Consider the following 576,716-nt stretch of genomic DNA (forward strand, 5'->3'; position numbering starts at 1 on the left):
CAGACTTCCACTCAAATCACAGCACCGATGTGCACAGCTTGACTGGTGCCGTCAGAGGATCTCTTGGAAGATGAAATGACGCGCTGTGATCGTTAGCGATGAAAGCAGATTGTGCCTGCATGCAAGTAACGGTCGTTTGCGTGTATAGCCTAGACCTGGTGAGGGCTTCCTCGTAGAATGCATTCATCCAGACACACTGGCCCCACCCTGGGTCTTTTGGCCTCGGGAGCGCTAATTTACGTGTCTCATGGAACGCTGGTGTTTCTGAAGGGGCCGCTAGCCAGCATCTACATCTTTATCTACATCTACATCCATACTCCGCAAGCCACCTGACGGTGTGTGGCGGAGGGTACTCTGAGTATCTCTATCGGTTCTCCCTTCTATTCCAGTCTCGTATTGTTCGTGGAAAGAAAGATTGTCGGTATGCTTCTGTGTGGGCTCTAATCTCTCTGATTTTATCCTCATGGTCTCTTCGCGAGATATACGTAGGAGGGAGCAATATACTGCTTGACTCCTCGGTGAAGGTATGTTCTCGAAACTTCAACAAAAGCCCGTACTAAGCTACTGATCGTCTCTCCTGCAGAGTCTTCCACTGGAGTTTACCTATCATCTCCGTAACGCTTTCGCGATTACTGAATGATCCTGTAACGAAGCGCGCTGCTCTCCGTTGGATCTTATCTCTTCTATCAACCCTTTCTGGTACGGATCCCACACTGGTGAGCAATATTCAAGCAGTGGGCGAACAAGTGTACTGTAACCTACTTCCTTTGTTATCGGATTGCATTTCCTTAGGACTCTTCCAATGAATCTCAGTCTGGCATCTGCTTTACCGACGATCAACTTTATACGATCATTCCATTTTAAATCACTCCTAATAGGTATTCCCAGATAATTTATGGAATTAACTGCTTCCACTTGCTGATCTGCTATATTGTAGCTAAATGATAAAGGATCTTTCTTTCTATGTATTCGCAGCACATTACACTTGTCTACATTGAGATTCAATTGTCATTCCCTGCACCATGCGTCAATTCGTTGTAGATCCTTCTGCATTTCAGTACAATTTTCCATTGTTACAAACTCTCGATATACCACAGCATCATCCGCAAAAAGCCTCAGTGAACTTCCGATGTTATCCACAAGGTCATTTATGTATAATGAGAATAGCAATGGTCCCACGACACTCCCCTGCGGCACACCCGATATCACTCTTACTTCGGAAGACTTCCCTCCATTGAGAATGACATGATGCGTTCTGTTATCTAGGAACTCTTCAATCCAATCACACAATTGGTCTGATAGTCCTTACGCTCTTACTTTGTTCGTTAAACAAATGTGGGGAACTGTATCGAACGCCTTGCGGAAGTCAAGAAGCACGGCATCTACCTGGAAACCCGTGTCTATGGCCCTCTGAGTCTCTTGGACGAATAGCGTGAGCTGGGTTTCACACGATCGTCTTTTTCGAAACCCATGCTGAATCCTACAGAGTAGATTTCTAGTCTCCAGAAATGTCGCTATACTCGTGTTCCAAAATTCTATAACTGATAGGCGTTAGAGATATAGGTCTATAGTTCTGCACATCTGTTCGACGTCCCTTCTTAAAAACGGGGATGACCTGTGCCCTTTTCCAATCCTTTGGAACGTTACGCTCTTCTAGAGACCTACGGTACACCCCTGCAAGAAGAAGGGTAAGTTACTTCGTGTACTCTGTGTAAAATCGAACTGGTATCCCATCAAGTCCAGCGGCCTTTCCTCTTTTGAGCGATTTTAATTGTTTCTCTATCCCTCTGTCGTCTATTTCGATATCTACCATTCTGTCATCTGTGCGACAATCAGCACTCGGTGCTACGTAGAATATTATTAGACCCGTTCGTTTGTCGTTCTTCCAACAGGAATCTGAGCTGTTGTTGCACCAGGATAATGCTCGCCCAGACACTGCCCGTGAAACTCAATGTGCTTTTCAGGACGTACAGCAACTTCCGTGGCCAGCACGATCTCCAGACGTGTCTACAGTCGAACACATGTGGGATATGATGCCACGAGAAGTGATTAGAGCGACTCGTCAAATAACAATTCTTACAGAAATCGTTGTGTAGGTTAATTGCCATCTTTTGCATCTGAAACTAAAGTATTATTAAGACCAGACGCGTTTCGCTTTATTTTAAAACATCTGCAAGTGGTCCCTGCAACGATAAAGTCTTTTCCCCATACAATTATGTTTGTTATGATCATTAACAGTAACCATTCTTTACTTATTACTATAAACAGTTTCTATTCTTTTCTTTACTGACGTTTTGTTGTTTATTGCATTCTTCTTCGTCTTCCACGTGTAGATGTTAAATTTTCGCACAGAGGTTTATTACGGCACTTACCACATTTACATTTTCTTGTTGGGAATTGCGACTACCCTGTCGCCATTTTATGTGTTTTGTTTCGACATTGCGAGATGCGTTCGTCTTGTGTTTGTTTTTACTGTCGTGGTAGCTCCAGCTATAGCTATTTGAGTCTTTACGTATTGCGATTAGTGGAAGAGAGAGAGAGAGACATAATACCAAACAAAATTGTAAGAGAAAGACCCACTTGAGATGCTTTAAAATAAATCGGAAAGCATATGATCTTAATAAGACATTTATTACGAAGCTAAACACAGCAGATAGTCTACACAACTTGTATTACGTGCAACTGCGGAAAAAAGAGACCGAGAAACAACGAAGACGCCCGAACATCCTTTCGATCAATTGTATGGGTCGATATCTGTTAAATCAGAACTGTTTATGACACTGATCTTTAAATGCAAATTTTTCATGTACTGCGTATGCATTGTCGTCACAATAAATCTTAAGTGAATTGGAAACCTCTAGAAAGGTGTACCATCTATTATTTACGGAAGTGTATAGGACATGTCTGTGTGCTCCTATATGACAAGTCGCTATGAACGGTACCGCTATTCAGATTCCCAACTCCCTTAGATCGACGTCACGACAAGAGCATCGAAAAGAGCCCGTACAAAGTGGCAAGACTTGTGGACTATAAGTAACAAACAAAAAAGTCGGTAATTTCCAAGAATGATTGCCTATCGAAGTCGCAAACGGTGCATATCTAACGTGCGATTGTAAATCGATCATGCGACTCTGGTGGCTGGCGTTATGAGTATGTCTACGGTGGTCACTACAGCAACGTGTGCACGCTGGGTTTATCCGAAGACACGACCTCCTCAGAGTGGTTGACGAACTCGTGGTCGAATCCTTCTGCTTTGAGTGTCTTGCAGGACTGAAACCAGTATGTAATGAATTTACTACCAGGCCGTATGAAGTGCTTTATGAGGCGCACCAAAATGACCTTGTCTGTGGACAATATTGTGATAACGAAACACTTCCAGGACTCTCTTTCTTTTCCACCGAATACCCAAATATGGTCGATTTCACTCTTTGAAGGTCGTCCTCTCTGCTTCTCCCTTCTTGCTATGTGAGATTCGTCCACTTCAACAACTTTACTCGGTCCACCAACAGGAACACTGTCGTTCGTCACTACCCCATAACACACTTTTCTGCAAAGCCCGAAACAGTCGCACACGGTATTAGCAAGTAAGTCAATTTCTGATGCTGTTACTTACAAGGAGCAGTCTCGAATCCAGCAAGATAGAAGAATTACGCTGGTCTGGTTGGATGATTTGGAAAAGTCGACCCATGTATTCTTCCTGATACTCGTTCGTTTTCCACACTGTCAGCAATGAAATTGTAAAGGTATTTCAGGATCGAAACTCTTCTTACAAAGTTTCACACACTTCGCACCAGTACAGTCTACGCGGTCCGTCCTTTCCTCGTCCTGTTGTACTGCATGTTTGCGACAAAAAGTGAAACTATTTTCTACGCTGGATAAGCATGGAATCAGATTTTTCCATGTGAGAGAATCCGCCGAAGAAACGTCAAGAACACCAGACATCCCACTCACTACCGACATAATTCGCCTGGGTTTTCCTAGGGACTCACAAATAATTCGTGGAGGTACGTAACTTAGAGCAACTAAGGCAACGACGGAAAACAAATAAAAATGACGATCATAAATAATTGATTATAACGCCAGCCAAAAGTAGCATGATGGATATACAATTGCACGTTCGATATGTATTGTCTAGACCCCGCGACTTCGATAGGCAATCATTCTTGGAAATTATCAAAAAGTCCGTTCTATCGAACCATCACGAGATTTTGTAAGTACCCATGGTTCCATAACTTGAAATGTGGTAGCAACATTTTAACTTAGGACATGTTCTGAGGTATCAAGGGATCACGAATTTAGTATTGGAGGGCATCGTGGAGAGTAAAAATCGTAGAGGGAGACCAAGAGATGAATACACTAAGCATATTCAGAAGGATGTAGGTTGCAGTAGGTAGTGGGAGATGAAGAAGATTGCACAGGATAGAGTAGCATGGACAGCAGCATCAAACCAGTCTCAGGACTGAAGACCACAATAACAACAATCATGATTTGATTGAATTTTGGTGCTTCCACAGTTCATATTCATTACGTCGAAAAATATTCCAAATTATGTGTCAGTGACATCAATTTATTCGTAAATTTAAAAAATAAGTTTTTGTGTTAAGAATAAACATCGTATAAAACTATTGCTTCGTGAATGTAAGTCCCAAAGAGTTCATGCCAGCAAAGCGGGAACTCCACATTAAATGGTTGAAAATTCTTATTTAATAAGCTACAACAATGGTTATATAGTCGGTCCGCTGCTGGACTAACGGAGTGCAGAAAACATACACCCATCAAAAAAAGTTTTCCGTCACCCGACTCCCAGGACTCCTGATGATACACGTTGACTGTGGATATTGTATCACAGACGCAGTCCCTTTCGCTGTTCAGAGATGTCAATAAACCCGCCCAAAGCTGTAAACAACAATGCATGAGCAACCCCTATTAGACGGAGGGGGTCCAACAGCCGATCAGTTCCAGTCATTTCACCAGGAAGGCAGAAGGAGGAACACGATTCGTGTTGCCAGTAGTTCAACCATGCCTAGACGGTCAATACCGCGGTTCAATCACGTCCGCATTGTTACTTCGTGCCATGAAGGGCTGTCAACGAGGGAGCGTCCAGGCATCTCGGAATGAACCAAAGCGATGTTGTTCGGACAAGGAGGAGATACAGAGAGACAGGAACTGTCGATGACATGCCTCACTCAGGCCGCCCAAGGGCTATTACTGCAGTGGATGACCGCTACCTCAGGATTATGGCTCTGTGGAACCCTGACAGCAACGGCACCATGTTGAATAATGCTTTTCGTGCAACCATACGACGTCGTGTTACGACTCAAACTGTGCGCAAAAGGCTGCATGATTCGTAACTTCATTCCCGACGAGTATGGCGAGGTCCATCTTTGCAACCTCGACACCATGCACCGGGGTAGAGATGGGACCTAAAACATGCCGAATGGACCGAACAGGATTGGCATCACGTTTTCGTCACCAATGAGAGTCGCACAGGCCTTCAACAAGACAATCGTCGGAGACTTGTTTGGAGGCAACCCGGTCAGGCTGAACGCCTTAGACACTGTGTCCAGCGAGTGCAGCAAGGTGGAGGTTCCCTGCTGTTTTGGGGTGGCATTGTGTGGGGCCGACGTACTCCGATGGCAGTCATGGAGGGAGCCGTAACGGCTCTACGATATGTGAATGCCATCCTCCGACCGATAGTGCAACAATATCGGCAGCATACTGGCGAGGCATATGTCTTCATGGACGAAAATTCATGCCCCCATCGTGCACATCTTGTGAATGTCTTCCTTCAGCATAACGACATCGCTCGACTAGAGAGGCCAGCGTGTTCTCCAGACATGAACCCTATCGAACATGCCTGAGATCGATTGAAAAGGGCTGCTTATGGACGACGTGACCCGCAAACCACTCTGAGCGATCTACGCCGAATGTCTGTTGAGGAGAGGGACAATCTGGCCCAACAGTGCCTTGATTAACTTGTGGACAGTGTGCGACGATGAATACAGGCATGCATCAATGCAAGAGGACGTGCTATTGACTATTAGAGGTACTGGTGTGTACAGCAATCTGGAACACCACCTCTGAAGGTCTCGCTGTATGGTGGTACAACATGCAATGTGTGGTTTTCATGAGCAATAAAAAGGGCGGAGCCGGTCGGTGTCGCCAAGCGGTTCTAGGCGCTACAGTCTGGAAACGCGCGATCCCTACGGTCGCAGGTTCGAATCCTGCCTCGGGCATGGATGTGTGTGATGTCCTTAGGTTAGTTAGGTTTACGTAGTTCTAAGTTCTAGGGGACTGATGACCTCAGTATTTAAGTCCCATAGCGCTCAGAGCCATTTGAACCATTTGAACCAAAAAGGGCGAAAATGATATTTATTGTGATCTCTACTTCAATTTTCTGTACAAGTTCCGGAACTCTCTGAACCGAAGTGATGCAAATCTTTTTTTGATGTGTGTACAATATCCACAGTCAATGTCTATCTTCAGGAGTTCTGTGAACTGGCGTGATGCAAAACTTTTTTTGATGTATATATATATATAACGAAATTTATGGTGTTACAAGGATAATACCCAACAAGGGCGAAAATACTATTTAACAACAATGTAAATACGGATGATTCACATTTTAAATAAGTGGGAACTACAAAAACTAAGTTAGACCTATCGTCCTTCGTTATGATCATTAAGCAACAAAGTGGCGCGTTGTTAGGGAAGACTCCATATTCCTGGAGTCTTACAGACGCAACGCTGCTGCAGTATGTATAACAGGTGCATCACAGTGAGCGAGTGGAATCACGCGGCAGAGGGAAACCTACTCCAAACCTGAAGTACGCCGGAAAGAACGATTCTTGACAGCAAAACGTACAAATTTCACAGAGATTCGAGTTGACTCTTTGGCGGTATTGTGGCCAAATTGAAGGTCGCGTCCAGCATTAGTGAGATGATAGCAACAATTCACCCACGATCGCACGGAACTGGGAAGTGCTGATCAGCCATACAGTCCAGATTTTTGTACCGTGTAATCTCCACCTCTTCATCCAGCTTAAAGAGCGAATTTTCATCGTCAGAGCGGAGAATGCACCCCTGAGGACGGTAGAAGGTGCCCATGAAGAGATGTAATAAAGAACGAAGATATTTAAATGAGTTAAATACATAAGCAATTAGTAAGGAAATGATTTCATACAGACAGATAGAAACTACATGTGAATAGAATTAATGATAAATGACTATCCAAGAAAATCCTGAACTACAAATCAAAACGAGGGACAGACATAGGTCAACCAAGATAACGATGGACTTAAACATAGACCTGCTGGTAAAAAGTTGAATTTCATGAAATTGATCACTTTACACACAAAAGGTTTGAATCACTCTTAACAAACAGAATGTTAATAGTTGTGCTGAAAGATTAGATGTGTGTGAAATCTTGTGGGACTTCACTGCTATGGTCATCAGTCCCTAAGCTTACAGGGTACTTAACCTAAATTATCCTAAGGACAAACACAAACACCCATGCCCGAGGGAGGACTCGAACCTCCGCCGGGACCAGCTGCACAGTCCATGACTGCAGCGCCTCAGACCACTCGGCTAATCCCGCGCGGCAAATCCTGTTGGAGAGAAAGTCACAGAATAGATTGTTAATGATGTTTTTTCAAATAATTATTAACTGGTTCTCTGAAAATGGACTCATCCTAAATTTTGGGAAAACGCCTATATTCAGTTTCGTACAACAAATAGAGTGATACCAATAACTGATGCTCCACACTAACAGCAGTCAGTAAATAGTGGAGAATGTTCCGAATATTTGGGCGTATATATAGACGAAAACGTTGACTGTAAGAAGCATATTACCGAGCTCCTTAAACAATTAACTTCAGCTACTTTTGCTCTTCATATAACTGCTACTCTTGGAGACAAGCGAATAAATCTCCTGATTCTTTTGCACATACCCTGACAACAAATTCTTATTATGGTGGTGGTTTTAAATTATTATTCTTACTTTGTTTTGAAATTATTATTTATTTTTATAGTATTCTCGCTTTTAAAATGTTTGATCTGAAATGCAAATCTGAATCAAATGAAAATTATCTTTGGCTAAATGAGTCGTCAATTAAATCAAGAAAATTACATACTTGCAAAATCATGTAACAATATTTTTTAAATATTGGAATTGGAATGCAAATACCACAATCACAGGTAATGATTGATATTTCTTAGCTACGCTTCTCTACCGCGATTGTCTGTTGGCGAATAAAATTTTGGGACGTGATTTACGCCTAAAAGCTATCGGACTTAGTTTTGCAAAAGGTGAAATTTTAGATGCAGGTTCTATTTTCAAAGCAAATCAATCGTATTACATTGATTGGTGCCTTTAATAAGCGGTCATTCACCAACAGACATACCCACACAAAGTAAGCCACATTTACTTACCAAATTCATGAAAAATCTGAGGAAAGAAGGTATGATTAGTCGTAATGACAAACACAATGAAATTAAATAATTATTATAATGCAAAATGAGTGCAAAAAGAAGCAGAATCTCTAAGTAACACAGTTTATTGTGACCGTACCGGACAATGGCTGAACAGGAAGGGAGCGGACAGAAGGTTTAAAATTACATAGATAAAGAAATTAGAGGGAGGTTTTATTGTTATCGCAGTGTCTATTAAGCAGCGATAAAAGGGTCTCAGCGTTACTGCGCGGAAACACACATTCATGAAATCCGCTAACACTTGGGGAACATTACATTACTGAATAATTTCTGGGGTAACTCATAGCTGAGAAAGCAAGTTTGATTTCACAAAAGCAAACTGTAAGAATGTTACGAGGCACTCACCTTTGGTCGTCATATAGGTACCTCTTTAAGGAGGTATATATCTTAATTCCACCGCCATAACACATATATTTTCTAATGAACTTCATCACGAATAAACCATGACAATCTGAGAGGAACACTGATGTCCACGACTACAAAATTAGTGGGGAAGAAAAACAAAAAAAGTGTTTCTGAATGAAATTTCACGAGTAGGACTAAACCTTAACACACTGCCGGAGAAAAGCAACACCTTCAAGGCGGGGTAATTTTAGTGACACGCTGGGCGACTGGTAGCCCATCACCGTAAGAATATATAATAACAAATTCTGATGAAACACACATCTTAAAGTAGATGGTACCTTGATAGTACGCAGTGCATCCCACCCCCCTGTCCCACCCCTCTCGCGCCAACGCAAGCGTGTATCCTCGCATGCAAACAATAGTAAAATCGCTGCCCAGGCATCCTGCGATAGATTTTCTCCAATCATCTTTCACCGTTTGTTGCAATTCTTCAACAATTTCTGCGTGCTCTGGAGAAGAGTAAGTGCCCTCTTCGTCATATCTCATATGTATTCAATTGGTGACACACTTTGTGATCTAGCCGGTCAGGACAGTTTTATATCACTAGGAGCAGATTCCATGAGAGCAGCTGTATGTGGACGCATTTTTTCCCGCTGTAATGGCAGTCTACGTGGTAAGAGTCTGTGCATCGTAGCGGGCACTGGTTACTTTACCCTGCAGAAACGCCAGATGTGACCACGAGTTATTACTGATGGTCCCCTCACCATGAAGCCTGAGATGGGAACTCTGTGTCGTGCGCTGATGCACTCTGGAATACTCAGCCCACCTCACCTACGCCATTAAGGGCCCGGGTTCGATTCCCGGCTGGGTCGGAGATTTTCTCCGCTCAGGGACTGGGTGTTGTGTTGTCCTGATCATCATCATTTCATCCCCATCGACGCGCAGGTCGCCGAAGTGGCGTCAAATCAAAAGACCTGCACCAGGCGAACGGTCTACCCGATGGGAGGCCCTAGCCACACGACATTTCCATTTACCTACGCCATGCCATACACATGTACGTCCATCACTCGCCTACTATTAAAACTGAAACAAATGAGCCCTCGGTCACAATTTTTTAGTCTTATTAACCAGGTTTCAACACTTCTAAGAGTGTTTAGACATTTAAAGTGATCTATAACATAATTACAAATTAATGGGAAGAAAAAAATTTTTGTATAAAAAAGTGTAAGTACTGACTAACAATACAAGACAGAGACAGTACGTACATGTGACGTATAAAATAAATAACAGGCCAGGAAATCTTTACCCACAAAATATTTAAAAGGAATGTGTGAAGGCGAGTCTCTAAGGGCTGCTCATACCTGTACAGCCACAGGTTCCAACGGAAGTGTTGAAACCTGGTTAATAAGACTATAAAATTGTGACCGAGGTCTCATTGGTTTCAATTTTAATTCATAAACAGTCACTGAACCAAGCAGCAATGTTCAAAACTTTGCATACATATAAAGTCTACTCTCATCACTGAGGACAACACTGTGGCATTTCACTTTCCAGTGGACTCTTCCAAGACAGCAGCATAGTCACGCTTGGCGGTGTCATGTTGTCAGTGGTAACCTGGCCATTGGTAGACGTAACCGTAGTCTTACTGTAAGCAGGACGATTCATGTTGGTCCCTGGCAATACAACATGTGCGACATGTGCCGTAATTTCTTCGCTGAAAGATCTTCGGTCGGCCACTGCTGTTCTCATAACGCTCGATCTTGACGTCCGTCTGTACCAAGGATGTTGATAAAATATAGATATATCGATTTTTTCAAAAAAATATTGATATATATCGGCGATACTTTTTCTCCCGATATATCGATATCAAAATGTCAATGTCGAGTGCCGATATTTTCTCTCAATTTTCGATAAATGTTTGAAGTTGTTCTTTTCAAATTGTAGTAGAAAATAATTTTACTTTCACTGTGTGAAGGAGTCTTACTACTTGTTGAGCTTTCATCACGTCCAATCTTTCTCTCTGAATGTGTGAAGCATGTGGAGATAGCACAAAATAAGAGGTCCGATTGTATTGGAGGACGAGGGTGTGGACGAAATAACAAGATTTCCGATGTGAAGAAATAGCACACGAGCTGCCTAAAAAAAAAAAAAAATAAAAAAAACACTCAAGTAGTGTGCCTATCATTCACAAACAGTTGCTGAAAATGATGAACAAAACTGTGAATGACAAGATTGTTCCCTGTGGTGGGCGGAGACGTGTGAGAAGAAATGCTGACATAATCCGCGTTCGGCGTTATCAACAGAAACGGCAACGTTTAGCTTCACCACCCAATTTCGACACTACAACTGCTAGGTACCTGGCGTTGACAGAAATGAAAAGAAAAAACAGGGAAGAGGACATGAAGTATTCCAGCAAATCCGATATGTAACGAAACCGAATGACGGATCCATCGGACACATTTTAATGTACCGCTTACATATAGTCATCACTGTTAGCAAAGTGGTTAACGCCAAGCTTGTGGGTGCATAGTTTTCCTTTCAATTCTTGTTTGAATGTTCCAATGTGTGTGAGTTCTTAAGGGACCAAACTGCTGTGGTCATCGGTTCCTAGACTTACACACTACTTAAACTAACTTATGCTAATAACAACACACACACACCCACGTCCGAGGGAGGACTCGAACCTCTGACGTGAGGGGAGCGCTTCAACTCTTGCTCTAAGGAGGATAAACAGTGTGCTAGCTTGTTGATGTACGGAATATCTAGTAATAAATCAATACTTAAATATACATCTCTACAACCGGCGGTATATTTACAACGTTCAGGCGATATTTTTGTAGGCTGCTACGTCCATATTTTTTCCGTCCACATACGGATACATTTTATCGATATATCGAGGACCGATAATGATACCTTTTCAAGTACTGATACATAGGATTCCCGATATATTTAAAAATATCGGCAGTCCCAGTGTGTACTACCCGGACTTCCGGAACCTGGTCTACAGGTGTGGGAATGTTACGTAGACCCTGTTGAAAGCAGCGACGCACCATCAATATAATGTGCCCAATGAATTTCAGCAGTCCACCGATACATCCATCCAGCGTCCGGTATGGCCACCGTGCGACCCAATTCAGATGGCTACTGCTGTTCCACGAAGTACGTACTCGTCTGTGGGACATTGTTGGGCCATAGAATGCTTGCTGCAAACACTATTCATCTCAAAATTCTGCACAGACACTGCCTGTAGTGTCAAAACAGGTGCGCAGACAGGTCTCCTGACCACCATCTGATCGCCGATCACCGAGACAAATGAGTCACTAGTACTACAATTTTTCCAGTCTGCACGTATTAAAAAATGGCTCTGAGCCCTATGGGACTTAACATCTGTGGTCATCAGTCCCCTAGAACTTAGAACTACTTAAACCTAACTAACCTAAGGACATCACACACATCCATGCCCGAGGCAGGATTCGAACCTGCGACCGTAGCAGTCACGCGGTTCCGGACTGAGCGCCGAGAACCACTAGACCACCGCGGCCGGCCTGCACGTATTACACACTAGTGTCCCTGAACAATCTCCCTGTGCCCCGCAGTGTATATGCATTATTGTTGACACTATTCATGTATATATGTCCCGTGAACTGGCTCGTCTGACATCATTTCGATAAAAGACTCGTTCAAACGATCTATGGAACGTGTAACTAACTAGCTAACTTCGTGAAGACGGAATAGGCATATGTCTAATCCTTGTATGTAAGACGACGACGATGACGACGACAGTCTAGAGAAACTAAGGCCAGCCCGATTTGGATGACCCGATGGAAACTTCAAACCCGCTCCCTCCGAATACAAGTCCACTCCGTTCTGGTGGGTACCTATATACGGCTGTACCTCAGCGTGCTACATTTCTGACCAGAGGATTATAACGCAAAGTGTACTCTATTCGGCGTCTACTCTGACCTTAATGACGAAGTAAAATTAAAACAATTACACCCCTCGGTCGCGAAGATAAAGTCTTTCTGACCTAGGTTTCGGCCACTTCTACGAGTGTATTAAACAGAAATGAAACACTTAAAACTGGCATGTCACGTATAAAATAAATATGAAGGCATGCAGCTTTACTTAGGTAAAATATTCCAGAGGTAAAATAGTCCCCTATTCGGATCTCCGGGCGGGGACTACTCAGGAGGACGTCGTTATCAGGAGAAAGAAAACGCGTTCTACGGATCGGAGTGTGGAATGTCAGATCCCTTAATCGGGCAGGTAGGTTAGAAAATTTAAAAAGGGAAATGGATAGGTTAAAGTTAGATATAGTGGGAATTAGTGAAGTTCGGTGGCAGGAGGAACAAGACATCTGGTCAGGTGAATACAGGGTTATAAATACAAAGTCAAATAGGGATAATGCAGGAGTAGGTTTAATAATGAATAAAAAAAATTGGAGTGCGGGTAAGCTACTACCAACAGCATAGTGAACGCATTATTGTGGCCAAGATTGACACGAAGCCCACGCCTACTACAGTAGTACAAGTTTATGTGCCAACTAGCTCTGCAGATGACGAAGAAATTGAAGAATTGTATGATGAAATAAAAGAAATTATTCAGATAGTGAAAGGATACGAAAATTTAATAGTCATGGATGACTGGAATTCGGTAGTAGGAAAAGGGAGAGAAGGAAACGTAGTAGGTAAAAACGGACTGGGGCTAAGAAATGAAAGAGGAAGCCGCCTGATAGAATTTTGCACAGAGCACAACTTAAACACTTGGTTCAAGAATCATAAAACAAGGTTGTATACATGGAAGAAGCCTGGAGATACTGACAGGTTTCAGATAGATTACATAATGGTAAGACAGAGATTTAGGAACCAGGTTTTAAATTGTAAGACATTTCCAGGGGCAGATGTGGACTCTGATCACAATCTATTGGTTATGAACTGTAGATTAAAACTGAAGAAACTGCAAAAAGGTGGGAATTCAAGGAGATGGGGCCTGGATAAACTGAAAGAACCAGAGGTTGTACAGAGTTTCAGGGAGTGCATAAGGGAACAATTGACAGGAATGGGGGAAAGAAATACAGTAGAAGATGAATGGGTAGCTCTGAGAGATGAAGTAGTGAAGGCAGCAGAGGACCTAGTAGGTAAAAAGACGAGCGCTAGTATAAATCCTTGGGTAACAGAAGAAATATTGAATTTAATTAATGAAAGGAGAAAATATAAAAATACAGTAAATGAAGCAGGCAAAAAAGGAATACAAACGTCTCAAAAACGAGATCAACAGGAAGTGCAAAATGGCTAAGCAGGGATGGCGAGAGGACAAATGTAAGGGTGTAGAGGGTTATCTCACTAGGGGTAAGATAGATACTGCCTACAGGAAAATTAAAGAGACCTTTGGAGAAAAGAGAACCACTTGTATGAATATCAAGAGCTCAGATGGAAACACAGTTCTAAGCAAAGAAGGGAAAGCAGAAAGGTGGAGGGAGTATATAGAGGGCCTATAAAAGGGCAATATACTTGAGGACAATATTATAGATATGGCGGAGGATGTAGATGAAGATGAAATGGGAGATACGATACTGCGCGAAGAGTTTGACAGATCACAGAAAGACCTGACTCGAAACAAGGCCGCAGGAGTAGACAACATTCCATTAGAACTACTGACGGCCTTGGGAGAGCCAGTCCTGACAAAACTCTACCATCTGGTGAGCAAGATGTATGAGACAAGCGAAATTCCCTCAGACTTCAAGAAGAATATAATAATTCCAATCCCAAAGAAAGCAGGTGTTGACAGATGTGAAAATTACCGAACAATCAGTTTAATAAGTCACGGACGCAAAATACTAACGCGTATTCTCTACAAACGAATGGAAAAACTGGTAGAAGCTGACCTCGTGGAAGATCAGTTAGGATTCCGTAGATATATTGGAACACGTGAGGCAATACTGACCCTACGACTTATCTTCGAAGCTAGATTAAAGAAAGGCAAACCTACGTTTCAAGCATTTGTAGACTTAGAGAAAGCTTTTGACAATGTTGACTGGAATACTCTCTTTCAAATTCTGAAGGTGGCAGGGGTAAAATAAAGGGAGGGAAAGGCTATTTAGAATTTGTACAGAAACCAGATGGCAGTTATAAGAGTCGAGGGCTACGAAAGGGAAGCAGTGGTTGGGAAGGGAGTGAGACAGGGTTGTAACTTATCCCCGACGTTATTCAATCTGTATATTGAGCAAGCAGTGAAGGAAACAAAAGAAAAATTCGGAGTAGGTATTAAAATTCATGGAGAAGAAATAAAAACTTTGAGGTTCGCCGATGACATTGTAATTCTGTCAGAGACAGCTAAGGACTTGGAAGAGCAGTTGAACGGAATGGACAGTGTCATGAAAGGAGGGTATAAGATGAACATCAACAAAGTAAAACGAGGATAATGGAATGTAGTCGAATTAAGTCGGGTGACGCTGAGGGTATTAGATTAGGAAATGAGACACTTAAAGTAGTAAAGGAGTTTTGCTATTTCGGGAGCAAAATAACTGATGATGGTCGAAGTAGAGAGGATATAAAATGTAGACTGGCAATGGCAAGGAAAGCGCTTCTGAAGAAGAGAAATTTGTTAACATCGAGTATTGATTTAAGTGTCAGCAAGTCGTTTGTGAAAGTATTTGTATGGAGCGTAGCCGTGTATGGAAGCGAAACATGGATGATAACTAGTTTGGGAAAGAAGAGAATAGAAGCTTTCCAAATGTGGTGCTACAGATGAATGCTGAAGATTATATGGGTAGATCATATAACTAACGAGGAGGTATTGAATAGGATTGGGGAGAAGAGAAGTTTGTGGCACAACTTAACTAGAAGAAGGGATCGGTTGGTAGGACATGTTCTGAGGCATCAAGGGATCACCAATTTAGTATTGGAGGGCAGCGTGGAGGGTAAAAATCGTAGAGGGAGACCAAGAGATGAATACACTAAACAGATTCAGACAGATAGGTTGCAGTAGGTACTGGGAGATGAAGAAGCTTGCACAGGATAGAGTAGCATGGAGAGCTGCATCAAACCAGTCTCAGGACTGAAGACCACAACAACAACAACGCTTTAGTCACAAAATATTAAAACAGAAACCATGAAAGCACACCACTAAGGGCTGCACCACATGTCTAGCTGCGTTGAAACTTTTGCTTCATGTGTCAGATTTTACGCTTTAACACCGGATGCCTCGGATATTTCATTTCCCGTAAACTGGTCGGTATTGACTGAGTACGTTACACTAACAGTGGAAATACATAGAGTGAAAAATAAATCCAGGGTGACAATTATTAAAGTATATCAAATAAAATCGTCATAACATCTGAACGGTTTGCTTAAGGACCTTCAAACTGCACGGTTGGCCGCGGAGTGTGATGGAAATTACTCGTAGTATGCGCTGTATAGCCTGCTACAGGGACGAAAACGACTTTTAGTTGGATGGGTTAGTCGATAATCAAAACTGGCTCATTTTAGGGACTGAGAATCCGCATTTCGCGATCGAGAAGTCTCTTAACTCTCAACGGGTGACTGTGTGGTGTGCAGTGTCCAGTCACGGAGCAATCGGTGCCACATTCCTTGATGGCACGGTGACTACCGAACGGTACGTGAAGGTTTGGGAAGACGATTTCATCCTCATTATCCAAAGTGACCCTGATTTTGACAAGATGTGGTTCATGCAATACGGAACTGGACCCAATCGAAACATGAGAGTGTTTGATGCCCTGAAGGAGCACTTTAGGGACCGCATTGCGGCTCTGGGGTACCCAGAGGCCATGTCATGGGCCTCGATTGGCCGCCATATTCTCCGGATCTGAACACACGCGACTCCTCCTTGTAGGGCTGTAATAAAGACAAGGTGCACAGCAATAGCCCCAAAACCATTGCTGAGCTGAAAACAGCCGTTCAGGCGGTCATCGACACTATCAACGTTCCGGCACTTCAGCGGGTCAAGCAGAATTTCGCTATTAGTCTGCGCCACATCATCGCAAATGATGACAGCCAGATCGAACACGTCATAACCTAAATCCGAATATATGCGAAGTGTACATGTTGAATAATGTATGTACACGCCATAGTTTGTAACTAATTTCCTTTTTTTTCATACAGTTCAATAAATGTCACCATTTATATTCTTCTAGTGGAAATATATGTACCATAGAATAAATTATCGCCTCTGCTATCAAATACTCACGTTCTCACATTTATGGAAGTGGATATTTTATGAATTCGAGCGCAATGAGTTTTTCATTTAAAATACAAATATAAAATTCCGTCAAGTAGGTATATGTTATTCAGTTGGCAAGCTATTTTCGATTTGAGTGAAGCACTACACTTGCCCCGAGACTCGAAGTGGACGTTCTCGTGGGCGTAAATCAGGCAATGTGCCGAGTGGCTATTCATACGAGAGCAGCCTTCGCCATCAATATTTCAGCCGTGTCCGATTGCCCCCTGTTGTTTTAATATTAATTGCGACAGTCTGTTGGCGGGATCTGGAAACGAACAAAATGAGGACGTCGAGGGTAAAGACTCCGGCGCTTTCCCCCCTCGAGTGCGGCAATTAAAACACAATGGCGGTCTCGCCTTTCATTTATCGCGCTGCAGCAGCGGCAAAAGGCGTACAAACAGCTTTAATTAACAGCCTGCTCCGGTGTGACGCCTCGCCAGAGCAGTGGCTGTTCAACGCGAGCTGGTACCTGAGATGATCGTGACTATCTCACAAAAATCGTAAGACTTTTTCTTTGGAATATAATAGACTTGGTGTGTGTATAACTGAAATACAAGGTACCATACCGCAAAATATTAGTGACGGTTACCGAGATCATAATATGCCTGAAAGACGCCGAAGAACCATCGTTAGATTCTATACAATTTCCTAGCCTATAGTTTCTATGAGGACTGAGAATGACAGTCAGCATAGTGAGAGCTACAGAAGGGCCACGTGAAAGAGGAGCAATACATGCGGTTTGACGGGGCCTACATTGCAGACAGGAAGATCAGTGTGCTAGCCGTCATATCTAAGTCATATCTAAGTCTAATTTGCAGAAAGGAGGGGACAAGGGGAGATGGTGGCAGTACTATATTGATTCCTCTGACAAATGGAAGGCAAGGACAGACACTCCTTTTCATGTAGCTTAGGAACTATCCGAGTCGATCCTACGTACAGATGAGATTCAAGCAGACTTTTGGTACACTGGTTAATTGAAGTAACAGCGTTACAGGTAAATAGCAAAGATCATAGCACTATCTTCATACCGCCAAGTTCGCAATAATTAAAATACATTTTGCACCATTGTTTTATGTTTAGCTTTTGTGTGCTGAGCATTGTTATTTGATGTTTATTTTCTGATTAGGTTAGATTGGATTAGTTTTTCGTTCCATAGATCCGTGTTGAGGAGATCCTCGTGGATGTGGAACATGCCTTTTTTTTTAAGCTGAAGTAACAATACTAATAGTATGAATATATAAATACATCATTTGTTTCTATTAAAAAATTCGTCAATGGAGTAGAAGGAGTAAGTCTTTCAGGCTCCTTTTAAACTGATCTTTATTTATAACTAAATTTTTTATGTTTGCTAGCAAATTATTGAAGATGAGTGTTCTCGAGAAATGGACTCCTTTTTGAACCAAAGTAAGTGCTTTTAAGTCCTTGTGCAGATCGTTTTCGTTCCTGGTATTGTATGTATGAACTGAGCTGTTTGTTGGAAAAAGAGATATATTATTTAGGACAAATTTCATTAAGGAGTAAATATACTGAGAGGCAGTAGTTAGTATACCCAGTTCTTTGAAGAGGTTTCTACAAGACGTCCGTGAATTTACTCCACAAATAATAAGTATTACACGCTTTTGGACTCTGAAAACTTTTGCTTGACTTGAAGAGTTACCAAAAAATATTATACCATATGACATTATGGAATGAAAGTAGGCAAAGTATGCAAGCATTTTCATTTTCATGTCGCCTATGTCTGCTAACACTCGAATTGCAAATACAGATTTGTTAAGGCGTTTCTGGAGTTCTGTGGTGTGCTCCTCCCAACTGAATTTATTATGAAGTTGAATTTAAGACTGTCAACCTCTTCTATCTGCTCTTCTTCATACTTTATGCATATGCTGGGTGGAAACCTCTTACAGGTTCCGAATTGCATTTAGTGTGTCTTTTCGAAGTTTAATGTCAGTGAGTTGGCTTTAAACATTTATTAATATCCATGAAAATATTATTAGCAGATCTTTCTAGAACTACACTCGACATACTATTTATTGCAATACTTGTGTCATCTGCAAAGAAAACGAACTGTGCTTCTGGCAGTGTAACTGATGAGAGATCATTAATGTACACAAGAGAAAGCAATGGCCCTAAGATGGATCCTTCGTCGTGTAGTAGGTGACAACTGAGCAACGTACCCAAGCAAAAAAGTTATTCAAAAACCGTGAAAAACCCATGACAACCGTTCGATAATTGAGTGTAACACCCGGACGTAATGCTGCTCCTACCGAATCATCAGTTCGAGAGTTGATACGGAAGTTACGGAAGTTATGGGGTTCTGTTTCAAACGATAAGAAAATAGGACGACCTCGTTCCGTTCGAACGTAAGAAAACATCATTGTCGTGCGTGACTATGTGACCGAAAGCCCCAGAAAATCGGTTTTCCAGCGAGTTCAACAATTGAATATATCACTAAGGTCACTGTATGAAATTCTTTCAAAAGATCTGAAAATCCATGCGTACAAGATTCAGTTTACACAAGAGCTGAAGCCTGCAGATGGTGGAAAGAGGCATCGACATGTTCAGCGGGTCTTGGCTCGACAAGCGGAGAACGAGAACTTAACAAAAACAATAATTTTCTCAGATGAGGCGCACCTCCACCTCACTGGCTACGGGAATAAGAAGTACTGCAGACTTCGGGGTAACGGAAATCCCATGAATGACTGCGGAAGATGAGATGCATCCACAACGCACGACTTTGTGGTGTGGGTTCTGGGTAGGAGTGATCAGTCCGTACTTTTTTGAAAATGATGACGGAGCTACCGTCACTGTGTCGCCGAACGTTACCGATACATGCTTTGTGATTATTTTTTCACTCTTACTGATGAAAATGATGACGTTTGGTTTCAACAAGATGGCGCAACATGTCACACATCCCATGAAACGATTGCTCTGCTAAATGAAAAGTTTTCTCAAAACATTCTCTCTTTGCGTGGCAACCACGAATGACCTGCCAGATCATGCAATACTACGCCCTGTGACCTTTTTTGTGGAGATATGTGAAATCAAAAGAGTATGTGCTCAAACCACAAACAGTAGAACAATTGAAAGATGAAATTAAAAGGGTTATTAACGGCATCACAACAGAAGTTTGCGAACGCGTCATCGAGAACTTCATTGAATGCATTGCTCATAGCCGCGCGGCCTTGGATGGTCGTAAGGAGAATATAATTTTTCATACATGAATGGGAGAAGTTGCTTTTGTGTCTGTAAAAAAAATTTAAAAAATAAATAAATTATGTTCTATAGCACTTCAATATTCGTCTCTACTTCCCGGACATCCACTATTTTGCACTTTTCATTCGTATCAAATGCATACCTCCAAGCAGACACAAAATACAGAATACACGGAACAAGTAACTTCACGTAAATATGTCTGGTTATAAGTACGTGGAAGATTACACCATGGATGCCCATGAGCGGCCGATCTCAAGGGCATGTGGAGCTGGTTCAAGTAGGTTTTCGTAGATTCAGGACGCGGTTCGGGTCGGCAAAAGGGCAAGCGGTTCGAAGTTTGCGCTTCCGACTCAGGACGTAGTTCGGGCCGGCAAAAGAGAAAGCGGTTCGCAGTTTGCGCTTCTTCACATCGCAGTTGGCAGTGACGATTAGAAATCGCCATTTATGGAGATTACGTCTGCATCTTATGACTATGTAGAGTAGGCGATCGAGAGAGCGCCATGCTGTAGCCCACTTCTCGTGGTGAACTGGAAGGAGTTGGCCGAGAGCAATGTCTACATTACATCTACATGGATACTCCGCAAATCACATTTAAGTGCTTGGCAGAGGTTTCATCGAACCAACTTCACAATTCTTTATCATTTCAATCTTGTTTAGCGGGGAGAAGAAAACGAACACCTATATCTTTCCGTACGAGCTGCGATTTCCCTTATTTTATCCTGGTGGTCGTTTCTCCCTGAGTCGGTCAGTGTCAACAAAATATTTTCGCATTCGTTGGAGAAAGTTGGTGATTGAAATTTCGTGAGAAGATTCAGTCGCAACGAAAAACGCCTTTTTTTTTAATGATGTCCGGATCAAATCCCGTGTCACTTCAGTGACAATTTTCCCACATTTCGCGATAATACAAAACGTGCTGCCCTTCTTTGAACTTTTTCGATGTACTCCGTCAGTCCTATTTGATAAGGATAACACACCTTGCAGCAGTATTTTAAAAGAGGACGGACAAGCGTAGTGTAGGCAGTCTCCTTAGTAGATCTGTTGCATTTTCAAAGTGCCCTGCCAACAAAACGCAGTCTTTGGTTAGCCTTTCCCACAACACTTTCTACGTGTTCCTTCCAATTAAAGTTGTTCGTAATTGTAATTCCTAGGTATTTAGTTGAATTTACGGTCTTTAGATTAGACTGATTTATCGTGAAACCTAAGTTTATCGAATTCCTTTCAGCGCTCATGTGGATTGCCTCACACATTTCGTTTTTAGGGTCACCTGCCAATTTTCTCACCATTTAGATATCTTTACTAAATCCTTTTGCAAATCGTTTTGATCTCCTGATAACTTTATTAGTCGATAAACAACAGCGTCATCTGAAAACAACATAAGACGGCTGTTCAGATTGCCTCCCAGGTCGTTTATACAGATAAGGAACAGCAAAGGGCCTATAACACTACCATGGGGAACGCCAGAAATCACTTCTGTTTTACTCGATGACTTTCCGTCATTACTACGAACTGTGACCTCTCTGACACGAAATCACAAATCCAGTGACATAACTGAGACGATATTCCATAAGCACGCAATTTCACTACAATCCGCTTTTGGGGTACAGTGTCAAAATCCTTCCGGAAATCCAGAAATACGGAATCGATCTGAAATCCCTTGTCATTAGCACTCAACGTTACGTGCAAATAAAGAGCTAGTTGTGTTTTACAAGAACGATGTTTTATAAATCTATGATGACTGTGTGTGAATAGAGCGTTTTCTTCGAGGTAATTCATAATGCTCGAACACAATATATGTTCAAAAATCCTGCGGCATATCGACTTTAACGATGTGGGCCTATAATTAAGTGGATTACTCGTACTACCTTTCTTGAATATTGGTGTGACCTGAGCAACTTTCCAGTCTTTAGGTACGGATCTTTAGTAGAGCGAACGGTTGTATATGATTGTTAAGTATTTAGCTAATGCATCACCATACTCAGAAAGGTACGTAATTGGTGTACAGCCTGGAACAGAAGACTCCATTTTATTAAGTCACTTCAGTTGCTTCACTGCTCCGAGGATATTTGCTCCAACGTTACCCATGTTGGCAGCTGTTCTCGATTCTAATTCTGGAATATTTACTTCGTCTTCTTTTGTGAAAGCATTTTGGAAGGCTATGTTTAGAAACTCTGCTTTGGCAGCACTGTCTTCGATAGTATCTCCAATACTATAGCGCAGAGAAGGCATTTATTGTTTCTTGCCGCTAACATACTTCACATACTACCAGAATCTCTTAGGATTTTCTGCCACGGTTCGAGACAAATTTTCGTTGTGGAAACTGTTATAAGCATCTAACATTGAAGTCTGCACTAATTTTCGAGCTTCTGTAAAAGATTGCCAATCTTGGGAATTTTGCGTCTGTTTAAATTTGGCATGTATGTTTCGTTGTTTCTGCAAATGTGTTCTGACCCGTTTTGTGTACCAAGGAGGATCAGCTCCGTCGTTTGTTAGTTACTATGGTATAAATCTTTCAATTTCTGCCGATACTATTTCTTTGAATTCAAGCCACATCTGGTCTACACTCATATTATTAATTTGGAAGGAGTGGAGATTGTCTCTCAGAAATGCGTCGAATTTTTATCTGCTTTTTTCAACAGATATATTTTTCGTTTCTTTTTGGAGGATTTGGGGGTTACAATATTCAATCTCGCTACGACAACCATGCGTTCACTAATCCATGTCTGTATCGGTGTTGATGCTCGTTATGAACTCAGGATTATTTGTTGCTAAGAGGTCTAGTGTGTTTTCACAACTGTTTACTATTCACGTGGGCTCATGAACTAACTGCTTGCAATAATTTCCCGACAATGCGTTTAGCACAATTTCGGATGATGTTTTATGCGTACCTCCTGAGTTAAACATGTATTTTCGCCAACATATTGAGGGTACATTAAAGTCACCACCAACTACAATCATACGATACGGGTACGTGTTTGAAATCAAACTCAAGGTTTCTTTGAACCTTTCAGCAACTGTATCATCTGAATTGGGAGGTCGGTAAAAGGATCCAATTATTATTTTATTGCGGTTGCTAAAAATGATCTCTGCCCATACTAACTCACAGGGAGTATCTACTTCAATTTCGCGACAAGATAAACTGCTTCTAACAGCAACAAACAAGCCACCGCCAATCGCGTTTAGCCTATCCTTTGGGAACCCCGTTAAGTTTCTCGCAAAAATTTCAGCTGAGCTTATCTCCGGCTTTAGCCAGCTTTCAAAGCCTATAACAACTTTAGCGTTATTGTTTTCTATTAGCGCTTGGAGCTCTGGTACTTTCCCAACACAGCTACGACTATTTTCAACTTTTAAAGCGATGTTTCCCGTATCTACGTTCTTCTTGTGTTCGGCCTGCATCCTTTGCCACTGAAGTCCTTTTTGTGTTTTCCCGAGACCCTCTAAGCTAACAAAACGCACAGTTCACGCCACACAGCTCCTGCTACCAGAGAAGCTGCCTCCTACCTATTCAGCAGAACCCGAAACCTAACCACACCTTGGCGCAAGTCTAGGAATCTACAGCCTACACGGTTGCAGAAACGTCTGAGCCTCTGATTCAGGCGCTCCACTCGGCTCTGTGTCAGAGGTGCGCTATCGCTCCGGCTGTGCTGCAAATGGTCAGCTCTGCTTTCGTCTCGCATGCAAGACTGGCAGTTTTCACCACATCGCTCGGAACCAGAGAGAATCTCTTCTGATCCAGAGAGACACACATCACTGGTACCGATGTGAGCCACCACCTGCAGTTGGCTGCCCCCTGTGCTCTTCATTGCATCTGGGAGGACCCATTCCACGTCTGTAATGACTTCACCTGATATGCACGCGAAGTGCACATTGGCTATCTTATCCTTCTTGGCAGCCACGTCCCTGAGGGGCCCCGTAACGCGCTAACGCTGGAGCTCCCAACTATTAATAATCGCGCCCTCAGTGATTGTCCAAATCTTGCAGGCTGAGAGGTCTCCTCTGAAACAGACAGGTAACTGCATCTGGCTCAGTGACAGTGCCAGACACAGACAGCACCATGAGCCTGGTTGTCAGACCAACCGGGGAGACCTTATGTGCAGCCCCTTGGGAAGTCTTTCGCTACCTGTTACGTCCAGGGGCGACCTCCCACTCGACCACAGGTGAGGGGTCAGCCTCAATGGGAGCAGTAACTGGGTTGGCCATCGGTGAGGACCAATCAGAGGACTCTGACGTGCTGGACGTCCGTTGGATCCCCACAGCCGGCCCACAGCAGTGTACCCATCCACTGCAGCTTCAAGCTGTGTAACCGAAGCCATCACAACCTGGAGCTGAGAGCAAAGTGTCACCAACTCGGCTGACATCTGCACACAACAATGACAGTCCCTACCCACACTAAAGACCTTGGAAAACTAAACTACCCAGATAAACGAACTATTGACATGTGCTGCAGAACACTATCGTAGACACTGACAAAAACGCAGGAATTGTGTCTAATAAATTAGATTAATGATCGAAGATTGTAGGTAACAAAATTTAAAAAGGGAAATGGATAGGTTAAAGTTAGATATAGTGGGAATTAGCGAAGTTCGGTGGCAGGAGGAACAAGACATCTGGTCAGGTGAATACAGGGTTATAAATACAAAATCAAATAGGGGTAACGCAGGAGTAGGTTTAATAATGAATAAAAAAAGTAGGAGTGCGGGTAAGCTACTACAAACAGTATAGTGAACGCATTATTGTGGCCAAGATAGACACGAAGCCCATGCCTACTACAGTGGTACAAGTTTATACGCCAACTAGCTCTGCAGATGACTAAGAAATTGAAGAAATGTATGATGAGATAAAAGAAAGTATTCAGGTAGTGAAGGGAGACGAAAATTTAATAGTCATGGGTGACTGCAATTCGAGAGTAGGAAAACGGAGAGAAGGAAACGTAGTAGGTGAATATGGATTGGGGCTAAGAAATGAAAGAGGAAGCTGCCTGGTAGAATTTTGCACAGAGCATAACTTAATCATAGCTAACACTTGGTTCAAGAATCATAAAAGAAGATTGTATACGTGGAAGAAGCCTGGAGATACTGACAGGTTTCAGATAGATTATATAATGGTAAGACAGAGATTTAGGAACCAGGTTTTAAATCGTAAGACATTTCCAGGGGCAGATGTGGACTCTGACCACTGCAGATTAAAACTGAAGAAACTGCAAAAACGTGGGAATTTAAATAGACCTGGATAAACTGAAAGAACCAGAGGTTGTAGAGTGTTTCAGGGAAAGTAGACATAAACGGCATTTATGGCGTCCGACGTCGCAGAAAGAACCAAAACGTCGTCACCATCGGTGTGAAATTTAATAATTATGAACTGAAAGGAATCGCAAGGAATTGATAAAGGCTCAACAACACTTACGTATCTTAAATTAATTTCTTTATTTCAAGTCTGTGATCTGTAGGCCGTCAGACTATCTGTTTCAGTTAGTAATGACCACTGTCAGATCTGTTTCTTCCGTATATAAGGAACAATGTTCTATAATATTCATCGGTTTCCAGAAGAACATGGCAATCGTTACGAAAATTTGTAACTTACCAGTGAATAGCTTGTTTACTAAACATACTATTTAACTCAGTGTGCCTCTATTTGAGCCATACAGATACTCTGCAAGCCGCTACAACTCAAACATCACGAAGACCTAACGTAAGAAACGTCAAATAGGACCAATACTTACTACGTGTTTCGATACAAAAACGATACCGCAACCGTAAAAAGTACCTGGAAGTGACGCAAACACATTCTCTATATAGGGAAAGATTTTATACAGCAAACGTAAAATACCGAAAAATTAGGTATACAATACACTCAGGAGCCAAAGGAACTGGTACACCAGCCTAACATCGTGCAAGCCCCCGCGAGCACGCAGAAGTGCCGCAGTACGACGTGGCGTGTATAGACTAATGTCTAAAGTAGTGCTGAAGTGAATTTACACCACGAATCCTGCAGGGCTGTCCAGAAATCCTCAAGAGTACGAGGGGGTTGAGATCTCTTCTCAACAGCACGTTGCAAGGCATCCCAGATATGCTCAATAATGTTCATGACGGGGGGAGTTCGGTGGCGAGCGGACGTGTTTAAACTCAGAAGCGTGTTCCTGGAGCCACTCTGTAGCAATTATGGACGTGTGGTGTGTTGTATTGTCCTGCTGGAATTGCGCAAGTTCGTTGGAATGTACAATGGACATGAATGGATTCATGTGATCAAACAGCATGCTTACGTACGTGTCACCTCTGAGAGTCGAATCTTGACGTATCAAGAGTCACATATCACTCCAACTGCACACGCCCCACACCATTACAGAGCCTCCACCAGCTTGAACAGTCCCCTGCCGACATGCAGGGTCCATGGATTAATGCGGTTGTCTCCATACCCGTACACGTCCATCCGCTCAGTATGGTTTGAAACGAGGCAACATGTTTCCAGTCATCAGCAGTCCAATGCCGGTGTTGGCGGGCGCCGACCGTCGTGCCCGAGCGGTTCTAGGCGCTTCAGTCTGGAACCGCGCCACCGCTCCGGTCGCAGGTTCGACTCCTGCCTAGGGAATGCATGTGTCTGATGTCCTTAGGTTAGTTACGTTATTTAACCTGTTCTTGAAGGATCTATCTCCGCCCGCAGCGAAGTCGGAGATTTGATGTTTGATCGGTTTCCTGTTATTTACGGTGCACTCGTGAAATGGTCGTATAGGAAAATCCCCACTTCATCGCTGCCTCGGATATGCTGTGTCCCATCGTTCGTGCGCCGACTATAACCCCACTTCAAACTCACTTAATTCTAGACAACTCGCCATTGTAGCAGCAGTAGCCTATCTAACCACTGCGCCAACCTTTGTTGTCTCATATAGGCGTTGCCGACCGTAGCACCGTATTCTGGCTGTTTACATATCTCTGCATTTGAATACGCATGCCTTGACCAGTTTCTTTAGCGCTTCGTGTATAATATGAAATAAAAATGGTATGAATTCTCTAACGTGCGTCTGGGTTTTGATTAAACTAATATATGCATACACAGCCGTAGTCTCTTTCTAATTAATCGTAATTTTATAACTCAATAGTCTCGAGAACCAGAAAGCGCTGTTCTAATCCTTAATTTGGTTCAGATGGCTCTAAGCACTATGGGACTTAACATCTGAGGTCATCAGTCCCCTAGACTTAGAACTACTTAAACCTAACTAACCTAATGACATCACACACATCCATGCCACAGGCAGGATTCTAACCTGCGACCGCGGCAGCAGCGCGGTTCCGGACTGAAGCGCCTAGAACCGCTCGGCCACAACGGCCGGCTAATCCTTAATTTGGTTAGCCTACGTAGTCGATCGTTTAAATGAAGAGTAATGTTCTTTCGAGTAACGATCACCTCCACAGGTGTATCTTGGTAAACTTTTCAGGAAATAAATTCTCATTTGAACATTTCATAAAATACTAGGTATTTAGTTTCTAGAAGTTGGCAGCGTTAGGTTTTCCGTGGATCTGTATTGCGTCACTACCAATATTGTCCATCATCCACCGGAGGCAGCAGTTGTTAAGAAAATTGTTTAACTTTTTTAGCATGCAATCTCTAATATTAGGAACATAATCCTCAGCAATGTGGTATAGGGCGTCAAGCTCCCATCATCTTGCTGTCCAAGTGATGCCTAAATAAACACGCACTTCAAAAGCTCACAAGGTTAAAATATAAAGAGCAATAAAATTATTTGGACATGAAATTCTGATATTACTTTAAAAAATTCAAATCCAGACCCTCTGCTCCCCTTATTAACAATCCACTGAAGCGTTTCTTTCGTAGAGCGGTAAACATGGGTCTCATCTGCAGCCTATCCGGGCACTGCTAGTGTGTAAATATGTGTATGATTCTGTAAACTGCACTGATTCATAAAACTGGAGAGACTGGTAATCCTTTCTTCAGCGGTCTTTTGGATCTTTATAGGGTTGGCTTTAGCACGATAAATGTCAACGATAACTATTGGTATAGTGTCTCTCCACGTCCCTTGTATGATCTGCGGAAGGTTGTGGAACAACTTCCAACATTTATTTCGATAAGAAGTAGCTTTATATTACGTAACTGTGTATCTGTAATTTATGAAGTGTCTATTCTGTGTTATTTAAGTTCCTTGATCTATGGCAAGAAAATAAGAGTGTTGTAATGTATACATGAAAAAAGCAAACGAATATGTTGAAATGGTAAATTATTATAATATGAATATGTTTATAAAAAATGTTTGTTAAAAACTGGTTCATGTTTAGGACATTTGTCTTTGTAACATATAAACGCTGTAGGGAAGTCCCTCCGCGACGGAAGTGGCATGGCGAGATGTAAAATGTGGGTTTGGCGGTCGAACTGAGCGGCTCCTTTGTGTGAACGACACGGAGTATGTGGTTAGCCTTAGCACGGTACACCTTGTCGGTCCTAAGATAGGCAATTGGAAGCTGTATTATAAGTGATTTGACTCGGATGTGGATCTGGCTATTATTTGGTATTCACGGCGTAATGGAATGTCTCTAATATGTTGAAAATCCGACGCCAAGAAGAGATTTTATATATAATTCGCACATCAAGAGCCATGAGTACAGTTAGCCGCCACGTCACCTCCCACCAATTTTCGCCATTGTTTCACGAACTTCATACACTCAGTTAAGTAATGTATATGGTCATGGACCAGATAATTTGTGTGTTGTTTCAATAACAACCACATAAAACATAAATTCGTGCCCGGAACCATATTTTCAATTCTGATCACAAACCGACGCAGGGTCCTCGCGTAAGTGCTACAATCACCAGGTATCGTGATATAAATGAAGAATTCTAGTATTCACGTGTTTAAAAGTGATTATTTGCCCAAAGTAAAAGGACTTGTGAAAGTTAAAGTAAGAGTAACATTTGGATACTCTGTTAATGAACTACTCCAAGTAACATTGTTATGGTAGGAAGTTTAAGTACAAAAGTTCAAAGATCAAGCTAAAACCACTAAAGTGAAGTTGATACTTTTGCTAAAGTATTCTTAGTTAATTATAAAATATAGTTTTGCAGTTTTACTTTGCTAGAATGTGTAAATATTATTACAAAGAATACCTGCTTGACAGTTGATTAAAGTTCAAGTACATATAAATCTTTAATGAACAGATTTGCGGTAGTGCTTTTAGAAGTAAAATTATGCGGAGTTTCAAAGAATGGTGTAGTTTTGGTTTCCATTACGAATGGTTCCTTTTTTTAGTTAATTGTCTTTTTATTGTCTTTAAAGTAATTTAAGTGAATGACTAGCTTTTGGAGTTATTCATTACTATTGTAATAATCAAAGACCTTTGACTAGTGAAACTGTACTAGTAGAGGAGCTTAAACAGTGTATTTACGATGTTACTCATCTTTATTTGTGTTTTTCTTGTCACTCAAGATAGAAGCCCCTCATGTCCAAATTTATTTCTGCGCTTCATGCAGTGGCATTTCAGTATTTGATTAAGTAATGTTCTTGAGTGTGGCTGTCATTAATATGAGCTCGGTGCAAATTTGCTACCCTCAGTTTATTGGTGTGTGTGTTATTGGCAACTACAGCTACACACAGCACAGAGTGCACTATGTCAGTTTGTATCCTATTTGCTATTCAAAGGGCAATCTCAACAGAAGTAACTTCAATAACTAATACGCAAATTTCTCAAACGTGCCTCATTGGGCTGTCGACCATTCATTTTTTCATTCATTGATGATTTTACTACTATCATTAACTCCCAAGGTTAAAACCCGTTTAGTTTTCCTGTTAATTTCACCAAATTCGAAATTATAGTCCGATAGCCTTGTCCATTAGACATACGCGCGGTCGAACATCGAAATCCTCTCAGAGGGTAACATTAGCGTGTTTCACTGCACATTAGTGTTGTATGTGGCTTTTTCCGTGACAGGATTAAAGTTTCGGTCATTAGGGAATAGTTTTATAAACTGATGGCTCAGTTCAGTTCGTCAGAGCCGCACACGTGTTCACAGACTAGCGGTGCACTGAGGGGCAGTTGAGTGACCGTTGTTTACAGTGTTACGGAAGCAACTCTTTGGTGGAACACGGTTAAGCGGACCAGAGAAACTGACGTAGTGCTTTTATTTGTTCCCATATTTCGACCTTGTGTGCTTTTGATGTGCATGCTTATGTAGGATTCACTTAACCAGATGACTGGAGCTTGACTCTAGAAACGCATTACAGAAAAGTATATTCGTAATATTAGGGGTTGTATCCTAAAATATTAATAACCATGAGAACTTCTTATATTAACAATAACATAATGGTCTATTTCCTAATATATAACCTCTGACCTGTCGCTGTTATTCGAGTTTAAGAAAAATGAGAATGGTTAACGTGTGGTTGACATTAAAACGTTGTAGAACTAGAGGAAGATCAGTTTGGATTCCATAGAAACGTTGGAACACTCGAGGCAATACTGACCCTACGACTTATCTTAGAAGATAGGTTAAGGAAAGGCAAACCTCCTTTTCTTGCATTTGTAGACTTAGATTGACAATGTTGACTGGAATACTCTTTCAAATTCTGAAGCTGGCAGGAATAAAATAAAAGGAGCGAAAGTCTATTTACAATTTGTACAGACACCAGATGAAAGTTATGAGTCGAGTGTCATGAAAGGGAAGCAGTGGTTGAGACGGGAGTGAGACAGGGTTGTAGCCGGTCCCCAATGTTATTTTATCTGTATATTGAGCAAGCAGTAAAGAAAACAAAAGAAAAATTTGGACTCGGAATTACAATCCGTGGGCAATAAAAAAAACTTTGAGGTTTGCCGACGACACTGTAGTTCTATCAGAGACAGCAAAGGACCTGGAAGAGCAGTTGAACGGAATGGACAGTGTCTTGAAAGCACGATATAAGATGAACATCAACAAAAGCAAAACGAGGATAATGGAATGTAGTCGAATCAGCTCAGGTGATGACGATGGTATTAGATTAGGAAATGAGACACTTAAAGCAGTAAATAGGTTTTCTATTCGGGGAGAAAAATAACCGATGATGGTCGAAGTAAAGAGGATACAAAATGTAGTCTTGCTACGACAAGGAAAGCATTTTTGGAGAAGAGAAATTTGCCTCAGGAAGTCTTTTCTGAAAGTATTTGTATGGAGTGTAGGCATGTATGGAGGTGAAACATGGACAATAAGCAGTTTAGGCAAGAAGAGAATAGAAGCTTTCGAAATGTGGTGCTACAGAAGAATGCTCAGGGTTAAATGAGTAGACCACGTAACTAATAAGGAGGTACTGAACATAATTGGGGAGAAGAGGAAATTGTGGCAAAACTTGAAAAAAAGAAGGGATCGGCTGGTAGGACACATTCTGGGATACTAAGGGATCACCACATTGGTACTGGAGAGAAGCATGGAAGGTACAAATCGTAGTGGGTGGCCAAGAGATGGATGCAGTTAACAAATTCAGAAGGATGTAGGTTACAGTAGTTACTCGGAGATGAAGGGGCTTGCACACGATATAGGAGTATGGAAAGCCGCATCAAACCTGGAGACCACAACAACAACAGAACTAGAGTGGAACACATTAAGTTGTATGAAGTCAATGTCCACTACGTTGATGTCGTGAGTGCGTCGATGATGTAGAGAAACCTGCGTGTGTCAAACGTTGATTGTGAAGGTGAAGTATTATTTTGCCTTTAGCGTTACATGTGTGGAAACAAGAATTACGGCAATAAATAATGTAAGTAGAAAGCAAACATTAAAGTTGTTCCCCATAAACGAAAGTTAGAAGGTGTGTTTCTACATCTGGAAAATGATTTCTGTTCATATTTCACGCCAGTCACGTAAGATTGGTGGTAGTAGCACCAGTTTGTATTTTAAAATCAGGTTTGCTTTAAATACATGTTGTAACGGTCGTGAACGTTAGTTGCCTTTTAGATTGGACATTATATGTTGATGTTAGTCAAGGATGCCTTTAAGGCGACAAAGACGCCATTATCAGCAATTCATCGAGTTTGAGCTCGTGTAATAGCGCCACGTGAAGTCGAATATTCCTTCTGCGATATAACAGAAAGACTTGGCAGGAATGTAGCCACTGTACATGACTAATGGCATCGGTGGTTGCGAGAATGTACAGTAACAAGAGGACCGGGCTCCGGGCAGCCACTTCGCACTACCGAGAGAGAAGACCATCGCGTTCGGCGTTTGTCTCTCGTGCATCGTTCTGCATCTGCTGCAGCAATTTGAGCAGCATTTGGCACCACAGTGACACAACGAGCGGTTACAAATCGGTTACTTCAAGGACAGCTCAGAGCCAGACGTCCTATAGCGCGCATTCCACTACCCAAAATCACCGCCATGTATGTCTTCAGTGGTGTCAAGGAGAACTCTCTGGAAGCCAGAGTGGAGGTCTGATGTATTTTCTGTTGAAATCATCGGTCTCAGTGATGGCCAAGTGTTGGTTAGAAGGAGGACAGATGAGTACCTGCAACAGACCTGTCTGCGTGCTAGATATACCGGGCATATGCCTTGAATTACGGTCTGGGGTGCGATTTCGTATGACAGCAGGAGCACTCCAGTGGTTATCCCATACACAAGGCTGAAAATTTGTACGTGAGTCTCGTAATTCGATCTGTTCCACTGTCATTCATGAACAGTATTCCATGGGGTGTTTTCCAACAGGATAACGCTCGCCCACATACCACCATTGTAACCCAACATGCTCTACAGATCTGTCTCCACTCGCACACATATGGGACATCATCCGGAGGTTCGAGCCCTCCCTCGGGCATGGGTGTGTGTGCTGTTCTTAGCATAAGTTAGTTTACAGGACCGATGACCACACCAGTTTGGTCCCTTAGGAATTTACACACTTTTTTTTCTTTTTTTTTTTTTTTTTGACATCATCGAACGAAAACTCCAGTGTCATCCACAAACAGCACTAACAGTCTGTGTATTCACCGACCAAGTGCAGCAGGCATGGTACTCCGTCCCACAAATTAACATCCCGCTCCTGTACAGCACATTGCATCCACGCTTCTGGCGGTTACACCGGTTGTTAAAGTTCCAGCACTTCACATTTGCTATAGTTTATCAAGCGTTAATATTAATTTCGGATCTTGCAATGTTAATCAGTTAAAGACGTTACGTTGACAAATGTATTCCAGAAATTTCGTTACTCTGCGCTAATTATTTGTTGGTACTGCGATTTTTTTCGTAGTTGTATTTCGTGATAGTCCGCATCACTGGAAGTGATACACCTGGCAGTCGACGTGGCCACGGCGATCGGAATTCAGAAGAAATAATTAATTTAGTTAAACTTCTTTATTTAAAATATGGGGCACCTCTAATTCTATAAGAAGCGATTTAATTCGAAGGATTACCGATGTGCAGTGAGGTGCAACAAGTGTGGATATATTTCGGTATAGGACAACTGCACTGAGCTAATGCATGCAACGAAACAAATATTCAGTGGTTTGCTGTGTAAGTCGTAATCAAGATACAAAATTCTGTGTGCTGATAACGCAGACCAGGTTTCTTGCTGCACAGAAGTGTTGGTATCTCTGTTATACGGCACGAAAAGAATCCACGGCAATGACGTAGGTGTAAGAATGGAAAAACACAGAAGCATATTCCCAACTTTTGTAGAATTCTGTATTAACATATACAGGGTGGCGCACAAAATGTGTTACCAATTGTTTCTTTCACAATTTACGACGCACATTAGATATCCCGCTGGGATCTCTACAGCAGTACCAGCAGAGCTTGGAAAAACAAATGAGTTCCGAAATGACGTGTAATTCACGATACTGCCGCTAGGAGACTAGTAAGCAGCAATGGCTGACAATGGAAGGCTGACGACACAGCAACGATCGGCAATTGTGTTACTTTTTCATGAAACGAAAAGCCTTGTTGTGACTCAGAGGCGTTTTCGACAATAGTTTAACACACGATGGGTCCCTTGCAAGAAGACCATCCACAGATTGTACGATAAATTTGTACAGGAAGGAACAGTATTGGAAGCGAAGCGACCGCGGCCTAAGCCTGTTTGTTCGCCGGAGAATACTGAAGCGGTACGAGTTGCTGTACAGAGAAGCCCCGGGAAATCGTGTAGAAAGGCAGCAGTGTAACTGGGAGTATCCAGACGCTCCGTTCAACGCATTCTTAAAAGTGACCTCCATATGTACCCATACAAAATTACCTGTGCACAGAAGTTCACTGAAGAACACAAGCAGCAGAGACTACTGTTTGCTCGGTGGGTGGAGGATAGGGAAGAAACTCTCAACAACGTTTGGTTTTCAGACGTGGCGCATTTTCATTTAGACGGTGTGGTTGACAAACAAAATGTACGCTTTTGGGCCACTGAAAACCCACAATCGCTTCATGAACGATAATATTATGCTCCCAGGATTACAGCGTGGGCACAAATTTCCTGTCACGGACTTATTGGACCCTTTTTCTTTGAATAAACTGTGAAGAGCGAGCGTTATTTGAGCATGCTTTGCAATAGCTTCATTCCACAGCTTCTTGCTACTGCCTTGCCCTTCAACATGCAGTGGTTAATGCAACAAGGAGCAAGGCCACATACTGCAAACACTGTGTTGGAGTTTTTACACGAGAATTTCGACATGCCGACCATTTCACTCAGGTTTCCAGGTCTCTTCAGTGACCGACAAAATTGGCCCCCCAATAGTCCAGAACTCAATCCATGTGACTTTTTTCTTTGGGGGTACCTAAAGGAAAAAAATTTTCCCGAAACGTCCACGTGATTAAATGGAGCTCAGAAGACTTATTCTTCAAGCTTGCAGTGAAATTACGGAAGACATGGTCCGTAGGGTAATCACTCAGTTCAGTGTCTGTTTGAAGGAAGTTAGGAAACGAAATGGTGGACATATTGAGCAAGTGCTGAGTGAGAAAAAATCTCCATGGACGGCTCTGCATTGTAGTTCTAACATTCTGCGTGGTGTCTGTTTATTCTATATCGTGTCTCCCTACCACTTTCGCGCAACGACGCTCTGAGCGTGTTTTTTAGAGAATTGACTAGTTTGAACCTGGGACCTGTTGCTGGTAAAGAGACGCCAGACCACACATGACATGTAGAGTTCAGAAGAGTTCAGTGAGACTAGCGATGATATAACCAAGTACTTAATGATTTCAGCGTCAGCTCCACTGCACTCCCCGTAAAAGAATCTGAATACTAACTAAATTTAGTGGAAGGGGTTCAAGGCTTTCCTATTTTTAGTTAGCTGGTAAAATAACGTCGAAAAAGCAGTTAAGTTTACCATTGGAAATTTTATTCTACTCACAAAACATTGTTTATAAATTGCACTATTGGTAAAAGGAAATGTTTTAATACAGAATGATGAAAACCAACTGCGTTCAACAAAAATGTGAACTAATATTCCTTGAATGGGTTTCCAAGTTCTACAATGGATCGAAGGATGACCTACGCCATATCACATCTATAATCTAGATTTAAGTTTCATAAAAGACAAAACTATCAAAATGGTCTACAGTGACCCTCAATTATCTTTAATTACTTATGTAACTTGTCGTAAAGTACAGTGGCTGATGTGGCTTCACAATAATCATATAACAGAAAAATCATCGCGTTTCAGATTTTTAGTTCACGTAGCAAATGTGAATACCATGAGCATTAATTGACGATCGACACTAGTATTACACAAAACGGGGATGTAACAGATGAGACTTCTGCAGTTCTGAGTGAAGCCTTATGCGCTCAAAGATTCGGCATCGCGTGCGTTCTTTACCTTGTCGTTGGTTATGCAGCGTCAGAGGGCGGCGGGCGACGCAGCTCCATACAGCTCGCCTTCTCGCAAACAACTCTCTCCTCCTTACTGCAATTTACCGAAGTTGGTTTTGAAAAAAATGCTGTCTGGCTGTGTTTTCATCTGACCAATGAGGGTCTCAATGTTAAACTTAAGCTCCGCCTACAAAAATTCTGTCTATCCAATGAGAAACGTTATACTTTTCGTGGTGGGGCAATGTTTTTTTAAAGTTTGCAACGTAACAGAGACGCGAAAAAGTCTCACGCTAAAACATGCGGCTGGGGTGGCCCTTTTTGTGTTATCGTAAGATCTATACTGTTCTTCTGGAGGGCCCTAGCTTTTAACATTGGCTGGGGGGTGGTCCTGACGTAACAAAGACGCGAAAAAGTCTCACGCTAAAAACTTGCGGGTGGTGTGGTCCTAGCGGTTAGCTGGCGACGTGGGTGTCCGACCCTTATCGTAGGGCCTTCTCGCTTAACACGGTTCTGCTCTCGGCTTCTGTTCTCGTTTCTCCCCTCGGAACTGCGTCTGTCTCACGGTGGGAAGGTATGACATGCATTTAGGCATTCCTGTGTTAGTCTGTGGTATTCCATTTGCTCACTCGTTACTCGTATTACTTTGGTTAATTTAATGTCACGATTTATTCGGAGCTGAGTGACATACTACTGGATTAGCTTATCATGTCAGGGTTTTCATGGAAGGTGTTGGATTTGGCTGACACCTTACATAGTATATGTTCCTTTCGGATTGTATTGACAATAAAGTTTATACCCAAAAACAAAATGGCAACACATTTCGTGCGCCACCCTGTATAAGTTAAGATTGTCATCTCACAATTTGCCCTAATAGTGATAGGCGTTACATTACAACTGATCGACATTCCGGGTCGGTATATTTGCAGATAAACTCTATAAGTGGGTGACTCGGCAAAACGAATACATGTTCTTTGTTCCGACCTCCTCCTCCTCCTCCTCCTGCTTGACAAGTGACTGGAGAGTCCTGTACGCAGCCCGGCTCGGCAGACCGTCTCCCAGAGACCGGCTGCTGGAGCCTTCAACTCGTGGGCGGCAGACAGAGCCGGCGCCGCTGGGCCTACTGGACTCTCCAGAGCTCCGTGCCCTCCTCCTGTTCTCCGATGGCAAGTCGCAGCTTCCCTTCCTAGTGGTATTGATCGCCGTCCGCTCTCGCTCCGAATGGTTCGGACAGAAAAAGCGGCGCCTTCTCTCACACATCGCTGACGCAGCCTAGTGGCCATAGAGGCTCAATTCTCCTCGTCACGTGCTTTCACTCGGGCAAGAATTCATAGAGACCTGTTAATTATCAGAGCTGTACAGAAGCCCATAGGTTCAATCCATGGGTGAATAATCTGCGTCAGAACTCTCTTTTCTGTCATCATATAAAGGCACATTTCCATGCAGTGCGTGAGTTTCCTCGGAAACGCGAAATGTTAATTAAATAATTAATCTCTGACAAATAAATAAAGCCTATGGCACAGAACTGCAGCGCTATGTCGCTGATAAAACAAAAAACACAATTACGATACTCTTATGTTTCATTAAGAAGGGAGAGGTCTTGGATAAGTGGTGCGGGAAGCACGTATATTTCATTGACTGGCACACCGCCATATTTGATGTTATATAAGAACACTGCGAGTTGCAATCTTACTAGGCACTCGATTCTGTAAAGAATTTATATTTATGAAAGTAAGTAGAATTATTTAACTGTAGGCTTATTCGTTGAATATATCTGATTTAACTAACTGTGTAAACTTTTTATGTTTAGTAGACAGTCACCTCTGTACGACGTATTGACATGGCTGGCAAAATTACTCTAATATTGAGAATTTAGATTTGAGTCCGCACCTACCGCAGCAGTCTTTGGAAACGATTTAGATACGAAGTCCGATTATTTGAATCACATTTCACGGTCAACTACGAATAACATTGCATTTACGAAAAAGCCATTGTCAAGCGTCTGATACCAAATAGTTAAACGTCCACGTTCCAGATAAGCAAATATTAATTACAACCAATCACTATCATACAGATAGAAAAATTAATATTTTATTTTATTTTATTTATTTTATAATCAGCAGCAACAATATTGAAAGTTATCTAAATAAATAAAAATAAGACTGAAGTACTGATTTTGATTGTAAGATCTGAGCTGTAATAACAAATGAACTCTCGTAATGAAACTTGTATTGTCGTAATGTGAAGGCATAGCTGCACTGTAATTATAATTAATTGTTGTAACGCAAAGGGAAGTCTTTCATACTGTAAAAGTTAACAATCTCTGTGCAACAATTTCCTACAGTATAAACTGCCTGAATAATGAACTTTGACATAAAACCTACGGTAACTGATTTTGTAAAACTCATCACGGATCCCAGAACTAAAACTGATACACAACACAGAAAAATCTAACTGTCTCTGAATGACGTAAGTTTGCCGTGACTGAAAAAAAAAACATCAAACTATTTATTATGCTTATCCATCACGGATATTTTAGAACCGTGACTGTATATTGAATGTAAAAAAGATACACGAAACTGCGGTCAGTCACTTTTTTGAATAATTATGTTTTATTCCATGAACCGATTTTCGAACCTCTTCAGGTTCATCTTCAGATGGTTTCAGGAAGTTACATCATTATTTGCTAGCATAATGCTGGAGGCTGGTTCTATGACAAAGATATGGAACGAACTTTAATGTATCGTCATGACTATGGCTTATCTGCCGATATGGATGCAAATTTAGTTTTTTACTTACTGCGACAGTATAGGCGGCGCTTTTTTCGGTTAGTGTCCATCTGTCTGCCTCGATTTTGATGTCTAGTTGTTGTATCACTACACACACTTCCACACAAACTATATTAATTTACATTCTGACAGCGAGACTTTTCTAGCATCCAGCAAGCGCTTTACAACTGTTGCTTGTAACAAAGATCTTGACGGAAAGATATGGCATAGGCCTACTTTGCACAGAGATGTAATTCGTTCTTCTTTACATGCGTTAAAGTCGATATAAGAGCAAATATGTTTTTTTTTAAAAAAAAAGCCGCCTATACTGTCGCAGTATGTAAAAAACTAAATTTACATCCATATCGGCAGATAAGCTATAGTCATGGCGATACATTAAAGTGCATTCCATCTTTTTGTCATAGAACCAGCACCCAGCATTATGCTACCAATAATGATGTAACTTCCTGAAACCATCTGAAGATGAACCTGAAAGAGTTAAAAAACCGGTTCATGGAATAAAACATAATTATTCAAAAAAGTGACTGGTCGAAGTTTTGCATATCTTATTTACAATCTACTTACTCCTTACCTCTATTCTGCGCAAATCTGAATAACGCGTTGCCGTACTGCTCTGTCTTACGCGCCGCTCTGCTAAAGCTGCGGGTTACTATTTCTACACAGACACATTCGTGGGGTGCAATGAGTTTACTGTTAGTTGCAAATCGAAGTATTTGCGGAACGCATCCAGTTCCCCCCCCCCCCGACCCACCACATACAGACACTCTTGAAAAAACCATGATAAATTAAATATTGTGAGAGAAAGGTAGGTGAAAAATGGTGGCGCTACAATAATAAAAGAGTGACTTCAAAAATATTACCTTATAGTTCCTCTTCATGTAAATTAAAGATTCCATTACACTTCCTCCTTCACAGATCAGTTACCATTACGTAATCATCTTATTAAACACATCGATAAATTGAGACTTTACATTTGAAACGTAACATTACAACGGTTCCTCACTTTAACAAAGCTAACCACTATCTGCTACTGCGCCTACGCGCGCACCAGAGATAATAACCTAACCCTGCGAGGCAGCTTACAACATCGCTGCTCGCTCAAATCGATTCAGATACCAAAATTATACATGACACCTATCAATCTCCTGTTCGAACCTCGTGTGCCATGCTTTGTCATACTGCAAAGAAGTTCGTGCAGTTTAGTTATTTCCGTAATCTACTCCATTAAAATGTACTGATCCCCTGGTTCTGCTACCAGAATTTTATTGTTCTGTTTAGGTAGACGTGTAGAGTCGGAAGAGATGATAGGGAGTAAATAAAAAGGGCTTCAGCAAGTACACGATTAGCAATACCGGTAAAAGAAGAGTACGAGAGGATAGTACGATATGCAAAATCACAGTTTGTAATCTTGCTTTATTCAATCAAAGTATTTGCAACTAAGTACAGTCTTCTGTTTATTAGGTTCTAGACAGATCCCGCTCCCAGGCATATTAGCTCCTGTACTAACGTAAGTTACTTAAACCAGTAAAGGTTGTCTATGACACATGCTACGTCTTCGTGTGTTGTATACAGACAGAGACAGCACAGTCACTGGCTTTCTCTTCTAACTTGAAATGCTTCTGTTAATACCTTATAGCCGGCCGAAGTGGCCGTGCGGTTCTAGGCGCTGCAGTCTGGAACCGAGAGACCGCTACGGTCGCAGGTTCGAATCCTGCCTCGGGCATGGATGTGTGTGATGTCCTTAGGTTAGTTAGGTTTAACTAGTTCTAAGTTCTAGGGGACTAATAACCTCAGACGTTGAGTCCCATAGTGCTCAGAGCCATTAATACCTTATAAGTGAAATTGGTTCTGCCGAATGTTTACCGAAGTATTTCAATGGAATCGAAAAGTTATAACTTTTCTTCTTCACATTGAAATTCTACAGTATTTTAGTTCCGTTCATAACAGAGATCTGGATCGCTTAGTAATCGAACAGTGTACAAAAATGACCTATACCAAAATGTTTACAGAAAAAAAAAAGAAAACGCCATTTTTCAGGAAGTCATATCTTGGGTTCTATTGGATCAATTGTTTCGCATAGCCCTTGGCCTAGTAATCAGTTTTACACCTATCGGAAGAAAGGGCATACTGTATCCATCATACAGTACAGGGCCAAGTATTAAACATTACGCACTTTCTCGAGCACCGACAAATTGAGAAAATCGATTGATTCTTTTGCATTACATGTTCTCTATGGTACACCGTGGGGGGCTTATAAGACTTTTATCTGTCAATGGGCGTTTCCTGAGAAAACATCAAAAAATTTTAAGGTTTTCGGGTACGACAAGTACCGGTTGTAGGGATGGCCACTTCTATAATTTCTATTCATGGCAGAGCGTCAAAAGGTTCGCCATATTTTCTGAACCTGGTGTTCTCGGGGTATCATTGAACTGTTTTTCGACATCATTATCCGTTAGCGAGATCCAGTGATTGAAAGTTAATACACTCATGCACGTAAAATGAGCACTTAATATCCGCTCTGAGGCGTAAATGTAGTTTTAAGTGACTTATTGAGCACTTGGCAGGAGTTCTGAGGTCATCGCAAGAGTTACGAGGTCACCAAACTACATTTTAGTCGTCATTTTTCCACCAATAAAACTTTATGGCGCGCTGTTTCTATATAATCTCCACTTCACGCCCATACAGGCTGTCTTGACCCGGAATTTATACGATGGTGATGACACATGGTGGCGTAAACACCTTGCAAAAAATAATTTGGTCGTACGAAATTTTTCGTACTTGGAAATGAAAGATCGCATTTTTTGGTATACTATATGTGTAGCATAAGAACGTTGTAAATTTTGACGTAAAACAGGAATGACTGCAAATTTAGTAAAATATTTCTAATAACTTTTTTCCCCTTTTAAGATGCAAATCCTCAGCAGAATGTTTTCGGTGGAGTGCGACCGATGACAAACGTATCCAGAAAATAATCTAAAGCACAAGATTTTGCTTTAACGTTACATTATACGTATTTATTTGTTGTTTGTACGTGTCAAAGCATTATGTTGGTGCATAACTTCACAGGTTCCTTTTTTTCATGTTGGTATTCCACTTGCTATGGATTTATTTATCGATTGCCATTTTATATTTGTACTTCACTGTTGCTATTTGATTTTACGTATTGTCATTTTGTGGTTTGGAGGTAGTGAGTAAAGCTGTGGATGCTAGAAAATGTGTTGCTAAGTGGAGAAACCTGAACGTTTCCGACATACTCTTCTGTTTGAGTTCAGTAGAGGGGTGATAACAGCGAAGGCACTCATAAATATTTGCGCCACTGGTCAGAGCACGGTGAGATAGCGGTTTTCTCATTTTAAAGATAATCGTTTTGATATTAGTTACCCTCCACGTTCAGGAAGATCTTCGGACTTTGATGAAGACCGTTTAAACGCATCAATTCACAATGTTACACGTCAATGTTCTCAAAAACTGGAAAATGTGATGAACTGTGGTCATTCTATCACCGAGCGAGATTTGCGTGCAGCGGAGAAGGTTCAGAAATCTGCTGTGCGGCTGCTCGTCCCTAAGCTCAACTTGTTTTCGGATTATTAAAATTAAGTTTCTTAGATCAAGTACTGCGTTACATGTTTCGCCTTCGCTCTCTCCACCACTGTCGTCGCACGTCGCTGAACCGCTAGCAAAATGTTTCTCACAGCGTGCTGGAACTCATTCCGCTCCAAAGAACCACACCTCTCGCCTAGGAGACACCATAGCATCCAGGAAACTAATTCAGACCTTCCCGAAACTGGTTCTCGCTTTGACACCCCCCCCCCCCCCCCCCACACACACACACACTCACAAAATCTAAAGTTGTAGTATCATTGACAGTTTAGGAGATAAGGTATGACAAATATTGGGTAGCGCAAAAATCTGCTTTCTTTTCTTCGAAGCTTATGTGTTTCTCTACTTCAGTAGCAACAATTTTTCAATGAATTAAGAAAAGGTGCCACAAGGTATTTCTCGTATCACTCTGTCATGTGCAGCTACCAAATTATGAGAATCACCACTTTCATCTTTAACGTTCTGATGCGTATCGCACCGTGCCTAGGAAAACCTTTTAGGAAGCGTGCTGCGGCCTGCATAAAGCAGTGAAACACGCAAGTCTATTCTGCAACAAGCTGTGATGTCACATCCACACGTTCCTTCTGTTGTCGGTACACCAAAGCAGAGAATTCGCGCGCACTGAGTTTGGCCGTGTTTATATCGCGCTGAGCAGAACTATGGATTCAAGGAGTTCTGCCGTTCACGACTAGATGGCAATGGCAGCGACGGTTGATAGTCATCGTTGTTCAGCCAATTTGCTCGAAATATTGATAAATTATGCACACAAACATTTCTTATATATCAGTCTACTTAACTGTAAAAGCCGTATCAAAACCCCTACAATAAATCCTCAGATTAGTCCTAATATACAGAAAGAAGAGAACGAAGGACTTGAATTTATATATTTAGTAGATTTTTTAATCATCGTTTTTCGTTGTGGTGAAATCTTTCAAGAAAGTTAAATCGCCAACTCTCTCCTCCGAATGCGAAAATATTTTGTTGATTCGCACCTACATAGGGACAGAAGACCATCATGACGAAATTACAGAAATCAGAGGTCACACGGAAATATTTAGGTGCTCATTTGTGTCACGTGGTATTCGGGAGTGGGACAGTCGAGAAATAGTTTCAAATTAAAATTTGCAGAGTAGTGACGCAGGTCACGTCTAATTTCTTTGAACTTATTGCTGTTGTTGTTGTGGTCTTCAGTCCTGAGACTGATTTGATGCAGCTCTCCATGCTACTCTATCCCGTGCAAGCTTCTTCATCTCCCAGTACCTACCGCAACCTACATCCTTCTGAATCTGCTTAGTGTATTCATCTCTTGGTCTCCCTCTATGATTTTTACCCTCCACGCTGCCCTCCAAAACTAAATTGGCGATCCATTGATGCCTCAGAACATGTCCTACCAACCGATCCCTTCTTCTAGCCAAGTTGTGCCACAAACTTCTCCCCAATCCTATTCAATACTTCCTCATTACTTATGTGATCTACCCATCTAATCTTCAGCATTCTTCTGTAGCACCACATTTCAAAAGCTTCTATTCCCTTCTTGTCCAAACTATTTACCACCCATGTTTCACTTCCATACATGGCTACACTCCATACAAATACTTTCAAAAATGGCTTCCTGACACTTAAATCTATACTCGATGTTAACAAATTTCTCTTCTTCAGAAACACTTTCCTTGCCATTGCGAGTCTACATTTTATATCCTCTCTACTTCGACCATCATCAGTTATTTTGCTCCACAAACAGCAAAACTCCTTTACTACTTTAAGTGTCTCATTTCCTAATCTAATTCCCTCAGCATCACCCGACTTAATTCGACTACATTCCATTATCCTCGTTTTGCTTTTGTTGATGTTCATCTTATACCCTCCTTTCAAGACACTATCCAATCCGTTCAACTGCTCTTCCAAGTCCTTTGCTGTCTCTGACAGAATTTCTATGTCATCGGCGAACCTCAAAGTTTTTATTTCTTCTCCATGGATTTTAATACTTACTCAGAACTTTTCTTTTGTTTCCTTTACTGCTTGCTCAATATACAGATTGAATAGCATCGGGGAGAGGCCACAACCCTGTCTCACTTCCTTCGCAACCACTGCTTCCCTTTCATGTTCCTCGACTCTTATAACTGCCATCTGGTTTCTGTACAAATTGTATATAGCCGTTCGCTCTCTGTATTTTACCCCTGCCACCTTCAGAATTTGAAAGAGAGTATTCCAGGCAACATTGTCAAAAGCTTTCTCTAAGTCTACAAATGCTAGAAACGTAGGTTTGCCCTTCCTTAATCTAGCTTCTAAGATAAGTCGTAAGGTCAGTATTGCCTCACGTGTTCCAACAGTTCTACGGAATCCAAACTGATCTTCCCCGAGGTCGGCTTCTACTAGTTTTTCCATTCGTCTGTAAGGAATTCGCGTTAGTATTTTGCAGCTGTGACTTATTAAACTGATAGTTCGGTAATTTTCACATCTGTCAACACCTGCTTTCTTTGGGATTGGAATTATTATATTCTTCTTGAAGTCTGAGGGTATTTCGCCTGTCTCATTCATCTTGCTCACCACATTATATAGTTTTGTCAGGACTGGCTCTCCCAAGGCCATCAGTAGTTGTTATAGTTTAAAAACATGTGGTGTTAATACAGTTATCGAAACGTATCTATAAGAAGTTAAATGAAAGCGATAATTGATGTATAATAAGTGGTCACAGATAATCAAACGCAGCTGGCGTCACTTCTCACTGCTTGATGATGCTAAGCACTTTAACTGTGCTGGTCGATAGGTGGAGTGGGATGTGGGAACTGAACATGCAGTTACACCTGCACGCTGACCGGTGTGAACGAGCGGTTCTAGGCGCTTCAGTCTGGAACCGCGCGACCCTTACGGTCGCAGCTTCGAATCCTGCCTCGGGCATGGATGTGTGTGGTGTCCTTAGGTTAGTTAGGTTTAAGTAGTTCTAAGTCTAGGGGACTGATAATCTCAGATATTTAGTCCCATAGCGCTCAGAGCCATTTGAACCATAACTGCTACGTGAAGTACTCTCAGTGCGATTTGTTGTACAATTCAGCTTCGAAAATTCAAGAAATAAAATTAAGAGTAGCTAAAATTTTTGTAGCTAGGGACATGACTAGAGAATGTTTCAGAACTACAGTATATTCAATGAACTTTGTGTGTGAACCCTCACATCTAGTATGAAAGTTTATCAATGGTACCTACACTACTAACTGTCACATTCAGACCGTCGTGTCGATGTTACTGCTGTTATTGCTGTCTTCATTCCGAACACGCTACTTGAACTTACTTGCAGGTATCAAAGCTTCGTCTGCCGCTACAGCTGTGTCATAAATTTCCTTTCTCCATAATAAGTTTGAAACGCTCTCATCAGTTAGTTGCTCTCCCCATTTAATCTTCAGAAGTCTTCTGTAGCACCACATGTCAAAAACCTCTTTTCTCTTCTTATCTGAACTGTTTATTGTCCACATTCTCTTCTTTGCTACACTACAAACAAATAGTTTCAGAAAAGACGTCCTAACACTTAAATTAATATTCAATATTTCTGTTTTCAGAATAGCTCTTCTTTCTGTTGCTAGTATGAAATTTATATCCTCTGTGCTTTGGCTATCGTGTCACTCTGCAGTCCAAATGGCAAAAATTACTTTTAAAGTCTCTATGTAATTACCTCAGCAGTACCTGGAATATTTCGACCACGCTCCATTACCATTGAATTGTTTTTTATCGATATTAATCTTACAACCACTTTTTAAGACTCTATCCACTCCATTCGACTGATATTCCAAGTGATTGCCCGTCTCTGACGCAACTGTAATGTCATCAGCAAACTTAAAAAATTATATTTCTTTCCCTTCTACTTTAGAGCCTTGGTTATTGGGTCGTGTGGCCAGTGATAGGTCGGTATCCCAAGGCTGTCTGGGATGTCTGCGGACACATTCTTTATATAAAATGCATTTTAGCCATCGGCTGTTTATTGTCCCATTAGTCATCTACCGGTTTCGGTTGTTTGCCATCATCCAGAACGTAGGGTACAACAGATTAGTTAGTTCAAAACACCCAATATTCTTGTACGGCGACGGGATTTTGGACACCTTACAAGTCGGGTGCCTCAGTTTTATGTGTCGTTTATAGTACTGCAAGACACGTTTTTGCTACATGGAACAGATTTTTGTGTGTACATTTCACTTGTTTGAGATTTAAAACACATGGAATTGAGAGTGACGAGAATAAATCCCTTACGCAAATTTGCATGTTTGAGTTAGGTAGAAACAGGGTGGAAGCATCACTGGAGGGGACGCCATTTAAAATTAGCTGCGCTGTCACACAATGGCCTACAGAGCTGGAGCCTAGTCAAGGTCAAGGGCAGGTGATGGGCATGGCAGAGATGGAGTGTTAATAAGGCGGGGGGGGGGGGGGGGGGACGGTGGTGAGGGGGGACATTTTAAAGCCAGCCAGTTATACGACACTCTACTTATTAAGCCATTTGCTGATCGGGCAGCCATGGGTACTAGAAATGAAAGAGCAACTGCCATTGGCTGTTCCGTCCAGTGGCCAACCCAACTGTAAACGGAAGGGAAGCCAGGCTGAGGAGACGCGCAACTGCCCACCGCGACAGGCACTTTCCCTTGAGACGTCGGTGAGTGTGGTTGGAGGGCTTCCCTCTCTGACGAGACGACATGGAAAGGAGATACATTGGTGCGAACATTCGTCCACCCGGCTCCAAATGTCAGTCAAGAGCTGGCTGAATACTTTTAGTAAATCTCCTTAGCGGAGAACGAAGAGCGCCAACATAGTTAAGTTCTTGCGAGAACAGCGAGGGCAGAGAAACACACGGCGCGCCAGCATTGCGCGTGTGCTTAGCCATCAAAGGCAGACTAGGGTGAAGTTAACGTTTATCGTTTCACTAAAACGTAGGGCAAGTTTGCAGATATAGAATCAGCCAAGTTCGGCATAGGATTTTGGTAGATTTACAGATCCGACGACATACGGCGGCAGCAAAGTAGACGGCGCTGTGCAACACAAGGTAAAGAACGCAGCACGCCACTGAAGGTAAATGTCGTATCACGAGCCAGTTTTTACTCTAGTGATACGAAGCTCAAAGTAGGAAGACCTGTCTTCCTTGTAGTATTTACCGAAATTAACGTATTTCCTTCCTGCGCTCGATGGCCATGTTTGGTTAATGTTTGTGAGGAAAGAATAATATTTGTTAGAGCTGGTAATAGTGTTCAGCTCGACATTAGGGTAGTTTTCCACAAGAGAGTCTTTCTCACAGTTAAAATACTTAAGTATCCTGAATGTCTGATATTATTGACTATTCTGAATTTTTTTATATTATTGACCTCTTATATATTATGTTATTTGAGAAATTTAATACCAGGTTCCGTCTGAACAGGCGATGCCTGAGATCGTTTCTTAGCTTTGGTTACTGATAATAACTTGATACCACTGCCTAAGAGTTTAATTTGTGCACCACAGCACTGAAGATGATCACTATGTGATTGAAAATCGATTTTGCTATCAATAAACCATCAATATTACGGCCGACGCTGACCTTCCTTCTAATTACAAATGTAAAGGTTTTCGATTCAACTAAATACCTAGGAATTACATTTACGAACATTTTAAACTGGAACACACAAAGAAAATAAGGGAACGCAAACCAAGGACTGCGCTTTATTAGCAGAACACTTGGAAGGCGCAACAGTCTTCTAAAGAGACTGCATACACTACGCTTTTCCGTCTTCTTCTGGAGTACTACAACACGTATGGGATCCTTCCTTACGAAAGGGTAACATCAACTGAGCCAACACAGTACACGAACCTAGTCAAAGATAGACCCACTGAGTCAAAAGATAAAAGAAGACTCAACGGTAAGTATCGATTCATCATAAAAAAAAATTTCGTATGGATCATTTGCACAACGGTAAGTGGGCATGCAGCACGTATGGACTTGATATTCATCTTGAACTTTTATTGTAAGCTTCACTTCTTTTTGTTTTTAAACTGGGATTCACGGAATCCAGTTTTGTGCCGCTATACAATAAGCTCGTTGATTCGAAAAAAGCGTATGGTGAGTAATTTACACTCTGTAGTAGCCATTGATATGACGAAATGGATAATGGGATTGTAGTAGCATTGCAGCAATGTAGCCTCACTGGAGTGGCATGGTTAGGTTGAGGTATTGTATTTACGTTATTAGTGTACACGTCTTGATACAGATAAGATTCCTTTATGATAAGTCACTTGATACAGCTTTTTGTAGAATGTTTACTGTGGTTCTACCTTTTCAGTTCCCTACCGAATACGCTGGGTATATGTATGACGTAGTATTTACATTACGATCGTTCACTCTCTTCTCATAGAGATCAGTCTATCTACATGGAACACGTGTTAACATTGCTACTTCAACTCTTGGTAAATGGTATAGAATGACAGCTGAAGAGTTATTGTTAGGTTTGACTGATCTTCCGTTTTGTTTTACAATAGTTTTAGCAGATTTTGATGTTTATATATTTTCCTGGATCGACTTAAGTAATAGTGACTCATTTTTGTGTTTTTATTGCATATAATGGACCAATGCATTTGGGTTCAGTTAGAGCTACCGTCTTCCTGTATTGAAGAAGTCTTAACTTAAGGTATAACAGGTCTTTGTTAAGCATTTTAGATTTCATTGGTTAGCATATGACGTTCCTTTTAGTACACATTGTCTTTGTTAATGGCACTCCTATAAGTAGTCCAGTGGAACTGTTTTACATAAGTGCTTGTCATATGAGAGATCGATTTGACTGATAACAGGGTGCGGTGCGGTCATCATTTTGGTTGTGGATATCTACATAGCTGTCACTGTTTACGCTTCCATCACTTCTTTGACGATACATGTTCGCCGAGGCTAGGTTTTTGAGAAGTTTCACCGTGATATTGGCGGTTCGTTGAGTGAGACATGTAGTTTGGTAGCGACTCGCTGAATTCCAGTGGGACGATCTCTGTCGTAACTACAGTATCGTTTCAGCTAGAACAACCCCTATTGATTTTGGCACGCCTCGATCTGCTCACACGTAATTTTTGGGGCTTGTAGTAGTAAATTTCATATTTTTATTTTTGGGAACTTTCCTTTGGATGACAGGTGGAATTTTTGCTTAGCAATATTTATATGCCTCTACATTATTTAAGCCATTATATGTTTCACCATTATATTTCCGACAATATACGGTTTTTCTCCTACATATTTTGCTGACTAAGATTCTTAGTATGAACGTAATTTTTCAAATTTACTATAACGCACTGATTACCTGTCACTTTCATATGAACTCATAGATCGTGTTTTCTGCAATTCTTTGTATCCGCTTTATAGCAATCTACTCCCAGGGTAGGCGGCATATGTTATTAGTGGCCGTGTTTTTACTTTATTGGTATCTTTTACGCTACTTTTACACTTAGGACAAAGAAGCTTATAATGCTTCCTTATAATGACAGTAGCTTTTTAGACCCAAACTGACACATTCCCCAATTCACTTCTGGGAATTCGGTACATCTTGCCCATACCTGATGAGTATGATAGGACCCAGTTAGTTTATCAGCGTGTCAGCGTTGTCCGCACTTGTCCATACAGTTTAGGGAGTGTGTTGTGATGTTCTTACTAGAGATGGGTTTTGGTATTCATGGGGATAGATGATGGTACTCGCTTTATGGTCTTCAGCTTCGACAACATAATGGTCTTCGCATACTCATTTACCTTTTATCTTTTTCCTTACCCACGTTCCCTATCACGACACAATCTGTTATGACTTAGTATTTAGATGGTTTCGCATCTGTAAATAGGTCATGTAAGGATTGCCTTACAATCCCAGTGACATTGTATGAAGTGGTCGGCTGCGAACTTAGAGGACTCGCCTTGCTTCAGTAGGATTTGACTTTCTTGTTTATTTGTTTCACTGTGGTAATGCCGACGTGTTAAGTGATATAAAGGAAACCAATTATATCCTTTACTCGTATTTATTGCACAACCTAGGCCGCAAGTTAGTTGTGAATATTCTTAGTGTTCGCTATGCAAGCTACTTTCTTGTAATATGTCGACTGCCGAAGGGTTGTGAGTCAAGTTATTTTTGATGCTGTGACAACTACTTGTCTTACCATCCGTGATATTGCCTAGGCTGTAAATATGAGAACTATTGTAATTCATACCTTACTGTGTGATATCTTACTTTAAACGGATATTGGTACTCATATACACTAACCGTTTCCTCATCTAAAAGAATTTTATAGGATTTTATTATTTAAAAAATACAAAAAAATTAATAAAAGAACGTATGACGAGCTTTGTTTCGACAAATCTCTTGGATGTATGCTGTCCAGTGCTGATCTTTGTAGTGAGTTTACTTCTTCCCTAGTAAATCTGTGACGTAAAACAGTTTTATGACTAACAAATGTGTGCACATGTTTTAGTCTATTGTGCTGGGTGTGCACATAGATTTGATTTAACGCTAATACTTCCATTATTTTTAAATTTAAGCGGTATTATGATTACGTACCACTTATAAACTTCATTTATACACACTTATATTACTACATGTATACACTCCTTTGTTATGCAGAGTCCTGAAGATGGCAAAATGAATTGCCAAAACTGGTTGCGTTCGAAATAAAATATAGCCTAAAGTATACGACTGTTGGTAAATAAAATGGAAATATTGTGTGGCTAGGGCCTCCCGTCGGGTAGATCGTTCGTCTGGTGCAGGTTTTTCGATTTGACGCCACTTCGGCGACCTGCGCGTCGGTGGGGATGAAATGATGATGATTAGGACAACACAACACCCAGTCCCTGAGCGGAGAAAATCTCCGACCCAGCCGGGAATCGGACCGGGGCCCTTAGGATTGACAGTCTGTCCCGCTGACCACTCAGCTACCGGACCGGACTACGGCTGTTGGTAAAGATTATTGACTTGAGAAGTACGACGATTCTGCTGAATAGTTCAGTAATTGATCGGAAGATTTAGCTTCACTGTTGCTACCCTTGTAAGCGAGAGAAATACTGCAGCTGTCGCCAATTAGTTCGTTGGCCCTCGCTTCGACTCCCTTCACTACTCCGACCATGTAAATCGCTACGACGTGCCGGACAAACTCTTCCCGAATCACACAAGCGCTTCCCGCAGGCATAATACAGCTCGTAGCGGCGCTGCGTTTCCCGCACACTAGGTAAACGGTCTGGTATGTTTGCATTGTGTCGTGTGTGTGTGTGTGTGTGTGTGTGTGTGTGTGTGTGTGTGTGTGTATGCGGGAGAGGGGGCGGTCTCGCACGCGTTTTCTCAGCTCGTTGCAGGAAACTTCCGCAGCTAGGAAAACGTAGCTTAACGTATTCAGCTGTTATTTGTCTGGATACATTGAAATTAAGCTGCATCTCGTGTGCATCGCTCAATAACTTAAAGTGCTGTATCTTCCTGACACAGCCGGCCGGTGTGGCCTAGCGGTTCTAGGCGCTTCAGTCTGGAACCGCGCGACCGCTACGTTCGCAAGTTCGAATCCTGCCTCGGGCATGGATGTGTGTGAAGTCCTTGGGTTAGTTAGGTTTAAGTAGTTCTAAGTTCTAGGGGACTGATGACGTCGGATGTTAAGTCCCATAGTGCTCAGAGCCATCTTCCTGACACAATAAAACAGACTGGAATGGCATTCAGAAGCTGCTAGTGGTTGACTAGAGAAAATTTCGAATGGTTTCTCTAGATGCTCGAGGGACGCATTTCGAAAAGAGACGATTGTTTCAGATTGTCAATTTCTGCTTCCCTCACATTTGCCGTAGCAGTTCACAATCACAATTCACTGCACATTCTTCGAACAACGGACGGAGACTTACTGAAGCAATCGGTTGAGTAAAACTAAATAGCGAAAACAATGCGAACCCTAAACTTGTATTTTTTAATTTTTTAATTCAAAACTTAAAACATTTCACGGAAAACTATTCCAGCAAGGCTTGGTTATTTCATTCTCTTACATAAAGAACGTCTTTACAGCAGAGAAGCAGATGATTCAGCTATCAGCTTCCTCTTTCCTTTCAGTAAGACTTAGCTCTGGACACGGTTCTTTGCGTGGCTTGACAAAGACTGACGTAAGAGGTGTGCTACAAACGATGCGGCAATGAGTCTCAACAATCAATAAGTCAGTACGAAGATTTACAGAGGGAGTGCAGTCGCCGGCTAGACTTCTACACCAATGAAGTTTCTTTTTGTTTCATTCTCTTTCACTTATGGCCTTCAGACATGATCCAGTCAGTCAGCCTCCGACATAAACAGAAGCGCCGAATAAACTGGTATAGGCATACGTATTCAAATAGAGAGAGATGTGAACAGGCAGAATACGGCGGTACGGTAAGGTACGCCTCTATAAGACAAGAAATAGCTGCGGTCGGCTACTCCTATATAAGACAAGTGTCTGGCACAGTTGTTAGATCGGTTATTGCTGCAACAATGGCAAGTTTTCAAGATTTAAGTGACTTAGACCGTGGTCCTATAGTCGGCGCACTAGCGATGGGACACAGCATTTCCAAGGTATCTATGAAGTGGGCATATTCCCGTTCGACCACTTCAGGAGTGTACCGTAAATATCAGGAATCCGCTAATACGTCAAATCTCCGATATCGCTGCGGAGGGTAAAAGATCCCGCAAGAATGGGACCAATGACGACTGAAGAGAATCGTTCATCCTGACAGAAGCGCAACTCTTCAGCAAATTGCTGCATATTTCAGTGCTGGGCCATCAACAAGTGTCAGCGTGCGAACCGTTCAACGAAACATGATAGATATGGGTTTTCGGTGCCGAAGACGCAATCGTGTACTCTTGATGACTGCACGACACAAAGCTTTACGCCTCGCCTGGGCCGGGCAACAGCGACATTAGACGGCTGATCACTGGAAACATGTTGCGTGCTTCGACGAGTGTCGTTTCAAATTGTATGGAACGGATGGACGTGTACAGATATGGAGACAACCTCATGAATCCATGGATCCTGCAAGTCACCAGGGAACTGTTCAAGCTGGTGGAGGCTCTGTAATGGTCAGGGGCGTGTGCATTTGGAGTGATATGTGACTCCTCATAAGTGTAGATACAACTCTGACAGGTGTGTGATACGTACGTATGCATCTTGTTTGATCACCTTGTGGGCTTTCAAATATACACTCCTGGAAATGGAAAAAAGAACACATTGACACCGGTGTGTCAGACCCACCATACTTGCTCCGGACACTGCGAGAGGGCTGTACAAGCAATGATCACACGCACGGCACAGCGGACACACCAGGAACCGCGGTGTTGGCTGTCGAATGGCGCTAGCTGCGCAGCATTTGTGCACCGCCGCCGTCAGTGTCAGCCAGTTTGCCGTGGCATACGGAGCTCCATCGCAGTCTTTAACACTGGTAGCATGCCGCGACAGTGTGGACGTGAACCGTATGTGCAGTTGACGGACTTTGAGCGAGGGCGTATAGTGGGCATGCGGGAGGCCGGGTGGACGTACCGCCGAATTGCTCAACACGTGGGGCGTGAGGTCTCCACAGTACATCGATGTTGTCGCCAGTGGTCGGCGGAAGGTGCACATGCCCGTCGACCTGGGACCGGACCGCAGCGACGCACGGATGCACCCCAAGACCATAGGATCCTACGCAGTGCCGTAGGGGACCGCACCGCCACTTCCCAGCAAATTAGGGACACTGTTGCTCCTGGGGTATCGGCGAGGACCATTCGCAACCGTCTCCATGAAGCTGGGCTACGGTCCCGCACACCGTTAGGCCGTCTTCCGCTCACGCCCCAACATCGTGCAGCCCGCCTCCAGTGGTGTCGCAACAGGCGTGAATGGAGGGACGAATGGAGACGTGTCGTCTTCAGCGATGAGAGTCGCTTCTGCCTTGGTGCCAATGATGGTCGTATGCGTGTTTGGCGCCGTGCAGGTGAGCGCCACAATCAGGACTGCATACGACCAAGGTACACAGGGCCAACACCCGGCATCATGGTGTGGGGAGCGATCTCCTACACTGGCCGTACACCACTGGTGATCGTCGAGGGGACACTGAATAGTGCACGGTACATCCAAACCGTCATCGAACCCATCGTTCTACCATTCCTAGACCGGCAAGGGAACTTGCTGTTCCAACAGGACAATGCACGTCCGCATGTATCCCGTGCCACCCAACGTGCTCTAGAAGGTGTAAGTCAACTACCCTGGCCAGCAAGATCTCCGGATCTGTCCCCCATTGAGCATGTTTGGGACTGGATGAAGCGTCGTCTCACGCGGTCTGCACGTCCAGCACGAACGCTGGTCCAACTGAGGCGCTAGGTGGAAATGGCATGGCAAGCCGTTCCACAGGACTACATCCAGCATCTCTACGATCGTCTCCATGGGAGAATAGCAGCCTGCATTGCTGCGAAAGGTGGATATATACTGTACTAGTGCCGACATTGTGCACGCTCTGTTGCCTGTGTCTATGTGCCTGTGGTTCTGTCAGTGTGATCATGTGATGTATCTGACCCCAGGAATGTGTCAATAAAGTTACCCCTTCCTGGGACAATGAATTCACGGTGTTCTTATTTCAATTTCCAGGAGTGTATATAATGAAATGAAATGAGGTGGCCCTCAACTACGCACCCACAGACTCAACGTTGAAATATTAAAAGTTTTGGCTGGTTTCGTTGTCTAGCGGCATGGATACATATTTGCCGCATTACAGGCCAAGTACTGATGAGTCTACAGTATACAATATACACATGAATCGAATGGTCAAAGGTTCCTATCACTCGGCAATTGCGAATATAGAACGTAACTAAGACATTTATAAATGATAGATTGCAATTAGATAAAATCTGCAGGTACTTTCTTAACGACTTCTCACGATGAGTACGATAGTAGAAGTACTTTTGAGAATGCCGAATATTTCTGCAAAACACTTATAGGTGTCGATGGTCCAGCAATTAAATAAAATATAAGTTGAATGACAGGGAAATAATATATTCCTACTGCGCGTAATTAGTTATGAACTACAACATAGCTCGCAAGATATTCACTTCTAAACTCATATTGCGTCTTCACTGTAGAAACCTCGGAAATCTCACAAGTTCACAAGTCCGCACTCTGAAGTATTTCCCTCTGCCGCGACCACGCGCCAACTGCTCCACACTCCCCCAAGTCCCGCTCGCGACTGTGCGTCCGCCGCGCCGCCGCGTCCGGCACCTTCCGTGTCCTCTGCCGTACTCCCCAGCACTGACGCACTGCCAGAACTACCCCTCCATTCACTTCGGTAGTTGTTTCCCCAGTATCGAGCGCTGTGATTGGCTAGAACCGACTCTTGGTGATAACATCTTGGACCTACTGATAACAAACAGACCCGAACTTTTCGACTCTGTAAGCACAGAACAGGGAATCAGTGACCATAAGGCCGTTGCAGCATACCTCAATACGGTAGTAAATAGGAATATAAAAAAAGGAAGGAAGGTTTATCTGTTTAGCAAGAGTAATAGGAGGCAGATTTTAGACTGCCTAAAAGATCAAAACGAAAATTTTTGTTCCGACACTGATTATGTTGAGTGTTTATGGAATAAGTTCAAGGCAATCGTAAAATGCGTTTTAGACAGGTACGTGCCGAGTAAAACTGTGAGGAACGGGAAAAACCCACCGTGGTTCAACAACAAAGTTAGGAAACTACTGCGAAAGCAAAGAGAGCTTCACTGCAAATTTAAACGCAGCCAAAACCTCTCAAACAAACAGAACCTAAACGATGTCAAAGCTAGCGTAAGGAGGGCTATGCGTGAAGCGTTCAGTGAATTCGAAAGTAAAATTCTATGTACCGACTTGACAGAAAATACTAGGAAGTTCTGGTCTTACGTTAAATCAGTAAGTGGATCGGAACAGCATGTCCAGACACTCTGGGATGATAATGGCATTGAAACAAAGCATGTCACCCGTAAAGCTGAAATACTAAACACCTTTTTCCAAAGCTGTTTCACAGAGGAAGACCGCACTGCAGTTCCTTCTCTAAATCCTCGTACAAACGAAAAAATGGCTGACATCGAAATAAGTGTCCAAGGAATAGAAAAGCAACTGGAATCAGTCAACAGAGGAAAGTCCACTGGACCTGACGGGATACCATTTCGACTCTACACAGAGTACGCGAAAGAACTTGCCCTCCTTCTAACAGCCGTGTACCGCTAGTCTCTAGAGGAACGGAAGGTTCCAAATGATTGGAAAAGAGCACAGATAGTCCCAGTCTTCAAGAAGGGTCGTCGAGCAGATGCGCAAAACTATAGACCTATATCTCTGACGTCGATCTGTTGTAGAATTTTAGAACACGTGTTTTGCTCGCGTATCATGTCGTTTTTGGAAACCCAGAATCTACTCTGTAGGAATCAACATGGACTCCGGAAACAGCGATTGTGTGAGACCCAACTCGCTTTATTTGTTCATGAGACCCAGAAAATATTAGATATAGGCTCCCAGGTAGATGCTATTTTCCTTGACTTCCGGAAGGCGTTCGATACAGTTCCGCACTGTCGCCTGATAAACAAAGTAAGAGCCTACGGAATATCAGACCAGCTGTGTGGCTGGATTGAAGAGTTTTTAGCAAACAGAACACAGCATGTTGTTATCAATGGAGAGACGTCTACAGACGTTAAAGTAACGTCCGGAGTGCCACAGGGGAGTGTTATGGGACCATTGCTTTTCACAATATATATAAATGACCGAGCACATAGTGTCGGAAGTTCCATGCGGCTTTTCGCGGATGATGCTGTAGTATGCAGAGAAGTTGCAGCATTAGAAAATTGTAGCGAAATGCAGGAAGATCTGCAGCGGGTAGGCATTTGGGCCAGGGAGTGGCAACTGACCCTTAACATAGACAAATGTAACGTATTGTGAATACATAGAAAGAAGGATCCTTTAGTGTATGATTATATGTTAGCGGAACAAACACTGGTAGCAGTTACTTCTGCAAAATATCAGGGAGTATGCGTACGGAACGATTTGAAGTGGAATGATCATATAAAATTAATTGTTGGTAAGGCAGGTGCCAGGTTGAGATTCATTTGGAGAGTCCTTAGAAAGTGTAATCCATCAATGAAGGAGGTGGCTTGCAAAACACTCGTTCGACCTATACTTGAGTATTGCTCATCAGTGTCGGATTCGTACCAGGTCGGGTTGACAGAGGAGACAGAGAAGAGCCAAAGTAAAGCGGCGCGTTTCGTCACAGGATTATTTGGTAAGAGTGATAGCGTTACTGAGATGTTTAACAAACTCAAGTGGCAGACCCTGCAAGAGAGGCGCTCTGCATCGCGGTGTACCGCGCTGTCCAGCTTTCGAGAGGGTACGGTTAGGTTAGTGTTGTTTAACGTCCCGTCGACAACGAGGTCATTAGAGACGGAGCGCAAGCTCGGGTTAGGGAAGGACGGGGAAGGAAATCGGCCGTGCCCTTTCAAAGGAACCATCCCGGCATTTGCCTGAAACGATTTAGGGAAATCACGGAAAACCTAAATCAGGATGGCTGGAGACGGGATTGAACCGTCGTCCTCCCGAATGCGAGAGGGTACGTTTCTGGATGAAGTATCGAATGTATTGCTCCCCCCTACTTATACCTCCCGAGGAAATCACGAATGTAAAATTGAGAGATTCGAGCGCGCACGGAGGCTTTCCGTCAGTCGATCTTCCCGCGAGCCATACGCGACTGCAACTGGAAAGGGAGGTAAAGACAGTGCCCTCCGCCACACACCATTGGGTGAATTGCGGAGTATAAATGTAGATGTAGATATAGATGTAGACCGCTCCCTCCATGTCTCCAAGCCAATGAACACTCACAAACGTATTGAAACACACAAAATACTGGAGTTACATTTAAATAACTTGAAATTAAATAAATATTCCTACGGCTGGACCATAAACACGCTCTAACACACATTATTAGATACATAAACAAATTAAATAAATATATATCAAAGGAATAGAACAAAAGGTAGGCCAGTAGCCTAATATCTGTGTGCTTTCTAAAGCACAGTAAATATTTAACCAATTTCTTCATGAACAGCATATATGGATATAACCAAAGACATAGATGAATAAATATATTTATAAGCTTGCTGCTACCGTTTTTTCGTGACAGTGTGGAGTACTTATGGTCTTACGCGATTAGTAGTAATCGGCCACTTTGACCTCCAATAACTCATGTACTATTGAAGTTACAGGCCTGTATTTCATACCAATTTAGGTTTACAGTAATAGCTTCCTAAAGACACGTGGATCGACGAAATCGAATGAACCATATAGATTTGGGAAATTCATTGCTGGGTGTTACATGTATAATTTATCGTTAGATACTAAACTTTAAACTAATAAAGATATTGAAAATCTGATTTCACCATCAGAATCGTCGTGCAAATAGTACTAACATACATGTTCCTTTTTGAGGTATCATGATTCATTTGGATACTATTAATTTCTATACGCACTGTGAAATGTCTGCCATCAACGTATCACTAAGTCCGCCATCCTTGGCACTGCCGGCGTGTCCCCTTCATCACCACAGCGTCACCATGGAATTCCCAGCCACACGGTGGGACCCCTCTCGCTTCGGCCAGCGTCTGGCAACACGTGGGAGGCCTGCCGAGCGGCCTGTGCGGCCACTGCTTCCTCCGAACTTAGAATATTTTCAAGGCGCGACGACTCGCCCGTTACCTCACAGCCCGCATCCATTCATGTCCATTGTGCATTCAGACGGACTTGGGAAATTCCAGCAGAACGATGCGACGCCCCAATCGTCCAGAATTGCTGCAGAGTAGCTCCAGGAAGAATCAATACGCAAAGAAGTGGGATACGGAAGTGCTAAGGAATGACGAGATACGTTTGAAGTTCTCTAACGCTATAGATACAGCAATAAGGAATAGCGCAGTAGGCAGTACAGTTGAAGAGGATTGGACATCTCTAAAAAGGGCCATCACAGAAGCTGAGAAGGAAAACATAGGTACAAAGAAGGTAGCTGCGAAGAAACCATGGGTAACAGAAGAAATACTTCAGTTGACTGATGAAAGGAGGAAGAACAAACATGTTCCGGGGAAATCAGGAATACAGAAATACAAGTCGCTGAGGAATGAAATAAATAGGAAGTGCAGGGAAGCTAAGACGAAACGGCTGCAGGAAAAATGTGAAGACATCGAAACAGATATGATTGTCGGAAGGACAGACTCAGCATACAGGAAAGTCAAGACAACCTTTGGTGACATTATAAGCAACGGTGGTAACATTAAGAGTGCAACGGGAATTCCACTGTTAAATGCAGAGGAGAGAGCAGATAGGTGGAAAGAATACATTGAAAGCCTCTATGAGGGTGAAGATTTGTCTGATGTGATAGAAGAAGAAACAGGAGTCGATTTAGAAGAGATAGGGGATCCAGTATTAGAATCGGAATTTAAAAGAGCTTTGGAGGACTTACGGTCAAATAAGGCAGAAGGGATACATAACATTCCATCAGAATTTCTAAAATCATTGGGGGAAGTGGCAACAAAACGACTGTTCACGTTGGTGTGTAGAATATATGAGTCTGGCGATATACCATCTGACTTTCGGAAAAACATCATCCACACAATTCCGAAGACGGCAAGAGCTGACAAGTGCGAGAATTATCGCACAATCAGCTTAACAGCTCAAGCATCGAAGCTGCTTACAAGAATAGTATACAGAAGAATGGAAAAGAAAATTGAGAATGCGCTAGGTGACGATCAGTTTGGCTTTAGGAAAAGTAAAGGGACGAGAGAGGCAATTCTGACGTTACGGCTGATAATGGAAGTAAGGCTAAAGAAAAATCAAGACACTCTCATAAGATTTGTCGACCTGGAAAAAGCGTTCGACAATATAAAATGGTGCAAGCTGTTTGAGATTCTGAAAAAGGTAGGCGTAAGCTATAGGGAGAGACGGGTCATATACAATATGTACAACAACCAAGAGGGAATAATAAGAGTGGACGATCAAGAACGAAGTGCTCGTATTAAGAAGGGTGTAAGACAAGGCTGTAGCCTTTCGCCCCTACTCTTCAATCTGTACATCGAGGAAGCAATGATGTAAATAAAAGAAACGTTCAGGAGTGGAATTAAAATACAAGGTGAAAGGATATCAATGATACGATTCGCTGATGACATTGCTATCCTGAGTGAAAGTGAAGAAGAATTAAAAGATCTGCTGAACGGAATGAACAGTCTAATGAGTACACAGTATGGTTTGAGAGTAAATCGGAGAAAGACGAAGGTAATGAGAAGTAGTAGAAATGAGAACAGCGAGAAACTTAACATCAGGATTGATGGTCACGAAGTCAATGAAGTTAAGGAATTCTGCTACCTAGGCAGTAAAAAAACCAATGACGGACGGAGCAAGGAGGACATCAAAAGCAGACTCGCTATGGCAAAAAAGGCATTTCTGGCCAAGTGAAGTCTACTAAAATCAAATACCGGCCTTAATTTGAGGAAGAAATTTCTGAGGATGTACATCTGGAGTACAGCATTGTATGGTAGTGAAACATGGACCATGGGAAAACCGGAACAGAAGAGAAGCGAAGCATTTGAGATGTGGTGCTATAGACGAATGTTGAAAATTAGGTGGACTGATAAGGTAAGGAATGAGGAGGTTCTACGCAGAATCGGAGAGGAAAAGAATATGTGGAAAACACTGATAAGGAGAAGGGACAGGATGATAGGACATCTGCTAAGACATGAGGGAATGACTTCCATGGTACTAGAGGGAGCGGTAGAGGGCAAAAACTGTAGAGGAAGACAGAGATTGTAATACGTCAAGCAAATAATTGAGGACGTAGGTTGCAAGTGCTACTCTGAGATGAAGAGGTTAGCACAGGAAAGGAATTCGTGGCGGGCCGCATCAAACCAGTCAGTAGAAAAATGGTTCAAATCGCTCTGAGCACTATGGGACTTAACTTCTGAGGTCATCAGTCCCCTAGAACTTAGAACTACTTAAACCTAACCAACCTAAGGACATCACACACATCCATGCCCGAGGCAGGATTCGAACCTGCGACCGTAGCGGTCTCGCGGTTCCAGACTGAAGCGCCCAGTGGACTGATGACCAAAAAAAAAAAAGCTCCAGGAACACTCTTCTGGGACTCCTTGCAACGTGCTGTTCAGAAGAAGTCTTGAGGCCTTCGCATTCTTATGGATCTATGAACTGCCCTGCAGGATTCATTACGACAGTTTCGTACAGCATTACTGCAGACATTAGTAGAGTCCACACCAAGTTGTTCTGCGGCACTTTCGCGTGCTCGCGTGGTTCCTACACGATATCAAGCAGGGGTACCATTTTCTTTGGCTCTTCATGACATGCTGCAGACTCAGACATATCCAATCACACACACCTTATTTTATCTTTGTTCTTCTCGAGATACTACGTTTTAAACATAACTGAGTGATGACAGCAGAAACAAACGTTAACCCTTCTGCAACAAGCAATGGACTGCAATCATTTCAGGTATCTCAGTTAGCGAACTGACATCACTCTATCATGTTGAAGCCTCCGTATCTCGAAATGAATAAAACTGGAGGTGAACCACCATGGAAATAAGGTCTTCACACATACCCATGATTTGAACAGAATACTTAGAGTACAGTGCGTATACACATATTAATGGAGACATCATGAGCCCCCATCACTGACAAACGCCAATCACATATGGAACACATAACATTCATGTCTGCTGAGAAGTTTTCTATCGCGCTCTCCTTAAATCTTTTCAGTTATATCAAACTGATGCTAGTCAGTTACCTAAAATTGGTCTCAAAATTTTGTGCATCATTCTACGCAGTGGTCCGTAAACAAATTTACCGCTACATCAGACAAGTCGTCCCCACGTAGATACTTACTGTTACACATGCGAAGCTGCGACAGGTCACTAGTAATACATAATACTGTGTAAGTAGGCTGTATGAAAATCACTGGCTGTGCTGTGTGTAGTCTGTGGCTGGTGGGCATTGTTGAAATAGTCGCTATTGTACGGTTGGGCAGTTGGCTGTTAACAGCGCATAGCGTTGCGCAGTTGGAGGTGAGCCGCCAGCAGTGGTGGATGTGGGGAGAGAGATGGAGTTTTCAGAGTGGATGATCTGGACGTGTGTCCATCAGAAACAGTAAATTTGTAAGACTTGATGTCAATGTCATGAACTGAGATATATATATATATATATATATATATATATATATATATATATATATATATATATATATATATAATATGACTTTTGAACACTATTAAGGTAAATACATTGTTTGTTCTCTATCAAAATCTTTCATTTGCTAACTATGCCTATCAGTAGTTAGTGCCTTCAGTAGTTTGAATCTTTTATTTAGTTGGCAGTAGTGGCGCTCGCTGTATTGCAGTAGTTCGAGTAACGAAGATTTTTGTGAGGTAAGTGATTTGTGAAAGGTATAGGTTAATGTGAGTCAGGGCCATTCTTTTGTAGGGATTGTTGAAAGTCAGATTGCGTTGCGCTAAAAATATTGTGTGTCAGTTTAAGCACAGTCATTTATAATTTTTCTAAGGGGACGTTTCAACTGATTCACTTCGATTCACATAGTCAAATTCTCACGTTCTGTAATCTTTTCAAAGCGAATTACGGATTATTAATTTCAAAAGTATCAGCTGAAACAAGTGATGATAAAATGTGGAGAACTATACAGTGTCATAGTTACAAATAATCGTTTTTATGGTATTGCACTGCAGTTCATACAGTTTTGTTTTTACCACAGGTTGTTAGTTTCAAAGAAAAGGTGTAATACATAATTACTGAATGAGTAATTAAATAACGAAAAGAAGGAAGTGTCAATGATTTTTAGTAACACAAGTGTATGCCCTACTACACAGACACCGTCCCTCTGAGCACTTGCAGTAATAACAAGAACAAATGGTAATTACAGTCGCGGTCCGACATTACCTGCACTCTGCGCACATGACAACTGCAGCGTAATTAAAAGCCCGTCTACTCTGTGCTTACAGTTCCGCTCTGTAATGCAATGGCTTCTCTTTGCTTTCAGAGTTTCTGTGCCATTAATTATCACCGACGCAACCGCATTTACTGGCGGTTTTCTACTCCAAATACGCAGCATTGCCCTCGTTACGTCCCTGTTCAATCTCCACGGTGGTGACCTAAATGCAGACTGTCTCCACCGTACGTCACACTATATCCATATCCTCTCTCCTTAAGTCTGCATTGCAAGCCGAAGTAAACTTCTGTGGAATCTTCTAGTCCTTTGTATGGCTCGTTTGATAGTTTGCTTTGAGAAAATACACCACAAGACTGTGGATGTTTCGATTGGTGCAGTGAGGGCTGTTAGATAAGTCAATGAAATTCTTAATAGAGAGGGGAAAATTTTATTAAACCCCTTTAGACGTTAGTATGGAACGTCCTGGTAACATTTTTGTTGAATTTCTTCTATAGATTTGACGTATGATAGTTCACGGTAGCTGAGGTCAGGTTGGCATGGAACATTTGATACACGACTTCCATTATGTTATCGAACAGTGTTCCCATGGTTTACGATTTGGCATTTTTCAACAGTGTTTTTAAATACATGGATCAGATCCTACCCATTGCTGTAATTTGAATGAAGATGACGGATGACAACTAGCCACCCATATTTTAGAAATGGATGATATTTCAGTACATGCTCTTGATTGTCAGTTGTGAAACGTTTTGTACAGGCGGAAGAGTGAACTATGATTGTCAGCGTCGGGATACAAAAGGCAGTATGAACCACTGTATTAAATATACAAAACTTATATCCATACTCTAAGCACTTTTTGAGAAAAAGATCAGAATAACCACTTCATTGACTTAAAAAGCCGAGAGACATAGTACAAGGTATTTCAAGAAGGACTTTACAACTTTGAAAATTCATATAAATTAATTTATAGTACCTACAGAGATGATTGTAGTGCCAATTTGTAGGAACAAAATCATATCATAAAACCTATTATAAATGGACTATCTGATCATGACATGCAGATCCTTGTTTTAGGTGTCTTTATCAAGACTGCTAAATCTAAGTGGAGGAGAGTAGTCAATCAACCAAATATTGAGTGTTTGAGAAAACTGCTCAAAGATATGAACTGGAAGGATGTTTATAGTGCTCATGACATTGAAAAATATAACACATTCATGAACGATGTCAGTACCATGTTTAAAACTGTTTTCCTCTAAAAGTTATTCAAATTAAACAGAAGTCTATAATAAAACCATGGATTACACAAGGAATAAAGATTTCCTGTAAGACAAAAAGGAAAATGTATCTGTCGACCAAGAACAGCTCCAATGCTGATGATTTAGCTAAATACAAGGAAAACTGTAAAATATTAAAAAAAGTAATTCAGACATCTAAACAAATGCACTACGAGAAGAAGATAGCAATGTCACGGAACCAACTACAAACAATATGCGATATAGTGAAAGAGGAGACTGGTAGAACCAGAAAGGAACAGGAGCAAATAGCACTAAGGGTAGATGACACATTAGTAACCGATGGGCATAGTGTGGCAAATCTATTTAACAAATACTTTATATCCATTACTGAAAGAATGGGATTGTCAGGGTCAGTAAATAATGCCCTTGAATATCTGAAATTAGCCTTTCTAATTAGCTTAAGGTACATAAATATGTCACTCACTTCACCAAAAGAAATAACTTCCATAATAAAATCTTTAAAAACAAAGAATTTTAGTGGTTATGATGAAATATCAACATAGTTAATTAAGGCATGTTCTTGTGAGTTTAGTACAATTCTGAGTTACTTGTGTAACCAGTCAATTATAACTGGGACATTTCCTGACCGGCTAAAATATGCAGATGTTAAGCCTCTATTCAAGAAAGGGGATAAAGAGATACCATCAAACTACAGAAAGATTTCACTTCTGCCAGCATTCTCAAAAATTTTAGAAAAAGTTATCTACAGGCAGCTTCTCAACCATCTGACCACAAATAACATAGTATCAAGAACACAGTTTGGATTTCTGAAGGGTTCTGATATCGAGAAGGCTATTTACACCTACAGTGAAAATGTACTTAATTCATTAAATAACAAGTTACAAGCAGCAGGTATTTTCTGTGATGTGTCAAAGGCATTCGATTGTGTGAACCACAACATACTTTTAAGTAAATTAAAATTCTATGGTGTCACAGGCAGTGCTGCAAAATGGTTCAAGTCATACCTCGCTAACAGGAAACAAAGGGTGTCAGTGCAAGGGACTAGTGAATTAAGTCATCAGTCATCATCATAATGGGAAGAAATTACATGTGGTGTCCTACAAGGATCCATCTTAGGGCCATTGCTTTTTTTCTGTGCATTAATGATCTCTCATCAGTTACACTGCCAGAAGCAGAGTTCGTTTTGATTGCAAATGACACAAGTATTGCAATAAATAGTATGTCGAGTGTAGTTCTAGAAAGATCTGCTAATGATATTTTCATGGATATTAATAAACGGTTTAAAGCCAACTCACTGACATTAAACTTCGAAAAGACTCACTATATGCAATTCAGAACCTGCAAGAGGTTTACACCCAGAATATGCATAACGTATGAAGAAGAACAGATAAAAGATGTTGACAGTCTTAAATTCCTGGGATTACAACTTGATAATAAATTCAGTTGGGAGGAGCACACCACAGAACTCCAGAAACACCTTAACAAATCTGTATTTGCAATTCGAGTGTTAGCAGACATAGGCGACATAAAAATGAAAAAGCTTGCATACTTCGCCTACTTTCATTCCATAATGTCATATGGTATAGTATTTTGGGGTAACTCTTCAAGTCAAACAAAAGTTTTCAGATTCCAAAAGCGTGTAATACGTATTATTTGTGGAGTAAATTCACGGACGTCCTATACAAACCTCTTCAAAGAACTGGGTATACTAACTACTGCCTCTCAGTATATTTACTCCGTAATGAAAGAAATGGTTCACATGGCTCTGAGCACTATGGGACTTAACAGCTATGGTCATCAGTTCCCTAGAACTTAGAACTACTTAAACCTAACTAACCTAAGGACATCACACAACACCCAGGCATCACGAGGCAGAGAAAATCCATGGCCCCGCCGGTTATCGAACCCGGGAACCTGGGCGCGGGAAGCGAGAACGCTACTGCACGACCACGAGCTGCGGCCACTCCTTAATGAAATTTGTCCTAAATAACATATCTCTTTTTCCAACAAACAGCTCAGTTCATACATATAATACCAGGAACAATAATGATCTGCACGAGGACTTAAAAACACTTACTTTAGTTCAAAAAGGGGTCCACTACTCAAGAACACTCATCTTCAATAATTTGCCAGCAAACATAAGAAATTTAGTTACAAATAAAGATCAGTTTAAAAGGAGCCTGAAAGACTTACTAGTGGGCAACTCCTACTCCACTGACGAATTTTTTAATAGAAACAAATGATGTACTGTATGTATTCATACTATTAGTATTGTTATTTCAGCTTTAAAAAAATTGACATGTACCACATCCACGAGGATATCCTCAGCACGGATCTATGGAACGAAAAACTAATCTAATCTAATATAATCTACATTATGTAGTTCGCTAGTGCCGAATCACACCGTAAGGAGCGCTAGCGGTAGTTGCGTTAAAGATGGCTGCCTTCAGTGGATCCGAATGTGCTAGCTGTGCGTTTTGGTTTAAGGAATCGAAGTCGGCGATAACAATTCAGCGTAATTTCCCTACCAAGTACGCTAAAGATCGTCGATTTATGGATCGCATAAATGTTTTGTAGAAACAGAGCGCTGGGTAAGACATGGAAAATCATTCCGTCGTCTAAGCACATCTGACGACGTCTTTGAGCGAGTGAGACAACGTTTTGTCAACAGCCCTACGGAATCGACCCGGCGTGCATCTCGCGAACTGCAAATCCCACATACGACTTTTTGGAGTGTGTTGAGAAACCGTTTGTATTTGAAACTGTACAGATTGACGATCGTACAATCAATAAAAGACACTGATAAAATTGTTCGCAAGAACTTCCGTACGCATATGTTAGTAAAATCGATTACATGAGGATGAACATTTCTTGGACAAAATCATCTTTTCTGACGAGTTGAATTTTCATTTAAGTGGCAAGCTTAACACACATAACTGTGAGATTTGGGGCAGTGAAAATCAACATCAAACATTGCAAAATTGTCGTGATAGCCCTAAACTGAACGTTTTTTGCGCATTGGGTGTATGACCCCTATTTTCTGTGACAGAACCATCAAAGGGATAGTGTGCCTGGGTACGTTACTACAATTTTTGATACCACAGACCGATGAGAATGACGAAGAAAGTAATGTTTATACTTCATGCAAGATGGTGCAGGACCCCACTACCTGGCTGACGTCCGGGATTTTCTCAGTGACCGCTTTCCAGGTGACGGGATTGGCCATGATGCGCCAATTGCATGGCCCCCACGTTTCCCAGACCTGACACCACACGATTTTTTATGGGAATTCATTAAGGATATCGTATTCGTACCTGCTGTGCCGACTTCTCTGCCTGAACTTACAGCGAGAATTTACGCCGCCACTGAGCAAGTTACAACTGCAATGCTACAGCGAGTTTGGGAAGAAATTGACTTCCAGTGGGATGTGTGGATAACCTACGGAAGCCACATACAACATCCTTAGTTTAAGGTAAAAAAAAAAGGTGATGTGTTTCCCTACAAAATAACACTAAACCCAGCTCTATATCTTCCTTTAGTAAATTTATATGACTTTTAAAGTTGTAAAATGCTTTTTGAAACACCTGCAGTATCTGACTCTACGAATGGGGATGGCCAAGTGGGATAAATAGTGGTCACATTACAAGAATTGGATTAATGATGACCAAGTTTTTGAAGGTAACTGTTGAGTTACTTGATTTGACCAGAGTGCGTCGTAGGCAGTATCCATTTCAAGTTCTAATGTTTGCTGTTTCAAATGACTTACAATTATTATGGGCTCTGATAACCTCGGTTTTGAGTGTACATAATTTACAAACACACACACACACACACACACACACACACACACACACACACACCGACACATGCACACACACCATTTTCTCTTACTTGTAAAATAACAAGTTTTAAGTTTATAAAAATTTATAAAAAATTTTTTGTGTGCTGGTGGTCCTTTTTTATGTTTAAACCCATGAATGATAAATCATGCTGTACACCCTTTTTTATTTTTGATCAGTATATTACACTTAAAGTACTACTGCTGCAGTACCCCCCTCCCAACCCCCACCATCCCCCATCCTGAGTTTACAACCCAGAAATCTTGCTGCTGGGATTGAAATATTCCAAAAACTGCATGGCGTATGACCCCAGTCCAATGAAGTGGCGAGTCGAATTTTTTCATGTTGTGACACAACTCTGCATTGCCTCGGTCACTTCGTGACCGAAGGGGGCGTCCTGTCACAACAAAGCCACTGACATCCTAACCCCAACAGTATCTTGTCATCAACTGCTGCCGACACTGAGACATACTCCAGGCCAGCCATCAGTCCCACCTGGGCCAATCATTTTCGTCTACGTCCAGCCACGTTTCCTATTAGCTGCTGGGCTACAAGCCATTGCTATCCAAGAGGGTGCCACCCCCAGGGAGACCATCCAGTCTCTTGGTGTCTGCATGGAGTCCCAGATTCAGAGCCTGTGCAGCAGGGAGCCAAACACCTGACAGAATGGCGTGGCGGCCACTGACCATCCCATGTGCCTGCCACATGCCGACTACTGATGTCAGTGGCTGGACCACCAGCTAACTACTTCTATGACACAGCTCTCACGCCACAGGGACTCAGTGTTTGTGTTGTCCTCATCATCATTCGGGAAATGGCGAGATTGGAACTTAAAAAATTTGGAACTTGTACAGGCGCTAATGACCTCGATGTTGAGTGCCCCACAAACCATCATCATCGTCATCATCATCATCATCATCTCTTGCCCAGCGTTCTCACACATCCATGACCGAGCGTGTTGTTGCTTGCTGTGTTGAGCTAGCAGCTGCTGCCTGGGGCTTCGCATGCCACCGAAATTTTGGATGTGGAAAGTTCCTATGGGACCAAACTGAGTTCATCGGTTCCTAGGCTTACACACTACCTAATCTAACTTCAGCTAACTTACGCTAAGGACAACACACACACCCATACCCAGAGGAGGACTTGAACCTCCGACAGGGGGACCAGATTGAACCATGGCAGGGGGCTTCACACTCCCTGGCTACCTGCGTGGAGACATGCCAACGGGTCGTCACCACCAGCCTATGTATTAGCGTCTTACTGAAAAAAGATTAACATTCCTAACCGAGCTCTTCCGATTTCGTGGTGCTTGGACTGCGACGTCCTCCTCTCTCGGTATCAAGGTGTAACGCTGGAAATGCAAATCCTCCCATTTCCATCTATTGTACTATAAACTTTTTTTCCTTATTTTGTTATGTGAAGATATGACATATATATATATATATATATATATATATATATATATATATATGTGTGTGTGTGTGTGTGTGTGTGTGTGTGTGTGTGTGTGTGTGTGTGAATTTATGTCGATGTATAATTGGTTTGTTTTGTAAATATTATTTGTATTTTTGCGCTGGGTCTGGCCTAGGGAAAACTATGCTATCGAACGATTACATCGATAGGTCGTGTGGAGAACCAAAGTGTTTAGGATCTTTGGTAGGGTTAACTCTGCCGCGTGGGGCGCGGGCAGAGTAGAGTCTTGCGTGAGTAGGGCAGTGGAGCAGGTGTGTTGTGTGACGCTCCTGCGAGTTGCCGCGCTTTCAGGGTTTGGCAGCATGTAATTGCTCTCGACTTGCTATGATAGTTTCTGACATGCTGTCGCGGACGGGAAGCATTGGCTGGCGCACATCAAGAGCCCGTTTCGCCTGGTGACCGTGTCGAGAAGACGGCGCGGCAACATCCACCTTCTGCAACAGCGACGGTCGACAATGAGTGACTGTCGCCACCTCCTCGATCGACGACTTCAATCAACCAACAAGGAAGACTGGAAGCACGTAAAGTTTTAGAACTGTATGGCAGACCTCAGCTTTTCAAACTGTTTCAAAATTACAGCAATGTAGCATGAACCTTTGTTTCCTATTGTCCCAATTGCATTACCAAGCAGGGTCCCTTCCTTTTCTGAAATGAACTCGAGTGTCGTTGAAATTTAAACATCAGCATTGAAGTAATATCATTCGATTTCACTGCTTTAATGTCAAAGTTCAGTTAAAGTATTCATAGCTGGCTACAATATTTAGATTACACAAGCACAAATTAAGAGTGCGAGTTTTGTTACCATATTTTAGCTTACCTGTGACTGCAGCTCAGCTTGTTATGTACTAAATTTTACTGTTGTTAATTGTTCAGAATCATTTAATTCAAATTCAAAATTAAATCTCTTATTTGTAAATTGAGTAGACTCAAGTAGCTTTTGAAATGATTGTTGAGATAGCCCAAGACTAACTTTATTTAATTGAATTTGCAGTGCTTCAGAAACAAAGTTCACTATTAATTTCAGTCACTAAATTAACTTATAATTTTTCGGTGTTATTAATTCTTTTTCTAAATTAAGTCAGAGTGTAGCGAAATTTATTACTTCTGACGAACATTCAGTTTTCACACAACACGTATCAACCTTCAGTTGCCACACTTTTAGTGCTAAATATATGTGCACTAATCTTTCATTTCCAGTTATTATAGTAGTTGTCCATAGGACTGGCGACCATGCTTTTCCCCAAATCTCAAATATTTAATTAACGCCAATTAATTGTTAACGTAACGACCGCACATTTACTTTCTTTATTAACTTTACATCTTTTCAAAATTAATTTCCATCAATTTCATTTGCATCTTTCCGTTCATTTAGATGTAACCCTTTCCTCCCTCTTTACCGACACATTAACTTCGGTGACGATTGCTTTTCCCAAATTTCCATTAGGTACATGTGGTTTAATTTTTCACTGTCATTGAGGTCGATAAGTGAGGGGGAGATTACAAAGGGATAAAGTGATTCGAATTTGTGGCGAGGCATATGGACTTTGGGCATTGGGAAGTTCGTGTGGGTACAATGGCTTTCTGGGGTCAGGCCCTTTCTTAGTACAGAGCTCACTCAAGTCTTACTGAACTGATTATTCTGCCATGTGATAATCTAGTTGCCCACGATAGCTGATTCGTGGATGCGAAATTAAACCCAGCTTTTGATTGTTCACCTGGTCTGAATTTTGGCTGCGAGAAACCCACTTCTTGTCCGAATGCGTAGATCGAACTTTTGCAAGTGAGCGTAATTGTTGCGGCCATATGAAAGTCTCACTGCCCACATGTCTCGTTGCCAGTGCCCTTGTAAATCGGAGAGGAGCCAGGTTGCAAATGTCTGACTGATTATGTTTCTTAGTCAATGCTCGGCAGTACTTCTGGAATTATTTTTCTATTCTACTGTCTTGGTTTGTGATACGCACAGTGTGTATGTAGCATAATACGTTTACTCAGCCTTAGCCATCTCACTGAGCGGTGTGAATGCGATAGTGTTGAGAGTGCTGCTGTGGACGCGCCTGTAATCTGTTCCAGCGTCACGGACAGTGTGCTATGCCACCTTAAAGGTCCTTTGGACTGTAATGGCTTTTCAACTACACACCACGCCGGCCTGCGCCATCTTCGCTGAGGAGGCCGCCCGTTCCTGTGTTATGTAATTGAAATCTCTTAAATCTTTCATGTAACTGCTGTTTCCCTCATTATAAAGGTCTAAGTGCTCAGTGGAGGTCACCACTTGCTAACATAGGTAATTGTGATAAAGTAACTCTTTTACGTAGCTGCTGTTCGTCTCACTCAAAGGACCTAAGTGGCCAGTTATTCTATGCCGGCTTGGTACCCCTTGTTTTAACTGTGGGACTGCCATATTACATAAACTACTAAACCAAAACAATGAGCACTTTGCAACAGGGGTAGCTTACTATAATTCCTTGAAAACTTGGCCAAGACTTTTTTAAAGTTAGTATAGTTGTATTGTATTGTATTGCATTGAACTGGGCACCTAGAAACGACGGAGAGACTTTGTCCCCGCCGTAGCCCTCAGTGGTTCAGAACCCCACAACAGGCTACAGCAGTCCATTCACCCCACCGCCACCCTACACCGAACCCACGGTTATTGAGCGATTCGGCCCCCAGTGGACCCTCCCGGGAACGTTTCACACCAGACGAGTGTAGCCCCAAATTTTTAGCCGGCCGGGGTGGCCGAGCGGTTCTAGGCGCTACAGTCTGGAACTGCACGACCGCTCCGGTCGCAGGTTCGAATCCTGCCTCGGGCATGGATGTGTGTGATGTCCTTAGGTTAGTTAGGTTTAAGTAGTTCTAAGTTGTAGGGGACTGATGACCTCAGAATTTGAGTCCCATAGTGCTCAGAGCCATTTGAACTATTTGAACCCCAAATGTTTGTGTGGTAGAGTAATAGTGGTTTGTGTGTACGTGGAGAAAGTGTTTGCGCGGCAATTGACGACGTAGTGTAACTGAGGCGGAATAAGGGGAACCAGCCCGCATTCGCCAAGGCAGATGAAAAACCACCTTGAAAACCATCCACAGACTGATCGGCACACCGGACGTCGACACTGACGCTCGGGGCGGATACGTGGCGGGGACCGGCACGCCTTCCCGCCCGGAAAGCAGTGCGTTTAGACCGCACGGCTAATCAGACGGTGTAACGGCACTGGTTTTGGGCGCCTCGCGCTCGGTTTGGCCACAGTTGACTGTATGTCGTAGGCTCGATGCCTAGATGTAAATAGATTTTTAAGTTACTTCTTATTTTGTCAGGTCAAGGCCCTGTTCGGTTATGTTTATCGTGTTTGGTATTACCAGTGAAATCATGTAGGAGAAAAAGCATATAATCTACATTTCGTGGCTTAAACGTTGTGCTTAAGGGATTTATCTCGGTCGAACATTCTGACCGCGTTGTTAACGATAACCGGTCTTGCGCGGGGCAGAGTTCGTTGAGACTGAAGTTTATTGTTAAAAAAAGAGGGAGTAAAGAGAAAGCCGCATCGCCGCACATTAAATTTTTTATTCCACTCACTGAATTCGATGGTTAGCTGCGGCGCCACAGTTTGTTTCTCGCTGGAGATACAGAGGCAGAACCTAGTTCTAGCGTTTAATATTTGTTACTTTTTTGGTTCTAAAATTCAGGTCTTTGCGCATTAGTTTCATGGTTGTTTAAATGATGAGACAGCCTACTGCAGCAAATTTGTAACGTTCTTGTCGAAATATAAACCTTGGCTTCCGCGGCCATTGTCACATTCAACAAAGTTTTTCTGGGTTTATGACCGCATTGTCAATATACATTAAACTACCGACGTTTCGGTCCCTGTTGCGAGCGACCTTCTTCAGGGTGATTTTTTGTCTTCCCCACCAACCCACGTGCATATTTAAAACTGTTCCATTCACAGATATTGTATTCTCCTTGTCGGCAACCATATACACTGCCTGATAACAAAAGCGAAGCATCCTGAAAGGGAGGAGGGAACGAAATGGGACTTCACGCGTTGAGAGATTGAATATAACTCCTCCCCTCCCAAGGCGAGATGGCCCAAAACTTTTGTAGCTTTCCTTTATGTCCTGGACACTGGCGCTGGAACTGGAGAGTCGACGTCCGATCTGGTACCACAAATTTTCCCTCGGGGACAGATCTGGCAATGAAAGTACCTCAAAATCACTTCGTGTGTGGAGGGGCATTGTCCTGTTGGAAATAATGCCACGAGTCGATCGCGTGGGAGGTAGTACATGGGAATACAGGAAGTAACTTGACGTGATGCAAAGTTTTGCAGTCAGTGTACCTTAATGATTGTCACACATGACCTGAGGTCGTACCCGATGGCTCGCCACATCCCGACATCACGGATAATTCTGCCATGTCTCTTCAAAACAGTGGAAGAATGGGACATCTCTTCCGCTCGATGTCATACTTGCCGACAGTACTCATCAGGGGTACTGCCGAATTGTGATTCATCGTTTAAGACAATGCGACGCCAATGCTGGTCACAGCACCACTCCAAACAAAGCCGTTTGTGTTGCAGTTTTAATGGCAAACTACATATGTGACGGCAGTGGCGGGTAGAGATGTAAAGAGGTTACGATCTCTTTGGTGCATAATATGACAATCCCCTACACTTACATCTACAACTACATCCGTACTCCGCAAGCAACCGTATGGTGCGTGGCGGAGAGTACCTTGATTTCCTTTCCCCATACACCTCCGTACCAGCCCTAATTTTTTTTATCTTATCTTCATGGTCGTTACGCCAAATGTACGTTGACAGAAGGAGTATCGTTCTGCAGGTAGCTTCAGATGTCTGTTCTCTAAATTTGCTCAATAGTATTCCGTGAAAAGAACGTCATCTTTTCTCCAAGGATTCCCTTATAGTAGCCAGACGGAATCGCCTGGTACCTGGACGTGAATATTCCGGTCCTCATGACCCCATCCACTTCAATGTCAGGCCACAGTCACATCCGAATGCCCCACAAACATAGATACGGAACGATTCGACAAGCCGGCCAAATGGGGACCCACAATTAGGCCGTATGAAACTCTGTTAGGTGCTAATAACATTATCTCAAACGAGTATGTGGGGACGCCATGTCCTTCACAGTGATTACTCAGTATCTGACTCTGTTCACGCCCCTTGTCTACCATATCAGACCTGGTAACAGAGAAGTGCGGGTGTAATCATCTACATATGCGCCAATGGTGTGTACGTTTATGAAGTTATACTGACACCCGACCATGTCTCCTGCGTGCTCATTCTTTTTGTCAGGCCGTCTATAACTACGCAGCCCTCTTGCTCTTTATCTTCTGTAAGATTTTTCAGATCGTTAGGTGAGTCTACCTAATGTAGTGCTACGAGATATGCGACTGCAGTGACGACGTTACCGGATATCATTTTCTACACCAATTAGCTCATCGAATAATAAGTTTTTACTCAGTAAATCTCATAAATGCAAAGCCCATTTCTTCTGAACTAGTCCAGTTTATAAGGCACGGCTTCATACACTATAAAGGCTCATTGTTCATTGTTGGTAATTAGTGTTCAATTATTCCGAATTAATTCAGACCAACCTCCTTCGTTACGCTTCAGCGACTTTCTGCCACATCTGAATATTCAGTAATATTGTGCTCTCAAGGATGTTATTCAAGTAAGCTTGAGGGGAAAGCCGTGTTCATAATTTGTCATGAACATCCATGTTTAAATTTACGAGGGGCGGTGGCTTTAAATTTTAATTGTGGTAAATGTCTGTTGATGTGATCAGTTTAACTACTTCGTTTTTCAGATGCTGGTTACCTCACATATTTCGCCTTCTATTACCGGCGCCGCAATGACTATTGTTAGTGGATATGACGTTTGTTTTTCTTCTTGTTCACATTTGATCACAACTATAATGTAATTCATCATATCTGCATAGCAACATTCTTCTATTCTGCTACGCATTTCGTTAATTCCCATTTACAAAAAAGGAAGATATTGACAAATGAGTGAAACATGGCAACATTAAAAATCTATGCGCGACGCAATTTTATCGGAAATAAAAAGAAATACATCACCACACAGTTCATATGAGCACAAAATCTACAGATATATCACAAGCACTGAAGTGTCTAAACAACACGTTCTACAAGTTTACTGTTTCCGACTGCTATCAAGATTGCAACCGATGTCGGAAGATAAACCTCTGCCTTAAAATTCTTCGTATGAAAGATTTTTATCGCATCTCACACAGGTAATTAATAGATGTAAATGATGGTTCACGGCTCCTTCATTGCATAAAACGCGCAGCGGAGAACATTCACTGCAACTCGGAACAGGTAGACTGGAAGTTTTCCATGATTTAAGCACATACGCATAATCGTTTTTATGATTAGTTAGCTTTTATAGTTTGCAGCCCGCTATAATTCACGTTTTTTGACATCTTGGTATAATTTCATTGCATTTACCAGTCGCTTCTCTCCCTATCGTCGACTAAGCTCGCTCAGGCTTTGGATTAAGCCAGTCTGTTGACAGTCTTGTGAAAGATGTCACTGCGTCTGCGAGTCCACAATAATTACGTCACTACTCCTCCTTGCTTGTTAGAAGCGACTTCACTAATAACTCCTACATTTATAGGTGAGACGTTTCCGTTTCTTATTCTCTTTGTACTCCTATCAAATAAATTACTAACTCCACATTGCATCTTGTGAAATGTTTTCCACATTTCGTTACTTCCCTAATTGCGAACGTTTGCACACAGTAGACTGTTCCCTTACTACAAACAGAGGGAGCGTAAGTCGTTAACGTAAGTATATTTGGCATCCTACTTCATTGCTGTCGACCATATTTCTATCCATCAGTGTAAATCTCTGTTAAATAATGAAAAATGGTGTTGAATAATTCATTGATTTGAACATTTCACGTTCCAAGAAATCTTTTACTGTGCTTCACAATGGAAGTTCACGAGGGGCCTTTGTGTACCGTCATTTTCTAGGATTCCGTGGATCGGTCGGTAAAAACAGAACTCTTATAGGCTCGCGTCATCCTAGCCAAGAAGTCAAATATAAGAAAATTTATCGAAGGAAGCAAAGTAATTTTTTTTTAACTAAAATACAAACAGCGAAATCAGTGAATCCATTACACTCAGCAAGTAGCTTCAATGTTTGTTTGTATTCGTAAAGAAAAGATTGCGGTGCTTCATTCTGCCACTGCCCTCAGTGATAATTATATCACTGGGGTGAAATAGAAAGCCCGAAAATACTAACAGCGCCATCTATTGGTTCTGTGGTGTACCATGAAACTAACGGTTGCATCTATTGGTTCTTTGATGTACTACGCCATTACGATAAACATCAGAACTATAAAACTGAACAGCCTCCTAAAATTTTAAATTACGGTTCAGTTTTTCCGTGATCCAATTTTTATGAAATGAAGTCTATTTGTTGCCCCAAGCGACGTTCATGTATTGTGAAAACTCCATGAAAATTCGGGCAGTGATTTTCGAGATTAGTGTGTTGAATCAGACACAAAACGTCTGGAGGCAAAATAAATTACCATATTTTTTTGGTGATACGATTTTGATGCAGTAAAGTCTACATGTTTCACAAAGCCACGCTCAGTTTACCTGTCAGTACCCCATGAAAATTCGTCTAAATGCTTAGGAGATTCGAGCGCTCAAACAGACAGACATACTACGGTTTTAGACAAAACTATTCAGAATAGATGGCGTGGGAGTATTAAGGGACTTGAAAGGGTAGCGTTCAATAAGCTGAGCTTTTGTTACATCCTAGGTACTCGGGATACACAAGGGGTCGTCTATGTTGGACTGTGTGTGTGTGAAATGGTTTAAATGGCTCTGAGCACAACGGGACTTAACATCTGAGGTCATCAGTCCCCTAGACTTAGAACTACTTAAACCTAACTAGCCTAAGAACATCACTCACATCCATGCTCGAGGCAGGATTCGAACCTGCGACCGTAGCAGCAGCGCAGTTCCGGACTGAAGCGCCTAAAACCGCTCGGCCACAACGGCCGGCTACTGTATGGGTGTCCACCCATCTAGGAGATAGCAGAATGAGCAAATATCAGGAGAGAGAGAGAGAGAGAGAAGGTAATTTACGTGTGACAACCTGTAGCCGGTCGTGATGAGGAGAGTCAGAGACAGACGGTTTAAGCCCCAAGGCCTCCAGTCAAAAGGATGGGCATACAACATTTTGGATCTTAGCTTACCACTGACAATTGCATAGAAATGGACATCAAGGGAAGAATAGCTATGGGAATGAAACGCATGCATCTCCTTTGGGAGATAATTCAGAATCAAAATCAACAATACTAAGATGAGAATATAAAACAAAGTAATATGCCCAGCAGCGATGTACGGTTAGGAAACATGGAGCATGACTAAACAAGAAAAGGACAAAAGGCTAATGTCTGAAAGAGGAGTATCTTCCTCATTACTCTTCTATCAAACATTAATAAAAAGGCCGACCTTAGATAAAGGAGAATGGAGGACAAACAAGAACTAGGAAGTCTGCCTCTTGATACAACAAACAACAAACCTACAAAAGATGTTCAAGTCACATCTCCAACATAACGTCACCTTCATACAATACTTCGGCGGTCCACCTGACAGCCATCTTCAGGTGAGTAAGCTGTCAGCCTAACTCGCCGGGGGCCGGCCGAAGTGGCCGTGCGGTTAAAGGCGCTGCAGTCTGGAACCGCAAGACCGCTACGGTCGCAGGTTCGAATCCTGCCTCGGGCATGGATGTTTGTGATGTCCTTAGGTTAGTTAGGTTTAACTAGTTCTAAGTTCTAGGGGACTAATGACCTCAGCAGTTGAGTCCCATAGTGCTCAGAGCCACTTTAAGAGCCTAACTCGCCGGAACTGAAATCAAGCACGCCGCGGCGGTTCGTTTATCCACCGCGCGTGGACGAACTTAACTGCCCTCTAGCGCAAGGCACAACAGCGCACCGGTGGTGAAAACTCGCGAAAACGATAAAGCGATATCAAAAACTTTTGACAGCTTTTGATGACCGAAACAAAGATCGTTGTTTTGTAATGGCAAACAAAGCAGGGTTCCAACTTTTACTTAAATGGTACAATCATCTTTGTTTATGATATTGTCAGATACCTGGATTTCAATGGCTCCTTTCACTGCACATTCCCAATACCGCGACGCAGGGGCAACCACTTGTGGCTCGTTGTACAACATTTTATGTCCTTCAGTAAGACAATGTTCTGCCACTGCAAATTTTTGTGGCTGAAATAAACACGTGTGGCGATGGTGCTCTGCGCGTCGAGCCGGATCGCACGAATCGTTTGGCCAATATAGTCTTTCGAGCAATTGCAGGGAATTTCGTAGACACCCAGTTTTCTCAAACCCAAATCTTCCTTCACTGAGCCCAGCACAATTCTGGTCTTAGCTGGCGCACGGAAAACATTTTTAATGTCGAGTCTCTTCCGTTTTTGAAGATATGCTTCCCGCGGAATGTAGGAATGCCACCGATTTTCTTGTACCTTCTGTTCGTTCCCGCGAAGGTCCAATCTGTAGAGCACGACGGATCTGATTGTCAGTATAACCATCCTGATTGAACGTAGTTTTCAGATGATCCAGTTCGTGTGTCAAACTCTCTGCATCTGAGACGGAATAAGCTCTTTTTACCTAAGGATCACGCCATTGCTTTGCTATGGCGGGTGAGAACTTGATGTATGAAGATATCGGTCCCTATGCGCGAGCTTATGACAAACGTTGTGTCCTCATGTTTTATCATTCCTTCTGTAGACCAAGGCATTTAAAAAAATAATTTTTCCATCGTTTTCAACTTCCATCGTGAACTTAACGTTGGGACACAGACAATAAAAATGATCTAGGAAAGATCCAGAGCATCCCTTACATGTGGCCATACCATAAATATAACGTTGACGTATCTCCGAAAACAAGTTAGTTTTAAGAACGCCGTCTTCAGTGCCGTGTCCTCAAAATCTTCCATAAACAAGTTGACGACTATGGGGGATAATGGACTTCCCATATCCACCCCCTCAATTTGTTCAAAGTATTTCTCAAAAAATAAAAATAACAGAAAAAGTCGACATCAACACTGGTGACAAAGCTTAGTAGTCCCTTCGTTCAATATTTCACCAATTAACCGCAAAGAATCTTGAAGAGGAACTCTGGTAAAAAGAGACACAACATCAGAACTAACGAGAAAATTCGTGGGGTCGAGACTCAAAGACTTCAAACGATGAATAAAAACCAGAGAACTGGAAGTACGGTTTTCAATTTTCCGGCATAGGGACTGAGAATGTATGCTAAATACTTGGCCAAGTTGTAAGTAGGAGCTCCTAAATTGCTAACAATAGGCCGAAGAGGACCACCTGCTTGTGTGTCCAAGGCAAACCGTATAATCTTGGCGGGACTGCAGCACCAGTTAGAAGTTTTTTAAGAACATCGTCAGATAACGAACTCATCTTCAAAAGTGAAAGCGGCTTTCGTTTTATACGTTCAGTTGGATCGTTCTATAATCCTTGGTATGCCGAGTTTGTAAGTAAACATCTACTTTACCCAAATAATCGTCCCGCAAAAGAAGAACCGTTGCATTGCCCTTGTCCGCTGATAGAGTTACTAAATCCTGGTCTTCTCTGATCAACCGGATCGCGGCTCTTTCAAGCGAGGAGATGTTACGTCGCGGGGGTCGCACCCACCTAACTTCACAAGTTTGATCGTTGGGAATCTTCGATACCGGTTGTTCACCGAGGAAATGAAATCCGTAATTGGAACATTCCTCAATTTAGGGTTAAAATATTTTATCCCGTTTCAAATACCGACAGCATAGCATCGTCCAGTTGCTTGGTTGTGAGATTAATGACAAAATGTTGACGGGTGTCATCATCCATTATTGTAGACAGAGGAGAAAGCCGTCGAAACTTCGAACATCGCCTACTGACGATCTTTGCATGGACCCAGTTTGATATTACCCAGGACAAACTGTCAATCAAGTCCCGGGAAGTAGCAGACTGCAACGCCGAAACTTCCAAATGCAAATAAAATAAATCGTTGGATACGAAATCTCGTTGCCAGCATGTAAAAAGAATGTGCTCCCTTACTAAGGCAAAACCAGAACGTTTGTTAACGTTGTTGGCTATATTTGTCCCAACGTAATGAACAATTCTGGCAAATTACCAATTACAGCTTCATTCCGGCATCTCGGCAGTCTCGGCAGAAAAGCGAGGACGCTCAGCAGTTTCCACTGCATGTTTAATTTCAGTTCCGCTGAGTTATTGCGACGTCTTACTCACCTGAAAATGGCGACCATATGGACCACCGAATTACTGTGTCAAGATGACGTTATGTTCCGGCCGGAGACTCGGCATTAATTACTACATTGTGAAAGTTTACGGACACAAACCTACCGGAGCTGATACAAACATACATACGTACATTAACCCTTGTTACGTAGATGATGAATACGACATTTCCTATTTATGTGGAGCGTGTCACTTTAACATAAGTTTTCTTTCCACATGATAATTAAATAATAAATTTCTTACAGTATCTTCATATTTACAGTATCTTCATATCTAAGAATTCATCAATTGAGTAGAAGGAGCTGTCATTCAGAAATTCTTTTAATTTGCTTTTTAATGTTGGTTGGTTATCTGTCAGACTTTTAATGCTATTTGGCAAATGACCAAAGATTTCTGTGGCAGCGTAATTCACCCTATTCTGTGCCAAAGTGAGATTTAATTCAGAATAGTGAATATCATCCTTTCTTCTAGTGTTGTAGCTATGCACTTCGCTGTCATTTTTGCACTGGAATGTGTTATTAATGGCATATTTCATAAGTTAATGTATGGATTGCGAAGGTACTGTGAATATCCCGTGTTCCTTACATAAATGTCTGCAAAGTGACCTTGGGTGGACTCCAGCCATTATTCTGACTAAGCGATTTTGTGCAAAGAAAGCTTTCTCTCTTAATGACGAATTGCTCCAAAATATGATGCCATATGAAAGCAGTCAACGAAAACAGGCATAGTAGGCTAATTTACTGATATGTTTATCACAAAAATTTACAATAACCCTAATATCATATGTAGCTGAACCTAACCGTTTCAGCAGATCATCGATGTATTTCTTCCAATTCAAATTCTCATCGATGCACACACCCAGATATTTTGAGTAATCTGCCTTTGCAACAGACTTCAGTTCGTAGTCTATATTTATCAGTGATGTTACGCCATTTACTGTACAGAATTGTATAAACTGTGTTTTCTCAGTATTTAGAGAGAGTCCATTTGCAGAGAACCACTCAATAATTTTCTGAAAGACAGTATTTTCAATTTCCTGAGCTGATTCTTGCTTCGTGGTTGTGATTACTACACTTGTATCATCAGCAGAAAGAACTAGCTTTGCATCTTCATTAATATAGAGTTGTTCTTGTTGTGGTCTTCAGTCCTGAGGCTGGTTTGATACAGCTCTGCATGCTACTCTACCCTGTGTAAGCTTCTTCATCTCCCAGTACCTACTGCAACCTACATCCTTCTGAATCTGCTTAGTGTATTCATCTCTTGGTCTCCCTCTACGATTTTTACCCTCCACGCTGCCCTCCAATACTAAATTGGTGATCCCTTGATGCCTCAGAACATGTCCTACCAACCGATCCCTTCTTCTAGTCAAGTTGTGCCACGAACTCCTCTTCTCCACAGTCCTATTCAATACTTCGTCGTTAGTTATGTGATCTACCCATCTAATCTTCAGCATTCTTCTGTAGCACCACATTTCGAATGCTTCTATTCTCTTCTTGTCCAAACTATTTATCGTCCATGTTTCACTTCCATACATGGCTACACTCCATACAAATACTTTCAGAAATGACTTCCTGACACTTAAATCTATTCTCGATGTTAACAAATTTCTCTTCTTCAGAAACGCTTTCCTTGCCATTGCCAGTCTACATTTTATATCCTCTCTACTTCGACCATCATCAGTTATTTTGCTCCCCAAGTAGCAAAACTCCTTTACTTCTTTAAGTGTCTCATTTCCTAATCTAATTCCCTCAGCATCACCCGACTTAATCCGACTACATTCCATTATCCTCGTTTTGCTTTTGTTGACGTTCATCTTATATCCTCCTTTCAAGACACTGTCTCTTCCAAGTCCTTTGCTGTCTCTGACAGAATTACAATGTCATCGGTGAACCTCAAAGTTTTTATTTCTTCTACATGGATTTTAATACCTACTCCAAATTTTTCTTTTGTTTCCTTTACTGCTTGCTCAATATACAGATTGAATAACATCGGGGAGAGGCTACAACCCTGTCTTACTCCCTTCTCAACCACTGCTTCCTTCTCATGTCCATCGACTCTTATAACTGCCATCTAGTTTCTGTACAAATTGTAAATAGCGTTTCGCTCCTTGTATCTTACCCCTGCCACCTTTAGAATTTGAAAGAGAGTATTCCAGTCAACATTGTCAAAAACTTTCTCTAAGTCTACAAATGCAAGAAACGTAGGTTTGCCTTTCCTTAATCTTTCTTCTAAGATAAGTCGTAAGGTCAGAATTGCCTCACGTGTTCCAATATTTCTACGGAATCCAAACTGATCTTCCCCGAGGTCGGCTTCTACTAGTTTCGCGTTAGTATTTTGCAGCTGTGACTTATTAAACTGATTGTTCGGTAATTTTCACATCTGTCAACACCTGCTTTCTTTGGGATTGGAATTACTATATTCTTCTTGAAGTCAGAGGGTATTTCGCCTGTTTCATACATCTTGCTCACCATATGGTAGAGTTTTGTCAGGACTGCTGTATACTCTGGGGGCCTTGTTTCCACTCAGGTCTTTCAGTGCTCTGTCGAACTCTTCACGCAGTATTGTATCTCCCATTTTATCTTCATCTACATTCTCTTCCATTTCCATAATATTGTGCTCAAGTACATCGCCCTTGTATAGACCCTCTATAAACTTCTTCCACCTTTCTGCTTTCCCTTCTTTGCTTAGAACTGGGTTTCCATCTGAGCTCTTGATGTTCATACATGTGGTTCTCTTATCTCCAAAGGTCTCTTTAATTTTCCTGTAGGCAGTATCTATCTTACCCCTCGTGAGATAAGCCTCTACATCCTTACATTTGTCCTCTAGCCATCCCTGCTTAGCCATTTTGCAGTTCCTGTCGATCTCATTTTTGAGACGTTTGTATTCCTTTTTGCCTGCTTCATTTACTGCATTTTTATATTTTCTCCTTTCATCAATTAAATTCAATATTTCTTCTGTTACCCAAGGATTTCTACTAGCCCTCGTCTTTTTACCTACTTGATCTTCTGCTGCCTTCACTACTTCATCCCTCAAAGCTACCCATTCTTCTTCTAATGTACTCGTATTTCTTTCCCTCATTCCTGTCAATTGTTCCCTTATGCTCTCCCTGAAACTCTGTACAACCTCTGGTTCTTTCAGTTTATCCAGGTCCCATCTCCTTGAATTCCCACCTTTTTGCAGTTTCTTCGGTTTTAATCTACAGGTCATAACCAATAGATTGTGGTCAGAGTCTACATCTGCCCCTGGAAATGTCTTACAATTTGAAACCTGGTTCCTAAATCTCTGTCTTACCATTATATAATCTATCTGATACCTTTTAGTATCTCCAGGGTTCTACCATGAATACAACCTTCTTTCATGATTCTTAAACCAAGTGTTAGCTATGATTAAGTTGTGCTCTGTGCAAAATTCTACCAGGTGGCTCCCACTTTCATTTCTTAGCCCCAATCCATATTCACCTACTACGTTTCCTTCTCTCCCTTTTCCTACTACCGGATACCAGTCACCCATGACTATTAAATTTTCGTCGCCCTTCACTATCCGAATAATTTCTTTTATTTCATCATACATTTCTTCAATTTCTTCGTCATCTGCAGAGCTAGTTGGCATATAAACTTGTACTACTGTAGTAGGTGTGGGCTTCGTATCTATCTTGGCCACAATAATGCGTACACTATGCTGTTTGTAGTAGCTTACCCGCATTCCTATTTTCCTATTCATTATTAAACCTACTCCTGCATTACCGCTATTTGATTTTGTGTTTATAAACCTGTAGTCACTTGACCAGAAATCTTGTTCCTCCTGCCACCAAACTTCACTAGTTCCCTCTATGTCTAACTTTAACCTATCCATTTCCCTTTTTAAATTTTCTAACCAACCTGCCCGATTAAGTGATCTGACATTCCACGCTCCGATCCGTAGAACGCCAGTTTTCTTTCTCCTGATAACGACATCCTCTTGAGTAGTCCCCGCCCGGAGATCCGAATGGGGGACTATTTTACCTCCGGAATATTTTACCCAAGAGGACGCCATCATCATTTAATCATACAGCAAAGCTGCATTCCCTCGGGAAAAATTACGGCCGTAGTTTCCCCTCGCTTTCAGCTGTTCGCAGTACCAGCACAGTAAGGCCGTTTTGGTTATTGTTACAAGGCCAGATCAGTCAATCATCCAGACTGTTGCCCTTGCAACTACTGAAAAGGCTGCTGCCACTCTTCAGCAACCACGCGTTTGTCTGGCCTCTCAACAGATACCCCTCCGTTGTGGTTGCACCTATGGTACGACTATCTGTATCGCTGAGGCACGCAAGCCTCCCCACCAACGGCAAGGTCCATGATTCATGGGGGAGGTAATACATATATTTACGACTTAACACAGAGTGGTAAGTCGTAAATATATGTTAAGAACAGTAAGGGACCGAGACTGAACCCTGTGAGACACCATTCTTGATACCTCCCCAGCTAGAGGACTCTGCTGGTTTTTGCAGACTATCTGTACTGTTAATTTGAACTTTCTGCATTCTTTCAGTTAAGTATGAATTAAACAATTTGTGCAGTGCCCTACCGAGACTGAACCCTGTGAGACACCATTCTTGATACCTCCCCAGTAAGAGGACTCTGCTGGTTTTTGCAGACTATCTGTACTGTTAATTTGAACTTTCTGCATTCTTTCAGTTATGTATGAATTAAACAATTTGTGCAGTGCCCTACTCATAAAACAATACTTAAGCTTGTCTAGAAGATTTTCATGATTCACACAATCCAAAGCTTTTGAGAGATCACAAAATATCCCAATGGGCGATGTTTGGTTATTCAATGCATTTTATATTTGATCAGTGAAAACATATATAGCATTTTCTGTTGAAAAGCCATTATGAAACCCAAATTGACAGTTTGTTAGTACTTCATTTTTACAGATATGTGATGCTGCTCTTGAATACATTACTTTTTCAAGAATGTTGGATAAATCTGTAAGAAGTGAGATTGGGCGGTAGTTGTTAGCAGCAGATCTATCCCCTTTTTTATGCAATGGTTTAGCAATAGCGTATTTCATTCTATCTGCAAAAATGCCCTGTTTCAGTGAGGTACTACATATGAGGCTGAGAATCCTACTTATTTGCTGGGAACAAGTTTTTAGTATGCTGTTGGAAATGCCATCAATTTCATGTGAGCTTTTACTTTTGAGCTAATTTATTATTTTCCTAATTTCAGTTGGAGAGGTGGATTGAATTTCAGTTTCATCAAATTGCATAGCTACTGCCTCTTCCGTATACTGCCTTGCATTTTCCAATGAATAGCTGGATCCTATTTTATCTACAACACTTAAAAAATGATTGTTACAGACTTTCCATTGTCTTTGATAAAAAATACAGTCTTCCTGTGCTCTCTGTTTCCAGTTTCTCTTATCATCATATTCCAAATTGTTTTAATTTTATTATCAGATGAGCTACTCTCATACATAATGCACATACTTCTGGACTTTTTAATAATTTTTCTTAATACAGTTCAGTAGTTTCTATAATATTTCACTGTTTCAGGATCATTACTCCTCCTAGCTATAAGATACATCTCCCTTTTCTGTTTACAATATATTTTTATCGCTTTAGTAAAACATGGCTTTTTACATGGTTTCTTACAATTATATTTCACTGTTTTCGTAGGGAAACTGTTTTCAAATATATTCACCAAGATGTCATGAAAAAGGTTAAATTTTAAATTAGCATCATATCCCTGTAAACCTCATTCTAGTCTAACTGTTTCTGAAGAGCTAAAGCTGTACGGACGACCTGATGTAGGACCTGTCATCCCTGGGGACTGAAGGCATCTGGAGGAACCGAGCAGAAAACAGCAGGAAATGGCAGCAGTTTGTGTAAGCAGCGTGTGGTCTGCAGGGCCTGTGATCGTTGGCTGCATGTATATTTGTATGAACTTTATTTCGATATGAAGTCCATCATTCATTTTATAATCATAGGACTTGTTCTAATTCCAGTTAAATAGTTACTTTTTTTGGAGTCTGACCTATAATTTGTACATTAAAGTGTGTGTGTAACATTGGTTTGAACTTTAACAAATTCACAAATTTTATATACGGGTACTAAACTGCAGTCTTCCAGCCTTAAAGACAGGAGCGACAAAATGCATTTTTTCTTTCTGTCATCAGTGAAATGGGGCAACTGGCATTTGCAGCAACATAGGTTGTACTCTGGAAGTGGCTGAGTCTTGTGTAGGTGTGATGATAATTTAACAGTGATATTATTTATTAACAAATTGCTATCGAAAACAATGATTGCAATATTAAGCAAATTTTTCCTATAACAATCATGTTAAAAGAGTACAATAACACAAATAACATATTACTGATTGGAAATCAATAATAGTAATACATAGAACAGAAACAGAAAAAATGTCCAATGAGAAAAATTGCATCACTAATAGTTCACTAACAGTTAAACTATAACTCTGCACTCATTCAACAAGAATCACAATTCATAACGACTTCTAAGTCACTGATACTTTAAATCATCAACTGAATCAGTGGTTTGAGGAAGTGAACGAATCCAATATCTCCTTTTGTGGGGAAATACAAAAAACTTTCTGCTATTCTTATTTTTATTTTGTCTGAACCAAATATTTAAATGAGATTCTGAACATTAACTTCTTGTCTCAGTACCGTAAAAGATGAATTATATTGTCCTGAAGGACGCATCAGAACTTTGAAAACAGAGGATTTGTTCCCTTCCTTAAACTGATTCTGAATTAGGCATTATAACTTGTTATTACACCAGAAACAGTTATATTTCTTCCAGACTTTCATAGTAGAACATATACAGGAAATGTCTACACTACTCACAGGTTTTGAAAGCATTATCTGTGAAATTCGTCTTGAAACTCGTTACTGTTCTTCGTTTTTGTCGCCCTGTGCAGGAGTTGTTGTTTATCTCGTCAACAACTGCTTATAGAATGGACACTCATATCGAATGTATACAATCTTGTATACATCCTTGATTTTCTTGCCTTGTACTGGGTTTTTCCATTGTACACCGTTTCTGTTGGAATGTAGAACAGTCTTATTCTTTTGCAGCACGAAAATCTTCACCACACCACTAATGACCTCAGACATGGGTGAATAACGTTTAGATAAGAAGTACTCTGACTGTATTTGTAAATCTAAAATGAGAACGTTTCCAACGACTTCATTGTTATCTTTGTTGCCAAAGTAACAAAAAACTTTTAAACTATTTGGAACAGTTACTGACTTTGCATTTTTTTTTGTGAAGTACATCTAAATTCAGAGTCAAACATTAAAGACGAAGCATTACTATGATGCACTGCAAACACGAGTTTGTGAGTAGCTGAACAGCAGATACTAGAACTGCAACAGGATCGAGGATGGCGAACTCTAAAATTGGATATGTTCCCTCGTTCAAACCAACAAGTGCTTCCAAGTCCGATTAAGCCGGCACATGTGTTGTTTTCGTTCTTATTTTTATAGTTCGCAGTTTGCATCTAAATTCTGAAACACGTGAGGACTACCGATTCAATTAGAGAATACTCAAAAGTGAAGCCCTAAATTAAGATGCATAAACTTGCAATAATCCAAAATATTACGTTAGGGCAAAACGCTACGTGCATACACTCATGTCTGTTGAGAATGTAGACAACATCAGGTCGTAAGAATATGATAAGTCCTTAACATAACTAGCCCATAATCCTGAAAGGCATGACGTATCTAACTCGGAGCCAGAGAACTGCATATCAGTGTTTTGTCGGTTCAAAAGAGGATCTCCCCTTACGGCTTCCCACAGTTAGTAACAATGTGACTGAACAAGGTAGGCAAGGTCACTAAGATTACTGTGTCTGCAGTCCCTGGTAGAAAACAGTGCGCAATTAGCTGTACACTTTAAAAAGCAAACAACTAAACTAACCCGCCATTCTGTGAAACGAAATCCTTGGAAGCTTCCTTAAGTATTCCTGTGTACACTGGAGTGATCAATTTGCACTGTAGGCAAAGTCTTCCAGGGAACGAGCAAAACACCGTCCAGCCCACTCATCCTTCCTGTGTTGGACGCCGCTCTCTCGGTGTCGACAGCTGCCAGCTGCCACCCAGGTCCACAGGCGTTTGTTTCCAGACCAGGCTGAATCGACAGACTCCCTTCCAGTGGCCGAATCCAGTCTCTCTGGGACCACTACCACAGGCAGCTAACCGACACTCCTCTCCCAGTGCACGCCCGAGCACTCCACGCTTTCGCCTCGCCCGACGTACTGCCGGTCAGCGAGACAAACACCTGCCGGCCCACGGTACTTATATACGTGGAGGTTCATTTGTGTTGACGCTCGCCATCCGTCACTTGCCTCTGCACAAGTACACACCGAGCCTCCGCGGCTCTACTGTGTGCCGACCACTTAGGGAGCGCTGATTCCGGAAGTGTGAACAGTACTCTGCTGCCCACGTTGCAGACCGAGCGAGCTGGCGCAGTGGTTAGCGCACTGGACACGGGAGGACGACGTTTCAATTCCGCGTCCGGCCATCCTGATTTAGGTTTCCCGTGATTTCCCTAAATCGTTTCAAGCAAATGTCTGGGCTCCTTTGAAACGGCACGGCGGACTTCCTTCGCCATCATTTCCTAATCAGATGGGAGCGATGACCTCACTGTTTGGTCCCTTCCCCCAAATCAACCAGCCAAACAACCAACCCACGATCTCAGAGTTGCCTTCAAATTCCGGCTGGTCTGCTGTCACACACAAGACTCTGGAACCGACTACTCTGGCAGACAACACGACCTGCCCTTCAGGCGACCAACGGCTCTCTCAGTGTGTGTGGTCCATCATCTACAGTGGCTTCAAATCGTGATCGCTACGCTCTCACACCCACGCGTGGATCACTGTCCGCCGCTTATTTGCTGCTCCTCGTAGCCTCTGCTGGGCTGCGATCACACCACCATCGTTGGTGCCAACAACCTGGCCTGGCGGGACTTCAGCTGTGCCGCGTGATTGTGGCACATCAGTCATCTCATTGGTTCGATACGGCCCACCACGAATACTTCACTCATGCCAATCCCTACTTCTAGAGTACCTATTCCACTTTAAGTCCTCAATAACATATTCCAATCTCGTATTTTTCTGAAAGGCAGAGACACGGATTTAGTGGAGCGGTCTGGGTCTACATTGAAAGTCGAACACTCCTTATTACAAAGTTGTATTAGTTTGCAATAGCCAAACAACCTTTTTTATACATTGGTTGAACAGTTAACACCGTGCCCCACCATTTCATTTATTTTGTTAATTGCGAGTGTATGTCTCTTCCTTTATATAATGTCCAACAATAATTACTTAACCAGTTCCATATTATATTGAAATCCTTTTTCTTTCGTTTTTTAACATTCTCTTACAAAGGCTTAAGCAAAGACAATACCCAAAAAATTTTAAACAAATATATTAAAACATATTAACACAAATTCTTAAAACAACTTTCATTGAAAGAAGTTGCATTTCAATCCCTTAACTTGAAATTAAAAGGAAACTCAGACAATACTAGGAGACAGTTCTTTTACGACAATCTATAAGCTAACAATTCCAGAGGACACTTGCCATTAAATTTCCACAGTTTAAATCAGTCTTCCAATAGCATTACGAGAGCACTTAATAATTAATAGTCTAACCAAAGCTCTTGCAGGAAACCATCAGCTTAAGGTCTCACGCAGTCATTTAAAGTTAGTTAACCAACGGAAATGCAATTTACCAAATTCACTTTACCAAGAACAGTTACCAACATGTTAACCCGAGATCTCTCCGCAATTTCCGGTAATTATTACACTGTGCCCATACACCCAGTTCGTAAACAAGAAAAATTCCAGTATATTATATAACTGTACACAGCCAGATGATGTGGTAGCAGGAAAGGCAAAGTTTTATCAAAAATGGGTCAAATGGCTCTGAGCACTATGGGACTTAACATCTGAGATCATCAGTCCCCTAGAACTTAAAACGACTTAAACCTAACTAACCTAAGGACATCACACACATACATGCCCGAGGCAGGATTCGAACCTGCGACCATAACGGTCTACATCTACATCTACGTGGATAATCTGCAAATCACATTTAAGTGCCTGGCAGAGGGTTTATTGAATCACCTTCACAATTCTTCCAATCTCGTATAGCGCGCGTAAAGAATGAACACCTATATCTTTCCGTACGAGCTCTGATTTCCCTTATTTTATCGTGGTGATCGTTCCGCCCCATGTAGGCCGGTGTCAACAAAATATTTTCTGATTCGGAGGAGAAAGTTGGTGATTAGAATTTCTTTTAATGATTTCCAGCCCAGATCCTCTATTTTTACTGATTTCCAGCCCAAATCCTGTATCATTTCTGTGACACTCTCTTCCATATTTCGCGATAGTATAAATCGTGCTGCCTTTCTTTGAACTTTTTCAGTGTACTCCGTCAGTCTTATCTAGTAAGGATCCCACACCGTGCAGCAGTATTCTAAAAGAGGACGGACAAGTGTAGTGTAGGCAGTCTCCTTGGTAGGTCTGTTACATTTTCTAAGTGTCCTGCCAATAAAACGCAGCCTTTGGTTAGCATTCCCCACAACAACGGTTCCGGACTGAAGCGCCTAGAACCGATCGGCCAAGTCGGCCGGCAACCTTTTATCAAAGTCCCATTCACAGACTAACGTTACTTAAAATTGCGTAACATCTACCCGCGACTTGGATCGGTCGTGCCTTTGTACTACTCGTACTACACTTGGCTGGCCTGACTACCAGAACAACAGGTCCTTCTCGAGCAATACAGCAGGTTACAGTTCGCGCCTTATGTCCAACATACCAAATCAACTTATTCGTTAACGGCGCTGTCCGTAAATCTCCCTTTCTTAGAAGATCAGCTTCACAACACAGTTCTACGAGATTCCAAAACAAGATCACTTCATCGGTTGAAACTGAAATCTGTCCCGTCTTTTTCAATCACGAAAAGTTTCAAAAGTTCCAAAAGCGACATACCATCACTCTACACAATATGGTTACCATAGCGCGACGTCTTCTTCTTCCGAACTAGCGTAAGTCTGAACAAATGCCTTCTTTCACACACGCACCCTCCTCCGCTCACAGCAGCATCTCCACTTCCCATGCTTGCCCGCGCGGCCTTTCTCTAGCTGGCCTCGCACGCCTTATCCCTACCACCAAAGACATTCTATGAAAATAAACCACTCAATCCATCCCAGCGGAAATCTCGAGCCATCTAACATGGTTCAGTTTTTAACCTCTACAACGACCTCTAGTACCTCGGAGATTTGTCCCCGATGTCATAAAGCATGCTCTGCCTCTGTCTTCCTGTTCCTTCTTCTCGTCGTGATTTATATATGTTCTTTTCTTCATCGTTTCTGCGGAGAACCTCCTCAATTCATGTGTTACCATCTCATGTAATTTTCAGAACCTTCCTGTAGGGTGTATCATAGTTATTGGTGTAAACGCATACAGTTGAAAGTAGACGATACTATAAGCAAAAAAGTCTCAGTAAAGATAAGTTCGCAAAGAAACTGTTGCCGAGATGATTACGACTTTGTGGTTACCAGCTACCACTAACTTGATTCCGTGTAAATGTCATTCCAGTTATAAAAAGGTAACAATACTGTACAACATTAACAAAACTTGTTACAGATACTTTGGTGCAAATGCAGGAGTTTTGAATGAACAGACTAACAGTTCTTCACCTTACTTGTAGTTAAATGAGGTGTTCAAAGCGTCCTTCTTCTACTGGATCCAGGACCGTACACGTCGCCACAGTTTCTAAGCCGTGGCTGTCTCGAGTTATGCCTTGCATTAAACTTTGGATGCTATTCTCTGATTAGTCTCCCGTGGTTATCGTGATTATGCTGTTATCCTCTCCCTCCGCGAGTGGCAGCAGCAGCGTGTATCGATATTCGCACCCTTGTGCTATCTTTGGCCTCGCGCTTATAGTTTCCGGCTGTGCCGTGTGCGGCCAGTTGGTCGGTTTGCGTGGAGCAGCGAGGAAGTCTCCATGGCGCGTGTTTGGCCAGTGCCGCTGGCGGCGTCTACGCGCGGTCCGAGTGTGAGGGGCTGTTACCATTGCTACGGTGTCCGTGGCTCACCGATACCGGACACGAAAGTTGAGTCTTTACTTAATCTACCAGCCAGCCCCAACTGTTCACATTGTGTCGTTTGAATTTCGTTGTGGGCTGTTGGGACATTTCCGCGAACAACAACGTGTGTCATAATTTTTTCATAATGTGGGGCCGCAGTCGTAATGTTTACTTAAAGTCAGTACCGCCACTAGACTGCCTAAGAAGGCACACACATTTTGTCTAATAGTGTATTTTAAATACGACAGTATGCCATCTTAGGCACTGTATAACATTAAAACACTTGATAATGGCACTTTGGAACCGAAATCATGATCGTGTAAATGTAACACTGCAAATAAAAAACAGTCTAATGGCGATACTGACTATAAAAAAAAAACAACATGTGTTTTCAGGTTGGCGAAATTCTAGCCACCCTCCTGTGGAGTTTAACTTAACTTGATTATTTTGAATTGAAGTGCAACAGCGGAATCTTCTGCCTTGTGGCCGTTAACGTTCCGGTTACCTGCCCTGGCCGTTGACGTAAATTCTGGTAGTGCATTTTCCTCGTCATGTTGTGGCTGTCCAGTACGGCGTGTAGTTTGACAGCTGAATTTGTAATTCGTTGTGTTCGCCGATACCTTCTGCGTTATTCCATTGAACTCCCTGGTGTGTGCTGGTCGGGTGGAGCGGGAGTTATCCTGTCACTTGGTCCGTTGACTGCCTGTCGGTTTGGTTGCCGTCGGATTGAGAATTGTTAGGCTTACTGCCTATCTCACCTAAGCGATTGTTAGTGTTTGAATTCCAGGCCGACCCTTGGAAACTTCTGAGCGCCGTTTGATGTGCTGCCTTTTCTTATTTGTCCTTGTTTGTTTATGTATGGCTTCTAACCGATTTTAGATTAAAGTTGTTTTGCCCTTAAGCCGTGAGATTGTTTGGGCCTTCAGCCTAATTTAGAGAATGGTTTAAGATAAGGCCTTCTGCGTTTTAACTTGAAATTCCTGATTTTGAGTCTTAAGTGATTCGCCTCCAGCCGGTTTGAAATTAAAGTTGTTTTGACGTTGGGGCGTGAGATTGAATGGCGCATTTAGCCGGGATTTAAGTTCTAAAATTAATGTTTGTCTTGCTGTGTTTTTAATGTTTTCTTTTCTCTTGTAATGTTTATCAAATGAATAAAGTAGAATGTTCGAGTGCAACTGACAGCCCCTCATTTTGGTCCCTTTCCACAAATTAAACTATCCGTCCTGTCCTGCAGGTACAACAGGGGATCTCACTGGTAACAGAGCGTGGTTTGTGCTTGCCATTCCAGTTGCTGTCAACTGTTTCAGGTGCTTACCGTAATGGCAGTCAGTGTCCGGGGATCGGCCTGCTCAGAAAGGACCACCTTGTTTACCAGTTGGCATTAAGGCTCCAGCCGAATGAGGGCAGTGTTCTGGAATTAGTAGCCCGTTTGCGCGCTGCCGTTCTTCATCCGGTTGACGTCATGTCGTCGGTGGTGGGTGAGACATGAGATCATCACAGAAAATTAACCGTTGTGTTGGGAACTTTGGTGAGTGCATTACAGTTTAAGCTTACATGTTTGGAGTCGGATAGAAGGAGGATTGAAGACCGGGACTTGCGCCGTTAGGGAGAGGGTGAGAGCCAGCCCGGGGATGGTACTGTTACATCCTCTGTCAAGTTAGATGCTACATTTGCCAAGCTGCCTAATCCTCTGGCCTATTTCTTCCGAGATATTACTGAATTGGTTGTGGAGCGACTTGATCAGGTAGAAAAGTTGTTATGGTTATTGGCTCGCTTAGAACAATACGTGGCTGCCTTTCGCGTTCCGCACCAAGTAATTTTTTCATTGTTGTACTCGTTAGCTAGCGGTGACTTGCAGAACCTCCTCTCGCGAGCCGTGTCGGAAGGGTTTTCCTTGCAGCAATAAAGGGAGCTTGTAATCAGGCAAAGGTTGACCACCGGAGTTCATAAACAACTTGAGTGACAGCCTATTTGGCCTTGTTAATTGATTTACCTGAACAGGAATTGGTCTTTATCGTTCTTATGGGAATGCGTGAGGGGGATAAGTCGCATTTTGTCTTCCGTAAGCAGCCATCAGCCTGGGAAGAGCTCCTTGATGGGGTCGTAGCAGCATCAGCATTACCACTTAAGGTCAATGTACGTCACGAGGTTAAGGGGCAGGTCGTCGGCGCTGATTCCAGAGTATCTACATCCGCTGAAGCTATGATAAGGGAACCCTGGCGTTGTTTCAGTTTATGCAGTACGGTTCATTTGACGCACTCTTGTGTTCAGTCTCGTGAACCCAGACCCAGGCTGGGCCGCGAACTCGGGATCGAGCATTCAGACCTTGGCGTACTCGTGTGGTCGCTCCCTCATCACCGCCTTTGCCCTACGTTTGTTCTCGGGTAGGTGGCGAGCCGATTGGTGCTCTTTTGAATTCTGGTAGCTCCTTTTTATTATTGAGCTTCGAGTGGTTTTTGAAATTTGGGCATCATACGAAACTTCGGCCGGTCCCTTCGCTGGTGCAGAGATGTCGGGTGGCCAATGAGAAGTGTTGCCTCTACTTGGTTTGGTCCTGGGAGAGTTTACCGGTCGGTGACTTTTCCTGGGCTATGTGTTTAGCCTTGGTTAAGTAACTGCCGGTTGGTCTAATTTTGATGTGTGATATCATCAATAAAGCCGGGTTAGTCTTGGATTATTCCTGGCACACCTCTTCCTTTAAGTTCTCTCCTGAGGAGAAGTTTGGCCTTCGCGAATGCGCTAAACCTATTGTGCATCGAACTGTCGGGGCGTTGGCCGTTGAGGCCATAGCTTACATGTCTGATCTGGCCCATCTATTGCCCCATCAGGCTTCTCAGTTACGCGATTTGTTGCACAGTTTTTCCCCAGCTCTTGAGTGATAACTTTGGTGTTACTAACGTTCTTGATTATCATATCCGTCTGTCCGACAATATTCCGGTTACGCTTTCCCCATATCGCCTCTGACCCCCTTAGGTGAAGATACTCAAGGCTAAAATATCTCAGATGCTCCAACAATGAGTGATTACGCCTTGTACATCTGCTTATGCTTCCCAATTTTTCTTGTACCTAAAGATCAGGGGCGCCATTTCAGACATCTGGTTGACTACCGCCGTTTAAACGCTAAGGCTGTCCTTGAATCGGTACCCCTACCTGATTTGCATAATTCTTTTACTTTGTTTGCCGGCGCTAACTGGTTTACGGTCCTTTATTTAAATCAATCCTATTATCAGATTCCCTTGCCTGAAGAATGTAAGCGGGCCGCTGGTGGCCGAGCGGTTCTAGGCACTTCAGTCCGGAACCGCGCGACTGCTACGGTCGCAGGTTCGAATCCTGCCTCGGGCATGGATGTGTGTGATGTCCTTAGGTTAGTTAGGTTTAAACAGTTCCAAGTTCTAGGGGACTGATGACCTCAGATGTTAAGTCCGATAGTGCTCAGGGCCATCTTTTGAAGAATGTAAACATGTTACCGCATTTTGTACTGACTGCAACTTGTTTGAGTTTAACAGAGTTCCTTTTGGGCTAGCGACTGGTGCGGCTGTGCTTACTAGTTTGCTAGATACCACCGATAATGGGACGCACCTGAAGTGACGTAGGGTAAGTTAGATTGTAGGACTTAGTTTTGAGGGAACTATGCTAGGAACTGCAGCGAATTAACATCGTGGCCTTCCCAGTGCCAGGGGCACGCTCTTCGGAATTAGCTCGAAGAGCAAGGCAATTTAAAAATAGGTTTATATCTTTTACTGGCACACATGTGACGCTGAAGACGATAGGAATTAGTTATAAGAATTAGATATAAGCTGTAGATATTAGAAATTAGATGCCCATTGTATGATAAAATAAACTGTAGCTCACTCAAAAACTGCAACTAGCTGCAAACTAAGTATAAAATGTATAAGTATTATGACCCACTAATGAAATAAGGAAGTGGGTTAACTTTGTATAATTGTAATGGTTTTGATAATAAAGAATTTTTTTAAAAAAAAAAAGTTCTAGAAGACTGATGACCTCAGATGTTAAGTCCGATAGTGCTCAGAGCCATCTTTTGAAGAATGTGAACATGTTACCGCATTTTGTACTGACTGCAACTTGAGTTTAACGGAGTTCCTTTTGGGCTAGCGACTGGTGCGGTTGTGCTTACTAGTATGCTAGGTAATACCCTTGGTGACTTGAAGTTAGTCTGTGTGTGTAATTATTTGGACGACTTAGTTATCTATAGCCGTTCGTTTCAGGACCTTTTGGAGTATATCCAGCAAGTTCTTTTAAGATTACAGGGAGCCGGGCTGACCGTTTAGCCTACTAAGTTGACGCTAGCCAAGCAACAGGTATCTTTCTTAGGTCATATAGTGTCGGGCCAAAGTATTCGCATTGAAAGAGCGAACTAATGCCATACGGGGTTTGCCTCCGCGTACTGATAAGCGGGGACTTGCTAAATTCATAGGCATGGCCAACTACTTTAGGCGTTTCGTTACCAATTTAGCTCAATTGGCGGCACCCTTAAGTCAGTTACGCCAGAAAGGCGCGCGTTTAGAATGGGGACCCGCCCAGGAGGCTGCCTTTGAGAACATTAAGGCAGAAATAGCCAGTCCTTCGGTTCTTGGAGTACCCCATTTTAATAAAATGTTTGTTGTACAAACTGACGCCTCTAATGCTAGTATTTCAGCTGTTCTCCTCCAGGAGTTTGAAGGGCAGAAACAGCCATTAGCCTACGCGTCTCGTCGGTTAATTGATGCCGAACTTAAGTACTCTGTCTACGAGTGCGAGGCTTTGACCGTTTTATTTGCATCAGAGAAGTACTGTTTCTATCTTGAACATCGGGTTTTCCAGTTAGAAACCGACAATCAGGCTTTGAGCTGAGTGTTGGCTAGGTCGCGTAAAACTGACCGTATTTCGGCATTTCAGTTTGAAGCTAAACATATGAGAGGCTCTGAAAATATCCTTGCGGATGTCCTCAGCCGGATGTTAGCCGAAACTACACCTTGTAAGGGAAACCAACAGGTAGAGGGAGACAGTCTTAACTGTATGGTGTTGAGTGAAGTTCCCCTCTAGTTTGAGGATGTTGCTCAGCATCAGGATCAGGACGCTGTTTGGACCGCTATTAAGCAACTTTTCTTGGCAAGAGAGCTGTCAGATGAGTATGTTGTTAAGAGTGGCATTCTCTGTAAGAGTGTGGGAGATACTAAGCAGTGCAAGATCTGTTTGCCTGTAGCTTTAGTGCACCCGGCTTTTCGTTATTTTCATGATTCGTTGGTGGGTGGCCACTCAGGTGCTTACAAGACCCTCAAAAAATCAAGGAGCATTCAACTTGGCCTTCCATGGACCGGGATGTGAGAGAGATGATATCCCAATGTAGCCAAACCCAAGAATGCTCTTCAGCTGGGTTTGTAGAGTTCTGAATGGGAGTCCTGTCCTATGCACAAGCTCTACATTGCTTATTTAGGACCTTTACCTCGTACTAAGATGGGTCATCGATATGTTCTATTTATTACCGATGCGTTCTCCAGATTTGCTTGGCTCCTCCCGAGCCGTAACAATACTGCTGCCACCACTATTTCTCATGTAACTAATGTCTTTAGTGTTTTTGGCCCACCTAAGCAGCTTGTTAGCGATAATGCTCCTGCTTTTCTTTCGGCTCCTTTCCCGGCCTTCTGTGTTCAGAACGGTGTCAAGCATATCACGACCACCCCGTATTATCCACAGGGGTCCTTTGCGGAGAGTGTTAACCAAAATCTTAAGTCCGCGTTGATTATTTATCATCAGAAAACGCCTAGTGAATGGGACTCAAGTCGTCCTTGGCTTACTTTTGCCTTTAATACCGCCAGTCGTGAAGATTTGCCAGCTGCGCCCGCCTCCTTGATCCTTTCCTATCCCGTTAAATCCCCTCTTTCGAACTTGTGGGGAATTCAAGATTTTATTCCTGTGTATATTAGTCCTAAACTTATCAAGGAAAACTGGAACTGGGCCAGACGTAATATACTCAGAGCCCATAATAAGAAAACAGTGTTATAATCGTAATCGAGAAATCTTTAAGGGGAGGCCAGGGAATCTTAGTAAATTTACTCCCCGTTTCTGGGGCCTTCCACCACTGTGCGTATTTTAGGCCCAGTAAATCTGTTGGTCAAGGGTAGCTGATCTGCTAAGCAGTATCGGGTTCACCTTAGCCAAGTTAAGTTCAGGTAGCTCAGGGGTTGAGTCACCCCCCCCCCCCCCCCTGTGTTGAGTTTAAGGGTGAGGGGGGGGGGGGGAGGTTGAGCCGTGGCAGCCTTGTGTTAGGTCTTTCATTAAACCTTGGTTGCTATTCTGTGATTAGTCTCCTGCGATTATCGTGATTATGCTGTTATCCTCTCTCTCCGCGAACGGCAGCAGCAGCGTGTATCGATAATCGCACCTTTGTACTATCTTTGGCCTCGCGCTTATGGTTTCCGGCTGTGCCGTGTGCGGGCAGTTGATCGGTTTGCGTGGAGCAACGAGGAAATCTCTGTGGCGCGCGTCTGGTTGGGGCGTCTGACGCGTCCACTCGCGGTCGGAGTGTGAGGGGCTGTTCTCATTGCTACGAGGTCCGTGGCTTACCGATCCCGAACACGAAAGTTGAGTCTCTACTTAATCTACCAGCCAGCCCCAACTGTTCACATTGTATCATTTGAATTTCGTTGTGGGCTGTTGGGACATTCCCGTGAGCAACAGCGTGTGTTTCCAAGTTGTCGAAATTCTTAACTTGATTATTTTTCAATTGAAGTGCACCAGCCTTGTGGCCTTTAACGTTCCAGTCACCTGCCCTGGCCGTTATAAGTTCAGGCAGTGTCAGCAAAGTGTGTAGTTTGACAGCTGAATGTGTAATTCATTGTGGGTCCCTATACCTTCTGCGTTGTTCCACTGAACTCCCTGTTGCGTGCTGGTCGGATGGAGCGGAAGTTATCCTGTCACTTGGTCCGTTCACTGTGTGTCGGTTGGGTTGCCGTAGGATTGAGAATTGTTGGCTCGACTGCATGTCTCTCCTAAGCGAACGTTAGTGTTTGAATTCCAGGCCGACCCTTGGAAACTTTTGAGCGCCATTTGATGTGCTGCCTTTCTTACTTGTCCTTTTTTATGTATGGCTTCTAGCCGATTTTAGATTAAAGTTGTTTTGCCCTTAAGGCTTCTCATTGTTTGGGCCTTCAGCCTAATTTAGATAAATGTTTTAAGATAAGGCCTTCTGCGTTTCCACTTGAAATTCCTTTTTTTCAGTATTAAGTGATTCGCCTTCAGCTGATTTTAAATTAAAGTTGTTTTGCCCTTAAGCTGTGAGATTGTTTGGGCCTTCAGTCTAGTTTACAAAAAATGGCTCTGAGCACTATGGGACTTAACTGCTGAGGTCATCAGTCCCCTAGAACTTAGAACTACTTAAATCTAACTAACCTAAGGACATCACACACATCCATGCCCGAGGCAGGATTCGAACCTGCGACCATAGTGGTCGCGCGGTTCCAGACTTTAGCGCCTAGAGCCGCTCGGCCTCCCCAGCCGGCCCTAATTTACAGAAACGTTTTAATATGAGGCCTTCTGCCATTTAAAATTCAAATCCTTGTTTTTGAGTCGAAGCGATTGACCTTAAGTACTCCGTCTTCAGGCCACAAGTGGCCCATCGGAACCATCCGACCGTCGTGTCATTCTCAATGAGGATGTGGATAGGAGGGGCGTGTGGTTGGCACTACGCTCTCCCGGTCGTTATGATGGTGTTCTATGACCGGTGCCGCTATTATTTGGTCGAGTAGCTCCTCAATTGACATCACGAGGCTGAATGCATCCCGAAAAGTGGCAACAGCGCGTGGCGGCCTGAATGGTCACCTATCCAGGTGCCGGCCACGCCGGACATCCCTTAACTTCGGTGATCTCGCGGGAAACGGTGTATCCACTGCGGCAAGGCCGTTGCCGATTGGCCCTATGCCGGCTTCAAATTAAAGTTGTTTTTCCCTTGAGGCTTGAGATTGAATGGCCGGGAATTAAGTTCTAATTTTAATGTTTGGCTTGCTCTGTTTTTAATGTCTTCTTTACTCTTTTGTGTTTGTCAAATGAATAAAGTAGAATGTTCGAGTGCAACTGACAGCCACTCATTGTGGCACCTTTCCACAAATTAAACTGTTTGTCCTGTCCTGCGGGTATAGCAGAGGATCTCAGTTTCGAGTCCTTTCAAACGTACCTCGATCATTTCTAAATTCTTGATGAACACTGACAATGCCCCATTTTCTTCAACCGTGTTAACCGGAGTGGTGTACCACCTCGAAGGTGGCCTCGAACACTGATAATGATGGAGGCCACGCTCTATGCCCTCGTCGGTCAGCCCATCTTCGGCCCTATCAGAGCTTTAGATGTCATCTCACTATAGCAGCAAACAGTGTCGCTGCTCCTTTATGCACATACCACATTCTCTGGCTTTGCTTTAAGGGAACATCTTCAAGCAATCCTGCAAGATGATACCACAGGAATCACAGGTAATTCCATCCGTCGAGTTCGTTTGATAACATATACCGCCGAATAAGACGACCACGTAATCCGCCTAACCACGCATTCGGTGAAACACGTTGCTTATGTGAAGACTAGCGTATAGCATATGGATTGGAGCTTATATGAGTCAAAACATGAGAATAGTGATAATTGAACACGCCATCATGAGCGAACCCTGTAAATAAAAAGTTATTGCCAAACGCAGGGTAGCGAACAGCTTTTTGTAGCATCCACTGACACGGCGATACTCTAGGAACAAAGTCCGCCTCAGTACGACGCTAACCTCGTTAGAGGTACTACGGGTACATGGCACTGCGATGCATTATTCTACAAACACTACTGTGCTTCATTCTAGGAATTTCTTTGGCAGCTGTTCTTGTCCAGATTCCTGGAGACTGTTCGACTTTTTCCTGCACCACATCGTTAAGCACAGATGTAATTCGTGTGGGCCTACCCCCACCCCAGCATATGCGGTGCCCCCAGGCTCTGATGCACCGATGTGAACGTTCCACTCTCGGAGTGCCTTTGGACTGGGTACGCTTCTTGGTACAAGCGTGCAGCTTCCCCTCCACCGCCGTTAACCCTACCGTGATTGAAATATCGTTTCGTCTACTCCTAGTTACTCTTACGTTCCATGTTTACCACCTAGACTTGTGCAACACAACCGGCTCTCCGCAAGCAACTGACATAAGTGGCATTCTGTGTACTGTACTGTTGTAAAGATTCTGTTTACATCTCCATGTCTGTAAAATGTAAACAAAGACCACATCACGGACCGGCATGTGGTGTTTACAAACAACCACGTCAGTAGTGCCTGATAACCACATGCCGCAATTATCCCGAAAACGGTTCGTTTGCGGACCTGTGATTTGGTTGACATTTTGTTTCTAGTATATTGTACGCCCTGTAACGCAGAAGATCTCAGTCGCATCGATTCTCTTCTGTTCCTATTTGCCCCCTGTCCACGATTCACTAAAGTACAATGCTTTACTCTAAAAGTACGTTCTCAGCAATTTCTTACTCAAATTAAGGCCAACGTTTGATATAGTAGACTTCTTTCGTCCAGGGATTCCCCTTGTCGTATTCCTTCCACGCTTTTTTTGTCACGTACTATTTTTCTTCTAGGGTATCATAATTCCATAATTTCGTCTAGTTTGTGATCACCTATTTGGAAGTTAAGCAACTCGCTATTCTCATTTCTGCTATTTCTCATTACTTTTGTCATTTTCCGGTTTACTAGCGATCTATTCTAGGTACCTAACAGACCGAACGTTCCGTTTAACACGTCCTGTAACACTCCTTCACTTTCAGTGAGGACAGTAATGTCATCGAATTAGTCATTAATGTCCTTTCACCAAGAATGTCAGTCCCACTCTTGAACGTTTCCTTTATTTCCATCACTGCTTCTTCGATATAGATGGAGCAATAGGGGAGAAAAACTGCATGTTTACATACTCTTTTATCCAAGAACATTCTTATTGTTCCCTCTTTGTACTTACACATAGTGTACGAGGCGTTTTCAAAAAGTAGCGGGAGTTCTCGTTTTCTGGAAATAATTTAATTTATTAGTCTCCATTAATCACCCGCAAAGTAGTCCCATTAGACAATATACAATCATGCCAGCGCTTTTCCCGTCCCCGAAACAGTTCTAGAAGTCGATCTTAGGCATAGTTCTGAGCTGTCCAATGGATTCGCTTTTAATCTTATCTAAGCTTGTAAAATGACACACCGTGAAGGTTCTCTTTACTTTTGGAACAATACCTGGTGAATAAGGAGAGTGGGGCATCATTACTGTGTTGTTTCCTTGCCCAAAAATTCACGAGCAGGTGCATTATCGTGATGAAAAAACCGTGAATAGTTTCGCCACAAATCCGTGCATTTTTTGTTTTCAAGATTTCTTCCAGCAAACGGCGTATAATTTATGGGTGGTACTCCTTATAGATCGTTTCAGCTTTAGGGAAGAACTCAGGATGCACTATGTAGTTAAAATTGAAGAAAAATGTAAACAGAAGATTCGCAGTCGATCCACTTGCTGAGCTTTTCTCGAGCTTGGCGATACAGAATGCATCGGTCGTCGTACCGAAGCGTCTCCTGTTATGACACGTTTCAGTAGTTCTGCATCGTTGTTGACTTCATTGGAGCGAATCATGAGCAACTACTATTCGCCGCTGTTTTTCCTCGAAATTCAACACCTTTGACACAAATCTTGCTGACACACGTTTCCACACGAAAAACGTTCGAAAAGATTTTATAGTATAATCCAACTGATATGCGAGCGTCATCAGAAACTTCTCAGACTGTGATTCTGCGATCGTTCATGATCACTCCTTTCACTTTATTGACGTTTTCATCGGCTTTTGATGTGCTGGGGCATCCAGAGCGTTCGTCATCTTCAAATTCTTCGCGGTCCTCTCGGAAACTCTTATACCACTCGTAAACCCTAGTTTCAGTCATGGTAGGGTCACCAAAAGCAAAAATTTGTTACGTTTTATTCTATCTCCTCTCTTCCTAGCGAAATTTAATAGAAACTGTCCGACACATTTTTGAAACAAATTAACAGTCGCTACTCGTCAGCAACCACATGTAAACATCCTTAGCATTTACCTTTTTGTGAAGACACTCTGATACCGTTGCAACGGCTCCTACATACTTCACTGTTGCCACTGAATATTGTAGCAGGTAATGTTCTCCAGGTATTCGCAAAATCCAAATCCTTCCACAGCACTGCAAAAGGGTATAACGTGATTAATCACTCAGAATCACTTGTTTGCCGTCACGCCGCATCCAGTGGCGTCCCTCCAGCTCTATCTACGTAAAGGTGTGGTTTATGTGGGCTGTTCGACCATCATTGCAAGCATGCACACAGAAGCGGAAGAAATCGTAAACAGTGATGTTAAAAGTATCATTGATTGGTTTTCTGAGAATGGTGTCACCCTCAATTTTATAGAGGTACAACATGTACAGGTATTGCACTTACAGGGGTACTACATCAATGCTAAATAGAACAGCCGCGCGGAGTGGCCGAGCGATCTTGGGCGCCAAGCACGGATTGCGCGGACCCACCCGCCCGAGGTTCAAGTCCTCCCTCGGGCATAGATGTGTGTGTTGTTCTTCGCATAAGTTTGTTTAAGTAATGCGCAAGACTAGGGACCGGTGACTTCAACAGTTTGGTCCCTTGGAAATTCACACACATAAATATAACACACGGTGAGGAAATAATAAAAGAGTAGCAACTTCTAAACTTGTAGGTGGCCATACTGATGAGAATTTAAACTGGATAAAGTACATTTTGGAGCTATTAAAGCAACTTCGTTCATCCACATTAGTACTTGAAAACACTGCACGTCTTAATGAGAAACAAATCTGTATGTTGGCTTATTTTACATATTTTGATTCAATAAAGTCACATGCAATAATGTTCTTGGGTAGCTCATCTTTAAGAAAAAAAAATCTTTATCTCTCAAAAATCATCTCGCAGACGAATTGGGCATTCTGATTACTGCTTCACAGTATATCTATCCCCCCATCAGAGTTGTTGTAAATAATCCACTACAGATCAGAACTTGAAAAGACATTTGCCGAAATTTGATATCACTAAATAGTAGATTGTACACACATAAAAAAACCTTTTGTATCACCTCGGTTTCAAGAGTTCTGGAACCTGTACAGAAAATTGGAATAGAGATCAACATAAACATCATTTCTGCCCTTTTTATTGCACATGAAAACCACACATTACATATTGTACCGCAATGCAGCGAAACCTTCAGAGCTGGTGGTCCAGATTGCTGTACACACTGGTACCTCTAATACCCAGTGGCATGTCCTCTTGCACTGATGCATGCCTGTATTTGTGGTGCATACTATCCACAGGTTCATCAAGCCACTGTTGGTCCAGATTGTCCCACTACTCAACGGCGATTCGGCGTAGATCCCTCAGAGTGGTTTGTGGGTCATGTCGTCCGTAAACAGCCCTTTTCAATCTATCCCAGGCATATCCGATAGGGTTCATGTCTGGAGAACATGCTGGCCGCTCTTGTCGAGCGATGTCGTTATCCTGAAGGAAGTCATTCACAAAATGTGCACTACGGCGGCGCAAATTGTCGTCCACGAAGACGAATGTCTCGCCAATATACTACCGACGTGGTTGCACTATCGGTCGGAGGACGGCATTCACGTATCGTTCGGCGCCTTCCAAGACCACTAGCGCCGTACGTCGGCACAGCATAATGCCACCCCAAAACATCAGGGAACCTCCACCTTGCTGCACTCGCTGGACAGTGTGTCTAAGGTGTTCAGCTTGACCAGGTCGCCTCGAAACACGTCTCCGACTATTGTGTGGTTGAAGGCGTGTGCGACACTCATCGCTGAAGAGAACGTGATGCCAATCCTGAGCGGTCCATTCGACATATTGTTGGGCCCATCTGTACCGCGCTGCATGGTGTAGTGGTTGCAAAGATAGACCTCGCCATGGACGCCGGAAGGAAAAGTTGCGCGTCGTGCAGCCTACTGTGCACTGATTGAATTGTGACACGACGCCCTGTGGCTGCACGAAAAGCATTATTGAACATGGTGGTGGTGTCAGCGTTCCTCAAGCCATAATACGTAGGCAGCGGTCATCCACTGCAGTAGTAGCCCTTGGGCGACCTGAGCGAGGCATGTCATCGACAGTTCCTGTCTCTCTGTCTTCCCTCCATGTCCGAACGTCACCATTCTGGTTCACTCCGAGACACCTGGACACTTCCCTTGCTGAGAGCCCTTCCTGGCGCAAAGTAACAATGCGGACGCAATCGAACCGCGGTACTAACCGTTTATGCATGGTTGAACTACAGACAACACGAGGCGTGTACCTCCTTGCTGGTGGAATGACTGAAACTAATAGGCTAATAGGCGCTGCTCATGAATGGTTGTTTACATCTTTGTGGGGGTTTACTGACATCTTCGAACTGTCAAAGGGACTGTCTGTGATACAATATCCACAGTCAACGTCTATCTTCAGGAGTTCTGGGAACTTCGGTGATGCAAAACTTTTTCAGTTGTATATATGATACATATAGACCATTCCGTAGACTGACACTTACAAGCTCTTCGGTATGAGGAAAACGTCATACAACTGAAAATATGTATAGTAATATACATTCCCATAGATGACATCGATAGTCTAGGAGTTCTCGTTGCCTTTAATTTGAACCCTGCACGTGAATCACGAGATGTGCGACTGTGTGTAAACGAGTTAATAATCTATGAGAAGATTTAGACACGTGGGTGAAATGTCGAAATTTGAGTCGCCCTGGGAAGCGTACTTGGATAGCCTCATTGGTAAAAGCACCGCCCGCGATAAGGAGGAAGTCCGGGTTCGAGTCCCGGCCCAGTACAAATATTAATATGTCGCTTTATGTAGTACATATACATATATGAAACTTAAATTGTATTCCAGGAATAAATTCTCGAAATAGATGAGATACTAAAATTCGTTCCATGGGCCCTAAGGGAAAAGAAATGTATATTTCATCTGCATAAAGTTCAGTTTAAGAGGAGTTCCAGATCAGTGTTTTCTGACAAGTCTGTTGCTTCCTTTTAAATTAAAATATCTTTAAGATTTTTTGACTTATTCCACATCCATGAGGACCGTTTCATCTAATTTCCTCCCATGTTCGACAACCTGAAGGATCACATCACTGCCGCACGGGATTTGCCGAGCTGTCTTTGGCGCTGCAGTCATGGACTGTGCTGCTGTTCCCGGCGGAGGTTCGAGTACTTCCTCGGGCATGGGTGTGTGTGTTTGTCCTTAGGATAATTTAGGTTAAGTAGTGTGTAAGCTTAGGGACTGATGACCTTAGCAGTTAAGTCCCATAAGATTTCACACACTTTTTTTATTTTTTTTATCACCTTACTAGTGATCTATTGAACCAAAAAGTACATCTAATCTAATCTAAACTTGCGATTTATTGTTGACAAAGAGCATAATGGTACAAGCTATTGTAGACAAGCACAGCTACAATGAAGAGTCAGCTAACAGGGGTTACATTACTACACTCCAGTTGAACCAAAGTTAGATAATATATAGCTATCACGTTATTTGCAGTGGTTAATAATAAGTACGTCAGTTTGATCTCATGAAAAATTTCTCAGTGATGTGAAGACATTGACGACCAAAAAATTCTAATTAAGTTTTTTGGAAGCAAAACTTTTCATGGTTTCCAGCAACCTATCGAAAATTTTTGTTTCTGAATGGTGGACACCTTTTGGCTCAAAGTAAGTGACTATAAGGTTAGAAAAAGTTTGATATTGTTTTTGGTACTGATTCTGAGAAAAGAGTTGTTGATTTTAAAGAGATTTACGTTACTAATGAGATCTTTCAAAAAAATGGCTCTGAGCACTATGGGACTTAACATCTGTGGTCATCAGTCCCCTAGAACTTACAACCACTTAAACCTAACTAACCTAAGGAAATCACACACATCCATGCCCGAGGCAGGATTCGAACCTGCGACCGTAGCAGTCGCGCGGTTCCAGACTGCGCGCCTAGAACAGCTAGACCACCGCGGCCGGCCTGAGATCTTTCATTAAGAAATAAATATATTGAGAACCAATAGGTACTATACCACGTTGTTAGAAGTTTCTGTAAGACTTTCTTGAATTCAGAAATAATTCATATGACAGGCTTTTGTATACGGAAAATTTTGTGTTATCTATTCCAGTTACCCGAAAATTTTATAAGATATGATATTATTTAATAAAAGTAAACAAAGATTCTTAAAGTTTTTCATTTTCACGCCACGTACATTTGCCACAATCCACACTGCAGTCAGAGAATTATTTCGACGCATCAGCTGTATGCGCTTGCTTAGTGAATTTAACATTGTCGGATAGTACATTACAAATAGAAATATCCCACGGTGATCAGGCATAATGATTTATTTGCTGACGAGAAGCTGCCACACAGACAACCAAAGAGGTCAGACAGCTTTATTTCGGGTTCGCGGTCAAAATTTCACGAACGAGCCCCTGTCGTGCATTGATTGTAGCGGCCCCAGACACGCCACGTCCTGCCGCTGGCTGGCGTCGACAGTTGCTGTACGACAGCCGACTGCAGTTCCCCCTCCCCCCCCCCCCCCCCTCCGAGTCGTTTGTTTATTTATTGATCTACTTCACAGTGCCCCACTCCAGACGGATCGACAACAGTTTACGTCACTGGCTGAAAGGTTACCGCTCTAGGAGCGGGCACGCAAAGAGGTTTTCTAGTTGTAAGCTTACCAGTACCAAACTGTCCGTCGAATAGAAAACACAAATTTCGAGTGTACACATTCTCTTCGACACGCTACTTGGTGCAAAAGTGTGTCGTTGTTTCCTAACTGTCCAGAGAGCCTGTGGAATAGATGCAGCTTACAACATCTGCTTATAATTATCTAGTATAATCACTCTTTCAATTGAGAACAATATTATCAGGATTATTCTCATGTAGGGGAGAGGTGATCGATAATATCAGAAATAATTAATAGCACTGAAAAAGTTTTAATTAAAATTATCGATATATTATCTCTCATCAGAATAACGCCCGCAGCAAAATAGCGCCTCAGGGAAATCAAAGAAGGTTCAACGTGGCTACTTTTGTTTCTGAATTCTACTATACAAAACATGCGCGAGTATTGTTGCATCTCTTGTCTTGTTTCCTGCGCTCTGAGTCTATGTAGCTGCGGCATGCGATATACCCGGCATTTCCGTGTGATATGCTACGGAAGGGATCAGGGCAGTTCCATTGAACTGAAAGAAAAGTGACTACAGTCAATTTACACGGCACAGACCTACACTGAAACTTCTACTGAGGTCAAAGTAGATCTTTGCCGTAAGGTCACGGACCTAGAATAGAGAGAAAGTAGCCCTCAGTAATAAATTCTATCACATGCCGAATAACCGACAATAGGATCTGTGGTCTATACGAAGGGACATTAAATTGGCTATCAGAACGGAATTGGACACTGAGCTTTCTGAAAGTAAAAATGTACGAATTTTGAATGGAAATTTTGAAATTTGTGGTAAGTTGTATGGTACCAAACTGCTGAGGTCATCGTTCTCTAGGCTTACACACTACTTAATCTAACATTAACTTACATTAAGGACAACATACACACACCCATGCCCATACCCAAGGGAGGCCTCGAACCTCCGACGGGGGGAGCCGAGCGAACCGTGGCAAGGTGCGTTAGATCGCACGACTAAACCGCACGGCGAAGTTTGAATAACTGTATCGAAGTATTGTAACGGCCCATAATCCTTTCTATAATATGTTTGAGTGACGGAATTTCTAGTTGCGTTGCCATAATTGCTGAGAGTAATTGTAGGATCAACCCTTCTTTTCTCTATATACAAGACGCAATCATTCATGATCATTTAATTATTATTAAATGTTGTGAATAAAAAAACTAAAGTGATTTCCACAGTAGCGTGTGTACTAGTCAACGATTATCATAGGCAAACTGCAAACTGTATCTCTGGATGACAGAAGGGTCAATTATGAAATATTACGAAACGTAAATTGTGACTTAAAAGCTGTTTAAGATTTCATTTCTGATCGGACAGAAGGAATACAAAATCAGAAACAGTGCGGATAAGTAGCAACGTCGGAAATAGGAAGTTGAACTAAAAACTAACATCTAAAGACGTACTAACTATCTTGTCTTCGGTAACGCAGCAGTAAATGAAGGGTGCAAAAATTCAACATTAATTATTGTAATGAAAACTCGAAATTTAATCACTGTTGCAGTGAAGATGCTTGTGGCTGCTCCATCTGATGTGTAGGTATAACGAAAAGTGGAGCATACACATTAGATAACGACATCAAATCTTCAACATCTTACGTCGGAGAAGTCGACGACAGCAGATCGATGGAGGGCGGCTACACTAGGTAAGTTGCAGAAACTCGCAAATAGACCTTCATTCACAGAAACAATTTATCACCACTTCTACATCAGATCTTGATAGGAGTTGTGACTTCAAAGTAAATGGAGCAAACGAAACGACAGAACACATTTTAGTGTTTCATGATTTATTGCAACAATGATATTGACTGCACACAGCTCGACCACACGTGGCTGAAACATGTCTCTCCAGTTAGTGATCACAACGTCAGCTGCCAGCAGGCGTCATTCTGATGTGGTACGGAGGGACATGGGATGAGCACACCATTCTCCCGGACCTTTTCCGCTTTTCACAAGTTAAGCCGCTACTTCCCACTGAGTTAGCTCCTCCGTAGCCACTACGATACTACGTGGAGCCCGTTCCACTCCTCACACTAAGGACAAATCCCTCGCGGTAACTGGAACTGAACCCGGGTCCTCTGGAAGGTCGTCAGACGTGCTGACGTCTCAGCTATAGAGGGGAATGTACAGGGTGTTTCAAAAATGACCAGTATATTTGAAACGGCAATAAAAACTAAACGAGCAGCGATAGAAATACACCGTTTGTTGCAATATGCTAGGGACAACAGTACATTTTCAGGCGGACAAACTTTCGAAATTACAGTAGTTACAATTTTCAACAACAGATGCCGCTGTAAGTGATGTGAAAGATATAGAAGACAATGCAGTCTGTGGGTGCGCCATTCTGTACGTCGTCTTTCTGCTGTAAGCGTGTGCTGTTCACAACGTGCAAGTGTGCTGTAGACAACATGGTTTATTCCTTAGAACAGAGGATTTTTCTGGTGTTGGAATTCCACCGCCTAGAACACAGTGTTGTTGCAACAAGACCAAGTTTTCAACGGAGGTTTAATGTAACCAAAGGACCGAAAAGCGATACAATAAAGGATCTGTTTGAAAAATTTCAACGGACTGGGAACGCGACGGATGAACGTGCTGGAAAGGTAGGGCGACCGGGTACGGCAACCACAGAGGGCAACGCGCAGCTAGTGCAGCAGATGATCCAACAGCGGCCTCGGGTTTGCGTTCGCCGTGTTGCAGCTGCAGTCCAAATGACGCCAACGTCCACGTATCGTCTCATGCGCCAGAGTTTACACCTCTATCCATACAAAATTCAAACGCGGCAACCCCTCAGCGCCACTACCATTGCTGCACGAGAGACATTCGCTAACGATATAGTGCACAGGATTGATGACGGCGATATGCATGTGGGCAGCATTTGGTTTACTGACGAAGCTTATTTTTACCTGGACGGCTTCGTCAATAAACAGAACTGGCGCATATGGGGAACCGAAAAGCCCCATGTTGCAGTCCCATCGTCCCTGCATCCTCAAAAAGTACTGGTCTGGGCCACCATTTCTTCCAAAGGAATCATTGGCCCATTTTTCAGATCCGAAACGATTACTGCATCACACTATCTGGACATTCTTCGTCAATTTGTGGCGGTACAAACTGCCTTAGACGACACTGCGAACACCTCGTGGTTTATGCAAGATGGTGCCCGGCCACATCACACGGCCGACGTCTTTAATTTCCTGAATGAATATTTCGATGATCGTGTGATTGCTTTGGGCTATCCGAAACATACAGGAGGCGGCGTGGTTGGCCTCCCTATTCGCCAGACATGAACCCCTGTGACTTCTTTCTGTGGGGACACTTGAAAGACCAGGTGTACCGCCAGAATCCAGAAACAATTGAACAGCTGAAGCAGTACATCTCATCTGCATGTGAAGCCATTCCGCCAGACACGTTGTCAAAGGTTTCGGGTCATTTCATTCAGAGACTACGCCATATTATTGCTACGCATGGTGAATATGTGGAAAATATCGTACTATAGAGTTTCCCAGACCGCAGCGCCATCTGTTGTTGAAAATTGTAACTACTGTAATTTCGAAAGTTTGTCTGCCTGAAAATGTACTGTTGTCCCAAGCATATTGCAACAAACGGTGTATTTCTATCGCTGCTCGTTTAGTTTTTATTGCCGTTTCAAATATACCGGTCATTTTTGAAACACCCTGTATGAAGTTCATTTTATAACCTGCACAGACAGAAAGGTGAATGTCCATAGTGCCCAGTGAGGTTTCCTGGTAGCGTAGCCGATCGCGATTTAGCGACAGTAGGTATTGAGCGTTAGTGATAGAGGGGAGCAAAGGCCATTATTTCGTCAGGGATGGCGGAAGGGAATTCGTGGGCGGTGGAATGGTTTCTTCATTTGATTCAGTGAGTGAGGTATGGGAGAAGCAGTGGTGGTTCAACTAACTATCATTTATTGGGACAGACGATCCCAAACTGAGTAATACAAGCCGGCCGCGGTGGTCTAGCGGTTCTAGGCGCGCAGTCCGGAACCTCGCGGCTGCTACGGTCGCAGGTTCGAATCCTGCATCGGGCATGGATGTGTGTGATGTCATTAGGTTAGTTAGGTTTAAGTAGTTCTAAGTTCTAGGGGACTGATGACCACAGATGTTAAGTCCCATAGTGCTCAGAGCCATTTGAACCATTTGAGTAATACAATGTGTTTCAACTCGCTCAATTCCTGGCGGCTGCGGAGCGGCGGAGTCGTAGCGTGCAAATTTCAGTGACAGCTGATACGGCGACTGCTCGTTTTGCAGCAGCGCGCCAGCGGCACGTTCTTCCGTTCAATACCGTACCCGTGACTCAGTTCGGCGTCGGGACGGCATTTTCCTTGTGAAATCGCTCGTTGCATTGTTAACAAGCGACTACGGCGTCGTGCGAAGTGGTCCGTCCCGGAATCGAACCAATGACCCTCAGGTTCGGCCTCTTCTGTCGGAGTTCATCAACACCTAGGTTCACAGTGACCCATCTGGAGAAGCCGCAGTCCCTTCGTCCTCATCAGCCACCTGGGTAAGTACCACATTTTGTGGTAACATCTGAGATGGCATCTGCTTTTGACCTACTGGCGCGGTACCGACACCTTCTTCTGTCGAGCAGCGTAGGGGTAAGTCGGTGTAGCGAAGTACGACGTGCGCTGACTAACCATCGGTCCGTCCGTTCAGGTGACGTTTCTTCATGTCTTCTTTCTCCCCTTGAAGCACATCTTCATGCGCGTTTCTCGAACAGACTTATTCGGTGTTTTCGCCAATGTCGCGAAATTTCTAGGGCGTTGATCTATGCTTTTCACGTTGGGCAGAAACGTGACCAATGTCAACATACGTGCTGGCTTTCCATTGTTTTACCTCTATGCTGGCGTGGTCGGCCATTCCCCTGTCGTCCTCCGTTGCACCGCTAGGTATGTCACGCACGCGAGTTCAATATGCTGACAGTTCCTGGAGCATTGACCGCTGATGTGCGGACTGCGCTTGTTTTTGTTCTCCTTGGAAGCGTTGCCCATCTGGTCGGGCATTGATCTGTAGAAGTACAGACTGCTGCTGCCCAAACTCCACTGGGCATCAACCTCCATGTTAAACTCCTGCCGCTTCCGAATATTGTGGCTTAACGTGTCAAAGTCTCTAAAATGTTCACTTAACCTGTAATAAGTCTTCATGTATTTTTCTGCTTTGAGCAACCATAAATAACCCATTGTTATTATACATAATTACTATACACCTTGCAGTAGGAAAAACACAGCGTGTAGTCATCGGTAGACGTTTGTTGGGAACTGAAGTCATCCAGACATTTATATCTCTGATTAATAATATTCTTTGTAAGACATGCCGGCCGAAGTGGTCGTGCGGTTAAAGGCGCTGCAGTCTGGAACCGCAAGACCACTACGGTCGCAGGTTCGAATCCTGCCTCGGGCATGGATGTTTGTGATGTCCTTAGGTTAGTTAGGTTTAACTAGTTCTAAGTTCTACGGGACTAATGACCTCAGAAGTTGAGTCCCATAGTGCTCAGAGCCATTTGAACCCTTTTTGTAAGACATGACATCTTGTAAACTCTTGGTTATATGTGCTGTCTGTTATGTGATTTGTAAATAAAGTGTTGTGTCAGACTGCTGATCGCTGCTTACTACTTTGATCCACGACAATGTAGAACTAAATTCAGATGTCCCCCCGCAATGTAGTTTAGGGCCCCTCGCCTTCGTTTTGTGTATCAATAACCTCGCAGCGAATATGATACCTCCTCCAGACCTTTTTGCAAATGATGCAGTTATCCATAACGTAGTACTGCCTGTATAAAGCTGCAGAAACGGCCAGGCAGGTCATGGTAGTGTTTCAATGGTAAGAAATAAAAGATTATACCCTTCACAAAACGAAAAATCGTTGTTTCCTATGCCTATAATAGTTCCACTACATGGATGGCCAACTCACACATGTTGTTGTGGTAACAATTCCTGTTTATATAAAAATTAATTAACTCGAAGACTCAATAGTAGATGAAGGAAGCTCCAGACAGTGATTAACCAACAAGTTTCTGGGTAAAGGCAGTCAGTCTGAAAGGGACACTGCTTAAAATATCATTATAGCTTGTCATCTTAGAATAGTTATGAGAAGCGTAGGACCCACCACAAATAAGAGTGACATGGGATATCGAATAATGTACATAACGAAGGACAACCCGAATGTTCACAGCAGTGTGTCACGGAAATGCTGAGAAACCTTAATTAGTGACACATCTGTACAGACCATAAAGACATGATTAGATTAATTACTGCACGCAGAGAGGCATTGGAGCATTAATCATCCCTCTTTGCACACACGACTGAAACGAGACAACTCTCTGTCACCATTTCACAGTAGTTTGCATAGCACGGAGGTAGGTGCAGATGTCAAACCACGCATTCGAAACCACCAGAGAATGGCGAGTAAAGCGGCACTGTGGGTTCTGAGCAGAAAATCTCTGACATCAGTGTCAGCATTCCTAGAATTGATTACATTGGCTTCAGCTCTTTTCTTGGCGCTTGGGGAATTGCATTAGCCGGCCGGTGTGGCCGAGCGGTTCTGGGCGCTACATTCTGGAACCGCGCGACCGCTACGGTTGCAGGTTCGAATCCTGCCTCGGGCATGGATTTGTGTGATGTCCTTAGCTTTGTTAGGTTTAAGTAGTTTTAAGTTCTAGGGGACTGATGACCTTAGAAGTTAAGTCCCATAGTGCTCAGAGCCGTTTGAACCATTTTTTTCAATTACATTATTCCCAGAATTACCACCCCATCCTCCTCCACCTTGTAGTCATGGGTGTTACACATTTTGTGAACACGTAGAGCGGCCAATAGTGTGCAACCTCGGCCCCCATCCCTCGAGCAATTTTAATTTTAATAGTTAGATTTCACAAGTACCGTCATTTACCTGTCTGTAGTTCCGTCCCGTACAACAATATAGTTATTTTTCATTATTGCATCTTAGCACTAATACATTATGCTGACACCACACTACTTCCATCTATGTCCATTTCACAGACGCTTCGATGTGTTGTGACAAATTAATAACGTTTATGCTTAGGTTTTTATTGTTTTTACCAGTAAGTAAATGCAGAAGTTCCTCCCTCAACCACAGCAGCAGCAGCAGTCACACGGTGTGTATGGACCTGATGCCATTCGACTATGTTGTTGAACAGACACAGCTACCGGAAATTGAGTCTCAGCTCAGTTCTACCTTTTTTTTTTTTTTTTTTTTTTTTTTTTTTAATCAGTCTACTGACTGGTTTGATGCGGCCCGCCACGAATTCCTTTCCTGTGCTAACCTCTTCATCTCAGAGTAGCAACCTACGTCCTCAATTATTTGCTTGACGTATTACAATCTCTGTCTTCCTCTACAGGTTTTGCCCTCTACAGTTCCCTCTAGTACCATGGAAGTCATTCCCTCGTGTCTTTGCACATGCCCTATCATCCTGTCCCTTCTCCTTATCAGTGTTTTCCACATATTCCTTTCCTCTCCGATTCTGCGTAGAACCTCCTCATTCCTTACCTTATCAGTCCACCTAATTTTCAACATTCGTCTATAGCACCACATCCCAAATGCTTCGATCCTCTTCTGTTCCGGTTTTCCCACAGTCCATGTTTCACTACCATACAATGCTGTACTCCAGACGTACATCCTCAGAAATTTCTTCCTCAAATTAAGGCCGGTATTTGATATTAGTAGACTTCCCTTGGCCAGAAATGCCTTTTTTGCCATAGCGAGTCTGCTTTTGATGTCCACCTTGCTCCGTCCGTCATTGGTTATTTTACTGCCTAGGTAGCAGAATTCCTTAACTTCATTGACTTCGTGACCTTCAATCCTGATGTTAAGTTTCTCGCTGTTCTCATTTCTACTACTTCTCATTACCTTCGTCTTTCTCCGATTTACTCTCAAACCATACTGCGTACTCATTAGACTGTTCATTCCGTTCAGAAGATCATTTAATTCTTCTTCACTGTCACTCAGGTTTGCAGTGTCATCAGCGAATCGTATCATTGATATCCTTTCACCTTGTATTTTAATTCCACTCCTGAACCTTTTTTTTATTTCCATCATTGCTTCCTCGATGTACAGATTGAAGAGTAGGGGCGAAAGGCTACAGCCTTGTCTAACACCGTTCTTAATATGAGCACTTCTTTCTTGATCGTCCAGTCTTATTATTCCCTCTTGGTTGTTGTACATGTTGTATATGACCCGTCTCTCCCTATAGCTTACCCCTACTTTTTTCAGAATCTCGAACAGCTTGCACCATTTTATATTGTCGAACGCTTTTTCCAGGTCGACAAATCCTATCAAAGTGTCTTGATTTTTCTTTAGCCTTGCTCCCATTATTAGCCGTAACGTCAGAATTGCCTCTCTCGTCCCTTTACTTTTCCTAAAGCCAAACTGATCGTCACCTAGCGCATTCTCAATTTTCTTTTCCATTCTTCTGTATATTATTGTTGTAAGCAGCTTCGATGCATGAGCTGTTAAGCTGATTGTGCGATAATTCTCGCACTTGTCAGCTCTTGCCGTCTTCGGAATTGTGTGGATGATGCTTTTCCGAAAGCCAGATGGTATATCGCCAGGCTCATATATTCTACACACCAACGTGAATAGTCGTTTTGTTGCCACTTCCCCCAATGATTTTAGAAATTCTGAAGGAATGTTATCTATCCCTTTTGCGTTGTTTGACCGTAAGTCCTCCAAAGCTCTTTTAATTTCCGATTCTAATACTGGATCCCCTATCTCTTCTAAATCGACTCCTGTTTCTTCTTCTATCACGTCAGACAAATCTTCACCCTCATAGAGGCTTTCAATGTATTCTTTCCACCTATCTGCTCTCTCCTCTGCATTTAACAGTGGAATTCCCGTTGCACTCTTAGTGTTACCACCGTTGCTTTTAATGTCACCAAAGGTTGTTTCGACTTTCCTGTATGCTGAGTCTGTCCTTCCGACAATCATATCTTTTTCGATGTCTTCACATTTTTCCTGCAGCCATTTCGTCTTAGCTTCCCTGCACTTCCTATTTATTTCATTCCTCATCGACTTGTATTTCTGTATTCCTGATTTTCCCGGAACATGTTTGTACTTCCTCCTTTTATCAATCAACTGAAGTATTTCTTCTGTTACCCATGGTTTCTTCGCAGCTACCTTCTTTGTACCTATGTTTTCCTTCCCAACTTCTGCGATGGCCCTTTTTAGAGATGTCCATTCCTCTTCAACTGTACTTCCTACTGCGCTATTCCTTATTGCTGTATCTATAGCGTTAGAGAACTTCAAACGTATCTCGTCATTCCTTAGTACTTCCGTATCCCACTTCTTTGCGTATTGATTCTTCCTGACTAATGTCTTGAACTTCAGCCTACTCTTCATCACTACTATATTGTGATCTGAGTCTATATCTGCTCCTGGGTACTCCTTACAATCCAGTATCTGATTTCGGAATCTCTGTCTGACCATGATGTAATCTAATTGAAATCTTCCCGTATCTCCCGGCCTTTTCCAAGTATACCTCCTCCTCTTGTGATTCTTGAACAGGGTATTCGCTATTACTAGCTGAAACTTGTTACAGAACTCCATTAGTGTTTCTCCTCTTTCATTCCTTGTCCCAAGCCCATATCCTCCTGTAACCTTTTCTTCTACTCCTTCCCCTACAACTGCATTCCAGTCGCCCATTACTATTAGATTTTCGTCCCCCTTTGCATACTGCATTACCCTTTCAATATCCTCATACACTTTCTCTATCTGTTCATCTTCAGCTTGCGACGTCGGCATGTATACCTGAACTATCGTTGTCGGTGTTGGTCTGCTGTCGATTCTGATTAGAACAACCCAGTCACTGAACTGTTCACAGTAACACACCCTCTGCCCTACCCTCCTATTCATAACGAATCCTACACCTGTTATACCATTTTCTGCTGCTGTTGATATTACCCGATACTCATCTGACCAGAAATCCTTGTCTTCCTTCCACTTCACTTCACTGACCCCTACTATATCTAGATTGAGCCTTTGCATTTTCCTTTTCAGATTTTCTAGTTTCCCTATCACGTTCAAGCTTCTGGCATTCCACGCTCCGACTCGTAGAACGTTATCCTTTCGTAGATTATTCAATCTTTTTCTCATGGTAACCTCCCCCTTGGCAGTCCTCTCCCGGAGATCCGAATGGGGACTATTCCGGAATCTTTTGCCAATGGAGAGATCATCATGACACTTCTTCAATTACAGGTCACATGTCCTGTGGATACATGTTACGTGTCTTTAATGCAGAGGTTTCCATTGCTTTCTGCATCCTCATGTCGTTGATCATTGCTGATTCTTCCGCCTTTAGGGGCAATTTCCCACCCCTAGGACAAGAGAGTGCTCTGAACCTCTATCCGCTCCTCCGCCCTCTTTGACAAGGCTGTTGGCAGAATGTTCTACCACAACACTGTTATTCACCAGTATGTACAATTTCGACTGCAATTGGGTGTAAGTGTGGGAATGTTGCTTAGCACCTTGTAAAGGAACATCCCCCTCTAGCATTACTACCGAGCGAGGTGGCGCAGTGGTTAGCACACTGGACTCGCATTCGGGAGGACGACGGTTCAATCCCGTCTCCGGCCATCCAGATTTAGGTTTTCCGTGATTTCCCTAAATCGTTTCAGGCAAATGCCGGGATGGTTCCTTTGAAAGGGCACGGCCGATTTCCTTCCCAATCCTCCCCTAACCCGAGCTTGCGCTCCGTCTCTAATGACCTCGTTGTCGACGGGACGTTAAACACTAACCACCACCCCCACCACCACATTTAGCATTACTTTTCCGCAACAGTAGCAGCCGATACCATAAATATTTCTCGAATTTAGTTTCAAATGGGTCTGAGCGCTATGGGACTTAACATCTGAGGTCATCAGTCCCCTAGAACTACTTAAACCTAAGGAACCTAAGGACATCACACACATCCATGCCCAAGGCAGGATTCGAACCTGCGACTGTAGCGGTTGCGTGGTTCCAGACTTAAGCTCCTAGAACCACTCGGTCACTCGGGCCGGCCAAATTTAGGAGAGTTCAGTATCATCTCAGCTGTTTTTCTGAAAAATTTCTTATAATTTTACACACAGTATGTTATATTTCAGTCTGAAATTTCTGAAAAGGAATTACTTTGTTTTCGTTGCTACAATCGATATGTACAACTTCTGAATGTACAGTTAAAATTGTTTTTAGGAACATTTGAAATTACAAAGTCTTTAGCACAATTAAAATTTCTGTTATTAATTATGCAATCTAATACTGCTTGTTATTTTATTTCTGAGTTCATCCATCATCCTATAGTACCGAAGGACAACATTTTTCGTGCAATTTGCGTCGTTAGAAAACAACTGCAAACTGCTTCTCACCCTGTCCGTTAGATGGTTAGTATATTCGGGACAAGAGTGGTCGTATGACTCTTTCCTGGAGCACTCCTTACGATACCTTTGTATCCAATTAACACTCGCCCCCCAAGAGAGGTATTCTGCGTTCAATTTGTAGGGAAGCAGCCTACTCACGCCTTATAAAACTCACATCAGTCTTTTCATTGTGTGCCAGCCTAGCCCGCTGAAACTAGCTCTGACGTCATAAATGTTGCGCAATACTTTAAAAATCAAGTAAATAACCTGAAACGTTTCTAGGATGTCAGGAGTAATAATAAATCAATATGTGTTGAATATCAGTTCAATAACTTTAGCCATTTTCGAAATTTGGATGTTTTTCTGTAAAAATCATTGGCGCAACAGAAAAGAGCTAGAAACTTAAAAATTTATATTTAGTTTCCTTTTGCATAATAATTTAGTAGAAACAGTATTCTGGATCTCACAAATTAAAATTTTAGTTGAAATTCATGACTTTCTGGTTTTTGTCTTAGAAATTAAGGAAGCAAGATAGATTAAGTAGGCGAATAAATAAAGCTAGAATGTTTAAATTTAAATAGAAGGGAGATCCGCTATAATCATAAAGATGTGAGAAGTTTCAACTGAATAACTATAAAACTATAGCGATAGCGTATCTCCAAAGGGCACGTTCAGAGCTCGTCTACTGCGTGTAGTGTAATTAAATTAATTATGTCGCCCAAACTATTTGACTTAGCCACATCAGACTTTTATTATGATTACTTACCTGTGTGCTGATTGCACATTTAAATTGAGAGCTTCATCGGGCATCAGCAAAGGAAGCAATGATTTATTGGATAACTTAAAGTGGTGCATTACTAGCCCAGCGGCTAGTCGGGAAAGCGGAATTGACCAGGCGTTCCCTTAGCCGTGCGCACCGCGGCTTTATATGTAAGAACACTGAGCGAGAAAGCAGGCCCCAGTTCTCTCCAGATGCTGATTAGCGCACCACTTGTGCTGGGAGTCGAGTCGGATCGCGTCGGTATCGTTGATATAAACAGCCTCGGATGCAGTAATAAGTTACTCGGGATACGTGTAACCATGAAATCGTTTTCGAGTAAAGTGTTAATTTTGGTATGACGTTCATTATCTATCTTTAGTTTGCGTATGTCATATTTTCACGTGCCGCCGCAAGACAGACATTCTACTGTTATTAGCGTGGTGTTTGATGAACATTATCATCAAATTATGGCGAGCATTCATTTAAATATTTAATTTGAACAGTTATAGTTGCATCAGCGCATTAGACTCTGAACTGCTCTGGTAGTTGGATTGTGTGGATTCTTTTTGGTCTGTGACTTTCAGAATATAGTGAACATTTTAGAGAGAATGGTTTTTGATTATGAATCCCAGACAATCTCCTAATTCCTCAGAGCTATAAGCTGTAGCTATAAATGTATTTCTCAGATGAAGTGGGCACTAGGAATTCTCATTACAGGCTTCACGTTTTGCTAATCACTTTCTGGTTGCCAATATTGTAGTTAAAGAGCCAGTGTTGAGAACGGCAAACAGCATAAATACAAAACATTTATTCTATTATTCCATCCGCCGCCCCACAAATTATTTAAATGTTCTTTGCGCCACTCACATATCTGAGACGCTCGTCCGTATGCATTTTCCGTCAACAGTCTTCAATGGGGCACATTCCTGACATGTGGGAGTAAGGAACCTGTTTGTCGCTCTTCATCCTCGTTTCGCAGGATAACATGCAAACAAAGGGCAAGCTGACGTTCGCAAAACCCATTCTCTTTGCATCCGTGTCGATTTGTGGACAGGAGCTTCTCTGTCTCAAAGAAGTTGTTGTATTCCAATGTAGTATATTTCCAAAAATTGTGCGGCAAACCAACATTGAAGATATTGGTCTGTAATTTTATTGATCCAATCTCTTACTCTTCTTATAAAGGGGAGTAACCTGCGTTTCTTTCCCATCGCTTTGGACCCTGCGCTGGGCGAGGAATGTATCACCGAAAACTTGCTTTGTATCTTTATCATTCAAAAATCTTTAAAAATAAATGTTTTAAGTACAAAATTAATCACTCAAATACGTGTACTGCAGCGCTAAACTGTGCGTCTTGTTGTAGGATAATCTCTGTCATTGCTTAACGGTAAAAATGTGCAAAGTGTCGTAATGATCGTCGTCTGTAAGCGAAGTTCTGTAGAAGTCAATGTACTTTCCTCGTAATAAACAAAAGTGAATGCTTTGTGTATAGATATCGTAGTTATTACGTACATTACCGTGATCGAGAAAGTACTATACTGTACTGTATTGTTGTGCTACGGAAAAGGCTGTCTTATTGTAGCCATACCACAAAAATTACTACTAAAACATGTTTTACTTTCCAGAAGAATTCAGAAAAACTGTGCAGATATAAAACAGATAGAGTGCAAAAGCGATAATATAAATTGTGTCACTCATTAGTATCGTCGTGATATAATTGTGTAGCTGTCAAATAAACTAATCACTGTGTCATGTGGTACCTCTCAGAAAGTACTTTAAATCCAGAATGTATTTTCCAGTAAACCAAAATGTTGCATTAAAATCTCATTAGCAGTACCAGGATATGTTCTAAGTATGTGAGCCTTATAGTCGTTATGTAACCGTGCAACTAACAAGCAAGAATGTACACACACAATAACAATGTGTTGTCTGTTCACTATAACAATGCATTCGTAATTACTGTCTAAATATGTTCCCTAGGTTCTAGACTGGATAGTTAACTTCAAAACATTGTTACATGTTGACAGTTTCTAAGTGTGACAAAGTGTATTAGTAACGTGAAGTGAAAAATTTTATAGCAGAGACTAAGTTAAAAAACAGATTATCTCTCAATAAACGGTTTTACATGTGAAATATGGTGCAATCCTGTACCCTTCCTAGTACGCAGTTACAACTTGAATGCAATTATCATGCGGTACACGCCGGTAAAGAATACTGGAATTTTTCTCAAGGTTAGCTTATGTTATTTTTCTCAAGCCCAGCCGGCGCACGTGGCTGCCTGCGGTGCGAACCATCTTCTGTTACCTTTGTTGTCGCGCATCGTTACTGGGATTTGGAGATCTAACTTCTACAAATTCACCTTGTCGAGAGGGCGCTGCCCTGTTTGAATCCCACCAGTTCTGATGAAATTCAGGTCAATCGTTACGATTATATCGTCTGTCGTCATGTCATTAGATTCCAAAGTTTCTTTCTTGTCGGTCACGTGGTGGAGAATTTCCCCCTGAGTCGTAGCTGCGCGGTGGACCATTGTGTCTGAAGTTAATCTGTCTCCTTTGATAATAATTGTTTTGGTTCCCATATTGTCTGTTTTTATGGTTGTCTCTGTCACATTCATTACTTTGGAAATGCGATATTTCTCTGTAATTATTTTTACTCTGCCAACGGTTGTCATACGGGTGGTGTCTGTTTTGGTCACGATTTGCGTGGTACGAATAGCCTTGTCGTGTCCAGGTATTATCTCTTTCATAGCGGAATTGTGACGGATGTGACCTGTAATGATTGTTTTCCTTTTTTGACATCCCGCGACTGTCTGTGTCAATTTCTAATTTTTGTAAGAGTCCCTGAAAAGCTTCAATGTCGTCTTTGCAACGTCCTGCCAAAATAATATGTCGTAAATGTTCAAGCAATTTGATTAAGCAAATGCGGACGAGTTCTGAGGGGCTGTGTGGGTTTGAAAGGTACTGATTCTTGTGCAACATGTCTTCAAAATATTTGAGATGACTGGAAAATTCAGATTGTTCAAAGTGTTTCATCATGACGATGCTGTTTTACGCTATCTTGAGTAGCTTGAGACCAATATGCTGAGAGGAACGCATGATAAAATTCTCCTTCACTGTGAAAATCGTGAAGAGTGTCGCCTCAAGTCGTAGGGGACAGACTATTAGAAGCTGGTTCAGACCTAGAGTTGTTTTGCGTCGTGTACCGCTGACGCCACAGCACAGACACCAGAGACTTCCATGACGTATATCCATACTGAACTGGAATACTGAGAACAGTTCAGTGTTTTTCAGCAAGCACTCTCGCTTCTGTTTATGGCTTTGATACTTTAAATTGTCATTACATACGGTCTCTTCTGACTGAGGCCGCTACTTGCGCTCTTGTCCTTAAATTTAAATAAAATTCAGAACAGGAAGTATGGAATATATTACATTGTAGAATGGCAGGCTCAATAAAAGTGTTCTGGTCAAGCAGTAAAAGAGTTGGAAATATTAATCTGTTGTGCGTTTGTACGTTTGTTAAATTCCAATCAATGTTTCAACTAGGATGTTTTAATGTGTTACTGTATTGGAAATAGCCCGTGGTCTTGGGGTATTGTCTTCTGTCCTGGGTTCGAATCCCACTGCTGGTTGAATTTTGATTAAAAATCAGCATTGGCAGCCGTAAACTTCCGGCAGAAGAAGTCACCCAGATTCTGCCAACGGCCTTGTCGAAGAGGGTGGAGGAGCGGACAGATGTTCAGAGGACTCTGTTGTCCTAGGGGTGGAAAAATGCCCCTGAAGGCGGAAGAATCACAAAGATCAAAGGCACGAGGATGCAGAAGGCCATGGGAGCCACTGTATTAAAGACGCGTAGCGTGTATCCACAGGACATGTGGTTTGTAATTGAAGAAGTGTCATGATGATCTCTCCTTTAGCAAAAGATTCCGGAATAGTCCCCCATTCTTATCTCCGGGAGGTGACTGCCAAGGAGGAGGTTACCATGAGAAAAATACTCAACAATCAACGAAATAATAATATACTACGAGTCGGGGTGCGCAATGACAGAAGCTTGATCGTGGCAGGGAAACTAGAAAATGTGAAAAGGAAAATAAAAAGGCTTAATCTAGATATAGTAGCGGTCAGTGAAGTGAAGTGGAAAGAAGACGAGGATTTCTGGTCAGATGAGTATAGGGTAATATCAACAGCAGCAGAAAATTGTATAACGGGAGTAGGATTAGTTATGAATAGGAAGGTAGGGCACAGAGTGTGTTACTGTGAACAGTTCAGTGATAGAGTTATTCTTATCAGAATCAACAGCAAACCAACACTTACAACAATAGTTCAGGTATATATGCCAAGTCTCAAGCTCAAGATGAAGAGACAGAGAAAGTGTATGAGGATATTGAAAGGTAAACACAGAATGTAGAGACATGAAAATCTAATAGTCAAAGGGGATTGGAATGCACTTGTAGGGAAGGAGTAGAAGAAAAGGTTGCATGAGAATATGGGCTTGGGAAAAGGAATGAGAGAGGAGAAAGATTAATTGAGTTCCATAGCAAGTTTCAGCTAGTAATAGCGAGTACTCTATTCAAGAATCACAATAGGAGGAGGTGCACTTGGAAAAGGCCGGGTAATGCAGGAAGATTTGAGTTATATTTCATCATGGTTAGACAGAGATTCCGAAATCAGATACTGGTTTGTAAGGTGTACCCAGGAGCAGATATAGACTAAGATCACAACACAGTAGTGTTGAAGAATAGGCTGAAGACTTTAGTCAGGAAGAATCAATACGCAAAGAAGTGGGATACGGAAGTACTACGGAATGACGAAATATGGTTGAAGTTCTCTAAGGCTATAGATACATCAATAAGGAATAGATCAGTAGGCAGTACAGCTGAACAGGAATGGACATCACTTAAAAAGGCGTTAAGAGAAGTTGGAAAGGAAAACATAGGTGCAAAGGAGGTAACTTCGAAGAAACCATGGGTAACATAAGAAATAGTTCAATTGACCGATGAAAGGAGGAAGTACAAAAATGTTTCAGGAGACTCAGGAATATAGAAATACAAGTCGCTGAGGAATGAAATAAAGAGGAAGTGCAGGGAAGCTAAGTCGAAATGGCTGCAGGAAAAATGTGAAGAAATCGAAAAATAAATGATTGTCGGTAGGACTGACGCAGCATACAGGAGAGTCAAAACAACCTTCGGTGACATTAAAAGCAAGGATAATAACATTAAGAGTGCAACGGTAGTTCTAGTGTTAAATGCAGACAAGAGAGTGGATAGGTGGAAAGAATGCATTGAAAGCCTCTATGAGGGGAAGATTTGTCTGATGTGATAGAAGAAGAAACATGAGTCAATTTAGAAGAGATGGGGGACCCGGTGTTAGAATCAGAATTCGAGAGAGCTTTGGAGGACTTAAGATCAAGTAAGGGATATATAACATTCCATCAGAATTTCTAAAATGGTTGGGGGAAGTGGCAGCAAAACGACTGTTCATGTTGGTGTGTGGAATGTAGGAGTCTGGCGACATACCATCTGACTTTCGGGAAAATATCATCCACACAGTTCCGAAGACGGCAAGAGCTGACAAGTGCGAGAATTATCGCACAATCAGCCTAACAGCTCATACATTTCAGAGGCTGACAAGAATAATATACAGAAGAATGGAAAAGAAAATTGAGGATGCGCTAGATGACGATCAGTTAGGGTTTAGTAAAGGTAAAGGCACGAGGGAGGCAATCCTGACATTGCGATTAATAATGGAATCAAGACTAAAGGGAAACCAAGACACGTTCATAGGATTGGTCGACCTGGAAAAGCGTTCTACAATGTAAAATGGTGCAAGATGTTCGAAATTCTGAGAAAAATAGGGATAAGTTATAGGGAGAGATGGGTCATATACAATATATACAATAGTGAATAAGAAGAATGGACGACCAAGAACGAAGTGCTCGTATTAAGAAGTGTGTAAGACAAGGATGTACTCTTTCGCCCATACTGTTCCATCTGTAACTCGAGGAAGCACTGATGGAAAAAAAGAAAGGTTCAGGAGTGGAATTAAAATTCAAGGTGAAAGGATATCAGTGGCACGATTCACTTATGACATTGCTATTCTGAGTGAAAATGAAAAAGAATTACATTATCTGCTGAATAGAATGTACAGTTTGAGTTCAGAGTGTGGATTGAGAGTAAATCGAAGAAATACGAAGATTTTGAGAAGTTGTAGAAATGAGAACAGCGAGAAACTGAACAACAAAATCGATGGTCACGAAGTGGATGAAGTTAAGGAGTTCTGATACCTAGGCAGTAAAATAACCAACGATAGACGGAGGAAGGAGGACATCAAAAGCAGACTAGCAATAGCAAAAGGGTATTCGTGGCCAAGAGTAGTCTACTAATGTCAAATATCGGCCTTAATTTGAGGAAGAAATTCCTGAGAATGTATGTCTGAAGTATAGCATTGTATGGTAGTGAAACATGGACTGTGGGAAAACCGGAACAGAGCAGAATCTAAGCATCTGAGATGTGGTGCTACTGGCGAATATTTAGAATTAGGTGGACTTATAAGGTTAGGAATGAGGATATTCTGTGCAGAATCGGAGAGGAAATAAATATGTGGAAAACACTGATAAGGAGAAGGAACAGGATGATAGGACATCTGTTAAGACATGAGAGAATGACTTCTATGGTACTAGAGGAAGCTTTAGAGGGCAAAAACTGTAGAGCAAGACAGAGACTGGAATACTTCCAGCAAATAATAGAGGATGTAGGTTGCATGTGCTGCTCTGAGATGAAGAGGTCAGCCAGGAGAGGACCTCGTGGCCAGCCGCATGAAACCACTCAGATGACTGATGACCAAAAAAGGAGTTGCTGGTGTGGTTACGTATAATGAAGTGAAATTGGGAAATGGCAGTACACATGAGCCCCAACTCCGTTTATACGATTGTCCCATGTAACAGCCTTCTGTGCCTGTGACAAAGCGTGAGGTATAACAAAACTGTTTTTATTTATTCCATAGCATGTAGGAAATATCACCTACAACAAGTCTTTTTTTTCGATAAACAGTGGCGAGTCGATTCAGAAATCAACAGGCCTGGTAGAGACGTAGGTGGCGGTATAATATATTCTTCTGCCATATTTGTGCTCTTACTGTACAGATTGCTCCTGCTGTTCTTCTTTATGAGATGGAAATATTGATAATGCGTTCTTTAAATGATGGAAGCAACAGAGCACAAATGCATTAAAACCCACCACACATGCTTAAAATTCCTGTACAAATACAAGCACCCTTCCTAGTTTCAGGCCTGCCAGAGTGGCCGTGTGGTTCTAGGCGCTACAGTCTGGAACCGAGCGACCGCTACGGTTGCAGGTTCGAATCCTGCCTCGGGCATGGATGTGTGTGATGTCCTTAGGTTAGTTAGGTTTAAGTAGTTCTATGTTCTAGGGGACTGATGACCTCAGAAGTTAAGTCGCATAGTGCTCAGAGCCTAGTTTCAGCCCGTCATAACATTTCTGGCTCTTGAAGCCATGGTTGTTCTATTACGAGGACACGCTGAAAAGTAGTGCGTCTCGTATGATGTTTCATTTCGTTGATGGAGTCACAATCTCATGTCTAATTGCACCGCTTCATCATTATCAAAGTGAAGTTCTCGACGGTGTTCTTTAAGTTTTTAAAACAGACAAAAATCGGGCTGGGCCAAGTTGGGACGGTATGGAGGTTGATCGATGACTGTGAACCCAAGGCATCGGATTGTTGCTGATGCCGCAGCATTTTTGCGTTATTTTGAAGCAGTGGGTGCTCCGTGTATGGATGAACTCTTCAAATTACAAACTCGATTACAGCACGCTGTTCCTCGCGCACTGACATTGTTACCTTACACATCGCCATGTTACGCGCTACTATTCGGGACCGTCTAGCGTCAGAGGGCTACAAATAAGTAAACTTGAAGAATAAAGACTTAGAATGTTGATAACATTCGTTTTTTAAGGTATATGAGTTTTCACATTAAAAAATCTGAGGCATTACTTTTCAGCACGCTCTCAAATCAACCAAAGTATTTTACGTGCTATAGCAGGGAACTGACACCGCACAGAAGTACTGATCGGCATTTACGACCACGGAAAGTTGGCACATGTTAATTTGTGCACGAAACTTATCTTCGATTACCTGCTACATTTAGATGACGTGGAACTAGCGGAGCATGTTACATCGTGATTGGCTGCTGGGTTATGCTTTGCGCACCACAACCGATAATTTCAAAAGACTTCGTGCGTTATTGGCTTTTCATGAAAAATGTCCATAAATTGATGGGCATTGTGTCGGGGTGCGGGGTGGGGGGAGGACGAGGGGGGGGGAGAGGGGGTGATGCTCGCCTTGCCGGCAGTATGAGCAATGCAGATTAAATTAGTTATCAGGAAAGCTATAAAGGATTAATTGTGCAGGGAACATATTCTTATAACCTTTGTGTGTTATCGTCCAAGCAGATTATATATCGATCGCTGTGAGTACACAGTTTCACGAAAATGTCGTTGCTATTTTAATTGACACCACTGTAAAATAACTTGAGAAAGTCAGTACAGTGTCCAGAACACTGCGACCATTTCCGATGTGTTAGACTGCAGCCTCAATACACATGAACTTCGCACTGTGGATTGAGTGGTTAGATTTCTAGGTGGGGTATTTTTCTAACTTAGATCGTTGAACCACAATACAGAACAAGACACATGAGCCGTGCGTAGTTCGTGTTCGTGCCATATTTCATTTGACATCCTGTTTTTACTGTACTACCACCTCGTTATGTTAATTTCAATTACTGGTGTCACTGAGTTGCCGCCTTGCCTACCTGTGAGCGGCAGCAGCGGCGCTTATCGATATAAGCTCTTCCGTATTATCTTTGCCGACTGCTATTACTTCCCGGTTGTCGTGTGTTCGGAGCTAGTTCGAATCTGCCAGTGAGTTGGGAGGCGCAGTGCAGTTGGGATCTGGCAGTGTTCAGGTCCAGACAGGAGCAGTGTGGAAATATCCGTGGGGGCGTAGCTTGACCGAGACCAGTGGCAGTCTCTACGCATTGTCGGAGTGTGTGGGGCTACGAGGTTCGTGGCTCACCGACCCTGGACACGCAAGTTGAGTTTGGATTTAATTTATCAGAAAGCCAAGACTGTTCACAGTGTGCCGTCTGGTTATCGTTGTTGGCTGTTGGGACATTCCCGTGTGTGTTCGAGTTGGCGAAGGTTTAGCCACCGTCCGGTGGAGTCTAACTGTTTATTCTGCCTTGTAGCTGTTAACGTTCCGGTTACCTGCCATGGCCGTTGAAGTAAATTTAGGCAGTGTCCTTTCCCCACTGTGTTGCCACTGTCCAGCATGGTGTGTAGTTACACAGCTTAATGTATGCTTGTTTGTGGGCGTCCATGCCTTTTACGTTTTGCATTGAACTTCCGGTTGTGTGCTGGTCGAGTGGAGTGCAAGTTACCTTGTCGGTGGGTCCGTTGACTGTCTGTTGGATGGGTTATCGTCGGATCGAGAATGGTTGTGCCGACTGCCTGTCTCACCTAAGTGACCGTTTGTATTTGAAGTGCTGGCCGACCCCGAAAGTTCTGAGTGCCATTAGCTGCACTGCCTTTTCTTATTTTCTGTTGTGTGTATTTGTATGGCTCACAGCCGATGGTTTTGAATTGAAGTTGGTTTTTAGCTGTGTGTTAAGTCATGGGCCTTCAGGCGTTTTAAAATTAAATTTCCTTACTTGTCAAGTGTTAGATTGTTTGGGCCTTCAGCCTAATTAAAATTTTTTTAAAGATAAAGCCTTGAGCCTTGTGCCTACTAAAAATTATTTTAGTTGTGTTTTAAGTCATGGGCCTTCAATCGTTTTAAATTAAAGTTTCTTCCTTGTCAAGTGTTAGATTGTTTGGGGCCTTCAGCCTAATTTAAGAAATGCTTTGTTGTTTAAATTTATCTACTTTGAGTTTTAGGTCATGGGGCTTTCAGCCTTTTTAAAATTAAAGTTCTTGTCTTTCGAGCATCAGACTGTTTGGGCCTTCAGCCTAATTGAAAATAAGGCTTTCTGCTGTGTTTTTATTTTAATTACATTTTACCTTCAGTCTTAAAACATGGACCTTCAGCCGTCTTTAAATTAAGCTTGATTACTTTTCAAATGTTAGATTTGTTGGGCCTTCAGCCAAGATATACGCGTAGAACTTACTTACGTGAGGCCTTCTACCTTCTAAATATTCTGTTTTGGGTCTGAATCTTAAGTTAACGGCTTGTAGCCGTTTTTAAATTTAAGCGGTTCTGCCCTTAAGGCATAAGATTGTGTGGCCTATTCAGCCGATAACTAAGTTCAAAATTTGTGCTGTAATGTTTGGTAAAATAATAAAGTTATATGTGTTCGAGTGTAATGGAAAGCCACTCACTTTGGCCCCTTTCCGCAATTCCAAATACCTGTCCTGTCCTGTGGGTTTAGGACGGCGTTTCGACACCCTCGTATTCTTTTTTAGCTTTGTCCTTCCTTCGACGGTGTCAATTTAAAATTACTTATCAGCAGTGATAGACATTGCTGGCAAATAAGTGAAGACCCAAAAACCACCATCCGACGGCTATTTAAACTAAAAAAAAAAAAAAAAAAAAAAAAAAAAAAAAAAAAAAAAGACACCATCTGATGTCTATTTTAACCATCTATGATAAGAAAGCATCTGAGGTCTATTTCAACTCTCCATGATAAGAACTGGGCGATTTAAACTCACGGAAGGTCTACGAATTTAAAGATAATGGGACACAAAATACTATTTTACCGTAATAACTGGCCTGGCTTCGTATTTGCGACCGTGAAAGTTTGAAACAGTTCAACCGCTAAAATTTAATGCACCCAAGCCTTCCGCCTTTTAAAATCAAATTACTACACAATTCGTTGTTATCTCGGTGAGGTGGCCACAATGGAGTCTATGCTCACTTCGCCCAAGCCGGTTACTGCTGATTGCACACCAACACTCACCCACTTTTCAACTTGGTACTGTGTTAACTACATAAGAGAGAGATTAATGTTAAAACTGATAAAAAGAAGGTCATTATTGGTACAAAATGGAAAATTACTCGCAGTAATACAGTTACAGTGCTACATACATCTCAACACACCAAGCCAAAGTGGAACAATGGCAACAAACGTAGCGACAGAAGAAGGAAGACGGACCAAAGAGCTCACATTACAAAGATAGGATGATTTATACCTCTTCCTCCAGATTTTGAAACACTATGGATTCTTAAGAAAAACTACTGACATGTGTTATCTATGTAACTTTGTAAACATACACATCAAAGATGGGTATGCGAATGCTTAGAGTTGCTCTTCTCTGTGACAGGGACAAAAGGCACCCAAGTGTATTCGTGCTGTTCGTTTTTAGTATTCTTACCAGGTCTGATGGATGTAACACGTGAACAGCGTCAGATGTTGAGTGACCATTGCATAGGACAAGGAGATCCTGAGTACTCGACTGAGACAGCGTTATCAGCACCAGACAGAGCTTGAAAGGACCGCACTGTAGGTCTCCATCCGACCAGCTGATCGAATCGTGCCATATTCAGATGTGTGGGGCATTAGAATATTATAGAGTGACAGGTTGCACTTCATGGGAAGGTGAGAGAATGCATACTGGTCGTCAAGGTTAAGGTCACCCACGTCAGATCACCACTGACGTACTGCCCATGAAGCACATCGTAACCGCTTCACATGGCGCCTGGTACCCGAGAACAAGTAATGGACTGATAGCGGCATTCTGTGCCATCCTGCACCGCTTTTAGGAAACTAGGAGAAGCAGCACTAGGGAATCTCGTGCATTGGCTGCCACTAACAGCGGAAAACAAAAGACTACATTGGGTACGGTACCGTGACCAAGAAGTGTGAGGAATCATGGGTATCACTTCAAGTCTAACCTTGAGGGAGATCCGATGGCACAACGCTACGTCAGGGAAATCCTGTGTCCTCACGAGTTATCTGTCACGTGACAGTATCACGGTACGCTTTTCCCACAGGATAACGCTCACCCACACCCAGTACGAGTCTCTACCAGCGTTGTATTGCAGTATTCCTTTGGTCTTTAAGGGCCCGAAATGTCTTCCCAATATAACACGTGTGGGACCAGCTGAGACGTCGGCTCTCTGCCACTACCAGAAACAGTTACAACAGTTATCAGACAGGTTGCCTGAGGCGAAGAAACAACAGCTTTATGGCACATATCCTAATCATTACAGTGGTTGCCAACCTTTCTGACACCATTACCCCTAAGTGCAGCAGTCAGATATTAGCTAGTAATCCCCTCCCCCCAATCACTCCCATCGCCATTACCAACACTAGTGGACTAGTGGGTGGTTAAACATTAAAATGAAAAATAATTTTCTTTGAACACTTTCATTTTTAAAATGACAGAAGTTAAATGATACTTAGCTTTGTAGGTTTTATATTTACCCAAAAACTAATGACTTAGAGAGACTACTACTTATTTCTAATACTGCATCACTAGTTCCACCTAAAACTCCTCTTCAGGAAAGAAGGCTAACTATCCAACTATCTGCATTGAGAATAGATGCTTGTTACGAAACATGCTTCCTCTGCACCACTCCTCTCCCTATAGTATCACTTTTTTCATTCACACTCTGCGACTCCCCCCCCCCCCCCAAAGATAAAACATGTGCAATATATTAAGACACTTGATTGCTGGGATCTTCACTTCTGTACTGGCAGAAATTAGAAGCCTATAACCTGCGGTGAGTCTACCACTAATAATAATTAAAATAATGAGAATACAGTTTACGCCACACAAAATGCAATCTCCCTCCTCCTTCCTAGTTGCAGCTGTTGTCCACAATAAGCGAAGTGTGTTCTGAAAGTTTGACCGGAGTAAGATTACAATAAACTTTTTAGTTTACTTATCTTTTCTTATAGGGTTGGCTGAAGTTATTCTTGTCTACGTCCCCGATTATTGAAGCTGAAATGATCACATTTTAGGTACTCATGACTGAATTGATCTAAATAATTTTTAAGATTGCTGTTGTTGAATTTTTGTTTTTACGTTCATTTATTTTGTCATATTTTTGTATATAACACAGGCTTTTGAATTTTCACATTAACAAAGCCGAAATTACATTGTTCGCACAAAATACAAAAATAGGTCCTATCGCACCGGAGGCATGCTTACTACTGTCTCACTCAGCGGGAATAACAATATTCCAAAGCGTATACAATTTTTCTTGACAAATGAATTTCTATTAGTTTCGATTATTATTTCATAAATGAATCCAGAAACAAACGTAGTAAACAGTACTAGGTTGCGTAATTAATAACAGAAATTTTAAGTGTGCCAAATAATTCGTAATTTCAAATGTTTCTAAAAAAATTTAACTGTACAATCAGAGCTTGAACTTAGCGATTATAACATCGCAAATAATTATTACTATTCATAAATTTTAGCTTGAAATATAAGATGTTGTGTATAAAATTATATGGAATTTTTCAGAAAAACGGCTGAGATAATATTGACATGCCCAAAATTCGAAAAATATTACTGGTATCGACTACTACTGTTGAGGAGAAGTAACGTTAGAAGAGGATGTCCCGTTGCAAGCAGTCTACTAACGTTTACATAGTTACTCTTGTGCTGTGCTGTGAGTTAAGTCGTTAATTGTTGCTGAGTGAATAATGAAGCAGTTTGTAGCCTGTTGTTGCCTACAACTCGGAGAAGGCATTTTCATGAGATATTTAAGCGTTGATGTACCTGTCTCAATTTTTGTTTTCATAGATGCGTAATGAAACTGCAAAAAATGTATGTAGTGGATGAACTACGTGAAGAATATGATGCTTGTGCATTCGTTTCAGTAGCTGTAACCTTTATCAAATTGTGTTATACTTTAACGCTACTATTTTAAAGAATGATTACTTTTGTTGTAGGTAATCAGTAGTACAGTCTTACAAAACAGTGATAATAATAATGCTCGTTTAAAAATAGTACGTCCTTAGAACCGAAATGCAGTTGGACCATTTTGTTTTTACCACTCAGAAAATTATAGTTTACCCTTCAGAGGGTACTTATTCATGCAGGCCCTAGGGGGTGCCATGTCATATTGCTAATTGGGCTCATATTGCCTAAATGATTATAAATTTCACTCAATTATGTGATCACTGAAATAATATCACGTACCCTCCCAACATGTGAAATTTCTTTTTGTAGCCGGCCGGTGTGGCCGAGTGGTTCTAAGCACTTCAGTCTGGAACCGCGCGACCGCTACGGTCGCAGGTTCGAATCCTGCCTCGGGCATGGATGTGTGTGATGTCCTTAGGTTAGTTAGGTTTAAGTAGTTCTAAGTTCTAGGGGACTGATGACCTCAGATGTTGAGAAAAAGTAACACTAGAGGAAAATGTCCCGTTGCAAGCACTCTAGTAACCTTTACATTGTTACTGTTATGCTGTGTTGTCAGTTAAGTCGTTAATCGTTGCAAAATGCTAATAGCCATTTGAACCATTTTCTTCTTTATGTTTCCTCCTCCCCTTCTGGGTCGTTTATGTTTCTTCTGAGGCACTATGTTCACTCAAGTTAGCATCCAGTCGACGATGTAATATATAACGTAATTATAATAATAATAATATAAACAAATAAAGAAAGAAGGATTACTTTCAACCATCAAACTAAACGGAATGATCTGTGTCGCAGCAGGTGGGGGTGTATGCGATGTGGCAGTGATTCAGGCGTTTCGCGAGGCACCACGTCGGCTCCGTGCCCACAGACACTTGCTCTCTGTGTCTCACCGCCAGCACGTTGATGGATGAAGGTTTTGCCGCAGCGATCCGCTGACGAGTAGAAGAGAAATAGCGAGAGATAAAGGTGAGAGGCGCACCGCCTCCTGACGGATGCCCTCGCTCCCGGCATGGCCCACGCCTCGCGGGCCACGGCGCCTGCTCTGACGTCACACCCAGCAGGCCTCCGGCCTCGGCTCCCCGCGGCCGCCGGCGCCATTTTTCGCGCTCGCAGCGCCGCGAGCGGACTTCATCCCGGCCGATATTAAGGCCGTCCATCGTGCGCGGGAGCGCTCCTACCTGCGGCTCGTAATTCCGCGCCGCGGCGACGCCCACATAAATATCTGCGCTAATTTTAAACGTTGCGCTCCGCCGCCGGGGGACTTTCCTTCCGCGGCGCCTTACCTGCACACAAACGTCTCTGCACCGTGACGCGCAGCTCGGTTCGACGGTCCTGCTTGCTGCTGCCGCTGCTCCTCCTCCTCTTCCTCCCCCTCTAGTTTATTTTCTTCTTCTCGTTTTTCCTTCCTCCACTCTCGTGCCCCCATATCTCCCTCATAACCCACTCCATTTTTCTACATTCCCCCTTTTTTTAATTTTGCGTAATTTCAGAGTTCCTCTGCAAGAGGACGAGAGGATGGGCCCTGCAATTTGTGAAGTGGCGTTTAATTACGTGCCGGTAGCTTTTCATTTGGTGTACCAGTGTCTGTGAACCATGTGCCTGCTCCTCGAGGAAAGGAGAAAACTATGCCTAGCTTTACAGAGGCTCCCCTTGCTGATTCTCTAAATTCTTTTAGTGGATGAACTGTACCAGTTAGTATTACCATTGCTCACCAAGGCACTTGAGGAAAATGAAGTTTGTATCACTATGAATTTAAAAACACGTCTAACACCACGAGTACCCTATCCATTATGTAACACAATCTGTTTATTTATGTAGCTTACTGCCACAGTGAAGTACGTATTCCATAATAGTGACTAGTATCGAACAGTTACTGATTTTACCACTATTACCTGCGTGTTTATCATGTGATCGTGAAATAATTCTAGTGTTATATAAAAAAATTTTGTTCTGTTGTTACAGTATACATTCGAAATGTCTGTCCTTAGAACAATTGACAAAAAATGGTTCAAATGGCTCTGAGCACTATGGGACTTAACTTCTGAGGTCATCAGTCCCCTAGAACTCAGAACTACTTAAACCTAACTAACCTAAGGACATGACACACATCCATGCCCGAGGGAGGATTCGAACCTGCGACCGCAGCGGTTGCGCGGTTCCAGACTTCAGTGCCACCCCGGCCGGCTAAATGTGAATTGCGGAATAATCATGTAGATGTAGAACAAGTGGAAATCACAGCTAAGAAGAAGGCACAGAATACCGCAATATGTGTTAAGACATCGGAGAATAACTTCAGTGGAACTAGAGGCAGCTGTAGAGGGAAAACTGTAAGAGTAGGAGAAGACAGAGGTCGGAATACAGCCAGCAAATAATTGAGGATGTAGGGTGCAAGTGCTACTCTGAGATGAGAAGATTGGCACAGGAGAGAAACTCGTGATGGTTCGCATCAAACCAGTGAGAAGACTGACGCCTAAAACAAAAAAATCAGTGTTAGTGTTTGCTGATGACACAGCTACCCTCAATGGAAGCGAAGAACAATTACACTATCTGCTGAATGGATTGAACAAGGTATTGGGTTCAGAATAAGGATTGACAGTAAATCAAAGAAATACGAAGGTAAAGAGGAATATCGATGAACTTGAACTTTGTATGTTGAATAGGATCTTGAAAATTTTGTCTTGATACTTCTAAAAGATACCCTGCAACGAGTATAGACATACATAAGGTACATTTGTAGAGCTCTCTCTCTCTCTCTCTCTCTCTCTCTCTCTCTCTCTCTTTCTAACCGCTTCCGGGCACTTTCAGCCAATCAGCACGCTGGCGGTTGAAAGTGCATGCTGGCAGAGAACTTTCTAAGGCAGGTGTTTCGAGAGGCTTGTTATGAACGGCCGAAGGTCAGATGCAGCACGACGTGTTTGCACTCATTAGTGACAACGTCTCATTCATTCGAAGTGATTGCTCACATTCCAGGTTATGCAGTCAATTCATACTTGTGATATATGTATCCCTGGACTTATTTTCCCTAACTTGTACTGTTAAACTTTCAATGAATTTCCAAGGTGAGTTGATATATAGGCGCGTGGTATTGCAAAATTTCTGAGTCTGTGGTTTCAGTAAGCTTGAAGCTGATTATTGGGTCGTGTTCTTTTCATTCCTCCCGAATCATTATACAGTCAATTTCGTCACTCTCCCGTCCAGTTTAGGTTATTTTCTGCTTTTCTTGAAGTCTTTCACACAAATCTGTATCATTGTGATTGCCGGAACTTCCTACTTAACGTTGCATTTGTGTCTTGAATGTCACGGGCATTGTGTCCTCCATTTACTTAATTTGAGACCAATACACAGTTCAATTACATTTTCTGTTTTTAATTTCCATTTCCCCAACTCATTTACTGAACATTTGTGTCTGTTTTGTGCGTGCTTTGTCGTCCGCCATTCAAGTCTTTTTCTAACTTTGGCACATGATAGAAACGAGGAACTCATCCAGTTCTCAAATAGTTTTCTCTTGTTTCTAGTAATAAATTACCCGTTGTCTACAATCAGATCTTCTGCTGTGAACATGAATCTTAACGTTGGTAGGGGGGGGGGGGGAGGGGGGAGACTGCGGCGAATTTACCTTCTTGCCGCCCCTAGGCAGAGAAAAATTCTTCTGCCCCTGATCTCGACATCAATGTGCAATCAAGTAACTTAAATCTGTACGTAACTGATTACTACGACTGCTACATCTAATAACAGTAATATTAATAACGTGAATACAACGTATTAATTACTTGAATACAACGTATTAGTGTTCCACAATAATATATGTTAGTTCGTTATGAACCGGCTTTTGGCTTCTTAGACTATCGTCAGATAACTTCATGTTGAATACTGATAATGTAATAAATACATACATATTGAGCTAACCACAATCAAGTCGGGAAGATCTGCTTACGGCATGTGTACTTCGTAGCAAATTCGTCGATCACGCTTCACAGTCTAGTTTCTGTAAATGATGGCTAGACTATTGACTGAATCCTACGACATTATTAGAAATGCTGGCAAAATTCATCTGGTGTATATCTTCTAAATGTTGTACGCCGCGCGGAGTGGCAGCGCGGGTTGAGGCGCCATGTCACGGATTGGGCGGCCCCTCCCGCCAGAGGTTTGAGTTCTCCCTAGGGCATGAGTGTGTGTGTGTTGTTCTTAGCATAAGTTAGTTTAAATAGTGTGTAAGTCTAGGGACAGATGACCTCTGCAGGTTGGTCCCTTAGGAATTCACACACATTTGAACACTTTTTGTTGTTCTACTTGAAATGTAATTACACTGTTTTGTGTGTGTGTGTGTTTTGCAAAATGGATACATCCCAGCAGCGAGTTTTTGTTTTATGGAATCATTCCACTTTATATGGCATCCAAATATTTTACGATTCCAAATCGACATTACGTGTTGCTCGAATGTGTTAGGAGAGGGTACTGCAGCATTTGGGATCCATATAAAAAGTATCCTACAAATCACACTATACTTGCGATAAAGCAACTCGAGGTAAGAGAACATGGCGCATTTCGTTGTTTTCCGCTATATATTACTTTATATATCGTAGAAGAAGTTAAGGCAAACAAATAGATACCTTTCAGTTTACGATAAAATAGATTCTTATTGCTGCGAGTAGAATAGATCGTGTCTCCGAAGCTGTGGAAGCACAACAAACAGTGTTTACTAAGTGACCCCGCTGTACTCTGTGACAGTCACTTCCTTGTACTATCCATTCACGAATAACTTACCGAAAAGCTGCTGTGTGCCGTTTAAGAGTGTTCTGCGGTTGCGCTACTGTAGTAATAAGCTAATAACACAGTTAATGTTTTACGAATACTGAAAAGAAAGCAGGAAACGGAGTCAAGAAACGGGAAACTGATGTCTTAAACAACCGCCATAAAGGAAGAATTTACGCTGAGGAGCCAAAACATTGTTACCTCCTGCTTAACAGCTTGTTTGTCGGTCTTTGGAATGAAATACGTAACTGATTCTGCGTACCAGGAATCCAAAAGTTTGTTGGTGGGTTTGTGGAGGTATGTGGAATTAGATGGCTACACACAAGTGTAGTTCGAGTAAATAACGGGCCCCTGATTTGCGTACGAGATGATGGTGCCCGATAGCGAGCCACATGGGTTTCACAGAAATTGTGTCAACCGAATTTTGTGGCCGACACATCAACGTGAGTTCACTTTAACGCTTCTTAAATCACTGTAGCTCGGTTCTGGCTCCGACTCAAGGGCAATTATACTGCTGAAGGACGGCATCACCATTGGGACAAACATCAACCATGAAGGAACGCAGGTGGTTCCCAGCTGTCAGCGTTTCTTCGATTACTACCACAGGTACCATGCAAGCGCAGGAGTCTCCCACAGCATAATACTGTTCCCACCAGCCTGCGTCTGTGGCGCGTTGCACGTTTCGAGCTGCCGTTCACCTCGATGATGGTTTTTGTGGAGATGACTACCGACCTAGTGTAGCAAAAATGTGATTCACTTGAAGAGCCAACACGTTTCCGTTGAGCGACCGTCGAATCCCGATGGTGATCGTAACTAACGACGTAGTTGGTCAACATGTGAACACGTATTGGTGATCTGTTGCAGTGCTCCATGTTCTACAATGTACGTTGAACGGTGTGCTCCGAAACACTTGTGCGTTCACCAGCATTGAGTTCTTTCGACAGCGATGCCACAGATCACCATCCATCGTACTTTACAGGGCAGACAAAATTGCGAACCCTACTTTCTGCGAAGAGTGTGGAAGTCCAACCAATTAGCACCTAGAGGTAAGTTCACTGTCCTTCTACCTCTTTCCGTAGATGCTCACGGCAGATGGTACTTGAACATTCGATTCGCCGTATTCGAAATACTCGTCCACAGGCTCTGCGTAATAATAATGTGCCCTTTGTCAAAGTTGCTTATCTTAACGGATTTCCCCATCTGCTGCCAATATCTTCGCTAGGGTGGTCCCCCGTCTATATCTCATCCTCTTACGTTCTTCTGTTACCGCGTCACGTACCGACAACGCCACCAGACGGCATCAAACGCGACGGTTCGGAGTACTCATAATCTTTTGGCTGATCAGTGTAAGCTGCAACTAGAAATAGGAGAAGCTATTGCAAATGCGCAAGCCAGTTTCACGTATTGCTTAAACACAGTGTGCACTCAAGAGCTAAAGAAACTGGTACACCTGCCTAATATCGTGTAGGGCCCCGCGAGCACGCAGAAGTTCAGCAGCACGACGTAGCATGGACTCGACTGATGTCTGAAGTAGTGCTGGAGGAAATGGACACCAGGAATCCTGCAAGACTCTCCAGAAATCCGAAAGAGTACGAGGAGGTGAAGGTTTTGAACAGCACGTTGCAAGGCATCCCAGATATGCTCAATAATGTTCATGTCTGGGGGGTTTGATGGGCGGTGTAACTTTTTAAACTCAGAAGGGTGTTCCTGGAGTCACTCTGTAGCAATTCTGGACATCCACATCTACGTAATTACTCTGCTATTCACAATAAAGTGCCTGGAAAAGGGTTTAAAGAACCACCTTCATGCTGTCTCTCTACCGTTTTGACAACTCCTCAGTTTTACTATCACTCGGGACATCAGTTACTAAATTATCATTCATAATTAAATCCTCTAATAATATGGGTAGGTTGTTCTACCTGAGACTCTGATGTCATCTCTGCATCAGTATGCTCATTCGATTTATTTTGTTTCTTTTGTTTAACCATTCTATCGCCAATATAGCACAACAAATATATAAACCACTGACAAGCACCAATTGAAACAAAATGATCGTGTAACTAACACATATACACAAATAACACTTAAAAATATTATTGTCGCAACCAGAATATTCAATTATTACTACTTATGGCTGCAGGTACTGATTTTAATTTAAAATGACACACACAGCGAGTGTTATTGTGTGCTGCTATGTAATTACTGAACGTGAGCATCTATTCCTACCTTTGTGTGAGGGTGGTGGACTGCACCGCTTATATGAAGTTACTGTCGCACCGGCGCAGGTACAGATTCGTACAGCAGTTCGGTGGGAAGACGTCAGTGCTCGTGAAACAAGTAAATAAACAATGATTAATAGCTTGTTTTGGTACCCCGTACCTTTAATAGATCACAATTTCAATTATTAAAATGAATAAATGTGCATTGATGGCCCCTCGTTGGGCGCCAGTGTGGCGTCCGCTGTGTTATTCAGTGGTTTGGTATTTAATTAATTTGTAAATGAAAATGATAATCTTATTTTATTACATTGAATAATTACTAAATAATTTTTCTCCCGGCTAAAGATTTGGTGAAGTTGCTAAAGAACTCCAAGTTAACGTCGTGTTAAAGTTTTGTCTGGAAGTTGTGTGTCACTAAATCACAGTTCATACAACAGATTCTATACAACTATTGATTATGATGGCAGCAGTTATCTTCAGCAAAATGATCATTAAAACCACCGAATATCAGCCGCGCACAACACTGACGTATGTTACCTGAAACAATATTCTTCGCAACTCGTGCTTAATTAATTTCGGCTCCATACATCAGCTAGAAAAGTTTGTTATGAGGATCGTGCTATGAGCACTGTTTTTGAGGAACCAATCTGATTCGAATTATTTTCATTAAAATGAGTTCGGGACCACCGGTGCACATTTATTTTTACACATTTGTATTACGTTCGGCATTTATGCCTGCAGAGTTGCGTAATTTGAATTTGCCGCTGAGATAATTGTTAAGATGGCGGCAGACAATTGATAGAGACTTTCTATTGTTAGAGCAAATAAGATAAGTATTTGAAATGCTTATTAAACATTACTTTCGTATTGTGCAGTATTTGGACCTCATCAAGCAAACATTTGATTTTTTCTAAGGAAAACACAGACACAAACGTGATACAAATCGCTATCATCAATGGCTGCGCTCCTTGCAGCGGAAAGAAATAATTAATACAGATAATGCTTACTGAGAGAGGAATTAAAGTTACAAATAATTATTCACTCATATTTATAATAATAATGAACTCTATTCTCAAGTAATAATTAACAAATAATTACAATCTTAACAGACCTCAGTTTGAAATGCGTCCGCAACCTACAAAAACCAACCCACAAAAGGTAAAAACAAAGGAAGATAAAAGCAGATCATAAAAGGAACTCACAATTATCATTGTCTTTGTATGATACACTTCGATATGTCTAATTGCATCATAGAATATTATATAGATAATTAATATTTAATCATCGTTTTCACTATTTTTTCATATGTCGAATAGATAATGTTTATAATTGTTATAGGCATAATTTCCTCTCGTCGCACTGTAGCTAAAATTTATTTCGTGGATGTTACACGTTGTGTAAGCAGTCTCTTTGGTAGACCTGTTGCACCTACTAAGCGTTCTGCCAATAAATCGCAGTCTTTGGTTTGCTCTACCCACAATATTATCTATGTGATCGTTCCAATTTAGGTTATTTGTAATTGTAATCCCTAAGTATTTAGTTGAATTTACAGCCCTCAGATATGTGTGACTTATCGCGTAATCGAAATTTAACTGATTTCTTTTAGTACTCATGTGAATAACTTCACACTTTTCTTTTTTCAGGGTCAATTGCCACTTTGTGCACCATACAGATATCTTATCTAAATCATTTTGCAAGTCGTTTTGATCATTTTATGACGTTACAAGACGGTAAATGACAGCATCATCTGCAAACAATCTAAGACGGCTACTCAGATTGTCTCCTATGTCGTTAATATAGATCAGGAACAATAGAGGGCCTATAACACTTCCTTGGGGGACGCCGGACATTACTTCTGTTTTACTCGACGACTTTCCGTCTATTACTACGAACTGTGACCTTTCTGACAGGAAATCACGAATCCAGTCGCACAACTGAGGCGATACTTCGTGGGCACGCAGTTTGGTTAGGAGACGCTTGTGAGGAATGGTGTCGAAAGCCTTCTGTAAATCTAAAAATATGGAATCAATTTGACATCCCCTGTCGATAGCACTTATTACTTCATAAGTATAAAGAGCTAGTTGTCTTTCACAAGAACAATATTTTCTGAATCCGTGCTCACTATATGTCAATAAATCGTTTTCTTCGAGGTACTTCTTAATGTTCGAATACAATGTATGTTCTAAAACCCTACTGCAAATCGACGTTAGTGATATAGGCCTGTAATTCAGCGGATTACCCTTACTTCCCTTTTTGGGTATAGGTGTAACTTGATCAATTTTCCAATCTTTAGGTACGGATCTTTCTTTGAGCGAGTGGTTGTATATAATTGCTAAATATGGAGCTATTTTATCAGCATACTCTGAGACCGAACCGGACTGAGGCCTTGCTTTTATTAAGTGATTTAAGCTGCTTTGTTACACCAAGGACATGTACTTCTATGTTTCTCATCTTGGCATTTTTCTTGGTTGGCATTCAGGAATATTTACTTTGTCTTCTTTGGTGAAGGAGTTTCGGCAAACTGCGTTTAACAACTCTGGTTTAGTGGCAATGTCAGCAGTGACTTCACCGTTGTTATCGCGCAGTGAAGGTATTGATTGCGTCTTGCCACTGGTGTGCTTTATGTATGACCAGAATCTCTTTGTGTTGTCTGCCGGATTTCGAGACAGAATTTCGTTGCGGTAATTATTAAAAGCATCTCGCATTGAAGTACGCGCTATATTTCGAGCTTCTGTAAAACTTTGCCAATCTTGGGGAGTTTGCGTTCTTCTTCACGTGGGGCGTCCTATTGTCCTGTTGGAATTGACAAGTCCGTCGTATTGTACAACGGACGTGAATGGATGCAGATGATCAGACATGATGCTTACGTACGTGTCATCTGCCAGAGTCGTGTCTAGACGTATCAGGGGTTCCATATCATTCCAGCTGCATACTCAAGACACCATTACAGAGCCTCGACCAGCTTGAGCAGTCACCTGCTGACATGCAGGGTCCATGGGTTCGTGGGGTTGTCTTCATACCCGTACTCATCCATCCTCTCGATGCAATTTGAAACCAGAGTCGTCCGACCAGGCAACATGTTTCCAGCTATCAACAGTCCAATGTCGTTGTGGCGGGCCCAGGAGAGGCGTAAAGCTTTGTGTCGTGCCGTGATCAAGAGTACATGAGTGGGCCTTCGACCCCGAAAGCCCATGTCAGTAATGTTTTGTTGAATGGTTCCCACTCTGACGCTTGTTAATGGCCCAGCGTTGAAATCTGCAACATTGTACTAAAGGGTTGCACATCTGTCACGTTGAACGATTCTCTTCAGTCGTCGTTAGTCCTGTTCTTGCAGGATTTTTTCCGGCCGAAGCGATGTCGAAGTTTTTAAGTTTTATCGGGTTCCTGATATTCACGGTGTACTCGTGACATGGTCGTACGGGAAAATCCCCACTTTATCGCTACCTCAGAGATGCTGTGTTCGATCGCTCTTGCGCCGATTGTAAAACCACGCTCAAACTCATTTAAATCTTGATAACCTGTCGTTGTAGTAGCTGTAACCTATCTAACAACTGCGCCAGACACTTGTTGTCTTATATGGGCATTGCCGATCGCAGCGCCGTATTCTGCCTGTTTGTATGTCTCGCTGTTTGAATACGCATGCCTATTCCAGTTAGTCTGTCGCTTCAGTTTATATGTCTGTAGGAGGCGGAAATAATCCATGGAGCCTATTTTCATATTCCAATATTTGCCCCTGTCTATACGGTAAAATGCCACTCGTTTAACAAGTGAACTGATGCGCTCGCCTCAGCTGGAAAGTGTACTCTTTTTCCAGCCTCTGTGTCTTGTGTCATCAGGCACTGTGCAGCTGATGCTGCAGCGATCCGATAACAATACGCGGTCCAGTTTGAGAAACTGCCGCTAGTACCAACTCGCCTCCCGGTAGTAGCGTGTGTCGATTTGTACATCAGATAACAATACCGCCAGCGGTGGTTTGCATAATTGTTTCCTGTCGGTCTATCTTGTGACTTGAAGAACTCGCTGAGAAATGAATTATTTGGAGCATAGCGCTGTATACTCGGCCGGCAACAGCAACTTGTAGACCGCTCTGTGAGTAGTGCAGCTGATTCTTTCGAGCTGCATCATGGGGGCATGCCTTGTGATTTTTGATACTTGTACCCAGTATGTGTACCCAGTTGCCGAAATTCATGACATCGTTTTACCTCAATCACACCTGTACGTGCATCCTATGGATATGTGATACCTTTCAATCACACCAGAATCGGCGACATGTGTATACGCTGACAGCTGCGAAAACGCGTGGCTGAATTGCTGACAAATAATCAGTAAAAATCTACTCCTCGGGAGCGTAAAAAATTCTGCTCGCGATTGAGGAAATGCATGAAATCATTGTTTATCCTAATCGCTTTCCTTTCCTCTACACAAGGTCGTGGAAATGAGTACAAGCTTTTGTTCACACTAGGACCTGTGACATGTGTGCGTTTTCCGCAGAAATACGTTGCACGTGTGCAGTAAAATAATTTCCGTGGGAATGAAATTTTTGCCAAAGCGGTTGTTCGCGGCTTCTCGGAATTTCAGCCACAAACGGCAGTTTCCACAGAAGTACACAGCACATATACATTAAAATTGTTTCCATGGAAATGCCTCTTTTGCTGGAAGTAGCAGCTCAACTGATGATTTCTGCAGAAATAATTTCTTTTATTACATGTTTGGTTCTTTGATGTACATGTTCGTCAGTAGTGGAGTAATTCTGACGCAGAAATTGATGCTGAAACAGCGCAGTTATTAATTAATTATCAAAGGAAATTGGTTCTTTGTCTACCCTGTGCTTAGTTAAGACAACCAGATTGACATTTCGCAAGACTCTACAAGACACTCCGTTAAAATACTATTGACCTGGACTTACGGGCTCTCCTTGTGACAAACCTTTATAGACTGTTCTAAAAATCAGTTGTCCATCCAAAGTGCTCAGTCGCTTGATGTTACAGTGTAGGAAATGCGACCATTAGTTGATTATTTTTCAGAAATATATTCAGATCACACAGGTTTTGTCGCAATATCGGAAATATCAACATGGTTGTGCTGGAAAAGCTACAATCTTCTGTACTGGGTGGTTTTAATTAAAATGCAATTACTAGCAGAGGTCTCGTGTGGACTGTAATTGTCATATGGCACCAAAATTTGGCAGATACTCTAATGCTTTCATGCGGAAGGGGAAAATGTTCCAGTTTTGGCATCCAGTTGGAAATCTGGGGCTGTGAATGCGAGAAAGACGTTTCCATATGCAGTCGATTAGATAAAGGGCGTGCGCAGAAAAGGTCAAAGAGGTGGCAGAGGCATAATTTGATTTTATTATTAACCGCCGTTTACACTATTTGTACAATATGAGCACCAGAGACGTCGATGAGATACGCCAGATTTGCTCCATTGCCAAAATGAGAACTAATATTTTCCCGTGTAAATCGGTTCCTCATTAACGAATTACCGTTTCTACCAGGTTTCACTGCCATACGATAATCACAGCCCAAACTGGACCTCTGTGAGTAACCACACTTCAGTTATAACCACTCCGTAGATTTTCAGAGAAATTCAGTTTCACGTTTGTAGCTCGACACAGCCCTCAGCCCTGGATTCAGAGCTAGACGTTCTAGGTTCATGACTCGGTAACGACTTTTTTTGTTGTGATGTCTAAGCAATGGACAACAGCGAACGATGTACGAGACAGACACCTCACATTTTAATGACGCCCAGGATGATACTCTAGCAGATATATGTTTCTGAATTACCTCCATACCCATTTTTAGATTCTAGCGGTTTAGTACCACAGTTTTCATTATTTGACTTTGGCTAACTAATTCAAAAAAGTCACTGCAAAACCATGAATTTCTTTCACACTCAGCAATACTAAAGAAACATTCGCTTACACGTGAAGAAATTACTATTAATGGCTACAATGTTAGCGATACCCAATTAATGTCACCAACATTGCTGGACATGGAAGCATTTGAAATGAATAACAGTGAAAGTGAAAGTGAATATAGTGATGATGCTGATTCTGATCGTAGTATCATGTTTGTACATTAGGCAATTACTATTAACAATGACGATGATGATGTTGATGAAAATAAAATTGAATACAAGGAAAAATAATTTTACAGCCATTTTTTGCGTATTCCACTATTTCTTCGCGGTACACGCCATGTACTGTAAATTATCAACTCTTGACTAGCACTGTTTCACGTAGTGTCACATAGAACTTGAGACATATTTTTTTTAATGTAGCTTCAGGTACACTATCGAGATTAATTTATGTATCATCTTCGGTTTTGTGTACAAAAGACATCTAAAACAAGAATGGCTATTAACTGTAGCTTAGTGTGTTACTCAACATGTTGCTGGAATGAGTTTATTCTATTCTCTTTTATGAATCAATCTTACTGACTCAATTACAATTACTGTACATCTTTGAATGATACGATGGAGTGATGGAGTTAAGACCAGCATAATTTGTGTAGGAAATATTCCTCATACACACACACACACACACACACACACACACACACACACACACACACACCTAGACATTCTCACAAATATTTAGGACCAATCAATTTTTATACATTCTTTCAATTGCCCCATATTTACATACGCTGAAGTAAGTAGTTCAGGACGTTATAGTACACACCTCTAACTTACTAACGTCAGATGCTCAGCCTGTCTGTTGTGATCATTGACATGCAGTATAGATCATGTAAGTGTCACATAACCATCTAGAGTCTAGTCTTCTTGACACCCTAGATACTCGTGAGAATCGCTGCCAGTAATCATATACAGGGGAAACATTCCTGGCAAGTCTATCTGAAATTTCGCAGAAGGAACATCCAGCTTCTCGTAGCCCTGTTACACGATTTAGCTCAAACTCAGTGAGGCGTTGATAATTGCGTATTCGTCGCCTTCAAGGCATTCTTGACTAATATCAACTCACCGATCTCCAAGGTAACTGACGCTGATGACCGTTACAACCTGTATTTAAAGCAAACCTGATATGCATCTTCTTAGTGACGCTCCTTGTATGTGACTGTTGAAAAATTTGAACAGACATTATCTTTCAGATGCAGAAACAGGCCTATCAACTTTGGTTTACGTCGCACAACTCCTACTTTGTGCTGAGATTTTCCTTCCATTTGTGTATTACGGAAGTTCACGGCAATGTTCACCCTATAAAGTCAACAAAGTGATCCAGACCGGAGGATGCCACGCTGAGCCGGTCTCGAAACGCAGCAGGGGCATGCCGCATGGCATATTTGTGTCAGGAATACAGCAAAGATACCATACGGGCATAAAGCTATGTGCAGTCTACACTTAAAACTGCTGTTAATGGATTGTCAGTAACAGTTACTCTACACACCGGCCCAAAACTCAGTGCCGCATTTTCCGGTCTGGTCAAATGCATCTGCGAGCAACATAATGTTCTGACCTTCCCTCTCAGTGGTTCCAGTATTTTGGTGCCAGCAAGCCCCAAATCCAAACCAGTAAGGAATGAAGCACTGCTGGATAACTTTTAGAAGAAATGATCATATCACATCGATTCCTCATTGTAGATGGCCCCACGATCATTATAGGCATTGACATTTCAAACAAGAGAGACGCATAATCGACCACTTACCCCGAAAGTTACAAGCAAAAGGCGGTGGTTACGACGCCACTACAGGTTTCATCACAGCAGCATAGTGATGTGACATATCTTGCCAGGGTGTCAAAATGTGATTCGCTGGCGAGCTCAAAGACAGTAGCCAATACTAGGAGAGTGATCACTGCACAAATGTACCGTGTGTCACTCACGATAAGCGACAACAGTCTGATTCCCTCCATCCTTCGGTGTTCAGAAGGAACAGGATAAATACAGTTGGCGGTGGCGTGTTGTTGCTGTTAGAAGCAATTTATCTTGCACCGAAATTGAAGTACATAGTTCCTGAGAGTTGGTATGGGTACAGGTCTTTCTTGAAAACCGCAATAAAACAATAACTGCACCCAACACAGATGATACAATTGCTGAAGGGTTCAACGAAAACTTTAGTCCAATTTCAAACATGTACCAGGCTCATTCAGATAGAGTTGATGGTGACTTAAATTCACCCTCGATATATTGGCGAAAAATGTGCGGAGGTATACATAAAACATTATCCGAAATTGTGCTAAACGCATTGTCAGAAAATTATTTCGAGCAAATAGTACCTTCGCTATGCTATAGCAATGGAAATACTATCTATGACAGCACTGCTACAGCAAAGTTACTAAGCACAGTCTTCCAAAATTCCTTCACCAGAGGAAACGAGGTAAATATTCCAGAATTTGAGTCAAGAACAGCTGTCAATATGAGTTACTTTGAAGCAGATATCCTCGGAATTGTGAAGCAACTTAGATCACTTCATAGAAGCAAGTCCTCCAGTCAAGACTGTATACCAATTACGTTCCCATCAGAGTATGCTGTCGCAATAGCTCTATACTTAACAATCGTATACAGCCGCTCACTCAACGAAAGATCCGCATCCGAAGACTGCAAAGCTGCACAGGTCACACCAATATTCAAGAAAGGCAGTATGAGTAATCCATCCAAAAAATGGTTCAAATGGCTCTGAGCACTATGGGACTTAACATCTGAGGTCATCAGTCCCCTAGAACTTAGAACTACTTAAACCTAACTAACCTAATGACATGACACACATCCACGCCCGAGGCAGTATTCGAACCTGCCACCGTAGCGGTCGCGCGGTTCCAGACTGAAGCGCCTAGAACCGCTCGGCCACAACGGCCGGCTCACTAAATTACAGGATCGTATCATTAACGTCGATATGCAGCAGGAGTTTTGAACGTATATTGTGTTTGAACATTATGAATTGCCTCCAAGAGGACAGTTATTGACACACAGTCAGCATGAATTTACAAAACATTGTTCTTGTGAAACACAACTAGCTCTTTACTCACACGAAGTGCTGGGGTACTGACTAGGGATTTCAAAGTGATTCCACATTTGTAGATTTCCAGTAGGCTTTTGACCCTTTACCTCACAAGCGGCTTATAGTGAAATTGCGTGCCTGTGGAATACGGTCTCAGTTATGTGACTTGATTCGTGATTTCCTGTAAGAGAGACCACAGTCCTTAGTAACTGACGGAAAGTCATCGAGTACAACCGAAGTGATTTCTGGCGTTCCCCCAGGTTCTGTTATAGGCCCTCGGTTGTTCTTTATCTACATAAACGTCGTTTGCCTACGATGCTGTCGTTTATCGCCTAGTACAGTATCAGAAGATCAAAACCAATAGCAAAATCATTTAAATAAGGTATTATATAAATAAGAATATTGTTAATCGACCCTAATTAATTGACAGTGTAAGGTCATCGACATGAGTGCTAAGAAGAATCCGTTAAACTTCGGTTACACGATAAATCGAACAAATCTAAAGACCATTAGTTCAACTAAATACCTAGGAATTACGATTACGAGCAATTCAAATTGGAAAGAACACCTAGAAAACGATGTGAGGGAGGCGAACTAAAGACGACGTCTTACTTTCACAATACTTAGAAGATGAATCAGATCTACTAAACATACTTCATTCGCAACGTCTGTTCGTCCTCTTTTGGAGTACTGTTGTGCGGTGTGGAGTCTTTACCAGATTGGATTGATGGAGTACACCTAGAAAGTTCAAAAAAAGGACGGCACGTTTTTCTCTATCGAGAAATAGAGAGAGTGTCACTGAAATTATTCAGGACATAATTAAAACAAAGGCGTTTCTCGTTGCAGCGGGATCTTCTCATAAAATTTCAATCACCAACTTTTTTTCTCCATATGCGAAAATATTTTGTTGACGCCAACATACATAGGGAGGAACGATCATCTTGATAAAATAAGGGAAAACAGAGCTCGCACAGAGAGATATACAGTAGGTGTTCGTCTTTTCCGAGTGTTGTTCGAGAGTGGAATAACAGAAAATCAATTCGAAGTTTGTTCGATTAACCCTCTGCCAGGCCCTTAAGTGTGATTTGCAGATTAGCTGTGTAGGTATACAAGTAGATGTAGATGAGATGAGTTAGGACAGACACTAAAAGCCTACTCAACAGTTTGTCGGGAGCACCCCTGCATCATATGCGGATATGACTACCAACTCAGTGCCTTTCTGCACGGCACATTCTTCCACGTTCTCCATGGCGACCATTGGGCCCAGCGACCAGCGGTTGCATTAGAAGATACAATGACATAATGTACTTAGCATGTATACAAGCATATGTTGCTACGACTATATAAACCGTAGGCAGTTACAGTTTCGTCTATCGTGAATCTACCAACAAATGAATGGTTCAAATGGCTCTGAGCACTGTGGGACTTAACATCTGAGGCCATCAGTCCCCTAGAACTTAGAACTACTTAAACCTAGATAACCTAAGGACATCACACACATATATGCCCGAGGCAGGATTCGAACCTGCGACAGTAGCGGTTGCGCGGTTCCAGACTGAAGCGCCTAGAACCGTTCGGCCACACCGGCAGGCCCAACAAATGAAATGTGGCAATTATTCACCTGTATATCCGTACAATGGTGTGTATATTAGTACAGTGTTTTGTATATTTGTTGTTGTCAAGTCTTAGAATGCATTTGATATTTAACTACTTGCGTAGTTTTCTCTGCTTTTAAATACGTCTTGATGTGATATTCAATCTAGTGTGAACAAAACGCAGTCACATACTCAACATGAATTGGTTAGAGTGATTTATTGTATATGTATCTTATTACTGCCCTAAGAGCTATTTCATTAAAACAGAGAAGGTGATACAATGACGTAAGTATATGTGCGTGCTCTTCAATTTTGAACTCCATTGAATATCACTATTTCTAAGTGAGATAGTGCTCTGTCAATTGATTTAGTTCTGTGCAGAGTTGTGCGTGTTGGTGGAAGGGGGGAATTGCCTGTTTACTCGGTTCTTAGTGCGAGCTATGTGCATAACTCAGTCAGCTATATGGGTGAAAGCTATTTATGTAAACTGTTATATATACAAGTTAGTCAGAGACAGTCTGAAAACATTATAAGGGAAATGACTGTTAAGAAAAAAATTCGATACTTGCGCCGTTTCCGACTTAATTAGAGTTGAAGCCAGCCAGGTAGACCATTTCGTGAGCAGATTCAAGCGGCCAACCAGATACAATCAGTTTCAGTTGTTCTCACAGTGTACATGATAGCACATGAGACTGTTCAGACTTTGGCTCGGGTTCGATCCTTACTACCATCCCACGTCCAATTTTTATATTGCTCTCTTGTTAGGCTTTATGAAACCAAATGAAAAACACGTCTGGCGATACCATCTCTGGCGTGCAGCTTGAATCTGTGCGTGCAACAGCCCCAGCAGCTAACAATGCTAATTACCTCGAAAATGGTGCAACGTATCGGAATTTGAATTTCTTAGCTCTATAACCACCACGATGATAACCCAGGAAGAGAAACTGATTAACTCCAGAACACTAAGGGGGGGGGGGGGATGTTACTTTGCTACCAAACCGTTGTAAAGTTTACTACCCCACATTTTGTTCGGAGGAAGTCACGATTTTTAGGTTATGCATAATAAGGTAGTTACAAATATTATATTTCCAACTATATGACTCATAGCAAATTAAGTACACAATGTCATGTTTTGTACCATACTGCAATCATAGATTTTAAATGGTTCTTAATTATCTGGGGTAAACCTTGGTATTAAATGCAAGTAGCTTACTCTTGTCTGAAATACTTAATATACCTTGCAGATTTCTTTACATTTGTAAGATGTGCGACATAAATAGAATATATTTCTTTTAATTGCCTGCAGACACCACAATTGGATAATAAATGAATTTATTTGCGATCATGTCGCCAAGCAAGATCATGTGGCACACATAATGGACTGTGGTTTCAGTACTTCGTGCAGGCAATATACTGACTTTCCGTGGAACTTAAATAAATGTCACTTTTTTCAGAAGTATTAGGAATGGTGAGAAATAATGTAGACTACTTTCAGTATACTCTCAGAGGAAGGGTACTGTGTTTTGTGTTCCATAGTTTCTGTTGAATAGGATGTCACGGTTTGCAAACAGCCAGTGAGGGATTTAATAACAGGAAAAATGGCCAGTCCCAATTAACTTCCCATGGAAGTTCAACTGAGCATAGGACATGTGTGTTAAGTTTAAAAGCTAGAGGGCAAATCGTCGGGCAATAGGTAAGAAGTTAACATCTCAGTTGGAGACGGAGATAAAAATTCGAATGACGTGTTAAAACGAGTTGTTTCTGTGGTCAAAAACGTTTCGCCACAAGGCTCATAACTATGAGTTTGCGTCAGAAGAGGGGCACTGTGAATTCAGATTCAGAAATTGTTGGCATCAGCATCAGCATTCCTGGAATTCTGACAATCACATCCAGACAGTTGCTCTGAGGCTATGACATCATCGTGAGGCCACCGTTATCCCTTACCCCCCTCCCCCAACCTATCATTCACATCCACACTCCACATCCCCTGTCCCCTGCCAACCGGAGCCCATGTCCCAGCACTCCCCTGTATTGTGAGAACGCTCTAATCAATTTCCACACGTACTAAACAATTTACGGGAAATTGTGGTGCTTAATATAGTCAATTTACAGCCACCACCATCACCAATAGTGGGAGTACTGGCACTGTCAAGCAATAGCAGTCAAATTCCATACTGAATTAGTAGAGCAACTGTGCAAGCTTTGAAACTTCATGGCAGATTAAAACAGTGTGCCGGACCGAGACTAGAACTCGGGACCTTTGCCTTTTGCGGGCAAGTGCTCTACCAACTGAGCTACCCAAGTACGACTCACGCCCGGTCCTCACAGCTTTAATTCCGCCAGTACCTCGTCTCCTACCTTCCAAACTTCACAGAAGCTCTTCTGCGAACCTTGCAGAACTAGCGCTCCTGGAAGAAAGGATAAATGTTGAAATGTGTGTGAAATCTTGTGGGACTTAACTGCTAAGGTCATCAGTTCCTAAGCTTACACTCTACTTAACCTAAATAATCCTAAGGACAAACACACACACCCATGCCGGCTGGAGGACTCGAACCTCCGCCGGGACCAGCCGGGAAGAAAGGATATTTCGGAGACATGGCTTAGCCACAGCCTGGGGGATGTTTCTAGAATGAAATTTTCACTCTATAGCGGAGTGTGCGCTGATATGAAACTTCCTGGCAGATTAAACTGTGTGCCGGACCGAGACTCGAACTCGGGACCTTTGCCTTTTGCGGGCAAGTGCTCTACCAACTGAGCTACCCAAGCACGACTCACGCCCGGTCCTCACAGCTTTAATTCCGCCAGCACCTCGTCTCCTATCTTCCAGACTTCACAGAAGCTCTCCTGCGAACCTTTCATTCTGTGCAAGCTTTGTTATTTGAGTTCTATGCTCTGTAGCGGAATGATCAGCATTGCCAGCAGAGATTATCAGCAGCAGCCGGTCACTGGCAGAAGAAGAAGAAGAAGAAGAAATAAAGAAGCAGAAGAAATTGAGAGTAGAAAGTAAACAGTCCTCCATTTATTATTGACATTAATATTATTAATTTAATGATAATAATAATAATTATAACATATTCATTTTGCTAGTTACTATTTTTTTGTCCATCTGCACAGCAGAGTCCTGCTTGGCCGGATGAAGCAGGTGTCGTCTGCCTCACCAACTGATTACAGTGTACAAACTGTAATTTAGCAGCCAGTGGGACCAAAAAAAGGTAACTATAGATTATAATGGGAGATACTGTCTGTGATTGTAGTATCGAATTAGATTACGTTGTGTGTCCCATACACAGCACCAAAGTCAGATTCAGTCAGCTACATAAGTATTAAAAAGTATACGAGCTAAATTTGTCGTCTATAGGTGGCTATTATTTGCGCAAAAAAAGGAAATAAAAGACGCACCGTTTTCCGCGTATGGCTCTGGCGGATGGTACTACATCTGCAGCAGCAATTGAGCAGCAGTTGACACCACACTAACACAAATACCTGTCACAAATCGGTTACTTCAAGGACAGCTCGGAGACAGACGACCTGTACCGCGCAATCTAGCGACCCCAAACCACCGCCATTTGCGGCTTCAGTCGTGTCAAGGGAGTGATCATTGGAAGGAAGGGTGGAGGTGTGTTGTGTTTTCTGATGGCAGCTGGTTCTGTCCCGGTGCCAGTGACGGCCGTGTGTTGGTTAGGTGGAGGCCAACTGAGGACGTGCACCAACTGGTTCAAATGGTTCAAATGGCTCTGAGCACTATGGGACTTAACATCTGAAGTCATCAGTCCCCTAGAACTTAGAACTACTTAAACCTAACTAACCTAAGGACATCACACACATCCATGCCCGAGGCAGGATTCGAACCTGCGACCGTAGCAGTCGCGCGGCACCAACTGGTCTGCCGGCCGGGGTGGCCGAGCGGTTCTAGGCTCTACAGTCTGGAACCGTGCGACCGCTACGGTCGCAGGTTCGAATCCTGCCTCGGGCATGGATGCGTGGGATGTCCTTAGGTTAGTTAGGTTTAATTAGTTCTAAGTTCTAGGGGACTGATGACCTCAGAAGTTAAATCCCATAGTGCTCAGAGCCATTTGAACCATTTTGAACCAACTGGTCAGCATGCTAGACAAGTTGGACCCACACCTTCAGTTATGGCCTGGGGTGCTATTTCGTATGCGAGCAGGAGCACTCTCGTGGTTATCTCGCGCCCCTAACAGCAAATCTGTACGTCAGTCTGGCGATTCGACCTGTTGTTATGTCAACATGTTGGCTTGGGCTGCTCGACCACCTGCTCTGTCTCAAGTCGAGCACATATGGGACATCATTGGACGGCAACTCCAGCGTCATCCACAAACGACCAAGTGCAACAGGCACGGAACTCCATCCCATAAACTGAGGTCCTGGACCTGTAAAATGCATACACATTTGCGTGCTTGCATGCAACATTCTGAAGGTTACACTGATTATTAATTCACATTTGGAATTGACGGTTTCATCCCAGTACTACATTTTGTTTATACAGGGTGATCAGAAACAACCTGAATGGATTGTGAGGATGTTGCAGGGTAGGTTCTGTTGAGAAATAAGTTTTAAGAAAAAAGTTTGATACGTTGCCGCATTTATATTTGGAATGGATTCAGCCGGCCGCGGTGGCCGAGCGGTTCTAGGCGCTACAGTCTGGAACCGCGCGACCGCTACGGTCGCAGGTTCGAATCCTGCCTCGGGCATGGATGTTTGTGATGTCCTTAGGTTAGTTAGGTTTAAGTAGTTCTAAGTTCTAGGGGACTTATGACCTCAGCAGTTGAGTCCCATAGTGCTCAGAGCCATTTTTGGAATGGATTCTGTGCGCGCGGGCTCTTCTTCCCGTGGTGGCACATTGGAGTGTGAATGTATAGTGCGAGAGAACTTACTATCCTCCCCTTGTTTCCACTCACAATAACTAGACGGAACAAGTTATCTGGTATAATTGTTTATTACATTAAACGTTACAACTTGCACAGGCAGCGCGCCAACTGCGGCTCCTGACTTAGCTGGAAGACATACACGCCCGTCCGCTACGGGGTCTCGCAGCTACCTGCTCGGCCGTTACAACGGCTAATCCTACCTGCGCACACAAAAGACCTGGAAGGTCCACTTCCGCACATAGGTTGCAAATTCTTCCGACAGGGAGCAGACTATACTGGACAGTCTGACCTGGCCAGTCCGAAGCTACCACTAGATGGCAGTTGGAGTGAGTAGCAGAGTCCAAACAGATTCAAATGGTTCAAATGGCTCTAAGCACTATGCGACTTAACATCTGAGGTCATCAGTCCCGTAGACTTATAACTACTTAAACCTAACTAAACTAAGGACTTCACACACATCCATGCCCGACGCAGGATTCGAACCTGCGATCGTAGCAGCAGCGCGGTTCCGGACTGGAGGGCCTAGAACCGCTGGAATGGATTATCGCGCACTCAGTATTATCTGTGATCTTGCAATGTTAATCACTTAAATATGTTACCTAGACAAATGTATTCCCGAAATTTCGTGACTTTACAACACTTATTTTTTGGTGTTGCGGCTTTTTTCCGTCAGTATATTCACACGTGCTCACAGTTTCATTACTGACGTTCACGTCGATTATTCCAGCAACGATTCGAATCATGCTGGTTATTTTTGTGATCACATTTGTCAATGCGATCGCGATCGTGATATCATTCGGCACATGTATCACGTCCTCATGTGGAGAGCTGTTACATTTCAATACATTTATCGTTTTTCCATGGATCCCTTGGAGAGGAGTCTCTGGGATGTGGATACAATCAAAGATATTTCTATTCTTTTATTTATTTTATTTTTTTTTACTCAGATACATGGATATTGTACAATTATAATGCAGACAAAGTTATGAGCTATAGTCCTTGTGAAGTTTTCATCGATGGAGTAGAAGGAGTTGGCCAACAGGAAGTTCTTTAATTCACTCTGGAACCTATCTTTATCACTTACAAGACCTTTCATATGCTCTGGTAAGTTATTGAATATATGAGTACCCATGTATTTTAATCCTTTTTGTACTAATGTTAAGCTTTTATAATCCTTGTACAGATTGCTTTTGGTTCTGGTATTATAATCATGTTTTGCACTATTTCGTGTAAAAAGAGGCATGTTGGAAATGACAAAGGACGTCAATCAGTATGTGTACTGAGAAGTAGCAGTTAGAATACCAAGTTTCTGAAAGAGGTCTCTGCATGATGGTCTAGGACTGACAGCAGATATAAATCTAATGTCTCATTTCTGAATTTTCAAAACGTTCTCTCTTTGAGAGGAGTTCCCTCAAAAGATGATTCCATAATTCATTAGTGGATGGAATTAGGCCGAATAAACTAACTTCATTTTTAAATCACCTATTTCTGCTATCATGCGTAGCTGAGCTAAGGCGTTTCATTAAGTCCACAGTGTGAGTTTTCCAATGTAGGTTGTGGTCAATTTGTACCCCTAAAAGTACGAGGAAGTGTGAGTTTGAACCACCTCGCTGCTCGCAAAGGTGGCGGGGATTTTCAAAGCGCCCTGCGTTTTCGTCACTACAGTGATACAATCAACCTCTCTTGGTTGTTTTCCGGAGAAGGTCGCACGGATTGGCAGCTCTCGCATCTTCATGCATCATGTCGATATTGTCACTCACTGACCAAAATGCGTCCAAACCTTCAATTAGCGCGTCAGTCGGTTTCTCTCGTATTTTTACAGAGCGCTTTGCTTTTAAAATGCGTAACACATCACGGTTCGTGACGGTTTCATCACAGTGCTTCATTTTGTTTACACAGGGTAGTCAGAAACAGCCTGAAAGGATTGTGAGAATGTTGCAGGGTAGGTTCTGTTGAGAAATAAATTTTAAGAAAAAAGTTCGATACTTTGCTCATTTATGAATTTATGAGTTAATTAGCGTTACAGTTAGCCAAGCAGGCTATTTTGGACGCAAGGGGCTCACTAGATATATTTAGAGTCAGTTGTTCTCGTAGTGTAGATAATAGCGGAGAGACTGTTGAGCTCTTGGCTCAGAGTCGATTCTTAATGCCGTCCCATGTCCAGTTTTTCTTCATTTTTAGAAACGAAGACACTGTCTATACCGGGGCACTTAAATCTGCTTGCACAATGGCCTACTTGGACAACCTCAATGCTAATTAATTCAGAAACGGCTCAATGTACCAAACTGTTTTCTTAACAATTATTTCTCAGCTCAACCTTCCCTGCAACACGCTTACAAGCTTTTCAGACTATTTCTGACCACCCAGTAGTTAGCCAAGTCTAATCTCCCTCCTCCTTCCTTCTTCCGTCTGTTGTCGACATTAAACAATGCCCAGTCCAAGTAATTAGTAAAAAAGTCTTTTATGAAGATTTTAGAGGAGCGAAGATTACAACAAACTGGCTCCAGTTCTTCTTGTCTATCGAGCTGATTCTTGAAGCTGAAAATCTAACATCAGGTCCTCACGGTTAGTTTGAACTAAATAAATTGGAACATTCTTGTTGAAGAATTTCTTACGCAAATATATTTTCCACTCATTTCCTAACATTTTAGTATATCATACACTGTTTTCATTTTTCATGTCAACAATACCGAAATTACATTGTTTGCACCTACTATACAAAAATACTTCCAAGAACATCAGAGGCAGGCTTAGAAGCCCCACGCTTTGAGGAAACAATATTCCAGAGGGTCTCCAATTTTTCTTAACAAATGAATTCCTACTAGTTTTCGTTACATTATTAATTTCGATTATTATGTCATAAACGAATCCAGAAATAAATTTAGTAAACAGCACAGGATTGCTTAATTATCAAGAGGAATTTTAAGTGGGCAAATAATCCGTAATTTCAAATGTTTTAGAAAAAGATAATTTTAACTGTACATTCAGAGCGAGTACTTATTGATTATGATATCAAAGCTAAATTATTTTGTAAAGTAATTCCTTTTCATAAATTTAGCTTGAAATATAGCATACTGTGTATAAAATTATATGAAAGTTTTCAGAAAAGCAACGGAGATAATACTGACCTGTCCAAAATTCTAAAAAAATAATACTGGTATCCACAACTATAGTTGAGCAAAAGTAATGCTAGAGGAGACTGTCCCGTTACGCAAGAATGCCTTGGCTGCCCAAAGAGCAGAGTTCCCACGTATAAAACTGCTGAGAAATTAGATTTTTTGAACCTCGTTCCACAATGGAGAAAAAAAGTCAATGAAAGGGGCGAATGGATACCGTTGGCTGTACACTTTTCTAATCAGTTGTGAGAGGGTTAAATTGACGGTAGTGGATCGTATTTCCATCATCGCATTAGACATCCGTAAGGTGGTGTCTAATCCATAGAGTGTTTCAGGGTTCGTAATGAAACGTTGTTCGGTCTGTGTACGAGGTCCAGCTTGTGGCACAAATCTGCCATTTGGTCTAGTCGCACCGGTGCCTGAAATCTCGGATGAGCTATCTGCTCCAATACTTTCATTTATCTGATTCAGCTCTTGTTTTACAGAGCTGATATTCGTCACTACCCACTAGCACCACTCTTAAAATTAAGTGATATAATCTTTTGCATATCTTATTTCTTTATCAATGATATTTATATAAATCTCCGGTTCTTTCTTTAAAAGACGAACTTGGTTGACCACCATCTAGCTAATGCATTTATCGTTTTCTGAATTGTAATCCTGCAGAGCTGCCTCGCTGTTAGCTTTCTGCTGGTTCTGGCAAGTGGTAAACTTATTTTTAATGACACCAGTATTCCGAGGAACTTCTGCAGTCAACCACTGAGCTATTTCTCGTCGCATATCAGTACGACAGCAATCGAACGGTTCGGAAATTACTGTATCCTGTTTCGGGCTTATTACTTGGTCCATTTGTTTGGCAAGATCCGATTTAGCTTCCTCTTCTGTGCAGGCAGACTCTTTTTGCACACTGAACTCTCTCTGTAATTTGATTCCATAATTCTGCATTGGTCTGCTCCTGTGTTGTCAACACAGTCTACATGGCCAAGATCACAGATTGCAATCTGCGTACAATCTCTTTCATCCGTCTAAAGGGTGTTGTTACGGAAGTTTCTTCTTCACCGGACAGCCTTTTGTATAGTTATCAGGATAAATACTGTTATCCAAAAAATTACACTACAAGTAACACAAAACCTACAGAAACAAATAATTCAAAATGAAAGCGTTCCCTCTTTGGACGGCACATAATGGCTGCAGGAATGGTGCAGCTTCGTGCACTGAGTTCCGCGATTACAGCGGATAGTTTCTACAATGGCATAATAGAATTCTGAGATTTCCTCCAGGGAAAGAAATTACAGTTACACACTACTCTGTGCAGGTCTCTAGCTTTCAATGAAATGAAGAATTCTGACTTTAATATTTTCCAGAAGTCATTGCCACCTGTACTTCCGTCGAAAATTTCCGGTTTTCGATGGTGTTGTATATGCACTCCTTTGCGACTCGCAACAACACCGTTCAGTAGTTCTGAGCATGAAACAAACAGTAAATAGTCGTATTAACTCACAACAATGAAAGTCCTAAAACCAAGTCTTCAGTGTGACGTCCACAAACAGTTAAAAGAAAGTTACTTCATTTGTGTTCTACACCATATAAAAGGAAAGTCAGCTGTTGAGAAGGGAGTGAGGCAGGGGTGTAGCCTATCCCCGATGTTATTCCATCTGTATATTGAGCAAGCACTAAAGGGAAGAAAAGAAAAATTTGGAGTAGGAACTAAGATCCAGGGAGAAGAAATAAAAACTCTAAGGTTTTCCGATGACATTGCAATTTTGTCAGAGACGGCAAAGGACTTAGAAAAGCAGTTGAACGGAATGGACAGTATCTTGAAAGAAGGTTATAAGATGAACATCAACAATAGCAATACGAGAGTAATGGAACATAGACGAATTAAATTAGGCGATGCTAAGGGAATTGGCTTAGAAAGTAAGACACATAAAATAGCAAATGAGTTTTGTTATTTGGGAAGCAAAACAACTGATGATAGTCGAAGTATGGAGACTACAAAATGTAGACTGTCAGTGGCAAGAGAAGCGTTTCCAAAGAAGAGAAATTGCTTAACATCGAGTATAGATTTAAGTGTCAAGGAGTCGCTTTTGAAAGAACTGTTTGGAGTGTAGTCATTTATGGAAGTAAAACACGGATGATAAACAGTTTAGACAAGAAGAAAATAGAAGCCTTTGAAATGTGGTGCTACAGGACTATCACGTAACTAATTAGGCGGTACTGAATAGAGCAGGGGAGAAGGAGAATTTGTGGTACAACCTGACCAACACGAATCGATCGGTTGGCAGGACACATTCTGAGGCATCATGGGATTATCAATTTAGTACTGGAGGGAAGCGTGTGCGGCAAAAATCGTAGAGGGAGACCAAGAGATGTCTATAGTAAGCTGATTTAGAGGGATGTAGGTTGTAGTTGTTACTCAGAGATGAAGAGGCTTGCACAGGATAGAGTAGCATGGAGAGCTGCATCAAACCAGTCTCTGGACTGAAGACCACAACAACACAACCATATAAACGTAATGAAATTTTCAAGCTATCTTAAGTGCCCTCTAACACAAAAAAGGATGCGCACCATGAAGGGTTTATCGGAATGAGACGTAGATAAATGGATGTGATATAAACTTTCAGACTAACAAATGATTGCAATTTCAGATAAATTGGATGATTTATTCCAGAGAAAAGGGTTCACGAACTGAGCAAGTCGATAACGTGTTGATCCATCCTTGACCCTTACGCAAGCAATTATTCGGCTTGGGACTGATTGACAGAGTTGTTCGATGTTCTCCTGAGGGATATCGTGCCATATTCTGTCCAATTGGTGAGTTAGATGGTCAAAATACCGAGACGGTTCCAGGGCCCAGCCCATGATACTCCAAACGTTCACAACTGGGGAGAGATCCGGCCACCTTTCTGGCCAGGCTTGGATTTGTAAAGACAAAGACAAGCAGCAGAAACTCTTGCCGTGTGCCGGCGGGCGTTATCTTGTTGAAATGTAAGCCCAGGATAGCTTGCCATGAAGGGCAACAAAACGAACCGTAGTGCTGTAAGGGTACTGCGGATGAGAACCAAAGGTGGTCCTGCTATGAAAAGAAATGACACTCCACGCTCTCACTCCTACTGGTCTGGCAGTATGGCGGGCGACATTCACCATGGTATCCCACCACTGCTAGGGGAGTTTTCAGACAAGTCTTCGGACTCGAATCTCATTGGAGTAGAATTTTCTGAGTGTCGCTTCGAACTGAGTCCCAATGACCAGCGATGACGCGTCTGGAATCCATCATCTTCATCCCATCTTGGATATTTAACAACAGCTCTACTCAAAGCGTCGAGGTACGTAGCAAACAGCCGCCAACGGAAGAAACTTATGGAACTCGCATACAGAAACGAAGCGCTCAGACAAAAATTGATACATCTCACCCTGTGGTGAGCCTGTCAATAAATACCATTAGAAAGGCAACTGTAGAAGTGCTGCGTGAAGGGTCTAAAACTTTCCGTGACAGCCTAGCGTAGACCAGCAAAGGAAACTATAGAAGCTGTTGAAGTGTCGCTCAGGATAGTTCCTCAAGGGGAAGCAGAGAAGATTCGACAAGAAACAGTTAGAGACCTTCAGCATCCAAAGAATCCGCAGCAGAATGTCTCACGTCAAGAAAGACTCGGCCTAAGTGAACTCAGGAACTGTAATTATACTGGCAGACAAAGGAAAAGCCACAGTTCTATTGGCCACTACACCATATGAAGCTAAAATGAGCGAGTCCCTATATGGCCACACATACAAACAAACAAATGAAAAGTGGCCCCACAGTGAGAGAGACGCAAGCTCTACAGTTGATGGCAACACAGCTATGGAGCTCACATCGAAAGTTCCAGTGCGTCCAATAACATATGGAATACCAAAGGTTCACAAGGGAGTCCATTAGTCAGTGGGATCAACTCGTCCAGATGTTATCTGGTAAAATATCTGGCCCAGAAATTATGCAGCCTGGTTGGCAATAGGGAGTCCTGTTTTAAGGATTCTAAGCATTCATCCAGCTGATACGGGAACAGCAAGTAGTAGCTCCGGATCCTTAGGTTAGCTTTGACATAAATTCTTCGCTTACCGAAGTGCCTGTAGCTGAAACCATCAGCGTCCTACTGCAGCAAAAACTGCCAGATATCTGCGACCTGTTGCGATTGTGCTTGTCTTCAACTTATTTTAGTTCTCAGGGCATATTTTCTGAGTAGATAGACCTAATGGCAATGGGTTTGCCACTTTCACTGCTAACAGCTGACATATTCTTGGAAGGCTTCGAAAAGACAGAGCGCACCCACGTTCCTGGCTGAGTTACGTGGACGACACATTCGTCATATGACCGCATGTGGAAACAGAGATACCCATATTTCATGAGTATATCAATAGCTAACATATGAACATGAAGTTCATGCTTGAATTTAAAACAACGGAGCGATTACTTTTCTGGACGTGGAGGTCTACAAAACATCTAGTGTCAAACTGGGACATATAGTCTATAGGAATTCGACGCACACCAACAGTTAACTGCATGCGGATTCGTACCACCATCCAGAACAGGTAAAAGGTAACTCTTTTTTTCGTACGCTGACAGCCGGAGCATGTAGGATTAGTGACGCTAGACCATGAACTGATCGAGTGGCATTCCGTGCGAATGGATATAACAACAGAAGCATACAATGAGCTTTGACAAAACAGACAGAGGTACAGAAGAAACTCTTCCTGTAGCTCGCCTGCCTTATGTGAGAGCCGTCAGCGACCGTGTACGTAGGATTCTGCGTCGTGGACGAATCAAACCCTTATTCCAGAGTGACCGCATAATTCGTGAACTGTTGAGCCCCACTAAGGATCCCCTGGATGCTCTCCACACTGCAAGCGTCAGCGAACTCCGGTGGTAATGCGGCGATGTCTGTGTTGGTGAAACCGGGAGATGCATTAGCACTCGAGCGTCGGAGTATGAACGTTATTGTACGACTGGGACAGAACAACTCCATCAGGAATGTGGCCGGTCTACAAATTTTCTGGAGCCTTGCATGCTTGCTCGGCGGCCGTGGATGCAATATCGTAAAAGAAGAGAGATCACTGAAGTAATCAAACGCCCTAATAGCATGAGCAGGCAAGACGGCTATAATGTATCTGGCTTAGGTGCCAGCAGTTCCAGCCCGACGGACCGCGTGTGTATGCCAGCCAACAGCATCACCTGAACACGGTTTAGCGACATAAACAACGCCTACGTGAGAACAGGCGTGCAGCATTAACTCTTCGTTGCAGAAAAACGGTACCTCGTGGGTACTAGCCGCTGATTTGCTATTGTCCACCAATCACCTACGGGAGTGCGTACCAATCACTTACTATATTGGCACAGGCAATAGCCTTCCAGTGCGTTATTTCCTACAAATCACCAACTACAGTTGCCTCCCAATCAGCCACCGGGGTAGCACTGGCAATAACCTACTGCACAGCGACCCTGGTACATAGCAGCCTCCTTTCGAATTGTTCAAACACATTCCAGGCATATGAAGTCGGTAGCTACCATGTAATCGATATAGACACTATATAGGGGAAGACATTCATCAGTATACAAATGTTTACCGTCCTGAAGAGGACTGCAGGAAGTCGATCAAAATTTCTGCAATGTAGTCGCTTTAATGTTTTAAAATGACACGGTCTCACGCCCAAAATTGTTTTATTTCAAATGACACTGACCGTGGAAGCCTACGAAATTACACAGGGTGGAGAGAAATTGTGTCACGAAATTTTAATCCCGAATAACTGATGCCAGTAGGAACTAAAATTACTAATGTTGTGTAGGTCGACAAGGCACCATTTTTAAGCTACGGAAACTTGGTGCCACGCGCTCCGATTGGCAGTGGGATTGCCTTGTTGCCGTTCGTCGGTTGAAGAGCAGCGCTATGGATTCCGGTTCACACATACAAACGTCCCTTGCCCCGTTACTGCCCAAATGTGACACAGTTCGAACACCTGCTTTAAGTAATCAATGTCCTAGCTGCAAAAAAGGCCCTTTCCAGGGCCGACACTGCCGGCACTGCCTGTAGTAAAGAAACAGTTCAGAGCGCTGATTGAATGTGTCAGCATGACAATGCAGCCTCTCATGAAGCAGAATCTGTGAGACACAGCTTTGTGGACAATAAAATACCTGAAGCGGGCTGATCCGCCTATCGTCCCACCCTGAACATAGTGGACCTCCCCTGGAATGAGTTAGAACGTCGACTTCGCTCCAGACCCAAGTGCCCAACATCACTACCTCTCCTGATTTCTGCTCTTGAGAAAAAATTTGCAGCTATTCCACGATAGACATTAAGGCATGTCATTGAAAGTATTCCCGTAAGAGTTCAAGCCGTAATGGAGGTAAAGTATTGAAACACCCAAAATTAAAGTGGAGTAATGCGGGCATGGATACTGTTTATGAGACAGTATACGCATCGAGTGAGAGCTACTGTGGAAGTCAGCACAGACAGAAACAAGGAAGGAACGAATAGGAAACTTTATTCCTAAAAAGAAAAAAAACTCATCTTGTTTCGTGTGCTTCCTTTGCCTCCTCTCATATAAGTCAGCGACCGAACTGGGACCGATCAGCGATGGGGGGCTAGTTAAATCAGCGTTGAGATGGGGCGCAGAAACTCTGTCTGCTCACTCTTTCCATTGGTGCGCGGGTCACTGCCTTCTTGATGCCGTTTCGCGGCGCTGCGCTGTTAGGCGTGCAGTCGATGCTATAGGACTGCACAATTACTATATTAGGAGAGGTTACTAACAGAATAATATTCTTCAGCAGTTTTATTCAAACACACAGTTAGATGTAGATTCTTACTGATGAAGAAATTTAAAACTGCTGATGAAACTAAAAGTCATTATGAATTTAATATACGTACGCTATGTGATCAAAAGTATCCGGACACCAGGCTGAAAATGAGTTACAAGTTCGTGGCGCCCTCCATCGGTAATGCTGGAATTCAGTATGGTGTTGGCCCACCCTTAGCCTTGATGACAGCTTCCACTCTCGCAGGCATATGTTCAATCAGGTGTTGGAAGGTTTCTTTGGGAATGACAGCCCATTCTTCACGGAGTGCTACACTGAGGAGAGGTACCGATGTCGGTCGGTGAGGTCTGGCACCAAGTCGGCGTTCCAAAACATCCCAAACCTGTTCTATAGGATCCAGATCAGGACTCTGTGCAGGCCAGTCCATTACAGGGATGTTATTGTAGTGTAACCACTCAAACACAGGCCGTGCATTATGAACAAGTGCTCGATAGTGTTGAAAGACGCAAGCGCCATCCCCGAATTGCTATTCAGCAGTGGGAAGCAAGAAGGTGCTCAAAACATCAATGTAAGCCAATGCTGTGATAGCGCCACACAAAACAACAAGGGGTGCAAGCCCCCTCCATTGAAAACACTCAACACCATAATATCACCGCCTCCGAATTTTACTGTTGGCTCTATACACACTGGCAAATGACGTTCACCGGGCATTCGCTACACCCACACCCTGCCATCGGATCGCCTTATCTTGTACCGTGATTCGTCACTCCATACAACGTTTTTCCGCTGTTCAATCGTCCAATGTTTACGCTCGTTACACCATTTGGCATTTACCGGCTTGGTGTGTGGCTTATGAGCATTCGCTCGACCATAATATTCAAGTATTCTCACCTCCCGCCTAACTTTCATAGTACTTGCAGTGGATCCTTATGCTTTGGAATTCCTGTGTGATGATCTGGATACATGTCTGCCTAGAACACATGATGACACTCTTCAACTCTCGGCGGTCTCTGTCAGTCAGTAGACGAGGTCGGCCTGTATGCTTTTGTGCTGTACGTGTCGCTTCACGTTTCCACTTCATTATCATATCGGAGACAGTGGACCTAGGTATGTTTACGAGTGTAGAAATCTCACGTACAGACTTATGATGCAAGTGACACCTAATCACCTGACCACGTTCGAAGTCCGTGAGTTCGCGGGGAACCCAATTCTTCTCTCTTACGATGTCTAATGATTACTGACGACGCTGATATCAAGTACCTGCCAGTAGGTGGCAGCACAATGCACCTAATATGAAAAACGTATGTTTTTGGGGGTGTCCGGATACTTTTGATGACATAGTGTATGCCATTTTAAATTTACGTACCATTATTAGGTGCTGCTGTCTGTGTATCCCTCACTTCAAAAGAGGCGTAATACGGCATGAGTCCTGCTGTCCTTAGGTAATGAATTGCGTGCGTGTACTACTGATGATAGAAGCAAGTCAGGTTGGGAAAGGCTCTGGCCTTTAAGAATCAAATAAAACGGCCTTTCTTGAGGTAGCTAAGCTCTGCGTGCGCGAAACGCTATTCAGGAAAGCAGCTGCGACAAAGGAATATGTCAGACGAAAGACATTAAAGGTAAATATGGAGAGGAATCTGGCAACAAACACTAGGGAGTGGCGGGGCAGGGACATTTTGCTTCCTTCCCGTTTCTGCTCGGAGAATGGAGAGAGATGAGACCGGGGTGAGGGTAATAATTCATGGCCAAAGAATCCCCCAGCGCGAGAGACTCAAGGCAGAAAAGCGTTGCCCGATGGGAAGCGAGGCCAGAAGTTGAAAGCGAAAAAGGAGGAGCAGACGGGAAGGAGGCGGATGACAGCAGACGGCAAATGCCGGAAGCTGCTTAGCGCAGATGTGGCGAAGTGGCTGTTTGTAATCCCCCACTGGGGAACGCCAGGGTTCTCCTGGGAGGCCGGCCGAGGCGGAGCTCCGCCAACATCTTTGTCCCGTGCCGCTCCGCGGTCGTCCAAGGGGGGCGGTTGCTCTGAAAATAGACCGCGAATCCATCTGTAGGCGTGATGGGCGAGGGTCTGGCAAGTGCTTGGTGGCTGCTGAAGTGGATGATTCTGTTCGTTTCTAGGAAAGAAGGGATACGAAGTTCTCTGCTTTTAAGGTGTACGACAATCGTCTAAATGAGGCTTAGACGGAAAGAAAACTGGTTAGGCTCTTGGATAGCGTCGTGGTTCCCTTCAAATTTCTTCTTTCATAAACGACGTTTCTAACTCTCTGCTGCTGTCATCTTCAGGGTCTTGTGGTGTCTGGTATCTGAACACTGCCAAAAGACGTATGTCGTGTGACCACTAATAAAAGGGAGTGTTTATACTCTTGTTCTGAAGATGGGGAGTCACTGGGTGAAATTTTTCCCAGTACTGTTTGTCGGCCATCATAACTGGTTATGTAGCGATAACAGGAGAAGAAAGGCACAGGGAATGTTTGCCAAGATATTATTGTCGCGTCGCAGAGATGGCTTCGTGGTATTATGCTGCTAAATGAGGTGTGTACTTGGCTATGGTGACAGCACTGTCAAAGCCTGATAAGTAGGAAGAGGAGGCAGTGACAGCCTAAACTACAGTACTGTTACAAATAGAAAGCCACATAACCATAAGCGCCACTGAATGAGGTGCCTGTTTATCACACGAACAGTAAAATTAAGTACAGTATACCTCACCTTGGACGCTCAAGACGCTGCACTGTCGCTATGTAAAACTACTCTCCCTGGTGACGTTACTATTTTCCTCAGCTGTCTTTGTTGTTCCGTCATTTGCTGCTTCACTCACCGATCATAATTCAGACACTGCATTGGAGTCTATGCCGAAGGATATTATTATGTTTTTAGTTTCCACAGCCTGCGAAGTACGTCTCCTTCAGTACTCATCAGACACTTTTTCGGACCGGAACGTGGCCTTTCGAGTCGGTTGATGGTATAACAGTCAAAGATAATGCTACAGTAACAACAGAAAATTGACTGCGTGGTTTAGTAGGTAGCGTTTTTGGGCAGTAACACAGGTGCAGCCTTTGATTCCTGCTTACCGCCTCAAACTTGCCTTGGTCTGAAGTTTTTGAGGTCTTGTTTGGCTAACTGAAAGCCTCTTTGATCACAAAAGCTGGGAGATTGACACTTAAGCCACTGAAATAGGATTATGTCGAAAGGCTGGCATGAGGCTCAGCGACAGACGATGACTATTTACAGTATTAGCAGAAGAAACGTGTGCCGTTATTTTTTCTGGCTACGGATCGAAGAGCAATACGTATTGACTACAGATCTTATTCTCTGCAGCACTTCGGACAAATTCTATAAGATTTGTATGTAGATGGTATGGCAGCAATAGGAAGGGAACAATTTTCTTGGAAAATTTTGTCTTCATTCGAGGAAACAGATTTAAATCTATATAATGTGCAGTTATATTATTGTTCACTGAGAAGTTTAGTTCTCCTTAATTAATGCAAAAAGCTCGGCTTTTCTTGTCTCCATTTCTGCACTAGAGTCGGATGTTTTCTCTTTATGGACATGGAGGAGAAATGAAATGGAAATTAAAATCTGCGTTCAGAACAATGAAGCATTGCCTGACACCGTTGTATGACAATACTCTTCGAATCCTGTCACTTCTTGGCAGTTATTTGCTGTGTAATGTGCCTGAACCCACGGTTCGTCTAAATAAATCACTGGCCGGTTTCATCTAATGTTTCTTTTTGCAAGTCTGCACACAATGACTCGTTCATTCTGGAACATTTTAATATCAAATATCATAACATGGTTTAAGAATGATGAAAGAGGATTGTATGTGTCGAAGAGTCCCATGGTCACTGGAAGGTTTCAGATATATTACACAGATATATGACAGAGATTTAATAATCAGGTTTTAAATTTTAAGACATTTCCATGGACACATGTGGACTCTGACCACAATTTATTGGTTAAGAACTGTAGATTAAAACTCAAGAAACTGAAAAAAGGGGGAAATTTAAGGAGATGGCATCTGGATAAGCTGAAAGAACCAGAGGTTGTAGAGAGCTTCAGAGACAGCATTAGGGAACAATTGACAAGATCGGGGGAAAGAAACACAGTATGGGTAGCTTTGAGAGGTGAAACAGTGAAGGCAGCAGAGGATCAAGTATGTAAAAAGAAGAGGGCTAGCAAAAATCCTTGGGTAACAGAAGAGATACTTAATTTAATTGATGAAAGGAGAAAATATAAAAATGCAGTAAATGAAGCAGGCGAAAAGGAATACAAGCGTCTCAAAAATGAGATCTACAGGAAGTGCCAAATGGCTAAGCAGGGATGGCTACAGGACAAATGTAAGGATGTGGAGGCATATTTCACTAGGGGTAAAATAGATACCGCTTATAGGAAAACTAAAGAGACATTTGGAGGCAGTAGAACGTGGTAAATACATACTGAACCAGCTACTACACACCAACAATGGTGAGTCACAATTCGCGAATTATGCAAATGAGTGCAATGCTGGATTAAAGAAACTCGCCAACAAATAGTATTCTTCAAAAGTGACAGTGCAGTATGTCGCCAAGTAGCTAAAGTTTGCATGTTCTGGCTCACTTTGGCCTACTAGCTCACTCACGAGTTCTTTCACAAGTTTCACCCAAGTTTGCCAGAGAATGCAAACTTTAGCTACTGTAATATGTAATTTCAGTTCAAATTAACTATATTTTTTAAAAGGTGAACATAAGAAAATAAATTTAATATATTTTATAAAAAAGTTGAACATAAGAAAATAAATTTAATATAATATCTTATAAAAAGGCAATTGTAAGAAGATATATTTAATATCAACTTTTTGAAAGGTGAACATAAGAAAATAAAAAGGTGAACGATTCGTTCACATTAAAAAATTGGAAATTACTCCATTCAAGGAATACATAAAAATAAAAAAAATCAGTGTCAAACCACACGAAACTTTCAATGCCATTTGAAGGAAAACTCTGTTTATTTCATTTTCACCCTCCAGGTTTTTTTTTCTCAACATCACTGTTGTTCTGCGAATTTGGTTGCTTCATCATCCACCCATCATCTTCTTTTCTTCATGCAGCGTCTTGTCATTTATCTCTGGAACAGATGGAAGAGTTGCTGATGACTGATGTTGGCATCTTCTTCTTGATGGGCTCGAGCAGTGTATGATGAAATAGCAAATTGGAATAGAATTTGGCCAGTCAGACCAATTTCTATAGCAATTCAGCTTTTTGCCTCACAAGGCAAAGCAAATCTATGTACAAATCATATATACAGTTGGTATTCATATGACAAAGTATTTTCTAAAAGTGTCATTTTTCATCAACTTATTTTTGAGTAAAACACGAATTATTTTATCAAAATATACTTTTATTTGAAGAGCCGAATTTCTAAATAAGATGTAACGATATTTAAAACACTGAAATTATCGTTAGAAAAAAAGTTATTCGAATTTAAAGTCCAGAATGATCCCATATTAATTTAAATGAAGCAAACAGCGCTTTCATCTGTTAAAAAAATTTCGCACTAATTTTAACTCATACTGAATATTGTGAGTCACTGTACTAGGATAACCGAATGTCTGAAGAGGTTGCGTACTTCTGAAAATCATTTCCAGATATTCGCTAATTGCCTAGTTGTATGCGAATCTGTTCTTGAGATAATATTTGTCGTGCATTGAGTTAGATCAGTTATCTTTATCAAATGTTAGAGGCCAAGTGCAATCAATAAATCGAGAAACACACATTCTCCATCGTTACTCTCCACTGAACCACTAAGAAAGAAACTTATACAACCATTTAATTCTTAAAGAAAATTACAATTTAATTTATCAACTAAATATTTACTGATTTTAAATATTCATCAAAACAGCTACCCAAAAAGAACATACTAAAAAAATTTCAGTTAATATTATGCAATATGTATTGTAAGAGAAAAAAATCGATTTTCCCCAATTTTAAAAATTCAAAGTGCTAACTAAAAATTTTCAGCAAGTATTCTGTGTAGTGAATCATATGTAAGATTCTTCTTCCCATACATTACTATATATCCTAAAGTGTCTGCAGGAATTGTATCACTACAATTTGCACAAAGTTTCATAGCTGTTTTCTGTGAAGGTTCAATATTTTCTCTTCTAGTCATGTTAATCACATAAATCGGATAATTCGTTATGAAACTATATAGACTAACATCTACACCTTCTTTTAGTAGAGTAACTCGTTTAAAATCGAGAAACGCATCGTATGCTTTGAGAAAATTATCTGTAAGATAAATACTCCACATCTCCTGTGGAAAAATTTCGTTTCTTCCATTTTTCAAACATATGTTCTGTAGTTTAACGTGATCGAATAATGATGAATCAGTTAACTGATTGTTTTTACGATTTGTCTGAAATGTGACAAATATGAAATATGGCATGTCAAATTCCATTTAATTATAGTAATTTATGACAGTTAGTTCGAAATTTTGCTTGCCACGTAATCCAGCAACTTCTGCAGTTTGTAGTTGATAAAAAGATATCGGAATGTTTGGATTTTTCAGAATATATACTCGATATAAATCGTAATTTGGTCCACAATTAACAACTGGTACACGAATTTCCATCGATTCTCTGACAGTTTTTACTTCTTTTGGAAGAGTGTTTTTCACTTCACTTACAGCATAATTATAGTCAGACCATCGCTGAATGACATCTTCAGAACATGAATGTCTAGTAATAATTATAGTTAAATCTCCATCCCACATAATTTCCTTATAATCTTTTAATAAAAAACCAGCAGCATTGATAATGGATAAAATACTTCATTTTTCTTTCTCTTTATTAGTCCATTATTAATAATATGCCTTTCTAAGCTTATTTTATCAGTAACAGGATAAGTGAAAAGCAGTAAAACTAATGAGGAGATAAAAAGGTGTTCGGTTGTAGACAAAATATTTCTTTTTTTTGTTATAAAATCAGTTTTGTCACATAATTATCGATTAATTTTTTATTGGATTTTCCATCATATGCTGAATAATCTGATCCATCTCTTCCAATAATGCTGACATTCATATAAAGTTGTGCATGATTCATATCAAGCCATTCATCATCAATTTTTGTTTCAATTTCTAATTACTTATTTGGGGCATTTAAATTAGTTTTCTCATTTGTAGGGATGAGTAGAACTGATAACTTTCGACTTTATTCATAGCACACACAAAGACTGCTTTAGCTATCACTGACTTATTAAGGAACAAATTTATTAAGACTAAGAGATTTCAAAAATAACTGTGACAGTACCTCCATTAAAGTCAATCAAAATAACTTTTTCGTCAGTTATGGTAATTTCCAAATCCTGAATTGGATCAAAAATTGGAATATGAACAGGAAAATGTGGTTCATAAATTGCTGGTCCACCATATTTTGCATTAGGCTTGACTGAACCAATATATTAGTTTCTGTGTGAAAAAGCTCATTATATTTCACACACATTCCATCAGCCAAATTAAACTTTATACTTATAATTCCAATGGAATAATTTTAGGAATATCTTTTGAGAGGTGACCATTGCTCCAGTCAATGGCACCTCTCATCTTTGTTTTATTGAACATTGCTACTGCCAATCAAATTTCTCATCCTTATTTTATATTACAGAAAGTTTTTATAATATAATACACATGAAGATCATTGACTTCTTATAAGAACTTGATTTTGATCATACTTAGCACTCCAACACCCAGTGAGAACTAAAACTCCAACCAACCTCTAAGATCTAAGATTTAAACTTTTGTCTAAAACAACTGGATGAGTTATATATATATATATATATATATATATATATATATATATATATATGTATATGTATATATATATGTGTGTGTGTGTGTGTGTGTGTGTGTGTGTGTGTGTGTGTGTGTGTGTGTGTGTGTAACCCAATATTCCTTATTTCCATCGCTTAAAATTCCACAAGAGTAGTAAAAGCAGTATAGTTGAAAAATATGAAAAATAGCCTGGCTGAATGATTTGTGATAATGTGAGTAAAGGCAGAATGAAATAATGTCTGTAGATAAGCAATGTAATATAGATTTGGAAACAAGTGAGAAAGTTCTTATGTAGAAGTGGATCTTTGACATTCGAGAGATGGGGATAGGATAGTCTGTAACTTCACCTTTAGCTCACTGTGCTGAAAAGTGCAGGCAGTTCTCATTGTATGCATAAGAGGAAGGAACCGGGAATTTCAAACACTTGAATTTCTAGAGTGTTCATTGGTCAGGAGTCACCCCATCCTCAGGTTAGGCTGGAAGGAATTAGTGTTGAGGTGGCAAGAGAGCTCTCATGCTGGGGACTCTGGACTGGATGGATGCAACTTGGTAATGTTGTTGTTGTTGTGGTCTTCAGTCCTGAGACTGGTTTGATGCAGCTCTCCATGCTACTCTATCCTGTGCAAGCTTCTTCATCTCCCAGTACCTACTGCAACCTACATCCTTCTGAATCTGCTTAGTGTATTGATCTCTTGGTCTCCCTCTACGATTTTTACCCTCCACACTGCCCTCCAATGCTAACTTTGTGATCCCTTGATGCCTCAAAACATGTCCTACCAACCGATCCTTTCTTCTAGTCAAGTTGTGCCACAAACTTCTCTTCTCCCCAATCCTATTCAATACCTCCTCATTAGTTGCATGATCTACCCACCCTATCTTCAGCATTCTTCTGTAGCACCACATTTCGAAAGCTTCTATTCTCTTCTTGTCCAAACTGGTTATCGTCCATGTTTCACTTCCATACATGGCTACACTCCATACAAATACTTTCAGAAACGACTTCCTGATACTTAAATCTATACTCGATGTTAACAAATTTCTCTGCTTCAGAAACGCTTTCCTTGCCGTTGCCAGTCTACATTTTATATCCTCTCTACTTCGACCATCATCAGTTATTTTACTCCCTAAATAGCAAAACTCCTTTACTACTTTAAGTGTCTCATTTCCTAATCTAATCCCCTCAGCATCACCCAATTTAATTTGACTACATTCCGTTATCCTTGTTTTGCTTTTGTTGATGTTCATCTTATATCCTCCTTTCAAGACACTGTCCATTCCGTTCAACTGCTCTTCCAAGTCCTTTGCTGTCTCTGACAGAATTACAATGTCATCGGCGAACCTCAAAGTTTTTACTTCTTCTCCATGAATTTTAATACCTACTCCGGACTTTTCTTTTGTTTCCTTTACTGCTTGCTCAATATACAGATTGAATAACATCGGGGAGAGGCCACAACCCTGTCTCACTCCTTTCCCAACCACTGCTTCCCTTTCATGTTCCTCATGGCTGAGCAAAATTGCTCACAAAGAGGGGATAGGAATGAAATAATTAAGGCAATAATCATTCACCATAAGTGAATATCTTCTGTTTCACCTTACATTAGAAAAATTTTTTCTCATTTTGGATGGTCCAAAATCTGCGTAGGCAAGTAGAACTAGTGACTGTGAAAAATTTGTGTTGATGACTGGACATGTTAAGTTTCATTATGTCGAAAATTAAGTTTTTGAAAAGGTTCAGTTTTAAATGAAAGTTTGTTGCTATTAGTTTACTCGGTATAAAGAATGCGTGTGACAAACAAGGGTAATTTTATCACCTTGCACGTGCTATATGGGGCAGCTGAGGAACATGAATGGTGTGGCTTCAAAAGTGCTTCTTATTGTTAATATTAAGCAGGAACTAACAAATCTTTTTGGTATACTTTTCAGATAAATAAAGTAGTTAAATTCGTTCTTGAATTTGTAGGAGTAGTTTCGTAATTCTGCGCAACAAGAGAGTGCAGGAGATAACGTTATTTTTATGTGAAAGTAAATTCGCGAGTAGACATAATACCAGTAACACGTGGGAATAGTGCGTCGAAGTCAAATTTTTGACTGTGGGAAACTTTGAAAAAGAAACCACGACAAGTAGAGGATCGACTTCACGTATGGAAACTGTAAGAACAGTGTAGAATAGAAGTGTGATATTGTGCAACTTTTCAAAGATAGATTGAAGCACGTCGTTGTAAAATTTCATATACTATTTTTGGAGGGGAACAGCAATTGAATCCATAAAGTCCCAGCTACGATAATTTTTTGGTTCCTTAACCGAGTCAATTTATATGAACGGATTAATTTTTTTAAGGTCTTAACTAGATCCCAATTGAATAGTGGGAGTCACTGTAATTTACGAAGTGTGTGCACGAAAAGTAAATATCCAGGGGTGATCATATAAAATAGGCTAGACATGACAATCGATTTGGAAATGACGAGAAGGTAGCGATATAGATGCTAAACTTTGCAATTACAGATATTCATTGCTTAGTTCAATAGCTTAAACGTATATGTGAGTAAATGCGAGAGATCAAATGTTTACACTTGTGGAAATCATCTCACCTTTACCATGGGCGTAATGTTGAGAATTATGAGATCAAAGTAGTTTAATTAAAATTATAGAAATGGTAACATTTGGCACAGTCAAAGAACTCAGTTGCAATTGTGAATTTCTCGTCAACAAACTTATATGGTGAAATGAATAAAAGAAATTTTTGTGAACTCAAATAAGGTGAGGTAGTGTTTCTCATTCCAATCATTATTAGGGCGCCTGTATTGCTGTCAAATGATGTGTCAATATATAGGGAATGAGTAAAAGCCGAATTCTGCAAATTCTAGTAAGATGAATTACTGTTCTCGTTACAAAAAATGTTAGAGCACCCATATCAACGATAGAATGGAATAGATATTCCTTATATGGAGAACATAGACTACATGGCATGAACAGTGTCTAAGAGAAGAGAAGTGGATTTATTGTGTTAGGGGCTAAAAAGAATATGGTTGCCTATAGTCGTTACAACTATAGTCAGGTGAAGTTATCGATTAAATAATTATCTCTAGCGCAAACTTTTGGCTTTCCCAGTTTTGTGGAGACGTGTATCCTCTCACAATAAAAGAAATTCCTTTCTTACTTTCAAAATTTTTGCTGGGTTCACACAGAAAGTGTAGCTAACGCTTCTATCTTCAATTCTTATTCAAAAGAGACTCTGCACTTTAGCATCAGTGTTTTCACTAGCTTCAATTTGATTATTAAACCCTAGCATACAAGCAATACTATCTTCTTTCATATGCATGTATAATTTAACATCACTCTCAATAGTAACTCTGTTTAAAATTTCATCTCTCTTTTAATGTGAATATTTGGCTTCTTCGAATGAATGAAGTTTTCCAAAGTTTTCAAAGAGTTTTAAACAGTTGTAATTGCTATTGTTTCTCCATTGCTATATAATTTATTATATTTTGATAATATTCTTCGAGTTAGAGAGTTGAATAAAAACTAACCGGTGAAACACTTTTATAGCTTTCACGTATAGCTACAGTCCATCATCCCTTTAGGAACAGGTGAGTATCACTCAACTGAAATAATTGAACCTTTTATCAACAATTTTTTTAAATAAACGAACAGAATTGATTGGCAACCAAAAATAAGAAGTCCAGCAAAGAAGTAAAACAATAAACATGGTAAATGTTTACTAAATTCTATTTGATGTGCAATCATAAGACCATGTGCTTGTGGAAAAACTACATTAATGATTGAAAACTTATATTCTAGCTGTGAGATGGTTAAATTCGAATAATATTAATTACTTGGATGTTTACTCCAAACGTGTAGATCATGCAAAATACTCAGAATTTGTAAAAAGATGTAAAAAATTGAAGATAGAAATAATGAAAAGTTTAGTACATTCATTGAAAACACTGATGAAATTATTCCATTAGATGAATGTCTAGATAATTCATTGTTGTATTTTATAACAATGTTCTTGGAAATCAGGATGTATTTAGAGAATATTTTGCTAGAGAAAGACATTAAGGAATAGATTTCTTTTATTTAGCTCATACTTATTCGAAAATACCGAAAAAATTGGTAAGAGATAATCTAAATTTTTTTAGTGTTTTCAGACAGGATGACACAAATTTAAATCATATCTATCACGAATTTGTTGGAGGTGATTTAAGGTTTGCCTATTTTAAAGAACTTTGTAGTAAATGTTGGAATGAACAGTTTGGATTTTTACAATAGATATGACTAGAAAACCGAGTGATCGAAAGATTAGAAATAAAATCAACACATTGTTAAAAATTAATATATTTTTCCTTCTTAAAAACAGATAAAATTGCATTTCTATTAGTTCACAGTAATTATGTTTTCTCAGAATACATGTATGTGAACGTAATGAGGCTCTTCATTTTAGAGAAAATATGTATAATTAGATAAGGTTGAATCAAGATTTGGTGAACATTACAGCAATTGTGTATGGTCTTATAATAATGCTGAATGAGGACCAGAAATATATTACTGCTGTCATTTTGATAGACGTATATTTATAATATGTCATCTAATTAACTTTATCATCAGTGTAAACATTATACATAAATATAAATCTTGAAGATAAACGAATTAATGTTTTTTCTTCTTTATAAATGTTTGCAAAATACGATGAGGAGGTTGTTAAATAAGCGAAACGAAATAGAAATAAAACTGAAGAAGTGAAAGACGAACTCAAGCTTTGGAAAAAACAACCAAGAACAGAATATGAAAAATATAAAAAAGATCACCCAGTTACTCAGGCTACTGAAAACGTTATACAAGGAATGGAAGAATTAGGTGACAATGTTCTGAAAGCTCTGGAATAAAATAGAGAATCTCAAAGACAAATGATTCCGTATCACCATCATGAAGATTTTGGGGATTTATCACCAATTAGACAATTACATGATTCATCTGACAATATTTCAGGATAATATGACTATACATTAAGTGAATCAGAAATTCGAGATGCATTAAAAAAATATGAAAAAGAGAGAAAAAGCCCAATATGTCGAAAAATTAAAAGAGATTCATTTCAGTAAAGAAACTTAGTCTGATGATATTATAAAAATAAATGTAAATGAAATAATGTTAAAGTATATTAATCATAGTGAAGATCCAACTTTTGGATTAAGACCTATTGGTAGATTTATGTTACTTGGCCGTTTTCCTTTTGATTTTGATGGCAGCAAATAAAAAATTGGTGAAAAAGAATATGAAGGCACAGATGGATTACTGAATCATTTAACTAGAAAACAAATTACTGTGGATGATTTGAATGATACATTTGGTGGTTTATATTTATCAATTTATCAGCCATTCAGGTGCATTATATTCTGAAAATAATCCAAATAAAATAAAATCAATTAGAGGTAAGAAAATACAATAAACTGATAAAGAAAACTGTTAACATCTGCTATCCGAAAGTGTATCACCTACCATCAGATTCAGATTATTCAAAAATAAGCTCACCTGAAAGCAGTTCTAAGACTGTTTCGCCTGTTGCTGAGAAAACAGGTAACGGGCAATTAAAAATATACAGAAAAACCTGTTGAACATGTTTGAATGTATGATGTTAGAGATTTAATCGATAGATTACCAATAATTCATGGTTAAGAATCAGAAGGAAACAAAAATTATCACAATAAAAAAGTCTGAATAATGCAGATGTTGACAATCAAATTTAGTGTTTTTTTAAAGCAGCCATTGAAAAGGAATCCCATATTTGATTAGATTTTTGAATAATTTTATATAAACATTTTGGAAAAGTGAAATATATTGAAAAGATTAAGTTAATAATTTAATTACCAAATTACCATTCCAGGTGCATCTTCCTGGTTGTAATTATTGTGGTCTTGGAACAAAATTAGAGGAAAGATTGGCTACAGGAGATCAAGGAATAAACAAATTAGATGAAGCTTGTAAACAACATGATATTTTTTGTAGGGATAATAAAGATTTAGGTAAAGAAGGCATGAAGCAGATAAAGAAATTCAATTAGCTGCAAAAGAATGAATGCATACAAGTGATGATTCTTTAGATGAAAAACTGCAACAACTACAGGTGGAGCAATAATGTACAGATGACGAAAATTAGGAATGGGTTTCCATGGGGCTAATAATTCTTTAATAAATTTTCGTCTGTGTAAATGAACAACTTTTCAATCGATTATAAATGTCTTCCAAGTCACAGAACTAAGCATTAATCAATTGAATTAAGTAAAGATCAATTAAGTGCAATTGGACCATTTTTGTCTGATGTTGAAAATATAAAGAAAGAGAAAAAACATGTGGAAATTTACTTGTTTCTACTCCTAATGCGAAAAAAATTATTGAACATCTAACAGAAAAGAGACAAGTTGCTGAATTAGCAAAACATGAAGGTGGATTTCTTCCTTTATTATTAGTAGTTTGCCATGTTTTGCAATAATTGGTTCATATGCTGTCAGATCTACAGCAATCTAAAATGCAGTCATAAACAAGAAAAAAGATGATAAAGAACTGGGGAACGAAACAGACAAAATTTGGAAATGAAAAATAAAGCTGGCATTGGACTCAAGAAAGCAAAAAAATATTGTACGAATACATGCTTTTGTGGCGATATCCGTTAATAAAACATTCTCAGGTTTCAATCTGCATCAAGTGGTTTACTGTCCACGAACGTTTGGCAGATATCTCCTCTACCACTGTCAAGTGGATGACTGTTGTGTGGTTGTCATTTCCGTGCTTATATAGCCGCGCCATCGCTCGTGACATCAGTCATGAAGTCACTGGTGCTCGGTCCCGCACCATATATGGTAATGTTTTGGCTGCATGACAGCCGGGCCCTCTTAAACTCGCTCAACACCAGATCCCACGCTGTACTCAGCTGCAATCCTTTGCCTCTATTGAAGGTGGTGTCAGAAATTCTAATCTCAATGGCCTCGTTTATCACGCTATCCCAGAAGCCATTAGTACATTTAATAATAGACGTCTCATCGAATGCCATTTGGTGTCCGTTATCTAGAGCAGACTTTTACGGATATTGCAGACGGTAATACATTTCATATTCTACGCGGCGCTATTCAATAATGCGAACAGTGTGGCCGACATAGAACTGCCCACATTCACAGAGTATCATGTACCTTCTGGGCATTCTGAGGACTACATCGTTTTTCACTGATTTCATTAGTTGCTGGATCTTTGCTGGAGGCCTGAAGGTTGTGTCTACTTCATGCCTCTTTAGGAGCTGACTAATCTTCCCTTTTTTCGAACCACAAAACGGTAAGAATGCAAACTGCTTGGTGTCTTCTTCAGAGGCTTTCTTCCTTTGAGGCTTAGATGACACTGATTGTGAGATCTGTTTGTTGTTGTAACTGTTTTCCTTAAAAACTTTACGTAAGTAGCTCAATTCTATCGGCAATTTTCAGCTGAAGAGCTCGAAGTACTAAGGTCCTCAGAACTGACTGTTTCTGTGCTGGGTGATGGAGGCTGGTGGCGTGCAGATACCGATCCGTGTGGGTGGGCTTGCTGTAAACGCTATGACCTAGAGACTCATTGGGTTTAGGACGGAAAAGCACGTCCATGGACGGCAGGGAACACTCCTTCTCTACTTCCATTGTGAAGTCGATGTTGTCGTGGATGCTGCTGAGGTGCTCCAGGAACTCTAATAACTTTTCTTGTCCATGTGGCCAAATGACGACGCTATCGTCGACGTAGTGATAAAAACAGCTTCCCTTGCAGGAGCTGTGTCCAAGGCGATATCTTTGAACTGCTTATGGGTGATGAATTTCCTAAGAACCAAACAATAATGAACGTGGAATAGCTAATTTAGATACATCTGATCATGTTGGTACTCAATGGATTGTTAGTTTAAGAAGAACTATAAAAAAATTGTAATTCATTTGAGAGGAATATTCCTTAACAATTGGTTAAATATTTCGCTTCAAATTAGCTGTGTTATAATGGACAACGAATTCAATATTTTGATGAACTAATATGTAGTCATTTGTGTCTGTTTGATTTAAACCATGTGATAATTATAATTTTAATTATATTTTGAAACTAATAAGAGGACATATCTAGAAATAAGGTGGAGTAAATAATGGGGATATTAGAGAGTGGAGATCTAGAAAAATTAAAAGTGAAAGTTTAATCAAACAGTTTCACAAAGAACATAGCACAATTTTTAAAGCAACAAAAAGTTATATTGATTTTAAAGGTAGAAGAAGCTTAGATGTAAAAACTTGTACATGGTTACAATGCAGGTATTAAACATTACATAGCAAGAGAATATGTTACAGAACCTGAATACACAAATATTTTAACACAGTTCAATAATTATGTTACTGCTGCAGAGCTTAATGAAAAAATTAATCGTATTCATCAAGATAACTATAACACTATAAAAGTAGAAAAAGCTTTTGCAGATAATATTTCAAAGGCAGATTTAACACCATATCTAAGTTAAATAAGAATTCTTCAGAAATGAATTTGTGACAAACATGAACTGAAATTTGTTTTTAATACTAGTACATACTGAACTACACATTTGCATGTCATGTAAAAATCAAGATAATTATTTTATTTGAAGCCACTGTAAATCGTGGTGTGTCACCTAATGGTTACAAAATAGAGATAAAAAGGTTTAGTGTTGATGAACTGCAAATCTTATATCCAATGCAGTTCAATAATCCATCACTTGAAATGAAAAAGAAAGATAAAATACTTATATCTCTAAATGACACTGTTAAAACTGTATCTGTTTCAGGTGAATTAATCATGTTTGGTATATTACTTTCAGAATATAACCATGATGATAGAATGGAAGCACAATAAATTATATTATGAAATTTTTTATCTATATCAATGGATAAACAAAATCATATCTATTGTTTAAAGTGTAAAATAAATACTGAAACCCATACTCCTAACAGAGTAACAACTAAAAATGGCAGACAAAGATTTCAGGATTTTTGATCAATTGTAAAACTAAAAACAGTAAGGCTACATCGTACAGAATACCAATCTTAAGACCTAAGGGCAAAACAAAATTTTGAAATTTTAATTTAAGAGGGATTACAACTCTACTGAAGGCCACACACCAGGGAGAAACAATTTCATGGCTTAAGGCATAGAGAGAAAAGAAACTTACAATTTTAATCAGCTAAAACTCTGCTGAAGGCCACACAGACCAATTAAGACTAAAGGGAAATCATTATCTAAAACACAAGGAGTGGCGCTCAGAAGGTTCCAAGGATCGGCCTGGGAAGTAACACTAACGCATGTTTATGCATGTTTAGGCAGCCAGGCCAACAACCCCTTAATCGGAAGTCAACCCAACAAAAAAAAATTACCTTTGCTCCACCTGACGAGCAAAACGACAACAAGACATCAATAGCTCAACATTCTGTACACTGGTGCCCAATCCAGCAAAATCAAAATAAACGCCCAAAGCTACGAACACACCTCAGCTTTCGAATGACACGCCATGCTGGACAGCAACAACATGACAAGAAAAATATACTGGCAACAACTACGTCAACAGACATGGCAGATAACCAGAACATTAACGTCCGCAAAGCAGAAGATACCACTTGTGCACTTTATTAATGAAAGAGTGAATTAAATTAAGTTAAACCCCATCTAAGAAAACGGCTGCAATTCTAGCCCACTTCAATGCACACATTTTGTTGCTCATGGGAATCTCGCAGAAAGCAACAACTATAATCAAATGAAGAGAAGTGATAGCAGTTGAGGCTTGATAGTGGGCTAAGTGAGCACTCAACTTTAGAGTCCAAGATCGGTGGGCGACGAACTTCGTAACCTTCATAAAAAGCATCTCACAACACTAAACTGCACGTGCACCCCGCCAACCGCTTCAACCCGACTCCACCTGACGAGCACCTCCTCATTGCTGTGCCCCAAACGGACTGACTGCCACACACTGCACACCTGGAAAGTATATCCGCCATCCCCAAGATCGTACAGCAGTAGTAGAATCGATACACGCTGTTGCTGCCACTCACGGACAGAAGACAGCAAGGTTATGGTGGTAACCGAAGAAGAAATAAGATACGACACAACGGCAACCAATGATAGTTAATAAGGATATGATGACAGGTAGCCATGACTCAGGGGACTCTCAATCCCCATTAAGAGGTAAAGAAAGATCTTAAATATTTATAAATGAATCTGGATTATATACTTTCATTTTAAAATTAAAACTTCGAGCAGCAAAACAATTTATAAAATAGGTTACCCATGAAGTTTTACCTTCGATTCTAAAATATGGAGAATACAAAATGAAAGAGAGTCTAACTCACTTGGAAAATTAAATAAAATCAAAGATTAAGGTATAGAAGATTTCAGAGAAGTAATTCGTGATGCAGTTGAAGTAATAAGCAAAAGAAATAGAGAAATAGCTGCACTCTTACCTAATTTTGTTCCGCAAGTAATTGATGAAAATTTAAGACCATCTTTTATTCTTTTGAAGTAATTTGATGATGAATGTGATTATACTTACTATGTCATTAGAACACAAAGAAGAAATTTACAAATGCAGGTATATGGAGATGTAGGCAGACATCAAAATAGTGAAGAAAAAATATGAGACATAATTACAGCCCTAACTAAGTCAATTTATACAGAATAATGACAGAAACTTTAAGAATTAATTGTAGACACAATTACTTTAATACTTTTTATAACTATACACAAGAACAATTCATTAATGATATTAATTGGCTTCATCATTCTGATGCAGTCCATAAATACTTCAGCTGAATTAAATATAATGTTCTACACCTGTCTGGGTCCTAATATTTTATTCATTATGAAATTTCAGGTCCTACACTCAAAGAGCCTGAAATGAATAGTAAAATTAAACAGAATTTCAGATTGTATGAACATAGTGGCTGAAAATATTAATGATAATAACAGGAATTTTGTAAAAATGCTTAAAAGTTATAATCTTCAATCCACTGAATAACTCAGATAAAATAAATTTACTTACTTTTTACAAAACAAATAAAAACTATTTGTCTCAAATGGAGTCAATTGTAGGTCTACTCAACAGCAAGGTTACTTATGATAACTAGAAAGTGTTCATAATTATTGATGAAAATAATAACCAGTGTTTCAAAACAGATGTTGCTCATGTTTTAGAATATGGTAATCCACAACAAGCTACCAAAGTAAATGTTGATGTAGATGAACAAAGTACATTAGAAAACATATTAAAATGCGGTGTTATTGCACAGCACACCTTTAAATACACAAAAATACGGTATTTATTAATGAATCTGGTCTTTATTCTATAATTTTATCTTCTAAAAAAGGAGAACCAAACAATTTAAATGATGGGTTGCACATGATGTATTACCTTCAATTAGAAAATATGGTGAGTATGATCTCCAAAATAAAAATGATTTTTTAGAAAGTACAGCTAAAGCTTTAGATAATAAAGTTAGAAGTGTGAAAAGGAATAATAGAATTAAGTTAAATGCTGCTAGAGATGTAATTCAAGAGAAAAATTAAATTATTAATAATCCTGTCACTCCTCAAACCACTAATCGAGATAAATATTGTGAATTATTTTAATCAAGAAATGTCATTTGTGGGAATATTCATGTTATGTTATTACAACTCACAATATTTCTGTAATTCCTAGATTGAATGAATCACAGGCAAATTATCGAGAAATAGAAATAATTTTGAGAATCAGGAATCCAAACTCAATAAATGTGTGTAATTTAATGTAAGAAAGATTGCTAATAATTTCTCAAGAGAATAATTTTGATACAAATTTAAATAAAGGTATACTTATAAGAGATATGATGGACATTAAAATTGACCATTAAACAAATGGCGTCAGCTGCATTAAAATAAATTTCCCAAGTCAAAGACATGAAAATGAAACTGATATTTATTTTATAATATTTTACTTATATAAAATGAGGATTATTTTGCTATTGTTGTTTGCAAAAATAATGGTTGCTGATGAAAAGATCAAGGCAGCTAAATATTTATCTGATTATGCATAGTTGGATATTCCATCAACTACTAAAAATACTTAGTGAAGATCTACTAAGAGCATTATTAATGTTATTTCAATTAACACATGATGTTGAAATAACTGGTGAGTGAAGTGAGGATTTTTTATATTTTATGACCTGGCGTAAATGTGTTGTAAGAAATTCTCTCGAAAGTTACAGACCCACTATGAATAAATGGAATAAAAAGAATACAAAATGGTTCTATAAAGGAGAAACGAAGAAAGCATTAGAAATAACAGAAAAATCATTTCACTTATGGGACAAATATATTGATATTAAATTTCACCTCAATAACAATAACCCTGATATTTTAATTTCAAGTAAAAGACGATTACATATAAATGAAATATATGGTCATTGTTGTCCAAAGGATCTAGATGGAAAAGGAAATGTGTTAGGTCATGTACTTTTTTCAAATAAGAATAATGATCCAATAGACATACATATGGATGATAATGAATGATGGTACTTAGAAACTGACAAAAATACACCAAAATATCTGACAAATTTATTTGAAGATTTAGTTAACTAAACTGGCCACTCATTAGGTTCATATGATTCAGACATTTATGAATCAATGATGTATCCATACTATAATGGTTCACATTTAGAATTATTTCAAGGTGATGTTGATGCTATTCAAAGTTTACTTGGTAAAAAGGTAATATCACAACCAACTATACCAATTCAGCCATCATTCACACAACCTTCTGTAACCAATGGAGTAATTGAGTCATTATGTCGAATGAAGAAGTTCGATCACATAGTTTGTAAATGAGGTTTCAGTAGGTGATAATAAACCACAACTGATAACTAATTGGTTAACATTCTTACCTCAAAATTTCCAAAAAATAGATGGAATATACCAAAGCCCAAACATAGAAGTTGCATAATTTGTTAACAATATGATATATATGATGAATTAACAAACATTTAAATAATTTTGGAATACTCAAGACTGATTTCTGCTGCAGGATTATGTAAAACCTTTTTATTAAATGGAGTAGTCAACACTGATTCTTTAATGAAACATTCTATGTGGAATTACATGACTAATTTTACATACAAATCCTGAAGAGTTACAACAAGAGAATTTCCACAATTTCCAACTAAAATCAATTCTGCATTTAGGTACATTAATGGATTTTGTATTTTTACAAGGATCATTTATTCTACAAGTATAATGAATTCAAAAAAAGTAGTCACAGCTGGTAAAAGTGATTCATCTTCATCTGGTATTAAGTGTACAACATTGGTGGTTAAGGTAACAAATGTATTAAAACATAGATAAAAAATTATAAAATTTTCCTTTTTTGCAAATGTAATAATTTTTTTCTACATAAATGGAGCAACTAGTCCAATCGAAATGTTGTCAGTATTCTAATTCTGATAAGTGAATTAATAATTTCAATTTTCACAAATATAAAAAAGATGGTTATAGAACAATGTGTAAAAATTGTGTAAGTAAATATCATGTAAAAATTATAATGCAAATCGAATACCTAGTGTGTTTGGGAAAGATATTGTTAAATATTATTATTTCTGAGTTAAGTACACATTCGAAAATATTATTGTTGATGGGAAAAAATAAAGAACAAAATGATTCATCATCCAAAAAATGTAAAGGCTGTCAAGAAGTTAAAGATTGGAGTTGCTTTCACATAAAAATAAAAGTAATAGAAAATGTAAAATATTGGTTTTAGAATAGCTACATGAAAAATAAGAAATTGGAAAAATCTTGTATTTAACTTTTAAATATCTATTAAATAAGAAATCAAAAGTGTTGAAATTTTTGAGTTTTTTTTATAAAACTAATGATTTCTATTGCCTATAAATGGAAGGACCAAATGGAGAACTTCATAGTTGTTCAACTTCCTGATTATTGAAAATCCATTAATTAGAGGGGTCACAGTAAATTAAATAAAGCCAATCTAATTAGATTTATTAAAAGACATCAGCTCCATCTGAATCAGTTCACCAAAGGAGTAAAGCCAGCCAGAGTGGCCGAGCAATTCTAGGCACTGCAGTCTCGAACTGCTCAACCGCTACGGTCGCAGGTTCGAATCCTGCCTCAGGCATGGATATGTGTGATGTCGTTAGGTTAGTTAAGTTTCAGTAGTTCCAAGTTGTAGGGGACTGATGACCGCAGATGTTGAGTCCCATATTGCTCAGTACTAGTTGAACAGAAGAAGTAAGTCTTTGGAAACAATTACCAAATCTTAACATTAAAAATGGTGATGATGTTTTCGAAACTATAGAAGATAAAGCATTGAAAAAAGCATTTCCATACTCTACCATTGCGTTTTCGAAACAAAACACTAGAACCAATAATAAAGTATTATTTCCTTTTTGTACTAATTTATTTGATATATCGATAGACAGATAAACAGTTACAGATTATTTAGTTGATACTTCATTTGCAAGCAGATTACAAACTGTAAATTTAACATATAATATAAACTCAATTGAACATAATCACTTCTTAACTGCAGTAAAACAGAAAATTATGAAAATTGTGAAAGATAGTCTAAGAACAAATTGTGGACTGAAGATAAATTTTAAACTTTTTTGTGGGTACCAGATGCAGAAAAAATAGGAATATCATGGATGAAACCTGGTAGTCAAGGGAAGGCAGGATTCGGTTATGATTTGTGGACTGGGCCATTATCAGTTACTATGGTTTTTTTTTTTTTGTGTGTGTGGTTTTAGGGCGCACAACTTCAATGGTCATTAGCGCCCTGACTACTCTAAGAATGCACCGCGAGGCACAAGTTGACCACAACAACTAAAAGGGAAAACACGATAAAAGACAGACTGACAGGCATAGGATTAAAAAACAGCATCATCAAATGTCCTTAGCGAGGTTTGTCAAATTGATAAAACGAAGAACACGAGCCGCTGCTCGTGGGTCATCCGCTAAAATGGCATCGAAAGTATCTGGCAGGTTAAGATCGAGGCGCAGTGTGTTAAGACCTGGACAGGACATTAAAATGTGTCGAACCGTCAGCAAGTGCCCACATGGGCAGAACGGCGCCGGCGCAGCCGTCAGCAGATGGCGATGGCTGAACCGGCAGTGTCCAATTCTTAACCGGGCTAAAACGACCTCCTCCGGCCGAGAAGGGCGGGAGGAGGACGCCCAAGCCACGGGAAGAGGTTTTAAGGCCCGAAGCTTGTTGTCGGTAAGTGCAGCCCAATCGGCATGCCACAGAGATAAGATGCGCCGACAAATCACCCTGCTAAAATCGGACGAAGGGACGCAACAAGAAGCTGTCCGAGGCTGGAGGACTGCAGCCTTGGCCGCGGCATCTGCAGCTTCGTTCCCAGGGATACCGACATGGCCAGGAACCCACATAAAGCTAACTGGAGAACCGACGTCCACCAGCTGCTGAAGAGAGCGTTGGATCCGGTGTACGAAAGGGTGAACCAGGTACGGATCACTGAGGCTCTGGATGGCGCTCAGGGAATCTGAGCAGATGACATAAGCAGAATGTCGGTGGCGGCAGATGTAAAGAACAGCCTGGTAGAGGGCAAAGAGCTCAGCTGTGAAGACCGAACAATGGCCATGGAGCCGGTATTTGAAACTTTGTGCCTCGACAATAAAGGAACACCCGACCCCGTCATTGGTCTTAGAGCCATCTGTATAAATGAAAGTCATGTCGATGAACTTCGAACGAAGTTCCAAAAAACGGGAGTGGTGAACCGAACCGGGGGTGACCTCTTTTGGGAGCGAGCTGAGGTCAAGGTGAACGCGGACCTGAGCCTGGAGCCAAGGTGGCGTGCGGCTCTCGCCCACTCGAAAGGTTGCAGGGAGTGAAAAATTAAGGTGTTGAAGGAGGCGACGGAAGCGAACTCCAGGGGGTAGCAGGGCAGAGACATACAACCCGTATTGACGGTCAAGAGAGTCGTCAAAAAAGGAACGATAAGACGGATGGTCGGGCATTGACAGTAGCCGACAGGCATACCGACAAAGCAGTATATCGCGCCGGTAGGTGAGTGGCATTCGCCAGCGTCAGCATGAAGACTCTCTACGGGACTGGTATAAAATGCTCCAATCGCAAGTCGTAAACCCCGATGTTGTATGGAGTTGAGGCGGCATAAGATGGATGGCCGTGCAGAGGAGTATACGAAGCTCCCATAATCCAGCTTGGAGCGGACGATCGACCGATATAGACGAAGTAGGACGGTTCGATCCGCTCCCCACGACAGACCACTGAGAACACGGAGGACATTTAAAGAACGGGTACAACTGGCGGCCAAATATGACACATGTGGAGACCAGCTAAGTTTCCTGTCAAATGTAAGGCCTAAAAATTTGGTTGTCTCCACGATTGGGAGAGCAACGGGACCGAGTCGTAAGGACGGTGGGAGAAACTCTTTGTAGCGCCAGAAGTTAATACAGACCGTCTTCTCGGCAGAAAAACGGAAGCCATTGGCGACACTCCAGGAGTAAAGATGGTCAAGAGAACGCTGAAGACAGCGCTCCAGGACACGTGTACACTGCGCGCTGCAATAGATGGTAAAATCGTCCACGAAAAGGGAGCCTGATACATCAGCTGGGAGGCAATCCATTATTGGATTGATCGCGATGGCGAAGAGAGCGACGCTCAAAACTGAGCCCTGTGGCACCCCATTCTCCTGGCGGAAGGTGTCGGACAGGACAGAACCCACACGTACCCTGAACTGTCGATCCATTAAAAAGGAACGAATAAAAAGAGGGAGGCGACCGCGAAGGCCCCATGTATGCATGGTGCGGAGAATGCCCGCCTTCCAACAGGTGTCGTAAGCCTTCTCCAAATCAAAGAACACAGCCGCGGTCGGGCGCTTCCGCAAGAAGTTATTCATAATGAAGGTCGACAAGGTAACCAGATGGTCAACAGCAGAGCGGCGCCTACGAAATCCACATTGTACATTGGTAAGTAGGCGTCGAGACTCGAGCAGCCAAACCAATCGAGAGTTAACCATTCGCTCCATCACTTTACAGACACAGCTGGTAAGCGAGATAGGTCGATAACTGGAAGGCAAGTGCTTGTCCTTCCCCGGCTTAGGAATCGGGACAACAATAGACTCGCGCCAGCATGCGGGAACATGTCCCTCAATCCAGATGCGATTGTATGTACGAAGAAGAAAACCTTTACCCGCAGGAGAAAGGTTCTTCAGCATCTGAATATGAATAGAATCTGGCCCTGGAGCAGAGGACCGTGATCGGCCAAGTGCATTTTCGAGTTCCCGCATGGTGAATGGGGCATTATAACTTTCACAATTCGAGGAGCGGAAGTTAGGTGGCCTAGCCTCCTCTGCCTGTTTGCGGGGGAGGAAGGCAGGGTGGTAATGAGCGGAGCTCGAAACCTCTGCGAAAAAGCGGCCGAAGGCATTGGAGACAGCCTCAGGAGCCACAAGGACGTCATTCGCGACCTTCAAGCCAGAAACTGGTGAGTGGACCTTAGTGCCAGATAGCCGGCGCAGGCTACCCCAGACAACAGAAGAAGGAGTAAAACTGTTGAAGGTGCTTGTGAAAGCAGCCCAGCTGGCTTTCTTGCTTTCTTTGATAATACGACGACACTGAGCACGTAATCGTTTATAATTGATACATTTCGCCACTGTAGGGTGGCGTTTAAATGTGCGTAAAGCACGTCGACGAGCACGTAAAGCGTCTCTACATGCTGCGGTCCACCAGGGGACCGGTACGCGACATGGAGAAGAAGGAGGGTGAGGGATGGAATATTCAGCAGCAGCGAGAATGACTTCCGTGAGGTGTGCGACCTGACGATCGCAGCTTGTAAAGGTTTGATCCTGAAAGGTCGCCCTGGAAGAGAAGAGCCCCCAGTCTGCCTTGGAGATGATCCAATTAGAGAAGCACGGAGAGGGGGTATGCTGCAGTAGATGGATAACACACGGGAAGTGGTCGCTCGAATATGTATCAGAAAGTGCATACCACTCAAACCGGCGTGCAAGTTGGGGAGTACATATAGAGAGGTCTAAATGGGAATAGGTGTGAGATGTGTCCGAAAGAAAAGTAGGGGCGCCAGTATTGAGGCAGACAAGATCGAGCTGGTTGAAAAGGTCTGCTAACAAGGAGCCCCTCGGGCAGGATGCTGGAGAGCCCCAAAGGGGATGGTGGGCATTGAAGTCTCCAGTTAACAAAAATGGGGCAGGTAGCTGAGCAATAAGCTGCATCATGTCTGCCCTGGTAACGGCAGATGACGATGGAGTGTAGACTGTACAAATGGAAAATGTAAAAGTGGGGAGAGTAATGCGGATGGCAACTGCCTGCAGACCGGTGTGCAACGTGATGGGATCGTAGTAAATATCATCCCGGACCAGCAACATAACCCCTCCATGAGCTGGGATACCTACCACAGGGGGTAGGTCAAAACGCACAGAGGTGTAGTGTGCCAAGGCAATTTGATCGCATGGGCGTAGCTTCGTTTCCTGGAGGGCTACGACGAGCGGACGGTGCAAGCGGAGCAGCAACTTCAAGTCCTCTCGGTTGGAGCGAATGCTGCGAATATTCCAGTGAATAAGTGCCATCGTAAGAAAAGGAAGATGAGAGAAGTGGTCACCTCGAAGGCCGCTTAGGGCCTGGCTTCGAGCGAGCACTGCCGCCGCTATCAGTAGGCGGACAGTCATCGTCCATTGGGTCTATAGGTTCATCGGCCATCTCGGGAGGATGGCCGGGAGGGGGAGCTTCCTCCGCCAGTGAACGGCCAGATGTACGGCTACCAGCGGTGCGGCCAGGCGAAACGGATGACGGCCTGGGGCGGCAACCGCTGGGTGGCGCAGGAGAAGAAATGCGCCGTGGCGGAGAAGGAGAACTGTGCTTCCTATGCGCCTTTTTGGAAGGACGTGTAGTGGAAGTACCGGTCGAAGGCTGGGAGGTCGGGGTACGGAGGAAGTCTGCACGAGATGGTTCCTTCTTGAAGGCCCGTGCATCTGACCTCGATGTCTTCGTCTTAGCAGAAGCTGAGGAAGGTGCTCGTGTCTGTGGGGTGATGGGAGGAAGAGGAGACGTCGACCGCGCGATCTTAGCACTGGCCGAATGGACGACCGTGGTGCTGAAGGTCAGATCGCATGTCTGGGTTGCTACCTCCCGGGTAGTCCGAGGAGAGGCGAGGACAGTACTGTATTTCCCCGCTGGGAGCAGCGTGGGCTTCCTACTAGCCAATAGCTTGCGAGCAGCCGAGGTGGACACTTTCTCTTTGACCCGAATTTCTTGGATACAGCGTTCTTCCTTATAGACAGGACAGTCGCGGGAGGATGCGGCATGGTCACCCTGACAGTTCACACAACGAGGAGACGGAGGTGGACAGTCACCCTCATGGGCATCCCTGCCGCAAGTGACACATTTAGCCGCATTGGAACAAGACTGTCGAGTGTGATTGAAACGCTGACACTGGTAGCAGCGCGTAGGTGTCGGGACATAGGGGCGAACAGAAATAACCTCGTAGCCCGCCTTGATGCGCGATGGCAGCTTAACACTATCGAAGGTCAAGAAAATTGTCCGGGTCGGTACAAGGTCATTGTTGACCTTTTTCATGACCCTATGGACAGCCGTCACGCCCTGCTCAGCGAGGAATGATTGAAGCTCCTCGTCAGTCAATCCGTCGAGGGAGCTAGTATAGACTACACCACGAGACGAATTCAAAGTTCGGTGGGCCTCCACCCGGACAGGGAACGTGTACAGGAGGGTGGCCCGAAGCAGTTTTTGTGCCTGAAAGGCACTCTCAGTTTCTAGTAATAAAGTGCCGTTACGCAACCTGGTGCAAGATTTGACAGATCCGGCTATGGCATCTACGCCCTTCTGAATAACGAAAGGGTTGACAGAGGAAAAATCCTTTCCGTCCTCAGATCGAGAAACTACGAGGAACTGTGGGGCAGGCGGTAGTACTTTTGTCACTGTTGGCTGGTCACGTTTCCGTTTTTGGGTCGAAGTCGAAAGAGATGGAGTAGAATCCATTGCGGAGGAATCCCCCATGATTGCCAGCGTCTCCGATGGCGCGCTCCTTCCTTGTGGGGACCCTCTCAGAGGGCACTCCCGCCTTAGGTGAATGTTTACACCTCAGGTCACACCTCCCGAGAAACAGACGGAGGGACCAATCGGCATGGTCAGAAGGTATCAGCTCAGGCAATCACCCCTCCCCGGGCCTGGCCTTTACCAGGGGGTACGCGCGTGCCTTACATGTCTACCCAGGGCGGGGACTTACGCGTTACCCCGTCACCGGCTACGCGTGCGAACGCGTGGGTCGGCCTTCAGGCACGCACAGGGAGGAAGGAAGAAGAGAAAAAAGAAGAGAGAGAGGGAGAAAGAGGACAGACTGTCTCAAACGCCGAGGCGGAGACCAGAGAAGGCAAGGAGAAGAAGGCAATGAGAAGGCAAGGAGAAGAAGGCAATGAGAAGGCAAGGAGAAGAAGGCAATGAGAAGGCAAGGAGAAGAAGGCATTGAGAAGGCAAGGAGAAGAAGGCATTGAGAAGGCAAGGAGAAAAAGGCATTGAGAAGGCAAGGAGAAAAAGGCAATGAGAAGGCAAGGAGAAGAAGGCAATGAGAAGGCAAGGAGAAGAATACAAGGGAAAGAGTAAGGAAGACAGTGAGGTGGAGAAGAGCAAAGAAAGGAACCAAAAAAAGAAGGAAGAAACGAGAAGTGAAAAACCAAAAAGACCACGATGATAGGTCGTGGAACCATCCGTCTCCGGACGCAGGCGCTAACTACCCCCGTGAGGGGGATGGACTCCTTTTAGTCGCCTCTTACGACAGGCAGGAATACCGCGGGCCTATTCGAATCCCCGGACCCGCAGGGGGGAGTTACTATGGGTAGCCTTTTACAGTTACACACAATTTATTTTAAACCGGTAACTCCAGACTCCATGATAAATAAAAACTGCCATGCATTATTAATGAAGGCATAAATTACTGTGAAAAATAATAGTGTTTTCAGTAAGTTACAATTAAATCACCATTAAATATAGATACAGCAGATAATGTTTTAAAAGCAAGACACTGTGGTCTGGGCAGAAAGCCTTACATGCTAGGAAGGCAATAAATTAAAAATTGTCTAAAATTCGTTACAACATACAAATTACAATCACTGAAATATTAAAGGCAAGTCGCCACAAACACTGGAGACGGCATCAGACGCCAGGAATGGCAGTAAATAAGGTTTTAAAGGCATACTGTATAAATACAAATACCAAATTAGAATTTTAAGGTAAGCAACCACAACACGGCTGAAGGCCTTACATGACAAGAATGGCAATAATATAAAAAATTTAGAAACCTGCTGTAAAACAGCAAATACAATAGGAAAGGTTAATTAAGAACAAAAAAAACAAGCAACTGATCAGCAAATGGGTGAAATGAGATGATGGTAAACTTTGTAACACAAACCTTAACACTGAACATTGCACTGCTAGATTTATTGCAGACAGCGATCAGAACTATTAACTAGACATACACTCCTGGAAATTGAAATAAGAACACCGTGAATTCATTGTCCCAGGAAGGGGAAACTTTATTGACAGATTCCTGGGGTCAGATACATCACATGATCACACTGACAGAACCACAGGCACATAGACACAGGCAACAGAGCATGCACAATGTCGGCACTAGTACAGTGTATATCCACCTTTCGCAGCAATGTAGGCTGCTATTCTCCCATGGAGACGATCGTAGAGATGCTGGATGTAGTCCTGTGGAACGGCTTGCCATGCCATTTCCACCTGGCGCCTCAGTTGGACCAGCGTTCGTGCTGGACGTGCAGACCGCGTGAGACGACGCTTCATCCAGTCCCAAACATGCTCAATGGGGGACAGATCCGGAGATCTAGCTGGCCAGGGTAGTTGACTTACACCTTCTAGAGCACGTTGGGTGGCACGGGATACATGCGGACGAGCATTGTCCTGTTGGAACAGCAAGTTCCCTTCGGGTCTAGGAATGGTAGAACGATGGGTTCGATGACGGTTTCGATGTACCGTGCACTATTCAGTGTCCCCTCGACGATCACCAGTGGTGTATGGCCAGTGTAGGAGATCGCTGCCCACACCATGATGCCGGGTGTTGGCCCTGTGTGCCTCGGTCGTATGCAGTCCTGATTGTGGCGCTCACCTGCACGGCGCCAAACACGCATACGACCATCATTGGCACCAAGGCAGAAGCGACTCTCATCGCTGAAGACGACACGTCTCCATTCGTCCCTCCATTCACGCCTGTCGCGACACCACTGGAGGCGGGCTGCACGATGTTGGGGCGTGAGCGGAAGACGGCCTAACGGTGTGCGGGACCGTAGCCCAGCTTCATGGAGACGGTTGCGTATGGTCCTCGCCGATACCCCAGGAGCAACAGTGTCCCTAATTTGCTGGGAAGTGGCGGTGCGGTCCCCTACGGCACTGCGTAGGATCCTACGGTCTTGGCGTGCATCCGTGCGTCGCTACGGTCCGGTCCCAGGTCGACGGGCACGTGCACCTTCCGCCGACAACTGGCGACAACATCGATGTACTGTGGAGACCTCACGCCCACGTGTTGAGCAATTCGGCGGTACGTCCACCCGGCCTCCCGCATGCCCACTATACGCCCTCGCTCAAAGTCCGTCAACTGCACATACGGTTCACGTCCACGCTGTCGCGGCATGCTACCAGTGTTAAAGACTGCGATGGAGCTCCGTATGCCACGGCAAACTGGCTGACACTGACGGCGGCGGTGCACAAATGCTGCGCAGCTAGCGCCATTCGACGGCCAACACCGCGGTTCCTGGTGTGTCCGCTGTGCCGTGCGTGTGATCGTTGCTTGTACAGCCCTCTCGCAGTGTCCGGAGCAAGTATGGTGGGTCTGACACACCGGTGTCAATGTGTTCTTTTTTCCATTTCCAGGAGTGTATATAACGTTTAATGAACGCATTACAAGGTATAGCAATAAATAATACAATAATAAAACACAAGAACCAGTACGTAAGTTCCTTAAAGGGTACTGAAGGAGTGTTATGAGGTGCATTCAAGTTCTAAGGCCTCCGGTTTTTTTTCTAATTAACTGCTCACCCGAAATCGATGAAACTGGCGTTACTTCTCGACGTAATCGCCCTGCAGACGTACACATTTTTCACAACGCTGATTTTTAATGAACGCATTACAAGGTATAGTAATAAATAATACAATAATAAAACACAAGAACCAGTACGTAAGTTCCTTAAAGGGTACTGAAGGAGTGTTATGAGGTGCATTCAAGTTCTAAGGCCTCCGGTTTTTTTTCTAATTAACTGCTCATCCGAAATCGATGAAACTGGCGTTACTTCTCGACGTAATCGCCCTGCAGACGTACACATTTTTCACAACGCTGACGCCATGATTTCATGGCAGCGGCGAAGGCTTCTTTAGGAGTCTGTTTTGACCACTGGAAAATCGCTGAGACAATAGCAGCACGGCTGGTGAATGTGCGGCCACAGAGAGTGTCTTTCATTGTTGGAAAAGCCAAAAGTCACTAGAAGTCAGGTCAGGTGAGTAGGGAGCATGAGGAATCACTTCGAAGTTGTTATCACGAAGACACTGTTGCGTAACGTTAGCTCGATTTGCGGGTGCGTTGTCTTGGTGAAACAGCACACACGCAGCCCTTCCCGGACGTTTTTGTTACAGTGCAGGAAGGAATTTGTTCTTCAAAACATTTTCGTAGGATGTATGTGTTACCGTAGTGCCCTTTGGAACGCAATGGGTAAGGATTACGCCCTCGCTGTCCCAGAACACGGACACCATCAGTTTTTCAGCACTGGCGGTTACCCGAAATTTTTTTGGTGGCGGTGAATCTGTGTGCTTCCATTGAGCTGACTGGCGCTTTGTTTCTGGATTGAAAAATGGCATCCACGTGTCATCCATTGTCACAACCGACTAAAAGAAAGACCCATTCATGCTGTCATTGCGCGTCAACATTGCTTGGCAACATGCCACATGGGCAGCCATGTGGTCGTCCGTCAGCATTCGTGGCACCCACCTGGATGACACTTTTCGCATTTTCAGGTCGTCATGCAGGATTGTGTGCACAGAACCCACAGAAATGCCAACTCTGGAGGTGATCTGTTCAACAGTCATTCGGCGATCCCCCAAAATATTTCTCTCCACTTTCTCGATCATGTCGTCAGACTGGCTTGTGCGAGCCCGAGGTTGTTTCGGTTTGTTGTCACACGATGCTCTGCCTTCACTAAACTGTCGCACCCACGAACGCACTTTCGACACATCCATAACTCCATCACCACATGTCTCCTTCAACTGTCGATGAATTTCAATTGGTTTCACACCATGCAAATTCAGAAAACAAATGATTGCACACTGTTCAAGTAAGGAAAACGTCGCCATTTTAAGTATTTCAAACAGTTCTCATTCTCGCCGCTGGCGATAAAATTCCATCTGCCGTACGGTGCTGCCATTTCTGGGACGAATTGACAGTGAATTCGGCCTCATTTTAAAACAATGCGCATGTTTCTATCTCTTTCCAGTCCGGAGAACAAAAATCGGAGGCCTTAAACTTGAATGCACCTCGTAAACTGAACTACTGGCCATCAGACCTTCTTTTAGAACACACATGCCTTATAAGAACCAAGGGGCTCCGGACAGTGCTGCAGGAATCGACCTCTCAGAATGTCCAGCAACAAAGAGTTCTGCAAGCAATGAGACAGGCAGCCAAGATTTGCATTCACTTCACAAGATTATAACTCACACTAGTGGCAGTCCAACGAATGACTAATTATAATCGTGCTGAAACTACATGATTTACAGCTACGACAATTCACAGCTACAATACAGATCGTTTCTACAATTCCATACTGTGTTTTCCTTCCCCCCTTATAGATGGACACCCTTTCTGGGGTTTTCTGAGACCCTCTAACCTAAAAAACCGCTCAGTCCACCCCACACAGTCCCTTCTACCCATGTAGCCGCTTCCTGTGTGTGGCGGACTCATTACCTATTAAGCTGAGCCTGGAAACCCACCACCCAATGGCGCAAGTCAAATCTGCAGCCTGCACAGTCACAGAACCATCTGAGCGTCTGATTCAGAACCTCCACTCGGCTCTGCACCAAACGACCGCGGTTGGTTCTATCAACAATGATGCAGATGGTGAACTGCGCCTTAATCTCGGAAGCAAGACTGGCAGTCCTTATAATTTACACTAGGCGCCCAAAACCAGAGAGAATCTCCTCTGATCCAAAGCGACGCACGTCATTGGTACCGACATGAACTACCACCTGCAGTTGGCTGCAGCCTGTACTCTTCATGGCATCCAGAAGCATCCTTTACATATGTGCAATGACTCTCCCCAGTATGCACATGGAGTGCACAATGGCTTCCTTCCCCTCCTTGGCAGCCGTGTTCCTAAGGGACCCATTACCTGCCTAACGTTGGAGCTACTAACTACCAGCAAACCCACTCTCTGTGAATGCCTAAACGTTGTGAGCCAAGAAGCGTCCCCTTGAACAGGGTGGACTACTGTATCCTGCATAGAGACCTCGTCAGCCACAGATAACGCCCACAACCTATTCGTAAAACGAACAGGGGAGGCACTAGGATTGGCGCCTTGGAAAATCTTGCCTGCCTGCCTGCCAGACTTTGGAATGATCTCCTACTCAACCATGGGCGAGGAGTCAACCTCTGTGCTTGCAGTACCCTGCACAGCCACAGCAGTGGACCGATCAGGGGATACTTGGGATGTGATCGACGTCCCTCGCAACCGACACCCCACAGTGATGTCCCTTGTCAGCAGCCTCTAGGTGTGTGATGGAAGCCAACACCGCCTGGAGCTGTGAGCGAAGGATCACCGGCTCAGCTCACATATGTTCACAGCAATCACAGCTGTGTCCAGTACTGAAGCTGTTCCTGTTTGAAGCTCGTAAATATATGTAATAAACGATCGGTGTACTCGCCTTATTAGCAGCAAGAACTCGAGGTGCACTGTCACTGACAGTCTAACCGAAGTGTTCGACTGGTCTTACCCATTAACGATGGTTCTTTCATGCAGGCGCACCATATTTCTAATGCACCTACAGCAGCCTGAGATAAAGTGCTGCTGGCTACACAGCCTTCACCTACCAACCAAGTTAGTAATGCATTTCCTGCTGAAGTGTTTCCTGCTCTTATCCCCTGTGTTACTCACCCAGTGTGCCAACACGAATAGATTGGTGCACAAGATCCCCCATGATGACGGACCTCCCAGTCTGATACAGACCACACCAGCTCCCACCAGACAAACTTTGTGTGGCTGAGGCAGTGGTCAAGAATAATCAAGACCTTCGGTCAGTACATGGGGTTCACCTATTACACCAGCGCCAAAGAAAGACAGCAGTCATCACACCTTACAGCCTACTTGAGTGCCTCTTTGTCCTATGGCCTCGAAAACAGAGCCCAAGCATGGGAACGGTTTTTAGATGATGTACTATTTAAGGTACCTTCTGCTGCACTTCTATGGAGGACATCGTTATAGTTTCCCAGTATAACGAATGCCCAACTCTCACCTCGAACTAGTTTTTAACGCACTGCAAATCGTGTCATAATTAGTGATGAAAAAAGCCAATTCCAACAACCTGAGGTTACTTTTCTCAGGCAAGCTTTTGCCCTACACCACAATGAATAGAACTCATACACCACCTACAACCTCCACAAAGCTACCTGGAACTACATTGATTTCTAAGGATCATCAACTTCTACCAATAGCACCTCTCACAGGCAGCCCTGAAAGGAAACAAATTCTAACAATAAATGGAAGCTGACATGAGTAACAGACATGTAGGAAGCCTTCAGCCACGTCAAAAACTGTCTAGTTCAGACAACGACCAACTGGCACACCAGCTTCCTCACACACAGTTAATTGTAAAGTTGGATGCGAGTGATTTCACTATTAGTGAAATCCCCCAACAGGAAGTGACAGGTGTACCGCAGCCACTCAGATTATTTTCTCGAAAACTGGTCCTTTCTCAGAGAAAATGGTCAATCTACGACTACGAAATCCATTTGGCCTACGAGGCAATACGTCAGTTAAAGGACAATGTAGAACGCTGGCCACCAATCACCTGCACACACTGTGGACCACTTAATTAGTTAGTTACATGTTACATTGATCAGTCTCACGGAAACTGCTATGATGTGGAAAGTGTCAAGTGCATATGAAATCCAGCACTAGCGGACTCTGCCCTTAACCCATCGAAAGAATTGTGCACCAGACGTGTTGGTCGCCTGATTACATTACACAATTTACAACCCGATGCACGTCACCTGAAAGACATGGACACTGTCGTCGCCATTTACCTCTCACCAGTTCTACACCATCTCTGCACAAATCGTTTACAATAAATTCGTGGCGGCTCAACGCCAGAAAATAGAGCTCCATGACATCGTCAATGATAAAACTACCAGTGATGGATTTGTGATGGTACACACCAGTACGCCTTAGCGGTACCTATGACTGAAAAAAAAAAAATGCTCAGGAAACCGTTAAAACAACGTTTTCAGAGGCCTCCCTTTCAAAAACTTTTCCCAAAAGGTCACAGCACCGGAAATTCTACATCTACATATACATTTATACTCCGCAAGCCACCCAACGGTGTGTGGCGGAGGGCACTTTACGAGCCACTGTCATTTTCGTGTTTTACAAGTCAAGCATTAGCAACTATTAAACTTAAGCCGTCACATTGTCCGATACCGGGGACAACAAGACAGATCTTGTGTGGTGTCACAGAACAGAACTCGTCCAGTTGTACCTCAACCATTTTGGAAGATCATCTTCGATCAGCTGCACAATTGTCACATCCCAGTGTTCGACTCACAATTTCCCTCATTACAGACCATTTTGTATGGCCGAATGTCAAGAAAGATTGCAAGGAGTGGGCAAGCACATGCATACCGCGTCAAAAAAAAAAAAAAGGAACCACACACAATCATCACACGGACAGTTTACAGCAACGAAAGGGAGGTTCCAACAGGTGCACCTGGACCTGGAGGGAGCCATCCCTAAATCTCAAGATTACTGAGACCTCTTTTCAATCCTCATAAACATAACACGGTGGGCAGAAGCAAACACTCACAGAGACATATCAGCAGAATCAGTAGCCTGAACCTTTATTGGCACTTACATTTTCCCAATACAGATGTTTGGTGTCGATATCCAATGAACAAAACAGAGAATTTTAATTTGCCTTGTTCAGTGTACGATGCAACCTCTGTGGCACTCATTGTTATCGAACCATTGCTTATAACCCTCAAAGTAACAGCATTGTGGAATGATGACATCACACAGAAAAAGCTGCCCATATATCCCATGACGGTCCTACCATGGGTGCTATCGGTCATATGCACCACCAACAAAACTAACCTACTTGGCTCCCTCACGGAAATTTTGTATGGCGACCCTCTCGCCCTTCCCGTGGACTTTGTGCTACAGTTGCAATTGCAGGAACCCACCGAATTTCCTGCCCTCGTCACCAGTGTAAAAGAACACAGTGCACAGCAGAGAAAACCACCTCCACAACGTCACAGCGTCCCTAATGTTTTCATCCAAAAGACACTCGTGGAGTGCTACCATGTCATACTTTGCAATGATTCAATTCTGTCCACTTTACAGCCTTATACAGGGCCGCACGAGGTTCTAAAACGTGGTCGAAATGCAGCTGAATGGATGACCAAGCACACTATCAACTGACTGAAACCTGCTGATAACATGGCAACCTCTACCACCCAACTTAGCTACTCGACCACATGCACTGTGCCCAACAACTTCATAGTACAACTTAATGTGAAAGACTTGCGACCCAACCACTTTAATATTCAACTGTTCGACATGTTCTTGGTCGTCTAGATTCAGTGTCCAGAATGCAACAGTGCAAATTATTTCGTTAGCCAACTTCCCAAAGGCGTGGACAAGGCAGACATCACATAGCGGCTGTCCGGTGACAAATTCCGCACAAACACTGCCCCAAAATATCACACACCTCCACACCGACATTGTAATATGGGTGCCATCTTATCGCACCATCATGAGTCCACAGTGATCGGCTTTCCCCTCACTGTTGATGGGGGGGGGGGGGGGGAGGTAGTGGGTGGCAGGGAAGGCGGCTCTGACAATCTATTACCTTTGGTGCTGACTTGTTGATTGTGGGAAGTTAGCTCGCTCAATCGTTCGAATCGAGCAGACATCCATTACTGTTGCGAACAATTTGAGTAATAAAGTAATCTTATTTCTTACCGTATTGTGTTTTATGTCAACCGCACAATATCCCACCATAAGGATCCACTAAATTTCGTTGCACACTGGCACTATTCTTTTAATTAAATTGGCAGCTTCCATCGTGATGTATGCTAAGAACAAGAATGTTTCCAGTAATTCACATTATAGCTGTAGAAGTATTTCATCACCCTGCGCTTCTGTTCAGTGTTACAGTGAATCAGATCAGTAGCTAATTTGAAGTCAGACGGAAGCACTGCGACTGAAGTTTGATAGAAACTTACTAAGCAAACCTGTGACGAAACACACCACCTTGATTTGGATCTTCTCTATCGGTGTCACTAAACCTATTGTGTAGTTGCCCCATACTGGAAAGCAGTACATGAGAGGCGGTCGAAGAAATGCTTTGTATGGGACTTCTACAAATCTTGATGCAACATAATAGAAAAAAAAGCCTCTGAAGCAACCTCATATCCGAGAAAACTAGTGAAGTCATTCAGCCCATTACTCGGAGAGTAAGACCAGTTTACAGTGACTGTGTAGGGTTTTCCGGGGTAACAATTCTTTGTAGTTTTCTCGGTTTGGCTGCCGTACCATAAGACCAATACGACTCGATATTTGGGCTGCTCATCTGTACGTTGTCTTGAGCAGAGACGCTGCTGCTAAGTCCCACCGATAACTGATGCCGAGGCTGGAAACCATAGTCCTAAGTTGTTTCCCGTTTTACATACCGCGCATGCACTGCCCACCCCAAATGCTGTACCCCAAGGCTGGGTTTTTGGCGCCGCCGTAGCAGAACACCAGCACAACGATATGTCGCACTCAAAGGCTATCCCCAGATATTCGGACCGGCCAGGCCATAGACAGTTGTGTTTTGTTGCGATATCGTACAGGACTCCACATCAGGCTAAGACATCTCGTCCCTATTAATCGAACTGTCTGCCATTCAAGTTTTTATTGGGTCCTTGTAAACAGTGTCCCTAAAACTAGACGTACGTAAAGCCATCCGGCTCTCACCATTTCCATCCCGTGTCCCTCGGTTAAACCATGTTGCACTGCCACTGATTTTTCAAGCTATTGTAGCCTGTTGTGACGGGAATATTCCGTGCACCTGTCCTGAACTGTGCGAATCAACCGATCGATGTAACCTTTCACGCAATGACAAGGAATTTTGTATATACTATGTTTCACAGACCATCCTTGACAAAACCTAGTAGTGGCCTAATCTTCCGCCTACCTGCCCCCCCCCCTCTCTCTCTCTCTCTCTCTCTCTCTCTCTCCCTTTCTCTCTCTCTCTCTCTCTCTTTCTCTTTCTCTTACATCTTTATCGGTGGTTATATCCTATTTTTCCCTGTTGCCAACATGCGCAACGACGTCCGCAGAGACGCTAAATACATTTAGCTTTGTACGAAATGTCGCGTTTCTGGCCAAGTCAGCCATTCTGAACTTATATTTCATTCGATATTGAGGACCGTACATTGTTCTGCCGCGAGACATCGCTCAGAGCTCGGTGCTTAGACAGCAAAACCTGCTGACTGTCTGTTACGTCTGGAGCTCCCGCTGGCCAGTGCGTGAACTTGTTATCAGCAGTACAATAATTTATAGCTGCGAAAATAGGAGAACCAAAAATAATAAAGATCCGAAACGAATGACAACTCTAATGAGTTAAATTTTTTTTTAAGTAATCCACTTGAGTCTCCTAATGAAGTTAAAAGAAGGATGTGTGTCCTCCTCAATCTCGCTAGCCAATCTACTGCTAAAACCTAAGATGAAATCGGACTGTATAGGATACTAGTCTTCAGAGAAAGACTGTCTGTTGTTTAAAACAGCCAGTGCAACTAGACTCAACCTTCACTAAATCACTTCCTCATAGCTGTGTCAACTGTCAGGCCAACGGCCTTGCCGCTGTGGTAATACCAGTACCTGCCAATTCAACAGTTCAGCGCCATAGGACTTGGCTAGCATTTAGATGAGCCACCGTCCGGGTTTGACGAGTGCTTTTGGCGAGCGGGGTGCACTCAGCCCTTGTGAGGACATTTGAGGAGCTACTTGACTGAGAAATAGCGGAGGCGGTCACAGGAACTTACAACAGCTGGAACAGCAGTGTGCTGACCACATACCCCTCTGTACCAGCATCTGGTGATGCCTTAGGGCAGAGGATGACACGGTGGCTGGTCGGTACCATTTCGCCTTCAAGGCCTGTTCGGACGATGATTGTTTTGTTTGTGTCAGTTTTCAGCTCACAACAAGGGTTACACTGCAGAACTATTTGGCCCTCCTCATTCTCCCAGCACGGCGTGTCTTGTTACCAACTGATCAACAGCTAAGGCAGATGTAACGTGTAGAGTTGGCGGTACTGAAAGTGTTCCTATATGTAAAAGTATAAAGTGTGCAGAGGCAGGCTGTGACTCGCCTACATGTCAACATAAAACTGGCCCGAAACATGTTCTCAAAACTTCGTCGCAACATAATCTGGCCAGCAGAGTACTCACTAAAAGCTAAACGACCCAAGTCCACACAGCAAAAAGGCATTACCGGACTATTAGGTCGCTAGTGTGTTGTCAAGACTTTTGTGGTGGAACACTTTGCTTTTCAATCAGTGCATCTCGAGATCAAATTACTTTTCGATATAAGTTCAGTGACTACTGTAAGAACCTACACATAATTCTCACTGGAAAGTAAGACACTTTTCCGTGAGAACTCGACAGCTGATGAACTCAACTACTGCCTGAAATTTTGGTCGTAGCTTTGTATTGACTGAAAGAGATCAACAGATCTCCGATCGAATCATTGTTACAGTCACAAAATGGTACCTCTTTGATGCCGATTCTATACAGGTTAGACGAAGAACGTCAGTATCCAGATTTCATTCTGCTAATTATGCTGATGCTTCGTTTGGAAAAAACTCGAACTCCAAAACCATTCTCGGTAGGTATAGTAGGTTTGTACCTCAGAATAGCAATTATTTCAACCAGTGTTGACGAGTGCTATTGATGTTCCTGTGAGGATGCATTTCACAGTGCTACATAGACACAAAAGTCTGTATATGGGAGCTTAACCACACTGCCTAATCCTTTACGTTTTTATCCGGCTTCTCATTATTAGTTAAACACTGTTGTATTTGATCCAGGCTATTCCTGTTGTCTGATTGTGGTTTCTACATTCATGTTTATCCGTAGAACGTTTCTCTCGTGCACAAATTAAAGCGCGTGTTCAGTTCTGCTATTCATGTAAGACGTGGTAAGAGGGCGTTTGGATCGACAAAGAATAATATTTTATGATGAGATCAGGAATAATAGTCACAGAATAATAGTCATTTAGCATTCTCGAATCATCATCAGAACGTGAAAGTCTGTTACTTAGAGTTAAGATTAGTGTTTTGTGCACAATCTACGCGACAGGTTAATTATTGGCCTCTGCTGAACTTGTATAGTACTAATATTTACTGCATTTTCCGTCAGTGCTTTGCAGAACATGATAATAATATTAAAAAGGAGAACACTTCCTACTGTTTCGCAATGTTACGTTTACTGTAAAGGTCGAACCTTTGGTGATCATCTTTTAGCAGAGAACCACCCATATGATGCAAGATATGATGAACTTTTACATTCTCTCAAAAAAAAAAAAAAAAAAAAAAAAGAAAAGAAAAAGAAACAGAAAGATGACCCAACTGGAAATAATGGAACAACAGATACATGACACAGACTGCAAGCCTAGTATTAAACGATCAGATTCAGTTTCCATTCTTTCCCTTGTTAGATTAAGTTTTCGTTACAAATACTAGATTCAAATTATAAATTCATTTAATTTCTCATCATTTGTTATCTGCATTTCCACATAAAACCTTTATTTATGCCCTTTCTTAGTTAATGTGAGAATTGTAACATTTTTCTTGTGTGTACTATGTAAACAGTTAGTCACTTTTGTATTTTCTGTACAAATAATATCTATGTAAGTCGCACATCATGTTTATCTGTGGTTGTGACATTCAGTTGTCACCTGAAGACGGCCTGAGAAGCCGAAAGCCGGTAGCCGGTTCGTAACAAAACAAACATAATTTTTAAGAACATTAGGAATTGTTCTCCTTTTTGATATGATGTAGTACTCTTTCTAAGTCACAGCTGTTTTACTATTTTACTTTTTCGTTGGGCCCATTAGACGAATTTCTTGAGCGCCTCTCCTGCACCATTGAACTTATTCCTTGAGGATTTGATTAGCTTCCGCTATTCTTAATTAGAGGAAAAGGACAGTGATTTGTTACAGATGAAGACATCCTGTAGGTGTTAGAGTAGTACCAGAAAAGATTACGCTGTATCGATGTAATGGAAGGCTTAGTAGAAAGAACAGTGGCAATGAGGCAACGATAGAAGTAACAACTACCAGGTGTAGAAGTGCGAAACCGGGATTTGGTTGCTATAATTACACGTATGTTGCTTGAAACTGATAAACAATGTTTTCTTCAAAATAATCACCATTGCTATTATACATCTTTCCCACCTGTCCTGCCGGTTATGAACACCACGTCGAAAAAACGGTTCTTTCGAAGCGACCAGTAAGCAAGCCATTTTCGTACATTTTCATACGAATTGAAGCGTTGTTCAGCGAGAGCGTGTCCCAGTGATGCAAATAGATGATAATCGGACGGAGTCAAGTGTGGAGAATAAGCCGCATGCGCTATTATTTCCCAACTGAACGCCTCGATCTTTTCCCTGACCCGTTTTTCTGCATGTGACGGGGCGTTATCATGGAGCAATATGATTCTGCGTTGCCTTTCTCCATATTCCAGTCGTTTTTCACGTAATGATCGATTTAAATCGATCAGTTGCTGTTGGTATCGAACAGTGTTAACGGTTTTACCAGGTTTCAGAAGCTCATAATAGGTGACAACCTTCTGATCCCACCAAACACAGACCATTGTCTTCTTTCCAAAGCGATTTGGTCTTGCAGTGGATGACAATGGTTTAACTGTAATCACCCATGATTTACGATGCTTAGGATCCATTATTCACCACCTGTCACTATTCGATGGAGAAACGACTTTCTTGTGTTTCTGGCGACCAGCATTTCACAAGTGGCCTTTTGATTTGCTTGCTGTCTTTCATTCAGTTCACGCGGAACCAATTTTCCCACTTTCTGCACCTTTCCCATAGCTTTCAACCCAAAAGAAGCAGCTTAATTCGTCACATTCTATAGGTCCGCTAGGTCCTATTTAGTATGAATACCATCTTAATCCAACAAAGCCTGGATTTCGTTGTCTTTGAACTTTTTCGGTAGCTTCCCGCGCTCATCGTTTCTCACGTCAAAACCGTATCTTTTGAATGTTTTGAACCACTCAGAACACTATGTTCGCCCAATAGCATGTTCGCCGAAAGCTTCGACAAGCATTCGATGTGACTCTACAGCAGTTTTCTTCAAATGGTAACTGCCGGCCGCTGTGGCCGAGCGGTTCTAGGCACTTTAGGCCAGAACCGCGCTGCTCATACTGTCGCAGGTTCGAATCCTGCCTCGGGCATGGAGGTGTGTGATGTCCTTAGGTTAGTTAGGGGACTGATGACCTCAGATGTTAAGTCCCATAATGCTTAGAGCCATTTGAACCATTTTTTCAAATGATAACAGAATACCATTGCTGTCCGCTAATCGTAGTTCGTTGGCGCACAACGCTACATGTTTACGGGTTTGAAACAGATACCAATGTATGGAAGTAGGGTCACTGTATGTTGACATTCGTCTTCAGCCGTTACAGGAAGCAGATTGAAATGCAGACGCAGGCTCACGGGCCCTACACTGACGGCTAGTACCATCTATAGGGAAATTCTGGTGTCATACTTCTATATTGGTATTATTAGAAGGTCTAGTCCAACGGTGCTTGTTCTTAACGTTGCTAGTGCTCCCTGTTCGCCGGCCGGGGTGGCCGAGCGGTTCTAGGCGCTACAGTATGGAACTCCACGACCGCTAGGGTCGCAGGTTCGAATCCTACCTCGGGCATGGATGTGTGTGATGTCCTTAGGTTAGTTAGGTTTAAGTAATTCTAAGTTCTAGGGGACTGATGACCTCAGAAGTTAAGTCCCATAGTGCTCAGAGTCATTTGAACCATTTTGCTCGCTGTTCTTGATATAATGACTGTACAGCAATTACATGGTGACCAACGAAAGAAACTGAAAATTTCGTTTGTAGTCTGTAGACAATAACGAGTAGAAAGAAATTTCGTTGACGCACCCGAAAGTGTACGGTTAGAAAAGAAGCTCGGGAAATTACTGGCGGAAGAAGAGCAGTGAGTGGGAAGCACTTGCAACCCGGCACTCGCCGGCTTAGTTCGGCCCTGGAGGGGCGACGGGAACTCGCTCTGACAAGCAGTGGCTGCGAAGGCCTGCGCTAAGCGGATTGAAAGGCCGGACCGAGAGAGAAGTCGGCTGCGCGGCCGCCGAAAAAGGGCCGTCCGTGGAGAAGCGAAGGGCTCCGAGGGCGGGCGGGGCATCCGCCTCGCAGACAGCGGCGCTGGCGTCACGCGCCAGGTTGCATTCAGCGCCCGGACGCTCAGGTGTGCGGCGGAGCGTCTCCGGGGTCACACCGCATTAAGTACTGTCGCTGCGCTAGCGCACCACCTGTGCGCTGCACTACACAACGTGCAGCCGTGCGAGACAAGTGGTAAACGGGCGTGATAATGACAGTAGACGCACACGCGTACTACTGTAACGTTCCCTGGCAGCACACACAATATTAATAAAAAGAAATGACATTTAATTGTACTAAGTACGTCACTATGAAGCAATTCGTATGTACTGTAATTGTTTAACAAAAAAATATTATTTAATTTTGTATAAAAGACATTCGTTGTTATTGTAATAATTTCTGTAATAATATTCTCGATGTATTTATGATTGTAATATTTCTATAATTACGAAATATGTTAATATCTGCGATAAAAAAATGTCAAATACAGCCACAGAGTAAAATTATGTTGTAAGATTACAAAAAGACATCCGCAATCAGCAATAGTATAAATAGGAATACATAATGTGCATTCTTTGTCGTCTTCCTCGAGAGCTAAGAGAGAGAGGAACCTGTGACGTAGCAATTTATGAATGAGTAGACTTCTTTTGTCTGTATCTATCTTTAGCCGCCATTAGAGGACAAAATTACAAAGTAATGTAAGTTTAATTATTGTTGTTGTTGTTGTGGTCTTCAGTACTTAGACTGGTTTGATGCAGCTCTCCATGCTACTCTATCCTGTGCAAGCTTCTTCATCTCCCAGTACCTATTGCAACCTACATCCTTCTGAATCTGCTTAGTGTATTCATCTCTTGGTCTCCCTCTACGATTTTTACCCTCCACGCTGCCCTCCAATGCTAAATTTGTGATCCCTTGATGCCTCAAAACATGTCCTACCAACCGATCCCTTCTTCCAGTCAAGTTGTACCACAAACTTCTCTTCTCCCCAATCCTATTCAATTCCTCCGCATTAGTTACGTGATCTACCCACCTTATCTTCAGCATTCTTCTGTAGCACCACATTTCGAAAGCTTCTATTCTCTTCTTGTCGAAACTGGTTATCGTCCATGTTTCACTTCCATACATGGCTACACTCCATACAAATACTTTCAGAAACGACTTCCTGATACTTAAATCTATACTCGATGTTAACAAATTTCTCTGCTTCAGAAACGCTTTCCTTGCCGTTGCCAGTCTACATTTTATATCCTTTCTACTTCGACCATCATCAGTTATTTTACTCCCTAAATAGCAAAACTCCTTTACTACTTTAAGTGTCTCATTTCCTAATCTAATCCCCTCAGCATCACCCAATTTAATTTGACTACATTCTATTATCCTCGTTTTGCTTTTGTTGATGTTCATCTTATATCCTCCTTTCAAGACACTGTCCATTCCGTTCAACTGCTCTTCCAATTCCTTTGCTGTCTCTGACAGAATTACAATGTCATCGGCGAACCTCAAAGTTTTTGTGTCTTCTCCATGGATTTTAATACCTACTCCGAATTTTTCTTTTGTTTCTTTTCCTGCTTGCTCAATATACAGATTGAATAACATCGGGGAGAGGCTACAACCCTGTCTCACTCCTTCCCCAACCACTGCTTCCCTTTCATGCCCCTCGACTCCTATAACTGCCATCTGGTTTCTGTACAAATTGTAAATAGCCTTTCGCTCCCTGTATTTTACCCCTGCCACCTTCAGAATTTGAAAGAGAGTATTCCAGTTAACGTTGTCAAAAGCTTTCTCTAAGTCTACAAATGCTAGAAACGTAGGTTTGCCTTTTCTTAATGCCGGCCGAAGTGGCCGTGCGGTTAAAGGCGCTGCAGTCTGGAACCGCAAGACCGCTACGGTCGCAGGTTCGAATCCTGCCTCGGGCATGGATGTTTGTGGTGTACTTAGGTTAGTTAGGTTTAACTAGTTCTAAGTTCTAGGGGACTAATGACCTCAGCAGTTGAGTCCCATAGTGCTCAGAGCCATTTGAACCAACCTTTTCTTAATCTTTCTTCTAAGATAAGTCGTAAGGTTAGTATTGCCTCACGTGTTCCAACATTTCTGCGGAATCCAAACTGATCTTCCCCGAGGTCCGCTTCTACCAGTTTCTCCACTCGTCTGTAAAGAATTCGCGTTAGTATTTTGCAGCTGTGACTTATTGAACTGATAGTTCGGTAATTTTCACATCTGTCAACACCTGCTTTCTTTGGGATTGGAATTATTATATTCTTCTTGAAGTCTGTGGGTATTTCGCCTGTCTCATACATCTTGCTCACCAGATAGTATAGTTTTGTCATGACTGACTCTCCCAAGGCCATCAGTAGTTCTAATGGAATGTTGTCTACTCCCGGGGCCTTGTTTCGACTCAGGTCTTTCAGTGCTCTGTCAAACTCTTCACGCAGTATCTTATCTCCCATTTCATCTTCATCTACATCCTCTTCCATTTCCATAATATTGTCCTCAAGTACATCGCCCTTGTATAAACCCTCTATATACTCCTTTAACCTTTCTGATTTCCCTTCTTTGCTTAGAACTGGGTTGCCATCTGAGCTCTTGATATTCATACAAGTGGTTCTCTTTTCTCCAAAGGTCTCTTTAATTTTCCTGTAGGCAGCATCTATCTTACCCCTAGTGAGACAAGCCTCTACATCCTTACATTTGTCCTCTAGCCATCCCTGCTTAGGCATTTTGCACTTCCTGTCGATCTCATTTTTGAGACGTTTGTATTCCTTTTTGCCTGCTTCATTTACTGCATTTTTATATTTTCTCCTTTCATCAATTAAATTCAATATTTCTTCTGTTACCCAAGGATTTCTATTAGCCCTCGTCTTTTTACCTACTTGATCCTCTGCTGCCTTCACTACTTCATCCCGCAGAGCTACCCATTCTTCTTCTACTGTACTTCTTTCCCCCATTCCTGTCAATTGTTCCCTTATGCTCTCCCTGAAACTCTGTACAACCTCTGGTTCTTTCAGTTTATCCAGGTCCCATCTCCTTATATTCCCGCCTTTTTGCAGTTTCTTCAGTTTCAATCTGCAGTTCATAACCAATAGATTGTGGTCAGAATCCACATCTGCCCCTGGAAATGTCTTACAATTTAAAACCTGGTTCCTAAATCTCTGTCTTACCATTATGTAATCTATCTGATACCTTTTAGTATCTCCAGGATTCTTCCAGGTATACAACCTTCTTTCATGATTCTTGAACCAAGTGTTAGCTATGATTAAGTTATGCTCTGTGCAAAATTCTACAAAGCGGCTTCCTCTTTCATTTCTTACCCCCAATCCATATTCACCTACTATGTTTCCTTCTCTCCCTTTTCCTACTGTCGAATTCCAGTCACCATGACTATTAAATTTTCCTCTCCCTTCACTACCTGAATAATTTCTTTTATCTCGTCATATATTTCATCAATTTCTTCATCATCTGCAGAGCTAGTTGGCATATAAACTTGTACTACTGTAGTAGGCATGGGCTTCGTATCTATCTTGGCCACAATAATGCGTTCACTATGCTGTTTGTAGTAGCTTACCCGCATTCCTATTTTCCTATTCATTATTAAACCTACTCCTGCATTACCCCTATTTGATTTTGTATTTATAACCCTGTAATCACCCGACCAAAAGTCTTGTTCCTCCTGCCACCGAACTTTACTAGTTCCCACTATATCGAACTTTAACCTATCCATTTCCCTTTTTAAATTTTCTAACCTACCTGCCCTATTAAGGGATCTGACATTCCACGCTCCAATCCGTAGAACGCCAGTTTTCTTTCTCCTGATAACGACGTCCTCTTGAGTAGTCCCCGCCCGGAGATCCGAATGGGGGACTATTTTACCTCCGGAATATTTTACCCAAGAGGACGCCATCATCATTTAATCATACAGTAAAGCTGCATGTCCTTGGGAAAAATTACGGCTGTAGTTTTCCCTTGCTTTCAGCTGTTCGCAGTACCAGCACAGCAAGGCCGTTTTGGTTAATGTTACAAGGCCAGATCAGTCCATAATCCAGACTGTTGCCCCTGCAACTACTGAAATGGCTGCTGCCCCTCTTCAGGAACCACATGTTTGTCTGGCCTCTCAACAGATACCCCTCCGTTGTGGTTGCACCTACGGTACGGCCATCTGTATCGCTGAGGCACGCAAGCCTCCCCACCAACGGCAAGGTCCATGGTTCATGGGGGGGGGGTTTAATTATTGTTGTGGTCTAAATACATTATAATTTATCAAAATTGTGTATTACTAATCTAAATTAGCTTGCCCATGTCATCTATAATATTCCTTTAAAGAATTTTCAGCATTTTTAGCGATTATCGTTGGTGTTGCTGGGCTGTACCGCGACCGAACGATTTGCAGCGGCGGCACATTTAAAAAATTGTTCCACTAAAAAAAATTAACCAAACCCGTAAATCGGGAGCAGATAAAATTAGCAGTGAACTACGAAATATTTTTCTTTTACAGCGATCCTGAGGCTGACGGAATTTATTACTGGTTTTACATTTGTGCATTCATAGCGGATAATTAACGTTGAAGTTGTTAGTCTGTTGGTTCTTTCAATTTCTAAAGCAAATAACTTAAACGTATAGTGAAGTGTGTTTTGTCAATGATAATTACACGTTCAGGTCGGCTTGGCAATATTTAACCATTTTATGCTATCAGAAACAGTCTTGTGTTCCATAGCTAACGCCGGGAAGGAGTTCAGTAACTATTTAAAAAACCACTGCATTTGGAAAAGTGTGCCATTGCCGAAATACGTAAAAAATTTAATTTATACAATTTTCAAATATATGTTATTAATTAGTTAGTATGAATTTATCAGCATGAGAGGGTTGCTAAGGTTCACATAATTTTAAATGTGCTTAATTCTGTCTAAATGAATTTTTATTACCACTCGTAAATAAGGGGTTCTACAACAAAGTTCATACTGAAAGAGTAAATAACAAAAATATTTAAAGCCATTTCTTCCCCATTTCCATTTTTCCATCCATTCGTCACTTTTTTTACATAATAAATAAATAAAATATTTTTTTTTATTTCATCAAACCACCTAGTAGCCAAGTAATACAACTACGATTTGTTTTACCGCTAGCCACCACTAGGTGTCAGTATGCGTTAAGTAACAATTTTCAAATATATGTATATGTGTATTAGTGGTAACTGTTCCGAATCTATTTTGTTATGCTGTAGGTAAATATGTTTTTATTTTTTTACACGCCAAGTTCTATAGGACCAAATTAAGGAGCAAATCTCCAAGGTCATGCAAAGTCTCAGTACATGAAATTACAACATAAAAGTAGTAACAGAAAAAATGAAATGTTTATGAACCCAAAAAAAAATTCATCCTCTGTTACGCCAATCCTGCCTGGATCTCCGCCCCCCCCCCCCCTATCTTTTACAAATCCCTTCAGATCCTTGAACGCCATGCTCTCTGCCTCACCTATCGCATCCATCTCCCCTCCCCCACGCGGATCCTGTACGACCTTATTCCGTTCCCCCACCTCCTCCTTTTCCTTGAAAGGATACAGATCCTCTACACCTCCTGTAAACTCGATCCTCCTCACCCGCTTGTCTCCCCCATCTTCTCCCACCCCCGCCCCCTGCCGCACCTGTATTCCCATGTCCCAACTGCTCTGCAACTCTCCACCCTCCTTACCCTCTCCCAAGGTGGCTTCCTCCAGCTTCCCCTCCCTGATGATGCCCTCCTCCCCTCCATCTACCCCTCCTACCAACTTTGATCCTCCCTCCCTCTTCCTGTGTTTGTTCCTTTGGGCACCCTCCCTCCCTTCTCTCCCCCTTCCCAACCTCCTCCATTTCTCCTCACTCCTCCCCCAGGCTACCCCTCCCCTGTCCCTCTACTCCTCCTCCTATCTCCTCAGCCATTGGCATCTTTGTTCTCCCCTCTTCCCCCCCCCCTCACCCTTCTCCCCCTCTTGGCAGGTCCCCGGACTCACACACGCTACGTGGATATTCACGTGCCGGAGATCATCGCCATTAGTGTCTCGTGTGCGCCGTCGTGTTTAGTGTTCAGTGTTCAGCGTCACACTCCATCGTTCACTTGTGCCATCGACATCTTCGGTGTTTGTGCGTCGTGACAACAGTTTGTAGTGTGGATTATCGTCGAGTGTGAATGGCTCCATGTTTGTATTTATGTGTCTACTGTTTTATTACCCATCGTTATGTAACTTACGTGTAATCTTTCTGTTGTTTTCTCATTGTCTATTCTATGGCTGAAGAGCAGCGTAGCGTGCTGCTGACAGCCTGCCTGTTGTACAGGTTTGATAATAACAATAAAGAAAAAAAAGTCAAACCATAAGTTTCAGTAAACGCAGTCAACAATATAACACAAGAAGAGCATTGGTTGAAAACGTTCTTGGTTGCAGTTTTAGTTTCTTTTATTTTTCAACTACGCGTTTCACCTTATTTAGGCATCTTCAAGTTGATCTACATAGCAAACAAGAACAGATACATCTATTCAAGAATCGCAATCGCATTATGCAGACTTGGATAACCTAAAAGTATGTATAAACCGATCAAATAGTGAAAGAGCAAATACCTTAAGTTCGTATTTCTTAGAACGATCCTTTAGACAGTGTAGCCAAAGGGCATCGTCGAATACATAAGGCCAACATCGCCTTCGTTAAACTCAGTAAAAACTACAAATATAAAATAGTAAAAACAGATATGAGAATTCACCAATGATCGGACACTCAGAAATGCAATCGTATTGCCGAAGCCTTATGGTAAGGCCTTACCTTCCTAGATGGACGTGACTCCAAGACCTGCATAACGCGTTTCCGTTCACAGGCGCGACTAATAGAATAAGATGGGGCTCAAGTAGTAAGCATAATGCACCACAGCGTCATGTGCTAGTCTCAGTACATGAAATTACAACATAAACGTAGTAACAGAAAAAACGAAATGTTTATGAACCCAAAAAAAAATTCATCCTCTGTTACGCCAATCCTGCCTGGATCTCCACCCCCCCCCCCCCCCCCCCCCTATCTTTTACAAATCCCTTCAGATCCTTGAACGCCATGCTCTAACACAGAATCACCTCAGTAGGTGGCGCTACCACGCAGCTGCTGGTAAGAATGAGACATCGTAAACTAGATATACATACCCACTAAAACATCAAAAATGTAATCCACATAAAACATTAATAAAATGGAATTACTAGCAGCAACACCTGTGCAATAACTATCCTAAAATTTTGACGAAGTAAAATAAAAATTGCACGGGGGCGTAATGAATATAAAAATGAAAGTAATTTTAGTAGCTGTGTGTCCGGTTGCGAAGTCTCGTAACCGGTTGGCCCAGACTAGTATTAGTACGCTATCTGACTACATAAAATAACAATAAAGAATGAAGGGAAATTTCTGTTAACACAATTGATTAATTAAGTCCAAAAAACTATAAAAACTACAAAACAACAAAGCACAAGTGTAACTGTTCTGTGTGTGGAAGTGTGATTCAACGAACACGTATCTGGCACGGTTCTTCCTCAATACAAGATATTTTAAACACCATTTACAATGAACTAATTAAGAAACCAGAAATACTGTAATTGCACATAGAACCAGAATTACAGTCTAATACATGAACACGAGCCAGATGCTTTGTTGACTGAACTTGTGACCAGGAGGCATTGTTATTTAGGAAATTTGAAATAAAAAAAATGTTTTGTTACCTTCATATATATTGACGAAGTATAAACTGTGATCATTGCAACATCTTCCATGTATACATTACACCAACCGAACAGTATGAACTCTCTCGGCCAGCAGAAGAACAACTTCACACGACATGCTCTCAACTAGCACTGCTCTCAACATCCTCTCAGCAAGTACTTCCCACGACAACCTCTGAACTACTACTGCCCCAGTGGAGGCGGCGGAATAATACTCTTTGGCGCAATCTCTGGCGCTGTGACTCAGTGTAACCACCTTTCAAAATGAAGGCGGTAAATTTAAAATGAGAAAACAGGGTGTATATTACAAGACACAGATACAATACCTAAACAGATTTTACGTATCATATATCACTAGAACGAGAACATTAAAAACACAGGACCATAATTTCAGATGAAGAGGCCCTTCCCTATAAGACGGAATACTGCGTCATTCGGAGTTAGAACTTCTACCTAACAAGAAAACTCTTTTTTTATAAAATACAAGTAAAATTATTACTCTTAAAAGATACACACCAACGTGGAAGACGTACGTAGTGCGGGTAAACGTTTTCCCCATTTCCATTTTATAGCTACATTAAAATGTGCAAAATGCGTCGACATTTAAAGCTACAAACTCGCAAGTATCATATTTGAGTCAAAACCCCTAATGGCTTGGCTAACAAGACGACATAAGGCCAGAGAGGAACAGGGCTCATATTTAGGCAGAATTACGAGAGCCTCTGCCTCACATTAATAACAACGATTTCATAACTTCTAAAAAGGCCTGATTAGCATCCTGCCGGCAGGAGTGGCCGAGCGGTTCTAGGCGCTACAGTCTGGAACCGCGCGACCTCTACGGTCGCAGGTTCGAATCCTGCCTCGGGCATGGATGTGTGTGATGTCCTTAGATTAGTTAGGTTTCAGTAGTTCTAAGTTCTAGGGTGCTGATGACCTCAGTAGTTAAGTCCCATAGTGCTCAGAGCCATTTGAACCATTTGAACCTGATTAGCACTAAATATTTGGTTGTTAAGGAGGGACAAATCTTTGTCCTCCATGTGCCTAAATATTTCAATTTCTTCAAAAATGTTTAACTTCTTACGCTTTTGCGCAAAATGCAAAATCTTAAGATTTTGTACTTGCGGAGGACTATGGCCACTGGCTTTAGGGTGTTGGGCAAAGGCAGAGTTCTGTTTTACCTGCCCCCATCTATTGAGGAGATGTTCTTGCAATCTAATTTTGAAGGTTCTGCTTGGTTGTCCAACATATCCTACATTACAATCGCGACCAAAACGTTGTTCTTTTTAGGTGATTCATTATGTATGTACATAAACTGGAGATTGGTAGCCGCGGAAAATACTATACGAGAGCCCACTCCCCGGTTATATCTGCTGGAGTGTATACCTTGCACACACACCGCTCGAGTCTAATGCCCCGTGATTGTTTGAACACGCTCAATACATTATAGAAAACTCTGGCCCGTTCGACCACGCTTGTAGTTTGCGCAGCCATACTTACAGACTGGGACTTACAATACAATGTGGCGTAATATGTAGTTCTAGAACCGGGGAGACAATGCAATGTATTCGTACCTGTGTGCTTATGAAAGAATAGTGTGATATGGTGTAAGATACTACTAAAAGCTAACCACGTGAATATTGTGAAGTTTAAACGCTACTGAAAGAGAACGTGTTATAAACGTGGCAGTGTTGGAAGACATGTAGCATATGTTGAATTTTTAACCTGCATCGTTCCAACGAAATGGTAGTAAGGGCATGGTACCTCTTTATGTGGCCTGGGAGATACTGATGTTGCTTATCGTTAAGTCGACCTGTGGTCGGAAAAAATTCGGGAAACCGAACTTCAAGATAACAGTCACACAAGTAAGGACGCACTACTAATTTACGCAGCTTGAGCGACGTAAGTGCACTATTCTTTAATTCTTCCTCGGATGGACTTTCTCGAGGGTTGATAAATAAAGGTTTATAACAGAAAATGTAACTGGCTCTTCTGTCTCGCAATAGTAGTGAGGAAATGTCCAACAAATGCTGATTTTGAAATGTGTATGCAAGTCACTGTAATAACCTTGCGCTAATGAAAACTTCTTCATCTTTCTATGAGTGTTTAATGGAGCAAATATAATTCTGTGACAGAAGTTCTGAGAGTAGTTTACGTTAGTGTAAATTTTTGCAGACACTCACTTTATCATATGTTACCCTTCCTGCTAATTGTTGACGTACTGTTTTTAAGTTCATAGACGATAAACTGCTCTTGTGACCTGCGTATGGACGTTATGTACTGTTGACTGCTAAAAATATGTGTCCTGGTGAGGACTGTTGTCATGTTTGGGGTAAATGTTCTTTTGTGGTACAAGTCCTGTTGGCTTTCGGAGTGTGGTTATGTTATTCTGTTCCGGCGTAACATCAAGCGCCAGGACGTCAGTTCGAAACGTTGCAGCAGAGAAGTCGGTGAGACGACGTCGGCCACTAGAACGCTGACTAGGACCACACCACGACAGGGGCGGCCTGTATACGAAGAGCATGTAAGCGCCGCTCCAGCTAGCCGCGGCCGACGTCATCTAGAGGGTTGAATTCCCTCCTTCGAAGGCACAAGGTTCCAGAGTCTGGGCTATCCTCAGGGTATAGTCTACGTCTTCGAAACATTACTTGCTGTTCCTGTTACGTTTGGTGTCTGTCTGTCTGTCGTCCGCAGCTCGTGGTCGTGCGGTAGCGTTCTCGCTTCCCACGCCCAAGTTCCCGGGCTCGATTCCCGGCGGGGTCAGGGATTTTCTCTGCCTCGTGATGACTGGGTGTTGTGTGATGTCCTTAGGTTAGTTAGGTTTAAGTAGTTCTAAGTTCTAGGGGACTGATGACCATAGATGTTAAGTCCCATAGTGCTCAGAGCCATTTGAACCGTTTTTTTTATCTGTCTGTCGCCTGCTGCTGTTGCTGTCTGTCCATCCGCCTGCCTGCCTGCTCGCCGTCCATCATCGCGGCCGCTGCATGCTGTCCGTCCGTCTGCTCATTGCCGTCCATCGCCGCCACCGCCTCCGCCGCCGCCGCCTGCAGTCCGTCCGTCGCCATTCGTCCACCATGAACGCTCCCACCTCCACTGTCATCTACACCTCTCCCTCCCCCTCTTCCACAGTCACTTCCTGGAGTCCCGCTCCTGGCCTTCCACCTTATACCTCATCTCCCCTTCCCCCACTTACCCATTCCCCTATTTCCTCCTCTGCTGGGTACCCGCACCTTTACACCCTTCCTCCAACCTCCACACCCTCAACAGCTCCCACTACTATCCCCGCCCTCACATACGCCTCTGTTGCCGCCACTGCTGCCACCCCTCAGGTGGTCGGCTTCCCCTCTCTCATCCACCCCATCACTTCGTCATCTGCATCCCCCACACGCACCACGTCACGCCGAGCCACCCGTCGCCACCACTGAACCAGCTGTTTCTCCTGGCACCTCCACTACTCCACAGGGATCTGCCACCCACCACCTCCCTCTCCTTCCCATCCCTCTCCCCTCCTCCCAGCCTCCAGTCTCCAAAAACCCCGAAAAGCGCATCATTACCGACTCTGCTCCCGCCACTTCCCACAAAAAGTCAACACCACCTCCCCTTCCTCCTGTCATCTCCATGGACACCACCCCTCCTCCAGCCACCCATATCCCTCCACACCCTCCACACCTTTGTCCTGTCAAATCCCAATCCTAAGTTCCTCAATGCACATACCCTCACCACAGAGATACGAAAGTATTTACCTGGTATTCCCAACTCATTCCCCACAGGGACTCAGTCCTTATCAAGTCCACGTCCCGCTCTTTTTGCACAGACCTCCTCTGCAAACTCTTGCATGTTATGTTTGGTCCCCATGCATCTCTGACACCCTTCCACTCCTCCTGAGCCCCAGCCTCGCTGTCGCCCCCCCCCCCCCCACCTACACCACTGTGATCACCAAGCTCAGCCCGGTGATCACAGAGGATCAGGTGTTGGTCGAACTTATCTCCCACCCAGACCTGGGAATCCACTTTGCCTACCATATCCACAATGCCTCTGATCCCACCTACCTCATGTGGGTCTTCTCTGAGTCCGCTCCCCCCCCCCCCCATTGACCATCTCCTCACCCAGGGTGCTCTGATTTACCACCTTCACCACCCTGTTGAATCCTCCATATCCCCACCCCAACCCTACCACTGCCAGCGATGCCTCATGTACCATGACCACCTGAACCCAGACTCCAAAAACCTTCACACCTGTCCCCATTTCAGGGCCTCCCACTTTCTTAAAAACTGCCCCAACCTCGCTGCTCCTTCCTCCTGTAACACCTGCAGTGGCACCCACCCCACCTGCTCTCACAAGTGTAAAGGCAAACCCCCTCCAGCCACCCCCGAGCTTACAGTCCCTGTCTGTCCCGTTGATCTCCCTGTCCACCCGAACAATTCCCTCCGTCCACCCCCACCCCCCCTGGCCGAGAACATCGTCCAGCTCTTTACCATGGTACTCTAAAACATTCACCCTTTTCAGTGTCCCCCCCCCCCCATCTTCCAACAAATCTCCCTTGCCACCCACTCCGTTTTCCACCTGCCACTTACTCCCACAACCAAGCCCACTTCACCTTCACCCACCTTGACACCCTAGTTTAAGCCTCTTCCCTTCCCTCTCTTCCCCCCCTCTCTTCCCATCATGGCGTGGCACGAGTATCGCATCCTTTTCCAGAACATTCGCTCCTTCCGCTCCAACAAATACCTACTCCTGCACACCGTCTCCCGCCACCAGGTCGACACCTTCCTCTTGAACGAAACCTTTCCCCAGCCCCACCATTCTATCCGCACCTCTCCCTATATCCTCCACCGCACTGACACAGTGTGGAGTCGCGATTGGCCACCATAAGCATATCCAAGTCCTGCCACAACCTCTCCTCTATGACCCCGCACCTTATCCTCAGCGTCTTCTTCCCCTCCCTCACCATTACCTGTGCCACCATCTATGTCCACTCCACTGCTCCTCTTCCTTATGACTTCATCTCACACATTGAGTGCACCTTCTCCACATATGTGATTGCTGCCAGCCTCAACATCCATAGTCGATCTCCTGCTGCCCTTCAGCAGTGGCATCAGTTCCTCTCCACAAACCAAGGTGACCTTGTTCCCCTTCCCCTGCACACCCGACCCGAAAGTGACACCACCCCAGATGTTGTCATTGCCTCTGCCAACCTCCTTGGGCCTATCGCCATCGCCATCCTTGACCCCACTGGTAGCGATCGGCTCCCCGTCCTTCTCACCATAACGTCTGCTCACCCCCCCCCCCCCTGTGGCTCCCCACCATGCACTCCCTCCCAAGGTCGTCCATGACTACCGCCATGCCAAGAGGGACGCCTACCAGGAATCACCACCCAGGTCGAAAGCCACCCTCTTACCTATCGCCATCCTGACATCATCCACTCCTCATCCTTCCTTCAGAGGAAATTACTGACGCCGTGGAGGCCCATGTTCCTAGTAAAACCATCCACACCCACCGTCCCACTCTCCCTCTGTGGGATGTTCTCCTCCTCTGTGAATCCCACCTCCTCTATCGCTCCTTCCTGCACACTCGTGACATGTATACACTCCAACGCCACCGGCAAATACTGCGACACATTCGGAACCTTATTACAGCAACGAAACGCCGATACTGGCGCCAGACCTGCACACGACTCAACGCCACCATTCCTATTAACTCCTCCAAGTACTGGGCCACCTTCCATCGCCTTACTGGTTCCCATTCTGCTCCCCACTACCCGCTTCTCCATAACGGTCGCCCTCTTCCTGACTACCTCAGTAATGGCAACCACTTCACTTCCCACCTTTCCGAGGTCTTCTTCATCCCAGATGATCCCCACTTTGATTATTCTCTTTTCCCCACCATCATGGAACGTGCCGATATCACGGTCACTCCACTTGCTCCTAGTCTCCAGTACTTGGGGCAGTTGCCCTCCCTCCCCCCCCCCCCCCGACATCAACACTCCAATCACAGCACAAGACATTAAACTTATCCTCTGGTCCAAACGTGACATGGCCCCTGGTCACGACTGTGTCACCTACTGCCACCTTAGAGAAAGCCCCTATTCCTTCCTGACTGTCCTTGCCCATCTCTATAACGTCATCCTCTCTACCCTGACCTGTGAAAGACTTCCTGCATCCTCTTATTCCTCAAACCCAACAAAACCCCCTTCTGCCGCCTCTTCCTATCATCCCATCTGCCTCACCTCCGTCTTCAGTAAGGTCTTCGAATCCATCCTCTCCCACTGTATCCATCAGCACCTTAATCAACACCACCTCCTGCCCCTTACCCAGTGTGCCTTCTGACCCTTCTTCTCCACTGAAGATCAACTCCTTAACCTCGTTCACCTTCACTCCCTACAACTCCCATCGCTCCGCCATTTTTGTTTCCCTTGAATTGAAAAATGCCTATGACCATGTTTAGCATCCCAGTCTCCTCTTTAAACTCCAAACATACACCCTGCCTATCAGTTTTGTCCATTTGATCGCTTCCTTCCTCTCGCACCATCCTATGTCACCCTCCATGACACCAACTCCCATATCTTTTATCCCACTGCTGGCATCCCTCAGGGCTCTGTCCTCTCTCCTCTCCTTTATCTCTTGTATACGACTGATATGCCCAAGCCATCCCCACCTGTTCACCTTCTTCAGTATGCTGATGACTCCACCTTCCTCACTCTCTAACCTACCCTTCAACGGTCCCAATGCACCCTCGAAACCCACCTTAGCCAGTTCACCACTTGGTGTAACCAGTGGTTCCTCCATCTCAACCTCTCCATAACCCAGGTAATCATCATAGGCCACACCACCTGCTCCTTTCATCTCCATGATTTCTACTACACCCTTTATGGTCGTCCTGTCCAGCTTATCCCGACCCTGAGATACCTTGGCCTCACCCTAGACCGTCACCTCACCTGGACTCCTCACCTCCAGAGCATCCAGCAGAAAGCCCATTCCCGCCTCTGCCTCCTGAAACTGCTGTCTAGCTGGACATGGGGATTGCATCCTTCCACCATCCTCCACACCTACAAATCCCTCATCCATCCTATTCTCTGTTATTCCAGCATTGCCTGGATCTTCTCACCCACCCACTTTTACAAGGCCCTCCAAATCCTCGAATCCCATGTGTTCCACCTTGCCTTCCTCCCCCCCCCCCCCCCACATGGCTCCTGTATGAACTCATCCCCTTCCCCCACCTCCTCCTGTTCCTCCAGCATCTCCACATCCTTTACATTGCCCGCAGGCTTCATCCCCCCACCCTCTGGTTTCCTCCTTCCTCTCCACCCCCCACCCATTGCCACACCTCTATCGCTGTAACCCTCCCTCTCTCCACCGCCACACCCTCCATCTCCTTCATCAGGGCAATTTCCGTCGCCTCCCCTTCCTGGATGATGAACTTCACCATGACATCTACCCTTCATTCCAGCTATAAGCAGGCCTTGTCCCCCCCCCCCCCCCCCAGGGCCCCCTTTTTCGTGTTCCCTCCTTCTCCCAGAGCGGATTTTCCTCTTTCCCCCCTTGAGACACTGCACCCCATTCTTGCTTCTTTCCCTCCCACATCCCTCCCTGCCTGGCCCTCTTCAGCGCACCCCCACCCACCTCCCCCCTTCTCTTCCCCTCCTTCCCTTCTTCCGGTCTCCTTCATCTCCTTGTGCCTGGCAGATCCTCCGTTTTGATCATCGTCAGTGTGCCATGTCAGTGTTGTGTTCAGTGCTGTTTCTCCTGTGCGTCGAGAGGTGTGATTTTAATTGCATGCTGGCCTTGTACTTAGTGTTAGTGTCAGTGTTTGTCATGTGCTATGCCATCTGTCGATATCTTTCTGCTCCGGTCATACTGTGCCTTGTGTTCTTTTAATTTTCCCAGCATGTGGTTTTTTGTGTTTGCTACTTTTTTACAGTTTTTATGTCCATTTTACAGTCACCCCTTTTTTGTCTACTGTCTTCCGTGATGTTCCCCCTTCTTTATATCTATGTTCACCATGTTTCCTCCTTTGCTATTTTTAAATGTCTTCTAGTATTTGTTCTATGTCTTTCGGCTGAAGAGCAGCGCATATGATGCTGCCAAGCCACCCCGATGCGGAAAAAAATATAGCCACAGCCGCACCAGAGGAGCCTCACTAGAAAAGTCTCTGTAGAACACGAGCCATGACTTGTGATCTATATTAATTTTTTGCATGGAAATTGTATATATCGAAGGACATTGGTTATTTGCATGTCGCCAATTGCTTGCAACACCTCCTTGTAAAAAGGCAAAGTTAAGTACTGTCAATTCAGTTTACTGTAATAAACTCCATTAATATGATTTCCTTCAATTGTTGTCTAGCTATCCGAGAAAAGAGCTTCCTAGGCACCCTATATTAGACGAGTGTGCGGGATCCCACATAATCCATGATATTTATTGAATTACTGGGGAGGTTTCATAATTAAGGATGCTAATATATAACTCTTGAGCTTTTTAGTGTTGTTTAAGATCAATTGAAGAGGCACATTGATGGTGACCATTAATTTTCCCATTAGCTACTGTAATCGTTCCATGTGCTATAATTGTCGTGTGTGGCATCTGTGGTAACTCCCTCTCCCCCATATTGGTCCGCTTGTCTTAGGACAAATGCGGTTAACTTCCTACAAGAAAATAGAGTTACAAATATTAAAGTAGCCTTCACATCATCATATTTCTAAATACAATTCCAACTGAAAGGTTAATATTAAAAATATCAGTAAGATTGAATGAGAACAATCGTGATGGCATTTTCCTCTCATCTAATTCCACTTATATTTCCAAAGTAATTGAAGAATGCTGTTTTCTAATAGCACGGTAACTTCTTCTATGGGTTTTAATGTTGGCCCTCCGTTCTTATACAACGGGTAGGCACAAAATTTTAGTTACCACCATTAAAAATTCAGGCTTCGTCCATGAAACTTGATGATGGTGTCAATCCTCTGCATATTCAAAGTCAATTACCTCAATGCCGTCTTTCTAAATTTTTCTTCCTTCCATGTGTTCTAGACCTAAAGGACATTGCAAATATTTTGTGCACAAAGTTATAGATTACCGAAAACATTACAGCCTGTGACTAGTTGAAGAAGCACATCTGACAAGAGGTACTTTGCTGAGTAGAGAGGCGTGCCAACAACAAGTCATTAGGGGGTCGTGGTCTCGGTACTGTGCCCAATTTAAACAACGCAGGGCATTCCATTCTGGTCCTGCCTGTGTTTCCAGCTGGTCTTCCTGGCTCTGGCTGATGCTTCCACGTTGTTGCTATGGACGACTGATGTGGTAACTTGCTTCGATGTTGCTTTCTAGTGGTTGTCCTCATGCAAGAAGATACGGAAGTATAGTGTAGTTAGATCTAGCGTTTTTGCAACTTGACGTAATATTTTTTTAGTGGCATTTCCAGGTACTTAATGTGTCCTTACTTAAGTTCCAAGTCAACGTTCGTCATTCAGAGATGAAGTTATCTTTCAGTGCACATGGTACAGATTCGGGTTTTCATTAATCTATTCGAGTAGTAGGCATGTTGAATACATCACACGCTCGTTTATTTCAATGATACTAGGCTATGTCGATGTGTCTAGAACTTTTCTTTGTTCAGTTTATTCTTACGTGGTGGCTCTGTATGCCAATGGAGCGTGTGTGGATAACTGTACTCTTTCCTCTGTCTGTAATTATCAATTTATCGGTAATAATTGTAAACTGAACTGAAGGATCCACTATTTGTCAACACTCTCGTGTCAGTGATGAATACATGTTTAAAGATACGACTGTTGTATGCATTGAGCACTCTCACCACCATCCCCCTTAAGCAGGAATGTGCTGGCGACCGTTTAATTATCCCTTATTTTTAAATAATCAGTGGTTTCTTTGTGTTATCAGCGATTTTTGTATTAAATATGTTTCCCCTCATGTGCGGTTCGTGAGTGATTGCACTATATTCCACCCATTTCAAAATTATCATCAGTGTTTAGCTTAATTTTAGATCACATTCTTCCTTCTTAAGAGTCTGTTGTACACTTTTCTCCAACTAACCGGTATTGTTTTCCTTCGGTAACGATGGCCTTACTCACTGTAAAATGTCACTATACTGTACCGTCTGACAGTGCATTACAGAGAGCCTGGAGAGCCACAACTGGCGAGCCACTACCACCAATAGACTGCTGACACAGGATGGAACCAGCGCAGACTGAACTACCCGTGTCTGTCATCCAAACTCAGTCGACGCCCAGTTGAATTAGAGCCATTGTTGGTGCCGGAGATGGCACCGCATATTAAATTTCTCAGTGTTCGCCCCCGTGGCATCTACAAATCTAATCATAAGCTCTTCCTACCACAAAAAGTAAAATCTCAGCATTTGTTATCCTTCCCATTGTTGCAATATTAATGGTCATCAGTATATTTTAACCTGCTGCACTCTAGCTTTCGAGCAAAGCACTAAGTGAAGGGTACAACGTCAATGTTTAAGTCCGTTCAGTAATAAGATAATCATACAGTGAAGGCTTTCACGACCGGATGTTTCAGCTGCCGAGAATTGTTTCGGGTTGTATGGCCGTGGTCCATGGAACTCTTCTATCCCTGACGTTTCGTCCAAAGCTGCGTTGGACGCTTTGGAAGTCCTCCTGGTGCTGAGTCTTCCCGAGTCGGCAAGACTCAGCACAACTAGGAGCACCTCCGAAGATGTCCAATGTAGCTTTGGACGAAACGTCAGGGTAGAAGAGTTCCATGGACCACGGCCATACAACCCGAAACAATTCTCGGCAGCTGAATAAAATGTTAATAACTTAGCCTGAGGCTACCTACGGTATACCGCTTGATATCGACAGCAATGCGGATGCAGATTCGCTGGAGTGCCCAGCTGGAAGGCCTCTGCCTGCCGCACACATCACCACGTCAAGTGGAACGTGGCCCTGGAGACAATCAGCCTGTAGAGCGCGCGGTGCAACCCTAGCGCCAACACGCTAGCACAACCTAGCATCAGCACGAATAGTCTTAGCTACACCAGGCATCATCACGTAAACCTCATCTGCACCTTCCACAGTCAAGCCAGCTTTCTAACTCTATGCCTACGTCATCAGTAATATCTCATCAACCCAACAGTGATGCAAGAGAAACATCCATTCATATCAAATATCAGTCCACAGATCAATCAACAACCTCGAAAACTATGCGGCTGCCAGGGCTAAAATTTGGAACATTGACTTTCTATTATAGAGTGAGTACTGAATCAGGACTTACAAACTGCCCTCAGAGCTTCAATTCTGCCAGTTTCCAGACTCTACCACTACCCATCCTCCGTGTCGTTGTCTTTTTAAGGCCTGAGGTGGCTCTACAGCCAGGACCGGTCATTTATTTAAATACTGAATGCGGTCCAGAATGCCAGTCATTGTACAGTTTATTTACATGTCGGAGTAATCCTCTGAATTTCAGACCCTGAGCCGTAGTGCCGTAATTTACTTCGCTTGGCTCTTGTCTGGCACCTCTGGCTCGAGTTTGCTGACGATTTACTATTTGTTCAGTAAGCATCTTCGATCGAAGTCGGCCTAGGAGGAAGTGTTGACTGTGTGGTGTGTTTCATGGCGGAAAGTCTGGTTTTTCTGAGACAGAGGAGTTAAACGGTCAGAGGCGAGTTGTTTCGTGACATCGGGTTCCTATGCGAGAGCTGAGTTGGGCTGTTTGAGCCATGTCGGTCTGCGAAAGCCACATCCGTCCGACACAGGAAATTGGCTGTTGAACGAGGAGTGTGAGGGGCGTGCCGGTCGGTTGGTGGGGTCTGCCTTCGTCGCGTCCGCCAGCTGGTGCGGGCCTCCGGCTGCGGAAAGGGGCAACTTTCTGCCGTCCGATCGTTGGTTAGTGACACCGCAATTCATCGGGTTGTATGGACTGCTACTTCACGTTGCTCGCTGCCTGGTTCGTCTGCATCACCCTGGACCGATTTGCCGGATAAGCCACACGACTGTTTAAAAATCACCATCTCAAGGCACGTCTTGCATCCATGCAGCGTCGACAAGTTACACGAGATGAGTATTAAGTGTGGCTTCGTTGACTACAGTAATCTTAAGATTTACATTGCAAGTTTCACCTGAACTTTTACGTAGCTGGCGCTTTTCTTGTTATTATTATTAAAAGCATATTATATTTCTCCAAACTGTCGCCTTAAGATTTAAATTGCAAGTTTCACCTGAACTCTTACATAGCTGGCTCTTTTCTTATTCTTATTAATATTATTAAAATTCTGCTCTAACTGTGGCCTTAAGATTTAAATTGCAAATTTCACCTGAACTTTTGCGTAACTTGTGCTATTTTATTATTATTATTATTATTAAAAGCATGTTAAAATTTAGAAATAATTCAAAAGTCAAGATCGCTTAAATACTGTATACTGGATAACTGGTTTCAACACACTAAAGATGTCATCATCGGATCTAAATGTAGATTAACATTTATAAACCATGTTAATCTACATTCAGATCCGATGATGGCGCCTTTAGTGTGTTGAAACCGGTTATCCAGTATACAGCATTTAAGCGATCTTGGCTATCGGTTTATTTCTACAACAGAGTGATCGCCCCATTACGCACTATGTGTTCACTGCATGTTAGCCGCGCGGGATTAGCCGAGCGGTCTCAGGCGCTGCAGTCGTGGACTGTGCGGCTGGTCCCGGCGGAGGTTCGAGTCCTCCCTCGAGCATGGGTATGTGTATTTGTCCTTACGATAATTTAGGTTAAGCAGTGTGTAAGCTTAGGGACTGATGACCTTAGCAGTTAAGTCCCATAAGATTTCACACACATTTGAACTGCATGTTAGATTTCTTTTAAATGTGGCCTTAAGATTTAAATTGCTGCATTTATTTCTTTGATTTTAAGTTAAATTTAACTTATCAATAAATTGTTATTCGCATGAAATGATAACCAACTTTTGTGTGGGCCCGGTCCTTCCCGTTTTTCCTTACCTCCCTTTGTCCGGTCCACACCCAAGTCACTAAAATCGATTTTCAATAAAAATTTTGCAGCATATACTGTGCTGGAATATTATCAATCACCTCGAAGAAAACGATTACTGACAAATAGCCAACACGGTGTCAGAAAATATTGTTCTTGTGAAACACAACTAGGTCTTTATTCTCAATAATTAATGAGTGCTATCCACAGGTGACTTCAAATTGTTCCCTATGTCTTTAGGTTTCCAGAAGGCCTCAACACAGCTCCTCAGAAAGAGCTTGTAATTAAATTGTGCTGCCTTTGAAATATCGTGTGAAATGTATAAGTGAATTCCTTATTTCCTGTCAGAAAGGCCACAGTTCGTAATAACCGACGGAAATTCACCGAATAAAACAGAAGCAATATCTGGCGTTCCGCGGGAAACTGTTATAGGCCCTCTCTTGGTCTTGATCTACGTAAATGATTTACGAGACAATCTGAGAAGCCCACTTACAAGGAACCCTCGAGTGAGGGTTCGCAAAAGGCCAGTGATGTTTACGGCAAGGAGCCACAACACTGGCCACTAATGGCAACAGGGGACAGGACTGCCAGTATCCAATGGTGAGCGCGGCATGAGGCTGCGAAGCGTAGTTGGACTGCTTAGGCGACGAGTAACTCACAATTGTGATACAGTGCTAGTGGTGTTGATACAAGGCAGAGCAATGGCAACGATAAGCGAAGCAAAGAATGCACTACATCTACAGCAGTTTCCAAAGTTGGCATTTCGTCATAAAGGAAACATAGGAATTTCGCAGAGTGAAGATGAAGTGGCAGAACAGATATTAGCTTTTCTGAAAGATGAGTCAGTGGAATGTGTGGTGTCGTGTACGCTCGACTGTGCAGACAATGTACTCGTACATGAAGAGTAGAATAATGACGATACGATCTCGATACTGAAACAGGTGTCGATCCATGTAGCCCATTATCTTTGACGGACAGGGAACCAGAAATGCAAATAACAATCGTTGTCCTAGGTGCAGGTACTAAACATAATGAGGTAAACGAAAGACCATTTGAAGCATAGTTGAAAAATAATTATGAACAGATTCCGAATGCGTACACTGCAGTATGAAGGTTCAGTGTATCAGAAAAACTATGGATATTCAATGGAGGACAAGGCGCAGTTTTTACAAAAACGTGTGTCATGATAGTGACCTTCTACGTTGTGCACACCAAACTGGGCGCAACATAAATTACAATGATTTCAAGGGAAGCAGTGGATGACAGCAAAACTTCAAAACGTGCTACAGAATTGGCAGACATAAGACAACGATATTTCACACGTAGCGTGAACTTGATGACGGACAGCAAACTGCGGAATCGGCTCGAAAATTTGTAGATGAAATAAACGGAATTATCCCATCGATCAGTAAGGAATTTGTGTTCCATTCCGACCAACAGGGATTTGAAGAGGAAACGCATATGAAAGGAAACCAGGAAGTTAGAGGTATCAAGAGAGTTGTATCAAGGTAAACCAACAGCAATGCGTTAACGTATTCGTATACAATTCTACCGAGTGTTAAGCCGGATGCTGAACTGATTGCAAATTGATTTATTGTGCTGCGAGAAGTTGGAGGTGCTCTACCCCTTGGATTTTTTCTTGTGTGTGTGACCTTGGACGGGCGGTAGGGAATATATACGCCACAGTAAGCAAGAGTGAGAAAAAGAGCATTAGAGTACTACAACTATGGAATGACAACTGCTCTTGACCAATAGTTGGTCAAAATCACTTAGTTTTGTTTGATTCGTCATCTGCGTATAAAAATCATATTGCTTTATACCAAACTATTCCTCCTGAAAACTATGTGACATAGCAGTTAATGGCATATAGAGCCACTGGACAAATTCAACCTCTGGATTTATGTTTCTTCGCTTCCCTATAAAACACATTGTCGCATTATTTGCAGCATCGCCAGTTTCACAATAAGTTCTACAACACACTGGTTCGCATTCGGTTACATGCCATCACATTCCATCAGTTCTTATCGTCCCGTTACACCAGTTTCATTCTATATGCAACCTTTAAGAGTGGATAGCTAGCTGGGCGTCCTACATGGTTTTAACTCCCAAGGAATTCACCTTCGACCTTGATGGTGCGACCCTTTATGATCACTGTGACACGCCATTTTTCATCTGGTGCTCACGGCGCAAGTTACGGGTTTGTTTTGAACGTTTGTTGAATGTCGACAATGTACATTTTGTGAAGCGTAATACATACATACCAAAGAAGGTTGATCTCTGCACCTTCCGGACGCACATTTTCTGTTGCTCTCCTGATGTACATGGTGAGTCATTAGCAGCAAATATTTTTCCTGTCATAATTGTCAATGTAACACTTTCAAATGAGCCCTACTGAAGATTGAATTTGCGACCACGCACTCAGTCTTGTTAGATTGTTTGAAGATGATGCTGTCATTTACCGTCATGTAAAGTCATCGTATGATCACAAGGAATTTTAAAACGATTTAGACAAGATACCTGCATGGTGCAAGAAGTGGTAATCGACTCTAAATCACGAAAAATGTCATCTACATGAGTACTAAATATAATCCTCTAAATTTCAGTAACACGATAAATGACACAAATCTTGTTAGATTGTTTGAAGATGATACTGTCATTTACCGTCATGTAAAGTCATCGTATGATCACAAGGAATTTTAAAACGATTTAGACAAGATACCTGCATGGTGCAAGAAGTGGTAATCGACTCTAAATCACGAAAAGTGTCATCTACATGAGTACTAAAAATAATCCTCTAAATTTCAGTAACATGATAAATGACACAAATCTAAAGACCGTAAACTCAACTAAATAATTAGGGGTTACAATTTCGAATAATTTCTGTTGGAACCATCATATAGGTAAGGTTGTGGGGACACAAAACAGAGACTACGAATTATTGGCAGAACATTTAGAAAATGCAACAGGTCTACTAGAGAGACTCCTTACACTACGCTTGTCCATCCTCTTCTGAAGTACTGCTGTGCGGAGTGGGAACCGCATAAGATAGGACTAACAGAAAAGTTCACGAAAGGCAGCTCGTTTTGTATTTATCGTGAAAGACTAGAGAGGGTGCCACGGATGTGATACACCAGTTGGAGTGGCAGTCATTAAAACAGAGACGTCTTTCGCTGCAGCATGGTTTTCTCGTGTAAATTCAATACGGACTTTCTCCTCGGAGTGTGAAAATATTTTCTTGGGGCCCACCTACATAGGGAGAAGCGGCCATCATTGTAAAATATATCCCGCACGCTGTTTGAGAGTGGGATGGTAGTGAAGGAGTTTAAAGGTGACTCGATTAACTCTATACAAGAGACATAATTGTGAATTGCAGAGTAGGCATGTAGATGTAAATGCAGATATATCAAGGTCACTGGTATCCTCCAAAGATCTAAGGAACCTCATTTAACAACGTTTATTTAATTAGCTATTCGCTTTCATATAACATTTTGCGTAATTTTGAGAATGGCCTACAAATGTTCACGTCTCAAATGAAACACCAATTTGCTGATGTCACTGAAACAGCACAAATATATAAAAGAAATAATGCAAAAGAAGGGTATGATGATTTTTTAAACAGTGGTCATCATTTGTGAATACTGGATTGTACCCCATCTTGGAGGCCCTGCCCCCATATGTAATGTTCTGATATGTTTCAATTCGAAAGTGATGATGAGGAAAAAGATGCTGAAGAAAGTGATGTTCAGGTTGACACGCTAATCCCGCCCTGACTAAGAAAAATACTGAAATATTAATTTCATTCTAAGAATTACGCAAAAACACATTTTGAATGTCAAAAAAATTTGGAGAAAACCGACTGAACGAGCTTCGGGAGTCCTTTATCAGTGCAGGAGAGGAATGTTTCCAACATCATAATGACTTACACAAGGGCCAAATTACACTTGAGAGTCTTTAGTGTTTAGAAGCCTGTCGTCACTCATATAAAATAAATCAGTAACTTAAGTTTGTGAGTAAAATTGAATTACTAAGATAGTAGCTTTGACAACAAACTAATAATTAACTTAGCGATAGATATAACCTACCACTTCCTAACCGGCTTACTGGAGTGCGACGTAATTGACCGTCATCGCGTATGCCTAACGAAATTTTTCAGGGAGAAAGGAAAACGTTACCGAAGAAAAAATAATACCGGTTAGTAGGAGGAAAGTGTACAACAGACCCTTCTGAAGGAAGAATCTACACTCCTGGAAAAGGAAAAAAGAACACATTGACACCGGTGTGTCAGACCCATCATACTTGCTCCGGACACTGCGAGAGGGCTGTACAAGCAATGAACACACGCACGGCACAGCGGACACACCAGGAACCGCGGTGTTGGCCGTCGAATGGCGCTAGCTGCGCAGCATTTGTGCACCGCCGCCGTCAGTGTCAGCCAGTTTGCCGTGGCATACGGAGCTCCATCGCAGTCTTTAACACTGGTAGCATGCCACTACAGCGTGGACGTGAACCGTATGTGCAGTTGATGGACTTTGAGCGAGGGCGTATAGTGGGCATGCGGGAGGCCGGGTGGACGTACCGCCGAATTGCTCAACACGTGGGGCGTGAGGTCTCCACAGTACATCGATGTTGTCGCCAGTGGTCGGCGGAAGGTGCACGTAACCGTCGACCTGGGACCGGAGCGCAGCGATGCACGGATGCACGCCAAGACCGTAGGATCCTACGCAGTGCCGTAGGGGACCGCACCGCCACTTCCCAGCAAATTAGGGACACTGTTGCTCCTGGGGTATCGGCGAGGACCATTCGCAACCGTCTCCATGAAGCTGGGCTACGGTCCCGCACACCGTTAGGCCGTCTTCCGCTCACGCCCCAACATCGTGCAGCCTGCCTCCAGTGATGTCGCGACAGGCGTGAATGGAGGGACGAATGGAGACATGTCGTCTTCAGCGATGAGAGTCGCTTCTGCCTTGGTGCCAATGATGGTCGTATGCGTGTTTGGCGCCGTGCAGGTGAGCGCCACAATCAGGACTGCACACGACCGAGGCACACGGGGCCAACACCCGGCATCATGGTGTGCGGAGCGATCTCCTACACTGGCCGTACACCACTGGTGATCGTCGAGGGGACACTGAATAGTGCACGGTACATCCAAACCGTCATCGAACCCATCGTTCTACCATTCCTAGACCGGCAAGGGAACTTGCTGTTCCAACAGGACAATGCACGTCCGCATGTATCCCGTGCCACCCAACGTGCTCTAGAAGGTGTAAGTCAACTACCCTGGCCAGCAAGATCTCCGGATCTGTCCCCCATTGAGCATGTTTGGGACTGGATGAAGCGTCGTCTCACGCGGTCTGCACGTCCAGCACGAACGCTGGTCCAACTGAGGCGCCAGGTGGAAATGGCATGGCAAGCCGTTCCACAGGACTACATCCAGCATCTCTACGATCGTCTCCATGGGAGAGTAGCAGCCTGCATTGCTGCGAAAGGTGGATATACACTGTACTAGTGCCGACATTGTGCATGCTCTGTTGCCTGTGTCTATGTGCCTGTGGTTCTGTCAGTGTGATCATGTGATGTATCTGACCCCAGGAATGTGTCAATAAAGTTTCCCCTTCCTGGGACAATGAATTCACGGTGTTCTTATTTCAATTTCCAGGAGTGTATTTTAAACCTAATCTAAATACTACTGACAAATTTCAAATGAAATGTAGTGCAATCGGTCAGCGCTTCCCTCCAATACTAAATTTGTGATCCCTTGACCCCTCGGAACGTGTCCAACCAACCGATCCTTTCTTCTAGTCAAGTTGTGCCCGAAATTCCTTTTCACCTGAATTCTCTTCAGTACCTCTTTATTAGTTACGTGATCTACCCATCTAATCTTCAGCATTATTCTGTAGCACCACATTTCGAAAGCTTCTATTTTCTTCTTGTCTGAACTATTTATCGTCCAGGTTTCACTTCCAAACAGGGCTACACTCCAAACAAATTCTTTCAGATAGCCTTCCTGACACTTAAATCTATATTCAAAGTAAGCAAATCGTCCTTCTCTCTGAAACACTTTCCTTTCCATAGACAGTCTGCATTTTGTATCCCCCATAATTCGACCATCATCAGTTATTTTGCTCCCCAAATAGCAAAATTCATCTGCTACTTCAAGTGTCTCATTTCCTAATCTAATTCCCTCAGCATCATCTGATTTAATTCGACAACACTCTATTGTCCTCGTTTCCCTTTTATTGACGTTCGTCTTGTATCCTCCTTTCAAAACACTGTCCATTCCGTTCAACTGCTCTTCCAGGTCTTTTGAAATTATAATTTCATCGGCAGAGCTCAAAATTTTTATATCTTCTCCATGGATTTTAATTCATACTTCAAATTTTTCCTTTGTTTCCTTCGCTGCTTGCTCAATATATATATTGAATAACATCAGAGATAGGCTACGACCCTGTCTCACTCTCTTCCCAACCACTGTTTCCCTTTCACGCACCTCGACTCTTATAACTGCCATCTGGTTTCTGTACAAAGCCTTTCTCTCCCTGTGTTGGACCACTGCCACCTTCATAATTTGAAAGGGAGTATTCCAGTCAACAATGTCAAAAGTCTGCAAGTGATAGAAACGTAGGTTTGCATTTCCTTAATCTACCTTTTAAGATAAATCATAGGGTCAGTACTGCCTGGCGTGTTCCAACAGTTCTACAGAATCCAAACTGATCTTCCCCGAGGTCGGCTTCTACCAGTTTTTCAATTCGTCTGTACAGAATTCATTTTAGTATTTTGCATCCGTGATTTATTAAACTGATAGTTCAGTAATGTTCACATCGGTCAGCACCTGCTTTCTTTTGGATGGAATTATCATTTTCTTCTTTAAGTCTGAGTGTATTTCGCCTGTCTCATATATCTTGCTCGCCGGATGGTAGAGTTTTCTCATGGCTGTCTCTCCCAAGGCTATCAGTAGATCTATTGGAATGTTGTCTACTCCTGGGGCTTTGTTTTGAATTAGGTCTTTCAGTGCTCTGTCAAGTTCTTCACGCAGGATCATATCTCCCATTTCATCTTCATCTACGTCCTCTTCTATTTCCATAATATTGCACTCAAGTACATTGCCCTTGAATAGACCCTCTTTATACTCTTTCCACCTTTCTGCTTCCCCTTCATTGCACAGAAATGATTTTCCATCTGAGCTCTTGATATTCATAGTGGTAGTCCTCTTTTGTCCAGAGGCCTCTTTAATTTTCCTGTTGGCAGTATCTATCTTATCGCTATACGGGGTTATTACAAATGATTGAAGCGATTTCACAGCTCTACAATAACTTTATTATGTGAGATATTTTCACAATGCTTTGCACACACATACAAAAACTCAATAAGTTTTTTTTAGGCATTCACAAATGTTCGATATGTGCCCCTTTAGTGATTCGGCAGACATCAAGCCGATAATCAAGTTCCTCCCACACTCGGCGCAGCATGTCCCCCTCAATGAGTTCGAAAGCATCGTTGATGCGAGCTTGCAGTTCTGGCACGTTTCTTGGTAGAGGAGGTTTAAACACTGAATCTTTCACAGAACCCCACAGAAAGAAATCGCATGGGGTTAAGTCGGGAGAGCGTGGAGGCCATGACATGAATTGTTGATCATGATCTCCACCACGACCGATCCATCGGTTTTCCAATCTCCTGTTTAAGGAATGCCGAACATCATGATGGAAGTGCGGTGGAGTACCATCTTGTTGAAAGATGAAGTCGGCGCTGTCGGTCTCCAGTTGTGGCATGAGCCAATTTTCCAGGATGTCCAGATACACGTGTCCTGTAACGTTTTTTCCGAAGAAGAAAAAGGGGTCGTAAACTTTAAACCGTGAGATTGCACAAAACACATTAACTTTTGGTGAATTGCGAATTTGCTGCACGAATGCGTGAGGATTCTCTACCGCCCAGATTCGCACATTGTGTCTGTTCACTTCACCATTAAGAAAAAACGTTGCTTCATCACTGAAAACAAGTTTTGCACTGAACGCATCCTCTTCCATGAGCTGTTGCAACCGCGCCGAAAATTCAAAGCGTTTGACTGTGTCATCGGGTGTCAGGGATTGCAGCAATTGTAAACGGTAAGGCTTCTGCTTTAGCCTTTTCCGTAAGATTTTCCAAACCGTCGGCTGTGGTACGTTTAGCTCCGTGCTTGCTTTATTCGTCGACTTCCGCGGGCTACGCGTGAATCTTGCCCGCACGCGTTCAACCGTTTCTTCGCTCACTGGAGGCCGACCCGTTGATTTCCTCTTACAGAGGCATCCAGAAGCTTTAAACTGCGCATACCATCGCAGAATGGAGCTAGCAGTTGGTGGATCTTTGTTGAACTTCGTCCTGAAGTGTCGTTGCACTGTTATGACTGACTGATGTGAGTGCATTTCAAGCACGACATACGCTTTCTCGGCTCCTGTCGCCATTTTGTCTCACTGCGCTCTCGAGCGCTCTGGCGGCAGAAACCTGAAGTGCGGCTTCAGCCGAACAAAACTTTGAGTTTTTCTACGTATCTGCAGTGTTTCGTGACCATATGTCAATGAATGGAGCTAAAGTGAATCTATGAAATCGCTTCAATCATTTGTAATAGCCCTGTATATACAGGGTGAGTCACCTAAAGTTACCGCTGGATATATTTCGTAAACCACATCAAATACTGACGAGCCGATTCCACAGACCGAACGTGAGGAGAGGGGCTAGTGTAATTGTTTAATACAAACCATACAAAAATGCACGGAACTATGATTTTTAACACAAACCTACGTTTTCTTAAATGGAACCACGTTAGTTTTGTTAGCACATCTGAACATATAAACAAATACCTAATCAGTGCCGTTTGTTGCATTGTAAAATGTTGATTACATCCGGAGATATTGTAACCTAAAGTTGACGCCTGAAACCTCCGACGTTCAGTTGCGTGTTGTAACAAACACGGGCTACGGTCGGCGAGCAGCATCTGCAGGGACATGTTTACGATGACGACCGTGTTTACGAGTGTGGCTGTAGTGCACTGTTGTGGTTTGGTCTAGCTGTCGCAGTGTCCGCATGTAGCGCTTGCTGCTATTGTTCTTCTGCATTCGTCTCCACACGCAGACCAACTGTAGTACACCGTGTTACCGGACGTCTGTGATAGTGTAGTGTTGTAGGAACTGTGACCACGGTGTATTTGAACTCTGAAAAGGCGGAGATGATACTCATCTATGGCGAGTGTCGACGAAATGCAGCTGAAGCTTGCAGGGTGTATGCATAACGGTACCCGGACAGAGAGCATTCAACGTGCGGCACATTGCAAAACATCTACCGCCAACTGTATGCAACAGGTATGGTCGTAGCACGGAAACGGGTCCGTAACAGGCCCGTCACAGGAGAAGCGGGTGGAGTTGGTGTGTTAGCTGCTGTGGCCAAGAGCACACACATGAGTACACGGGACATTGCGAGAGCCGGTGGACTGAGTCAAAGTAGTGTCATGCGCATACTGCATCGTCACCGCTTTCACGCGTTTCATGTGTCGCTACTTCAGCAATTACGTGGTGATGACTTTAATTGTGGTGTCACCGCCAGACACCTCACTTGCTAGGTGGTAGCCTTTAAATCGGCCGCGGTCCGTTAGTATACGTTGGACCCGCGTGTCGCCACTATCAGTGATTACAGACCGAGCGCCGCCACACGGCAGGTCTAGAGAGACGTCCTAGCACTCGCCCCAGTTGTACAGCCGACTTTGCTAGCGATGGTTCACTGACAAATTACGCTCTCATTTGACGAGACGATGGTTAGCATAGCCTTCAGCTACGTCATTTGCTACGACCTAGCAAGGCGCCATTATCATTCGCTATTTATCTTGTGATGGATGTACCGTCATACCGATGTTCACCAATTATGGGTTAAAGTTAAGTATTCCCGCAGCTACGTACGTTCTTTGCTACTATAACTTCCTTTACCTGTTCCAGACCTCACGCCAGCCTGCGTGAGCTTAAACGCGTGCGTTTCGGCTTCCTCTCATAGTGACTTGGCTGTCTTGCCAAGTCACAACATTTTGGCGACGAGCCAATTCGCGTTCGTACATATACTACCCTGATTTACTTGTGTAATGGCCTCGCCACAATCTCCAGATGTAATGTCCGAATTTTATCGCTTACAGAACCAGCAGACGCAGGCCTTACTGGATGCACTTGGACAGCTCGTCCAGGGTCAACGTGCAATGCGAAACGATGCGGCAACTGCCGCTTCACCGCTCACACAGCCACAACACGCAGTTGCACCACCTTTTCGTCGTTTTGATGCGGCACTAGAAAGCTGGACGGAGTGGTCACGCCAATTTGGATTCCATCTCGCCGCCTACAGAATTCAAGGTAATGAGCGGCAGCCTTTTTTGCTTTCTTGCGTCGGCGTGTCCACGTACCGTGTGATAGTGAAATTATTTCCCCAACGCGACGTAGCAACTCTGTTCTATGACGAAATTTTGTCTGCATTAGATGCATATTTCAAAGAATCAGTCAATGTAGTTGCCAAAAGGTATACCTTCCTTCGTACAAAACGTGTGGCCTGTCAGACTAATAGGGAGTGGGTTGCAACTTTGCAAGACCTTACTAGGGATTCTGCTTTTGAGTGTGAATGTGGACTCCCTTATTCAGATACTATGGTACGTGATGCAATTGCACAGAACGTTTCTGATGTTCATATAAGGGAACAGATTTTAAAACTAGTCAATCCCTCCCTTCAACAAGTGATGGACATATTGGATCGGCAGGACACACTTGACTTTGAAACTTCGCTACCCGTGTGTCACATTAACCGTCTCGCCAGGCGAGCTACACAGAACAGTAAACAGCCCTCGCGCCCATCCGTGCAGCTGCCGCCAAGCTCTCCGCCACGTGTGCCACGCCAGCAAGCAAATGCAGTGAAATTATGCCCGCGGTGTACTACTAGACATTCACGTGAGAATTGCCCGCCACGCCAGGCTATTTGCTTTTTCTGTAATAAAAAAGGACATGTTCAAAGTGTTTGCCAGAAAAAGCTCAGAACAGACACTCACAACCATTCCAGGCCCTTTGCTTTGCACCGGAATCGGAATCGAACCAAGGATACTCCGGCTCATGAACCGTCACCCATGGAAATTCATGCAGTTCATGCCACTCCGCCCAGTGCTACTCTCTCTAACAGTGACTGTGTTTGTCCCACCCACAGTTTGCGTCGACGTCGCCGGAAATCCCGTCAAGTCGCAAGTGATTCTGTGCCATTGTCAGTTCACGTTGCACGAGACAGTCGCTCTTGTCGTCAGCAGGACCAACTTTTTGTAGACTTGGACATTACTGGCAACGTGATACCATTCCAGCTCGATACTGGAGCTGCAGTTTCCTTGCTCAATCACGACACATACAAACAGCTGGGCACACCTCCGTTTCGTGCCGCAAATGTTAAGCTAACTACATACTCAGGTCACGGGCTCCCTGTGATAGGACAGTGCAGCCTTCTTGAAACATACAAAGGACAAACAAAACTTGTGTCATTGTATGTCCATCGTTCTTCTTCTGCAGTGAACTTGTTTGGTTTCGATTTATTTCAGTTGTTTAACTTGTCTATAGTGAATCAGGTCCTATCAGTGAACCAGACTGTGCCTTCAGCCAGTGTTTCTCGTCTATGGGAAGAATTTGCAGACATTTTTGCACCGGGCCTCGGTTGCGCTAAGAACTATAAAGCACATTTGGAACTGAAAGTAAACGCGCAACCGAAATTTTTCAGAGCGCGCAATGTTCCCCACGCATTGCGTGATGGGGTCGCAAGAACATTAAACGATTTGGAGTCACAAGATGTAATTTAACGTGTGCAGGCTTCTCTCTGGACATCACCCTTAGTAATTTTGCAAAAACCTTCTGGAAAATTGAGACTTTGTGTGGACTTCGAGGCTACAGTGAATCCCCAACTAGTGATTGCAACTTTTCATTTACCCGCACAGAAGATCTTTTTGACAAACTGTGCCTGGGTAAATACACTCCTGGAAATGCAAAAAAGAACACATTGACACCGGTGTGTCAGACCCATCATACTTGCTCCGGACACTGCGAGAGGGCTGTACAAGCAATGAACACACGCACGGCACAGCGGACACACCAGGAACCGCGGTGTTGGCCGTCGAATGGCGCTAGCTGCGCAGCATTTGTGCACCGCCGCCGTCAGTGTCAGCCAGTTTGCCGTGGCATACGGAGCTCCATCGCAGTCTTTAACACTGGTAGCATGCCACTACAGCGTGGACGTGAACCGTATGTGCAGTTGATGGACTTTGAGCGAGGGCGTATAGTGGGCATGCGGGAGGCCGGGTGGACGTACCGCCGAATTGCTCAACACGTGGGGCGTGAGGTCTCCACAGTACATCGATGTTGTCGCCAGTGGTCGGCGGAAGGTGCACGTAACCGTCGACCTGGGACCGGAGCGCAGCGATGCACGGATGCACGCCAAGACCGTAGGATCCTACGCAGTGCCGTAGGGGACCGCACCGCCACTTCCCAGCAAATTAGGGACACTGTTGCTCCTGGGGTATCGGCGAGGACCATTCGCAACCGTCTCCATGAAGCTGGGCTACGGTCCCGCACACCGTTAGGCCGTCTTCCGCTCACGCCCCAACATCGTGCAGCCCGCCTCCAGTGGTGTCGCGACAGGCGTGAATGGAGGGACGAATGGAGACGTGTCGTCTTCAGCGATGAGAGTCGCTTCTGCCTTGGTGCCAATGATGGCCGTATGCGTGTTTGGCGCCGTGCAGGTGAGCGCCACAATCAGGACTGCACACGACCGAGGCACACGGGGCCAACACCCGGCATCATGGTGTGGGGAGCGATCTCCTACACTGGCCGTACACCACTGGTGATCGTCGAGGGGACACTGAATAGTGCACGGTACATCCAAACCGTCATCGAACCCATCGTTCTATCATTCCTAGACCGGCAAGCGAACTTGCTGTTCCAACAGGACAATGCACGTCCGCATGTATCCCGTGCCACCCAACGTGCTCCAGAAGGTGTAAGTCAACTACCCTGGCCAGCAAGATCTCCGGATCTGTCCCCCATTGAGCATGTTTGGGACTGGATGAAGCGTCGTCTCACGCGGTCTGCACGTCCAGCACGAACGCTGGTCCAACTGAGGCGCCAGGTGGAAATGGCATGGCAAGCCGTTCCACAGGACTACATCCAGCATCTCTACGATCGTCTCCATGGGAGAGTAGCAGCCTGCATTGCTGCGAAATGTGGATATACACTGTACTAGTGCCGACATTGTGCATGCTCTGTTGCCTGTGTCTATGTGCCTGTGGTTCTGTCAGTGTGATCATGTGATGTATCTGACCCCAGGAATGTGTCAATAAAGTTTCCCCTTCCTGGGACAATGAATTCACGGTGTTCTTATTTCAATTTCCAGGAGTGTATTTTTAGAAGTTGGACCTAGCAGATGCGTACTTGCAAATACCGGTGGACGAAGAATCCCAGCGCGTTTCAGTGGTTAACACACATCTTGGTTTGTACCGATTCAAACGACTGCCACTCGGATGTGCATCCGCCCCTGCATTGTTTCAGCAATATTTACAAACTGTTTGTGCGTCGGTCCCTTCTGCAGCAAACTATCTGGACGATATTGTGATCTCCGGAAAGACGGAAGAAGAACATTTAGCCAATCTCATAACGTTATTTCAGGTCTTGCGGCAAAATGGTCTTCGCTTGCGGAAGGACAAATGCGTGTTTTTTGCTCCTGACTTACTCTATCTGGGACATGTAATCAATGCACAAGGCATACATCCCAGTCCCGAGCACCTCCGTGCCATACAAGACTTACCTTCGCCGCAGAATTTGAAGCAGCTACAGAGTGTGCTGGGAAAAATCAATTACTACCATAAAAATGTGCGCCACGTCTCTTCCATTTCAGATCCGCTTCATCGCTTACGCCGTAAAGGTGTTCCGTTCGTCTGGACGACGGAATGCGAACGCGCCTTTCTCCAGTTGAAATCGGCGTTGCTTTCCAATACTTGCCTTACACCATTCGATCCCCGGAAGCCCCTTTTGTTGATGGTGGATGGATCGGATTTCGGGATCGGTGCTGTGCTTGCGCACAAAGATGGATCGCACGATCGCCCTATTGCCTTTGCGTCCAAATTGCTCTCGTCTGCGCAAATAAATTATTCACAGATCGAGAAAGAAGCTTTGGCTTTCGTATTTGGTGTTACAAAGTTTCATGATTTCTTGTATGGTCGTCACTTTACCATCATCACAAACCACAAACCTTTGACATCGCTTTTTCATCCGAACAAGCCTGTACCTCCACGTACAGCGCAGAAATTCATTCGCTGGTCTATTTTCCTCTCGCAGTTCCGCTACGATATCTTATATCGGTCCCCTGCTAAGCACGGAAACGCCGATGCGTTGTCCCGTTTGCCTGTTGCTGAGGATAGAGCATTCGATTCCTCCGAACTTGCTTGCATGTTCATTGATGCGGAAACCGATGACGTGGTCGAATCGTTTCCGATTGATTTTCGTCGTGTAGCTACAGCCACAGCTGCCGACCCTGTCCTTGATACCGTTCTGCCTTTAGTTGCTACGCAGTGGCCCTTGTCAAAGGCACGGATCGAGGATCCGTTGGTTCGCCGATTTTTTTCTCACAAGGAGACCTTTTGTTCGACGTGGTGTTTTGCTGTTGCGTTCTGATAATGATCAGTCCAGGGTCGTGGTCCCACGTTCGTTACAGTCCTCTGTCTTACGGCTTCTCCACCAAGGACATTGGGGTATAGTGCGAACGAAACAACTTGCTCGTCAGCACTGTACTTGGTTCGGAATCGATGCTGCGATGACTAATATGTGTTCTTCTTGCATGGCGTGTGCCGAACAACAATCCGCACCGCCGCGGAAAGTCTTTGCATGGCCAAAAGCCACTTCCTCTTGGCATCGCTTGTACATCGATTTTGCTGGTCCATTCTGGAATGCTCGTTGGTTGGTTGTGGTAGATTCATTCAGTAATTTTCCTTTTGTTGTCCGGATGTCTTCCACGACGTCTACTGCCACCATCCACGCGTTATCCGCTATCTCTGCATTGAAGTCCTTCCACAGATTATTGTTTCCGACAATGGCCCGCAATTCATGTCCGCAGAATTTCAGTCATTCTGCAAGGCCAATGGTATTCAACATCTGACGTCCGCGCCGTTTTCGCCACAGTCAAACGGTGCTGCTGAACGATTGGTCAGTACTTTCAAGTCACAGATGTTGAAGTTGAAGGATTCGCATTCTCGGGAGGACGCGTTATTGCCCTTTTTGTCCTCGTATCGCTCTCAGCCCCGAGATGGTCGCTCGCCGGCTGAGTTGTTGCACGGTCGCCCTCATCGCACCTTGATGTCTTTGCTACATCCGCCGCATCAGGTTCCTGTGCAGCGGCAGACACCTCCTTTTGCCCCAGGCGACGTTGTATACTATTGCAACTATCATTTTCACGGCGTTGGCTCGCAGGGCGCATTCTTTGCTGCCTCGGCCGCGCTATGTATCTGGTTTTGGGGGCCTCTGGTGAGGTGCGTCGGCATCTCAATCAGCTGCGCCTCTGTCGTCGCACGGGTTCTGCCGCTCTCCGTCTGCTTTCAGCGACGGTGCCGTCCGGTCAGCGCCCTGGGGACCCATCTACTGGCTCGCCTCATCCCCAGGTGTTACCGACGCTGCCTTCCATTTTGCCCCATGGCGACGCGCCGCCGCCTGTTCTCCCGCCGGCGACGCCCGCAGTGGACGCGTCGTTGCAACCGCCGGGCGCCTCCCTGGGTCACGCGCCGCCCATCGCTTCCCGTGGCCCGTTGTCCTCCGCCATGGGCTTCTTGCCCTCTCCGGACCATAGGACGTCTTCGCCCGTCGGGTGCCCCGACCCGATAGAGGTCGACCCTTCGGCCCCTCCTGTCTCTCTACGGGCGCATACACCGCATGTTGGCGTGCACCCTGGACTAGGTTTTCAGGCGTTTCCTAGCTCCCCTCGGACCGAATGGCAGGGTGCGGGTGGCACAGCCTCGCCTGTTGTTAGGCTCCCCACCTCGTCGCATACGTCAACATGGGGTCCTCCCCACGGCGGGCGGAAGCCTTATAACACAACCGTACGCCGATTTGCGGGGGAGGAATGTGGTGTCACCGCCAGACACCTCACTTGCTAGGCGGTAGCCTTTAAATCGGCCGCGGTCCGTTAGTATACGTCGGACCCGCGTGTCGCCACTATCAGTGAATACAGACCGAGCGCCGCCACACGGCAGGTCTAGAGAGACGTCCTAGCACTCGCCCCAGTTGTACAGCCGACTTTGCTAGCGATGGTTCACTGACAAATTACGCTCTCATTTGCCGAGACGATAGTTAGCATAGCCTTCAGCTACGTCATTTGCTACGACCTAGCAAGGCGCCATTATCATTCGCTATTTATCTTGTGATGCATGTACTGTCAGATCGATGTTCACCAATTATGGATTAAAGTTAAGTATTCCCGCAGCTACGTACGTTCTTTGCTACTATAACTTCCTTTACCTGTTCCAGACCTCACGCCAGCCTGCGTGAGCTTAAACGCGTGCCTTTTGGCTTCCCCTCATAGTGACTTGGCTGTCTTGCCGAGTCAGAACATTAATCATCGAGTGCAATTCTGTCAATTTGCATTAACAGAGAATGCATTGCAGTTCCACCGGTTTACCGATGAAGCGGGTTTCACAAACCACGGGGCAGTGAATCTACGGAACATGCATTACTGGTCCGTGGACAATCCTCGCTGGCTCAGACAGGTAGAGCGACAGCGACCGTGGACTGTAAATGTATGGTGCGGAATCATTGGCGACCACCTCATTGGTCCGCACTTCATTGCAGGGGCCCAAACAGCTGCAACATACATCGCGTTTCTACAGAATGATCTGCCAACGTTGCTCGAAAATGTCCCACTGGAAACGCGTCGACGTATGTGGTATCAGCATGATGGTGCACCTGCACATTCCGCAATTAACACTAGGCTGATCCCTGACAGGATGTTCGGCGGACGTTTCATAGGATGTGGAGGACGCATAAATTGGCCAGCCCGTTCTCCTGATCTTACACCTCTGGACTTCTTTCTGTGGGGTACGTTAAAGGAGAATGTGTACCGTGATGTGCATACAACCCCAGAGGATATGAAACAACGTATTGTGGCAGCCTGCGGGGACATCACACCAGATGTACTGCGGCGTGTACGACATTCATTACGCCAGAGATTGCAATTGTGTGCAGCAAATGATGGCCACCACATTGAACATCTATTGGCCTGACATGTCGGGACACACTCTATTCCACTCCACAATTGAAAAGGGAAACCACGTGTGTACGTGTACCTCATCCCTCATGGTAATGTTCATGTGCGTCAGTGCAAAAGACCAATAAAAAGGTGTTAGCATGTGGACGTAATGTGCTGTTCCAGTCTATTCTGTACCTAAGGTCCATCACCGTTCCCTTTGGATCCCTACGTAATTCGGTGCTCTCCGATACACACGATCGAACAGCGGAGGAGTGGTACTCAATCGTCAACTTTAGGTTACAATATCTCCGGATGTAATTAACATTTTACACTGAAACAAACAGCACTGATTACGTATTTGTTTATATGTTCAGATGTGCTAACAAAACTAACGTGGTTCCATTTTAAAAAAACGTAGGTTTGTGTTAAAAAAACATACTTCCGTGCATTTTTGAATGGTTTGTATTAAACAATTACACTAGCCCCTCTCCTCACGTTCGGTCTGTGGAATCAGTTCGTCAGTATTTGATGTGGTTTACGAAATATATCCAGCGGTAACGTTAGGTGACTCACCCTGTATATATATATATATATATATATATATATATATATATATATATATATATATATATAGAGAGAGAGAGAGAGAGAGAGAGAGAGAGAGAGAGGAATATATATATATATATTCCTCTACACCCTTACAGTTGTCCGCTAGCCATCCCTGCTTAGCCTTTTTGCACTCCTGTCAATCTCATTTTTGAGACGTTTGTATTCCTTTTTGCCTGCTTCATTTACTGCATTTTTGTGTTTTCTCCTTTCATTAATTAAATTCAGTATCTCTTCTGTTATCCAAAGATTTCTATTAGCCCTCGTCTTTTTACCTACTTGATCCTCTGCTGCCTTCACTATTTTATCTCTGAAAGCTACCCGTTCTTCTTCTATTGTATTTCTTTCCCCCATTCCTGTCAATCGTTCCCTAATGATGCCCCTGATACTCTCTACAATCTCGTTCTTTCAGTTTATCACGGCCACACCTCCTTAAAATCCCACCGTTATATTGATAATACAAATAATGATAACACAAAAGATACTGATTAGCTAAAAAGGGATAATTAAACGGTCGTCAGCCCACTAGCGCAATGGATCTCCAGAACATTAAGAAAGTGAATGGAAAAGAAACTGAAGCAAATAATCACTGGCTTGGCAACATAATGTTGTCAAGCTTTTCCACAACAGTTCATGAGTAACTAAAGTACTGAGTTTGGAGTTACGTAACTTGGAATAGTAAATTTTGAAATTAGAGTTAAATGAAGATGCAGGTTAAATAACTGACTGACCGTAACTGAAGCTCTGTTTCGTAAAATATGACATTCAGTAACCTCAGCATAAGGTAATGCAAAAAGGAATTAACTCTCTATTACTTAAAGACTAATTTGAATTTACTTTAAGGAAATGAGCAACTGACATACTTGTAATAATAAGATACATACAAAACCTACGTTTTTAGCGTTTGTAGACTTAGAGAAAGCTTTTGACAATGTTGAGTGGAATACTCTCTTTCAAATTCTGAAGGTGGCAGGGGTAAAATACAGGGATCGAAAGGCTATTTACAATTTGTACAGAAATCAGATAGCAGTTATAAGAGTCGAGGGACATGAAAGGGAAGCAGTGGTTTTGAAGGGAGTGAGGCAGGATTGTAGCCTCTCCCCGATGCTATTCAATCTGTATATTGAGCAAGCAGTAAAGGAAACAAAATAAAAGTTCGGAGTAGGTATTAAAATCCATGGAGAAGAAATAAAAACTTTGAGGTTCGCCAATGACATTGTAATTGTGTGACAGACAGCAAAGGACTTGGAAGAGCAGTTGAACGAAATGGACAGTGTCTTGAAAGGAGGGTATAAGATGAACATCAACAAAAGCAAAACGAGGATAATGGAATGTAGTCGAATTAAGGCGGGTGATGCTGAGGGAATTTGATTAGGAAATGAGACACTTAAAGTAGTAAAGGAGTTTTGCTATTTGGGGAGCAAAATAGCTGATGACGGTCGAAGTAGAGAGGATATAAAATGTAGATTGTCAATGGCAAAGAAAGCTTTTCTGAAGAAGAGAAATTTGTTAACATCGAGTATAGATTTAAGTGTCAGGAAGTCGTTTCTGAAAGTATTTGTATGGAGTGTAGTCTTGTATGGAAGTGAAACATGGACGAAAAATAGTTTAGACAAGAAGAGAATAGAAGCTTTCGAAATGTGGTGCCACAGAAGAATGCTGAAGATTAGATGGGTGGATCACATAACTAATGGTGAGGTATTGAATAAAATTGGGGAGGAGTTTGTAGCACAACTTGACTAGAAGAAGGGATCGGTTGGTTGGACATGTTCTGAGGCATCAAGGGATCACCAATTTAGTACTGGGGGGGAGGGTGGCGGGGGGGGGGGGGGCAGCGTGGAGGGTAAAAATCGTAGAGGGAGACAAAGAGATGAATACACTAAGCAGATTCAGAAGGATGTAGGCTGTAGTAGGTACTGGGAGATGAAGCAGCTTGCACAGGATAGAGTAGCATGGAGAGCTGCATCAAACCAGTCTCAGGATTAAAGACCACAACAACAACCAAGCCAGCAGAAGTCAGTCGCTAAGCTAAATACAGAATAAATGAAATTGAGCGCTCTTCATTTGTGCTCTATCTTTTAGTTTTGACAGTGAAATTTTATGTTACATTAAGTGAGTTAAGTTAATACTCAAAACTGTAAATTAGTTGAGGCTCTGTTATGCAATACAAGAATGAACAGTTACTGAGGCAGCAAACTTTAGACCGAAGCTGGTCATTAGCAAACAAAGAAAACTGGCAGTACGTGGTAAATAAATTTTCACATTTTTACGACACTCGGTGATTGCATGGAAAGGAACGGACCTTGTTTGATAATAATGTCTGAGGACAATGACAACACAGGTGCCCTACAAGCTTTAACTATAGCAGGTTATCATTGACAAAAATTATTAAAGTTTGTGAAGAAATGCCACTGGTTAATGCCTGTACAATATTATCAGTTAAGTCTTAAAAACGATGTGGTAGCTGTGCGGACGACGAAGAATGTAGCCGAAGACAATGCTGTATTGCCGCTGTTGCAGCTGCTGCTGCCGCTGCTGCTGTTCGAGAACCCCAAGTCGTCTCCAGAGCTACTGATAATTATGGGACAGACAACAGTTAGAATCGCAGTTTCCTCCTTCTGTCCACTCCTGTCGCGCTCTCAATACTCGCGGGTTAACGAATTAGACGCGTCTACAATGGCGCGAGCATAGCTGCACACCGCGGCGGCGGGAGCGCCCAACAATAACTTCCGCACTTTTTCACGACTCAAGCCGCTCCGCTTCCTCTCAGCTCGCAACGCGCTAAAGTCTCCACACGCAAAGATAAACAATGGCACAGCTATTGCCATTTCGTTGTTGCCATCCATACATTAAAATAAAGTTCCCTTGGCTATTACCCAGATATTTACAGTGTTTACATTATTATTACAATCAGTTATATGTGTCCGCAAATAAATGCTCTATTACATCCATTATATATGAAATATACTTTGTGTAACAATGTCTGAGGATTCAGAATTAGGACAGTACATGTTATTAACGGATATTAAACGGTGAAAAATTTTAGATGGTGCAAAAGGTATTTTATCTGCATTGTCGCTGTTACAGTTAGTTGTTTCATTGCTCTTGAAACACTTGGAGCCCCATTACTGCACACAGTTGTTAAAAACATAGTGTTGGAAGCCACCAAGTAGTCGCTTCGCTCCGCATTGTCTGAAACTGTCTCTACGCTGGCTAGAGATTCACTCTCCTGCTAGTCAGTCACGTGCCAGAGTACCCCTGTTGTTTCCGTCGCGGCTGCCGGCACTGGCGCATTACGCGCGGGCGAGGCCAGCTGGCGCCAGCCAGGGTAGGTTCCCTTCCAATTTCCGGCGCTGTGCCGCTGACGCGACATTGGTGCACTCCATTAGGCCGCATGCAGAACCTCCCTCCCGCTGGCGCAAGCAGTTCAGTGGCGCCGGTAATCTGACGACCTCCTGCGTCCAGCCACATCCGACTTGCATCCCTCTCTCCCCTCCCACCCCTCCCCCCACCTCCTTTCCCTCACCGCAGTCGCGCTTTCCTCAGGATCTTTTCTTGATTACCGCACACGAGAATCCAAAACTCTGCTGACGAAGAATAAAATCTCAAGTCCTTAGTCAGCATTCACGTTTAGGGAATCAGGTATGGGGATACGCTACAGCTCTAGTTCGTTTTAGATACAGAGATTACATCACTGAACGATATTGTTGTATACGAAACGGGGCAGTCTGAGAAATTGGAGGGTAATCATTTTCAGTGGGACACTTACTACGACAAATTCATCTACTTGGCTTGGAATTTCAGATGTTTCATGATGGCTTATATACATCTGCTCTAATATTTAGCGAAAGAAGCCAACATGATAGCAAAACCTGATATAACTTGTCTGTTGGAAATTTGCTAATATCGCTCAGTTAAGCTTTGTATAGCAACCTGATTTTGAAAACAATAATAAAATTTTGGGCAACGTCACACAAATAACAACAAACTAAATATCTGCACAGCTACCTACACCACACAACATACTGGGTGATCAAAATGTCAGTATAAATTTTAAAACTGGATAAATCACGGAATAATGTACATGGAGACGTACAAATTGACACACATGCTTGGAATGACATGGGGTTTTATTAGAACTGAAAAAATACAAAAGTTCAAAAAATGTCCGACAGATGGTGCTTCATCTGATCAGAATAGCAATAATTAGCATAACAAAGTAAGACAAAGCAAAGATGATATTCTTTACAGGAAATGCTCAATATGTCCACCATCATTCCTCAACAATAGCTGTAGTCGAGGAATAATGTTGTGAACAGTACTGTAAAGCATGTCCGGAGTTATGGTGAGGCGTTGGCGTCGGCTGTTGTCTTTCAGCATCCCTAGAGATGTCGGTCGATCACGATACACTTGTGACTCAGGTAACCCCAAAGCCAATAATCGCAAGGACTGAGATCTGGGGACCTGGGAGGCCAAGCATGACGAAAGTGGCGGCTGAGCACACGATCATTACCAAACGAAGAGCGCAAGAGATCTTTCACACGTCTAGCAATATGGGGTGGAGCGCCATTCAGCATAAACATCGTACGTTCCAGCAGGATTTTATCAACCAGGCTGGGGATGATGCGATTCTGTAACATATCGGCGTACCTCTCACCCGTCACGGTAGCAGTTACAAAACCAGAATCACGCATTTCCTTGAAGAAAAAAGGCACTATTACAGTAGATGTGGTAAATCCAACCAATACCGTGACTTTCTCGTCGTGCAATGGAGTTTCCACGACAGTTCTAGGATTTTCAGTAGCCCAAATTCTGAAGTTGTCGGCGTCGACAGACCCTCGGAGCGTGAAATGAGCTTCGTCGGTCAACAGCACGTTACTCAACCAATCGTCATCTTCCGCCATGTTTTGAAACGTCTACACCCCAAATGCCCTCCGCTTCACTGAATCGCCAGGTAATAGTTCATGATGCCGATGGAATTTGTACGGATAGCATCGGAGGGTACGCCTAAGTGCCAACCAAACAGTAGTGTATGGAATGCAGGAGCGCTGACTTCCCCGTGCATAGACAAACCCGCTACAATCGCCATTTCTTCCTGAACTGTCTCAGATGCATTACGCATTTTACTCGGTCGCCCACTACGGGGTCTATCGTCTAAACAACCCGTGGCTTCGATCTTCTAAATCATTCTCGCCACAGCTGCATTTGTCAACGGACCTTTACCCGTTCGAATCCCCTTCCTATGGCGATAGGATAGTAACGCTGAACTAGCACATTTCCCATTCTGATAATACAGCTTCACTAAAAGCGCCTTTACAGTTAAGGGGCTCCGGAACGCCCTATACTTGCAATGTTAAAATAACGCTTATAAATTACATCTTTCCTCACAAAGTATTTGAGGTAGGAAGTTGAACTTTTTACAGATTATTTATTGGAATATGGGCTACAACTGAACACAGGGATTTTAGAAAATTTTAGTTCAGTTATTAAAGATGATTTTTTTTTCAATTGTAATGACAATTCACAACATTTTCTTGCAATTTTTTATTTATATATTCAAAAATATACAGTTTTTTGGAAAAAGGCTGTGTTAAATTATGGAGAAGGTACTGTGTAACATTTACTGAAAGTTTGAAACAAATATGTTTGGAAGATCCTTAGAAAACATGTAATTAGTATGAGAAAATAAAAGTTTTGGGAATCGAGCGACAAAGATTGGATTAACTTTTTAGTGCATTCCAGGTCCATAGGATGGATTATCTTCATCCTCTGCAAACTCCTCCTCCAGCTTCCTCTTGTTCCTCCTCCTGTTTACTCTTGCTTGTATTTCTAGACTCTTTACAGCCCTGTCTGCAGCCCGAAGGCGTTCCTTGTCTAAAGCAAGCATCGCTCGTTGTTGTGTTCGTAGGTTTTGCTACCATTTTCTTCAGTTGCAGTTACTGCAACACTGTTCCAGAAGGTGGTCACGTATGAACACTTATCACATTTCAGTTGAATTTCACTAGCAAGTCCTACGTGCTTTATTATGGAGAGTTCCAGACCAACTTCACTACAATGAATACATCTTACACAGTTTGAAAAAATTCCTTTGAGAACCGACATATCAAATATTTCATTCACATCCGATTCGCCCATAAAACGTTCATAGTTTTCACTCATTGAACCAAGCTTCTTCTGTGAAGTATTTTCTTTCCCACTTTGACTGCTATGGGCAGGTGTACTTGAGAGGTTAGGTTCACTCACTTGGTTATCGTTTTTATTGTTTACAGTAATAACACATACCTTTGGCTTTCCAACATTTCTCCTTTTCTTAAAAGCCTTCAGAGGATTTCTAATAACTTTACTTTTACTCATTATTATACTTCAACAAAACAGAGACTCAAGAAACAGAATTAATTACGAATATTTTCGAGATAACGACAGAGTAAATAAACATGAAACAATCGATAATCACACCAGCGATATACATTGAACCATCACAGGTTAGCCACAACACATACTTTATCTCACATCACTAAAATGTACCTGAGGAACACGGACGTTAATAATAACACCATTTGACAGCAGTTTAACAGCGCCACAGTGGGTCACGCCCATGTAGAACACATTTCAAAAAAAATTTTAAAATAGTTGTAGTTTTCGGAATTGAATAAATTATATATCTATAAAAAGGTAATAGTCTGCAGATTCAGAAAACGCAAAAAAGTAAAAATTGAACTTTTCATGATTTTGAGCCTTTCCGGAGCCCCTTAACGTCAGTATGCTGCGACTGCTGGCGCATCTGATTCTCTCTCTCATTACAGCTCCTTTTATACACGATTGTCATGCGCTGTCACTGACATTTTGCTGTCCAGAGGCATCTGTCGGACATTTTGAGAATTTTTTTTTTTTTTTTTTTGTTCTAATAAAACCCCATGTCATTCCAAGCATGTGTGTCGATTTTCACCTCTCTATCTACATTATTCCGTGGTTTATTAAGTTTTAAAATTTATACTGACTTTTTGATCACCCGGTATATACAATATGCTTCCATGTATCAGAACATTATGAACAGAGTCGTATATTTCACCTTTTTTTAAGTCATCAATCTTCTGGCTGGTTGGTGTGGCCCAACACAAAATGGTCTCTTGCAACAACCTGTTCATCGCAAAGAAGCTCTTCCATCCTACGTTCTCAGTTATTTGCCGGAGATATTCCAATCTGCTTCTTCCCTTACAGTTGTTACCCTCTACAGATCCCTCTAGTACCATGGAGGTCATTCTCTCGTGTCTGAACACATGCTCCATCATCCTGCCCCTTCTTGTCATCATTCTCCATACCTTCCTCTCCTGAGGTTGACTTATTGATCCAGCCTTAACCTTAAAGAAATTACTGCGATATTAATTTGATTTTAAAAATTACACAAAAACACATTTGGAGGATCTTCGTTCATTATTAGCCTTAGAATGCTAAAACACTCTTCTGCAGCACCATATCTCAAATGTTTCGATTCTCTTCTGTTACAGTTGTCTCAGAGGCCATGGTTCACTACTATGCACTGCTGTGTTCCTATCATACTTTCTCAGAAATTTCTTCCTCAAATAAAGGTCTACGTTTGATACCTATATACTTCTCTAGGAACTGCCTCGTTGTCTGCTCTACTCAGTTTTTAATTCCCTCCTTGTTTCATCAGTCATGGATTATTCCATAACTTCGTCTAAATTTAATAACGGAATTCTCATTGTTCTCTAAATGTTGTTACGCGTGTTTTTAATTTCACCGACGGTTGTTTTCACTTTTCTGTATGCTGAATCAGTTCTCCCGACGACATTTCTTTTTCGATTTCTTCACATTTTCCTGGAGCCATTTCACCTAGTCTGCCGTGCGCTTCCTATTTATTTCATTCCTAAGGAATTAATACTGCGCATAATTATGTTTCCCTGAACATTTTTCTACTTTCGTCTTTCGTCGATCAGTTGAAGTATTTGTTCCGTTACCCAAGGTTCCTTTGCAGTTACCTTCCTTGTACCTATGTTTATTTGTCCATTATCTATGATTGCCCTTTTTAGAGATGTCCACTCCGCTTCAACTGAACTACTTACTGTGATATTCATTATCACAGTATCAACATCCTTAACGAACTTCAGCCGCGTGAATACTTCAGTAGACCACTTCCCCCACAATTATTGTTCGGACGATTTTTTTAACTTCTTTCTACCCTTCATCATTACCAAACTGTCATCTGAATCTATATCTGCACCTGTGTACGCCTAACAATCTAATATACGACTTCGGAGTCTTTGTCCACCACGATGTAATCCACCTGGAATCTGACGGTGTCTTCAGGACTTTCCCATGCGTACCGCCTGCGCTTGTGATTCGGGAACAAATTATTCGCTATGATCCTCTGAAAATTATTTGAGAACTCAGTTAGTCTTTCTCCTCTCACATTATTACTGCCAATGTATTATTATCCTGTAACCTGGTCTTCTGTTCCGTTCCCTTCCCCACGATTATTAGACTCTCATCTCCCTTTAGACACTGAACTATCTATTCACTATCGCCATATACTGCCTCTACCTTTTCAACTTTTACTTTTGACGTTGGCATGTACACATGAACTATAGTTGTCGTCACTGGTTTGCTGTCAAATCTGATGAGAACAGCCCTCTCAGTGAACTGTTCACACTAGCTCAGCCTATGCCACACTTTGCTGTTCATAACGATTCCTACTCCGATCACATCATTTTCCGCTGCTGTTGATATTATCCTATGCTGTTCTATACAGAAGGCCTTATCTTATTTCCAGTTCACTTCACTAACATCCATTATATCTAGAGTGAGCCTATGCATTTCCATTTTCTAGTTTTCTAATTTTTCTACTACTTTCAAACTTCTGATATTCCATGCCTTGACTTGTAGAATGGTATCTATTGTTGGTTATTCCATCTTTTTTTTTTGCATTTCATGGTAACCTCGCCTCCCGGAAGTCCCATCTGAGAGATTTGAGTAGGGTACGAATACGGAATCTTTTGCAAAGGAGAGGTCGTCATGACACTTCTTCTATTACGGACCACATGTCCTATGGATACATCTTATGGGTCTTTTTGACAAGACCGGTGGCAGGAGGAGGGTGAATCATTGTATCGGAAGTCTTTGGGTGCCATTGCTGATGATCCTTTATTCAAAACTGAAACAGATGTAGGATTCTAATCGGGGCATCAGGCGTTTTGATTAACAGTCAAAGACGTCACTCATAGACCACTGGTGCAATTTCAACTATATGTCAATATCAGGATCTAGTTTGCAAAATCCCAGCAGAAAAAAGACAACTGTTCTGCTACTGGAAAAATGCACAGTGGAACTACCTATTTTGAAAACTATGTATGAATCATAAAATTATGATATGTGAAAATAATAAAATTTCCGTTTATTTCTTGACGTTGCATACGCGCTTAACGGACCACTACATTATAAACACCTTCACTGGACGAAAACAACCGCAAGATAGAAAGATAGAACAAGAAAAGTAGCGAAACGTCAGCCAGGAGGTAACTCTTGATTTCTTTCCGAAAGACGAAACGTTACAGCATAAATCAACACGTGACTATGTGGCGAGTACCTCAAATAAATCGCGTAATTTTGGGCAACGCTTTACCTGCATAACACAGTTATGTTTCAGGTAACAGTACCGCTTAAGTTTCTTATGTCGATGCCAAAGGAAAGTCCACCGCTGTTCTTGGCGTCGTTAAATTTTCATAGCAAAGGAATAAAATTTATGAAAAAACTGTTACAGTTACTGACGTTTTGAATATCAGTTTAGGAGTAGGTTCACGTAATTACAATTATTTATACGCTTTAAGTAGGTACTTTTTTGTAAATTTAGTATTTGCCTCTAGCGTGTAGAATGTGCTCATTGTTTAAAACAAATTGAAAACAAGAGTTAGACGCAGCCATTCGTAAAAAACTTTATTCTCCATAAGCTTGGAAGCATAATAAAGGTTACTTCAGTTCACTGCCTCGATTTGCTCTTTGGACCTATGATTTGGAACACAAGAAGGAGTTTTACTAGAAATGGTGAAGCAAATATATGCCCATTAGAACTGTCGTCCTTCCTACTTGATCGTCACTGTAGCGCCGTCTGTTCAATTTTGCTAATGTAATCTACATGCTGTAAGCTACCTGTAGTTGAAATTAATCTTAGCGGACATTGAAATGCCTACAGAAAATCGCCTTGGTAAAAATGTCGTTCTTGTCTCTATGAACACTAAGCCATAAAAAATGATATTATACCAGAATCTGACTTCGTTTCATGAATAACAATACAGGCGACGCCTACTTCACACAGTTGCTAAAATGGACATAGCGATGCTTAATCGACTTAATTGATTAAGTTAACTAACAAAAGAACCATGGGAGAGTTTCATATGTGTCACCTTACAGGCAAAACATGTGCCTTGAGTATGCTTGGATGATAATTGTAAATCAAAATACCTTTCCGTAAATAATCTGAAAATACTGAGTGTTTCAAGAACACTTCCCCATCACATTGTGAGCTACTTCGAAGATCTCGACGAAAATTTACCACCTGGAACTAGTAAGAATCTTAACAAAAATACTGCAAGTAATCTTAAGCTGGCTGCATGAATGCATTGAATGAAAAGCAGTTATTATTGCATAAATAACCATACTGAGCGAGATCTGCATTAATGAATAATTTATAAAACCATGGCTTCTTTAAAATAAGCAAATAATACGGTATCTTCCGACGGTCGTGCACGGAGAACTGTAGGTCGTAATTCCCAGTATAAATTTTCTCATACTAACCCAGGTCGTAATCACCATCCAGTCTCCTTCTCAATCTCTCTCTCTCTCTCTCTCTCTCTCTCTCTCTCTCTCTCTCTCTCTCAGCGGAGCAGCCACATATCCTGCTCATCGACCAACCACAGCACACTTAGGTTTTGAACAGAACAGAATGGAAGCTTTGTTCGCGCTTCAGAAACAATGGTCATACTGTCCACTTTGGCCCCGGTGTGTTCTTATTGGTAAAGCCACCGCCCACTCCAAAGAATGTCTTTAAGATGAACAACAGTAGCTGAACCAGGAGTGACTGCTCCACAGATATGGAAAATAGTCACAGATTATCAGAGCAGAAACTGCTCGCAAGGTAGCAGACGCACAAAACATGAGAAATTGGTAGTTCACAATAGTAACAGGCAATTTTCAATATATCAAAGGTTTTGGTTTTGCAGTGTCAAACTTTGACACGAAAAATATAGGTCGTAGTCCTTCTCGGATGTCTCAGACTTGTTTTGATCAGATGCTTCAGTGCATCATCTTCGAAAGCTATTTATTGTGTAACGTATATTGTTACATTCACTTTGGGAAGCTAATTAATCAGTGATTGATTTTATTACAATTGCCAGTTGAAGAAGCTAACTTCTATTCATTACATTTGTTAACATGTGTTGCAGATATGTAATAGATTATTACAATTCCTTTTATGCATCACATTTTTTGTTATTTTTTTTTTACTCCGGTTACACTGATCGCAGGTACCTCTACAACACGTATTCTCAAACAATTAACGGCACTGACTCATACAATAATTCTTAAAAGAAAACAATAGCAGGCCTCTTCTATTAATAACTGCCTTAGAATAACTTACCATGGTGTCAGTTTTAGGCAAACAGAACATTTACCAGTGAACTATCTATAAGAGTGATACAGGATAATTCATTAGCAGGCGTTGAGTGGCTCAGGGTTGATGTTAAATGGCTACAAATGTGAGTTGGTAGGCAGCATCCATCGTATGCATGTGGCTGCAGACTTGGCTGATGTGGGGCTCTGACCTGAGCAGCAACGAACACAACTCAATGTCACCGTAAAATCGTCAGTAGGATTCATTTTCTGTTACAAGTCATTAGTGACCAGTGTCGTTGTACATTGTTTAAACAGGAAGAAAAGCCGATTCCAAGAATACTTTGGCATTTTTGGAGTAGACAAAATCAATAAGTCTACTGTAGCAAATTATATCCTACAAACGAACAACGTATTCAAAATGGCACCGTCATATAGATAATTCACCCATTTTTTAAAGTAGATAATATACACTGAGCAACAACGGGAGAAAGATGCGAAATGAAGTACGAAAATTTAAGAGCAATAATTTCATCAATGTGATGCCTTAGCAACTATCCAGGACACAGAAACATTGTTGTGTGTGCAAATATTGAAGAAAATATATTAAACAAATAATCCACCTACTTCAAAACATTAATTTGTGAGAAATAAGAAAAATATTGATTTATAGGAAGTAAGAAACATCACCACATACTTTCACTATCTTTGTTTGTGCCAAAACATCAACAGAAGAATTTCGTGTGTCAGATATTAACATACGTTGACGTTTTTGCTAGAAATGATACCAACCTATCGTCAGTATCCCTCAACTTAGGTATACTATTTTCTATATTGGCATCTAAGTAAGAGCAGCAGTCAAACTATACTATGTGCTGTACAATATTATTTATGATATGGAAACTAAGAGCAACATCTCTGGAAATCTATAAGATCTTGGAGCGCAGAAACTTTTTCAGTGCAACTAGCGTTTGTATGTCAGCCATATTACGTTCGTAATGTGCTGGTTTGATTAAATATAACGTATTGTTCTTCCATATGGAGCAGATATACGTGTGTTAGTACAATGTGCTCTGTTAGCCTTTTTTAAAGGCACTGTGGGGGGGGGGGGGGGGGGAGGGGGGGGGTAGATAGTGACTTAAAAGAGTGTAGGAAAGTTTAACAAAAGCGAAGATTGTTCGATCACCTCAGAAACTATTGGATGCACGCACAGTAAGTTGCCAGCATGCTGTCACCACAAACATTTACATGACAACATGTCTTTTAACAAGAAATACAACGTATATTTTTCGCCATTTCTGTGCTGGGAGGTACGAGTTCTGGACACACTGACAACTCCTTGAATTGGCAATAATCCAATTAATAATATTAGTAAAGGTAATAATATTTAAGATATTTATACACATTGATGCTTATGATGAACTTTAGTGGATCGAAACGCGACACTAATAAAGCAGAATGGCACACAGCGGTGTTAAAATGCCAGAGTACAAATACAAGTGCCTCGGGTATGATCCGCAGTCAGCCCCAGGATTTTACTCTCTCACTTATCAATTCTTTCACCTCAGGCAGTGTTTGCTGATATGAAAAATGCCGAATTTCACCGTGGTTTTGGGAGTTCTCTTCACGCTACGGGTCCCCCAATAAATGGCTGGTTAAGGCAGCTCAGAGGTCAAAGGACCACAACGGCATGCCACCTTGTTAGATACCCCTTATTTGCACATAAGAGGGCATTTTAGTTTATTTCCAGTTTTGCTATGTCACATACGTTAAGTGAATGTATCAGCGCTGCAGTGCATGGAGTAAGGAGAAAGCAGTAGGTTCCCAGGCTCGGTAGCAGAGGTGGTTGGCCATCTGGCGCTTTTAGAGCCAGTGAGATGAGGTGCCGATGCAGAAATCGCTCGTGACATCAGCAAAGAGGTACATAGGGAAAGTACCTTCATTCTCTCACGAATCAAGTAATTGCTATTAATAAATATTTGTTAACAGCAGTTGCCTTTTTTCACTCAGATATTAGAAGAAGTCTACGGTTCCTAAATACTGTCTTCCAGTAATTTGACAATTCCTGGAATCGTTGATATTAATAAATAAATGAATAACTTTGGCTTAACCGAAAATGTAAGATCTTATACGAACTATAGCGATTGTACGCACAAGTTACAAATTGTGCGCCGTAGTCGGCAGTCGATGATAGGATGCCTTTTGATCTAGTTATGCGGTAGACCCTGCTCTCGCACCGTCGATAGTTAGCTTATAATCAATGTGAACAAGTTCATTTTACGGTGTTTCTTAAATAAACGCACCATAATAGCACCAAATGTGAAAATTATTTGCACGGAAAAACTTCTTCGCGATTCATTACGTAAAACATAGACAGCATTAGTGCGCCTTCAGAATCCGACGGCGCTGCTATGGCTCTGCAAGCGGACATAAAATTACGAGAGCATCTCCACATAACATGTTAGAAGAATTCCTACGAGGAGGCTCAATAAGTCTGTTCAAGGACTGGCTTAATTATCGCAAAAGTCGGGTGGGAAAGCAAGGCCGGTTATACTGTACGCTCCTTACACCACTATCTACGGACTCATCGGCTAAAGTGAGATATTTATGGATGTTTAGTACAAGTGGAGCGTTCTTGCAACCTCCGGTAGGACGATGCCCAGTAAATCACTGTGGAGTCCAGTTCAATCGTCGGGCTGAATAGAGCTTCAATTTCACTTAAGATTAATGGTCGTCAAACATACTTACTGTCGTTAATTGCGTTCACGATGACAGTACTGAGTGAGCCGCCAGCAGACACCGGTATCCTTCTCTTCAGGACTACCCACAATGTGTTTCACCGTAGTAGTCTTCGTCTCGCCAATCGAATTATTAGTTAGCAACTCTCTTTTCCGACGCTAAAAAACTCGTTTCTAAAGGTACCCCATTCTTGAATAAAGTCTGGTTTTTCGGTATCTGCAAATCTCCGTGTCCTGTTGAACCTAGGATCTTTTCGTCTTCAAGCTGGCCCACTGTGCATATGTCACCAACGCAAGGGGAATTGACCTAAAACAGCATTCCGAAAGGCGCCTTCAGTATTCTATGACGAGATGCACTTGCTTTCTCGGTATCTCCATGTGTCTTCAGGTTCTCGCTGTGGAACAGACACATCACATAGACTTATAAAATCATTATTGCACAAATACGAGTACATCCTTTCTATGATGTTGGTAGCTATCATCACATAGTTCAAACCGTACGAACACTCACATACAGATTTTCCAGTTTTGGTTCCAATATGATGAAGGACGGATTGCTTAGAGTTTGTCTATGCCAAGGCGAGATCGTTAGAGACGGGACACTAATTCTTTTTGGGAAGGCTGTCTGAAAGAAACAGACGTGGTGCGAAACCATCACAGCATTCTCGTTTGGTGATTAGGGAACCTACAAGAAACCTGATTCTACATTTCTGAATCGATCATTTGAATCTAAAATCTCCATAATGTTAGTCCTATGTCTTAATTACTTCACTAACTCGCTCTCTTGATATGAAATGCAATGGGTACAAGGAACAGCGTTACATTTGTTGGAGAAGCCATCTGGTATTTGTCTGTTGTGATTTACAGAAAACGTGGAGAACCTAAAGTCTAAATCACTGGGTATGCTTCGTGTTTGGCGGAGTTTCCTATACGGAATAAAAATTCTTCTTTAGACGACTCCTAGATTCAGGTAGGACTGTGTCTAAATTTGATATGCTATATATTTCACTGTCTGGATTCCATTCATTTGCGTCGCAGAACTTCCTTAGTAAGAATACTATAGAAACTTTTCTTAACAGTTCCGATTATCGCTGCTACAGTCCGGAATGTCTTCTGCTTACAAGAAGAGCAATGGAGCTTAATGGGTATCACTAATCACATGGTCAGCCGTATTAATTCAGCGCATGTAGAAAGTATTCATGTCCAATTACTCCTAATAAGATGTTTCCTCTTCGTGGTGTTGTTCCTATAGACGTAAGATGTTTGAAAAGGCAAGAAACTCATCCGATGTGTTGAATTGAAGGAGATTAATCTGAGACACGGTGTCTTCTTCAAATAATGCCTCCACGTACGAATAAACTTCGACTGAGTGAATTGTGACTGTAGCGTCTGACTTCAGACGCGTGAACATTCGCCCAGTGCAGCTACGGTTTGTAAAGAAAGAAAACCTGATAAAAAGAGTTGGATTGGTGATTACAAAACTTTTCCATTTATTTAAATTGTTTTCAGATCTCTTATACAGATTTAAGAAGCGTGTAGGAAGAAATTTGATGTCTAGCGTTATCAAAAGGTGTGAGAAATTGCACGCACGTACAGCTGGTTACAACTGCGTGGCCGAATTCCCATCAAAGGAAGGGTTATAACATGTGGCTGATATTCCTGCTTCAAACACACTACCATAGTGCCCTGGGGAAATTACGGTCGGTTGAAATGTAGCGGTCGCCGTATACAGCTTATCATTCGTGTCGTTTATCACTACAAGAAGAACACAAGTGTTTCCCATTTCGTTTGCTCTTCTGTTTTTCTCTGTGCATTGCAGATTAAAGGGGACTGGTGTTTAGGAAGTGTCAAATTACAGGCTATCCCTCTAGTTCCATAAATCAGAGAGCGTTCCGCAGGAAGCGGATTACACCGAGCGGCCTCTTTAAGTTGAGCTTGTGCTTCGTCTTTAATAAGCTCGCTGTGTGCAGATCGTCCAAACAAACCAAGTAAAAGCTCTTATCCTTCTGCCCTGTAGGATCCACAGGCAGTCATACCGCAGTTTCCAGCTTCCAGTTTCCAATAATCCTGGTGTTCCTCGGCATCAAAGAATACTTATGTGAGAGAAATTTTAACACTTGTATTGATTCTTTGTTTTTTAAATGCCACTTGTTCTTACGAAAGTACACAGCAGTTTTTATCAATTTTTCGATTGTTTTTGGCGTAATCCCGCTTCTGGAGAGACCGTGCTTGCTATAGTCCTTATATTCCATAAAAGCTTCCCACAAAGACGTTCACAACTGAAAAAGATATCACTAAATATCCAAACACTTCAAATAAGGGCAACCCTTCAAGACAGACAACCGTGAAAACAAATTACGCGGGAACCTATTCGTATTGTAAGCTGCCAGTCGAAAAAGATTCAAGACTGGGTTAATAAGGGAAGGTTAAGATGGTGGTTTTAATGCTTCAATTCATCTATATATCCCCCCCCCCCACCACCACCACCACACAGATACACACTCACGACTCACGAGTACAGCCCGAAATAACGTTCACACAACTATGTAAGAGTGACACAAAAGTCTTTCTTTGGGACGCGGCTCAACCAGCTCATCACTTTGGCTTGAACGTCGGTTACGTCACCAACCCGATGGCCCTCCATGTGAATTTCTGCACTTTGTTGTTCTGTGGTATTGTGGTATGGTCGTGTTGATAACAAGAAGCCTTGACATCCTTAATGATCATTTGCAGAAAATAACTGTCCACTTTTTCCATTTCAGTCTCGTCCATGCGTCGTTGTTTTTATTCGGGAGTCAATGTGTGTTAGACAAACTTTGCACAGCCTGTGCTCAAAAATGGTTCAAATGGCGCTAGGCAGTATGGGATGTGACGTCGGTGCCATTCGGTATGTTATATACAAAAAAATTATATATATATATATATATATATATATATGTATGTCTATCATGCCGATAAATTAAAAATAATATATATTTTTAATTTATCAGCATGAATTTTTCTTTTGTTAGAGCATGATTCTTTCTCTTAGGGATAGTACCTTTTCTTATCACTTTTACTTACGTACATAAGTAAATATTCATGTACCAACTTTAGATTTTGAACGTGATGACTAAAATATAGTTGCCGTTAACTGAATTGAATGTAAATTTGTTAATTTCTATTTATTGGTTGGAAAGCAATGCTCGAGAGAATTTCGATTGTTGCCGTGGAGCGGCCAAGACAAAACTTACTGAACTCATGGAATCTGTACAATTTAAAAAAATGAACTTTAACGTAAATTAATTATCTGTTGCAATTTAAAAAAGTTCTTACAACGAAATCTCTCGCATTTACAGTTTCTGTTAACACTGAAAAATAAATTAATACTTAGGCGCGTAATGGCCGACCAGAGGCTGCATCGAAAGATGAGCTTGCCGCAGCGCAAATTACTGAAAAAATGCTTATCAAAAATAATTAGCCACTGCGAGCATTTGAGGTGACAACTATTACTAGGAAATTTATTTTCTGATAACAATAATTATTTTATTTCAGCATAATATTGAATAACTTGCATAAAATATGTGTAGCCGCTCAATGGCTGCCTTCCGTATCGCGAAACAAAACAGTGTGTGTAACCATAAAATACGTCCTTCCTCCTCGGCCGTACAATCGCGTCTCTTTCGATCCTTTTTTTTTCATAGACATTAAATAGAGATCCTACTCTTAAATTATCACTGCATATCAGTTGTTTCAAGAACATTAACTGTATCTTTTATACTAATTATATTAATAAAATACGTTAACTACGGTTTACAACCGATAAAAATGTCAATATTTATGAGACGTACGGTCACAGGGACTTGACATCTGAGGTCATCAGTCCCCTAGACTTAGAACTACTGAAACCTAACTGAGCTAAGGACATCACATACATCCATGCCCGAGGCAGGATTCGAACCTGCGACCGTAGGAGCAGCGCGGTTCCGGACTGAAGCGCCTAGAACCGACCGGTCACAGCGGTCGGCTCAGCCTCTGCTCTTCTTAGAAACATTCTAGGGAATGTCCCGGACACTTGATTTAAAGATGCTGCACCACCGCGATTTGTGAGACAACAACGCCGGCTCGCTACACTCGACCATCCACTACGTTAAGACCGCCCCGCCCGCTCTCAATTGACTGGTCCAATGCCCATCTGTTGTTTACAACTGTTGGCTGAAGCTGCCACTATGGTTACAGCACTGTAGTCGCTTATACTCCGGGAATTACATCGGTCTCGGAACCTCTTGCACGGACGCTGTATGCTTTCCAGATAGTTTTAACATTTTATAGTCTTGATCTTCATCAACATTGAACTACACGACACCATTCTGTTCAGAAATCTTGAGGTTAATAACCGTTTTATATCCAAAGTGTTCTTTCGTCACCCCAGCTAACAACTCAGTCAGCACTTCGTTCCTTCAACGGTGTCAAACCAAAAAGCTAGTTTTGCAAAAGGGTAATAAATTTTGATTGAATATTTTACGTACACACTTTTCATAATCTTCCTCCCACCATTCCACTGTCTATTCCTCACATGTCTCTAGAGCTGTGACGCAGCTTCGGCCTTAAATGCATCTCTACGTTACGTAGATTGGTCTCATTTTCTGAAGCAGACTCAATAGCTACACCAATTCGCTCTTTACTATTTTCGTTCGTAGCGTGCGTCAAGTTCACACCTCATCTAGGATGCAGATATGCAGTCCGTATATAGCAGGTCCCACATTTTTCTTCAGATTTCATGTTGTGTGAATGTGGAGAGCGGACTTTGCAACAGCCACATTCATAAACAGCAACACAGACAAGTATCACGTAAAACGAATTTCCTATTGAGTTGACATTTTAAGTATCAGATGATCAGGATCCGTGGAATGTGGGGATGATATCACGGAAAAAAGAGATATATGTCCATAATATAGGCAATTAATATCGACCCTTGATTTTATTATCAACTTAAATCTGCTACACATGAGCTTCTCCATCCGGTTATAGCCGGACGCTCAATATGCCAGTTCGTCCAATTATGAAGCCACAACTTACGAGTAACCGATTGTACTGTACGTAACAGTTACTGAAACACTGTACGCTGTGACTGCGTGACGTTGTGGGGCGGCGGGTAAAAAAATAAAATTATATATATATATATATATATATATATATATATATATATATATAACTTTAGCTATTGGCTTATGTAGTTAGTTAGTGTTTGTAGGTAGCCGTCTTTTTTCACGCGAGCCTGGTAACTTTTTTTGTGGTCAGCCAGAAAGGGGTGGAGAGGCTACTGACCCTAGTGTCTAGTCAGAACACCCCCAAAAACACACGTTTTCACAGTACGTGTATTGTGCTGCCACGTACTGCCAGGTACTCCATATCACCGACCTCAGTAGTCATTAGACATCGCGAGACAGTAGATTGGGGCTCTCCGTGGAACTCATGGACTTCGAACGTGGTTAGGTGATTGGTGCCACTTGTGTCATACGTTTGTACGCGAAATTTCCACACTCTTAAACATCCCTAGATCCACTGTTTCCGATGTGATGGTGAAGTGAAAACGTCAAGAGACACGTACAGCACAAAAGCGTACAGGCTAACTTCGTCTGTTGACTGACAGAGAGCGCTGACAGTTGAAGAGGATTGTAATGTGTAATAGGCAGACATCTATCCAGACCATCACACAGGGATTCCAAACTGCATCAGTATCCACTGAAAGTACTATGACAGTTAGGTGGGAGGTGAGAAAACTTGGATTTTATGGTCAAGCAGCAGTTCATAAGCCACACATCGCGCCGGTAAATGAAAAACGACGCCTCGCTTTGGGTAAGGAGGGTAAACATTGGACAATTGAACAGTGGAAAAACGTTGTGTGGAGTGACGAATCACGCTACACAATGTGGTGATCCGATGGCAAGGTGTGGATATGGCGAATGTCTGGTGAACGTCATCTGCCAGCGTGTGTAGTGCCAACAGTAAATTTCGGAGACGCTGATGTTATGGTGTGGTGTTCCTCATGGTAGGGGCTTGCACCCCTTGTTGTTTTGCGTAGCACTGTCACAGCACAGGCCTACATTGATGTTTTAAGTACCGTCTTGATACCCACTGTTGAAGAGCAATTCGGGGACGGCGACTGCATCTTTCAACACGATCGAGCACCTGTTCGTATTGCACGGCCTGTGGCGAAGTGGTTACACGACAATAACATCCCTGTAATGGACTGACCTGCACAGATTCCTGATCTGAATCCTATAGAACACGTTTGGGATGTTTCGGAACGCCGACTTCGTGTCAGGCCTCACTATAGACATTGATACCTCTCCTCGGTGCAGAACTCCGTGAAGATGGGCTGCCATTCCCCAAGAAACCTTCCAGCACCTGACTGAACATATGCCTGCGATAGTGGAAGCTCTCATCAAGGCTAAGGATGGGCCAGCACCATACTGAATTCATGCATTGCCGATGGAGGGCACAACGAACTTGTAAGTCATTTTCATCCAGGTGCCCGGGTACTTTTGAGCATATAGTGTATCTCACTAACAGCAATTCGAAAGTCCTATGTTCAATTGACGATAAATCTTTCTATCCTAAACAGCACTGTTGTCAGTTCAGAGGCGACCACTACAGTACATTCCTACCCAATTGTCTTTCGCCCGACTACTAATACTTAAATAATCGTTCGAAATAAATTCTCGCCACAAATGTGGAAATAATAGCCATCACTTGCCACACGGATCTGAAGAATAATCAGATGGCTCACCAACAGATACTTTAGCAAAATATAAGCGATCCAGGACGATGTACAGTCTTCGCAAGTTCACTGTCAGTTATTACAGAAAATACGCGTTTTTCACAGTCCGTCTCTGACGTCATCAGAGGCAGAGCACAAATCTGCTTTTGAGAGACTCGGATTTTACAGTGGCTTAGTGCGAAGTGAACTTTTCTCTTGCCTCTCTGGCTGTATTTATATATGTGCCGCAGCGGACGCCATGTGCTGCAACCAAAATTTTCTAGCATTAAAATTACACGTACTTAATCCACTACAAATGGATATATTTCTGTTATATATTTGGTTTTCATTAAATTACTCGAAAACTCTTAAGAGGTAACTTAATGTGGTCTCTTAGTTACTATTTTTAGGTTGAACTGAAGCATCGTCCGAATTTTTAAATTTCTAAGTCTAATATTTAGCGCCTTCAATTCTTCTTAAATACGTGGACTCTGACTTTAATTTTGATTCTTTCCGGTTGAAACTTGCACCATTTATTTTGGACATGCCTCAGCACATTATGACCAAATTCTGGCTTTCTAGTTTAAATATTTAGCACCACTTATTTGTTCTTAAAACGGTATTTTTTTGAAAACTCTTAATTTAATTATTTAAAGACTTTACTCTTAAAACGTTAATACATTAAAGTATATATTGACAAAGTTTGAAGAAGAAATTTTGAATCTTAACTTTATACCTAATAATAGTGCAGACTTGTGCGCTACGCGCAGATGCGTTGAGCTCACGTGGCCCTACTAGCAGTGAACTGGGTAAAGTCCGGGCACAGTCGCTTGCGTTTGTATCTCACAAATGATACAGCGCTTGTTTCGCTTCATCACTCCCTATTTACGTTAGTGAAAATTTTTATTTTTGACAAAAATTAAATATTTAGAAACAACGGATGCAATTTTAGCTGGCCTCTTTTAAAATGAAATTAATTTTTACAAAATACCTTAACACTAATCGTACTAAATAACCACGCTTATATACACTTAGAAAACATGACATACAAGACTTCTACAAAATTATTTTATAAATTATATGGAAACATTAAATAAAATTTACAGTAATTACAAAAGTTATCATTATTTTTTAAATTTTTCAGTATTTACCTGAAAAAGAAACACACATAAATTTTTCACTTTACAGTACTCACAATTTTCACACAATCCTAGGCACTAATATGAGCGTCCATACTACACTTTCACTAAATACACTACTGGCCATTAAAATTGCTCCACCACGAAGATGACGTGCTACAGACGCGAAATTTAATCGACAGGAAGAAGATGCTGTGATATGCAATGATTTGCTTTTCAGACCATTCACACAAGGTTGGCGCCAGTGGCGACACCTACAACGTGCTGACATGAGGAAAGTTACCAACCGGTTTCTCATACAAAAACAGCAGTTGACCGGCGTTGCCAGGTGAAACGTTGTTGTGATGCCTCGTGTAAGGAGGAGAAATGCGTACCATCACCTTTCGGACTTTGATAAAGGTCGGATTGTAGCCTATCGCGATTGCGGTTTATCGTATCGCGACATTGCTGCTCGCGTTGGTCGAGATCCAATGACTGTTAGCAGAATATGGAATCGGTGGGTTCAGGAGGGTAATACGGAACGCCGTGCTGGATCCAAACGGCCTCATGTCGCTAGCAGTCAAGATGACAGACATCTTATCCTCATGGCTGTAACGGATCGTGCACCCACGTCTCGATCCCTGAGTCAACAGATGGGGACGTTTGCAAGACAACAACCATCTGCACGAATAGTTCGACGACGTTTGCAGTAGCATCGACTATCAGCTCGGAGACCATGGCTGTGGTTACCCTTGACGCTGCATCAGAGACAGGAGCGCCTGCGATGGTCTACTCAACAACGAACCTGGGTGCACGAATGGCAAAACGTCATTTTTTCGGACGAATCCAGGTTCTGTTTACAGCATCGTGATGGTCGCATTCGAGTTTGGTGACATCGCGGTGAACGCACATGAGAAGCGTGTATTCGTCATCGCCATACTGGGGTATCACCTGTCGTGATGGCATGGGATGCCATTGGTTACACGTCTCGGTCACCTCTTGTTCGCACTGACGGCACTTTGAACAATCGACTTTATATTTCAGATGTGTTACCACCCGTGGCTCTACCCTTCATTCGATCCCTGCGGAACCCTACATTTCCGCAGGATAGTGCACGACCGCATGTTGCAGGTCCTGTACGGGCCTTTCTGGATACAGAAAATGTTCGACTGCAGCCCTGGCCAGCACATTCTCCAGATCTTTCACCAACTGAAAACGTCTGGTCAATGGTGGCCGAGCAACTGGCTCGTCATAATAGGCCATTCACTACTCTTGATGAAGTGTGGTATCGTGTTGAAGTTGCATGGGCAGCTGTACCTGTACACGCCATCCAAGCTCTGTTTGACCCAATGCCCAGGCGTATCAAGGCCGTTATTACGGCCAGAGGTGGTTGTTCTGGGTACTGATTTCTCAGAATCTACGAATCCAAATTGCGTGAAACTGTAATCACGTGTCAGTTCTAGTATAATATATTTGTCCAATGAATACCCGATTATCATCTGCATTTCCTCTTGGTGTAGCAGTTTTAATGGCCAGTAGCGTAATTAGAAATGTGGGTGGTGGATTTACATTTTCATTCTATTTTATTATGAAAAGGAAAGGGTATGCTTCACTGATAATCGGGTCGTCCTTGCGTTTATTTCTACTACAGCTTGTAATTATTCTTTCATGCAGCCTCCATGTCCCTGAGAAACAGATAACATTGCCAAAGTTAATGTTCTCAACTTACATCTAAGGGAGGACCAACAACAATTTATAATCTGTTTCCTGGCCCTCATTCTAATAAGTGAGATTTTGTCAGTAAGAAAAATTAGCAATAACCTACATCCGAGAAAACGAGTCATTTTAGTATATATTTTAGCCCGAATCACAAACTTGGCATTCATGCTTTTCCTTTTTCTCATAAATCATGTTTTTTATGCTCTCAAGTTGCATTTATGTTCTTATATAGTGGCTTTTGGGCTAATTCGCGATTTATTTTATTACTTGAGATGTTGTTTTAACTTAGAAGATTGAGTAACATTTACAAGTTTTACTTTCGTTTGACCCAATTACTGTACGGATTAGTATAGTAAAGAAGTCATTTGTTTATCAGCGCTTACTTTGCTTTGTTGTACACATTATTAAAAACTTTTCTTATTTTCAATGTGTCGATTTTTATGACCTGAATATCCCAGCATATTTGTAGGATTCTGTTGTCTATTTCTGTTAATCAAATTTACCATCTGCCTTAAGCAAAGTTAAACGTTTCTCCACCGATTTATGAGACGTGAGGGAAATGACTCATCAGTTCTCTATTTAATCGCATATATCAGCCTACTGACTTTATTTCTCTAGTTCCTCCATTTTCATGATCTTGTCGCTTGTTTCTCCTTTATTTCTCTTTGTCAACCTACTGACTTTGTTATTTATTTATACACTTGGTGTGATCTTCACACCATTTCCAACATCTCCCTTTGATTAATATTAAACCACTACGGCTAGACTCTGGAGTCACTACATTCTTACCCTATCTTATCTTCGTACAATCTTACTCTAACTAAAAATATTACTTTATGCAGACTCTAATGGATTATACTTAGGTATTTCATAATCTCCCTCAATGCAAAGTGTCTCACTCTTTTCGTAGTTACTAACCCATTTTATGGATCTTATTTTTACTGATTTATCTTTAGCCATGTTTTTCCTCTTATTTGTGCACAAAAGTTACTTCCACAACCTACCTGTCACATTCTTTACGAAGTCATTATTTGGGTATAGTCTTGTTCTGGAATCAATTATTTACTAGGAAGACTTTTCAATAGGAAGACACTATGACCTAATAGAATATATACAACACGAAGACATGTGATTCTTTCTTGCTATGATAGAACAGAAGAAGGGAATGAAACCTGAAACGGAAATAAAGTTTCATTCAGTTGGGACCGCACAGTTCTCCGAACAGTGTATTGGCCAAAAAGTGGCAGACTCCCTCCAGCAACTAGTATAGCCAGAACAGAAGAGGAGAATGAAACTTGAAACGGAAATAAAGTTTCACCCAGTTGGGACCTCACAGTTCGCCAAACCATGTAGCCGCCAGAGAGTGGCAGAGTCCCGGCAGTAACTAGTTACTGTTGTTTTTAAATCTCTTCAAGTCCACAATATTTCGTAGACCTAGTTCGTTTCTGCTCTTTGGGTATTCCAAGCGGCATGCGTTTGCACGAGGTTTTCTTATTACCCTGAACGGTCCTTTATAGATAAGCATAAGCTTCTTTGTTTCCACAGTAATTATCTTAGATTTTTCTTTAGTCTTGACGAATACTAGTTCACTAATTCTAAAACTGTGGGGAGGGGATCTTTTGCGTCATGCCTTTCTTTTCTCTCCAACGCTCTTTTACATGTCTTTACCCTAGCCTGTGCTTTATTTTAGTCTAAAGTGCTCTAAGTTAGTACTGGAAAACCAACGATGCCTGAAATGATGTTATTGTGTTCCTGATTAAACATTAGTTCACACGGGGTAATACCTGTCTCATCGTGTTTAAGATTATTGATAATGTCTTCAGAATCTTTAATATGATCAGCCCAAGTGGAATGCTTCCTACTACTGTAAGTTCTATACAGTCTGTTTAACTCATGCATAACTCTTTCACTCATATTCCCTACACCGAGAACGTTATATGGCGAATTCCGGCCTTTTCAAGACTCGCCTTAAATTTTTCAGGTATAAATTGAGGGGCCATCGTCTGATAAGAGATTCTTCAGCTTGCCAATCTTTACAAAATAGTCCTTTTGTAGCTTTTCTACCAGCGTTTTGGCATTAGTCCTCTTTATTGGATATAGTTTGACATATTTGCTAAATCCGGCAGTCACCACGAATGATGGGTACATTCTCATTTACATGTCGGGAAGGGTCCAAAAAGATCGACTGTACATAACTCCAGGGGTTCACTTGGTTCTACATGGTGCATATCTCCTTGCACTATTTTATTTACCGCATGTACGTTCTGACATATAATACAGGATACCAGCCTCTTTGCTACTCTACATTACATGTTATCGAAAATTACTTTATCACTTTCTTAGTCCCATTATGGCAACACTTTAGATGCACGTTATCTACCAGCAAATCCACCTGCTGTGAAGGAAAACACCCTTTCAATTCTGCTGAATGTAACTTTCTTCTCCGGAATAAAATTCCTTTATGTAAGCAGTAATATTGTGGTACCTTTGGATAATTAGGCACTCCTAAATGACTTTTGACTAACTTCGATTCATCGTCATCATTCTGCTCCAGTGTTAAGTTTTTAAATATTTTCTTCAAGGCACTCTCCTCCCAGAGCTCATGTACGGCCAACACACTTATTCCATTCCAATACGTTAAGGGAAGTTCCGATTCATTACATAACTTAGCACTTCTTGATAGCCCATCTGCTACCAGATCGTTTTTTCCGTGTATATGACTAATTTCAAGTTCGAACTGCTGAAGGCACATGGCCCACCTACTTAGTCTTAGATGCCTCAGTTTGCATGTTTTTAAAAATGTAAGTTCTTTGTGTTCACTATAGATTATCGTCTTATGCCCTAACAAATAATTTTCAAACTTCTGCATACCAAACACGATGGCCAGTCCCTCTAATTCTGAAATTTCATAATTTCACTCAGCAGGTTGCAGTGAACGACTCGCAAAAGCGATGGTTTTATTAGTCTCTTGGTCGCCTTCTGTTTCCATCTGAAAAAACTCTACTGCAGTCCCATAACCACATGCATCAACTGACATGCAAAAAGGTTTTGAAAAATATGGATGGTTCAAAATCGGACTATTAATCCAACAGTTTTTTAGTTCTTCAAAATCAAACTGCCATTCTTGAGTCCAAACCCACAGGGTATTCTTTTTTAACAAGTTGAGTAAACAAGGAGCATTAAACAAGTGATCTTTAACAAAACGGCGGTAGAATGCGAACAAATCGAACACTGACCTGAGTTGGGTAGCCGGCCGCTGTGGCCGAGTGGTTCTAGGCGCTTGAGTGCGGAACCACGCTGCTGCTATGGTCGCAGGTTCGAATCCTGTCACGGGCATGGATGTGTGTGATGTCCTTAGCTTAGTTAGGTTTAAGTAGTTCTAAGTCTAGGGCACTGATGACCTCAGATGTTAAGTCCCATAGTGCTTAGAGCCATTTAAACCATTTTTTAGAACGTGAGTTGCTTTTTATTTTAAGGTGCTTCAAACTTTTCAGTGGCTCATAATTTGGATGGATCAGGCAATATACCATCCCTGCTAATTTCATGGCCCAGGTATTTATTTTGTTCTTTACACATTCAGTCTTGTCTAACCTCAATTTCATATCTACTTTTTCTATAGCTTCTAGCACTCTTTCCAGTAGACTGATATGTTCTTCCCATGGGAGAGTTGCCAACAGTAAATCATTTACATAAATATCTAACTGATCTAATAATCCTGCCCTAATACATGAGCTATTACTCTTGCAAAGGCACATACTGCAATATTTAATCCGAATGGGACTACTTTGTATTGGTAACACACTCCTTCAACTTTGTGCTGGTAGCACACTCCTTCATACAAAATGCTGTATATTTACGTGATTCTTTGCCAGCGGCAAATTCCAGTAGCCAAAACCTATGTCCATTGATGTTAGGTACCTAACAGCATGGAATTTTTGAATCAGCTCGTCCACATTCTGAGGACAATTTCATTTAACCAGCGTGCATCAAGTACTTATCTAACACTTCCATCACGCTTAGGCACAATAACAAGAGGATTATTATATTCACTAATTGCTTGCTAAATGACATCCCATGCCAACATGCGTTGAATTCCGTTCCTAACTGCTTGTTTTCTTGAAACATGTATCTGATAAGGTTTACTGAAAAAGACCGGCCCAGACCTTATACTCAAACGGCATTTATACCCTTGAACTTTATCAGGTGTGTTCGAGAATAGATTGTGATGTTAAGTTAATACACTCCTTAATTCTGCTCTTTGTTTATTAGAAATATGCTTTCTTGCCTGTACCTTTCCCTCTGTTTCTTCTAGGATATCTCTCTCTTCAGAATCAGCACCTTGTTCATTATTACTGAATTCAGTATTTCCCTGTAAGTTTATTCTTTATCACTCTAATAGGCAGTTCCTAGGTTTCACTATTACCGCCTATATGACTTCCTATAAAAGATACTCTTATTACCTTAGAGTCAGGTTGGGTTAAAACTAAATTGTTCTGGTCAAAATCAATCCTTCCCTGATACTTTCATTAGAAAATCAGTACCCATCACATATAAACATTTAAAACTAACACTATTAAACAAGGATGATTTATTATTACGTCACTTTTACCAATGGGTATCAAAGCTTCGTGCTGAACTGGTCTAGAGACTTTTCCAGTAGCACCTATTGTTTTCAAACCACTTACTTTCATGACAGTTGATTCACTCTTATTGGGAATAGAATCAAAAAACGCTTTGACAAAGCACTTGCTTCGCGGCCACCGTCAAGAAGACAACACACTGTTACTCCTGAGATGATAGTTTTTATAATGAGTTACTTTATCCTAAACCGGTTTTTCATAAACAAACCTTTCTCAGTTTGTTTCCAACTAAGCAGTTTTGATCAGTTGTATGTACATTCACCCTTAAATTTTGGGGTTCATCCGTCTCTACATTTTTAGCTGCATTTTCCAACCAGTCCACTAATTTTAAATCCAAGCACTTGACAACTCCCTCTACTTCTGTTTGTTGCACATCAGCCAAATTATCCACTGACTTTGAGCAACTGCGTCCATGCGCAACATTGCTACTTATAATATTGACATCAGCTTTTGCCATTTGTGGCAAGTCAATACAGCTATCAGGTTCCTTGACCTCATTACTATTACTAGCCTCTTCATTTATCAGTTCCTTTTTTTAAAAAACTTTGCTAAACTGACTCTACTTTCGCTACCCCAACTTTAGCTTTTAGATTGCCATCATTGTCGAAGATGAAAGCTTTTACCTCGTTTCGTCCATATCAGACTCAAAACCGTTCAATACTTGATCCCTATTATCTATAGCGTGTTCTTGTTCTTGATCCATTTCTCCAAAGTACCCAAAATGCTGTTAACTATATTATGAGAGTGGTTTAACACATCACTGGTACTGCCTGTTCCTATTTCATCATCCCTGTATTCTGTTTGCATGTTTTTGTTCCTGGCTGTGTTACTGTTACCGCCTTGTGAGCGCCAGTGTGCTCATAGATGGGATTCAGTTTCCCACATGCGGCCTGTTATGGTTGGTTCAAATGGCTCTGAGCACTATGGGACTCAACATCTTAGGTCATAAGTCCCCTAGAACTTAGAACTACTTAAACCTAACTAACCTAAGGACATCACACACACCCATGCCCGAGGCAGGATTCGAACCTGCGGCCGTAGCAGTCCCGCGGTTCCGGACTGCAGCGCCAGAACCGCACGGCCACCGCGGCCGGCGGCCTGTTATGTTCGTTTGATATAGCATTAGATAGGATAGCATTCTGCTCTCCTTCTTGTCTCCCTGGTACCTTATTTACATTTCTCCTTTCGTTACAACAACTGTCACGAAAGCGTGATGAGTGTCTACCCCTCTTCCTCTACCACGGCTTTGATTATGATAATCAGTCCTTGTATTCCTAACCTCCACATTTCTAACATTCACGTTCCCACTTTCATGATTTCTGTTATGTACGTGAATGTTAGAAGCTCTGTTATTATTTCTGCATCTGCTCCTCCACAGCAGCTAATCTTTCTGCCGGCACTAGATATTCAATGAAATTATCTACATTATCTCTAGGTGCGGAAATGATTCTTTTCTGCCAGTACCAAGGCAGCGTACCCTCTAAACCCACAATAATCATTTCCGGCTTCATCTTTTCTGTCAGATATGAAAGTCGTGAAACCCACTTTCTAGAGAACTCTTTTACTGATTCACATCCTGGGGCAAATTTTTTACCACTCCAAAATTCACTTAAAACATCTTTTTGATTGTTGTGTGTTCAATATTCGTTAAGAAATGCAGGTTTAAATTCACAAAGAGTTTTACATTTTATCATAACGTCAGCTGACCACCGCAAAGCATCTCCTGACAAATAACTTCTTACGAAGGACATTTTCTCCCGGTCTGACCATGCATAGGCAAAACATCTTCAAAATCGTTCCACAACTCTAATGGATGAATTTGTTTGTCTGGATCAAAACGTAAAAATTGTAGACATTGGATGAAAGCGACGTCAACTGAAGCCACACGTTGTATAGTAGTATTACTAAAATTTCCGGAGGTTACTCTGTTTTCTAAGTTAGCAATATTAGTATTTAGTTCTTCCACTTGTAATTCTACTGCTTCCACCCTATCAGTACACCTATTGTCCACATTTTCACAAAATTCTTTACAAATCTCTTTCATTTCCGTAATATTTTACTGACAGGCATCTGCCTTAAAACTTACTTCATCTACGTTCCTAGAGCAAAGATTGGATTCATCGCCTATTCTTTCTGACAACCTCCCTTGCCAAAAGTCCATCTGCATCTTTGAAATCTTTGCGAACTTTGTCAATTTCGCATTTGAATGTACTATGCATTCTATTTAACTGCTGTTCGACTTTGATTTGTAGGTCATTCTGAAAGGCATCAATTTTATAATTTAAACTACTCAGTTTTGAGGGGCATCTCATTCTTTAATTTATTACTATTAGACCCAATCTTACTTTACAGTTCCTTATTACTAGACTCAATCTTACTTTCCAATTCTTTATTACTATCCTCTAGTTCTTTACCACTAGATTAAATTTTACTGTTTAGTTCTTTGTGACTATCCTCCAACTCTTAACTACTAGATTCAGTTTCACTGTTTAGTTCCTTATGATCCCATTCGAGTTTGGCAAACAGTAGTTGCATCCAATTTGGAGCCTCTACATTGCCAGTTGCCATTTCCACCGACTTTAAAGAAGTTTCTTACATTTCCTAATCTGGCTGAGTTAGAGGCATATTGAGTTCAGTTTCATTATCTGCTAAGGTTATTAACTCTGTTTCTCCCTTTTCACCTTTATTTCAATTACTTCGTCATCAGAAAATGATTCTGACCTTGCAGTATCATTGAAATTAAAAATCAGATTCCACTTTTGACAAATCGGAAAATGTACCATATGTTGGGCGGCGGGTAAAATCAAAACTTTACTTTTAGTTATTAGTTTAAATAGTTAGTTACTGTTTGTAGTTCGCCATCTTTCTCACGCGAGCTTGGAAACTATTTATGTGGTCAGCTAGAAAGCGATGGAGAACATCCTAACCATAGTTAACGGTGTGCACGTCCACATTCTTGTACAGCCCATTGAAAGAAATGTTTCTATTCTCTTTCTGCTTAGCAGGATCAGGACTATGATTATGAATTGGTATAGAGCTCCAGTTCATACGTATATTTAATAAAGTATCTCACGAACAACAATTTGAAAGTCCTATGTTCAATTGACTGTAAATCTTTCTATCTTAAACAACACTAGTATCAGTTCAGAGGCAACCTCTACGGTAAGTTTCTACTAAATTGTCTTTCTCCCTGACTACTAATACTCGAATAAAGGTTCGAAATAAATGCTCGCCATGAAAATGGAAATAATAGTCACCACTCGGCACGCGGATTTGAAGAATTCACGGACGGCACACTAACAGCTACTTAAGAAAAATCTAAGCGATCCAGGACGTTATACAGCCCTCGCGAGTTGACTATCAGTTATTACAGAAAATACACGCTTTGTCACAGTCCGTCTCTGACGTCATTCGAGGCAGAGCACAATCCGGAGCTTGATAGACGCCGATCTCACAGTGGCTGAGTGCAAAATGAAACTTTCTTCTGCCTCTCGGGCTGTATTTATATATGTGCCGCAGCGGACGGCCAAGGGAACACCAGCTGTCTTCTGCCTTATGCACGCAACACCAGTCCCTGTACGACCGCTTTCTCGGAAACATGATCTTTAATAACAAAGTTATGACTTAATTTAGAGCCTTCTCAATTTTTACTTGCATTCAGGTAAGTTGGTTGAAATCACAGAAAAGGTTTCAGCTCGCTTGAATAAAAAATTTGCCTTGTAGAATTTGTAGAGTGGAACTGTAGAGTGGAACTGACAGTAGATCGTTACCTCTCAATTATGACTTTAAAAGACCTTCTGTTGGTTGTTATTAATATACCGGTCCTAAAATTTGTTATAGCTCTATTATTTAATAAGTTTTCTGATGTGCTGTAACCAAAAGTTTCTATCTTAAAATTACAGGTAGTTAATCTACTACAAATTGGCATGTACTAATAAAAGTTTCTCTGGCTTCCAGCCAGGTCAAGTGGTTTAAAATCCACGAGCTTTCGGCCGACTACTCCTCGACCATTGTCAAGTGGTGACTGTCTTCTGGTTGCTGCTGCCGTCCTTACATAGCCGCGCTGCCTTTCGTGACGTCACTAGTACCCGCTCCGGCACCATATATGGTAATGTTTGCGTTGTGCGGTCGCCGCGCCAGCTTCAACCTCCTGATGGCTGGGTCCCATACTGTGCTTATCTGCAGGCCGCCGTCTTTATTGTGTTGTCTCAAATTTTTATTTGGAACGTTTATTTTATTATGCTATCCCAAAAACCGTTAGTCCGTGTGATAACAGATGTCTCGTCGAATGCAATACGATGACCGTTTTCTAATGCAAGCTCTACTACCGCTGATTTCTCTGGGTACCGTACACGACAACATCTCTCGTCTTCTACATAGCGCTGTTCAATGGTACGCACAGTCTGTCCGAGATAGAACTGTCCACACCTAAATGTTATTTTATATACTCCAGTCCTTCTGAGGCCTAAATCGTCTTTCACAGACCTGAAGAGTTGTCGAATTTTTGCTGGAGCCCTGAAGACTGAATCGATTTTATGCCTCTTTAGGAGCCGTCTTATCTTTCCTGTTACTGAGCCACAGAACGGCAAGAACGCAAACTTCGTCGAGTCCTCCTTGGAGTCTTTCTGCTTACGTATTTTCGAAAAGATAGCTTGTGAAATCTGGCGGTTGTTGTAGCCGTTTTCCTTGAATACTTTCCGTAAGTGGCTCAGTTCTTTCGGCAAGTTTTCGGAATCTGAGACGCTTTAGCCGCACGGGATTAGCCGAGCGGTCTCATGCGCTGCAGTCATGGACTGTGCGGCTGGTCCCGGCGGAGGTTCGAGTCCTAATGCCGGCATGGGTGTGTGTGTTTTGCCTTAGAATAACTGAGGTTAAGTAGTGCGTAAGCTTAGGGATTGATGACCTTGCAGTTAAGTCCCATAAGATTTCAAACACATTTGAAGATTTGAGACGATTTCGGCTCGATGCGCTAAGTTCCTCAGAACAGAACGTTTCTGCGACGGATGGTGATAGCTGTTAGCGTGCAGATATTGGTCAATGCGGGTGGGCTTCCGGTAAACGCTGTTTCTGAGACACCCATTTGCTTTGCGGCGGATAAGGACAACAAGGAACTGCAATGCACCACCTCTCTTTATCTCCATCGTGATCTTGACGTTGTCATGTATGTTGTTGATGTGGTCCAAGAATTCTCCCAGCTTTTCGCGTCCATGAGACCAGATAACGAACTTGTCGTCGACGTAACGATAAAAGCAACTAGGCTTTTCAGGAGACGTGTCCATGGCGAAGTTTTCAAAGTACTCCATGAACAGATTGGCTACAACTGGAGGTAATGGGCTTCCCATCGCAACGCAGTCCGTCCGGTTGAAATATTCTCCATCATACAAGAAGTACGATGACGTCAGAGTATGCTTCAATAAATCCACAACACTGTCGTCAAAAAACTGGGAGAGCAGATCTATAGACTCTTTGATGGGAACGCGCGTGAACAATGACACTACATCAAAGCTGACCATAACATCCCCTTCTCCAAGACGCAGGCATTTAATTCGACTAATGAAATCGGCTGTATTCTTGATGTGGTGTACACAGTGACCAACGTGTGGGGTAAGGACTAACAGTTTTTGGGATAGAATAACAAAAGAAGCGATCGAAATAAAAATTTGTGACAACACGCTCAATAAAGACGGCGGCCTGCAGCTAAGCACAGCGTGAGACCCGGCCATCGGAAGATTGAAGAGGACGCGGCGACCGGACAACGCAAACATTACCATGTATGGTGCCGGAGTGGGTACCAGTGAAGTCACGGAAGGTAGCGCAGATATATAATGCCAGCAGCAACCAGAAGACAGTCACCACTTGACAATGGCCGAGGATTACTCGGTCGAAAGCTCGTGGATTTTAAACCACTTGACCCGGCTGGAAGCGCGAGAAACTTTTATTAGTACATATCGCCGTGAAACTATGCACTCCTATATTGCGTATGTTTTAGTTACAAATTTGGTTTTCATTAACACATGAGCGGGCGCGCCTGTGTTTAAAGTGTGCCAACAAGAAATAAAATGATTCTGCACGGTTCCATTTTTATTTCGCAACTGCAGACCAGTACCTATTCCTTCATTAATGCTTCAGGTAACACAGTGATAAATGTGTTGTCATACGTCCAAGTAAGCAGCAGTAATATAAAATACAAAGCGAGATAGGCAGAAAAAATTTACTATCTATGAAAAAAAAATGACCCTGATTATGAGCTAGCAGCCTAATGCCACGCCGGCCGCTGTGGATGAGCGTTTGTAGGCGCTTCAGTCCGGAACCGCGCTGCTGCTATGGTCGCAGGTTCGAATCCTGCCTCGGGCATGGATGTGTTTTATGTCCTTAGGTTAGTTAGGTCTAAATAGTGCTAAGTCTAGGGGAGGTGATGACCTCAGATGTTAAGCCCCATAGTGCATAGAGCCATTTGAACCATTTGAACCTAATGCCACATTGAGCCAGTTGTCTACGAGATAATCAGTGATCGAATAAGCAGCTGGATGGGATCTGATGGCACTGCACTGCTTAACGCTTCAAGTGGCTCATTACTGTCTCTGTAACTCCTGTCCTTGGCAACAGAGTGTTGAACTGAAAATTTATTTCATTATTGTTGAATAAAACAGTGGTGTAGCTCATACTATGTAAGTTTATTTTCTTGTTCTTTAAATAAACTAAGATTAAACTGTGATTTTGATCATACATGACTCACCTTGGCAACATAAATGAAGCTATTCTATACATGTGTACAAAGTGCGCTGCGCGCCCGCTCGTGTTATGAAAAAAGGCGTGCCCACTCGAGGGTTAAATTACTCGAAAACTATTAGAGGTAGCTTAAGGTGGTCTCTTAGTTATTATTTTTAGGTTGAACTGAAACATCATACAAATTTTAAATTTCTAAATCTAATATTTTGCACCTTCAATTTTTCTTAAAAACTTGGATTGTGACTGTAATTTTTATTATATCTAGCTGAAACATGCACCATTTATTTTTGAATTACCTTGGCACATTATGACCAAATTCTGGCTTTCTAGCTTTAATATTTAGTGTCACTTATTTTTTTATTCAAACCATATTTTTATGAAAACTTGATTTAATTACTTTAAGACTTGACATTTAAAAAGTTATTACAGTAAAGTATATGTTGACAAAGTCTGAATAAGAAATTTTGACTCTTAATTTCATTCCTAATTATGATGCAATACTTATGCGCTGCGCGCAGACGCGTTATGGTGACGTGGCGCTACTAGCAGTGAACTGGAGTGAGCCACGGCACACTCGCCCGCATCTGCATCTCACACACGGTGCAGCGCTTGTTTCGCTTCAACCTTACCTACTCTTTATCTCGTCAATTAGTATTGTACTTAAATGTCGTGTGCACCTAAAACTTTTATAGTAAATCACTTTGGCAGCAGTTCTGTATCTCAAACTGTTACCCTCGAAAACAGCAACTTGATCTGTCGCGTACGAGACTCTGACACGTCACCTTGACTGCTAAGCGTACAATAAAGTTTTACTTTCGCGACACTCCGTTAGCAGGTATAAAGTTTACTCTACCTCACACTTGATTATAGAAACTGTTCTTACACCGGCCAAGCACTTTACTAGTAACAATTTCTTAATCAATTATAAACCACGTGTCACCTAAACTGAACTGTTGCTAGAAGACTATCGACTCTTAATATGTATGGCAGATGTTGGGTTCAATCGAATACCTAACACACGTACGTAGATACACTTTACTGTATTTACCACTACCTACTTTCATTATCATTTTTGATAATGCGATTATATCCACTTGACAAATCAGTTGTTCTTCCTAGAATAGGGTGAGAGCTGTTTATAACTCATCTTATGACAGACCGTACTATGGAAATACGGTCGCCAAGCTCTGAAGGATCGAATTTTGTTTATGCTTCTGAACTTAACTGAATGGCTTTGAAGCAGAATTTCATTTAGCAATGTAATTATACTTGTTAATATGATGGTTACAAACAGTATTGTTTCTGATGCAGCACATTGGTTGTCATATTTGAAATTTTAAATCAGAAATAATTGCTGACAATTATTACTGAGAACCTGACAGGTATTTCAAATACAATTAATTTCAGCAAGTGGAAAATGCGACGAATGTGATATTTACGCTCAGTTTTGACTGAAATAGCAAGGCAGCATTTTATTGCGTGCTCTACTCAGAAGCTACGTCGTATTTCGCAAGTACGACGTATGAAATCGTGATTTTAACGCAAATTATTAATCAAAATTTGACATGCGAAATGTCTCTGGGTAAAATGAAATTTAGAATTACTGAGAAAACAAAGTTCATGTTATTCGAAGAAAACTATGTTCAATAATGAATTCTTCTCGGGTTATCAGGCGAGTGGTGGCGTCGTCTTGTTGTAACGTTTCGATGAGTTTCGTACCCATCATCTTCTGGCGAAAACAGACTGTCACTCCGTTATATATCTAAATAGAACAAGTGATATAAAAGTCTTGTCTTCGTCGAAATGAGTGGCGGTAGACAGTTCTACGTTTTTTCTTCGTGTCTCTGCCAAAGTGAATGTATATGATCCACCTTGACGCTTTTCAGAGCTATTTTTCCAAATGCACTAATGACTCGAAAGCTTTGGTACATTAAATGCCCGGAATTTTTTATATCCGCGACCAGTAAATTTCAGAGACGATTTAAGAATGGGCAAGCAATAGACACGCCACTTTAGGAGTGATTCGACGCTGAATTAGGCAGTTAAATCTGATTCTCTGGACACCTATAACACTTCCACACTGTGTCCGGTCCACCTGCCATACGCCCGCTTTCGGCTGCTGCACATGCCACGTGGCGTGTCAAGGTCATGCCTAAAGGAAAGCCCAGTGTCATTCCCAACTTACGTGACTGAAAGTTTGGAAAATGAATTTAACAAAATAGTATGTATGTAGGTACGTTAAAATCATTTATAATTTTAACCAATGTTTTATCATATTCTTTTATCTAAATAATATATATTTCAAAAATAATTTAAGAAGTTCTGAAGACAGTAACCGTTTCCAACTAGTACATGTGTTTAATATTTTTAAGATTTTAATCGTTTAATTATGTTCAGCATAGTTGTTGGGTTACACCGTTACCCGTAAAAAAGACTATTGACACAAAATAAACCAACCTGAAGCTTCATTGTGTTACTCTGTCACGCTACATAGACCTCGTGAAGAATATCAGGCGTCTTTTGCGTCGTGCAGTAAATCTGAATTCACGAGATGTTCCGGAGTTTTCGCACAGATAATTTCTTTCTTAGAATATAAAGATTATAAGGTTTATTATAATGTATCAGCAACCAGCCACAAGCATAGTTTAAACAAGTTTATTTTACTCGAACCATTACCGGTTTCGGATTTATTACAAATCCATTTTCCGGTGGTTCTTACAGCTTTCTTTTCTTTCCCGTTGGGGTCTCGTTTTGTGCTTGTAAGTGATGTGTAGAAGTTTCTGTGCGACGAATTCCTCCTGTATTTGTGTTTTGCATTATAAAGCTAGTACATTTTTGCACGTGCACTATGTAAGTACTGTTTGATCCCCTGTAAAAAGCTACGAAACACAGCACACACGCTCTACTACAGCTACGCTTCTCAACATGTCAGCTTTTGGCCAGTCATTGTCAAATTAAGACTGATAAAGTAGACAGCAACCAGCCACGGATGATTGGTTCCAACCCTAAATTGACACCTTTGTATTGACGGAATTAAATGCTACACTATAAACGCCTTGTCAGAGGCTTGTCAAACTGTTGACTAAAATTTCATCCTTAAGCGAGGTCCTTCCACTATTTTCTCTGCAGAAGTAGACCGTTAATTCAGATAAAGACTGATGTGAGTACATATTGGTTAATGGATGTGTCCATCGTTACTTGAACGCCGGTCGCGGTGGCCGAGCCGTTCCAGACGCTACAGTCTGGAACCACGCGACCACTACAGTCGCAGGTTCGAATCCTGCCTCGGGCATGGATGTGTGTAATGTCCTTAGGTTAGTTAGGTTTAAGTGGTTCTAAGTTCTAACCATTGTTACTTGAACTTTTCAGATAGAGACTGCAGTACAGTATGCTCAGAGGACGTGCATGCGAAACTTGTAACGTGTTTACACTAAATACACACACAAATGATATACAATACAATTTGGTTCTGCCACGTCTGTATTTTCGGAAATTTTCTAAACTTCTTCCCAAGCGTATTTAAAATAATATTCAAGTCATCCAGTGACGGTAATGGCAGTTCTTTGTTTAATTTCATGTAAATTTATAATACTAGACTTACGTAAAAACTTGTAGGAGAAATTAGTATTTCAAATCTCTATACATGAAAGGCAATGTCCTGACAGACTACTGACTCAAAGTCGCGCAGCCCAAACCGATAAGTATAAAAACTTGAAATTTGGACCAGATGTGGAGTTTATACTGAAGGTTTCTTTTAAGGAGGACTTTTTAGAAGTTCCAGCACTAAGGGGATGAAGTAGGCGATAAAGAATATTCTGAAAAATGTCACTATTAAGGCAATTTTGTTGCTATACCTACAAAAATTCAAATTTGGTTTCTTGGTCAGAAATAAATAAATACGTGTTCCAGCCTTTTTGAAACTTTGCCCCCAGAAATAGTGGATGAAAGCTTTTTTTCAAAATATATCATTACTGAAGAACTACTAAAGTATTTTTAATCTACATCCATGAACATTGGTATTTGACTTCTCGGTTACAAATAAGAAGATACGTGTTTCAGTGTTCTGGAAACTGAAGCCCTAAAGGGATGAAACAGGGGATTAGATTTATCACGGAAACATTTAGTTATGAAAACATTTTAAAGCTAAATTTATGAACTATTGAATTTGGCTTCTTAGTTAGAAATAAAACAATACATGTTCCATTGTTTTTGGAAATCCAACCCCTATGGTAGAGAAGCCGAGGATGAAAGCCTTTATGGAAATACGATGGTTGACTGAAAAGTAATGCCTCCACCTTCGTTAATTAGGTTTGGGTGGGAATATTTTAATAAATCAAACGCAGAAATAATCCTTAGAATGTGGTCTTTAATTACCAATATTCACTTTCCCCCATAATCACCAAACAACTGGATACATTTCTCCAAACAGTGAACAAGTTTTCTGAAGCCGTCAAGTAAGAAGTCGACACTCTGTTCCCGCAACCACAGTCTCACAGTTCTTTCAACATCTTCTTCAGAAGCATAATGATGTGAAATGCCGATTGTGCTTGTAATTTCTCTTTGAGTGATCCGACGATCGTCCTGAATCAACCCGTCAACATTTTTCTTGTGAAACTCAGTGGTTGCTGTCGCAGACGGCCGGCCGCTGGTGGCCGAGCGATTCAAGTCGGCTCGCAGCCGTGCTAGCGCGCGGAGCTGCTCCGCGCGCAGTCCGGCACTCCGCTCTCGGCGGTGTTTACTTCCGCGTCGCGGTGTTTGTGTCCATCGAGTCCAGTACTAACGTACACCATGGCGCACTCGTACCGCCGTGCAACGATCAAAGTAACGTTTCAGGCCGAACATCCACGACCCAGAGCTTTCGAAATCGAACAGTTCATACGTGAGGATCTCCGTTTGAACCCCCAGGACGTAATCGGCATACATTTTTCCATCACTGGAAGTGTTGTTACATCAAGATGTCGACGGAGGAAATTTGCAATGACATAATTCACCGTCATGCCACCGGACTGAAATTTAAACACTCTGATGGACATATGGGTGCTGTGACAGTCGCCCATGCTGGATTCGGTCTCCGGACATTGCGGGTGTTTGAGCTCCCGTTCGAGGTGCCTCAGGATGTGGTCATTGCCGCTTTCCAACCATATGGCACCGTCTTGGGTCACGTCGCGGAGAAGTGGCAAACATTTACGACCTACCCCGTATTAAATGGCGTCCGGCAAATAAAAATTGAGCTGACGAAACATGTCCCATCGTACCTGCTGATTGGCGTGTGAGGGCCATCGTCATGTATGATGGACAGCCACGAACGTGCGCAGGATGTGGCCAGGAGGGACATGTACGTTCCGAATGCTTACACCGCCGTTTAATACAGACGCCGTTACGTGAAGAGACCCAGGTTTCGACGGTCACGTCCTTACCCATCACCTACGCCAAGGTTGCACAGGACCCCGTCGTACCAATCTCGATTGCGCCAGCAGCATCGTCAACGCCACCCGCCGCAGCACAACGCACCGAGGATACAAGCACGGCGTCACCTCCAGTGCTCGCTTCAGGACCGTCCGGTTTGCAGACCGAAACCGATGTTCCTGGTGGAACCATGGACGTCGACCTCGGTGTTGTGCCGACGTCTGCCTTTGTCCAGACGGGTTCGGTGTCAGATGACGGGCGACCACATTCTGATTCAGAAGGCCACATCAGAAAACAGCGGTCGCCTCGCAAACACAGGAAACGACGACGAACGCCTTCCGATGACGCCCTTTCTCAGATGGCCCCACGAGATGTCGACCTGATGTCTGACGGTGATCTCCCACATCGCGTCCAGTCACGCGATGTGGCAGCAACAGGCGCCCCTCCTGTGACGCCTACTCTCCCAGCCAGGGACGTGTCCTCGCCGTTGTCAACGCATGATGACGGCGGTCCCCCTGCCGCTCATGTTGCGGAATCCACAACACCCGTTCCGGAAGTACGTGACCGTCACATGTCCACGTCGTCAGCTTCCTGGGCCGATGACGTTGAAGAAGAAGCGGAACAGACTGCCAGCGTGTCTGCACAGGAGTCCACCTCGGCGACACTGGGGCTGGCGCCCCGCCAGTAATTATCACCACTGCGGGACCACCGGCGGGTCTCCACCTGCCGGCTACTTCTACCGCACGTTCTGCAAATACCGAGGATGGCCGCACACAGCAATATCGTATCGCCACGATGAATCTTGCCACCATTCGTGCCCCCCATAAACGGGCCATGTTCAGAGACACTATTTACTCTGCGGATGTGGATATAGCACTCTTACAAGAGGTGTTTGTGGCTGACTTCCTAGTTCCCACCGGATACAACGCCCATGTTTCCCCCGCATCCGATACCGGTAGCGGCGTCGCCATCCTGCTACGCGACGGACTCCCTGCAGAGGACGTCATCTACCTCCCCACTGCGCGAGGTATGGCCCTCACACTGTTCGGCGTGCGTATTATTAATATCTACGCTCCGTCCGGCACTGGCCGCCGTCATGACCGACAAACTTTTTTTGCCGAAAGCGTCACACCCCTCTTCACCGGTCCGCAGGACGATTTGGTACTCGGTGGGGATTTTAACTCGACACAAGAGCCAGCGGACCAACTCCCGCGACATTCTCCTTGTGCATCTCTCTCAGTGGTCATCGACCGTCTCCGACTTGTTGACACATGGAAGAAGCTCCACGGAATTCAACCGGGCTATACATTCTACACCTCTCACTCGTCAAGCCGCATAGATCGCATCTACGTTACCCGCTCCCTTGCTGATGGCACACGTCATGCGGAAGTCTGGCCCTTGGCCTTTTCAGACCATGATGCGTACCTCTGTGACGTCACTCTCGCCCGACAGCAAGTGTGGCATAGTCGTGGTCTGTGGACACTCAATGTCGCTCACCTGACCTCCTCAGACTGTCGCCGTATGGTCGAAGAAGCGTGGGCACGCTGCCACCATCGTCGAGAAGCCTATGACTCCACCTTATCATGGTGGCTCTCCTGTGCAAAGCCGACCCTCAGGAAGACTCTGATGAGTTATGGGAAGGAATTAAAGGCGTGGCAAACTAATACCCTGCACTTCTACTACACCATTCTACGTGACTGTACGACGATGCCTTTCTCGCCAGCCCGGCAGTCGATGGTCCATCGCACGAAGGCTCAGATCTCCTTGATCATGCGGCGTAACTTGGAAGGCACTGTAGTCCGTTCTCGAGCTTCTAATCGAATCCCTCAAGAACGTCCGTCGATGTACCACCTCCTTCAGGAAAGACAACGACGACGACGAGCTCTGATCCAAGTCCTCACTGATGTGGAAGGGCGCCGGCACGACACCCAACAAAGCATCGGTCGTTTTGCCGGGCTATACGCAGCCGTACCGCATTTTGCAGCACTGATCACAGAAGTTGCTCAGCTTACTACGAACACTCTTCCGGCGGATGCAGTGCATGACCTCCAAGGCGACGTAACCACAGATGAAGTGGTAGATGCTATCAAGGCGGGTTCCGATAACAGATCTCCTGGATCTGACGGTATACCCATCGAATTTTATAAAAGTTTTCACTATTTGTTGGCTTCCACGTGGACGGCAATCGCACAAGAGCTGATGTCACCGATGACAGTGGTCCCGAGCGCCTTTCTAGAAGGAATTATTATCCCCGTACATAAACCGCGCGGGTTATCGAGGGTCCAGGACTATCGACCAATTACTTTGCTCAACAGCGACATGAAAATATTCACACGGCTACTGGCATCGCGACTCAAGAAGGTCGCACGTTACGTCACCTCCTGCGACCAGACTTCCCTAGGAGGCGACAACAACATCCGTACGGCCCTTTGCCGTTACAGAGACGTGATAGCATTAGCGCATCATCAGCGTCTCACTGGCGCCTTGGCTTCACTGGACTTTAGCCAGGCTTTCGACTGTGTTGACCACTTCTATTTACGGGCAGTTCTTCAGCATATGGGTTTTCCTGGCGGTATTGTAACAGTGGTTATGCGCCTGTTGAGTAGTGCAACCTCTAAAATCATGTACAATGGTCGTCTTACACCGTCCCTGGTCATCGCACGATCTGTACGACAAGGATGCCCTCTTTCCACGATTTTGTATGCTTTCGCCTTGGAACCCCTGCTCCAGGGCATGCGCCAACGTTTGGAAGGCATGGCTGTGCAAGGCCACCGTTTTTGTTGTACAGCCTACGCAGACGACATAGTACTATATCTGCGCAGTGAAGATGAAGTACGAGCAGCACTGACATGGGTGGCGACTTACGGCGAAGCGTCAGGGAGCTGCCTCAACGTGTCAAAATCCAAGGTCCTGCTCATTGGTGAGGGCCTGCCGGAGAGATGCGCTGCCCCCCTTAGTGTCGCCGCCACCATACGGTGTCTTGGACTTGATTTCACAGCAGACCTGCGCCGCTCAGCGGCTATCAATGGTAGACGCTTGCTACAGACAATCAGAGCAAATCTCACAGATCACCGGCTACGAGCTCTCGACGTTATCCAACGCGCGCAATACGTGAACATGTATCATGCTTCCCGTATACCACACGTGGCTCAAGTACTACCAGTCCCAAATCTCCTGGCGCGACGACTGTTGATGGCTTTCGGCTCCTTCGTCAGCTCGGGGATGTTATTCAAGGTGCAGTATGAATCCCTTGCACTGCCACGAGATCGTGGCGGGGTGGGACTCATCCACGTGCCGACTCGTGTCAAGGCACTATACGTCAGCTCCCAACTAAAACTTTGGCATCGTTGCCCGCAGAGCCTTACTAGCTTCCTGCTTCACAACTTTGCACCGGCCTCCTTGTCCGCCCCAGTACTGGTATCGACCATTCCAACCCCCTTTTATTACATCCAACGATTTTTCCTGGAGTTCAGTTATATCTACCGGTCCTTACCACTTACACGTTTGTACCTCACGAAAACAGTCTCCGAATTGTTACAACAGTGCCGCCCGTCCAACCCCATCGAAAGTAAGTATCCACAGTACGTGTGGCGACACATATGGAAGGCGATCCATGCGCGTTTTCTCGAATCAGACGTTCAATCAGCGTGGTACATCACCGTGAATGGCAAACAAGTTAACCGAGATCGTCTGCACCGCATCCATCTCGCCGATTCATCCCTCTGCACCCACTGTGGCGTGGATGACACGGATGTTCACCGGTTCCACTGTGGCACAGCGCTAGACGTCTGGACACTTGCGCGGCGAATTTTGGCGTTTCTTACTCGCCAGACACCGGCTCAGATCGACGTCCACATGCTTTTGTACCCCGATAAGACTTTATACTCCTCCGCCAAAACTAACTCTGTGAATTGGATCTGTGGCCACAAGATCCGCTCTCTTTTTACTTCTGGCGACAAGTCTACGCTAGGATATTGGACTTATCTCAACGAACGACACTGCGTCCTGATACGCAACCCACGCTATAAACAATATTTTTCCAATTTCTTACGGAGCACTTTCGATGACCCACCTAGTAGCTGGAACGTCCAAGCCCTGAGAAGCTGAAAACTGTATAAAACGAACCGAACTGAATAGATCTGCTACCCAGAACCCACGCTGGCATGCTGTAGGCGGATACACTTCAGGAGCTCCTGTAAGAACTGGACTTTAACCACAAGTCGCACGACGACTTAAAAAGTCCATTAAAAAAAAAAGCGGTTCTGGCGCTACAGTCTGGAACCGCGCGACCGCTACAGTCGCAGGTTCGAATCCTGCCTCGGGCATGGATGTGTGTGTTGTCCTTAGGTTAGTTAAGTTTAAGTAGTTCTAGGTTCTAGGGGACTTATGACCTCAGCAGTTGAGTCCCATAGTGCTCAGAGCCATTTGTCACAGACGTCCAACTTTTTGTTTGTCACTCAGGTCAGATGTTCCCGCCTCAACATCTTGAAAATTACTCGCCCAACGAAGCACAGTACACACATCAACACTATCACCATAAACTGCTTTCATTCTCTGACGAATCTCCTTTGGGGTGATACCTTCTGCTGTCAAGAATTCAGTGACTGCTCGTTGCTTAAATCGCATTGACCGACCGTCTGCGCAGGGTTCCATGCTTTACACTGTAACAACACAACCGTTCAATGCTAAGGCTTCCCGCCAACTGGAGCTGTAGAGAAGAGGCTACGGAACAAGCCAGTACGTGCCGCATACCAATGCTGCCAACTGTTGAAGAGTTACGAAGGTGGAGGCATTACTTTCCAGTCAACCCTCGTATTTCATTGTGCAAGCATTTTTAAAGCTAAATCTATGTCAATTTGTATTTGGCTTCTTTGTTAGAAATAAAACATTCTTACGTCACTGTTTTTGAAAATTGAACAAGTAGGGGGTTAAATAGGGAGTGAAACATTTTATGAAAATGTTACATTTCGAAAGTGTTTTTAAAGCTAAATGTTTAAAAACTGGTGTTTGGTTTCTCAGTTAGAGACGAGAAAATTCGTTTTTCACTGTTTTTGGAAGTTCAGCCCCTAAGGGGATGAAATAGGGTCAGACTGATTCACTGACTCATCGTTGCCCAGCCCAAACTGCTGAGGTTAGAAACTTGGAGTTTAGAGAGGGTGTGGATCTTATACTGTATCCATCGTTTAACAGGGGATTGTCCGAAATTCAACTTCTAACTGGGTGAAGCAGGGAAAGAAAGGCTTTTCCAAAATATGTCGCAAATAAGGGGTTTTGAAACTGGAACTACGAAAACTGGTATTTGGTTTCTCCGCCAGGCGCGTTCCTAGCACTGTCGACAGACGGATCTAGTAGGGTACACCATGAAACGGCCGCCACCGGGGAAAACAGCGTAAGTGGGCGCGGACGGAAGACAGAACATCTGCCGACCGACCGACACGGTCGCAGCGGGAGTGGATGGCGTGTGGAAGGCCACACAACGTCCAGACATAAATACGGGACTCGGTCAGCCTGTCGTTCAGTCACAGGAAGCACCTGATGAAGACGCCGAGGTACGACGACGAAATATTGTGTTAGAAAAACGCAGACCACCTGCAGTACACACGATTCAACGAGATGTCAAAAAAAAAAAAAAACACGTGTTTCAGTGTTTCTGGAAACTCAACCCCCAAGGGAGTGCAATAGGGGAAATATATCGTTACTTAGAAAAACCTGAAAACTAAATTTACGAAAATTGGTATTTAGATATAAAGATATTTAGATATAAAGAGATGTTTGCTAGGGGATGAAAGTTTCGATGTAAATATGTTCATAAGAACGCAAAAGGCACGGATAACAAAAACTTTGGACTCCAGATACCAGAACCGCTTTTTGGTCAGAAGTAAATTCGGAAAAGACCATGTTCGTATGGTCTTAATTAACGTCGAAATCTAAGAAGACGTAGCAATTCGTGAACAACATAAAACTTAAATAAAAAATTAAATAAAAACAAAAAAATCTCTGAAGGCCACACACTCTACGTGGGCGAAACAGTTTGCACTAGGCTGACTGTTCTATAGAAACTCACCCTGAGTATTGGTAAATTTTATCTTTGAATGGCACGTACCGGTGACGTGGAATTGCACGGAAAGTTACCATGTTCGTCAAAATGCAGTGTATTAGTCAGTCGGTAGATAGACAGCGAATAGTAAAACGTTAGCACAGCTTTACGCAGTCAGTACTAGTATGAACAATGCTCTGCGTTAATTATTTTTGCTGATAAGTCAGTCAGTGTGAATTAGCTAATCAAAAAATGAAGAGAGATAGTAAACAGTATTCAGTATTGGAAATTTTTGCTAACATGTTGTTCGCAGTGATCGAATGGACAGTGTCGTGTGTGCTGTACAGGGGTATATTTTTGAGATATGAGGCGAGAAGACCATTAGTGCATATGAAAGGTGGATGTACATTTCTTTATAATATGATAACCAGCTTCATTTCAACGATACTATATCACGCACAACTGGAGGGAAAGAAATTGCACACGACGTCATAGCCATAGAACAAGAATATGCAATTAGTAACCGATTCGTACAAAATCGAATAAGATTCTTGAGCAAATACTAAATGAGCACAAATGTCCTGGACGTCACACATCCAAGGCACTTTATCTGATTTCTTTGTTAGAGTATGCAGGTTATTCTATGGAGTTTAATATACAGAAAAGCATAAACTTTGTGGACTTTACAGCTAACGTTGTAAGCTTATTTGTCCGTCGCTGACATAGAAGACCGCAAACCTTCTTTCCTTCCTGTCTGGGCAAGCTGTGCAGTCACTAGAGTACATGTAAAGCTTACTGGGACAGGGTAAATGCTAGCTACAATGAAGTCGATAATTCGATTGTCATATTGGCATTTTAATTTGATATCACCCACAATGTACAAAATTTACAAAAAAAAAGTGAATTTCTTTGTCCACCCACACACTCCTGAGAATGGCACATTAACAATTTGCAATTACGCCCACCTGTTACCGGCAGCTACGTTGATAAATACTAGGCACCTCGCAAGGATAACTAGCAGATGAAGAATATTAGGTACGTTGTTGGAAGTGGTTAAGCGTTGGTGAAAATCCCGCATCTGAGCACGCAAAGAGCTCTAACCGCAGAACTCTGCACGGAACTCGCGTTGGTGCAGCGCTGCGATACAGACCGTATATCTCCCTTCGAAGACGATGGCCAAGACGCCGTCTCCAAGTCCGCACCGCTCGATGGCTGAAGACGAAGTCCTCTCTCTCCACAATTCTCCCGTCTCTCACGCGTACGAAAACGCGGCGGAAGAATACCCCGTTTCTGCCAATGTCGAACGCTCTATCATCGCCGAAATCCCTCCAACGGCATCTCTGAGATCTAGCCAATGATCGAGTAGGTCATAACGCCCCTAGGCAAACTAAATTCCCGTCTTCGCCACGTGTTGCCCAGCACAGGTGGCTCCGGATGCCGGGCTATCCCAAAAGCGCCGTATTGTCCCGCGTTTCCGGTGACCGCTACCTGCCGCCCACGGCGGCCCGGCGAGCTACGACCATCTGCAGACTTTATATTCCACAATTCTCAACTTCCGACACTTTTCACCAACGCTTTAAGTTAGTGACTTAATCATGCAGACATGCAGGGAATACTGCTCGAGAGTGCCTCATATTTATCATAATTCAGTAGAGTCATGATCTGATGCCCTTGCCAGTCCCTTTATTGTTAATACTGATGTTGGAAATCTCTCAGGTTTGACAATTTTTCAAACCTAGCTTTCACAACATTTCAAGCACAGCAAACTTCAGGTGGATTGGCTAATGGTAAGTACCACCCTTTGTGTTAGCTGTGTGTGCTGATCTGTCACAAACTTCGTTGACGTGGATGAAGATAAAAGGTGGAAATTTACGTGGTTTAGTAACGGCCATAGTTCAACGTGTCATTGTCTCTTCCGAGATTCGTTGTCTTTAACGTTGACTAACATCAAGATCTAGGCATACTGGAACTGGTTAAATGGTGAGCAGATTAGATAGTACTGCGTGACACTGGAAGTGATTCGTGTTCCTTACTTTTCGTAGTAAAGTGACATAAAAAAGAACTCTGTAAGGCAACAGTTAATTTATTTTAAATTGACCAATTCTATTAATTACATAATTCTAACTGCTTGTACAGCCGTAATTATTATCACGTTAAGTGAAAATTAACGTTAAGGAAGTGTTAGGCAGAGGGAGAGGTCATTGCACTCCGTCTTCAGTGGTAATACTGGATTCAAACTTATTTCGATGACTTTAAAAATCAATAATGAGGAAGAGAAAAGGCCATTGGGAGATTATCGACATTTCTCGGCCGTTAAGAAAGATGTAAGCATTGACATGAAGAAAGTGACAGCATGACACCAACAGATCGCACTGATATTAGGGTGCAGAGCAGTCAGAACGAGGGGTGACGAGGTGGATTCAGAACAATAGAACGAGAACAAGAAGAGGCGCGTGTGCTACCACAAGAACTGCACCATGAGGAGATCTTAGGTTTTCTTCAACTGGCTCCACTGTATCTCGACCTGCGTCTTTTTCTGCTGACGTCTTACCGCAGACAACACAGACTTGCAAGGTGTGCAGCCAGAGCCAACTGGGACAGTGACAGACATGATGAGTCACGCTTTTGTTTGTGCTCGTCAAAACGACGAGTGGTTTGGCCAACTATTGGACATCACAACACGACTCACTTGGTAATAGGGTAACGGAAAGTTATCACTCAGGGAAGTTTTTCTAATTTTGCATAGAGATGCGCAAAATGTCTATTTTTAATGACTTACGCCGGAATACCTCACTTATGGATTCATTTAAAAGTAATTCGCCTATATTTAATATTTTTAGATACCATTTTTTCCATAGAAAAGGGAGCAGTGAAGGTAACAAAGCCACCTTGAAATTTCTCACATTTATGACATCCAACGTATCATACATTAGTCAAAAATGAAAAATGCATAATTGAGGGACACTAACATTGTAAGGAATAGTGAAGGTGGGAAACTAACATTTGTAAGGAGTAGTGAAGGTAACAACGCCACCTTGCTATCTCTCACGTTTATGACACCCAACATATCATACATCAGTCAAAAATGAAAAATGCATAATAGTAACGAATAATGGAAGTGATTCATTCAACAGTTATAGAAAGAACGCAAAATTTAAACATACAATGAACTTTAATTACCTCATTTTTACGTTCAGCACAGGCATCTTCGTGCAATGTCCATATCACTGATTCTTTTTACAGATCCATTATCACATGTTTCTTGATACCGTGTTTTACATTGTATGCAGTAAATCCAATCCTCCGTGCTCCATTTGTCATAGAGGTATTCTTCACAGTCACCGCAGTACAGATCCTTAATAAAAAAAATTGTTCAAATGGCTCTGTGCACTATTGGACTTAACTTCTGAGGTCATCAATCCCCTAGAACTTAGAACTACTTAAACCTAACTAACCTAAGGACATCACACACATCCATGCCCGAGGCGGGATTCGAACCTGCGACCGAAGCGTTCGCGTGGTTCCAGACCGCAGCGCCTAGAACTGCTCGGCCACCCCGGCCGGCGATCCTTATTACAGCCTCGAAGTGTGCTCTGATTGGGGTTTTCTTGTCAGCGTTTGCATGACCCCGATATTGATTCCGCTGACGAATCAGTATTAATGAACTCTCTGTTGAGAACTGTTGGTTTGGCATTAAGCGGTCTTCTGTTAGTAGCATTCCTTTCTATCTTTTGGAGTTGCCATTATTTGTTGAACGAGTGATTCCTCAGAGGTATTCTCGCTTTGAACTGACAAGCTGACTTCTGCAATCGGTCTCTCAGACACAGAACTTGGTGAAAATAACGTTTCTGAGAAAACACTTCGGTTATATGGAAAACTTTCAGTTGTCCTAAACACAGAAATAGCGTTAGCAGGAGTTGTGGCTCAGTAGCAGCCTTCAGAAAATAGTTTTGGCAATCGTAGCTTCCCAAGTGATAGTACAGCATTCTGACGACGAAAACTGTCAACAGCCTCACTCCTGTAGACAGTTGTGGAAGAAAAAACTTTGTGGAGGGACTGGAGCTCATGACTGCATTGAGCAGGGAGGCCGATATCTTGATACCCAATTCTGCTGCTACATCCAGTACAGTGACATCCATGTGAGTTCTACGGCCATCCAAAATGAGCAAGCAGCTGCAAGAAGACCGGTACCTGTTGAAATGTCTCAGAAACGATCAGAAAATCTCTGTAGTGACATCGATCTTGGGTGTCAAAGCATATGAGCTGCCAGTTGGCTAGTCATCTCCTAATTCCCTTTTTACAGAGACGCCTTTGTGAAGGACCATGGGCGGAATTCACATACCAATAACATTACAACACGCAACAACTCTAAATATTTCTCCTTTTTCTCCATGTGTTACCACATGCACTCTTTTACTGCCATTTCGGGAAGTACTTCGTCGTTAGCAATGAAAATTAACTCAAAACCAGCTTCATCTACATTATAAATTTGATGTGGCAATAGTTCAGTTTGGTCATACACCGAAGATAAAACATCACAAAAGTGCTTCACTTTCCGCATACTGAATCTCGTAAGCCTGCCGTACCTTAAAATTTCCATCTGCCTAAGAACAGCTTCCGGATTGCGCTTTAAAAGTCTTCGAAAGCAATATCTTCCTGCTTGATCGTCAGAGAAAGACGTTTATGTGCCCAAGATCATGCTGATTTCAGCTGCCTTGTTGCATAGAAGTTTCTCGGTGACACCAAAAACAAATTTCCGCAGCCTAACAACTCTTCAAGTTCTTTTTCAGTGTTAGGATTCAACAAAGGATTACGACCGAGTTTCCTAGTAGGTGTCTTGCCTTTATCTTTGTTCAGCCAATGTCGAAGAGCTCGGTATGTTAAATGTCCGTGAAGCTTCCGAAACAATAAGTCCAGATCTGACTGCTTCAGTGGCCTTCCATACATCCTCAGTAGTCCGATTCGCACGAAGATTTTGACATATAAGAAAAGAAACGGAAATAGCGTTACTGTTTTATCAAATGTACTGAAAAACAAGTAAATATTTTAAAATCTACTTATATGCTTCAACACACGAAATAACCTATTTCAGTCACATCGTAATCGATATATTAAATGAGAATGACGTTAGATATATGTACGTACCCTTCTTTAACTCGTTGAAAATACTCAGTGCCATTAAAAGCAAACTTTTAGCAAACGACCTAACTCTGACGGCTGTCCAACTCACTCTGAGTTTGCTACTGCTGCACGGCAGCTAGAAGCATCCACTGGAAGCTCCCTCCCCCCCCCCCCCCCCCTGTTATTCGTTACTTACGCGTTGCTGCCACCGTCAGAACATTCCAAAACTAGCAATTAAACTGCACATGACGTTAAAACCTGCACAGCGTTATTACCCACAGTTTCCCTAACTGAAGGGAATTTCGATGCAAGCAAGTATGTGGCAAAAATGCTAAAGCTTTTTGTCAAACCATTTATGACCACGGCAACAAACTGCATATTTTACCACGACAAAGCAAGATCCCACGCTACAGTTCACGCCACATACGTATTGAGGAATGTTGGATTGTTGACTGGTCTGACTATTTATATGTCATCTGTAGAGCGTATAAGATCTGGGAAGACGTGTACCTTCAAGTCTACAGCTTGCAATTTTCATGAAGTGACACAAACGTGCTTGAGACGCAGGCCCGTTTCTACTATTACGCTATACTAATGGGGCCACCTGGGGCAGCAAAATTTTCGGAGTGGCAAAAGGCGAAAAAAATCAGTTGCAAATAAAACAGAGAAAAACTTGAGGAAATGAGGAGAAAAAAGAGGAAAAAGCATATAGAATACTTATTTCATAAGTCTTTAATTACTTCGACGAAAGTAAACACTTCGTCTCTACCTACCTCAAAACTAAAGCATCCCCTACTGAGTACGAAATGGTAATAAACCTGATATTTATCCATACCTGTCGAGAGCTGGAGTGGGGAACATTAGAGACTTTTCTAAAGGCAAGGAAGATACCTTTGGGTAAAGTGGAAGAATGCAAAACACAATTGAAGTCGGAAGACAGAAATTAAAAAACGACATAAAATGTCATGAACGGTGCTTATTTAGATATTTAGTGTTTGATGTGTTTTACTGTTTATATTGTTTAATTCTAAATAGAAATTCTTTAATCTCTAATACATTTAAGCTTTCTAGCTTCGGAGTGGATGATACAACGTTGTATTTCGAAATGTTACTTCTTAATGTCTCATTTAAGAATTAAAAAATGTTTAACAGTTACACAATGTAGCAGTTCTTGTACTATTCCCAATACCCTAATGCTACGAAACTACTAATGTTACAGTTAAACAATAAATATAACTAAAAGGTTTACGTAAGGTGAACTGATTTCTGAGGACAAAATTGACGAAAAAATGAGATTCTTGTCATCTTTGACATCTTCATTCGGGGGGAGATATGAGAACTGTTCATTTAGCACATGTGTGGATAAAAATCCTACACCAAGATAGCAGTTTCTCTTTCCTGAGGGGGTTGGGTTGTTTGGGGAAGGAGCCAGACAGCGAGGTCATCGGTCTCATCGGATTAGGGAAGGACGGGGAAAGAAGTCGGCAGTACCCTTTCAAAGGGACCATCCCGGCATTTGCCTGGAGCGATTTATGGAAATCACGGAAAACCTAAATCAGGATGGCCGGACGCGGGATCTCTTTCCTGATTACCAGTTTCGACTCATGAGCCGAAACCGGTAATCGTTGAAGAAAATTTGCAATCCTGACGTAGGATTTTTACCCACACATTTGTTAAAATAAATTATGTCCTCAATTTCAAAGCAATTTCAAAGAACATAATTAAGAGCAACATGTGACATTATGGTAAAGCCGAAGATTATCAAAGAATGTATAAACTCGATCACGATTGTCGAGTGAACGTACGATGAATCTGAGTGATACTTTTCATGTGAAATGAGTAACAAATAAAAGTAAAGTATTATCATTCACAGTAATATTTCTGATAAATTTTAAATGTTACTCTTAGGGAGAAACACGTAAAAAGAAAGCTACATTTTGATTTCGTACTTAAATTTCATTGCTATTCTGTTCATGGAAAAAATCTGAACACAAATATTTACTATGTAGAGGAAGGAAAATTCCAAGTCCAGTAACCCTGATTGAAGAAACAATTTAATGAAAAAAAGTAATTGATAAGAGATATTTTTCCCTTACTTAGGGCTTAACGACCACCGCCAGCAACTCAATGCATCGTAAGTAGGCGCCCAGTCGTAGTTCAGGGCCACTCACTCCCCGGAAGGGGATTCGAATCCGGACCCATCTCGGACCAATAATCAATCGCTTAGACCACTACGCCAAGGGGCGGCTAATAAATGTTGAAGAACTCTCAATAGAAAGCGCAAACAAGGCGTCATTTATTTATTTAATAGCAAGAAAGTGGATTCTGAAAAAAATGAGATTTATTCCTCATTTAAAAAATATTTCAATTAAAACAGAAACGAATTAACACCACGATTATGTAGATTACCTAGTTTGACGCTGTGCCATGCCTCCCAGAAATATAGCATGATTTCTAAATTCAAGAAAAATATTCATTCATTCACACTAGAAAATAGTTCAACGCTTTTATTGGTAAGTTTTCTTACAATAAGTACTAGATGCCAGATTTGGTTGCACTGGTATATTCAGTTGAGGTCTAGTTTAAAATGTTCATCTCATTTTGCCTATATCAATTGTTCTGAAAAATTTTAAAAACTCGGATCAAAGAATAAGAAACTGAGGTCATTTGTTCTCCTTATGCAGTTTTACAGGAATTGAGGACAAAGCATGAAAACTGAGGACTACCCTCAGAAACCAAGGACGTCTGTCATCTTAGTTTAATGATTAAAAGTATAACGAAAGAATTGCCGCGTTTTGCCTTTAGATGCTGGTGCAATAGCCCTGTTTAGACATGGCAATAAATTCCTTACGATGACGTTCGTGATCTGTTTGCTTCCACGCTACAATGAATAAAATTTTGTGTTCGTGGCCATGGTAAGTCACACTTCATACTTATGTTGACGACGGACATCAGGTTAATCATTTAACATATTTTATACTAGGAATATCATACAAAGTTTTATGATTATCGTATTGGTGCTTCATGGTAAATCACATTTCAATTCGTTCACTGTATTCACGTTATATAACAATAAGCTAGCATCAATTTTCTTGACTCAGGGTGGTCTGTCTAGTAACAATTCCACAAAAACTTCTGCATTGTAGTGTTGCGTCGGCAGTCTAGCACGTATTACTAAAAGGAATGGATGTGAAACCCGATATCAATACTAATTAGGAGGTCGGCTAAACTGAACTTTCTCGTAGGCCGGATGTATCAAGATGAGCTGACTGTGATGTAGTTCAGATGAACGGACGTAACCCACATTAATGATGCATGGTTTTGTGATCGGGAAGTGACGTCCCTCTCCTCAACACTTCGCAGATTCTAATGTGTTCTTCCGCCATTAGCTGAACCGTCTGACTGGTAATAGCAGACTTTGTAAGTAATACCGACTACAGGTTACAGGATTTGTCACTGAATTAGCCAACATTTTACAATTAAATATTGTGGATTAACAGTTATTGTACCAAAACAAACATTTTAAATGAATCTGAGTAACGGTCCTATTGTTTAAAGGATATTGTGTTCCAGTTATTGAAACCTGGTAATCATGGAGGGCAGGATTCGGTTACGATTGTGGACGGGGCCGTAATCAGTTACTGTTGGCTCCCTTTTGCAATTACACACATTTATTTTAACACGATAATTCCGCACTCAGCAGTAAATCAGGATATCACACATTATTAATGAAGGAATAAACAACTGTGTAATTAATAGTGCTTTCAGTGCGTTACAGTTTACCAAATGAGCATAAAATACAGACACAGCAAATAATGTTTTAAAAACAAGCCAATGTGACCCCAATTAGAATTTTAGGGCAAGTAACCACAGTCACGGCTGAAGGCCTTTAACGTCAAGAACGGAAAATACACAAAGTTTAACAATCATATGGTAAAACAGCAATGCAACAGTAAGGTTAATTTAAAAGGACAAGCAACTGATCACCAAAGAGGTGATACAAATGATGGTAAACTTGGTAGCACAAACATTTAAACCTGCTGTAACGCCTAGACTGGCAATTATATAAAAATTTTGAAACACGCAGAATACTGTGCTTAGAGCTGCAGGAAGGAGAAAGGAATCACTACCGCCAGAGTAGGAGAATCGCCAACCAACCTACAATCGAGAAAGCTGTCAAAACTACACGCCTCACCGGACAGCAGCGGCAAGGCGAGGAAATGTACACTGCCGTTACGCACACTAACCCCCAGGGCAGGTAACTGAGGCGTTAGCGGTCACCAGGCAGGAAAAATACCGCTGGTTGAACTTAACAAATTGTAACAAGCTGAACGCAGTAAACAGCAATTAGAAGTCTTGGAAAGCTAATCAGATCCGCCTTTCCCAAGCACCCCACTCGCTGCTCTTCACCTCGTCAACTCTACGAGCAGCAACACCAACCCAAGTCACTGGAGAATCGCGAGACGTCACAATGGTGGAGGTTTCTCTACTTGAATCCAAACGCACTCAACTGAAAACTTTCAGGGCCAGGTTTACGACGAGGTCGTGCACCTTCGTTACCACAGGCCTTCGATCCGACAGTCCATGCGCGACGCCAGGATTCCCGGCGTGTTCCCGCACTGCGCGGACCTGGCTCCTCCTGAGTCCCCAACTTAACTGCACACGGACGCGACCTGGAAGAAGCACGACGTCACCACAAAGATAGGGCCACAGCCACTACATATCAATAACCGCCGCTGCTTCCACTAGCGGACATGCAATGCTTGCGAAACCAAGTTGCGCCAGTCAACACGCGAAGAAATCAACAACCGCAACAATGTCAACTAAACGATACGGTCTGGCCTCCAATGGAGGACAGAAACCTACAAACAGCACTAACGCGAGCCGCAGCATAGCTCACTTTTGGCTTCCTACATGTTATTGCGCGGTATTGCAATTTCTTAGGATCGAATATAGACGTAAGTGTTATCAATCTTTTTCTAAAGATGTCTGTTTGCGCTGCAGTCTTGTATGGAACTGAAACGTTGACTGAATACATTTCAGAAAGGATGAGAATACAAGATTTTGAAATGCAGTGTTACAGAAGACTACTGAAGATAAGTTGAGTAGATCGTATGATAATGGAAGGGTACTGAATCGCATTATGGGAAAAATAAATTAGCGGCGCACTTTGACTAGAAGAACGGATCATTTGAGAGGACACATCCCGGAGCACCAGGGCATAGTCAGTTTCATAATGGAGAAAAACGTGGAAGTGAAGAATTTTAAATGGGTACGGAGGCTTGGGTAGAGTAACGAGGGCGAAACAAATGTTGGTTCCTGTATCTATGCAGAGATTAAGAGGCTTGCAGGGGACAGAATAGCGCAGAGAGCCCAATCAAGGCAGTCTTAGCAATGGCGACCCTAACAGCGGCGCTGGGCCAGTTACATGCACAATTAATTTGTGCTATTGCACAAATTACAGGTGCCGTGAACTGTTGTCTATTACGTCCTACTATCCGAAACCAGTAGAAGTAGTAGAGACAACAACTAACGCAACAGACATAACTACAGCAGTCTTAATCGCTTTGTGCAAACTGAAACGCAGACGAGGCCTTACAAATTAGAGTCACGTCATAGACGCGAGATATCACCTCTCACATTATGCATATGCACGCAACGGCACCGGTATAAGTAAATCAAGCAACTGCATAATATCAAATCAGGAAAAGTAAGTTATTTAAAGAAAGGTAAATCCATCTCCAGTCCTTAATCTGTAGTTACGACCTTACGGAGAGAAAGAAAACAAACACATTATTATAAAAATTGTTGTTCAATATGCCAATATTCGTAGTAATACCCTTCAACATAAACCAGAAGAAAAATATTTGGATAGCACCAAAATATTTCGAAACTGTTGATAAATTTGGTGGTTTTGGTGTCGCAATCTAAACGATCATACCACAGTGAAAAAAACTGTCAAATTTTATAGAAAACTCCTTTACAATATGTCACAAAGACTATCGTGAATTTACATACTTCCTAATCTAAGCAATATGGTCTCACATGGATGTTCGTCATTCGATTTGGGTGCAACCGACGCGTCTGCTAAGTAGTAAGATACCTCTATAACGGACCATCTCCGTTGACAGGATAAAGACATTGAGGTACTAAGCATACACAGTCAGAAAATGTTCCTCGCGTTGAGCTTCTAAGGCGCTGTCCATATCACAGCCGGTCACGAAATCATCTAGTAGTCTCTAGCGAATGCCCAGAAAGCACCGCCGCGGGAAGCTAACCGGGTAATATAATTTGAAACGAAAATGGAGCTTTAAATGAGGAGGGGGAAGGGAGAGGAGGGCTTAAGTTTACGCGCGGCGCAGTTTTGGCGCCGTCGTCGCGACGCTAATGTCGCCGTAATGCCGAGTAATTCGCCGGAGCTTTGCGGCCGGCAACAGCCGGCGAAGAGGCGGTCACCCGAGGGCAGCCCGCGCGGAAAACACTATCCGACGGGCACTTTTATCGCAGCCATTCAGAGCTGTCCACCTGCTCGGCTAATTCTAGCCGAAGCGAGTTCTTGAATGTGGCTCCTCATTTCTGGATTCACTAACCCACTTCCTCAAAAATATTTGGATAGGCGGTAGGTAAAGTAACACAGCTTCCGTCAAGAGCAAGCAGGAGCGTCGGCACAGGACCAAGTGAAGTGGCGCAATGCTTAAGTTAATCGACCCTTGCTAGGGAAACGGTTATCAAGCCTCGATTCGGCCACGCAGAATTACGATTTCTGTAGTATCCCTAAAACGAATGAAGTGAAATTTAGGACGGTTTCCTTCAGAAGGATCAATCGAACTCCTTCCCTGTTCTTGACGATTCCAGTGTTCTACAGGTCGACTAGTTGTCTAACTTAGTATATGTCACTAGAGTCCCGCACAGGTTACGTAAAAAAGAGAATATAACAGCATCTTGTAGCTGTAGTTGTTGTTGTGGTCTTCAGTCCTGAGACTGGTTTGATGCAGCTCTCCATGCTACTCTATCCTGTGCAAGCTTCTTCATCTCCCAGTACCTACTGCAACCTACATCCTTCTGAATCTGCTTAGTGTATTCGTCTCTTGGTCTCCCTCTACGATTTTTACCCTCCACGCTGCCCTCCAATGCTAAATTTGTGATCCCTTGATGCCTCAAAACATGTCCTACCAACCGATCCCTTCTTCTAGTCAAGTTGTGCAACAAACTTCTTTTCGTACCAATCCTATTCAATATCTCCTCATTAGTTACGTGATCTACCCACCTTATCTTCAGCATTCTTCTGTAGCACCACATTTCGAAAGCTTCTATTCTCTTCTTGTCCAAACTAGTTATCGTCCACGTTTCACTTCCATACATGGCTACACTCCATACAAATACTTTCAGAAACGACTTCCTGACACTTAAATCTATACTCGATGTTAACAAATTTCTCCTCTTCAGAAACGATTTCCTTGCCATTGCCAGTCTACATTTTATATCCTCTCTATTTCGACCATCATCAGTTATTTTACTCCCTAAATAGCAAACTCCTTTACTACTTTAAGTGTCTCATTTCCTAATCTAATTCCCTCAGCATCACCCGATTTAATTTGACTACATTCCATTATCCTTGTTTTGCTTTTGTTGATGTTCATCTTCTATCCTCCTTTCAAGACACTTGTAGCTACCGAAGGATTAAGGCCAGACAGTGGTAAGTTCGTCGCTCGCTGAGCTGTTCCGGGTTCGCCACGCCACACCTCTGCTCTGAACACCTCTATTTGATCGAAAACTTCTTTCTGAGGGCTGTCATCAGCATTAGTTTGCACTGAAGAGCCGAAGAAGTTGGTACACTTGTATAATATCGTGCAGGGCCCCGCGGGCACGCAGAAGTACTGCGAAACGAGGTGGCATGAGCTCTACTAATGTCTGAAGTAGTGCTGCAGGAAACTGACACCATCAGTCCTGCAGGGCTGTCCGTAAATAAGTAAGAGTACGAGGGGTGGAGATCTCTTCTGAGCTGTAGGCTCCAAGGCATCCCAAATAATCTCCATAACGTTCGTGTCCTGGACTCACTCTGTAGCAGTTCTGCATGTGTGGGGCGTCGCATTGTCCTGCTGTAATTGACAAAGTCTGGCGGAATGCACAACGGATATGGAGGCAGGTGATCAGACAGGATGCTTTCGTAAGTGTCACCTGTCAGAGGGGTACATAGACGGATCAGGGGTTCCATATAACTCCAACTGCAGACGCCCCACACTATTACAGAGCCTCCAACAGTTTATACAGTCCCCTGTTGAGATGCAGGCTCCATGGATTCATGAGGTTGTCTCCATATCCATACACGTCCATCTGTTCGATACCACTTGAAACGAGACGCGACCATGTTTCCAGTCATTAACAGTCCAATGTCGGCGTTGACGGACCCAGGCGAGGCATAAGAATTTGTGTTGTGCATCATCAAGGGTTTAAGAGTGGACCTTCGGCTTCCAAAGATCATATAGGTGATGTTTAATTGAATGGTTCGCGTGCTGACAATTTTTGATGGCCCAGCATTGCAATCTGCAGCAATCTGCAGTTATTACACGTTTAACGATTCTCTTCAGTCATCGTTGATCCCGTTCTTGCAGGATCTTTTCCCGGCTTCAGCGATGTCATAGATTTGATGGTTTACAGGATTCCTGATATTCACGGTTGAAAGGTGGCTACACTGAGTCACAGCGCCAGAGATTGCGCCAAAGAGTATTATTCCGCCGCCTCCACTGGGGCAGTTGTACTTCAGAGGTTGTCGCGGGCAGTGCTTGTTGAGAGGATGTCGAGAGCTGTACTAGTTGAGAGCATGTCGTGTGCAGTTGTTCTTATGCTGGCCAAGAGAGTTGATGCTGTTCGGTTGGTGTAATGTATATATGGAAGATGTTGCAATGATCACAGTGTATTTTTCGTCAATATATATGGAGATAACAAAAATTTTTTATTTCAAATTTCCTAAATAGCAATTCGTCTTGGTCACAGGTTCAGTCAACAAAGTATCTGGCTCGTGTTCATGTATTAGACTTGTAATTCTGATTTCTACGTGCAATTATAGTATTTCTGGTTTTTTAATTAATTCATTGAAAATGGTGTTAAAAATTTCATGTCGTATTGAGGAAGAACCGTGCCAGATACATGTACGTTGAACGACACTACAACACACAACAGTTACACTTGTGCTTTGTTGTTTCGTAGCATTCATAGTTGCAGGGGACTTAATTAATCAGTTGTGTTAACGGAGATTTCCTTTCACTCTTTATTGTTATTTTATGCAGTCAGATTGCGTACTAATACTACTCAGGGCCAACCGGTTACGAGACTTTGTAACCGGACACACAGCTACTAGAATTATATTTTCATTCAATAATTAAGCTCCCATGCACGTGGCGACCGCTGCTTCGGATCGTCCCTTGGAATTCTTTTGATAGTAAAAATAGCAGACAGTATTATTGTTGTAGTAATTTGTAGTTTAGTAATTGTAGTCTATATTGCATGTGTAGATTTGGTAATTGGACATTTGTAGTTGTCTTCTCATTCTTCTAATGCAGAATATAATTTTTGATGTCTCGTATATGGGTTTGACAATTTTGTGCAATTGTGAAGGTTTTAATTGTTCGTTAATCGTGTTTGTCGGGAAGCATTTCGTGTGAATGGTATTGTTGGTGACAAAGTGTCATTGTGTGTAATTTTCATATAGTGAAGAGTTTTGTATGTCTTGTAAATGACCACGCGATCGATGAAAAAGGCAAAAATAATGGATAGTCAGAATAACGAAATTGTTAACATGGCGAAGTCGCCAACACAGGAGAACAGTAGGATGAATAATGAGTTAAAAAACAATTTCATAAGCCGGGAAAATAGTCCGGAACCAGTTCAAAATTTTGCACAAGCAGAAAATTTTCAGAATATGAGATTAAAGATAGAAGATGCTGAACTAGTATCGAACACAGATAGCTTCACGGCTGTGCCGAAGGAAGTTAGTTTTACGGGAAATGTTAGGGGCGAAAAGAATTTCGAAACAGTTAATATGGAGCAGTTGATGAGTGCAATATAGGAACAATTAAAACTGGTATGGGAACAATGGAAACACAGTTAAGATCTGAATTAAAAACAGAGATGGGAACATTGGCAACACAGTTAGACTCGCAAATAGGAACAATTAAAACTGATATCTGAACAATGGAAACACGGTTAGACTCACGAATAGGGACATGTTTCAAAAACATGAAAGATGAATTAAAGAAAGAAATTAGAGAAGAAGTATAACAGATTTTGAATGCTGACAATAATAGATTAATTTCAATAGAAATCAGACAAAAGAAGCAGGATATAGAACAGGAAGAAAGAGATCGCTTGATAGTACAAAAATTTTCAGAGTTAAATTTACAACGTGCACACGATAAGGAAGAAATATTCGAAAGAATCGAGGAATCCGTACCAAATGACAGAATAAATAACCTAACACAACAATATGATCAGTTAACTACTAAATGTGTCAATACTGAAACCCGAGTCGCTAGACTTACGGAAGACGTAAACAAACAGAAAGAACAAACAGGTGACTTATAGGAAAGAGTTGAGGAGATTTCAGATAAATTGAGAAGTCTTAGTTTAAATGGAGACAGAGATTCAGATGATACAGCTCCACTGTCATTTGCAGAAACCAAAGAGTACCAGAACGTAAATAAACATGTTGAAAATCAAGGAAAATTTAATGAAGGTGTTAAAAGGGAATTTGATGTGTTACGAAAGCGAGTTAAACAAATTGAAAGCGAAATCGTAGGAAAATACAGTAGAAGAAATTTAGAATCACAGATAGCAGTGGGTTTTGAAGAAAATAATTCATTTCATTTACGAGATGCAACAAGAGAGCGCCAGGCGCGCGAACTTGATAATAATCGACATTCAGACTGGGAAAGACGCGATAGGTCTTTGTCGCCACGAGGCGAAAACGTCGACTATAAACACTGCTTAACTGTTCAGAAATTTAAGATCTTTCGTAATTCTAAGAATGACATACATCCATGTTCATGGTTAGATCAATTTATGTACGCACTTTCACCAAATTGGCCACTAGGTCACAAACTGGAATTTATGTGTAGCTATTTAAGTCCTCAGGGGATTCACTACACTAAGTGAATATGTGCCGTAGTGTGCACAGGGCCCCGAGCTGTAGTGGTGCTGTTTCCCTTTTAGTTTTCTGCACTGCTGCCTACTCTTTTACTATTCTTTGTATCTATCAAAACAACTCTTCAACTATCAATCTATCTAGAAAAGGAGTCAGTAAAGAATAACCGGATATGACTATTTTACCCAAAAGTGATTTCGGAAATTACCGTTTGGACTTACTGTATCTTCAGCAGCATTCATTCGTAGTTTAAACGAAATTTTACCTGTTTATCTTCGTGACAATATTACTTCATATGTTGACGATATTCTTACTGCTAAACGTTCTTGGAGTGACCACAACAAAATTTTGGATTCATTATTACATATTTTTGCGACAGTTGGCATTACAGTGAACTTGGAAAAATCTGAATTTGGTCGTTCTCAGGTGAAATTTCTTGGTCATATTATTTCTACAGAAGGTATTCTTCCTGATCCAGAGAAACTAGACGCTATTCGTAATTATGCTGTTCCTACCACAAAACGTGATGTTTGTAGTTTCCTTGGTGTTTGTAATTTTCTTAGACGCCTTGTTAGATTGGACAATTTGGCCACACCTTTTATGTGACCTATCTGGAAATAATTCTAATTGGTGTTGGGATGAGGAGGCTCAATCAGAATTTGAACAACTTCGTGATGCTTTAGTTGCTGCTCCACTTCTTTCACATCCGGATTTATATAAAGTTTTTTGTTTGGCCATGGACTCATCATACAAAGGCCTAGGTGCACATTTATTTCAAGAAATAGAAGAAAACGGCGTTGTAGTACAGAAAACTATTGCATTTGGAAGTCGTGTTCTCTCTAAATCAGAAAAGAATTATTTGATTACGGAACTTGAAGCTTTGGCTGTTGTATGGGCTTTCACAAAATTTCGCATATCTTTGTATGGCAGACATACTATGGTTTACACCGATCATCGAACTATGGAATGTCTTATGTCAACAAAATTAACACATGGAAGATTGTGACGGTGGGCGCTGTATCTACAGGAATTTGATCATAGTACTGTTTACGTACAAGGTTCTTCAAATATTATTGCGCCTGTGGGTTTTAAACAAAGTGCTGAGGAGGACTGCAAAGAAAACAATTATTGTTTGATGTATATTCAAGGTGTTGCGTTTGAAAATTTTATTTCGTCTTCGCTCCAGGACATCGCTAAGGAGCAAAACAAAGATTCAATCTGGAAGGATATTAAGGAGAAGTGGAGGAGAAAGGAAAGCGTAGCGATTAGACAGTATTACTAAGTTCGCAATGATATTCTTTTTAAACGAAAATCGGTTGACAACTCTGTTTGGTTAGTTTGCATTCCTGATGAGTGGGTTAATAAATTTATTTGGTATACACATTTCAGTTATGCACACTTTGCTCCCAGAAAATGCTTTCATAAATTACGAGAAAATTGCTACTTCAGTAATATGGAAAAACGTATTCGATTTGTTCTTGCCAAATGCAAATTATGTCAAAAGGCTAAGCCGCCAACTATTTCTCACAGAGCACTGTTGTTTCCTATCATTCCAGTGAAATTAAAGGAGATGCCTGCAGTCGATTTGTTCGGTCCAGTGGTTCGTTCTACTAATGGTTTTGCGTACATTTTGGTAGCAGTGGAATTGACATCAAAATATGTGTGTTTTACGCCTTTACGCAAAGCAACAGCTCGTTCAGTATCTAATGCTTTCATCAAACATTTTCTTAAAGAAGTGAGTCATGTTGATACGGTTATATCAGATAATGGGTCACAGTTTCGCTCTAAAATTTGGCTTCATACTCTACGGCGTCGTAAGATTAAACCAATTTTCATTCCATTTTTTCACCCTCAATCTAACGCTTCAGAGAGATGGATGATGGAAATCAACAAATTGTGTCGTCTTCATTGTCATCAGGATCACAGAATGTGGGATCACTATCTTCATGTTTTTCAAAACATTCTGAATGAACTTCCTAATGATTCAACTTCTTTACCACCTATATTGATATTAAAAAATAAAGCACCGACAAATCGCATTTCTGAAATCGTTCCTTTTCCGCCTACACGGAAAATGCGGAATTCTGAAGTTGTCAACCTGTCTCTACAAAATATTGCACCTGCGGCTGCTAGAAGAGAGAAATCAGCTAAATGTCCTCATCGTTTAAAAACCTTGTCAGTTGGTCAAAAGGTGTTAATTAAGTCTCATCGTTTGTCTCACAAAGGAAAGGCTTGTGTCGCAAATTTTTTCTGCTTTATAACGGTCCATACAGAGTTCGCAAAATTATTCATGATAACACTGTCGAAGTAGAAACTCGTAAATCACGGAACTCTAAGGGAATACATTATATATCGAATGTAAAAATTTTTGCGGAATGACATGCTTTTGAGAAATTAACAGTTATACGTAAACATGCAGAGAATATAAGGATACCGCGCCGTGTTCTGGCGGCGGCAGATACTCAAAGCAACAGTCAAGTCGGCGCGCCGCACAAGGCAATCGTTGACCGCAAACAATTACTTCCTACATCACGCGTGCCTACAGCTGATCGAGCGCTCAGTGCGAATGCACTGACAGCAGTAAAGAAATACATAGTCTAATTTCTCCGAATAACTTCAGTATAAAGCTATAGTGACTTGATAAATTATGTTATTAACGTTCAGTTTTTTCAGGATATAGTTGAAGAGTTTTATAAAATATTTAAGAACTCCAGGTAAATTCTCTGTGTGTCCGACGTTGAGAGGACTTGCTACCGAGAAAATTTCAGGAAGAATGTAATTTCGAAGAAGAAAGTAATAAACTAAAAAGGTAACCATTAATTGAGTTTATTTTTCAGGAAACGTATTTCCACTTAGGTACGTACTTTAGACGTAATTTGTTGCTCGCGATTACATGATTTATACTTTGTGTTAACTGATTTTGACAATGATTGATTAATGAACAGGGTTGTTACAAATGTATATTATGCATCGCTTGGCTGGTCTGCTTTTTCACTGATGTCATATTTTTTTATTATGTGCCTGCTGTGCTTATTTATTTAAATTGTAATTGTCACCTGATTAGTTGTGCTGATATGGTTATGTATGTAAGTTGTACTTTGTGATTTATCTGCTTGCGCCTTCATGTTTACTTATTAAGATTACATATGAACATTTATTTGTTTATGCTGATATGATGGTAATGACCTGTTTATTATGTAAGATATATACTTGCTGCTTTGTGTATGGATTGCATATTTACACATTTCTGTTTTGTTGCCATAACTACTCTTTAATTTGGTATATAGAAATGATGTTATACTGTCTACAAACATGGAGTTTAGGTCACACTATGGTATTAATTATAGATTGTTCGCTTGGCAGAGCCTCGTTATAGGGATTGTGCTACATCCACTTGTTAACATTCTGTTCTCTACTGGTATATTTACTCGCTATTGCATGTTTTGCTTACGCTCAGTGCTGTATATTTTAAGATAAGAAAATGAACTGCTATAATTCTACGAACGACATTGGTACAAGAAACTTCATTGAAGTCACATGAGCTGGAGGTTCCATGGAAGCTGTAGAAATTTATGCTAATAGGAAGGAAGCTAACGATATGACATACCAACACTAGGTTTAGACCATTGACAGTTATTACACTGCATTCTTCGTGAGCAATTGAAATAGCAAGTGACACTTGACACAAGAAATACTCCACATGTTTGCTTCTGTTTTGCCATAATTCTTGAAGTGGCGTACACACTGTGAAATATTACGATCATTCACATTCCATACTCATACTTACTTACTGAAAGTTATTCAAACTAAAGGCTGTTAGAGGTCATGTACGCATTTCTTTTATTTAATGATGGACAGGGTAACAAAAATGTATTTTATAATTCATAATGAGTAGAAGATTTGGGTCAGGTGGATTACACAGAGGTTGTGTGTGGATGATGAATTGAAGTTTGCACTAGGATTTTATCAGTACTTGTTCGAGGAGACTGACTAGAGGAAAGAGTTGTTATGTGTTATGAAAGTGAAATGATATTGGTGATAAGGTTTAGATGTATCGACATATTGAAGAGGTATTATTGAGATACTGAGATTATGTGAAGTTGATGATTATTCGAGTTTTGGTGGACAAGAGGTAAGGTAAATGATATTGATGATAAGGTTTATATGTATCGATGTAAGAGGTATTATTGAAGTATTAAGATTATGTGATGCTGATGCTTATTGGAGTTTTGGTGGATAAGAGGTAAAGAAAGTGAGATGCATTTTTTTTTGTTGGTTTATATGGAACAAGGAGGATGGAGATGGCAGACTAGAGCACTCAAGTAGAAGGAAGATTGTCTACACACACACTTTGTTAAATCAATAAGCAGTATATACTCTTTTTTTGGAGAGAGGAAGTAATTGTGTATCTTGGCACACTGACAGTTGTTCAGCAACCGTACATTTTGATTGGCTTGGCAAATGTTGGTCTTGACATGATGACTATTACGTTGACCAATATTATTGACTGTTATACACTGTTACCACTACTACTTGATACACATGTTGAACATCAAATTTTGACAGAATAGCATTTACACAGTTAACACTATTCAATTACAAAGTAGTACTTAAATGTGGATGAAAGATGAGTGAATGTGTTTTGTGTGTTTTCTTTCCTAATCCCAAATAATTGGTACCGACCTACCTCCTAAATATTATTTTACTTGTGTGTTGTGGCTTAGTGATAGTGAATATTATGGACTGTTACCTGCATCTGCTCAACATTGCTGGGTGCCACTGATGGAACTACTTCTACTGAAATGATGTCACTTATTGGTGTCTGCACCTGTTCAACATTACTGGGTGCCTTTCTTGGAACTGCTTCTACTGAGATAATGTCACTTGTTGCTGTCTGCACCTGTTCAACATTGCTGGGTGCTACTGTTGGAACTGTCAACTACTCTGAGGAGTGCTACTTGTTTACTGAACTATTGAATAGATTTAATGTGAATATTTGTATAAACTGATTTTTTGTGTATTTACTGTTTATGAAATGTTATGTGACTCTTACCTGCACCTATTCGTCATTGCTGGTGCCATTGATTGAATAATACTTGTGTAAACTATTATGTAAAATCACATGTATGCAAGCATTTGTATTCCTAACTGTATTTTATATATTAGGTTATTGAAGGGTCAGTGCAAAGCCAAAATTTATTTAGTTATGTGATATTTACTTATTAATATTATCTTTAATTTTTGTCTGTATTTTTTTGGACGAATTTGGTGGTATTTTCACCACCAATGCTGGCAAAAATACCATTAAATTCTAGCCCGTGGAGGAGGGGCATATGAAAGGTGGCTACACTGAGTCACAGCGCCAGAGATTGCGCCAAAGAGTATTATTCCGCCGCCTCCACTGGGGCAGTTGTAGTTCAGAGGTTGTCGTGGGCAGTGCTTGTTGAGAGGATGTCGAGAGCTGTACTAGTTGAGAATGTCGTGTGCAGTTGTTCTTCCGCTGGCCGATAGAGTTAATGCTGTTCGGTTGGTGTAATGTATACATGGAAGATGTTGTAATGATCACAGTGTATTTTCCGTCAATATATATGGAGGTAACAAAAAATTTTTTTATTTAAAATTTCCTAAATAACAATGCGTCTTGGTCACATTTTCAGTCAACAAAGCATCTGGCTCGTGTTCATGTGTTAGACTTGTAATTCTGATTCCTATGTGCAGTTATAGTATTTCTGGCTTTTTAATTACTCCATTGTAAATGGTGTTTAAAATTTCTTGTCGTATTGAGAAAGAGCCGTGCCAGATACATGTATGTTGAACCACACTATCACAGACAGAACAGTTTCACTTGTGCTTTGTTGTTTCGTAGCTTTTATAGTTGCAGGGGACTTAATTAATCAGTTGTGCTAACGGAGATTTCCTTTCATTCTTTATTGTTATTTTATGCAGTCAGATTGCGTACTAATACTACTCAGGGCCAATCGGTTACGAGACTTCGTAACCGGACACACAGCTACAAGAATTATTGAATTCATTTAGTAATTAAGCCCCCATGCACGGTACACTCTTGAAATGATCGTACGGTAAGTCCTTACTTCATTGCTACCTTGGAGATGATGTGTCCAATCGCTCGTACGCCGACTACAACACCATTTTGAGATTCACTTAAACCCTGATAGCCTGCCATTCTAGCAGCAGTAACCGATCTAAAAATTGCGCCAGACACTTGTTGCCTTATATAGGCGTTGCCGACCGCAGCTGCGTATTGTACCTGTTTAGGTGTCTGTATTTGAATACGCATGCTTGTACCAGTATCTTTGGCGCTTCAGTGTGAGGGATTCCCGTCCTAAAGGCCCGGATTCGATTCCCGACTCGGTCGGGGATTTTCTCAACTCAGGGATTGGGTGTTGTGTTGTCTTAGTCATCATTTCATCCTCATCCGGCCCGCAGGTCGCCCAACGAGGCGTCAAATGTAATAAGACCCGCACCAATGCGTCCGGACCCACCCCGTAAGGGGCCTCCCGGCCAATGATGCCGAACGCTCATTTCATTTCCAACAACGTTTTGTCACTGATTACGTTGCATATTACAAGTTAAGACTCCCATTAAAATTATTTCAACCCGTACATCAACATCCCATATGCAAGTGAGACGTGGGTGCTGTCGAAGAAAGACAGGAAAATATAGATCAGCTTAGATGCAATTTTTGAGGAAACTCAAATGCTGCAAACTGATGGACAAAATACAGAACAGAAATAAGAAAAGCGATACAGATTTTCGATTTGGGAGGCTAAATTAAAAAATGTGAAGTCCGATGGTGTATCCATTTAGACAGAATGCGGTAATATCGTGTCTAGAATCGATGTGAACTGCAACCTCACTCGAAGACGAAATGTCGGATGTTGGAGGACAAGGTGGTTCCCAGAACAGGCGGCGCAATGAAGATGAAGATGATAATGATGATGATGATTTCTTGCAGGCGATTTTTCTTTGCTGACCGATCGTTATATGATGGACACTTAACCAGTAACCCTCTACTGCAAAGGCAATTTTGCCACACACTTCAGTGTTTTCTAATTTACTAAACGTATGGCCTTCTTAGAAATACACCGTTGGTGCTCTACAAAACATTACGTCTGTTTGAAGATAAGCACTCTCTGAGCCACCCGCTGTACAAATACTCCTTTATTTTCCGTCGGTTTTGGTTAGATAGCCATCTCCACTGGAGGAAAAGCTGCACAATAAAAAGCACGAATACATTATCTTCCAATCAACCTGAGTCATATTTTCATAAAATTACTTCTAAAACTCAGATCTACTAAAGTTATATAAATGAGTGGTATCTGTCCTTTCGGACTGTGGAATCGGCAGCTGTGATACATTATATTTCCTTTCTCTCCCCCCCCCCCCCCCTCCATCTTAATTTACATAGAACTAAAATTATGAGGGTCGTTCAATAAGTAATGCCTCGTATTTTTTTTTTTAAAGGCATTAATAAACATACACAGACGCTTCACGCTTGATGTTTGTTCTATGCGCCGGTGACGTTTCGAACCGTTTTGCCGGATGGAAGAGCCGTAGTGTGCGTCAAAATGGCGTCTACAAACGACTCACTGTACTGTTACTGAATTCTTGTGTGCAGGAGCAGAAACCGTGGTGAACATCCATAAACTTTAGTGTGCAGCGTATGGCGATGCTGCGGTTGATAGCAGTACAGTTGCGCGATGGGTAAAGGAAGTTACAGCCTCGGGAAATGCAGAAACAGAGCTCCATGATCAGCCACGCCCGGGACATCGAGTCACAGTCACTGCTCCAGACACCAGACATGCTGAATCGTGCGGATTCCGGCGCATTACAACTCGGTGATTGGCTCTACAGTTGTTGGTCAGCATTGGAAGTGCTTCTGCAATGATTGAGACTCTCGAATATTCAAAGAGGTGCTGACGATGGGTTCCACGAATACTCACAGCGGGCCACAGGATTCAAAGAAAGGCCATTTCATCTGAACTGCCAGAGCGTTTTGAGACCGATGGAAAGGCCTTTCTGTCACGGATCGTTACGGCGGACGAAATATGGGTGCATCACTTTGCGCCGGAATCAAAAAGGCAGTCCATGGAGTGGCATTGTCCTCATTCGACACAAAAGAAAAATTCGAGACAACCCCCTCTGCCGGAAAAGTCTTGGTGACAGTCTTCCTAGATTGTGATGGCGTCATTCTTGCATGTGCGCTTCCTTGTATGAGGCCTAGCTGTGTCATGGAGAAAGAGAAGACCGTTTGTATTTTTGTGACGACGGACACACTGAAGACGTTTCTTCAGTTTTCTCAGGGCAGCACAACACACTTCAGAGTTTATCGTTGCACCATGAGGGAGGGCATCAAACAGAATAACCCCTTCATAATGCCACAACTTTACCGGCTGAGGGCGCTGCTTTGAACTTTTTATTCGGAGTAGGGGTGGACTGCCGCTTTGCTTCGTGTTCGAAGTGATGAACGCATGCTCCATCGCCTGTGACAACGTTCAACCAAAAATTGTCACGATCAGCTTCGTAACGCGCAAGCGGTTCTGCACAGGTGGTCTTTCGTTGTTCTTTATGCTCTTCTACATCTGCATCTTCATGGTTACTCTGCAATTCGCACTTAAGTGCCTGGCAGAGGGCTCATAGAACAGTTTTCATACTACTTCTCTACCATTCCACTCTTGAATGGCGCGTGGGAGAAAGGAACACCTAAATCTTTCCGTTTCAGCTCTGATTTCTCTTATTATATTATGATGAGCATTTCTCAATACGTAGGTGGGTGTCAACAAAATATTTTCGCATTCGGAAGAGAAAGTTGGTAATTGAAGTATCGTAAATAGATCTCGCCGCGAAGAAAACCGCCTTTGTTTCAGTGATTGCCACCCCAACTCGAGTATCATATCAGTGACACTCTCACACTTATTACACGATGAAACGAAACGAGCTACCCTTCTTTGCACCTTTTCGATGTCGTACCTGGTAAGGATAGCACACCGCGCAGTGATATTCCAGCAGAGGACGGACAAGTCTAGTGTAGGCTGTCTCTTTAGTGGGTTTGTCGCATCTTCTAAGTGCTCTGTCAACAAAGGGCAGTCTTTGCTTCACCTTCTCCACAATATTATCTATGTGGTCTTTGCAATTTAAGTTGCCCGTAATTGTAATTCCTAAGTATTTAGTCGAATTGACAGCCCTTAGATTTGTGCGATTTATCGTATACCAAAAATTTATCCGATTTCTTTTAGTACCAATGTGGATGACCTCGCACTTTTATTTGTTTAGTGCTAATTGCCACTTTTCGCACCATACAAAAATTCTCTCTAGATCATTTGTAATTGGAATTGATCGTCTGATGATTTTACTAGAAGGTAAATTACAGCGTCATCTGCAAACAATCTAAGGGCTGCTCAGATTATCGCCTAGATCATTTATATAAGACAGGAACAGTAGAGGGCCTATGACACTACCTTGTTGAACGCCAGATATCACTTCTACTTGATGATTTACCGTCTATCACTACGAACTGTGATCTCTCCGGGAGGAAATAACGAATCCAGTCACACAACTGAGACGATACTTCATACGCACGCAATTTGATTAATAGTCGCTTGTGAGGAACTGTATCAAAAGCCTTCTGCAAATCTAGGTATATGGAATCGATCTGAAATCCCTCGTCGACAGCACTCATTACTTCATGGGAATAAAGAGATAGCTGTGTAGCACAAGAACGATATTATCTGAATCCGTGTTGGTTATGTATCAATAAGTCATTTTCTTCAAGGTGATTCATAACGTTCAGTATATGCCCCAAAATCCTGCAGCAAATTGAGGTCAGTGATATAGATTTGTCATTCAATGGGTTACTCCTATTTCCCTTCTTGAATATTGGAGTGACCAGTGCTACTTTCCAGTGTTTAAGAACAGACATTTCGTCAAGTGAGTGGCTGTATATGATTGATAGGAAAGGCGCTATTGTGTCTGCATACTCTGAGAGGAACCTGATTGGTATACTATCTGGACCGGAAGACTTGCCTTTCTTAAATGATTTGTTTCACAACACATAATATATCTACTTTTATGTCACTCATGGTAACAGCTGTTCTGGTTTCGAATTCTGGAATATTTACTTCGTCTTCTTTCGTGAAGGAATTACGGAAAACTGTATTTAGTACCTCCGCTTTAGTGGCACCATCATCGGTAACATTTCCATCGCTATCGTTCAGTGACGGTACTGACGTTTTTATTTATTTATTTATTTTTGCCACTGGTGTACTTTACATCCGACCAGAATATCTTTGGGTTCTCTACCATATTTTGATACAATATTTCATTGTGGAAACTATTAAAAGCCTCTCGCATTGACGTCAACACTAAAGTTCGAGCTTCCGTGAAACTTAGCCAGTCTTGGGGATTTTGCGTTCTTCTAAATCTGGCATGCTTTTTTCGTTGCTCCTGCAACAGTGTTCTGACGTGTTTTGTCTACCATGGTGGATCAGTCCCGTCTCTTATTAACTTATGCGGTGTGAATCTATCAGTTGCTGTCGATACTGTATCTTTGAAATTTGAGCCATATCTGGTCTACACTTACATAATTAGCTTGGAAGGAATGGAGACTCTCTCTTAGGAAGGCATTAAACGAATTTTTATCTTCTGTTCTAAATAGATATATTTTGCGTTTATTTTTAGGGGTTTTGATTGATATAGTTTTGAGCCTCGCTACAGTGACCTTGTGTTCACTAATCCCTGTATCCGTCATGACGCTCTCTATTAGATCTTGTGTTAGGAGACAAGAAACCCATCGGGCACAAACCTTTGAATACTACAACTGGTAGGCGAGCGTTTCAGGACAACTAACAGAGACGTCCATTTGTGCAGCGACTTGTCTGACTGTGGACTGTGGAGCACCTCGAATGAGAGTGTCCGCACGTTCCAGCACTGCAGAGTCAGGGCTGTGTGCGGCCGGCCGGCACGTGGGAGATTTGGCAGGTTTGTGAGACTGTTTTCTTATGATGGCCGACGCCTCGCCCAACGACTCACCGTGCTTTTGTTCACTGCCAGTTCTCTATAAACTCTGCAACCGTTTGTGAACATTTGCGATGTTCTGTCTCCCGCCAAAAGAAACTCAATGACAGCTCTCTAGGCTTGGAACACATCTCCGTTACAGAAGCCATTTTAAACGCTACGTACAGCACCAGCATCCATCGGCACTTCACGAAACTAGAGGGACTGAAGCGGGAACATACCACGATGTTCCACAACAAAGTCCTCATTTTTTCAACTGAAATTTGCTGAGATTTGTTGCGCTACTTACTGAAAGCCCCTTGTACGTTGCAGACGTGGCAGTAATCGACCCGGCAGTGAATGGCTTGTCATCTAGTATCGACAGCCGTGGCGCAGGTGGTGCGCGCCGCTGCCTCCCAGGTGGCCGCGACGTGCCGCGGGCCGCCGCCAGCTTGTCGCGACGTATCGACCGGCGACGCCGGCAGCTGCTGCGGCGGAGGCGGAGGCGGAGGCGGCGTCGCTGACCTCGGGGGGCCACGCACGCCGCGGCGCCGCCCGGACAGCCGACCACCGAGCCGTCCTGTCGCCGTCCTCACACAGTGATTAGCTTAGCCAGGCGCAGTTACTAGCTGTCAATACGGCTGTCAGCACCGCTGTATCGTCCCACTGTGGGTTACTCCGCAAGTGTCTGGGCCTCAGGCCGCTACTAGTGACGCCAGCAAAAGCAATGAACAGAGTGCAAGGAGATGTTCTCCTCAAACTGTTACGAGCTTTCGCCACTCTATCTGCAGAGGCACTTCAAGTAACCCTCGGACTGAGCCCACCTGACCTACTAATACAAAAGAAAGCAACCACATGCTGGCTGCGAAGAAAATTGTTACCACAGTGTCTCAAACCTAATTGGAGTGCGGGTCACACACTGAAAACAAGAAATGAAACGAATACTCCTCCTGCTCCAGACGGTGCGGAACAGTTTCGGACAAAAGACAAAAATAAATGGCTAATTGTTCAAATGGCTCTGAGCACTATGCGACTTAACTTCTGAGGTCATCAGTCGCCTAGACTTAGAATTAAACCTAACTAACCTAAGGACATCACACACATCCATGCCCGAGGCAGGATTCGAACCTGCGACCGTAGCGGTCGCTCGGGTCCAGATTGCAGCGCCCAGAACCGCACGGCCACTCCGGCCGGCCAGACAAAAATATGTCTTATTCGGGCACCCGTGCTATTTACCAGATACCCGAGCTGTAGACTACCTTTAGTATTGAGATATCAGAATTCCGTATCTCACATTCACCTTTCCGCTTAACCACATTCATGACTGGCCATCATACGCCCTACGATCCTTTTTTTTTTTTAATTTATTGGCTTTCGAGACGTAGCCATCTTAATTGTGGAATGTTAATTAGGACGATGCGAACGTAAAGACAATGCAACATCCAATCCCCGAGTGGAGGAAATCTTCGACCCCCCCCCCCTCATACGAGGTAACAGAATCTGGGCCCTTCAGTTTGCAATCCGACGCGCTGACAGGGTAGAGACCGAGGCGAACTGCACTATCACTTGGTAGGTGTTCTTAAAAATGTGTATACGGAATATTGTAACATTTACGGCAGTTCGGAAATTCTGCCCGTTGTGATGCTGAAAGTATACGAGCACATTCGGGCTGGGTGTACTGTTCTCGCACAGGTAAACTGCAGCGGCGGAGCTTTACCAGCTGCTTTGGAGTCACTGCAGTGCTCTCCATAATTTCCGGACTGTGTCTGTTTAATACTGTTGTTTAAATGTCGTCCTTTATTAAAGATTTCATTCGTTTCTTGTCCGCCGTGATTTAGAATCTACGTTCAGTGAATACCGGGGTGTGTTTGCAAATGGTTCAAATGGCTCTGAGCACTATGGGACTTAACATCTGAGGTCATCAGTCCCCTAGACTTAGAACTACTTAAACCTAACTAACCTAAGGACATCACACACATCCATGCCCGAGGCAGGATTCGATCCTGCGACCGTAGCAGCAGCGCTGTTCCGGACTGAAGCGCCTAGAACCGCTCGGCCACAATGGCCGGCGGTGTGTTTACAACCAAGTGCTAACTCCTGCCCACCATCTAATTGTTACGTGATTTGGTGCATTCTTTACGACACTTTACTACCTGATCACGATTTTATTCCACTTGGCATCCCGTGGCCGTTCTTGGAAACAGGCGGTGAATTACAGTAAACAAGTGCAGAGGAGATCAAGGAAAACACGTCGCACTGTGAATGATTTCAAGACTGCTGTGAATATACTGTCAAGTGGTTCAACGTGTCCTTGTCAAACATCACGATGAAAACTCACGATAAACCGAGCGAGACGCCTTCATCCCAGGAGCCATAATATTGTGGTTGACTAATATATAATTTCCTGATAGCATCGATGTAAGATTTTTTGTTATAAATTATCGTGCTTGTAAGTTTTCATTCACTTCATGTCTTGTACTACCTACTTTCAACGAATATCTGTCCTCTTATTCTGCGTCTACCTGCTGCCTGGAACTTAGCTGCACAGCTCAATGAACGATAGGTTTTTGCTAATTACTGCTTTATTACAGTTTAATTCTGTTGTAGAGTTTTGTAGTTCAATGTAAGAGTAGCGTTATGTGTGAGAAACGTGGATGTTGTCGTAGGTTAATTAGTGTGGGAGAAACAGAATGTGGCTTGGTGTTTTACTGGGGATAATGCAACGTGAAAGCTAAAACAAATTAGACCCGTCCATGGAGATGGATATTATACAATAAAAACAAAAAACTCGTGGAGCAAGGAAGATTTTTGTGCTCCAGGCAGAATTAGAAATGATATATTTTGGATTAAATATGTTTAAGGGAAAAGAGACAATGGGAACTGCAGCAGCGTGCGCTATCACCTCGGACACCATGGTTATGGTTAACCTTGACGCTGCATCACAGACAGGAGCGCCTGCGATGGTGTACTCAACGACGAACCTGGGTGCACGAATGGAAAAACGTCGTTTTTTTTGGATGAATCCAAGCTCTGTTCAAGGCATCACGATGGTCGCATCCGTGTTTGGCGACAACGCGGTGAACGCACATTGGAAACGTGTATTCGTCATCGATATACTGGCGTATCACCCGGCGTGATGGTATGGGGTGCCATTGGTTACACGTCTCGGTCACCTCTTGTTCGCATCGACGGCACTTTGAACAGTGGACGTTATATTTCACATGTGTTACGACCCGTGGCTCTACCCTTCATTCGATCCGCGCAAAACCCTACATTTCAGCAGGATAATGCACGACCGCATGTTGCAGATCGTGTACGAGCCTTTCTGGATACAGAAAATGTTCGACCGCTGCCCTGACCAGCACATTCTCCAGATCTCTCACCAATTGAAAACGTCTGGTCAGTGTGCGGCGGAGCAACTGGCCCGTCACAATACGCCAGTCACTACTCTTGATGAACTGTGGTATCGTGTTGAAGCTGCATGGCTGCTGTACCTGTACACGCCAACCAAGATCTGTTTGACTCAATGCCCAGGCGTATGAAGGCCGTTCTTACGGCCAGTGGTGGTTGTTCTGCGTACTGATTTCTCAGGATCTATGCACCCAAATTGCGTGAAAATGTAATCACATGTCAGTTCTAGTATAATATGCCAGTACCTCGTCTCCTACCTTCCAAACTTTACAGAAGCTCTCCTGCGAACCTTGCAGAACTAGCACTCCTGAAAGAAATGATATTGCGGAGACATGGCTTAGCCACAGCCTGGGGGATGTTTCCAGAATGAGATTTCCACTCTGCTGCGGAGGCTGCGAGTACCGGGCGTGAGTCGTGCTTCGGTAGCTCAGATGGTAGAGCACTTGCCCGCGAAAGGCAAAGGTCCCGAGTTCGAGTCTCGGTCGGGCACACAGTTTTAATCTGCCAGGAAGTTTCATATCAGCGCACACGCCGCTGCAGAGTGGAAATCTCATTCTGGATAATATATTTGTCCAACTGATACCCGTTTATCATCTGCATTTCTCCTTAGTGTAGCAATTTTAATGGCCAGTAGTGTACTTTATAGAGGAGACAAGCCTCCAAATTCCACGTTCTGTGAAGAGTCGTGTAAGTCCAACCATTTAATGCATAGATGTAGGTTCACCACATTCCGTAGATGCTCACACCAGTAGCACATGAACGCTAAACTAGCTTCGCCATTTTCGAAGATACTCGTTCACAGGCTCTGCTTAGTAACAATCTGCCTCCTGTCACAGTCGCTTACCTCAATCTATTTCCCCATTTGCAGCCCACATCTCCGCTAGGGTGATCTGCCGTCAGTGTCTGCTCTGCTTACACTCATTCGTCACTGCGTCACGTGCCCACAGCTCCACCAGGCAACATCCAGCGTCGCGGTGGGCAATGTCCATAATGTTTTGGCTTATCTGTACAGTACGTTACATGACCGAAAGATTGTATTGTGCGAAAAAAGTCTGGTCAACCTGGGAATACCATTCTTTCAAAGATGTATTGGCCAAATACAGAGAAGAGCAGAATGAGTAACCACTTCAGAGTCGGCAAAAAATGTACTGGCAAAAGATTACTTAAGTGCTCAAGGGCTGTTTTGTGCCTATCAAGAGACCTGCTTGTCAATAAAGTAAAAAAATAAAGGTGTATACGTATAATTCTTAAAACCATAACCTACGAAAATCTGTTTAAACTGGGAGTGGAAGCTTGTAAAATACCGCCCATAAACAAAATGAATCACACTCTTTTAAAAACGACAGGATTTTTGCAGTGGTCAGGTCCCAGAACGTAATTAGCGACGTCGTTAACGAATAACCAAGTCAACGAAAAGAGATGTCATTCCGTTCTCAATTTTAAATACAATGTTGGCTACATTTTGCATGTAGTAAAGTGTACTACCCGTGGTCTAGGGGCAGCCGGCACGGTAGCTCAGCGTGCTCAGTCAGAGGGTTAGCAGCCCTCTGTAATAAAAAAACTGAGCTAATCGATCAACAACGAACTTAAATGGATGTCTTACGACGTCCGCCCCGAGCAGATGCAACGAACAAAAGCGAACAAAATGAGATTAAAAAAAAAAAAAAAAAGAAAAAAGGGGTAGCGTCTTTGATTCATAATCAAAACGTTTTCCGTCCCGGGTTCGATCCCGACCACTGCCTAAATTTTGATAAATAACACAGCTCTACAAAATAATTTTTTTTTCGTTGCCAGGGAAGTTTGAACGAAAATGGGATATTGTTATGATACTCATTCCGAGTATATTTGTTGTTTTTCCAAATTGGCTCTGGTTTTTGAGATATAGGTTATTTGTGGAAATGAGAGTTTCATGTGGATAATATCGACTGCAGGGTCCATATATGGTGTAATGTATTTGCTACCTGTTTTTTAATTAGTGATATTGTACTATCTTTATTAAACAATTGTGCTCAGGGAGTGCATCTGTGTGGTTGAGGATTACATCATGCAAACATCACACTGTCAGCATATGTTCAGTCCTGTTGTGCGGTGCGTGTGTTGAAGATATTGAGGGTTGTGCAGATTTGAATTCGGCGGTACTCGACATTCGTTTGTTGGCCGAGGTAATCCCCGCAACAGCCGATAGGTAGCGTTCAGTGTAAACAAGAAAAATGGCGATGGTCGAAAGTCACACACATGTGCAGTGCAGCTTCAAGGAGATAGAACCTTTTCATCATGACGTAGCAAATAAGAGGTGAGTATTCATTTCACACAAAACAATTAATGATGTTTGATGGATGTGATTGACATGCAAATACAAGAAAGTTCTGCATAATATGTAGTATTTGTGCAATTTTGTTTTAGGAAAACATGAGTTCTTCACGCCGTCTTTGCGTGAACTATCCAGATGAGTTCTGCTACATTTGTGGTGAATACGTTCTTCAAAAGAACTGGAAGAATATCACTCCTTTTGTGAAGGAAGCGTATCTGGCATATTTCAGAATTAAACTTGGAGATCAAGACAAGGCGTGGGCACCCCATAAAGTTTGTAAATGCTGTGTGGAGTGCTTACGGCAGTGGACAAAACGAAAAAGGAAAAGCTTAAACTTCGGAGTGCCTATGGTATGGGGAGAGCAGAAGAACCATACAGATGATTGCTATTTTTGCATTGTTAATGTGAAAGGTTTTAATAGGTTCAAAAAACGAAAGTGGGAATATCCCGATTTGGAGTCAGCAAGAAGACCGGTGGTGCACAGCAACGATGTTCCTGTACCAACCTTCACAACATTACCCACGCTAACATCATCAGATGACGATGTGCACGGCGAGGAATATACAAGTAGTGGTTCGGAATACGAAGGACGTGAGACACAACCCCAGCAGTTCGACCAGAAGGAGCTCAGTGACTTGATACGAGAACTGAATCTTTCAAAGCAAGCATCAGAACTCTTAGCATCGAGGCTTAAGGAAAAGAACTGTCTTCATCCAAGTGTTAAAATAACAGCTTACCGGACGAGAGAAGAAAACCTTCTTCCATACTTCAATCAAGAAGAGGTTATAGTGTATTGCAGCAATATACCTGGACTTTTACTTGAATTGGGGCTGCCGGAATATAGACCAGAGGACTGGCGTCTCTTCATAGACAGTTCCACTAGAAGTTTAAAATGTGTTCTCCTACACAATGGCAATCGTTACGCATCTATTCCAATTGCCCACTCAACAAAACTTTGTGAAGCATATGCTAACATCAAGATGGTTCTGCAGAAAATTCAGTATATGCAGCACCAGTGGTTGATTTGTGTTGATTTGAAAATGGTGAACTTCTTGCTTGGACAACAAAGTGGATACACAAAGCACCCATGTTTTATCTGCATGTGGGATAGTAGGGCAAAGCACGAACATTGGAAGCAGAAAACATGGCCTCCAAGGGAACATATGGCTGTTGGTGAAGCAAACATCATTAATGAACCTCTGGTTAGTAGGGACAAGATTGTTCTTCCACCATTACATATTAAGTTAGGACTAATGAAGCAATTCACCAAAGCTTTAGACAGAAATGGTAATTGCTTCACATACATCTGCAATACGTTCCCTGGACTCAGTAGTGAAAAACTTAAGGCAGGAATATTTGATGGTCCTCAAATTCGCAGGCTCATCAACGATACCAATTTTACAAGTGTCATGACTGTCACTGAAGCATCGGCCTGGAACAGTTTTGCCACTGTTGTAAAATGTTTTTTGGGCAATCATAAACCTCCCAATTACGAGGAACTGGTCAAAAACATGCTCACTAACTTTCAAAACTTAGGAGCTAACATGAGCATAAAATTGCACTTACTTCACAGCCACTTGGATCGATTTCCTCCTAATCTAGGTGATTTCAGTGAGGAACAAGGACAGCGGTTCCATCAAGATATGAAAGGAATAGAGGAAAGATATAAAGGAAGATGGGACAGGCATATGATGGCAGATTATTGCTGGAATCTGCAACGTGACTGTTCTGAAGAGACCTATAAAAGGAAAGCGTGCAGGAAGCGGTTCGTCATGGACGGAAAATGATATACTTATAGAGAAACTTTTCACTTATGTTTTATACGTGGACAAATGCCTATCAGGTTTTCATAGAAGCTATTTATAAAGATTATTTTCTTTTTTCATTGTAGTTTGTAGCGCGCGAGTTCAGTATTAGCAATTTTTTCTAATTTTTTGAATAAATCACGCATTATCTCAAAAACTAGAGCCAAAATGGTTGCTATATTCGTCCTCAGCACCACTAACCCATCCTAAAGCCACTCAAATATCCTTGGCAAGAAAATGAGTGTTGACCAGTGTAATCAGCATTGGCGGCCGAAGACTTCCGTCATAAGAAGTCAGCCTCATTCTGCCAACGGCCTTGTCAAAGAGGGCGGGGGAGCGGATAGAGGTTCAGGGCACTCTCTTGTCCTAGGGGTGGGAAATTGCCCCTAAAGGCGGAAGAATCAGCAATGATCAACGACATGAGGATGCAGAAGGCAATGGAAACCACTGCATTAAAGACACGTAACATGTATCCACAGGACATGTGACCTGTAATTGAAGAAGTGTCATGATGATCTCTCCATTAGCAAAAGATTCCGGAATAGTCCCCCATTCGGATCTCCGGGAGAGGACTGCCAAGGGGGAGGTTACCATGAGAAAAAGATTGAATAATCTACGAAAGGATAACGTTCTACGTGTCGGGGCGTGGAATGTCAGAAGCTTGAACGTGATAGGGAAACTAGAAAATCTGAAAAGGGAAATGCAAAGGCTCAATCTAGATATAGTAGGGGTCAGTGAAGTGAAGTAGAAGGAAGGCAAGGATTTCTGGTCAGATGAGTATCGGGTAATATCAACAGCAGCAGAAAATGGTATAACAGGTGTAGGATTCGTTATGAATAGTAGGGTAGGGAAGAGGGTGTGTTACTGTGAGCAGTTCAGTGACCGGGTTGTTCTAATCAGAATCGACAGCAGACCAACACCGACAACGATAGTTCAGGTATACATGCCGACGTCGCAAGCTGAAGATGAACAGATAGAGAAAGTGTATGAGGATATTGAAAGGGTAATGCAGTATGTAAAGGGGGACGAATATCTAATAGTCATGGGCGACTGGAATGCAGTTGTAGGGGAAGGAGTAGAAGAAAAGGTTACAGGAGAATATGGGCTTGGGACAAGGAATGAAAGAGGAGAAAGACTAATTGAGTTCTGTAACAAGTTTCAGGTAGTAATAGCGAATACCCTGTTCAAGAATCACAAGAGGAGGAGGTATACTTGGAAAAGGCCGGGAGATACGGGAAGATTTCAATTAGGTTACATCATGGTCAGACAGAGATTCCGAAATCAGATACTGGATTGTAAGGCGTACCCAGGAGCAGATATAGACTCACATCACAATATAGTAGTGATGAAGAGTAGGCTGAAGTTCAAGACATTAGTCAGGAAGAATCAATACGCAAAGAAGTGGGATACGGAAGTACTAATGAATGACGAGATACGTTTGAAGTTCTCTAACGCTATAGATACAGCAATAAGGAATTGCGCAGTAGGCAGTACAGTTGAAGAGGAATGGACATCTCTAAAAAGGGCCATCACAGAAGTTGGGAAGGAAAACATAGGTACAAAGAAGGTAGATGCGAAGAAACCATGGGTAACAGAAGAAATACTTCAGTTGATTGATGAGAGGAGGAAGTACAAACATGTTCCGGGAAAATCAGGAATACAGAAATACAAGTCGCTGAGGAATGAAATAAATAGGAAGTGCAGGGAAGCTAAGACGATATGGCTGCAGGAAAAATGTGAAGACATCGAAAAAGATATGATTGTCGGAAGGACAGTTTCAGCATACAGGAAAGTCAAAACAACCTTTGGTGACATTAAAAGCAACGGTGGTAACATTAAGAGTGAAACGGGAATTCCACTGTTAAATGCAGAGGAGAGAGCAGATAGGTGGAAAGAATACATTGAAAGCCTCTATGAGGGTGAAGATTTGTCTGATGTGATAGAAGAAGAAACAAGAGTCGATTTAGAAGAGATAGGGGATCCAGTATTAGAATCGGAATTTAAAAGAGCTTTGGAGGACTTACGGTCAAATAAGGCAGAAGGGATAGATAACATTCCATCAGAATTTCTAAAATCATTGGGGGAAGTGGCAACAAAACGACTATTCACGCTGGTGTGTAGAATATATGAGCCTGGCGATATACCAACTGACTTTCGGAAAAGCATCATCCACACAATTCCAAAAACGGCAAGAGCTGACAAGTGCGAGAATTATCGCACAATCAGCTTAACAGCTCACGCATCGAAGCTGCTTACAAGAATAATATACAGAAGAGTGGAAAAGAAAATTGAGAATGCGCTAGGTGACGATCAGTTTGGCTTTAGGAAAAGTAAAGGGACGAGAGAGGCAATTCTGATGTTACGGCTAATAATGGAAGCAAGGCTAAAGAAAAATCAAGACACTTTCATAGGATTTGTCGACCTGGAAAAAGCGCTCGACAGTATAAAATGGTGCAAGCTGTTCGAGATTCTGAAAAAAGTAGGGGTAAGCTATAGGGAGAGACGGGTCATATACAATGTGTACAACTACCAAGAGGGAATAATAAGAGTGGACGATCAAGAACGAAGTGCTCGTATTAAAAAGGGTGTAAGACAAGGCTGTAGCCTTTCGCCCCTAATCTTCAATCTGTACATCGAGGAAGCAATGATGTAAATAAAAGAAAGGTTCAGGAGTGAAATTAAAACACAAGGTGAAAGGATATCAATGATACGATTCGCTGATGACATTGCTATCCTGAGTGAAAGTGAAGAAGAATTATGGTTTGAGAGTAAATCGGAGAAAAACGAAGCTAATGAGAAGTAGTAGAAATGAGAACAGCGAGAAACTTAACATGAGGATTGATGGTCACGAAGTCAATGAAGTTAAGGAATTCTGCTACCTAGGCAGCAAAATAACCAATGACGGACGGAGCAAGGAGGACATCAAAAGCAGACTCGCTATGGCAAAAAAGGCATTTCTGGCCAAGAGAAGTCTACTAATATCAAATACCGGCCTTAATTTGAGGAAGAAATTTCTGAGGATGTACGTCTGGAATACAGCATTGTATGGTAGTGAAACATGGACTGTGGGAAAACCGGAATAGAAGAGAATCGAAGCATTTGAGATGTGGTGCTATAGACGAATGTTGAAATTTAGGTGGACTGATAAGGTAAGAAATGAGGAGGTTCTACGCAGAATCGGAGATGACAGGAATATGTGGAAAACACTGATTAGGAGAAGGGACAGGATGATAGGACATCTGCTAAGACATCATGAGGGAATGACTTCCATAGTACTAGAGGGAGCTGTAGAGGGCAAAAACTGTAGAGGAAGACGGATTGGAATACGTCAAGCAAATAATTGAGGACGTAGGTTGCAAGTGCTACTCTGAGATGAAGAGTTTAGCACAGGAAAGGAATTCGTGGCGGGCCGCATCAAACCAGTCAGTAGACTGATGACCAAAAAAAAAAAAAATGAATGGCCTAAAATTAACTACACGCAAAGTCTAGGAAATGGGACTTTCCCTCTGAAAACTCTTAAAAATTTCCTCCAGTCATTTACGCAGTTCTGTGCAGCACAGTGACTATGACGAATAACAAAAATAAATTTAGTCCTTCATCGATAGAGGATATCAAGCCGTAAGATGTAGAAGAATCAAATTTTTTCACCGAATAGATTTCTTAAAATCGTTTTATAAGTATTTCATAGCAGCCGGCGCGTCCGCTACAGTGCTTTGCCGAAAAGGCTCGTGGTTGTGGCTCTCACTGTAGTGCGTGTTGCAGCGACAAGACTCAAACTGTTTTCAATTCAAACGGTGCAAGCTGTAGCAGAGGACACGCAGCACCACCTAGGACCCTTCCGTAACTGTACCTGCGGTAGTGTTTTGTCGTCTGCAGCTGTCGCGCGCTCTCGGTCGCTTCCGTCGCTTACGTAGGACGCGGTATTTGGTTGTCAAAAGTGCGAGCTAGTTGGAAGGCCCTGCCCATAATGCTCCGAATCTTCTTAGTTCTGGAGGGATCTGGCGACCCAGTTGACCAAGGCTGAGTTGGCAAGCCTGTCATGTGCAGGCAGGCATTATCTTGCTGAAATGTAAGCGCCGGATGGCTTGCACGAAGGGAAACAAAACGTAGCGTAGAATATCGTCGACGGACTGCTGTGCTGTAAGGGTGCAGCGGATGACAGCCGAAGGGGTCCTGCTATGAGAAGAAATGGCACCCCTGACCGTCAGTTCTGGTTGTTGAGCCATATGGCGAGCGACAGTCACAACGGTATCCTACCGTTGCCCGGGACGTTTCCACAAACATCTTCGGCCTGTAATCTCATTGACTGGAGCAGAATTGCCTTCAGTCATAAGTCCCGCTTTGAACTGAGCCCTGATGACGTGCCTGGAAACGTCCCAGAGAGCTGCGGGCCCCCAGCCTGACTGCCACCCGCCGTACAGCCCGACAACCCGTAGTCACGGTCTGGAGTGCCATTTCATTCCACAACAGGACACTTTTGGTTATCATCTGCGGCACCCTTACAGTACAGCGGCACGTCGACGTAATTCTACGTTCCATTTTGTTGCCCTCCATACAAACCGTCACGTGTTTACATTTCAGCACGATAATGCCCGCCCGCAGATAGCGAGAGTTTCTACTGCTTATCTTCTTGCTTGCCAGGTCTTACTTTGGCCTGGAAGGTCGCCAGATCTCTCTCTAATTGAGAACGTCTGGAGTATTATGGGCAGGGGCCTCGAATAAGCTTGGGTGTTCGACGACCTAACGCCCCAATTGGACAGAATCTGGCAGAATATACCACAGGTGAAGATCCAACAGCTCTGTGAGTCAGTGCCGAGTCGAATAACTGCTTGCAGAAGTGGCACATGTGGACCAACAGGTTATTGATTTGCTCAATTTGTGAAGCTCTTTCTCTTGAATAAAACATGCAAATTTTCTGAAATTGTTTGTCTGCACGTGTACGTCATGTCTACAGATTTCGTTCCATTCGGGTTATTCCCTCGCTGTGTTTCGCTTTTTTGTATTTTTTCTTGATCACATTTAGCTGCTCTGTTTGTTATATGCATTTCAAATGACGATGTTCTCTTAAGTGTAGCTCTAAGGTAGCGTAGATGTTAGTTATGGGGCAGACGATTACATTTACAGATCCCCTCGTCGGAAGTTCGAGTCCTCCCTCGGGCATGGGTGTGAGTGTGTTTATTGTCCTTAGAGTAGGTTATTTTAAGTTAGATTAAGTACTATGTAAGCCTAGGGACCGATTACCTCAGCAATTGGGCCCCATAGGAACTTACCAGAAACAGTTTACAATCAAAACTACGTCGCGTTTATGATTCTTGGCTAGAATATTACTCAGCTGAAAGCATGTGGGCTGAGTTTTGTTTTGGTTCCGTTTAAGTCCCCATTTACGAAAATATAGCCCCACTGCAGTTAGGTTTTACGTTAATAAATCTTCAGTGAACTTGATTTGTTTCTGCTGTGTTGTTATCAATTACTCATCAGCATAACAGATTTTCTGCATTGAGTATGTGGCATTTCTGCAATACAAAGACTAAATAGTAGTGGCCCTAGACGTAGGGCTTGAACTAGGCCATTGATAAGGATCTTCTAAATATTAAGCGGCGCTTCCCTCAATACACAGCCGTTCGCGTGGTGGTGTTACCGGCAGCCTACGCGTGGTGCGGTAATTCCCTTGCCCGGCTGCTGACAGTATCCGAATGATGAAGCGAGATGAGACAAAGTTGTAGAGAGCCCGTTACTTGTTCTAGGACGGCGGGCGAAGGTGAAGAAGGCTTCCTCATCTTGTTCATCTCATAGTAGCACCTGCAACCTACGCCCTCAATTATTTATTGGATGTATTCAGATTTGTGTCTTACCCTACAGTTTTTACCCTCTACATTTCCCTCTAGTATCATTGAGGTTGTTCCCTTACGCTTCAACAGACACCCTATCACCTTGTCAGTATCCTCCAAATGCTCCTTCCTTCACCTATTCTGCGGAGAACCTGCTAATTCCTTACCTTATCAGCCCACCTGATTTTCAACACTCTTCTGCAACACATCATCCCAAACGCTTTGATTCGGGTTCTGTTTCGGTATTACCGCTGTCCATGTTTCATTACCATACAGTGCTGTGTTCCAAACCTACATTCCCAGAAATTTCTTCCTCAAAGTAAGGTGAGCGTTTGATACCAGCACACTAATACTGGCCATGGATATCCTCTTAGCCTGTACTAGTCTAGTTTTTGTCTCCTACCTGCTTCGTCCATTATGAGTTATTTTGGTTCCAAGGCAGCAGAATTGCTTAACTTCGTCCACATCGTGATCATCAGTTTCGAACTTAGGTTTCTCCCTATCCTCATTTCTGCTACATCTCATTACCTTTGCCTTTTTCTGGTTTACCTTCAGTCCATATTCTAATCTCATTGAGCTGTTCCTTCCATCCAATAGATACTGTAATTTTTCTTCACACTCAGTGAGGATAGTAATGTCTTCATGGAATGTTATCTACCACCTTTCATCCTATATTTTAATCCCACTATTGAACCCTTCCCCGACGTTATTCAATCTGTATACTGAGCAAGCAGTAAAGGAAACAAAACAAAAATTCGGAGTACGAATTAAAATCCATGGAGAAGAAATAAAAACTTTGAGGTTCGCCGATGACATTCTAATTCTATCAGAGACAGCAAAGGCCCTAGAAGAGCAGCTGAACGGGAAGGACAGTGTCTTGAAAGGAGGATATAAGATGAACATCAACAAAAGCAAAACGAGGATAATGGAATGTAGTCGAATTAAATCGGGTGATGCTGAGGGAATTAGATTAGGAAATGAGACGCTTAAAGTAGTAAATGAGTTTTGCAATTTTGGGAACAAAATAACTGATGACGGTCGAAGTAGAGAGGATATAAAATGTAGACTGGCAATGGCAAGGAAAGCGTTTCTGAAGAAGAGAAATTTGTTAACATCGAGTATAGATTTAAGTGTCAGGAAGTCGTTTCTGAAAGTATTTGTATGGAGTGTAGCCATGTATGGAAGTGAAACATGGACGATAAATAGTTTGGACAAGAAGAGAATAGAAGCTTTCGAAATGTGGTGCTACAGAAGAATGCTGAAGATTAGGTGGGTATATCACATAACTAATGAGGGGGTATTGAATAGAATTGGAGAGAAGAGAAATTTGTGGCTCAACTTGACTAGAAGAAGGGATCGGCTGGTAGGGCATATTCTGAGGCATCAAGGGATCACTAATTTAGTATTGGAGGGCAGCGTGGAGGGTAAAAATCGTAGAGGGAGACTAAGAGATGAATACACTAAACAGATTCAGAAGGATGTGGGTTGCCGTAGGTACCGGGAGATGAAGAAACTTGTACAGGATAGAGTAGCATGGAGAGCTGCATCGAACCAGTCTTCGGACTGAAGACCACAACAACAACAATTGAACCCTTCTTTTATTTCCTTCATTGCTTCTTCGATGTATAGATTGAACAGTTGGGACGAAAGACTACATCCCTGTCTTACACCCTTGTTAAACCGAGCACTTCGTTCTTCGTCCGACAGTGCTGTTCCCTCTTTGTTATTGTACATATGGTATAATAACCGTGTTTCCCAAAGCTTACCTCTATTTTTCTAAGACTTCCAAACATCTTATTCCACTACATCCTTGAATTCTTTTTCCAGATCGACAAACATTATGGACATGTCTTTCTTTTCCTTCAGTCTTGTTCCCGATATTAAGTGCAATAACAGCACTGCCTCTCTTGTGCTTTTACGTTTCCTAAAGCGAAGCAGACGTCACCTAACAATTCTTCAATTTTCTTTTCCATTCTTCTCTATATTATTCGTTCAGGAAGTTGAATTCATGAGCTGTTAAGTTGATGATGGGACAATTCTCGAATTTATCTACTCTCACAATCTTCGGAACTGAATGGCTGATATTTCTCGGAAAGTCTGCTGGTACGTCGCCAGTCTCATATATTCTACACACCAACTTGAATGATCATTTGCTTGTCACTTCCCCCAATGATTTTCGAAATTCTGTTGGAATATTACCTATCCCTTCTTCCTTATTAGATCTTTAGTCTTCCAAAGTACACATACTTTTCTTTTACCTCTAATATTGGATTTACTATGTCATCCCTATCGACTCCAATTTCCTCTTATGACACGGGACCAAACCAGTCCACTCCCTGATAGAGGCATTCAGTGTACTCTTTTCAACCTAATATTCTCTCCCTTCTGAGCTTAACAGTGGAATTTCCATTGCACTCTTAAAGTTACCATCCTTTCTTTTAATTTTCCCGAAAATTGTTTTGAGCTTTCTATATGCTGAATCAGACCTCCTGACGATCAGTTCTTTTTTGATCTCTATAAATCTTTCCTGCAGCCATTTCGACATGTTTGCCCCGCATTTGCTATTTATTTCATTTCTAGGGGGTTTATGTTTCTGTACTCCTCTCTTCGCTAAAGACTTTTGTACTTCCTTCTTTTGTCCATCAGTGGAAATGTTTCGTCTGTTATCTAAGGTTTACTCGGAGTTTCCTTCCTTGGATCAATGTTTGTCTGTCTAAAATCTGTGATTGCCCTTTTTAGAGATCTCTTCAACTGACCTGCCTACTCCGGCGTTTCTTTTAGCACTACCCACATCCTTAGTGAAATTCCATCGCATTTCATCATTCCTTAGTACTTCAGTACCCCACTTATTTCCTTATTGATTCTTCCGTACGATTCTTTTAAGCTTCAGACTGCTTTCAATCATTACTAGTGGTCCGTACTTGGGTATGCTTTACAATCTAACGTCTGACTTATGAATCTCTGTCTGACCATGATGTAACCCAGCTGGAAACTTCTCCTGTATCCCACTCTTTTCCAAGTAAACCTCCTCGTCTTGTGATCATTGAAGAGATCATTCGCTATTACCATCTAAAATTTATGGCAGAACTCAATTAGTCTTTTTATTCTCTCTTTTCTACTGCCCAATACGTGTGTCTCACGTCCCTTTCTTGTGTTCCTTCCCTTACAATCGCGGTCCAGTCCCCCAAAGTTGAGATTTTCATCTGCCTTTACTTACTGAATTACCAATCCAGCTTTCTTGCATACTTTCACTGATTGCGACATTGGCACGTGTACCTTGCGCTAAGTTATCGCCTTTCATTTGCTATCAAATCAGATGAGTACAACCCTACCACTAAACTGTCGACAGTACCCCAACTCTGCCCTACCTTCCTAGTAATAGCGAATCCTACCCCTGTTATACCAATTTCTGCTGTTGTTGACCTTACCCTATATCCGTCTGACCTGAAATCTTTATCTTCTCCCCATTTCAGTTCACGTATCCCCATTACATCTAAACTGAGCCTTTGCATTTCCCTTTTCAGATTTTCGTACACTCTGACATTCCATGCTCCGACTCGGTGTATTTTTCCCATAGTCACCTCCCCATTGGCAGCCCGCTCCCGGAGATTCGAATGGGAGACTAGTCTGGAATCTGTTTTTCAGTTACAGGCCTTATGCCCTAGGGATATACATTATCTGCCTTTAATGCCGTGGTTTCCATTGCCTTCTGCATCCTCATGTCGTTGATCATTGCTGACACTTCAGCCTATTAGGGGCAGTTTCCACTCGAAGGGGAAGGGAGTGTTCTGAATCTGTGTCCGCAGCTCCGCCCTCTTTGGCGAGATCGTCTGCACAACTAGGGTGACTTTTTATGCTGGAAGTCTTCAGACGACATTGCTGATGATTTTTATTCGTATTTAGGGAATGACTGGTTTCGACCCCGGGACCGAGTAAATTTTGATTGGTAGTCAAAGTCTGACAGTGGAATACATGTACCGGTATTGTTGTTACTAAGACTGTAGGATAGACAACTTTCAAATGTGGTAGTATGGACCAAGAGAAGAAAAAAGTATAGTAAATATGTGCTAAACGTATACATTAACAGCTGTGAGCACTTGATCATCCCCAATACCGTAAAGGACATCTCATGTACTGAACGAGTGGCCGTATCTGTTAAGGTATTCCTTTTAGAGGTCATAGTTATTGGCGATTTTTACTTTTTTTTATGTGTACTACTTCCTTCGAAGATACCGAAACGAAAGAGCGTGGAGTAGAAGAGATGCGTTTCACAGAAACGAAGATAGACACATTGTAGTACCCCTCCTTCCCTACAATATTAGCAACAACTGTACCGGTACATGTATATTCCACTGTCATAGTTATCAGAAGAATTTTCACTTATAGCTTTTGGCTCGTTCGTTTCGGGTCCTGCATATGTTACCTCAGATCGATACATTTAGCCTCCTCCATCATCCCTGAAAATTTGTGTCATCATCATGGAGTCACCCTGTGTATGCATGTCATCGGTATATCCATAAGTTCGGTTTTGACGTGTGCTAAAGCACAATTACTTCTGCACGATAATGACTTCATGACAGAAACTACTTTAGAGAATTGTACAAATACATAATACTGCATTGAAAAGGTGACCGTGGTAACGTTTTTAAAATGAACCAGGAACATTTACGGTGATCAGCAGTTGTCCTTCCTTCTACAACTTGATGATGAGTATATCTTCTTCACAGAGATGCGACGTACATTCCTGGTTTGGTGAACACTGAGGTATAGCGTCGCAGTTTGACGACATTCTGACATAATTCTCATCAAAATAAGTTGTCTGAGATTGTCTGGATGAGCAGGAGCGACGTAGCAATCAACATCATCGCAATTTGGTGGCTGCACAGGATCTGCTCTTTAGTGAATAGCTTCAACTGTTTGTGGCGTACCTGAGGAAACTAGCAGATTCTCGATGAGTCAAGCCCGTTACTAGCGCCACAGGTGGTGCTACACAGAATAGTGCGATCGCTTGAGGGGGGTGACTACCTTTTTGTCCGTCGGGCTTTCCTGAACGGATGAAATGGCGTGGATATCTGGCTGCATTAGATGGCCAAGGATACAGTGAAACAATTTCGAATATGAAGTGCTTTACATACAGTCGTCAGGAGGGGAAACGTCATTACCAGCAATGCGTTGTCCCATTACGTCTCTAAAGCTTTTCGGTGAGATACTTAAAACCCCACCGGTAGTCATTTTCTTTTCTTGCAGCAGCTATCTCTCCCACAGGCTCACCTTTCGGAGCTCTTCCTCTCCTGATAGCCGCGCCGTGTGATAGCCAGGACCGCCGGTTTATTGGTAGCGGATTCCAGGGCCGCCATCTTCGCCCCCTCCCTTGTAAGAACTGCCCCGGCCACGGCGGGGAGGGCGCGGCTGGGAGAGCCTGCAGAATGCGTGCTCTCGCCGGCACGCAATCCCCGGGATACGCATCGAATTCAGCTCGCCCCGCGCGCCGTCTGTCTAGGGGAGCGGAGAAAAATAATCGTGAGGGGGGGACGGCCACGGCGGGTTCTACCTGCGGCCGCCTCGCCCAGAATTAGCTCTCCCGGCCCCTGCTCTTCCAATACGTTGTGGCGCGCCAACTGCGGCAGGGAACTCCCGAAACCCTCTTCTGCCTCGCACAGAATGACGACGGCGTCGCTGGAATGAATCACATGCGTACGGAGCTCTGGCGCGTGGCGAAACGTAAAGGTCAAAGTCATTACGTGGGTTCCAGGTACAGTCTACCAAGGATATTAACTCTACAGTTTCTTCGAACTCTATTCTTCTGTGATTGGAACCTACCCACATCTGGCGTTTATCTGGTAATAAATACACTACTGGCCATTAAAATTGCTACACCACGAAGTTGACGTGCTACAGACGCGAAATTTTCAGACTGAGATTCATTGGAAGAATCCTAAGGAAATCCAATCCGAAAACAAAGGAAGTAGGTTACAGTACGCTTGTTCGCCCACTGCTTGAATACTGCTCAGCACTGTGGGATCCGTACCACATAGGGTTGATAGAAGAGATAGAGAAGATCCAACGGAGAGCAGCGCGCTTCGTTACAGGATCATTTAGTAATCGCGAAAGCGTTACGGAGATGATAGCTAAACTCCAGTGGAAGACTCTGCAGGAGAGACGCTCAGTAGGTCGGTACGCGATTTTGTTAAAGTTTCGACAACATACCTTCACCGAAGAGACAAGCAGTATATTGCTCCCTCCTACGTATATCCCGCGAAGAGACCATGAGAATATAATAAGAGAGATCAGAGCCCACACAGAAGCATACCGACAATCCTTCTTTCCACGAACAATACGAGACTGGAATAGAAGGGAGAACCGATAGAAGTACTTAAGGTACCCTCTGCCACACACCGTCAGGCGGCTAGGGGAGTATGGATGTAGATGTAGATGTAGAAATTTAACTGACAGGAAAAGATGCTGTGATGTGCCAATGATTAGCTTTTCAGGTCATTCACACAAGGTTGGCGCCGGTGGCGACACATAAAACGAGCTGACATAAGGAACATTTCCAACCGATTTCTCACTCACAAACAGCAGTTGACCGGCGTTGCCTGACGAAACGTTGTTGTGATGCCTCGTGTAAGGAGGAGAAATGCGTACCATCACGTTTCCGACTTTGATAAAGGTCGGATTGTAGCTTATCGCTATTGCGGTTTATTATAACGCGAAATTGCTGCTCGCGTTGGTCGACATCCAATGACTGTTAGCAGAATATGGAATCACTGATTTCAGGAGGGTAATACGGAACGCAGTGCTGGATCCCAACGGCCTCGTATCACTGGCAATCGAGATGACAGGCATCTTATCCGTATGGCTGTAACGGATCGTGCAGCCACGTCTCGATCCCTGAGTCAACAGATGGGGAAGTTAGCAAGACAACAACCATCTGCACGAACAGTTCGACGACGTTTGCAGCAGCACGGACTATCAGCTCGGAGACCACGGCTGCGGTTACTCTTGACGCTGCATCACAGACAGGAGCGCCTGCGATGGTGTACTCAACGACGAACCTGGGTGCACGAATGGCAAAATGTCATTTTTTCGGATGAATCCAGGTTGTGTTTACAGCATCATGATGGTCGCATCCGTGTTTGGCGACATCGCGGTGAACGCACATTGGAACCGTGTATTCGTCATCGCCATACTGTCGTATCATCCGGCATGGGGTGCCATTGGTTACACGTCTCGGTCACCTCTTGTTCGTATTGACGGTACTTTGAACAGTGGACGCTGCATTTCCGATGTGTTACGACCCGTGGCTCTACCCTTCATTCGATCCCTACTAAACTCTACAGAGCAGGATAACGCACGACCGCATGTTTCAGGTTCTGTACGGGCCTTTCTGGATACAGAAAATATTCGACTGCTGCCATGGCCAGCACATTCTCCAGATCTCTCACCAATTGAAAACTTCTGGTCAATGGTGGCCGAGCAACTGGCTCGTCACAATACACCAGTCGCTACTCCTGATGAAATGTGGTATCGTGTTGAAGCTGTATGGGCAGCTGTACCTGTACACGCCATCCAAGCTCTGTTTGACTCAATGCCCAGGCGTATAAAGGCCGTTATTACGGCCAGAGGTGGTTGTTCTGGGTACTGATTTCTCAGGATCTATGCACCCAAATTGCGTGAAAATGTAATTGCATGTCAGTTCAGGTATAACATATTTGTCCAATGAATACCCGTTTACCATCTGCATTTCTTCCTGGTGTAGAAATTTTAATGGCCAGTAGTGTATGCAACCAGTCGCCTTTTTACGATTTGTTCAACCACGAACATGTTGTCGAGCCCCTGCAGGCTCATCTTCAGAGGGAGGTGTTAGAGAAGCATTATCTTGTGGATCAAGTGTAGCTAGATGTAGTATCGGTGCTACTGGCGGAAATGACGGAAATTTAGTAATCGCTGACGAAACAATTACGAATACCAAAAGACGGTACAGTGAAAGTACCTAAAACACAAAGAAACATCCGGATTCGTATATGTTTCGTCGCCGATTACTAAATTTCCGTAATTTCCACCAGTAGCATCAGCACTGCATCTAGTTACACTTAGTCCACAAGATAATGTTTCTGTAACACCTCCATCTGAAGATGGGTCTGCAGTGGCTCGAAAACGTGTTCATCGGTGAATAAATCGTAAAAAGCGACTGGTTGCATATTTATTACCAGATAAACGCCAGTTTAAATCACAGTCGCAGTTCGTCATCCACAATGGATATACTGAAACTACCCACATCTCTTCCTGTTTTCTGTTCTTTCTTTGCTCTTGCTCTCTTAGTCCGACCTGTTCAGTCATTCAAAGAAAACTTGAGTTTGATTTCACACACGTACCCGAGTCACTCAATTGTAGTTGGTGGTGACTTTAATTTACCCTCGATGTGTTGGCGAAAATACGTGTTCACTTCCGGAGGTACGCATAAAACATCATCCGAAATTGTGCTAAGCGCATTCTCTGAAAATTATTTCGAGGACTTGGGTCACGAGTCCACGCGAATAGTAAACGGTTGTGAAAACACGCTTGGTCCAAAATGGTTCAAATGGCTCTGAGCACTGTGGGACTTAACATCTGAGGTCATCAGTCCCCTAGAACTTAGAACTAATTAAACCTAACTAACCTAAGGACATCCCACGCATCCATGCCCGAGGCAGGATTCGAACCTGCGACCGTTGCGGTCGCGCGGTTCCAGACTGTAGCGCCTAGAACCGCTCGGCCGCCTCGGCCGGCGAAAACACACTTGACCTCTTAGCAACAAATAGTACTGAGTTAATAACGAGCATCAAAACGGATACAGGTGTTAGTGAACACAATGTTTTCGTAGCGAGAATGAATATTGTAACACCCAAATCCTGCCAAAATAAAGAAAAATATACCTTTTCAAAAAAGCAGATAAAAAAAACTGGACGCCTTCCTGAGAGACAATCTTCACTCCTTCCAAAGTATAGACCAGATGTGGCTTGAATTCAAAGAATTATTATCGGCAGCAGTTGAGATTTATACCAAATAAATTAACAAGCTCATCCCCCACGGCACACAAAACAGGTCAAAACACTGTTGCATAAACAACACAAACAACATGCCAAATTTATACAGACGCAAAATCTCCATGATTGGCGATCTTTTACAGAAGTTCGAAATTTAGCGCGGACTTCGGTGCGATATGCTTCCACAACGAAAGTTTGTCTCGAAACCTGGCAGAAAATCCAAAGAGATTCTGGTCGTATGTGATGTATGCTAGCGGCAAGACACAATCGATGCCTTCTCTGCGCGATAGCGATGGTGATACTACCGAAGACAGTGGTGATAGAGCAGAGTTACTAAACACATCTTTCCTAAATTCCTTCACCAAAGAAGCATTTCGTCTTCAGGCCACAAGTGGCCCATCGGGACCATCCGACTGCTGTGTCATTCTCAGCTGAGGATGCGGATAGGAGGGACGTGTGGTCAGCACACCGCTCTCCCAGTCGCTATGATGGTTTTCTTTGACCAGAGCCGCTACTATTCGGTCGAGTAGCTCATCAATTGGCATCACGAGGCTGAGTGCCCATCCAAGTGCCGGCCACGCCCGAGAGCGCTTAACGTCGGTGACCTGACGGGAACCGGTGTATCCACTGCGGCAAGGCCGTTGTCCTCACCAAAGAGGACGTAGTAAATATTCCAGAAATCGAATAAAGAACAGCTGCCAACATGAGTAACATACAAGTAGGTATCCTCGGAGTAGTGAAGCAACTTATATCACTTAATAAAAGCAAGTCTTCTGGTCCAGACTGTACACCAAACAAAGGAGCCGAAAGGGTTGCGTTCATGGAGAGAGAGGGTATCCGAATCACCCTAGTGAACGAAACACTGCCTACGCCTCACAAATATCTTAACATCCCAGGCGATTTAGTTGATCGTACCGACCTAGCGGACGGCAGTAAGGGAGGCGGTACAGCAGTCATTGTACACAAAGACACAGAATACACGAACGTCGAACTCCCTGCGCTTGAGAAACTAGAAGCCACGGCTGTCAGAGCGAAGTTCAACGGAGACAACATCACTCTGGTATCGCTGTACATTCCTCCCAGTGACATAGTAACACGCGATATCAGCACAGTTCTCAACACAGCACCGCGGGTAATCGCCGCTGGGCATCTGAACGCAAAACACCCCGGCTGGAACTCACGAATACGTACCTCCAACGGCAAGAAACTATACGAACATGCACTAGGCCGAAACTACTTTATACTTGGGTCGGACGTTCCCACGTACGGGCCTGCACGGGCCCGACACAGGTCAGACGTGTTAGACGTAACCTTCATCAAGTGCATCACATGCACACTCAACCTTATGGTTGAAAACGATCTGGACTCAGACGACATGCCTGTAATACTACACACGGAAGAAACACTGCAGAACACAGAACCACGCAGGATACTGAGCTACAAGCGCGCGAATTGGACCTTGTTCAAGGAAACGTTTGATAGTCGTATTCCTGACATCCACGAAATTAACAACACGCAACACATTGATGAAGTGGTGCAGGCTCTCACTACAGCCGTCCAGAAGTCGCTGCAGCCGCCGAGACAACGTCGCGGTGTTGACTTCAGAAATCAGAATGTGCGCCCAGTTACGCAGCTTTGGTGGACAGCAAGAATTTTCTTTAGCAGCACCGATAAACGGCTATTAACTACCTGGGCGACAGTTTTGTAATGGAAATTAAGTAGTGGCATCGGCCGGAATGTATCAGTGCCTGGACGTCCGGTAGTTTTCGGAATTAGAGTGATTTTACCAATCTTGGAGGGGTCAGGAATCAAGCCCACCCCCGAATCAGATAATTTAGCAGTGACGTAATGGTATCACCCATAAGAGGCCAAAAATGTACATAACTGTCCTTAGGAATACCGTCGAGTCCCGGCGATTTTTGCGGTGGTGAATCGACAATAAGGCGATATACAGAGTGTTTCAAAAATGTACAGCCAAACTTTCAGGAAACGTTCCTCACACACAAAGAAAGAAAATATGTTATGTGGACATGTGTCCGGAAACGCTTACTTTCCATGTTAGAGCTCATTTTATTACTTCTCTTCAAATCACATTAATCATGGAATGGAAACACACAGCAACAGAACGTACCAGCGTGACTTCAAACACTTTGTTACAGGAAATGTTCAAAATGTCCTCCGTTAGCGAGGATACATGCATCCACCCTCCGTCGCATGGAATCCCTGATACGCTGATGCAGCCCTGGAGAATGGCGTATTGTATCACAGCCGTCCACAATACGAGCCCGAAGAGTCTCTACATTTGGTACTGGGGTTGCGTAGACAAGAGCTTTCGAATGTCCCCTAAAATTTAAAGTCAAGAGGGTTGAGATCAGGAGAGCGTGGAGGCCATGGAATTGGTCCGCCTCTACCAATCCCTCGGTCACCGAATCCGTTGTTGAGAAGCGTACGAACACTTCGACTGAAATGTGCAGGAGCTCCATCGTGCATGAACCACATGTTGTGTCGTACTTGTAAAGGCACATGTTCTAGCAGCACAGGTAGAGTATCATGATAACGTGCTCCACAGAGCGTAGGTGTAAGAACATGGGGCCCAATCAAGACATCACCAAAAATGACTGCCCAAACATTCACAGAAAATCTGTGTTGATGACGTGATTGCACAACTGCGTGCGGATTCTCGCCAGCCCACACATGTTGATTGTGAAAATTTACAATTTGATCACATTGGAATGAAGCCTCATCCGTAAAGAGAACATTTGCACTGAAATGAGCATTGAAAACATTGATGGATGAACCATACGCAGAAGTGTACCCGTGGAGGCCAATCATCTGCTGATAGTGCCTGCACACGCTGTACATGGTACGGAAACAACTGGTTCTCCCGTAGCACTCTCCATACAGTGACGCGGTCGACCTTACCTCGTACAGCAGCAACTTCTCTGACGCTGACATTAGGGTTATCGTCAACTGTACGAAGAATTGCCTCGTCCATTGCAGGTGTCCTCGTCGTTCTAGGTCTTCCCCAGTCGCGAGTCATAGGCTGGAATGTTCCGTGCTCCCGAAGACGCCGATCAATTGGTTCGAACGTCTTCCTGTTGGGACACCTTCGTTCTGGAAATCTGTCTCGATACAAACGTACCGCGCCACGGCTATTGCCCCGTGCTAATCCATACATCAAATGGGCATCTGCCAACTCCGCATTTGTAAACATTGCACTGACTGCAAAACCACGTTCGTGATGAACAAAAATGGTTCAAATGGCTCTGAGCACTATGGGACTCAAGTGCTGAGGTCATTAGTCCCCTAGAACTTAGAACTAGTTAAACCTAACTAACCTAAGAACATCACAAACATCCATGCCCGAGGCAGGATTCGAACCTGCGACCGTAGCGGTCTTGCGGTTCCAGACTGCAGCGCCTTTAACCGCACGGCTCGTGATGAACACTAACCTGTTGATGCTATGTACTGATGTGCTTGATGCTAGTACTGTGGAGCAATGACTCGCATGTCAACACAAGCATCGAAGTCAACATTACCTTCCTTCAATTGGGCCAACTGGCGGTGAATCGAGGAAGTACAGTACATACTGACGAAACTAAAATGAGCTCTAACATGGAAATTAAGCGTTTCCGGACACATGTCCACATAACATCTTTTCTTTATTTGTGTGTGAGGAATGTTTCCTGAAAGTATGGCTGTACCTTTTTGTAACACCCTGTAGATCATTGTAAGTAAAGTCACTTTAGCAACTCACCGCTTAATGGGGGATAACCACTCAATCAGAGGAGACGAGTAAATTCATCAGGGATAATCGTATCAACAGTAGGGTCATCATAAAGGTCGGTAAATTAATTATTGATCGTTGTGGAAGTGTCACGTTGGGATGTCAGTATGTGACTATCGGTGTGACTAAGGGACGTGATACACGCTCGTCTGCGACGTGTTCACAACCGGATAATGTGATATAAGAAGGTCAGTTCGTTCTGAAAGAAGGAGCGGGTTTTCGATCGCAGCCTGGGTCCTTCCAGTTGCTGCCTCTTTAAACTGAAGAAACTTCGCCTTATCATGGCGGACATCCATAATTCGTAAAGGGAACTTGTCTGGCACCGTCATTAAGTTGACGCAAGAAGGAATAATAAAATTCCTGGGCCCGACGGAGATCCTTCGCCCTCTCAGCGTCGTAACGCAATAACGCTTTCCGGGACAAAGGTTTGGCATGCCCTGACAGCCAGTCTATAAGAGAAGGAATAACGGTCCTGCGAATGCAAGCTACGGACCCAACCTCTGGAACGATAGTCTAGAGGGAAGGATCCCTTAATACGGCTGTGTTCAACATTCAGAGGAGGCGTTTTACTGCTTGCGACACATAATTTAAAGTTGCAGTTACGGCACAATGATCAGTGAAACAAGCGGTTATCACGTGTGTCACTAACAGCTGTCCACATAAAGAGTCAGAAAGACACAAGCAATCGAGTCGGCTGCTGGAAGTAGCTGTGAAATGCGTATACCTGACGAGAGTGGGGCATGGACAGATTCACGCATCTCGTACTTGCGAAGAACGCACCAAATTGTCTAGTTCCTTACTGAAATTAAAATTAGGGGTCTGATCCACAGGACGCAAAACGCAACGCAAATCCACAGGACGCAAAACGCGTAACAAAAGTTTCTGCGAGTTTTACGAAATACATAAAATGCATCCCCTCTTTGCAAAAACGCGCACGACCTGTGGAACGACCAGATCCTGAAGGGGTATAAAGAAGAATTAAAGTAAGGTCACAAAAAGTGCAGCCGTCAACGACAACTTCGAAATGTAAAATATCTCAATACTAGTAGATTGTTCATGAGCCACATTCCAGACAGTAGGAAAGGTGGAAATAGAAAAATTGTCAAATAAAACTTTTCGCAAATATATCACGTCTGCACTCGAATCGTAAATGAATTGTCGCAGTGCTGCAAGTCTGCGTTCGGAGCTAATTCCGTTCACATTCAAGGTAAGAATAGTGCAGGCCTGGATCAATTTATTACCAAAACAATCCAATTGACTACTTGTAAATGACCGTTAACATCCATGGTAGAGACAACGAATGAGTCTGAATGTAAACAGGCAGATCGCTCTGTTGCACCCTCTTCCTGTTTTTCACGATAAACCTGCGGAAATTCAGTATCAAGTACAGAGCATACACCACACTATTCCACAGGTGGGTAGTACGGATCCTGGGAATCAATGGAGTCGAAATCTGACGGTACGTCTTTTATCAACACTACATGTGCACAACTTGACCAGACATGTTCTGAGGCATCAAGGGATCACCAATTTGGTATTGGAGGGTAGCGTGGAGGGTAAAAATTGTAAAGGGAGACCAAGAGATGAATACACTAAGCAGATTCAGAAGGATGTAGGTTGCAGTAGGTACTGGGAGATGAAGAAGCTTGCACAGGATAGAGTAGCATGGAGAGCTGCATCAAACCAGTCTCAGGACTGAAGACCACAACAACAACAACATGTTCCGATGGCACACTTAGTTCTGTCGGGTTCTTATCAGCAGTAGCTTGTGGCACGCTTTCCCATCCGAGGCCGCAGAAAAAGCGTGGGAATAATTCACGGACTCATGGATGTCTTGACAGTCCGTGGATACAGTACGGAGCTCCGGGACGGGCCTGTCCTCATGTGATTCCGAAAGGCGGTCTCCGTCTCAGGAATCAGATCGGAGGTGGTGCTGGACGCTTCCGAATCTTGAAAAGCAAACGACATCATATCATCCAGTATAAACTCCGGTAGGAATCTTTTCAGTAGAGCAGAGAATCGAAGAGGAATCATCTGACTACTCACCATCTTGCGTTCCTCAACGCTTGTTTTGAAGTGGAGGTGGTGGCGGCGCGGACGCTACAGTGTTGAAGTCCCAACGCGAGAGTAACGGCGGAAATGCGCTTACACCGTCACGCAGTGCTTCGCCTTGCGCCTCAGAAACTTAGTTAGGTACAATGGCTTTCACTTGGGGAACCAGATCCTCTAAAGTTAGACTTTTACATTGTTCGTAAGTGGATTTTAAGACCGTGACAAGGTGCGGGAAATTTGAACAGAGGTGTCCACTTTCATTACATATAAAACAAGTGCCTCCCTGTCCTGTGTAAATTATGGGCTCCCGGTATCAACACACCTGCAGATGCGAGGCAATATTCCTTTTGACCATCATGTCGACTGATCGAACTCCGCCATAAACTTTTAAACGACGTTGAGTAGACCAGTGTTCCCGCCGGACATTCCTTACATCCCCAAACGAAAGCAGGACGCTCTTGAGGAAACTAGGAAACTTATGAACTTCGGGCGGAACGTTAAACCCCCTAACATTCGTATATTCTACCTCCGCGTTCGCCAGAACTACTATTGGAGCCACCGCGATGAGTGAAAGGGACTTGTCCATACAGCAAAAGGAGCCTGTGTTCCTGAAGCTGGTTTAGAAACTTGACATAAAACACATACGATTCGTAATCGATGTAAGCCGTATGAAAATGTTCTGAAGTGACATTGATCGAATTTATAAGCCAATCATGAATCTATAACGAAGTGGACTGCACGTAACACGTGGCCTTGTCAAAACTAAAAGTAGCAACAGCAATTGAGAGATTCATACCTCATAAATTGGTAAGAAATGGAACTGATCCCCCATGGTAAACAAAACGTGTCCGAACGCTGTTGCAGAGGCAACGGAAAAAGCATGCGAAGTTCAGAAGAACGCGAAATCCCGAAGATTGACTAAAATTTACAGACGCGCGAAATTTCGCACGGACTTCAATGCGAGATGCCTTTAATAGGTTCCACAACGAAACATTGTTTCGAAATTTGGTAGAAAATTCGAAGAAATTCTGGTCGCATGTAAAGTACACAAGCGGCAAGACGTAGTCAATACCTTCGCTGCGCAGTGCCGATGGTACTGTTACCGACCAATGTGCCGCTAAAGCGGAGTTATTGAACGCAGTTTTCCGAAATTCCTTCACCAGGGAAGACGAATGGAATATTCCAGAATTTGAAACACGAACATCTGCTAGCATGAGTTTCTTAGAAGTAGATACCTTAGGGGTTGCGAAGCAACTCAAATCGCTTGATACGGGCAAGTCTTCAGGTCCAGATTGTATACCGATTAGGTTCCTTTCAGATTACGCTGATAACAATAGCTCCCTACTTAGCAATCATATACAACCGCTCGCTCACCGATAGATCTTGTGATATTCGCTATTTTTATTCGCTATTTTTGACTTCATTAAAAGAGCAAATACGAGTAGTTAATACTTTCAGCCAGAAGGCAAATACTTGTTTGTAAATAATGATTAATGTATAATGAGGCGTCGCATAGCGACGGTGGAATTTTCTAAATAATGTAATTCGTCGTCTTTGGACGGCAATATAAACAGAAATACGGATAGATGTGCGATCCTTCACTATTTTGTTCGCTGGAGAACAAATGAAGCCTGGAGCGCTAAGAAGACTTGTACTGTTTTTTCTGAAGTAAGACGGACGCAGATTTGTGGCAGTCTGATCTAATTTTTACTAAATGTATAAAAACGTGTATGTCTGAGTTGAGTGAAGTGTAAAGAACTGTTATAACTTACCGTGACGACGCACGAGCGACTCAAAGAAGACAATGGCTATATAAAAGAGCGCTCAATGGACATGATACGGACATAAAAATCTACCGTCATTGTTGTATTAAGCTTAAGGTACGATATATGTTTTAGTTATAATAAATATTTGTTCTGGGAATACTGAATCATTTAGCAGTGCTCATTCCTATTATCTCCTCAGTATTATTTTCATTTTAATTATGCATTTTGCTAATATTACAGACACCAAGATCAGCAGTCTAATGTGCGTGTTACATTGATAAAAAGAAAACTGTTTTATCGTCTTCTTGCATCAGCTTTAATATCGAATTTCCCTTTTGTGTGATGTTACAGTTGTTTTTGCGCCCTTAAGAACTTTCTGGTCCCTTAGGAAATTGTTTTGTCATAACAATAACTTCACAACCGGGTATGATCGTATCTACGATCATGAAGTAATTAGAAAGACGATAACGCAATTTCTTAATCAATAGCACGCTAGTTGTGACTGCCTCAAGCCACGCGAAACCGCAAGTAAAAACTATTCACATCTCATAATGCAATATTTTATGACAATGGTCAATCCATGATTCTTACGCCAATTGTGATTGATAAAACAGTTAGTTAAATCTCAATTTCCAACTTTCCATTGAATAGCAACATCACTTCTCTTTTGTAACATCACACTTGGCGCCCGAACAGGGACTTGACCAAAAATTAGTTCAAATTCTTGGAAAATTTTCTATGTGCTTGTGTTAATAAATGTTCTGTCGTTTCATGTACACATCATCTCTCTGTGAGTATGACAGAAAATACGCTGGTCGATAACGCAGTTTAATTATCGAGAGAAAGGAAAAGAAAAGAGACGCGAATTTGCTGAGACAACCTAGTGCAAACCAAGCCATCAAAAAGTAAGTCAGAATTTTGCATACGCAGTGTAGTGCTTCAGTAGCAACGTTGCTTTTCCAAGTCGATCCACATCCTTTCTATCTCCTTCCCGCTATAGAAAATCTGCTTTATTTTATCTTTCAAAGTAAAATTCTTCGTAGTCTGATAATAGAAATTATTTCTCCCCATTGTTAGTATACCTGTATTGCATTTTCAACATGGTGGATAGTGTGTGCAATTCGCAGTGAAGAGCATCTTCATTCATTTGTCTGAAACGGTTAGGTTCCATCTTGTCTTCTTGCCAGATAGAATTTCATTTGTTGCTCACGCGAGAGTGGTGCTCTTAGCGGACTCACCACGTCACTGACAAACGACGAAAGCCTTGCGTAGCACGTGATTTACTAACGAAAATGGCAGATAGTAAACAGAGACAGGTGACAACAGGAGACGGGAGTGAAGACGTTAATAGTATTCCATACCCTTTACGATCGCGAACGGTAGGTTCCCGTGTGGAAACTGAACTAACCATGTCTGTAACAGGGGAAAGTGACCCTAAAGTCCAAATTCTTCCCGCTGCAGCTACAAATGACCTCGGTGCGTTAATGGAAATGCTGAAACAACAGTTTGACGCAGTAAATGAGACTATAAAAACACAAAATGAGACTGTTAACGCCCGATTAGATGCTTTAAGCGAATCAGTAAAAACACAAAATGAGACTATAAAAACACAAAATGAGACTGTTAACGTCCGATTAGATGCTGTAAGCGAATCATTAAAAACACAGCTAGGCACAATCAAAACAGATCTGCATAAAGAAATTACGGCTGAATTAAATACCCATTTGGGTGAGGTGCAAACTAAGATCAGTGATCAAATTCAGAAAATGCAGAAACAGGTGAAAAGTGAAATAGCTGAAGTATCTGGAACATTAAACACAAAAATTCAGGCAGCTACCAAAGAAATAAACTCAGTTAGAAATGCAGTATCTGACATTGAAGGTGTAGTGGAGGATCTGTCGAGGCAGATAGACTCAATCAATATTGAAGAACAGGTTAAGAGCACCGTGAAAGCACACACGGAGGCATTGTCGGAACACTACGGTGAATGGATAAAGGGTAAAGATATTTTTATCGAAAAGAAGGTCAGGGAGGAGCTTAGGGAGACTGTCAAGGATGTAACTTATGAAATCTTAGCTGCTCCTGGTAAGTCTGGAGACACAGTAGTTTCTGAATTGGGACAGATTCGGAGGACACTTACACGGGATCTTCCCGAGTGGAAGCAGCAAGTAGTGGACGAAGTCAGAATGCTGAGAAACTGTGTAGAAAATCCGCACACGCATACGCAAACTATAGGGAACAACTCTTTAGACGGTGACGAATGTCAGTCAACTCCTCATTGTTCACCGCCTGATTACATGCAAAACAACAGTCCTGTTGAGTCCCGAGTAGGGAAAATAAATGATCCGCCCACAATAGTGAGTTTAATGCAAGAGGAAAGTGAGATTAAGCATCGCACTTTTCCTGCTTTTCATCCGCAGAAGCGAGAAATACACCCCATCGTGTTCCTAAAGAATTTTTCCGGCATATTTCCCAGGAGCTGGACAGACAGACAGCGTATTCAGTTCGTCACTGGCTTTATTTCTGGTGATGCAGCATTATGGGGAACGGAAATGGTAGACACGTGTAGGAATTATGAAGAGTTTGAGAAAATGTTCTTGGCAAAATTTTGGAGTAATGGGGTACAGCAAAGATTAAGGAAGGAGGTGTATGGTGCGGAAATTTTCAATGAGAAGCATGGAAGTCTCCGGCGATACTTTGAGAAGTATCTAGCAAAAATTAAATTCTGGGATTCTCCGATTTCTTCCAAGGACGTAATTATGATTCTCAAAAGCAAACTCCCTGTGTCTATTAGAGAGAAATTAGTAAATGTGTCCGAAGAAGACAGGGATGTATTCCTTTCTGTGCTGGATTCCTTAGATTTAATTAGCGAGGATGTGCGCTCCAAGGTTGGCAGCGGCAAATTCTTCCCTGGCAGCCAGCAGAATGCATCGCACGCGGACAACAATGCGCCCAAGGAGAGAGCGAGCTACTGCGACCGCTGTTACCAACCTGCCAGCGGTTATCAAAACGCAAACGGCAATAACTTTAAACGGAAGCAGAAAACCAATTACAGTAATCAGCAGAGATACCACCCAATTTACAACCACCAGGAACAACATCAGTACGGAAACCCACCCTTTAATTCTGCGCCTGAGCAGTATGGAAATTCTCCACAAACGATTGGTAATTTTTCAAATGGACCAGTGTACAATCAAAGTTATAGATCGAAAAATAGCAAGTGGCATGGGCAAGGCGGAGGCCACCCAGCACATCAGAACAACTTTTCACAGAATAGAGGACCGCGGAACAATTTTCAAACGGTACCAAATGCTAACTTTCCTTCACAAGGAAATGATTCTGCCGGCAACCAAAAGATCGGGCGACAGCAGCCGTCTCAAGTATTTTATTCACAAGTGAATGCACCCAGTGGATTTGACCCCTTTACACCGGCATTTGTACCACATAACCAGCACCAATATGAAACGGAACAAACACTTAAGGCCATGAATGACAAACAGGTTAAACATCCTGCGGATTTTGAGTGGGGGCACTAACGAATACACTGATTTTGAGTATATTAATGCGATACGGTACGACCATGAGACCGACTTACGAGATGACCTTGCACGTGACAAAGAAGCTCAAGGCATTAACAACATTTATGATGAACAGGTCCAGGCTTCGATTAAGATTTCTATTACTAACATTCCTGTCACAGCCATTGTTGATACAGGAGCAAACATCAATGTCATGTCACCATGTCTCTTCAGACAGGTGTCTTCTGTTTCAAAAGTTTTATCATTGCCGATTCAGGGCTGCTCCATATCGGGAGCGATTGGTCCATTGAAACAAAGAGTTAGTTTACAGACACAGCCTCAACTGCAGATAGAATCTGTTTCGGTTTCCTGCCTCTTGTGTACTGGAAATTTCCTTGTGTGAACTGTTAATGATAAGTATTGTGTTGAACAGCGCACTGACTACATGGTAACGGCTACTACATGTAAACTTTAACTATTAAATGCTATGTATGAAAAAATTGTTTATAGTGATGGACATTGAACTGATATTTCTTCAACAAGCTGAAGCAGGAAATAGGGGTTGCACCAAGAATTTCAATTTAATTTTAAGTTAGTATTAAGAAAAAAAAGTGCTTGCGAGGCGATTGCCCGGAGCTATATAAATATGTAAAGGTGAGAAATGGAGGAGGATGCGTAAATAAGCACTTCTCTCAAGGTACAAGAATATTTATAGATTTATTTTTAGTAATGTAAGTACTTGAAGTTCTGTTGTAAAAGCCCAAATTACCTGCTTAAAAAAAAAGGGTACATGTTCAAACACTCCAGATAGTGGACAGGAGTAGAAGAAATAGCTTAAAGTTCAGTTAAAGCGTGCTGTTAAATGGAAAAACAAGTGGTAACCCACATGTGTTCACGCAAGGAGACAATAAGCTGTAGTAAACTAAGTTAGGTGAAATACAGTACAAATAGAGGCAAACCATGAAGCATCAATAATGTAGCGTAAGTACTCCACGAGGCCACTAATTGCTATGAAAGTAAACTATTTCCCTGTGATCTGAGCCCAATGTAAAGAGTATATGAGGAATGTTAGCTGACGAATTGATTTCAGTAGAATCGAGGTACTAAATAACCACACAGCAAGCCCCCTGTATCATAAATAAGTCCAAGTAAAGATCTTCAGAAGATCTGTAGTGTAATCTAGCGACCATTCAATACCCTAATTGAAGGCTAATCTAAAGAACAAGCAATGCTGTGATATTTAAACTTAATATTGACTATAACCTGAGTAAGACGTAGAAGTAGCAAAGCATGCTGTAAGGAAGAAGGTTGAAGTTTATATATGTGCCTATGTTTATTAAGATAATTTTATTTACATGCAGATTTTATTGCAAAAATGTCTCCTAAGACACTCCTCTTATGAAATCCATTTTCCTTGTGCCCGTTCCTTTTGATCCTGGTTCATTAACCCAGACCAAGGGTCGACTTGTAAAAGGCACGTGTGCTTCGGGGCAAAGCAGTGCTTATGAGAAATGAGACACGTAGCGTGATGAACTTCGCTAGCTTTGGTAATGTTTGTTATGGACCGGTTGCGTAAACCCAGTGAACTGTCGGTAATTCCATTCATGCAAAAAAATAGTAGACACGCGTTACCCTATTTTTTTAACAGAGAACGATTGCTGAGTACAAGAAGCGAAGAGGGAGAACTATTGTTATCCAGTCTGCCCTCAAATATAAAAAAAAATTGGCAAGCACAAAGGAAAGCACAAAAAGAAAAAAAAAAGATTCAGCGTTAAATGTGTACTCGTTAAGTAGTAGATATGCTGCGTGGCAGTAGAAAATGATCTTGGGTGCACTAAAGAATAAATGCAACGAGTGTTGCGAAACCTGTAGTTTTCATAATGAGGAGATGAGCACTTAAAAGAAAGTTTGGAAGAATATTTTTAGGTTCACTAGTGAAAGTAAACCTCGAGATATAAAGAGTCCATTCATAAAGCAGTTGTTCACTGGACTTAACAAAAGGAGTGACCATTAATTGTAAATATTAGCTCGTAAGTCATCTTTTGTAAATAGTAGAATTAAGTCTTTCTGTACCAATGGAGGAAACCTGCAAAATTAATTGTTTTGTAAATGAACTCCATCGGCGAAGGAACTAAGCACGAATGCTGTGTGAAGATGCACACTAAAGTGCGACGTGCATAATAAAAGTAACTGTTCACTGTATATTAGTGGTAGTGTTGTACTGCAAGTGTAAAAAGAAGTCAAGGCTACGACAACAGGTGCAACGCAAAGTTCAGTGTTGTTCTAAGTGCAGCGACACCTAAAACATTCGTCGTCACTTACCTGTGAGCCTCATGGGAAGCAGTTGACAGAGAAGTATGGAGGCAGCTTCAGTGTCTGGCTCCTCCGATGGAAAACGCGCGCGAGGTGTTTGTATCGATGCACTCGTGTGATACGAAGTTCACAAAAAAAAGGAGCACTCGACGACCAGCAGCTCTGTTACAGCCTGAGCGCGAACGGATACTGAGTGTTGGAGCTCACGCAACACTGTGCAGCCGCTGTGAGTGGCTGACGTGTGGGTGACGAAACAATCCAAACTTTAAACTGCTAACCGCCATGACTTCCATCGTACATACTGGAGGAAAGACATTTGTACACTTGTGTGACTACATTTTCATACGTAAATTAAGCAATTTTCTTGAGTTGAAGTTAAGATGAGTGAGAAGTAGATTGATAGATTAATCAGGCCTTAAAGCCATTAATACCGGCACTCCTGAACACTGCTAAAATGAATTATAACCCTGTCTCTTGATGGACAAAGAAAATGAATGTGCACTATAGGAAGACCCTAAACTCCAGACCAGTCCCGATCCTTAACAAATGTATCCAATAGGTTGTAAGTTATACTAATAATTTTCCACTTCTTCTGTTTCATATTGTAAATAAAAACCCGGGAAACCACTTGAATTCCTGGCACCACAACGGAAAGGACAGATGTACTGCATGATGAACGCCGTAGACAGCTAACACAGAAAGTGAAAGCATCACGAAGTGTAGTGCTACGTTATTAAACTGTAATTGAACCACAATGAGTCAACAGATGCTCGAACATTGTCCACTCTAGTTTAGTGAAAATAAGCACTCACTGTACTCATGTATTAGTTGTTAAGCTCAAGAGAAAGTAATTTCTGAATTCTATCCCCTGAAGAGCGAAATGAACGTTCACTTATTGTTATAAGCAAATATGGACCAAACTTAAAAATGCACATAAATGTTAGTCTTGGTATTATGGAATGAAGTGACTGATGAGCAAAGAATGAAAAACTTTATTTTGAAAAATGATAAATATCTGATATATGTTTATAAATGTAATTTCAATTTAAGTACATGGTACGCCAGTAACATTATGTAAATGTTACACCAAAAATCACGAATATCTCATGAGGACATGAGGATCGAGGTAATCCTTCGGCATTCCCTCTCTCCTCATGGGAGGCAATGTGATATTCGCTATTTTTATTCGCTATTTTTGACGTCATTAAAACAGCAAATACGAGTAGTTAATACTTTCAGCCAGAAGGCAAATACTTGTTTGTAAATAATGATTAATGTATAATGAGGCGTCGCATAGCGACGGTGGAATTTTCTAAATAATGTAATTCGTCGTCTTTGGGCGGCAATATAAACAGAAATACGGATAGATGTGCGATCCTTCACTATTTTGTTCGCTGGAGAACAAATGAAGCCTGGAGCGCTAAGAAGACTTGTACTGTTTTTTCTGAAGTAAGACGGACGCAGATTTGTGGCAGTCTGATCTAATTTTTACTAAATGTATAAAAACGTGTATGTCTGAGTTGAGTGAAGTGTAAAGAACTGTTATAACTTACCGTGACGACGCACGAGCGACTCAAAGAAGACAATGGCTATATAAAAGAGCGCTCAATGGACATGATACGGACATAAAAATCTACCGTCATTGTTGTATTAAGCTTAAGGTACGATATATGTTTTAGTTATAATAAATATTTGTTCTGGGAATACTGAATCATTTAGCAGTGCTCATTCCTATTATCTCCTCAGTATTATTTTCATTTTAATTATGCATTTTGCTAATATTACAGACACCAAGATCAGCAGTCTAATGTGCGTGTTACATTGATAAAAAGAAAACTGTTTTATCGTCTTCTTGCATCAGCTTTAATATCGAATTTCCCTTTTGTGTGATGTTACAGTTGTTTTTGCGCCCTTAAGAACTTTCTGGTCCCTTAGGAAATTGTTTTGTCATAACAATAACTTCACAACCGGGTATGATCGTATCTACGATCATGAAGTAATTAGAAAGACGATAACGCAATTTCTTAATCAATAGCACGCTAGTTGAGACTGCCTCAAGCCACGCGAAACCGCAAGTAAAAACTATTCACATCTCATAATGCAATATTTTATGACAATGGTCAATCCATGATTCTTACGCCAATTGCGATTGATAAAACAGTAAGCTAAATCTCAATTTCCAACTTTCCATTGAATAACAACATCACTTCTATTTTGTAACATCACAATCTGTACCTACAGATTGGAAAATTGTGCAGGTCGCACCAGTGTTTAAGAAGTGTAGTTGGAGTAATCCATCGAACTACAGACCTATATCATTGACGTCGGCTTGCAGTAGGGTTTTGGAGCATATACTGTATTCAAACATTATGAATCACCTCGAAGGGAACTATCTATTGATACGTAATCAGCATGGTTTCAGAAAACATCGTTCTTCTGCAACGCAGCTAGCTCTTTATTCGCACGAAGTAATGGCCGCTATCGACAGGGGATCTCAAGTGGATTCCGTATTTATAGATTTCCGGAAAGCTTTTGACACCGATCCTCACAAGCGACTTCTAATCAAGCTGCGGGCCTATGGGGTATCGTCTCAGTTGTGCGACTGGATTCGTGATTTCCTGTCAGGAAGGTCGCAGTTCGTAGTAATAGACGGCAAATCATCGAGTAAAACTGAAGTGATATCAGGTGTTCCTCAGAGACGCGTCCTGGGACATCTGCTGTTCCTGATCTATATAAATGACCTGGGTGACAATCTGAGCAGTTCTCTTAGGTTGTTCGCAGATGATGCTGTAATTTACCGTCTAGCAAGGTCATCCGAAGACCAGTATCAGTTGCAAAGCGATTTAGAAAAGATTGCTGTATGGTGTGGCAGGTGGCAGTTGACGCTAAATAACGAAAAGTGTGAGGTGATCCACATGAGTTCCAAAAGAAATCCGTTGGAATTCGATTACTCGATAGACAGTACAATTCTCAAGGCTGTCAATTCAACTAAGTACCTGGGTGTTAAAATTACGAACAACTTCAATTGGAAAGACCACATAGATAATATTTTGGGGAAGGCGAGCCAAAGGTTGCGTTTCATTGGCAGGACACTTAGAAGATGCAACAAGTCCACTAAAGAGACAGCTTACACTACACTCGTTCGTCCTCTGTTAGAATATTGCTGCGCGGTGTGGGATCCTTACCAGGTGGGATCGACGGAGGACTTCGAAAGGGTGCAAAAAAGGGCAGCTCGTTTTGTGTTATCACGTATTAGGGGAGAGTGTGTGGCAGATATGATACGCGAGTTGGGATGGAAGTCATTAAAGCAAAGACGTTTTTCGTCGCGGCGAGATCTATTTACGAAATTTCAGTCACCAACTTTCTCTTCCGAATGCGAAAATATTTTGTTGAGCCCAACCTATATAGGTATAAAATAAGAGAAATCAGAGCTCGAACAGAAAGGTTTAGGTGTTCGTTTTTCCCGCGCGCTGTTCGGGAGTGGAATAGTAGACAGATAGTATGATTGTGGTTCGATGATCCCTCTGCCAAGCACTTAAATGTGAATTGCAGAGTAATGATGTAGATGTAGATGTAGACTGTAGCTGTGCATGGAATTTGCCTGGGAGCCAATAACGAAATCACCGCGTAAGACAACGCCGCGTCAAAATGGAGTCACAAACACAAAACGCCAAGAGACAAAGAACGATGTAGCGCACAGAACGACTCACATGACACTGAGGACAAACAAGGAAGCTCTCGCAGCGCTACGATAAAGGCGGGAACAGGTCGAATCTTCCCGCAAGGCGTGCGAAGCGGGAATGGATACAGAGGCGCACAGTTTTCACATAAATAAACAGTGTTTTACCTAGAATAACAAAATACAACGGTTACTCGTAAAGTAAGGAACAATCGATCGCGAAATGGGAACGACAGTGAAAATCAAAACTGTCTTATCTTCAACAGTTTGCTACTTCTCTATATAGTCGCTCCTCAGACTTACACTTTTGTCATAGCGTTGTAGCAGCTTTCCAGTACGTCGTCATAGAAGCCAGCCACCTTCGCTTTACGACAATTTGCTATGCTGGACTGCATCTCTTGATCTGTGCCACAATGTTGTGTTCATAGCCAGCTAGCCAGCTGTTCATGTGGGAACCGATGAAAATTAGAGGGAGCCAATACCGGGCTATATGATGGGTGATCAAACAGTTCGCATCGGAAACGTTAATTATACCCTGCGTGATTTCATTATGGGAAAATGAAAAAGTATCTCCCTAAACAATTATTGGTTAAGCAAGAATAAATACCTTTTATTATTATGAACTCCTCTTTCTACATTTAATAAAGGAAAATGCACTTCAAATGTATATACTTTACATAAAGTGAAACTATCCTGATGTTAAGACTTATTATTCTGAGATCACAGATATATTTTACTGCTATGAAAAGTTATGTCTGGTATGGATATTAATTTTTTTTTTCTTTCTGACTCGAGATAAATTGAAAGTTCTTTTCATTCGGAAATATTACTTCGACAGACTCTAGCCACAGTTAATGCAATCTTCTGCTAGTGTGATTTTAGTAAAGATAAATTTTCAACAATCAACGATAACCGTGCTGTGTGAACTGAAAATCAGGCTTCCAAAATGACTTTAAAATACAGATTTTTTAGAATTTAGAGTGAGAGAAATGGAAAAAACTAATTTTAAGTTGCTTTTGTGAATTAAATTAAAATACCACACGAGCTTCCAACCGCTGGCCACATTTACATAAATGGTAAGCTGAGGAAAAGGTTTCCGTTTCACGGCGAGAACACATTTTTGAAATTCAACACTGATAATTATTATTTAACGGCTATTCAACACACATGAACCGGGAGCAAGACTCTGTACATCTAACTGGATGCAGGTCCACGAGAGCAAGACAAAGAGATACGCAAGAAGACCAAAAAGAAAAGCGATAAGAAAAAAATTACATGACGCCTTTTCTTTATATAGTAGTTCGTCGAATCTGTATATACCACCGACATATCTAAAGTTTCAATACATTCCTTGTGATTAACATTATTTGTTAAGCGTATGTCACTTAATTACTTTTACCGATAATTAGAAGCGTGACAACGTTTACTTTATGTGAGGTTGCATGAAATCAGGCGAAATGTTTTGGAATGGGATCATACTTACAAGGGAACCTCCCCATCGCACCCCCCTCAGATTTAGTTGTAATTTGGCACAGTGGATAGGCCTTGAAAAACTGAACACAGATCAATCGAGAAAACAGGAAGAAGTTGTGTGGAACTATGAAAAAAATAAGCAAAATATACAAACTGAGTAGTCCATGTCCAACATAAGCAACATCAAGGATGATCTGGGCAGAGGAGCGCGGTGGTCCCGTGGTTAGCGTTAACAGCTACGGAACAAGAGGTCCTTGGTTGAAGTTTTCCCTCCAGTAAAAAGTTTATATTTTTATTTTTAGACAATTATCAGAGTTCAGGCACTCACACATAATCAGTTTCGCTCTCCAAAATTCCTGGACATGTTCATATTTGCTTGAACATATCCAGGATTTGACGGTCTACACACGGAAAAATTTGAAAATGTTAAAAACATGTTTTGACAGAGCACAGAGAAAATTGTGCGACTGTGAAACTGTTGCATTCATTTGTTGCAGTTTATGTGACACACTCTTATGTTTTCATCACTTTTTTGGGAGTGATTATCACATCCACAAGAAAACCTAAATCGGGCAAGGTAGAAGAATCTTGTAACCCATTCGCCAAGTGTGCAAGTTAGGTGGGTCGACAACATATTCCTGTCATGTGACGCACATGCCGTCACCAGTGTCGTATAGAATATATCACACGTGTTTTCCTGGATCAAATGTTTTCAGTTCCCATTGGAGAGGCACGTCCTTTCGTCTACTAATCGCACGGTTTTGCGGTGCGGTCGGAAAACACAGACACTAAACTTATTACAGTGAACAGAGACGTCAATGAACGAACGGATAGATCATAACTTTGCAAAAATAAAGTAAGTACACTTTTCGCTCGAGGGTAGACTTGAACCAAAGACCTCTCGCTCCGCAGCTGCTCACGCTAACCACGGGACCACGGCGCTCGTGTGCCCAGATCATACTTGATGTTGCCTATGTTGCCCATGGACTACTCAGTTTGCATAGTTTGCTTATTTTTTCATAGTTTCACACAACTTCTTCCTGTTTTCTAGACTGATCTGTGTTCAGTTTTTCAACGCCTGTCCACTGTGCCAAATTATAACTAAATCTGAGGGGGGTGCGATTGGGAGGTTCCCTTGTTAGCAGGAGACACAATTTTCTTGGCATCTCTACACCCCCACTGTGCGCTCAGAGCTGACAAGAGCAACGCGATGCTATCTGTGAGCATACTAGACACACTGAGGCGTAGCGCCCTCGCATCGCTCCTGTCACTTGTTAGGACGATATCATTACAGGCATGAGTCATCGACAGATGTCACCAGCTGACATGGACCTGAGTTACAGAGCTGCACGTAGTTGTACTAGTAGGTGATAGAAGTCAACAGTTGACGGACAGTGCTAGCAGTCGTAGTCAAAACAATGTTGTAAAGTTATGTTTGATTAATATTTAATGTATTTGCATAATTATAATTGTTTTACAAGTGTAATAATTGGCAGAGTGAGTGTGTATGAGTGAAGAAGAACAGAAGTAAATGGAAATTGTTTTGTTTATTCACGAAGTACCAGTTAAACTATACAGGGGATTTAATATAATTAAATGTGCAGTCACTTTATGGTACTAATAAATCGTGAGTAGAACACAAATTAATCGGCAATTTATTTAGCAATTGCCATAGAAAGACATGTTTTACTATGATTGGTCATTGAAGTAAAGCGCGGGTTAGCGCGGGATAATACTGCAACCTGATTTGCTGTTTGTGATATCAGCCAATCAGAAAAATGCAGGCTCGCGCCAATCTATGTGGGGAACAAAGCCTTTGTTGTGATCTAGGGGGGTCGGGGCTGAGAGTTCGAACTAGTAACATCTCATTGAAAGCAGCTCCCACGAAAGTACTGTAAAATCGCGGAAAAATGCTAATTACGAGTTCACGAAGTAGTACAAAGTGTATTTAAGTGAACGGTATAGTGGAAGTCGTGTGGAATTTCGGACGGAATATCAAAATTATTGCTTTTGACTGTTAGTTAAAACCGCGTGGCGTGTTGTGCGATCTAAGACTGGAACATGTATTACGTGTAGAGCAGAGTGCGCAACATTTGAGCGAGCATTTTCATAACTAAACGATCCGGTGAACTATATTAACTTCGGTAACGGGTGTAAATACCATAAAATGGCTACGTGTGTGATTTTGTTGTGTGTGTGAACTTTACATTGTGTTGCCACTTAGTACGGACTTGGCAGTATTAACTGTGATCTTTATCATAAAAATACACCTGAAAGTTTACATTGCCAAGTTAAAACTTTTATTTTAGTAGCTAGCCCCATCCCGTTTACCGGATTATTCTATGTATGTTGCGACCTGCAATAGACAGTAGTGGTCTATTATTTTCTACTACAGCTTTTAGCTAGACAAATGAACATTGCTGGACACTGGCAGGGCGGTAAAAAGTAACATGTCACGCCGCACATGTTGCTTTTTTTCCTTTTATTGTTATTTTAATAGCTGAACACTCAGGTAGGCTGTCAGCGGCATGCTACGCCGCTCTTCAGCCATAGTGTTGACAATAACAGAACACAGAATGGAGAATCAGAATGAACATAGGGACGGGCAAAAAAAAATAGTGGTCACAGATACACAAAAAACATGGAGCCGTTCACACTCGACGATAACGACACTGAAAACACGTTGACATGGTGCACATAACACTGATGAATCCGGCGGCACAAGTGAACGTAGAAGCGTGACGGCGGACACTAAAAACACGAAACGACATCACACACACGAGACACTGATGGCGATGATCTCCGGCGCACGAAAGTCCACGTAGCATGTGCGAGTCAAGGGACATGCCAAGAGGGGAAGAAGGGTGGGGGGGGGGGTGGAGAGGGTGGAGGGGGCAGAACAAAGATGCCAATGGCTGAGGAGATGGGAGGAGGAGTAGAGGGACAGGGGAGGGGAGGCCCGGGGTATGAGTGGGGAGAAAGGGAGGAGGGAGGGAGGGTGCCAAAAGGAACAGACACAGGAAGAGGGAGGGAGGATCAAAGTTGGTAGGAGGGGTATATGGAGGAGAGGAGGACATCATCGGGGAGGGGGAGCTGGCGGAAGCCACCTTGGGAGAGGGTAAGGAGGGTGGAGAGATGGGGGTGTGGGACGTGGGAATACAGGTGCAACAGCGGGCGGGGGCGGGAGAGGATGGGCGAGACAAGCAGGTGAGGAGGATCGAGTTTGCGGGAGGTGTACAGGATCCGTATCCTTTCAAGAAAAAGGAGGATGTGGGGGAATGGAATGAGAACATACAGGATCCGTGTGGGGGAGGGGAGACGGATGCAATAGGTGAGGTGGAGAGCATGGCATTCAAGGATTTGAAGGGATTTATAAAAGGTAGGGGGTCGGAGATCCAGGCTGGATGGGCGTAACAGAAGATAGGGCGGATGAGGGATTTATAGGTGTGGAGTATGGTGGAGGGGTCCAGACCCCACGTATGGCTGGAAAGGAGCTTGAGGAGACGTTGTCGGGAGCATGCCTTGGCTTGGATTGTCTGGAGATGGGGGGGTCCAGGAGAGTCGACAGTCGAGGGTGACGCCAAGGTTCCTAAGGGTGGGGGTGAGGGCCATAGGATGGCCATAGATGGTGAGACAGAAATCAAGGAGGCGGAAGGAAGGGGTGTTTTTGCCTACAATGATCGCCTGGGTTTTGGAGGGATTGACCTTGAGCAACCACTGGTTGCACCAAGCGGTGAACCGGTCAAGATGGGATTGGAGAAGCTCCTGGGAGCGCTGCAGGGTGGGGTCAAGGGCAAGAAAGGCGGTGTTATCGGCAAACTGGAGAAGGTGGACAGGGGGTGACGGCGGTGGCATGTCCGCCGTATATAAAAGGTACAGAAGGGGAGAGAGGACGGAGCCTTGGGCGCACCGGCGGAGGGAAAAAAGGTGTAGGAATCCGTGTTATGGATGGTGACGTAGGAAGGACGGTGGGAGAGAAAGGAGCCGATCAGACGGACGTAATTAATGGGAAGGGCGAAGGTTTGGAGCTTGAAGAGGAGACCGGAATGCCATACGCGATCATAAGCACGTTCGAGCTCCAGGGAGAGGAAGATTGCAGAGCGATGGGAATTAAGCTGTTTGGAGAGGAGATGAGTGAGGTGAAGGAGAAGGTCGTCGGAAGAGAAGGATGGCTGCAAGCCATACTGGGTAATGGGAAGGAGCCGGTGCTGGCGGAGATGCTGGTGAATGTGGCGGGTGAGGATAGATTCCAGGACCTTGCTGAAGACTGAGGTAAGGCTGATGGGATGGTAGGAGGAGACGGCGGACGGCGGTTCACCAGGTTTAAGGAACATCAGAATATGGGAGGTTTTCCATAGGTTGGGGTAGTAACCGGTGGACAGGACTACATTGTAGAGCCTGGCCAGGGTGGAGAGGAAAGAGACAGGAGCTTCACGAAGGTGATGGCAGGTGACATGATCATGACCAGGAGCGGTGTTGCGTTTCATGAGGAGTGTAGCAATGAGATCCTGTGTAGTGATAGGGGCATTGAGTTCTGTGTGTGCAATGTTGTCCAAGTACTGGAAACCAGGAGCGAGGGGAGGGACAGAGGTGTCAATTCGATTGCGGACATCCGGGAAGAGGGAGTAATTGAACTGGGGATCATTGGGGATGGAAAAGGCATCGGAGAGGTAAGAGGCAAAGTGATTGGCCTTACTAAGGGTGTCAGGGAAGGGGTGATAATCATGGAGAAGAGGATAGTAGGGGGAGGGTTTAGTTCCGGTAAGGCGACAGAAGGCTGACCAGAACTTGAACGAGTTTATAGGTAGGATAGCATTTAAACGGGTGCATGTCTGTCGCCAGTCCTGGCGTTTCTTAGCCGCAAGCAAATTTCGAATGTGTCGCTGGAGTTGCCAGTGGCATTGTAGTGTGTCCGGGTCACGCGTGTGGAGGAAGGCACGGTAGAGACGGCGGGATTCACGGAGGAGGAGGAGGATGGCCTGTGGGGGTAAGGTAGGACGGTGGGGGTGGATGGCGACAGTAGGGATGTGGGCCTCCATGGCCTCAGACAAGGTCTGCTGGAGAAAGGAGGCGGCATGGGTTACATCATCAGGGTGGTGGTAGGTGAAGGGGTGGCTATCGACCTGGGTGGAGAGGGTATCCCGGTAGGTATTCCAGTTGGCACAGGAATAGTCATGGACATACTTTGGGGGAGGGTGATTACGAGGGTCGGGGTGGGGGCGACGACCGTCTGAAATGGTGAGGAGGACAGGGAGAAGGTCGCTACCAATAGCCTCCAGGACATCCACCGTTATGCGGCCAAGGAAGTTACGGGAGGAAAGGATAACATTGGGAGTGGAGTTGGATTCGGGACAAGTGTGCTGGGGGATGGGGATGAGGTCGCCTTGAAGGGAGGAGAGGAACCGATGCCACCGCTGAAACAGGGCGGCGGAACGACTGTGGATGTTGAGGTCGGCGGCGATCATGTAGGAGGAGAAGGTACGGTCAATATGGGAGAGGAAGTCGAAGGGAATAGGGACGTTAGGGCGGACATAGATGGTGGTGCAGATGACGGTAAGGCCGGGGAAAAAGAGGCTAAGGATCAGGTGATCGGTGGGGTCAGGAAGGAGAGGTTGGAGCCGAACTGGGATCTGGCAGTGGTGACCAATGGCAACTCCGCCACGCGCAATCGGGAGGGATTATCGGAGCGGTGAAGGAGGTAGGGCGACGTGTGGACGGTGTTGTGGGCTTGGAGGAAAGTTTCATTAAGGAGGAAGGCATCCACGCAGTGGGTGGCAAGGGTGTGCAGGAAGAGGTTCTTGTTGGCGGGAAGGGAGCGGATGTTGTTGAAAAGGATACGGTGCTGTCTCGCCATGACAGGGATTTAGACAAGGGTGTCAAGATGGGAGAAGGTGAAACGGGCCTGGTTGCTGGAGTAGGTGACATACATTTTTAAGTGGAAAATGAAACAGGCGGCGAGAGAGACCTGTTGGAGGGTGTGAGGACACTGGTAAGAGTGGACGTTTTGTAGGACAATGGTGAGAAACCTGATGATGTCCTCAGCGGTGGAGGCGGAAGGACGAAGGGAATTGCCAGGAGGGGCGGGGGCATCCAGAGGATGGACAGGGACAGCGAGTTCAGGAGTGGCCGTGGAGGGGGGGATGAAGGGAATTGCCAATTGCCAGGAGGGCTTCCAGAGGACAGACAGGGACAGTGAGTTCAGGAGTGGTCAGAGGGGGTTGGGCTTTACACTTTTGGGAGTAGGTGGGATGGGGGAGATTGCAGGTATTGCAGGAGGGAGGGGGTTGAAGGTTAGGGCACTGCCGGAGGAAGTGCGCTTGCCTACAATGCGGGCAGGTGGGGGCCTCACAGCACTCGGCTGTTGGGTGTGCATTATAGTGCAGACACCTCTGGCAGTGCAGGGATTGAGGAGGGGAATGGGAGGGGTCGACCTTATAGCGCTGGTTGAAAAGGAGGGCACCGTCCTTCAGGAGACAGTCAATGGAGGGGGCGTCCTCGGAGAAAACCCGCATAATGCGGGTGGGGCCGACTGAGTTGAAAATGTGGCGGACTGCCTGCACCTCCAGTGGGGGATGCGCCTTGACCTCCGCCAACACCTCCTCCTCCGTGATCGACGGACTGAGCCAAGTGATCATGGCGGTGAGGGTCGGCAGGTCCGCCGGGGTTGGGGTTGGTGGGTAGGAGATGGAGAAGGAGCAGGGGTGAGGGAGGTGTTGGGGACAAAACGGGTGATAGGGAGGTAGGAGAGGATGTCTATGGATGGTGGGGCTGGGGGAGGAGATGAGAACGGAATCCCGTCTGGGAGTGAGGAGAGAGATGGGGGCACCAGGGAAGTGTTGGCGGAGGACGAGGGAGAGATTCCGGGACTCAAGAAGGGAAGGATTGGGACGGGAGAGCAGGTATTTGTATAAAGAGGGGGGAGGAGGAGGAGGAGGAGGAGGAGGCAGAGGGAACAGGGCCAGGCGGGGAGACATCCATGGCAGGGGAAGGAGGACGGGGCGGGGCTTTTTTGGGAGCGGAGGAGGCGGAGGTGCCACTAGGGCGTTTAACAGCGGCAGAAGGGTGGGTGGTGATATGAGGGACGGGAGCTGTAGGGAGGTGGCGGGAAGGGGCAGGTCCTGGCGTGGACACAGCAGTTGGCGCCGGAGATGGTGACGGTGACGGCGACAGCGACGGTGGTGGTGGTGATAGCGAAGGCGATGGGGAGAGTTGGGCATGGGCAGTGGCCCGATGGGCCACCACCCTAGTAGGAGCTGCAGTGACAAGCTGGGGGAGTGTGGGGAAAGGTTCAGAGGGAGAGGAGCGGGAGGAAGAAGCTGGAGAGGGGGTGACAAAGAGCGAGGGCGAAGGGAGAGTGAGAAGATGAGGGATGGAAAGAGGGGGGTGTGATGGGGCACACCATGTAATGGTGGTGGTGGTGGCGGCGGAGGGGGAAGTACAAACTATGGCTGTGGTGGTAGTGGTGGTAGGGTTGGTGGGGGCTGACATGACGACAGGGATAAACAAAAATACACAGGACGAAAAGGAAAGGAAAAAAAAAACTTTGGACAGACGAAGATGAAGACAGATGAAGACGAAGCCAGATGAAGACGAAAAGACCAGAGTCCCACGCTGCTGACGCTGGCGCCGACGCTGACGATGGCTGGCAGGAGTGCCGCAGCTGCTGCTGCTGCTGCCTGCGCGGACGGGGCCGGGGCCACTTCTCCTGCTGCTGCTGCTGGCCGGCTGGCTGGCGGGCTGGCTGGCTGGATTGCCGCCGCCGCCGCCGCTGCTGCTGGAGGGCTGGCTGGCTGGCTGGCTGGCTGGCTGGCTGGCTGGACCGCTGCAGCTGGAGGGCTGGCTGGCTGCCGCCAGCTGGACCGCTGCTGCTGGCCGGACTGCTGCTACTGGCCGGGACTGCTGCTGCTGCTGCTGCTGCTGCTCGGCTGGACCGCTGCTGCTCGGCTGGCTGGCACCTGAAAACCTAGCACTTCGATTAGTGCTGGAATGGCACAATCGAAGGGCGGTATCCTTTCGGAGTACCGCCATAGATGCACATGTTGCATCGGCCGGGAAACTATAAAGCTGTAGGAACCGAATTCGTAATCGAGAGGAACGGTCAATAAGCAACTTTGTAACAGTGACTGTAGGTGTGAGTGAGATATTGCTGTGAAGACGAACATACGTTTTGAGATGCAACGAGGAGAGAACCAATGGAACGGAGATTTTATAGCGAACTGGATGCTACGCGACTGAAGGCGCAGCGTAGAATTGCTCCGCTGAGCAACAGATGGCACAGTAAGCGGACAGAAAGGCGCAGCAGCTTCCATCGTAGTGGCAGCGCGTGGGGGCCCTGAATCTGGTACAGTGCGGGGAGAAAGGCAGATTGCTGTTTTCAACACGCTGCGACGACGTCGGACGAAGAAATATAAGCTAAGTTTATATAGTGTATTATTTGCATGTGTAAACAGACTTGCTAGAATGGATGGGAATGATAATTCTGTGGTTGTGAGAGAGGGTGATGTAAGTCAGTTTGATGTGAGTGCTAGTCAGGCACCCTCCTTAGCCTCTCCCAAGGTGGCTTCCGCCAGCTCCCCCTCCCTGATGATGTCCTCCTCCCCTCCATCTACCCCTCCTATCAACTTTGATCCCCCCCACCCCCACTTCCTGTGTCCATTCCCTTAGGCACCCTCCCTCCCTTCTCTATCCTTTTCCCCCGTCCCCTCCCTCCACCCCTCTTCCCCCAGGCTTCTCCTCCCCCTTCCTCACTTCCCCCTATCTCCCCTGCCCATGGCATCTGCCCCCCCCCCCTACCCTGCTCCTCCTCTCTTGGCAGGTCCCCATACTCGAACATGGTTAGTGAACATTCGCGCGCAGGAGATCAACGCCTCGTGTTCTGTGTGTGCCGTCGTTTTGTGCTTAAGTGGTTCAGTGTTATTCGTTTTGTGCACCTACGTTCACGTGTGACAATTTTCGTCTATGTATGTGTCCAAGTGTCTGAACAAATTTTATCTTGGACTCTATGCCCGTGAATGGCTCCATGTATTTTTAAAAAAAGTGTTTGTCTCCGTTTATATGTCCACCATATTTTTGTCTCACATTGTCTTCATTTGTATCTTTTGTGTTTCTCTGAGGCCAAAGAGCGGCGTAGTATGCTGCTGCTGGCCTGCCTGTAAACAGGTTTAAAAATAACAATAAAGAAAACAAAAGAGCTAGTCAGGCAAGTACTCCTGAACAAAAGCAAGTAGGGGATACCGTTAATATGGAGGTATTAAGCAACGATGTGCCTCAGATATCTCCAGTTGTAAAGATGGAAGTGGAACATAATGTTCCGACCGATTCTGGTATGGGTGACAGTTTAGATCTTGACGATATTCAGGTGAATGATTTCAGTATTAATAGTTTGTTTGATGTCAGTAGTGATAATTTGAGTGAGGAGGCTGACAGAACAGATACCAAATTTGGTATTGTGCCTGTACAATTAGCTGAAGAAAAAATTGTACAACAGGAAAACAAACCAGTAAATTTACAAGATATGTTTGCAGCTTTAATGACGAATATGAATCAAAATTTCAGTAATATTAATCAGAATTTCACTGAGGTCAAACAAAATTTTGGGAAGTTAGATCAGAAAGTTGAACAACTGTCTGGTAGTATTATCAAGCTAGCCAATGATCTAAAACAGTTTAAGACTGAAATTAAAGAGAAAATAGAACAACAGACTGTTGAGCTCTAGAAGATGTGGAGGACAGATTTGCAGGTGTTTGATACTCATGTAAATAAGAGAATTTCTTATGCAGAAAGTAGGTGTAAAATGTCTTCAGAAAATGTAGAAAGTGAATTAACAGAGCTGGTTAGCGAGGTTGCTATGGGAAGCAAACAGAATATAGATCAGATAAGAAAAGAAGTAGGTCAAGTCAAGTCAAATCAGACATCAGTAGAATCTATGTGTCAAACTGCACATGAAAATTCAAATAAAAAATTTGATTCTGTGACTGGAAATTGTTTACGCATTGTTAAAAATGTGTCTCAACGAGTAAATGCGGTTGTGAGTGGTGTAGAACAAATTACTAACAAAACTGAACAAATAACTCTTAAATTAAATGAGCATGACAGTAGACTAAACGAAGTGGAACGTAATGTTAGATTCGGTGATAACGGTGTGAACTGTAGTATGGTGACGGAAACTGGTGAAGTGTCTTATATCACAAACAGACAGTTTCTTCGTTTTGATCCAGTTGGAAATGTTGATCCGAAGGAGTTCTGGAACGATTTTGAAAATGTTTTGCCTAGTTTGTGGAGTGACCAACAGAAGATTAGTTTCGTAACTTCGAAGTATTTGGGTCAGGCTAGGATATGGGGAACGACTGCAACGGAACAAAATGAGACGTTAGAGCAGTTTAAAGAAGTCTTTTTGAAAGAACATTGGGGCAAGCAAAATCAAATAGAATTGCAAAACAGTTTCTGGGCTGGGGAAAAGTTCAATCCCAGGAAAGAGAATATAAAAAGATTTGCTTTAAGATGGGTGACTAATTTGTCATATTTGACAAACAACTTAGAGCCTGAGCAAATAATTATGGGTTTAGATGGAAAGTTGCCTCTAAGCTGGAGAAATAAAATAGTTGGTGCTCCTAGGGACAATGTTGATAAGTTTATTAGCTATTTGGAAAGGGTGGAGAAGCTTATGCACGAAGAGGAGCAGACAAATCGTAGTTTTAGGCCTCAGAATATAGTTGAGAGAGGTCTGAATATTAATCTAAACAGAATGGGTGTGTCACATAATGGCCGAGAAAGTAGAGGAAGGGGTTGGCGCTATGCTCCTGTTCCAAGGACAATTGATAATGATCAGGGGCACACTTCCAGATCGCGATCGCCAATTTATGATGATAATGATTTTCAGGAGAGAGATCAGGTGAGGGTGCGAGGCAGAAATGAAGCAGAATCACAGGGCACGGGAAACTAGATCCCGTCTGTGAAGGGACTGGCATTTGCAGAAAGGGTAGCAGTAATTTGAATCCGCTGGCTGTACCTTTTGTATACAATAAGAATAAAATAACTGAAGTCCAAATTATGGACAATAATGATACAATTGAAAGTAGTAAAGCCAAGGATGGTAGAATAGGCATGCTATAAGGTGGCTATGTAGATGGGAGCAGGCAAAAGGAGCACTGTCCTGTAGGCTGTTTGGTGGGAAAAGATGTTGAAAGTGATGTAAAATCTAGCAGTGAGGGAGAAGTGTACAGTAGAGCGAATGAGGAATCTTACCAGGGAGAAGGAGGAGATACGAATATACAGGGATTGAAGGAGCTAGATGAGAAGTGGGTAGAAGAATTATTTATGTCAGTAAATAGGGACTTAGAGGAAGCTACGGAAGCATTTCATGCCGGTGATGACCAGAATGGGGGTCAGCCGATTAAAAATAATGTAGAAGGAGAAGATGAGGTAGAAGAATTAGTGGAGGAACTAATTACTATAGAAAAGGGAGCTGCAGATTTGCAGAAGTGTTTTAATCCATCCATAGTGGATAGGCTAAAGAATGTAGAAAGGGAGAGTAGTGAAAGCAATCCTGTAGATATTTGTATAATCTCTGGGCACAAGGAAGGTTTCTAAAGGGGTAAAATTGTACACGACTTGCTTGAGGAGGATGAAGTCACTGTCAAGGAAGAAAAGAAAGTTCGTCCAGTAATCAATCTGTTAGTGCAAGGGGAAGAAGTACAGTGCCTAGCTGATAGTGGCAGTGATTTGTGTGCTGTTAGTCAGCAATGGTTAGATGCTTTTCCTAATAAAAGAGAGGTAGTAATTATGCCTGTCATGGGAATCCAGATAATTGTAGCCACAGGAAAAGTGAAGAAGCGTGTAAGGTATGAAGTGATGTTGCCTATCAGTATAAATGGTAACCAGTTGTATCATAACTTTCTAGTTATTGAGGGCTTAAGTATAGATATGTTAGAGGGAAGTGATTTCTTAATGAAGTACAAGGGGAGACTGGACTTTGAAAATGACAGTATAAGCCTGGAAGTGTGTGGGAAAAACATTATAGTGCCTTTCTCTAAGAAACGAAAACTTACAAAGAAGGAAGGTGAGCAGATTCCGATTAGATATTGTAGGAAGAGAACAGATCTGGAAGGGTATAACAAATATGGGGAAGAAGTGGAGGTAGATCCTGATGAAATGCTCTTAGTAGAGAATAAAATAGAGGAAAAAGTTAGAGATATTCATGGTTTAGACGAAACTCAAAAAGGGGAGCTGAAAGATGTCTTACTCAAACATAAAAAAGTTTTCTCCGATCCGCCAGGCTTGGTAAGAGACTATGAGTGTTACTTGAATGTTAAAGAAGGTGTACAGTTTTTTAAGAAACCAATACCAATTGCTGAAAAACATAAATAAGCTGTGAGGGATTTAATACAGAGCACGCTTAGATGGGGAATAATAGAGAAAGCAGTAAGTGTATTTAACAAACCATTAGCTGTCGTGATCAAGAAGGATAAGTCAGTAAGGTTGGTACTAGATGCGAGAGCTTTAAATAAGGTGGTTTTACCGGAAAGTGACCGACCCGAAAACATTGACGAACTGCTGTAAAAATTTAAGGGAGCTAAATTCTTTACATCAATGGACGTAACTTGTGGTTACTGGAACCGTCCTCTGGCTAAAGAATCAAGGAAGTACACGTCATTCTTGTTTGAAGGCCGGTGTTATCAGTACAAAGTCGTCCCTTTCGGATGAAATATAAGTGTTTGTGCTTTTGTTAGAGCAATGTCACAGATTTTAGGTGATGAGCTTGCGACCGAACCGCCGAATCTTTCCATCAGTAAATGGGGTATGTTCTCAACTGACTCGGTTGTTTTAACCCCTCCACTGACGGAATGACCCGCTTCCTACTTCCGTATGTATAAAGCCAATACGGACTTGTAGCTGTCACGCCTTTGCGCTTACTGCTACGTATTTTAACCATAAATAGCTCAGCCCTAATGGTAAGAGTTAGTAGTGAATTCACGTTATTAATCTTTGAAGACAGCACAGCTGCCACAAGCTCAGCTCACTTTTACTCCACTCCTACCCTCGCCATTGCACCACATTAACTAGGTGCTACATGGACCTTGCTAAATTCACTTGCGTATACATTTTTGACCGTTACTCGCCAGTATTTACCTATTGGATTAGTACACTCCTAACCGGACTATTTCTCAAAGAGCTGTGATGATTGAACGGGTTCGATCCACGGCCTACAGTGCTCTACAGTTCACACGGTAACACTGCCTACCTGACCCACTTAACTTGGTAGTGAGCTTATGTATCCAATCACCACTGCTAGCAGCAATGGATAATCCTATCAGCACGACGAGAGCAGCAGACTTACCGTCGAATCCTCCTGAAAATACTTATAACTACGGTCGCCAGCTCTGAAGGAGCAAAAGAATAAATCAATTTTTTTTTGCTCGTTTCAAAGTGAAACGGCTTGAGTTGAATTTAAACTTAATTCTGAATATTACTATTTCTGATCATTCTAGGTGATTCTACAAAGCAAATACTCTCTCAATTTCTGTGAGTTGGTTTGGTAATTACCACCAAGACAACCTCTATCCTTCAACTTATTTAATGATTTTGGATATTACTCTTTGGACAATTGATATAGAATTAGTTAAGTGACTTTACTTGAAAGGTTACTCAGAAAAATTTAAGTAACTATAAATAGGCGACTCATTCTGGTGTGACCATTGCTCTTTTCAACATTCTTATACGCTAAAGTATTCTACAACCAAAAGAATTGTAAATGAAAGAGGCGATGGGGGCCTCAGTCTGATTTCACTACACTATGTTTCAGGTTACTACACTTTACAATGAACAACATGCGTCGTAATTTTACTCATTACTATATTCTGTCCTCTGCACTTGCATAAAAGAAAACTGGTATTCTCCTTTTACATGTATACAAAGTTCGACTTAACAATTGCAAGCAGTCTTGCCTTGGGTAGACGTGTCGGTGCTGGTGGTGAGATGCATGTGGCTAACGCAGTCTTCACGCCTCATGCCCTTAATGGCGGCTGGAACTACGAGCTGTAGCACTCATATAAGCTACTGCACGTCCGCCATAAAATCTGGGCGCAGGAACTCTTACAATCAGCACCAGTGGCATAGAGACGGCTTCGACAACCATTCGTCGCGTTCCACTCCACAAACGGCGACGATATTCGCCTCTTTGCTGTTGCACAATCACTTTTGCGTGAGCACAGTTACGCACGTCCGGTCACGTCAACCCTCCCCAGGCCATTCCATTGTTCAGTCCCTGTGTCTCCAGCTACCTCTAGCTACGCTCGTATCACCAAGAGTGGGGGGCGTTCCCCTACCACCTTTTCACCGAAATCATTTAGTATTTAAGAATATTTATATTTATTACCCTGGAGTTCATACCAGGCATAATAATTTACTACTAGCGCCTTATAACATTAAATCATACAGTAATAACTTAAAATTACCAAGAAAAAGAATACATTTGACTCCGAGAGCTTAGTGCATTGTCTGACAGGCAGCGCTAATTCCCAGTTTCGCCAATAGATGGCATCAGGGTGCACTCCCTGGCAGTCTCACACCAGCGCGCCCGTTTCCGACGCGCGGGCTCCCAATTACTGTCAGCCCACCATCATTTCAGTTCCGTTACAAGCTGCTTAGAAAAATTACAGTCTATGTTGATAATGTGCTGATTTCCACATCTACTTGGGATGAACATTGCATGCTGGTAGACAAGGTTTTAGAAGCAACTGAAAAAGGGGGAATGAAATTGAAGTTGGACAAAACAGAATTTGTGAAGAAAGAGTTGAAGTTTTTAGGACATATTATTAGTGGGGGAGGAATATTTCCAGATCCTGGAAAAATTGAAGCAATTAGGGAATATAAGGCCCATACTAATAGAAGAGATTTGAAGGGCATGTACGGATTATTTGGATTTTATCGTCGTTTTGTGCCAGGTCAACTGTTTAATACTCCTTGTTTAAGGAACCTTTTAAAGAAAAATGTACCGTACAAATGGACAGCTGAGCGTCAGTCAGCATTCGAAGAACTGAAAGCAGCGTTATTTAATGGTCAAGTACTACACCACCAAGACTTTACAAAACCGTTTTGTTTAGTAGCGGATGCATGTGGGTATGGAATTGCTGTTGAGTTATTTCAAGGGGATACAGAGGGAGAAGAAGAAATTCACAAGACTATAGCATTTGCAAGTACGTCCTTACAGAAGTCTGAGAAAAATTATTGCATTTCAGAACAAGAAGCCTTAGCTATTGTTTTCGGTTTGCATAAGTTTCAACAGTATTTGTTGGGAAATAAAGTGACTGTATATAGCGATCACAGGGCTTTGACTTACTTACAGACTTGTAAACTTAAGCACAAGAGACTAACCCTGTCGCAATGTATGTACAACAATTTGACATAGAAATTAGATATATAAAAGGATCTGAAAATGTGGTAGCAGATTCATTGTCTAGAAGTGTGGAGAATGAGGAAGAAAGTGAAAGTCCAATGTTGAGTAAGGCAGGGGTATGTAATTTTGCAGTTATGATGAAAATAGATGAGGAAGGACAGTTGAAAAAGATTTGTAAAAATTTACGAAGGGAGCAGAATCAGGATGACAATATCAAGTTGGTAAAGAGTTGTTTGGGTGATCCTGCACACCATAAAGTAGCCGAATACTACCAAATACATAAGGGCATTCTGTTTAGGAGAAATAAGAATACCGAAAGTCAGTGGAAAATTTGTTTTCCTGGGCAGCATGTAGACCTACTTATTGGCTATGTACATAAAAAGTTTGGACATTATGGGGCAAAGAAGTGCATAGCAAAGCTGAGTGAGACAGTAATATTTAATAACGTGTGGCGTCGAGTACAGAAGAGAGTAGAAATGTGTGACCGATATCAGAAAGTTCGAGCCAATAACAGAATTGTGCAAGGCGAAATGTACTCGGTAGAGCCTCAGAATAGACTAGATCTAGTCGCGGTGGACCTTTTGGACCATTGCCTGTATCTAGAGGGGGGTGTGAGTATGTGTTCGTTTTGGTAGATGGATTTACGAAGTTTGTGAAGTTCTATCCAATTAGGAAAGCAAATGCAAAGGTATTAGTGAGTAAATTGCAGAAAGACTATTTTGTTACAATAGTGGTGTAACGCCAGAAATGCATATCCTCCTATTTCCATCTATTGTACTATAAATTATTTCCTTATTTTGTTACCTGAAGATATGACGTTTCTGGGTCTTTGAATATATAATTGTTTTACTATTTGTATATAGATGCATTTATGTCGATGTGTAATTGGTTTGTTTTGTAAATACTATTTGTATTTTTACGCCTAGGGAAAACTATGCTATCGAACGAATACATCGAGAACCAAAGTGTTTAGGATCTTTGGTAGTGTGAACTCGGCCGCGTGGAGTGCGGGCAGAGGGAGTCTGGCTGGAGGAGGGCAGTGGGCAGGTATGTTGTGTGCCGCTCCCGCGAGTTGCCGCGCTTTCGGGGTTTGGCAGCATGTAATTGCGCTCGACTTGCTATGTTAGTTTCTGACATGGTGTCGCGGACGGGAGCGTTAGCTGGCACACATCAAGAGCCCGTTTCGGCTGGAGACCGTGTCGAGAAGAAGGTGCGCCAACATCCAGCTTCTGCAACAGCGACGGCTGACAATGAGTGACTGTCGCCACCTCCTCGATCGACGACTTCAAACCTTCAATCAACCAACAAGGAAGACTGGTAGCACGTAAAGTTTTAGAACTGTATGGCAGACCTCAGCTTTTGAAACTGTTAAATTTTTCTCACTAAATTACAGCAACGTAGCATGAACCTTTGTTGCTCATTGTCCCAATTGCGTTACCAAGCAGGGTCCCTTCCTTTTCCGGAATGAACCCGAGTGTCGTTGAAATTCAAATGCCAGCATTAAAGTAATGTCATTCGATTTCACTGCTTTAATTTCAAAGCTGAGTTAAGGTATTCATAGCTGGCTACAATATTTAGATTACACAAGCACAAATTAAGAGTGCGAGTTTTGTTACCGTATTTTAGCTTACCTGCGAATGCAGCGCAGCTTGGTACGTACTAAATTTTACTATTGTTAATTGTTCACAATCATTTAATTCAAGTTCAAAGTTAAATCTCTTATTTATAAATTGCGTAGATTCAAGTAGCTTTTGAAATGATTGTTGAGGTAGCCCAAGACTAATCGTATTTCACTGAATTTCGATGTGCTTCAGAAAGAAAGCTCACTATTAATTTCAGTCACTAAATTAACTTTCAATTTTCCGGTTTTATTAATTCTTTTGCTAAATTAAGTCAGAGTGTAGCGAAATTTATTACTTCTGACAAACTTTCAGTTTTCACACTACACGTGTCAACCTTCAGTTGCCACGCTTCTAGTGCTAATTATATGTGTAATAACCTTTCTTTTTCAGTTACTATAGCAATTGTCCATAGGACTGGCGACCATAATTTTCCCCAGATCTCAAATATCTAATTACCGCTACTTAAATGTTAACGTAACGGCCGCACATTTGCTTTCTTTATTAACTTTACCTCTTTTCAAAATTAATTTCCGCAAGTTTCATTTGCATTTCTCCTTTCATTATATGTAACCCTTTCCTCCCTCTTTACCGACAGATTAACTTCGGTGACGATTGCTTTTCCCAAATTTCCATTAGGTACACGTGGTTTAATTTTTCACTGTCATTAAGGTCGATAAGTGAGGAGGAGGTTACAGGGGTACCAAGACCAATATTATCGGACAATCGTCCGCAGTTTGTGTCAAAAAGATTTAAAGAATGTTTGGAAAGTAAAAATATTGAACATATTAAAATTTCGGCATCATTTCCACAGGGGAATATGTGTGAGCGAATTATGAAGGAGCTCAACAGACTGTGTCGAACGTATTGCCACAGAAAGCATACTGTATGGGCACAATATTTAGAATATTTTGAGGAAGTGATAAACTATCTAAAGCATGAGGCAACAGGTTTTGCTCCTTGTGAACTGATGTGTGGTGTAAGACCTAATAACTTATTATTCGATGTTTTGGAATTTCCAGCTATCGTTGATCTAGCCCAGGATCAGAAGGAAACTGTAGCTCGAGGGAACATAAAGAAGAAGGCATTAGAGCGAAAGAGGAGGCATGATGCAAGGGCACCGCCTACAAGGTTTAAGATAGGAGACCTAGTTCTTGTTAAAACCAGAGAAAAGTCCAAAAAGATAACTTCGGAAGCTAAAAAGTTTACCGATGAGTACATGGGTCCGTTTGTTGAAAAGTCGCACCCAAATTCATATAGGTTGGCATATTGGAAATCAGGAAAGTTGTTGGGATTGCGGAATATTATTGACCTGAAAAGATATGTGTATGTAGAATAGGATCTGAGGGTACTAAAACCTCAGAGGGCGTTGTACTCTTTGCAATGCTAGGTGATCGACAATCACGAGGTGCTCGAGTTATTGACAATTCTACTTCACTTTCTTTTCGTGTTGTCAGTCTTCCTCTTCTATCTTTATGAACTTATCTGTCGTCTTTCATGTTCTTCACTCTACTCGAAACGAGAAGGAGTAGCAGGGGGTGTTGATGTGATGAATAGTGGTAATAGTGCGAGTAAAGTATGTGTGGAAAAAGGAGTTGAGAAAGTAAGAGTAATGAGACAGGGGGATATAATTTGAAAAATAAAATGATGTGTTACGGTGATTTTTGCAGTAGTGTATTTGAAGGTATACGTCTTGAAGTAGTAGTGAGAGAAGTAACAGGGATGACTAATTATAGAGTATAATAAAAGGGCTCAGAGTAATGAGGAAGAAGGGCATAACTTGTTGTAGAAGGGAGTTTTATCCTGTTGGAAAATGGTAAACGAATTGTGGAGTGTTGTTAAAAAAGTTGACGTTTGAAAAAAAAGGGGTGTTAGTTAGCATACGATTACTAATGGAAAGCGAGTAAGATAATTTGCATGAAGATGCATGGTCATAATGGAAAATGAATCTATCCCCAAAAATGACATGAAATATACCGGAGGTGACTAATAAAATAAACCAATAGAGATGACAACCAAAATATTACTAATAGTAATGCTACCAGATGCAAAAGGTAAGAGTGAACAGGTGTATATAATGGATTTTGTAAATAGTTATATGAATCTGAATATAATATCTTATGTGATTTTGAGGTCATGCTCAAGTTTTGAATTTTGTATATTATTTGCTATTGTAAAATACTTCTTAAAATTTTTGAAGAAGAAATTATAAAGTTAAGCCTATTTATGGAATCTGGTAAAAGCTGTCATAAAGACTTTGCCATAGTTGTCAAGTTTTGAGAAAAGATTTAGTGGACAGGGAATAATCAGAATTTAACCTAATTAAGTGATTTCAGTGTATGCCTTCAATAGCAACGCATAGTTTTGCTGAAGTAGTTAAATACTTTAAAAGAAATGGAAATTTTCTTGCAGTTTAAGAGTTAAATGTTCTGTTAATTTGCTTTGAATAGTTAAAATAAATTAATTAAATAATATAGCATAGGGAGAACAATTTTATACTATGTGTTGAGACGGTTATGTATAATAGTAGTCTTAGACAGAACTATGTTTTGTAGGTAAAAACCACTGTACAATAAGGACTGGCCTGAGAGTGGACCAATGTGCAATGTTACAGATGCCAACAAACCAAGGTGTTGTGACATGCTAAGAGAAAAATCGTGAGGTAGAGGACACTTATGCAGTGCAACGTGTAAGGTAGGAGTGATTTCAAAATTACACCAGAACACCAATCAAAGTGCGGGTTGAGATTCAATGAAATATTGACTTCATGTAAATAAGTGGAGGTAAAAGGCGAAAAATTTAATTGTAATGGACAAGAACTATTTTATGTAAAGTCACAATTTGTGGAAAGTTTGGTTTTGAAGAAAAAAATTAATTAGTTCAATTGTAAAGTTTTGTAAAAATCCCTAAAAACAAAATCAAAAAGTTTTGTGAAATATTAGACTTAGTTAGGCTAGTATGCCATGTCCAAAGTAAGAATTCTGTAACTTAGATTAGTAATTTTCCAATTTCACATTTGGTTTGAGAGTAAGGAGACAGTTGTGATGTAGTAAAATTATAAAAAGTTGTTTTCAACAATTTTGAGATTTAGCGCCTTCACATCGCTCCTGTCACTTGTTAGGACGATATCATTATAGGCATGAGTCATCGACAGATGTCACCAGCTGACATGGACCTAAGTTACAGAGCTGCACGTAGTTGTACTAGTAGGCGGCATAGGTCAGCAGTTGACTGTCAGTGTTAGCAGTCGTAGTCAAAACAATGTTGTAAAGTTATGTTTGACTAATATTTAATGTATTTTTAATTTTTCCTTTAGGAATGGTCAATTTCATGAATGATTAAAGTACTCAATAGTAAAGCCGCTTTTTAGAAAGGAACAAAGGGATAACGTAGACAATTTTCAACCTATTTCTATGCCATCCGTGTTTGTTGAAGTTATTGAAAAGGCTATGCATGTAATGATAATCGATCATTTTATGTCACACAATTTGCTATCAAATGTACAGCAAGGGCTTTAGAAGTCGTTTAACAACTGAAAATGCTGTATTCTCTTTTCTTATGGTAGGTACTGGATGGGTTAAACAAAAGGTTTCAAACGCTAGGCACTTTTTTTATTTAAATAAGGCGTTTGGCTGTGCTGTTCACAAAATATTGTTCCAGAAGTTAGACCATTACGGAATACGGAAAGTAGTCCACAATTGGTTCACCTCTTACCTTAGCAACAGACAGCAAAAGATCATTATTCACAGTGTAGAGAATGGCTGAGATGTGGAGTCTGAGTTGTGTATGGTCAAATGGGAAGTGCCCCAGGGATCAGAGTTGGGGCTACTCCTGATCCTTATTTACATAAATGATACGCCCTCTAGATTTACAAGTAACTAAAATATTTCTGTTTGCTGATCACACTAGCTCGGTAGTAAGGGATGTTGTGTGCAACATTGGCACGGTTTCAAATAGTATAGTTCATGATATATATTCATGGCTTGTAGAAAATAAACCAACGTTAAATCACAGTAAGACTCAGTTTTTACGGTTTCTAACACACAATTCAACAAAACTCGACGTTTTAATTTCACAGAATGGACATATGATTAGTCAAACTGAACAGTTCAAATTTCTAGGTGTTCAGATAGATAGTAAACTGCCATGGGAAGTCTACGTTCAGGATCTTGTTCAAAGATTTAATGCTGCCATTCTTACCATACAAACGGTATCTGGAGTAAGTGATCGTTTGATACGAAAATTAGTCTACTTTGCTTATTTTCATTCGCTTATGTCGTATGGTACTATATTTCGTAGTAAGTCTTCCCATTCTAAAAGGATATTTTTGGCTCAGAAATGAACGGTTCGGGCAACTAGTGGTCTAAGTTCGTGAACCTCTTGTCGACCCCTGTTCACTAGTCTCAGTATTTTGACATTTTCTTTGCTGTCGTTTATTGTTAATAATATCAGCTTATTCCCAAGAATTAGCAGCTTTAACTCAGTTAATACTCGGGAGAAATCCAACCTGCATTTGCATCGAACTTCCTTAACTCTTGAGCAGGAAAGTGTGCAGTATACTGCTGCATCCATTTTTACTGAGCTACCACAAGAATTCAAAAGTCTTAGCAGTAATCCACGCGCTTTCAAATCGAAACTGGAGGGTTTCCTCATGGGTCACTCCTTCTATTCTGTCAAGGAGCTACTTGAAAAATTAAGCTGATTCTTATGTTTTATTGTTGATTACTTTTACTTAAACTTATGGCTTGATTTTTTTTTTGGGTTCATAAACATTTTATTTTTATCTGTTATTACTTTTACGTTTTAATTTCATGTACTGACACGTTCCATGACCTTGGAGATTTGCTCGTCAATTTAGTCCTACGGAACTTGACGTGTAAATAAATAAGCAAATAAATAAATAGAGCTATCCAATACACACTGGCAAAACATAGCTTATTAACATTCCAATTTAATGCAGACTACAGTATCTGCTCAAAATTATCTGGACACCTATTAGTGGACACTAATATGGAGTATGTCGACCCTACGTTTTTATGACCGCTTGCTTCTTCTCGGGACACTGTCATTGAGGAGTCTGGATCTCTTTGGAGTAATGAAAGCCCATTCTCCCTCAAGGAACGAAAACAGATAAGATAGTGATCATGGTCACTGAGGTCTGGAGTAAAATCTACGCTGTCAGCGTCCCAAACGTCTTCCATTGGTTTCAGGCTGGGACTCTGGGCAGGCCAGTCCATTTCATGAACTGTTGGTGAGTAAAACGGTCTGAAAGGAATCTACTGGGGTGCACTTAAATGTGACACCCGAATACTGCAATGATACCAATGTAAACTGAAATGAAACTATTATATTGTAAACGATGTATGTTTCTGATGGGCTCTACGAAGCAGATCGCTGACTTTGCACGATCCCACACCCAAAGATACTGCTTCTGGTCTGAGATCGTAGGGTTGGAGTAAGAGAGCGCTTGGCCCACAGAAGTGAGTGTGTATCAGTTTGTGAGCGAAAGACGATGCAGCAGGCAGTTTCTTCTGGTGTGCTCTGTAAAGCCAAGGAGTCTTAGATTACAACGTAGGAATTTTCTCATACCAATATTTTGTGTGACACCGCACGTAAAATAGGTAGTTGAAAATGATAAGTTGTTTTATAAAGAAATGTGAAGTTAAATGCTGAAATGTAAATTTAATTGTGACAAGAAATTATTACAGGATTGATATTACAAGGAAGCTTTACGTGTACATGCAGTACTGGAAATATAAACGTGGAAGCAGAAGTCTTCTCTCAGTTTAGGTTGTTGTTGTTGTTGTGGTCTTCAGTTCTGAGACTGGTTTGATGCAGCTCTCCATGCTACTCTATCCTGTGCAAGCTCCTTCATCTCCCAGTACGTACTGCATCCTACATCCTTCTGAATCTGCTTAGTGTGTTCATCTCTTGGTCTCCCTCTACGATTCTTACCCTCCACGCTGCCCTCCAATGCTAAATTGGTGATCCCTTGATGCCTCAGGACATGTCCTACAAACCGATCGCTTCTTCTAGTCAAGTTGTGCCACAAACTTCTCTTCTCCGCAATCCTATTCAATACCTCCTCATTAGTTACGTGATCAACCCACCTAATCTTCAACATTCTTCTGTAGAACCACATTTCAAAAGCTTCTATTCTCTTCTTGTTTAAATTATTTATTGTACATGTTTCACTTCCATACATGGCTACACTCCATACAAATACTTTCAGAAACGACTTCCTGACACTTAAATCTATACTGGATGTTAACAAATTTCTCTTCTTCAGAAACGCTTTCCTTGCCATTGCCAGTCTACATTTTATATCCTCTCTCCTACAATCATCAGTTATTTTGCTCCCCAAACAGCAAAACTCCTTTACTACTTTAAGGTCTCATTTCCTTAACTTAATTCCCTCAGCATCACCCGACTTAATTCGACTACATTCCATTATCCTCGTATTGCTTTTGTTGATGTTCATCTTATATCCTCCTTTCAAGACACTGTCCATTCCGTTCAACTGCTCTTCCAAGTCCTTTGCTGTCTCTGACAGAATTACAATGTCATCGGCGAACCTCAAAGTTTTTATTTCTTCTCCATGGATTTTAATACCTGCTCCGAACTTTTCTTTTGTTTCCTTTACTGCTTGCTCAATATACAGATTGAATAACATCGGGGAGAGGCTACAACCCTGTCTCACTCCCTTCCCAATCACTGCTTCCCTTTCATGCCCATCGACTCTTATAACTGCCATCTCGTTTCTGTACAAATTGTAAATAGCCTTTCGCTCCCTGTATTTTACCCCTGCCACCTTTAGAATTTGAAAGAGAGTATTCCAGTCAACATTGTCAAAAGCTTTCTCTAAGTCTACAAATGCTAGAAACGTAGGTTTGCCTTTCCTTAATCTATTTTCTAAGATAAGTCGTAGGGTCAGTACTGCCTCCCATGTTCCAACATTTCTACGGAATCCAAACTGATCTTCCCCGAGGTCGGCTTCTACCAGTTTTTCCATTCGTCTGTAAAGAATTCACGTTAGTCTTTTGCAGCTGTGACTTATTAAACTGATAGTTCGGTAATTTTCACATCTGTCAACACCTTCTTTCTTCGGGATTGGATTTATTATATTCTTCTTGAAGTCTGAGGGTATTTCGCCTGTCTCGTACATCTTGCCCACCAGATGGTAGAGTTTTGTCAGGACTGGCTCTCCCAAGGCCGTCTGTAGTTCTAATGGAATGTTGTCTACTCCCGGGGTCTTGTTTCGACTCAGGTCTTTCAGTTTGGGTAAAGAAATTATTTTTTTATTACTTTCCTTTGGCCAGCGCGATAGTGTAAATGAGTTGGCTGATAATTGGTAACAGTGAGTTATATATTGAGCAATCCCAGAATTTACGTAAAAGATTTGATGTATAGCCTAGTTAGATATTTCCCTTTTGTAATGCTTTCAACATTTGTTAACATAGCTATACATAATTTGATTATTTGTCTTTATTGTTTTTAGTGTTGTGAGATAAAACTTGCTCTAAAAATCTCATTTTTTGTGACTAAGTCAGCGAAGAAAGTTTTTCTTTTAATAGAAAGGATGCAATTTTTCTGAGTAATACAATTTCAGTTGTCAGATGTTTTGATAACAATAACACACATTAAGCACACCACTTGCAGTTACAGCACGCTACAGGGTAACTATAGTTCTGTATGCATTCCCAGCTCAGGCAATCATTTAAGCATTTTCATAATTTTTAAAGAGCGTTACAAGTCAGACACAAATACTTCTAAAGTGCCTTATTTCAGTGCCGTAATCGGTTTAGGACTACTACACTATGTGATCAAAAGTATACGAACACCCCCAAAATATACGTTTTTCGTATTAAGTGCATTGTGCTGCCACATACTGCCAGGTACTCCGTATCAGCGACCTCAGTAGTCATTAGACATTGTGAGAGAGCAGAATGGGGCGCTCTGGGGAACTCACGGATTTCGAACGTGGTCGGGTGATTGGATGTCACTTGTCTCATACGCCTGTACGCGAGTTTTCCACACACCTAAACGTTCCTAGGTAAACTGTTTCCGATGTGATAGTGAAGTGGAAACGTGAAGGGACACGTACAGCACAAAAGCGTACAGGCCGACCTCGTCTGTTGACTGACAGAGACCGCAGGCAGTTGAAGAGGGTCGTAATGTGTAATAGGCAGACATTTATCCAGACCATCACACAGGAATTCCAAACTGCATCAAGATCCACTGCAAGCACTATGACAGTTAGGTGGGAGGTCAGAAAACTTGGATTTCATGGTTGAGCGGCTGCTCATAGGCCACACATCGCGCCGGTAAATGCCAGACGACGCCTCGCTTAGCGTAAGGAGCGTAAACATTGGACGACTGAAAAGTGGAAAAACGTTGCGTGGAGTGACGAATCACGGTACACAATGTGGCGATCCGGTGGAAGGATGTGTGTATGGAGAATGCCCGGTGAACATCATCTGCCAGCGTAGTAGTGCCAACAGTACAATTCGGAGGTGGCGGTGTTATGGTGTGGTCGTGTTTTCGTGGAAGGGCTTGCACCCCTAGTTCTGCGTGGCAGGATCCCAACACAGGCCTACAGTGATGCTTTAAGCACCTTCTTACTTCCCACAGTTGAAGAGCAATTCGGGGATAGCGATCGCATCTTTCAACACGATCGAGCACCTGTTCGTAATGCACGGCCTGTGACGAAGTCGTTATACGAGAATAACATGCCTATAATGGACTGGCCTGCACAGAGTCCTGACCTGAATCCTGTAGAACAGACCTCACCGACCGACATCGATACCTCTCCTCAGGGCAGCAATCCGTGAAGAATGGGATGCCATTCCACAAGAAACCTTCCAGCACCTGATTGAAGATCTGCCTGTGAGAGTGGAAGCTGTCATTAAGGTTAAGTGTGGGCCAAAACCATATTGAATTCCAGCATTACCGATGGTAGGCGCCACGAACTTTTATGTCATTTTCAGCCATGTGTCCGAATGGTTTTGATCACTTAGTGTATGTCTCTTTTCAGACAGCTAGCATTTCCAGTTACATTCGTGTACTTTTCAGCAGCATATCATTTGCTCCTGCACTGCACAAGAATATATGAATATTTAGAGCCACTTTATATGTTGTACATAAGGTGAATTACTTTTATACAGTTAGTTTTATAGACCTGCATGTGTTCCAGTAGATGGAGATTTGTTGTGGTATTTACGTTAATCCAAGGTAACGTATACACTGTTTCTTTTCGCCTTATATCTAAATAAACATAGGCACTTTAGCATGTTTCTGTTGGAAGCAGTGTATAAAGTGTCTCTGATTGTTTTAATATTCTTGCTCGTTACAGCAGCAGACGACACACAGCTGAATAAACTATCCCTGTAACTGGAAACTTTAGCCATCCTAGGATGGGCAGTGTGTCCCGAAACCGGTTATGGCACTGAAATAAAGCATTTTTAAAAGTATTTGTGGCTGGTTGCATTATTGACCAATTATCATTAACGGTCGAGGACTTCCCAAGATCCAACATGAATAACATTTCAGGAATGTTATTGTTAGAAACAAGTGTCCCGGTGATGCTGTTTAATAACAGGGTGCACTGTCATGCTGATAGAATCATCGTCTCTGATCTGTTACTGCCCCTCTACTCAGTACACAGTGCTGTAAGGTGTGTCCGTATCCTTCTGCAGTTTAGCGTTCCCTTCAGCACAATATGGTGACCACACCCTAATCGTTAAGCACACCTTCATACCGTCTGTGCTTCACTGTTTGCACTACAAATCACAGCAAGTAACGTTCTCCAGGCATTGCCGGGACCCAAACCCTTCTGTCAGACTGCCACAGGGTACAGCGTGATTCATGACTCCAAATCACTTTTTTCCAGTCGTCTACTGTCCAGTTGCGTCGCTCGTTGCGTCATCTGAAGCGTCACTTAGAACTGAGTACAGAAATGTGTGGCATGTGAGGAACTGCTCACCCCATTCTTTTTAACTCCCTACATTCAGCCATTCTTCTAGAGTAGATGGCATGATAACCAATTAATTTTAATTAAGGTGATTACTGGATCAGACGAATTTTCCAATCCCCACAAGCGGTGAGATCTGTCACCCACCTACCTGTAGGCTGCTGTCCCGACCATAGCTGGCACCGAACTTCTTTTCTTGTAGCAGGGGTTGAGTTGGCGATTCATTGATATAATGAACGCAACAACAGGGGAAGCTACAGACCAAAGAAAACGCGTCTGTTCTGATCAAATCATAATACATCGTACTTCCAGTAGCACACAGAAGGAATATGAGGTAGCTTGGTTTACAAACATGAAGGTACATTCATAAAGAGTAGTTCCTGTCTCTTTTTGCTGCAGGTCAAGAACACTACATAGAAAATATATAATCTATAATAAAGCCTTGAAAAAGGTGTGAGGAGAGAAACCACGGAGAGCGATGATTACTTGCAAGAAAGGTAACTGAGGCCGGGCAGGACACTTCATATAATTTTTCAGTAATTATTTCAAATATCATCGTAAATATCGCCCAGTCATGGCTTCCCGAATGATAATCAGTTAATTGCGAAAGTAGCTGTATGTGGATACTGACATAACTTATTCGCCGTCTTTTCGTGAGTGGAACGACCACAGCGGAAAACGGCGTACTAAACTTAATCACTGATGCCAAGCTGGCGGTTGGCTCGAAACTGACGACCGTCGTAGCTGTTCCCATCCGTTCCACTAACAACAATTGCCTTTCTTGTCCTCTCTCACCACTTTTGTTGACCAAGGAGCCCTCAGCACAGTAAGCTTCCGTCGACGAGAAGAGGGGCATTTAGCCAACGTAATTGAGAAGAGGGGCGTATAGCCAATCTAACCAGCGTGGCTGTTACCGTTAGCTCTCCTGTGTAGTGGTCAGAGCCCACCCCTCCCCCCAACCCCCACACCCCCGCCCCTTGCTCCCCCAGGTTCAGAGGATGGTGGTCGTACTGTGGCGGCAATTCTGCGGAAACGGTGGGCCCTCGTGTATTCTTCCGCGGCAAGAACGCTATGCGATGTGCAATCAGAGGCAAACAAGTTCCCAAGCTGTGAGATGCTGCTGGCCTGCTTCGCGAATAGAAAATATTTTCTCCTTCGCTCACCTCTCTGTCGCCACCTTACGTTAGATGGATGGCCTCCGGCGCTAAAGTTTTAAGAGGCCTCCTCACTAAGGTATGAAGTGGAAAAATTAATGGCAACAGCTTTTGAGAAGTGTGTACGTGGAGGAAACCGCACGGGTTAAAACACAGAAGAGGCTGCAGTGTGGGAGAGAGACTCTAAATTGCTTAAGAGTTCCAAGACCAGGCATGTAACGATTGGTTGATGATATAAAACGTCAGTATATTGGGACAGTCTTGATTTGCTAACAAATATACAATTGGTCAGTAGTTCGTAGAGCCATTGCCATTGGTGCTCTACAATTATGCAGATTTGCAGAATAGAGAACGAACTCAGATATCGATAGAGAACAAAACGGACATTTGATGTAAGCCTCTCTGCAGGGGACATACTTCCGCGAACTCCGCGGGAGAGAGCACACGACACTTCATCACAATTGGCGGTAGAGCCAAGACTTCACTTTGGTTGTCAAAGGAGAGCAACGTAGAGATTCCACCTGTATGAAAGTCTACTGCAGATCACTTCCCCCTTCAGAAAGCTGACTGTGGCGAATGAGTGCAGCATTGGCGAGCAGACTGCGAGATGCACATGGGTATTTTTAGCACGCTGTTAGGACTAGGCACATTGAAGAATAAAATAATTTCACCATGCTTTGCAAGCTCATTACGGATCAATCCCAAATGTTAGTTGCATGTGTAAGTATTTCTTTCTTTTGGCAGACACCGGCGACCACAGCGGGTTTAACCATCAATAAATCATCTGTAGAGTCCAGCTTTATCCCATACACCGAAATTATTCAGTTTTTGCTGAGATATTCAGATGCTGGATTTATAGTGACCCATGTACATAACAGTTAATAGTTTATTCATTCTCTGTATTACTTGTCAATGAAGTGGTCGAATAAGAATTTATTTCGGATGAATGGCGCCATCGGTCGTAAAGACTCAAATTCTTTATTTTACAGATCGATTTCGGTCAGTGTGTGACCATCTTCAGTGGCCGAAATCGATCTGTAAAAATAAAGGATTTCAATCTTTATGACCGATGCTGCCATTTATCCAAAATATACTGACAATAATACGGTCGTAGTTCCCACAGCTACCAGTAGAATTAAACATCAAGAATAACAATCTGAGATTCTATAACCAGGGATAAACGTAGACCACTGTTTCATTTATTAGTTAGCTGAACGTCCTGTTCTTCCAGGTCTAATGTCTGCTAGGGCCGCTCCTGTCTCAATGATTATTCGTTGTGTTACACCTTTTCATTAAACGCATGTGAGTCCATGGGTGCATGGAGAGCAGTGCGACTGTCGCCAAGGTCAACTGATGTGGATCATTCTCACATTAAAAGAGGTAGGCCGCTCGTCGAAACCGCAGCAGTAACCTCTCACTATCATCACTACTACAACAACTGCTCCTAATACTAATTTTACAATAGCCTCCAATGTATTATGTACGAGGCGTATTCCGAACGTAAGGTCCGATCTGTTGCGAAACAGAAACCACAGTGAACATCAAAAGTGTTTTATTCTCAATAGTTAGCCACACCTTCCAGTAGCGCCTCTGCAGAGTCGCCGCTCCGTGTGAGACATTTATCGTAGCGTTGTACCTGCTTTCCAATACCCTCGTCGTAGAAGTCAGCTGCCTGTGCTTTTCCCCCTCGTAGAAGGCAGCTGCCTGCACTTTTCGCCAATTCTCTGCGCTGATCTGCAGTTCGTTATCTGCGCCAAAACGCTGACTTCATAGCCAGCGGTTCATGTCAGCAGGGACGAAAATCAGAGGGAGCGAAGTCCAGGCTGTATGGAGGACAGTGAAACATTGTCCGCCCCAGTAGCTGAGTGGTCAGCGTGACGGATTGCCGTCCTCTGGGCCCGGGTTCGATTCCCGGCTGGGTCGGCGATTTTCTCCGCTCAGGGACTGGGTGTTGTGTTGTGCTCATCATCATTTCATCCCCATCCGGCGTGCAGGTCGCCCAATGTGGCGCCGAATGTAATAAGACCTGCGATATGGCGGCCGGACCTGCCCCGCGAGGGGCCTCCCGGCCAATGACGCCAAACGCTCATTTCCATTTCCAGTGAAACATTTCCCACCGAAAACGCTGCAGGAGGTCCTCATTGCCCCTGCACATTGCGGCCGAAAACTGTAATGGAGAAGGAAATACATGACAGTTATGTTGTGTGGGCTGCATCAAATCAGGCGAAATGTCTCACAGGCACTCATACTTGGCGGGAGACACTGTTTTCTAGGCATTCTTACGTGCTGACTGTGCGTTCAAAACTGATAAGACAGACTTGACGCGATCAGCTAGCATACTAGAGACACTGTCAAAAAAAATGGTTCAAATGGCTCTGAGCACTATGGGACTTAACTTCTGAGGTCATCAGTCCCCTAGAACTTAGAACTACTTAAACCTAACTAACCTAAGGACATCACACACATCCATGCCCGAGGCAGGATTCGAAGCTGCGACCATAGCGGTCCAGACTGTAGCGTCTAGAACCGCTCGGCCACACTGGCCGGCAGAGACACTGTCCAACACATTTATGGAAAGCTTTATCGGACTTTCACTGCGGTTTCCATTTCGCGACCGATGAAACTTCACTTTCGGAATACGCCTCGTATACAAGTAAGACGTTGTCACTCGTAGTTGCGGGGTACCATTCTCTATTAGAAGGTTTGTCTGGATTCTGTATAGTAACATACTCTCTCTGTTTATCCTTCGTATTAATACGCATATGTGATGATATTTCGGCATATTTGGTCGCTCAGACGATCAGCCATTATGGAAGTGCACTGTGGTAGTTAGGAGGGAATTCTAACGACATCCTAGCGGGCCCGCTCGCCTCCTGGCGGGGCCCACGAGGCGGTTCCCAGCCCCTCCTCTCTGACAACTGTTACCTGTCATTGGCTGTCTGCAGGACACACGCTTTGAGGCACGGCCACTAAATGCGCTCACTATGTACACTGACGAGCCGAAGCATAATGATCACTGCCATCTGCTGGTTTAAATGCCACCTGGCGGTGTTGCTGGCATGTGATGTGTTAAGACAAATATACGAGGGTCAGTCAAAAAGTAATGCCTCCTATTTTTTTTTCTACGTTTAATTGTCAGGAAATTTAAATGCAATTACATAGGTTGAAAACCACAACATTGAGGATCATTTTGTCATTTTTCAATGTAATCTCCGCCCATCTCTACTGTTTTGGTCCATCTTTGAACAAGGGCATGTATCCCAGCACGGTAAAAATCACAGCTCTGCTTCCTAAGCCATTGACGCACGGATGTTTTGACGGCCTCCTCATCTTCAAAATGAATCCCACGATGAGCTTCTTTTAGTGGCCCGAACAGATGGAAGTCTGATGGTGCCAGGTCAGGGCTGTATGGGGGATGAGGCAAAACTTCCCATCCAATTTTGACAATCTCGTCAGAGGTGTGACGACTGGTGTGTGGTCTTGCATTGTCATGCAAAAGAAGAACATCTGCCATTGATTTTGTTGGGCGAACTCGCTGAAGACGTGCTTTAAGTTTGTTGAGGGTTGTGACGTATTGAACAGAATTTATTGTGCATCCCTGCTCCAAAAAATCAACCAGAATCACACCCTCTGTATCCCAGAAAACTGTTGCCATAACTTTCCCTGCCGATCGCACAGTTTTGAATTTTTTCTTCCTCGGCGAGCTTGTGTGACGCCACTCCATTGACTGCCTCTTTGATTCAGGTTCAAAAAAATGCACCCATGTTTCGTCCCCGGTCACAATTTTTTTCAGAAACTCATCTCCCTCCAAACGGAAGCGCTGCAAGTGTTGGGAGGCTATTGTTTTCCTTGCCTCTTTATTCTGATCGGTTAACATTCTTGGAACCCACCGTGCACAAACTTTTGAGTACCCCAATTGTTTAATAATCGTGATCACACTGCCTTTACTAAGAGAAATAATGCGACACACTTCATCTGCAGTCACCCGACGGTCACCACGAATGATGTCATCAACTTGCTGAATGTTGTGTGGAGTCACTGCACTCACTGGCCTGCCGCTCCGCTTTTCGTCAGTCAACGGTGTTTGCCCTTCAGCTTCCTTACAACGACGAACCCATCGTCTAACAGTGCTGACATCCACTGTCACAACACCATACACCTTATTCAGTCTTTCATGAATGCGTATGGGCGTTTCACCTTCTGCATTCAAGAATTCAATCACACAACGCTGTCTCAAACGAACATCGATGTCGGCCATCTTACAAACTTCTGCTGTGCTGCCACCTGTTGACACAGAAAGTTACTACTGCAGTGGATTGCAGAAGAAGGTTTGAGGAATGGCGCCAAATTCAAATTTTTCACTTAACTTAATTTCTTTAAGTAGAAAAAAAATGGGAGGCATTACTTTTTGACCGACCCTCGTATATGCGCAGCAGTGGCGAATATCGATTCATTCTAGGGCTGACCCGCCCTTTGCAGATTATATTCGTTGCATACTTTCTTCAATTCATTAACAGATATCTGCAGACTATTTCTCCCTGGAAATCAGTGAAACGTCGTCAGCATAAAGAAGTGCTGTTAATTAATATAAACACTGATAAACTAGTGGTGCTGAGGATGGCTGTACCACCATCTGGAACAGCTGAATGCTGTCAAATAAGCGACTGTGTTTCACTGTCTCTCGCAGTTGGCTTCGCACAGAGCGGTGCTGACCGACTCAAACTTTCCACGTCGGAAGAGCAGCAGGGCAGTAAAGCGAGCGGACAGAGCTGGCGGGGTTCGCTCGTTCCGCTGAAAGGAAGTCGGATTCGCGCCCCGGCAGAGCAAACGCTGGAGCGCTGCCGGGGCGCACTCGGCCGTTCCGCGGCTCCAGCTGCGTCCAGCAGCGCCCGGCAGGTTCCAGCTTCCAGCCGCCTAATTGGCAGACAGCGATCCAGCGAGAGGGGCCGCGGGCTGGCGGTCACGTCCGGCTCGCCCTCGCTTTGTGCCCCTAATGAAGCGGCACTGGCAACTTCGGCGAGCGAGCCAGCGGCCCCGCCTCCAGCCTCCCGGGGAAACGCCCGCCCGCTGTGTCCGGAAGCTAATCAGACCTCCCCCTCTTACATCTCACAGCCAGTGGCGCGTTTAAAACCCCAGCCAGTGAACGAGACACACACTCCGGTTACTAGGCCGAAGTACAGTTTACCCGATACGTCCAGTGCGCTTCATCTGCTCGTGGATTCTCTCCTGTTTCCTTTTTTTTCTTCAGTTACGTACAACTAGCGACTCGCCCCATCTTTGCACGGGTAACACAAGGGGCCTGCACCCAGACAACTTGTCTGGGATAACGATGTAAGAAGCAGCCACATTATAAATGCATTCAGTGCTCTAATCTTATAAAAGAATATAGTGAGACCCCACCTGCTCAACCTTTCTGCAGCGTACGTTCCAACCTGCTTCTCCTTTGTATATACTCCCGACTTAATTATAATACAGAATCATTATTCACTACGATCCTTAATGATCTTCCACTTGCTTCCTTGAATGCACTGTATTGAGCAAAGATACAACATTTCCCTGTTTCGGACAATACGAAACAATTGATGCACACTCTCGGAATCCAAACATAGATTAACATTTGAATCGACAATTTTAACTAACAAGGAGACGGCACGACCTTGGGGTCGGGGATTTGTCCGCAATTTTGTGTGGTGAAAGACGACCCCTAACACCTCACGTGGTTAAAATATTAGGACGCACTACTCGGAAAATCCCGAGAAAAATCCATCCAAAGTTTCTTAGGTGCCTTATGAGTATAAAATGTTAGTCCACCGTCGAGCCGCCGTCTGGCCTACATGGTTAGCGCTCGGACCCTCACGCCAGAGCTCTCGAGTTTGATTCCTCTTCCGGCGCTTTTTTTTTTTTTTCTTCTGTTGCTTGCAAAATTGCAGCGCATTGTTACAGGAGAATCGTGAAACTAATTCCCGGGAAGACTGTATAAAAATTCATTCTATAATTCACCACAAATTATCGTCACCAATATTCCGAGACATGATTCAATATGCCTGGTTTACCTCAAAATTATCAGAAACTCAAAACATTTTCGTAAATGTTAATGGGGCATGTTTTTGTACAGATTTATTGCAAACGCCCTGTGATGGTAAAAAAATCCGTTTTTATATGCTGCGCAAGACGTCGCAAAAATTATTGCTTTGTTTGTTTTTACGATAATTACCACTGCGATTCTTGTTTATAATTATTATATGTATATAAATTGAATGTTTTCCAATCGACTTTGATATTCTGATTAAAAACCCAATGTTTCTCCTCATATACTTTACAATGAAAAACGGAAAACCCACCGCCATGAATTGTGTTGTTGGACAAAAAGAAAATACTTTGTACTCAATAATGTAACAAATTTGTTAAAGATAATGTACGTTTCCGAAACTTTCTGAATAATTAGTGGAATAACCAAAGAAAGTGAAACAGAAGAGAAAAAAGTGCCGGAGGAGGAATCGAACCCGAAACCTCCGGAGGTAGAATTCGAGCTCTACACATCTAGGCCAGACGGCGGCTCGGCAATTGACTAAGATTTCATACTCATAAGGCACCTAAGAAACTTTGGATCGATTTTTCCCGGGATTTTCTGGGTAGTGCGTCCTAATATTTTAACCACGTGACGTTTTAAGGGTCCTCTTTCACCACACAAAATTTCGGGCAAATCCCCGACCCCACGGTCGTGCCGTCTCCTTGTAAGTGAAAGCTTCTCGTATTTCACCCGACACTCCTTTGCTGGTCATTGGACCACAGTGCGCGGCGGGACTCACCACTGAAGACAGTTCTGCTCCAGGCAATGAGATTCCAGGCCGAAAACGTGTCTGGAGACGCCCCGGACAGCGGTGGGATACCAGCCCATTTGTAGCCCGTCATACAGCCCGACAAACAGGAGTGATGGTCTGGAGTGCTGGACACGTTTTTTAATCATCCGTGGCGCCCTTACAGCACAGCGGTACGTCGAAGATATTAGACGCCCTGTTTTGTAGCCCTTCATGGTCATCTTGGGCTTACATTTCAACAAGACAATGCCCACTCGCATACGTAAGAGTTTCTGCTGCTCATCTCCGGGCTTGCCAAACTCTACCTTGTCCAACAAGATCACCGGAAGTCTCCCCAGTTGAAAACCTTTGTAGCATTATGAGCCGGGTCCTCCAACCATCTCGGAGATTTAAACGATCTAACTAGCCAATTGGACAGATGAACCGGGAGCTTAACTTTGTTCCACAAAAAACTCCGTTTGTCAAAAACTGAATAAAGCCATGGCTCCAGAACTTGGCACACTAAATCATAAAAATCAGACACAGTGGTATCCCCACAAGAAGTATGTCCACGCGCGGGACCAATCCATTTTGCGCGACATTAACAGGAAGCTTCAGAAGAACAAGCCAAAATTGTGCGGGCGCACAAAGGCCACAAAAGGTTGGTTCAAATGGCTCTGAGCACTATGGGACTTAACATCTGAGGTCATCAGTCCCCTAGAACTTAGAACTGCTTAAACCTAACTAACGTAACGACATCACACACATCCACGCCCGAGGCAGGATTCGATCTGCGACCATAGTGGTCGCGCGGTTCCAGACTGAAGCGCCTAGAACCGCTCGGCCACACTGGCCCGTCAAAGGACACACATCAATAGTTTTATACGAGGCCAACTACGTACAGAAAGCACAGGACTTCCTCTCCCCTGTTTCCAAAACACATTCATTTAACCCCACAGCCAAGTTCGTTGCGAAAATTAAGAAGGAACTTAATGAAACAGGTGCGTTATTCACCCCAGTTCTTAAAAAAGACATTAATGCTGATGAATCCGAGAACGCCCACGCTCAGGGGCGTCCTGAAATTTCATAAAGCACAGGCTCCTTTGAGGCCCCAGATTACTTATTGGGTAAGGAATTGCAAAGTTTCCTCAGTAAGCATTATTTTTCCCATGATGATCATGCCGTCAAGAATAGAGAGGAGTTAATTGCACGCCTCAAATTAGTAACTGTAACCGGTGATACGAATCTTACAAGTTCGATATCGTAAGCGCATATGCGAATATCCCATTAAAGAGGTGACCCCTATTATTGAATTCAATTCATGGCTGTTGTCTCGTCTAGATTCACAAAAAATTAATGAATTCCTTCATTTGCTCAGAATTGTTCTGGACCATAATTAGTTTTCCTTCAAAGACACCATATATGGACAAACTGGGGGGGGACGTAGATGAAAAACACATACTATTTCAAAAATGCACCAAATCCAGTTTTGGAGATATGGCAATGAAATTTTGTACGACGATTTACATGAAAGTAGCACATTTACGTATAAAATCCTTTGATTATATACATTCAACTTTTTTAATGAAATTTTAAGTTTTATTTTCAAAAAATAATGTATGTTCCTTTTCCTCAGAAAGTATTAAAGAGATTTGTACAAAAATTTCTATCTTTCATCTCTTTATATGTTGTAAGCTTCTCTCATCAGGTTTTTGGAATAGGTCAAATAGAAGAATTTTCATAATTTTTTAATTATAATTCCACAAGTACAACTTCAAATTCATGCAAAATTCCAAGCACTTTGGCCCATATCTCAGCTTGCAATCAGAATTTCAAAAATTGGTCTTAAGACAACGTTTATTAAGTTTACAGAAATATGTGTAAAAAATTTCATAATTCTAGCATTCATAGAATCTGAGGAAAAGGTACATAAACATTAAAAAAACAAACTTCTCAGGAAACGCAATTTAAAGTTCAACCTAACGTTTTCCTTATGTCACTTCTTCAGAAGGCACAACATTTGTACTCTGGGTCGTCTTTCCCTTCAGGGCTTCTCTGCTTGTTTCTTGTTGTCTGTCTTCTTTCCTTTACCAGGTCTTCAGCTGACTTTTCAGCTGCAGAGACGCGCTGTAAATCTTGGGTAAAATTTCCTATCTTGATGCCCATTCGTTCTAATACCTTCATCCTCCCGACGTTCCCATTATTATATACAATAACTGCATCATAAGTTGCAATTCTGGCAACTGTAGCAGATGCAAATGTGTTTTTAGGGCATCGTTTCCATATGGGTGAATTTAGAGACTCATTTGGATTTTGGGTTTTGCCATGAACACACTTTGTGAGAAGTGCAGAATCGGCCAGAAACCTGTAAGTGGGCTTGACAAGATCCAGGATACAGTTTGGAAGCCTCTCCTTGTCAATGTAGGGTTGTTATCCCTGTGAGCTTGTAGATATTTACACCAGCTAATATGTCATAGATTATGAATAGGGTATTCATCTGTTGACAACATTGGAAATATGTAGCCCATACTCCACTTTTCATGTCATTTACACTTAATAGGTTCTGTCTGATAGCCTTGCCATAATACGCTTGAAGAGAGTCTATCATCTTCTTTGTAAGTCTGTTGTGTCCACCAATGCTCCTTCCATCTTCCAACTTTTTGCCCTTCATGTCACTGACAAGTTTCCACAATATTGAGCCCATTCTGTTCTGGATGTGACCTATGCATTCAAGTTTCTCAACTGAAAGTTCTCCATAAGGTTTGCTCTCATTTACAGACTTGAATGCACTGGAGTCACCATCCCCAAGATATTTCACATATCTGACAACACTTTCCTTGACAGATCTCTTAAAAATAATTTGCATACCAGCTCCTTCCATTCGACCACTAGAAACAGAAAATGTTTTGCTGCAGTTATGTCTTTTTACATCTTCTTCACATTCTCCACTAAGTGCACAGTTATGGCAGAATTTGTTCATAACTTGACCATCTAGTACCTTCCCTGTGTCAATATTTAATGACACTTGACACACCATATAAAGACGTATGCCCTCTTTTCATGAATGTACCATCACAAGACACAACAAGATCTTTTCTAACATGAGCAGAATCGTTCTCATCTAACGGGTCATTGTCTGCAATAGCTTCTACAGTAGCTGCTATCATACTTTCCTCACACACATCAGAAATTATGTTTTCCAGTACACAGTTTATTTTTGTAAATCTCAGACATGGATCTGGCATATTCATTATTCCACACAATAAATTTCCCCCTTCTCTCGCAACTCCAGTGCACCTCAATCCATAGGTAAACCTTTTATTAGCTTCATGGTACCAGTTTTTACATTTAAAAGTTTTGAATGAGCTATCAGCATCGCATTTTTTGCACACAGTATGCAGATTGGCTGCCAAGCCTACACCCTTACCATCATTTATAATCTGAATGTTATCAGTACCACACGTCTTACAAAAACAAGAAAATTTCACTGCTGCAGTCAATAATTCAAAATCAATTAAACTAAATCCAGTGTACCGAGATTCATCACTGTATTTTGCACCATTCACCTCACCAATTTTTCGCTTGGAGCTGCTAGGAGACAACTTCATATTTTCAACAGATGTTCTTGCTTCGGACGTAGCCTCATTGCTGGTTTCTCGTTGTTTCTCACGTCTTCCATTCACTAACTTACTCAAACGCAGTTTATCCAGTTTTTTATACACTCTTTGTGATCGTGGCATAACTGAATGAAGAAAGAATCGAACACTTGTATAAATCTCCGTCAGTATCACAAGGCAAAAAAGAATTGCTTCGTCATAAAAGATGCAGCTAGTTTGTTATTGTTTATAAGATATGCAACAGAGTCAAAGATGATCTATAAAACCGATGTATCCCGCACAAGTTTGGTCGAAAGTAATACACAGAATCATTGTGAGACCTTAGCTTTTCCCGGCGAATTGAATGTTCAAATAACTTACGGGTTTGCTGCCGGGTGACGTCGTCGACCACCGCCGATATTTCGACAGGAGCACACCCTGCCATTCCCAAGGCACAAATGCCTTGAGAAATGCCTTGAGAATAGCAGCGTGTGCTCCTGTCGAAATATCGGCGGTGGTCGACGACGTCACCCGGCAGCAAACCTGTAAGTTATTTGAACACAGAATCGTTGTTCACTGAGCTGGTATTGAAGTGCTGCTTCAAAACGTGGGCGTGGCAGGGAGGCCGCGTCACATTTTTAATTAATTTTCAGGCACTTCGGATGCGATTTCAACATTGAAACTTTGGGAACATCTTCTCCATGAGTTGTACTTACAAATAAAAAATTAATCGAAAATTGACATTTTTGGTCAATTTCATCAACGTCCCCCCTTAAACTAACTTACGCTAAGAACAACACACACACTCATGCCCGAGGGAGGACTCGAACCTCAGGGGCCGCGCAATCCATGACATGGCGCCTCAAACGACGCGACCACTCCACTTGGCGATGTTCTTCACCAATAAAGGCTATCGAAAGCCGCTTCCAACGATCTGTGCAGGACTACTCTGTCATCTACTAATAACGATAACTCTAAAAAAAAATTTTGCAGGGTCCCGTATGTAGGTGTTATATCTGACAGGATTGTCAAATGGCTTAGAAAAGAGGGGTTTGTACCCGCCTTCTAAGCCCCGCATAAGGAATGGCACCTAATGAAGCATCACGAAACCAGAGAGGAGAATCTCTACGCACAATCGGGCGTCTATCACATCCAGTGTAGCGAGTGCCCTTCCGCATACATAGGCCAAACTGGCCGCTCCTTTAACATACGGTTCAGGGAGCATCAGGATCTTAGAAATTCCATATCCGCTCTCACTAACCGCTTCAAAGATCTTAACCATTCCATTTCAAATATAAACACCAATTTCAGCATTCTACATATTCAACGTAAGGGCCCGGTTTTAAACATTTTAGAAGACATAGAAATCATCCGCAGCATTTGCCGTGATCCGTCTGGCATTTTGAACGAGCAATCTGCGCTTAAGCACTCGGCCCTGCTGAATAACTTTTCTGATTTGAAGCAGCATCGAGCCTCATTTCCTTCTGTTTTCTGATTACTGTACGCCATACATGTATATTTCTTAACTGGGTCAGCGTTTTCCGCCATTATTTTTGGGGCCCCTGAATTAGACTCAACGAATGTACGGAATATGCCTGTTTCCTGTAGTAAGGGCTGCAAGGTCCACCCAATTCATTTTACATAGCTGTAAAATTGTCCTCTTTTAATAGAAGTTTGCATGTTTTTCATTTTGTCTTAAGACTATGCCACATTATTCTGCTACGTCATTATCTGTGTCCTCATTAATTTAAAATTTACTTGTGTTTCATGTTGTAAAATGCGTCTCAGGTCTTATGTAAGCCTCGATTAGTTGTCGACTTTTAGTTAGCAGGTTGTAAATTGACCCCACTTTCAATGCGTCCTTTTAGTGCTATTGCTCCTAGCTGTTAATTGGCATAATAGTTTGACAGTGTGGACTGTAAAGTTTCGCTACTTTCCCTTTTAGTCAGTAGCGAGATGCTTGTAAATAGGAGTGGCACATGCATATGTTCTTTTAACTGATGACTGTGGGGTGTTGTTCCATGTCGCCACATATCTCCACCAAATAAAAACTTGCATGCCACTCGTATAAAGGGAAAAGTTTCATTGTGGTTTACGGTTTATACATAAATTTTACGTCGCAGCTTACACTCAGTTTTATTACAGTTCTGTACTGCCCTATTCAACATTTTCCCTTGCCACACATAATGCACTTTTAACGTTTTTCATTTAACTTTTTATGTAATGTTTATTTTTTATTCTTCATTTTAAAAGTAAATCACTAATTCAAATTGTGAACGGCCTGGCTAGAGCCCATGCGTTCTTCTTCCCGTCAACAGATGGCAGTACTTTTGCCACTCTGGTTTAGCAGTTTGCTTCCTCCTTCGCGTCCGCTACTCCATGCTCTGCGCTCGTTCGTAACTCACCGCGTCTGGTACACGTCCTCCGCGGCGCTCGGGCCACAGCGCCAAGTGTATGTGTCCCGGTATTCTTTGGATATTCCTTTACCCAGGCAGTCGTCCCTAATACTGTCCGGTGTCACTTTGGCTTCACAGCACCTAGCCCGACCGGCAGTTCTGAAATGTTTTTAAATTCTTTATGTATTTGTTTGTTTTTTATGTCTATTGCTACGTGTAAAATTTATCTCCCGTCTCTTAACTATTTTCAGAGCGACACCCGAAGATGGGCGTATAAGAGCCCGAAACCGGTCGTGTGTTACACTAAAGAACCTTACAACTGCAGCGGTATTTTCAACCTCTGGTATAATCCTCAGTTGCGGATGTTCCTCCGACGGGATTGTTTGTTTAAGGTTTAGGTTTGACCTGTAAACCTTCCATCTGATGCCGCTTCAGCTCCAGCAGCCTTGATTCAGTTCGGTGAACACTGGAAGATATCTAAGCCTTTGGGTTCGCTATCTTTCATATTTGTTAATCAAATAATCAATACACCCTCTCAAGGGACACTGCCTTATCAAAGGTACCTTCAAGACCGGGCAGGAGGGTTTGCGTGCTCCAGCGAAGCTGAGGGCTATGTCGGCGGTAGCGTATCTGTTGACAGGGTCACCCAAACCGGGCAATCCTCAACGGAGGAGCCAGACCATGTGTGTCTCACCAAAGGAAGGGGGCTCTCTATAGGTGTGGTGAGGCCAACCCTCCTAGGGGTGTAAAACCTGATATCAAATCCTGATCCTCCAAGTTGGGGATTGGGTCAATGGGCCAGCACCCCATTACGTACAAAAAAAAAAAAAAAAAAAAAAAAAAAAAAAAAAAAAAAAAAAAAAAAAAAAAAAAAATTCTACGAGCTTTAGAATCTAAAGCGGAGTCTCGGAAATCGGACAGAAACTCTCTACGACAATTATTGGCAAGGAAAAGGACATTGATAGTTGGTACATGGAACGTTCAAAGCCTGACAAATTAACACACCGAAATAGAGAATGAAATTCGTCGCCTGAAGGTGGACATAATTATTCTGTCAGAAACAAAAAAGAAGGGATAAGGGAATAAGAACTCTGGAAATTTCAACCATTTTTCGTCTGGAGTTGATAAACATAAACCACCAAAAGCAAGCGTTTCCATTCTAACTAACAAAGCTCTGAGCGCTTACGCAAAGGACTATGCATTTATACGCGAAAGAGTTGTCACTATTATCATCGAGTTACATGGCACTGAAGCAGTAATAATAGGGGTGATGCAGCAAACGACGATGCGACACAGCAAACAAAAGTCCATTTCTACCAAAAATTAGAGCATCTACACAAGTCAAAAAGCACGAAGAAGCAATAATAGCAGGAGATTTTAATGCGACAGTTGTCTCACAAGTAAATGATGCTGTAGTAGGAAGATATGGAGAAAATGTCATTAATTGTTCTGGAGAAAATCTTGTATAATTCTGTAATCAATATGACTTGAAAATTCTGAACACGAACTATCCACATAAAGATACCCACAGATATACGTGGGAGAGACCATCATTACAGAAATCAATAATTGATTACATCATTACCAAGCAACGGCCAAAAATGGTAGTTCAAGACTGTAGAGTCATGCTGGGAGCCAACTGTGGGTCTGATCTGTACTTAGTTTTAGCAGAGTTGACATACCCATTTAGGAAAACACCATCAACAACTGCGCAAGTGACTGACTGCAGCAATCATGAGAAATTTGAGCAGGTAAGGTATAAGCTCTTTCTCCTGAAGCAGTTCAGCATCAAGGATTTATTTCAACGTAGATTACAAAATGAACTAAAAGCGATTCTAGAAGATGACAATGTTGAAGTTAAATATGAAACTATTAAAAAAGCACGTGCAATAATTTCTCTAGAGCTACTAGGGACTGAGAGTAAGAGTCTAGGTAAACCGAATCCTCCATGGATGTCTTATGACATGAAAATGTTGATCAGGGAAAAGAAACATCTCTAAAAAATGGTTATCAACTAAATCACTACAGGACAGGCAAAACTACCAGACAATAAATTACGAATTAAGAAACAGAATTAAATTAGAAAAGAACAAGATGTGGGAACAGAAATGTATTGAAATTGAGAACCTAATAGGTGGATCAGAAACAGTAGGAGTGAGAAGGAAAATTACCTGTATGAAGAAAACACAAGTGTGCAAAGCAGTAGACAACCTCATTCCCTTAAAGGGATGGAAAAAGCATTACGCAGACCATTTAACTGAAGATAGGCCATATTACACGCAAGGGAATGAAGAGAAGATGGAATAACTGATCGAAATATAAACATTACAGTAGAGGAAGTGAACTGTCTATTAATTAAAATGAAGAACGGCCAATCACCTGGCCCAAGAAACATTCCTGTTAAATTATTGAAGGCTGGAGGATGATATTTGAAGAAACGAATAACCTCCCTGATGAACAGTTGTTGTAAAGGGATTGAAATTCCCTCAGAATGGAACAAATCATAAATGGTTTCTATTTTCAAGAAAGGGAATAGAAAAGACACAAACTGCTGTAGAGGCACTAGTGTCAACTGTACAATGAGCCACTTATTTGGCAAGATAATGTTTGAAAAATTAGACAAAATGTTGGCCACCATATTAGGGAAGACCAGAGCGGGTTTAGGCAGAACAGATCATGTACAGATAACCCACTTATTTTACAACAGATCATATACAGACAACCCATTTATTTTGCAACAACTGATGGAGAAATTTATAGCAGTAGGGAGGTAGCTACGCATTGCCATTGTAGATTTAGCAAAAGCTTACGATACAGTCTCTAGATATAAGCTGTGGAAAGCTATGAAAGGTAAAAGTATGGATTGTCACCTTTTACAAATTGTTATTGAAATGTACAGGGATAAGGTGGTACAGATTAAACGAGGTTCAAAGTTATCAGAACCTATTAATATCACGAAAGGTTTACGAGAAGGTTGCAGTATGTCACTCATATTGTTCAATTTATATGTAGAAGTGGCACTCAGAAATTGGAAGAAGAGCTGCAGAGGAATGGGAATCACTGTCAACTATGAACAGATATTTTCATTTAGTTTTGCTGACGATCAAGCTATTACAGGACAAGATGACTATGACCTCGAGTTCATGATATGACTATTATATCAGGAATACAACAGATGAGGACTACAAATGAGTCTAACAGAAACAGAGTATCTGTTGGTGAATAGTGATGCTAAATTTGAAGCACACATCAATGACAAAGCAGTTATGAGACAGGTAGAGAAATTTAAATATCTAGGGGCACATATTGATAAAAATGGATTGGGCCACAAAGAATCAAAATATACGAGCACAGCAGAAAAGTGTTAGTGTATGATTTCGATTTGGTGGGATAAGAATATTTCCAACAGCAATAACAAAAGAGTAGGCAAGATAATGGTTGAATCAGTGCTATGCTATGGATCAGAACTATGGATCTTAAATGCGGATCTGAAAAGAAGATTAATAGCTGAGCGAATAGATTATTTGCGTAGGAGTGCCAGAATATCAAGAATCGGAAGGAAAACTAATGATGAAGTAAGATCTAGAATGAAGGCAAACGATACAGTGAGAGATAAAATTGAAATAAAATCATTAAAATGGTACGGGCATATGATGAGAATGTCAGAACATCGATGGCCAAAGAAGGTTTATGTATGGAAACCACCCTTCAGACGGAAGCGCGGAATACCATGACGTTCTTGGACAGACCACATTAATGGAGTAATGGAACATCGCAGTATCGATAAAGGAAGAAGCGCTGGATAAAGAGCCTTGGCGGAGGGTAACAGAAATACAGCAAGATGTTGTTACTAATTAATCTTTGTATTGACTAATCCTGTAATAATAATAATAATCAATAAGAGGCGTTATAGCCACCACAGATACTTAGTGAGCCGTCAGGCCAATTAAATGAACGTGTAACATGGAATGTGAGATCGTTTGCCGTTAGGAGTAATAGTTGGGGCAACTGATAATCAGGGTTGCATCTTTTCGTATTGGAGAGTACGACTGGGAGCTGTGTTCATCGCGATTTGCGATAGGACCGACAGCGGAGCTCAAACGAAGGCGAGGATCAGCAGCTCGTGGAAGGCTTACCCTGGATGTAACAAGGCGCGGACTGCGTCACATTACGGAGACCGACGTTGTCCCTCGCCTTTGATGTTTTCAGATCCCCGCGCGACATTGCGGGAGCACATAGCATGGCATTGACCGGTGCCTCGCGTTCCTCTGCGGAAGGTATTGTCCGGATCGGGTGTGCGGCAGACTGGCGCCTACTTGAAGAATCGCTCTGGGGAGAAGAGCATTGTCTGGCTTGGGGGTAGATATGCCTGCGCGTTTCTCTGGCGCCAGGTTTAGAGTGAGAGCCAAATGCCCGCATCAACGTTTCTGACACGGGGACGATATAGGCTCGCACAGGACAGTACCGCGGCGTCATTTCAACACCGCCTTTGACGTCGGTAATCGCTTTAGTTGGTATGCATAATTTTTGGCGAAAAGCTTTCCCGTTAGGGGACTACTTTATGCCGTGCCTTTAAGGGAATAATTACACCACTGGTGCGAATTGCGCGAAGCTCTTCTCGTTTGGAGAGGACAATATTTTGTCGACTCCACGTGGAGCGATGATGCTGAGACGAAAGAAGGAAAGATTTTTCGTGGTGTTCGGCGGACCACCAGAGAGAACATTCTTGGTTTCGCGGCGTGCGCCAACCGTCATTCGCCACTCATCTTGCTGCAAGGGTGAACTGGTAGCGGTGTTAGCAATTGCGCACCTTGGAGCAGAGTTCCCATCAGTCGTTCAGTAATACCATTGGTGAGCACATCTGCAGCCCGTGCATTTTAGGGATCTTTCTGCGGGGAGAGTCTTCGCTGCAGCAAATCCATCTGACCTGCTGCACCTGTCTTTCAACCGGTGTACGACCTATCAGAAGTCCAGCTAGAGGTTCAATGTCTCTGCAACTCCGCATATATTGGTCAGACAGCGTTTGTTGCATTTGTTTTGGGGGAGGCGTCGTGTTGGAGCCAACGGCCTTGCTGCAGTGGTAACACCGGTTCCCGTCAGATCACTGAATTTAAGCGTCAGACAGCGTTTGTTGCATTTATTTTGGGGGAGGCGTCGTGTTGGAGCCAACGGCCTTGCTGCGGTGGTAACACCGGTTCCCGTCAGATCACTGAATTTAAGCGTCAGACAGCGTTTGTTGCATTTATTTTGGGGGAGGCGTCGTGTTGGAGCCAACGGCCTTGCTGCAGTGGTAACACCGGTTCTCGTCAGATCACTGAATTTAAGCGTCAGACAGCGTTTGTTGCATTTATTTTGGCGGAGGCGTCGTGTTGGAGCCAACGGCCTTGCTGCAGTGGTAACACCGGTTCTCGTCAGATCACTGAATTTAAGCGTCAGACAGCGTTTGTTGCATTTATTTTGGGGGAGGCGTCGTGTTGGAGCCAACGGCCTTGCTGCGGTGGTAACACCGGTTCCCGTCAGATCACTGAATTTAAGCGTCAGACAGCGTTTGTTGCATTTATTTTGGGGGAGGCGTCGTGTTGGAGCCAACGGCCTTGCTGCAGTGGTAACACCGGTTCTCGTCAGATCACTGAATTTAAGCGTCAGACAGCGTTTGTTGCATTTATTTTGGGGGAGGCGTCGTGTTGGAGCCAACGGCCTTGCTGCGGTGGTAACACCGGTTCTCGTCAGATCACTGAATTTAAGCGTCAGACAGCGTTTGTTGCATTTATTTTGGGGGAGGCGTCGTGTTGGAGCCAACGGCCTTGCTGCGGTGGTAACACCGGTTCCCGTCAGATCACTGAATTTAAGCGTCAGACAGCGTTTGTTGCATTTATTTTGGGGGAGGCGTCGTGTTGGAGCCAACGGCCTTGCTGCAGTGGTAACACCGGTTCTCGTCAGATCACTGAATTTAAGCGTCAGACAGCGTTTGTTGCATTTATTTTGGGGGAGGCGTCGTGTTGGAGCCAACGGCCTTGCTGCAGTGGTAACACCGGTTCTCGTCAGATCACTGAATTTAAGCGTCAGACAGCGTTTGTTGCATTTATTTTGGGGGAGGCGTCGTGTTGGAGCCAACGGCCTTGCTGCGGTGGTAACACCGGTTCCCGTCAGATCACTGAATTTAAGCGTCAGACAGCGTTTGTTGCATTTATTTTGGGGGAGGCGTCGTGTTGGAGCCAACGGCCTTGCTGCAGTGGTAACACCGGTTCTCGTCAGATCACTGAATTTAAGCGTCAGACAGCGTTTGTTGCATTTATTTTGGGGGAGGCGTCGTGTTGGAGCCAACGGCCTTGCTGCGGTGGTAACACCGGTTCCCGTCAGATCACTGAATTTAAGCGTCAGACAGCGTTTGTTGCATTTATTTTGGGGGAGGCGTCGTGTTGGAGCCAACGGCCTTGCTGCAGTGGTAACACCGGTTCTCGTCAGATCACTGAATTTAAGCGTCAGACAGCGTTTGTTGCATTTATTTTGGGGGAGGCGTCGTGTTGGAGCCAACGGCCTTGCTGCAGTGGTAACACCGGTTCTCGTCAGATCACTGAATTTAAGCGTCAGACAGCGTTTGTTGCATTTATTTTGGGGGAGGCGTCGTGTTGGAGCCAACGGCCTTGCTGCGGTGGTAACACCGGTTCCCGTCAGATCACTGAATTTAAGCGTCAGACAGCGTTTGTTGCATTTATTTTGGGGGAGGCATCGTGTTGGAGCCAACGGCCTTGCTGCGGTGGTAACACCGGTTCCCGTCAGATCACTGAATTTAAGCGTCAGACAGCGTTTGTTGCATTTATTTTGGGGGAGGCGTCGTGTTGGAGCCAACGGCCTTGCTGCAGTGGTAACACCGGTTCTCGTCAGATCACTGAATTTAAGCGTCAGACAGCGTTTGTTGCATTTATTTTGGGGGAGGCGTCGTGTTGGAGCCAACGGCCTTGCTGCGGTGGTAACACCGGTTCCCGTCAGATCACTGAATTTAAGCGTCAGACAGCGTTTGTTGCATTTATTTTGGGGGAGGCGTCGTGTTGGAGCCAACGGCCTTGCTGCGGTGGTAACACCGGTTCCCGTCAGATCACTGAATTTAAGCGTCAGACAGCGTTTGTTGCATTTATTTTGGGGGAGGCGTCGTGTTGGAGCCAACGGCCTTGCTGCGGTGGTAACACCGGTTCCCGTCAGATCACTGAATTTAAGCGTCAGACAGCGTTTGTTGCATTTATTTTGGCGGAGGCGTCGTGTTGGAGCCAACGGCCTTGCTGCAGTGGTAACACCGGTTCCCGTCAGATCACTGAATTTAAGCGTCAGACAGCATTTGTTGCATTTATTTTGGGGGAGGCGTCGTGTTGGAGCCAACGGCCTTGCTGCGGTGGTAACACCGGTTCCCGTCAGATCACTGAATTTAAGCGTCAGACAGCGTTTGTTGCATTTATTTTGGGGGAGGCGTCGTGTTGGAGCCAACGGCCTTGCTGCAGTGGTAACACCGGTTCTCGTCAGATCACTGAATTTAAGCGTCAGACAGCGTTTGTTGCATTTATTTTGGGGGAGGCGTCGTGTTGGAGCCAACGGCCTTGCTGCGGTGGTAACACCGGTTCCCGTCAGATCACTGAATTTAAGCGTCAGACAGCGTTTGTTGCATTTATTTTGGGGGAGGCGTCGTGTTGGAGCCAACGGCCTTGCTGCGGTGGTAACACCGGTTCCCGTCAGATCACTGAATTTAAGCGTCAGACAGCGTTTGTTGCATTTATTTTGGGGGAGGCGTCGTGTTGGAGCCAACGGCCTTGCTGCAGTGGTAACACCGGTTCTCGTCAGATCACTGAATTTAAGCGTCAGACAGCGTTTGTTGCATTTATTTTGGGGGAGGCGTCGTGTTGGAGCCAACGGCCTTGCTGCGGTGGTAACACCGGTTCCCGTCAGATCACTGAATTTAAGCGTCAGACAGCGTTTGTTGCATTTATTTTGGGGGAGGCGTCGTGTTGGAGCCAACGGCCTTGCTGCGGTGGTAACACCGGTTCCCGTCAGATCACTGAATTTAAGCGTCAGACAGCGTTTGTTGCATTTATTTTGGGGGAGGCGTCGTGTTGGAGCCAACGGCCTTGCTGCGGTGGTAACACCGGTTCCCGTCAGATCACTGAATTTAAGCGTCAGACAGCGTTTGTTGCATTTATTTTGGGGGAGGCGTCGTGTTGGAGCCAACGGCCTTGCTGCGGTGGTAACACCGGTTCCCGTCAGATCACTGAATTTAAGCGTCAGACAGCGTTTGTTGCATTTATTTTGGGGGAGGCGTCGTGTTGGAGCCAACGGCCTTGCTGCAGTGGTAACACCGGTTCTCGTCAGATCACTGAATTTAAGCGTCAGACAGCGTTTGTTGCATTTATTTTGGGGGAGGCGTCGTGTTGGAGCCAACGGCCTTGCTGCGGTGGTAACACCGGTTCCCGTCAGATCACTGAATTTAAGCGTCAGACAGCGTTTGTTGCATTTATTTTGGGAGAGGCGTCGTGTTGGAGCCAACGGCCTTGCTGCAGTGGTAACACCGGTTCTCGTCAGATCACTGAATTTAAGCGTCAGACAGCGTTTGTTGCATTTATTTTGGGGGAGGCGTCGTGTTGGAGCCAACGGCCTTGCTGCGGTGGTAACACCGGTTCCCGTCAGATCACTGAATTTAAGCGTCAGACAGCGTTTGTTGCATTTATTTTGGGGGAGGCGTCGTGTTGGAGCCAACGGCCTTGCTGCGGTGGTAACACCGGTTCCCGTCAGATCACTGAATTTAAGCGTCAGACAGCGTTTGTTGCATTTATTTTGGGGGAGGCGTCGTGTTGGAGCCAACGGCCTTGCTGCGGTGGTAACACCGGTTCCCGTCAGATCACTGAATTTAAGCGTCAGACAGCGTTTGTTGCATTTATTTTGGGGGAGGCGTCGTGTTGGAGCCAACGGCCTTGCTGCGGTGGTAACACCGGTTCCCGTCAGATCACTGAATTTAAGCGTCAGACAGCGTTTGTTGCATTTATTTTGGGGGAGGCGTCATGTTGGAGCCAACGGCCTTGCTGCAGTGGTAACACCGGTTCTCGTCAGATCACTGAATTTAAGCGTCAGACAGCGTTTGTTGCATTTATTTTGGGGGAGGCGTCGTGTTGGAGCCAACGGCCTTGCTGCGGTGGTAACACCGGTTCCCGTCAGATCACTGAATTTAAGCGTCAGACAGCGTTTGTTGCATTTATTTTGGGGGAGGCGTCGTGTTGGAGCCAACGGCCTTGCTGCAGTGGTAACACCGGTTCTCGTCAGATCACTGAATTTAAGCGTCAGACAGCGTTTGTTGCATTTATTTTGGGGGAGGCGTCGTGTTGGAGCCAACGGCCTTGCTGCGGTGGTAACACCGGTTCCCGTCAGATCACTGAATTTAAGCGTCAGACAGCGTTTGTTGCATTTATTTTGGGGGAGGCGTCGTGTTGGAGCCAACGGCCTTGCTGCGGTGGTAACACCGGTTCCCGTCAGATCACTGAATTTAAGCGTCAGACAGCGTTTGTTGCATTTATTTTGGGGGAGGCGTCGTGTTGGAGCCAACGGCCTTGCTGCGGTGGTAACACCGGTTCCCGTCAGATCACTGAATTTAAGCGTCAGACAGCGTTTGTTGCATTTATTTTGGGGGAGGCGTCGTGTTGGAGCCAACGGCCTTGCTGCAGTGGTAACACCGGTTCTCGTCAGATCACTGAATTTAAGCGTCAGACAGCGTTTGTTGCATTTATTTTGGGGGAGGCGTCGTGTTGGAGCCAACGGCCTTGCTGCGGTGGTAACACCGGTTCCCGTCAGATCACTGAATTTAAGCGTCAGACAGCGTTTGTTGCATTTATTTTGGGGGAGGCGTCGTGTTGGAGCCAACGGCCTTGCTGCGGTGGTAACACCGGTTCCCGTCAGATCACTGAATTTAAGCGTCAGACAGCGTTTGTTGCATTTATTTTGGGGGAGGCGTCGTGTTGGAGCCAACGGCCTTGCTGCGGTGGTAACACCGGTTCCCGTCAGATCACTGAATTTAAGCGTCAGACAGCGTTTGTTGCATTTATTTTGGGGGAGGCGTCGTGTTGGAGCCAACGGCCTTGCTGCGGTGGTAACACCGGTTCCCGTCAGATCACTGAATTTAAGCGTCAGCCAGCGTTTGTTGCATTTATTTTGGGGGAGGCGTCGTGTTGGAGCCAACGGCCTTGCTGCAGTGGTAACACCGGTTCTCGTCAGATCACTGAATTTAAGCGTCAGACAGCGTTTGTTGCATTTATTTTGGGGGAGGCGTCGTGTTGGAGCCAACGGCCTTGCTGCGGTGGTAACACCGGTTCCCGTCAGATCACTGAATTTAAGCGTCAGACAGCGTTTGTTGCATTTATTTTGGGGGAGGCGTCGTGTTGGAGCCAACGGCCTTGCTGCAGTGGTAACACCGGTTCTCGTCAGATCACTGAATTTAAGCGTCAGACAGCGTTTGTTGCATTTATTTTGGGGGAGGCGTCGTGTTGGAGCCAACGGCCTTGCTGCGGTGGTAACACCGGTTCCCGTCAGATCACTGAATTTAAGCGTCAGACAGCGTTTGTTGCATTTATTTTGGGGGAGGCGTCGTGTTGGAGCCAACGGCCTTGCTGCGGTGGTAACACCGGTTCCCGTCAGATCACTGAATTTAAGCGTCAGACAGCGTTTGTTGCATTTATTTTGAGGGAGGCGTCGTGTTGGAGCCAACGGCCTTGCTGCGGTGGTAACACCGGTTCCCGTCAGATCACTGAATTTAAGCGTCAGACAGCGTTTGTTGCATTTATTTTGGGGGAGGCGTCGTGTTGGAGCCAACGGCCTTGCTGCAGTGGTAACACCGGTTCTCGTCAGATCACTGAATTTAAGCGTCAGACAGCGTTTGTTGCATTTATTTTGGGGGAGGCGTCGTGTTGGAGCCAACGGCCTTGCTGCGGTGGTAACACCGGTTCCCGTCAGATCACTGAATTTAAGCGTCAGACAGCGTTTGTTGCATTTATTTTGGGGGAGGCGTCGTGTTGGAGCCAACGGCCTTGCTGCAGTGGTAACACCGGTTCTCGTCAGATCACTGAATTTAAGCGTCAGACAGCGTTTGTTGCATTTATTTTGGGGGAGGCGTCGTGTTGGAGCCAACGGCCTTGCTGCGGTGGTAACACCGGTTCCCGTCAGATCACTGAATTTAAGCGTCAGACAGCGTTTGTTGCATTTATTTTGGGGGAGGCGTCGTGTTGGAGCCAACGGCCTTGCTGCGGTGGTAACACCGGTTCCCGTCAGATCACTGAATTTAAGCGTCAGACAGCGTTTGTTGCATTTATTTTGGGGGAGGCGTCGTGTTGGAGCCAACGGCCTTGCTGCGGTGGTAACACCGGTTCCCGTCAGATCACTGAATTTAAGCGTCAGACAGCGTTTGTTGCATTTATTTTGGGGGAGGCGTCGTGTTGGAGCCAACGGCCTTGCTGCGGTGGTAACACCGGTTCCCGTCAGATCACTGAATTTAAGCGTCAGACAGCGTTTGTTGCATTTATTTTGGGGGAGGCGTCGTGTTGGAGCCAACGGCCTTGCTGCAGTGGTAACACCGGTTCTCGTCAGATCACTGAATTTAAGCGTCAGACAGCGTTTGTTGCATTTATTTTGGGGGAGGCGTCGTGTTGGAGCCAACGGCCTTGCTGCGGTGGTAACACCGGTTCCCGTCAGATCACTGAATTTAAGCGTCAGACAGCGTTTGTTGCATTTATTTTGGGGGAGGCGTCGTGTTGGAGCCAACGGCCTTGCTGCGGTGGTAACACCGGTTCCCGTCAGATCACTGAATTTAAGCGTCAGACAGCGTTTGTTGCATTTATTTTGGGGGAGGCGTCGTGTTGGAGCCAACGGCCTTGCTGCAGTGGTAACACCGGTTCTCGTCAGATCACTGAATTTAAGCGTCAGACAGCGTTTGTTGCATTTATTTTGGGGGAGGCGTCGTGTTGGAGCCAACGGCCTTGCTGCGGTGGTAACACCGGTTCCCGTCAGATCACTGAATTTAAGCGTCAGACAGCGTTTGTTGCATTTATTTTGGGGGAGGCGTCGTGTTGGAGCCAACGGCCTTGCTGCAGTGGTAACACCGGTTCTCGTCAGATCACTGAATTTAAGCGTCAGACAGCGTTTGTTGCATTTATTTTGGGGGAGGCGTCGTGTTGGAGCCAACGGCCTTGCTGCGGTGGTAACACCGGTTCCCGTCAGATCACTGAATTTAAGCGTCAGACAGCGTTTGTTGCATTTATTTTGGGGGAGGCGTCGTGTTGGAGCCAACGGCCTTGCTGCAGTGGTAACACCGGTTCTCGTCAGATCACTGAATTTAAGCGTCAGACAGCGTTTGTTGCATTTATTTTGGGGGAGGCGTCGTGTTGGAGCCAACGGCCTTGCTGCGGTGGTAACACCGGTTCCCGTCAGATCACTGAATTTAAGCGCTGTTGGGCTGGGCTAGCACTTGAATGGGTGACCGTCCGGTCTGCAGTCAGCCTTTGTGAGGCAAACTGAGGAGCTACACTTGATTGAGAAGTAGCGGCTCCGGCCTCGTAAAGTGACATACGAACGGGAGAGCGGTGTGCTGAGCACATGCCCCTCCACATCCGCATCCAATGATGCCTGTTGGCTGAGGATGACATAGTAGCCGTTTGGTACCGTTGGAACTTCATGGCTTGTTCGGGCGTTGTGTTGACTTGACCCCATTCCCCTTAAACAACTTTGCCAACCGCCAGTAACATCCATGACAGTGAACTGTTTCGTGTTTGTTTCTCATATTTGACCAGTGCCCTGTTTCTGTATACTCTCATGTTTTATTTGACAATGAACTAACTCTGAGGAAACAATATTTCATTTAAATAGCTGCTCCTTCCCCATTATTCATGAATTTATTAATTTCCTTGTGAGTTGAGGATACGTTAGGGGGACAGGATTCTTGTACTAAAATATCCATCTTAACGGCATTGCTGGGTGTCACTATCTGGTTGTTAGCGTCGTTTAGTCCGTTGCGCGTTAATTATCAGTGGTGGGCATACAAGGTGGTTCTGACGTGGGCAGGAGATTCTGGGTCAGGTATCCCAGTAATGTAAATTGTATTTTACCTCTTCTGATCTGCAAACCGCCGTGGGCATTTTGCAACATCTTGGACCAGTAGTGGAGCGTTACCTGCTCGTTCATATAGTTCACGCAAAAGACAGTAATTCTTAAGTTTTCCTGAAGTCCCTCGCTCGAGAATCACAGTAAGATATTAGGGATTGACGTAGCTCCGGCTTTGCTAAATCTATCCACCACTCAAACAGCGGAGAATAGTGCACAACGGAGCGAAAGCAACGTTCCTACACGACCCCAACCACGAAACAAGCGCGATATCCGATAGGTGGGATATATTCAGCAGCCACTGGACCCGAAGCAGTTTCGCGGATTGCCGTTCAATGTTTGAGTAGCGGCCACAAGGAAACGGGGATAACGTTAACTGCAAGAATCCTCTCACAAATACAATCACATAAATATAAACCTGTCGATACGACTACAAGTGGTAGTGACAGAAAGCGTGTATCTAGCCAAGGCAGGACATTTCTGCTCCCACACACGTCACGCAAATGTATCGAATGAACCAATTCACTTAGTTCACAACAAAAATCATACTGTGAGAACTGATCACCTGGGCTTACAATGCTAACGAAATCGCAGTCTAACATCAGAAACCAGGACTCATGCTCAAAAGATAGGCAATTTCTTCTTTGTAAACCGCAAACACGCTACTGTATGACACGATCCAAAAGGCGAAGTCAAAAAGATGACACTCTCTCCACCTCTCAGAACCAACGATTTGAATATCGGCAGACGGAATACCGTCACGAAAGAAAAGAGCGGTACCAGTCGCACATTCAGAAGCCACACTGAAAACAGTCTGAAAACTAGGGAGAGTAAAACTAGTGCATATAACTTCTTGTAAAAGTGCAATATCAACATAGGAATCATAAACAAACTGACACAATAATGGTTCAAGCACTATGGGACTTAACATCTGAGGTCATCAGTCCCCTAGCCTTAGAACTACTTAAACCTATCTAACCTAAGGACATCATACACATCCATGCCCGAGGCAGGATTCGAACCTGCGACCGTAGTTGCAGGGCTTTCCGGACTTCAGCGCCTAGAACCGCTCGGTCACAGCGGCCAGCCCACACAATAATGCAAAAAGTAAATCTGATTCAATTCTATTGACATTTATGATAAAAAAAAGGCGTGAGTTTAAGTCATCAGTCAGAATAAAAAACGAAAAAGCCAGTAAACAGCCCTCCACCCTCATAATCCATCGCCAGAGCCATCTGAGGCAAGGGTCTAATGCCATGTCCTGCGCGATTTCTACGCTTCTGTTTTTTCCTTACAACATCACGAGCAGGCTGGATCTCGTTTTATATCGGCCGTGTGGCAAGTTATCCTTCGCCGCCGGCGAGGTAGGATGACCGTTCACCGCATTCAAATCAACCATAGTTGGCCCTGAATCAGAAGCTGTCTGCACAAGAGGAACACCAGCGAAAGCGACCGACCCACGTCAACAAGACAATCTGACGGCAGATCGGTCCTTACAGGAAACGAAACATGTGAAACTGTCCCCGCTGTGAGAGCAAGGAAATAGAGCGGCAGTCGGGGGCGCTGGACAGGGGAACACGGAGCTGTTGCGACTCAGTAGGTGAAACGAACGAAACAGGCCAAGTGTTCCGAGCGCAGGAGAGGCTCTGAGGAAACATCCGCGGAAAGTGAATGAGCACCTGAACTCTCCATGTCAGCTATCGGCTGAATAGCCCTGACTCCATCCATACTGTCCAGAGAATCAGCAGATGAACAAGGTTCAAGGGGGTAGGGCACGAGGAACGACATCGGTAGCGTCTCCATCCTGTGCACGGCACCACTTACTTTGGATCACTTGAGCGTCTGTGAGAGGGGCAGTCACATCAGAATCCGTTTTCGGTCGTAGCGTTGGAAAATCACCCACAGGGAAATTCAAATCAGTCCGGGTCGCAACGGTCGAAAATCACCCACAGGGATATTCAAATCCGTCCGGTGGCTGTCATTAGCAAAAGTTTCCCTAGCCCTGACTCATTTTTACAGTCCCTTTGGCAAAGAAGTGCTCCACCGTTAACTTAGGCCGCTGTTCAAAATAAAATCCCAGAACAAAATCCCTTCTCGGACAATTGGTACGAAAGTGACCACTCCCGTTATACAAAAAGCACGACCCCATCTGGCTACTCTATGTAACGTGTGTACAGTAACCACATACTTGTAAATCAGACGGGATGTTCGGTTTCACCAGCATTCAACATTGAAGGCTGTGCTGGATGGATCAACGTTCAAGGTGAATGATTTTGATATCACCGTACTTAAGCAAAACGTCTTTAACGCAAACATTACCTACCTTGGGAGGCAGGTTGAACATAGGAACATTGGTACACTCAACGTCAGATTTCGCCAGGAGGACTGTACCAACTGAGTCATCTCTGTGACGGAAAGTAACTTGAGAGCCCGCCCGCCCGGTTAGCCGTGCGGTCTGATGCACTGCTTTCCGGGCGGGAAGGCGTGACGGTCCCCGGCACGAATCCGCCCGCCGCGTTTGTGCCGACGTCCGGTGTGCCAGTCTGTGGATGGTTTTTAAGGCGGTTTTCTATCTGCCTCGGCGAATGTGGGCTGGTTCCCCTTATTACGCCTCAGTTACACTAAGTAGGCGACTGCTGCACAAACACTTTATCCACGTACGCGTACGCCATAATTACTCTACCACGCAAACATCGCGGTTAGACTCGCCTGGTGTGCAACGTTCCTGGGGGAAAAGGGGGGGGGGGGGCCTCGAGTGGGGGCCGAACCGCACAATAACCCTGGGTTCGGTGTGGAGCGGCGGTGGGGTGCGTGGACTGCTGCAGCCTGTTGTGGGGTTGTGAACCACTGCGGGCTACGGTGGGGACGAAGCCTCTCCGTCGTTTCTAGGTCCCCAGTTCAATACAATACAATACAACCTGAGAACCATGTTAAGGAGTAATTTTTCGACATGTAAGGGATTCAAAAGTTTAGCAAAGGAAACAAAGTTCAGTGTCAAAGAATGGTGTGTGTACCTCGCCTGAAGTCAGACCAAAAGTATCTACCAATCATTGGTGGATTTGCAGAGAAGTGGACTGTACATGACGGGTCGATCTGTCAAAAGAAAACTTGTAACACCATAGCTCTAATGCTGTACTGATTTATTTTGCTTTTGTTTCATGTAATGTTACATTGCTGTGCTTCTGTAAATGTGTGTGATTGAATCGATAACATAAAATTGTATACTGCTTTCTTTATACAAACTTTGATGTTATGGTTTAGTTCTATGCTGTGTAGCATATCTTTCATTTAAACTCTTTGTCCCATTTGGAGGGAACAAAACTTACTGTATATAATTGTAATTTTGTGTGAATAATTTTTTGTAGAGATGTCAATATGTGTAAATGTTTTGTTTTATTTAATGCATTTGGTTGCTGTTATGTAATTTGCTGATCCTCACTTAGGGTTTTTAGTTAGTTTGTATGTAAACGGTGTAGTGGTTCCCCTCGGGAACGGAACTGTGTAGCGCGCGCAAATTGTGGTTGGCCTATGTAGAAAAGGTGGAACTGATAGTCAGTCGGGGACGAGCTACGAGTCGGGGACGAGACACCGGTCGGAGACGAGCTACGAGTCCGTGCACTGCCATGTAAAAGATGCATTTTGTGCTGGTTCCGAGAGAGGCTTTTCTTGCTACTTTCCAATGCCTCGGATGGACGGATAAATAGCTGGAACTATTCTGGAATTTGCATCTATCATCGCCACCAAGAAATGACTGAGTCCAGCAATTCTACCTGCAATTCCACCTACCAACGTGCAGTTGCCACCACATTGCGCAATCATTGCATCGGAATGCTGTAATGATGTACAGTGAAGGATCAGCTTACTGGATGTGCTAATGTGCTCAAATATAAGGTAATTTATGTCTGAATTTATGTACCTACCTTGATTTTTCTCCTCATCATAACACCTCTCAGGTTCCTCTCCGTTTGAACTAAAGTGATATCCGAGTGTCCTTACTAATAGAAATTAAAGCCTAGAGTTTTGCTAATTAATGCCTCTTGAACTCAGTAAAAAGAAAGTTAAAGTTCATGTGGCAAGAGAGTGAGGAGTGAGTTAAAGTAAATGTTGTTTGCTGAAAATAATTTTCCTATTAAAACTGCTATTTAAAGTGCTGTTGCTAACTCCAAAATTAAAAGTTCTTAAGACTGAGGCTTATAAAACAAATGATCACATTGTTGTCTGTAGTAAATTCTAAAAGGTGAGCCAGTTTCTTGCAATTTGGTCAGTATTGTGTTTCGCTGTAGTAAAAGTGAGAAAGCTGCAGTTGTGAAACGTTATATACTCATGTTTGCTAAGTGTTTGTCTATCTTGTGTGTTAGAAGTGCATATTAATAGTAATGTTATAAAGTCCATTCACTTTATGTAAGCCTGAAAGTAATAGGGTGTTTCGGTATCTCTTATAATTTTGCAAATAGTTTGTGCTGCTCCAGTTGTTAGCTTCAATCTTAAAACATATGTGTGTGTCAGAGTTCATTGCACTCGCGTGTGGCCAAGTCTAGGTTGTGTTTGTCCGTTATAGTTACTTATACCTACTTTCTTAAACGAGAATGTTAATCATTCTCTTGCCTAGTTAGGCTGGCGACCGTTTTCTTTATACGTTAAACAGTGCAGATAGGCAAAAATCTTGTTTGTTACTGTTCGAATATTTACGTAATTCTGACTTTCATTTCCGATAAGCCACCTCCGTTATGTACAGCACGGTCAACATAACAAAATTCGTCTCAGAGGGTAACACTGCTCTGTCGCTTTATACCATAGTTGCTTTAACAAGATAGTGTTGTTTCACGACCTGCTTCCAACTTTAAGGTTATGGTATACCAGTAGCAGACGGGAGTGTTATAAACTCACTGCTACTTTATGTGGAACAGAATCGACAGCCATGGCAACAAAAGAAGTGGACAATGTCCCTACCAAGGGCACGCTTAAACGAACTCGAAGATGAAACACAAAGACGAATTCGACGTACCGAATACACCCACAAAGCACAAAGCTCACATAAATATCAAACTTCCAATATCACCTGACCACGAAATTAGTGCACTTGGCCGCCAGTGACGGCTATAGGAAACGCGCGGTGATGTAACAGTAAATAATCACAATGGTGACTGAGCAACACTCAACGCATATTGAATTATTTCAATGTAGTTGTGCGTATACTATCATGTGGTTCACCGTTTCCTCGTGATGATAAGCCAACCGAAGCACCCTCACCCCCATGTCCAACAATACTGTGGTCCGTTAATACTCGTAGCTCTGTAACGGAGATGAAGTAAACAACGTCCTACCCACACGATGTCACAAGAGTAACTGTCCACTAGATCACCAAGACCGACTTGAATTCTGCCACTGAAAATGGCATCTACAGTTTAATAAGGAATCCGAACCACTTGCTGCTTCTGGCGAATGTCCACATCATTGAGAGGTGCAAACCAGGTTAAGAGACAGTGAAAATCCGTGGTCCGATCGGGATTGAATCCCGCGACCTTTCGTTTTTCAGATAGCGCTTTATCGGAGGAAACACTAGGATTCTGCTCAAGCTTCGCTGTTGTCTGAAGCTGCAGAGGCTGCACCCCTGCACGGCAATGCCATGGTTCTTACAGCGGAGGCGGACTTTAATTTGATCGTAGTTCAGACAACTTCCATGAAATATTTGTAAAAATTATAGACATGACCTTCCTAGTGAATCAGTCCAACTATCAGTCAAAATCAGATCAAAATCCTTTCAGTAATTCCTGAGATTAGCGCGAACATACATACGGAAGCAAGCAGGGAGCTTCGGTTTGTATACAAGAAGTCCAAAATTAAAGTTCCAATTTCAAAATGCGGCAGAAACAGAAATACTCCATGTCAGTCAGAGGTGGAACTGGAAGCATGAAGTCTGCAGGAAAAACGAGGCATTCACCATAAAAAATCTGTTCCAAAGATGACTACAAATCCTCCAAATCCTCTTTACAGGCTGTTCCTATGCCAAGCAGTGCTTCTGTCCACTTGGCAGGATGGAAGATGAGTACGGCCTTATCTGTGCGGTGACAACGGTTAACAACGCCTTTAGTTAGTGGGTGGTATGCTGTTGTTCTAAACTGTTGGGCACCGCAAAATCTGCATAGCTCTGTAAACAGGTGTGGCTCAGATTGTCGTCCCTGGCCTATGGTAATCGATATGGAGCAGCTTCAACGTACGCTCGACGTCGGTAGGATTGTGAGAACAGTGGTGTCGGCTGTAGCATCCTCTAGTGGAAATGGCTCCACCCAACAGGTAATTCTGCCTGCGGCTGACAGTGTGTAATGGTAGCCATTCGGTTCTTATAGAAGTCCCGTGAGGTCTAGGTGGGCGTGCTGTAACCTTGCTCTACGTGTTACATATTTGTCGTGCTGGGTGAATCCGTGGCGGCCTACATTGCTGCGCTTGCCGCTGATGCACGTTTGTGTCCATTTCCTGCGGTCAGATTTCACGTTAGGCCACAAGAACTGCTCCATGATAAACTTGATGGTCGGTTAAAGGGCAGGATGTGACAATTTATGTAAGTTGTTAGAAATTAGTGTGTGGAATCTCTGACTGACCACAGGAAGTATTCTATGTCGTACAGCACCACAAATGTATGTCTATATCAGGAACCTGTCCTTGCTCCAACGTCAAGGTCACAACGCTGCCATTCAGTAATACTGTTATCTGTTGGTCATTCTTTTGTACCTCAGCCATTGCACCAAAATCTGTGCTAACAACGTGCTGATGTAAGAGAGAGTCGGCAACTGCATTGTCAGCACCCCCAACGTGACGTAGTGAGCCGTGAATTGCGCAACACAGTAGCGACAGAAACTTCGAGAGGTGTAGTCCTAAGCATGTTACTGATATATGTGAGTGGGAGTCCCTCATTGTCCTCACGGAAATGTTTAACAGCTTCATATAGAGCCAATAATACCCGATGATAGATTGACCACTTCTGTTGCGACTTGAATTTACGGGGATTTGTCGAACGTCTTCCTTGCGTGCGTCGTCTCAGAGATGTCTAACTATTAGCGGAAAGATGTTACCTCCGATAGGTGAAATGCGGGGGAAATTAAGCATTCTGGGATTTTCGTGGCTGGTTAATGTTATGGTGGTCAGGGATCTCTTAGTCACTTTGTTGTTAGGTTGTGATTTCATACGACAAACCGGGCTTGTTTCAGATTGCGCTGGTGGTACTATTTCTTTTAAATTTAATTCTAGTGTCAGGATAGCGTTATGTTCCAGTCAGAAATTTCCTAGAGTTAACGCCGTGCTAGATCAAACTTCACAGTCTGATGTCTGGGGTCTGCCGAGGAAAGGAGATTGTTGAGCTATCTCGAGCGTTTTTCTGATGCTTTGACTAACAAACTTGGTGTCACTAACAAGGCTGAGTATAAAATTCGTTGCCGCGCGGGATTAGCCGAGTGGTCTGAGGCGCTACAGTCATGGACTGTGCGGCTGGTCCCGGCGGAGGTTCGAGTCCTTCCTCGGGCATAGGTGTGTGTGTTTGTCCTTAGGATAATTCAGGTTAAGAAGTTTGTAAGCTTAGGGACTGATGACCTTAGCAGTTAAGTCCTATGAGATTTCACACACATTTGAACATTTATAAAATCAGTTTGACAGACGATTTGCCCGTGAGGCTATCTCCGTATAGATTCTTGCCTCCCAAAATAAAAGTTTTAAGGTGATTGATTCCTGGTGTGATGAGAGATGGGTTAATGGGGACCTCTACGTCTCCGTATATCTCTCCAGTGTTTCTGGTACCTAAGAAGCATGGAGGGGGGGGGGGGGGGGCGGGGGGAGGATTACCGTCCTGTTGTGGGTAGTAGGGTTTTGAATGAGAAAGTTATTTTGGAGTCTGCCCCTTTGCAAGATCTCCACAATTGTTTTACGCGGTTTTCCTGTGCGCGTTTGTTTACTATTTTAGATTTGAACCAAGCATATTACCATATCCCATTAACTGTAGATTCCAAGCATGTCGCTGCTTTCTGCGCTGAATGCAATTTGTACGAATTTAATAGTTCTTTTCGGGCTTTCGACTGCAACCGCTGTCTTGCCTCGTCTTCTACAGGGTGTTTCAAAAATGACCGGTATATTTGAAACGGCAATAAAAACTAAACGAGCAGCGATAGAAATACACCGTTTGTTGCAATATGCTTGGGACAACAGTACATTTTCAGACAGACAAACTTTCGAAATTACAGTACTTACAATTTTCAACAACAGATGGCGCTGCGGTCAGGGAAACTTTATAGTACGATATTTTCCACATATCCACCATGCGTAGCAATAATATGGCGTAGTCTCTGAATGAAATTACCCGAAACCTTTGACAACGTGTCTGTCGGAATGGCTTCACATGCAGATGAGATGTACTGCTTCAGCTGTTCAATGGTTTCTGGATTCTGGCGGTACACCTGGTCTTTCAAGTGTCCCCACAGAAAGAAGTCACAGGGGTTCATGTCTGGCGAATAGGGAGGCCAATCCACGCCGCCTCCTGTATGTTTCGGATAGCCCAAAGCAATCACACGATCATCGAAATATTCATTCAGGAAATTAAAGACGTCGGCCGTGCGATGTGGCCGGGCACCATCTTGCATAAACCACGAGGTGTTCGCAGTGTCGTCTAAGGCAGTTTGTACCGCCACAAATTCACGAAGAATGTCCAGATAGCGTGATGCAGTAATCGTTTCGGATCTGAAAAATGGGCCAATGATTCCTTTGGAAGAAATGGCGGCCCAGACCAGTACTTTTTGAGGATGCGGGGACGATGGGACTGCAACATGGGGCTTTTCCGTTCCCCATATGCGCCAGTTCTGTTTATTGACGAAGCCGTCCAGGTAAAAATAAGCTTCGTCAGTAAATCAAATGCTGCCTACATGCATATCGCCGTCATCAATCCTGTGCACTATATCGTTAGCGAATGTCTCTCGTGCAGCAATGGTAGCGGCGCTGAGGGGTTGCCGCGTTTGAATTTTGTATAGATAGAGGTGTAAACTCTGGCGCATGAGACGATACGTGGACGTTGGCGTCATTTGGACCGCAGCTGCAACACGGCGAACGGAAACCCGAGGCCGCTGTTGGATCACCTGCTGCACTAGCTGCGCGTTGCCCCCTGTGGTTGCCGTACGCGGTCGCCCTACCTTTCCAGCACGTTCATCCGTCACGTTCCCCGTCCGTTGAAATTTTTCAAACAGATCCTTTATTGTATCGCTTTTCGGTCCTTTGGTTACATTAAACCTCCGTTGAAAACTTCGTATTGTTGCAACAACACTGTGTTCTAGGCGGTGGAATTCCAACACTAGAAAAATCCTCTATTCTAAGGAATAAACCATGTTGTATACAGCACACTTGCGCGTTGTGAACAGCACACGCTTACAGCAGAAAGACGACGTACAGAATGGCGCACCCACAGACTGCGTTGTCTTCTATATCTTTCACAACACTTGCAGCGCCATCTGTTGTTGAAAATTGTAACTACTGTAATTTCTAAAGTTTATCCGCCTGAAAATGTACTGATGTCCCAAGCATATTGCAACAAACGGTGTATTTCTATCGCTGCTCGTTTAGTTTTTATTGCCGTTTCAAATATACCGGTCATTTTTGAAACACCCTGTAGATAACGTTTTGGGAGATCTCAAGTTCAAGTGCGTTTTTAATTATTTCGATGATGTGGTCGTTTATAGTGCCATCTTTGATGACCACTTAGAGCACCTTCAACAAGTTTTGTGTCTCATGTGGGAAGCTGGGTTTACGGTCAAACCATCTAAAATTAATCTAGCTCGCTCTTAGATTTCTTTCTCAGGGCATTTAGTTTCTGCCCAGGGTATTAGGATTGATCCGGAGATTACACGCTATTTGCACAGGTTTCCTCCTCCCAGAAACATAGAAGGGGGTAGCCCGTTTCGTAGGCATGGCTAATTTCTTTCGTAAATTTGTACCCAATTTCGTTCTGTTGGTTGCCCCTCTTAATAACTTACGTAAGAAGGGGGAAGCTTTCATTTGGAGCGAAAGTGAACAAGCCGCGTTGGAAGCGATTAAAGAAGCCTTAAGTAACCCTCCCGTCTTGGCCATTCCTAACTATGAGTTACCGTTTATTGCGCAGATGGATGTTTCCAATTATGGAGTTGCGGTCGTGCTTTTACAAGAATTTGATGGGCAGCGACGCCCGATAGCTTATGCCTCTAAGGGATTTTCGGCGGCTGACCTCAAACACTCTGTTTATGAGTGGGAGGAACTTGCTGTCCTCTTCGTGTAGAACAAATTTAAGTTTTATCGTGAACATAGAGAGTTTAAAATTGAGACGAACAACCAGGCCTTGAGCTGGGTGATGAGGCGTCCGCGGAAGACGGGAAGGATCGCACGGTGGGCCGTCCGTATTTCCGTCTTTCGGTTTACGGTCAAGAATGTCAGGGGTACCGAGTACCAAATTGCTGACGCCCTAAGTTGCATGTTTGAGGAGGATACTTCTGGTCACAGCCGTTTTGAAGCTTGGCCTGTAGATTCCGTTGCTACCGTTCTGAATGAAATATCGTCTTTATTTGCCGATCTCAAGAAGAAACAAGGCGGCGAGAAAACCTTGGGGGGGGGGGGGGGGGGCAGGTTGAGGGGTTCTTGTTGCACAAGGGGCTGATGTGTCGTGAGGAAAAGAAAAGTAAAGACGTTAAGATTTGTTTACCGAAGGAGCTGATAGCTGCCGTCTTTTGCTATTTCCACAATTTCGTGGTGGGTGGTCATTTAGGGGTGTACAAAACTATCGCCAAGATCAAGCAACACGTTACATCGCCTTCCTTATACCAATGTGTTAGACGTTTGGTGGGGGATTGCGAAAAATGTAAGACGGCGAAACCCAATCAGAGTTCGCGAAAAGCGTTCCTGAACCCCACTCGTGAGGAACATCCTGTGCATAAATTGTACACTGATTATGTAGGACCCCTTCCTCGGACCAAAAACGGTAACCATTATATTCCGGTGGTATTTGATGCGTTCTCCCATTTCACCTGGTTGATTCCCAGCCGTGGGGTTACCGCTCCCTTGTTGATTAAACATCTCACGGGGATATTTTCGGTATGTCGTCCGCCTAAGTCTTTGGCGAGCGACAACGCTCCGGCGGTTACTGCCAGGAAATTTAAGAAGTATTGCTTAGGGCCGCGGTGGCCAAGCGGTTCTAGGCGCTTCAGTCCGGAACCGCGCGACTGCTCCGGTACACGTTCGAATCCTGCCTCGGGCATGGATGTGAGTGATGTCCTTAGGTTAGTTGGGTTTAAGTAGTTTTAAGTTCTAGGGGACTGATGACCTCAGTTGTTAAGTCCCTTAGTGCTCAGAGCCATTTGAACCATTTGAAGAAACTTTGCTTTGAAAGAGCCGTGCACCATATAACCATCACCGCGTATTATCCTCAGCCCTCATTTGCTGACAGAGTCAACCGGAACCTCGAATCCGCATTGAATATTTGTCATGCAAAAGACCAAAAAAAGGTGGGATTTTGCATTTAATTCAGCTCGGCGTGAAGCAATCGAGGCGACTCCAGCACCTTTAACGTTCGCGTATCCGCTTAACTCCCCGCTGGCTAACTTGTGGTCATTGGACAAAATTCTGCGGAACAAGATAAGTCCCGACATTATCCAGCGAGACTGGAAACGGGTGAAACGTAATATAGAGCTAGCGCATAGAAGGCAGACTCAACGGTAGAATCAAGGTAGGCGGCTCTTTAGGAGTAATGTGGGTGATTTTGGTACCGGGTCAAAGCAAGAGGACAGTCCATCCGGGAAATTACGCCCTCGATTTCTGGGACCCTGTCGGGTGCTTAAATTCCTGAGTCGTGTGAATATTCTGGTGTGCAGCCTGGCCACCGGCAAAACATCCAGGGTGCATGTTAGCCAGATTAAGGGAGGTGTTTAACTGGCCACCGGGAAATCATCCAGGGTGCTTGTTAGCCAGGTTAAGGAAGATAGTTAAATCTGGCTTTTTTAGTTTCGTCTGGCCGGCTGGTGGCTTTGGTGGGGGAGGCTGAACCACGCCGCATTTTCGGCTATCGACATTTGTTCAAAGACGCTAACTTTTCGGCGCTGGTGAGTCGGTCGCAAGGTGGCGCGGCGTTGAGGGGCATCGACGGGCGAGCGGAAGTGAGTTACTGTTGGGAGATGGAGAGAAGACGGTGCGATTGCCCGAGGGGGGAAGGTAACCCGGTCGGTGAAGAGGTATTTTGCAAATGATTGTACAGGCGGCAGTTCTAACGGCTGTGTCTTGAGATGGGGTGCGCAACCAAGCAGCTGCTGGCCGTTGACCGATTACATTTTATTGGGAGAATGTAGTGGCGACATATTTCTCTGAGGCTGTTAGACCATTATTTCGCTGACCTGACAAGGTGACATCATTCTATTTATGTCTTTCACCGGACAATCACTTTCTGCCTTCCGTATTGCAAGTGTGCTTAACCTGAGACAAACTATTAACGAGTGCTCAGTATTGAAAGTCTGTTGGTAATCCATGTCGTGGTCGGACGCTACGCAGTTTGTTGTAACATTCTGATCGAACTGTTGTTGCTTGGTGTCTAGTAGCGTCGGCATTCTGTCTTACCATGCAAGCCGGGTTTGAATGTCGGGATCAACCAAGGGCTCGATTACCGTATGGATAAAATATCATTTGGTGTTTTATGGGGTTATCACGTGTGGAAGTGAACTCAATCGGTTACTTAAAATATCTCAACCCTGAGTTTGTTTATTTGTTACTTGCAAGCTAAATTTAGCAGTCGCAATTTGTTTTAACTCTTGCGATACTGCTGCTATGCCTTTTATTTAAAGTTGTTTTAAGTGATTGATTTTGGTTTTATTAACATAGCACTGTTTGTGACATTTGGCTGTAGCATGTTGTAGCTGCGTCAGCACAAGCGATTTGTTGGACTATAATTGTCGACAATTTGTTCTACATCTGTGCCTAGGTGGTGGGCCTGGGCTACACCTTCGGATTTCTCGCTTGTTCTTGAATCTGACGGAATTGAACGTTCCGTTAAGACCCAGGTGCACCCAATAACAGCTCTCTGGATTAACCATTTGGGGGAGGGGCAACTGGGAAGTGAAGTCGGACGCACCTACTGTACTTTGCGTTCTCGGTCGGGCCGATAAATCGGGGCCGAGGGACACCACCAGGTGTGGCCCGTGTTGGCCGCTCCGCAGGACGTTCAGGTCCGCCCTTGGCCGATGCCGTGAGCTGGGAACTACTTGTAAGAGAAGTGTCTGATATAGATTATTGCCTGCCTAACTGGGAGTCCGTATGTAAGGTTACTTTCTTTTGAATGAATATATTTGGGCAAGGTTTTAAAACTGCCTGTAAGAAAACTTACGATAGCCCTTTCGGCATGCAGTGTTTTCTATTTTCTATAAAAAGATATTACCATTCTCATTTGAAAAGATGTTGTACATTCGTTAGTAACTAAGGGCAACTGATAGACGTCATGTATAAATGTTCTCTGACTGGGTGTTTATTATTATAAATGTTATTTCTCCACTATTTGTTAATACAAAATACAGTTATTCACAGTTCATGTGTAAAGTTACCCTTTTTTACAAACGATTATATTTGGTCAAGGTTTTAAAACTGTCCATAAGAGACCTTATAGTAGCTCTTTAGACGTTCAGTGTATTCTACTTTTTAAAAAAAGGTATTATCTTTCTCACTTGAAAATTTGTTACACTTGCATTGGTACTGAACTGATGGGCTTCATGAACAAATGTTCTCTCACTTGAAGTTTACGACAATTGTTATTTCTGTTGGTTGATTCTAATTAATATTGTGAACAACGAAAGGTGAATGCTCCCCTGCCCTAAGGTCCAGTCCTTCCACTTAGTCCTTTGGACTTTTTATGATAACGTTTCAGTGTTTAATGAAGGTGTATCGCGGGAGTTAGCGACTATGATATAATTATACTAGCGAAACTAGTCGCTGAGTAAAGTAAATTCGTGTTGCAGCTTCCTAGACGCTGTATCTTTCTTTTGCAATTACAAGCAAGCTGTGGAGGACAACCTACAAAAATGTATTGAAAGATAGCAATAGATATTTACTTTACTTATTCCATATGTTATTGTGTGAGATGTATAAAGAAAAATCAACGTATACCTAGTTGTGGTTGCAGTCACTAACACAAAACGTTCACTGTCAGGTCAGAAACATTTTTTGCCCGTGGAACAAATAATTGCGATTTTTATTTTAGAAAAACTCAGTATGACAGCTAAATGTACGTGTAGGACATTTTAATAACAAATTTAGACTAGCAACAGACATCAAACATAATGTTAGTATCCAGATGTCCACAAACGGTGGAAATCCATTGAAGATACTATTTTGCAAAAGTAGGATTCCTATACTGTAAACTGTGCAAACCAAGTTGTTGTGTGAATGCAAAAATTTTGTCTGGACAGTGGCATGTTATTAGCAAAAGATCCAAAACAGAACTGATGGTCCAGAACAACCAAACAAAACGTTTGTGTGTTATTGTGTGTAATGGACGAGTGTACAGTTTTACTTGTGCTGTAAGATGATGAGAGAAAGCGGAGGGTTAAATACCGTGCCAAAATGCAGCCTACTCTGCTCGAATAGCTCCGAGGGCGCCACCGAGATTCACGTCCCCAACGGACGTCCCCATCGACAGTATCACATGCGCTCACTCCATGTGTCGCTGCAGAGATATTTAGAATTTGATGGGGGACAGTGGCGCAGTGTTTGCTGACCAGAAATTTTACGACACCACTTCTCGTTCTCTTCCTGGCCAAATGCTGGTGTTGATAATTTCTTCCACTTCCAGGATTCAAACCTGCTATCTCTCTGACCATAAGAGAAACGAAGAAACCGGTGCCCCCCTAAATTCGAAGTGAACGATCGGTGAGAAGGGGGAATGAAGTTGCATGGTTATTTCGTGCACAAAGCCCCTCTTCAAATGGTCGTGAAATTAAAAGCAAGGTAGTCACATTAAGAGTGTAAGAGTAATACCACTGTTAAATTCAGAGGAAGGACCAGGTAGGTGGAAAGAGCACGTTGAAGGCCTCTATGAGGAGGAGGAAATGCCTGATGGTGTGACAGAGGAGGAAAAGGCGGCCGATGTGGGGGGACGTTGCAGATCTAAAATTAAGGTTTCAAAGACCATTGGAAGATATGGACAATATTCCTTCGAAATTTTTAGACTCGTTGGGCGAAATGGTAAACATACGACTATTCAAATTGGTTTGTAGTATTTGTGAGTTTGTAGCCACAATATCAGACTTTCGGAAAAATTTCGTACACAGAAACCCGAAGATAGCAAGCGAAGATCGGTGCTGAAATCATTGCACAATCAGCTTAATAGCTCATCCATCCAAGTTACCGGCATGAATAATATACATTCTAAGACCAAAAAAAAATACGCCATTGGCAGTGACCTAATACATACATGAGTGGTGAGAGGGCAGGAGAACGTGTAGTTAAAGGGATGAAAGTCTACTGACTTGGGTGACCAGCAGCAGCATTCTGTTCTACGAAACAGTAATGCACTGGACGATTTCATCTATATTAAATGAGTGTGGTGAGGTGGAAGTTACAAACGAATTCTGGTGTGGGGTGAATACAGTAATAAGAAGGGCAAATAGCAGACCTCCATGGAAATAGCCTGATGAGTTTTTGGTAGCACCCTAGAGAAGGTCATACGAACATTTAAGTATGTTTCCAGTGCCAGGGTGGTGTTTGTAAGTGTGTCGATGGCTTTATAATCTATATGTTCATAAATGCACTTCACATCCATTCAGTTCAAACAAATAACCGTATGGTATAGCTCTCTTTCTATTTCTTATTTTTTATTCTCAGTACCTGCATTATCTTTAAGATCTGATTTGATCCATAATGGTTGTTAAGCTTAATGCTAAAATGTACACTCATCCACCTTTCACTCTCTATGTCATACCCTTTCTTTATTTTACAATGATTTCAATGTCACAACAACCTATACAATTTCTTACATTGTCCGTTCTTTATTTTAAGGAGTTTATCCTGTACCCCTTCGTATACTTCAGCTTCAACTTTGTCCCATATGGCACTGTGCACTTTATTCGTTGCCTCTAAATGAGACTTCAGGAACTGCTTGATAAGTACATATTTTTCTTGTAAAGGAATTTAATTTCAGCGACAACTCAAACTTTTTGCACTTGCTCGAGGGCCGTTATATATACGTTAGGATTTTATGCTAACCTTTGTGTAGTTGGAGATAAACTTATTCGTTACACACGCCTCACAAAAATCAAGTTTTCCACTGTTTTTAATTATTTTTGCTTAATGTTCTTGCACTTGTAAATAAACTTGGTGACTGAGCCGGCCAGGATGGCCGAGCGGTTCTGGGCGCTACAGTCTGGAACCGCGCGATCGCTCCGGTCGCAGGTTCGAATCCTGCCTTGGGAATGGATGTGTGTGATGTCCTTAGGTTAGTTAGGTTTAAGTAGTTCTAAGTTCTAGGGGACTGATGACCTCAGAAGTTAAGTCCCATAGTGCTCAGAGCCATTTTGAACTTGGTGACTGAACCTATATTTTAAGTTTGATCCTTATGTTTTCATATGACCGATCTTGTCCAATTGAAAATATCATTGCTTTTCACCGATACAATGAACGAACCGCGGATCTTCTAGGTTAAAGTAGTTGAGGGTTTAAGAAAATTATAGTCTGATAGCCCTTGCATCAGGAAATTTTAAGTACAAAGTAAAAGTGGTGAATCTAAACAGTAGTCTGATTGTTTGCATTTTTAGTGACGCATGTGACTGTTGCTTTATATGAAGCTGAGGTTCTAAACGGAGCACTACGTGGAAAGAACAGGTACATCACAGTACTTAACGACTTGTTCTTACTCTGAGACAACGTTGCAAGTCTTTGTGAATAAATGTGTATCAGTAAAAACAAATTTTACAAGAGCGCTGTTGAGAAGTAACAGTGAAAGAAATTGTTGTATCTAAACTGAAACGCATCTGAATAGCAGGAAGAGTTTGAAGGAAGACTGACTGTTCGTACGCGTACAGCTGCCTTCTTCGAACGCCAGTATTCGCCCTTCTTTCATGCAGAGTACAGCTACATGTGGGTGTGTTTAATGTTCCCAGTTTTCCTGACAGCTTCAGACAACGGCGCTTTCATATCAGCGCATCGCGCACAACGCCGCATGGCGTGTCCAGTGTCAAAGCGCCTAGCGTTACGGCATGAACGCATGCGAGCGCGTTATAAGGGTAGCAGCAACACGCAGGGGCTCACGCATTTTTCCGCAGCAGTGCTGTTGGCGTCCCCTCTTTCGTCCGTACAAACAAAAACAGAACTGTCTGGTACATAGCAACCACAGCGGCCGATGACACGCTATCATTGCTCTTCACCATTACACTAGCACACTAATGAATGTTGTTAACTCAGTCTTGACAGACACAGCTCTCATGATAATTCAACAGATCTACAACAGGTTAAAAGCGTAAATTTTATTCCTAAACTCACAAATATTCATATGAAGCAAATTTAAATAATCAAAATGACCAGCTACCATTATTTAGATAATGAACAATACTACATGAAATTGTGTGTGTAAAATTCCTTGGAGTCCAGCTGGCAGACAAGTAAAAATGGAGTCAACTCACTGATGAAACAGTCAAGGAGATCTGTTCACAACGCGTAAACCTGAAGACAGGTGTGTTCGCTTAGTCTGGATATTTTCACTCCCTGATGTCTTATGGAACTATCATCTGGATCGATTAACTTATGATAATAACGTATTTATCCAGGAGCCGCAAACATTGAGAATATTTGCAAAGTATATGACCACACATTTAGTAGATGACTCTTTCAGGATATTCTATTCATTACCCCTTCACGGTTCATTTATTCCGTGACGCTTTTTGTTTCTGACAAAAAGCACCCCCATTTTCACCTCATCCCCCACCCATTGCCGGCCGCGGTGGTCGTGCGGTTCTAGGCGCTCCAGTCAGGAGCCGCGCTGCTGCTACGGTCGCAGGTTCGAATCCTGCCTCGGGCGTGGTTGTGTGTGATGTCCTTAGGTTAGTTAGGTTTAAGTATTTCTAAGTTTAGGGGACTGATGACCTCAGCTGTTAAGTCCCATAGTGCTTAGAGCCAGCCCACCCATCAACCGTCGTGTAATATGGGTCTTGCCGCGGTGGACTTATTTTCCTGAAGTGGAGCAGCAGCAAGAGGAAACTACAGCCATTATATTTTCCGAGGACCTGCAGCTCACCTGTATTGTTCATTGATGATAGAATCTTCTTGAGTGAAATATTACGTAGGTAAAATAGTGCACGACTCGTATCTCCTCGCGGAGACTGCTCGGGAACGTGTCGTCATCGGGAGAAACAAAACCGACTTCCACGAGTTGAGGAATGGAAGGCAGGTGAATTACAGAACCTGAAAAGAGAAATGCGTTGGCTAAGTTTAGATATAGTGAGAACTGGTGAAGTGAGCTAGCACACAGACAGGATTTCTGGTCAGGTGAGTTTAGGGTTATCAATTCAAAATCAAATAGGGAAAATTCGTGAACAGATCTAATAATGATTAAGAAAATAGGAATGTGGCTAAACTACCATTAACAGCAAAGTAAGCGCTTTACCGCTGCAACGATGGACACAACGGCAGCTCCCACCGCAGTAGTATAAACACCTGCTGGAACGTACGATGTTTATGCAGGATGGCGTTCCACCCCATATTGCTAAACGGGTGAAAGATCTCTTGCGTGCGTCGTTTGGTGATGATCGTGTGCTCAGCCGCCACTTTCGTCATGCTTGGCCTCCCAGGTCCCCAGACCTCAGTCCGTGCGATTATTGGCTTTGGGGTTACCTGAAGTCGCAAGTTTATCGTGATCGACCGACGTCTCTAGAGATACTGAAAGACAACATCCGACGCCAATGCCTCACCATAACCCTGGACATGCTTTACAGTGCTGTTCACAACATTATTCCTCGACCACAGCTATTGTTGAGGAATGATAGTTGACATATTGAGCATTTCCCGTAAATAACATCATCTTTGGCTCAAAATGGCTCTGAGCACTATGGGACTTAACATCTGAGGTCATCAGTCCCCTAGAACTTAGAACTACTTAAACCTAACTAACCTAAGGACATCACACACATCCATGCCCAAGGCAGGATTCGAACCTGCGACCGTAGCGATCGCGCGGTTCCAGACTGAAGCGCCTAGAACCGCTCAGCCACACCGGCCGGCGAACATCATCTTTGCTTTATCTTTTGTTATGCTAATTATTGCTATTCTGATCAGATGAAGCGCCATCTGTCGGACATTTTTTGAACGTTTGTATTTTTTTGGTTCTAATAAAACCCCATGAAGAGGTTTTTCAAGTTGTAGTGAAGTGTATGAGTTTCTTCACCAGTGGTTTTTCTGGGGTCTTCCCACCACAGTTTTCGTTTGCCTGCCCGCGGGAATGTGGTAATTGCTTCTTGGTCGGACCGTTTCATTCACACCTCGATTGAGTGATTTAGGGTCGGTGTCGCGTGTCTCTGTGGTTCGGAGTCTGTGCAGGCACCACCCTTGCTACATCTTCTGGTTTTGGGTAACTCGGGGAGGTGGTGGCTTGTAATGGAAGTTTTGGGGCTGATCTGCTGTGGCCCTGTAGACCACCAATAACTATTCCGCCTAAATAGAGATGGGGCCCCTCCACGCCCGCACCAAGGTGGTGACCAAACCAAAAGTTCTACTGTCACCTCCGTAAACATGTTAGTTACCTAGTAAGTGGATCACAGGATGCTGGGCTGTGATGTTATCCGTGCGTCTGGGTAAGACTACGCATTAACACGGTCCATCAGGTGATAGATACTGGACGAAACGCGAGTGAGGGTAGCGATTTGAAGAGCAGAGGGAAAAAAGTGCCATGGCTCGTGCCGTGGGAAAAAAACCTCTGCGACAGTGGGATGGGTAGTAAGAGCAGTAGTGGCTTACTAGCTGCGATAGTTCATGCAAGAATGGATTTGTTAGTATAGGTATCATGTATCATTACCGTGACAAGCGATGGCGGTGTATCCCAGTTGCTGCAGCTGCTACATTCCTGGAACAATCAAGATCGTGATACAGTAGTGGGAGATCGGCCATAGATAATCTCACTGTGTGGGGGATGTATTGTGATTTGGGCCCCTTTACACGTGTCACTCCCTCACCGAGTTAAGGAAAATTTTTTTAGAACTGCATTTATCTTGTAACAACTGACAGGTGTAATATAAGTTATATGACTGGCGAGAGGCAATTATTTTAGCTTTAGTACAAACTAGCTACTTAAAGGTGTTCTTTTAAGGAATTGTTCTCTTACAGATATAAAAAGTATAAAATCTTATTATTGGGAAGTTGTTAACGTTATAATTTGCAATATCCTTGCCATAGAGAAAATTTGCCAGCTATTTAAAAGAGTTTTTTTAATTGTTGTCATTTAAAATCTTACTATTGGGAAGTTGTTAACGTTATACCTGGCAATCTCCTTTTCATAAAGGAAATTTGTCAGTTATTCGAAATTTTTTTTCTTAGTGCCAGACTTAAAAATTTATTATTGATAAAGCCTTTTAAAATAAAAAGATAGCCTTAGCAGTGTGTGTTATTTCACCAGCACCTCCTGGTCCCTACTTCCACGATAACGTTTTGGGAATAACATGTGTGCTTGAGTTGTTGTTCGTGAACCGCCCTATTTGCTGGTTTACTGGTTTACCCCGAGTTTTCCCTACCTGCTAATCTCTTGTGTCCTGGAGTCATAGTGAAACACACAGCACTCGTCACGGTGATTATCCAGCCAAAAAACTCGACTAGATTAGCCGGACGGAGCTGCCTCCTTGGATTGGCGGGCTAGAATGGGTGTGAGCACTCGCAAAACGCAGTCCCTGGTGGCTCTATCGTGTTTAAAAAGTACGAAAAATCTGAAAACTGGTCACTGACCGATTTTCATTTCTTCTGCTATCGCTTCGAGATCATAGTCCGTCTTCGAGCAGCAGGGTCTCCACCTCTCTTGTGACCCCTAGTTCTTCACGGGTAGAGGATCTGCTAGCCAGTTCTCCTTCACGTCTCTACTAGATCATCCTATGGAGGTTTCTTGCCAAAACGTTTTACCAACATAGCGTAGATTATCACTGGGTTGTTCCGCTGCAATTGCAAAAGATGAATTATCGCCCCATACTACACTTTGGTTTGAAGTGAAGCAACAACTCCGCTGCAGAGTAATTTCATTCTGGATTGTTTTGCCTTCTCTAGCCGCGCTCTACGGTAGAAAAAAGATGAAAAATAGAAAAAATAAAAAACGGAGATCATTTACTCAACCTGATTTTTTCGAAGTGATCGTTAAAGCTTCATAACTACCCCTAGTAAATTTGTCTGGTTGTTACAGAAATAGGTAACCTTCAAAAACATCAGTTTGCTCATGTAAATACCCTGCTAACAGCTGAAGATAAACAGAAGCTGTTTAATACCACAAAAGATACAGAAACTTCTTTCCAGGGTAGCAGCTGCATTCCTTCAATTTTATTTCGTTCTTTTAGCTGGCGTAACTGCAGACTTCATGGCGCAGTATAGCGACAGTTCTTTGTTAATACAGTGTGCAGATAATTTTTTTATGTTTTTCATTGTCTTTTGCTAACGAATACTTTGACTAGTTCCACTACTCTTATGGCTGATGAGGTACAATCTGAGCAGTTCTCTTGGGTTGTTCGCAGATGATGCTGTAATTTACCGTCTAGTAAGGTCATCCGAAAACCAGTATCAGTTGCAAAGCGATTTATAAAAGACTGTTGTATGGTGTGGCAGGTGGCAGTTGACGCTAAATAACGAAAAGTGTGAGGTGATCCACATGAGTTCCAAAAGAAATCCGTTGGAATTCGATTACTCGATAGATGGTACAATTCTCAAGGCTGTCAATTCAACTAAGTACCTGGGTGTTAAAATTACGAACAACTTCAGCTGGAAAGACCACATAGATAATATTGTGGGGAAGGCGAAACAAAGGTTGCGTTTCATTAGCAGGACACTTAGAAGATGCAACAAGTCCGCTAAAGAGACATCTTACACTACAATCGTTCGTCCTCTGTTAGAATATTGCTGCGCGGTGTGGGGTCCTTACCAGGTGTGACTGACGGAGGACATCGAAAGGGTGCAAAAAAGGGCAGCTCGTTTTGTATTATCACGTAATAGGGGAGAGAGTGTGGCAGATATGATACGCGAGTTGGGATGGAAGTCATTAAAGCAAAGACGTTTTTCGTCGCGGCGAGATCTATTTATGAAATTTCAGTCACCAACTTTCTCTTCCGAATGCGAAAATATTTTGTTGAGCCCAACCTACATTGGTAGGAATGATCATCAAAATAAAATAAGAGAAATCAGAGCTCGAACAGAAAGGTTTAGGTGTTCGTTTTTCTCGCGCGCTGTTCGGGAGTGGAATGGTAGAGAGATAGTATGATTGTGGTTCGATGAACCCTCTGCCCAGCACTTAAATGTGAATTGCAGAGTAATCATGTAGATGTAGATGTAGATGTAGATGTAATGTTATGTTAATTACACAGTGTATACCGTAAAACAAAAGGACTGTAAACTCAAGTAGTAATGCATCAGTAGTGGTATTGTAGTAGTTTCAGTAGTAGTACAATTCATTTCAGACATCAGGCAGTACAGTGATTAATAAATGAAACGTATGGAAAAGCATCCGTTTCTGCATCTTACAGGTTTCTTCGAAACACACACTGCTTAGCAAGATTTGTTGATGTGTGATTGCGTCATACGCTGCATAGAAGGAATACCGCGACAGTGCATTGGTTAACGACACATACAGAAGCAACTTGTTTAGGAATGTGTAATGCACTGCAAAAATATAATTCACTGACGGAAAGGAATTCTTGAGAAATAATTTTACATTGAAGAATATCTCAGGAAGAATAGTTAAATAGTTGTATGGAGCTGATGTTATTTGTCGCAAACGATAGAATTCACTAAGTTTGTTATGGATACACTTCCAAATGGCGATGCGGTGTTTTCGCAGGTCGTAGATAACTCATAAGGTTTGAACGGATACGCATCTACGTGTGTTCTAGCAGCATCTGAATTCTTTCCTATCTGTCTGGTTACCTGAGTGCTGTTGTTAACACAGCGGCAACGCAGGAGAAAGTGGGACGTATGCTGTGGTTTCGTATAACACGGTCGCCTATTACAGTTCTACTACAATTCCAAAGAGCGCATGGTCGAGATACGCCAGATGTGAAGAGCATCAAAACACGGTATGAAGAGTTTAAAGAGCTAGGCGCTATTGGTGACGTGGCAAGAAGCGGTAATTGTTGAGTGAGTGATGTCACTGTCGATGCTATGCATACAGCATTTCAAAGCAGTCTGCGCCAGAAGAGCAGGCGTATCTCAGAACATCAACAAAATCGTGCAGCACGATACTGTTCGCCAGCTCTTGGATGAAACTTTTCCGGTCAGAGGGACCAGTAGGCACGGTCCAACATCATGCCCACTACGTTCACAGTGTATAAACACTCTTGACTTTTTAGTGCGTTTACGTTAAGCGTAAAGTGTCCAGTTCGCCAGTTTGTGTGTTGCAAACTCTTTCAGTACGAATAAGGTATGCTGTAGATGCGGTGACACAAGAGACGTTGGTAAGCTTGGGAGAGAAATATATATCGCCTGTATGTTCTACGCGCGACAGACGGAATGCATGCGGAAGTCATACAGGACTAGTTACAGGGTAGTTAATGAATGCTTCGATAACACTAAACGTTTAACAGATTATACATTACCCGATCCACAATGTGTAATGGACAAAAGTTAGAAAGTACGGTGTCTCTTAATTTCTATCAGCAAATTGAGCTGTATGGTTCACTTATCTACCGAGTCAACATCATTAACATTATTTCAGATCATTGAACTGTAATTAACACAAAGTTATAATTAGTTAGATAACCTAATGTTGTAAATTAACATACCGTTGTAAATTTCAGCAAAATTTATAATCTCATTCCCGTGATTGTATTATTACATTACCATAAAAATGTTAGTAGAAATATCTGTGTTGCAATTAAACCAATAATTTAATCAGCAACATTTGTAAATTTCATCTTACCTTAAAACATGCCTTTGGAATGTTTATCGGCCTGCTGATGTGTTTAACATGACTTGTTTACTTTATGCATGATATTAATAACGAAAAACCAATAGATTAGTTGTATTCAACTTTTTCATTGACGGTTCTCGAACACTCTGATGTAAGTGCTATTGATTTTCAGACATTTTGATACTACGAAATTATCATACAGAACTTTAATCTGAAATTCCGTTTTCGCATTTTGAACTGTACCTCAATTAATGTTAAGAATAAAATCCAACGTGAGATCAAGATGTAATTAATGATTTTGTAATAGGTATTATTGGCCATGCGGTCTAACGGACGGCTTTCCGGGTGGGGGGGGGGGGGGGGGAGGAGGAGCGCCGGTCCACGGCACGAATCCGCCCGGCCGATTTGTGTCGTCGAGGTCCGGTGAGGCGGTCAGTCTGTGGATGGTTTTTAGGCAGTTTTTCATCTGCCTCGGCGAATGCGGGCTGGTTCCCCCTATTCCGCCTCAGCTACACTGTGTCGGCGATTGCTGCGCAAACAAGTTCTTCACGTATGCATATACCACCATTACTCTACCACGCAGAAATAGGGGTTACACTCGTCTGGTGTGAGACGTTCCCTGGGGGGTCCACCGGGGGCCGAACCGCACAATAACCCTGGGTTCGGTGTGGGGTCGCGGTTGTGTGAAGTGGACTGCGGTAGTCGTCGTGGGGTTGCGGACCACTGCGACTGCGGCCGTGACGGAGCCTCTCCGTCTTTTCTAGGTCCCCGGTCAACATAACGTAACATAACATAATAAAATAGGTATTATCATTATAACTTCACAACCAAAATTCCACACAAAAGTCAAAAGAACAATATTTAGAAATGTCTTCAGAATGGATGATCATTTACTGTCTTTAAAACCGAACTAACAGTTTGTTGTAAATCATTAACTTTTCATCATAAATCAGCAAATGTAATCGTAATTCACGATAGGTCAAAGAAAATACACTGTTAACATAGGGTATATTTTGAGCAGTGCAAAGCACTTGAAGTCAGTCGCAGATTGGCCAATGTAATGGCGCAAAATCTGTAACCGTTGCTGTTTTGTCAGTGATGTCAGTAGAAAACAGATTATGTGTGAACATCTGTAAATGCGAACAGAAAGAAACATCTGCTGGTAAAAGGATATATCGGTCTGTTGGAAAATATTATTTTAACATACAAGTTTTCATCACGTCCGAAATTCAGGCAAATCTGAAATAAAAATCCCTCTAATGGACTTTGATGGTGGAGAAGATTCGACGATTCAAAGCTAAATATTCCACTGCAGGAACTACGAAGGTAGTCCCAAAAGTAAGGTTCAAATGGCTCTGAGCACTATGGGACTTAACATCTGTGGTCATCAGTCCCCTAGAACTTAGAACTACTTAAACCTAACCAACCTAAGGACATCACACACATCCATGCCCGAGGCAGGATTCGAACCTGCGGCCGTAGCAGTCGCGCGATTCCGCAAAAGTAAGGTCTCCTACTTTTTTATAAGTACAGAACTCTGTTTTTGTGTGGCAGTTGATCACACTGTTATGAGGAGTGCTTCACGCGCTGTGTGTAAACATGCGCACGTCGCGCTGTGGCGCTGAGTCTTGGCTTGGCAGCCGTTGAGAATGGAGCTCCTGTTGGGTGTTAACCGTCAAGTGCGAATTGCGTGCAGTTATTCGGTTTTTGAACGCAAAGGGCACTGCGCCGAGTGAAATCCATCGCCAATTGACGGAAGTGAATGGTGAGTCGTGCGTGGATGTTAAAAATGTTCGTAAGTGGTGCAGAGAGTTTGCAGCTGGTCGGACCGAAATTCACGACGAACAAAGGAGCGGCAGACCGTCCATTTCTGAGGAGACAGTGTTAAAGATTGAGCAAAGCATGCGTGAAGATCGGCGGATCACCCTGGATGGTCTCTGCACGTTGGTTCCTGAGGTTTCCCAAAGCACCGCTCACAGAATTTTAACAGAAACATTGAACTACCGGAACGTGTGCACAAGGTGGGTGCCACGCATGCTGACTCAGGACCGCATGGGGCAACGAGTTAATGCTTCCCGCGCATTTCTTCACCGCCTTGCAGCCGAACGGGACAACTTTCTGAAATCAACTGTCACGGGTGACGAAACCTGGGCATACCACGATACTCTTGAGACCAAGCAACAATCATGCCAATGGCGGCCTCCTTGTTCGCCAAAGCCACGGAAATTACAAACACAGTCCGCCGGTAAAGTCAAGACAACCGTTTTTTGGGATCGAAAGGGTTATTGTTGGACGACTTTATGCCCACTGGGACCACAATTAACGCTGACAGGTACTGTGAGACTCTGAAAAAACTCAAACGGGCAATTCAGAACTGGAGAAGAGGAACGTTGAGCAAGGGTGTACACATTCTCCATGAAAACGCTCGCCCACACATCGCTCGGCAAACCGTTGCTCTCCTGCAACAGTTTCAGTGGAACACAATTACCCATTACCCAACCATCCTATAGCCCTGACTTGGCGCCGAGTGGCTTGAAACGTCCCCTTAGAATACTTACACATGACTGTGTTTAAACTGACACACAATATTTTTAGCGCAATGCAATCTGACTTTCAAAAATCCCTACAAAAGAATGGCCCTGACTAACATTAACCTATACCTTTCACAATCACTTACCTCACAAAAATCTTCGTTACTCGAACTACTGCAATACAGCGAGCGCCACTACTGCCAGCTAAATAAAAGATTCAAACTACGGAAGGCAATAACTACTGATAGGCATAGGTAGCAAATGAAAGATTTTGATAGAGAACAAACAATGTATTTACCTTAATAGTGTTGAAAAATCATAATATACATAGCAGTTCATGACATCCAGTCTTACAAATTTCAAAACTCCGCCATTTCTCTCCCCACATCCACCACTGCTGGCGGCTCACCTCCAACTACCCAACACTACGCGCTGTTCACATCCAGCTGCCCAACGCTACAATGGCAGGCAACAATGCAAACTAGCCACAGACTGCACACAGCACAGCCAGTGATTTACATACAGAGCGCTGCTTACAGGCTGTCACCTGTTCCCTAGGTTAAAAGAACATTTGGCCGGGAAGCAATACAGCTCCGACGACGAGGTGAAAGAAGAGGTTCATAACTTTCTGAACAGCATGGCGGCGAGCTGGTATGACCTGGGCACATAAAAACTGCCACAGCGTCTACAAAAATGCATCGACAGAAATGGCGTTTATATCGAAAAACAGATAAATGTTCAAGCAGTAAACTGATGTAAACCATTGCAGAAATAAACAAGTCTATATACTTATAAAAAAATAGGAGACCTTACTTTTGGGATTATCCCCGTACACCACTCCCATACTACTATAGACCTCTAGTGATGAGACGCATTTTAGCCAGAAATGCAGTTGGAGTAATATTAGTAAGTGTGCCCATAGAAATACTGTACGGCTTAAGCTACTACTTGCGACAGACAGCATAGCTAGTGAGAAATAAATTTCTGTTATCAGGGAAAGACTTTATGCTGGCTCTCTATTTACAGAGCCAGTATACAAGTATCCTGAGTAACATACTATAAAATGGTTTTCGAGATACAGATGCGCTGCGTACCTGTCGCAAACCAGCATACTGCCGACCAGGCGGTGAGTTGTGGATCATCCACAGTTGCGTGGAATAAAGCACTGTGCCCTGTGCTGACGTCATGAAGCTGACGCTGTTCGCTGCAGTACAGTGCTACGGGTTTCTCAACAAGCAGCACGTGCCATTCAATTTGAAAAACAGTGAACAAATGTCAGAAACACTTATTCCAGATGTCAGAAAAAAATGAAATACAATCTTTTTCTGGCCTGGCGTATTCATTGTTTGAAAATCTCATGGGTGTCGATAGTAGAGGAACTGTTCTGTCTGGCCTGGTCACGAAGGTCACATACTAAGTTCTCTGATGTACTTTCACTTTTAAGCGGTTGCCCTCGACTCTCAACACAAATGTTGAGCACTGTAACAGTTCAAGTGCCCAAGGCGATATGACGTCAAAAACTATTTCCCAATAACAACTAAGCTGTAGAGCCCGAAGGTTCCGAAATCGACGCCCAGCATGTGTAAATATTTTAACAATTTTTATAGAAATTTCGCAGTTACGTAAATGTAAGCAATTTAAATACGTTGTGTAAAATTTAGATTAAATTACGTAAAAATTAAAGTATTTGCACATGCTGGGCGTCGAAAACGGAACCTTCGTGCTCCAGAGCTTAGATGTTGTTACGTAAAAGCTTGTCACGCCTTATTCCCTTGAGAACTTGAATTATTAGTCTGCGTGATGCTTGTTTTGAGAGTCGGAGCAATTGTAAAAAAATTGTAAATTTGTGGTGAGAACTTATGGGACCAAACTGCTTAGGTCATCGGTCCCTAAGCTTACACACTACTTAAACTAACATCTATTATGGACAACACACACACCCATGCCCGAGGGAGGACTCGAACCTACGACGGGGTGAGCCGCGCGGACCGTGACAAGACCTCAGAAGACGCTGCTACCCCGCGCGGCTCGGGGCAGTTGCTTAAATGTGAAAGTACGTTAGAGTAACTAGGACGTAACCTTCGGGAGTGGGTCAGCCGGAAAAGTATCCTTGAAAATCATAATTCTAAGCAGAGCTGAAGTTTTCTTTCTGATGGAGTTCCTCAGAGTTGCTACCTTTTAGTACAGCTATGTTACACAAAAACATATCTTTCAGTACTCGTGGCTCATTGTTTTTACTACTCCTTTCTTGCCAAGATATAGATGTCTCGTTTACTTTCCACATCTACATCTGCACTTACACAGATACTCCGCAAGCCACCGAACGGAGTGTGACGGAGGGTATCCTGTATCACGTATCACTACTTGTCATATACCCCCCCCCCCTCCCCCCGCGCTGTTCCACTCGCGAATAGAACTAGGGAAAAACAAATATGTTTATGTCTCCTGCCTCTGCATGAACCATAATTTCTCGTATCTTATCTTCACGGTCCTTACGCGCAATGTACGTTGGCGGCAGTAGAAACGTTCGGCAGTCAACTTCAAATGCTGGTTCCCTAAATTTTCTCAATAGTGCTTCTCGAAAAGAACGTCGCCTTCCCTCCAGTGGTTCTCTTTTGAGTTCCCGAAGCGTCTCCGTAACACTTACGTCTTGTTCTAACATGCCGGTAACAAATATAGCAACCCGCCTCTGAACTGTTTCGATGTCTTCCTTCAATCCGAACCTGGTATGGATCCCAAACACTCGAGCAGTACTCAAGAATAGGTTGCAACAACGTCCTATATGCAGTTTCCTTTGCAGTTGAACCGCTCTTTCCAAAAATTCTCCCAATAAACCGAAGTCGACCATTTCCTTTCCCTGCCACTGTTTTCACGTGTTTGTTACACCTCATGTCGCTTTGCAACGTTTCGCCCACAATGCTTAAACGAGTTGACTGTATTAATCAGGACACTAGTGATATTGTATTGGAACATTACAGACTTGTTCTTCTTACTCAGCGGCATCAACTTACAATTTTCCGCATTTAGTGTTAGCTGTTATTCATCACACCAACTGGAAATTTTGTCTAAGTTGTATCTTCCTACAGTCACTCAACTTCGATACGCTAGCGTACACCACGGCATCATCAGCAAAGTCCCGCAGATTCCTGTCCACCCTGTGTACCAAGGGCCGGCCAGAGTGGCAGAGCAGTTCTAGGTGCTACAGTCTGTAACCGCGCGACCGCTACGGTCGCAGGTTCGAATCCTGCCCATTGTGCTCAGAGCCATTTGAACTTTTTTTTTTTTTTTTTTTTTTTTACCTGTGCGCCAAACAACAGCGGTAATAGCTCACTTCCCAGGGGCACGCCTGACGATACCCTTGTCTTTGATGAATACTCGCCGTCAAGGACAACATACGAGGTGCATTCAAGTTCTAAGGCCTCCGATTTTTTTTCTAATTAACTACTCACCCGAAATCGATGAAACTGGCGTTACTTTTCGACGTAATCGCCCTGCAGACGTACACATTTTTCACAACGTTGACGCCATGATTCCATGGCAGCGGCGAAGGCTTCTTTAGGAGTCTGTTTTGACTACTGGAAAATCGCTGAGGCAATAGCAGCACGGCTGGTGAATGCGCGACCACAGAGAGTGTCTTTCATTGTTGGAAAAAGCCAAAAGTCACTAGGAGCCAGGTCAGGTGAGTAGGGAGCATGTGGACGCACTTCAAAGTTGTTATCACGAAGAAACTGTTGCGTAACGTTAGCTCGATGTGCGGGTGCGTTGTCTTGGTAAAACAGCACACGCGCAGCCCTTCCCGGACGTTTTTTTTTTTTTTTTTTTTGCAGTGCAGGAAGGAATTTGTTCTTCAAAACATATTAGTAGGATGCACCTGTTACCGCAGTGCCCTTTGGAACGCAATGGGTAAGGATTACGCCCTCGCTGTCCCAGAACATGGACACCATCATTTTTTCAGCACTGGCGGTTACCCGAAATGTTTTTGGTGGCGGTGAATCTGTGTGCTTCCATTGAGCTGATTGGCGCTTTGATTCTGGATTGCAAAATGGCATCCACGTCTCATCCATTGTCACAACCAACGAAAAGAAAGTCCCATTCATGCTGTCGTTGCGCGTCAACATTGCTTGGCAACATGCCACACGGGCAGCCATGTGGTCGACCGTCAGCATTCGTGGCACCCACCTGGATGACACTTTTCGCATTTTCAGGTCGTCATGCAGGATTGTGTGCACAGAACCCACAGAAATACCAACTCTGGAGGCGATCTGTTCAACAGTGATTCGGCGATCCCCTAAAACAATTCTCTCCACTTTCTCGATCATGTCGTCAGACCGGCTTGTGTGAGCCCGAGGTTGTTTTGGTTTGTTGTCACACGATGTTCTGCCTTCATTAAACTGTCGCACCCACGAACGCACTTTAGACACATCCATAACTCCATCACCACATGTCTCCTTCAACTGTCGATGAATTTCAATTGGTTTCACACCATGCAAATTCAGAAAACGAATGATTTCAGGCTGTTCAAGTAAGGAAAACGTCGCCATTTTAAGTATTTAAAACAGTTCTCATTCTCGCCGCTGGCGGTAAAATTCCATCTGCCGTACGGTGCTGCCATCTCTGGGACTTATTGACAATGAACGTGGCCTCATTTTAAAACAATGCGCATGTTTCTATCTCTTTCCAGTCCGGAGAAAAAAAATCGGAGGCCTTAGAACTTGAATGCACCTCGTACTGGTTTCTATTATTTTAGGAGTCTTCGAGCCACCACATATCTGTGACTTATTTCGTAAGCACGTACCTTCGTTAACAGCCTGCAATGGGGCACCATGTCGAATCCTTTCCGGAAATCAAGAAATATGGAATCTGTATGTTGGCCTTCATCCATAGTTCTCAGTATATCATGCAAGGAAAGGCCAAGCTGAGTTTCGCAAGAGCGATGCTTTCTAAAACGAAACTGATTCGTGGACATAAGCTTCTCAGTGTCAAGAAAGTTTATTATATTCGAACTGAATACTGGAGTCACTCGCGCCTTTTTCAAGTCGCTTGGGACTGTGTGGTGGGCGAGAGTTTCGCGATAAATGTAAGGGGCCTACGCCGAAGAGTGCTCTTTGTAAAATCGAACTTGGATTCCATCCGGTCCTGCTGACTTATTTGTTTTCAAACCTTTCAGTTGTTTTGCTACGCCAGGTATGCTTATTTCTGTGTCGTACATACGGGAGTCTGCCCGATGGTCAAATGTCAGCACGTTTGTACGGTTCTCCTGTGTGAAAGGTTTCTTGAACGCGAAATTTAAGACTTTGGCTTTCGTTTTGCTATCTTCAACTGCCACACCAGACCGAGTGGGAGCCTTAGACCGGCTTACCGATTTTACGTACGACGGGTTTTCTGCCAGACCTTTTGCTAAGGTGTGACAGTGGTAGTTGTTGTAGGCTTCCCGCATGGATCTTTTCACAGAGGCACGAATCTCTACTAACCTTCGCTTGTCGTTATTTGTGCGTCTCCTTCTGAACCCAGAGAGAAACAGCCTGTGCTTCCTCAGCATCTGCCGAATTTCGTTATTAAACCGTGATGAGTCTTTTCTATCCTTTATCCACTTACTAAACATCCCAATCTGTACTCGGCAGGTTAAAGTCGCCTCCAACTAGCAGTCTGAGTAGTTACATGCTACTGACCGTAGACGTCCTTCCAATGACTCTAGAACTGTCACAGCGGGATCCGGTGGCCGGTAAAAGCATCAGACAATTAACTTAGTTTCACCTTCACCTGTTATACGCGACCAAATTACTTCACTGTCACACTCAATTTCGACCGCAATAGAGAAAATATTTTTGTCAACTGCAGTGAAAACTCTCCCTCTGTCTTTCCGATATATATACAATTAAAAACGTTTTGAATCACCTCGGTTCAGAGAGTTCCGGAACCTGTACAGAAAACTGGAGTAGAGATCAACGTAAACATCATTTCCGCCTTTTTTATTGCTTATGAAAAACACACATTGCATGTTGTGCCACCATACAGCGAGAGCTTCAGACGTTGGTGATCCAGATTGCTGTACACACAGGTACCTCTAATACCCAGTAACACGTCCTCTTGCATTGATGCATGCGTATATTCGCCGTGGCATACTATCCACAAGTTCATCAAGGCACTGTTGTTCCAGATTGTCCAACTCCTCAACGGCGATTCGGCGTAGAACCCTCAGTGTGGTAGGTGGATCACGTCGCCCATAACCAGTGCTGTTCAATCAATCCCAGGCATGTTCGATAGTGTTCGTATCTGGAGAACATGCTGGCCACTCTAGTCGACCGAGCGAGGTGGCGCAGTGGTTAGCACACTGGACTCGCATTCGGGAGGACGAGGGTTCAATCCCGTCTCCGCCCATCCTGATTTAGGTTTTCCGTGATTTCCCTAAATCGTTTCAGGCAAATGCCGGGATGGTTCCTTTGAAAGGGCACGGCCGATTTCCTTCCCAATCCTTCCCTAACCCGAGCTTGCGCTCCGTCTCTAATGACCTCGTTGTCGACGGGACGTTAAACACTAACCACCACCACCACCACCACTCTAGACGAGCGATGTTATCCTGAAGGAAGTCATCACAAGATGTGCACGATGGAGGCGCGAATTGTCGTCCATGAAGACGAATGACTCGCCAGCATGCTGCCGATATGGTTGCACTATCGGTCGGAGGATGGCATTCACGTATCGTACAGCCGTTACGGCGCCTTCCATGACCACCAGCGGCTTACGTCGGCCCCACATAATGCCACCCCAAAACAGCAGCGAACGTCCACTGCACTCGCTGGACATTGTGTCTAAGGCGATCAACATGACCGGGTTGCCTCGACACACGTCTCCGACGATTGTCTGAAGGCATATGCGATACTCATCGGTGAAGAGAACGTGATGCCAATCCTGAGCTGTCCATTCGGCATGTTGTTGGGCCCATCTGTACGGCGCTGCATGGTGTCGTGGTTGCAAAGATTGACCTCGCCATGGATGTCGGGAGTGAAGTTGCGCATCATGCTGCCTATTGTGCACAGTTTGAGTCCTAACGCGACGACCTGTGGCTGCACTAAAATCATTATTCAACATGGTGGGGTTGCTGTCAGGCTTCCTCCGAGTCATAATCCGTAGGTAGCGGTGATCCAGTACAGTAGTAGCCCTTGGGTGCCCTGAGCGAGGCAATTCATCGACAGTTCCCGTCTCTCTGTATCTCCTCCATGTCCGAACAACATCGCTTTTGTTCATTCCGAGACGCCTGGACGCGCCCTGTGCCCTTCCTGGCACAAAGTAACAATACGGACACGATCGAACCTCGGTATTGACCGTCTAGGCATGGTTGAACTGCAGTCAACACGAGCCGTGTACCTGCTTCCTGGTGGAATGACTGTAACTGATCGGCTGTCGGGCCCCCTCCGTCTAACAGACGCTGCTCATGCATGATTGTCTACATCTTTGGCCGGGTTTATCTCTGAACAGTGATGCAATATCAACAGTCAACGTCAATCTTCGGGAGTTCTGGGAACCGGTGTGATGCATAACTTTTTTTGATATGTGTACGACTCGCTAAATATCTCAGAGCTTTGCATTTCGGGTTTCAGCCAGCTCTCAGCCCCAAGAATAATTTGAGGGAGGGAACTTTCGTGTAAGTCAATAATTCCTGGGACTTTATTACGGATATATCGACAGTTACTGATAAAATAGTGTCAGTCGAAGTATCTGTATTTTGAACGCCGTTTGACTTCATTTAATGTGAATTGTCTGGTGAGTGTTCATCACAGCACATCAAAGTACTGCCAAGCCTAAAAAACAGATGTGCTCTCTGCAAGTAATTACTCTGCTACCCGAGTACTTTTAGGAAACAATTGCCAGAAGTCGGCCGTATTCGGAAATACGACCGCTAACTTGCTGCCAATTTCTGTGGACAGGCAAACGAATTCCTCTGTTCCCAGTACTACCGTTGCAGATCACAAAGTGGTGGCATATCCCCATGAAACACTAACAATGGAACGGTCCAATCCCACAGATCGAGACCTCACCTGGAATTTTGTACAAAGGAACAATACACCGAAAGAAATGCAGTTTTAAAATTTTAACTTCTTAAACGCACTGAAAGAAAAAAGGTTGAAGGTACTCATTTAGATAGCGTCAAAACCGCTTATAACAGCGGTCTGTATAGCCGTTCCTGCCTAGCACGAATACAGCAGAAGTAGCCTCGATAAAAGAGCGTAGCGTAGTGAAAAAATCCACGGTGCACAGTTGCGAATTTTAAACATCCAAACGATACCGAAAATGTTAAGTATCATAATTTTTTTATTAAGTAGTAGGTTATATCAATAGGTAAACTATTTCGAATGTAATGCTTATAGAGGTCCCATGAAAAGAAAAACAAATTAAGGCAGTGTGTGAGGTTACATTACAGACGACTTCCATCAATCGAGACTATGATTCGTGGACATAAAATATTTACTACGTATATACTATTTTATAATAACTCCTGTACCACAGTTGTTGTGATAATTTTGAATAATATTATGTTTTACTGACCATGAAACAATTCCTCGTTTATTGCCGGAAGGGAAGAGAACAGAAAGATTTGAAATGTGATTCTACAGAAGAATGTTAAAAATTAGGTATACTGGTAAGGTATGAAATGTGGAGATTCTCCGCAGGATCGACGAGGAAAGGAATATATGGGAAACACAGACAAGAAGAAGGGCCTGGATGATAGGGCATCCGTTGAGACATCAGGGAGTAACCTCAAACCTCAATGGTACTAGAGGGAGCTGTAAAAGGTAAAAACTGTTGAGGAAGACAGATATTGGAATACATCCAGCAAATAACTGAGTACGTGGGCTGTAATTGATACACTGAGATAAAAATGTAGTTTCAGGAGAGGAATTCTTGGCAGGCCACAACAAACCAGTCAGAAAGCTGATGAATCGAATAAAGTTGTCACAAAAATGAGAGGTGTCTATTGAAACGTGAAAATAAACATTTTCCTTACACCAGGAACATCTGATAAAAGAAAAATTAATGCATTCGGGCGCAGAATTGCTAGGCTTTTTCTTAGATAAATTGGGGAAAGATGTCGTTGTTCTACATATCGTGCTGTATGTGTGGGATCCTGCCCACTCGTGTAATATAAGGTGCCTAGGAAACTGTTTTCTCGGATAGCTAGACAACATACAACCAAATCATCTTAATGGAATTCATGACAGTAATTGAATTGACAATTCTTAACTTTGCCTATTTTCAGAATGAAGTGTCGCATGCAATTGGCGACATGTAAATAATCAATGTCCTTCGATGTACACAATTTCCATGCGAGTAATCGATATGGATCACAAGTCACGGATCGCCCTCTAGTGCGGCTCTTCTAGTGCGTATTCTACTACGGCCGAGGCTAGATGGAGCGGCACTTACACTACTGGCCATTACAATCGCTATGCGACAGACTGTCGATCCAAAGGGCCCGGGTTCGATTCCCGGCTGGGTCGGAGATTTCCTCCGCTCAGGGACTGGGTGTTGTGTTGTCCTAACCATCATCATTTCATCCCCATCGACGCGCAAGTCGCCGAAGTGGCGTCAAATTGAAAGACTTGCAGCAGGCGAACGGTCTACCCGACGGGAGGCCCTCGTCACACGACATTTCATTTCATTTTCACCACGAAGATGAGGTGCTACAGACACGAAATTTAACCGACAGGAAGAAGATGTTGTGATTTGCAAATGATTAGCTTTCCAGAGCACCCACACAAGGTTGGCGCCGGTGGCGACACCAAAAACGTGCTGACATGAGGAAAGTTACCAACCGATTTCTCATACACAAACAGCAGTTGACCGGCGTTGCCTGGTGAAATGTTGTTGTGAAGCTTCGTGTAAGGAGGAAAAATGCATAAAATCACGTTTCAGACTTTGATAAAGGTGGATTGTAGCCTATCGCGATTGCGATTTATCGTATCGCGACATTGTTGCTCGAGTTGGTCGAGATCCAATAACTGTTAGCAGAATATGGAATCGGTGGGTTCAGGAGCGTAATACGGAACGCCGTGCTGGATCCCAACGGCCTCGTATCACTAGCAGTCGAGATGACAGGCATCTTATCCGCATGGCTGTTACCGATCGTGCAGCCACGTCTCGATCCCTGAGTCAACTGAAGGGGACTTTTGAAAGACAATAACCATCTGCACCAACAGTTCGACGACGTTTGCAGCAGCATGGACTATCAGCTCGGAGACAATGGCTGCGGTTACCCTTGACGCTGCGATGGGGTACTCAACAACGAACCTGGGTGCACCAATGGCAAAACGTCATCTTTTCGGATGAATCCAGGTTCCGTTTACAGCATCACGATGGTCGCATCCGTGTTTGGCGACATCGCGGTGAACGCACATTGCGAGCGTGTATTCGTCATCGCCATACTGGCTCATCACCTAGTGTGATGGTATGGGGTGCCATTGGTTACAAGTCTCGGTCACCTCTTGTTCGCATTGACGGCGCTTTGAACAGTGGACGTTACATTTCAGATGTGGTACGACCCGTGGTTCTACCCTCCATTCGATCCCTGCGAATCCTTACATTTCAGCATGATAATGCACGACCGCATCTTGCAGGTCCTGTACGGGCCTTTCTGGATACGGAAAATGTTCGACTGCTGCCCTGGCCGGCACATTCTCCAGATCTCTCACCAATTGAAAACGTCTGGTCAATGGTCGCCGAGCAACTGGATCGTCACAATACGCCGGTCACTACACTTGATGAACTGCGGTATCGTGTTGAAGCTGCATGGGCAGCTGTACCTGTACGGGCCATCCCAGCTCTGTTTGACTCATTGCCCAGGCGTATCAAGGCCGTTATCACGGCCAGAGGTGGTTGTTCTGGGTACTGATTTCTCAGGATCGATGCACCCAAATTGCGTGAAAATGTAATCACATGTCAGTTCTAGTATAATATATTTGTCCAATGAATACCCGTTTATCATCTGCAGTTCTTCTTGGTTTAGCAGTTTTAATGGCCAGTAGTGTATATTCTCTTCGTGCATAGGTGCCGCTCCTGTCGTGGTGTGGTCCTAGTCAGCGTACCATTGGCTAACGTCTACTCACAACACTGCTATATCGTTCAGATCGACGTGCCGGTGCTTGATGTTACGCCGGAACACTGCGTACCAGGCGCAGTTGATCAGCACATCAAACGTGGTGACACAAACTGATGATGCTCAAGTGACAGAAGTTTGAGAGCACTGTTCAGATGATGAACCAGAAATGACAAACAGTTATAGTACACAATATTGCCCAAGAATTTCCCAAAAAAATTTTTCATTGCCGAAAAAAATTATTTTGAGATGTTCTCTCACATTACTTGTGTCCATTGGGATCAACAGGCTTTTGTTGTCCTCCTCAAAGACAGAGGTGTCGTTATGTCCAGGGCAACTTGCAACACAAATAATGAATTATTTTGTGTGACTGGTAAGAAAACGTTTCAAACAAAATATTTATATTTATTTTTTCATATTTCTCCCAATTTTGATACGTCTATTACAAGTTTTTTGCGACTAAAGACCCCTTTCTTTTTATTTATGGTCCTAACTTGTCTTGAGTTTCCTAAGGATAAATATAAAACTGCAGAACTAGTAATCCATTCGTACTTATCACTGCCATTATTGTATGCGAACTTATCATAGCAATTATCGATTGCTCAACTGAATCTAACTTTTTTTCGCATCAAAATGATACATTTCGATTTGCATGCAGTTCTTTCACGAAATTTGACTGATCGGCTCTACATCCAGCAAATGCAGGGCTAACAGCAAGCTTAGCTTCAAGTTAACAACGAATTACTCTACACCATTGCCTGTTAAAGGCATCTGCACTACACGTTGACCTAAAATAAACTTCGCAACTTTGCGACTTCCTATTCAGTAGGATTTCTTAAATTGCTTAATGAGGTCGAAGAAGCTTGGTAACCAACAGTTTTTTCTCACTTGCTATTTGGTGGGCTCAGTCTTGGTGATCTCCATTGGTGATGGTACAGTACCTCTCACAAGCAATTATAAATCTTTCGAATAAGCTTTTCTTTCACATTTTCGTGAGTTTAAGTTCGGTGTATATTTCTTACTTCCTGTAAGTCTGTCTTCCATTTGTATACTTGGTGTTTTACAAAATGGAACTGGCTTTGCCCACTGCTTAATTTTAGGTATTTTCTTCCTCTTGTGCATTACCAAAATTTTACGAACTGGTGAAGAACTTACGGCCGAGAGCACCTAGGCCACCAAGACTGTACGGTTTGCCAAAGGTTCATAAGGAAAACGTCCTGTTGAGACCGATTGTTAGCGCTATTGGCTCTCCTACATACAAGCTTCCAAAGCACTTAACTAAATTGTTGGCGCCTACAGTTGGTCACTGCCCACATCATATTAAGAATTCAAAAATGATTGTTGATATCACAAAACAGATGAAGATAGGACCAAGTGATTACATGGTCAGCCTCGACGTGGTTTCTCTGTTCACCACAGTACCTGTGGATGACACATTACAACTGTTGGCTGCTTACTTTTCCTCAGAAATTTTGAAGTTGTTCCGGCATACCTTGACGACCACTTACTTTTTATGCAGTGGAAATTATTATGAAATGACGGATGGAACAACCATGGGTTCGCCACTGTCACCAGCAATAGCGAATTTGTTCATGGAGGACTTTGAAAAACGAGCGTTGAGCAGTGCTCACCTCCGCCCATCATGCTTCTACAGGTACGTCGACGATACTTTTTTAATCCGGCCACACAGCTGCGACACGCTGCAGCAGTTCGTCGAACAATTAAATTGTGTAAAACCAAGCATTAAATTTACATTGGAGGTAGAGAGGGAAGGGAAGTTACCTTTTTTAGATGTGTTGGTGGAGCGAATGCCGGATGGACGACTGGACCATTCTGTGTACAGGAAGCCAACCCATACAGTCTTATATCTGCATAGCCATAGCGTCCATCATCCGTCTCAGAAGAGAGCTATGCTGAATACTTTAGTACACAGAGCCAGGACTATTTCCGACAAAGACCACCTCGGTCCCGAGATTAACCATTTGACGACTGTTTTCAAGAGGAATGGTTATTCTGCCGGTGAAATTAAATCAGTATTGTCCGAGAAAGTAAGACATGATGCCAGCCATATACAAGAAGAGGACCAACACATAGCGCGGCTTCCTTTTTGCGGTGCTACAACGAGCAAGATAGCCAGAGTCCTGAAGAGGCAAGGAATAAAACCGGTTTTCCAACCACCTAGGAAAATTAAGGAAATGTTGAGACCAGTCAAAGATAGTCTCGGCTTAACAGTGCCGGGAATTTATACTATTCCTACTTACTCCCTGAAATGTAAGGCCTGACCCCCTCCTGCCACTCCTGAACTCACCGTTCCTGTCCGCCCTCTGGACGCCCCCACCCCTCCCAGCAATTCCCTTCGCCCACCCCCTACCGCTGCGGACATCATCAGATTCCTCACCATCGTCCTCCAAAATGTTCACCCTTTCCAGCGCCCCCACACCCTCCAACAGATATCCCTCGCTGCCCATTCCGTTTTCCACCTAAAAATGTATGCCACCTACTCCAACAACCAGGCCCATTTCACCTTCTCCCGTCTTGACACTCTCGTCTAAATCCCTGTCATGGCGCGACAGCACCGTATCCTTTTCAACAACATCTGCTCCCTTCTCGCTAACAAGAACCTCTTCCTGCACACCCTTGCCACCCACCACATGGATGCCTTCCTCCTTAATGAAACCTTCCTCCAACCCCACCACACCGTCCACACTTCACCCTACATCCTTCACCCCACAGATAATCCCCTCCCGATTGCACATGGCAGAGTTGCCATTGGTCACCACCGGCAGATCCCAGTTCGGCTCCAACCTCTCCTTCCTGACCCCACTGAACACCTGATCCTTAGTCTCTTCTTCCCCGGCCTTACTGTCACCTGCGCCACCATCTATGTCCGCCCTAATGCCCCTATTCCCTTCGACATCCTCTCCCACATTCACCGTACCTTCACCTCCAACATGATCGCCGCCGACCTGAACAGCCATAGTCGTTCCGCCGCCCAGTTACGGCGGTGGCATCAGTTCCTCTCTTCCCTTCACGGTGACCTCATCCCCATTCCCCAGCACACCCATCCCGAATCCAACTCCATTCCCGATGTTATCATTTCCTCCCCTAACCTCCTTGGTCGCATAACGGTGGATGCCTGGAGCCTATTCGTAGTGGTCATCTCCCTGTCCTCCTCACCGTTTCAGACGTAGCCCCTGCCCCGACCCTCATAATGACCCTCCCCCAAAGTATGTCCATGACTATTCCCGTGCCAACTGGAATGCCTACCGGGATACCCTCTCCATCCAGGTCGATAGCCACCCCTTCACCCCTGACGATGTTACCGATGCTGCCTCATTTGTCCAGCAGACCTTGTCTGAGGCTGTAGAGGCCCATGTCCCTACTGTCGCCATCCACCCCCACCATCCTACCTTACCTCCAAAGGCCGTCCTCCTCCTCCGTGAATCCCACCATCTCTACTGTGCCTTCCTCCACATTCATGACCCGGACTCACTGCGACGCCACCGGCAACTCCAGCAACACATTCAAGATTTGCTCGTGGCCAAGAAACGCGGGGGCTGGTGACAGACATGCACCCATTTAAATGCTACCCTACCCATAAACTCGTCCAAGTTCTGGTCAGCCTTCCGTCGCCTTACCGGAACTAAACCCTCCCCCTACTATCCTCTTCTCCATGATGATCACCCCTTCTCTGATGCCCTTAGCAAGGCCAATCACTTTGCCTCCTACCTCTCCGATATCTTTTCCATCCCCAATGATCCCCAGTTCGACTACTCCCTCTTTCCGGATGTCCGTGATCGAACTCACACCTCTGTCCCTCCCCTCGCTCCTGGTTTCCAGTACTTGGACAACACTGCACACACGGAACTCAATGCCCCTATCACTACACAGGATCTCATTGCTACACTCTGCACAAAACGCAACACCGCTCCTGGTCACAATCGTGTCACCTACTGCCACCTTCATGAAGCTCATGTCTCTTTCCTCTCCACCCTGGCCAGGATCTACAATGTAGTCCTGTCCACTGGCTACTACCCCAACCTGTGGAAAACCTCCCATATCCTGATGTTCCTTAAACCTGGTAAACCGCTGCCCATTGTCTCCTCCTACCGTCCCATCAGCCTTACCTCGGTCTTCAGCAAGGTCCTTTCTCTCCCACCGTCCTTCCTACATAACCATCCATAACATGGATTCCTACACCTTTCTTCCCTCTGCCGGTGTGCCCCAAGGCTCCGTCCTTTCCCCCCTTCTGTACCTTTTGTATACGGCGGACATGCCGCCGCCGTCACCCCCCGTCCACCTTCTTCAGTTTGCTGATGACACCGCATTCCTTGCCCTTACCCCCCACCTTGCAGCGCTCCCAACGCCTTCTCCAATCCCATCTTGATGGGTTCACCGCTTGGCGCAACCAGTGGTAGCTCAAGGTCAATCCCTCCAAAACCCAGGTGATCATTGTAGGCAAAACCACCCCTTCTTTCCGCGCTCCTCGATTTCTATCTAACCATCTATGGCCGTCCTATCGTCCTCACCCCCACCCTTAAGTACCTTGGCGTCACCCTCGACTGTCGCCTCTCCTGGACCCCCCATCTCCGGACAATCCAAGCCAAGACACGCTCCCGACTCTGTCACGTCAAGCTCCTATCCGGCCGTACATGGGGTCCCTCCACCATACTCCACACCTATAAATCCCTCATCCGCCCTATCCTTTGTTACGCCCATCCGGCCTGGATCTCCGCCCCCCCCCCCCCCTACCTTTTACAAATCCCTTCAGACCCTTTAACGCCATGCTCTCCGCCTCGGCTATCGCATTCATCTCCCCGCCCCCCACGCGGATACTGTACGACCTCATTCCGTGCCCCCACCTCCTCCTATTCCTTGAAAGGATACAGATCCTGTACACCTCCTGTAAACTTGATCCTCCTCAACCGCTTGTCTCACCCATCCTCTCCCATCCCCGCCCACCGCCGCACCTGTATTCCCACGTCCCACCTGGTCTCCATCTCTCCACCCTCCTTACCCTCTCCCAAGGTGGCTTCTGCCAGCTCCCCCTCCCTGATGATGTCCTCCTCCCCTCCATCTACCCCTCCTATCAACTTTGATCCTCCCCTCCCACTTCCTGTGTCTTTTCCTTTGGGCACCCTCCCTCCCTTCTCTCTCCCTTTCCCCCCATCCCCCCTTCCTCCACCACTCTTCCCCCAGGCTTCCCCTCCCCCTTCCTCCCTTCTCCCTATCTCCCCTGCCCGTTGCATGTCTGCTCTCCCCTCTCCCTGTCCCCCCCCCTCCTCCTCTCTTGACAGGTCCCCGTGCTCGTACACGCTCAGTGAACATTCGCGCCGGAGATCATCGCCATCAGTGTCTCGTGTGTGTGCCTTCGTTTTGTGTTTAGTGTTCTTTCGCCGTCACGCCACCACTGTTCACCTGTGACGTCGCAGTCGTCCGCGTTTTGTAAGCCGTGTCAACTAGTGTTAGTGTTTTTTCTCGTCCAGCGTGAACGGCTCCATGTTTATTGTTTTTCGTGTCTACAGTTTTTGCCCACCTTTTTTATTGTATTATCTGTGCCACCTATATGTGATATTTAGTGTACCACTCGTGGCTGAAGAGCAGCGTAATATGCTGCTGACAGCCCGCCTTTGTATAATGTGATTAAAATAACAATAAAGGAAAAATATAGCTCACGACAGTCAGTTTTAGCCCTGACGACGACCATGGAGGTAGTGGTCAAAAGCTTGGAGTTTTATCCTGAATTGACGCGGCATGTACACCGAGAGATTTTTACACACTTACGGAAATCGCATTACAATTACGATCACATTGTGTCCTGTCACTTGTCTGCCGATGTGCCTTCAATCAAGTACATGTGTCGTGTTTGCCCTTTAACGTTTTGTCATTTCTATAAGAGCATATCTAAGTTTGTCATAATGTTGCTGTATAGTGCTATTTGTAATTCTGCTCCAGCGTCATTGTCATCACTGCCGTAGGCTCTCTGATGTTTGTCTAGTTGCGCTTTTACTATAAGAATGTGTTTGTATGCTAACTTCGTCATTTTGTGCTATTCTGCTTTTTTGCGGTTATGTTTCTATGGAACTTTATAACCAAAACAATGGTTCAAATGACTCTAAGCACTATAGGACTTAACATCTGAGGTCATCAGTCCCCTAGACTTAGAACTACTAAAACCTAACTAACTTAAGGAAATCACACACATCCATGCCCGAGGCAGTATTATAACCTGCGACCGTAGCAGCAGTGCGGTTCCAGACTGAAGCGCCTAGAACCGCTCGGCCACAGCGGCCGGCGAACTTTATAACCACTGTCGGCTGAATGGTCCTTGTAACCCAAAGCAAAAATAAAGAAAAAAAGTATATGTGTCAGCCGTGTTGAGCATGCCCAGTATGCCAGAAATCTTGTAAGAGTGTACGTTTGTGCAGCTGCCCAGCAGGTGACGAATTTGGTAATTTTCAGTCTTTTCTTAAACAAATGCTTACAGTGCATCTTAGCACCTAAAAGTGTGACATTATATTTCTGTAACTGTACTCTTCCTGTAAAAAATATTTCAGGTGCGTTTTCGACATGTCGGATTGGACCATTCCTTTGTAAGAGTGAATGTCTATGTATCTGTGGCGCTTGAAGGAAATGTTAATTTAAATTCTGATTTCATGAAGGTTCAAATGGTTCAAATGGCTCTGAGCACTATGGGACTTAACATCTTAGGTCATCAGTCCCCTAGAACCTAACTAACCTAAGGACATCACACACATCCATGCCCGAGGCAGGATTCGAACCTGCGACCGTAGCAGCCCCGCGGTTCCGGACTGCAGCGCTAGAGTCGCACGGGCACCGCGGCCGGCTTTCATGAAGGGGCCTCACTTATGTGTCTATGGTCGGAGGGCGTTGGAAATATAATTATAATTATGGGATAAATAGTTGAATTATAGAGTTTGAGCTGCTAATAACGTAAATTTATAAGTTGACGGAAAACACAGAAAAAAATTTATTTTAGACAGTGACCTTATAACACAAAACAAAGAGCAAATTACTGAGAAAGACAAACTCGGTTTACCTCCAGCGTATTGCTGAACTTCAGTGGCTGTCACAGCTAGCAATTTTAATTCAATCGTGGTTTCTTCAAAATATTTAAAAAAGGCAAGAACGTGAACTGATTTCTTAACATCACTACGAAAATAAAAATAAGGTAATCATCACATCATCGTGATCTCAAATAAATTAGTTATTATTCCAAAGATGATACACGGGTGGTGCTTAATTAAAAGTTTTCCCCGAATTTATAATGACAGAAAAAGAAAGAAGTATGCAAACAGTTTCATGAGGCGCACGCTACAGGGAGAGGTTAGAGGGAGCCAAAGTATAAGAATTAAAACCGTCTGCCCTCAAACAGCTGAAATTTCTGCCGTCGATCGATAGCAATGCAGTGCGGACTTACGGCGTCTGCAATGAACCTGCGTGATGTCGCAGTGGGCGTAGCTATTGGCTGGCGTAGTGCGCGCCGGCGTAGCTGCGGCTCTGAGGTGCACTCGCCTTCTCAGATGCTATCGCGAAAAATTTATCCAAGTCCTGAGAACCGCTCAATCAAACTCTGGGCACCTGGTTTAAGGCCGAAGTCCAGATCCGTTTGTCAAAGTATCGGCGGTACTCAGAGTAACGCACAGGCGAAATCTCCAAGAGTCTGTCCTTCAGAAAAACACCTCACTTTCTTCAAAGCTCGAATCTCAACTCGGAGCACTTTATTTGGCCAATGACCGAAAAGGCCTAACTCTTCCTTCAACGAAGAGGGGACTGGACTCGAGTCCGGTGCCTCCCACCAACAATTTAGATGCCAGAACGTCAATCGGAAACGTGCCTTGGCACGCAGGAAATGCCCGAAAACACGTTCTCATGGAAACGCAAGTATTCTGGGATTTCTAGGGAATTTATCTATCTTTCGAACTGTCCCTCCCACGGAAAACTTGAGTGGAAATTTTCCCCGGCGCCGGTGTAGCAATACATTAGAGTTTGGAGTAATGTCCGGAAACAGGACGAAACGGTAGTTTCACCAAGTGTTCACCCACGCCCTCTACCCCCCCCCCCCCCCCCCCCCCACCTGTAGCAGGTTAGGAAATTAAGAAGTTTCAGCCTCTCCATATTGCTAAGCCTTCCTCCATGTATCGTCTGAACTTGGCGATCAGTCTACGTGTCCAGTAGAATGTTTTTGTCCTGCCCGAGTCCCAGATAATCGTAGCAGGGCCAACTCGTGTTTATTCCTGCAGGTGCAGTGAACTCTATTTCTGAGTTGCCGTTAGTGTGCCTGGCTCTTTGGAAAGGCTTATTCTTGGCAGATGTTTGAGGTTCTCCCGCACAACAAGATACAGTAGGTCTTTTAAAGGCAAGTAATGACAGACTCCCTCAGTATCACAACAGATTTGTTATTTAAATACGTTGCTGCCCCTGATCACACGCGTGTTAAAGCATGAAAAAAATTTTATCAACGAGAGCAAATATCGTTTGAATCGAAAGAGAGAATGAAGGAGATTGTCAAAGCGTATGCATATCATTATTTAAATACTCGTAGGAATTAAAATGTAGGGGGACGACACAGCACATGCCAACGTCTCACACAATTTTCCCAAAAACGTTAATCATAATAATTCATTTAGAGAAAACTTCGAGTGAAATACAGGATTTATTTCGACTTTACATGTAAAATTACATTTTTCAGTCTACCTATTCCCCCACAGCAATCTGGCTCACCTTGTTCATTACCTGTTTCTAGTGCATCGTGTTTACTGTCTCGTTCCACTACATCTACAGGGTGAACTAGAAATTTCTAGAAGTGGTAACAACCAAAACAGGAAATAATGTCTGGTAAAAATGGGCTCTAAAATACATACCTTAAAAGATTTGAGCACTTGTCCACCTTCAATACTGTGAAACACCTCGCTTCTAATTCAAGTTCTTGGTTTTCCGTATTTTGCTGGGAGATATCACGGACAAAAACAAGGGAAAAAAGATCCATTAAACATGGGCTCTAAAATCCGTACTTTAAGACTTATGAACACTTGTTGAATAGAAGAGATGTTTATCACAGTAGTGAAGAAGGAAAAGTGCTCACAGCTCTTACGGTAACAGCTCTGGGGCCCATGCTTATTAAACCTTTTTTCCTTCTTTTGGTTCATACTACCACCCATCAAAATATAGAAAGCCAAGACCTCGCAATACAAGACATGTGTTTCACAGTATTGAAGTAGTGTAAACGCTCACAGCTGTTAAGTTACGCATTTTTTCAAGTACATGTTTAGTAGATACTTTTTTCTTACTTTGGTCCGTACCTCTGGAAGACTGTTGCCTGAGTTGTGGATCACCTTGTATGTAATTCGCGATGGACAGGAATGAGAAAGTGCTTGCTGAAGATCGTATTTATTGTTTTATTTTGGATTTTGAACATAGTTAATGTCTCTTAGTGAGCATTCCAGTTCATTACTAAAATTACTTCCGGTACTGATGTGAGATGTTCCGTAAATGAAACTATTACATTCTGTTATGAAACACTTCGCATCTTTGCTACCGTTATAAATGACATGACGTGTTTTTATAAAAGAAAGCATTTAAAAGTTAGATATCATTTTTGTAGGTGACCAAACTAAAAATCATTCCTTGAAAAAATATAGACAGAAAAACATTTACTCGTCTTTTCTATGAAATATGAGGCTTCATATTTTCCTGCGTGATCACAGGACGTAAAACTGTGAGGCGGTTCTGGGAAGCTGTGAACTGTTTTAGACAGCTGCGTATATTTGACAAGTCAAGACTGGTGTTGCATAGAAGTGTGATGTTTATATAGGGATATGCAGTTATCTGAGAGTATATCTAACAGGCGTCGTTGAATGTGTATCATACTACAAACACCATATGTGTCGCTTGATGCGTTTTTGACTACAGACTGTTCATTTATGTAGAAACAGTGTTTCCCAGTCCCAGTTGACAAAACGAATTTGTAATTCCGACATTGTTTTTAGTTGATAGCTACACTCTGTGGCACTTTTGGTACTGGTATATTTTGTTTCTAAACATAACATTCAGTCATACTCCTCTATTACTAAAAGTTCTTTTTGTTTGCCTTAGAAAATTTACGCCCTAGCTAGATTTGTTCGTTTATGCTCAACTCTACGCGTCTATACTCATTGATGGATACTAAGGGAAGTCGTTCAGTTGACAGTTATTGCACAGAGTGTATCTGAAAGCAATGTCAAAATTATGTAAGGTATAAATCGTATAACAGAGGACCTGCACCATACGGAGTAGGGTGGTGCAGTGGTTAGCTCACTGGGCTTGAATTTGGAAGGACTACTGTTCAGGTACGCGTCCAGGCGTACTGTTTCAGATTATCCGTCATTTTCTTATATCGCTACAAAGAAATGTCAAGAGGGTTCATTTTAAAGGACAAGGTCGATTTTCTTACCCATCCTTGAAATATTCCGACTTTGTGGTCCGTCTCTAACGCTCAGTATGTGGACAAATGGTTCAAATGGCTCTGAGCACTATGGGACTTAACATCTATGGTCATCAGTCCCCTAGAACTTAGAACTACTTAAACCTAACTAACCTAAGGACATCACACAACACCCAGTCATCACGAGGAAGAGAAAATCCCTGACCCCGCCGGGAATCGAACCCGGGAACCCATGCGCGGGAAGCGAGAACGCTACCGCACGACCGCGAGCTGCGGACAGTATGTGGACAGGACGTTAAACCCTAACCTTCCTTGCTTCTTTCTTCCTTGCTTACATCTAGCATCTTTCTTCTAGGTGAAACCTCTGAGGTACTGTAGTGTGTTTCTGTCACGGAAAAGCTGCCATATAGTGCACGTATTTCAGTTTTTCTTCCGAAGCTTCGGTCGATTTTTGTGGTTCCCTCGACCGTCGGGTATGATATCACAACTTTCAACAGGCTCCATGTGAAATTTGAAGTCGTTCCGTGCAGTACATGATTGTAGGTCGCTGTCTGAAGAAGGCCCAGTTGAGTTCTCGGAAATGGAGAAAACCGAGTATCGTGCAGTGGTCAAGTTTTCTGTAAAAGAAGTTTTGACGCCGGATTCATTGCACGTTCATGAATTACATGATACCTTTTCTGCAGATTACACCGTCCAGAAATGGGCTGACAAGGTGATCCAGAGAGAAACAATATAAAGCATGGGAAGGTCGGTGTATGAAAGTGCATGACGTACCTAGATTATAGAGATTTGAAAAGAATGTGTCGGCTACATTTTGAGTGAATAATTGAAAATGACAAATGAAAGAACATTGTGCAAGATGGATCCTGCACTTGTCCACTACGGATCAGAAACAGATTCGGTCGAGAATTTCCGATTGGTGGTTGGTGCGTTATCGTAAAAAGAAAAGTGATGTCATGTGTCAATATGCGATAGTGGATTAAACATGGATTCAGCACGCCAGAATCAAAACAAGAACCGATACAATACACAGAAGTCGGTTCTTTAGTTCCGAAGAAGACGAAGACGACGGCAGCAGCGGGAAATATCATGGCTTCGGTGTTTCGGGATGCGAAACGCTCTCTCTTACTTCACTACGTACAAAAAGGTTAAAAACATAACTGTGAAATATTATCCTAACATTCTGCGGTTCAAGGGTCTGAAATTCGAGAACAGACCTGGTTTGCAGAAGAAATAAATCATCTTTCAACAGGACAATGCACGTGCTCACAAAAGGGTCTTGTCAGTTGAGAAAACTGAGGGATGTGAGCGATGAGGTTGAAACATCTCAGTGAAGTCGTTTCATAAGACGCTTGTCGAATTCGGTACTACTTATTCACTTCACTACCTGGTTTTAGCTCAGTTCATCAGAAAGACTGGGCACTCAAATAAGGCATATTGAATATTACATGTGTGTTTTAATGTTGGGTTTCGGTTTTGTTTTGTGGGAAACGCTGAGTTATGCATCGCCTGCTGGGAGCAGACGATGTTGCTTGTCGTTCGAAGGAGAGCACAGGATGACCAACTTAGGTTTCCAATACCTGATCAGAGAGATTTACCCAACTTAGTCGAAGGCCGTGTAGAAGGCTGTTTTTGTGTGTGAGATTGGTAACGGAGGGCTACCCCTCTGGTAGCTTCCGCTGCACGGGGAGCTAGCGAGAAGCGGGAGCGGGAGAAAGCGGCACTCTTTGGTGAACGCTTGGTGAGTACGGATCGTAGCACTTAAGGGGGGTTTCAGGTGATAGGAAGCAAGTTGAATTAGGACTTCGTTATGTTTAACTGTTGAAATACTTAAGAACTTCAGCTTAACTGAAGCGTACGAAGCGAATTATTTTTCCGAATGTGCCACAATTATATTGCTTTAAATTGACGATTTTTGGGTGTTTGAGTTAAAAGTGTGGAAGTTACTTTGTTCATTTTGAACAACGAGGAAGTAGAATTTCAAACGGTAAATCTGATTAGGGAAAGCTGGTTAGGATCACTTCAACCGTACGTGAGTGTAATACTGTGTCGAAGCGAGTATGATTTTTAATGATTTTTAATCTTATATTTTGTGGAAGTTGCTTTTGTCTCTGTGTGTCGATTTTGTGCCACGTGTTTGGTAATCAATGAACCTTCTGGTCCACCACGGCAGTGCAATAGGCTTTATTTTAACAGTTTGTTTGTTTAATGAGCTATAATTTCTGCAAGAATATCTGCTCTTTCGTGCGCTTTCTACAATGTAGCACAACAGTTTAATTAAGAATGCACCACGTGCTCTAGTTCGGCCGTTGCAAGCAGCAGACGCAGTTAGTATGTTGAATAAAAACCGCACAACCTCGTGCATTGGTTAAACCTCTGTCCAGAATAGTGCATGCGTAGAATCGTAATGCGAATCTCACTGGGATATTTTTATGGTATGAATGCAAAGGAAATGGTAGTTTCATTGTCTCCCACCACCGTTTTCTGTGTTCCATCTTGCTGTAGTTAAATTGTGCTCTGCTACATTTTCATGTAATTCTTACTTAAATATTTCTAGTCAGGCGCGAGTTATGTATAGTTATGACATGCAACCAAATACTCAGATACAATAAATAATCAAAGTGGAAATTAAATTCTGTGGTGATGATCTTACCCACTTACTCCGATTTCCAATCCTGAATTAATCAAGTTGCTTCATGCACGACATGCAGTGCTATTTATCGGGCTACTTAAAGAAATTTGCATACTTGTAATTAAATTATTAAAGTAATTAACCTAATAATTTTCCAGATCCGTTTTTTTCTGAATGGTTAGGGAGGGCTTGGGCTGGTGGCGACCTTGAATTCCTGAATTTTCGTCATTATTTGTGTGAGAGAAGCACCCACAAATGCGAGATAACGTACATGGCTCGATGAGAAACTTCGTAAAGATAGTAATACGTTACAAGGTAATGTAACATCAATCCATATTCCTCGAATTTGGATCCCTCAACTTCCATCTCTTTCCAAAACTCAGAGACTTCCTTGTCGCTCAACGTTTTTCCTCCAATGAAAAAGTAATCGGAACAGTAGATGACTATTTTGCAGCACGCCATCCCCTCACTAAGAAGATGGCTCACTGCTACTGGAACACTAGTAGATGAAGGCTGTTAATATAAAGAGTGATTATGTTAAAAATAATAGATTTCTGAAAACATAAAATGTCCTTTTCAGTATTAGACCGAGAAATTTTCAGGCCACCCTCACAGCAGAAGCGATCACCGTTACGATCCACCGCCAGCGCCCAACAATTCGCCGGCCGAAGTGGCCGTGCTGTTAGAGGCGCTGCAATCTGGAACCGCAAGACCGCTACGGTCGCAGGTTCGAATCCTGCCTCGGGCATGGATGTTTGTGATGTCCTTAGGTTAGTTAGGTTTAACTAGTTCTAAGTTCTAGGGGACTAATGACCTCAGCAGTTGAGTCCCATAGTGCTCAGAGCCATTTGAACCATTTTTGAACCCAACAATTCATGAACAGCGAGACTGGAGTGGATTCGACGTGGAGTAGAAGTAACATTGAATCTCTTCCAGATTTTCTGTGATTCAGCAACCGCTTTACGTGTGCCGAAGGCTTACCATAGATCTTTAATCTGGCGAGCACGTCGTAAGATGAATGTTAAGGTGGCCCCTTCCACAACATACGACGGTTCGTCCACGCTGGCCCCAAGGGCATGCCATAATGCAAGCCACTTGCTGCATACGATATTCACAAAGCGGAGGAGCAGTACAGCACCGCACCAGACTCTCCGATTCGCTCGTAAGTCAGCGAGCGCCTAGGGAGGGGAGCGCCTCATTACTGCTTAAATACGGCGCGACCATGGCACTGCGCACGCCCCGTCCTGCTGCCCTCAGACTTTATTAGAGCAGCCGCCAACTTTCTCTGGCGGTTCCGGTGAATAAATATGAAGGCAAGTTTATTTTCCTTGCCTCGCGCGCGCAGTTAGCGGAGGTAGAACAGACGGCGTACCCCGGAGGGCGCGTGCGGCCTACGGGCTGCGAGGCGGGACTTACACTGCTCGGACGAGGGTGGAGGGTGGGAAGAGACGTCCGCAAGTTCCCAAGTAAACGGAGCCCCTGGCCGCCGCGGCGCGAGGAAAAAGGCCGTGAGGGTGGGGGCCCCGTCACGGACCCGTGAGGGAGGCGGCGCTGTATATTACGGGCGCGTGCAAGGTCCCTTGGCAACCACCAAAACAAACAGGCGGAAAGGAAACACTTGCGGAGAAACACTTCCAAAGCCCCTCAATTCCATGCTCAATTGACTGGCTCCTTAGGAGTCACGGCGTTATAAAATCTGGATGGCTCTTCAAAAGTCTCGTGTCCTTTAGTTTCGCTGAATACATTCTGTGGTCTGATTGTTGTCATTAAACGTTCTACTGCGACGGGGCGGGTTTACAATGTTCAACTGACTGTGTGATGCAAGCTGCAAAAATAATGTCCACCTACCTCGGTATAGCGTCCGTTCATCACCCGTTGCTCTGCATTCGACAGTACTACGTAGACGATGTTAAAAGCAGCGTTGAAGAAAACCATCGTCCATCTTACGATTGCAAAGTTCACGTAGCTCAGGTAACAAAATAAACCTGTAAATCTCTAATACTAACGGGCAAAAATGTATGTTTCATTCCTTCATCGAAAATGTTCGCTTATCGAAACTAATGTTTTTATTGTTTTTAGCTCTACTGGCCATTAAAATTGCTACAACAAGATAAACGGGTATTCATTGGACAAATAAATTATGCTAGAAATGACATGTGATTACATTTTCACGCAATTTGGGTGCATAGATCCTGAGAAATCAGTACCCAGAACAACCACCTCTGGCCGTAATAACGGCCTTGATACACCTGGGCATTGAGTCAAACACAGCTTGGACGGCTTGTACAGGTGCAGCTGCCCATGCAGCTTCAACACGATACCACAGTTCATCAAGAGTAGTGACTGGCGTATTGTGACGAGTCAGTTGCTCGGGCGCCATTGACCAGACGGTTTCAATTCGTGAGAGATCTGGATAATGTTCTGGCCAAGGCAGCAGTCGAACATTTTCTGTATTCACAAAGGCCAGTATTGGACCTGCAACATGCGGTCGTGCATTATCATGCTGAAATGTAGGGTTTCGCAGGGATCGAATGAAGGGTAGAGCCACGGGTCGTAACACATCTGAAATGTAACGTCCACTGTTCAATGTGCCGTCAATGCGAACAAAACGTGACCGAACGTGTAACCAATGGCAACCCCATACCATCACGCCTGGTGATATGCCAGTATGGCGATGACGAATACACGCTTCCAATGTGCGTTCACCGCGATGTCGCTACACACGGATGCGACTATCATGATGCTGTAAACAGAACCTGGATTCATCTGAAAAAATGACGTTTTGCCTTTCGTGCAACCAGGTTCGTCGTTGAGTACACCATCGCAGGCGCTCCTGTCTGTGATGCAGCGTCAAGGGTAACCGCAGCCATGGTCTCCGAGCTGATAGTCCATGCTGCTGTAAACGTCGTCGAAGTGTTGGTAAAGATGGTTGTTGTCTTGCAAACGTCCCCATCTGCTGACTCAGGAATCGAGACGTGGTTGCACGATCCGTTACAGCCATGCGGATAAGATGCCTGTCATCTCGACTGCTAGTGATACGAGGCCGTTGGGATCCAGCACGGCATTCCGTATTGCCCTCCTGAACCCACCGATTCCATATTTTGCTAACAGTCATTGGGGCCGGCCGGGGTGGCCGAGTGGTTCTAGGTGCTACAGTCTGAAACCGCGATACCGCTACGGTCGCAGGTTCGAATCCTACCTCGGGCATGGGTGTGTGATGTCCTTAGGTTAGTAAGGTTTAAGTAGTTCGAAGTTCTAGGGGACTGGTGACCTCAGAAGTTAAGTCCCATGGTGCTCAGAGCCATTTGAACCATTTAACAGTCGTTGGATCTCGACCAATGCGAGCAGCAATGTCGCTATACGACAAACCGCAATCGCGATTGGCTACAATCCGACCTTTATCAAAGTCGGAAACGTGATGGTACGCATTTCTCCTCCTTACACCAGGCATCACAACAACGTTTCATCAGGCAACGTCGGTCAACTGCTGTTTGTGTATGAGAAATCGGTTGGAAACTTTCCTCATGTCAGCACGTTGTAGGTGTTGCCACCGGCGCCAACCTTGTGTGAATGCTCTGAAAAGCTAATCATTTGCATATCACAGCATATTCTTTCTGCCGGTTAAATTTCGCGTCTGTAGCACGTCATCTTTGTGGTGTAGCAATTGTAATGGCCAGGAGTGTAGTTATGGTGTGAACAAGCTCACATTTACGTCGATAGCACATCCACTACTAGTTCATGAAGCTTATATCACAAGCTAGACAGCCAGAAAAGTACTAAGTCCAACCCGAAATATTATGAGATTAATACAGTCAATACTCTGCTACGAAATGAGTTTCACACTGGGACCTTTTTAGTGGATTCTTCAAATGAAGATGCTCGCCAAAAATGTTCTCTAAATTCATACTAAACACTCCACGCAGAATTCTTTACAAAGGCCGATAGTTTCAGACGCGGTTTTCTCTACAAAAAATACTCCAAAATCTGCCAAATTTCACAGAACTGTCCGTACCTGCATCTGCTTGAACAGCGATATAAACCGAACGTGATATAACGTTCATTTCTTCATGTTACAAATAATTTTTTGGACACGTCTAACATGACCTTCTCATTCTACAGCTAATACACGACTGACAGAATGCCGTTGCTTTCATGGCATATAACTCATCCCAATGCGCGGGAAAGACTTTACTCTCATTGGTTGATCAAAACGAACAGTCAATCAGATTAATCTTTCATGATCATATTCGGGCTCAATCTGCTTTACTCCAATCAACATTCGCAGATGCATCTACGTCATTTCATGCTGCAAGTGTTAACGAAATGTTCCACCGAACCAAGCGGAACGAAAAGTAAGAGTAAAATATGCTTGAAATATACTTTAAAACTGATTATCCTCTTACTACCTTTCTAGCTGCCTTATCACAAAAGCAAACGCTCATAGACATACGTCATCCGCCAGTTAGGGGGATTCGCAGTTTTTTCATGACATCCTGGTGGCGTAACACTTGCTAGTTACATGAAGTGTAATACAATATAGAATTGAAATTTGACATATGTCCCACTTACACACTCACATTCACTCTCATTTACTCTCACCCTAACACGAAATATAAATATTAACTTTTAAATTGTTATTTCCATTACGAATCAAAAATTATCGAAAATTTAGAATTGAAAAACTTTATAAAATAAATCAGCTCACTAAAAGTGCTATTACTGTTTTCAAATAACAAAAGAAATCTAAGCTGTTATTATTACTATCTGAATTTATTTTCATAAGTGTTGGTTAAGTACTTTTTTAATAGGTTTCTTTTTATATCTCTGAAACTATTACAGGTAGCGGCATCAAATTTCGACACAAAGCTCAGCTGAATAATAAAAGGTCATGTACCAAATCTGGAATAAAACAACTAATATTTAACGTAGTTATTTAGTTTCTTAGATGAGCTGAATAAGTGATTTTAGTGCGCGCCAGAGTGAGCATTCTCACGGTCCGCTTTAGTGACAGGTGGGGCTATGACGCATACGGCAGGCCACATGCTGGCCGCCAACGAACGCTACTATACTGCAGGCACGCAAAATAGCTTCCCATAATGTAACAAACTTACTGCAAAAATCTAAGGTCGCGTAATAGCTGCGATGCTACACGACCTGAAGCATATCTTATAAATATGTAGACTACTGGACATTAAAATTGCTACGCCACGAAGATGACGTGCTACAGACGCGAAATTGAACCGAAGGAAGAATATGCTGTGATATGCAAATGATTAGCTTTTCAGTGCATTCACACAAGGTTGGCGCCGGTGACAACACCTACAACGTGCTGACATGAGGAAAGTTTCCAAACGATTTCTCACACACAAACAGCAGTTGACCGGCGTGATGGTATGGGGTGCCATCGGTTACACGTCTCGGTCACCTCTTGTTCGCATTGACGGCACTTTGAATAGCGGACGTTACATTTCAGATGTGTTACGAACCGTGGCTCTACCCTCCATTCGATCCCTGCGAAATCCTACATTTCAGCAGGACAATACACGATAGCATGTTGCAGGTCCTGTACGGGCCTTTCTGGATACAGAAAATGTTCGAATGCTGCCCTGGTCAGCACATTCTCCAGATCTCTCACCAACTGAAAACGTCTGGTCAATGGTGGCCGAGCAACTGGCAACGTCACAATACGCCGGTCACTACACTTGATGAACTATGGTATCGTGTTGAAGCTGCATGGGCAGCTGTACCTGTAAACGCCATCCAAAGCTCCGTTTGACTCAATGCCCAGGCGTATCAAGGCCGTTATTAGGGCTGGAGGTGGTTGTTCTGGGTACTGGTTTCTCAGGATCTATGCACCCAAATTGAGTGAAAATGTAATCACATGTCAGTTCTATTATAATATATTTGTCCAATAAATACCCGTTAATCATCCGCATTTCTTCTTGGTGTATCAATTTTAATGGCCAGTAGTGTATGTGTGTACAAGTGACGTTGAATAAGTGTTGCAGGATCTTTTTCCTGATAGCAGGCTGTTGTTTTTTTTTTTTTTTTTTTTTTTTTTTTTTTTACGATTCCAGTACACCGTATTATTCCCGTTTTGGTTACAAAATACTATTTTCTACATAATCTCCGTTAAATGCGACGCTCTTGCGCCACATCGCTGGGAGGGCCTGTATGCCTGCATGGCAAGATTCTACTGGTCGACGTCGCAGCCAACGTCTTGCTGCATCAATAACCTTCCCACCATACCACACTGCTTCCCGCGGAGTGCATCCTTCTTTGGGCCAAACGGATCGAAGTCGAAAGGTGCGAGATGCGAGCTGTAGGATGGATGAGAAAGACCAGTCCACTGAAGTTCTGTGCGCTCCTTTCTCGTCCGCAGACTTGTCTGAGGCCTTGCGTTGTCATGCAGAACACGTTCGGTGGCATTTTTGTGGCGACAAACACGCTGAAGTCGTTCCCTGACGGTAGCGCAACACGCTTCCGACTTGATCGTTGCCCCTTGAGGGAGGACATCAAACAGAACAACCCCTCCAGAGTCCAAGAAGGTCGCCACGACCTTAGCGGCTCAGCATGCGGCTTTGAACCTCTTCTTTGGAGGAGAGTTGATGCGGCCCCACTCCATGGAATTCCATTTTGCTTCCAGTTCGAAGTGATGATCCCATGTTTCACCGCCTGCGACGATGTTCGACGAAAAAATTGTCATGATCAGCATCATAACGCCCAAGCAGTTTCGCGTAGATGGTCCTTCGTTGCTCTTTATGGTTTCCTGTTAGGCGTCGAGGAGCCTAGCGAGTACACACCTTGCAGTACCCTAACTGGTGGACGAGTGTGTCCAGCTGTGCAGCGAGGTGTTTGAGTGTGATCCGTCGGTCACCTCGAATGAGAGTGTCCACACGTTCCAACATTGTGGGAGTCACGTGGGAGATAGGATGGGTTTCCTGACCTTGTTCCGATGATGACAGACGCCTCGCCCAACGACTCACCATTCTTTTGTTCACTTCCAGGTCTCCGCAGACATTCTGCAAGCGTCTCTAAACCTCTCGACCAAAAGAAACTCAATGGTAGCTCTCTGCTCGGAATGCAAATACATTACAGACGACATTTTGAATGCTACGTATAGCGCCGGCACCTATCGGAACTTCGTGAAATTGTAGGGACTGAAGCGGGCGTATTCCACGGTGTCTCATAAGAAATTCCTCGTTTTAAAGCCGAATCTGCCCGAGGAACAATTGTCTTCTTTTGAACTCGCACTCTTATGTATGTGAGCCATGCGTGGCTCGTGTTCATGACATATCTCACTTGACACCCTGTTTTTATGGTACTACCACCTAGTTATGTTAATTTCAAGTTCCGGTTGTACTGAGTTGCCGCCTTGCCTGCCCGTGAGCGGCAGCAGCGGCGCTTATCGATATAAGCCCTGACGTATTATCTTTGCTGACTGCTATTACTTCCTGGTTGTCGCGCGTTGGAAGTTAGTTCGGATCTGCCAGTGAGTTGGGAGGCGCTAGCAGTGCAGTTCGGACCCGGCAGTGTTTGACTTGGGACACGGCAGAAGTTCAGTCGGGGCGCGGCTGCAGTGAGGTCCGGACACTCATGACTCGCCCAACGGTTGCCAATACATATCACTTGAGTGTGGACCACCTTGATTGGTCGTCGGTCGCTTATCTTGTCGGACGGCGTGTATGTTGGCCGGTGATCGCTTATGGGTTGCCTGCGTGTGCCGACTCGTCATTCGTCCTTGTTATTGCACAGTCGCTGCCGTTACTATTGTCTAGTCCTGCGTGCAAGTGTTTGTGAAACTGTGTGTAGCTTGTGATGCCGACTGATCAGTTATTTCAGTGCTGTCTCCGTGCTGATGTGTGGTAGTCAGTCGGTTGGCGTGGACCAGTGAGGAAATCTCCGCGAGGCATAGTTTGGCTGGGTCCACTGGCGGTCTCTACGCAGTGTCGGAGTGTGCGGGGCTGTTCCCATCGCTATGAGGTCCGTGTCTCACTGACACTGGACACGAAGGTTGAGTTTGGATTTAATTTACCAGCAAGTCAAGACTGTTCGCATTGTGGCGTTTGGTTCTCGTTGTTGGGTGTTGGGACATTCCCGCGAGCTACAACGTGTGTGTTCGAGTTGGCGAAGGTTTAGCTACCGTCTGGTGGAGTCTAACTGTATTTCGTTATTTGCAATTGAAGTGCACCAGCGGAGTTTTCTGCCTTGTGGTGGTTAACATTCCCGTTACCTGCCCTGGCCATTGGCTTAAATTTAGGCAGTGTCCTTTCCTCACCGTGTTGTCGCAGGCCAGCATGGCGTGTAGTTTGACAGCTTAATGTATACTTGGTTGTGTGTGTCCACGCCTTTTTACGTTTTGCATTGAACTTCCGGTTGTGTGCAGGTCGTATGGAGCGCAAGTTACCTTGTCGGTGCGTCCGTTGACTGTCTGTTGGTTGGGTTGTCGTCGGATCGAGAATGGTTGGGCCGACTACCTGTCTCACCTGAGTTAATGTTAGTATTTGAAGTGCTGTCCGACCACCGAAACTTCTGAGTGCCATTAGCTGCACGGCCTTTTCTTATTTTCTGTTGTGTGTATTTGGGTGGATCATAGCTGATGGTTTTTGAAATAAGAGCTGAATTGTTTTTAGTGGTGTTTTATGTCATGGGCCTTCAGTTACTTTAATTTTAAAGTTCCTTGCTTTTCAAGTGTTAGATTGTTTGGGCCTTCAGTCTGATTAAAATATTATTTAAAGATAAAATCTTGGGCCTTCTCCCTAATAAAAATTATTTCTGTTGTGTTTTAAGTCATGGGCCTTCAGCCATTTTAAAATTAAAGTTCCTTCCTTGTCAAGTGTTAGATTTTCTGGGGCCTTAAGACTAATTCAAGATAAGGCATTGTTGTTTAAATTTATTTTACCTTGAGTTTTAAGTCATGGGTCCTTCAGCCGTTTTTAAATTAAGGATCTTTGCCTTTTGAGCATCAGACTGTTTGGGGCCTTCAGCCTAATTGAAGATAAGGCCTTCTGCCTCGTGTTTTTTTATTTAATTTTGCCTTGAATCTTAAATCATCGGCCTTCAACTGTCTTTAAATTAAGATTGTTGCTTTTCAAGTGTTAGATTTTTGGGCCTTCTAAATATTCCTTTTGGCATCTGAATTTTGAGTTAATGGCTTTTAGCCGTTTTTTTTTTTTTTTAATTAAAGTGGTTGTGCCCTTAAGGCATTAGTGTGGCGTATTCAGCAGATAACTAGGTTGAAGAATTTGTACTGTAATGTTTGGTCACATAAATGAAGTTATATGTGTTCGAGTGTAACTGACAGCCACTCAGTTTGGCCCCTTTCCACAATTCCAACTGCCTGTTCTGTCCTGCGGGTTTAGCAGGGTCTCCCAGTGTGGTTAACATATTTATCTAAGCTACTGCATCTATTTCAACCAAATTTCATACACAGATTCAGCGAGAATGAATACCACTGATCTTGATTCTAGCACTCTTTCCTTTCATTGCTGTTACTGCCTCCTCGATGAACAAAGTAAATAATACAGGTGACAGAGGGTTTTTTTTGCTACCATTAATGTCCATTTCAGTACTTGGACTTTTGTATACACTCAAAATTAATAGCCTCTCCTTCTCTGCGAATTGCTTTAAATAATGAGTCACTCATATCAAATACTTTTTCCAGGTCAATAAATGCTATATATGTGTTTCAATTTACTTCAAATCTTCTTTCCAAATGACGAAGTGTCAATATTTTGTTACTTACATCTCCTTTTTCAAATAGCAGTGTGTGTGTTGCAGTAGCTTAATCGTACAGAATGTTTCATCCCGTTTTCCACATTTAAAATCAATTTTTTATTTCTTTACTAATTTACGCCAGCCACTTTTCTTTCTCTAGACAACAAGTTGTTGTTATGTCGTTGTTTATAACTTTATATTGATCAGGGAATTTTTCTTTTAGTCTGTGGCTGTTATCAATAAGTTCCAGTATTTATGGGGTCACATAATGCTTCCTAGTCTCTAAATTCCTTATTTCTAACGTGTCTATGGCTGGATTTGTTAGATATGACTGACAAGATCACAACAGCTGTTTTCCCTGTTTAATCCCGCTGTCTCATACTTGAATTCCTACAAAATCTCGGCATATTTCAGTTTATACAATTTCAATCCCCTTGGGTATTTCAGCCGGTGTTCCTTAAATCTGTTATTGCACTTTCCCACAAGGTGTATGGTAACTATCGATATTACCACCTGGGCAACTATAGCGAGGTTTGACTTGGTTCCCATGCCTGTGCTTTACTGTAATACGATCGATCACGTATCTTCCAGTATCACCCGATGTCTTCCACATATGGAGTCTTGTCTTTGGAATTGACAACATGTTTGTTACAACCACCTCTTGTTGTTCACAAAATTTTAATATGATTCACTTCTTGAATTCAGTCTTCCCAATCAGAAATTACCAGCAGATCTGGAGTCCTGTTTTATGCCTAATCACACATTAAAATCTCACATGAGAATGAAACTTTCTTCCGTGTTTAACATTGCTATTAGTCCTTCAATGTAGTCATATTTTTTCTATTTCTTCATCGTTACTATTTGTTGCTGGTAGGTATTTTGAATTGTTGTTATGTCCACTTGGTTAGCTTTTAACTTTATCATTAATATTTTATCACACACACGGTAGGCGTTCAGTACGTTACACACCCATTTCTTCTTTAATACAATAGCTACTCCATTCTCCCCGTACCATTCGTTTCCACTAAGAACTATTATTAAATCTTCTGATCTAAATATCACCATTGCCAGTCCATGTTCTCTCACTTAGTCCTAGAATACCTAGTTGACACTTTATCATAGCCTTTTCGACTTCCTCCAGTTTTCCAAGATTTAGCAGTGTTTTGACGTTCATCAAACTGTATTTTCCTTGTGGTCTTCGTAGTCCTTCTCTGCGACTGATGCCGCTCCTCTATCTCTAAACGGCTATGCCAGTACCCAGCACCAGATGAAGATTGCCTATCTAACAGCTTCCAGTTACTGAAGGAAATGTTTCCAAAATCGACCTATTAAGAGGTGTAATCTTATTTCAAAAGTTTAAAACAATAAGACAAGCACCACAGTTAGAAACTGTGTGTTATTCTTGAGGCAGCATAACGGATGGCGCACCAATACCCAGACTCTGTTCATTTGGTATTTGAGAATGAGAGCACTTAGTGGCTTCCAACAAACTTCAAGCATAATTTCAAACCTTAACAAAACTTTTCCTCCCTTACACGCTTAAAGTCAAATATTTAACACGTTAAGGCGTGTAGGACATCAAAAACTAAAAAAAAATCGATTTTTCAAAAATATCCCTATTTTGTAGCGAATATATTCCTGAATAGTTTGATGTATATAACATATATATTTGAGAGATTATGAGGCAAGATATTTGGCCTTAAGTGTACCAAAATGCAGCGCCACACCCCTTTGCACAGCATTCTTCTGTCATATGAAAGTGTATTTCGCTGTGTAGAATTCGAATGTTTATATTTGCACCACAGATTGTCATACGTGAAACAAAGGACTATTGAAATCGATACTTCCTCTTCTGCTATCGACGTGCATTGTTTTGATTGCTGATTTTGTTTGTTCTCTGTTTTGAAAGGCTTGCAGTGTGGTGCTGTGATGTTCAAAACGACTTTCATTTGGTTTGGCAATAAGAAGGAACACAGGGGACTTATATAAAGCAAGCAGTTTGGGGCGTATACTTCCACAAAATATCCACAGACAATAACCCTATCCACAACTTGTGCCAAAAAGGAAGTTAATCATAGTGTGGCTACCAAAGGTCAATTACCGGTAGTGAAGTGTATCATCACAGGAATTCTCTACCAACTGCTGTAGTGGAAGCCATCAAACCTAAATTCAGGGACCTTGCAAATGGACGCTTACTGAAGGAATTTCTTAATGGCGGTACCGAAAATCCAAATGAAAGTATTAACCAATGTGCATGGGAAAGATTGCCAAAACCATTTTTGTGGGAAGAAATGCACTCGGTATTGGTGTTGATGATGCAGTTTCATGTTTTAATGATGGTGTGCAAAGCAGAAAATATGTGTTAGAGAAAATGGGAACTAAGCCTGGAGTGAACGGCATCAAAGCTTTGTATGCGATAGACAGAAAGCGTGTGGCGGAAGCAGATAAATCATTTTTGGAGGGGATAAAAACAAGAAGAGTGCATCGTAAGAATGTGAGAAGGAAGAAAATCGATTCAGAAAATGAACAATGACCTGCTTACGGTGCTGGACAGTTCTAAAACAATGCAAAATACTAGCAGAAACTTTAACAGCCATTTTCTGCAAAAACGCAAATTTATGTACTTAGGTATTAAACATAAACTCCTTAATGCAAAATCCTGTAATTTTTCAAATCTATTAAAAACTATGGTAAAAATTGAGACAATTAATTATAATTTTTTTCTAAACATGAAGTTTAAAATGTAACAGCTCATTCATTTTTTTATAAATTAAATAAATTCTAGAGTTTCATACACCTGTAAGTATGGTTCGTATGCTGTGCAAAATTCATCGAAGAATCTCTCTTACTTATGAAGGAAAGTGTACCTATAGCAACAAATGCAGCCAATAGTAAGTGAAAAAAATGATGAAATTTCACATGTAAAAAAATTATTCTGATATGTTTTTGAACTTCCACTGCTATGAGTGTGAAACCTGAATCGGTTCTGGTCATACTGACAAAGTTTTATGAATTTGTTTGTAAAAGTATAGACAGTGGTGATTAAAATGTGCTGTGGTGGCTCTCCTGCTCCAGGTCGGCCCGTTTGACGTCGTACACCCCTTAACTCATTTGTGAAGTAATCAGTCGTCTGAAGCTGTTTTACACACAGGAGTTCCATTCTTGAAAGAATTGGTGGATTTGCCGGTAGTAGAAGATAAGGATACCGATAAATCAACTCTTTGTCAATGAAAGGGAAATGGTTGCGCATGATTAACAAATAAACAAATATATAGATTATGAGAGACAAGCCTTAAAATCTTTTTTGCTGATTCTTAGTGGTGACCCAGAAAGTGAGCACTCAGGGTTTGTGGCATTCTGTCGTGGACAACTGCGTTATGTTAATTTTCATGAATTTACTTTGTGTTCATTAAAAGGTCCAGAAACACTGTCGTTTTCTAGATGTGGTTCTCTATGCCATTTGGCTGTCGGCTGGAGTAGGCACGGCTAACGCCTGCGCAGTCGTTAGCGCCTCACGTACTAGTGGGGAGAAAAAGCTGGCAGATGTCGGTGTACGCGGGTCTGATCTTCTGGGCAGCAGGGAACGTCGTGGCGTGGCAGCGAGGTACTCGCCGCGGCCGCAGGGCCTCACTGCGGTAATTGGACGGCCTCTGACAACTCTCTGGAGCGGCGCCAGCCAGCTGCCCCGGCCGCGTAAGCGCGCGCCACTCGCGGACGTTCTGGTGCGAGCACTGGTTACGCCACTATTGCAAAAATAGTGTATATCAAACTGCGTCTGTCGCCAGATTTTGTTTACTGTGTTGACTTTCATCCGTGATACGACGAGGCAAAGCGAGTCGAAGAAAGAGCCACGGTGGAAACACCCTCGTGTTTACACATGGAGGAGGTGCTAACAGCATACAGTGTATTATCTTTGCCCCTGGAGCGTTGTCACGTGCTACGTCTGTAAGCTGATGCCCTGACCCTCTCTCTTTATCGTTCAACCCTGAGGTTGGTTTGCAGCAATACGCTATTCCCCTCTTCTGTCCGCCTCTCTTTACATTTCCGAGTATGTAGAGCATTCATAATCTGTTGCATATGTGACATTCTCGGTCGTCCCTGGCTGTGCTCTCCCTCAATAGCTCCTTCTGTTATAATTCAAATGGTGTTACTGTGTCTCAAAACGTGTCCTACTAGTTTGTCTCTTCTTAGCTGGAAATGTCTCTAAAGACATCTCGTTTCCTGTAGTCTTCATTGTTAACTCTGTAATTCCAGCTGATCATCCTTCTGTAGCACCAAATCTCGAGGGCTTATAGCCGTCTTCTGTCTTGTTGCCCTACTCTCTAAGGTTCTCACCCGTATAGAGCCACATTCAGAACAAATACTTTCATGACAAGTTTCCTTACTTCCAGACTAATGTTCTTGGTGGCGAGTAAGTTCTTCCCCAAATTAAATGGAGTTTTAGTCTGCTGTTTTGCTGTTTTGAGCTTACAATTTCCACAATCCCTTGACGAACCTAATTCCCAGATAGGCAAATTCCTCTACCATTTCTAGTCCACTGCTCCAATTCTTATTCTTAAAGGTGCATACTTTTCTTTAGGGCTGTATACCATCACTTTAGTCTTTCGCTTGTTTACGAAAATTCTCATACAATACTGACTTCCCAAAATCCTTTCCCTTGTGGTGAGAACATTCTCTGGATCTCCTTATCCATCTTTTGCCTATTAATTTTGATCCCTATCTAGCAGTTCCTCGAATTTGTATATAGCTGTCTAGATGTAAGCATCGAATATAATAAGCACATGCTTGCATCACGCTTTTTCTAATTTTTGCTTCTTGTTCCGATGAAAATTTCTAATCACAGCCATTTCGTTTTTATAGAATCTCTGTATCACCCTCATGTCTTCGTATTTTAGATTACATTCTTCAAAACTTTGAACATCTCTTACCAGAGAATGTTATCAGATGCCTTTTCCATCTCTACAAATGCAATATAACTTGGTTTCTGTATCTCATTTTCGATAAGAGACCTCAGTGCCAGAATCGCTTCTCTTGTTCCTAATCCCATCTGAATCCAGACTGATCTTTACTTAGTATATTCTCCACCTTCTCTTCAATTACCCTCAGAATTATCTTTATGAGAATTTTTGATGCGTGCTACATTATGGTTAAGGTTCGGTACTGCTCACATTTCAGACGCCCTTTATAGACCAAAATCGACACTTTACTTCCATAACATTCTTCACACACACACATTACGTTGACAACATCTATACTCAGTCCAAAGTGTATCAATAGCCGTTTTGTCTGAATAAACCGCTGGTCAGTTCTATAATTGCAATGGTTCAGTTTTTTGAAACTATGTAGCCTTGTTGGAACATTAATACCTGTGTATTGTTGCACCTTTTTAAACCAGCTCCCAAGCACAGAGCACTTTTTTTCAGTGCTTTCTCACTAGTGCTAAAGGCTTGTTCTGTCCCACAAACGCCGTGAAGGTTTGCCAAAGTTGTTATGTCTCTACATTATTCATAACATCGTGAAGTTTTCCCAAAGCTGTTATTTCTGTGTATTATTGAGCCAATCGCGTAAATTGCTCCTCAAAAATTCATTTATCCACATTGCGAGCGAGATATTTATTGTGTGTACTTCGCTTCTTGTCATTTGTGACCGATACTTGAATCCCAACATCGCCAACCACTATCCCATTATTTCTTCACCAATTTACACGCCATCGGTTTATCAACCTCGATATCTTGCATACATGTTCCATTATCTTCTCCGTCAGCATTTCCACTGCCTATCATCGTCAATAAATTTAATGGAATTTTTCACGGTTGATTTCCATGCTGGCACTGCGAAGTAAGAACGCCGACTGGTTTGGCGTGAAACATGACTGTTCCTAGTTACACGACCAAAGTAGTTCTTTCAAAGTCCACTCTACGATTCGCTTTGTCGAGTGACATTTGGACTACTAGAACACACATGATCATATTGCCGGACCGACGAGGTAGTTACGATTTTTGAATTATTATGTGTTCTCCTTGAATATTCGTTCTCAAAATATGTAAGACATGATAACAGATTCACATTTCCTACTAGATGTGATACAAGCATTTCAAAGACTTTTTTGTTCAGTTTTTGTTACTATGTCACTGTCACCCAAAAATCTGTTCCCGTTTTCTAATGTAACGGATTTGTAATTGTGGGATATTTTCTGACTTAACAAAATCACCTCTCAGTTAATTCCCTTTATTTTTTTATTTTGCCTTGAGAGCAAATGAATTAAGTAAATTGTGTGTACCTCTGTAAAAGGTCACTGACAAAGACACTAAAGAAATGTAAAAAAATCTATAAATTAATATCTACAGCAATCATCGCTCCTGCTGGATTCATATGGTTTTGCGAAACTACCTCTTCTACATGGCTCAAGATAGAAATTATGGTAAACTTTATTTACGTATCGGAACTCTAACTTTACCTTGACGCCACATTGAAAGGTGGCTACACTGAGTCACAGCGCCAGAGATTGCGCCAAAGATTATTATTCCGCCGCCTCCACTGGGCAGTAGTAGTTCAGAGTATGTCGAGGGCAGTTGTTGTTCTGTTGGGCGAGAGAGTAGTCGCTGTTCGGTTGGTGTAATGTATATATGGAAGAAGTTACAAGTGTCAGAATATATTTGAGAAAGGAGATGGGCTTTTGATTTATGATGCTGGTGTAATGGAATATTTTCGTCAATATATAATGAGGTAAAAAGGTATTACAGTTTCCTTTAATGACAATCCCTCTTGCTCACAGGTACAGTCAACAAAGCATCTGGCTCGTGTTCATTTATTAGTCTTGTAATTCTGGTGTCTAGGTGAAATTATAGTATTTCTGGTTTTTCAATTAGTTCATTGTAAATGGTGTTTAAAATATTTTGTCGTATTGAGAAAGAACCGAGCCAGATACATGTACGTTGAGTCATACTACCGCACACGGAACAGTTACACTTGTCCTTTGTTGTTTCGTAGCTTTTATAGTTGCAGGGGACTTAATTAATCAATTGTGTTAATGGAAATTCCTTGTCATTCTTTATTTTTATTTTATGCAGTCAGATTGCGTGCTAATACTAGACAGGGCCAATCGGTTACGAGACTTCGTAACCGGTCACACAGCTACTAAAATTATTGCATTTATTCATTAATATTAGTCATGTTCCTTTTAATTAAGCCCCCATGCAATATCTGTGTTGCTGGTTCGTAATACTCGGCGGTAGTTGTCTTCCTGTTGCAGCTAGTTCGCTCTCTTGTTCATTATGCAATGTGCGCTGAGTCTAGATACAGATTAGTTAGAGCTGTATAGTGCGACTTTCGTCCAGAGTGGAGCACTGCACCTCTTACATCTCATAGCTTTCCACGACGATAGCAGCAGTTGCACGACAGCGGTTGTTAGCCGTCTTTCTCTGTCTGCCTGCTCTCTCTATAGAGGCGACATTTGTGTGTCAAACCACACAGAATTCATTCGCAAGTGCCCTTTCACGCTGTTGATGGACAACAACGTGTAGAATTTGACTACATTATGGGCGTGGAGGTGAAAGTTAATTTCTTTTCGTGTTTAGTTTTCAGTGTTGAGCTTGTATTCAATTAAAATACTGAAATGAACCTGGCAGAGTGTAAGAACATGTGGAACACGATAGCCACATACCATACTCGAGCAAGAGTGAGACTCTTGAAAGATCCACGCGTTTTGCGCCGTCTGCTGAGAAAGCATTTACGGCTTACTCTTTTTTTTACCTGGATGTTATTGATATCTGGCTTTTTGCACACTTGCAAGAACATTTTTCAACAGGGCGGAGTCGCAACGCACCGGCACCCATATGTAAGCGTCTTTTTTAACAGTAACCCGCCTCTACAATGTAAGGGCCGTATGGGTCACGTATGGCACCATTAGCTTCCAGGTTCTAACAATCCTGACTGAATTTAGACGTCGTATATCAACAGCAGTGAACGCAGTAAGTCTAGATATGTTCGCAAAAGTGTGGGAGGTGTTTCACACTCGTTTGGATGTTCATCGTGCGTCTGGTAGGGTAACACTGAACAGTTCTGAAAGGTAAATGAATGCTTTCATCCTAAACGTTATTGTAACAACTACCCCATTTGCATTCATGTGAAAGACGTTCCCTTCGAAAATCCGATTGTTCTCTTCAGGAAAAAAAATTGTTGCCCTGGGCATAAATTGAAATGTATTCCAAATTTCTGTTGTATTTCATATATAAGATATAGCTTTGTGAAAAACGATTGTGTTCTGAAACACTTTGTACTGTTGCCATACGGCCTACAATGTGGTCACACAGCAATCGGATTTTTGTGATGTATATACAGGGTGATTGTAACGAAAGTTAGACATTCAAACCGCTGTAGAAATAACACCACTGGTCACAATGACACCAAATTGCAACGGGACATTATCCTAGAAGCGGGAAAACGTATGGCAGAAGAACAATAAATAGTTACAAAATGTAGAAAGAGATGGCACTGTAAGCATCATAATTTGATAGTAGTCAACTGCAAATGACAAATGAATCATACAAAAATGAATAAGGAGTATGTTTGACGTTAAACGAACTATACCACTCAGTGTCCATCGGTTTACAGGTGTGATACTGTTACTTACGTAAGCCCATCCACCACGGCAATGTCATACACATCGGATTAGAAAAGTCGGTTTTTAATTGTCCCAAGGCCAAAAACCGCATAAAAAGCATCAATCACATCGGTTTTTAATTGTCCTGAGGTCAAAAATCGCATAAAAAGCATCAATGACATCGATTTTAAGTTGTCCTGAGGCCAAAACCCGCACAAAAAGCATCATTCAAAATCAAATCGGATTATTAATTTCCGTGTAAGTGGTGCGAAACATGTTCAATATGCTATCCACCATTTTCTGCAACAAGTTGAAATCGAGAAACAGCATGTTCCACAACTGATCGAAGTGTTTCCGGGGTCACGTTCGGAATGCGTTGCGCATTGCGTGCCTTCAATGCAGCTAAGTTTGCATTCGGAACACTGAACACAACATCTTTCAGATAGCCCCACAGCCAGAAATCACACGGATTAGGATCAGGTGATCGTGTCGGCCAGGCTGTAGGGAAATGGCAGCTGATAATTCTAGAATTTCCGAAAGTGTGCTTCAGCAGCTTCTTAACTGGATTTGCAGTGTGTGGAGGTGCGCCACCTTGCATGAAAATGATCCCATCCACACATCCACGCTGTTGGCGAGCTGGAATGACGTGGTTTCGCAAAAGACACTCACAGCGCTTACCAGTGACGGTACAGGTAACAGGACCGGAAGCACCTGTATCTTCGAAAAAATATGGCCCTGTGATAAATGATGCCGTAAACCCGCACCACACAGTGACCTTTCCAGGATGAAGTGGTACTGGCTGATTCGCGTGTGGATTTTCCGTTGCCCATATTCGACAATTCTGTGTATTGACATATCCTGTCAGATAGAAGTGGGCTTCGTCTGTCCACAAAATCATCCACGGCCAATCATTGTCCACTTACGTGCGAGATAGAAATTCTAAAGCAAAGGCAGGTCAACAGGAGGCAACTCGTGCACATGGGTAATTTCGAATGGATAGCAAAGAAAGATGTTTCGTAGGATTGTACGCACCGTGCTCACGGGTATGTCCAATGTCCAGGCAATTCTCCGTGCACTACACGTTTGCACACCACTCGTTTCCTCCTGCATTGCTGTGGCCACTGCTGAGCGACGTGTGCACCGTCATCATTCTTGTAATACAGTGTTACAAACAGAGCGCGATTCTGCATTGAGACAGCCATGGCGAACGACGCAGACGCGAAAGAAGGAAAACCCGTGTACACTGCGTGTTGATACCAACTTCAATGGATCGTGCACATAAAAGGTATTTTCATTTGCGTATTCTGACGCATACAGCGCCATCTATTAATCAATTTTCACGCCATTTTTCTCTTCTGCCATACATTTTCCCCCTTCTACGATAATATTCCGTTGCAATTTGAAATCGTTCTGACCAGTGGTGTTATTTCTACATCGTTTTGAAAGTTCAACTTTAATTATTATCACCCTGTCATACACCTCACAAAAATCCGATTGCTGTGTTTTCACCTTGTAGGAGGTATGACAATAATACGGGGTGTTTCTAAGGAATGTTCTTTTCGTAAAATATGTAAGGATAAAAGAAATTAATTTGTAATGAGAGCTATTTGACACTCGTGTGGATGTTTGTCGTGCACCTGGAGGATGGAGCGTTTAAAGTCCTGAAAGGTACATGAAGACTTTGATCCTAAACCTAATCGTAACAACTACCCAAAAGTAGTATCTGCGTTCGTGCGAAAGAAGTTCTCTTGGAAAACACAATCTTATTCATTATTCTTATCGACAGTCTTTTATGTAGGAGATAGTTAAGAATTTATATTAGCAATGAAAAATGGATTTTTCGTGTGGTTTGTAGTTGGAAGGCCGGCCGAAGTGGCCGTGCGGTTCTGGGCGCTACAGTCTGGAGCCGGGCGACCGCTACGGTCGCAGGTTCGAATCCTGCCTCGGGCATGGATGTGTGTGATGTCCTTAGGTTAGTTAGGTTTAAACAGTTTTTAAGTTCTAGGCGACTGATGACCTCAGAAGTTAAGTCGCATAGTGCTCAGAGCCATTTGAACCATTTTTTTATTTTTATTTTTTGTAGTTGGAAATAAGAGGACGTGCATTTTTCTGTAGAAATGACAATCAGATATGTGTTAATTAGAATATATTTGATGAATTATGTATTTGAAAACGAACGTATTTGCACTGAACGGAAGAAAAAACAATAAGAATATTGACCGTAACGAGACTCCAACCAGCAATGCGGTGATTACCAGACATCGAGCGCCACCTACCGATTTTTTCCCATCTTTATTTATTTCACACTTCACAGAAATGCTTATAGAATATGCGTCTTTGTTTAAAAATTAGCGGTGATCGGAAATAGAACCCAGAAACCCCATGCCACATGCAGGGATACTATCGCACAGCCACGTTCCCTGTCGGAAAACGGACCATTACTTAAGGACTCTCGAAGAACTACAATTTCGACTTTGTAACACGCCCGGGGGTACAAATGGGTGGGGTACCTTTAAGCTGGATGTCGTTTCTGCTTTTCTTGACCGTGCGCCCTGTCCACACCACGTACCTGATAATCCCGCGGCGGTCGTATTGTTCTGCTCCCCATTGCTGCTGGCTTGAGTGAATCTATCTATCGAACTATGCAGGCGGGTTTAGGGGAGCCACTCAACATTAAAACACAACACTGTTCGACGTCTGGTATGAACAACTATATTCTGAGACGATAAAAGGAAGTTGCAGGTTGCACTGTTTACATTCTAATTCAGACGTGTTATCCCAATTAACGGATGATTAACAGTCCACAATATCATTCGGACGAGCGTACGCGTAACCGACACGACTCGAGTGATTGCTGATGATGCGGAAGCCGAATGATCGCACGAAAGTTCTTACGCTAGTCACGTATACACAGATATTTGGTACCAGTCCCCCTTGACACTAGTATTGATATGGCACTGTTCGTAAAGTTAATTTTCAGTTCTCACTTGTACGAGCGTGCGTGTAACCGTCGCGGCGCGGTTGATTGTTGATAAATGCGGAACGCGATGATCGAACGCACGTTCTCACGCTCGCTACAAGACACTGGCACTTGACTGCACTCTTTTATGGTAACTAATTTTTACTGATTCACATTGGTTCATTTTGAGACACCGAACACGGTGCGCATGATCGATGCTGTGCGACACGCAACGAGAGGAAACATAATTCCATATTTCATCACTTTACTGTAGCAGCACTTGTAGAAACACTTCAATCTGAATACCAACAAAGTCTCCCACATGCAGAGCTACACACTACACAACGTAACAGTACCGTGTCTCGCGCTCGACTCTACAGACGCGGCTGCCCGCAAAGATATTCCACAACTAACAAGGGGAGACCGCCAATTGTGAAATTCAGATTCGATTCATACTGCGCATAATAAAAGCTCATGGCCAGAGTTGTAATGTGGCAAAGCACCAAGATGCACTTCTCAGCCGTTGTCGAGAAAATCGACAGTTAAAATAAACCGTTGCGGTGAAATACTCTCTACGATTAATAATTTTCTACAGCGTCGTGGCGCAGCGGTAAGTGCTCAGGTTCGTAATCCGAAGGTCGCCGGATCGAATCTCGCGCCATGCAACACTATTTTTAATTATTAGTTTTTTGTATTTCATATATATATATATATATATATATATATATATATATATATATATAAACAATTTATAAATTGCTTATGCATGTTGGTGAAGGCGGATCGCTCTCCAATTGTACCGCCTCCATTTTTCCGTTTGTTTAACAGGGTGTACCAAAGCTCTCACGTCCGCACTGATTTTCTACGATGTTATAACTTGCGCTAGGGACCGCATCTACCTTCTTTCGAAGTTAGAAGGCAACTACGCTGTTATGCGGCGGCTCGTTTCGGCCCATTCAACATCTGTCCTTCAAGTGTAACGAGCGAGTAACGGAGTTTATATTTCATACCTGCCACAGCAAATTTGTGTTCGTGGGATTTCTATTCTAATTCGAACGTTTGACTTACGCTATACGTATTCGTTTCGGAATATCGTTTCTACGTCTTCCGTTAACTATACGTGGTTAACATTATGAAGACAACTAATAACATTTGTGAAATACAACTTTGTTTGCGGAAAACATAATGATGTTCGAAGTCGCCAGTTTTTCCACGACAAACGACTTTCAACAACTTATTATATGCATAATTGTTGCAACTGATTGCCGGGAATTATATATATATATATATATATATATATATATATGTGTGTGTGTGTGTGTGTGTGTGTGTGTGTGTGTCTATACACACATTTGAATTACAAAAAAACAAATACAAAAAAAATACGGTGCATGGCGGGATATTCGATCCGGTGACCGGATTACGAACCCGAGCGCTTACCGCTGCGCCACGACGCTGTAGAGAATTATTAATCGTAGAGAGTATTTCACCGCAACGGTTTATTTTAACTGTCGATTTTCTCGACAACGGCTGAGAAGTGCATCTTGGTGCTTTGCCACATTACAACTCTGGCCATGAGCATTTATTATGCGCAGTATGAATCGAATCTGAATTTCACAATTGGCGGCCTCCCCTTGTAAGACACCGATATGAAAATACGCTTGCAACTTTATCAAGAATTTTTTAAAGTTGCATCGAACTGCTCTGATGGAGTGTTATTTGACTTCCGAACTTCAGATACCATAAATGTATGTGAATTACAAAAGTCCCTTTCTCCTGTGGTAGGGACAGAGAGAGAGAGAGAGAGAGAGTTAAGTTTGCTGCGAACATGAGAGGATAAACAGTCCGGATATCGACAGAGCGAATACAACGCTACAAACTTAGGGAGGGAGGGCTAAGAGGCACCGTCTGACGCTGTTCCACCCTGGTGTAGTACGCTCGCCCCCGCCAACCGGAAACCCCTACTGGAACATTTCACGCTCTCTGGGCGTATCTCAGCAACCTTCGTCACGTCTGCAGTCGGCCTGCTTCGATCGTTGCGGTGCTGACACGCTACACGTCCCGCCAGCTACAGTCAGTCCTTGAAGTACTTATCGTTTGCTTGAGCCAGTTTTCGCATTCATTTTGCGAACAGTGGGGTAAAAGTGCAGTAAAGCTAGAAATAAGTGTTTCATTCAGTTAATGACCTCCAATTGTTGATTACAATTATCAAAATATTTAAGAATGAGTTATGGTTCTTTTAAGTGGAACTGAAAAGTCGTACAACTATTCATCCAATCTGTTCACAATTTCTTGTTTACAACAACAGTGAAAATATGGTGCAAGATCAAAAGCCCTAATACGTAATCTCTGTAGAACTTAGTATTTGCTTGATTACAGAGGAACTCAGTTTTGGTCAAAGAACGGCGACATTACGTAGCATCAACTACAGTGAAAGTCACTAAAAACAATATAGTTACTATCGAAAAGATATGCTAAATTATTTAGGACACTTTCCATCGAAATTTTACATCCCGAGCAGGCAAAAAAAAAAAGACAGAGGTGGTCCTTACAAAACGCGCGATGTTTACCGATACCTTATCGGAGTTGTATTTCATTTGCGACGTTGTAAAAAGCATCATTTTAATCCGTTCAAATGTTCAAATGTGTGTGAAATCTTATGGGACTTAACGGCTATGTTCATCAGTCCCTAAGCTTACACACTACTTAACCTAAATTATCCTAAGGACGAAGAGACACACCCATGCCCGAGGGAGGACTCGAACCTCCGCCGGGACCAGGCGCACAGTCCATGACTGCAGCTCTCTAGACCGCTCGGCTAATCCCGCGTGGCTCTAATCCGTTGCCGGCCGAAGTGGCCGTGCGGTTAAAGGCGCTGCAGTCTGGAACCGCAAGACCGCTACGGTCGCAGGTTCGAATCCTGCCTCGGGCATGGATGTTTGCGATGTCCTTAGGTTAGTTAGGTTTAACTAGTTCTAAGTTCTAGGGGACTAATGACCTCAGCAGTTGAGTCCCATAGTGCTCAGAGCCATTTGAACCATTTCTAATCCGTTCGTAACGCTGTTTTCTTCTCACGTGTGATATGGGGCCTTATATCTAGGAACAGCACTGCTGTAAATATTAGATCCATTCTGTCCATTTCTAGAGTGAGGCGTACGTACGATCTTCGGTTCCGTACTGCTAATACCGCCAGTCCGCGATGTTACTTAATTCAATAAACGCATCGTGTTTGTTAATTTGTGTGTATTTTTCAGCTGCTGCTAGTAATAAAGCTGAATTATACTTAATGTGGAACGCATTTGTTATACGCTTCACTACTTTATGTAAGTAAAATTCTACCTTTGTACTGCTAGTGTGCCTCCATTTACTAATAGCTTAAATACGCTGGTGACCCTATATTTAATTATATTCTTTTATGGGACTGTTTTGGCTACCTGTGAAGCTTCTCCAGCTGTAACTCCAAAATTCTGGATTGTTTGTAAGCAATACGCTTCCCATTCGTTTGCCAAGATCGATTTGGCTAAAGCTGCACGCATGTGCCGACTATGACTTTTAAATTCTGTATTCGTTTGCCTTTGTAACACACGGTCTATTTACAGGCTCATCGAGTAGCAGCATCCAGAATCATACGTTTACTCCAAGGTAGCACGAGATCACAGTTTCACAGCGACAGGAATTGTAGATACTGAGAATAGATTTAACGCAAATGTGTAGGGGTTCCAGAAGCGTTGCAACCGCATTTGATATAGCGCTGCTCTGGATGTATGACGTCATTTCCCTGGCAAGCCAGAAAGTTGACTTTTCATCATATTTCCCATACGCTCCTGCTACCGCACTGTAAACATCTGCCCCACTGCTGGTTCTAGTCAAGAGATAGTGAGAGCAACAAATCCAACTGAGCCCAAAGCCAGCCGTTATCATCGGAGAAGCAATCCGCAAGCTCAATTTTGCACCAAGTGTGGAACTTGCTCTGAACCGTTATATCATAAAGAGCCCGTCACATAGAGTACATGTCTTGAAGTAATATTAAAAAAGAGTTATGAAATAGCACGATCACGTAAAATCATCACTACAGAAGGCGATTGGAAAACTCAGATTTCTTGAAAGATTTCTGAGAAATTGCAGTGCATCTGTAAAGGGAATCGCAGACAATTAGTCCGGTCTATTCAGGACTATTACGTCTGTGTTTGGTGTCCTTATCCATTAGGCATAGCAAAAGATGTCGGAAAAATCCAGAAACTCCTATTAGTGACGTAGCAGCATTGTATAGGGCATGAAGAAGTGTCACAGGAAGACTCGCAGAACTTCAGTTCGAATCCTTGGAAGAAAGTTGAGTAAGTTTTTGAGAAAGCCTGTTTAGTAAACTTAGAGTACCTGTGTTCGAGCAAAACGTTGTGATGATTATGATAGCATCGTCATATACTTCACGTAGCGATCACTAGAATAACATGAGACAGATTAGGGTACGTACAGAAAAGGCCTGCAGGTTCATCTTACGCTGACTCTGTCCATGATTACAACAGAGCAGGAAATAGGCATTATCGATACGACGCACCCTTCCTACACACTGTACCGTGGTTGTGGAGTATACAGGGTGATGCACTGATAGTGACCGGGCCAAATATCTCGCGAAATAAGCATCAAACGAAAAAACTACAAAGAACGAAACTCGTCTAGCTTCAAGAAGGAAACCAGATGGCACTATGGTTGGCCCGCTACATGGCGCTGCCATAGGTCATACGGATATCAACTGCGTTTTTTTTTAAAGGGGAACCCCCATTTTTATTACATATTTGTGTAGTACATAAAGATATATGAATGGACCACTTTTTTTTCTTTGTGATAGGTGGCGCTGTAATAGTCACAAACGTATAAGTACGTGGTATCACCTAACATTCCGCTAGTGCGGACGGTATTTGCTTCGTGATACATTACCCGTATTAAAATGGACCGATTACCAATTGCGGAAAAGGTCGATATCATGTTGATATATGGCTACTGTGATCAAAGTGCCCAACGGGCGTGTGCTATGTATGCTGCTCGGTATCCTGGACGACATCATCCAAGTGTCCGGACCGTTCGCCGGTTAGTTATGTTATTTAAGGAAACAGGAAGTGTTCAGCCACATGTGAAACGTCAACCACGACCTGCAACAAATGATGATGCCCAATTAGGTGTTTTAGCTACTGTCGCGGCTAATCCGCACATCCGTAGCAGACAAATTGCGCGAGATCGGGAACCTCAAAAACGTCTGTGTTGGGAATGCTACATCAACATCGATTGCACCCGTACCATATTTCTATGCACCAGGAATTGCATGGCGACGACTTTGAACGTCGTGTACAGTTCTGCCACTGGGCACAAGAGAAATTACGGGACGATGTAAGATTTTTTGCACGCGTTCTATTTAGCGAAGAAGCGTCATTCACCAACAGCGGTAACGTAAACCAGCATAATATGCACTATTGGGCAACGGAAAATCCACGATGGCCGCGACAAGTGGAACATCAGCGGCATTGTGGGAAGAAGGATAATTGGCTCCTATTTTATCGATGGCAATTTAAATGGTGCAATGTATGCTGATTTCCTACGTAATGTTCTACCGATATTATGTTATGTTATGCTACGCTAACCGGAGATCTAGAAACGACGGAGAGGCTCCGTCCCCGCTGCAGCCGCAGTGGTCCGCAACCCCACGACGACTACCGCAATCCACTTCACCCCTCTGCCGCCCCACACCGAACTCAGGGTGGCCCCCTGTGGACCCCCCCCCCCCCCCCCCCCCCCAGGGAACGTCTCACACCAGACGAGTGTAACCCCTATGTTTGCGTGGTAGAGTAAAGGTGGTGTACGCGTACGTGGAGAACTTGTTCGTGCAGCATTCGCCGACATAGTGTAGCTGAGGCGGAATAAGGGGAACCAGCCCGCATTCGCCGAGGCAGATGGAAAACCGCCTAAAAACCATCCACAGACTGGCCGGCTCATCGGACCTCGACACAAATCCGCCGGGCGGATTCGTGCCGGGGACCAGGCGCTCCTTCCCGCCCGGAAAGCCGTCCGTTAGACCGCACGGCCAACCGGGCGGGCTTCTACCGATATTAGTACAAGATGTTTCACTGCATGACAGAATGGCAATGTACTTCCAACATGATGGATGTCCGTCATATAGTTCGCGTGCGGTTGGAGCGGTATTGAATAGCATATTTCATGACAGGTGGATTGGTCGTCGAAGCGCCATACCATGGCCCGCACGTTCACCGGATCCTATGTCCCCGGATTTCTTTCTGTGGGGAAAGTTAAAGATATTTGCTATCGTGATCCACCGACAACGCCTGACAACATGCGTCAGCGCATTGTCAATGCATGTGCGAACATTACGGAAGGCGAATTACTCGCTGTTGGGAGGAATGTCGTTACACGTATTGCCAAATGCATTGAGGTTGACGGACATCATTTTGTGCATTTATTGCATTAATGTGGTATTTACCGGTAATCACACGCTAACAGCATACGTTCTCACAAATGATAAGTTCACAAAGGTACATGAATCACATTGGAACAACCGAAATAAAATGTTCAAACATAACTACGTTCTGTATTTTAATTTAAAAAACCTACCTGTTACCAACAATTCGTCTAAAATTGTGTTGTTGTTGTTGTTGTTGTTGTCTTTAGTCCTGAGACTGGTTTGATGCAGCTCACCATGCTACTCTATCCTGTGCAAGCTTCTTCATCTCCCAGTACTTACTGCAACCTACATCCTTCTGAATCTGCTTAGTGTATTCATCTCTTGGTCTCCCTCTACGATTTTTACCCTCCAATGCTAAATTTGTGATCCCTTGATGCCTCAGAACATGTCCTACCAACCGGCCCCTTCTTCTTGTCAAGTTGTGCCACAAACTCCTCTTCTCCCCAATTCTGTTCAATACCTCCTCATTAGTTATGTGATCTACCCATCTAATTTTCAGCATTCTTCTGTAGCACCACATTTCGAAAGCTACTATTCTCTTCTTGTCCAAACTATTTATCGTCCATGTTTCCCTTCATACATGGCTACACCACATACAAATACTTTCAAAAACGACTTCCTGACACTTAAATCTATACTCGATGTTAACAAATTTCTCTTCTTCAGAAACGCTTTCCTTGCCATTGCCAGTCTACATTTCATATCCTCTCTACTTCGACCATCATCAGTTATTTTGCTCCCCAAACAGCAAAACTCCTTTACTTCTTTAAGTGTCTCATTTCCTAATCTAATTCCCTCAGCCTCACCCGGCTTAATTCGACTGCATTCCAGTATCCTCGTTTTGCTTTTGTTGATTTACATCTTATACCCTCCTGTCAAGACACTGTCCATTCCGTTCAACTGCTCTTCCAAGTCCTTTGCTGTCTCTGACAGAATTACAATGTCATCAGCGAACCTCAACATATTTATTTCCTCTCCATGGACTTTAATACCTACTCCGAATTTTTCTTTTGTTTCCTTTACTGCTTGCTCAATATACAGATTGAACAACATCGGGGACAGGCTACAACCCTGTCTCACTCCCTTCCCAACCGCTCCTTCCCTTTCATGCCCCTCGACAATTATAACTGTCATCTGGTTTCTGTACAAATTGTAAATTGCCTTTCGCTCCCTGTATTTTACCCCTGCCACCTTCAGAATTTGAAAGAGAGTATTCCAGTCAACATTGTCAAAAGCTTTCTCTAAATCTACAAATTCTAGAAATGTCAGTTTGCCTTTCCTTAATCTATTTTCTAAGATAAGTCGTAGGGTCAGTATTGCCTCACGAGTTCCAACATTTCTGCGGAATCCAAACTGATCTTCGCCGAGGTCAGCTTCTACCAGTTTTTCCGTTCGTCTGTAAAGAATTCGCGTTAGTATTTTGCAGCCGTGACTTATTAAACTGATAGTTCGGTAATTTTCACATCTGTCAACACCTGCTTTCTTTGGGATTGGAATTATTATATTCTTCTTGATGACTGAGGGTATTTCGCCTGACTCATACATCTTGCTCACCAGATGGTAGAGTTTTATCAGGACTGGCTCTCCCAAGGCCGTCAGTAGTTCCAATGGAATGTTGTCTACTCCGGGGGCCTTGTTTCGACTCAGGTCTTTCAACGCTCTGTCAAACTCTTCACGCAGTATCATATCTCCCATTTCATCGTCACCTACATCCTCTTCCATTTCCATAATATTGTCCTCAAGTACATCGCCCTTGTATAGACCCTCTATATACTCCTTCCACCTTTCTGCTTTCCCTTCTTTGCTTAGAACTGGATTTCCATCTGAGCTCTTGATATTCATACAAGTGGCTCTCTTTTCTCCAAAGGCCTCTTTAATTTTCCTGTAGGCAGTATCTATCTAACCCCGTAGTGAGATAAGCCTCTACATCCTTACATTTGTCCTCTAGCCATCCCTGCTTAGCCATTTTGCACTTCCTGTCGATCTCATTTTTGAGACGTTTGTATTCCCTTTTGCCTGCTTCATTTACTGCGTTTTTATATTTTCTCCTTTCATCAATTAAATTCAATATTTCTTCTGTTACCCAAGGATTCCTAGTAGCCCTTGTCTTTTTACCCACTTGATCCTCTGCTGCCTTCACTACTTCAGCCCTCAGAGCTACCCATTCTTCTTCTACTGTATTTCTTTCCCCCATTCCTATCAATTGTTTCCTTATGCTCTCCCTGAAACTCTGTACAACCTCTGGTTTAGTCAGTTTGTCCAGGTTCCATCTCCTTAAATTCCCACCTTTTTGCAGTTTCTTAAGTTTTAATCTACAGTTCATAACCAATAGATTGTGGTCAGAGTCCACATCTGTCCCTGTAAATGTCTTACAATTGAAAACCTGGTTCCTAAATCTCTGTCTTACCATTATATAATCTATCTGATACCTGCTACTATCTCCAGGATTCTTCCATATATACAACCTTCTTTTATAATTCTTGAACCAAATGTTAGCTATGATTAAGTTATGTTCTGTGCAAAACTCTACCAGACGACTTCGTCTTTCATTTCTCTCCCCCAATCCATATTCACCCACTATGTTTCCTTCTCTCCCTTTTCCTACTCTCGAATTACAGTCACCCATGACTATTAAATTTTCGTCTCCCTTCACTACCTGAATAATTTCTTTTATCTCATCATACATTTCATCAATTTCTTCATCATCTGCAGAGCTAGTTGGCATATAAACTTGTACTACTGTAGTAGGCATGGGCTTAGTGTCTATCTTGGCCACAATAATGCGTTCATTATGCTGTTGGTAGTAGCTTACCCGCACTCCTATTTTTTTATTCATTATTAAACCTACTCCTGCATTACCCCTATTTGATTTTGTATTTATAACCCTGTATTCACCTGACCAAAAGTCTTGTTCCTCCTGCCACCGAACTTCACTAATTCCCACTACATCTAACTTCAACCTGTCCATTTCCCTTTTTAAATTTTCTAACCTACCTGCCCGATTAAGGGATCTGACATTCCACGCTCCGATCCGTAGAACGCCAGTTTTCTTTCTTCTGATAACGACGTCCTCTTGAGTAGTCCCCGCCCGGAGATCCGAATGTGGGACTATTTTACCTCCGGAATATTTTACCCAAGAGGACGCCATTATCATTTAACCATACAGTAAAGCTGCATGCCCTGCAGCATCCCTGAATATGGAAGTTAATAGGAATATAAAAAAAGGGAGGAAGGTTTATCTGTTTAGCAAGAGTAATAGAAGGCAGATTTCAGACTACCTAACAGATCAAAACGAAAATTTCTGTTCCGACACTGACAATGTTGAGTGTTTATGGAAAAAGTTCAAGGCAATCGTAAAATGCGTTTTAGACAGGTACGTGCCGAGTAAAACTGTGAGGGACGGGAAAAACCCACCGTGGTACAACAACAAAGTTAGGAAACTACTGCGAAAGCAAAGAGAGCTCCACTCCAAGTTTAAACGCAGCCAAAACCTCTCAGACAAACAGAAGCTAAACGATGTCAAAGTTAGCGTAAGGAGGGCTATGCGTGAAGCGTTCATTGAATTCGAAAGTAAAATTCTATGTACCGACTTGACAGAAAATCCTAGGAAGTTCTGGTCTTACGTTAAATCAGTAAGTGGCTCGAAACAGCATATGCAGACACTACGGGATGATGATGGCATTGAAACAGAGGATGACACGCGTAAAGCTGAAATACTAAACACCTTTTTCCAAAGCTGTTTCACAGAGGAAGACCGCACTGCAGTTCCTTCTCTAAATCCTCGCACAAACGAAAAAATGGCTGACATCGAAATAAGTGTCCAAGGAATAGAAAAGCAACTGGAATCACTCAATAGAGGAAAGTCCACTGGACCTGACGGGATACCAATTCGATTCTACACAGAGTACGCGAAAGAACTTGCCCCCCTTCTAACAGCCGTGTACCGCAAGTCTCTAGAGGAACGGAGGGTTCCAAATGATTGGAAAAGAGCACAGATAGTCCCAGTCTTCAAGAAGGGTCGTCGAGCAGATGCGCAAAACTATAGACCTATATCTCTTACGTCGATCTCTTGTAGAATTTTAGAACATGTTTTTTGCTCGCGTATCATGTCATTTCTGGAATCCCAGAATCTACTATGTAGGAATCAACATGGATTCCGGAAACAGCGATCGTGTGAGACCCAACTCGCCTTATTTGTTCATGAGACCCAGAAAATATTAGATACAGGCTCCCAGGTAGATGCTATTTTTCTTGACTTCCGGAAGGCGTTCGATACAGTTCCGCACTGTCGCCTGATAAACAAAGTAAGAGCCTACGGAATATCACACCAGCTGTGTGGCTGGATTGAAGAGTTTTTAGCAAACAGAACACAGCATGTTGTTATCAATGGAGAGACGTCTACAGACGTTAAAGTAACCTCTGGCGTGCCACAGGGGAGTGTTATGGGACCATTGCTTTTCACAATATATATAAATGACCTAGTAGATAGTGTCGGAAGTTCCATGCGGCTTTTCGCGGATGATGCTGTAGTATACAGAGAAGTTGCAGCATTAGAAAATTGTAGCGAAATGCAGGAAGATCTGCAGCGGATAGGCACTTGGTGCAGGGAGTGGCAACTGACCCTTAACATAGACAAATGTAATGTATTGCGAATACATAGAAAGAAGGATCCTTTATTGTATGATTATATGATAGCGGAACAAACACTGGTAGCAGTTACGTCTGTAAAATATCTGGGAGTATGCGTGCGGAACGATTTGAAGTGGAATGATCATATAAAATTAATTGTTGGTAAGGCGGGTACCAGGTTGAGACTCATTGGGAGAGTGCTTAGAAAATGTAGTCCATCAACAAAGGAGGTGGCTTACAAAACACTCGTTCGACCTATACTTGAGTATTGCTCATCAGTGTGGGATCCGTACCAGGTCGGGTTGACGGAAGAGATAGAGAAGATCCAAAGAAGAGCAGCGCGTTCCGTTACCGGGTTATTTGGTAACCGTGATAGCGTTACGGAGATGTTTAGCAAACTCAAGTGGCAGACTCTGCAAGAGAGGCGCTCTGCATCGCGGTGTAACTTGCTCGCCAGGTTTCGAGAGGGTGCGTTTCTGGATGAGGTATCGAATATATTGCTTCCCCCTACTTATACCTCCCGAGGAGATCACGAATGTAAAATTAGAGAGATTAGAGCGCGCACGGAGGCTTTCAGACAGTCGTTCTTCCCGCGAACCATACGCGACTGGAACAGGAAAGGGAGGTAATGACAGTGGCACGTAAAGTGCCCTCCGCCACACACCGTTGGGTGGCTTGCGGAGTATCAATGTAGATGTAGATGTAGAAATTACGGCTGTAGTTTCCCCTTGCTTTCATCCGTTCGCAGTACCAGCACAGCAAGGCCGTTTTGGTTAGTGTTGCAAGGCCAGATCAGTCAATCATCCAGACTGTTGCCCCTGCAACTATTGAAAAGGCTGCTGCCCCTTTTCAGGAACCACACGTTTGTCTGGCCTCTCAACAGATACCACTCCGTTGTGGTTGCTCCTACGGTACGGCCATCTGTATTGCTGAGGCACGCAAGCCTCCCCACCAACGGCAAGGTCCATGGTTCATGGGGGTAGCTAACATTGTGAGCTATTGGTTTGTGACTATTACATCGCCATCTATCACAAAGCGAAAAAAGTGGTCCAACTAGGACATTCATATTTCTATATGTACGACACGAATATGTAATTAAAAATTTGGGTTTATATTTTAAAAAACGCAGTTGATATCCGTTTGACCTATGGCAGCGCCATCTAGTGGGCCAACCATAGCGCCATCTGGTTTCCCCCTTCAAGCTAGACAAGTTTCGTACTTTGTAGTTTTTTCGTTTGACGCTTATTTCGTGAGATATTTGGCCCGGTCATGATCAATGGATCACCCTATTACGATGAAGAGCACTGTGAGTAAGGTGTCATTCAAAGCACGTCGTGAGGATTTTCGCAACCATATTATTTATCTCACCTAAACCCTGTATGACTCCCATAAAAAAAAGTTTGCCTGCACTTCAAAAAGAAATGCAGTGAATTGATTGCATGGTCATTTTCAAAATTTGCATTAATAACAGACACTGAATCTCGAACAGACTGGAAGTGTGTTTAGAATCTTAGACCTATTGTAGCAGTAGTTCACAGGATTTGATGGGCTCACTTAATCCAAGGACCGCTGGAGGGGAGTGGGGGGAGGGGTTCGTTCAACTTACAATTGTATGCGTTCATTTAGTCTTTTCCAAAATATATGTTATACAACATTTTACCTTTGAGTTACTGTCGGAAATCTAAGTGTCAATAAATTTTGTGTAAAACACCTTCTTTGAAAGAAAAAAGGGAAACCTTCAATATGGGTTCAACAAAAACGCATCCCCTTAGGTTTTCATGTTACACATAATTTTTCTATTTAACATTTCTTATTTTCCAGCTTTACAACAATGTCACTCCATGTGTCTTGTTGGTTTGACTTCTCGACATTCCCAACAATCATTTTATTTTCAGAGAAGGTTATTGTTGGTGGTATGCAGCTGTTATTTGTCTTGTATACTTCCAGCGAGCTAGTTCAGTTCCCTACTGTTGACATCGAGACAGATTTACCTGAAAGAATTTTCAGAAAGAGCTCTGAATGAAATTTTAAATGAATATACTATCTCTGGGATTGAAAATGAAGCAAGGATGGTGTTATGGAGCATGATTCAGATCGGGAATGTGATGTAGAAGTTAGAGACGATGAAGACAATGTAGCTTCAGCTAGTGACCATCAGAATTGAGAGTATCTAAGAAGGTACGTAATCACACAGCTGAGAATACCTAGGAGGCCTCTTGCAAATATAGTAAGAGAGCGCACAGAAGTAACAAGGTACGTAATCGCACAGCTGAGAATACCTAGGAGGCCTCTTCCAAATATAGTAAGAGAGCGCACAGAAGTAACTCCAGCCAGTGTTTGCTATTTTTCTGGCAAAACTTCGATGTTACGTATTACACCTAACATCATGGATGTTATAGTAAAACAATAGTGCGTCAATGGGCATTCTGGTGAAAGTCTCTGACTCAACATCCGTCAGATCTGGTTCTTGGGCAATTTTGCTAGTTATATTTCACTGACACCAACATTGGCTCCTTATTGTTACCAAAGGCGTTCCCAGAATTCTGCCATCATCGTATCTGGCCACATGAAACAGAGCCATTCTGGAAATCCTGATATCAGCATCAGCACTTTCGTATCACCAAGGCCATCTCTCACCCCCATCTCCTGAGTGCATGCCCTCCTCCACACCCTGAGTGCCCCCATTTGCCCCCTACCAGTTGCTGCTCAGAAATTTTGCACGCTGTCAGCCAATGGCGAGTAATTATTGCCAAGCAGTTTTTAATTTGGGTGCACATTGGCTGCCAGCAGCGATTGGATCAGAAAATGCAGGCTGTAAGTATGAATTTTATATTTTTATCAGTCCATTTCTAACTAGTATTGAATGTATCTATGTCGTTGTGGTTAGGGCTTTGTTCTTGTTATTATTGAAGATAAGGACACACAGATTTTGCACGTTGTGCACATGACGTCTTGCTGACCTAATGTCGTTCAACAACGCAGTTACACTGCTATTGCAGGAGCAGAAATAAGCGACTGATACAACATTGGACCAGGACAGTCAGATGTTTCCATCTGAACCAGAGCAGCAGTCACTCTCCACAGGATGTCTTCCTGATCAAGTGTGGTCCAACTATATCATAACACACTCACAGAGTATATGATTTACTAAGAGATAAAATGTGACTGCCAGATGCTCTAAATTTGTGGATGTAAGCCTGCCAACTGCCAATTACTTTGAAGTAGCACACAGAAAATGCACAATGTGTCGGGGCTAAAGTCCAGTATTCATTGTATGAGTGAGACTACCTGTGTGCATAGTAGTATGTATAAAGCAGAAGATAACAGATGAGTACAATGCATCTCATAATTCTTATTGACATTGAAAGGTTAGTATGTAAGGTGTGCATAGTTGATATGTACACAGAGGTAATGCTTGAATTAACTTCATGCAACCCAAATATATACCACCTAAAACATTCAAGTGTTGTAAAATTATATGTTCTACACTGTGTGTCGGCAACTGCTACAGATAGATTGAGCATTTGCGCAACACAATTTTGAATACAGAGCAAGTGGAACAATGTATCAATGTCTGTATTCGCCCTGTAAGAAACTGTATAAGTGTCGAGCCAGCAGGGTGAGTTTACAAAAGGTAGTGCAGTGTGTAAGTTAGCACCTGCTGTGCCCTGTGGAGTAGTTGCTGAATTTAAGGCTTACATAAGACATCTGTTTGTGAAATACTGTGCTATAATGTAATGATTGTAAATAAAATATCATTGTTATTTCCTTCCAATCACCTCTGCTGATTACCAACGAACCTTTGTGCCACCAGTTAACAAATTAACTTCTGTGTTATTAGAGGTAAGACGCTGTTGCAGTTTACACACACTTTATGTGTAGTTCCAATACTTTTGCTATTGAAGTGCTGACACGGCTGCTACCTGTATTCCTATTCGCCTCTGTTGGAGTCTGCATTATAATTTACATCACCACATGCAGGTAACTGGTGCAGAGCACAGTGAACATATGGTAAATAGTGTTATTGTTGGCATTTACAAATGCATGGTGAGCCGTGGTTGGCTCATGTTATGCGTGGGATTAAACCTCGGTTGCTATTCTGTGTTTAGTCTCCCGCGGTTATCGCAATTATGCTGTTATCCTCTCTCTCCGCGAGTGGCAGCAGCGGTGTGGGTCGATATTCGCACCTTGTACTGTATTTGGCCTGGCGCTTATAGTTCCAGCTGTGCGGTGTGCGATCAGTTGGTCAGTTGGTGTGGAGCAGCGAGGAAATTTCCGCGGCGCGTAGTGTGTGGTGCTGTTCCCATTGCTACGAGGTCAGTGGCTCACCGATCCTGGACACGAAAGTTGAGTTTTGTCTTAATCTAACACCAAGTCACGACTGTTCACATTGTGTCGTTTGGATTTCGTTGTCGGACATTGACGCGAGCAACAACGTGTGTTTTCAAGTTGGTAAATTTTAGCCACCCTCCGCTGGAGTTTAACTGTATTTAGTTATTTTGAATTGAAGTGCACCAGCGGAATCTTCTGCCTTGTTGCCGTTAGCGTTTCGGTTACCTTCCCTGGCCATTGACGTAAATTCAGGCATTGTATTTTCCTCATCGTGTTGTCGCTGTACAGCACGGTTTGTAGTTTGACTGGTCAATGTATAATTGGTCGTGGCGCCAATACCTTCAACGTTGTTCCATGGAACGCCTTGTTGTATGCTGGTCAAGTGGAGTGGAAGTTATCTGGTCGGTGGGTCCGTTGACTGTCTGTCGGCTAGGTTGTCGTCGGGTCGAGAATGGTTCGGCCGACTGCCTGCCTCACCTAAGCGAGCGATAGTGTTTGAATTCCGGGCCGACCCTTGGAAACTTCTGAGCGCCGTTGGGTGTACTGCCTTTTTTTATTTGTTGTTGTTGTTTGTATTTGAATGGCTTCAGCCGATTTTTAAATTAAAACTGTTTTGTTCTTAAGGTCTAAGATTGTTTGGGCCTTCAACCTAATTAAAGAACTCTTTTAAGATAAGGCCTTTTGGCCTTTTAAAAATTTATTTTAGTTTGAGTCTTAAGTGATTGGCCTTCAGCCGATTTTTAAATTAAAGTTGTTTGCTCTTAAGGTATCAGATTGTTTGGGCCTTCAGCCGAATTAAATAACTGTTTTAAGATAAGGCCTTTTTCCTTTTAAAAATTTAATTTTGGCTTGAGTCTTAAGAGATGGGCCTTCAGTCGATTTTTTGTAAAAATGAAAGTTGTTTTGCCCTTAAGGTGTGACACTGTTTGGGCCTTCAGCCCAATTGAAAGAACTGATTTAAGTTAAGGGCTTCTGCCTTTTAAATTTCTGATTTTGGTTTGAGTCTTAAGTTATTGGCTTCCAGCCGATTTTAAATTAAAGGTGTCTTGCCCTTAAGGCATGAGATTGTATGACGCATTCAGCCGGTAATTAAGTTCCAAAAATTAATGCTGTGGTTTTTTAAAATTTTCTTGACTCTTGTAATGTTTGGCCAAATAAATAAAGTTGTATGTTCTAGTGTAACTGACAACCGCTTATTTTGGCCCCTCTCCACAATTTAAACTACCTGTCCTGTCCTGCGGGTTTATCAGGGCGTCTCACATAGTAGACTGCATTAACTGCTTCTATCACTACATAAGCATTAAATGCATGCGAGCTGAATTTGTGATATAGAGGGTGGTAACTGCAGGATGGAATGTAAATTAATGTATTTCCTAGAATGGTGTTCTTTTATTTTCAATGTTTAGCATTTCATGGGCGATGGTTGAGGAAAAGCAGCTATCTGGTAATATAATCCGATAGGGAGTAAGAGCCATTTACCTAGCTGTGACTGCTATTAGTTTTCCTGCATAAAATCTAGGTGTATCCAGTTTTCCAGGTACAAATCACATCAGCTTTCAGCAGCAGCATCAGTGTTATTCTGAAAGGTGAATTTGCAAGCAGAGTCATGAACAACATGTTCTGTGATTGTAAAGGATTTTGCTTCATAGACATGCGATTTATCGCAAAGGAGTTAGCGTTTGAGATGCCGGATGATCTTCAAAGTAGCGTGATTGTGACTCGTGATGTTATTCTGAACTTGATAACGCCCTTCTATGAGTCGGCTGTAAGTTCTGCAAAATGTTTAATGATGAGTCCCAAGTAGCACAGCATGGACTCAGCTGGTACGCCACTGCAGACGATGTTGAAATGGACACGCTCAGTAATTTCACTGCACTCGCAAGTCCTTGTGAAGGGCTTTTAGACGGTAAAGTCGGTTATGGTCTTGTTACCGGAATATGATTTCTACAATATTCAGGACGAGGGGTGTCCCTCATTGGCTGCACTCAAACTGAAAACTTTTTTTGGCGCATATGAACTGGTGACTGCTGAACTAAACTGAAATTGCTGGAACATTTGGTGGTGCAATCATCGCTAGCGAGATTTCTCATGTGATAGAAATGTAATGTTCCATTACATTACTTTGAACGTAAATACAATAACGCAGCCGCGCGGGATTAGCCGAGCGGTCTCAGGCGCTGCAGTCATGGACTGTGCGGCTGGTCCCGGCGGAGGTTCGAATCCTCCCTCGGGCAAGGGTGTGTGTGTTTGTCTTTAGGATAATTTAGGTTAAGTACTGTATAAGCTTAGGGACTGATGACCTTAGCAGTTAAGCCCCATAAGATTTCACACATATTTGAATTTTTTTTAACAATAAACACACGGTTTCTTTTTATGTGAAAATTACATGTACAGGGATATTCACTTTAACTGAGGACACAAATATCTCGTAAAGTACACACCGAATTAAAATAAGTTGTTGTTGTTCTTGTGGTCTTCAGTCCTGAGATGGTTTCATGCAGCTCTCCATGCTACCCTATCCTATGCAAGTTTCTTCATTTCCCAGTACCTACTGGAATCTTCTGAATCTGAATCTGCTTAGTGTATTCATCTCTTGGTCTCCCTCTACGATTTTTACCCTCCACGCTGCCCCCCAAAGCTAAATTTGTGATCCCTTGATGCCTCAGAACATGTCCTACCAACCGGTCCCTTCTCCTCGTCAAGTTGTGCCACAAACTCCTCTTCTCCCCAATTCTGTTCAATACCTCCTCATTAGTTATGTGATCTACCCATCTAATCTTCAGCATTCTTCTGTAGCACCACATTTCGAAAGCTTCTATTCTCTTCCAGTCCAAACTATTTATCGTCCATGTTTCACTTCCATACATGGCTAAACTCCATACAAATACTTTCAGAAACGACTTCCTGACACTTAAATCTATACTCGATGTTAACAAATTTCTCTTCTTCAGAAACGCTTTCCTTGCCATTGCCAGTCTACATTTTATATCCTCTCTACTTCGACCATCATCAGTTATTTTGCTCCCCAAATAGCAAAACACCTTTACTACTTTAAGTGTCTCATTTCCTAATCTAATTCCCTCAGCATCACCCGACTTAATTCGACTACATTCCATTATCCTCGTTTTGCTTTTGTTGATGTTCATCTTGTATCCTCCTTTCAAGACAATGTCCATTCCATTCAACTGCTCTTGCAAGTGCTTTGCTGTCTCTGACAGAATTACAATGTCATCAGCGAACCTCAAAGTTTTTATTTCTTCTCCATTGATTTTAATACCTACTCCGAATTTTTCTTTTGTTTCCTTTACTGCTTGCTCAATATACAGATTGAATAAAATCGGGGAGAGGCCACAACCCTGTCTCACTCCCTTCTCAATCACTGCTTCCCTTTCATGTCCCTCGACTCTTATAATTGCCATCTGGTTTCTGTACAAATTGTAAATAGCCTTTCGCTCCCTGTATTTTACCCACGCCACCCTTAGAATTTGAAAGAGAGTATTCCAGTCAACATTGTCAAAAGCCTTCTCTAAGTCTACAAATGCTAGAAAAGTAGGTTTGCCTTTCCTTAGTCTTTCTTCTAAGATAAGGCATAAGGTCAGTATTGCCTCACGTGTTCCAATATTTCTACGGAATCCAAACTGATCTTCCCCGATGTCGGTTTCTACCAGTTTTTCCATTCGTCTGTAAAGAATTCGTGTTAGTATTTTGCAACTGTGACTTATTAAACTGATAGTTCGGTAATTTTTACATCTGTCAACACCTGCACCTATAAGTTATAATTCCAATTTGTTTATCTCGGAGGGGAACATCCAATGACAGTACACTCGCCCCCTCACCCCAAGCTGTGCTTGGGTGGCGGAGGGCAACGTTGAAACTTTCGATGAGAACCCTCTGTTTTTCTTGTAGATTAAGATTATACAGCAAAGTCTACATAAGTTTCATGTGAAGCATTTCCTTTGTTTCGCCGCAGATGGCGCTGGCATCTGAGGAGTAGAAATGGATGCACAGTCGTAATTTACGACATGCTACTCAATGGCCCTTTGAATATCCAATGTCACCTGGGAGCCCATCTTCGTGTAATATTGTATCCCTCCTACATATCGATTAGGGGACCAGTCGATGCGGCACTACGACCGTGGCTCGAGGCGACCACTGCTCTACTTTTCCAATTAGAGTAAGTGTCCAAACGTAGTACCCTTTGCGATCTGCTTTTCAAATGACAGTACACAAGACAGAAGCATAACTGCGGAATTGTCAGAACAGGCGTTTCTGATGCGGTCGACCATATCTTCAGTTTCTAGTACATCTTCTCTTTTAAACACCCCTACAGACATAAATCTGGCTAGGTGAAATCTGGCGACCTAGCGACCCAATTAATAGGGCCACCTCTTCCGATCCACTAACCAGTGTGCTTCAATTGCGTAACGCGCTGGGCAACCGTCATGATGAAACCATATACGTTGTCGAACGTCCAGGGCAACATCCTGCATTAGTACCAGTTGTTCCTGTTCCCGAAACGTTAAAAACGTCCGATATTTGCGTCCATTAAGTGTGCCAACGGTAAAATACGGACCAATGAGTTTGTTCCCCATGATGCCACACCGTACGTTAACTGACCAAGGACGTTCTGAACGTAGACTCATCGGAAAATATTACCTTGGCAAAGAACGTAGGGGTCGTTTGCATTTGTTGCCTTGCCCATTCATAAAACACTACCCCGTGATGGAAGTCGGTGCCGCGAAGCTCTTGATGACACATGATATGGATGATATTTACGACGATGCAATATTGTGACAATACTGCCTACGGGCAAACCGGAATCGCGGTGTAATTGCCGGGCGCTTGTCCGTGTGGTGTGGTGCACTGCCGCTAGTGCAGCTAATTCATTGGCATCTTCTGTAACACGTTTGCTTCGTTTATTATCGCCGGTCTATACGCTGCCGCTAGACACTGAGGTGTTCACAACCTTGTAAAAGAACGAACGAGAGCGAACTTTCTGTTGAAACCGCTCGGTGTACAAGGCAACAATAGCCTCCACATTTCTCCTACATTCTACATAAATGAGGATCATTTCAGTTTTTTCTTATGTGTTTATAATACTCATGGTCCACTTGCACGTCTGTTCTTCAAATTATAGGTGTGCAGGCAATAAAAAGTGAGTAAGTACTGTAATGTTTAGAGCCGCTGTCTTTACTACGTTAAATTTTTCCCCACTTCTCCGATAATATTCCTTTCAGATTTGTCATCTTCCTGAGCAGCGGTCCATTTTTTACAGCATTTCGAAACTACAACTTTAATTATACGAGTGTTGGAACTTAAATAGTGGCAACTATTTATTCACAGCCGATACAAAAGAGTTACATGTTTGCACCTGTTAATGTCCTTCAAAGTAATCACCAACTTTTTGCAGAACCCGTTGCCAGTGATGTGGAAGGCGTAGTGTACCGTTAGCAGAGCCTGTTCTGTTGATGGTGCGAATGGAGCGGTCTACTGCTTGTCGAATCTCTGGAACAGAAGTGGTTCCTTCATCTTCGGAATCAAATCAAAGTCACAGTTACTTAACTCCGGGGAGTATGGTGGATGGTAGAGTACTTCCCAGTCCCATCGACCGAACAGAGCAGCCACAGCTTGCGCTGTATGAGCCCGCGCATTGTCGTGCAAAATAATGGGTGAGTTGCGCAGAAACTGTTGCCGCTTCTTTCGCAAAGCTGGTCGCAGGTGATGCTCCAAAAACGAACAGTAATGCTGTGCGTTGACAATCTGCCGTGGAGGAACGTAGAGCGTTATGGTAACACCATCACAGTCGTACATGAGAATCACTATAACTTCAGACCACTCCATTCTCACCTTCAACAGAAGGGGGTCCTGCTAACGGTATGCTACGCCTTCCACATCGCTGGCTACGGGTTCTACACAACGCTGGTGACTACTTGGAAGGACAGTAACGGGTGAAAAAATGTAACTCTTTTGTATCGGTTGTGAATAAATAGTTGCCACTACTTAAGTTCCAACCCTCGTAATCAGCCTGTAGCTATGGAGGCAGACTTTTCGTCACATTTTGCGAAGCGTATTAACACGAATCGGCGACTAACTTCTTTTGTACCCTATTTTTCTCCGGACTTCCCTTATCGGACATAGCCTATATTCGCTTTCACTAGTTTGGTAGAGCTGAAGCCGCAGGTAGACAGCATGAGCACTAAAATTGAAAATAGTTTTCATCATCAGTACTTGACCATAAAAAGAAGAAAAAGTTGTGACATATGGACCCTGATCGCCATTCCGTAAATACAATACTGTGCTAGACTGATTCCGAAAAACTCGCCGCAGAATTCTCAACGTGTGACGGCGTATGACGCTGTTGATAATGCCACGTTCGTCTGATGAAAATGGCTCTGAGCACTATGGGACTTAACTACTGAGGTCATCAGTCCCCTAGAACTTAGAACTACTTAAACCTAACCAACCTAAGGACATCACACACATCCATGCCCGAGGCAGGACTCGAACTTGCGACCGTAGCGGCCACGCGGTTCCAAACTGACGCGCTTAGAGCCGCACGGCCACACCGGCCGGCTGATGAAAATGTCTGATACCGTGGATGCTTTTGTGTAATTCAGAAACACTAGAATACATTTTACGTTCTCCTACTTTCTCCCTTCATTTCATTCACTCAATGATTCACACAATCAGGACTGTACAGCACACAAAAAGTTTTCACAGGCGCCCAGGCGACGACGATATGCACTTGATGTATTACGACTGAGGTAAACGAGCGAAATTATGTGTATAATTCAATATCTCGCTAGACAACAGTGTTTTGTAGTGCTTTGGTTCAAGTAGTCGCAATCCTTTTTTGTCTTCCTTGGTGGCATTGTTCCGCATTTCCAGATTAAACGTTGCGTCTTTGATGTAGCTATTTTTTTTTCTTTTCGTTTGAAATCAAACTCGTTCAACAAAGTCTTCAGTCAAAATAACCAACTACTACACCGATGGGTACACAGGAATTCCCCTGATCCCAGGCCTTCCTCATAGAGTGGCAGTATCTGCTGAGAGAGACAGCGTACTACCAATGTTACCAACATCAGTCTGCAATTACCACTATGAGGCTGTTTGCCGGCTCATGCAGGTCCTTCTATATGACACCCAATCAGTAAGTTGGTCAACTTTGTGACGAAGACGAGATGAAGTGCTTAGGAAAACACAAACACCCAGTCCCAAAGTGAAGAAAATCTCCGACGCGGCCCGGTATCGGAAGTGGGAACCCTGAGGACTAGAGGCAGCGAAGACTAACCACTAGACCACGAACCGCCTTGTCAGTTAAAAGTATAACGCCGATTGTTTGCATTTTGCGATAATTTTCAATACTTCGTGTTAAATTAAAGCTGTGTGTCGGACTAATATTCAAACCCGGACCCTTACCTTTTGTGGGTTGTGTCCTTACCGACTGAGCTTTATGCAGGCTAGATTCACTTGTGCCTTATGGCTTTAGCTCAGTCAACACCCCTCTCCCACCCCCCTCTTTGAATTCTACAGAAGTTCTCCTGCAGAGATCCCAGGACTAATGCTACGCTTGACCGAGTGAGGTGGCGCAGTGTTTAGCACACGGGACTCGCATTCGGGAGGACGACGGTTCAAACCTGCTTCCAGCCATCCTGATTTAGGATTTCCGAGATTTCCATAAACCGCCCCAGGCAAATTCTGCCATGGTTCCTTTGAAAGGGCACAGCCGACTTCCTTCCCCATCCTTCCTAATCCGGTGGGAATGATGACCTTGCAATTTGGTCCCTTCCCCAGAATCAACCAACCAACCAACTGCTACTCTTGCACGAGGAAACAGAAAATTTAATACGACACACATCTGTCCTGTTTTGACACATTTCTCTACTAGAAACAATAACGACTAATCTTTGCTGCTACGAAAAGGGAGGAGCAGTTACTGTTCATAGGTAAGCACCACAATGGCGTAAGGACTGGGAGAACAAAAATCTTCTGCTGCAAGCTTTACTCGAGGCTCCATCGATTTTCCTACTCCGCTATCCTTTTGCAGCATTCTCCTCTCAATGCAGACGAAGAACACATCGATGAATTCTGTAGGACGTCACAGTTTCCCGCTAAATTCTTCGTGACCGTAACCAGAACGTGGTTCATGGTTAGGCATTCTCGTGGGCGAACAGCCACTGGACCGACTGCGCGGAATGAGCAGCCGAATTCTTCCACACGCCACACCACTCCGTAGTTAGCGTGGGATAGCAACACCTGAAAGGAGCGCCTGACACTGGAGTCTGTCTTCCGCTTGGTATGCAGGCCTTTAAATTTGCTACTATTATTACTTGCTCTCGCGCTCAAATACTTACGAAATTTTGTGATGATTTAGTAGTGCAGCAGAAAACCAACGATACATTTCCTCATTTTACTGACTATAAGACGAACTTTATTCTTCAAAAATTGCCTCCAAAATTCAGGCGCGTCTTGTACTCGAAACTAACATAAAATGTCCAGTGTTTGATTTAAAATTCTAGCCAGTCTTAAAAATGGCCCTATATTCCGATGCCGCAGGGCACCTACCTCTATCCCACAACAATGAATTCAACTGGCAGCAGCAATGCGCCGATGCAACGGACATGAGTTGCGGGGATTCACACGCCTGCTAACACTGTCTCCCTTCCGCCCCACTATCACAAGCCCAGAACACCGCCTAGCCTACAGTGCGTCATTGCCGTCTACGGTGCCACTTGAATAAAAAGTAATTTTTCTTATAGGTAAGAGTACAATATTGTTATTAGTAACTACACTAATGGCCATTAAAATTGCTACATCAAGAAGAAATGCAGATGATAAACGGGTATTCATTGGACAAATATATTATACTAGAGATGACATATGATTACATTTTCACGCAATTTGGGTGCATAGATCCTGAGAAATCAGTACCCACAACAACCACTTCTGGCCATAATAACGGCCTTGATACCCCTGGGCATTGAGTCTAACAGAGCTCTGGATGGCGTGTACAGGTACAGCTGCCCATGCAGCTTCAACACGATATCACACTTCATCAAGAGTAGTGACTGGCGTATTGTGACGAGCCAGTTGCTCGGCCACCATTGACCAGACGTTTTCAGTTGGTGAGAGATCTGGAGAATGTGCTGGCCAGGGCAGCAGTCGAACATTTTCTGTATCCAGAAAGGCCGGTACAGGACCTGCAACATGCGGTCGTGCATTATCCTGCTGAAATGTAGGGTTTCGCAGGGATCGAATGAAGGGTAGAGCCACGGGTCGTAACACATCTGAAATGTAACGTCCACTGTTCAAAGTGCCGTCAATGCGAACAAGAGGTGACAAAGACGTTTAACCAATGGCACCCTATACCATCACGCCGGGTGATACGCCAGTATGGCGATGACGAATACACGATTCCAATGTGCGTTCACCGCGATGTCACCAAACACGGATGCGACCATCATGATGCTGTAAACAGAACCTGGTTTCATCCGAACAAATGACGTTTTGCCACTCGTGCACCCAGGTTCGTCGTTTAACCGCAGGCATGGTCTCCGAGCTGATAGTCCATGCTGCTGCAAACGTCGTCGAACTGTTGGTGCAGATGGTTGTTGTCTTGTAAATGTCCCCATATGTTGACTCAGGGATCGAGACGTGGCTGCACGATCCGTTACAGCCATGCGGATAAGATGACTGTCATCTGGACTGCTAGTGATACGAGACCGTTGGGATCCAGCACGGCGTTCCGTATTACCCTCCTGAACTCACCGATTCCATATTCTGCTACAGTCATTGGATCTCTACCAACGCGAGCAGCAACGTCGCGATACGATAAACCGCAATCGCGATAGGCTACAAGCCGATCTTTATCAAAGTCGGAAACATGATGGTATGCATTTCTCCTCCTTATACAAAGCATCACAACATCGTTTCATCAGGCAACGCCGGTCAACTGCTGTTTGTGTATGAGAAATCGGGTGGAAACTTACCTCTTGTCAGCACGTTGAAGGTGTCACCATCGGCGCCAACCTTGTGTAAATGCTCTGAAAAGCTAATCATTTGTATATCACAGCATCTTGTTCCTGTCGGTTAAATTTCGTGTTTGTAGGACATCATCTTCGTGGTGTAGCAACTTTAATGGCCAGTAGTGTAGTTTCGTAATGGAAGAAAAATATAAGGTATTCATACGATGCGGGCTATAAATCCAATGTAATAACATTTGCAGAAGTGCGTGGAAACCGAGCAGCTGAGCTAAGTTTCGTTCTTCGACCAACAGAAAGAAAGCACTCGCTGTTGGCGGGCTGGTAAAGAAGAGCTAAAAAAAATGAGGAAGACTAAATGCGCAAATGGAGGACTGAATGCAAAATGACCAAAACTAGAAGATGACTTATTGAAATGGATTCAAGAACACCGTGAAAATGCAACTGGAATTAATGCAAAAATGTTTCAAATAAACGCTCGTAAGCTAGGGCTACAGTGGAACATAACAGACTTTCAGGATGAAGTTGATTGGTGCTACAGGTTTATGAGGCGTCATGGACTTAGCATGAGAAACAAACCCAAAATAGCTCAGAAAACGCCACAAGTGTATGAAGACATAATATTATATTTCCATCACTTTATTATTCAACACTGAAAGAAACCCAACACAACTGTTGCCATGAAAGGTGCTAAAACTGTAACTATAAAAACCAGTGGACATGAAAAAAATGCACTACACTGTTATCCTTTCATGTTGTGCAGACGGTACTAAAATTAATACAATGATTATTTTCAAGAGCAAAACAATGCAAAAATCTTCTGAAATGCCAGCAGGTGTTCGCGTGCATGACAAGTGTGTCAGTGGATAAAACAGTTCAAAAAATGGTTCTGAGCATTATGGGACTTAACTTCTGAGGTCATCAGTCCCCTAGAACTTAGAACTACTTAAACCTAACTAACCTAAGGACATCACACACATCCATGCCCGAGACAGGAAACGATAAAACAGTCGTGGTCTAAAATGAGAGAAGGCAGGACTGTAAAATCTTTCAAGTACGGCATAAATAACGCGCTCTATGGCAGTGAAGACCATCTTATATATAAAGAGGATAACAAAAACCAAGAAGAGGAAGGACGAGAAGAAGAAGGAAGTTCCGCTGACGGTTTTCATTGATTTTAAGGGTCAGTTCAGTTTACAAACTAATAATTTTTTGTCTTGCTGCCCAATCTTTTAAGAAAAATGGTAATTTTTTTATAATTTCTTAAAAATTAAGGAGCATCTTATAGTCCGTAGCGCCTAATAGTCAGTAACATGCAGTCGTGGTCTCACACATATCATCATTTTTTTCATCAGTCTACTGACTGGTTTGATGCGGCCCGCCACGAATTCCTTTCCTGTGCTAACCTCTTCATCTCAGAGTAGCACTTGCAACCTACGTCCTCAATTATTTGCTTGACGTATTCCAATCTCTGTCTTCCTCTACAGTTTTTGCCCTCTACAGCTCCCTCTAGTACCATGGAAGTCATTCCCTCATGTCTTAGCAGATGTCCTAACATCCTGTCCCTTCTCCTTATCAGTGTTTTCCACATATTCCTTTCCTCTCCGATTCTGCGCAGAACCTCCTCATTCCTTACCTTATCAGTCTACCTAATTTTCAACATTCGTCTATAGCACCACATCTCAAATGCTTCGATTCTCTTCTGTTCCGGTTTTCCCACAGTCCATGTTTCACTACCATACAATGCTGTACGCCAGACGTACATCCTCAGAAATTTCTTCCTCAAATTAAGTCCGGTATTTGATATTAGTAGACTTCTCTTGGCCAGAAATGCCTTTTTTGCCATTGCGAGTCTGCTTTTGATGTCCTCCTTGCTCCGTCCGTCCTTGGTTATTTTGCTGCCTAGGTAGCAGAATTCTTTAACTTCATTGACTTCGTGACCATCAATCCTGATGTTAAGTTTCTCGCTGTTCTCATTTCTACTACTTCTCATTACCTTCGTCTTTCTCCGATTTACTCTCAAACCATACTGTGTACTCATTAGACTGTTCATTCCGTTCAGCAGGTCATTTAATTCTTCTTCACTTTCACTCAGGATGGCAATGTCATCAGCGAATAGTATCATTGATATCCTTTCACCTTGTATTTTAATTCCACTCCTGAACCTTTCTTTTATTGCCATCATTGCTTCCTCGATGTACAGATTGAAGAGTAGGGGCGAAAGGCTACAGCCTTGTCTTACACCCTTATTAATACGAGCACTTCGTTCTTGATCGTCCGCTCTTGTTATTCCCTCTTGGTTGTTGTACATACTGTATATGACCCGTCTCTCCCTATAGATTACCCCTACATTTTTCAGAATCTCGAACAGCTTGCACCATTTTATATTGTCGAACGCTTTTTCCATGTCGACAAATCCTATGAAGTGTCTTGATTTTTCTTTAGCCGCTCTCGTCCCTTTACTTTTCCTAAAGCCAAACTGATCGTCACCTAGCGCATTCTCAATTTTCTTTTCCATTCTTCTGTATACTATTCTTGTAAGCAGCTTCGATGCATGAGCTGTTAAGCTGATTGTGCGATAATTCTCGCACTTGTCAGCTCTTTCCGTCTTCGGAATTGTGTGGATGATGCTTTTCCGAAAGTCAGATGGTATATCGCCAGACTCATATATTCTACACAGCAACGTGAATAGTCGTTTTGTTGCCACTTCCCACAATGATTTTAGAAATTCTGATGGAATGTTATCTATCCCTTCTGCCTTATTTGACAGTAAGTCCTCCAAAGCTCTTTTAAATTCCGATTCTAATACTGGATCCCCTATCTCTTCTAAATCGACTCCTGTTTCTTCTTCCATCACATCAGACAAATCTTCAGCCTCATAGAGGCTTTCAATGTATTATTTCCACCTATGTGCTCTCTCCTCTGCATTTAACAGTGGAATTCCCGTTGCACTCTTAATGTTACCACCGTTGCTTTTAATGTCACCAAAGGTTGTTTTGTTTTTCCTGTATGCTGAGACTGTCCTTCCGACAATCATATCATTTTCGATGTCTTCACATTTTTCCTGCAGCCATTTCGTCTTAGCTTCCCTGCACTTCCTATTTATTTCATTCCTCGGCGACTTGTATTTCTGTATTCCTGATTTTCCCGGAACATGTTTGTACTTCCTCCTCTCATCAATCAACTGAAGTATTTCTTCTGTTACCCATGGTTCCTTCGCAGCTACCTTCTTTGTACCTATGTTTTCCTTCCCAACTTCTGTGATGGCCCTTTTTAGAGATGTCAAGCCTCAGTTATTACAGTATAAATTCTACAAATACAGAGTCAAGATACACGAAGCCTTATCTCAACAAAAGCTGAAGACTCTGATTACTAGAGAGACAATGCATTGGGTTTAAGAAACATGTGACCTCTTTTCTAATTGTCTGCTTTCAGTTCTTCGTTACGGCGTTGCAGCCTCTGGTTCCAATGTGTACGTATAGCGGAAGTTCAACTTCCAGTTAATCAGCGCTGCACTCAACTAATTGGTCTTTACTGACCATGTCCGGGTTTCTGTTACCCAGGTTGGAAGCCACAACTAAATGTTTATAGTTTTCTGATAAGCGTTTTCTAATAAGCAGTTCTCAGATTCGAACGTCGAGACATCCCATCCTGACCGAACGCTCTTTCAGTTGTCTTGGTAAAAACGTTAACTGCACCAAAAAATGTCAGAGATTAAGTCTGTCTCTGAAATGGTCAGTGCTCTAAATCAAAATTGTCAAACTCTCTTCAGATATCCACAGTAGGCATCAGTTAAAACAGAAAAGCGATTTTCATTAAACTTTGCAAAATAAATATCCACTGTATGCTTCTTAGATGAGAAGTCGAACAATCTTCACTTCTTGTGGTCTTTATTACGTCGTAGTAATAACACAACATATCTTGACAGTGACGTGTCAATCAGCATACTGACATACAGCCTCATTACATATTAGTCAATTAACACAATGGCAGTCCAGCTGCGCCACAGTTGATTGGACGAGGGCGAGAGTGGATTTAGAGAAGATATCTCTGATGCAGTGATGGAGAAAGAGCCACGGGCAAAGAGGGTTTAAATGTCAAATTAATTCCGATAAAATTTTACAAAAGCTTCAATTGTCAGTCGAAGTTAGTCTTTTGAATTGAACAAATGTACATACTACAGAGAGTTTTTCAAGAAAAGTATTTGAAAATATTCATTAAATACTGCTAAAAAGTGAAATAACTGAAGGTTTTAGAGTTACCGACTACTGCTGGTACGGTATTTCGGAGCAGAGTCTTCAGGCCATCTTCAGGTGAATATTGGCGAGCAATTTTGTATGTGTGTGTGTGTGTGTGTGTGTGTGTGTGTGTGTGTGTGTGTGTGTTGTTTCTAAAGTGCTACCGTCCGTGTGGCTGGATTTTGGGGTGTGAAGGTAAATGACTCAAGTTCATCTTCATTAGTCTTAAGAGAAGTCATGGGCTCTGTGTCCGTAGACCCTACTGAGGTGGTGGTTCCTGGTTTATTTAAACCTTCCACGCAGCTTCAAGTTGGCGTCATTATGGAAGACCTTCCACGATGACTCACGGTACCTTGATTCTATGCCACCGCGCAGGTACCACAGAGCCGACATACTCAAGGTGTCTGGAGTCAGACGTAATGCTTCAACCTTGTTGAGCAGTTTATAGTGGACATCTGAATCCGTTCCCTGAGCTCACGTGGAGGTCCTGGATCCCGGCCCAACGAGGTGCACGGAGTATGGCCCAAAAACAAGGGTTCTGGACTGTCTGGAGGAGGCAAACTGTGCCCCATGTCGAGCAGCCGTGAAGAAGAGACGGGAGAACTGTTGCACAATAAACGCAGAGCTTGTTCAAATGGTTCAAATGGCTCTGAGCACTATGGGACTTAATTTCTGTGGTCATCAGTCCCTTAGAACTTAGAACTACTTAAACCTAACTAACCTAAGGACATCACACAGATCCATGCTCGAGGCAGGATTCGAACCTGCGACAGAGCTTGTTCCTGGTTCGTAGTTCTGTGCTGGCCAGAGTAGTGTAGATCAGGTGGAGAATGTGTAGCAGCTTGATTCATTTCTCTCGTACAGGTGTGTTAAAAAGTGGCTTCTTATCCAGAATAATAGCAAGATGTTTATCTCTGTCCGTCCAGTTCAGTGGTCTATTGTGTAGATCAGGTGATCATGGAGAACAGGGTGTCGTCGTGACGAGCAATATACTGAGCTTCCCTATCTAACATCCTGCCAGCACATGCTTGGTGCCCTAGTTGCCATCGCGCATGCGTTGCCTGAGCGCATGCGCTGCTGCTGTCAGTCTGTGCGCTGCTCTACGCGTCCTCCGCAGTGAAAGTTAGCCTCTTTGATATCAAAACGATTGTTTTCGCACGGTAAGATCGCAGGACGACGCCGATTACGCAGAGCACAAAGTTTTTCTACACTAATGGCCAATAAAATTTCTACACCACGAAAATGACGTGCTACAGATGCGAAGTTTAACCGACAGGAACAAGATGCTGTGATATGCAAATGATTAGCTTTTCAGAGCATTCACACAAGGCTGGCGCCGGTGGCGACACCTACAACGTGCTGACACGAGGAAAGTTTCCAACCGATTTCCCATACACAAACAGCAGTTGACCGGCGTTGCCTGGTGAAACGTTGTTGTGATGCCTCGTGTAAGAAGGAGAAATGCGTACCATCACGTTTCCGACTTTGATAAAGGTCGGATTGTAGCCTATCGCGATTGCGGTTTATCGTATCGCTACATTGCTGCTCGCGTTAATCGAGATCCCATGACTGTTAGCAGAATATGGAGACGGTGGGTTCAGGAGGGTAATACGAAACGCCGTGCTGGATCCCAACGGCCTCGTGTCACTAGTAGTCGAGATGATAGGCATCTTATCCGCATGGCTGTAACGGATCGTGAAGCCACGTCTCGATCCCTGAGTCAACAGATGGGGACGTTTGCAAGACAACAACCATCTGCACCAACAGTTCGACGACGTTTGCAGCAGCATGGACTATCAGCTCGCAGACCATGCCTGCGGTTAAACGACGAACCTGGGTGCACGAATGGCAAAACGTCATTTGTTCGGATGAAACCAGGTTCTGTTTAAAGCTTCATGATGGTCGCATCCGTGTTTGGCGACATCGCGGTGAATGCACATTGGAAACGTCTATTCGTCATCGCCATACTGGCGTACCACCCGGCGTGATGGTACGGGTGCCATTGGTTACACGTCTCGGTCACCTCTTGTTCGCATTGACGGTACTTTGAACAGTGGACGGTACATTTCAGATGTGTTACGACCCGTGGCTATACACTTCATTCGATCCCTGCGAAACCCTACATTTCAGCAGGATAATGCACGACCGCATGTTGCAGGTCCTGTACCGGCCTTTCTGGATACAGAAAATGTTCGACTGCTGCCCTGGCCAGCACATTCTCCAGATCTCTCACCAACTGAAAACGTCTGGTCAATGGTGGCCGAGCAACTGGCTCGTCACAATACGCCAGTCACTACTCTTGATGAAGTGTGATATCGTGTTGAAGCTGCATGGGCAGCTGTACCTGTACACGCCATCCAAGCTCTGTTTGACTCAATGCCCATGCGTATCAAGGCCGTTATTACGGCCAGAGGTGTTTGTTCTGGGTGCTGATTTCTCAGGATCTATACACCCAAATTGCGTGAAAATGTAATCACATGTCAGTTATATTATAATATATTTGTCCAATGAATACCAGTTTATTATCTGCATTTCTTCTTGGTGTAGTAATTTTAATGGCCAGTAGTGTATAATGGGTTCCCTTGCAGGGTTGAACTGGAAATCGCAATCTCGATTAATTATCTCATATTTGCACTGGTTTATTGATGACTGACCTCCAGAAGTTTGAAGTATGGGCCATGTTTCTTGTTTAATTGGATTTCGTCGAATGACCGGTGGAAATATAACGTTCAGCGATAGAGAACTTATTTGCTTGGAGAAGGCGAGTATGCCGCTTATGTTCTATAATGCGACCCTGCACAGTTCGCGTCGTTTACCCTATAGAATAATCTGCACCCTGGGAAAGTTTTAAACTTCACTTCATTAGTCGTTTGCTGTACCTCTCAAATATTCAGAATTCTTATGTAACACGATAATTCAAAGTCTGTTATTTTCTTTACATTAACTGAATTTGCCATGGGTTTTAGTGACACCATTTTCGCCGTGGAGTGCACTATTTATTTTAATTTTCAAAATCGAATTTCCTCCTCATTAAGTCATTTTCAAGTGGTTATCGCGCTGAAAACACGCAGTTGTCAACATTACTAAAATAAGTTAAGAGTAGAACCTCCTCATTCCTTACCTTCTCAGTCCACCTAATTTTCGGTACATTATCGGTACGAAATAGTCAGAAATGTACCTCGTGAAACTGGATTCGTTGTTCCTACGCACATCGGTGACGTATACTTTTCTCGCCAAAACACCCGTCGGAGATTCGAGTCCTCCCTCGGGCATGGGTGTGTGTGTTGTCCTTAGCGTAAATTAGTTTAAGTTAGATTAAGAAGTGTGTAAGCCTAGGGACCGATGACCTCAGCAGTTTGGTCCCATAGGAACCTACCATAAATTTCCAATTTTCTGGCCAAAAGTATGCGTGAACCAGATTCAACATTGGTTTCCTATCCCAACCACAGCTAGATTTACTTCTCCCGTAACGTGATCGATAATTTCTTTTGTCTCATCATACATTCATTCAGTCTCTCCATAATCTGCGGAGCTAGTTCTACTGAGTTGTGTCTTTGTGTCTATCTTGCATGTGCAAGTGTGTGCATTAGCTATTCACAGCAATTCACCGGCATTCCTATTTTCTTTTCCATCCGACCGTATAGCAGTGCGTGTCAAAGCATCGCTTCCGTCACGGGGAGATGCGCACATCCTATATCAAATCCACTGGTCAGACGAGGGACGAGGGTTGTGGTGTTGTGGTGCCGGTCAGCCTGGATGTGGTCTTTAGGCGGTTTCCCACATCCCAGTAGGTGTCCCACTAAGTGAATACAGAGCTGATATCCAGGACTGCCTCAGTTACACGTTTCGCAATCATTTACAACACTTTCAGTCACCTTCACATGGATAATACTTCACCGAGTTGGGGTACACATATTCCGGCCCTTGGTGCAACGGGATGGCTTCATGAGAGGCATCCGACCACTTCTTAAATTACCCATGCCTAATCCATTAATAACCATACCGACCCTGCGCCGATGCGGGACAAAGGCACAGGAAAAAGCAGACTTTAACTATTTTAGTATTCATTATTAAACCTGCCCCTGCACTAGAAACATATGATAGAGCATTTTAGTTTGACTGAAATGCATGGCATAAAATGCAAGCATCAGAAGAATTGTCTCTGAGTAATTTGCCAGTCTCATTTTTTAACTGAAAGATGATTCGATAAAGTCTGCAGCTTTCTCAGTCCCGATAGTTTCTGACAGTAGATTTCAGCGAATCAGACACAACCGACAGAAAACTATGTTTTAATCTGGAATAGTTTTTAATGGAGCAGCCAGAGAAGTCACTCGTGATGAAAACAGGAGCCAGGCTGACGTTCTAAGCAACTGTGATTCATCCACGCTGGAGGTATCAAGCAAAACTGTTCGTTGTTGGTGGCTTGAGTACTGTTTCTCAGTTACGGAAGCTCGTCAAGTAAAACTTAACGAAGAGAAATAGAAAACTTACAGCTAAACTAAGAGATAATGTAAGAGATCTGGTTTGTCATGAAAGCGCAAGAGGCTCAGAAAAATATTATTAAAGTCTGTAGTGGTGATGCTACCGGGAAGGAGCACTGTATGTCCGAAAAAAAAAAACGCTTAGCTTTAAAATTACTAGAGAGGCCGTTCCAAGACACGGCAAAACGTTTTGGTTTCACATTCGTGAAACTCGTATACTAAACACGATGGAGAAATTAGAGGAATCCCGCATATCACGCAGGAACTCCACAGCCCCGTTTAATATGGTTACTTATGGAGTGAGAGTGTCAGTGTAGATTTAGATGACAGCCAAAGTCACTGCGAAGAAAAATTCCAGCAGTGGACTGTTGTAGTTCATTGACGTTTTTACACACTACGTTGTATTTTAAGGCAACAGACGTCCTATCAGAATTACATAAGGGTTAGAGGAAGGTCGGTTGATGCTGGAGAGCAGATTGCACCAGACAAGAGCTCTCTTCAAACTCTAGCAATAGCGACAGCAACTGTAGCTGTACAGGAGCGAGACAACTCACGCGATATTGCATCAAAATCATCGTGCATCCCAGAGTGGTAATAAGTTATTTGATCGTAGTGAGATTTTAGGTGTACACACGCATCTTTAGAGAGCTGTCTTTTCTTTATATGAACTAATATTGTCTTTTACTGCAGCTTTAGAAACAACTGATATTCTTGTCGATATTGTAGGCTGTGGCGATGTCTATCGGAAATAATAACAATGGGAATCTTATGCGATCACAGCTGTACGTTCCGGTTTTATCGGACAAAGCAAATTCATGTTATACCGCAGGAAACATATGATACAAAATGTAATATTTTTACAGGTTTTTGTTTAACAGGCAAAGATGAAGAAACCAGGTCAGGGATGACAATAGCATGAACGAAGAAAGAGTCAGACTTTCTGAAATTACAATCGGAGACGCGAGTAAAAAATTTACAATTTCATGAAGTACCTTAAATTTTCGTTGCGGTTTCGAGTTTGCAGTCGACTTCTTGCACGATGTTTCGGCTGACAACTATTCAGCCATCTTCAGATCAGTTTTACACTCAGTGAAAATAGCTGAATGGTTGTCAGCCGAAATATTGTGGCATGACATCGACTTCATCCAGTTGCAAAACCGTCACCTCAGGAAATATCCATTACATCAGGAGATCTTAGTACTTTAGGTGGTGGACTTAAAGATTTACAGGAAGACCAAGAGGAGGCCATGAAACCTGTTTTAAGTGTGATGAATAGGAAACTATTGCATGATCATGTTAAAAATTTAAGCAGACAGCTTCTGTCTTTGAGTAAAGATGAACTCTTAAATCCAGCAACTAAAAATAAATTGTCAGTTCAGTAAGATGAAAATGAAAACCTATAAGACTTTTAGTACACTTTTACGAAAAGGCAGAAATTCTTAAGGCTGACAACAGCTGAATCCACGAGTTTGCAGTGACCAGTAGGCTTTAGCAAAGAACAAGCTGATATCTTCTTTGACGAATTAGGTGGAGTTGTTACCATTTACATTTAAGCTAAAGCTTATTTTCGACAGAAATAACTTTTTTACACATTTTAAGTTCATGTCCGAAAGAATCCTCCGAATGCTTAAGCGATAAAAATGTAAAGGGTGGAAAAAATATTTACAAAAATCAACAAAAGTTTATTTCTATGACACCGATTTTTCTTGTTCTATTAACTAACGTATCATAGCACCTTGTGGGTGAAGAATGTTTAATAAAGCCTCCAGGAAATATGTTAGTTTCAAAAAAGCTTTCATGTCAGAAACTATCCAACCTACCCCTGAAAATCACACCACTCAATCTTTCTGCTCATTGTACAGCAACCTCTTGATGTGTTCAAAAAGCAACTGGCAGTCCCGGTTGCAAGATGGTTTTTTATTTAATTTGTGACGCGTTTCCCTCTCACAGGAGCATCATCAGACATCTGGAGGAAAAACAAGTTTCCTCAGTACAAATTAATGACCCAGGACTCAGCTATAAAGCTTCATTGCCAGTTAAATAAAGCAACTGGGAAACCACGACCTGAGTTGTGAAAAGAGCTTAACCAAAGACAAACTCACCGGGTAAAAATACTAGAGGACCATTGGCAATTGTGCAGAAAGTCCCGCAATTACAAAAAATTGCATGTCGTCCAATAAAATATATAGAACACAGCGTCGTTATGGCACACGTTTACGGTTTAGACACCTGACCTATGTTGTAAACATGCCCTGCATAGTGTTAAGAGCGAATACGCGTAAACACAGGTAACGTGTGTACGATTTTCCTCTTTCTATTACTCGCATACTCGCATACTCTTAGCACTCTATATATTTTCCTCTATCTCCAACCCTATTTACGTTGTTTCTTTCGTTTGTTCCCCTTATCGCTCTTCGCCTTGAAACATGTTTTTATTTATTTCCTTAGGGGGATGTGTCCTGTATATTTTACTGGATGACGTGCCATTTTTGGTGACTGCAAGACTTTCTGTACACTTGCCAGTGGTCCTCTAATGTTTTCACCTGCTGAGTTTGTCTTTGGTTAAGCTCTTTCCACAATTCAGGTTGTGGCTTTCTAGTTGCTTTATTTAACTGACAAGAAAGCTTTATAGCTGATTGCTGGGCTTTAATTTAGGCTGAGGAAACTTGTTTTTTTTTTTCCTCCAGACACCTGATGATGCTCCTATGAGAGTGAAACGTGTCACAAATTAAGTAAATAAAGAACTATTTTGCAACCGAGACTTCATATTCTTTCTCCAACATTCCACTGTTCCTGAAAAAAAAATTCTTAATGCACGTTGCCACTTGCAGTTATTTAATATTGCTGTAAATAAACGAGTAAATCCCAGAATCTAAATCAGTGCTGTACTGGCCTTACACGTGTGCAGACTAAGAAATTTAGCTTCTGAACAGCATCGTAAAACATATTCAATGCTTCTTTTGAACTGTACCGTACACACCTACTAACAAGTTACCACGGTGGGGCATCTTAACTGTTTCCCACGGGAGCTGACCTGTTTGCAACGCTCCACCCTTACATACACTGATTAGGCATGGAGTTACCAAATTAGGCCTTTCACTGCGGTGTTATTTAATTTTCGCTGTTACTGCCGCGAGCACTGCGAGGGCCTCGTTTTGCATACTAATTTATGTCCGCCGCGCGGTATTTACATAGGACAACACTCCTAGCGCCGCCTCCTAACGAGGCCGCTTCCTTGCATTTCCTCGCAAGTTGTCCTCCACTGTCGAGATCTCTACAACATTTGGTACGTTTGTGACTGAACGCTTTCCGTTTGTAAGAGTACCTTAACTTATAATATCCACTGTCTGGCTAAATAGCTTCAACAAGAAAGTCGGAAACCGGCTGTTTGGTATCTGTGCAGAAAACGGTGTTTGATGTCTTATGGTTATGACCAGGCACAAATAAAAAAGATCGAAATAGAATTCATCATTCCGAATAAGAATTAAATGTGACTGAGCGAAGTGACTCAGTAGTTAGCACACTGGACACGTATTCGGGAGGACGACTGTTCAAACCCGCGTCCGGCCATCCTGATTTTAGCTTTTCCGTGATTTCCCTAAATCGCTCCTGGAAAATGCCGGGATGGTTCCTTTAAAAGGACACGGCCGACTTCCTTCCCCACCCATCCCTAATACGATGGGACTGATGACCTCGCAGTTTGGTCCCCTTCCCCAAATCAAGCAACGAACCAATTAAACATGATGTTTTCAAACAAATTAGTTTGTAAGATTTAATGCTTCTGCGCTTTCTAATTTCTAATTTGTTTTAACTTCGTATTTATTTTTTATTTATAATGATAAACCTAACATGAACTCAGCTCCTATAAGAAACCGCACAAATTACCTCAAGACCCCAAACGCCACGATGATGTTGCTGGTTGGTACAGAATTTGAGTTGCTAAGCAACAGAAGAGAGACGAAAGTGATGAATAGTATCAGATTGGAGGAAAATATCGGACTGGTGGATAAGTCTGCCGTACGGGATACAGTGACTGGCACTAGTGGTGATAAATGTCTTCAAGAACAGATTTCTACTGGCAAAAAGGTGGAACACAATTAGTGAAGTCTGAGACACAGCAACGAGAACTACGGAAACCCGAAGAAAAAAAGACGGAAATATTTAAATTTTGTTCTGTTGACGGATATTAAACATTAAAAATTTGAAATTAGAGGTGCACTGAACAATCGAGTAAAAACATTTTTGTAAATCATTATCAAAAGTACCGAGATAGTTACAAAAACATGCACCGGCAGCCTGAGGTACTCGCCTAACCAACTGAGCCATCATTCCGGAAAACATATGTTGTTCCGAAGTCTATTACACTTTGGAGGTTAATCACAAGTCAGCGTATATGGAACAGTTGGCGTCGAGGAAACCATATGATGAGTTTTGAGCGGTATAAGGATTCTTTTTTTACTATTTCTTTAACACTGGCTCTAAGAGGAATGACAGAAATCTGGGCAATGCTAGTCAAATCCAAAAAATTATTCAAATTCCTGTACTTTTCCAATGACAAGTGCTAAATTTCTGCAGTAATACATGCAGTAACTTCGTCCTCACAGGTGAGATTACCTGTGCTAAAACATTATATATCTGCTGTCTCTTTTTGGAGTCAATCGTGCCTCCTAATGTTTGACGCACAGAAAGCGTAGTTCATTTGCCTTTCATTATTTCATTGCGTCCCAGAGTGTACGATCGAAGAAAATGGAAATGGGCGTTTGGCTTCATTGGCCGGGAGGCCCCTTGCGGTGCAGGTCTTATTACATTCGACGCCACATTGGGCGACCTGCGCGCCGGATGGGGATGAAATGATGATAAAGACAACACAACACCCAGTCTCTGAGCGGAGAACATCTCCGACCTAGCTGGGAATCGAACCCGGGCCTGTAGGACGGCAATCCGTCACGCTGACCACTCAGCCATCGGGGCGGACCAAACCGATGTTTGCATCACATGGTAACTGTACTAGATATATCTATGCGGAAATGGCTATAAACGGATGGCATTCGTCTTGTTAAGAAATTTTGTGTGCAAGAAAATAATTTGAAATAAATACACTGTTGCGATAAGAAGACATGGCTTATCTGTCAGTACACATTCCTCACACAGAGAATTAGAAAATATGAAGCCCCGTCATAAGGTTTGATTGAAATACTAAAAAAACAAATCGCGAAATTTTTTTCTTTGTAGGTACATGTCTGAAGTCATGGTACACACTGAAATACCAGTGACGCAGTTTCACAGTAAGCCACTACAAACAAAATGGCGCAACCGCTTCGCTAAGCGGAGTATCGTACGGTAATCCGCTTATTGCGTTGTAAGCGGAAGAACGCTGCAACAATACACGCTGAATTGGCGTAAGAGTACAGCAACAATACACGATCATATGCAACAGTAGCGCAAATGCTTCCTGTGTGGTTAAACGAGTTTGAATGGCGGGATACGAAGTGGTAAACCGTCTCTCTCTGAAGAACCACAATTTCAAGGAAAAGAAACCCTAGTGCTAGAAGACGGGGGTATCACAAGCGACGGGATATTGGGAGAAATGGAAGTCTGTTAGTCATGGATCTGCACAAAGGCCGCTGCCTGCTGGGTTTTGCGATTACTCACATCAGTTGAAAAAGCCCGCCTAACCCAGGCACCTGTGACGGGTCAGTCCAGATGAGTTCCTTAGCTGCTTTATCAGCGCGGACGGGCCATGACTGTTTCCCTAGGATCCCGACAGAAAGGAGCAGGATAAGGGAACGTAATGCTGATTGGTATCTTGGGTCTGTCGCTTTGCGCTGGTTATAATAAAATATCAGGCTTAGTAAAAGTGGCAAAAAAGGGAGAGCGTCATTGCAAGCTGTCCAATGCGGTGCTTTGATCCACGACAATGTCCCACCTCATTCTATAGATTCACACGCAATGCTTCATTAGAATATCAGATTTTGCCTCATCTTCCTGTGTTCTCCTGAGACGGTACCTAATGTCATCTTGCTCTCTCGTTAGATGACGAAACCGTGCGCGGCAGGCATTTCCAACAAGAACTACGAGATGATTTTCGATGTGGAACGCTTCCCGTAAGCCAACGCATGGTGCGTCGTGGAGGGTATCCTCTACCGCTACTAGTCATTTTCTTTTCCGTTGCACTCACATATAGAGCAAGGGAAAAACAACTGTCCATATACGTCTTTCTTTCTTCTTCTTTCGCTTATGCCATAGTCCCGCAGCGATCGCTGGGTCGGCGTGGTTACAACGCATTTGGCAAGGTTAGTCTTAGGGGTGGCCGGATGCCCTTCCTGCCACCACCCCATACCCCCAGGGAGGGAATCATTGTACCCCAGCTGTCTGCATCTTGTGGGAATCGTGAAATAGTGCGAACGTGTTTCAAATGTCTGCGACGCGTGTAAATGAGGCGGAACGTGGGGATGTGGAAAACCGCCACTACATCCAGGCTGGCTGGCACACCGGCCTTTGTCGTTAATCCGCCGGGCAGATTCGATCCGGGGCCGGCGCGCCTATCCGAGTCCAGGAAGCAGCGCGTTAGCACTCTTGGCCACCCTGGTGGGTCAACTGTCCATATGCCTCTGTACGAGCATTAATCTCTCTGCTTTTATCAAAAAATGTTCAGATGTGTGTGAAATCTTATGGGGCTTAACTGCTAAGGTCATCACTCCCTAAGCTTACACACTACTTAATGTAAATTATCCTAAGGACAAACACGCACACACCCATGCCCGAGGGAGGACTCGAACCTCCGCCGGGACCAGCCTCACAGTCCATGACTGCAGCGCCTTAGTCTCTGCTTTTATCCTCATGGTCGTCACGTGAAATGTACGTTAGTGACAGTAGAATCGGTCTGCAGTCACCCTTAAATTTCTCATTAGAAAGAAGGTCGGCTTCCGTCTGTGACTTCCATTTGAGTGCCTGAAATATCACCGTAATACTTGCGTTTTGTTCGAAACTACTGGTAATAAATATAGCAGCCCCCCTCTGACTTACTTAGATGTCTTCCTCCAATTCGAGCCGGCCGCGGCGGCCGCGCGGTTCTAGGCGTTTCAGTCCGGAACCGCGCGACTGCTACGGTCGCAGGTTCGAATCCTGCCTCGGGCATGGATGTGTGTGATGTCCTTAGGTTAGTAAGGTTTAATTAGTTCTAAGTTCTAGGGGACTGATGGACTCAGATGTTAAGTCCCACAGTGCTCAGAGCCATTTGAACCATTTTAAACCTCCAATCCGACCTGGTGATGATCCCAATAGGTCACCACTGACAGATGAATGTGCAGAGGAAGACTAACATCACCAGGAAGGTTCACGATCGCAACTTGATTTTTGTTTTTAATCAAAACTATACCATTACCCCTGATAGGTAACAAGGTGCCACAGCATCCAACTAACTGAAACATGGTATTAACGAGATCCAGTGCAACTAAATTAAGGTGCATTTATGATGACACAAACGATTTCGTTCAATGAACGTTATCAAGTGACACTCCCAAGTGTTGATAACATATCGTCACAGAATTGTGCCACCATGACTCAAGATGTGTAGCTGTTTGCTCGTTTTTGTTAATGACATCGGATCGACGCCGTAACCCATTTGGTAGCGTCGCTACCTTCCGTGCAGAAGGATCCGACGTCCATTCCCGGTACCGCTTCGGATTTTTCTTAGGTAGGGACCTCTGGAACGCGGTCCAGTCAGCTTCGCGAGACCAGATAAGGAACTACTTGCAAAAAGAATCAGGGCCATCACCAGGATTCACCTAGTGGCAACAACGGCTGGAGAAGTTAGCGGCGTGCTAATCACACGTCCCATGACCATAGATCACTCCTCTAACTGCCTTAGTCGGGCAGTCGGAGCAGATCTAAGGCCTAATATGCGACTGGTGTTTACATTGACGGGTCATGGTACAGGCACGGTGCTATGAGGATTTGCTGCGAAAACTTCTGGAAGTGTCACTTGATGATGATCCTTGGACAAAACTGGCCCTGACCTTATATGAGTGCTGCCCTTTCTTTCTTTCTTTCTTTCTTTCTTTTTTCGAGATCTCATAGGTCTCAAAATGAAAACCACGCTGAAAACACGATGAAGCTTTGCTCAAGTGTGTCGTGCAGGGCCTTTAGTATGCCTGTCGATCACACACGTAGCACTTTTCACTTCTGAGCGGACACTGAGCACGTAAAGATGTCTCCGGGCATGTGTGAAGTGGGTATTGCCATTCGATTTCTTCATGGTGGCGGTCCCACCTAATTTCATGCGTCTCACATGACCTAATTGTCATGTGGCATTGGTGCAGGAACTTTGAAACAGGCCATACAGACATTCATGATGCAGGCTGTAGGGGAAGGAAGTGAGAGTCTACATCATACAACGCAATCCACCTAATGGTGGCTACCCTGCTCCATTAGCGAATGGCGCATGGGAAGAATGACTGTCGGTAAAGCGTCTGTACTGACTCTACTTTCACTAATTTTCTCTTTCTGATCATAACGCGAGATGTATGTGGGAGTAAGTAATATGCTGTCCGACTCCACCTGGAAACCGCTCCCTCTAAATTCCAGTAACAAACCTCTCTGTGGTGCACAACGGGTCTCTGGTAACGACTGCCATACCTACCGATGATGTTGTTCAACGAATAGAGGACATACTTCGAGAAATACGTCCGCGAACACCAATTTAGAAAAAGCGAAGAAGGATGTTGTCAAGCATTGTTCGTCTTTGAAGGGAATGCTCAGCTGTACATTGCAGCTGCAACAAAGACACTCCTGCAACGTTTCCGATGGAAAGTGTTTGATCATTCACCAGGCGGCCCAGACTTGGCTCCCTCTGATTTTCATCTCTTTGCTCACATGAACCGCTGGTTATGAAGACAGCGCTTTGCATTTTTTGCGAGCTGCAGACCACCGTAGGGAATTGACAGAGAGGGCACTGGAAAGCTGGTAGCACGCTACGATAAATGTCTAACTCGGTGTGGCGATTATGTAGAGAAGTATCTGGAAGGTGTAGCTAAATGCTGCAAACAAAACATCCCTGATTTTCTATGTGGTTTCCATTTTGGAACCGATAGGCCGAGAAACCAAATAGTTCTCGCAAACGTCCTCAGTAGGGCAGTGGTGGTTCCTGCAAATATTCAAGTCCGCAGCTCGTGGTCTAGTGGCTAGCATTGCTGCGCCTGAATCACGGGGTCCCGGGTTCGATTTCCTCCCGGATTGGGGATTTTCTCTGCCCGGGGAATAGTTGTTTGTGTTGTCCTCATCATTTCATCATCATCATCATTCCTAATAGTGGCTCGATTGGATTGTTTAAAATTTGGACTGTGCAGAAATTGGAATCTTGCACGGGCGCTGATGACCGCGCAGTTGAGCGCCCCACAAACCAAATATCATCATGTTACAAATACTAATACGAACCACCTGAGGAGCACAAATATTCAAAATTATTAACTGTAACTCTACAGGGTGTTTCAGAAGCGATGGTCAATATTCAGGGATGTGACAGGAATGATCATCTGAAACAAAAACGTCAAGAAAATATGGTACCGTAAGAGCTATGAGCACTTCTTCATTAGAAGAGTTGTTGTTTCAAAGTAGCGAAGGTGAACAAGAAGAGCTGTGCGTCCTCGGAGTCTTTCGCGACGGCATACATGAATAAAACGTTCTCGGTTTTCCAGCCGCGTCAATTCGAATAAAATCCTCGAGCTTTCGATGGCCATCTCCGCCATCGTCGTCAGGAGTTTACTGACTGCCGGGGCTCGCTCGCCACGGACCTTCAGTGGGGGTACACTGCTACCCGTGTGTGTATAGAGTGTCCAGCCTTGCGGCTTCTCCTGCCGAGTCTGAGTTGGTGAGAGATGAGGACTTCGTGGTATGTTTGTCTTCTGGGCGATCCGTCAGTGGAGGTCGTCACTGGCTAACCGATCCGGTCGACTAGCAGGTCTGGCCATCGGGTGGATGCTCGAATGTGAATTATCCTCCCAAGCGCCCGTATTTTTGGATTGTGAGAAACTTGCGTCTTCTGATAGAAGTGTTGCGCTGTCTCGCGGAATCGTTGGCGCAATCGTTGTACTCTGGCCATCTGGTATGCAACCGCCGAAGGGAAGTTCGATCCACGTGGAGGGCAAGCCGGAGGGCTCGATTTTGCAGGGTCTGCAGCTTCTGGACGTGATCATCAGCAGAATTCCCGATTGTCGCGGCTGTTACGGTCTCTCGCTTGTATAGGCATTATGACATCATCAGCAGCCAGTCAGATCGATCCAATTTGGCGCGGTCGCGTAAGTCAACCCGGGCAGCTAGCGGAGCTATTGGCCGTGGCAGCACCGGTGACGTCATTTGGCGCTAGGAGCAGGCGCCACGTTTGAAACTGCCGCTCCCGCGTCGCGCATCTGTCTCTGCTTTCTTTCGATGTCCAACGCCCTTCCCCATACCCTGCTGAGTGTGTATCTCTGCTGTCTGTTGAAATTGTTGTTGTTTAAGCGTATCTCGGCTGCTTCCTTTATAACGGAATCCCAATATGTAGACGCATGAGCCAACACTTTTGTGTTTTCTAAATGTACAGGGTGTTTCAAAAATGACCGGTATATTTGAAACGGCAATAAAAACTAAACGAGCAGCGATAGAAATACACCGTTTGTTGCAATATGCTTGGGACAACAGTACATTTTCAGGCGGACAAACTTTCGAAATTACAGTAGTTACAATTTTCAACAACAGATGGCGCTGCAAGTGATGTGAAAGATATAGAAGACAACGCAGTCTGTGGGTGCGCCAATCTGTACGTCGTCTTTCTGCTGTAAGCGTGTGCTGTTCACAACGTGCAAGTGTGCTGTAGACAACATGGTTTATTCCTTAGAACAGAGGATTTTTCTGGTGTTGGAATTCCACCGCCTAGAACACATTGTTGTTGCAACAAGACGAAGTTTTCAACGGGGGTTTAATGTAACCAAAGGACCGAAAAGCGATACAATAAAGGATCTGTTTGAAAAATTTCAATGGACTGGGAACGTGACGGATGAACGTGCTGGAAAGGTAGGGCGACCGCGTATGGCAACCACAGAGGGCAACGCGCAGCTAGTGCAGCAGGTGATCCAACAGCGGCCTCGGGTTTCCGTTCGCCGTGTTCCAGCTGCGGTCCAAATGACGCCAACGTCCACGTATCGTCTCATGCGCCAGAGTTTACACCTCGATCCATACAAAATTCAAACGCGGCAACCCCTCAGCGCCGCTACCATTGCTGCACGAGAGACATTCGCTAACGATATAGTGCACAGGATTGATGACGGCGATATGCATGTGGGCAGCATTTGGTTTACTGACGAAGCTTATTTTTACCTGGACGGCTTCGTCAATAAACAGAACTGGCGCATATGGGGAACCGAAAAGCCCCATGTTGCAGTCCCATCGTCCCTGCATCCTCAAAAAGTACTGGTCTGGGCCGCCATTTCTTCCAAAGGAATCATTGGCCCTTTTTTCAGATCCGAAACGATTACTGCATCACGCTATCTGGACATTCTTCATGAATTTGTGGCGGTACAAACTGCCTTAGACGACACTGCGAACACCTCGTGGTTTATGCAAGATGGTGCCCGGCCACATCGCACGGCCGACGTCTTTAATTTCCTGAATGAATATTTCGATGATCGTGTGATTGCTTTGGGCTATCCGAAATATACAGGAGGCGGCGTGGATTGGCCTCCCTATTCGCCAGACTTGAACCCCTGTGACTTCTTTCTGTGGGGACACTTGAAAGACCAGGTGTACCGCCAGAATCCAAAAACAATTGAACAGCTGAAGCAGTACATCTCATCTGCATGTGAAGCCATTTGGCCAGACACGTTGTCAAAGGTTTCGGGTAATTTCATTCAGAGACTACGCCATATTATTGCTACGCATGGTGGATATGTGGAAAATATCGTACTATAGAGTTTCCCAGACCGCAGCGCCATCTGTTGTTGAAAATTGTAACTACTGTAATTTCGAAAGTTTGTCTGCCTGAGAATGTACTGTTGTCCCAAGCATATTGCAACAAACGGTGTATTTCTATCGGTGCTCGTTTAGTTTTTATTGCCGTTTCAAATATACCGATCATTTTTGAAACACCCTGTATTTTATGTCCGTTTTCTAGGCAATCCTCCGTTATGGCTGACTTGTCAAGCTCCCTTTGTTTTATGTGGCGCTTGTGCTCAGTACAACGCTCCACAAGCGTGGGAATTGTCTGTCCACTGTACATGCTGCCACATTCACAGGGTACACCATACACACCAGACACTCGAAGAGCAATGTCGTCTTTAACAGGGCGCAACATATCTCGTTTCAAAGTAGCTGTGTTTCAAAGTAGCGAAGACGAACAAGTGCTCATAGCTGTTGAGGTGTGCATTTTAGAGCACCTGTTTACTGGACTTTTTTTCCATACTACCACTTCGCAAAATATGGAAAGCAAGGAGCTTGTAGTAGAAGAGATGTGTTTAATGACAGTATCTAATATCAAGACTTGCTCATAGCTCTTAGGCTAGGCGCAAATTGAGACGCGTATAGCACGTGTGACGTGACACGACACTACAGCGCGGCACTCACGTTCCGCACTAGTCGCGCGAGTCCAGCGCATATTGCGACGCGCACACCATACTTCGAACGCGCCGACTGGGGACGCTCTGCGTTGACAGAACCGAAGCGCGCGCAACCTGTTATATTTCTCAAACGATTTTACAGAAACCATTCACTGGCAATATTTGATTTTTGCCTTACTTGTAGCGTTATATGTTAACTTCGTGTCGAAGTGCCCATCAGCTTGCTAATGACCATGCTTATTTTGGTGTACACATTTCAGTAAGATACTACGCAAAACTCAAAAAGTTTGCAACGAAAATTAGGGGCGCTATGATTTTGCGTTTGGTGCGTATTACACCATATGTTGCTGAGTATTAAATTTAGATAATATGCTGAATTTTTGTTTAGACTTGGGAGGAGGTCTCTATCTGCCTCCGATCTCGAGAAAATGGATCCCATGTAGCGCGCTCACTTCCGATCTCACGCCCACGAGAATGAAATACTAGCAACTTCGCTCTTATCTCCTAAACCGCTCGAGACATCGAAACAAAAGTTTGGCGAATGATAGCACACAAGGAGGAGAGTGTTTTGCCAATTCTTAAACACACGGAACTTTCTTATCTATGGCGATATATCAGTACTTATACTTCCCTTTTTATTTATTTCACTTCAGTGACTGTAATTTTTAAGAGTTATCGACAGCTAGCGAAACAAGAGCTTCCTAGTATGAAAATAAACATGAAATTTCTTATTTTATGTTACTATAAACCGACACTATGAGGTGTTTCGTAAGCTATTAAGCTCTGTGATTGCCAATTACTTGTTTAATGAGACACTCCATTTCGGAATTCTGTCTCAATAGCTGCTGTGAGATGAGTTTGGCCAATTACACTGTGACAAAGTAAGTACAATTAAACCAGTCACCAAGAGAAATGTGGCCGTTACTCACAAACGGTGATGCTTCTTCGAATGAGAAAAGGTTAATAACTCACACAAATATAGATTGCCAATTCTGTTGAAATTTTGGTGGAATCCCCGTAACCCATCGTATTTTTAACACTGAGCGACTGGAATGGAAACTTACCGAAGGATTTTATTCCTTCTCTTCATCTGAGCAGTATTAAAATAATGACGAGCGCTCCTTCAGGCGGAATGATAGGCACGTACCAGATACTGGTTACTCCCCTACGGCTTGAAAAACTAACAATGTGTGATCGCGAATACAATAGTTGTTATTGAGCAAATAATGTGATTAAGAAGCAAGGCAGGAAAGTAAAACAAGGTTATCTTTTCGCTGCCTAGAATGCTGGCGTATCTGTACGATCTGTTACAAAAATTTGGAAAGGGATAATCTTCACAGGTGTGATCCCTTTGTTCTCCTGGTAAAAAGCGTCCAAGATCTGAAGTATAGAAGTCTCACTGTGATTACTCTGATATGGATGTAATAATGAAATACGACACACTGTTCTACATGCATGTGAACATCACATTTCCACTGCAAGCTAGAAACAGTCGAAAGGCAGTCACAAATAACAATGTTTTAATTGGTTCGCCATGATGAGAACAAGCATTTCAATTGTTGCATGCACAATATCAGCATTAATAAACTAATTACACAACAGGCTACACAAATGAAGAAAATGGTCGGTATTATTGCGGAAGTAGGAATATCCTAAAACAGTGTTATGATTAGATATATTTAATGTGTTGAAATGTACTGCTGACAAAGGCAGATCTACTTTCATGACAATGTTTTTCGAACTCCAACTCACAAGGCACAAATGGCTAGCTTGTGCATTCCTGTCGCGCGCATTACCCTCCGCTGCTGACAATACACTGAGCATTCTGTTGTGCGACAGATCAGTTGTTTATTTTTCTCAATAACAACTATTTTATTCGCGATCACACATTCTCAGTTTGGCAAGCCTATCATTCCGCCTGAAGGAACGCTCGTCGTTATTTTAATACTGCTCAGATCGAGAGAAGGAATTAAATCCGTTGGTAAGTTTCCATTCCAGTCGCTCAGTGTTAAAAATACGATCGGTTACGTAGATTCCACCAAAATTCCAAAGGAATTGGCAATTTATTTTTGTGTGAGTTGTTAATCTTTTCTCATTCGAAGAAGCATCACCGTTTCTGAGTTGTTGTTGTTGTTGTGGTCTTCAGTCCTGAGACTGGTTTGATACAGCTCTCCATGCTACTCTATCCTGTGCAAGCTTCTTTATCTCCCAGTACGTACTGCAACATACATCCTTCTGAATCTGCTTAATGTATTATCTCTTGGTCTCCCTCTACGATTTTTACCCTCCACGCTGCCCTCCAACGCTAAATTTGTGATCCCTTGGTGTCTCAGAACATATCCTACCAACCGGTCCCTTTTTGTAGTCAAGTTGTGCAACAAACTCCTTTTCTCCCCAATTCTATTCAATACCTCTTCATTAGTTATGCGATCTACCCATCTAATCTTCAGCATTCTGCTGTAGCACCACATTTCGAAGGCTTCTATTCTCTTCTTGTCCAAACTATTTATCGTCCATGTTTCACTTCCATACATGGCTACACTCCATACAAATACTTTCAGAAACGACTTCCTGACACTTAAATCTATACTCGATGTTAACAAATTTCTCTTCTTCAGAAATGCTTTCCTTGCCATTGCCAGTCTACCTTTTTTTAACCTCTCTACTTCGACCATCATCAGTTATTTTGCTCCCCAAATAGCAAAACTCCTTTACTACATTAAGTGTCTCATTTCCTATTCTAATTCCCTCAGCATCACCCGACTTAATTCGACTTCATTCCATTATCCCCGTTTTGCTTTTGTTTATGTTCATCTTATATCCTCCTTTCAAGACACTATCCATTCCGTTCAACTACTCTTCCAAGTGCTTTGCTGTCTCCGACAGAATTACAATGTCATCGGCGAATCTCAAAGTTTTTAATTCTTCTCCATGGATTTTAATACCTACTCCGAGTTTTTCTTTTGTTTCCTTTACTGCTCGCTTAATATACAGATTGAAAAACATCGGGGAGAGGCTACAACCCTGTCCCATTCCCTTACCAACCACTGATTCCCTTTCATGTCCCTCAACTCTTATAACTGCCATCTGGTTTCTGTACAAATTGTAAATAGCCTTTCGCTCCCTGTATTTTACCTCTGCCACCTTCAGAATTTAACAGAGAGTATTCCAGTCAACATTGTCAAAAGCTTTCTCTAAGTCTACAAATGCTAGAAACGTAGGTTTGCCTTTCCTTAATCTAGCTTCTAAGATAAGTCGTAGGGTCAATATTGCCTCACGTTTTCAGATATTTCTACGGAATCCGAACTGATCTTCCCCGAGGTGGGCTTCTACTAGTTTTCCATTCGACTGTAAAGAATTCGCGTTAGTATTTTGCAGCTGTGATTTATTAAACTGATAGTTCGGTAAATTTCACATCTGTCAAAACCTGCTTTTTTTGGGATTGGAATTATTATATTCTTCTTGAACTCAGAGGGTATTTCGCCTGTCTCATACATCTTCCTCACCAGATGGTAGAGTTTTGTCAGGTCTGTCTCTCCCAAGGCTTTCAGTAGTTGTAATGGAATGTTGTATACTCCCGGGCCATTGTTTCAGCTAAGGTCTTTCAGTGCTCTGTCAAAGTCTTCACGCAGTATCACATCACCCATTTCATCTTCATCTACATCCTCTTCCATTTCCATAATATTGTCCTCAAGTACGTCGCCCTTGTATAGGCCCTCTATATACTCCTTCCACCTCTCTGGCTCTGAGCACTATGGGACTCAACTACTGTGGTCATCAGTCCCCTAGAACTTAGAACTACTTAAACCTAACTAACCTAAGGACATAACACACATCTATGCCCGGGGCAGGATTAGAACCTGCGACCGTAGCGGTCGCGCGGCTCCAGACTGTAGCGCCTAGAACCGCTCGGCCACTCCGACCGGCGCCACCTTTCTGCTTTCCCTTCTTTGCTTAGAACTGGGTTTCCATCTGAGCTCTTGATATTCATACAAGTGGTTCTCATTTCTCCAAAGGTCTCTTTAATTTTCCTGTAGGCAGTATCTATCTTACCCCTAGTGAGATAAGCCTCTACATCCTTACATTTGTCCTCTAGCCATCCCTGCTTAGCCATTTTGCACTTCCTGTCGATCTCATTTTTGCGACGTTTGCACTCCTTTTTGCCTTCTTCATTTACTGCATTTTTATATTTTCTCCTTTCATCAATTAAATTCAATATTTCTTCTGTTACCCAAGGATTTCTAGTAGCCCTCGTCTTTTTACCTACTTGTTCCTCTGCTGCCTTCACTACTTCATCCCTCAGAGCTACCCATTCTTCTTCTACTGTATTTCTTTCCCCCATTCCTATCAATTGTTCCCTTATGCTCTCCCTGAAACTCTGTACAACCTCTGGTTTAGTCAGTTTGTCCAGGTCCCATCTCCTTAAATTCCCATCTTTTTGCAGTTTCTTATGTTTTAATCTACAGTTCATAGCCAATAGATTGTGGTCAGAGTCCACATCTTCCCCTGGAAATGTCTTACAATTTAAAACCTGGTTCCTAAATCTGTTTTGCCATTATATAATCTATCTGAAACCTGTCAGTATCTCCTGGCTTCCTCCATGTATACAACCCTCTTTTATGATTCTTGAATCAAGTGTTAGCTGTGATTAATTTGTGCTGTGTGCAAAATTCTACGAGGCGGCTTCCTCTTTCATTTCTTACCCCATTCCATATTCACCTACTACGTTTCCTTCTCTCCCTTTTCCTACTGCCGAATTCCAGTCACCCATGACTATTAAATTTTCGTCTTCCTTCACTATCTGAATATTTCTCTTGGTGAATGGTTTAATTGCACTTTCTTTGCCACAGTATAATTTGCCAAACTCATCTCACAGCAGCTCTTGAGACAGAATTCCGAAACGGAGTACCTCATTAAACAAGTAATTGGCAATCACAGAGCTCAATAGCTTACGAAAAACCTCATAGTGTCGATTTCCAGTGACATAGAAGAAGAAATTTCATGTTTATTTTCATACTAGGAAGCTCTTGTTTCGGCTGCTGTTGATAGCTCTGTAAAAAAGATTTGTCACTGGAGTGAAATAAATAAAAAGGGAAGTATAAGCTACCGATCAGATAGATTATATAATGGTAAGACAGAGATTTAGGAACCAGGTTTTAAATTGTAAGACATTTCCAGGGGCAGATGTGGACTCTGACCACAATCTATTGGTTATGACCTGTAGATTAAAACTGAAGAAACTGCAAAAAGGTGGGAATTTAAGGAGATGGGACCTGGATAAACTGAAAGAACCAGAGATTGTTCAGAGTTTCAGGGAGAGCATAAGGGAACAATTGACAGGAATGGGGGAAAGAAACACAGTAGAAGAAGAATGGGTAGCTTTGAGGGATGAAGTAGTGAAGGCAGCAGAGGATCAAGTAGGTAAAAAGACAAGGGCTAGTAGAAATCCTTGGGTAACAGAAGAAATATTGAATTTAATTGATGAAAGGAGAAAATATAAAAATGCAGTAAATGAAGCAGGCAAAAAGAGATCGACAGGAAGTGCAAAATGGCTAAGCAGGGATGGATAGAGGACAAATGTAAGGATGTAGAGGCTTATCTCACTAGGGGTAAGATTGATACTGCCTACAGGAAAATTAAAGAGACCTTTGGAGAAAATAGAACCACTTGTATGAATATCAAGAGCTCAGATGGAAACCCAGTTCTAAGCAAAGAAGGGAAGGCAGAAAGGAGGAAGGAGTATATAGAGGGTCTATACAAGGGTGATGTACTTGAGGACAAAATTATGGAAATGGAAGAGGATGTAGATGAAGATGAAATGGGAGATACGATACTGCGTGAAGAGTTTGACAGAGCACTGAAAGACCTGAGTCGAAACAAGGCCCCCGGAGTAGACAACATTCCATTGGAACTACTGACGGCCTTGGGAGAGCCAGTCCTGACAAAACTCTACCATCTGGTGAGCAAGATGTATGAAACAGGCGAAATACCCTCAGACGTCAAGAAGAATATAATAATTCCAATCCCAAAGAAAGCAGGTGTTGACAAATGTGAGAATTACCGAACAATCAGTTTAATAAGCCACAGCTGCAAAATACTAACACGAATTCTTTACAGACGAATGGAAAAACTAGTAGAAGCCGACCTCGGGGAAGATCAGTTTGGATTCCGTAGAAACACTGGAACACGTGAGGCAATACTCACCTTACGACTTATCTTAGAAGAAAGATTAAGGAAAGGCAAACCTACGTTTCTAGCATTTGTAGACTTAGAGAAAGCTTTTGACAATGTTGACTGGAATACTCTCTTTCAAATTCTAAAGGTGGCAAGGGTAAAATACAGGGAGCGAAAGGCTATTTACAATTTGTACAGAAACCAGATGGCAGTTATAAGAGTCGAGGGACATGAAAGGGAAGCAGTGGTTGGGAAGGGAGTAAGACAGGGTTGTAGCCTCTCCCCGATGTTATTCAATCTGTATATCGAGCAAGCAGTAAAGGAAACAAAAGAAAAATTCGGAGTAGGTATTAAAATCCATGGAGAAGAAATAAAACTTTGAGGTTCGCCGATGACATTGTAATTCTGTCAGAGACAGCAAAGGACTTGGAAGAGCAGTTGAACGGAATGGATGGTGTTTTGAAGGGAGGATATAAGATGAACATCAACAAAAGCAAAACGAGGATAATGGAATGTAGTCGAATTAAGTCGGGTGATGTTGAGGGTATTAGATTAGGAAATGAGACACTTAAAGTAGTAAAGGAGTTTTGCTATTTGGGGAGCAAAATAACTGATGATGGTCGAAGTAGAGAGGATATCAAATGTAGACTGGCAATGGCAAGGAAAGCGTTTCTGAAGAAGAGAAATTTGTTAACATCGAGTATAGATTTAAGTGTCAGGAAGTCATTTCTGAAAGTATTTGTATGGAGTGTAGCCATGTATGGAAGTGAAACATGGACGGTAAATACTTTGGACAAGAAGAGAATAGAAGCTTTCAAAATGTGGTGCTACAGAAGAATGCTGAAGATTAGACGGGTAGATCACATAACTAATGAGGAGGTACTGAATAGGATTGGGGAGAAGAGGAGTTTGTGGCACAACTTGACCAGAAGAAGGGATCGGTTGGTAGGACATGTTCTGAGGCATCAAGGGATCACCAATTTAGTATTGGAGGGGAGTGTGGAGGGTAAAAATCGTAGGGGGAGACCAAGAGATGAATACACTAAGCAGATTCAGAAGGATGTAGGTTGCAGTAGGTACTGGGAGATGAAGAAGCTTGCACATGATAGAGTAGCATGGAGAGCTGCATCAAACCAGTCTCAGGACTGAAGACTACAACAACAACAAGCTACCGATATATCGCCATACGTAAAAAAGTTCCGTGTGTTTAAGAATTGCCGGCCGGACTGGCCGTGCGGTTCTGGGTGCTACAGTCTGGAACCGAGCGATCACTACGGTCGCAGGTTCGAATCCTGCCTAGGGCATGGATGTGTGTGATGTCTGTAGGTTAGTTAAGTTTAATTAGTTCTAAGTTCTCGGCGACTGATTTAAATCGCATAGTGCTCAGAGCCATTTCAACCATTTGTTTAAGAACTGACTAAACACTCTCCTCCTTGTGTACTATCATTCGCCAAACTTCCGTTTCGATGTCTCGAGCGGTTTAGGAGATATGAGAGATGTTGCGAGTATTTCATTCTCGCGGGCGAGAGATCGGAAGTGAACGCGCTACACGGGATACATTTTCTCGAGATCGGAGGCAGATAGAGACGTCCTCACAAATCTATACAAAAGTCAGCATGTTAGCTAAATTTCATACGCAGCAATATACGGTGTAATACGCACCAAACGCAAACTCATAGTGACCCCTAATTTTCGTTGCAAACTTTTTGAGTTTTGCGTAGTGTCTTACTGAAATGTGTACATCACAATAAGAATGGTCATTAGAGAGTTGATGGGCACTTCGCCACGAAGCTGACATAACGCTACAAGTAAGGCAAAAATCATATTTTCGGTGAATAGTTTATGCAAAATCGTTTGAGAAAGATAACAGCTTGCGCGCGCTTCGGTTGTAAGCTCCCCCTCACTTATCGACTTTAATGACAGTGAAAAATTAAACCGCGTGTACCTAATGGAAATTTGGGAAAAGCAATCGTCACCGAAGTTAATCTGTCGGTAAAGAGGGAGGAAAGGGTTACATCTAAATGAAAGGAAAAATGCAAATGAAACTGGTGGAAATTAATTTTGAAAAGGGGTAAAGTTAATAAAGAAAGCAAATGTGCGGCCGTTACGTTAATATTTAAGTAGCGGTACTTAGATATTTGAGATTTGGGGGAAATTACGGTCGCCAGTCCTATGGACAATTACTATAGTAACCGAAAAAGAAAGGTTATTACACATATACTTAGCACTAGAAGCGTGGCAACTGAAGGTTGACACGTGTAGTGCGAAAGCTGAAAGTTTGTCAGAAGTAATAAATTTCGCTGCACTCTGACTTAATTTAGCAAAAGAATTAATAAAACCGGAAAATTGAAAGTTAATTTAGTGACTGAATTTAATATTGAGCTTTTTTTCTGAAGCACTAAGAAATTCAATAAAATAAGGTTAGTCTTGGGCTACCTCAACAATCATTTCAAAAGCTACTTGCATCTACACAATTTAGAATTAAGAGATTTAACTTTGAACTTGAATTTAATGATTCTGAACAATTAACAATAGTAAAATTTAGTACGTACCAAGCTAAGCTGCAGTCACAGGTAAGCTAAAATATGGTAACAAAACTCGCACTCTTAATTTGACCTTGTGTAATCTAAATATTGTAGCCAGCTATGAATACTTTAACTGAACTTTGAAATTAAGGGGATACGGAATCGGATTTTGGGTTAAAAAATCGAATTTTTTTTTTATTGGCGTATTATATTCTGCCATGTTTCCTCTTTAAAATGACGTATCATACATAGCTCTACTACAATTATAACTATTTTATTTTTATATATTTGTGAGATCGGGTATTGCGCTTTAGTTATACACGTCTCTCGTGGCTGACCATGAACTTTTTGGCAGTACCTTTAAAGTGACATGAATTCAAATATCCCGGTTTCCAGCGACTATTTATACACTAGTTGCCCGAAAATGTTTCTCTCTGGTTTCCTCAAGTTACTCTTTGACTTTGTGGCGGGACTGTTTTGTAAACAGTGTGATATAAGAAAGTAGTTGTTGTTGAGTTATTTCGTATTTATTGCTTCATTTTTCGCAGTGAAAATGCCTAGAGCTAAAGCAAAAGTATTTAAAAAGCGTGTGAACTGGCAAAAGAAAAGAAATAATGATTCATTAGCAAAGCAAAGCAGTTCATCATCATCACTGTTGGAAAATGTGAATCCACTTATTACTGATTTGCCGAACGAACTTACACCAAATGAAAACAGTGCTTCTCATAAAAAACTAAGAGATTTGGAAGAGAAATATAATTTACTTGATAGAGGGAATGAAGTTTTTGAACTCATTGATACGAATATATTGTGTGAAGCTCTTGAAAACAGTTTGTGCTGCAAAAAATGTCATGGAAACGTTTCTCTGAAAGTAGAATCCCATGTTGGCCTGGCTGCCCAGTTTAATTTAATATGCAGTGTTTGTAAATACAGCTGTAAGTTTCCAAGTTCGGTTTCAGTAACTGTAAATAATGGATACAAGAAAACTGAACTTTATAGTGTAAATATTAGGTTAGTTTATGGATTGCGAGCAATTGGTAAGGGCAAAGCAGCTGGTGATATGCTATGTGGTGTTCTAAATCTTTCAAGTGCACCTTCAAAGTTTGAAGCTTACAATTATGTACTAGGATCTGCAGTTGAAGATGTAGCACAGAAGTCAATGCAGGTTGCTGTGGAAGAAGCAGTGGAAGAAAATGACGGCAGTCGTGACCTCACAGTGGCGTTTGATGGCACGTGGCAGAAAAGGGGCCACACCTCCAACAATGGTGTTGTAACAGCAACTAGTGTTGATACTGGCAAGGTTATTGATGTTGCAATAATGTCTAAATACTGTAGGTGCACAGGCAGGCTGAAAAATGAACACAGTGATGACTGTATTGCTAATTATTATGGTAGTAGTGGTGGCATGGAGGTTGCTGGGGTGAAGAAAATTTTTCATCGCTCTTCACAGTGGTATAATGTTCGCTATGTCAAATATCTGGGAGATGGTGACTCTAAAGCATTCAAAGAAGTTTTGGAAAGCAAACCATATGGGAACAGTGTAAATATAAGCAAACTTGAATGTATAGGACATGTGCAGAAGAGAATGGGTGCCAGGCTGAGAAGGTTAAAATCAGTTATGAAAGGGAAAAAACTAGATGATGGGAAAACCTTGGATGGCAGAGGAAGATTGACTGATTCCATAATAGACCACATTCAGAACTGCTATGGCCTTGCAATCAGGCAAAATACAGGCAATCTTGAAGAAATGAGGAGAGCTATATGGGCTTTATATTTCCACACCGCATCCACGGATGAGCATCCACAACATGGTTTGTGCCCCAAAGGTGAAAACAGCTGGTGTAAATACAATAGGGGACTAACAACAGGAGAGAAATACATTCACCACCACAGTCTACCATCAGCCATCATGGCAGAAATAAAGCCCATTTTCAGAGATCTGGCTGACAGAAGTCTTCTGATGAAATGTCTTCACGGAAAAACGCAGAACCCCAACGAGTGCTTGAATAGTGTGATATGGCATCGTCTCCCAAAAACAGTGTTTGTCGGAATTAATACACTACATTTTGGTGTGTATGATGCTGTGGCAACCTTCAATCTTGGAAATATAACTAAATGCCAGGTCCTTCAAAAGTTGGGTATGTGTGTTGGTTCCCGTTCGGTACGTGCTATGTTCTTTTTAGCTCAGCACAGACTAAGGCATGCTGATAATATAATCAAGACATTAGTGAAAAAAGCAAGACAGGTGCAGAGGGGTGCCAAAAGAAGACTTGAAGATGATTATGAAGACTGTGAAGGGGGTATTAGCTACGGATCAGGAATGTTTTAACCTTCTTTCTCCGTTTCCCGTAAGTTTACTTTTTACTTCATCTAGGAACATTATCTCAGGTACTGGTCAACCTAGAAGTCTGAAATTTTTATGACGTAGTGACATAGGTCCCTATTACATACTGAAACAACGATTTTTTAATTACTTGATTTACAAAAGACTTAGGGGTGATAGTCTAGTAAAAAGCGATGGAAAAAATTTACTTAAAAATAAATGTACAATATCTCTGTAAGAAAATACTTTGACAATAAACTGTTGTTTCAGTATTGTTGTAACATATGAATGCACATACAGTAAAATTTTTACCTCTCTGTCTCCAGTAGTTTGTGAGAAAATGTTCTCTATAGTAGGCATATATTAACATTGCGGGGATAGGTGATTCCGTATCCCCTTAAAGCAGTGAAATGGAATAATATTACTTTAATGCTGGTGTTTGAATTTCAACGATATTCGCGTTCATTCCGGAAAAGGAAGGGACCCTGCTTGTTAATGCAATTGGGACAATGAGCAACAAAGGTTCATGCTAAGTTGCTGTATTTTTGTGATGCAACAGTTTTAAAGGCTGAGGTCTGCCATACAGTTCTAAAACTTTACGTGCTTCCAGTCTTCAATGGCTCTCAGCACTATGGGACTTAACATCTGTGGTCATCAGTCCCCTAGAACTTAGAACTACTTAAACCTAACTAACCTAAGGACATCACACACATCCATGCCCGAAGCAGGATTCGAACCTGCGACCGGAGCGGTCACGCGGTTCCAGATTGAAGCGCCTTTAACCGCACGGCCACATCGGCCGGCTTTCCAGTTTTCCTTGTTGGTTGATTGAAGGTTTGAAGCCGTCGATCGAGGAACCGATGTGCGCCAGCTAATGCTTCCCGTCCGCGACACCGTGTCAGAAACTATTATATCAAGTCGAGCGCAATTGCACGCTCCAAACCCCGAAAGCGCGGCAACTCGCGGGAGCGTCACACAACACACCTGCTCCACTGCCCTACTCGAGCCAGACTCTCTCTGCTCTGCCCGCGCTCCACGCGGCAGAGTTAACACTATCAAAGATCCTAATCACTCTGTTTCTCCACACGACCTATCGATGTATTCGTTCGATAGCATAGTTTTCCCTAGGCAAGACCCAGCGTAAAAATACAAATACTATTTACAAAACAACCAATTATACATCGACATAAATGCATAAATATATATATACAAATAGTAAAACAATTACAATATATAAAGACACAGAAATGTCATATCTTGAGGTAACAAAACAAGGAAAAAAAATTATAGTACAATAGATGGAAATAGGAGGAGATGGATTTCCGGCGTTACACGGTTCTGTCAGCGCAGAGCGTCGCCAGGCGGCGCGTACGAAGTTTGGTGTCCGCGTCGCAATATGCGCTGGACCCACGCGACTCGTGCGGCACGTGCGTGTCGCGCTGTAGTGTCGTGTCTCGTCACACGTGCTATACGCGTCTCAGTTTGCGCCTAGCCTTAGGGTGGCCGTTTTGAAGCTTGTGTTTTCTTGACGTTTTTGTCTCGAATGATTATTCCTGTCATATCCCTGAATATTGACCGTAACTTCTGAAACAAACTGTACATTCAGCTAAATGTTAGTATCTGGGAGTATGAACACGGCACCAGTAGCAGTGACAGCCATTAAAAGGGCGCCAGCCGCCTCGTCTGTGTTGCCGGAGTGTGGACGCCGGCACTGGCGGAGGAGCGCAGAGTCTGTATTTGTCGGGGCCTGACCGCGCGTTGCGTATGCAGAGCGCGCTGACAGGACCCCTCCCCCCCAACCCCTCACCCCGCAAGTTAACTGAGGCCGGGCGGGCGGCATCAGCGTGGCAGCCCTGCGGACGGCCGGCGTTATGGATGGCCGCGCCCTGACCAGCATGGCTGCCGCCGGCAGACGACTGCGCCGCATCGCCTTGCTGCCCGCCGACACCCTGCCGACTCGTGCGGCCGGCAGAGGGGCTTTCAAACACCATATACAAACGGAGCCAGGTGAAAAAGCGGTGGACTGGTAGACGGTGGAAAGGCGGGGAGCTACTGAGATCACTGCCCACAGAAGCAAGTTTGCGCCACCCCAAGTTAAAAACGACGCAGTTGCTAACAAATGGCAAAGGTAGGTAAAACTGTGAAACTCAGGATAGAATTACAATTGTAAGTTAGTCCTCTGACCGGTTTGCTTCATCCACCAACGAATTTACCTCCCGTAACATCTACATCTATATCCGGATCCCACTCCAGCTACTGCCAGGTCTGGGTGCTGACGACTCCTCTCCATTTGGCTCGGTCCTCCCACCACTTCTCTTCCTCCACTTTCAGAGAGGTCACACCTCTCCTTTCCACAGATATTCTCACTCCCATTTTCCACTGTGTTCTTGGGCGCCCTCTAGGTCTTTTCCCATCCATCATTAGTTCTTCCATAATTTTGGGTAGTCTCTGCCCATGCATCCTCTTAACATACCCGTACCATCAATCTATTTTTTTTCAATTTCTTCTCTCATACTTTTTTGTTCAAGGTCTTTTCCAATCTATACATTCCTTACTCTGTCAATTCTTGTTTTTCCCTTAACTACTCTGAGAAATTTCATTTCCCCTGCTTGCAGTCTGTTCCAGCCCTTTCCTGTCATTGTCCATGTTTCTCCACCATAGGTGACAATAGCGAAGTAATAATTCTTATACATAAGGAGTTTTGCTTTTTCTGAAACTTCCTTATTCCAAATCAGGTTCAAATGGTTCAAATGGCTCTGAGCACTATGGGACTTAACATCTGCGGTCATCAGTCCCCTAGAACTTAGAACTACTTAAACCTAACTAACCTAAGGACATCACACACATCCATGCCCGAGGCAGGATTCGAACCTGCGACCGTAGCGGTCACGCGGTTCCAGACTGCAGAGCCTAGAACCGCACGGCCACACCAGCTGGCCCAAATCAGGTGTTTTGTTGTTTGGTAGAAATTGCCTTACTGCTATAACCTCCCATTAATATCGTTAGTTATTCTTCCATCCCTAGATATTTCAATCCCTAAATAAGTGAAACTTTCTATCACTTTGAGGGGTTCTCCATTCAAGGTAATACGAGGGCAGTTCAATAAGTAATGCAACACATTTTTTTTCTCGGCCAATTTTGGTTGAAAAAACCGGAAATTTCTTCTGGAATATTTTCAAACATTCCCGCTTCGTCTCGTATAGTTTCATTGACTTCCGACAGGTGGCAGCGCTGTACGGAGCTGTTAAAATGGCGTCTGTAACGGATGTGCGTTGCAAACAACGGGCAGTGATCGAATTTCTTTTGGCGGAAAACTAGTGCATCTCAGATATTCATAGGCGCTTGCAGAATGTCTACGGTGATCTGGCAGTGGACAAAAGCACGGTGAGTCGTTGGGCAAAGCGTGTGTCATCATCGCCGCAAGGTCAAGCAAGACTGTCTGATCTCCCGCGTGCGGGCCGGCCGTGCACAGCTGTGACTCCTGCAATGGCGGAGCGTGCGAACACACTCGTTCGAGATGATCGATGGATCACCATCAAACAACTCAGTGCTCAACTTGACATCTCTGTTGGTAGTGCTGTCACAATTGTTCACCAGTTGGGATATTCAAAGGTTTGTTCCCGCTGGGTCCCTCGTTGTCTAACCGAACACCATAAAGAGCAAAGGAGAACCATCTGTGCGGAATTGCTTGCTCGTCATGTGGCTGAGAGTGACAATTTCTTGTCAAAGATTGTTACAGGCGATGAAACATGGGTTCATCACTTCGAACCTGAAACAAAACGGCAATCCATGGAGTGGCGCCACACCCACTCCCCTACCAAGAAAAAGTTTAAAGCCATACCCTCAGCCGGTAAAGTCATGGTTACAGTCCTCTGGGACGCTGAAGGGGTTATTCTGTTCGATGTCCTTCCCCATGGTCAAACGATCAACTCTGAAGTGTATTGTGCTACTCTTCAGAAATTGAAGAAACGACTTCAGCGTGTTCGTAGGCACAAAAATCTGAACGAACTTCTCCTTCTTCATGACGACGCAAGACCTCACACAAGTCTTCGCACCCGAGAGGAGCTCACAAAACTTCAGTGGACTGTTCTTCCTCATGCACCCTACAGCCCCGATCTCGCACCGTCGGATTTCCATACGTTTGGCCCAATGAAGGACGCAATCCGTGGGAGGCACTACGCGGTTGATGAAGAAGTTATTGATGCAGTACGACGTTGGCTCCGACATCGACCAGTGGAATGGTACCGTGCAGGCATACAGGCCCTCATTTCAAGGTGGCGTAAGGCCGTAGCATTGAATGGAGATTACGTTGAAAAATAGTGTTGTGTAGCTAAAAGATTGGGGAATAACCTGGTGTATTTCAATGCTGAATAAAACAACCCCTGTTTCAGAAAAAAAATGTGTTGCATTACTTATTGAACTGCCCTCGTATTTCCGTTGATCCCTTTCTCTCTTCCAAATCCCAGTACTTCACTCTTATCTTTATTTATTTTTAATCCATACCTTTTCATTATTTACTTCCAAGCATCAATTTGTAACTATACATCTACTTTATCACCCCATATTACCATGTCATCTGCAAAAATCATCTTTTTGTCTTTTTCTTTTACTATATCTTTAACTGCCATATTCATTCCCTCCATCACAACATTAAAAATTGCAGGAGATAGAATACTTCCTTGCTTAAGTCCTTGTCTTATTTCGAAGTATTCAGAGTTCCCCACTGGTGTTCTAATTCTACAATTGTGTCCTCTGTACATTGTCTTTATTACATTAATGTATCCATCTTCTATACCTATCTTCTTCATTTCTTCCCAGAGTCTTTCCCTGTTAACTGAGTCATATGCATTTTCTATGTCTATAAAAACCATTATCACCCTTTTGTTATACTCCCAACTTTTTTCCATCAGTTGACAGATAGAAAATATCAGGTCGATCGTGCTTCTTCCTTTCCTAAACCCATGCTGTTCTTCACTTAGCTCCTTTTCTATCTTTTCACTTATTCGATTTAGTAAAATTCATTCAAAAATCTTGGCTGTATGACTCATAAGGGTTATTCCTCTGTAGTTTCTACAAAGTCTTTTATTGCCTTTTTTGAAGATGGGAACAATGTCTCCTCCCATAACATACAGTACGTAAAGGGAGATGAAAATCTAATAGTCATGGGGGACTGCAATGGAGTTGTAGGGGAAGAAGAAAAGGTTACAGGAAAATATGGGCTTGAGACAAATAATGAGAGAGTAGAAAGACTAATTGAGTTCTGTAATAAATTTCAGCTAGTAATAGTGTATTCTCTTTTCAAGAATCACAACAGGAGGCTGTATACTTGGAAAAGGTCGGGTGATACGGGAGGATTTTAGTTAAATTACATCATTATCAGACAGAGGTTCCGAAATCAGATACTGGATTGTAAGGCGTACCCAGGAGCACATAGAGACCCAGATCACAATGCAGTAATGATGAAGAGTAGGCTGAAGTATAAGAGATTAGTCAGGAAGAATCAATACGCAAACAAGTTAGATACGCAAGTACAAAGGAATGACCAGACACGCTTGAAGTTCTCTAAGGCTACAGATACAGTAATGAGCAATTGCTCAGTAGGCAGTACAGTCGAAGAAGACTTGACGTCTCTGAAAACGCCAATCAGAAGTTGGAAATAAAAACATACGTACAAAGAAGCTAACTGGGAAGAAACCATACTAACAGAAGAAATACTTCATTTAATCGATAAAAGGAGGGAGTACGAAAAAGTTCAGGGAAACTCAGGACTACAGAAATACAGGTCGCTGAGGAATGAAAGAAATAGGAAGTGCAGGGAAGCTAAGAGGAAGTAGCTGCATGAAAAATGTGGAGAAATAGGAAAACAAATCAATGTGTGAAAGACTCATTCAGCTTAGTGGAGAGTCAAAACAACATTCGGTGAAGTTAAAAGCAAGGGTGGTAACATTAAGAGTGGAAGGGGAATTCCACTGTTAAATGCAGAGGAGAGAGTGGATAGGTGGAAAGAAGGCCTCTACGAGTGGGACAGTTTGTCTGATGTGATAGACAGGAGTCGAAGAGATTGGTGATCCACTACTAGATTCACAATTTAAGAGAGCTTTGGAGGACTTAAGATGAAAGAAGGCAGAAGGGATAGATAACATTACATCAGACTTTATAAAATTACTGGGGAAGTGGCAACAAAACGACTGTTCGCATTGGTGTGTAGAATTAATCTGGCAGTATATTATCTGAGTTTCGGAAAAATATAATCCACACAATTCTGGACTGCAAGAGCTGACAAGTCGGAGAATCATCGCACAATCAGGTTAACAGCTCATGCATCCAAGTTACTGGCAAGAATAATACACAGAAGAATGGAAAAAGAAAACCGAAGATGTGTTACATGACTATCAGTTTGGCTTCAAGGAAGATAAAGCAACAAGAGGCAATTCTGACGTAATGGAAGAAAGACTAAAGAAAAATAAAGGCACGTTCATAGAATTTGTCGACCTGTAAAAAGCATACGACAATGTAAAATAATGCAAAGTAAGGAGTAAGTTATAGGGATAGATAGCTAATATACAATATATACAAGACACAAGAGGGAATAATAAGAGTGGACGACCAAGAACGAAGTGCTCGGATTAAAAAGGGTTTAAGACAGGGATGCAGTCTTTCGCGCCTACTGTTCAATCTGTACATCGAAGAAGCAATGATGGAAATAAAAGAAAGGTTCAGGAGTGGAATTAAAATTCAAGGTGAAAGGATATCAATGATGCTATTCGCTGATGACATCGCTATCCTGAGTGAAAGTGAAGAATAATTACATGATCACTGAATGGAACGAACAGTCTGATGAGTAGAAAGTATTGAGAAGTAGCAGAAATGCGAATAGCGAGAAACTTAACATCAGGATTGATGGTCACGAAGTAGATGGTGTTAAGGAATTCTACTACCCAGGCAGCAAAGTAACCAAAGACGGACGGAGCAGAGAGGACATCAAAAGCAGAATAGCACTGGCAAAAGTGGCATTCCTGGGCAAGAGAAGTCCACTAGTAGCAAACATAGGCCTTAATTTGAGGAACAAATTTCTGAGAATGTACGTTTGGAGCACAGCACTTTACGGTAATGAAACATGTACTATGGGATAATCGTAACAGAAGAGAGTCGAAGCATTTGAAATATGGTGCTGCGGACGAATGTCGAAAATTGGATGGACTGATAAGGTAAGGAATGAGGAGGTTCTGCGTAGAATCGGAAACCAACGGAATATGTGAAAAACACTGACAAGAAGAAGGGGCAGGACGATTGGACATCCGTTAAGACATCAGGATATGGTTTGCGTGACACTAGATCGAGCTGTAGAGGGCAAAAACACTGTAAAGGAAGACAGAGATTGGAATACATCCAGCAAATAACTGACGAGTTATGTTGCAAGTGCTACTCTGAGATGAAGAGGTTGGCACAGGAGCGGATTTCATGGTTGACCACATCAAACCAGTCAGAAAACTGAGGACTCAGAAAAGAAAAATAACCCTTATCTTACAGGAGACTTGGTTAAGGAGATAATAGGAATAAAATCACATTACTGTGTACTTTTTTATCTACGTTAATTACAGTTAACTGAAAATACTATCACTGACGCAATGAACGTACCATTTTTAATGTATCTTACAAAATGTGCTGAATCTGACGGCCATCAACCTCAGTACAGGCATGACGTCGAAGAATAAGATTCTGACGTACCGTTTGAAATATCCCTGGTGTATTTCGAATCAGATCACAGGCAGCTACAACTCTGACAACTAATTCCATCTCCATATCCACTGGGGTCTCGTAGACAAGTGATTTTAGATATCCCCATAGAAAATAATCAAGGAGATTCACGTTAGGTGATCTCGCAGGCCATGGAAGAGGACCCCCCTTTGCAACCGAACGACCAGGAAATACAACATTGAGGTGGTTGCGGACATCCACACTGAAATAACACTCTTCGTGACGGGTGATACTTGTTAGGAAATCGTCCCGGTACAGCTTTTTAGCAGCGTGAGAATTGCAACGTGCTTCCCCTTACTCAAGGTGCACGTCAGTGAGTTCTGCGAAACTGTACCTGTACTGTTCCATCGTATTGTACTGCACGTTTCTGAATAGCACTGGATAATGAATGGGTCTGTCGTTCCCAGAATGAGATTTTCACTCTGCAGCGGAGTGTGCGCTGGTATGAAACTTCCTGGTAGATTAAAACTGTGTACCGGACCGAGACTCGAACTCGGGAACTTTGCCTTTCGCGGGCAAGTGCTCTACCAACTGAGCTACCAAAGCGCGACTCACGCCCGGTCCTCACAGCTTTACTTCCGTCAGTACTTCGACTCCTACCTTCCCAACTTTGCAGAAGCCCTCCTGCAAAAATTGCAGCACTACCACTCCTGAAAGAAAGGATATTGGGGAAACGTGGCTTAGCCATAGCCTTGGGGATGTTTCCAGAATGAGATTCTCACTTTACAGCGGAGTATGCGCTGATATGAAACTTCCTGGTAGACTAAAACTGTTCGCCGGACCGAGACTCGAATGCGGGACCTTTGCCTTTCGCAGGCAATTGCTCTACCAACTGAGCTACCCAAGCACGACTCACGCCCCGCTGTGGCTAAGCCATGTCTCCGCAATATCCTTTCTTTCAGCAGTGCTAGTCCTGCAAGGTTCGCAGGAGAGCTTCTGCAAAGTTTGGAAGGTAGGAGACGTGGTACTGGCGGAAGTAAAGCTGTGAGGATGGGGCGTGATTGGCGCTTTGGTAGCTCAGTTGGTAGAGCACTTGCCCGCGAAAGGCAAAGGTCCCGAGTTTGAGTCTCGGTCCGGCACACAGTTTTAAACTGCCAGGAAGTTTCGGGTCTATTGTTGATTCGTAGCACGTTCTGTCATAGGATAAAGTAAATACGATACAACAGAGCGACCTTAACAAAACCTGCATCATGACTTCCTAGCAATCAGGTTCATCCTCTTTGTTTCCTTGCAGGAAATGAAGAAAGTACATGTAAATAAACAGCACAGTACGTGTAAACTTGTACGCATGTAAGTTGTAAAATGGTTCAAATGGCTCTAAGCACTATGGGACTTAACATCTGAGGTCATCAGTCCCCTAGACTTAGAACTACTTAAACCTAAGGACATCACACACATCCATGCCCGAGGCAGGATTCGAACCCGCGACCGTAGCAGCAGCGAGGTTCCGGACTGAAGCGCCTAGAACCGCTCGGCCACACTGGCCGGCTGTAAGTTGTAAATAAGCTGGAAAACAGTAATGATAGACAAAGCAGTAGACCAGTTTACCTCGATATCTCTGACCCCAGTTTCCTTACCTCAAATTGCTCAGTGGAGCATGCTCTATGTCCTGTTACATTTTTGGACGCTCTTACGGACACACACTGTATATTCTGCAAGTATTGAAGAGTTACTGACACACACACACACACAGAGAGAGAGAGAGAGAGAGATAGAGAAGGGAAAGAACAGGACTCGGCACCTCGCCATTCGTCGGGCACGTGCAGCTGAGCCCTGCTTGCCTCGCCGTCAGATCGATGGAGGAGCAGAGGCGGCCAGCCGTGGCTGGGGGAGGGCGGGCCTCGCACCTGGCACCGCTGCACACTGCACACTGCACCACTGTACAGCGTCCCAGCCCGCACTGGCTGCACGCGCAGTCACAAGCCAGACAGCCACGGCAAGGATCGGCTCCTAGTCCTATGTACCACACAGGTGATGCACGGAATGTCCCATTAGTCAGAACACTGTTACCGAGTGACGTGATCAGCTTGCAGCTATGCAGTCGTGTGCGCAGATCCTCTGAATACGAATACGGCGTATACCTCAAAACGCCGTTGTTAACGGAACGATTTGTGCCGCCACTTTAATTGGTAGCTGCGCTCCTTAGCTGGGGCAAGCTAGTTTAAGCACACAAATCCTCTCGCTCGTCGCTGAATGGCTGTCATTTAATGGCGGTAACTTCGGGACTACAATAGGGAAGTATTTGCCCCCATTACTGTTCACTTATTGTGTAGTTCTCTGGTGCCGTAACTGTCTTAGATCTAGTAGTGTCATCCACAAACATCGTTACAAGGCATTACAAGGCTTCCGACATATTTATACAGGGTGGTCAAATATCTCACGAAATAAGCATCAAACGAAAAAGTACAAAGAACGAAACTCGTCTAGCTTTAAGGGGGAAACCAGATGGCGCTATGTTTGGCCCGCTAGATCGTGCTGCCATAGGTCAAACGGATATCGACTGCGTGTTTTTAAATAGGAACCCCATTTTTATTACATATTTGTGTAGTACGTAAAGCAATATGAATATTTTAGTTGGACTACTTTTTTCGCTTTGTCATAGATGGCGCTGTAATAGTCACAAACGTATAAGTGCGTGGTATCACGTAACATTCCGCCAGTGCGGACGGTATTTGCTTCGTGATACATTACCCGTGTTAAAATGGACCGTTTACCAATTGTGGATAAGGTCGATATCGTCTTGATGTATAACTATTGTGATCAAAATGCCCAACGGGTGTGTGCTATGTATGCTGCTCGGCATCCTGGACGACATCATCCAAGTGTCAGGACCGTTCGTCGGATAGTTACGTTATTTAAGGAAACAGGAAGTGTTCAGCCGCATGTGAAACGTCAACCACGACCTGCCACAAATGATGATGCCCAAGTAGGTGTTTTAGCTGCTGTAGCGGCTAATCCGCGCATCAGTAGCAGACAAATTGCGCGAGAATCGGGAATCTCAAAAATGACGGTGTTGAGAATACTACATCAACATCGATTGCACCCGTACCTTATTTCTACGCACCAGGAACTGCATGGCGACGACTATAAACGTCGTGTACAGTTCTGCCACTGGGCACAAGAGAAATTACGGGAAGAGGACAGATTTTTTGCACGCGTTCTATTTACCAACGAAGCGTCATTCACCAACAGCAGTAACGAAACCGGCATTATATGCACTATTGGACAACGGAAAATCCACGATGGTAGCGACAAGTGGAACATCAGCCACCTTGGCAGGCTAATGTATCGTGTGGCATTATGGGAGGAAGGATAATTGGTCCCTATTTTATAGATGACAATCTAAATGGTGCAATGTGTGCTGATTTCCTACGTAATGTTCTACCGATGTTACTACAAGATGTTTCACTACATGACAGAATGGCGATGTACTTCCAACATGATGGATGTCCGGTACGTAGCTCGCATGCGGTTGAAGCGGTATTGAATAGCACATTTCATGACAGGTGGATTGGTCGTCGAAGCACCATACCATGGCCCGCACGTTCACTGTATCTGACGTCCTCGGATTTCTTTCTGTGGGGAAAATTGAAGGATATTTGCTACCGTGATCCACCGACAACGCCTAACAACATGCGTCAGCGCATTGTCAATGCATGTGCGAACATTACGGAAGGCGAACTACTCGCTGTTGAGAGGAATGTCGTTACATGTATTGCCAAATTCATTGAGGTTGACCGACATTTTGAACATTTATTGCATTAATGTGGTATTTACAGGAAATCACGCTGTAACAGCATGCGTTCTCAGAAATGATAAGTTCACCAATGTACATGTATCTCATTGGAGCAACCGAAATAAAATGTTCAAACGTACCTAAGTTCTGTATTTTAATTTAAAAAACCTACTTGTTACCAACTGTTCGTCTAAAATGGTGAGCCATATGTTTGTGATTATTACAGCGTCATCTATCACAAAGCGAAAAAAGTGGTCCAACTAAGACTTTACGTACTACACGAATATGTAATAAAAATGGGGGTTCCTATTTTAAAAAACGCAGTAGATATCCGTTTGACCTATGGCAGCACCATCTAGCGGGCCAACCATAGCGCCATCTGGTTTCCCCCTTCAAGCTAGACAAGTTTCGTTCTTTGTAGTTTTTTCGTTTGACGATTATTTCGTGAGATATTTGGCCCGGTCACGATCAATGGACCACCTTGTATACACTGGTGTCCAAAATTAAAATAACAAACGGAAATTTTGCAAGGTTGCGTTTATTTTGCCACAGAACAGTAGAATCAGGAGATAGTAAAGTAGAAACAATATAAAGAATACGGAACGTAAACAACTGGAACGTGCATAACTGTACACAAAAACGTTCTTCGTTTTCTCGAACTTATCGGATTTGCACACACCTCCCGACTACTGGTTAACGCGCTCAGTATGGCGTGTGACCACCTCTGGCAGCAATGAAGACCTGAAAAATGACGGGGCATGCCGTGAATGATGTCATCAATCTCATGTCGAGGCAGTAACAAGTGTTCTTCCTGCAGCGCTGCTCACAACTCTTTGGGAGTGGTTGGTGGATGCTGACGTGATGCAACACGTGTCCCTAGTACCTCCCAGACGAGCTCTATGGGACTCAAATCGGGAGAGTGAGCAGGCCACGCCATGCGTCCAATATTTTCCGTTCCCAGGAAACATCAACCACCCGTGCTCTATGATGTCGAGCATTATTGTCCAGCAATACGAAGTCTAGGTCTCAGGGCATCGCAACAACGGTACATGAAGTCCCAAGATCTCGTCACGATTCCTGAATCAATTAAACCTTGCAAATTTGACCGTATAACTTCATGATCAGGTGTTTGAGTGGTCAACACTATCCCTGCCCACACCATTAGTGATCCTCGATATCGGTTTCTTTCCACAATGCTTAGGTTCCGAAATAAGTCCCACTTTCCCTCCAGATGCGAATCCGTCGAAAATCACTGTACATATCAAATCGGGACTCTTCTGTGTAAAGAACATTGGCCCACTGTTCGACCATCCAGGTGGCATGCTGACAGCTCCAATCTAGACGTTCCCTTCTGTGAAGACGCGTCAGAGGTACACGTACGGCAGGTCCGGTGGTTGTGAGTCCTATGGGACCAAACTTCTGAGGTCATCGGTCCCTAGGCTTACATTCTACTTAATCTAACTTAAACTAACTTAGCCTAAAGATAACACATACACCCATGCCCGAGGGAGGACTCGAACCTCCGACGGGGACAGCCGCGCGAACAGCGGCAAAGCGCCCCTGACCGCGCGGCTATCCCGCGCAATCACACAGCAGGTTTCCGACAGTAAATGCCACTGTCCTGAAAGCCTTCTGTGCAACGTTTGCGTCGATGCAACACGTTCATTGGATGCTGCGAGGTCAGTTGCCAGTTGCCGTGCAGTACTAAGGCGGTACCGTCCTGCCCTTACAGCCAAACAATGTTTCTCTTTTTCTGATTTACACGTATTCGGCCGCTTCATGATCTTCGGTATACAGTTTCGATCTTTGAAAACTGTCGGCACATACGAAAAACAACAGAACGATTCACGTTAAGCCATCGGGCCACGTCAGTCTGTCCCGCTTCCATTCTTCCTGTGGCCATCCATCGCAGAGAGTCTGAGAGGCGTTTCCTCTGTGTCATACTGCACCGTCTGTGACTGTGTACACAGCGATTTTGGATGTGGGACTACATGGCAAACACTATCCCGTATGATAGGTGCCCTGACGTCATCGTTGACATGGTTTTTCGTTGACCGGAATGCCATCTTTCGTGCAGGACACTCCCGTATGGACATCTGCTGACACCTTACATGATTTAGACGTAGGACTGGAAATAGTGGTTTGTGCAGTTTGGAGACAAAAATCTTGATAATACGTTATACCAGAATAACAGACGAATAAATTTCCTCATAACCACAGACCTAGAATACACAGATGCGGAGCTGCGACCATTTTAGCGCCAGCCAATCAACGACGAGTGCGTGGAAATGTAACGTAGGAGTGGCGTTCAACAAGAAACATAACATTTTTCTCTGAAAGCAGGTTGGTTTTATTCAGGGTATCAATACCCCATAGTGTTCCCAACTCTTTCGGCTAGAAAGCCCCATTTTTCAACAAAATCTCCGTTCAGTGCGTCGACTTAACTTCACATTATTGGGAGGGTCTCTATGCCCGCTCCTCCAATTTTCTGAGGATGGCATAATACACCTCAGAACTGATCGTTGCACCAGAACAGATGGAATCAAACAATAACCCTTTCAAAGTCCCGTAAGACTTTCGTCACGACTTTGTTCACTGAGTGTGCGGCTTTCGGAGCAGAGATGGTGTGGTACCACTCCATGCATTGCCGTTTTGTCTCCATTCGAAGAGCTAATCCCATGCTAATGCTAATCCCCTGTGAGGATGTCCGACAAAAAATTATCGCGATCAGCATAGTAACCGTAAGCAATTCGGCACAAATGGTCCTTCGTTACTGTTTATTGTTTTCTGATATGCGGCTAGGAACCCAGCGAGTATACGCCTTTGAGTACCTCATCTGGTGGTCTAGCGTTTCAGCACTACCAGCAGATATGTCCAGTTGTGTAGTGAGGTGAATGACTGTGATCAGTCGATTACCTCGAATGACAGTCTCCGCACGATCCAACATTACAGGAGTCACAGCTGCGAGCGGCCGGCAGGCACGTGGTGGATCGGGCAGGTTTGCGCGATCTTGTTGCGGTGATGATGGCAGATGCTTCGCCCAACGACTCACCGTGCTCTTGTTCACTGCCAAGTCTTCGTAGACATTCTGCAAATGCCTAAGAATATCTGCGATGCTCTGGTTGTCCACCAAAAGAAACTCTATGACAGCTCTCTGCCTGAAACGCACCTCCCTTACAGAAACATTTCGAGCCTATGCATAGCGACGCCACGTATCGGAACTTCAGGAAACTATAGCGGCTGAACTGGAAATATACCACGATGTCCCACAACAAATTCCGCATTTTTTTCCGAGCGAAATCGGCACACAAAAAAAACTGCCTTGCAATACCTATTGAACACCCCTAGTACTTAATTAACCCAGCTAATAACTATTTTACTACGCATTGAGTTACTAATTACATTGGCCGCCTGTAATGAATTCAGCCAAAGCTAGACAAACTTTAAATTCCTATCTATTTCTGCTTACGTTAGACGCGACTTTTCCGCGATGTTTACTGGATAAAATGAACTACACTAAAAGTACCGCAGTGTCACAATTTTTTTTAAATAATAAGCTGCATTGCAGTGACAGCAATGCAGCGAGGCTGTCGACATATGGTGCTGTAAGGTGAGACGTTATTAGTAATAAAATCTGACGATCCAATGTTATGCACAGTGAGCACGAATGAACTTTTATTCCAAGTACAGGACCAACAAGTGCAGTGGACCACAATATCTACAGCTTTGTCGAAGAAAACCTCTCTACTACACACACACCCAAATATTTTCGCTTACCAGACAGACATCAGCGAGCTGTTGTTCAGCGGGCTATACACTGTATAGTGAACACTAATGATTATCAGGTACTGCTTATCCCGGGATGAGCCAAAAACGTACGAGGACTGTGCAGTGCGAGATTCAACACAACCTGGGGACGTTCCGGACTCATGGCGCGATGCAGAAAGCACATAAGCGGAGCAGAGGTGGATGGGGAAGCATTATAGCGACGATATGAGTCGCAAACGGCTAAATCCAGTGACCAACGCGACTGGAGACAGAAGGGCGGGGTGTTACGTTCAGGCGGCTGGCAGCGACAATTTCACACGCAGTAGGGCTGCTCGGTTGTTCGCGTGTTACTGTTGTGAACATGTGTGGAATGTCTCTGAGGGACGGTGCACTGCCCGCAACTCAGTTTCATGCTCCATGGATCATTTTGCACAGTAAATCGTAATAATGCGGGACGAGTCACTTTACATTCACATTGCAAATTCTTTTGTAAATTTTAAATTTTTTTTTAATGAACAGATGTGAGTACGGAGTGGCCGCGTGGTTAAGGGCACCATGTCACGGATTGCGTGGCCCTTCCGGCCGGAGATTCGAGTCCCCCCTCAGGCACGGGTGTGTGTGTTGTTCTTGGCATAAGTTAGTTTAAGTAGTGTGTAAGTCTACATTTGAACTTTTTTTTTAATTCCTACCCAATGCCATTTACATGTTACAATAACGGAAATTTTTCTACGGATTAGAAGGAGTTGTCAAGGAGATACTTTTTCAGTTTGTTTTCTGAACACTGTTTACCATTTATCCGTTTCTGTATGTATGCGTGGACGGACTGTAACACAAGTTTACTTTGCAAAAAAGAACTAATTCTGCTTGTTATATGTTAGACGGAAGATTGTTCACACATACGGGGAGCAATAGTGCACCTAATATTGAGCTTCAGGGAACCCAATATGTGATTTCTCCTCAGTCAGAATTACGTCCCCGGACTATATTGGTTCAATTTTTAGATACAACATTCTGCTTTCTTTTGGTTAGATATGTCATTATTCGTTTGTTGGTTACACCATCATACCCATAAAACTTCAGTTTCATTATTGTCGCTAAGGTGAGATACTATTCTAGAACACATTTCTTCTCAAATATTTTGAAAAGTGATGTCAGCAGTGAAACAGGTCGGTCGTTATTGACATATGTTCACCCTTCTCATCGCATAACCTGGAGATCGGACGTAAAGTAGAAAAGAAGGTAATCGGCGACAGCAGAGATGAGAAATGTTCTCCGTATACTCGCTCTGAACTCTCCGGGGTCCAGTGACATCTCCAAACACGCCGCCGCTGCCCATTTAAGAGTACAGTGAACGAAGCAAACATTGGGAGAAAAAATCTTTTAGTCGCAAAATTTTTATACAGCGTTGGGAGAGAATGTCACGAACAACGTACTAAAAATACACACTGGCGGGATGTGACCGTGGGGGCGGGAGGGAGATGTTTAAAGTTCAAATTTTTCACGAATAACTCTAAATTCTCGGCTTCTAAATAAAATTCTTCCCAGTTCAAAATCAAACTGGATTAAATATCCTGACAAACAATGTCCTATGCCTTTCCTCTCCCGCACTAAGTGTTTCTGTGTTGCAGGGGACGCAAAAACCACAGATCACTAAAAATAGTGTTTTAATTTTATAAAATTATTTTTTATTGCTAAACGAAATTGGTCAAAAACAGGCATAAGTACTTGTACCACTACCAAATGTAGTAAAATAGTTTTAACGGAAAAATTGTGTTTTTGTGGGTGTGATCGGGTGGAAAGGCGGTGGTGCATGTTAGAAGCCTGAAGGAAGGAAGTTTGCCTGATTGCGCATATTCAATTCCCTCCTCCAGTGGTCCGCTAAACGAAGAGCTAGCGAGCAATTCCCCATCTCGCCACCGCTCTACGTCACAAAAAGCAACCACAGGATATTTCACAATGTTGTACTGGCCCTTCCGCAGCAACCATTATGAACCACTGGCGACGCAGTGCGCAGACTCTCGCACAGGGCGTTTCTTTTCCACAAACTGTGTTAACACCACACTGAATGTAGGTGCAAGTCCCTAATACCACAAACGCAGTAAAAGTATATGGACGGGTTGTACGTAAATCTCCGCACACTGTTCTGGACTGTTACAGGGGAAGCTTATTCATCCAGTGCGGCATTTGTAGCATTCTTCAAGGAAAGGCAGCTTCCTCCACCACAGGCGCTGCTCGCCTTCAGTTCACAGACAGACTGTACCTGTCCACCACTCCCTGACCGGTTGTCTTATGTCAGCTATGTTCATATTATTAAATGAAGACTTACCTCTGCAACAGAATAAAAGGATTACTTATTCGAAACCAAATAGTTCCCACCCACTTCGACGTTTAAGCTTAAAATGCTTAAAAAAAAAAAAAAAAAGAAAAGCAGCCACAGCTCAGAAGTTCATGAATCTTGTAAGATGCGTTAATGATGTCACACTGACACAGAAGTCGTCACACCCCCTCTTACCACGAATCATCCCTTCTGACGCTTCTGCGAAGGTGGTCAGAATCACGACGGCCAGTTTTGAAATCACGCGGGTTTCTCATGACTGGTCGAGGAAAACATTCCAGACACAACGCCGCTCACACTCAGTAAGAAAAGGTCTTAAGAGGTGCCATAGAGGCAGGTAATACAACCACTCGTCTCCCAGGAGCACTGACTCCTACATACACAATGCGTTGAGAAACAGGAAGTTGTTCACAACGTTTGATACTGCTCACACCGTCGGGCGTTTCAGGTCTTCTCAAAGATCATTGTGTGGTCATTCCTAATCGAATGTGATCGCACTCATTTGGACCGCAAAGCGACCGCTATTTTTACACTCATGTACAAGTTGGAACCACTAAGGACGGTTCGAATCCATTCGACGAAATTCGAGCGTGATTCGAAGGAGTTAAGGGTAGTTATGTTTTTTTCAGAGCTCCTGATTTGTCACGTTTCCCATTTTCGGTTTTCGACGTTCCTGCTGAAAATGTAAAACAGCGTCCAAAGTAGCGAGCAAGATCTTCTGTTGTGATACACCAATAATAACTCGGCCGCATGTTTAGACTCTGCAGGTTCTTCCTAAACTGCTCCCTATAGCGCTTCAGAGGAGCGTCACGGGATCCCCTACCGGTGGTCATTTCACTATGCAGAATCTGCAGCGGATAATTGTCGCTGGATACGTACAGTCCATCTGAGTAGGTGACCAATAACGCTGCCTTGAATGCCTTTCACGTTCGTCTCATAAAGAACAGTTCGGCTTAACATGAAAGAATGTCATTTGTTGCTCGTAACGTAACAAAATTTCTCTTGGTTGAAACGCTCTATATTCTCAAGATCACGTCGATAGCGCGTCCACGATTTGCAACTATAGAGCTTGTGAGGCCAATTGAGGAGCTACTTGATTGAGAAGTAGCAGCACAGAGCACGAAAACTGACAACGGCTAGGACAACAGTGTGCTGACTATATGCTCCTCGGCACCTGCGCCATTTGACGCCTACGGGCTGAGGATGACACGGCGGTCGGTCGGTACCGTTGGGCCTTCAAGTCCTGTTCGGACGGTGTTTGTTCGTATACTTCCCAAATAGAGGAAGTTGTCCAATTCTACTAAACGTATAATGGAAACAGAGATGTTAAAATCCAGAAAAGGAGTTCCAGGAGCTGACTGTGAGAGTGACTTGGTTTTTGGGGAGGTGATGGTCAGGCAAAACCGTTCATATGCACCACTGAAAACTCATAAAGCAAGACTACGAGCTACACGATTAAAAATGCTGGCACAAAGACTCGCCCTTCTTTGAGCCCATTAGAAATAAGGAATTTATCACATGTTTCTGTCTTGTATCGCCCTTGCCCGGGAGTGTCGTCATGGAGAGCTTGAATCAGTCCAACAGAGTGTTCAGGGCCGCCGAAACATTTTAAGATCTTTGGTACATTCTACTGGCGTAACGTTGCCTGGGAGTGGAAGGACCGAGCCGAAAAAGGATTGAATATCTTTCGTATCAAGATTTTCATTTATACTCCTCAGGAAAATAGGCTTACCAAATAGATCAACAGGACCTTGACATATTAAGACAAACCATTCAACTTTTTAAGAACAATTACTGATAATTGGTCAACATTTTATCAAATATTTCAGTGAGATCAAATAACAAAAGCTTCGTGTTAATTCAAATATCTGCTCCCAGCTCTCCAAAATCGTTTCATGGGAACATGAAGTATGAAAGTTTAAATTTAAAACAATGTTATTCTCTTTCCAAAAATTTTGTTTGCCACTGTTTAATGTTGTCGGGATATATTTACAGTAAATTTGAGTAAGAGAATCAATATAATTTCTCGCCAACTGAAGTTACATAACGGTCTCTCCAAAGGTTCTCAGAAAATAGTCTTCAAAACAGGCAGACATTTTTAGAAGTGGTAGTCAAATACAACAAAGAATTCAGGTTTACCTGAAAGGGAGTTCATCAAAAGGAAACAACCCAATTAAAGCTGCTTGATATTAAACCATCACATATCGGGCAATGTGGTCTGGAACAATGATAGCCTGGTTAATGAGAAGTAATTTTTATGGAAAACGAGGAAAACCTAAGTCATCAGATTACACACTGGCAGCGTAGACAAAACATTTGTCAAAAGTCGCTAAAAGATAAGGCAACTACCCAAGGCAACCACCCCCACTTACACCTGATAGTAAAGTTTAGCGACCAACAGAGATTCAGCTTCAAATTTTCAATTATGAAAAATAATTTGATAATTGAAATAAATGAATTTCGTTGAATAACATACCATCGAAGTTTTATGACGATACCTCAAAAAGTATTTGCCACCAGGCCACATCTGCTTATTTAAACTGACGTGTATAGGGCCCTGAAGACCAGATTGCAAAGCAGTTACATTTGTTACACCCGTAGTCGGCCCAGCCAGTGACACTTCTCGTAAAGAAGAAAGCTGAAAGAGAAGTTGTATGTCCAGTGTTATGACAAAATAAGTTCAAATGTTCAAATGTTTGTGAAATCTTATGGGACTTCACTGCTAAGGTCATCAGTCCCTAAGCTTACACACTACTTAACCTAAATTATCCTAAGGACAAACACACACACCCATGCCCGAGGGAGGACTCGAACCTCCGCCGGGATTAGCCGCACAGTTCATGACTGCACCGCCTTAGACCGCTTGGCTAATCCCGCACGGCACAAAATAAGTAAATGTTGGATATTTTAAGTAGTTCAAAATACGTTGTAAAACCTGAATGCTGCCCTCATCACGCTCGCTGTTAGTAAGACGTGCTTGTCAGCGTACAGTGGTCTCAAAAATAACCTCACACGAGCAGACGACTATTGCTTCAGTATATTAGAAGTTGGGATACATCCGAGAACAGCCTCTGTAACTAAACCTCTCGGAGCAGTCTATGTTTACGTGTCCACTTTGGTCAGTGGATGCAGACATTGATTCATGTTAGAGCGCTCATAACGTTGCATCAGTCTGCACGAACCGCAGCTTACGCCCTCATTACAGGAATACGTTATATAGAACGTAGGTTCAGTATTTTGCATTACGACACAGATACTCGTTCCTACTGTCAGACAAAATTTATATCGTATTAAGGGGAATTTTGACGACAATGTACTACAATAGGTGGCTTGAAAACTGTGTACATCAGCAAATCAGTCAGTTGAATTAAAGGTAACAACGTGCTAAATACAAAGAAACTGAAGGACACACATGCATATTATAATTATGACGCCAAGAACTACGTTCTGTTTTGTCACAGGAGATGACTTTCCGCCAGCCATTTTATGTGCCTCAGTAAAATTTAATTAGTATATTGCGGATAAAATAAAGCTTAAAATGCTTGTGACAGCAGATGACGTTTCGGCAGACAATTTATTTGCCTCAGTTAATTTAATTAACATATCGTGAATAAAATAAACCTTTAAATGCATACTATTGACGAGTATATTGTCGGATGCCATGATCTGCTCACGTCTCCAAAAGTAATAAGAAGAAACGAACAACACTAAAAGCAATAATAGCACCAGGAGCTGGTAATTTGTCAGACAGATAAAATTCGGAAGTAATTCTATCATTCTGTAGAGTAAAACTAATGGACACTATCCCGATTATATTTTGAAGTACAATTTACGTGAAACGGATTGCTTTTAGTACTGACATAATTTTACCCGTTGTCTTGCACGTGATTGTGCATGTAAACACTAGTGTCCGCAAGATAAATTACAGTACCATAACACACTTATTTTAATCGCAATCCTTCACAATAATAGTACACTGTAGACTATTTCGATAGTACATCCGGTAATTGTGGTCGTAGTATATATAAAGACAACTACCAAAATCTTACATTGCAGTATACGAGAGGATGGTTAAATCAGTATTACAGTTCTGATGTTCATTGTCATCTGTTCTCCTATAATTTGAGGCACGGCTTGAAAATAACTGGTTCGATCGTCGTCTGTAGATTTCTATATTATTTTTTCATGCATACCACATGTCCAAGTCAACTGGTTGAAGATGTTACATCTGACAAAGTTCCTGGTTCTTGTGTCTTTAACGGGTTTTCCTCATTGGTATATCTGTTTGCGATACGGCACAAACTAATTTTTAGTTTTAGAAGCAGAAGTCGAAACTTTTTAACACCATATTTTAACTTATTCATTCGGTTTCGGATCATTTCACCTGTGACACATGCTTAAGAATTGCTTCGTTTAGTTCAATATTCTTTCACAGCTTAGTTTACTGACCATATACAATATTACACACAGACAAGCTACCAGTTTGAATACTTCAGTGCTCTAAAGTTTACAGACACACCACTCAACGTTTTACACATGAATAAGACCATAAAACTATTTCCTTCCGCACTGGACTTGAACTGTCGCTTGATAATGTGATCAGTTCCGCAGCTGATGTTGCAAAAGAAGCGATATGCTGATCTTCCTCCCACAGATCCTAAGTATAATGATCCTCAAGGGTATTGAATTAGCAATAACTCTTAATCATATTTCCGCTAAAATATCATACGAAATTTGTCATAAATATATTTATTTATTTTCAGCTCATTCAACCTTTACAAGGTGTAACTTCTTTAGTCTTATTGTTCTTGATGTGGTCTTCAGACCAAAGATTGCTTTGATGCAGCTTTCCATGTTACTCTATCCTGCCCAGGCTTCTTCCTTTCCGAGTAACTACTGCAACCTACAACCTTCTGAAGTTACTTAGTGTATTCATCTCTACGATGTTTACCCCCAGCACTCACCTCCACTACTAAATCGGTGATTCCTTAATGTCCTACCAACCAAGTCTGTCTTCTATTCAAGTTATGCCACGAATTCCTCTTCTCCCCAATTCTATTCAGTATCTCCTCATTAATTACGTGATCAACCCCTCTAACCTTCAGCATTATTCTGTAGCACCACATTACAATAGCTTCTATTCGCTCCTTGTCTAAACTGTTCAGCATCCATGCTTAACTTCCGTATATGGCTACACTCCATGCAATACTTTCAGGAAAGACTTCGTGACACTTAAATCTATACTCGATTGTAACAAATTTCTCTTCTGCAAAACGCTTTCCTTGCCAGCGCCAGTATACATTTTATATCCTGTTTACTTCGGCTGCCATCAGTTACTTTACTGCCCAAATAGCCAAACTCATCTACTACTTTTCGTGTAGGTAGTTGGCACATAAACGTGTACTACTGTGGCAGGATTCGTGTCTATCTTGGTCACATAATGCGTTCACTACGGTGTTCGTAGTAGCCTATCCGCGTTCCCATTTTTATTATTCACTATTACCCCTATTTGGTTTTGTGTTTATAACTCTGTATTCACCTGACCAGAAGTCATTTTCCTGCTGTTACTGAACTTCACTAATTCCCACTATATCTAACTTTAATCTACACATTTGCCTTTTTACATTTTGTAACCTACCTGCCCGATTAATTCCACGCTCCAGTCCGTAGAACACCAGTTTTGTTTCTCCTGATGACGACATTATCCTGAGTAGTCCCCGCCCGGAGATTTGAATGGGGGACTATTTTACCTTCGGAATATTTTACGCAAGATGACGCCATCATTATTTAACAACACAGTAAAGTTGCATGCCCTCGGGAAAAAAATACGGCTGTAGTTTCCCCTTACTTTAAGCCGTTCGCTGTACCAGCACAGCAATGCTGTTTTGGTTGATGTTGCAAAACCAGTTCAGTCAATAATCCAGACTGTTGCCCCTGTAACTACTGAAAAGGTTGCGGCCCCTCTTCAGGAACCACACGTATGTCTGGCCTCTCAATAGATACCCCTCCACTGTGTTTGCACCTACAGTATGGCTATCTGTATCGCTGAGGCACGTAAGGCTCCCCACCAATGGCAAGGTCCATGGTTCATTTGTGGTGGGGGGGGGGGGGGGGGAAGATACAGTGTCGTTTTTCATTTCTCAACGTGTGTGTGTGTGTGTGAATGTGGTATGGCATTAAAGTAACACATTCAATTTCAGTAGCTGTTTCCATGCCTCTCTGTCTCCTGGCCTATGCTGCCGGCTGATGCCTGCCACTTTCTTCAGTTCTTTATCCTATCGGTCAGGTGGTCTGCCTCGTGATCTCCCCCTTTCTCTGAGGCTCCATTCCAGTGCAGCCACTATCCATCTTCTGTCCTTTCTTCGTGCGATATGTTCTGCACATTTCCCTATTAGAGCCTTACGCTTTCCACAATATCCTGAATTACTGTTATTGTTGTCATGTCTTCACTTCTTATCCGATCTTTGTTAGTGAGCTTTAGTGATGAGCTGTTCGTAGTTTCCTTTTTAAAAACTCTTTTAAAATCCAAAATGTTAGTACGAGCCGGCCGCGGTGGTCTCGCGGTTCTAGGCACGCAGTCCGGAACCGTGCGACTGATACGGTCGCAGGTTCGAATCCTGCCTCGGGCATGGATGTGTGTGATGTCCTTAGGTTAGTTAGGTTTAAGTAGTTCTAAGTTCTAGGAGACTGATGACCACAGCAGTTGAGTCCCATAGTGCTCAGAGCCATTTTTTTTGTTAGTACGAGAGGATCACACTGTTCGAAAACAACCTCTTTTTTGAATTCGTTGGCACATTATATTCAAAAACTGTAGCGTTCCTTCCATAAGCCCTCCAACGTAGCTTATTCGGCGTAATGTTTCAGGTTTTACCTCTCCTTGGATATCAATTATCTGTCCCAGATAAACATTTTCGTCAACATTTTTTAACATCGTTTGAATTACTTGCTTTTTTGTCTCGTTCCTTCTGCAAAAAGCAGGTACCAGAAACACCAGTTACTGTAACGCCATGAAATTCATCAAATGATTATAAAATCTACATAGCACAATTTGGAGTCATTTTCCAAATCTAACACTTCAGATTATTCACAAACAAGAAATTAACTTGCTTCAACACTTCATTTACACTTCCAGATATAACACTGTACTAGAATATACTGGTGCAAGTGTACAACTATGTCTCTCCAAATGAAAACGTAGGTGAATAATATCTGCACGAGTGTAATGTCCGATACCCAAAAGAGAAACTACAATTAATCTCTCATAATGCAGCTTGTTCATAACATAGGTGCACTGTCATTGTTGACGAGTAGAGACTGCATTTTTAGATACTTACATATTCTTTTCCTTCGCTCCCACGTACATGAAAACTTAAATGTTCACGAGTTATGTTACCAACAATGATACATTTCATTTTGTAGTTCATATTTTTTCATATTTCACTGTAACTGAGTATTTTTACACGACACAGACATAAAATGTCGACTGAAAACTGTGAACTGCTGCCGCTTCTTGTTGTCTGTTACGGGGAACATTGGTTCTCTCTCAATATTGATCGCTTTTTAAATAACAATAAAATAATATACTTGTCTCTGACGTATTAATCAGATAAACAAATTAATGTTTTTTGATTCTTCAGTTTCTCCCAGCGTATTTCTTGCTCGAACAGTCCACAGGTGTACTGACAGTCCATAGTGTCCAACGGACACAATATATCGGCCATCAGACATGTCCTCATTGTCAAGTACGCTGACGAACTGAGCTCCTGAGGGTGGGCAGCCGTCTTAAATCCCCTCCCCCAGCGAGGCGTTCTCTCCGCGCTCCACGCCAGCGGCCGCGCGTTGGCAGTCGCTCAGACGCTGGCGTCGGCGTCTGTTGTGGTGTCGGTGTAATTTCCTTGTCCGGCCTAGTCGCCCGATCGTTTTCTTTGCCCCTCGACTTATTAATTAGACTGAATGCTGGTTCCCATTCCTTGCTGAGGTTATAGCCGCCATCTCGGTTGATGAGTCCGTCCCTGGTACGAATTTCGATAACCTTCTACCATTCTGCGTGGTGTCTGTTTGCTCTAAGTCGTGTCCCCCTACCACTTCCGCGCAACGACGCTCTGAGCGTGTTTTTTTAGGGAATTGACTATTTTGAACCTGGGACCTGTTGCTGGTAAGGAGACGTCAGACCACACATGACATGTAGAGTTCAGAAGAGTTCAGTGAGACTATATAACCAAATACTTAATGATTTCAGCGTCAGCTCCACTGCACTCCCTGTAAATGAATATTAATACTAACTAAATTTAGTGGAAGGGGTTCAAGGCTTTCCTATTTTTAGTTGGCTGGCAAAATAACGTCGAAAAAGCAATTAAATTTACCATTTGAATTTTTATTCTACTCACAAAACATTGTTTATAAATTGTACTAGTGATAAAAGGAAATAGTTTAATACAGGATGATAAAAACCAACTGAATTCAACAAAAATGTAAACGAATATTCCCTGAATGGGTTTCCAAGTTCTATAATGGATCGAAGGATGACCTATGCCACATCACATCTATAATCTAGGTTTAAACTAAATTTCATAAAAGAAAAAACTATCAAAAATGGTCTACAGTTACCCTCAATTATCTTTAATTATTTATTTAACTTGTCGTATATTACAATGGCTGATGTGGCTTCTCAGTAGTTATACAACAGAAAAATAATCGCGTTTCAGATTTTAACTTCATGTAGCAAAAGTGAATACCATGAAGTTTAATTGACGATCGACACTAATATTACGAAAAAAGGGGATGTAACAGATGAGACTTCTGCAGTTCTGAGTGAAGCCTTATGCGCTCTTATGCGGCATCGCTTGCGTTCATTACCTTATCGGTTGTTAGGCAGCATCGTGGGTTGCTGGTGGCGCAGCTCCACACACCTCGCCACCTCGGTAGCAACTCTCTCGAACTTATCCTTACTACTGCTTACCGAAGTTGGTTTAAGAAAAAGGTATCTGGCTGTGTTTTCAACCGAGTAATCAGCGTGTCAATGTTAACCTTAAGCTATGCCTACAAAAATTCTGTCAATCCAATGAGAATCGCTATACTTTTCGTGGTGGGGCAATGTTTTTAATGTTGGCTACATAACAGAGACGCGTATAGTCTCACGCTAAAGCTTGCAGCTGGTGTGACCCTTTTAGTGTTATCGTAAGATCTATACTGTTCTTATGGAGGGCTCTATCTTTTAACATGGGCCGGGGGATGGACCTCTTGGCGGTCGGCCGGCGATGAGGGTGTCTCATTGTCCCGCTCTTATCGTAGGGCCTTCTAGCCTACACGGCTCTGCTCTCGGCTTCTGTTCTCGTTTCTCCCCTCGGAAGTGCGTCTGTTTTACGGTGGGCAGGTATGACATGCATTAGATGTTCTTGTGTTAGTCTGTGGTATTCCATTTGCTCACTCGTTGATCGTATTACTTTGGTTAATTTAATGTCGGGATTTATTCGGAGCTATTTGACATACTGCCGGATTTGCTATCAAGTCAGGGTTTTCATGGAAGGTGTTGAATTTGACTGACACCTTACAGCCTGTCCCATTATTTAGATGTCTTTGTCAAGACCCTGGTATGTTGGTAATCCATTTCCTGATTTTCGGACAAATAGTGCTCTGTGACAACCGACTTGTTGGGTACCTAAGCCGGCCAGTGTGGCCGAGCGGTTCTAGGTGCTTCAGTCTGGAACAGCACCACTGATACGGTCGCAGGTTCGAATCCCGCCTCCGGGGTGGATATGTGTGATGTCTTTAGGTTAGTTAGGTTTAAGTAGTTCTAAGTTCTAGGCGACTGATGTTCTCGACAACGATCTTCAATGGTGAGCACTGTCTGTGCAATATAAGTCTTCCCACACTGACACGGAATCTGGTATATGCCGGCCTTCTGCAAACCGAGATCGTCTTTGACACTTCCCAATAATGCTCGTGTTTTATTGGGTGGGCAAAAAACAGTTGCTACTCGGTGTTTCCTCAATATTCGTCCTGTTTTCCCTGATAGTGACCCAGTATATAGTATATACACAGTGGCTATCCTTCCTCCGTGATTTCTTCTGTCTCCACACGCTGTACTGCGGACATGGGGTGGAGAGCGCGTCTGATCTGCCATTTCGAGTACCTGTTTTTCCGAAATACAGTTTTAAGGTGTTCCAGCTCATGGGGCAGACTCTCTGTGTCAGAGATGGTGCGCGCCCTGTGCACTTATGTTTTTAGCATCCCATTCCTCTGCAAAGGGTGCTGGCAGCTATCCGCATGGAAAAACAGATCGATGCCCTTTTTCTTCCTGTATATCCCGTGGCGCACCATCTCTGACACAGAGAGTCTGCCCCATGAGCTGGAACACCTCAAAACTGTATTCCGGAATAACTGGTACTCAGAATGGCAGATCCGACGCGCTCTCCGCTCCACCTCTACAGTACAGCGTGTGCAGACGGAAGAAGTTACGGAGGAAGAGATAGCTACTGGCTATATACTGTATATATACCGCATATATACTGTCGGGGAAAGCAGGACGAATATTGAGGAACAACCGAGTAGGAACTGTCTTTTGCCCACCCAGTAAAACACGGGCATTACTGGAAAGTGTCAAAGACGATCTCGGTTTGCGGAAGGCCGGCATATACCAGATTCCGTGTCAGTGTGGGAAGACTTAAACTGGACAGACAGTGCTCACCATCGAAGATCGTTGCCGAGAACATCAGAGGCAAATTCGACTTAGGTACGCCCAACAAGTCGGCGGTCGCAGAGCACCGTTTGTCCGAAAATCACGAAATGGACTACCAACATACCAGGGACTTGGCTATCGAAATTCATACCAG

The 576,716-nt window shown here is 43.0% G+C and overlaps 1 non-coding gene across 1 annotated transcript; it reads right to left on the minus strand.

Moving 5' to 3' along the window:
- Window positions 1-155,287: 155,287 nt before the first annotated feature.
- Window positions 155,288-155,362, minus strand: Trnal-caa. Its single transcript has one exon. It is a non-coding gene; the product is annotated as a tRNA-Leu (tRNA).
- Window positions 155,363-576,716: the final 421,354 nt, after the last annotated feature.

This window comes from Schistocerca americana, chromosome 5 (assembly GCF_021461395.2).
Source record: "Schistocerca americana isolate TAMUIC-IGC-003095 chromosome 5, iqSchAmer2.1, whole genome shotgun sequence".
In the NCBI taxonomy this organism is placed as follows: Eukaryota; Metazoa; Arthropoda; class Insecta; order Orthoptera; family Acrididae; genus Schistocerca; species Schistocerca americana.